General features: G+C 39.9%; 3 protein-coding genes and 3 long non-coding RNA genes across 12 annotated transcripts; 2 read left to right on the plus strand and 4 right to left on the minus strand.

The window, feature by feature from the left end:
• The first annotated feature begins 28,678 nt into the window (after window positions 1-28,678).
• LOC109028534 (uncharacterized) lies at window positions 28,679-33,800 on the plus strand. The gene is made up of 2 exons (XR_002007545.4): window positions 28,679-28,750; window positions 33,673-33,800. It is a non-coding gene; the product is annotated as an uncharacterized lncRNA (long non-coding RNA).
• A 27,086-nt stretch (window positions 33,801-60,886) lies between these two features.
• Window positions 60,887-63,481, minus strand: LOC134759186 (uncharacterized). Its single transcript, XR_010135125.1, has 3 exons — window positions 63,385-63,481; window positions 61,637-61,715; window positions 60,887-60,960 (listed from the first exon to the last, which is right to left on the minus strand). It is a non-coding gene; the product is annotated as an uncharacterized lncRNA (long non-coding RNA).
• Window positions 63,482-124,465: 60,984 nt separating this feature from the next.
• Window positions 124,466-168,590, minus strand: LOC129524861 (uncharacterized). The gene is made up of 4 exons (XR_008668800.2): window positions 168,457-168,590; window positions 167,817-167,887; window positions 129,992-130,181; window positions 124,466-124,595 (listed from the first exon to the last, which is right to left on the minus strand). It is a non-coding gene; the product is annotated as an uncharacterized lncRNA (long non-coding RNA).
• Window positions 168,591-233,407: 64,817 nt separating this feature from the next.
• Window positions 233,408-275,169, minus strand: RAB11FIP2 (RAB11 family interacting protein 2). 4 transcript variants are annotated; one of them, XM_055351987.2, is made up of 7 exons: window positions 274,394-274,865; window positions 268,703-269,145; window positions 267,568-268,036; window positions 262,563-262,622; window positions 256,249-256,288; window positions 243,659-243,704; window positions 237,734-237,815 (listed from the first exon to the last, which is right to left on the minus strand). In XM_055351987.2, the coding sequence occupies exons 1-5, from the start codon at window positions 274,744-274,746 to the stop codon at window positions 256,252-256,254; spliced, it is 1,362 nt and encodes a 453-aa protein (XP_055207962.1). In that variant the 5' UTR covers window positions 274,747-274,865; the 3' UTR covers window positions 237,734-237,815; window positions 243,659-243,704; window positions 256,249-256,251. The 4 variants fall into 4 exon arrangements, with proteins under 4 accessions (XP_018890907.1, XP_004050214.1, XP_055207962.1 ...); XM_019035362.4 differs by lacking the exon at window positions 256,249-256,288 and having other exon boundaries at window positions 233,408-237,815; XM_055351988.2 differs by lacking the exon at window positions 262,563-262,622.
• Window positions 275,170-275,515: 346 nt separating this feature from the next.
• On the plus strand, window positions 275,516-481,742 carry LOC101134747 (protein CASC2, isoforms 1/2). 2 transcript variants are annotated; one of them, XM_055351989.2, is made up of 4 exons: window positions 275,516-275,685; window positions 278,112-278,217; window positions 479,211-479,297; window positions 481,548-481,742. In XM_055351989.2, exons 1-4 carry the CDS (start codon window positions 275,602-275,604, stop codon window positions 481,556-481,558), a joined length of 288 nt encoding a protein of 95 aa, XP_055207964.1. In that variant the 5' UTR covers window positions 275,516-275,601; the 3' UTR covers window positions 481,559-481,742. The 2 variants fall into 2 exon arrangements, with proteins under 2 accessions (XP_055207964.1, XP_004050215.1); XM_004050167.5 differs by lacking the exons at window positions 479,211-479,297; window positions 481,548-481,742 and adding exons at window positions 281,048-281,113; window positions 327,016-328,946.
• Window positions 481,743-541,331: 59,589 nt separating this feature from the next.
• On the minus strand, window positions 541,332-573,880 carry FAM204A (family with sequence similarity 204 member A). 3 transcript variants are annotated; one of them, XM_019035451.4, is made up of 10 exons: window positions 573,807-573,878; window positions 573,262-573,464; window positions 568,762-568,940; window positions 567,714-567,955; window positions 567,085-567,172; window positions 566,927-566,957; window positions 566,645-566,744; window positions 557,737-557,826; window positions 542,790-542,896; window positions 541,332-542,491 (listed from the first exon to the last, which is right to left on the minus strand). In XM_019035451.4, exons 3-10 carry the CDS (start codon window positions 568,772-568,774, stop codon window positions 542,440-542,442), a joined length of 723 nt encoding a protein of 240 aa, XP_018890996.1. In that variant the 5' UTR covers window positions 568,775-568,940; window positions 573,262-573,464; window positions 573,807-573,878; the 3' UTR covers window positions 541,332-542,439. The 3 variants fall into 3 exon arrangements, with proteins under 3 accessions (XP_018890996.1, XP_063566608.1, XP_004050219.2); XM_063710538.1 differs by lacking the exon at window positions 568,762-568,940; XM_004050171.5 differs by lacking the exons at window positions 568,762-568,940; window positions 573,262-573,464 and having other exon boundaries at window positions 573,807-573,880.
• Between the last annotated feature and the right edge of the window lie 2,836 nt (window positions 573,881-576,716).

Genomic DNA, 576,716 nt, shown 5'->3' on the forward strand with positions numbered 1-576,716 from the left:
AGAACTGCTCAACATCTGCAGAATTAAATTTACTTTCTAAAATTTACCTGTCCTAAACCAAACCTGGATTGTAAACTTCTCAAGAGCAAGCAGTACTGGTACCTGTTGTAGACACAAGTGTCTGTCCAGTGAATGAAAGGGCTAAACAGTTTATTTTATTTCAGGGATTGGGCTTCTCCAGCCCCTGAGCACACCTCCCTGTAATCCTTCATCATCTTCTAAGGTGAGAGTCCACAACTGCTTGGGGACTACAGAGCTAGTGTTTTCATTGCCTTTGTTCCAGGATGATTTGTGACTTCTCAGGTGGAACTGCTGGTGATAAAACTAACATTTCAAAATTTTGCAACTGCGAATTTAATTTCTTTTGAACATTAGGGGATGTTTAAAAAGTAGCATGAGTATTAAATTTGTACTTTATGGGAGTTGGGAGGAGGAACAGGGAAAGTAGGAGCAGAGAATTTCCCAAAACCATATGAAAGAAGGATGGAAAACACTGTTGAGTTTTTGCTAGGAAAACTACTTTTTCCCCCCAATTGAAATATTGCTTTAAAGCATTGGCAGGCTTACAGAAGTGAAATGAGAAACAAATCCCACAAAAATCCTGGAGTACCATAAAAATAATGAATAAAGTAGTGCAAAAGGCTTTGATTTCAGTAATATTTTTCAATAAAGTTGGTGCATTCCAAACAGATTGTGTTTGTCTTGAAGGAGGCCTTCTGCATTGTGGCTTAAGAGTTTATAACAACTTTTTGGTGGCCTTGGTTGTAATATGATGTTAGAAAATACTCTTGTAGTAAACAAAGGCATGGGCTTTGAAAGTGGGCTGACCTAGGTTCAAATCCCTTCTTCCTCTACATTCCCTGGGTTTCTTTAAGTAAGTGGTCATCCTCTCTGGGCAGTTTCTCTTTATCTGTAAAAATAAAAAGAGTAATGCCAACATCAATGGGCTGTGGTGAAGTTCACATGAGCAAATTTAAGTGGAAGCTGCTGGTAGAGTGTGTAAGCACCAGAGCTGAGTTTGGGTAAAAATAGTGATTCTGTATTTGTGTCCAGGGTTCTTTTTAAGATGTCTCTAAGATTACACAAGGTACAATATTCCAGCAGCATGGAAAACTATGGCTGTTTTCCCTTGTTTTCCTTTTTGTTTTCCTGGCTTTTTTCCAATTATAAAATGAATATATATTTACTGGAGAATGCTTGAAAACTGAAGATGTATATTAAGAAAGAAAGTAGAAGTCATCCACAATTTCAGGATTGGTGTGCTTTTCTATGTATATAAATATATAATTTTTCTTTAGCCAATTTATTTTTCCTTCCAAGAAAACAGTTTTATTCATTGAGATTTTCAAATGTATTAGGATGTGGTTGTGTGTAGTATTCTCTTATAATTTCTTAAAATATTATTTTTATTAGTATAAGAGAAATACATGTTCATTGTTAAACATGTAGAAAAAGTGAAGGCCCAAAAAGAAGAAATGAAAATATCATTGGTATAATTACACAAAGATAGTCACTGCTGACATTTAGTTTCATATCCTTACCATTTTTTTCTTAATATATACATAAATTAAAAAGCTTAAACTGGGATCTTGTTGAGTGATCAATAGACTACTTTCTTTTGCCAAATATTATATTGAGAATACTTTCCTATATAATTTTTCTTTTATGCCATAATTTTTAATGGTTGACATTATTTCATTGTTACATACCACAGTTTATCTTATTAATTACCTTTTAATAGGTAGATTTCAATATTTTATTGTCACAGACAATTTTTCAATGAACATTCTAATAGTGAAATCTGTGCTACATCAATGATGAATTCTTGGCTGGGTGCAGTGGTTCATCCCTGTAATACCAGCACTTGGGAGGCTGAGGCAGGTGGATCACTTGAGGTCAGGAGCTCGAGACCAGCCTGGCCAACATGGAGAAACCCTGTCTCTACGAAAAATACAAAAATTAGCCAGGCATGGTGGTATGTGCCCGTAGTCCCAGCTACTCGGGAGGCTGAGGCACGAGAATTGCTTGAACCTGGGAGGCAGAGGTTGCAGTGAGCTGAGATTGTGCCACTGCACTCCAGCCTGGGCAACAGAGCGAGATTCTGCTTCAATCAATCAATCAATCAATCAATAATGGATTCTTTAAAATAAATTCCTGGAAGTAAAATTTTGAATGAACTTACAAATATATTTTTAAGTACTTTGCCAACTTGCCCTCTAGTAAGGTATAGCAATTTATGCTTCCACTAATACAGAAAAGTACTTGTGTCCTTCTACCCTACAGTTATTATACTGATAATGTTATCAATAAAGGAAAACTTTGTTAATTTGACAAAAAATTTTATCTTATTGTAACTTCTATTTTTACTAGTAGTGTATTTCTTCTATTTTGAAGTGTCTGTCCATATAAATCAAATGCTTTCTTTTTCATACTAGCTTGTTATGGTAAAACAAACATACAGAAAGTGAATAAAGTGTACTAATTAAGACTACAGATCAGTTAGTTTTGACAATTGTATATATCTGTATAAACAACACTCAGGTTAAGATATAAAATATTTCTAACACTCCAGAATAGAGTAGAATAAAACTTCCATTGGTCTGTGTGTCTCTCCTTATGCTACTACCACATGCAAAAAACATAATATGTAATATAAATTTATATATTATATAAATACAATTATAAATTATATATTTATATATTATATAATTATATATTATATATTTACATATTATATAAATATAAATTACATATTTATATATTATATAAATATTATAAATGATATATCTATATGAAATATAAATATAATTATAAGCTATATAATATTTATATAAAATATAAATATAATTATAAGTTATATAATATTTATATAAAATATAAATATATTTGTTAGAATGAATCTAACAAAAAGTGTGTAAAATCTGTACTATGAGAACTGCAACACATATTGGAAGAAATTAAAGAAGACATAAATAAATGGAAGGATGTTCATGGATTGGAAGACCATACTGTAAACATGTCAATTCTCCCAAAATTCATTCATAGATTAAATGCCATCCCAAACAAATTCTAGCAAGCCTTTTTCTGTGGGGTCAACAAGCTGATTCTAAAACTTATATGGAAATTCACAGGCCAAGGAGAATGAAGGCAATCTTGAAGAGGAAACCTAGAAGTGAATGACTTACATTCACTTATCAGAAATCTAGACTTATAAAACTAAAGTAATTTAGACAAAGGAGCATTAAGCTTAAAAGACTTGAACAGACACTTCAAAAGGAGGATATTCAAATGGCCAATAGACATGTAAAATCATTCTAAGCTTCATTAGTCATCAGGGAAATACAAATTAAAACCACATGTGATATAACTACACAGTTTCCAGAATGACTAAAATTCAGGACAGACGTAACAAGTATTGGAGGAAAGTATTGGAGCAACTGGAACCTTCATATATTGCTGATGGGAATATAAATTGGTTTAATAACTTTAGAAAATTGCTTGGCAGTATCTATTAAATTTAAACATATGTCTACCTACCCATGATGTGGCAATTTCAATTTTAGTGATAAACCCTCCAGAAATGCATATACATGTTCACCAAAGACATATACATAATAATGGCCATCATAGTACCACTTGAAGCTAATGTGGATTAGCTGGAATGTCCACCAGTAGAATGGATAATTGTAGTTTAGTCATACAATGGAATACTGTATGGCAATGAGAACGAACAAATCACAACTACGTGCAAAAACACAATGTTCAAAAAAAGAAGTCAGACACAAGACTATACACAGTATGAGTCCACGTATACGAAGCTCAAAAATAGGCTAAACTATTCTACTGTAGGGGCATGAGAGGTGTTCCAGGCTGATGGTCATGTTCTGTTTCTTAACTTGGTGCTAATTATATGGGTGTTTTCAAAAATTCATTGAGCTGTACACTTATTATTTGTGTACTTTTTATTTTGTATATTGTTTCTCACTTTTTTCCAAGAAGAAAAAAATAACCCCAATGGTCAGTGCTATATTTCCTTTTACTTTATATTTTTGAGAATCTTGAAGCCAGACACATTGTCTTTCTTGGGTAGAATTATAGGATTTTCTCTTACCTAAAATTAAAATATAACTACCAGAATATTACTACATATTGGCTATTTTAATTAATACTGCCTGATCTTCATGAGACCCTTTGGATCTAAAGACATTTTTTAGTTTTATGAAGTTTTCTTCTATTACTTGTTAGATTGTTGTATTTTCCATCTTTTTCCTATCTCCATTGACATTCCTAATAGATAATAATTGAGTCTATTAAATCATTAAAAATTATTTTAAAATATTTATCTCCTTGCTCTGGGAAAATTTCTTGACCTTATTTTGTATTTTATTGATTTAAAATTTTACAAGTATTCAAGCTGCTATTCTTTGCTTTCAATTCAGTAATTGTACTTCTCATCATTTTATAAAATTTCCGGTTCTCAGATGTTCTTTTTAAATTATTGCCTGCTCTTGATATGGTGTTGACACAAATTAGACAATTCCTAAAAGCTTCTCCTGCTTCTTGTAGTATCAGTTTTTCAAGAAAGCATATTCTCTGATTCATCAGAGTAGTCCTCTTTTTTCACACATCAGAAATTTTTCTCCTCTAGCTTCTTTTCTCCATCTGCCCATCCTTGCTGATATGCTCAGAAATGGAAGCTAAGATGGGTTTATCTATACTGAGTGCATTCTATTTGTCATTTGTGTTTCTAGATGCTAAAGATAGTGTAGTGGACTCTCTAGAAACCATCCCTGTTGCCATGATTCTTACTCTCTAACAGGAAAGATTGGCATTGAACAAGTGATTTCAGATATGATGAATTCTGTGAAGGAAAAGAGGAGGATCTTACAGCAAAGGGTTTTCATCTAGTCTAGATGGATGGCACATGGAGTGTTCTGGAAACACTCCCCAAGGAGGTGATGCTTTAAGCTGAAATCCAAAAATGAATGGCAAGTGGCGGGGAGGGGGCGGTGCATGAAATAAAAAAAAAAAACAACTCCCATATACAAAAGAACTCAATAGCTGGTGTGATTTCCTGAGCTACAATGGGGTGTTTGACCCTTCCTACATTTTAATGTAAATGTGTGTGTCACACATATGCACCTCTAAGGCAGGCAATTCATGAGCTAGGATGCTCTCCTGACAATGAAAATATTAGCTATCTGAGAGTGTGAGTACACTTTGAAATCCTCTCCCATTATCATTTGTCAAAAACCTCTGAGGGTGGTCAATAGTACATTGTATAACAGTGGCCAGAACTCCAGCTCCTCTCCAACCAGACAGGGGACCTGGGACCCTGATATCTTGACAGGTATCTTCCTCCAGGATTGTCCAATTTTCTGTGAGGGGACAGACGCCTTCCCTGGGAACTATGCTTGTGGGAGGAGATTCCAATGTGTGCAGAATGTGCAAAATGCAGAGGGAGCAGCTGGGAGGTGGGCTTGTGATTGAGTTAGTCACATAGCTGGACCACATAATGGGTTAAGTAGGCTGCTGTGGGCTGGCCTGAGACCCTCAAAACCATGCAAAGTACATTTCTTTTAGAAAATAGATTCTATGATTCAGACAAACCTTGGGAAGACAATACACTTGGGACCTGGACACTTGCTGTGAAGCAGGGATGGTTTTCGTACTGAAAATCATGTTTTCAAATATTATGTGAAAGACCATACACAAAAATATTGTATGAGGATGCTGGGATTGTGGATGGTTTTCTTTTTTTCCAGACAGCTGGTTCTAAATTATGTTTAGACTTCAAATATAAGAAAAATTAGCTTTAGCACTGAGGCATTATTGCCTTTTCTGTTTCTTTTAGCCCCTTTTAGGCCAGAGAAGCTTTTCCAGTTTCTTGAGCTAGATCTTTCTGTTTCTGTGGGGAATTGCCAGCATTCTCAGGGGGAAGGACTCACATGTGCTCAAGCAATAGGATGAAGACACATTCTAGAGTTCCAGTAGAGGGAATAGCTGAATTGACCTTTTCTCCTTTATTGCAACCCATTGAGAGCTGATGGAATTTTAGAAGGGTGGCAATATGGGTCTTAATCTTTGCAAATGCCAGTTATGAAAAATGTTAACTCTCTGTAGTCATAGGCAGGAAATTCACTGTCCAAGTCATAGACCCAGACTTTAGTAACTACTGGGCCAGTGTCATCCTGAAGAATACATTTTGGTCCCATGGTTCAGTCAATACTGAAGGACAGCCCATCAGTGTTGTTAGGGTTAGCAGAAAAATAAATCCTTTCCACTTCTATTCCTTAGGGAAACATTGCTGAAAAAAAATCAGCAAATGGGAAAGGGGAAAATTAAAAATCACCATACGTGATGCCTACATCCTAAATCTATCTATTGGTTCATTTTGCAACTCATTTGCTTTGGAGAGCTCTCAGGAAGTTAATTGCCCAAATGTAGACAAGACATGGGGACATTACTGAGATACAGGTATGACTGAGGTGGGGCTTGGTTTCCACATGCTTTATGATACTTGGCCAAAATTAGTAGTCATGTTAGATGGTGGGCTTGTTGAACCTGTACTGCTTATCTACCTGGAACCAAAATCACACTCTAAGGATACTCTGTCCCTGTTGTCAGCTCTCCCAGGCTCACCTCTAAACAGATGTAAGAGGACTCCGCTTTCAGGAATGTGCTTTAGTCAGGGCCCCCCAGGTATCACAGGAGGATGTTGGTGGGTCTTCTTTCTGCTCATCTGATAGTTAAAGCCCCTATCTGTGGACCCAACTGGCAATCTGGAAGAGTGGGTACCTGGCAGGGAATAAAAGCTCAAGCTGATGGCTACTCATTGTCAAAAATTATGCCAAGGGACATCATACCTAGAGCAAACTATCTGATGGGTGTGCAATTTATCATTGGGACCCTAAAACAATGCTGTCAAATGGAACATTCTGGTGAAAATTTTGTACTCTCTGCACTGTTCAATATAGTAGCCACTAGCCACACATGGCTATTACACACTCAAAATGTGGCCAGTGTGATTGAGAGATGCATTTTTAGTTTAATTTCATTTAAATTAAATAACAACAGTGGTTGGTGGCTACTGCATTGGAGAGCACAGCTCTAAAACCTACTTCTAAATAAGGGCAGATCCACACATATCCTTGAGCAGCATCACTACAGAAACCACCTACATTTCATTACCAGAGTTGGTTGAGGATGGTGTTCTTTATATCACACCTAGAACTTTCTATGAGGATTCATGGGGGATATTATTTCTGGTTTTGAGATCAGGAAGAACTGAGCCTTACTTAGGGTGATTTTTACTTCAAGGACACTGCAATTCACCATATCATCATATTACTCTGTCCACATCAGTTGTTGGAAGATGAAGATCCAAATCTGCCACCCACTCTTACAGGTAACTACAGGGGGCTCCGTAGCATTCATCTTATGTTTTGCTTCATTCCTGGCTCAATCTTACTTCCTCTTTAAGTGGAGGGGCACAGAAGTTTGTCTAAAAATCACTCTGGGTATTCATCTCAGATAGTCTGGCAGAGACTGGGCGTCCCCCAAATTTCCCACCTCCAGTGGGAGGGGTTTTACCGACTTAACTGATCACAGCCTCTCCTCCATTAGAAGAGGCTACAATCCCCCACAGGCCCCCACAGCTTCCAAGTGCTGGGTGGTGGCATTTCCCAGCAATTGCTACAAACAGTTAAAGTCTGAGCTCAGCCATATACATAGTCTGTGTCTTCCCAAGCTCTGTAGGACCGTGCCCATGCTTCCATGGGAAGAAGGCAGACCAGAAGGGTCCCTCCCCTGGAACACAGACCCACTGTGTGCTCAGCAGCCTTGCCCAGGCCCTGACACTCCTCTAGATGGAATAATAAGGGCAGAGGAGACTAAGCCCCTCTATTTGTAAATCCCCCCACCCCCAGTACCTTTCTTTACTCCATATGGCATGACGTTGAGGTATTTGCTTTTCTTCCTGTTTTATAGCTCACCTAATTTTCTTATTTAATCAGATTATTTTCCATTGTAGTGTGTCCAATTTTGCAAGCTTCATTAAAACTCTTTAGGAAGGAAAGCAACAAGGTGCCATTTAGATTAATCAAAATAAGTAAAGCATGGGAGAATGGGCTCCCCTTCTCCTGCCCACTAAGGCCTCACTTCCCGGAGGATAGCCTGAGAGGAACAAGGGGGCTCTCTCTGTTCATTGAAGCTCAGGTGACAAGACTTCATGGTCTAGCAATCAGCCCAAATCCCCACCAACCTTCAGACTCTCTGTGGTTGGACAATCTTGCTTCAATCAGAAGTAAGGAACTAATAGCATAATATTCGGGATGCTGAGTTTGTTTTTGTCTGCCCATGGAAAGAGGGCAAGAGGGAAGGCCTCTCCTCTAGCCTTCTAACTACCCCCAACCATATTCCCATCAGAAGCCTGGCATGTAGGAGAGGTTCCATTAATGCTGTCTGTTATGATTAGTACTTGTTATGCTTTGTCCATTTCAATGTCTGTCATTGGAAAGGCCATTCCAGGACTTGGAAACTTTCTTTTCTACCCAAATCTCCAAGGCCAGGATGTGGCATTGACATCATGTAGGACCACACTGTGATCTTTAGAATCAGATAAAAAAAATATAAGATTTTCCATCTTTCCCCACCTTCCCTAAGAGTCCCTGCCTCTCCATCAAAGAAGAAACTGTTTAGATAGAAAAATCAGGCCAAGATTACCCCAGAGAGAAAATGTTTCTAGTCTAGTGAAGGCCTTTGCTGAGTGACATTAATTATACTCGTTTAGGTTTGACATTATTAATGAACCTTCTCAGCTGTTTATATTGTAGCCTCTTATTAAAACAATGTGATTAAAACAAATAATTAAAGAATATTACTACCACCTTAAATATGTACATCATGTTAAGCTTGCAAAAGGCTTCTATCCACAATCTCACTTGATATACACACTGATTCTATGAAGTTAATATAGCAAGACTTATTCTTTTTTCCTTTATATTTTTATTGTGATGAAGTACATGTAGCATAAAATTTACAATTTTTAGCATTTTAAGTGTGCAATTCAGTAGCATTAAGTACATTCACAGTGTCGTGAGACTACCCCTATTCATTTCCAGAACCTTTTCATCATCTCAAATAGTATTCATTAAATAATAACTCCACATCCCCCTTCCCCTCAGACCTTGATAACCTTGAATATACTTTCTGTCTCTATGAATTTAACTATTCTAGGTCCCTCATATAAATGGATCATACAATCATTGTCCTTCTGTGGTTGGCTTCTTTCACTTAGCAGAATGTCTTCAAGGTTCATCCATGTTGTAGCATGTGTCAGAATCTCATTCCTTTTCAAGGCTTAATAAAATTCCACTGTATGGATATACCACATTTTGCTTCTCCATTCATCTGTTGGTGCATATTTGTTTTCTTTCTCCTTCTTAGCTCTTATGAATAGTGCTGCTATGAACATTGCCAAGCCTTATTCTCATTTGACAAGTGTGATGAAAGGATCCACCTTGTCATATGGAGGTAGAGCAGTGGTTCTCAATCCTGACTGCTAATTAGAATGGCTTGGGGAGTTAAACAAACAAATGACAAAACATATCTTGGCACCACTCTGGACCAACAGAATGTCAGAATCTCCAGAGGTGCAGCCTGGATGGGTCAGTTTTTAAAAATCTCCCAGGGGATTCTTCTGAGTGGAGGGCCATGAAGCCCACAGCAACAGTGCTCCCCAGCTGGACCACTCAGGACCATTTGTGGGCTGTCTCCTTTGTATCTCCCTTTTCTTCACTAAACCTGCCTCCACAATCAGTGGAGCAACGTGAATCCTCCTTAGAGCATTTTAATCCATAATGTAGAGCAGAACAAATAAAGCAAATATTTTAAAATCAAAATTCAAGCTTAAAAAAGCATGTTCTCAATACCATTAAGCCAAGTGCTGGTTTGTTGGCTAAATATATGGATCCATTTGTTTCTTGAATTTTAATCATCTCGTTTTAATAACACACCACAATACAAACAATTGTGCGGGTTAATTCAGCTCCATTTAAGAAGTCTTGTTTTGTACGCCAAAGCTTGTTGTTCTGTCTAGTTAAATGCTCATGCATTAAAATGCTAATAATTAAACTGTTACAATTGACTAATGAACTCTGCCAGCAATAAATGATGGTCTTGTTAGATTCACTGCACAGCCAGCCTCCCTTTGTACTGAGAAAGTTAAAGGTTAAAGCGCTCTTGAAACCAGTGAGTGGATCTAGAAGCAATTACAATTTTTCCTTGAAACTAATAGTACTACAATAATGTTTCAATTCCAACCCAGTAAGAGTAAAAAGAATAAAAGGGGAGAGGGAGGATGACTCTGAGCTCTATTCATGGAGAAGGATGTGGAGCTTTCTTTAGCCCACAAGGCAGATGGTGTAGTTATTCAGACTAAAGCCTACTTAGTTACAAACATCCTTCCTGGAACCTAGTCTCCCGAGATTGCAGACTGAAATGGTGATTTTTCAGGACACAGCAGCAGGTGACCCAAGCTTCATGGAACTATTTGGAGAACAATGGTTAAGCAATGCAGGGAGTTTCTCCCCAACACTATGTGTGATTTTTGGGAAAGTGAAGTGGTTTAATCTCTTTGGATCTCAATTTGCTCATTTTAAAAAGCTGGATGGATAATAGTAAGAGCTCTTTATGGAAAGCATTTGCTTTGTCCTGTTGAACAGCCAGTTCCCATTCTTTCAGTAATAGCCTCCGATTTTCCGTACAGAAGCGCTGCTCCTTGGCTGTCCATCACAGGGTTTGGTGGGAGCTGATTCCTGCCCCCGGGCTCCATGTGACCTGGGCCTGGCCATTCAGAGCATCCTATCTCTCTGAACACTAATGGGCCTTATGAGAACCTGTCAGAGCCAATCCTGGGGATCAAGCCAGAGTAATCTAGAAAGAAGCACCCCCTGCACTTGATCCTAGAAGGTGTAATCCTGGAGCGGTCGGGACTACTACATGAAGAAGGCCTTCTTGTCACAGACAAAACAGAGCTGACGTGGAGAGGCAGAATCCCAAGGGGCTGGATACAGCCTTACCCCCATACCTTTCAGCGACATGAGCCCAAATTTCCCTTTTATCCCACCCATAGGGCAGTTTGAGTTGAGTTTCTGTTGCTGGCCCCCAAGAGTATCTCAGAGGGTGGCTGTGGGCATTAAGTGAGTTAGTGCATGTATTGTTCTATAGAAGGGTAATCAGTAGACACTCAACACATGGTAATAGCTATAATTAAAGAGAAATCAGGAAATTGACCACCAGGCCAGGGTTATTATACTCTCTTCTGATGTGCCCTTACACAGACCCTTTAAATGTGAGCTTGACTTTGTTCAGGTGTGGTAAAGATGCAAAACTGACCAAATTCAGCAGTGAAGATAAAACCACGTGGTTGGGTTGCTGGTGGAAAACCCTATGGGCACTCAGGGCCTTCCCTTCCTGAGAACCTCATGCCCTTTTCCAATTATCCATGTTTTTCTAGAGGAAGCAATGCAAGAGTCTGCTGAGAAAAATTAAACAAGATCATGAACTCAAAGGATGTGCGATATGTCTTAGCCATTCTAATTATGGACTTAAACTGAACAGCAGCCACATTTAATCAAACAACCAGATTCCAAGCATTTGGTTGGAGGCTGCATTAGGAAGAGTCACATGGAGGGAGAAGCTTAGGACTGCAAATCAGAATACTATCCAGGTGACCTTAAGTAGGTCACTGCCCCTCTCTGAGACTCCTCATCTCTAAGATGGGGATAAAAATCCCGGGTCCTTGTACCAGGAATGTTGGGGAAATAAGTAGAACTATGGGAAAGAATAATAATTAACCACTTACATGGAAGGCTCTCCAGTTTCCGTACAGTTTTTTTTTTTTTTTTTTTTTGACAGAGTCTCGCTCTGTTGCCCTGGCTGAAGTGCAGTGGTGCGATCTCAGCTCACTGCAAGCTCTGCCTCCCAGGTTCATGCCATTCTCCTGCCTCAGCCTCCCGAGTAGCTTGGACTATAGGCACCCGCCACCATGCCCAGCTAATTTTTTGTATTTTTAGTAGAGATGGGGTTTCACTGTGTTAGCCAGGATGGTCTCGATCTCCTGACCTCGTGATCTGTCCACCTCGGCCTCCCAAAGTGCTGGGATTACAGGCGTGAGCCACCACGCCCAGCCCCTTCCCTAGAGTTTTTACATCTACCTTTGGGTTTAGCAAAGGGTAATGTGAATCAAATATATAAACATAAAGGGGGTTTTATATTTCTTTAAATTATTTTCTGCTCATTTCATGTATTTCTTGTCTCCCTGATGAGTTCTTTTGGTAAATATTTACTGGGCGTCTACTATGTGTGTGACTGGTAGATGGTAGAGATACAACCAGGAAAAAACAGGTGTGGTCTCAGCTTTTATGGTGTTTATAGTCTAGTGGGGTGCCTACCAATAAAACCACCACATTCAATATACAGTTACAAATGTAATGAGTGCTGTGATGAAAAAAATAGAATGTGAGAGAATAAGAGAGAAGATCTGTCTTCGACAATTGTGGCGGGGAGGGAAGCTAGAGCTCTCTGAGGATATAAGATTTGTCCTGAGATGTGCAGAATGAATAAGAATTGGGGCCATGAGTGAGCAAGAAGAGAGGTCCAGGCAGAGGGAGGAGCAGGTACAAGGGTCTGTGGCAAAAAGAGGACCCAGGCTCTGGGAGCTCCCGAGGACAGAGCTGGGGTCTTCTGCTTCCCTCTACACTGTATCTTGCTCCCTCCATCCCCATGACATCAAGGGCTTCTGGTCCAGTGTAGGGCACAGAGCTGGCTTTTCAGGGAGAATAACATGGTGGCCCTGGGGGCTATTCCTCTGCAGTCCCATTTTCTTCCCTCTAAGGACAAGGTTGGGCTGCCTTTTTCTCCTAGATGAAGTTGGATGTGAACAAGTGACTTGCTTTGGCCGGTGGGATGTGGCCCAAAGTGAGGAGGGTCACTTTCTGGCAGAAGCTTGAAGATCTGGTGCTCAATTCGCCATGTTTCTCTCCCCTGCCACAAACTGGATATGTTCCACAGTGGAGGCTCTGTTGCCTTGAGTCCCCAAAGGAGAAGAATGCAGAACAGACCCCCCAACCCAGACTGACATGGAATATGAGCTCAAAATGAAGGTTCATTGTGCTCAGCCACTGAGGTTTTGTTGTGTTGTGTTTGACAGCACTGTACAAATTATAATATCCTATACAAATTATTGTATGATAATGATGATGAACGAGGGAGAGGGGAAGTGTAACAGGGAGGAAGTGCCCAGCATGAAGGTGTGTTGTTGAGTTTGCTGCTGTAGGTCTTGGGGGCTCAGCTGCCTGAAACCTGGGGAAGCCTGCAGACTGCCTTCCAGAATATTCTGGCTAAAGGACAGGACACCAGAGCATTTACCCACAGGCTCCATCCTTCATTGCTCAAAGGTTGCCCCAGCAGGGCTCATTCTCCCCCAACCTCACACTGAACTTGTAGGTGGGCTCCATGGGATTCCCTGATTTTGGAGAAGGTTCCAAAGCAGAGCCCGAGGTGGAGATACTCATCAGGCCCTTAAGATAGAATGCTGCCAGCATGCAGAACACTACCCATTGCTTTTGGTGGTATTAAAGACGAAGTCAGAGACAGCTTGAGGGATGTGACACAGGACAGAGTCAGTATCTCCCACAGTTTGGCTTGCTGTGTTATCACTCCTTCTACTATTTGTGTTTTGAGAAGAGCCTGGGGGATAAGGTCACACAGCACTGAGGACGCAGACCATGAAAGTCGGAGAAAGGTACTGCTTCAGGAATTAAAGGTAGGTTTGCTCTGATGTCACCTCATATAAGAAGCCCTCTCGGCTTCCCTCTACTGAAATATTTTTGCTTTCCTCGGAACTTCCCTCTGAACTCTCTTTTTGTCCCCAAGTAGAGCTATCTGCTCTGCCTGTGACTTCCCATGAATTTTCCTTACTAGATTGTCATATAGTTGAAGGCAGGACTCATTCCAGGCTCATATTCATGGCCCTACTATGCCTAGCACAGTACTGGAACATGGAAAATACCCAACAGTTTTATTTTTTTGAGTGAAAGGACAAATGCATTTGAACTGGCACCAGTGAAGCTATCCAGTTTTCTTTTCTTTCTTTTTTTTTTTTTTGGTGATCATTGACCGCTAGTAATAAAAACAGTAAATATGTACACAGTTCTTACTGGCTTGTGTTAGAAAGCACTTTCACAATTATCACTTCCATTCCACTGATGACAAAATGGAGGCCAAGGAGGTAAAATAACTATCCCAAGGTCACAGACTTGGGAATGACAGAATGAGGATTTGAACCAGGCAGTGCTGACCCCATTTTGAGTGTTTGTCCTTCTCTGTCAGGGATCCAGTAGAAAACAAGACACTCAATTGATTTTAAGGCCCTCACCAGCTCTGTTCAAGCCTGGAGAACTCCCATCCTGGCTGGCACCACCGGGTTAACATCATAGTCTCAAGTTTGCGTTGTGATCCCACCATGGTCCATCATATCCAGGCAATCACTGGGAGGAAGCGGGAACCACAAGCTCCTGTCTCTTTACTCTGGGAGTCGTGACTACCAGCTGGTAGCCCATGGCCTCCTGAGGAACCTGGGTTCCTGCTCATGATGCCTTCCTGGGGGAGAAACAGGAAGAGAGGATGACATGAGAGCAAGGCTTACACAACTTGAAACTATGTAGAGGGACAGTTTGTATCTGCTAACGGTTCCTTCTCACTACCCATCTTAGCTCAGTCCTCACTTCCTTGAGGCAGGCTTCCCTCCCCACACTAGATCAGGCCAAAGTCCTTTGTTAAAGTCTTCACTGAGTTTTTCTCCTTTGCGGCACTTGACACAATTGCAATTTTACATAGTTTTTCATGACTTTAATAGTCTCCTTCACAAAGCTAAAAACTCCACAAGGGCAGGAACCATGTCTGTTATCCATCCATCCATCCCTCCATCCATCTACCCATCCATCCATGCATCCATCTACTCATCCATCTGCCCTCTTATCCATCCATCCATCCATCCATCCATCCATCCCTCTATTTAATTGTTCATTCATCCCCATTCCTCCATCCATCTATCCATCCATCCAACCATCTGTCTGCTCATCCATCCATCCATCCACAGAGTTTTTTCCATCTAGTTGGAGTGATTATGTCCTCTCATATATCCATCCACCCATCCCTCCATCCATCTATCCACCCATCCATGCATCCATCTATTCATTCATCCGTCCTCTCATCCATCCATCCATCCATCGCAAATATTTTTAAGTGCCAACCATGTGAGGCACTGATAAGGCTAATAGGGAAATTGCAGTGAATAAAACAAAATCTCTACATGTATGGAGCTTACATTTTGATAGAATGTGAGAAACAATAAATAAGAAATCAAATAAATGTAGACTGTCAGGGACAATAATTCTATAAAGAAAAATAAAAATAAAAGAAAGTGGGGGAGAGTGATAGGCAATGGGGCCTCTTTGCCAGGACCTCTAAGAAGTCTAGATTGTTTCCCAGAAATTTCTTCCAAAGGACAGGAAGTCCTGGCAGTTACTGGTCACCAGCTGGCAGCTCACTCTCTCTGGAGATCCTTGGGCTCCTGCTTTTGTCCCCTTCTTGGGAAAGAAAAAAGTGAAGAGAAATAAGGAGTGGAATTCTCAGTATGCAGTCAACTGCCTGGCATGCAGTGGGAACTCAATGAACATTAGATGGAAAACTGCACAGGTGAAGGGATGGATGGATGAAAAAGTATCATTGGGAGATTTCTGGGTGGGCTGGAGGCTGAGGACAGCCCTGCCTCCATCTAGAAGAGGTGGGCATGGGGAGTATGAGTGTCTCGCCCTGACATCAGCCTGCTGTCTATAAGGGATGCTCTGGGAAAGATGAGGCAGGTTCAGGTGGCACCTAGAGGACTCCCTGAGTCTCCTGAAACCCCCTCACACTCAACCCCATTTCTTCACTGGCATGGAAGGCAACTAAGCCTGACCCCAGGGTTGACGTCCTGGACTGAAGCCTTGAAGCAAGGGGTCCAGTCCCAGGATGTGGTTCAAACCTGGGAGACTACTGAAATTCCTCTTCCTGGATCCACCCGAGTGCAGCAAAAGCCCAACTGGAATCCACAGAAGTTAATAAGAAAGCCACACTGTGTACTTAATGAAGTTTTTAAGTCAATTACAAAAGACTCATTGATCATTTGTTAAGGTCTTGAAACCTTTACAGATTAATTTTATTAAAACAAAAACTCTGTCTGTTAACTCCATAAATGTATTTTAAATTTATTTTTGAAGGCAACAATAAGCAGTGTGTGCACGTGTGCGTGCATGCAATTCAACATCACCACTCTGAAACAAGCTGCTCTGCATTTGAACAGCGCCCACCTGCCCATTCACAGAAACGCTGTCTGTTTCTGTGAATGTCAGTGTCAGTCCTCCTGTCCTGGGAGCAGCAGTGCCTGCACAGTTGCCCAGTGTATCTGATCCTCCTGGGCAGCAGAGTGGTGCCTCTGGAAATGCCACCTGGCTCAGTGGCAGCTGTTTTGGTAGGGCAGAATTTATGGCTGCTGACTGCAACAAGCAGTGACAATCGGATAGGGACCATGTGAATGCCACCATCCTAAACCCCTGGATGGATGGATGAGAGGACAGAAGGTGAAGAGACCCAGGAATCAGAGTTTTGAGGCCTTGCTAAGGAGGGACACCAAGGTAGTCCTCAAATGGCAGGCTACCTGGAGAATCTGACAGTGGTCTACGGATAGGGAAGGGCTGTTTTCTTTTATGCCAGTGACACAGGGAGAGATCCACAGGAGGGAGGCTCTGCAAGACCCATGAGGTAAACTGCTCAGCCATTTCTACACTGGCCAAGTCCGTTCTTGACTTTGGTTTTAGGCCAACTGTTTGGGGAATGATGCAGAAACCCTGAAAAGAGGCCCGAGGGAGGTGACGATCACGTGGAAGTGTTGCAAAGCAGGGTTAAAGGAGCTAAAAGTATTTTGCACTTTGTGGGGGAGGGGAAGGGAGAGAGAGGGCTGGGATGGGGAGAGAGGGAGAAAGACTTACTAATAAGTAACCATGTTTACGTCTGCAGAGGGTTTTCATAAGTATGTGGCTTGTAAGAGTCATTTCCACCGATAAGAGTGGTGGACTTTTTATTCATTCATTTTGATGAAGCAGGAGGAAATTCAGTTAGACCTGAGGAAGGCTGTCTTGAAGGAAAGATTATTTATTATGACAACAATCCTCTGATTAAGATTGCAGAATCTGTCCTATCCTGAAAATCCTCATGACTCCATCCTTTGAACAATAACTGATGCCTTCACTGAGGACTGAGACACAGTTTGAACTGACAATTAATAAAAAACAAAAACCCCCTCTCTTCTTGTCTCCTATCTTATTTTTCTGCATAATCACGTTTCTCATAAATATAGCTACAGTAAAATTTTACTTTTAAATAAACTTTGATCTGACTATATGCTTATTCAGGTGATTTGGAAAATACAAAAAAGTATAAAGCGGAAGGAAAGAATTGAGACAAAAATCACTGTTAAAGTTACCTCCTAGTTTTTTTTTTTTTTTGGACACAAATATATAAATTTTTTTCTATACATTTCTATAAAGGTTTGTACCTTGATTATTATTATTTTGAGACAGAGTGTCACTCTGTCATCCTGGCTGGAATACAGCAGTGCGATCTCAGCTTACCGTAAACTCTGTCAGCATCCCGGGTTCAAGCAATTCTTCTGCCTCAGCCTCCTGGGTAGCTGGGATGACAGGCATATGCCACCATGCCCAGCTGTACCTTGATTTTTTTCTTTTCTTTTCTTTTTTTTTTTTGAGATGGAGTTTTGCTCTTGTCGCCCAGGCTGGAGTGCAGTGGCACGATCTCAGCTCACTGCAACCTCCACCCACCGGGTTCAAGCAATTCTCCTGCCTCAGCCTCCCCAGTAGCTGGGATTACAGGCGCCTACCATCACGCCCGGCTAATTTTTGTATTTCTTTTAGTAGAGACAGGGTTTCACTAGTTGGCCAGGCTGGTCTCGAACTCCTTCCTCAGGTGATCTGCCTGCCTTGGCCTCCTAAAGTGCTGGGATTACAGGCGTGAGCCACCACGCCCTGCCAATTGTTGTTTAACTTAAGCCGCTGCAAAGTCATTTTTCCATGTCATTACAAAAATCTTCTAAACTTTTTCCACATCAAAACAAGCTTTTCTTTTTGTCTTCACAAATGAAATACTATACAAAGTAACACAAAATTGAAATATTTCAGAACTACATATTAGGAAAAGGTAAAGGTCCCATCCTTCTCATAAATCCACCCCCAGAGAGAATCTATGTGGACTGTTTTGGGCACACACCATTATCTAAAGCATTTTTGATGACTGTGTAATATCTGTTTGCGTGGCTGTACCACACTTTATTTCTGGCCCTCATCATCTTCGCTTATTCACTGTTTATTTGTTCACTTATTAAGTCACTGTTGAGCAGCTCCCTGTGCCCTGTTCTAGGTAATGATATAGCAGAGAACAAAACAGACAAACAGCCATGACTTCAGGGAGCTTTCACTTTAGCGAAAGGAAAACAGACTACAATGGACTAAAACGCACAGCACGTCAGAGGGTGGTGTGTGTCCTGGAGAAAACTTGGCAGGGAAGGGCACGGACAGTGGCGGTGGGGCTGGGTGGAGGGGCTGCCCTGTGAACGCTTGTGGCCGAGCAGAGCTCTAAGCCTTGACCTCAGCTGAGGACCCCGGCTGACCCCCTCGCAGCCCTGTGACGGCCTTGCGAGCCTTTCTTTCTGTGACAGCGGTTATGGACTTCTCGTGCCTGACCTCAACCCCTCTCCTTCCCATTTCAGTTGTCAGAGTTGAGTCTGGAGAATTTTTGCCTCATGCTTTTTCTTTCACATGCAAACTTCCTGGGTATTAAAACTAAGGTTGGCCCTTTATTTTGCCCGTTTTCTCACCTGCTCAGCTTGATCACAATCAACAACCCCAGCGGACTGGCTGAAACCAGAAACCCCCACAAGCTGAGCTGAGTCACTCACTCAGGACCCCGATTCTGCCTCCTCACAAGATGGCGCCTTGGACTGAGCCCCAGGAAATGCGCCATGTTGGCCTTGTCTAGTCACCGAAGACCCCAAAGGGCATATTGCCTTCCCCGGGCCTGCAAGAGGAGAATGCGTTTCTGCCAGTACCACATCTGGGCCTCACCTAGCCTCTGACAGGAGACACCTGCAGCCCCTCACCCAGGTTACCCGAGGCCGGTCCCAGCTGCCTGGCTCGGGCCTTCCCCACACTCAAGGACAGCCGGCGGCTCAGAAGGCCACCTGTTTGGGCAACAGAGAATTATTTGATGCTGCACTTAAAATCACCAGAGAATAAGCACAATGGAGCATTAAAAACTTTGACAATTTGATACTTTGCAGAATACCTCCCCCGCAAAAAATCAGTTTTTAGAGCATTAAGTGAGACAAGGCAAAGATGCATAAAGAAAAAGCTGACTGTCTTCATCATCTCCACCCTCCCCTTGAGCACCCAGGCCTGGGCTGGCGTGAGGCTCCCACACAGCTGTGACAGATGTGTGTGGACTTAGGAATTTTGTTTTCATGAAGATGGAATCTTGCTTTCTAAGTTTCTCTCAACCCATCTTGCTTTGTGTACCTGATGGCTCTATAAGTCAGCGAATCTGAATCTACTTCAATCATTTTCTGTGATATTTACACATACCCACATATATATCATTTGCACATTTCAGATCTTATTCCACATGATATTTTTGTGCATAGCTTTGCTTCAAACTTGCTTCCTCTCACTAGTTTCCCTACCACCCACCTCCACGAATTCAGGTTCACAACCTGTTTCATGTCCTTCTCTCCTCTATGCTGGGCTCATATAGTCATATACAGACACACAAATAAAAACACACATTCAACATATAGACATATTTTATTTTTGAGACAGGATCTCACGCTGTTGCCCAAGCTGGAGCCTAGTGGTGCAATCAGGGCTCACTGCAGCCTCCACCTCCCTCAGCTCAGGTGATCCTCCCACCTCAGCCTCCCAAGTAGCTGGGACCATAGCCATGCACTACCACACCTAGCTAAGACATATTTTATATGCATCACTGCACCTTGCTTTTCTCACCCACCAATATGTCACAGAAATCCCCCCAAATCAAATAATGGGCCAGGCGCAGTGGCTCATGCCTGTAATCCTAGCACTTTGGGAGGCCGAGGTGGGCAGATCGTTTGAAGTCAGGAGTTCGAGACCAGTCTGACCAACATGGTGAAACCCCATCTTTACTAACAATACAAAAAATTAGCCGGGTGTGGTGGCACGCACCTGTAATCTTAGCTACTCAGGAGGCTGCTTGAACCCGGGGTTGGAGGTTGTGGTGAGCTGAGATCATGCCACTGCACTCTTGTCCGGGCAACAGAGTGAGAGTTTGTCTCAAAAAAAAAAAAAAAAATCAAATAATGGAGCTCTCGTTTTCTCATAGTGGGAATTAATTCTAATTTATTTGAACATTCTCCCATTAATGGCATTCATCTTATTTTCTTTTTGGCCCTGACAACAGTGCTATACTAAACACCCTTCTGTGTGTGTGTTCCTAGATCCATACCTTTAGGTCATTGTGCTTCTATTTTTACGGACTAAATTCCCAGAAGTGAAGATTCTGAGACTTTGGGAAAATTTAAAGCTTAAAAAATTTAAAGAAAAAAAGAAGGAGAATAAATGGTGCATGTGATGTAAGCCCTAAGCTCGGAGCTTGGGAGGTTGGGACATCGTCCATGGTTTAATTTTTCCATTCTCATTCCTAAATGGTTCTAAGTGTTCCTTCTGCCTCCTATAGTTAAGAGTCAGAACAGTCTAACTGCTCTGACCTTCAACTGCTCAGATTCTCCCCGGAGCTAGTATAGGAAAAAGAAATTCCGCAGCAAGAGGCAGGGTCCCTTACTTGGAAAGTCACCCAGCTTCTCTTCACATTTTTGTCTCCCCATCTTTAAAGCAATCTAGCAAGTGGGCTGCAGAGGGTTGCTGTGGGATCTTCATGAAACTTTTAGGAGATGAGGTTTTGGAGGCTGTGAGGTGTTATATCTAGGTGAGGGCTGTACACTGCACCAGTTTGAACCTGCTCTCTTGGAGGCCTTGGTGGAAGCTCAGCTCCAACAAGGTCCTCTATTTCCTATCCATATGTACTGCTGTGGCCTCGCCAGGATATTTAGCTTCACTTAAAGTGATGCTTGAAACATAGGTTTTCTCTTTTCCTTGAAGGAAATAATTACTGCAATTGAGCAAAACAGCCACCTTTCATTTTAACATCAACAAATGATTGAGTCATGATGGGTGAGAAGAAAAAAACCACAAATTCTTAGGGCAAATCTTTGTTTAAAAAACTGCATGTTCTCACTCATAAGTGGGAGTTTAACAATGAGAACACATGGACACAGGGAGGGGAACATCACACACAGGGGCCTGTCAGGGGAGTGCGGGGCTACGGGAGGGATAGAATTAGGAGAAATACCTAATGTAGGTGATAGGTTGATGGGTGCAGCAAACCACCATGGCACGTGTATACCTATGTAATGAATCTGCAAGTTCTGCACATGTACCCCAGAACTTCAAGTATCATTAAAAAAAGAAAAAAAGTAATTAGATAGAACCATACCATTAAAAAAAAAAAAAGGCTGATAGAATCTCAACCTATTCATTTAGCAATGTTGTTCATTACCCATGTAGCTGGACCAGTCTGAGCCTAGGGGTAGGGCGGTTTGAGGTCAGGCCAGTGTTCAAATACTAGCCCTGCATAAACAATGGTCTTGGTCCACTATTTAGGTAATACAGCAAATATTTCTTTCTCATGATTCCGGAAGCCAGGAAGTCCAAGATCAAGGTGCTGGCAGATTCAGTGTCTGAAGAGGACCTACTTTCCGGTTCCTAGATGGTACCTTCTTACCATGTCCTCACATGGAGGAAAAATCGAGAGTGTTCTCTGGGGTATCTAATGTAAGGGCTCTAAGCGCATTCATGAGGATTGTGCCTTTATTAACCTAATCACCTCCCAGAGTCCTCACCTCTAAATACCATCCCCTTGGGGGTTAGGATTTCAACGTATCGGCCACCATGGTGGCTCACGCCTGTAATCCCAGCACTTTGGGAGGCCAAGGTGGGCAGATCACCTGATGTTGGGAGTTCTAGACTAGCCTGGCCAACGTGGTGAAACCCCATCTCTACTAAAAATACAAAAATTAGCTTAGGAGTGGTGGTGGGCACCTGTAATCCCAGCTACTCGGGAGGCTGAAGCAGGAGAATCGCTTGAACCTGGGAGGCAGAGGTTGCAGTGAGCAGAGATCGCACCACTGCTCTCCAGCCTGGGTGACAAGAGCAAAACCCTGTATCAAAAAAAAGGGGAGGGGAGATTTCAACATATGAACTTTAAACATTCAGACCATAACAAGAATGAAAGCTAATCCAAGCATCATGTGCTGAAATCTGGCATAACCCTTCTTCCCCTGTCCTGGTACATACACAGCGATTGGTGCCATTGGTTTTTAACCATGCTTGCCAGAACCTGGGGAGAGGGAGACACAGATGCAGGATGAGGTACATTTGCTTTAGATCCAGTTGAGAAATGCTTAGTTTCACTGAGAGGAAAAGTGGTTCCATGCAGTCAATTCCATGGAAAAGGTCCCTGTACATTTATAGAAATCTAAGAGATGTCACAGGACATCATGGAAAGAACAGGGGTAAGTGAGAGGGCTGGGCTCTGATCATAGCTCTGCCACTAAATACTTTGAAGACCTTTGTGCGGCATCTTACTTCTCTGGGCCTCAGTTTACCTGCTTGGACTAAAACCATTATACTAGATGCCTTCTAAAGCCACTCTCAACTATGGAACTCTAGGGGAATTGTTTAAATATAAAAACATTTTTAACATAACAAAAGAAATCACGCTTTTTAAATAGAGAAATCAGAAAATACAGGCAGGCCAAAAAAAGAAAATTGAAAAAAATATTAAATCTGCAATCATATTTCTAAGCAGTAAACGTTATTAACAAACTTATGTACAGCCTCTTGGGCCTTTTAAAATAGGCATACATACCTCTTAGTATCTCTTACATATAAAATATGTACTTCTAGTAAATAAGGGATCATACTATATATATGTATAAACATTACAATATACTTATTTTTAACTTAACATGTTATATGAGTTTCTTCATGTTACTTTCAATCTCATTTAAAATGCTTACTGATTTGTTTGGCATATGCATGCCCCACATTTTATTAATGCTGCACATTTAAGATGTTTTGTATTTTTCACTCATATATATAACACTGTGACAAAACAGCCTGGTAATTACCTCTTCACTTGCATCTTAAAATTGTATCCTTAATTGTAATGATTAGAAAAGTAGAAATGGGTAGTGTATGCTAAGAGCAGAGAGCGGGCAGAGGCCAGGCTGGGTCAAACATGTTTTTTGAGTGTGTGGGGAGAAGGGGGTGTCTGAGTCAAAACACTAACCGTGATTTTGTAGAAGGGCATCTCTGCTTCAGGCTGGCTGTGCCTGTGAGCAGGGAGGGGCAGGTAGCAGATGAGATGCTCACAGCATTGTCCCCTGAAGATCCCACCAAGTGGTGAAGAACTCATGAGCTATGTCCCAATTTCAAGTGCTGCAGAACCTGCAGATGCTTTCAGAGATGTGTACTGGGTAGCGGTGGTGTCGAGGGGGGAGGTGAGTAATCTTGCGTTGCCTGGAAATCAAGAGAAGGTTCTTTGATAACAATCGCTACTCAGTCATTCCCTGAAGAAAGAACTAAGGGGTTCTCCTTCATTGACTCTTGGAATGCCATTTCATTGCCCTCCTCATTAGCAAAGGAGAAGAATAAAAATCTCAGTCTCATAAACAAGTGCTTGCAAGATTACTGAGATAATACACAAAGACCATTTGAGTGCCTCCATGAATTAAAAAAATGTGGGACGAGAATGGGGCCAGTGAGCCCTGGTAGCTCAGCAGATGTTGGTAGAGCTAGTTCCTAAGTGTGGCTTATGTCTCAGAGACAGCCTGTCTGTGCCCATTTCATAGATGGGTGCCCTCGGGACATAGGGTCCAAGAGATGGGTCCATCACTATGCAAGAGAACCACAGCAGAGCTGGAAACTCATCCTTTGTCCATGGGTGACGCTTTACTGTTGAAAGGTTGGAATGAGGTAACGTCTCAGAATGTCCTTTGTAAACTATAAAATATTATATGTCTATGTGAGAGATTACTATGACTTATAAAGCTAAGTTATAGCAAATTTTAAATGAAAATCTCAAACGGCCAAGCTGCAGAATGCTAACTTTTCTTACTCATTTTTCCTAACGGGACAATAATAGGAATTGAGAAGACGGATTGAATTCTGCTGTGGGATCTAAGTCCTTCTATGATGTTAACCCATTTAGTCCTCCCCAAAAGTGTGGGGTAGGTGCTACAATTAACCCCAGATTACAGATGGGAAAACTGGGGCACAGAGAAGTTAAATAATTTGCACAAAACCACGTGATCTATATGTGCCAAGCCTGTATACATACAAAAAAAATGTGCCATGCCCCCAAAAAGAGGACCTGGGCTTGACCTGACCATTAATGTTCTTCAAGAAAACTCTAACTGACTCAGAGATTTGCCCGCTTTTTGCCAGCACAAGGCTGACCATGCCGGCTGGGGTCTTTTCCAGAACAAAAAGGGTTAAGCCGACTCATGACCTAAAGGACCCTGTGATATTTTCCTTCTGTGCCACATATGTAGATGGACTCTGAAGACGATCATCTCCCCTCATTGGAAATCATGAATTTTTATGAAGCCAGCCCAGAATTCCCAGAATTCAGTCGGGTGCACTTTGCAGACCCTAAAATGCTGTCACCATAGAAGGTTTCATTGCTTGCACCTGCTATAACATTTGAGGCATTTGAGAGGCAGTGAAACACATTTGCTTTTCATTTTATCTGACTTTGGAAACCTTTGAAGTGTTTAATAGTAGAGCCCAGGAAAGATCTCCGCCTCTTAATCATTTACTCGTAAGGCACATTCTCTGCTGGTAGCCTGTCAAGCAGAAACTGAACTGAGCCCAGTTTTATTAAGTGTCACATGCCCAGTCACTGTTCATTAAAGGTGTTTTAAGGTTTGAATTATGTAATTTATGAGAAAAATAAAAATTCCATTGTTTTATTAATATGCAGCCCAGGATCTCTTGCTCATAACAAACTGGAAGGAGAGTTGAGCTAAAGGGCACGAGGGAGGCTGGAGGTGGCCTCCTGGGCTCCTGCCTCCCATGTCCACACCGTCCAACTCCAGCAGAGCTCTGGGAAGGAGCCAACCGCCACCCCGACCTGTCCTCCAAGTCTCCCCATGTACACCCGATGTACAATGGAGCTGCATTCCTCCTCTTTCCATCTCCCCTGTCCCTTTCCCAGAGAGGCCTAAGACAAACAGTATGAAAAAGCATTCCTAGAGTGACCCCAGGTGCCCTGGGTGTCACAGTCATTGAGACACCTATGCCTGCCTCTCAGAAGAGCTGGGAGAGGGCTGGATACCGGGTGCATCCCTGGATGTCAGGCCCTCAGCCACCTGCTGTAGGTAAATGATTTCATTGAATCTTGACAACGCCTCAGGGGAAGGAATGACTGTCCCCATTTAATGGAAGAAGAAACAGGGGAGCTGCGGGTCGGGCCCAGGGGCTGCCCATGTCCTTTCTTCTCAGGAGAAGGCGTCATCCTAAACCCAGATCAGCCTTCTTGGAATCATGTTACTGAACCTGCCAGGGGGTGTGGGTGGACTGAGCAGCGTGTGCCTTATCTGGACTTGCAGCTCAGTGCAGAGACCCCCAGCAGGGTTAGCTGCCTTTGCCAGGGACATTTTCCTCCTACAGATTCTCAGTGCATTGTCCGAGCATTTACAATGCCAGTTTACCAGGGGATTTGCAGGAGGGGTTGCTCCTGCGGAGTTGCCCTCATCTGCCATGGTGGGACCCGCAGCTCCCCGTTTCCCTCCCCAACTTCTGAACAAAGGTGGAGAAACAAGCCTTACCTGCCAGAGAAGGCTTTGAAATCCTCCGGCAGCTGTTCCCTTCTTCAGTCTCCCTCTGACCATCAAATAAAGCACTCACAGGGGAAAAGTCATTTTCCAAAACGTGGACAGCCCCAGAATATTCAGACATTGGTTAGGATTTGTAAGTTAGTGCAGCTGAGGCATTTTTCACCCTCCACATGCCCCCCACTTTCCTGCCCACACAGAGAGAATCACAAACTTGATATTTGAGTATTTCTTTAATCAAGTGACTCATGTGTTACAGGTGCAAAATTGTACCAGGCTTTTCCCTTTTGGCTTAAATTCGTGAGTTTATTTCTTTAAAAGTGATCTCAGGTGCTAAGACTTTTCTAAGACATCTAACAGGAATGGTGTATTTTTAACAGAGGCCCTTTAAAATCAGGGTTGGGATTGGGGGAGGGCAGCGTATGGCTAGAGCTCAACGAACTCCCATCTGGGAAGCTCCATGCTCCCAGCTGACCCAGAATAAGAAAGGCCCTGTTTGCAGGAGGTGAGTTCGTAGGCCAGGTTTTACAAATTGACGTCAATCATTAATCCACTTAATTTTGAATTACCAATTCAACCGATATTCTGATAGTGCTGGCTGCTGGCAATCTGGGCTGTAGGAGACATTACCTTTGATCTGTCAGTTCAATTTCCATTAGCAGTAAAAACCACAGACCTCTGCTGGGCCACAGGATGGAGAGTTCTGATGTCTCCAGGAGTCTTGCGGGAGCTCTAAGCTGCTTGCTTGTCCTGATGCTGAAAAAGATCTGGGTAGTGTCTCCAGAAGGAGTCATCACGAATCTGTTAACTCATTAGCTCTGCACACATTTCCAGCATTGGGCTAGGCACTGAGACACTGGGAGGAGTAAGTTATTTCAACCAGTCAGAGAGACAGGTATGTGAACAGGCAATTGCAGCACACAGGGCTTGATACATGCCTGAAGGGAGAAGTACAGGCAGCCGTGGGCGCTTTGAGGTGGGGCAATCAAGGAAGACTTCCCAGAGGTGGTGATGCCTAAGCTGAGAGTTGAAGCTAGGGTAGGAGATAGCTGGAAGATGGGCAGAAAAGCACAGGCAAGCTAAGAAGGAACTTGTAAACCCTGGGAAGGAGCTTGGAATTTTGTCCAAAGGCAAGAGGAGCCATTGATCGGTCTTAAGAAGGGGTGAGTTACAGGAGTAGATTCATATTCTAGAGGTCAAAGCATGAAGAGGGCAGGAGAATGGGCCAGAATGGAAGCAGAGAGACCAGCTTGGAGTATGATGTTAATAGGGATACTGCCAGTGGGGGCATTTTGGGTTAAACAAAGCCTAACGTGAATGTGTGTGGTGTCAGGGGGTGCAAGGGATATCCTGCCCTTACACCCCCCATGAGGAACATGAGGAGCCCCCAGGGCCACTAAAGGCAGGCCCCATGGCATCTATCTGAGCCTGAGCCCACTGAGCCCCTCCTCAGAGGTGAAAAATCTCTGGGAAGTAAAGATAGCCAGGAGAAAAGAGCTCAGAAGACAGATGGAGGGCAGAGTGCTCCTGTCTTAAGTCTCATAAGATTTAATTAAACTGTTGGATAGCTTTGGGGACAGAAAATTGAGGAAAGAATTTCACTTGTATCCTAAGTGAACTAACTTAGAAAAAAAATTTTCCTTGGACTCCAGACATGCATCAGGTAAGAGCTGGCCCAGGGAAGCCATGGACAGTTGTGTAGGCTGTGCACACAACCAGATGGCCATGGTGGGTGACCCTGGGTAGCATATAACTTCTGTCAAGCATCAGAACGTCTTGGCCTTAGTGTTAGAGACTATATTTTCTTTCACAAAAATGATTTTAATGCAAATATCATGTATTGATCATTTAAAAAAATTAATTGAACACTTACTATGTGCCAGCTCTGTTGCATGCTTTCATGTGTTAGCTCACTTAATTTCCCCATCCCTTGACAAGTAGGCTTCATTACGTCCATTATCAATAATGGGAAAATTGAGGCTCAGAGACTGTAAATCACTGGGGCAGGGTCACACGGCTGATAAGTGTCAGGAATTGTCAAAGTGTGACAGGTAAATCCAGCCATGGCTGGGACACCCTTTAAGGGTTGCAGGGGTGGAGAAGCATAGATTTGGGAGCTGGTGAAATGTCAGGCTCTGCAGTGGCATTCGGCAACATGAGCAAGCAGGGAGGCATCTGGGAGAGGTTACAAGCTCTCTGTGTGCAGAGTCCTGCTGTCTGGCCCTGCCAGCCGGCAGCTGTCTTTATCAGGCTGTTTAATGGGAAGGCACTGCCCATCAGCTGAGGTAGCACATTCCTGATTTCTGCACATCTTCCCACCACTTTGACAACACTTTTCACTCAGATGAATCTACTTACCTACCTTTTGCAAGAAACCAAGTGAGGTGCTGCCTGCGTGGAAAGCCTAGAAGGGGAGAGGTTGTCTTACCTGTCCCACCTCTAACCACTTTCCATGGAGAGTCTGTGGCAGGTGGATTGGAGGAGCCCAGCGGTGAAGGAGCTGCTGAGAGTCAGCAGGATAGGCATGGCAAATTGCACCTCTGCCATTGTTGTCTGCTCTACAGGGATTCCCAAGGCCATGGAGATGGGAGGCTGCCCCACGACAGACAACGGTAAATGTTGGCCCCAGAGAAATGGAATGAAATGGTAAGAATGTTACTTATCATTCAGTGGGCACAAACCAAAACATTCTGGCACCATCTCCAAGAAGGTGACATCCTTTTGGGTGATACATTATGCAGACAGACTGCTTTGCCCTGGGAGTGGCCAGAAAGAGAGTGGATCCCCCCTTCTGATTTCATACTGAGTTACAGGGATGATGATGGGTGTGTAGGTGGGGGGTAGCCTGCATTCTGTGCTGAGCCCCTTGCCAGGCACCTTGGTTATTTTATGTAGCCTTCTTGGCCACCCTCTGGGCTAACTAATAGCACCCACATTTTACAGAGGACACTGTGGCTCAAAGATTGAACACATCGTCCACAATGTCAGCAGTGGAGTGGCGTGCTCACTCCTGACTCAGTCCAAAGGGTGTCCTTTCCATGTGGCTGTGGGGTCTTACACAACAGAGAAAGTCAGGGCAGGTACGGTCTATTTTAGATGTGTCGGAAAGGAAATTTTCATCATTTTCGATGGATTCTGTTATCCATAAAAGCAGTATGTACTCTCTAATTTTCAGGACATGGAATATTTCCAAAGTAGCCCAGTTGGAAATTCAACCTACCACCATTAAGATTTCGATCCAGGGTTGGCATTTACTCTGGAGGGAAAAAACAAACAGGCAAACTCTACCTGCAATGAAATGAGAACGAGGACAGGTCCCGGCTTGCCAAGCCAGGGAGGCAGATTTTGCACCATGAGAATTAGCTGCAAGTTACCACCCAAATGCTGGGGGTGGGCAGAGGGGGGCCCAAGCCAGATGTCTCTTCCCTGAGGATGAGAGGTGACAGGATGGATGAATGAGACAGGGGATGCTTAGGCCACTCCTCCAGGCTGCCCTGCCTTTTCTGAATGACCTCCAACACTGCAGTTCTCCCTAGTTCAGTGACTCCCCAAGCGCAGACCATGGACAAAATCTCAGGAAGCCACAAGTCTCATACACACTTAAAAAATATACAAACAAGTCTTCAACCAGACATCTGGACACACCTCTGCTGCAACGATAATTTACTTTGTTGTAGAATAAGACTCATTTTCTGTGTCTCAAATTGGGATCCAAGATGAATTAATTCTCTAGAATCTGTGAATTATTTTCCTTGAAATGGCATGCATGTTGGAATCTGAGCAACACAGCCCTCACATAAAATTATACACCCAACTCCCCAAGATCAGAAATAGCGAGTTAAAAAGGGAGATCCTGGCTACCCAACTCCAGGCCACAGGCTGTGGGGCGATGGGAAGGAAGGAAAATTCCCCAGCTCACATGGCTCTTTTTGCCAGCTCTCCACGAAGCCTGGCTTCAAACACAATGAAACCCAGCTGAAACAGCAGATCTGCCAAGCAGGGGGATGCAGCAGGGTCCTCAGAGACCCAGCCCCGCATTAAATGGGAGTAATTTCCGGACCAACCCCAAGTCTCTCTGGGGGTGGTTCCTGGAATATTACTGAGTCTCTGGTTTGACTGCCTTGGTCTGGAACATCACGCATGTGCTTCCACTTTCATGTGCATTGTGAAACATGTAGGATTTGGGGGGCCCAGTGTACCCCAAAGATCTGCAGCCTTCTCCAGCATTCTAGGGCTCTGGTTGGACATAACTGCTGGGTTCACCATCCACAATAATGGAAAGGCAGTGATGGTCACAACCAGTGTTTACTAAGGTCTCACTGTACCCTATGATATCATTGTTTCCTTGCTGCAGCCCAGCAAGGTGGCTGTCATCATGCTCTTTCATAGATTCACAAGGCCTGGCAAGGGCCAATCACATACCCAAAATCTCAAATACAAGAGATACACTGCACAATCACTCTCTCGATTTTAAGCTGCTGCAGGAGGGGCTTACCTATTATGTGCAAACCCCCGGTATGGGTGCAACTGAAGAGTATTTGCTTAGCAAAGTGGTTATGGTTGTACAAATTGGGCAAGGCAGTTTACCAAGGGCATAAAACACAGTACCCAGCACCTGGGGTGGTCGGGGGGCACATAAGTCCATCCATCCTTCCTCCTGTCTTCCCTCCAAGTGGGTCCAACAAACTGCTTGGAAGAAACAAACAAAACTTAGCTAACCAGTTTATGGAGAACATTAATTTCAGGAAGTCCTGGAGGAAGCCAGTGTTGGGGAAGGGATGAGGGGTGGGAGGCTGGCATGGGTCACCCTCTGGCCTGAGGAATTTGATTCTCTGGAGAGTTTCAGATGAAAACATCTGGGCCAACCTGGAGCAGACCTGCTCGGTTGGAAGAGCTGGCGGGGGTGGCGTCTTCAGGAGGTCATTTGTCTTTCGTCTTGGAAGGCGATGAACTCCGGGCCTCCTGAGCAATGGGCCCGGGGACAGGGAGGGATGTCCCTGCCCCTTCTGCTTTCTCTCACGCAGCTTCTAAGGAAATTCCATTGCATTGTATTTACAAGGCATCCACAACTGTCAGCTTCCCTGAACACAATGTATTTAATAAAAAGCCATTAAGCCTTGTAAAGCTGTCAGAAATCTAAATGACACTTGTAATAAAATCTTGTGGATGACCTGTTCCGGTTAATCAGGCCCAGTGACATCATCACCCGAGGATCTGTCTGATACCCAGGGCGTGAGGTATATTTAGACAGCTTTATGATGCACACAGATTTGAGTTATTAAAATTGTACAGTTTTGCAAGGAATTGGGGACTTAATAAAGCAACGGAGAAACTACAAAAGGAGCAATAACCTTCCCAAACAGTCAGTCCTCCTGTGTGCTGGGGGCGTATGTTCAGGCCGGTTGCTGGGGCCAGGTCTGATGCCAGGTGCTCGCATGGGCAACTTTATGTATCTATAATACATTGATCTGGCATCTGCAAAGGTAGCAAACAAATTACATCTTTCCCGATGACTTCTAGGTGGTGAATTGTACTTAAATGTAGATTTATGGATTAATTCAGATTACAAGAAGATATTACCACCAATGGCGCATTGCCCTAATAAGCCATTTTTGAGCAAATACAACTGCTGGATTGTAAATATCTTTGGTCCTGCTTACCACCTGGATAGTTTCTGGGCCTCCAGCCCTTTCAGGCATAACTCTACTTATCTTGAACCATACAAAGCCTGGCTTCATGTAACAATCAGGATGAGACAGACAGACGGACACAGGGGATATCCACTTGCCGGATCATCTATAAATTTAGACCAATGGGTCAAATATCAAAAATTGTGTTGGGCACAGGTAAATAAATCGCACCTGATCTCCTGGCATAAACTGGCACAGCGTTCCTGATATTTCAGTCAAATTATTCCATTTGTTTCTAAAGATATTTTAATCCCACATGACCTCAAACTTCCCGTGAACCAGGGCCTGGACCCAAGGCCGCCCACGGCCTTTGCAATAAATCCGTTGTCTCCCTTCTTGGCCCTCAACCCAGGCCCATAGATCACCCCTCCCTGCATCTTGCTTCAATTACTCAATTAACTGCAGTAAAGTTCTTGTAGGTTTTGCAGATGTTGCTTTATTATCAAGGCCTCAGACGAACATGAGAGTTCAGGAGCCGAGGTTATAGGAAGGTTGCTGGGGGAAGGGCCAGGATGGGGCACAGGGAATATTCCCAGCAACTATAGGGGCCGAAGCTCCGGAGAGGGGCCCTGCATCATTCCCGGTGCTTGTTACATGCCCTTCCCTTCACAGTTTGGGGAATTCGTGATGTTATCTCACTGAAAAACTGCTTGAGAGAGAAGTAGGTATTCCACCTTCCAAGGAGATAATGCCGTGATTAACAGATGCTTAATTGGGCCATTTATCAAGAGCAGGACCTGCCCCCAAGTCAGTGGGCTAAGTAAATTATTACCCACCCTGCAGGTGTTGGACTGGCAGACCTATTACTCTTCTTGAAATGGTCTTCAGAAGACTTTATATGAAAAGATGATTTATTTCCACAAGGAATTCTATTGTGCTCGTATTTATCCAGAGCATGGCAGGGTTCTGCCCGGCCCCTCTTCCCTCGGGCACCAAAGAAGATTGTTGACAGTTGGAGTCATGGAGTCCAAGAGGGTTAGAGCCTGAAGGAAACTTAGAAATCAACTCATACAATCTGGCCATTTTACAGATGACAAAACTGAGGTATCAGCAGACTAAGTCAAATGACACAGCCGGTTAAGCAAAAGGGCAAAGGTATCTCCCTCCTGTTTTTGAAAAGTGTAGTTTCTTGAGTTGATGTAATAGAATTCCTAAAAAGCAAGAATTTAATTCCAAATAAGATATTTTTTATACCTTAAAGCAGGGTTTCTCAACCTTGGCATTACTGACATTTTGAACTCTTTTTTTTTTTTTTTTTTTTTTGTAAGACAGAGTCCCACTCTGTCACCCAGGCTGGAGTTTAGTGGCATGATCTTGGCTCACTGCAACCTCTGAATCCCTGGTTCAAGGGGTTCTCCTGCCTCAGCCTCCTAAGTAGCTGAGATTACAGGTGTGCACCACCATGCTCAGCTAAACTTTTTGGTATTTTTAGTAGAGATGGAGTTTCACCATGTTGGCCAGTCTGGTCTCCAACTCCTGGCCTCAAGTGATCCACCCACCTTGGACTCCCATAGTGCTGGGATTACAGGCGTGAGCCACTGCACCTGGCCTTGGTTGTTATTTATTGTGGGGGGATTGTCCTGTGAATTGTGGGATTTTGAGAAACATCTCTGGCTTCTACCCACCAGATGCCAGCAGCACCCCCTCCCACAGTCATGACAATCACAAATGTCTCCTGGGAGGTAAACTTATCCCTGGTTGAGAACCACTGCTTTGAAGCATTACCGCAGTCATCATCATCATGACATTAATAATATGAATAATAGCAGTAAACATTTATTGAGCGCTAGAAATGACTGAATACTTAATATACATTCTCACATTCAGAATCCTCCCAATAACTCTATTATCTTGGATTACCATTACTCCATTTTACAGGTGAGGAAGTCTGTGCTTAGAGAGGTTAAGCTGTGCCTGAGTTCACATGGCAAGTACCACAGGTGTGGTGGAAACCCTGAAGCCCTTACCCATGCCACGAAATAAAGGATGAAGCTGCTGAATTTGAATTTGTTGTTAAGCGTGAAACTGTACAATTTCATTTCCTATCGTCTCCAGGAGTGAACTTATCTTTAAAAATCTGTTGGGATAAGAAGTCATCTTGTTCCCACTTTAAGAAAGGAAAAAGGGAATTGCTCCATGTGCCTTGCTGATGAGATGCACTTGTTTCTCTGTAGATTACAGAGTGGGCTCTTTCTCAAATCCAGAGGATGTGCAAGGCTAGGCCACATGGATAAATGCACTCAGGCTTGTAAGCACACAACAGAATTAGGAACATCTGAACAATATTTCTTTCACTGAGTAAATATCTCTTTTGTGGTGTCCAAAATTTCCAAAGATGCTTATCCTGACCTTCTTCAATAGGCTAAGGCATATCGCTTCCCAGACCTTGAAGCTGTTTGATACCTGGGCTAATTCCCAGGGGGAAAGTGGCTAAGGCCACGACTCCTGAAGGTAGAGTGTTTGGGTTTCATGCCGGGAAATAAATTCAGTGTAAAACAGTGATGTGAGGCGAGACATACCATGTGGATATCTGTGATCAGTGTCCATGGTGTGTCCAGGCAGCTCTGGGGGTAACATTTTGAGGGTGAAATAGGAGTCTTTGCATGTTTACAAATGAAGCCCAGTTCCCCATCCCCCCATAGGTTAATATCAGAGTTGCCCTACCTGTAGCTCTTGGTTCCATGGCCTGAATCCTTGACTAATCTTATTTTACTAGTTCTATTTCCCTTTCACTTTGATTTCTTCATGTACTTATTTTATTGTATTGTGAACTCTGTGTGTGTGTGTGTGTATACATATACATCCTTTCCGCTCTTTAGAAAGGATTTGGCATGACTTACATACCGAATATAGATATATTTATATCTATATCGAACCCCAAGCAAACTCAACATATATATATATGTGTGTGTGTGTATATATATATATATATATATATATATATATGCACACATATGTCACTAAGCCAAGCCAAATCCTTTCTAAAGAGGCAGGGTATGAAAGTAGACACTGACAATATAGCAGCTGGAACAGACAGATCTCTTGATGGAGTTTTGGGGATTGGTAACCACTACACGTCCCTTCACTTTGTCCCCTGCCCCCCACCTCCCCCCCAGCATTTCCCAAGGCAACTGGGTGCTGTTGGCACCACTGGCAGAGCAAGTCCAGCCCCGTCGCCAAAACGTGGAGCCAGAGATGCACCCCTGCACAGCCGGGGCTGCTTTCCCACTGTCAGGGTTTGAGCTCAGACCTTTTATTTACTTCCTCCTACCTGTTTTGTGTTTTCCATTTCCAACAAGACTCCGTGTGGTCAAACGACACTGTGCATAAAAATGCTTTCCCAACAATGAAGCACTTTTCAAAACTCAGACTCTGCGTGTATTCTCAGCCTAATTATTTACTGTAATTTTTCTATCCACGCTAGTAAACTAAGAAGATGGGCAAAGGGAAGTGAGTTCTCAGATGGATTATAGTGGGTTCCAGGCTCAAAGACAAGGACAGGGAACACTGGCTGAATCCTAGCGAGAAAGAGAGAAAGAGAGAGAGAGAAAGGGAAAGAGAGAGAGCCCTTTCAAGACCATGGTCTCTTCTCTCTGCCCACAGTATGTTTTTGTCATTATGTGAGGACGATGGCCATTGGAGTGCCACAGCTATGTGTGGAGTGCACCCACAACTATCCCAACGACCTCATAGGATGTCCTTAACTCCTTATGGGAACATGAGGTGAAGAGAGATTAAGGGCCTGTTGAAGGTCGTTTGGCCAGCAAGTGACCAAGTTCAGATTTGAACCCCAAGCCGTCTGACCCTGAAGTCAGCATCTCTTTGTTATGTTAAGCTGCTCCATGAAGCCGCTGTGTGCAAGGCCCTGGCCCTAGTGCCATGGATTGGAGGGAAAGACATTCAGACAGGGTTTTTATGGGTGGCACATGTTTTCTTCCCCTGGTATCTGGGGGCTTTTGTGGGGACCGTCCTCTGTGGCCCTGCCTTGTAGCTGGCCACATGGTGAGCAGGGGTTTGCTCGATCCTCTTTCATGGGTGCTATTATATGCATTTATCTCTGCAGAGCAGGCCCCTCCTGGGTCTCTGGTCCGGCAGCCCACTGACTGGCCCTTGCAGCCCCACCTAAATACCTGCTGATGGGCTGTGGATTGATCGGGCCTCGGTTGTGAGGGTGTGGAGGGACTTGCTAAGCTGCTCCTGACAACTGTGGGGCTCGTTCCCTCTCTAGGCGCAGCCTGAAGTCACCGGCTCATAACACACCTCCCCACCCACCGGGAGAAGAGAGAGAGGCAATCATGTCAGAGCCTGAGATGTGAAAACTGCTTGTTTGCCACCCCACTTCCCCCCTGCTGCCCTTTCCTCTGGCCTCGCTGGATGTGACAGTGGCTTTCATGGAAGGCAAGGCTACTCCAGTTGTCCACCTGCCTCACAGGATGATGATGATTATTCCCGAAGGTGGCAAATGTCAGAAAAGTTCCCCCTGAGGAAGGAGGAGAGGATTATATTTTAAGGAAATGTTTGTTGGCTTTGGCTGTTGTTAAAATCTGGCTTGAACATACACCCGAGTTTCCTGTGGGTAAAAGATGTGGTGGTAGCTGAGGTGCCCTTGAGTTTGGGGCTGACACGTGGGCAGACAGAAAGCAGCCCCGTCCCTTCCTAGTGGTGGATGCTGCATATATCCTGGGCTTCAGGGTAGAACTGATGACTCAACCCAAACAACGTTGTTAACCCTTGCTTATTCACTACTTACCAAATCTCTGTGGAGTACCCATGATGCCTCAGGCCCTGGGAGAGCTGCGGAGATGAAAGGACCACTCGCTGCCTTCTTGACTTGTAAAGACTCCTGGGCGTGAGTGGTGTGTACTCATCAAATACTCCCATAAATAAGCATTGGAGGAAAAACTGGGCCAAGGGCCACGAAGCAGAAGTCAAGGCTGCAGTGAGCACTGAATGGGCCCCCTATTTGAACCAGGCAGCCAGAGGCAGCTTCTCTGTGAAGGGTTTTTTGAGCTGGGCTCTGAAGGATTGAGGTGGAATTAAGTGACGAAGGGAGAGGAGGAAATGCAGCTCGTGTGGAGGGACAGGGACAGGAGCCATCACTTCATTTGAGGCAGTCAAGCAAACTAAATGTGGCCTAAGAAGGACTCCATACTTCCATATTTGAGTCCTTGCGTATGACCTGTAATCTAGCTTAATAGTCAGATAAGGCCAGGTGCTGTGGCTCACGCCTCTAATCCCAGCACTTTGGGAGGCCGAGGCGGGCAGGTCACCTGAGGTCAGGCGTTCAAGACCAGCCTGGACAACATGGTGAAACCCCGTGTCTACTAAAAATACAAAAAATTAGCGAGATGTGGTGGCGTGGGCGCCTGAAGTCCCAGCTACTTAGGAGGTTGAGGCAGGTGGATTGGCTGAACCTGGGAGGTGGAGCTTTCAGTGAGCCAAGATCACTCCACTGCACTCCAGCCTGGGTGACAGATTGAGACTCCATCTCTTAAAAAAAAAAAAAAAAAAAAAAAGACAAAATTGAAAACCTAACTTAGGAGTATGCACCTGTAACAATAACTGAGTTGGCCAATGCCAGCGGCCATATTTCAACCACTCATAGACTGCTAGGTGTTCAAACTGTTCAAATAAGGCAAATGCCGAGCTGTAACCAATCCAGCCGTTCTGTACCTCACTTCCAATTTCTGTACATCATTTCCCTTTTTGTGTCTATAAATCTTCTTCCACCACGTGGCTGCACTGGAGTCTCTGTGAATCTGCTATGACTCTGGGGGCTGCCTGATTTGCAAATTGTTCATTGCTCAATTAAACTCCTCTACACTTAATTTGGCTGAAGTTTTTCTTTTACCAGAAGATTTGGGAGAAGGGAGAAGGTGAGGGTAGAGTCCCCCAGCATGAGGCAGATAGAACATTCCAGAACTTGCCAAGATGGCAAAGGCTGGCTTTCCACAAAACTGTGAGGCGGCCTCTCCTCAGCATTCTCCACTGTGGCTGTCTCCTCCACCCTTTCTCTACCATCCCTGCTCTCAAGAAATGATTGCAGGCCCTTGGCTTAAATTTAGAAAAAAATTTCCTACTGTGTACCTGTGAGGGATAGAGATGAGTAAGATGTGGTCTCTGTCCTAGGATGCTCACAGCCTCCTTAAACTGCCCCTCAGAACTGTCTGCATGACCCCAGATGTAAGGCCCACGAGGGGAATTACGGGAATTCAAGGAAGACCCCCATGGGAGGCAAGGGGAGGTGGCTTTCTGCAGATGGTGGCCTGGGGATAGGCTAACCGAACCACCTGGGACAGGCAGTCCCCTGCCCCTTTCCAGAGAGCCTTGTCTTTCAAGCTTGATGTCTGGCAGGAGGAAAAAAGGAATTTTAGGAAGCAGGGAAGAGAAGGCTTTTGGAAGGCCTGGGTCCTTCAGGTGGAAGAAGAGCCTGTGCTCTTTGTAAACAGAGAACCCTATTCCCTCTGGTTAGGTATTTTTTTTCCCCCTCCTGGGAGACCTGCACTGTGCTTTGAGGAAACCTGTCAGTACAGGACTCAGCCTTTTGGTGGACAAAACCAGAATGGATCCCCAGGTCTGGTCTCTAAAGACCTTTTGAAGTAAGTGGGACAAAAATGTCACCAAAGTGCCCATTGCTTCCTTCTAATGTCTTTGAAATGCTTCTCAAATCTCCTTTGGCCTTTAAGGCAGACAGACCTGCCAGTCACTCAGTCTGCCTATGCCTCAGTTGCCTTCTCTTACAACAAATCCACTAATCCTCCCCCCCATTGTATGTTGTGGGAGCGAGGATCCCACACAATCATACATGTGAATGTAATCATAATCCCACCAGCGAGTGTTTATTGAGAAGCGGCTGATGCAGAGACAGGGACCCTCTCGACAGCCCTACAGTCGAGTTCTCTTATCCTCCTGCTCTTCCAGATGAGGAAACCAAAGTTAGAGATTAGTCCCTCGACAAGCCACACAGCTCATATCGGTGACTTTGCAGAGCCTGCCCCCTTAGGCTCTGTGCTATCCTAGGTTGTATTTCCCACGGTTATTCTAGTGCTGTGAGTTTTTGCTCATGCGCGGTGTGTCCAGGAAATTGATTGCTCCAGTCACTGGGGGCATTCTAAGAAGAGTTCCTAAACCCCACCCCCTCCCCCGATCCCCAAGCCTCCTAGGTTCCATTTTACAGATGGGAAGGACATCACTGAGGGCAGGGGTGCAGAGAGAAGTGGGTAAATGAATTACTCCAGCCCCAGAAGGAGTGCTGGCAGCTTGGAATAGTTGCAGCGCAGACCGGGTTTCCACTCGGCTGCCTCAGCCACACTCCTAGAGCCCAGCTGATAATTGCTCATTATGTGCTTAATCTGGGCACAGCCGGGCCTGGCAGCAGAATTGCATCACATCAAAGAGAGCTCTTCAAAGCAGCAGAAAGCTGGCCCCTGGGGTAATTAGCAGAGGGCCTATTCTTTGCTGCTTGGGACAGTTGGAAGGTTTCGGGCAAGGTCCAAATGGCATGAAGTGAAGCTCTGAGTCGTCAATTCTCTGGTGAACTCAGACAGGCAAGGCTGATGACTCAAATCATGCCGTTTATTTATTTCTTCTTTTATAAACTGCTGAGACTTTTTTTTTTTTCTGCCAGCCTGGCCCAGATGCCCTGATCAACTGATTGTCCTCTGCCTCCTGGAACACCATGTACCCTCTCTCTAGGCCGCTGTGTTCTAGGAGGAACCGAAAGAAAACATATTCACGCACATACACACATCACCACCATGACTCAAGAAGAAAACCTGGAAGAAGATGACAGAACCTTGCTTGTGCATAGAGGTGCTCTGAATCACATCACCATGACTCAGTTTCCCCAGTTACCTGAGCTGAGGGGCCCCAGGTGGCAGTCCTAGCTTGGGGAGTGTTGGTTCATCCATCAAAGTGGAACTTAAGGGGCAACAGGCCAGGTACAAGCCCTCTGAGAAAATCAAAGAACGTGACTGATTGCTTGGCATGACCTTCCTTCTCCCTCGCCCGGCTGGAGGGAGAGGCAAGATGATGTTATGTCTCTAATCCCATTTGCAGTCCTCTTTCGCACAGCCAGGTATCCCACTGGCATGGCGTGGAAGTGCAGAAAGTGCTAAGAGACATTATAATGGAGTTTGGTACCTCTTTTTGATGGCCTGTGGGGCACTCAGGCTGACAGCCTGAGTGAGTTTGACATACGAGCTGAACAGTGCTGAACTGGCCAGCGGTGTTCCAGAAAGCCACGGCGAGTCTGCGGCCAGGTGAACACTGATTCCAGGACTGCTTGGTGCAGACGGATGAGGATGGTTTTTCAGCCCGGCTTTAATAAATGGCAAAGTTTTCACTTGCTTGGAAGTTTGGATGAGAATTACTCTTACCCATCTCTTAGCCATATTTAAAAAATGGGCATCTTAAATAATGAGGTTATTGGAGTGGCAGCATTTCCCTGAGCCAGTGAGAGAGATGTTTTCAGATGTGGAACAAAACCCATCAGACTGGGGAGTTGAGTGGGGGCCATGGCAAACAGGGTCTTTATTTCATGGAAATAATACCATGTACTTTACATTGGTTGATAACGCAGACTTTAACATTGCCTTCATGCATAATTTCTGAGCATGGAATTTTTGGTATCAGTTATTTTGTCAATAGTGGGAAACAAATGATTAAGCAGACACTTCAAGATTTGGTAGAGAGAGTGGCCGTTATTATTCCCCAAAGAGGGGCCCCTGTGACCCCAGGAACAGATCCAGACACAATTGCTTCTAAGATAATTAAAATTATCCAGAGCCAATATGGATTCACTTTTAGGAAGCACTTTCCCTGGTTTCAGGTTCTCTATCCCACACTCGGCTCTGCACTCATGTGCCCCTCCTACCTGGTGGATTCAGGAGCCCCATTCTGAAAATGGAAGCCTTTAAATTTGCCTTACAAAGCACCTGCAGCCCTGGCTAATCCTCAGATGTGAATATACTATGCACCTGCTCATATTCCCCTGGTATTTGTGTTAACGCTATGGGAAATCATATAGAGTGCTTCTGGGAGTGGCATGGCATCATGGAAAGAGAGGTATGACTGGGGTTCAAGCCTGTCGCTGACCAGCTGGCAGAACTTGGGCAGCTCAGCCCGTTTCCTTATCTTTAGAATGGATATGGGGTGGGATACGTGACTGAGGCTGGTGTGAAGCCATCTGAATTGAGGCTGCCCCTTCCCTGGTGTTCCCATGGCTTCTGCCTCCTCCATTTGTGGGCACTGTCTACAAGACTTTTTCTTTCTCTTCAATTCAGGTTCCCAGAGGGCAAGATCTGAGCCTAGCTCTTTTCTGTGTCTTAGAGCAAAGTGCCTGGCACATAGCAGGTGCTCAATAAATACTTAGTAAATAAATGAGTATCTATTTGCTCTACCTTGGAGAGTGGAGACATGCATAGAAGAATGGATACAGTCAGGACCGACTAAATAACTTATTGACCAAGTGCAACAGCAGAGCATTGAGAATGTGCAGGGCGCTTCTGAGCGCTGGGCTTTGTGTAGCTTCATGGGTCGCCCCTCCATCAACCCTACCCTGAGTCCACTGAACTCTGTGACTGAAGCATTTCCTAGGGCTGCTGTCACCAAGTCCAACACACATGGAGTGGCCTGAGCAACAGAAATGGATTGTCTCGCAGTTCTGCAGGCTGCAAGTCCAAGATGAAGGCATCAACAGGATTAGTTCCTTCGGAGGGCCTTGAGGGAGAATCTGCTGCAGGCCTCTCTTCTTGGCTTGTGGATGGACGGCCCCTGTCTCCTGTGTCTTCACACCATCTTCCCTTCTCTGCATAGCTATGTCCAAATACCCTCTTCTTAAAAGGACACTGGGCATGTTTGATTAGTGCCCACCCTAGTTACTTCATTTTAATTCAATTACCTTTTAAAAGATCCTATCTCCAAATAAGGTCACAGACTAAGGCATTTTGGGTTAGGACCTCAACATATGGATTTGAAGCGGGGGTGTACAGTTCAGCTCTTAACAGGCAGCATCAAACATAGACACTCCTAGCATTGTTATTCCAAACTTGTCTTCGACCACAGAGCTATGGGAAACATATAGTTTTTTTATTATAAAAATACAATAAAGAAGTAAAGCTCACCATTCAACCCACCCCTCCACAGTTAACATTTGGATGCCTGTTGTTTGTTTAGCCTTGCTTCAACATATGTGTGCCTTGATGGTACTGCATGAGATTATGCCATTTATGATTTACTTTTTTTTCAGTTTAAGAACGTACCCCCCTCTCCTATCCCACTGTGTATTTTGAATCTCTCTTTAAAAAAAGTTCTAACAGAGGCCATATCATATTCCAAATGCATTCATGGTTCTCAAATGAAGTCACTTCCCAGTAACTTTTCTGCCTGGGTGGTCACACAGATGTGGCTACCTCTGGAGCTCACCTTGGGGCACTCCTCCAGACCATAGGGCCATAAGCCCACCCAGCCCTTGCCAGCCAAGGCATTTCTTGACATGCAGTTGGGTCAGCCATGTAAAGCAGAAGGGAGAGCTTGACGAATAGGATTCTGTCTTCGAGAAGGAGTTTCCATGTGTCCACAGTGGCTGAAAGCTGATTACTATGGATGCAACGGCTCAGCACTCATTTCTTAATATAGTTCCCTCAAGAAATAGCCATTTAATCCACCAATTATTTTATCTCTTTTAGGGATATTTTCTTAATTGCAGAAGAATCTAAAAATACAATTGGCATACTTGGTATGTCCTGTGCCTTGTTTAGAAAGACCGGGAGAAAGAATGCAATTAAACTGTCAAAATGTAATTGTTGCTCATATTTAATTGAAAGTGGCTTATTCCCATTTACTTTTCATGGTTTTAGAGTTACAAGCAAAGAAAGTTGCCAGGATAACTGGTAGTTACAAAATGAAGGTGGAGGCTCTGAGTGCATGGTAGCAGCTGAGAAGCTGCTACTCTCAAATTACTTTGCTTGAATAACGTGATATGATCCTCAATTTCCTAAATACCTGAAGCACAGAATTAGCCAGTTTGGGGCACAATGGGCCATTTTGATTTAAAAAATACACCCTGAACTGGATAGTAACTCCATATCCCCCCAGAACAAGTGTGTGCGTTTGTGCGTGTGTGTGTATGTGTATGGGTTTCTGCTGTTTGTGTGGCTCTCTGCCTCTTTATAATTTAAGGATCTATCTAAACAGAATGAACACTCTCAGGCAGTTCTTTCTAAGTGAAAAGTCACCCATCCACACTGAATGGTTATCTAAGTGCCATTTATTCTGGAAATGAGTACTAAACACTGATTTGGTACATTGGGGAAGGTTCCCTGGAGCCAGAGACAGATGCAACACAGTTTTTCTCCTCAAGCAGCTCAGACACAAGTCAGGGAGACAAGCAAACAGATTGTTTTAACTGCATGTCATAAGTCCTGAGACAGAGGTAGGAAGTAATAGCTGCGTAGCCACCAAAGAGGGAAAAACACCCTAGACAGCTGCACAGATTTGCTAGGATGAGGCAGGAACCTGTAATTCAACTCAGTGAATCTTTGACTGCCTATCATGCTCAGAGCACACAGTCCAGGCCCAGCATCAGCACAGAGCTTCTGCAGTCGAAAGGTTCAGCAAATGAAGGAGGTTAAATGAGAAAAAGATGACTACTACGCACACAAAACACATCAAAATGAGTAAAACATGGCCATGGTGCCTGCCCTAAAAGGAGGTGGGGAGTGGAGATTAGCAAGTGGGAAGGAGGGCTAGATTCATTGATCAAGCCATTTCTTTTTTCATAGTTTTTTCCTTTTTATTTAAGAAAATATTGCATCCTAGAAGGACACAATATTACCTATGTGGTATTATTGCCCCAAATGCATAATCTGTGTCTAAGCATGAGGAAACATCAAACAAACCCAAAATGAGGGACGTTCTGCAAAATAACTGGCATATAATTTTCAAAAATGTCAAGATCAAGAAATGCAAAAACTGTCAAGTTACTATTTCACATAAAAGGGAACTATGAATGTTGAATTTCTTGATTTGGATAAGTATATAATTCACATATTTAGGGGTAAAGAGGTGCAATGTCTCCAATTACTCTAAATGGGAGGAGGAAGGAGAAAATTACAGAGCACATGGGGTCTAATGTACTGAACTGATGAATCTCGGCACAGGGTTAGGGTTTATGGGTGTTTCTTGTACTATCTTAGCACCTTCTCTGCAAGTTTAAAATTACATTAAAATACAAAGTTAAAAAATACAGACTCATTTCAGTTATTTTGGAAAATTACTGCTTTAGAAAAGCACATGGCAGCTGATATGGTTTGGCTGTGTCCCCACCCAAATCTCATCTTGAATTGTAGCTCCCATAATCCCAACATGTTGTGGGAGGGGCCCAGTGAGAGGTAGTTGAATCATGGGGGTGGGTCTTTCCCTGTGCTGTTCTCGTGATGGTGAATAAGTCTCATGAGATCTGATGGTTTTATAAAAGGGAGTTTCCCTGCACACAGTCTCTTGCCTGCTGCCATATAAAACATGACTTTGCTCCTCATTTGCCTTCTGCCATTATTGTGAGGCCTCCTCAGCCATGTGGAACTGTGAGTCCATTAAACCCCTTTTTCTTTATAAATTAGCCAGTCTCAGGTATGTCTTTATTAGCACCTTGAGAACAGACTAATACAGCAGCCAAAATAAAAGAAAATCACTTGTATTCTCACCCTTCAGAAACAACCATGGTGAACAATTGGTTTCCTCCCAGTCTTCTGTCTGTGCATCTTTACATAGCTACAGTGCACTGCACAACCTGCTCACTGTGAGTCACATGATGTATTTTGAGAAATTCTGTGGTTATGGACACATCTCATCAAAGAGGTCTGACTTGCCTCCTAACATGTTTGGTTGGGCAATAGGGATTACAATCCTGATGTGTGGGCATTTGACACAGAGTTTTGGCAGTGGCTGCCAACGGCTTTTACCATAGCAGCCAGGTGCTGATCATGTCCTGACACTCACAGACTCTGGAAGCAGTCCCCACACCGTCCTCTGACTACAGACGTCTCTTTTGGTCTTTGCTTTTCTTTGAAAATCAATAGGAATGTGAAACTATTTTAAGTTCCTGATCCTCTCTCAGAGCCATTCTTAAAGCCAGGTTTCTCAGTACTATTGATGTTTTGGGCTGGATCATTCTTTTTGGGGTGCCTTGTCATTGTAGGATGTTTAGTAGCACCTCTGGCCTCTCCCCACAAGATGCGAGGAGCATCCCCACCTATTTTTCCCCCAGATATTGCCAAGTGTCCCAGTTTGAGAACCATTGCTCTAAAGGTAGGTACAAGAGAGGGGATGGGACCCCCTCCATGGCCTCCTTTCCTCATTGGAATGGGTGGGGTTGGATCAAAGGGCAAAAAGAGTCCTGAGACTAGGGCTTGACTTCCGACTCTGCTTCCTCAATGGTTCAATGGGTTTAGTATTAATATCTGTCCTGTCTACCTCTTAGGAATTTAAATGATGAATTGTCTGCAATGAATCTACACAGGGCTTGTACAGAGTTGGTAATGCAAAACATTTTAGGGATCTCCTGGCATGAGAATAAATCATACAGCAAGGTCACTTTGTAAACTTGAAAGAATACTTAAATGAACTCAAGAGTTTATTATTGTCATCTCCGAGTTGCTTGCTGGCTCTAAGTTGTCTAGATCTAGAAAACTGTGGCAGGCAGCAAAAGAAACTACCATCAGAGTGAACAGGTAACCTACAAAATGGGAGAAAATTTTCGCAACCTACTCATCTGACAAAGGGCTAATATCCAGAATCTACAATGAACTCAAACAAATTTACAAGAAAAAACAACCCCATCAAAAAGTGGGCGAAGGATATGAACAGACACTTCTCAAAAGAAGACATTCATGCAGCCAAAAGACACATGAAAAAATGCTCATCGTCACTGGCCATCAGAGAAACGCAAATCAAAACCACAATGAGATACCATCTCACACCAGTTAGAATGGCGATCATTAAAAAGTCAGGAAACAACAGGTGCTGAAGAAGATGTGGAGAAATAGGAACACTTTTACACTGTTGGTGGGACTGTAAACTAGTTCAACCATTGTGGAAGTCAGTGTGGCGATTCCTCAGGGATCTAGAACTAGAAATACCATTTGACCCAGCCATCCCATTACTGGATATATACCCAAAGGGTTATAAAACATGCTGCTATAAAGACACATGCACACATATGTTTATTGCAGCACTATTCACAATAGCAAAGACTTGGAACCAACCCAAATGTCCAACAATGATAGACTGGATTAAGAAAATGTGGCACATATACACAATGGAATACTATGCAGCCATAAAAATGATGAGTTCCTGTCCTTTGTAGGGACATGGATGAAATTGGAAATCATCATTCTCAGTAAACTATTGCAAGGACAAAAAACCAAACACTCCATGTTTTCACTCATAGATGGGAATTGAACAATGAGAACACATGGACACAGGAAGGGGAACATCACACTCTGGGGACTGTTGTGGGGTGGGGGAAGGGGGGAGGGATAGCATTAGGAGATATACCTAATGCTAAATGATGAGTTAATGGGTGCAGCACACCAGCATGGCACATGTATACATATGTAACTAACCTGCACATTGTGCACATGTACCCTAAAACTTAAAGTATAATAATAATAAAATAAAATAAAAAAAGAAAATTGTGGCAGGGACAGAGAATACCATGTGTTCACCAAGCCCATTTTATTTTTCTTCTGGATGCACAGGAAGACTTACTTCCCAGCCTCCCTTGCAGCTAGGTGGGGCCATGTGACTGAGTTCTGGCCAGGGGAATATCCATGGAAGTGAGGTTGCTACCTCCAGGCCTGGTCCCTAAAACCTCCTTTGCAGGTTCCACACCTCTTTTCATCCATTAGCCAGATGTGATCCAGTGGAATCCTCTGGGTCCTGAGACGATGAAGTCACCAGACAGCAGGAACCTTGGCCCCTCCCCACAGAGTGTGACAGAAGCAAGAAATAGAACTTAGTTGTATTAGGTAAGTTACTATTTGTGAGGCTGTTTGTTACACAGTGATTTACCTATCCTGACTAATATAGGTGTACCAGAGATCAGTATTGAGGAAAACCCCATGGAGAAGGCAGAATAAATCAGATTCTCTGAATAGTCACTTGTGGGCAGAATCCCTGGATTTCTCTGAGTAACCAGGGGATTCCTGCCTCTGTGCCTTTGGTTGTCTCATTCCTACTCCTGGAACTCCTCCCTTTACTACAGCCTTCATTCATGGCAATGTTGTTTATTCTTTCCAGTCAACTGAAAGACCACTTCTTCCAGGAAGCCTTCCCTAACTGCCTGGTGAAGAAGTTATCTTTCCCTCCCAAGAATCCCACTTCCACTCTATAATGCTCTCATTTTTATACCTATTTGTCAGGCTTTTCTTTTTTATCAGAATTGACCATTTTAAGGGCATATTCCACATGCTATTCACCTTGGCAGCTATGATCCCTTAAACGTAACAACATAATGAAATCAAAACACGAGCATACTGTTCAGTATACAGCCTTGGCCAACAACACACCAAAACCATCAGGAAGCAAATTATAATGACTCTACTCACACTCACACCATTTGTGGACCAAGCAACCAGTGCAGGGCTCTGTGACAGACCTTTGTCCTAGATCATCTCTAGACCCCTCAGTGGCCCTGTGGGGTCAGAATCTTTATTTATTTTTTATTTTTTGAGACAGAGTCATGCTCTATTGCACAGACTGGAGTTCAATAGTGCGATCTGGGTTCACTGCAACCTCCACCTACTGGGCTCAAGCAATCCTCCCACCTCAGCCTCTCAAGTAGTTGGGACTACAGGCTCATGCCAACATGCCCAGCTAATTTCTGCATCTTTTGTAGAAATGGGGTTTCTCCATGTTTCCCAGGCAGGTCTCGAATTTCTGGGCTCAAGCAATCCTTCCACCTTGGCCTCTGAAATTGCTGGGATTACAGGTATGAGTCACATCACCCAGCCTGGTATTTTTATTATCTTCATTTTTCAGTTTGCCCAAAGCCACATCATAAAGCCAATGCTCAGTGCACTACAGAAGCTCTGCTCCCAACCTGCCAAGTGCCAATTATTCCTCCTGCCCTATTGCCTATGAGGATTATCACAGGGCCCTGAGAGATGGTTGAACAGTGAGACTTGACCCTCATCTGGGAAGTGGGGAAGAGAATGGAATGAGCTAATCCAGCACAGCTGATCTTTGGCACATGCTTTAAAACACTCATGATCATCATGATTTGGGATCCAACCCTTTCATGCTTCACCCCAACCAAGAGACACAAGAAAATGCCAGACATTGATAGAGATGGAAGTTGGAGATTGTGAAAGAATGAACCACCATCAGCAGGTGCAATTAGAATTTGATTTGGAATGAAAAAGCTGTGATTTTCCAGGGCTGCCTCAGACAATATCCTGCTATCCAACACTGGGCTTCAAATAGCTCTTTATATAGCCCTCAGAGTAGGATATCTCCTGTAAACACCTCCTTTGAAGCCCTTCCAGAAAAAGTAGTATTGCATTATTAAAACATGTTTTTTTTTGCCCTTATGCTTAACAGGTATGACTACATTTGCACTAAAATATTTATTGCCAGTAGCTTTCAAGATAGACAGATGGACAGCCTGCAAACTTGTTGCTGGCTTCACTCTTTAATGACTGAAGAGCAGTCTTGGACCTGATTGCTGTCCTTATCCATTGAATGGTCCAAAGATGTCAGTGTGACACATGGACTTGACTCACTTTCAGACCCTGGGACCCCACGGGGATGAGCAGAACATTGGCCCTAACTTGCAAAATCCTAGCCAGCCCGGTTACCTCTTGTGTTCACCAGCTCTATTTCTTTTCCAACTAAGACATTATTTCAAAAGAATGTCACCTAAAGGGAGTTTAGACTCCTGGCTAAATACCTGTCACCTGGAATGTTTTTTAATAATGATACCAGCTATTTGGCTAGTCAGAAGTAGTATTGAACTCTGGCACTACCTCTTACAGCTGTGTGAGCTTGAGCACATAGCTTAAGCTCCCTGAGCCTCAATTCCAATCTCTAATATGGAAAAATAATAGTTTCAACTCCACCTAGTTATTGTGAAGATTGACATGATGCATTTAAGGCTTACTGCAGAGGGGCTAGCACATAAGAAGTGGTTAGTAATGATTATCATTGTTGCTGCTGTTACTATTATCACTGATATTTGTTGTGCGCAAAAGCTCAAGATGCTCTTGTACCCCTGAGGTTATAAGCATTGGGTCCTTTCGTTGAGAACTGCCTGGGTACATATGCACACTTATATATGTGCTCATGAATGTACCGGCACACACACACGGGCATGCACACGCACGCAACAGAGTCTTTGTACCACATGGCTCCGGAGAAGCCTGTACCACATGGCTCTGGAGAAGAAACAGACAGCCTGGGACTGAAGGGCACACGTGGTATTCACTAAACCACTGGTGCTCAGGCTCCCAGCTGACAGCATCGTGACAAGGTAACAACTTCGTATGGCTGGGTAGCAAAATGGCAGCCACTTTCTCTGTGGGTTCTGTGTCTGAATCCCTTCCTGAGCTCATCCTCACAGAAGTTATTTGTCTTGTGCTGCTTCTCTGGCTTCTCAGTTGGACCACACTGGCCAGCAAAGCTTAGATTTCTCTCACGCGCTCTCCACCCATCTGCACTGCCCTTGGCACTTCATTACCTTTGATCCATCTGGTTATTGTAGCAAAGTGCTTACCTCTCCTTCCAAACCGTCTGTCTCCTCACTGCCCACTCCGGCTCTCAGCAGCCCATAATCTTCCATCACACTTCATATGTCCACTCCTGTCTCCACACACTGTGCTTCCCCCAGCTCACTCCAACTCTCTTTCTGGAGCTCCCTCTTTTCCCCCTTCTTATTTTCTCATCCACTCCATCATTTTGATGTGGCCTCCATAAGCCTTTCCCTTCTACACCCCTGAAAGATGCAGGCATCTTCCTGCCAGCTCTCCCAACTGTGTTTTCCCTCCCTGGGCTCAGCTGGTCTGATGGGTCCCACAGTTTTGCTGGCAGAAGTTCACTGTTTGCGTCCCACCTGGTCTGTTTAAAGCCCTAAAGAGCCGGCTTGCTACTCCTAATAAAAATGGCTTACATTTATTGAGCCTTTGTTATGTGACAGCACACTGCCTACATTATCTTATATAGAGGTATGGCAGGCACTAGTGTTGTCCTAACTTTGTAGGTGACAGCAGGGAGGCTCAGAGGGGCTAAGGTGCTTGGCCAAGGCCATAGGACTAGTAAGCGGTGGAACAGGGATTCCAACGTGGTGTGCCTGACTCCAGGAACTCATTCTTAACCCCAAGCAAAATCCAATGGCCAAGATGGTGGAACAATCAGGAGTTTGGCTCTCCTTGTGATAATAGTGTGGATGCCCCACCAAATCTCATGTTGAGATGTAATCTCCAGCATTGAAGATGGGGCCAGGTGCAAGGTGTTTGGGTCATGGGGCAGATCCCTCATGGCTTGGTGCTATCCTCGGGATAGTGAGTTCTCTTGAGATCTGGTTGTTTAAGTGTAATACCCCCCCACACACACAACTACCTTGTTCCTGCTCTGCCATGTGAGATACCAGCTCCCACTTTGCCTTCTGCCATGATTCTAAGTTTCCTGAGGCCTCCCCAGAAGCCAAGCAGATGCCAATGTCATGCTTCCTGCACAGCCTGCAGAACCGTGAGCCAATTAAACCTCTTTTCTCTATAAATTACCCAGTCTCAGGTATTTCTTTATAGCAATGCAATAACAGCCAAAAACACCTCATTACCTGTGCATGAATCAGCTGTGCATGGAAGTAGGGCAAGAAAAGAACTGATGCAATTTCAGAGATGCCTTCTCCAGGTGCTCTTTCTAACGTCTTGCCTGCTCCCTACCCTGTTAGCTAAATAATTCCCACCTGTCTACATGATCGTTATTATTATTATTATTATTATTATTACTATTATTATTGAGATGGAGTTTTGCTCTTGTTGCCCAGGCTGGAGTGCAATGGCGCGATCTCGGCTCACCACAACTTCTGCCTCCCAGGTTCAAGCGATTCTCCTGCCTCAGCCTCCTGAGTAGCTGGGATTACAGGCATGCACCACCACACCCAGCTAATTTTGTATTTTTAGTAGAGACGGGGTTTCTTCATTTTGGTCAGGCTGGTCTCGAACTCCCGACCTCAGGTGATGCACCCGCCTTGGTCTCCCGAAGTGCTGGGATTACAGGTGTGAGCCACCGCACCTGGCAGATTGTACTAATTTCTTTACCTGCCTTTCTTCCCTTCTGAACTGGGGGATACTTGGCATTCAGCCTATAGTAGGTGCTTGAGAAAGGCTTGTGATATGAGTGAATGAATCTGCTGGAGATGGTGTCAAAATAACCCAGGAACAGGGTTCAGCCTCCTCCTCACCCTCAGTCTGGTTTGCTCTGCAGTTTAGCCCCGGCTCCCAACCCCCCATCACAAAAATGTCAGCCCAGAATTTACTCTTGGGAATTTCCCCAGGACGGGTGCCACAGGTGGGTATGTCACTCAGGCCACCTTCTCTTCCAAATTCCACAGCCCAGAGCTGGCAGCAGCCTCTCTCCAAGGCAGGGTGGTCAGCCTCACTGCTGGCCTGGGAGTCAAAGCCAGAACAATGCAGGGGTTCTGGGCCTGGCAAGGTGGGTGGCAGCCATTGCTGTGGGCCACAGGATTTGACGGGAGTTCTCTGTGCACTGGGTCAGGTTTCCTGGTGGTGGGGTGGCCACCCAGCCCATTAGATTTTCCTAGGGACAAGGTGGTTTTGTGGCTCCATTGGCAAATATATCAACTGCTGACCTATGAGCCAGCAGCTGTTCTTGCTTTTTATACACTGCCTTACCTTATCCTCACAACACCTATGAGACACATGTCATTAGGCCCATTTTGCAGATGAAGAAACTGAGTGGCAAAAGGTAAATGCCCTGTCTGAAGCCAATAAGCCAAGAAGGGGCAGAGTGGGGTCCAAGACTAGCTTGGTGAGATACAAAGCCTGTACCACATGGCTCTGGAGAAGAAACAGCCTGGGACTGAAGGGCACACGTGGTGTTCACTAAACCACTGGTGCTCAGGCTCCCAGCTGACAGCATCATGACAAGGTAACAACTTCACATGGCTGGGTAGCAAAATGGCAGCCACTTTCTCTGTGGGTTCTGTGCCTGAATCCCTTCCCGAGCTCATCCTCACAGAAGTTATTTTCTTTGCACCCATATGGGCCACAGGGTATGCAGGGCATATCAAAGTGAAAACCACCAGATTGTGGGCTGGAGTAGGAGATGACAGAGAAACTTGAATAAAATGTAGCAAGTCATCACCTGCTTTGGGCCCAGAGGAGAGAGGAGTTAATACCAGCAGGGGCTCTGGGAAATCTTCCAGGAACAGGTGGCGGCTGAGGTGGGTCCTAGAGGATGGCAAGGTTTGGGAGCGTTTGCTTCAAGTGTTGCACGTGGCCTGGTACCATTGGCTCCCGGACATCATGTGTTGGAGGCCCCATCCCCCAGCACTTAGGCAACAACCAACAATTTTCAGTGTCACAAGGCTTTCTTCCAACAACTCCCCCCAAGCACTGTGGGGTAGCGACATGGGGCTCCCACTATGGGTACACTGAGTAGGTCCTAAGGCTTCCTAGCTATGTGATTTTCTGTGCCTCAGTTTCTGCATCTGCAAAATGGGGCCAATATTAGTAGTTCCTACTTCTAGGGCTTAGCACATAGTGAGTGTTGATTAAATCAAAAGATTATAACCATTACCCATCATTATCATTTCTGCAGCCAGCTTCCTGGTGGAATAGGGAGGCTAACTTGCCATGGAACAAATCCCATCCTCAATTTCCTCCACTGGGCATCTTTAACCTCCACAGCACCTTTGTGTCGGAGTCTTCTCTTAGCTCCCTTCTGGAATTGTAGGGTGGATTGTGTGTGCCCCATAAAAGCCTGTGTGTACAAAAGCAGAGCTAAGAGGACAGGAGACAGATGCAAACCGTTGTGTTGGCTTCTCAGCCAGGAGGGATTTGATTTTTAAAAAATTGCATTATCTTAAATAAATCTGATCTTAGCTCTGATTCAGTAACTGGGTGATTTCAGGCACCTTATTTCTATTAGCCTCGGTTTCCTCTTAACTCCTACAGGGTTAGGGAACATACACGAAATATATATGTCAATTTCTGGCATGGTAAACCGCACATAGAAAGCACTTGGTGTACTAGCTACTGCCTTTTTCCTCCTCATCCCTGGCTCTCCTACCATTTTCTCTTCCTCTTCCTCCTCCTCCATTTTCTCTTTCTCCTTGCTGGAAGACTCCATTCCCCGTTTTTTGTCCTGGATCAGTTAAAAGTTTCAATAGGCCCCTAAGGTGTCCTTCCTTAGGCATTATGAGCAGCAAGCATGACATCAGGTGGCTTTCCATGGCTGACCATCTGACTGTGGGAAGAAGATGATAAAAGACCCCTGGGCCCATGGCTTGGCACAGAGCTCTTTAGATCTAAAAGTAGGAAGTTGAGAGTAAACAGGGGCTGCATCTTGGGTGGTGAGACTCTCTAACCCCCATCATAAAGAAATTGCAGCTGTCAGGGCCACGGAGCTCCCATCCCAGGGAGAGATGCTTACGGCCAGAGCCTGCAGTGATGCAAAAAGGTGACGTAACTCAACTTGGAATGATTTCCAGTTACACCCATGAAGAGGAGAGCAATCATTCCCAGGGAAAGTATACTTGTTCTCTGGTGCTGGTTGCTCTCCTTATCCTATAGCAATGTCTGCATGTCTGTTCTTTTTCATTCATTAAGCAAATGTTTATTGGGTGTCTGCTATGTATCCTAGGTAATAAAAATAAACCAGGGACTAAAATAGATATAGATTCTGCCCCTACTGGAAGTTTCTATCTAGTGGAGACACACACACACACACACACACACAAAACAAGTATACAAACATAACTATATAATTGCAAATAGTAATAAATGCTGCAAGGGAAACAGACAAAGTGAAACACCCTAAGAGGAGGGGCACCTATTGAAGTAGTCAGGGAAGGACTCTGGGACTCGGTGACATTGAAGCTGAGAGCTAAATCATGAGAAAGGACATATGGTAGGAAGAAAGGATGAGCTGAGGTAAGGGAACAGAACTGCCAAGCCCAGCCCTGGGTCAGGGAAGGGGTCAGTGTGCTGGGGAGACCGAGAGACAGAGGGCAGAGGCAGAAATAGGAGCTGTCATGCAGGGCCCTAGAGGCCATGGCAAAGTGCCTGCATGTCATTCTCAGTAGGGATTGGGGCAGCCGCAGCAGGATTTTAAGTAAGGGATGACATGGATGTCAATGAGCAGGTACAGCTGCTCACAGGCAATGGGAACTGAATTTCACTGCTCTCTGGAGGTGGATTTCAGAACATACTTCACATTTGTAAGGGGCACTGGGCCAGGTTGTGGTAAGAATATCATAAAAACATTTGATCTCATCCATCAGAGAGCAAGGGGCTGCAAGGAGTGGGGACAAGTGGGCTATCTAACCCAGATGAAGACTCGCAGTGCTGAAATTCCAGGCATGTCTGCTAATTGAACACTTGAGTAGCACTTACTATGGGCTAGCACGTCCCTGTGGGGCAGGTAGAGTTGCTAGAGAATGCTGTCATTTTTCTAGAGGACGTAGAAACCTTATTTATGAGCCTTACCCATTTGAAATTAAGAGTCTACTTCTCAAAGCTTCTGTGAGGCTAATAGGAAGAGATGAGTGCTACATGCCGGTATTATTCTTAAGAAATAGCCATTTTCCACCCCTGCTTTTTTTGTCTATAGAAAACAGTTTTCCAAGCAGAAAAAAAAAACGAAACCATGTAATTAGAATTATAGGCAATTTTGAACTTAGCTTAGGCACACATTTCAATCCTGTTGCAAACACCCATTCAGCACAAGTGCTGGGCTAATTATAAATCATTTCTTTTTATTCATTAAGCCAGAGTCCCTGAGGGCCCCCACAGAGGTGTGTTCTATTGGATGGTTTCAAGGCCCTCTGTGTTTGACGGACCTCCTTTGTCATCTGGTGTTGGGGGACAGGCCTAACAGGTGTTTTACAGCTCAGTCAGGCCATATCAGGTTCTTACTGAAAATGCTTAAATTTCAGAAAACACACTTGCCTCACACCATAGCCAAAACCATATGAGGCAAAGAGATGTTGTTACAGCGCTCTTCTGAACTCAAAAGGATAAAATGTATCTTTCTTTAACATCAGTTCAAATTGGAGAAGTTTGAATGTTTAATGATTTTTAAAAACTGTTATTTCTTTGTACTTGACAAGATTTCCCCTTTGGAGTGGGTTTGTTTGAGTGAAAGCTCTTAACCAAAGACTGGATTTTGAGGTCTGAGATTATATTTTCAATACCTACCAGAAGTTAGCTGGTGCAGCTGCTTTGCATGAAAAAGTATGAATATGCGGTTTTGGTTAAATTATGGAATTTTAAAACATTGTAGTACCTTTAGAAAAAGACAACTATGCCTAAAAATCTTATTTTAAAAATGTGAGCATATAATGAACTTCAATGCTTCGATACATGGTTCGGCCAGACTAATTCAAATGAATTTACATTGGTCACAATATTTACATTTAAAAGGCGTAATTTTCTGAATGCAATGAGGTCCTTGGGGGTATTTTTTCCAACACTATCTTTGTGAAGTTTTGCTCAAGTGTCTTTCTTGATAGTTATAAAAGAAATGGTATAACCCTCACAGGGTCACAGCTCTGACATCCCTGTTTCACTGGAGGGAGAACATGTGGCCTCTGCCTTTAGGGTGTTTAGAGGGCAGGAGAGGCAAGCCAGAGGAAACAGACACTCCAGGCTCCACTCTGCTCCATTATGGGACCACATTCTCAAAAACACTCGTGTGTGTGTTTGTGTGTGTGTGTTGTGTTGTTGTTGTTGTTTTTAACCTATGTTTTTTGGAATTTCGTGATGAGATTGCTCAGTTTAACCGAAACCTAGAATGATTTCCTCAATGGCCAAGAACGATAAAACGAGATTCAGTTGTGAGTTCTGGCTTTCAAATGGAAGCTGGCTTGCTTAGAGATAGATAGGTTTGCTTATCTGTCAATGGGCCAGTGAACCTGGCCCAAATGCAAATGAGGCAAAGCAAAACAAAACAAAAACAATGATAGAGAAAGGACAGAGATACAGATCAATTGGACAGAATATAGGGTGCAGAAACAGACCCGCGCATACATGGTTGATTGATTTTTTTGACAAAGGTGCAAAGGCAATTCCATGGTGAGAGGATGGTCTCTTTAATGAATGGTGCTAGAGCAATTCAATATCCATGTACTAAAAATGAAGCTTAATCCAGGCCTCACATTCCACACAAAACTGACTCAAAACAAATTACAGATCTAAATATAAAATATACAACGATAAGGCTGTTAAAAGACGTCAAAAGAACATCACTTTGCCGTAAAGCCATCAAGGTTTTATTCATTGGACAGAAAGTATTTTTTAGGTACAACATCAAAAGGATGATCCATTAAAGAAAAAAATAAATTTGATCTCATCAAAATAAAAACTTTTGTTTTTCAAAAGACAGTTAAAAAAATAAAAAATAAAACTGCCACACATCAAGAAAAAAATATTCACAAATGACACATCTAATAAAATACTTGTATGCAGAGAATACATATAAGGAACTCTCACATTGTGTTCTCAATGAGAACACAAAAGCCTATTTTTAAAAAATGGGGCTGGGTGTGGTGGCTCACGCCTGTATTCCCAGCACTTTGGGAGATCGAGGCGGGCAGATCACAAGGTCAGGAGTTTGAGACCAGCCTGGCCAACATGGTGAAACCCTGTCTCTACTAAAAATACAAAAATTAGCTGGGTGTGGTGGCGCTTGCCTGTAGTCCCAGCTACTCGGGAGACTGAGGCAGAAGAATCGCTTGAACCCAGAGGCAGAGGTTGCAGTGAGCTGAGATTGTGCCACTGTACTCCAGCCTGAGTGACAGAGTGAGACTCCATCTCAAAAAAAAAAAAAAAGGACAAAATATTTGAATAGAAACATCAACAAAGAAGATACACAATGCAAATAAAGTTATAAAAATATGTATTAGCCGTTAGGGAAATGTAAATTAAAACCGTAATTTAGACACCTCTCCACACTTCTTAAAATGGCTAAAAAGAAAAAACACAAAAATGGATATACCAAGTTTTGGTAGAGATAGGTAGAACTGGAACCCTCATACATTGCTAGTTGGCATACAAAATGGTACATCCACTTTGGAAAGCTGTTTGGTAGTTTCTTGTTATGTTAAACACACACTTATCAGATGACTCAACGATCTTACCTACTCCTAGGTATTTACCCAAGTGAGAGGAAAATTTACGTTCGCACAACAATTCTATGTGCATGTTTACAGAGGCTACATTTATAATCACAAACAGCTGAAAACAACTCAGATATTCCTCAACTGTGGAATAGATAATGGAAGATCCATACAACGGGTGATGACATTAAAGGTACGCCAGATAACATCACTCATCATGTCCCATGAATATCAGGAGGTACCCACTAATGCAACGGGGGCACCTCACCTCTGTGGCGTTCTCCCCACCAAACCCTCACTCTAACTGAGGAAAATGTCAAACAAATGCAGATTGAGAGACATTCTACAAAACACTGACCAGTACGCCTCAAAACTATCAAGGCCGTGAGAAAGAGAAACGACTGAGGGATGGTCACAGATTTTCTGGAACAAAGAAAGGACATTCATGAAAAAAAAAAAAAAGAAACTGGCAGAATTCAAATAAGGTCTGGAATTTAGGTAAGAGTAACTTATCAATATTGGTTTCATAGTTTAGACAGATGTGTCATGGTAACGTACGATGGTAACATTAATAGAACGTGAAGCCAGGTGAAGAGTCTATAGGAACTCTGCATTCTTTGCAAATTTTGTAAATCTTTAATTATTTCTTTTTTTGTTGCTTTGAGACAGGGTCTCACTCTTTTACCCACACTGGAGTGCAGTGGTATGATCACAACTCACTTCAGCCTTGACCTCCTGGCTCAAGCGATCCCCCAATCTCAGCCTTCTGAGTAGCTGGGACCACTGGTGCACACCACCATACCCAGCTAGTTTGTTTTGATATTTTGTAGAGACAAGGTCTCACTATGTTGCCCAGGCTGGTCTTGAATTAATAGGCTCAAGCACTCCTTCCACCTCAGCCTCCCAAAGTACTGGGATTACAGGAGTGAGCCACTCCACCCAGCTGCTATACTCATTTCAAACTAAAAATTATTTAAAAATAAATATGCCAGATGCATAGCAGGCACTCAATAAATGATGATTATTACTATTCTTTTGAGGAGAAAGCATTGGTAGGAAAAGCAAATTACAAAACTTCCATCTTACATTGCATAGCAATTCAAAGATGTTGAATGGCTCCTACCAACATTATTTCACATATTGAGTCATAACAGCTTAGAGCTAGAAAAGATGAAAGTATTATCTGGCCCAATCCCCTCGTTTTCTAAATAAAGAAACAGAAGGCCAAGAAAAAGGATCAAAAAGAGGAAAAATAACAGTAATGTTGCAGTAACAGAAATAATATTAAGAGTTTTTAAGAAGTTACCATAACAACAGCAAACAACAACTATATCTCAGGCACTGTCCTAGGAACTTTGTGCCGATTTATAACAACCCTACAAGATACATTTTATAATAGTCTTTATTTTACAAAGGGTGAAGCTGAGGGTCAGAGAGGTTAAGTAACATGCACAGGATCACACAGCTAGCAAGTGGTAAGGCTGGGCTTTGAACCAAGGAAAAGAAAGGGAACTAACACTCATTGGGCACCTACCACCTAGCACAGGGGTCCCCATCCCGGGTCATGGACCACCATGGCCTGTTAAGGACCTGACCACACAGTGGGAGGTAAGCGGTGGATGAGTGAGTGAAGTTTTATCTGTCTTTACAGCCACTCCCCACTGTTCCTGTTACAGCCTAAGCTCCGCCTCCTGTCAAGATCAGCGGCAGCATCAGATTCTCATAAGAATGTGAACCCTTTTGTAACCGTGCATGCGAGGGATCTAGGTTGCGTGCTCCTTATGAGAGTCTAATGCCTGATGATCTGTCTCCCATCACCCCCACATGGGACCATCTAGTTGCAGGAAAACAAGCTCAGGGCTCCTGCTGGTTGTACATTATGGTGAATTGTATAACTATTTCATTATAGATTACAATGCAATAATAATAGAAATAAAGTACACAATAAATGTAATGCTCTTGAATCATCCCCAAACCATCCCCCCACTGCCTGGTCCATGGAAAAATTGTCTTCCACAAAACCAGTCTCTGGTGCCAAAAAGTTTGGGGACCACTGACGTAGCAGTCTAGGTGCCAAATATCTCCTCAACCTTAACTCACTGAACTCCTTACAGATCAGTACCTTTATCCCAAATTCATCCATGAGGAACTCAAGGTTTATGTGATTGTCCTGCCACAAAGGTGCCAGATGGCAGAGCTGGGACTTGAACTTGGCTCCTAGTGCCCTCGACCATAATTGGCTTAAGACTGGTAGAATAGGCCAGCAAGAGCAGACTGGAGGCCTTGCCTTTTCATTCACTTTTTGTTCTACACTCAGGACAGCTTAGCTAACCCAGCTGTGCAGCTTTTACAGTTTTCTGTTTTACATGCAGAAAAGACATCTTCTGTCTATAATTCCTGAAGACTTGGGGAACTGACCTAGGGCTTTTAAGATCTCCAGGACACAGAATGACAAGCATATCCATTTTCCAAATTTCCAAATTCACCCAATACCTGTATTAACAGAGTCAGTAAGATGTTAACATACAATAATATTAGCTGAGGCTGATGTCTGATGCTCTGGCCAAGCCCTTACTGTCCGCGGCTGAGAGGATATGAAAAGTGTAACATGTATTTAGACATATTGGGGAAAAGCACAAAGCGATCATCTGTTTGTATCCCCCTCCCATATGTGGCCACAAATGGAACACATTGAAAAGGTCATGAGAGATCAGGAGATTTAGTGAACTGGGCACAATACGGCTTTGTGGTCCGGTTTATTTTCTCATGACAATGTAAAATATAGATTGAGATAAACTAAAATCCCTCATATTTGGTTTTATAGCTTAAATTCATAAATTCTCCACATTCATTAGAAAGTGATGTATTATCTGCACCCACTTGAAAAGATAGTATCCCAAGGGATGGATACAAGAATATTAAAAAAAATTCCTGATCAAAGAAATATTGCTTCTTTCTTCCTTTCATTGAGCAGATGTGCAATGTGTCCAGAGAAAGAAATAGAGAAATTCCTGAGTGATTTATTTGATGAACCTAGTCTTAACCGAGGTTATTGCATGCCTGATATCATGACGGGGATTATTAGTTTCTAGTTGAAAATGACCAGAGAGAGTCCTGTTCACTTCATCAATATGGTCCATTTATAGGTTGTCAGGGAGGCGACATCGTGCAGCCACGGCACTTTGTCTTGGAGTTATTTCTCTATTAGATGCTTGCTTGTCTTCATCACGAAGACTTCTGGCTATTTAAGAAAACCCAGACCAGGGAAGATATGTCTGTTCTATCCCAGCATTTAAGACATTAAAAGCAGATGCATCACTTAGGAAAATGAGTCTTTTATTCATAGAGGCATCACAAAAGCACTTTTTGCCACAGAAAAATAAAAACAGATCAAAAAATGAACTTTTTTCTAGGGTGAGAGTTGACTTTGCTTTAGCTAAAAGAGATACTTCATATATCCAGTGATTCCCAGATTTTGTGAAGCAATAAAATTATTTTTAAAAATTGGTGTATGGAGCTCTATGTAGGATTGACAATTCTTTATTTTGCCAAATCAAATCATTCAAATCTTTTCAGAAATTTATATATTGTCTTCAACATTCTATAAAGAAAGGACATGTTAATACGCACATGAAATTTTAAAAGCACATAAAAATTTTAAAAAGAACATAATCTCAGGGAAAAAGGCATTACTTCCTAGTAGAGAGAGCATAAAGGTCTCTCTCTATAGACTCAAGAAGCTGCAATCATTTATCAGCGCTGGACTGCAGACAATCTTTGAGAACCCCTGGAAAATCTGGTAGAATCTGTAAGGAGCGAGATTGATGTTAGAGATGAAAACTTCATGTTCTGAAATTTTTTTGTAATTCTAAAATACTTGACTAAATGGTTACAGCATGAACAGTAATAATGAGTAGGTAGTACCATTTATTAAGTACATACTAGATGTCAGCTCCTTACTATGTGGGTGACATGTGGGTGTCTTTTAATCCTTGAAGCAACTGGTAAAATCAGTATTATTATTGCCACTTTATGGATTAGACACCCAAGGCCTGGAGAAGTCACACATTTTGCCCAAGGAAATTCAATAGAAGTAATGGAGCTGGGATCCCAATTCAAGTTCCTCTGAATCAGAAACCAGCGCACCAGCCACTCAGTACCCTGCCTCCTTCTGACTGTGTTCTACTCTACTGACTTACGGGCCTATTTTCCCACATGTACTCAGTGTCTTTTTTGCCTTCAAATCCTCAACACTCAGTGCAGAGCCTGACCAATAGGAGACACTTAATAAATGCTTATTTTTAAAGAAATGAGTAAATGAAGACTTCTAGTTTTGGAAATTTGTTTTGCACATAGGATGGTGTGAGGATTAAATCAGATCATGTAACAAAGCACTTAAAACCACGCCTGACATAACACAGGAAGTCCCTGATATATGTGAGTGACTGACTTTCATTACTGGTGTTGAGAAAATCAGCTCACCTTTGAGAAAGCTCTCCTGGCTTGGTCTGCTGGAGAAGTACTAGCAGCCTCACAGAGGAATCTTCTAGCAGAGTATCTTCTATAGAAAGATGTAAGAAAAAAAATTCAGAAATGACAATTTGTAAAATGCCCATGTGTCCTTTTTTGTTCTTCTTTTGCTATACATATTATCATTATAACACATCATGATTTTTATATATATTTATTATATATATTATTCTGTAATATATACTATGCATAATTGTATTATATAATTTTATAATATATAATTATATGAAATATATAGATTCTATAGAATATATATAGATTACATATAGATGAGAATATATATTCAATATATATGATATACATAGAATATTGATAATATTGATGGGAATATGTATATTCAATATACATCACATATATTGAATATTGATTCTCTAGATAGATCATAGATCATATATAATATAAAGTCCTTTCTCTTGTGGATAAAGGATTTGCAAATTAATAATAAATAAAAGCAGTCCTGAGGGTCTTCTTGATGAAAGGATTTTTAAAACAAACCTTGCTTTGTTAGGCCTCAAAGGAAACTTATAAGAGTTTGAGCATTGTGGTTCTTCTCCGTAGAAGATTGGAAGTACAAACTCTTCCTTATTTGAAAAAGCAGAGTTGATTACTGTATTTAGAAAGAACTCCCTGACCTTCTCTGTGGATATTCTTTATAGATACAGTCTTAAACTCAAGCTGAGAAATTTGTTTTCATTTATGTGTACAGTCCCATGGAAGCTGGAATTGCGAGTCAGACTATATTACTAGCATCAGGGCATCATGTTATTTTCCCAGAACTTTGCTGGAAATTTTCCAAGATGGTAATGAGAAAACTATTACAACAAGGCCCTTTTGACTCTGATTTCTCTACTCTAAATTACAAGAGGTCCAGGGACAATCCTTCCCAAGGCACAGTCCAGGAACAGATCGAGAAGGCGATGTCCTTGCTATATTTTATTTCAGTTACTGATACTCCCCTGGTTTGTCTGCCTTCTTGGACAGATGTTTCTCTGGGCAAAGCAGCCCTGGCTGATGAAATGATTTCTAAGTCTCTTCCATCAGCAGGATCAGGGGACAGGAGACTGGTTACTCTTCAGCCCTTCAGATGAGTAAAAGTGTTGAAAGTCAGGGTTACCATGAAGCAGAACTTACAAATGCCTTCAGTCTACTAAGTTGCACTGTGGATAAAGACCTCATTGCATTTTGCCTTATAAAGTAACTAGGGTTTACCTCAAAATAAAAAGGACAAAAGAGAACATTTAGGAAAAATAAATTTCATGCCAGTTTATTTTTCCCCATCAGAAACAGGCTAATTTCTGGCACATGGTACCCTATGTTCATGCTTGGTGTGATTTCAATGTAGTAAGTTTTAGACTCTGGTGCTGACAGGTAAACAACCATTTTCCAACCTTACCTGTAGATGGAAAAATATAAGTGGCTTCAAAATAACGAATGATTAAATATTGCTTGTAATATGCTAGCAGATACATAATGCCTACATTGAGTTTTTCAAAAATAATTTTATAGGTATACATTTTAAAAAGAACTATAGGTCAATTCATAGATACATACTTTTTTTTCATACATAGACATATTAAAAAGATTACTTTTTTCATAGATAGATGTTTTCCAAATAATTATGGGTTAAATAAAAGCATCTTTTTACATCCTTGTTGGGAGAAAATTATGCAGAAAAATCCTTCAGCAGCATAAACTTTTACCTCTGCAGACCACTTCCTTTCTTTCAGGAACAATACATTTGAGTGAACCAGAGTATCTCTGCCATTTACATGCAGAATATCCCTTCCAACAGGAGCAATTGGATGTTATACCTGAAACCATGTTCAAACAGGAATGATGTTAAGGGCACAGAATGTAAAGATGACTTTGTTTTGTTGTTTTCAAGGTAGATTCTCAAAGACCTATGGCTCACAGGCCCCAGCCTTTTTGCAGCAAATTAAAAACAGAACTTAAAACTTAAAAACAAAACCCATCTTTTCTATACTAGATCAGGCCCTAACAGTTATTTTATTTAGACAAAAAGCTTGATTCAGAACCAACTTCTCTCCTCCTCCCTCTCACTGCCTCCCTCTCAGTCTGCTTTAAAGGTTTTTGTTTTTGTTGCTTTTTCAACCAATTCTCTTTGCACTTGTGAAGGATAATGAATTGGTGCTCTTAGAGGAACTTGAACTTCTCCGATAAAAGATGTTTAAAGTCGTTAACATTGACATGATTATCTTCAGAGTTTGGCCCTATTAACTTGATTATTGAACCACTGTTTATTATCATTGTCACAGTGCTTAACTGCGAAAGGTCAGATCAGAACGAAAGAACCCAAGATAGAATGACTGATCTTTAAATAAAATAGCTGCTGTCATATGCTCCCTTTTCAAGATGGAAGACACAAAATGCTTCTGACTTCAACACCGGGAAAACACCAAGTTATGTTGGGAATCTGCAAATGTGAGCGGGTATCAGTGTCCTTAAAAATGCCCATGCTTTTTGAGCCAGAAATTCTACTTTTAATTCCAACTCTGCCAAGGAAGCAGTAAAACACATAAAGAGTTGTGTTCAAAGCTGGTCATTTTAGCTTTGAATAGCAAAAAATTGACAACAATCTGAATGTCCAACTATTGGGGATTACTTAGGTTAATTATATTATCATATGTAATGCTACAACTCAAAATCATACCTTCAAATAATATATCCTAAATACAGGGGAAATTCATGCCTTATTAAGTAAACTGCATTTCAAAAAATTACAAGGACTGAACCTGATTTCATGACAACTGAAGTATTTGTGTTTGTGTAACGACAAAATCTGAGGGCTTTACCAGCGCTTACCACTCGGTGGACGGGGGTATTCTTTTTATTCATTCTAAACATTTTGCTGGAGTTCCTAAATTTTCTGCCACCATCACCTATTTCTATGATAACTAAAAAAATAAAAAACCAAAAACCAACCCAAAAGCCGGCAAATGCTATTTTTAAAAGCCAGAAAGGATGCAAGCCCTTGTGCTGATGTAGTTATCTGAAGCACAGATCCACAGTCCATACACAGGCAAGCAGAACTGCAAACCTGTCTCGTGGCTCCGCTATTCCAGGACCTGTATAGAGTTGTCAAAAGGAAGTCCCATAACACGCTTTTACAGCTCCGCATCCTTTATTAATGCCACATGTACTCCTGTAAGGTTATTAAGTGATATACAATAATTGTCTGTATTCCAAAGTGCACATTTATTTCACTCCAGTCCTGCGGCTCTATTTGGGTATCATTTCTCACAACTGCATTTTAGGAATCATCTCAGTGGGCTGTTTCTCTCGTCCCTCTCTTTTCATGCAAGCCGACCTAATGGCCCCGGTAAGAAATTAAATATAATTACCTAAGGAATCGCACAGGGCAAAATGAGATCGCACCGTCTTCCAAAGTGGAACAAGGCGTGGAGGCCCCTCATCCCCGGTCCTCCCCAGAGTTAATTTGCCTGTATTTCCTCCCTCGTTGAGTGCGCTCACAGGCAGCCTCACAATGACCTGTTTAGTTGGCAGTGGAAAATTATGTCATTTGCAAGCAAGCTTTCAGCTGTGATATTTTATAATTGTTAAGATGAAAACCCGATAATCCTCTCCCCCTTCACATAAACTGCAATCCATCTTTAAACCTGTGATAATTCCTAAAACCTGCCGCTTAATAAACTAACAAACCCCAGGCCTATGTGATTTTGCGGGGAGTCCATCTTTGATCAGCCAAGCTGAAATGGGTCTGATAAGGGGACGCCCTGCCACTCTAGAGTCGCCACTTGAGTAGGTTATTGCTGTTTCCTGCCATCCTCAAGTGCCAAATAAGCAGAAGTCTTCCGAGCTTCTTATCTCTTTCACTTTCTTCTCGAGATCTCTGTCGCTTTAATCCGGCGTGTCTGCTGCTGGTTAACAAGGAAATCCTATGTCAATTATCGCCAACAACTTCCTGCTGCGAAGCAGCGGGGAATCAAAGCGTTTGAGAGCCTTTTCACACCCGAGAGTGGTGCAGGGCCTAATTAAATGGCCCTCATATCCTGCAGCCTGGTGGAGGCCGCATGATAGATAGCTAATGAAAGATAGCCTAATTTTTCGCAGAACTGTTTGGAGGCTGGTGGGCTGTCCGCCGGGCTGCAGGTGTGTCCTGAAGTGGGGCTGCGTGGGTGTTTTTTTTTTTTCCACTTCCGCTAAATGTAGTGGGCCTGTGATCCGCATTGGACAACAGGGAGCCCGCCTTCGGTAAGGTGCATCTGATTAGAGCTGCTCTGGGAATCAGAGGCCCAGATGGAGTGGGAGAAGGACGGGACGTCCAGGGAGACACTGAAAGACATGAAGTTCAGGCCTCAAAGGAGACCACTGCTCCGTGGGATTATTCACCTACCTCCAACACAAGACGTTCCCTTTCCCATCCAGGACTTCTCAGCAAATATGATGCTGTTTTAAAAAACTGATTTTATAAGATCACTGCAAATCATTCTCTTCAACTGACTTATTCCTGCTGAAGATACACATAATCTATAGACAAACTAAATGAAAAATAGACATTTTTGTTGTTGTTGCAAGAAATGCATTTTCTCTAGTAATTTCTCTCTATCTAAAGCAGTGGCTCTCACCATGTGGTCCTGAATAAGCAACATCAGCTTTACCTGGGAGCTGGTTAGAAACACACATTTCTCGGGCCCCACCCCAGCCCCAGTGAATCAAACACTCAAGGGGTAAGACGGTCATCTAGGGTTTAACAAGCCTTCCAGGTGATTCTGAGACATGCTAACATTTGAGAATCACGTGTGTCCAAGAAACTCCTCTGTAGATGGCCAGTGTAGGTTAATCATGAATATCACCATTTGTTTCAAAAATCTAGCATGTTACATAATGGGACACCCTGTGTTATTTAACCTAACTCCATGTCTTTCTACCTTTTATCACATGCTTGTGTCCAAGGCTGGAATCATTTCCTGAGTTCTGACTCATGATGTAGTACCTTGCTGAGTGAAGCGACTTTTGTTTTAATTTGAGGAGGTGGGAGTTGGGATAGAGAAGGGAGGCGGTGGAGACTGTATCCACAGAAATATTTGAATCTATTTTCTAGAATTGTGATTCTTAGGCTTTGGATTTTTCAAAAATTCAGGGCTGGGTGCAGTGGCTGAGGTGGTAGGATTGCTGGGACTACAGGTGCACAGAACATGGTGGTGCGTGCCTATAGTCCCAGCTACTTGGGATGCTAAGGTCGGAGGATCCCTTGGGCCCAGGAGGTCAAGGTTACAGTGAGCCTGGATTGCACCACTGCACTCCAGCCTGGGCAACAGGGCAAGATTCTATCTCTGGAAAAAAAAATAGGGTATTAAATAGGGTTTGTTGCTCTTTATTTTGTAATGAATAACATTCAACACCTCCCTCCCCCCAACATTTCATAAAAGAAGGAACATTTTTAAACATGCAAAAGAAAACAGTAAGGACATAATTTCAATAGAAAAGCCAATCCTTTAAGTGGAATCAGTTTATGTTTATAAAAAACATACTGTCCTTCATTTACTCTTTTCATTGAAGATTCAGTTGCCAACTGTCGTCTAGAAACGGCTAGTGCAGCTTTTGATTGAGGAGAGAGGGTGCACGGAATGAGAAATCAGTGGTTCTTAACCTAGGCTGCACCTTAAAATCACCTGGGGAGCTTTAAAAACTACCCAAGCCTGGGCATCCTCCCTAGGGATTTTGATTTAATTGGTCTAGTTTGGGGCACAAACATCAGACTGTTTCAATGTTCATAAATCGCGTGGTACTCCAGAGCGTCTGAAAATTCCCCCGGGGACCTTACTCAAACGCCGACTCTGGTTCTATAGGTTCTGAGGTTCTGATTCTGAGGTTCTGGTTCTGAGGTTCTTCATGTCTAACCAGCTCCTTGGCGATGCTGTTGCTGTTGGTCTTTGTACCACATTTCGAGCAGCAATGCCTAAAGCCTCTTACCTGTAAAGGATTTCCAGGTACTTAGCAGAAAGCCCAGCTTCTCTCCCAGTATTAGCTGAGGGGCCTGTTCCCTGATTTTCTGGAGGGGAGAGACCATCTTTTCAAGGTCAAACTGAACGCAGAGGCAGGGCTGTGGCTGCCCCAGCTCCAAGGCCGCCTGGATCTCCATCCCAGAGGCAGCTGCCGGCTTGCTGGTGTGACCTCAGGCCCCCTCCTGGCTCCCCGTCGGTGTACTGCGGTTACCCTGGCCATTCTGTGGTAAACCAGAAAGCCTAAATTTGGCAAAGGGATGCATGTGATATTGGAAGCCAAAGAAACAAAGTAAGGAGGGACTAGAAAATTATGTGGCCAAGTCCCTGGCCAAATTCTGTTGCCTTCACAATCACTCCAAATTTGTCTTACTTTGCCGTAGAGACCAGGCCTGAGGACTTCCTGAGGAGAAACTGACATGACCAGGGTGAGATGCTCCCGCTGTTGGACGTCCTCCGTGGAGAGCTGGGCGGAGACCTCCACCAGTCTCAGGGGCATAGACTCAAGTTCCTGTTCCTTCATCATAACCCACATCATCTGTGAAATTAGGGCTGTTTCTCCCAGCCTTTGCATTTATCTCAAGCTTTGTGATACACTTCCCTTTTCTTTGTTCTTGCTATATCTGTGATCTTGGTCAATTTACTTAACTTTCTGGGATCCCCAGTGTTCTTATCTGTAAAATGGGGTAATAGTAGCCACCTCATTCAGAGGGGTTCTTAAGGGTTAAATGAAGCAATAGTTAGCAGGGAGGCTTCCACATAAGCTCTCTGGAAGTTATTTGATCATACAAAGGATCATTCCCTTGGTTGTGTGGGACATTTTGAAAAGCATATGGATTAGGGGTAGAAGAGACCTCAGAAGGTGTCTGGATCATTCCACCCTATTTTACAGATGAGGAAACTGAGGCTCACAGAGGTCACATGACTGCCGCAAGGACACTCTTGGATAGTAAAAATCCAAGCATGGCCTGCCCCAGATCTAACTGTTTTGGATTTCCACACATATGTATTGCATATATTTGTAAGTTGCCTTAAATCCTCTTTGAACCAAGATCAGTTAAAAAGAGACTGCTGATTTGACAGCCTTTCCACACCATGTCTCCTTCCTGAGATAAGGGTCCTCAGGAATGGTAAGTCCTGGCCCTCATGGGGCTGTTCCCCACTCCTGGGCTCACAGTAGACACTACTGATCAGTTACGTCTGTTTTGCCTCTGAATCCACAGCCTCAGCATCTTCAGCATGGGCTTCCAGAAGGCCTCTACCAGCTGGCCAATCATGATCCACGTGTAAACACTTCCCAGACCCCGCTTCCCCTTTTCTGGTTCCTATAGTCACAGGCCTTGGGAGCAAGCTTTCAGAATGCACCTAATTGGTTTACCTGCCACCAGGTAGAATCAGGTAGAATCTAGCCCTTCTGCCTAGACCACTTGGTGACCACTTGGTCACCTGGCCACTCCTGGCTGCCAGGAGGCTAGGAAACACAGTTTTGTTGATACGAAAAGAGAAAGAGTGAATATTTGGTGAATCCCCACAGTCTCTGCCCTGAGGAATGACATTGTTGTTTGTTCTGAAAAGAATTCCATTCATTAATTCCCATGGTGGCTGAAGAATCCTTTACCCATCAGCCTGGCTTTTTGCCTTCCAGTTCCTTCCCTGGGACACAGTGTATGTGGTATAGTGAGGGGCGTATTTCTCACTCCTCTAGGACTAGGAGTGATAATTTATAAAATGGCCATAAACCTGGTTACATGATTGAATTATCACAAGAAGATGAACACAAGGAGGTGTTCGTCTTCCCCTAAATGGAAGAGGGAATTGGGCATATGGTATCCCAGTGGCTGAAAGTGGTCCAAATACAAATGTCTGATAATACGTGAATTTGCAACAGCAGCGGGGTGTTTGGTGATCTCAAATTTTTCATTAGGCTTTTTATCAGCTCAAGTGATTTTATTTTTTTATTTTATTTTATTTTACTGAGATGAAGTCTCACTCTGTTGCCCAGGCTGGAGTGCAGTGGCGCAATCTCAGCTCACTGCAACCTCCGCCTCCCAGGTTCAATTGATTTCTGGCTAATTTTTGTATTTTTAGTAGCTGGATTGGCCAGGCTGGTCTCGAACTCCTGACCTCAAGTGATCTGCCCACTTTAGCCTCTCAAAGTGCTGGGATTATAGGTGTGAGCCACTGTGCCCAGCCAGCTGAAGTGATTTCAAATGAATAATAATAGTCATTTTATATTTCTGGTTATATCCACATAAGTAGAAAAATAGAATCCTGCTCAATAATGGTTTTTATGTAGTTTAACTCGGGATGGTCCATTAAGACCTTACAGTTTTTGCATAGAACATTTCCATAGCAAATCACATACCCACCATTTCCTTGAATATGGATGGAATACACAGCAGTTTCAAACTTGGGAGCAAATTTTAGTCCCCTGTTTTGAAACCAAAGATGACTTAAATAATACTTTTTTTCTCATCAATGCCAAGAACCCAAGTAATTTGAAGTCTCAATCAGTTGCAGTTGCTGCACTTGGAATTTGAAAATGTTTCAGAATCTTCAAGTAAGTTAGGGGCTAACTACAGTTTCAAAAAAATGACAGTGCCTGGGCTTATGCAGAAAGTGCAGGAAATCCCTGCTTTAGGAAGTTTTGCCAACAGTCAAGCCCAGAGCACCCTACAAAGGCATATCTAGGACAAAACTCCTACGTGTGGCTTAATCAACCCCTGCAGAGCAGAGTCATTTAGATAAAAAACTCCCACTCCATTCAACCATTTCAGTAAGTGTTACTGAGGACATCAAATTAATTTCTGAGCAAATAAGCATCCTTCTTATTTAACGCCCTTTACCCTTCAATATAACAGTTGGTATCAAGAGAAGTTAATTCCATCTCCAACATTGAATCCATCCAAGGCTTTCCTATAACTTGGATAGAGTCACGTCTTTCTCCTGTTTAAGATTATTCAACATGTTCTTTTCATGGAATAAAATCCAAACTCTTCATAATAGCATTTTAAGTGCTATTTTAAGTTTGGCCCTCAGCTCACTTTATTATTATAATTGTTACTACTGAGAAAATTACCCCGACTACCATTATTACCTCTATTCCTGGTACTTCTACAGAATGCACCTGTCTTTGACCAAACATTCACTATACACAATCATTCTGCAAGGACCTCTATGTGGCTAAACTTATCCATGACCAGGTACTATTGTTATCTGGACTTGACAGGTGAGGACATTGAGGCATAGCACAGTGAGATTAATTGCTCAACTCATAAGTGAGGGAACTTGGGCTGAGATTCAAAACACTTGTGTATGAAATAATTGCAAATTGGCTGCTATAGTTCCAACCATCATATCTGAATTCCAGGAGGAAGGAGAAGAGCAAAACGCCTTCTGCCTAGATACCACTTGGTCACCTGGCTACTTCTGGCTGCCAGGAGGCTGGGAAATACAGTTCTGTTGATACAAAAAGAGAAAGAGTGAATATTTGGTGAGTCCCTGAAGTCTCTGCCCTAAGGAATGACATTGTTGTTCATTCTGGAAAAGAATTCCATTAATTAATTTTCCATGGTGGCTGAAGAATCCTTTATCCATCAGTCTGGCTTTTTGCCTTCCAGTTCCTTCCCTGGCACACAGTGTATGTGGTATAATGAGGAATGTATTTCTCACTCCTCTAGGAATGGGAGTGATAATTTATAAAATGACCATAAACCTAGTTACATGATTGAATTATCACAAGAAGATGAACACAAGGATGTAAATTTCACCTTTTAGCTATGATTCCATTTGATCCATGGTAGTATAAAAATCACTGGATTTTTATCAGAATGGAAGATAAACACATTCAAGTCATCTGTGTCCCCTTCCCAAACATTTCACCCATACCACATCTGCCTTCCTGGTAAAGGTACACAGCAGTGCAGCAGATTCATGTCTTCAATGGGATTCTGCCTACTAATTCATGTGAATATGTTGAAGTCAACTTACTCACATGCTCATGACACTTACCCTTGGCCCTTACCTGGAAAAAAAAAAGTATATGGTGTTGTAGGACTAACAATTATTAAGAACCTTTAAGATTTTCTTTCCTTTTATTATTTTACTCAGCAACATTCGATTGACTTCTGCCAAGCATTCTAAGCAACAAGACTATTCCATAGATCAGGGGTCTCCAACTCCCAGGCTATGGACCAGTACCAGAATCAGCTTCTCATACGAGTGCAAATGCTCTCGTGAACTGTGCATGCAAAGGATCTAGGTTGCATGCTCCTTATGAGAATCTTTTTTTTTTTTTTTTTTTTTTTTGAGATGGATTCTTGCTCAGACGCCCAGGCTGGAGTGCAATGGCGTGATCTCAGCTCACTGCAACCTCCGTTTCCCAGGTTCACGTGATTCTCCTGCCCCAGCCTACCAAGTAGCTGAGATTACAGTCACATGCCACCACGCCCAGCTAATTTTTGTATTTTTAGTAGAGACGAGGTTTCACCATATTGACCAGGCTGGTCTCGAACTCCTGATCTCAAGTGATCTTCCCACCTCAGCCTCTCAAACTGTTGGGTCTCCTTATGAGAATCTAATACCTAATGATCTGCCACTGTCTCTCATCACCCCCAGACAGGACCATCTAGTGCAGGAAAACAAGCTCAGGGCTCCCACTAATTCTACATTATGGTGAAGTGTATAATTATTTCATTACATATTACAATGCAATAATAATAGAAATAAAGTGCACAATGCATGTAATGCACTTGAATCATCCTGAAACCATCCCCCACCACCTCCAGTCTGTGGACAAATTGTCTTCCACAAAATTGTTCCCTGGTGCCATGAAGGATGAGGACTGCTGCCTAGATAACCATACTGGAGACTGTTCCTGCGTTGAGACGTGAACCAGTTGCTATTAGAATATTTTAACAAATAAGAATTTGAAGACAACTTGGAGTATCCTTCCAAACTCTAATTTGAGTGTTTTCATTTTAAGCAATTAATTGAAAATGTTGAACACTTTTCTTTGTGTGTGAATATATAGATATACATAAATATCTGTGTTAACAACTTTTATTTAAAGGTTTGTTACAGATTCAAAGGAGAAGAGGGGTAGAGTGAGAACCATTTTCCTGTTGGAATTCTGGTGAATTCATTTAGCATTTGGGTGTACCAATGACTTGAGGACAGAGCAAACAGAAAGAAATTTTCCGCAGAGAATAGCTCATAGCTTTAGAAGCAGACAGTGTTTGAAAACAGACTTAGCTGTTTACTGACACATTTCCTAAACTTTTCTAAACCTCAGTTTTCTCATTTGTAGAATGGGATGATTAAGAGGAGGATGATAATGATAATAGACATTTATAGAGGATTTCTTCTGTGCTAGGTGCTAAATGTATTATATATATAATCTCACTAATTCTCATCATAATCCAATTATGTAATTACTATTACAGTATTTTCATGGTATTACCTGTATCAGTTATCTATAGCTGCATAACAGCCCCTGAAAACTTAGTAATTTAAAACAACAACCATTTATTTAGTTCGCTGGGTGTTTTTGTGTTTTTAGTAGAGATGGGGTACACTATGTGGGCCAGGCTGGTCTTCAACTCCCGGCCTCAAGTGATCCACCTGCCTCAGCCTCCCAAAGAGCTGGGATTACAGGTGCAAGCCATCATGCCTGGCCATGTTTAACAAACATTCGCTTCTTCTGCTGAAAGCCCATTATCCATTTAAGTGAGCAAAGAGAATCTCTAATTCCTAATTCAGTATAAGAATTGGCACTATCTGAAACCACCTAGGAAATGAACACTCAGACATGGCTGGGAGAAGTCTGGGATGTATAAGGGGCCACAGTGGGCTTCCCACTAGGGCAAGTTCTGCAGTTATAGAGCAAAAGGAGATGTGTTTCAGGATTTCTGCTTTTCTAAGATTACTTTATGGAAAATCTTTTTCAGATCTCACAGATCCCCGAGGACTCTCTGTTTGGACCTGGGAAAACTGTTGGGAAGTCTAATTAAAATAGAACAATCATGACATGGGGATTAGTCTAACTGGATAGGTCAAGCTGGACACTGTTTCTTCCTTTTCTAAGTTAGTAGGGAAAATTTCTTTAACAGAAAAAAAAATACATTAGCAGATGATAGGCTCCAAGTAGACCTAGTTAGGTGGGACTTTCACAAAGAGTGGGATAACAGCCTTTGAAAAAAATTATAAAGGAAAATAAATTGCCATGTGTTAAAGTCATGGGGCTGCAGAACAATAATAATAATAACTATAATAAGCCCTAGAAAGCAGATGCTAATGGGAATAAATGCAGTCGTGACCCACTCTGGTTTAACTGTTTCTGTCAGGACAAGTGCCTGTGTATTAATGATTAGAGGAGAAGCACTTCATGCCCAGAATGTTGAGGGAGGATGTTTTCTGGTAATAGCCAGTTGATTTTACTTGCTAGCTGAACAGAGGAGAACAGAAACAATATTAATGACAATAATAAAACTAATAATGGGTAGCATTTACCGGGTGCTTACTATGTGCCAAGAACTGTTTTGAGTGTGTTACCTTTGTCTTCTCTTTGAGTCTCCACAGTCTTTCATGGGTGAGGAAATTGAGGTCTGGAGATGTCAAGTCACTTTCCAAGGCACACAAAGCTTAATCTTGGCAAGCTGGGATCAAAACATGCATTGTCCCAGGGCAGGGACAAACTCATTTTGGAAAAGTGCTTTAGGGCACAGGACCTGTTCACTTCATCATCCCAGTCTTTGGCCCGGGAAACTTTCAAGTTCAAGCTTTTAAGTTCAAAGCTTGAAGCAATGAGGCTCTCATTACTCCCTGCCTGAGGACAGAGCCCAGCACACCTACTTCTCGTGTGGGTAGCACTGAACATTCTCCAAACTCATAGTTTTTGAGTATTTCATCTGGAATTTATTTTTGTTTATGATGTGAGTTTTGAGATATAGCTTTCCATCCAGCCCTGATAGCCAGCCAGTTATTCCTGCATCATTTCATATATGAATGGTCCTCTTCACATGGAATTAAAATGCCACTTTTGTATGTATTTTGCTCCCATATAGACTGTAATCTATTTCTGAACCTATTTTGTTCTTGATCTATTACCTTTTTCTCTGTCAGTGGTGTATTAGATTATAGTGTAGTTCAGTATTGTGTGTATATATATATATAATATATATATGTGTGTGGGTATATATGCGTATACATAAAAAGTATAGTGAGTTGCATAATTTTGTAAGAAGACCTCCCAGATATTTTTCCCTTTTAAACTTCTCTTGCTGGTCATTCTCAGATAGGTATTACTACATATAAACTTTAAAAATAGTTTCATGCACTCCCAACGTCCACGAAACAAGCATTGGATGCTAATTTGAATTGCATTTCATTTCTAAGTTAATTTGAGGACTGATGTTTTATGGTATAAAGTTTTCCAATACCAGGAACATACTATGTCTATCCAATTTTGGGGGTCTTATTTTAAGATCTTCAATAAGATTTTATGGCTTTCTTTATATAAGTTCTTTGCCTTTATTATTAAATTTATTCCTGGTTAATATAGTGAATAGGATTTTTTTAAAATTTCCATTTTATAACTGGTTTTGGCTAGTGTGGCAAGCACTGTTTTGCTGGCCCAAATTCCTACAACCTCCCTGCTTAAGTGTTCCCAGGTTTACATTCTCATTGAGGTGCCAGGGAATTAAGAGGTTCTAGGAGACTGTCAGGAGATGAGGAAAGAATCCCCCAGCTACCTCACCTTTCTCCTGGCTCGTGCTTATGGACACAGGGGAAGTTTTCCCAAGGACCAGCTGATTGAGGAGGAAAAACTCAGTTTGGGGCTCACAGAGAAGTCAGCCCAATATATCATGGCATGCTAAAATGAATGCTGTCACTCAGGGGATGGCCTGAAATTAATAAGGGCAGAAATTCAAGAAGCATACCTTGCCACAGACTTGGTGTGGAGGGAGAAGTGACCTGAAATAAGGATATACATAGACTCCAGGGAAGTGGCAAATGGTCTGCCTGGTTGGTCAAATATCTGACATGAATAAGATTAGAAAATCAGAAACAAAGAAGTCTTGGGAAGAAGCATGTGGATGGGTCAAGGGAGTAGGCACATAATGTGTAGATCTTTGTGATCCACATCAGTGCCCACCAGGGGGAATCCACCGCAGAGAAGGCGTGAAACATTAATGTGGCCAACAAACATATGAAAAAAAGCTCATTACCACTGGTCATTAGAGAAATGCAAATCAAAACCGCAATGAGATACCATCTCACACCAGTTAGAATGGCGATCATTAAAAAGTCAGGAAACAACAGGTGCTTGAGAGGATGTGGAGAAACAGGAATGCTTTTATACTGTTGGTGGGAGTGTAAATTAGTTCCATCATTGTGGAAGACAGTGTGGCGATTCCTCAAGGATCTAGAACCAGAAATACCACTTGACCCAGTGATCCCATTACTGGGTATATGCCCAAAGGATTATAAATCATTCTACTATAAAGACACGTGCACATGTATGTTTATTGTATCACTATTCACAATAGCAAAGACTTGGAACCAACCCAAATGCCCATCAATGATAGACTGGATTAAGAAAATGTGGCACATATACGCCATGGAATGCTATGCAGCCATAAAAAACGATGAGTTCATGTCCTTTGCAGAGACGTGGATGAAGCTGGAAACCATCATTCTCAGCAAACTAACACAGGAACAGAAAACCAAACACCGCATGTTCTCACTCATAAGTGGGAATTGAACAATGAGAACACATGGACACAGGGAGGGGAACATCTCACACCTGGGCCTGTCGGGGGGCAGGGGGCTAGGTGAGGGATAGCATTAGGAGAAATACCTAATGTAGATGATGGGTTGATGGGTGCAGCAAACCACCATGGCACATGTATACCTATGTAACAAACCTGCATGTTCTGCACATATATCTCACAACTTAAAGTGAAAGAAAGAAAGGAAGGAAGGAAGGAAGGAAGGAAGGAAGGAAGGAAGAAAGAAAGAAAGAAAGAAAGAAAGAAAGAAAGAAAGGGAAGGAAGGAAGGGAAGGAAGGAAGGAGAAAGAAGGGAAAGAAAGGAAGGAAGGAAGGAAGGAAGGAAGGAGAAAGAAAGAAAGAAAGAAAGAAAGAAAGAAAGAAAGAAAGAAAGAAAGAAAGAAAGAAAGATGGAAAGAAAGAAAGGGAGCAAAGGGTACAAGGCAGGCAGTGGGATGGGGAAAACCGAGGTCAGTTAATTTGGATATTATAGGAAAAAATGCAAATCATATGCCAAACAGCATCCATTGTTTGGAGTCAAGAATTCAAGCACTATTTGAAAAAACATTGAGTTACTGCTTATACTATTTAACAAAACCCCCAATAACCAGAAGGTTTACCATATGGGGCATTTTTGTTGAAGAACTTGCAACAAATCTTTGGAAAATGTATTAATCACTTCTCTTACCTTAGAAATACAGGAAAACAAACATCACAGGCTCAGTCTCTGACAGTTGGAATAATGATCATGATAAGATTTTAAATGGTCTTGGTATAGAAAACAAGATTTGGTTTTTAGAAACATATTCTGATTTACAAAGGTGTTTTCTCCATTCGACCAGACTATTAAAAGTGGATATACTAGATTATAAATTGTTTTGTTTACCGCTGTATTCCTAATGCCTCTCACAGGGTCTGATGTGGTGGGGGGAGGGGACAAATAGATATTTGTTGAATGAATAAATGAACGATTAGCAATAATCCAAGTTAATCAAGCATTTTAGTTAGTTGAGGCTATTTATGTAGCTTGATGAAATTTGTCATTTGTTAAGGAATGAGGTTAGACCATGCGAAATTCCAAGCCTGTGGCTTGATAGAATATTTTCTTATATTTCCTGGATAGAATATCATCTGAACTCCACCCAGTGTGAACTTCTTGATGATACAGCGCAGTGATTCAGGGCTCAAGACCTGCAGAAGCAAACCCGTGTTCAAATCTTGGCTCCACCTCCTACTAGCTGTGTGAACTATGGTAAATTACATAATTTTTCTGGGCTGAAATGTCCTTACCTACTAAATGAGGATAAGGTATTCCTCATAATGTTGATATGAAGATAAACTATGATGATAAAAGAAAGCACTTGGCTTAGTGCCTGCACATGGTAAATGATCAATAAATGGTTTTTATTACCATCATTATGATTAGTGAATGTATTTATTTTGGTTGCCTCTCTGTAGAATATTTAACTTTCTGTCATTTTGAAGTCAATTTGCAGTGACAGATGACACAATAATGTCTTGTTTCTGAGTGGGACTATTTATGAGGAAGATGCATAAGGGAAACTTTCAGGGGTTGAACATGTTCTATGTTACTATCTGAAATGTCATCGAGCTGAACATTTATTATAAGTGCACTTCTGTTTGTATATGATAACTCAATACAATCTTCCCTGTTTAGGGGTGGTGTAAAGATGAGGGAGAAGCTGTTGAAATACCTGGCACCATAAAGAGAAGGGATGAAGCATTGCATTTTCTCTTAGAGGAGCCCCCATATCTTCAGGCAAATGCCTCTGCCTCTACCCTACCCTCTCTTTGTGCCCCTCCCTCACCATCTAATCTTTCTGCCTTTAGAATTAGGAGCACACCCCACACAATCTAGCTGGCCAGGTAAACGTGGTCATGGAAAATGGGAAAAAGGAATGTTGACGGGTCATCTTATGAGCAGCAAGGTATAGCGTTCTACTTTATACAGATATAGTGTGGGTGGAGCAGGGATGGGGAGGTCAGCATCTGCTTTGGGCTGTGAACTTCTTGTTGCTGCCAAATGAGTTGGTCAAGATAGGATGTAAATTTAGTAGAATGCCATTGTCATTACTGCTCATGAAAAGGTCCGGGAGTCCATACTGGTGCACGGTCTACCACAGTCTCTCTTCCCTCTCTCTCTTTTCCACTGTCTCTCATACACAGACACACATTCTGATATTTAGGATATTCATTTTATTTAAATCCTCCTACTATAAACAGGGATCTCACTCACCAAGTTCTCTGTATCATCTTTGTCCCTCAGTAGAAATTCCTACATGTTCCCTATGCCGGCTGCATCTGTGGAGGTCATGTACACCTGCAGAATGAACCTGGACTTTTTCTATGGAAGCCACTGAAACAAATGCCAACCTTGGCACAAATGAATATGTTTAAAGACTCCAGTTTCCACATGCCTACCACATTTCTCAGTGGGGGGAGGAAATGGGAACACTTTCCCTTGGATATATGATTGAATTTTAAAAAATCTATCAACTGGGTCCTTATGGCCGTTGCATGGATATTACCATGGTTTAAACTTTCTGGAACCTCTTTTAGTGTCATGGAGCATAATGGAAGATGGTCTTTAATCACAACTCTGCCCCCACCGCCACCTCCTCCATGCCTATCAAAAGCAGCACCAGCAGTGTGAGGATCAATCGCCTCAAACTGTTTTTAGACCTGTCTCTTCCTCAGAAGAAAAGGCGTATTTGTTTCGATTCATGCCATACACCACTTTATGAATATGCTTTCCTATCTGCCTGTGTAAAGGAAAGAGTGGAAATAAAGGACAAAACCAATAAAGACCCAAACCAAAAGCACATGTCTTGAAGGGGAGCACACTAGGCCAGCAATGGCTGTTAAACAGATGAATCCACTGAAATGTAAAATATTCTGCAAAGTTTTGGCAGCTTTGAAATGCTACACTTTCTAGCTCTCATCTGTTAATCATCTGAGGGGACTTTCATAGCTCACCAGAAGGGACTGTCTTCTTTCTCTACATTTCCACAACTGCAAGTGCATACGATTCAGCAACTGAAGTGATAGGATGGAAATGCAGCCATCAAAGCACTAAATGAAGAAAAAAATAACTGCAGGAAGACAGAAAGAGAGAGAAAGAGAGCATTTTTACCCACCTTCACTTCTAACTGAATCTCACTGTATATATTTTTCAGCATATAAGCTCTTGAGTTAGTTTCAAGGTAAGCCAGAAACCTCTAGTCATATAGATGATATAAGGTCAGGAAACCAAAATGACATAATGCTAAGAATTAAGGTTCTACACAAAAATATTTGAAGATTCTTTTAGGAAATTTATCTCCCTTATGTAGTATTTTTTAAAAGCAAAAGAAACCATCAACAGCACTAAATTTAAAACCATAGATAAAAAGCCTCCTCACCATTATTCTAATTAGTTCCCTTAGGACAGGACCATTCCAGATGCCTAGGAATGGTCCAGAGACCACTGTTTTCTAAGAGAAAATAGTAACTCCAACCAGAGAGATCATCCACTCTAAATACAATATGACGCATTTAAGGCACATCATATAAGGTAAACTAGACCCGTGCACACCTGTGTCAGGTGTGCAGTTTTGTCATCAGCAGCCGAGTCTGCAGTGACATGAACCAAATGACCGGGAAGTCAGCCAAAGAACTCTGGACGGTTAGATTACCTCTGAGAAAGACCTTTCTATTATTGGAGGAAGAACTTCTAACTGTCCAAAGATGGACCAAGCTGGTGGACCAGTATGGATATGACCAGATCAGTAGTTCTTAAACTGTGCTGCCCATTAGACTCTCCTGGTGGAGCTTTAAAACAATTCCTATTTCCTGGCTGTACCTGCCTGGGGTGAGGCTCAGGCATCAGTATTTTTACAGATTTTCCAGTGACTACAGCCACTTGTGGGCTAGGTAAATGTTTGGGAGCCCCAGTGGACTTGCTCAGTGCATTTCAGACTTCAAGATGCACACACAGCACCAGGGCATGTGGTGAAAATGTGGATTCTAGGCTGGGCGCAGTGGCTGATGCCTGTAATCCCAACACTGGGAGGCTGAAGCAGGAGAATTGCTTGAGCCCAGGAGTTCGAGACCAGCCTCAGCCACATGGCACAACCCTATAAAAAATGCAGAAATTAGCTGAGTGTGGTAGGGTGCATCTATAGTCCCAGCTACTTGGGAGGCTGAGGTGGGAGGATTACCTGAGCCCTGGGAGATTGAGGCTGCAGTGAGCCATGATCACACCACTGCACTCCAGCTTGGGTAACAGAGTGAGACCCTGTCTCAAAAAAAAAAAAATGCAGATTCTGGTTCAGTGAGTCTGGGGTGGGACCTGAGATTCTGCATTTCTAAGCAGCTCCAGAGTGAGACCACTGCTGCTGGTCCAGGAACCACACTTTGAGTAGAGAGGCCCGGATGACTCAAAATCCTTTTCAACCCTGGGTTTCTGTGGGATTCAGCATCATTTTGAAGGAAGAGATAATGGGCTATGAGCAAACACGGAGCAGCCTGCCACCTTCGCTGGCTGCAAGCTGGAAGCAACCCCCTCCTCATTCATGTGCCTCAGTTTCTCCATTTAAACAAAAGAGGGATTTTTTAAAGTTCTGCAGGGCCTCCTCTATCCTTCCCTCTGAAGCACCATTAAAATCATCAAAGCCCCTAACGAGGGAGAGCTCACAATGCTTAGAGTCCCACAGAGAAGCTGACCAGCAGGGAAGGCTTGCAGGGAAACCTCAGTTGGCATTTTCTCTTAGCTATTTGGGCTCCAGAATTATACTTGCGTCCTTGACCTACCCTGCTCTGCATTTGTACTAATACGCATTTATCCCAGACAAGTTTGAAAAGGGAACAGGTCATGTTTGTGGGGGAGTGACGCATTCATTGACTGACACATTTGTATTGAGTGCCTAGAAAGGCAGGGCCTGGTGAAAAAGGTAAGAAGATTTCGTCCTTGCCTTGGAGGTGTTGGTAGAGGTAGAGGTCACAGAAGACTCTGAAAGCTGTGATGGAAGTCTTGGCAGGGGACAGGGGCACAGAAGCTGTGGTGGTTAGTTCTTTCAGACAGGGGCATGTCAGGAAGGCTTCAAGGAGGAGGTGACTAAGCTGAAAGGTGACTGTACAGCTCAGTGGACAGGACAGCCTGGGTAGGGTTCAGCACAAGCTGCGGTGACCTCCTGAGGCCTAGGGTGGGGAGGCACTAAAAGAGAAGTGGTTGAGCCCCATGGAGAGATGGGGACAGGGCTGATGGAGACAGACGGACAAGACAAAATTTTATTTCTTCCAAATCAATGGCCTTTAGGATCTATTCAGTGTTCATTTGGATTAGAGGTTGAATGGTGCAGGAGGCTTTCTCCAAAACCCCAGCATCCAACCTTTACAAACCGCTGCTTTATTCAGATGGGAAAACCAAAGTTCAGGCATAAAGCAGGAGGAATATGTCACCCACCTGCTAATTTTGCCCCACATGACCCCGGGGATGTGATCAAGGACATCTTATCGAGATGGGAGAGTTTTCCTGCCATCAGCCATCATTTCCATTTGTCAACACAAGTGGAAGACAGCTTTTGGAGGGTAGCTTTATTTCTCCACTTTGCCCACAGAGCTCAGCAGCATTTAAAATTCAGTCACTGTCATCGGCAAACCCCTTTGAGCAGAAACAATTCCATCATTCTCTTCCTACTAGCAAAGGTGTTTAAGATTAAGTTCTAAATATTTTAAAGGTATCTATGAGGATTGGATTCTTTTCTTAGTGATGACTTGATGAATAAATGATGCCCTAATTTCAGTTTAATTATCGTCTAATGCTCTCTAATTCATTTCAGACTGGCGTTTAACTTCTTTCTCAACTTGACAACCTTTCAGGCAAAACTGATCAAAAAAAGCCAAGACTCCTTTTACACAGGCACGGATTAGTTGTCTCTAGATATCAAATAAAGAAAAATAGCTGTTCAAATCCCTAATATTTTTGGCACTCTGTAAATTTAAACTCATCCAAAACACATCTTTAAAAAATATTTTAAAGTAAGGGAAGGATTTTGAGCTCAGAGTCTGAGATTTTGTTCTGCCAAGTTTGAGCATGGAGCAGATTTTTACGGTTGAATTATAAGCCCCTGAAAATAGGTTTATTATGGAAGTGTGAACACACAACTATAGCCTACAGTAGCATGAATGGCCCCCTTATCATAATGCTCCGATCCTCTCTTTTGTGCTGAATTGGCAAAGCAAGACACCTGCTTTGGCCTTTTTGCTAATACATGTCAATGTCAGTTAAGAGCTTGTGCCCCTCTTTAGGGAGTTGCCCCAAAGTTTTTAGTAATTCTGAATTACTAGGGACTCCTATGTCCCCATGTGAGGAATTAATCTATCATTAATGATAGAATACTTGATGACATTAGAAACATTTTCTTGTGGAAGAAGAAACGGGGGCTTTCGGAGGAGAGCCGTGATAGCTGTGGCTGCGTTTATTGCCTGGGTCTTTAATGGCCAGCTATGGAGCAAGTTTCTCACCAGACAGAAAGGACAGGTGCACGTCCCCGGGTCATGTTCCTGGGTCTGGGAAAGAGAGTATGGTGCACACAGGGGGAAACTATTGTTTGCCCAAAGTTTAAATGCTCTGCATTCTTTTGCCTCTGAAGTTTTCCCTAAAAAGCCTACATGTTTATTTTCTGGTACTAGTTTTTTTTCTACTACAAAGTAAAACATTTGGAATTCTATTGCATGGTACTCATACAATTTTCATAACAGAATTAAAATTACCCTCAGCTGCAGAGTAAACCTCCATTGTGATTGGCTCCAAAAGGCAGTCTCTGTCAAGGGAGCCCACTCTACGAGTCTCGGTCACTGGGTAAAAATCATCAACAGCAGAGCTGCCTTAAACACGTGCCGAATTAAGCCTGATAGGGGAATTTCTGACTTTCACCAACTCAATGCAGGCATACCTCAGTGATATTGTGGGTTCAGTTCCAGACCACCATAGTAAAGCAACTTGCAAGTTTTCTTTTGGTTTCTCGTGTATATAATAGTGATGTTTACACTATACTGTAGTCTATTAAGTGTGCAATAGAATTATGTCTGAAAAACAGTCTACATACCTTAATCTAAAAATACTTTACTTTGCTATAAAATGCTAAGGATCATCTGAGCCTTTAGCAAGCTGTAATCTTTTGCTGGTGAAGGGTCTTACCTCAATTTTCTCAATGATGATGGCTGCTGACTGATAAGGATGGTGGCTGGTGAAGGTTGGGGTGGCTGTGGCAATTTCTTAAGATAACAATGAAGTTTGCCCCATTTATTGACCCTTTCATGAAATAGTTTTTTAGCATGCAGTGCTGTCTGATAGCATTTTACTCACAAGTAGAACTTCTTTCAACATTGGAGTCAATCCTCTGAAACCCTTTTGCTGCTTTGTCAACTAAGTTTGTAAATATTCTAAATCCTTTGTTGTCATTTCAACAATGTTCACAGCATTTTCACCAGGAATAGATTCCATCAGAAGAAACCACTTCCTTTACTCATCCATGAGAAGCAACTCCTCATCTGATCAAATTTTCTCATGAGATTGCAGCAATTCAGTCACGTCTTCAGGCTCCATTTCTAGTTCTAGTTCTTTTGCTGTTTCCACCACATCTGCAGTGACTTCCTCCACTGAAGTCTTCAACACCTCCAAGTCATCCATGAAGGTTGGAATCAATTTTTTTTTCCAAACTCCTGTTAATGTTGATATTTTGACCTCCTCCCATGAATCACAAATGTTCTTAATGGCATATAGAATGGTGAATTCTTCCTAGAATGTTTTCAACTTACTTTGCCCAGATCCATCAGCAGAATCACGATCAATGGTAGCTAGAGCTTTATTAATGTATTTTCTGAAAAACAAGACTTGAATGTCAAAATTGCTTTTTGATCCAGGGGTTGCAGAATGGATATTGTGTTAATGAAAACATTAATCTCCCTGTACCTCTCCATCAGAGCTCTTGAGTAACAAGGTGCATTGTTAATAAGCAGTAATATTTTGAAAAGCATTTTTTTTGGATAGTAGGTCTCAACAGTGGGCTTAAAATATTCAGTAAATCATCCTGAAAACAGATGTGCTCTCATCTAGGCTTTGTTCTTCCATTTATAGAGCATAGGCAGAGCAGATTTAGCATAATTCCTAAGTGTCATAGAATTTCTGAATGGTAAATGAGCATTGGTTTCGACTGAAGTCACCAGCTGCATTAGCCCCTAACAAGGCATTAGTCAGCCTATCCTCTGGAGCTTTGAAGCCAGACATTGACTTCTCTTCCCTAGCTATGAAAGTCCTAGATGGCATCTTCTTCCAATAAAAGGCTGTTGAGTATAGCCACCTCCATCAATGATCTCAGCAAGATCTTCTGGATAACTTGCTGCTGCTTCTACCTCATAACTTGTGGCTTCACCTTGCACTTTTATATTATGGAGATGGCTTATTTCCTTAAACCTTACAATCCAATGTCTGCTAGCTTCAAACTTTTCTTGGGCAATTTCCTACCCTCTCTCATCATTCACAAAATGGAAGAGAGTTAGGGTCTTGATCTGGATTAGGCTTTGGCTTAAAGGAATGTTCTGGCTGGTTTGATCTTCTATCCAGACCACCAAAACTTTCTCCATATCAGCAAGAAGGCTGTTTTGCTTTCTTATCGTTCTTGTGTTCACTGGAGTAGCACTTTTAATTTCCTTCAAGGACTTTTATTTTGCATTCACAGTTTGGCTGACTAGAACAAGAGGCCTAGCTTTCAGCCTATCTTGGGTTTTGACATGCCTTCCTCACCAAGCTTAATCATTTCTAGTTTTTAATTAAGTAAGAGACATGTGACTTGTCCTTTCACTTAAACACTTAGAGGCCATTGTAGGGTTATTAATTGGCCTAATTTCAATATTATTATGTCTCAAAGAGTAGCGAGGCTCAAAGAGAGAGAGAGAAAGATGAGGTCATGGCTGGTTGGTGGAGCAATTAGAAGGCATTTGACATTTATGGATTAAGTTTGCTGTGTTATATGGGTATGGCTCATGGTGCCCCAAAACAATTAAAATAGCAACATCAAAAGTCACTGATCATAGATCACCATAACAGACATAATAATAATGACAAAGTTTGAAATATTATGAGAATTACCAAAATGTGACACAGAGACCTAAAGTGAGCATATACTGTTGGAAAAATGATGCCAATAGATTTGCTTACTGCAGAGTGGCTGCAAACCTTCAACTTGTAAAAGACACAAAATCTGTGAAACACAATAAAAACAGAGCACAATAAAATGGAGTATGGCTGTGCAGTCTAATATCAGTGAGCCAGAAATATACTAAGTAGACTCTAAGAGAATTAAGTTTTGGTTACACATCTTCTCTCCCACCTCTCTGCAATCCTTAGCCCAGGGAGGCACACGAGGGCATGAGAGGCTTGGCATTTATTGAGTGCTTACTATGTGCTCAGCACTATTAAAAGAGTTTTCTATGTATTAATTCATAAAATTCTCCCAACAACCCCAGAGGTAGTTACTGTTACTATCTCCATTTTACACAGGACGAAATACTCTTAGCAGAGGGGAAGAAATGTTATAGGAGCTTCAGCTTTGCTTACCAGCCTCCCTAGGTTTGCATTGCAGCTCTGCCACGTAATAGCTGTGTGCCCCTAGGCTAGTTGCTTGGGCTCTCTGGGCTTCAATTACCACTAAAATGTTATTTCTCTAAAATGGGAAAAACAATGTGAAATTATAGTTAAAGATGCTTGAGAGAAATTTCTCTTTGATTACATGGGAAAATTCTATATTTTGATTGTTGAACACATGTTAAGATGATTTTTTCAGTTTATTGCTCATAAGTTGATGCTGCCATACTTGTCTCCAAACATCATGTTATACTGATGAGGGGACTGTGGTGTGTTTACGATGGAAGTGAGGAGTGGAGGAGGGAAAGGGAGGAAGAAAGAAACCAGCAGCAAGTACTGGAATGACTATGTAAACCTGAAAATGCTCGAGAGTGAAGCCAGTGTGGAGGGATGCAGAGGCAAAAAAGAAAAAAAAGAGCAACAACCAAGCCCCCCAAGGATGTCATCCTAGCATATTGATCCAGCCCTGCTTGAAGCAGGATCTATTTTTTGGACCTTTCAGTTACATGACCCATACATTTTTATTTTTGGCTGTGGCAGTTTGAATGAATTTTATACAAAATCAAAAGAATACAATCTAAAATAATATCCTACTTCATTTCCCTTCACCTCTACTCTTCAACAATTCAAACCTAATTGGAGAGACAGCGTGCTATCTAGTCATTCATGATCATTCCTGCCTTTTATCCATTATCCATCCATCCATCCATCAACCCATCCATCCATCCATCCATCCATCTATCCATCCATGTATCCACCCAGTATCTATTGAGCACTCACTTGGAACCAGATGTGAAAAGAACAAAGATGAATGAGAGAATGCATCTTTTCCTTAAAGAGCTGCAGGCACATTCACAAAACTGCAAATCTGGTAAAACAGCTACTATTCAATAGCAATGTACAGTTAGAGGGGCGGCCTTACAAATGGGATGGTGTGACTTTGGGCGAAGTTTCTCAACATTTCCATGTATTGATTATTTAAGGCTACTTAAAATATTGTACAGGTAACAAACCTACACGTTGTGCACATGTACCCTAAAACTTAAAGTATAATAAAATAAAAAAAAATTGTACAGGTTATACGGTACATTTTAATACAATCCCCACCTTTTGCTTCAGCTCTCTGAATTGAATGATGCACATTTTTGAACGAATGAATTCTCAAACTTCAAGCCCCCTCTATGTGCATACATCTTCACTGTCTCAAAAGACTCCAGCATGAGGCCAGGGAAGAAAAGTGTCAAGTATGTTCAATATTTAAACAATTTAGAACCTCCCTATATCTTCTGCCATAGAGACATAGATTTATTTCCTGGTGAGATGGAGGGATCCTTTCTCAAGAGCTCCTAATAGAAATCCTTCAGTCACTCTCAGTGAGTGGACTTTAAACACAGGTAGAGACGTATCATCAAATGGATGTTATTTAGAAGACATGTTTAAAAGACTAAAGAAGAGACTGGCCTGTCCAGCTGATTAATTATTTTTCAGCCAATTTCTCCCTGCCAAGGGTACTTAAATCTTATCACAAAAATGATCAAACATAAGGCAAATTTATTAGGAATGCATCCTTGATTTGTTTCCACTTGAGATGATTATGGGCTTATTATTTATTTTGCAAATGAACTCTGAAAACCTTTAATGTGCAGTGTTATTTGGTAACAAGATTTGATTTAGAATTCACATTGAGTATAATAAGCTATCAAAGGAAAGGTTGCATCAGAATCTTTTGTGCTGTGTGTGTGAAATGTTCAAAGTAAGTACAAATATGACAAAATCTACATCGTACATTTAAGAGGAAAATGGTGCTAAAAATTATTGCTTGATGTTCAGATAATATGAGCAGCTTATAAGCCTTTGTGTTTTACTTATCTGCATTGTAAATAATATTAGGAGCATCCCAAAGTCATGGATTATTTATAAAACACAGATCAAAAGTCAATGAGTTTAAAAAACTTAAAGTTAAACTTTTTAGTCTTTTTCCATAAGGCAGCATGACTTTTTCATATGCTCACCATCTTTGAACAAATATGTTCACAGCAGCATCATTAAACATGTGATCACATCTCGACATAGTGGTGTCATTCACACGTTTTGGATGGGTGAGGGTGGGTCATTCTAGTGGTGCCCAAACATGTCAGGGAAGGGAGAACTGTCAGTTTTTAGAGAGTCATTTTTAGAAAGACATGGGGTAAAATTTGGGGGCTATGAAAAAAAGAAAAGCTGTACTCCTGGATTATTATCTCCCCTCACATCATTATTTTCCTCTCTCACAGTCTACAATTCATTACCTAAATCTTGCAACTACGTACCTGTCTCCAGCCTCTCAATCTCTTTGTAAACCACAGAAGAAACTTCTCCTTTGGATCTTAGATTCCAGCTGTGTGCTAAAGGGGACAGTGTTGGAGCCAAAATAGAGAAGAGATGTCACCTGATAGCACTTTCCATAGGACGTGTGTTGTTGGTGGTGTTTTGACACTGAGCCGCCTGGCGTTGGAGGCCTCTAAAGCAGTGCGTCTCAGGCTTGAATGTGTAACAGAGTCCCCCAGGGCTTGGGAAATGCAGATTCTAATTCGCATGGTCTGAGATGGGACCAATTCAAACAAGCTCCCAGGTGATACCGATGCTGCCAGTCCTCAGCCTGCACTCTGAGTAGCAATGCTCTGAAGAATAGTGAATTGACATTCAAGACAGGGAAGCGCTGGGACATTAGGAATAGTGTGTGTGTACGTGCATGTGTGTGCATGTGTGCGTGCATGTGTGCATGTGGTGGCAATGGCCTCCTAAGGTGTGGCCCATTCTGTGCCAACTCAGCTCACTTGCTCTGATGAGTAATCCAAGCAGTGTAAACATGTTTGACTCCTCAGACTGTGAGCTATTATTTGAGTCTCACACTATGAGATATTATTATTGAAAACCCTATTTTACAGATGAGGCACAGAGAAGTTAAGTGTCCTACCCAGTGTCACAGAGCTAATAATAGAGATAGGACCTTTTGGACCCACCCTGCCAGGATCTACACAACATGCCTTTAACCCCTAGGCGATCCTTCCTCTGAGAATGTGTTTCAAGCTCTTTCCATCCTTGGGACCTTTGCAAATGCTGTTCCCTCTGCTAAGAGTGTCCCCCTGCGCCCACCACAACCTTTGCCCAATGACTCCACCTTCAGATTTTAGCTCAAACATCACTTCTTAGATAGCCTTCACGGACTCTTGTCTTACTTCAAATTAAATACGCTCTGCTTTTCTCTCAAAGCACCATGCTGCCTTCCCTCATAGGTCTAATCACATTTTTCAGTGTTTTGATTCCTACTGTTAGCTTGTTTTCACACCCATCTCCCTCACAAAACTGTAAGCTCCATGAAGCCAGGGACTATCACTGTTTATTTCACTAGCCTTCAACACTGTGTCTGGAACAAAAGAAGGGCTCTAGACTACCTTGATTGACTGACTGAATGAATGAAGTGGATTTACATTCTGCAAATAACCACTAAGCCACTAGAGGGCAAATACACTCATCACATGGACATACATTTCTCCAGTGTACCACATATGGTTGACATACCTAAGAAAATGAATTCAAACAGCATTTCAGCTCTCATATGTGCCATTGACCATACAATAGGTAGAATAAAAAACTCATCTCAACTACATTAAAAAAATGAGGATATGAATTGCAAAGTCCATTCATTTCTAACTTCCTGATGCATCCCTCACCAGACACTGAAAAGAAAAAAAATAATCCAAACGAAGTCCGAGAGGATTTTCAGGTATTCAGAGCACAGTCCTACTTTTATTCTTTTTTGCTCAGGTTCTGTCCCAGACTTAATTATATTCCTTTTTCCCATGGTGTGCAGGGAACTTGGGGGGAAACTGAGCCTGAGAGCGGCATAAATACAGGTTTTTTTAGGGACTTGGTCCATGCATGGTGGCTCTGCAATGAGTCATCAGGGCATCAAGGATGATGTCAGAGAGGATGTATTAGGCTGTTCTTGCATTGCTATAAATAAATACTGAGACTGGGTAATTTATGAAGAAAATGGGTTAATTGGTTCACGGTTCTGCAGGCTGTACAAGAAGCGTGATGCTGGTATCTGCTCAGCTTCTGAGGAGGCCTCGCGAAGCTGACAATCATGGCAGAAGGCAAAGGGCAACTAGGCATATCACATGGCCAGAGCAGGAGCAAGAGAGAGAGTCGGGAGAGGTGCCACACACTTTTAAACAACCAGACCTCCCAAGAACTTCCTGACTATCTCAAAGATAGTACCAAGGGGGATGGAGATAAACCGCTCATGAGAAATCCGCACGCATTAGCCAATCACCTCCCACCAGGCCCTGCCTCCGACACTAGAGATTACATTTCAACATGAGATTTGGGCAGGGACACACATGCAAACTATATCAGAGGACAGTTGTCATAGCTTGAGTTCTCCCAGAAACAGAACTGGAGACAAGAATTCTGGGCAGGCTGTCTGTTGGGAAATAAGATGGGCATGGGAAGGCCACTGTAAAGTGCGTGTTATCCAGCCAGTGACCACTGGGTGCCTGGAATTTAATCCCATGGGGAGACCCCGAGAAGCATTAGGGCCGCCCACCATTTCACCTCTTTACCAGTTACTATTCCACCCACTGAGAAGAACAGACATTCACACACTACTCCAGTCGGGGGGATGTAATGCTCAGGCACCCTAGCCTGCTTGAAGTGGGCAAGACACTTTACTTCCAGGGCTGGAGAGAAAGCTCTCTGGCAAAGATACAGAGAGTGGCAGACTGAAGGATGAAGGCCAGAGAGAGCCAGGGAAAGAGATGGCATCTACTCCAACAGCCAGGCTGATTCAATCATCATTTCCTAGTTGGGAGGAAGAATCGGGGAGCTGACAAGCCACAGGTTTGACTCACAATGACATTTCTTACGTCCCTAGGTCCTCAAATCTTCCTCTGATCCCCCAAAGCTACCAAAACAAAGGGAACGTTATGGCCATGGAGCTATCACGATTCCAAACTCTAGCGTTATTGTGGTCACTTGCCTTCAGGAAGGAGGAGGCCTGCTCCAAAGACCAGTGCCACTATCCCATGATGTCCAGATTCTTGAGATGACTTCTCTCCTAAGTGCAGAGATGGTCCTGGCTTCCTGTCTGCCATCCTGTGTGATCTTGGACTTGGGTCTGAAATTTTCTGGCCCTTTATTGCCCTGTCTGTGGAAGAAAAGAGGACACCCTGACACCTTCACCATGCCTATTTCACAAAGATGTTATGAGAAGAGACAAGATACTATCTGAAATCTACTTTAAGCTCAAAGGAAAAGTGCTCTCATGAGCTGTATAAATATAAGCTATTACACAGTATTATTTTAACCTGGCCCAAGTTTAGATTAGTTGTATGAATCATTCATCAACCTTTACTTTGTATAATTAAAAACGTGTGGTTCTTGGAATCTTTGTTTGTGAGGCAAGTTAACGTGGCAGGACTAGGACTGGCAAGCTCTTAGCAGTCAGTGACTTCTGGTCTAAGGACAGATGCCTTGACTGATGGGCGAAATTCTATTGTCAGTTCTCATTTGGAGATATTCTTCATCAGTTTGTTGCAGATCCATGATGCATGCTTTTTCTTATTCACATTGGCCTTTTTCATTGTTTTGGCACTCCTATGATGTTTCAGAAGGTACCTCGAGGATGCCTCCAGCTTTCATTTTATTTTATATTTTCCCAAGTAAATCCACGTAATGTATGTGTTGCTGAGGTCTCCTTGCATGAAGATGTCAGTATTGATGGGTTTTTGGAGACCAACCGATTTGAGAGACAAAATGTGTCTCCCCATTTGGGCTTCTCTCCAATTGTAGAAGTGCCGAATTTAAAATGCACCCTCTATAACGTATGTTGCATTGGCCACAGCAGTGCATGAAGGACAGCACCAAGATGGTAACATGAGCCCACGGGACCCTTGAGAGCGGTGGCTATGGTTCCTTCACATTTGTGTCTCCTCCAAAATGCCCAGCACAGCACCTGACATTCAGAGGACACTCCACGATGGTTAATTGAGTGAGTGAATGCTAATAAAGAGGGAGAAAAAACGAAATAAAAACACAATGAACCACTGAACCCAAGGACATCATCAGCTATGGTCTCCCCATGTGTTAGTTATTAGCTACTAGTAGCGTGGGTGGTCTGTGAAAGATGGACTAATTCTTCTGTTGGTCACAGTGGTGTCAAACAGTATATTAACTATTGGGAATGAGGGTGTTGACTGGATTTCTGCTGTGCACTAAATTTCCCCTAGTGACTCCAATGAATTAGATACATGCCCCAGGGGCCTGAGCTGTTCCCAGCTTGTAACTTACACAGTGAAAGGATCTGGTGGAACAAAGGAATATCAGGTAAGGTCTATGGGGAGCAGCAGATTGTAAACAAATCCCGCCCAAGTGTCACTAAGGATTGGGTTATGGAGTAATGGACAGAGGGACAATTGGCAGATTATAAGGAGTTTTGAGAGAGCTGTGCACCTACCATTCTGCTATCTCCCTTCCCTTTAAAGCCTTGTCATGATCCATCTGCCACAGCATCATGGTCATATGTACTTGCAGCTAAGGAGTTATTGAGAAAACACGTTCAGACTCTATCACAAATGAACCTAAATGAACAGATGAATCGATATCTGTAATCATCCTTGTAATAATTTGTACTGCAGATGAACCAAAATCGGTAACAATTTCTAGCTTTATTTTTATTGACTGATCAAGTAAAATTTATTCACTTTTTAAATAATTGTATTTCTTTTTATTTTTAACTTTAACCATTTTTTCTTTGTTTCAGCATGAGAAACATATCACTCACTTCCTAGCTACAAATTCAAATCAATGCGCACTATTTTTTTTCTTTAACTTCAAGATTTAGGGCTTTTTGACCTTCCCCCACCCCTATCCTGGCCAACATTTTAAGTGGCTTCTTGCTTAAAAGCAACCAGCAAACTACAAAAGGTCCTTTAAGTGTCCAGGACATCAGTTCACTTTTTAAGGAGAACATTTTGAAGAGATGAAGTAAATGAAGTAGAAACATTCAGATTAAATTTCCTTTGAAATCCATGAGTTTTTAAAATTAAGGGAAAGTGATTGGCAAAACATGTTTTGGTTTTTGCCGAAACTGAAATGTTTGAAAAATAGTTCAAGATGTTCTTCCACACCCCAACCACATCCATCTGGGACCATCCATCTCTAGTTTAAATCTATTTGTATATATCCACTGTGCAGAGAACACAGCTCCTCACAGCAGCCAGACAGCCATCATATTTTCCTAAAGAAGAAGAACATGTTTAAGTCTAAAATCTATATACTTCTTCTATTTCTAGAATAAGAAAGTTCTAGATTAGATGATTTTGAAAAGATAGTGATTTCCACTTGATTCTGCATACCAGGCCATGCATAAATGGAATGTGAGATTAGTTCCTTCCTTTCTTCCCCTTCCTTTTTCCCATTCCCTCCCTCCCTCCCTCCCTCCCTCCCTTCCTTTCTTCCTTCCTTCCACCGAATACTTATCAAGTGCCTCCCATGTGCCATGGGTTGTGTGAACACACAAGAGAGCCCCTAGCCTTAGGGAGCTGAGCATCTTGTAGGGGAGATAGCCATCTCTTTAAAGTGTACTATGTGGGAGGTGCCATATTGGGGCAGGCAGGGGTATAGGAGAAGAAATGGTCAGCCTTCCCTGAGGATGACAAAGGGGACATTTTATGGAGGAACCTTTAGAAGTGAGAACAAATAAAGGTGAAAAGTGGTTCGAAGGCCGTGGAAGCCTAAGGAGAAGTAAGCTGGAGCATCTATTGACAAATTCTTGATTCCAACAGGCAGGCAAAGGGGAGGCTGGCAAAAGCCAGGTGAGAACCTTCCTGATACTCATGGGCGGAGGAGGATTTGGAGGAGCTGTTCTAGGGAGAATCATTCCCTTCCCTTTCTTTTCCAGATTTGTTCACTGGCTCTCAACCAGTCTTGGCAGCCCCAGGTTGTTGCTCTAAGTCCAGAGCCACGGCAGAGGCTGAGCGCTGCCTGGCCGTATGTGAGCACTCTCGCCTCTCTGGGTCTTGGCTAGACTAGATGACCTGTAGGGTCCATCAGAGAGTTACTACGTAGTCCTGGCTCTGAAAATGACACAAATGGTTGATTTTTTTCCCCCCAGCTTCCCAGAGTTGGCGCAATTTGATTGAGAAAGTCTGCACTTCCCTAATTTTGCAGTCTTGGAATTTTGATGCCTTTGGGTCCCTGTTAGCTTCTTGAATAAATGAAGAACCATGAGGGTTTTCCTCCTTCAGGGCACAGCCAGGGGCCCTGGAGACACATTTACCTTGCTGATTGACAAATATGCTTGGATGACACTCGGCTTTCAGTATGGTTGTTTGGTTATGGTTTTCTTTGGAATGTGATAAGAATGGCTGTTTCCTCATATTGCACTGAAATTGCCAGTTAATTTGTAGCTGTGCTTTCATCTAATCGCGGAGCTGAAAAGCTAGCTGTCCTTTGCATACATGAAAATGGTGGTATTAGTAATTGGGTTGTCACGTGCGGTGTAATATGTGGTTTGGAAGCCATTATAGGATTAGAGGCAATTTGGAGATTATCATCTCCATGACATCACCTGTGGGGGTTGAGACCACTGGCAGTTCCATGCTTTCTGTGATTCAGATGCAGTGATTTGAAATACACACGGGATAGGTTTTCTGCTTTGTTGACCAAGACATTATATATATTAGAGAGAGAGAGAATATATATATATATATATATATATATATATATATATATATAGAGAGAGAGAGAGAGAGAGAGAGAGAGAGAGAGAGAGAAAGAGATAAAGAATCTGGATGACTCTGACTCTATGCCAAACTGTTAACAGTGGTTATTTCTGGGGTGGAAGGTGTATTCTAGAGGACTTTTACTTTCTTCACATTACTGCATTGTTTGACAACTTTCTGATGAGCAGCATGATTATTTCTAAAGTCAGAAGATTAAAAGCAATAAAGAGTATATGTGGGTAGGCTGATCCAACCCAAGACCTCGCCCTTCTCTTTTTCCATTTCTAGTTCTAAATAATGTCGAGGAATTTGTCATTACCGTTTCTACAATTTTATCTGAAGTGGCATCCCACGGAACTTCAGTTCCATTTATGGGCTTTTAGGATTCTCAGCCTCTTTCTGATTTTCAAGGTGAGAAGGGAGGGGGCGTGTGAATCCTTGGGCTCAGCCCTGCGTTGTCAGTTCTTCCTTCGGCTCCCTCTTGTCACTTGCCCTTTGTTTTCTCTCCTCTTGGGACTGTTTTTTCCTCCCTCTGTCCCGCCCCTATACTCGGCTAATGGGTTGGGAAAAGCTGGAAGAGGATGACCTTTTCCAAGAGTTAGGTGGCACACAGAGAAGGGGCAAGCCAAAGCCGCCCTGGTGCCAGGCTGGCCAATTCTTTAGGTGTTCCTTAACAGGAAATAGTTCAACTCACCAGGGCACAGGTACCCAGAGCCATCCAGGCAAGCAGAGGCTCCTGCATCTCAAATACAGGGGCCCCTAGTAGCCCCAAGACTTATTCAGGTGGGGACACTAAGCTCCAAGGCTGTCATTTGTAAATGTCTTGAAATGCAAATAAGTAAACTGACATATCAGCTGTATCATAGAGTACTATACTGCAATGAGACCGAATGTTTACAAATACTTGTAAAATATGGTTGACTCTCACAAACGTAATAGAATGAAAGAAGCCAGATGCAAAAAACGAAACACATAGTCAATTATTCCATTTCTATAAGGTAGAAAGACAGCTAAACCCAATGCAGAAGACAGCTACACTGTCAAAGTCAAGAGAGCGTTTCTCCTTGCAGGATGCATACTGATTGGGACAGAGAATGAGGGGGATTTCTGGGAAGGTGGTTATGTCTGTTTCTTGTTCTAAGTGCTGGTTACAGGGGTGTGTTTGAGCTGCATGACTACTCGTACTTTTAAATGTAATATATAATTCAACAGAAAGTTAAAAAAACTAAAGAGTCATGAAGAAATACCATAGGAGCATCCAGGAATGCATAGTGAGCAGGCAACATTGTTTCTAGAGATGCCAGTGAAGTAATTGAATTTAAAAGGTTGTGACCCTATAGCATTAATGAGTCAGGAAGCCCTATGAGACTGGATGTTTTGCTTTCATTTATGGCCATTCAAACTTATCTATTAATAATGATTTTTAAATGCTAATGTTTATTGAGTGCTTACTATAGCTATTATTCTTCCATTGTACACATGGGAAATTGAGATTTAAAGAGTTTACGTAACAGGCAGGGCTTCTTTCTGTGGCAGCAGGGACTGAGGCCCACTTCCTGGCAATGTCTCTTAGAAGACAGCAAGACCCCAGAGAGAAGGGGCTGTAGGGTGTGTCTAGGCATAGAGGACCAAAGTCAACATGGCCAAACTTCCCACGTTCCAAGTGTGATATTTCAGGCGTGAGGAAACCACCCAGGGAGGGACAGTTGATATCTCAGCTACAATCTTTGTAGACTGATGACAGGTAGACCAGATGCTCCACATCTCCCCTCTCACTGCATAAGATCCTGAAATTGTAGCATAACCCAGGAATGGGGGAGGCTAGAGGTCAAATAGGGGTATGCTAAAATCAGAAATTATATATAAAATGGATATTTAAAATACATGAAACGTAAACATAGCAATTATATTTCCACATGCTTGAATTTGTGGACTGAGATTTTTACCTGCTTTTATTATGTTGGCATTTGAGATGTCTGAGGGCTGAAGCCATCCTCTGATAGGGCTCATACCTTTGCACCTTCAGAGGCCATCTCCAAGCTCTTGAATTGTGTGTGTGTCTGTGTGTGTGTGCACACGTGCGCACCTATGCACGGGTGCACGTGAGCTTACAGCAGGGTCGTCTCCAAGTGGATACAGTGGGAAAGTCCATGTGTTTTCACTTTGAGACCATGTATCCCACAGTCCCCTAAAGTCTGTTTTCAGATGCTTTTAGCATTATCAGTTCTTGAATTTTCTTAAGAACCACATTTCATGTGGTTCTGTAAATGTTAGAACTTCTTTTCCCCCAGACCCAGCAGAACATTTTCACAGGGTTTCCATTAAATGACCACATGAAATGTGCATCATACTCTACTTGAGAACTCCCACTTTATCAGTGGCATACTCTCCTGCTGTCTGTGAGGCTTTGGAATCATTTGAGTATGTCTCTAATTTGTGCTGCTCTTTGGAGAAGTATCAATAGTAAGATATGACTTTCACAAGCGATATCATATCCTGATTGAACATTGCCAGGGAGTCTTAGGCCACTTGGTGGTTGCATTTGCCTTAGATCCAATTACAGCTGTACAAGTGGTTTACATTAGAAGTTCTGATTCTAGGATTTGATCATTATAAGGAGGATAAACCACCAAAAGAATGTGAATTGCCTTCGCTAAAAGGATGTAATAGCCCAGAGAATATCTTTTATATTTCAAATTAGGAAAACTAGGCTGTGCGTTTTTCCAGGTAACTGCCCTTTAACTCACTAGTCAAAGCAGTATAATGTCCTTCATTTGGTGCGTCTGTTGGGACCCTCCAGCCAAAGGGGTTTTAGTTCTTGAATAACCAAAAAGGCCTTCCTAAGAGGGCTTCTTGCAGCCCAGACTCTGAGACCTGAGGTCCTCAGGTACTGTATCTAAAGGCAGTTTTACTATGCTTGTTCTGAGTACCCAGAGACTTGACAGTGATTCCCCTACCTACTTTCCCCTCCAATGGAACTCTTCACATGTGCTGTACTATTTCTGCCCAAAGCTTTGCAACAGACGCATCTGTGGCCTAGATGCCCCAGTAAGGGGGCCCATATGCAGCACTTGGATGTCGAGTATTGAAGACATGACTCTCTCTAAAGGCTTTGAAAAGTCATTGTTCTGGCTGGCAGCCAGGAAAGGGTCCTCGCCACTTCACAGAGCCCGCAGACAAATGTGACCTTCAGTGCACCAACCACTTCTCCCCATTTCTGAGCAATTTATCCCATAACAACACATTTCCTTGTACTTTGACCTGAAACCTACAACTAAGCAAGGATGTGAACTCCTCAGAAGGAAGGGTGGAAACCCCAGCTTTCCCTAGAAGCCTCTGGTTACCCAATCACACCAGCTACCCAAGCTCTTAGTCAACCGCTCATCCAATCCCACTCTCCTGCTGCTGCAGAGGGGATGCAAAGAAGAGCAAGCAAGAAGAAAGGGGAGCAGGACGGACACAGCTAGTCCCCTCATCCACCATCTTCTTCACCTCCTTAGTCTTGTGCGGGCAGCAGATGAGTTGTCGTGGGACTTTGCAGATGGGCCACTCAGTGTGGACCAGGGTAAACTGTAGGGATGCATCTTTGGTGCTATGTCTTTTTTTTTTTTTTTAAGCAAACAAACATTCTTTTCTAACCAGTTCATACTGGAAAGTATTTTGGGGGCATAGGATTATATATATCAATATATAGACCAGCAAAACGGTTTGAAGAAATTCACAGTAATGCCTTACCTCTTTGAAAGAGATTTTATCAGACATATTTGTGGCAAGTTTTGGCATTTTACAAAAAGAACAACAGGTCCCATTTAGTTGATTTTCCACAATACCACGAATGCTCTTTTCTTCCTCCCTCCCTCCCTTCCTTCCATCTCTTCCTCTAACTCTCCTTCCTCTCCTCTCTCCTTTTTTAAATGATGATAGAAATTATATTCTGTCACCTGTCTTCTAAATAATGACTTTTTTTAGAAATGCAGAGTTGAGCTGCAAATGAGTATTCTTAGTGGCATTCTATATACGAGAACTTTAATGACTCTCCAATGCTAATTTAACTAAAAAATTTTTATTGCCAATTACTTTTCTTAAAACTGCAGAATATCAATTGTTAGGAGATGGCCAATTTCAGTGAGAGACAGTCCTTTCCAATTTGCTAACAGAATTTTCAATTCTAAAGTTTAACCTTCTGATTCATACATGGGATAATGTCAAGATTCTGAACCCAGCCCATTTAGAGCTTCACTCCTAACCAGAGATGTAGCACCAAAGAAACGGTTGAGTGTGCACCTTCCAGTCTACATCCAGAGTGATAAGGGACTTCCCCTGGCTTGCTGAGCACAGGGAATTCTGATCCTGATAACAGCCCTGGGGGATTGACAACAATGCCCAAACTCAGAAGAAAGCCAAGGAGCCTCTCGCACTTACCAGCTGTAATGCTGAGTGCATTACACAGACAAATCAGGCCCCCCAAAGTAATATGTTTCCACCTCACAGTGAGCAGCGTTTGAGTTCAGGGAGAGGGAATGTGTATTAAGAGAGCAGGTTAAAAATCGACATTATCCCAGACTTTCATGAAATCAAAATGATGGCCATGATGCTAAATTATTATAATGTATTTATTACCAGGATTGCTTTCATATTTAACCAATTTGGCCCATCTCAAGACCTGTTTTAAAATGCACCACCTTGCCCACCTTTCCCATTTTCATATGAAAAACAGGAAAGCAAAAACTAATTTACTCAGAGAGACACGGCGCCTGTTTGCCCGTTTATCTCTTACGGACCACCCCTCAGTCCAATGTTGACAGTACATGATATTCCATTAATCTGCCTAATGAAAATTTAACCAGTGTTATAAACAAATAATTGGCTATTATCCTCTCAAAGATCCCGAATAAATTACTTCTGCTTATTTCCCCCCTCTCTCAGTGCTCAAAAGCTAGCCCTTTCTGATGGATGTCACAGAGCGCGGGGGCTGGGGGGAAGATCAGCCTCATCCCACTCTGGCTTTCTCAGCACTGCTGTCATTGTCACCAGCAGACTCTACTCTGGGAACACCCCGTAATAGGAGATGGGGGTAGCAATGGGAGACAGCCCCTACTTGTGGGTCAGCACTTGGCCCCCCCTTTAAAAACTATTCCCTACATATCTCTGTCTCCCCCCCCCTTTGTCTCTGCTGTTGTCTTTCATTCTGTCTCTCATCATCTTTCTTCTCTTTTCTGTTCTCACTCTCTGAATTCTTGGTCTTCATCTCCCATCGCCAGCCCAGCCACATGCCCAATACCCCATCCACATACTTGTCTTACCACTTTATTGTCATAATTGTAAGCTTTAAAACACAGGGACTGCTTTAAAATGAAACACCCGCTGCCGAAATGGTTGGCATATGCTATATTCAATGACTTGACTAAACCATTTGGATAAGGTACAGGCCCTATTTGTAGCATTATGTTGAATCAAACAAATTGAAGAAATCTATTTCAAGTCATTATTGCTATAAATGGGTCCTGTCCCACAGTTCCACATGAAGGCTGGAACAGTTTGGCTAGATGGCAGGCTATTTGGAGGAAAAATTTGAGACAGTGCTTGGAGTACTGCATTGCCATTTTTGACGTAGTCATCTTTCTTCTCTAGTAGATAAAAACTGTTTTAAGACAGGGATTGTGTCTTGTTCATCTATTTCATTAGCATCTGACAGAAAAAAGTACGAAGTGAATGAATGAATGAATGAATGAAGGTAAGCATTGTGGGCTCTTAGAAGCAAAGGCAATAAAATGATCACAGATTTGAAGATTTTATTTTTTCATAATTGACAGCCTTTCTCATAGCCCTTCAATTTGCTAATGGCTTCAAGTCCCACAATTTATGCTGCAAGTTGCAAAATTGAATTTAAACACCATTTACCTTCTCTCATAAATGTTTAGTGAAAATATCACTATGGGTCATTATGAAACAGTGCAGAAGAGAAGAGGGTGGTAATTTTAACACTGTGGCTCTCAACACTTAAGAAAATTAACAGAGAAATAATTAGACCTATTAAAAATGTTCAAGAATCTTCCAGTTAACAGCCGAACGCGCTAACCGATTGTGCCACAGAGACAAGCTAAATGTTCAAGAATCTTTACAGTAACTGTTACAGACTAAATTTTGTCCTCCCCAAATTCATACACTGAAGCTCTAACCTCCAAGGTGACAATATCTGAGCCTATCTTTATAGGGCTGCTGTCTGAACAAGAAGAGGAAGCAACATCAGAGATTTTTCTGTCTCCATGTGTACATAGAAAAGAGGTCATTAAAAAAAATCACCTAAGAATCTTCTTAAATGCAAGTGCCTAAGTCCATGCTTAGATTCTGACTTAGTGGACTTAAGAATCTGCTGCTGTGTCAAGCACCCCTGGAGATTCTCATACAGGCAGTTGGGGGACAACTCATTAAGAACTATTGCTGTATTGAGAGCTTAGCACCTATTTTGTAATCACCAAGAGCTTCTTCTTAGGCTGGGACTTCCATGTGGGATCAGCAAGAGATTAACATCTTCAGAGAAGACCCTTGGGCTCAGTCTTGGACTGCAGAAGGGGAAAGAGGAAGCTTTCATGTCCTGCTTCCTGGTCATGAAAACTGGGGCCACTTCAGTTAGTGCTCCCTCAACATGAAACTTCATTGCCAATGTCGTTCATTTCATCCAGGGGCCATTCCACTTTGCAGTTGAATATTTGAGTCTGGAGCTTATGAGAAAGGTTAGGGCTGGAAATCTTGAATTAGAAGAATTCAAGCAGTAGTTTCAATCATGTGTTATTTTCTTCCAGTGTGTAAGTTTCCACAAAATAGTTGTTCAGATGTAAGCCTGAGAGGCTATCTCTCCCCGTGGGAAGATAATACCAACAACCAGCATTGGTGCTGGTGCTTCTCACACTCATGATCTAACTTTTTTTTTTTTTTTTTAGTTTTAAAATGTCCACTTTATTCCATATAACACTTAACCAGATATCATTTACATCTGAGGAAGAGATGGCCCATGAGACTGATCTATAGTAAAACACTCTAAGAAATGCAGTCCAATTTTATACATTTCCAGGCATCCCTAGACAAGTGTGTCACAATGCACAATGCAGAAATATAGGTATCACTACTACATTTTACATAAAAGGGAAGTATCAATAAACTTTAGAAAGTAGTAAATTCACCTGTCCCTTAAAATATGGGTATGCAATTGTTACAAAGCCATAGTAAATGGTTTATAAAACGTAATTTTATTTTATGTTACTCTGCTGTTACATAGGGCATAACATCTTCACAAGGCTTTTTTGGGACTACAGTCAATGACTAGCAACACACAATAGTGGTCCAGCTCTCTAAATAACAATCACTAGACAAACTGGACACCCTCTCACATGTGCACAAATCTGCGTGGAAAAGTACTAAAGTTTTAGACTTGGACTTGTGTACTTTATTTCCCCTTTCTAGTGTATTAAGAGATACACTAGAAAGGGGAAATTTGATCTTTGCAATAACCCTCTGAATATGCTGGGCAGGAACTCAATGTTCCCATTCTACAGATGTGAGAGCTGAGGCCCAGGGCAGTCCAATGAGAAGCTGTGTCACAGTCTTCAGATAAGAGTACCCTGACAGAGTTTCTGATGGCAATTCTGGGGAGCGGATGATGGGGGCAACAGGACTTTAGGATATCAGGGTGACCCTGAGGAGATTAAGACATTGTGTGATTGGTTCCCTTGCCAGACACTAAGGCACAACGTGGATGGACATAAATGGGCCCATCAAGTTGAGTTAGACTTTCTCATTAATGCAAATGGTGCATTACTCAGGGATAGGACCTCAGCCTTTCCATCTGAGCATTCCATTTTTACTAACACAAATATGCAAAGCTACCTCCCAGGATGGTTGAGATAGCATATGTAAAGCATATGGCCTGACCCATAGAAAAGGCTGGATTACTGATAGCTGCTATTATGGTAATTATCGTTCTGACCCCAGAAACATGTATACTGCCCTCTGGGATAGTCCAGCCAGGCCAATGTGAGGCAAAATTGCAAAGCAAGTGTGATCATTGCAGGGCAGAGGGCCTTTTGGTGCCCTCAGACAACACAGCTGGGGTTATGGTCCCAGCAAGGCTACATGCAGCCCTCCCCTAATCAACAAGGGCACTGTGGGAACTGGGCTTCTCAAATAGGAAAAAAGCCTGAGAGAGAGATTCGAGGTTGGTTTATAAACATCTGAAGGTGCTCTATGGTCTGAAGAACAGCTAATGAACAGAAGTGGATATTTTGATTAGTCCCGGCTCAGTAGGAAAAGTCTGGAGACTATTTTTCCCAGTGACCCAAAAAGCAATAAAAAGACTGAGTAATTTGATCTCTGAGAATTGGTAAAAAAAATTGTTTTGAATAAAATCTAGCTTAATTTAGAAAATAAAATAATTTCCTTCACAGGAGTAATCATTCCCATTGGTATGGGCAAGGAGGGCAGTGTTAACTCATTGGTGAATCTTTTGTGTTTATAGGAAAACCTTCTGAGAATCAGTATCCAGCCTCAGATGCAAACTTCATCAGTAGCAGCTGGCTGAATGTGAACTGTCTGGCTGTGTTGGGACAAAGACTGAGCTTGGCTGGGCATTAAGTTCTCCTGCCTCCTCTTGTCCCATCCCTGGCCTGATTAGAACTGGGAGAGTCACCTACCTATCATCAGTGATCTTCTCCATGTAATCTGCCAGCCAGACCAGCCCACTGGGGCCTCCGATGCAATGCTGATCATTTGCGGGCCATGTCTTAGATCTAGTATACCCTGGAGGGTCACCTCAGCCACCCAATTTAGGCTGTGATTTGAATATTGGTAAAGGGCATGATCCTCAGGAATGTTTCTTCTCTCATCCCAGGGCTTCTAAGACTGGTTTGAGCATCACTGGTCAAGAGATAGAGAGAGTATGTAGGAAGCTATATGGCCTTGGAAAATGATTTTTCCAACATGTCAAGTGACAACATAACAGCAATATGAACAGAGCTAATATTTATTGCCCATTTTCCATATGCCAGGCACTGTTCTAAATTCTTTCATGAGCTTAACTCATTTCGTTCTGAAAACAACCTTTCAAGGTTGTTACTGTTACTATCCCCAGTTTACAGATGAAAAAATTGAGCCACAGATTAGATGACTTGTCCTAAACTTCACATTGATTTAATGATGGTCAGGATTTGAACTCAGGCAATCTGGCTCTAGTGTTCATGTGTTTAGTCACTACCCAGAACTGAGTTTTCAATCATCTCTAAAACATCATCTCCTTTCAAAAGTCTGTTCCATAGCTTCCCTAGGAGAACAACGCCTTCAGAAATGCATGAGCTGGAGTTTCCTCCTTCTTCTAGTAACAAAATGCCAAGCATGCAACAGGAACATGCGAGTATTGCCTAGAAACCACATGGCCTATCATATGCTATCCCTCATAATTTATTTTTATGAGTGTAGTAAGTGGTATCAGCATTTTATATGCATGTATTTATATTTGTTAATTTAATTTATGCAAATGCCTCATTTATGTAAATCATATACAGATCCACCATCAGAATATCTTTAGCAAAATAACATGATCAAGATATTTAGGAATCTGACATATATAATCAGAGAATACAAATGATTTTTACTACATGCTCATTATGCCACAAAGTTCATAAGATGTTAACAGTCTAGTTTCACTAGAGCTTGCTTTGCAGTGTTTTGGTTGGCCTGTCTTTTCCTCCTGCCCCATCTCATCCCTCCTTGGATGGCCAATGCGAGCCAGGGTGCTGCTGGGAGAGAGGAACTCTGAGCTGCAGCAACATTTGAAGGCTTGCTTTTCCATTCACTTCTGAGGGATGAGGTTACAGTGTGTAAACACAATACTGTATTTCATAGCTATCCCGGGGCTTTGGGCTTGATCCTTCCATGATAGTGGCGTCCTCATTACCAATTCATGATGCTGCCAGGCAGTCATCATGAATAATCAGCTTCCCCCTAAATCTGGACCATCCGTTCTGAGTTTCTGGCATGTTGCTTCAATGGGAAGTGAGAGATTTTTATCTCATTTCAGGGAGGAAACTCTGTGTGTGACTTTATATCCAACTCTGGGACTAAATAAATGCATTTAATACTGTGACCCTAAGAATAAAAGGTGGTGAAGAGTTCTAGAGGTTGTTTGTACTCACACTCATAAGGCCAGGAAAAGGGGCGATGGGAAGACTTAACATGATCTTCTGTCAATCATACCTCAGGACCCAGAACATTCTATACAGCTACTCCAATCACGTAGCCTGAAGGAGCAACATTGCTACTTATGATGAAAGCTAAAAATATCATCTTCCATAGTAAAGTAAAAACTTATTATAGTAGCCAGCTATCTTCTCCACCCACTGTTTACTTATGAGAACCACTGACCATCACTAAATACATCAAGAAATCCTTGTTTCTCTGTGCCCTGGAAGGTGCTCCAGAGAGAATTGCCCATATGAGAAGCTGTGAATTTCAACCTATGGAGCATGCGTCCTCATGACCTTCTGTTTTCAGCTCATATTTGAACACCCTGTTGGTTTTTTTATCCATGGCATCTTAATATGTCTGATATGGCTCTATGGGTCACCCACACACCCTGGTGTAGATGGCCATTTCTGGTGCTCTAGAAGATAACTTCCTGTGTCTTCATTTGAGGTGCCCCCAGGAACCAGAAAACTTTTTTTTTGTATACCACAATGTTTTTATTTATTATTATTATTATTTGAATGGAATTTCACTGTTGTTGCCCAGGCTGGAGTGCAATGGCGCTCTCTTGGCTCACCGCAACCTCCGCCTCCAGGATTCAAGTGATTCTCCTGCCTCAGCCTCCCAAGTAGCTGGGATTACAGGCATGCTCCACCACTCCCAGCTAATTTTGTATTTTTTTGTAGAGATGGGGTTTCTGCATGTTGGTCAGGCTGGTCTTGAACTCCCGACCTCAGGTGACCCGCCCGCTTCGGCCTCCCTAAGTGCTGGGATTACAGGCGTGACCCACCACACCCAGCCATGTTTCTATTTTGTTATCCATCAGTACATCCCTTATATACCCTCCAATTTTGGAGAAAATCTATCCAGCAACTTTTGTATAAATTGCATTATAGACAGGAATGATTTGATTAATGTAGATTGCTAGAAAGTAAACGTTTTTAAAAATCACTTGACCACCACTTGAGCTGCTCACAAAGCTCTTTCCAACATCTTGTCTTGCCACCTGGGACAAACAGTGGAGTTCACACAGACTAGATCTTGAAGCAGGTGAACTAAACCCCCTCAGGAGCTCCTGCAAAGGGGTGAAGGGTGGGCAGGTCAGGGAAATGTACCGATTCTTCACAGAGAAGCAACACAACATTCATGTTTTTCTAAATGAGGAGAAAATCCACTTTTAGCTTAGACTGAAAGAGAAATTCAGCATGGATCTGCTCATCACCATAGCGTGTACAGCACAATAAGACAGCAGACTCTGGGCCATTGGATCACGGCTACTGTAATGGGCAAGTGCTCCAGCCAGGGGACCAGAAAGCAGGCAGCCAGCATTTTCAGCACTTAGTGAGGATGAATGGAGTCTTCCAGATCATACCATCACAGCCTAAGGACAGCCTATAAATTAAGTCTTGAGCATTTAAGAAGTCAGAGGTACAGAACCTGGACTCTGGAGTCAGAAAGAAAGGGCCTTGAATCCTGTCTCTACCACTTACTAGCTGCTTGTCATGGGAAGTACCTGAGCCTCTCAAAGCCTCAGTTTCCTCATCTTTAAAATGGGTATAGTGGTGTACCTACCTTACAGAGTGGTTATGAGAACTGGAGGCACACGCCCTGTAGAAGATTAGCCAATTCCACCCCACGGGGTTTGGGTGAAGAGGACCATGAGGCCCATGGAAGAATATCACACAAACTTGTAGAGCACAAGAGGAGAAGCCAAGAGCAGGCTGGAACAGAGAGTGTTTCCTTGGCCACAGTGAGTCATGGTCAACTCTAGTTTCTCTCAATATTTCTCTGAGGTCCAGCCTCTTCCCTATGCCTCAGCCATCAGCCCAACCTGCTTGTCTTGTAGGCTCCTTACACTCAACCTGTTGAAAACTAAGCTGTTGCTTTGCCAGTGCCTTGGGTTCTGTTTTCGAGATTGGCACCATCATCCATTCAGTCACCCAAATTGCAAGCCTAGGAGTCATTGCAGATGCCTCCTCCTTCCATAACCCCATGTAGTTAATCATCGACTAAGCCCTGTGATTTTGCCATCAAGATAGTTCTCAAACACGTCCCTTCCTCTGTCAGCTCCTCCCTTCCTACGACACTGCCTCTTGAGGCCACCATCTCTTTTCAGCCACTGTCCCACTCCCCATCTATGTCCCTTGCTTCCTCTCTCCATGCTGCAGCCGGAATGATCTATTAAAAAACAAATCTCACCACATGACTACTTTTCTTAACTTTTTAAATAGCTTTCTTTTGCCTGGTTTTTGATCACTGTCTCATTCCTTTGATCAGCATTATTTATTGAGCATTTACCACGCTCTGGGCAGTGTGGAAGGCCTTGGGTGTATAATGTGAGCGTGTGCCTGACCTGTGCTGATGGAGGGGACAAATATTTACCACCGAATCATGGAAATAAAGGCACAATCATACATGTGGTAAGGGCTACCAGGCATCAGGTAGAGTAACAGGCCTGAAGACAGCAGGCTCAAGGAGTCTTTGGGGACTGGGGTTTCCCTAGTGCCCCAGAAACATCCTCCCCATCCTCTGCTTTGTAATTTATGGCTCAAAAATTATGACATGTCTGTAGTACCCTGAGTGCTCGCCACTGGTTCTTTCTTTTGTGCTTTTCTTTCCCTGCCATCCCTACCACCTGGAGGTTGCTTTCTCCCCTCCCCAACTGGATAACTCTCATTTTTCCTGACCGTCTGCCAAATGTCCCATCCTCCAGCAACATGTCACCTCCTCCAAAACATTGAATTCCCTTTCTTGCTTCCTTCTCTGTGCCACCTGTAATAGATAAGAAACATATCTCTCAGTGCACTAGAATAACCACACTATGGTGTGGTATGGTTGTTGTAAGTTGCCTGTCCAGGGAGTAGCACTTTGAAGATGTTTAATAAATAAATGTCTAATTGAATAAATAAATCAATATTTATATGTTTGTCTCTCCACACCATTTAGCTGTGGCTTCCTCACAAGCAGGGACTATGTTTAGCCAATTGTGTATCCCCAGCACTCTGCATGGGTTTGGGCAGAAAATATGTCTCCATAAATGAATGAGTTCTCTGAAGATAGTAGCCAGCGTCCTCAAATAATGTTCCTCCTTAGTTCGTTTGGACGAAGTGATTTATTTTTAGGGGAGGGAGGTGAAAAACACCAATTTTCTTCTAAGAATTTTGTTTCAAAGACTCTGCAAACCAAGCGACAGTGACACCAGAACTTTACAAAATGGTCCATTAAAACAGGTGTGTTTGGGGGGGGGATGGTGACTTTGCCAGAACTCATCCAGCACTTTAGCCACGGTTGTTCGTGTGCAAATAAATGCATGCATCATTTATTTTCAGCCTTCGATAGCCTCCTTTGGTCTCTACCTCCTTGACAAAGGTCAAGAAGTAAGAAAATAAATGATATTCTGGAAGCCAATTCTCTTCCCTCAGGTGGCAAATAACTTCTTACCTCTCTTCAGTCCCTGCCTCTTAACCTCCCAGTGATTTTATCTTATGGTCCTTTACAAATCAGTGAATCTCAGAAATCACGTCCAGGGCCAGTTATTTTATGGAAAAGTGATTAAATATGACTGAAACATTTTAATTGCCAGAAGACCTATTGTCTAACTCAAAAAGGAAAAGAAAAAAATAGCGATTCACAATGTCCACATTAGCTCTTCCCAGTGGGTTTATTTGCACATGAGCAGCCAGCATTCCCTGTCCTGGAGCCTCCAGGAAGTTCCCTCCCTGTTGATGGGCAGCTGCCTTAGTCTTTTCCTTTTCCTACTCATTTTTCTTTTCCTTTCTTTTTTTTTTTTTTTTTTTTTTGTAAATGCAGAGAGCTTGCATCCCATCTCTGCTAACCTTTTGACTGCAGGCTAAAGAGATAATTTGAATTTTTAAATATATTGCCAATACGAAGACGAAGCAATTTTGACATTAGTAAATGCTCGGTTTTTGTCTGAGTTGGAAAACACCAGGAAAGCAGGTTTTAGAAAGCCTGTGTAGCTCTCCCAGAGCAGCCAGAAGCAAGGTCTAGTCCAAGCTGAGGTTCGCTCTTGATTTAATCCCCTCTGCAAGTTGCCATTGCCCACAGCTACCTACCACACATGGACTTGACAAGAGCTTCAGAGAGTCCCTTGATGGAGAAAGTCCCAGTACCCAGTGACCTTGGGTACTGGCATCTGGCGAGGGGCTGTGGGGATTCAAACCCTGATGGCATTTCTGCTAGGAAAGAAGGAAGGAAAGAAGGAAGGAAGGAAGGAAGGAAGGGAGGGATGGATGGATTAAAATTAACCCCAACCCCTTGCAAGGACTGTAATTCAGACCCATTTTGATTTTGCAGTTTTTGTACACTATAGTTAAGATAATGTGGTTCACAAAATCCCCTGGAAACAAACTGACCAGAAAAAGGACTTGTCTCTTTCTAAAAGGAGGCTCCCTTTCTCATCCCGAGTTGAGGGTCACTTCAACCCCCCTCCACCCCCCAGGTCATGGGTCCCATCACGAGGCAGCTGTCATACAGAGCTCAACTCATCCACCTGGACAACAGACACCAGCTGACATAGAGCTCAGCCTCAGGTTATCCTTGATATTTGCAGAGGCCCATTTTGAACAAAGTGCAATCACAGCAGGGGTCCCATATAGCCAGACAGATGGTCCATTTTGATGTATTGCCTGAACACAACCTAGTTAATGTAGCATCAGGAATTGGCAATAACAGGAATCCTTTTCAGTCACCAAACAGAAACAGTTCTCTTATTAATAAGGTTAAGGGAAGTCTCTACTTTGTAACATCTATTTGTAGCTTGTTAAAAATACTCTTGGCTGGGTACAGTGGCTCACACCTGTAATCCTGACACTTTGGGAGCCCAAGGCACGTGACTAGCTTGAGCCCAGGAATTCAAGACCAGCCTGGGCAACATAGAGAGACCCTGTCTCTACAAAAAATAGAAAAATTAGCCAGAAGTGGTGGTAGTCCCAGCTACTAGGGAGGCTGAGGTGGGAGAATCACCTGAGCCTGGGGAGGTTGAGGCTGTAGGGAGCTGTCATCACACCACTACACTCCAGCCTGGGAGACAGAGCAAGACCTTGTCTCAAAAAAGAAAAGGAGTCTCATTGTCACATGTCATGTATTATACTTGGAGCCAAATTCAAATAAGCCACAGCAGGTCCAATTTTTAAATTTTCTTTACACCAGTGCTTCTCAAACTTCAATGTGCATGTGAATCCCCTGGAATCTTGTTAAGATGCAGGCTGATACAGCAGGCTTGGGGCCATGCCAACATTCCGCCTCTCTAGCTAGCTCCCAGGTGATGATGCTGATGATGTTGATCCACAGACCACACGTTGAGTATGGAGATTTCATAACAGCACATGCCCAGTGGCTTATCCAATATAACAAAAAGCATCAGTCCCTGGCATGAGTTCCTGATGAGGACAGACTAAGGACCTCATATACGACCACGTGGGAAAGTTTAAGAATTTGGAAAGAAGCATTGAAAAGTCACAATTCTACCTACTCTAGAATAACTCCTGTGGTAAGCTGAAGGCACTGGAGAGTGAGGGGTTGAGCAAGTGGAATTTCTTCAACCATTATTGAGAAATAGCCTTGTGCAAGGCTTGGCAAAGTATGGTCTGTGGGCCAAATACAGCCTACTATCTGCTTTCAAAAATAAAGTTTTGGCCCGGCACAGTGGTTCACGCCTGTAATCCCAGCACTTTGGGAGGCCGATGCGGGCGGATCACCTGAGGTCAGGAGTTTGAGACTAGCCTGGGCAACCTGGTGAAACCCCATTTCTACTAAAATACAAAGATTAACCATGTGCCTGTAATCTCAGCTACTCTGGAGGCTGAGGCAGGAGAATTGCTTGAGCCTGGCAGGTGGAAGTTGCAGTGAGCCAAGATCGCACCACTGCACTCCAGCCTGGGTGATAGAGCTAGACTCCATCCCAAAAATAAATACATACATACATACATAAAGTTTTAGGCCAGGTGCAGTGGCTCATGCCTGTTATCCCAGCAGCTTGGGAGGCCGAGACAGGAGGATTGCTTGAGGCCAGGAGTCCAAGACCAGCCTGGGCAACATAGCAAGACCTTATCTCTACAAATAATAAAATTAGTTGGGAATGGTGGCACGTGCCTGTGGTCCCAGATACTTGGGAGGCTGAGGTGGGAGAATCACTTGAACCTGGGAGATAGAGGCTGCAGTGAGCCATGATTGCACCATTGCACTCTAGCCTGGGCAACAGAGTGAGACCCCGTCTCAAAAAACAAAAAAAAACAACAAAATAAAGTTTTATTGGGGCACAGCCAGGCCTATTTGTTTACAGATTGTTTATCACTGTTTTTCTACTACAACAGCAGAAGCACGCAGTCACAACAGAGACCCCCACGGCCTACGTGTCTGACCTTTTACAGAAAAAGTTGCATAGGGGCTTGCTTGGGTTTTGTAGGCAGCAAGGTTGATTTTTTTCTCAACTTAGTGTACCAGATGTGTCATCTTGAGACGTAACCCAGTTCCCTCAACTGTAAAATGGGATCATGATAATAATATTAAAATACCCACTTTATAGTGTTTACAAAATTCAACAATGCTTATACATCCTTATCACAGGATTCCCAAAATTCGAGCTGTAACTTTAGTTATAATGATGACAGAGGGCCCCAGAGTCATCATCATGCACCTTTTTCCTTTGCATTTAAAACTGTTGTGGAGAGATGATGTTAAAAATATTTAACAACAGAATGTCGGGGCACTGTCCAACAGAGAGGCTGCCGTATTGTGGCAGGGTCTCAGAGGCCCTGCTGAGCCAGGTGTTACCACTTCTTTGGCTATATAGTTGTTAAATATTTTAAAGATTATTTTTGGCCCAATTTATATTAACCCCAGTCAGGAAAGGGGACCCTGTAAGCGGTCCAGGAAGAGGGTTCAAATTTTTTCTACTGAAATTATAATCACCATAATCCCAACACGCTGTCTTCCACAAGAACGGTTAGATCAGGGATGGGTCATTTGGCTGATATGATAAAGGGATTCTGGGTACAGGGAGTTGAAGTCACCAGGTGACGACTCTCTGTAACTCAGTGGTTTGATGTGCCCATGGGGCCAGGGACCTATTTCTGGATTCACTGACGTATTCGACTGTTACTACTGAGTACCTACGTACAAGGCACTTTGGAGGGAAAACTTATCTCAAAGGGCTTCCCACCTTCCACGGGGGTCACCAATAGTTGTCCCCAGAAGTTTCTTGTTTGACCTGTTCAGTATTTTTTTTAATTTAGAAAAATATTTTAAAATCTGGAGATTTCATTTAAAACTTCAGGTTTTTAACCTCTTTGGAGAAATAAAACCAAAAACCTCAGAAGCTTTTTTGACACTAGGCCCACATTCCTCCCACCTGGCCACATTCTGCTGGGACAGCCCCTGCCCTATTTAGACAGAGAATGAGCTCTCTGAGTCACCACCGCCATCACCCACTCTTCCCGATGTCACACAGCCAAGCTCCCTCAATTAGTCACAGACACACAGGGGTGTAGTGGCGAGGGAGGGCTCTGGGGTGGATGGGTGACCCTTCTTACTATGTTCCCTTGGGCAAGTTACTGAATCCCCCTGTGCCTGAGTTTCTTCCCCTGAAAAATGGACATAATTAAGAGTCCTTATCGTATATGTTTGTTGTAAAGATTTAAAAGGGTAATAAGAACAAAGTGCTTAGAACAGTCCTTGGCACACAGTAAATGCTGAATAAACAGGCCTCCTTCTCCTATATTCTCCTGTAAGATTCTAGGAGATGAGGGCAATTTGGAACAGCCTGTCTTGCTAGGTCATTTGCCTCAACCATGAAATGTAAACTGAGCATTTGGAAAACACCTTCGATGGTGCCAGTTCAGAGAAGGGTCCTTGGGGTTTCTCCCATAGTCTCTGCCCCACCCTGTTCATGGGCCCCAAATACAAACAGCATTTGTATACGAATAGCACTCAGAGGGGAGGAAGCAAGGCAGACAGAAGCAGGTCCTTCTCTTCTCTTGGCAGAATTGCCAAGGAGTCTCCCGGAGGCCACATGCAACTCACTACGGAGAAAGAACCCCGGGCTCATGGTAACCAGCCTACTCCCCTGGAGTCAGACACCACCAGCAAACTGACTTGGGGGAACACGTCCAGGAAAAAAATCTAGATGACCAGTGTTACACATCAACTAATCTGTGATTCATACATATTCAGAAGGAAAGTGAGTGAAAAACCGGCGTTTCAGGCAGCTTTACATTTTCAAATTAAGTTAATAAAATAAGATTTCTAATGTAATGACAAATTAATTCTTCTTTTCATAAGTATATTAAAATAAGCGTCTCCTATCTTCTAACTAGTGCTGACATATGCTTACATAGATACATCCTACCCAGTAACCTAATCTCCCAGCAATCTTGAAGCAATTAACTCCTTCTAATCTTGAGCTAACAAAGCCCACCACGCCAAAGACCCCTGAGAGCGCCCCTCAGCAGCCTCCCTCTCCTGCTCCGAGCCACCCTAGCTGGGTCCGATGAAGTGGCCCAGAGTGGTGATTCGGCTCAAACAACCAGATGAGTCATCACAGATCATAAGATCTTCATTAACTCCTTCTTTCTCTGCTAATTAACACAAAAAGAATGAGTTGAATGTCTGACAGGCAATGACTGACCCACTGCTTGGTGGTTAATGGAATGCAAATGACATCTAATGAGGGTCTCTCCTGGTAGCGTGGGCAGCTGGCCTGCTATTTTTGTTGTGGATTTTGTTGTGTTGGAGCTCCGTGAAAAGAGTTTAACCAATAATTTAAACTGCAGCTGAGTTTGTAATATAACGTCCATGCGTTTATGTATGTCTGACACATGGCAGAATTAACTTAAGCTGTTAACCACGAGGTCTAGCTGAAAATACTGCAATTCAGGGGGAGAAATATGGCTTCAGATCCTTCCAAATGAAGCACAATATTTGTTGATTGAGTTATGTAATTCATTTCGGATTTTGTTTTAATGTGACAGTGGCAAGCATGTTGTTTTTGGGTTGGGGGGGGTGGGTCCTGAGCATAGCCTTTGCAACTTATTATAGCTTAAAAATGTCTGCAAAACCGAAGTTTCATCACCTAAGATTTATCTTAGAATACAAAGAGAAAAAACAGCCCAAGTATGATTTGTGTGCTGTCAATAAAATGGTGATTCAATGAAGGGGATTTCTGCAATGAAAACAATAATACAGCTCAAAGAAGAAATCTTATTGTCTATTTCTAGCTGTTAATCAACAGATTTTATAAACAAAAGCATGATTTTTAAAAAAGGTTCTATTAAGATGCATGCTTCTTTACTCCACCTGCTGTCATTCCCCTCACCTGGGTAGGAAAGGCACTTCTAGTTAAAATTCCAACCTCTCTTCTCAACCCAGATCCTTAAAAACCTTCCTTTTTACTAATGAATTGGCAACTCACTCATTGAAGACACCTGGTGTTGCCCAGTATTGATCTATACTAAAGCCTCGCTTAAAAACAAAAAGTATAGAATGGCTATTGTGAAATTCAAAGGAATGATCACTCTATAAAATAGATTCTCTGAATTTGGACAATATCCTGGCTCATCCCACTTTTGCATATTCATTTTTTCAACAGGTAGAATTCACCAGTGCCTATGAGTAGTTTGAATCTGCTGTGCATTCTATGAACTTTTGAGATTAATGACAAACAATTTACCACTTTCTGACCAGTGGAAGGGAGGTAGTGAAAATTATTGGTTTTTGCTTGACAGTTGTAAGGAGTTGCCAGAAAGATGATTTCTCCCAAATTTCAAACTTCTAACTCCTTCTGGATTTCAGGATCAGTCAGGGATACCCTTTTTTCCTTCTTCTACACAGAATTTCTCTAGGTCCCAGTCTTGAAACAGATGAAGATATTTATCCTTCTCTCTGTTCTTTGCTATTACTTCTTCCTGGAATCCCCTTTCCCTGGATCTTACCGCTACTTATCATCCAAGCAGGTCTCAGCTGAAATGACACTTTTCACAGATTGCACAGTCACCTGAGGCAGACCCCAGTCCCCCTTGCTTCATTACCAAAGGTTAGTTCATTCCCTGTCTTTGTTGTGTCTCCTGGTGCTTGTTCACTGTCTGGCACTCCACTGGACCCTAAACTCCCTGAGGACAAAGACCTTGCTTGCTGCATTCCAGGAGACGGAGCAAGGCCCAGTACCCAGTAGGGGCTCAATCCGTGTCTGTAGAACGAAGGTGTGGATGAGGAAACATGAGATGCTCCCTCCAGAGCCTGGACTTGTGCACCTCGGTGACTTTGCTCGTCTGTGTTCTTTGCCAAATTCCCCTCTCCCCTTCTCCCTCCTGGGAAATCCTGCTCAGGCTTCAAGACTCAATTGAAGGTGTTGTCTTCAACCCAGCCTTCTCCAGTCTCACAAAGCAGAATTTATATTTCGACTCTCAATGGGTTTAAACTTCTGGCCACCAGCTTGTATGGATTCTGTGTCTCTCTGTCTCCTTGGCTAACCTGTGAGCTCATAGAGGCAAGAATTTTACTTTGAACTTCTCACACACCAAGCCCAATGCCAGGAATTTAAGTCTTCAAAAATAAATATATGGAACAATTAAACTATCATTCTATTTTTAAGGAAAAGGCCTTGTCTCTCATTAGGGAACTCTACCAGAAGTAACCATAACAGAGAACACACAACCCTTTCAGAGAGGTGGCAGGGGTACACACAGGTCACACACTTAAATACTTAACCTCTAGTCCCCATAATGCTCTTCAAAACATCCCCATTTGACAGATAAAGAAACTGAAGCTCCAAGAAGTTAAGTAACATGCCCTCTGTGCTCAGGTAGTATGGAGCAGTGGTGGGAATCGAATCCATTTTGAAATCAGGTCAAACTTCATGCTCCTCTTGTCAACCTTGAGTATAATTTGTTGAGCTTTAACATTAAATCACCATTTTGATGGTTTCTTGTGAGAAATTCCCAGTGGGTATGAATTTCTGTATTGATTCTGTCTTGGCTGTTCAACTGAATAGAGAATGTGTCTTTCTGCAGGGGGCAGGCAGAATTGGTAAAACTGAGTCATTGGTATGTGTGTTATTTTAAACTATCCTTTTCACAAACTTTAAAGCATCCCAGTTCCTCATAGTTGGGTAAGAAAAACATAGGAGAGGAAGAGAGGAAAAAAAGCAAAGAGAACAGAAAGGTGTTCTACACTGTACAGACTAGTGATAGAGTGTCAAATTCCATGTCTTGGTGTCCCCACCTACAACAGGACCTTCCTAGCACCTGCCCCAACCAGTTCTGTCGGAATCTGGAAATGGAAAATAAAAATGACATTTTAAGTAGAAATGCCTTTAAAGAAACATTTTCAGTAATTATGGGGTCCATAGTACCATTACCATCACTTGGCTAGCCCTTTCCAAACTTTCAAAAAGTCTTTGGAAATGTTTTCAACCAACTAAGCAGCAGAATGCCCTGGGCAAAACCCATTTCCACCCCATGTGACTCTGGGGATCAGAAGTCCTGGGGCAGGCAGCTTGGAGCCACCTCAGGTGATAGCATGAGTTTGACAAAAACCAGTATTAAGCATAGAGGTAGGGCCAGGGTGGTAGCTCACACCTGTAATCCCAGCAGTAAGGGAGGCTGAGGTAGGAGGATCTCTTGAGTCCAGGAATTCCAGAGCAGCCTGGGCAACAGAGTGATACCCAGTCTGTACAGAAAAATTAAAAATTAGCCAGGTGTGGTGACACACACCTGTAATCCCAGCTACTTGGGAGGCTGAGGTAGGAGGATCCCTTTAGCCCAGGAGTTCAAGGTTGCAGTGAGCTGTGATCATACTACTGCACTTCAGCCTGGGTGTGACAGAGGGTGACACTGTCTCAAAAAAAAAAAAAAGGCCTGAAAGCAATCATGATTAGTGCAAGTTGTGGAGGATTTCAAGCTCTTCACAGATGACATTTATAAACATGATGAGCTTCAGAGGGTTGGAAAAAATGCATTTCAGAGTTAGATACCTTAGTTGGGTTGGTTTTAGTGATCAAACAGGCATGGTGGGCCCACAGAGTCTTGGGTTAGTCAGCAGCTCCCTTATTTGCAAACTGGTTAAAGGTATGAAAATGGCGCCCATGGGCATCATGTTCTAGAGGAGATATTCATGGATACCCACCCACTCCACTTTGGTTGCTATATGCCCACCCCAGGAATTTCAGGCACGAGTGACATGGAATTCTCTGGGTACCAGCTCTGCTTCTTTCTGCCCCTTCCATGCATAAGGTCTGAGAGTGAGAAAAATGGAGTTAATTTGGTTACCAATGACATCTCATTAACACCCCCCAAGAAAACCTGTAATTATAGATAGATAACCAAATCGTACACACCAAGTAGGAAAATGTGAATTATATGGCAACAAGGCATACAATGCTTAGAGATGAAAGACACTGAATAAGTGAGAAAGCCTAATCCCTAGCAAATACAAATTTTGACAATTGCATTTTCAAACATGCGCTGTTGAGAGAGCTCTGGAAATGGCAGAAACTTAATATAAAGCTTTTCCTCCTTTTATTTAAATGAAAACATCCTTGTACACTCTATATACTTCGGATGTCACCAATTTTGGAGGTAATCTTTTAGGTTAAGTATGTTCCCACATTAAACTGATAATTATCCTTCCTTCTTTTCTTCTATCCCCCTGACACTCAACACGCTGGATTTTTGCTTCATGTTTTATTTATGGGACAGAATTAATATGCAGATTCACAAAAACTTAAAAACTCATAATTATTCATAAAGGGCTTTAAGGTTATTTAGTACATTTTTATGAAACTCTGGGTTTGTGGGAATGCGTACTTGAAAGTTGTTGGGAGTAGAGGAAGGTTAAGTCCTAGAATGAAGAGTGATCCGAAAATGATCTAACTCTTTGAATAAAAGTATTTGTCGGTATTCCTAATCTATACTTAAGTGAATAATGGACATCCATAACCTTGTAAATATATTCAAGACTGGCCTGGGAACAGAGAAGATTTGCATATCCAATGCAAACAACCAATGCAGGAAGAAACGTCTAGTTAGGAATCCTTGATCACTAAGCAAATGTAATAAAGGACCGAGATTTTTCTTGGTTTCTGGCCATCTCATGGTGCTGTGTGCTTTTACAAATAGGCTCAAGTCTAGAAAAGGTTAACACCCATTAGAAATGGGTATGTTCTATTTCTTCTGGGGAAAAAAAAAGACAAGGAGAATGAGATAGTCACTGTGGATGGAGACCACCACTGTAGCCTTAGAGAATCAGCTGAAGGGCGAAGAGCATCTGTGACAGTGGAATCTCTAGAAACCTTCCCTTACCTGATAATGGCTCTTCACTCTGCTGACAGTTAAGAGTATGTTGATGGGGAAGTCACCTTACTGAACAAACTTTGGGAAATATGGTCTAAAACCATTGATCAAGGATGTGTTATAGTCTTGGCATGGTCTCACTGGAAGCATCTGGAAATGTTAGACAGTCAACTGCAGGTAGTAAGAAGCTTATTGGTGCTTGGAAAATTCTTCTTTACAATGGGGTGGGGAGGTGGGGAAGGGAGATAAAAGAGCATGGGCAGGGTGCAGTGGCTCATGCCTGTAATCCCAGCACTTTGGGAGGCTGAGGCGAGTGGATCACGAGGTCAGGAGTTTGAGACCTGCCTGGCCAACATGGTGAAACCCCGTCTCTACTAAAAATACAAAAATTAGCCAGGTGTGGTGGTGCATGCCTGTAATCCCAGCTACTCAGGCGGCTGAGGCTGAGGCCGGAGAATCATTTGGACCTGGGAGGCGGAGGTTGCAGTGAGCTGAGATCATGCCACTGCACACTCCAGCCTGGGAGACAGAGCAAGACTCTGTCTCAAAAAACAAACAAACAAAAAGAGCATGGCTTATTCTGCCTAGACCCAGAACTGAATCTTTGCCCTGACACTCACCAGCTGTGTGATCTTCAGTAAGTCAGCTAACCACTTGGAGCTCATCCAAAAAAAAAAAAAAAAAAAAAAAAAAGGAGAGACGTCTACCTTAAAACAGCTGTGCTATAAAATGAGATAATGGCTATAAAATATCTTGTACATATCTGGCACAAAGTAGGCACTTAAGAGATGACAGCTCTTTTTATCTGAGTATGCTTACTGGGCTGTAGGCTTTTCGTTAATGTCTTAGCCTTAAGTGCATGGATGTACTCAGACGCAAAGGTGTGGGTCTATAGAATCACTGTAATCTTTGCATTAAATGCAGTGATGGCTAAATAGAATAGGTGCTCATTTAGTTTTATCACCTAGTGTATACTACATTACTTGAAATAATATTGTATCTACCAAAGGTTTACAAAGCAAATATATATGAAAATAGAGCTGTCTTCACAATTAGAATCATTCTGCTTGAGAGAGAAAGGAGAAAGAGCAGCTTTTAGCAGCTTTACCTCAGCTTTATCACAGAATGTCTGTCTCAGGCACCCCCCACCACCCCTACCCTGCCAACCTTCATTTTTTGTTTTGTTTTGCTTTTTTGTTTTGAGACAGGGTCTCTTTCTGCTGCCCAGGCTCGAGTGCAATGGCATGATCATGGCTTACTGCAGCCTCGGCCTCCTAGGCTCAAGTGAACCTCCTGCTTTGGCCTCCCAAGTGGCTGGGACCACAGGTGTGCTCCACTGCACCTGGCTAATTTTTTTTTTTTGGTAGAGATGGGGTTTCACCATGTTTCCCAGGCTGGTCTCAAACTCCTGGGTTCAAGCGACCCTCCTGCCTGGGCCTCCCAAAATGCTGAGATTACAGGCGTGAGCCACTGTGCCACTCCCCCCACCTTATGTTTCTCATCAGAGATAATATAATATCATATTTGACATCCTTGAGGCTTTTTCTTCAGAAACACGTACTTCTTGGTAAGGGTTAAGGTAGAGAGGGGGCAAAGGAGGAAATGGGGGAATATTCCTAGTTCATTTGGGGAGGGCAGGACTCTGTCCCCCAAGGATATCCAGCTGTACAAGTCAATTTTTCAGATGAATCAATAAAAATACTGATAAATATTTAAGTCTCTTAAATACAGACATAACCTACAGACCTGACAGTTTAAGCAATGAGCTCAATTGATTTCACGAGAGTAAAATATATGAATAAGACCTCGGATATCTCAATTGTTCACTGAGCAAGCAGAAATGTCATGTGTCTGGCTTTTACCCTCCTTCCCCTTCCTAAGTGGAAATGGCATCTAATGAAGTTTGAGTAATCCTGAAGATTAATGCTATAAAATGTGCTGTATTATTACTTCAGAGGGAAGAAAATATGGGGAATTTTTATAGCTGTATTTGATTAACCTATACAGTGTTGATTTAAAAATATATGTATATGTATGTGTGTGTATTTATACACACAAATATATTCCCACCCATCTTCAGCCAATTGTCAGCTTACTCTTGCCATAGACTGAAGCACTGCTTTAGTAGACTTTTGAGAAGGCTAATCCTATCTTAGTTTTGAAGAAATGACCCATTAAGCTTTGGGGAATTGGCATATCAACAAATTAAGTCAACATTTCTGCTACCTAGCTACTGCAGCAGGGACTTACTAGCATGAGTTTAGATCTTGGTATTTGGAGACAAAAGTCTCTGTCTTTTCTCTATGATCTCTCTGTAGAACAGAACTGCTGATAAACCTCCCCAAATCACTCATTCCAAGACTCCTGCCTGTGAGACCCATAACTCTTCCAAGGGCTTCCTAAATGCTCCTGTTTGGTTTCCTCACTGGCTTTCCTTCCTACTAAACTCCCAGAGGCTCCCCTTTCCCACATGGTTGGATTAGATGGCATTGCTCCGTCTCCATGTCTCTTAGACTCACAACCAGGGTGTCAGCTTTGAGTCTTACCCAGACAACTACCTGGACATATCTCTCACATCCATCCATTCTCCTCTCTCCTCCATCCTGCTGCTTGACACAGGCTCTCATCAAGTCCTGCCAGGACTCTCTATGTGGACTTTCTGATCCCAGCCACAGCCCACAGCTGCTTGTAGAATGATCAGTCTCATATACCACCTTCGCCAGCTACTCCTCTCTCCTTCTCCACAGGAACCACACAGCTTAAGAGAGAGGAGTTCAACTTTCTGCCTGGTTTTCAAACTGCCTTCACTACACCCAGCCAGCCTGACTTCCTGCCACTCACTCCTGTCTTTGTCATGTGATGTAATTTGTAGATGCAATATCTTTTCCATTTCCTGTAAGACCCAGGATGATGCCACAAAAAGGGTAGGTTTAGATCTAACATGTCATCTGAAGATCATAGAGAATATTTTTACATTCTTAATGTCATGACTCACAACGTGTCCGTTTTCCTTGAGAAAAACAGAAGTATGAAAATGACCAAAGTCTTCTTCAGGCATCATTCCTACTCCAGGTCCCCACCCACAAGATGATCACTTTAATATTTGTGTGTTTGTGTGGCAGAAGGAACTGTGTTTCCTTCCATGCCTTCTTCTATATATATTTGTGTGTGTGTGTGTGTGTGTGTGTGTGTGTACACACATCTCACAGGTTTTTGGTGTGGCTGACTGGGGAAAATGTCTCTCTTTCTTTGAAAGACAAACGTGATGGATTTCACAGCTTGAGCCACTTCCTGCTTGAAATTTACTAAACGGTTGATCAGTGTCTTTGTAATCCCCCCTCCAGCTTTGCTCTTAACAGAAAACACATCCTAATGCAATGTCCTAATGCAATGTTTACAACATTATAGAAAGTGACAAGGGGGCTTTTGTTGTTTGTCTGTTCAGGGGATTTGTTTTTCCATTTCAAACACTAACACTATAAAGTGTGGTACATGCCTCTGGAAAGGCTGGATTTACTGCCAGCCCTGCCCACCCCCCACTTCCCAACATGTTATAAGAAAGTTATCTGATCAGCTAGTGTTTGAGAGAAATTATTTGTGCCCTGATGAAGTGCTCAATAATGCTGTGGTTGGAACCAGAACTCTGGATCCCAGAATCAGCTGGCTCGTAGGCACCCACCTCTCTAACCGACAGCAGTGTCTTGGAATTTAATATACTTTCAAGTGAGTTTTAGTATGAGTGACATTTTTGAGCCAAAAGCTGAGTTCAGAGAAATGTCAATTCGGTGAGACAATTTTCAAGATGTGCTATTGTATCTTAATGAGATCCTGATCTCAGAGGTAATGTAGTAGCTACCTCCTGTTTAAGGATGCAAATTCCCTGATTTTCTTTGAAACCACAGTAGTTAATGAAGTTAGCTAAAGGGAGAAGCCCCCCTCAGCTCACAAAGGTCCCCCATACCATTGGTAAATATGTTAATAAATGTTACCCAGTACTTTCCCTATCAAAAGTCATCAAGTTACTTCTAGTGCCGCAGAGTTCTAACCACCCCAAGGGAAGGAGCTGACAGTGATAATATCATTCCCCTGAAAGCGTTGGGTTTCTGTTTATTTTCAACACAGGCAAGCTGGTAAGTAAAGTTATCCTTAAAAGGGGTGACCCTTTTAATGGTTCTACTTTATCTAGAAGAAAGTAACTCTCTTACACTTGCTTTACCTCAGCTCCCCAGTCCCTGTCCCAGTTGATATACCTGGGAAATAGTTTTCACTCACATTGTGAAATCTAGTTCATTGGTGCTGGCTGCTTGGAATGAGAGGGGATCTGGGGCCATACCTGGACTCAGAGGAGATGAATGTCGTGATGGATTAGTGATGTCTGGGGCCATGATTGGTGATGTCTGCTAGGGAAAGGACTAGAAAAAACTAATCCTTCACGTTAAACATCTCTGTTGGTTTTCGTGACACTCATTCGTAAATTCAGGCACTCTTTACCCCTTCTTCTTTTGGATAACAGAGGAAAATTACCCTCGCATTTCTGAGTTTCTCTGGAAGGACTTTTAAAAAGCCAGGGACCCAAGGATTTCTAAGAGTGATCATTAGAGAAATGATAGAGCTGAGGCAGAAAGAAGTTGTGTCCAGGGAAAACAGGAAAAAGATTTCGCTTGTTTATTGGAAATGCTGGTGCCTGCCCTCTCTACACTCTCAGACTTCGGCTTTTCTTAGGAAAATGTCTTTAAACTCCCCGTTGTATACTAAATGAATGTATACCTTAGCATTAGTGAAAATATTTCTCAAAGGGTGGTCAGTAAAGGAATTGCCTAGACTGTGTCTAGAAATGACAATTCTGAAATCCATGTAAGACCTTCTGAAATCCATGTAAGACCTTCTGAATCACATGCTCTGGGGTAGAGCCTGGGAATCTGCACTTACAAACTCCCCCAGGCAGGACCAACTATGTAATTTGTAGAGGCCAGCGAAATAAAAATTTGAAGCTCCTTGTAAAAAGTTATTAAGAATTTCAAGACAGCCACAGCAGGGGATTAACCCAAGCAGGGGACCCTCCTAAGAGAACCTGGCCCTGGCCCCAAGTTATTCTGATGTGTACTAAGCTTTTAGAACACTGAGCAAGTATCTCACACAGAACAGAGGTGAGATAATTCAGTTCATCCATCCACCCCAAGTGGTGCTGATAGGAAGAGGGGAGGGGAATGTCAAGTGAATGTCCCATCCCCATTCTAACATAGCACTGAAGGCCTAGAATTTCTCAGCCTCCTCAGCACCTGTAAGAGCTCCAATACTCATATTATTTAAATGGTTTCTGAAATCTCATCTCTCCCTTAAAAGTTCCCAAGTTGACAACATGGAAAACTCATGGCCATTTCCATGCTATCCTCCCTATCTCTTGACTCACTCAGTGAGTTGCCTAACTAAATACAGAACTAAATAGGCCAGGCACAGTGGTTCACACTTGTAATCCCAGCACTTTGGGAGACCAACGCAGGTGGATCACTTGAGGTGAGGAGTTCAAGACCAGCCTGGCCAACATGGCGAAACCCCGTCTTTACTAAAAATACAAATATTAGCTGGGTGTGGTAACACACGCCTGTAATCCCAGCTACTGAGGAGGCTGAGGCAGAGAATCGCTTGAACCCAGGAGGTGGAGGCTGCAGTGTGCCAAGATTGCGCCACTGCACTTCAGCCTAGGCAACAGAGTGAGTGAGACTCGGTCTCAAAACAAACAAACAAACAAACAAACTAAAGCCTGCAACTCAGCAAGACCATCAGGGAATTATTAGGAAGCCACTTACACATCAATTTCCAGCTCATCTGCTGGACTATGAAGTATAATCTACTACTACTGAAACCATTCACCATGGTCCTTTGCTCTGTGTTCCAGCAGATGGTCTGGAGTTCAAGGCTCAGCTAGCATGTTTATGAACTACCCCTGTGATGAAACATTGGTTCTTAAGTTAATGAGTATCTTCCATGATAGAAGCAGCAGATACAGACTTCTAAGACACACACTTCTCTTACTACCCAACCATGTCTTGCTGTTAATATTTTTGTCACTTGTGTATTTTTTTTCTAAGCCAAGCTCAGATTCGATTATTACCTTGTGCATAGTCCTTCAGTGGCACCTTAGTGCCTATAGAATAAAATGTCCTCCTTGGTCTGGTATTTGAGACCGCATGCAGCTTACATCCTACAGGGAGAGACAGACAAAAAAATGTAAACCACAACGTAATTTCAAATTGTGGTTAGAGCTATTTTAAAAACTCAGCCTGCTAAGAAAATAATGAGAAGGGGACAGGCAATTGCTTTAGATATTGTACTCAGAAGTGTCCCCTTTGAGGAAGCTCGTCTGTAATATTTAGTTTGCAAGTGACAAAAAGTAAATTCAAACCAGTTAAAGGAAAGAAAGAAAGGAAGGGAGGGAGAGGGAGAGAGGGTGAAATTGAGAAAGACACACAGGAAGAGAGGAGAGAGACGGAGAGAAAAAGGAAAGAAGGGAGAGAGGGAAGAAAAGGAGTGCCTCTTTCTCATTGGTTCCAGAGTGACTTCAGGGGCTGGCCCTGATTGGCCTGTCATAAGTCACATGTCAATCTTTGAACCAATCACTGTGGCAGTAGCTAAGTCATGTGGCTTCGGCTTCCGCGAAAGGGTTTGGCCTCTTCCTCTAAAATCTCAGAGTCTGAGGGTTGCAAGCTCGTCCTCTCAATGAAGATTTGTATTTTTGTTATCAAAAGAAGTGGGGAGAAATGTCCAGAAGACATACACAACATAGGTCTTGAAAAAGCCAGTCATGAAGAGTTGAGTGGGAAGGAACATTCTAGACGGAGAGAGTAGCAGGAAAACTTGACACATAAAAGAAACCAATAGAAAGTCAGTGTGTCTTAAAGGTTTGGGAGCCAGGGAGCCAGGGCACCGGTGAACAAGATGAGTTTGGAGAGAGCAGCTGGGGTTAGATGGCTAGAATATTCTAGATCAAAAGCACAGAACCCATTATGACTCCTCCTTTTCATAATGTGTGACAAATTTCTTTGGAGATCTTTTAGGTATTCTTGTCTTATGTAGATTTACTAGATTTTTGAGATAGCAGCTACTCTGTTCCAAAAGGAACATACTATCTGTACATTAAAAGTGGCACAACATCACGTCCTCACATTTGACTTAGAGATGCCCGATGCTCAGTAACCAATTATTTAAAGAGGTTTTTGTGTTTTAAGATGTAAGGTGTAATCCCAGCACTTTGGGAGGCCGAGGCGGGCAGATCACGAGGTCAGGAGATCGAGACCATCCTGGCTAACACGGTGAAACCCCGTCTCTAGGAAAAATACACACAAAAAAATTAGCCAGGTGTGGTGGTGGGCGCCTGTAGTCCCAGCTACTCTGGAGGTTGAGGCAGGAGAATGGCGTGAACTCGGGAGGCGGAGCTTGCAGTGAGCCGAGATCGTGACACTGCACTCCACCCTGGGTGACAGAGCGCGACTCTGTCTAAAAAAATAAAATAAATTAAAAAAAAAAAAGATGTAAGGAATGTATCACTTTGTTACTCTTTAGACTGGTTTATACCCTCCACAGTACAGTGTTTTAAGTTTGCACAAAATTCTAAATGCGTTGCAATGCTGCTAAGATTTCTCAGGTTCAGCCAGAACAGGGGCATTTTATTTCCTGAGGATATGAAAATTTGATTGTATTCGCTGCATTTTGAAAATTATTCAAAAACTTCCTTATAAATCAAATTGAGCCAATCTGGATTTTAAACATTTGCTAAGATTTTAGCATTTCATCTGTTTATTTCTTAGTATCTAGCCAGATTAAAGTCTTTTCATCTCAAATAGCATGGCTACGCATTAAAATGAATGAAGGGAAACTGACTTGACAACGTGTGTGTTTTTTTTTTTTTTTTTTTTGGTCACCAATCAGATCACGCTTTTCTTATTAATAGAAAAAAATGCTTATATTGAAAACAATGAAGAAAACACAAAAGAACAAAGTTGTATGTGACTGACAGTGGGTTTCCTTGGGAGCTGGCTGGGGTAACTGAGGACTCCTTGCACAAATATGCCAAGCATGAGAGACCTGAGCTAGCAGACCCTAAAAGTTGGCATCAATTATTATTATCATATTATTACTTTTTCCCCGTCATATTCCCACTGCAATGCTTTTGCCAGTTTCCCTTTGAATAAGGCAGAAGCCCCACAATAATCTATTACGAGGTTTTTCTTCACTAGAGATTTATTTTGGTTTTGTTGTTGTTATACTTAACATAACAGATGTTCTGGCATTTTTTCACATGATACCACTGTGAGTCTCATGTTATCCTTAAAACCCTACAAAATTTTAGACAGTCCCTCTGAAATAACTTCCTCCTCTTTGGAATTTTATCTTCAAGCAGGCCTTTTTCTCACTATTTGTAATGGTATATTAAAATGATAACTACACAGAAAAAAGAACGGTTTATTCATATGTTTTATAACTTTGAAATTAATTGCTGTTGAAAGATAATTACCCCAATGGTGGAGTCAGAGAGTCTACAGATCTTCTAAAAGGGAATTAAAACATTCCCTTTGATTTTTCTACTTCTGCCCCCAGTTTCTAAGCAGGACTATGTAGAGATAGTCAACTCACTTAGGACTGTTCTAAAGACAAGTTGTAGGTCTGGTTTTAATCAGGTGTGTTTGAGCCACAAGCACCCAAAACATATCCTCTGTGTTCTTCTGGGAAAGAGGCATTGAGAAGCTCTTATTTAAGGAAACTTTAACTTATTAGACTAAAGATGCTACCATCTGGGTCATTTCCCTGGTTGATGTCCCTTTGTCCTAGATGCACTTTCAAGACTAAGATTCACACACAGTCAGCCTAGTGGTTGGTTGTTAGACCTGAAAAATTTCAAAGCAGCCTAGATGGCTATTAAGAGTCTGCAGGCCATCTTCTTTGGGGGCTAATGGTGTATTCACCTGGCTCTTTGTCCTCAGTGAGCAAGGTCAGGGTTCCTTGCTGTGTTTGCTCTTCTGTCACCAAAGGGAACCAGTACAATTTAAAGTATTCTCTGATGTGCTAAAAGCCTCTAAAAAAGATGGTTAAGCAAACAAAGCATTCACTTGCCTTTCAAGCCAGCCTAGCCTGAAGAGCTGATTGACAAAATTGATGATCCTTAAGGAAACATTTCCTCCTCATCAGGTCATTTCTCAGCACAAAAGATCCAAGTGCTCCTCAAGGTCCACAGGTTAAATTCCAAACTCATTATTCAGCCATTCAATGAACTGGCATCAGCCACTCATTGAATTGGCATCAGCCTTAATCGTTTCCCACCTCTGCCCTCTGAGCTGTCCTTCAGTCACACTGTTCTACTCCTGAGCACAGCTGGCTGAGCCCAGGATGTTCTTTTTCTGCCTCTTCTGTTATTCTAGCTATAGCCCATCCTGGCTACTCTCTTGACCTCAGGCACTTCTTGCCAACATCCTTTTTATAGTGACTCTGTGTCAGTTAAGATTCTTTCAGTTGCAAATGACAAAAAGTGTGAACCAAACTGGGTTAAACAAAAAAGAAAAAAGAAAAAAGAAAAAAGAAAAAAAAAAGGAAGGGAGGAAGGAAGGAAGGAAGGAAAGGAGGGACAGAGGGAGGGAGGGAGGAAAATTGTTGGTTCTTGTAACTGAACAGAGTTCAGGATGGTTGTTGGCTTGATCCAGGCTTCAAATGCTGTGCCTGAGACCCAGTTTTCCTTTCCATTTCTCAGTTCCATATCTTTGATGTTGAAATAATTCTGTGGTCCCTCCTAGGCATAAGATGGCTGCCAGTAGCTCCCAAGATTCTATCCTTCCATCTTCCCATTCAATAGGAGACAGGGAGATTTTGGTGCCACATTCCCAGCCAAAATCTCATTGACCGTGGAGAGGACAATGTGATGAGCTGATTGGCTTGATTTGTGCCACATGTTCCAATCACAAACAGAGAGTGGAGTCAAATCCTTCAGAAGCACAGGGACTAAGGGGTGGGGTGGGGGGGAGGTGTCACTTTACAGGAGAAGAAGAGAGAGTACTGTTAGAAGAGATGTGAATGTCCCCTAGTGCCTTGTCCCCTACCCAGTTGTAGGCTAACTTGAGGACAGAAATCTCAGCTGCTATTTTAGGCTGAGCACTATACCCTACACCCAACAGGTACTTTATGAGGGCATCAAAAGATGGAGAATTATTCACATAAACTTTCTGACTAATATTGCCAAAGCCAAAAGAAAATCAAGATGTTTTAAACAGTGGCTAATCAAAACCTTGCCTTGATGATTCTTTTATTTTGACTGGCAAACACCATCCAGCCCCCAGTGGTTGTTCCTGTAGACATGGGCTCTGTGTAAGCACATGTTTCAACAGGTGCCTGAGGCTGCCGCAGCAGATGGCCAGGCAGGATGCTGATGGTTCCCCCAGATGAAGTTTCCTTACACTGTGAAGAAGCCAGACCCTGTTACTCTGCCTACTGTCCTCACCTCTAAGCCGTGTCCTTGAGAACAGCCTTTTTTTTTTTTTTTTTTTTTTTTTGGCTTCTTACTGATTTTTGGCTGCCTGGGATGCTGGCTTATTCAGCATCTCTGATCCTGGTAAAAGGATGCATTTTTCTCCCTGTGATGAAAGTCAATTAGGGCCGGGTGCAGTGGCTCATGCCTGTAATCCCAACACTTTGGGAGGCCGAGGTGGGCAGACCACCTGAGGTCAGGAGTTCAAGATCAGCCTGGTCAACATGGTGAAACCCTGTCTCTACTAAAAATACAAAAATTAGCCAGGTGCAGTGGCACGTGTTTGTAGTTCCAGCTACTTGGGAGGCTGAGACAGGAGAAGTGCTTCAACCTGAGAGACAGAGGTTGCAGTGAGCTGAGATCATGCCACTGTGCTTCAATCCGGGCAACAGAGTGAGACTCTGTCTCAAAACAACAACAACAACAAAGTCGATTAGAAGAGGAAGAAAAGTTCTGTACCTGGGATTCTAGAGGATAGAATAATAACCTTTATTTACTTACTTAATAAAATATATCTGCATTATGAACTGAGCTAAGCTCTAGGAAAATAGAAGGAAGCAAGAAGAGAAATGGTCCCTGCCCCCACTGACTTTACAGATGGGTTGCAGGAATATACACTAAGTAATTACCTGTGACCAGAGCACACTGTCTTCCCCTTTTGTGCTCTTACTATGTTTGCAGCGATAAACTAGCACAGCAATTTGATGAACTGTTTCCTCTTCTGGTTAGGGTCCACAAGTCTCTGACTCTTTGTGCCTTGGATCTATACCCTGAGCAAAGTGCTCACCACTTCTATAGTGCTTAAGGAATATTTGAAATACTGTTGACCCTTGAACAACACAGGGTTAGGGGCACTGCCCTCTCCTCCCACCAAGTGCAGTCAGAAATTTGCATGTAACTTTTGACTCTCCCAAAACTTCTCTACTAATAGCCCACTGTTGGCCAAAAGCCTTAACAATAACATAGACAGTGGATTAACACATATTTTGTATGTTACATGTTTTATATACTGTATTCTTACAATAAAGTGAGCTAGAGAAAAGAAAATGTTATTATGAAAATTACTAAGGAAGAGAAAATATATTTACTATTCATTAAGTGGAAGCAGATTATCATAAAAGTCCTCATCTTCATTGTCTTCTCATTGAGTAGGCTGAGGAGGAGGAATAAGAGGAGGGGTTGGTCTTGCTGTCTCTGGAGTGGCAGAGGTAGAAGAAAATCCACTTATGTGGACCTGTGCAGTCCAAATCTATGTTTTTCAAAGGTCAGTTGTATTTTCTGATTAAATGGAAAAAAAAATGAATGAATGAATGTCTTATTCTAGCCAAGTCATAAACCTATCTTATTCACCTCCAACATTGTACCTGAGCTAAAATACAATAGAATAATTTTTTAAATTATTTATAAGTTTTCATAATTAAAGATGATAAAACCTTACCTAATCTTCTCTAAACACTGATTCTTATACTCAAAAATGATCAGTCCTAAGCAAGTATATTTTTAGAATCTGTAGGAAAAGCCCTATCATTCTTCACCTCTAACATTTCAATCTGTTTTAGTGGGAAGCAGGCAGAACAGATTTCATTCATTCATTCCACAAATACTGATTGAGCACCTACTAAATGCCAGGCACTGCTGTAGGACTAGAGACCATGGAGTAAACAAGACTCAGGCCCTGCCCTCGTGAATTTCTGTGCATGCTGGTGTGTGAGAAGTATGTATGTACATGGAAGAGGGTATTCATTTCTTAGGGCCGCCCTAACAAATTACCAAAACTTGGTGACTTTATTCTCTTGCAGGTGTGGAGCCTGGAGGTCTGAAATCAAGGCGTCCACAGGGTTGTTCCCCCTGGAACCTCTGTGGGGGACTCTTGCACACCTCTAGTCTACTTTCTGGCTGTTGCTGGCAACCCTGGGTGCTCCTTGGCTTGTAGACACAGCACTCCAATCTCTTTTTCCGTCTCCATGCGGCCTTCCCGCCTGTGTCTCTGTCTCAGTTTTTCATCTCCTTTCTCTCAACGGCACCCATCAAGGATGCAGGGACCACCCAAATCCGGGATTGAGATCTTTCATTTAATTACATCAGCAAAAACCTATTTGCAAATAAGGTCACATTCACAGGGATAGGGGTTAGGACTGAACATGTCTTTTGGGGTGTATTAGTCCATCTTCATGCTGTGAATAAAGACATAACCTGAGACTGGGTAATTTATAAAGAAAAAGAGGTTTAATGGAGTCACAGTTCCATGTGGCTGGGGAGGCCTCACAAGCATGGTGGAAGGTGAAAGGCATGTCTTACATGGCGGCAGAGAAGAGAGAAAATGAGAACCAAGCAAAAGAGATTTCCCCTTATAAAACCATCAGCTTTTATAAGAAATATTCACTGCCATGAGAACAATATGGGGGAGACTGCCCCAATGATTCAATTATCTCCCACCAGGTCCCTCCCACAACAAGTGGGAATTATGGGAGCTACAATTCAAGATGAGATTTGGGTGGGGACACAGCCAGACCATATCATGGAGGGATGCAATTCACCCAACCACAGGAAGTCTTGCTGAATTTCACCACTCGTAATGTTGATCTTGTTTAGTGTCCGTTGGTCCATTTTCTGACATCATACCCTCCTGGACTTCGTCCTGTGACCTGCTACTCAGACCTTCCCAACCTTGCATGCCCAAGCTACCCTGGTTCTGGGTCCTGGCACCCTAGCCAGCCAGATTCAGACAGAGGGAATGCATACAGATAACAAAACCAGTGATCACTAAGTAAATGTCTCCTAAAATCTTGTGAAATGAAAGAGTGAAGTAAAATTTCCATCGACAGAAATCACCTTGAGACCTTAACAAATTTTGTTCAATGCCCCTGGCTTCAAAGGAGAGACATGACCAAAGGAATTTTGGCAGAGAATGACTATATTCTGATGGATTATTTGACATTGCACTACATTTATAAATTAAAAGACAGCAGACAACATCTAGAAAAATTATCTACAGTTGAGATGTAGGAAGAGGCTGTGATCAAATTTCTGAGGCTGACCAGGACCCGACACTGAGATGTCAGATAAATTAGGCACCCTCATCAGCTGTGGACCTCTCACCTAATTTAGAGAAGTGATATTCACAAACATTGTCAATATTTCCGAGTTTACAATCACACCTCTGACTGTTGACTTAAAGCATCTAGTTTGGTTCAGGCTACTGGTGATGTTTACACTTTGGAATCTATTATGCATAGAAAAATTAGGGATTATCTTTGACCTGGGTACCACATATTCTTATGCAAAACTAAGTAAGGTTATTTATTCATTTAATCAATTCCATATGTTTGCTATCATCATCACCATGTAGAGCAGATCTGATTTCTGCTGAGGTCAAACCAACATCGTCCTGTGCCTGGGGATTGTAGGTCTGATTGGGAACACAGATTGTCTGGTTGGCATTCAGACAGCATGAAGCCTTTCTGAATTTTGCCACACAATGGAATCTTTTTTTATTTTTATTTTTTTTTTCTGTCCTGAGAGGTCATGTGCCATTCAAAAAGAGAATCAGAAGAGTTTTTTTCTTTGTTAAAGAGGAATGCTGGGCCTAATGTGTGGGAAACATTTTACTTTGCATTTTCTTTTTAGCTCAATCTGGGGTATATGGAGGAAGAGAACACAGACATTGGTGATGAAAAACCCGTGAGTATTGCCACAGGTAAAATTGTTACCTAAGACATGGCATTCAATTCTACAAAATCACACAAAACACAGTGCCGACTGTGTTCTAGATACTGAACAAGGATCTAGTGATGAAAAAATGAATTATTTATCCATCTAGCCCTCAAGGAGTTCTGAGACAGACACACACACACAGAGAATATCCACATATGTGCTAGATATAAGGGCTAAGGGGATTCGGATGAGTTGATTCTGTGGGGTTGAAACTGGGATGGAATAAAGGAGAAGAAAGGAGAAAAAGTTCAGAGAAGGAGTGTTTAATTTCTATCTCACAGATTTAGTAAAAGTCAATAACTTGGGCGAGGCAAGTGGAACTATTCCACGTGGACAAAATGACATAAGCAATGCAAAAAAGGCATGGCGGGTTTGGGTTCTCAGGCATCGTTGAGCTTTTCATGTGGCTGGAGTGTAGGGTGCATGGTGCAAGGATTGGGGGTGGGACATCAGGGTAGTGATTTGATAAGGAACTATAGGGGTAATAAATGTGGATTTTGAAAGACCCTTTAAGAAAAACTATGGATTTAGAGCTCCTTCCTGCAGATGATAGAGAACCAGGAAAGACGTTAGAACAGAAATGTAACATGATCAGAACAGCATGTAAGAAAGGTGGCTTAAAAGAGGAAAGGATGGTGGAGTAGGAAGAGGCTGGGAGCAGATGGCCTAGTAGGAGGCTAAGACAATCATCCAGGCATTTGAGAACTAGGTACTAGGAGACTGGGGCAGAGATGGGGAGGTGATGATTTTGAATTTGTTCATGTTGAGTTTCATTTGAGGATCATTGTGGGGAGTGGGGAGCCCATGCCCAGCAAGCAGTGGCACGCAGCTCTGGAACTCAGCGGGGACAGGCTCTGCCAGCTACATCAATGTCTCTTTGAATGTCATTCGATCCATACAACAAATATTTGTCAAGCATCTAGTATGTGTCAGGCACTCTGCTAGGCACTGGGGATTCCAAGATGAGGAATGAATGGATTCCCAAGAGGCCAAATGAAACTCAAGAAAAAGAAAAGAGGAAGAATTGTTTTCTTCTCTAATGATTAAATGAAATATCTTGAGATACCATTTCCCAATTATTAAGGTAACTTTTTATATTTTTCAAATGTCCTAGCCCCATAGTCAACCAGCTCATACCTACGCTGGGTGCACCTTTTTTTCTAGCTGTATCCCGTGCCTATATAGCCTCCACTCAACATTTGCCGTATCCCTTCCTGCCTGGCACTGTGGCTGCATTCTTGCTGTGTTTGGGAAATTCTCAGCTCTGTGGGCCCTGCCTCCCTAAGCAGGAGCCAAACACTTCAGCCTCCACCCCATGCCACTCCCATCTCCACTGCAGACAGAGCTCAAGCCTGGCCCTGGCCTCCTTCAGCCCAGAAAACTGAGCAACTGAGGCAGGATGCTCTGCATGTCCATGCTGCTAGTGAAAGGGTGGCAGGGGATCCAGGCCAAGTCCTGGAGCAAAGCTGGCACTAGAAGGGCAGCAGCAGAGCCATGGTGTGGTTCCCACCAGGCCAGCCCCTGATGTCTGTAGAGCAGCTGTGTGCTCAGTGGGGTTCGGGCAGTGCCATCGCATAATGCCAAACATGTTAAGGCCAGCTAAGTGTCCAGCATCTGGGGGGATGGCTCAGGCAATCAGCATGGCCCATCAAATAGGAGGGAGTCTTATAGAGCCATTTTGATGAGAATTTTGAAAACCCCGTGGAAGTGTGGGAAAAGTCCTTCAGTGGTATGTCAAATAAGTTCAATCTGTTAGAACAATATGAATACCATCCTGGAACATGCAAAATGTGTATCTGTGAAAGGTTTTACCAAAACAAGAAATTAGCCTCTTAAGATGGTAGCACTGTGGGGGCTGTACTTTTTAATTTCAGAAAAACACTTCTTTGATGATCACCCCTCCCTTGGCCTCCACACTTGCATTGGCAGGAAGCAAAAGGGAGCTGCCACTGGAGCCCAACTCTCCCTCATGCATCTGCCTAGTGGTCCCGTACCTGCCCTGGCTGACACCATTCCCCTCCCTCCCCTCTTCAGCCCCCAACGCTGCTCTATTTCACCCCCAGAACTCACAGTCAGCCATCCTCAGCGCCCCTTCTACATCCTCCACCTTCCCACTCTCACTGGACCAAGGACCTCCAAGGAGAGGCTGGTTCCATTTCCACAAAGTTCAGGCCCATGGGCACAAAAACAGGTTGGGAGATGAGATGGGGAGGGTGGGGTCAATCTCTTGTGCTTGCTTCTATTTTCTAAACAGGTAAAAGTGAAGACAGTGGAGGATGTATTGGAGATTTGAGGAGAGTAGAATGTAATGAGAGGTGTGGATCTTTTTGTCCAAAGCTCATACAGACATGTATATGTGCACAGGTGAGTACACACACACACACACACACAAACACACACACAGAGGACTGTACAATTTCAGGGAATCCTTAGAAAGCCCTGCTATTCGGAGTCTCTGAGAACTAAGATTAAGAATCCCTGTCCTAGAGGAGAAAATATCAATGAAAACAGTACACATAGGAAAAATCAGAGCAAAAAGAAACTTCATGGAAGAGAAAACAAGTATAAACAGAATGATGGAGGTGTATTGTGCAGCTCCAATCAGCAAAAGTGAAAGTGTTTAACACCTTTGTGAAAGATAAAGCCTCTGATTGGGTTAAAAAACGAAACCGAACTCTCGCCTTTTACAAGACATACAGCACCATGCCCCCAAAAAACTACAGCATATGTAAAAAGAAAAGTAGAAACAAAAATGTAAAGAGTAAATATCAAATCAAATAAAGCAAGGATAAAATATTAGTCTCAAAGGACAATTTAAATCCAAAAAATTAAATGAGAAAATGGAGGTCATTCTATGTTGGCGAAAGTAACAATCCTTAATGCAGCTTCTGTGTTCCATTTTCTTCTCCAAATAAGCTCCCTTTGCTAGACAGACAAGAAAAATAGTTTGTAAAGGCTTTGTAGTTTGTAAAACACCTTCAAGACTTTTTAGAGCTAAAATATACAATAAAGGTACCACAGTCATGTACATTAAAAGATTAAACATTAAAATATAGAAAACAAAACCTATTAAAATACAATAAACAATTATCAACTAATTTTTGGATTGGGTGTTTTTAATATTGCCACTCTTGTTTGTTGCCTGATTAAGTACATTAAAAATCAATAAAGAAAAAGTATTTCGATAATAAACTCAATAAAGTTGAATCTATGGCTATATATCTTGTATCTTTAAGACAAAATTTGGCATTATACAATCTGAATAAAATATGTCTTTTATGGATAAAAAACTGTTGGAAACATATAAGCAAAATGTTAACAGTTATTATCTCTGGCTAATGTGATTACTTGGGGGAAGCATTTTCTTTTTATTATTTTCTGTACTTGTCAAGTGTTTTTACAATTTATAGATCACCTTTATAATTAGAAATAAGAGCTAATTTTTTAAAAAAAGAATTCTAGAGGGCATTCTTTAATATTCCTCTTCTTGTTTCAAGAGACCTCAGTGTAAACATTTTCTTTCATGCCAGGAACCATGTGAAAGTTATATGGAAATTTTTGCCAACACACCTGCAGTGGAGGGCTTAAGTTGTTTTCCAGTTAATTTTTCTCTTTGTGGCATGTCCAGTTGTATTTGGAAAATTCTTCATTTTCATCTGATGTGGAAATTATTCAAAGATGCCAATTTCATGGGACTGCTCTCTCTTTCTACATCCGGGGCAGGAGTTCTCAAAACTGTAAACAGCCATCCAAAAGAGGAACACCGTTTTTGAATCATCAGGCCGTTTGCAGGTGGATGGTGAGTTCCAAGCCTAGGGAACGTTCTCGTGGGTGAAGAACTTCTGCAGGATATCATATGGCATAGCCAATAGTGTAAGAAAATTCCAGAGACTGACAAAATGGTAAGTAGGGAACAGAGCTGAGAATTCTCCTCCTCGTACTTGGTTTCTTTGTGGCCAGTCTTTACCAGAAGAAAAGAACAGGTGCAGGGGGAGTGTCCCCTCAGGGTACGCTGGTTGTATTCAACATCTTTTCAACCAACACCAATGAAAGGAACTGGATGCAGGGTGGATTCAAAAGCAGAAAGCAAATAACACGATGGAATATCTCTCAAAAGATTTAAGAACAAAGCTCCTCCCTTCCTCCCTCCCCATAAGCAGAAACCGTAAATTACAGGTGGACATTCCAAAAGCAGCAACTTCTTAATTCAAATTAATTTTTACTGAGTTGGCCACAGAGATTTGGGTACATTAGTTATTTAGTGACAACTGATTTCATCTAAAAGGTACAAAAAGAAGTTACATATTTCTTCATAATAAAGACTGCCTCTATTGCATTGCAGTTTCAAAGGCAACTTTATATTCAGATAGATTCTGGAGGGTGTGGGAGAAATTGACAAATGAAACCTTCATGCGTAATTATATGGTAGCAGCGGTAATATGTGGTACATAGGTGGAGTGTACATTTCAACCAACTCTTTCAATATTCATGAGACTTTTCTCAGCATCATCATACATCCCAGATGCTGGATGATCAAGGATACTACCTAGGAGAGAAACATCTGGATGACTCCCTGCACTGAGTCAGGTAAATCATGAATCCAGTGGCTCCCAACCTTCTGGAACACAAGAACAATTTTTTTTCACTTCAAAACCCTCCTTCAATATAATAATAGTTGTAATTTTAATGCAAGTTCTTTGAAAAAATGCATTAAGACTAAAAGCTACTATGAATTCAATAATAATTTGAAATTCTGCACAAACACATCTATAGCTACTTCCAGAAGAATTGCATTTGCCCAACGTTTAGTAATTTGTGGGTCTGTAGACAGTATATTTAGCCAGTGTGGATTCATGGACTTCTTGTAGTATACCTGTGGCCCTGCCAAAGTCTATGGCCTCAGGGAGACTCTGAACTATATCATTGTGGTAGTTACTAGTGATTTCCCCCAAAGATCAGCTTCTCTTCCTCCCTGGTACAGGATAGGATTGCACTTCCCTGATCCTTTGAGTTATGTAGAACCATGGGACTTACCTTGGCTGATAAAACGTGAGTGAAAGTGATGTGTGCAGCTTCCTGGCAGGAGGCTTTAAGAGTCCATAAATGGTTTGGCCTTCTACTGGCAAAGTTCTAGCTGTCAGAGGTTCCACTGACCAGTCTCTGACTGAGAATGACATAAAGGAAGACCTCCAACCACCCTGGCCATACTCAAATGATGATGGAGCATTAGTAGAAATAACCCTGTGTTGTGTTGGGATGTTAGGGCTGTTTATTACTGCAGCATAACCAGGCTGATCCTGACTTGCACAGTCCTTCAGGGTGAAGTTATTTGTTCTTTTTTGGTTCTCCAATTTAGTGTCTCAATGACTTACTCCAAAGCAGTATATGTTACCCAATTAGTTTAAGATCTTCCTTGTCACCGTCTCTGGGCTCATAGAAGATTCCCAAATGTATTTCCAAGCATGGAATTGCCATCCCCTATGGCTCTGGATTTTTTTTAATCTTTAGAAATGTTTTCTACCTTAGCTAGAAAGCCTTTTGGCTGCTAACGTAGGTAATTTTTTCTAGTGGACAGAAAGGACACAGGAAAGAAATATTAACAACAATAATAAAACATGCTGGACCAAATATGCAGGTGGAGGAAATGAATGCCCAAACTACTCAAATGACATTCAGGTAGGTCTGAAAAGGGTGGCTTGATCTGGAATCAAAATTTTAACAAGAAGGGGACTGAGTAATATCAGCCCTTCAGATTAAATCAACAGCCCCTGGGTGTCCCATCTGAATTTCCCTCGCCTCTGCCTGTCACCTCTCACCCACACCTTCTATTTGGTTAAAATCTCCAGATCTATCCTGGCAAGTCTGGCCTTCTCTCTCCCTTCATGTAGTTATGACACTGGCATTTCTGAAGCCCATTTTAAAGACATTTGGCCTGCAAAAATAAAAGTAAAAAAGATTTTACTGTTATTCACGATAGACTGAGAAGGGCATGTTTCTTCCCAGGGAGAAGCACAATAGATGTTAACCCCAGGCTGCACATTAGAATCTCCTGGGAAACTTTGAAAAATACTAATGTTCAGGTACCACCCCAAATCAACCAGATCAGACTCTCTGGAGATAAGAGTCTCTGAAAAAAATCAGCAAAATCATCTCTTTGTTTTGTCATGTGTTGTCTTAGAAAATAACTGAAGATAATTATGTTCCTAGAAACTTCCTGTATTTCTAAGTAAAGTTGAAGAAAGAATTATGTTGCAGTTTCTCTGTAATAAGTAATTCCAAATTCATTACCAAATGGCTGAACCAAACCTCTAACCTTTATATTGCTTTGGTTGTCCTTTGTTTTTGATATCTATTGCTGTGTAACAAATTATAGAGACTTAGTAGCCTAAAACAACATACATTTATTGTCTCACAGTTTCTATGGGTTAGGAGGCTAGCATGGCTTAGATGGGTTCTGTGTTTAGGATCAAAAAAAAACAAAAACAAAAACGCAGTCGAGGTGCTAAGTTATTTCCCTTTGTGGAGCTCAGTCTTTCTCCAAGCTCACATGGTTGTTGGCAGAATTCAGTTATTTGCTACTGTAGGACCAGGTCCTCATTTTCTCGCTGGCTCTCACCCAGGGGTTTTGTTCAGCTCGTACAGTCTACCTGAAGTGTCTTCCCACATAGTCCTACAAACTGCTTTTACTCACCCGACATTTCTGACACCAAATATGTGGGGTTTTTCCTCACACTGACTAATTCTCTAACTCTCTGGACACTGAAGTGTCCAACAATTCTATTCAATTCTGATCTATCCACCTGGAGTTAGCATCAGGTTCCACAAGTGAGGGCTCAGGCCCACAAGACTGTCCCTTCAGATGCCAGTGACAAGTCCTGAACTTCTGACTGATAGGGTATAAATGTAGAGGGTTTCCCAACCTTGTCCTCATGTTTGATAATTTGCTAGAATGGCTCACAGAACTCAGGAAAGTACTCTACTTACATTAGCTGGTTTATTCTAGAGTGTAAGGGTGAACAGCCACATGGAGAGGTACATAAGGTGAATTCCAGAAGGATCTCAAACACAGCAACTTCAGCCCCATGGTGTTAGGGTGCTCCCACCTCCTGGCATTGACCCAGAAGTTCATCAAATCTGACTGTTCAAGAGTTTTTATGAAGCTTAGTCTTCAGCACCTCATCTCCTTCCTAGAGGTCAGTGGATGGAGCTGAACGTTCTTGGTCTTGGTGGTGACCAGCTCCGTCCTGAGTTTGTCTAGGGGCACCTACCCTAAGTCACTTCATTAGCATGAACCCAGGAATAATAAAAAGGGACTTCTTATGAATAACAAGAGACACTCGTATCACTCAGGGTATCACCAGGGTTTTAGAAGCTCTGTGCCATGGGCCTGGAATGAAGACCAAATACAGAGTTCTTCCTACATCACAGGATCACAGGTCCCTTATAGGTCCTCTCACAGCAAGGCAGCTGACTTCTTGAAGGCCAGAAGGAAAAATCTCTCTCTTAAGACTTTCACCTGATTAAGTCAGTCCCACCCAGGATAATCTCTCTTTCCATTTACTCAAAATCAGCTGATTTAGAACCTTAATTACAGCTAGAAACTGCCTTCACCTTTGCCAAAGTCTATGTGCTAGAAGGAAATTGCAGGTCGCACCCACACTCAACAGGAGGGGATTGTTCAGGGATCATTTTAGTGTGTGTCTGCCACATCTTTTTTGGAAGTCCCTATAATTTTTTCATATTTTTTCAGTATTATAATGGCTCAAACTAGACACTATCTTCATCATCACCATCAACATCTTTGTCTCGTCCAGATCACCCTCCAAATGACAGAGAAAGTACTGTAAAGATGAATTAGCCCCTCTTTCCTGCTCTTGGTTTGTTTCTTAGCCCCTGCCCATTGCATTGGGCTTATTATGGTCAACAGCTGCACATTTCTGGCTCCTATTCAGCCTGTTCCCAATTAGGACCGCCCCCCCCACCCCAAGTCTTGTGAAAATTTGTATTTAAGATCCATGTGTACGAATCAAAGATGTTTCCTCCAACTAAGAAATACTCACTTGCCTAATGAGAGACCCTAACAGATTCTCCATCCAACCCGCATGCTAGAAATCAACCTAAGTTAAATAACACAGATCCTGGAATGATATTTTCTCCTAAGATAACAAAAGGGCTGGAGGTGACTGCTAGGCACAAAAGGCATTACTAATTTGTGGGGAGAAGGCCATGGATAAAGATTAGGGAAGGTCTCACTGGACAGATTTTAGACACTAAGTTGTAAGTTGAATAGCCTTCCTGGTTTCTCTTGCAGTCCAAATTTTTCCAGTGTTTTCCCACATAATACAAAGCAAAGGGGAAAATATGGCATAGTGGTTATTTGACAATTTTGTAGCAATCACAAAATAGATTGCAGCCCCCTCTGCAATGCCCAATAAGTGAGTAGACAGTAAAAACAAAGAGGAGTGTAATAGAGGTATTAAACAGCACGCTAAGAATATTAATGCCTGGGGACATTTTTTTTTACAAGTTTCTACTTTTCTTAAATTTAACGTTGATGTTTTTCTCATTTAGCTTCCCTAAGTAATGTTTATTATTAATTCAAATTCTCAATATTGAAGGGGAGATACTTACCATATGGTTGACACGCTGCTCTGTAGGTTCATAAATTTGGAAGAGTTTTAACACTGACAGAAAACCCTTTGAAAACATATGGCTGTATATACATCATGTCATTTCTAATAAGATGACACATCCTTCTTTATTTTTTACTAATAAGATGAGGTCAGTTGTATTGAAGAAACATGATAATGCTTTGTTGATTTTTCTTTATGGGAGAGAAAAACTGAGTAAAAATAAACTATTTTATTGTTGCAGCAGACAGAAAGAAAGCATAGCAGATAGTTTGTGAGAATTAAAAAAATGATGGGTGCTATCTTGAAGCACTTTTTATAGACCTAGTTAACATGTTGTCCACTTGGGATGCTTTATGACACCTCACATTTCCTTCTTGGTGACTGATCCTGAAGACCACCTAACTGCCTCAGGACCCAACTTATTCTCACCAGGTTTCAGAACTGATCTCTTCAGACCTCACTGAGTGCAACTTTCATACCATTTTGGCGCCAAAACATTCTCATTCTTGGTAGCTTACATATTCAGATGAACAATTCTCTGTTTCTTGGACTGATTTGTTTCCATTTCTTCTGAAACCCATTGCAACAAATTCAATTTGGGAATTCTGACATGAACTTTTTGAATAATATTTTGAAACATGACAAATATGGAAAGCAAATTGGCAATTTGTATCAAGAATCTTAAAAAACAGATGTCCATACCTTTTGACCCAGTAACTCCCCTTTTAGAAATCCAGTGGCCTGGCACAATGGCTCATGCCTGTAATCCCAGAACACTGGGAGGCAGAGGTGGAAGGCTTGCTAGAGCTCAGGAGTTTGAGACCAGCCTGGGCAACATAGCAAGACACCATCTCTACTAAATGTAAAAATTAAAAAATTAGCCAGGTGTGGTGGCTCGCACCTGTGTTTCCAGCTACTTGGGAGGCTGAGGTGGGCAACATAGCAAGATCTCATATCTACTAAAATTTTTAAAAAATTAGCTAGGTGTGATGGCATGTGCCTGTAGTCCCAGTTACTTAGGAGGCTGAGGCAGGAGGATAGTTTGAGCCTGTGAGATTGAAGTTGCAACGAACTATTATTGCACCACTGCACTCAAGCCTGGGCGAAATGCTGAGATGTTTCATTAATGCCTTCTAATTTGGAGGGAAGACTGAGTACCTAGCACTGAAGAAAGAGTGAGTTAATGAAATGTTGAGATGTCTCATTAATGCCTTCTAATTTGGAGAGAAGACTGAACAGGTAACAGGGGAAGATCCTCAGGAAACTGCAAATTTAATCCCCTTCATACCACAAGGGGGTTAGCAAAGGAGGGATGCCAATGCCTTTTATTCTGCTGTGTCAATTTAAGAGACAGGCTAAAGATGGAACATGGGATACCTAACAGGACTTCAGAAGAAGGAGCAGAGCTGTGTTCCCTCCTACAAGAGCTTAGTGCATCTCCACATTCCATTCCAAATGTCAGGCTAAGAGAGATGAAAAAAAGATAGGAGTAGCTAAGAGTCATGTAGCACTCTGTCCCCAAACTAAGAGGAAAACACATGTGCGCATGTGTGCACACACACCGACACACACCCAAACTTCAGATAAGCTGGGAAAGTCATAGAGGAGGAGTCATACACACTATATTGTGGCAAATAGAAGGTCTGGACAACCATGCCAAGGTCCTTTAGAAAAGGGAGAGATGTGCTGGGCATGGTGGCTCACACCTGTAATCCCAGCACTTTGGAAGTCTGAGGTGGGCAGATCACGAGGTCAGGAGTTCAAGACCAGCCTGACCAACACAGTGAAACTCCATCTCTACTAAAAATACAAAAATTAGCCGGGCGTGGTGGTGTGCGCCTGTAATCCCAGTTACTCGGGAGGCTGAGACAGGAGAATCACTTGAACCCAGGAGGCAGAGGTTGTAATGAGCCAAGAGCATGCCATTGCACTCCAGCCTGGAAGCCTGGGCGATAGACCGAGACTCCGTCTCAAAAAAAAAAAAAAAAAAAAAAAAAGTTAGGGGCTGCAGAGGGAGAGAGACAGGGGAGGGATAGAGACAGAGGGAGATCATTGGCCAGCTGAAGGATAATAAAAGATTATTCTTTTATATAGTAAGAGTCAGATTATTCTTTTATTTATATAATAAAAGACCTATGGTATAGAACATAGATGAACAACTACATCTGAAAGAAAACAACTTAAAAAAACAGATGAAAGCATTCCAAGTGATTAAGTGCTTTAGCGATAGAACTTAAAATCATTAAGTCAATAAAAGAAAGTAGTAAAGTGAGAATAATAACACAATGAGACAAAAATGAATTTTGAAGCAATTATTGAAACATTGAGAACTAAAACAACAATATTACAACAAACCAAAATTAGCAAGAAAAGAGATGAAAATAAAAATTAAGTTGCTGGAATGGAGAAAATCTGGAGGTAATCATAGTGAATGCAGAGGAAAAAGCAGAAAGTAAAGCAATTAGAAAGAAGAAGGAGAATGAAGAAAATCTAACACAAGGATAACTGGTATCCCTGAAGTAACACTGCAAAAGAACAGAAGTTCTTTTGAGACATGATAGTGAAAAACTAAATCTTTGAAAAAAAGGAGGAACTGGATCTGAAGGTTGAAAGGGTACACTATGTTCTAGCGAAAAGTTGATATGTGAGTCCACATGGAAATGTGTTCTGGTGAAAACAGTAAACTCAGGAAAAAAGATTTTTTTCACATACAGCAGGTATATGATAAAATGCTCAACATCACTAATCAACAGGGAAATGTAAATCAAGACCACAATGAGACAACCACCCCCGCCCTCCACCCCCCCCCCCACCAGTTAAAATCATTATTATCAAAGATGAAAAAAATGGCAAATGCTGTTGAGGACATGGGGAAAGGGGAACTCTTATATACTGCTGGTGGGAATATAGATTAGTACAGCTATTCTGGAAAACAGTATGAAAATTCCTCAAATAATTAAAAATATAACTACCATATAATCCAGCAATTCCATTACTGGGTAAAAATCCAAAAGAATTTAAATATGTTGGAAAGATATCTGCACTCTCATGTTTATTGCAGCACTAGTCACAATAGCCAAGAAATGGAATCAACCTAAGTGTCCATCATCAGGTGAAAGAATAAAGAAAATATGGTACATCTACACAGTGGAATGCTATTCCACTATAAAAAGAATAAAATTCTGTCATTGCAGCAACATAGATGAACCTGGAGGAAATAATATTAAGTGAGATAAGCCAAACATAGGACAAATACCACATGATCTCACAATATGTGGAATCTAGGAAAGTTGATCTCATAGAAGTAGAGACTAGAATGGTAGTTACTAGAGGTTTGGGGAGGGGAGAGAGGAGGGAGAAATGGGGAGAGGTCGTTCAACAAGTACAAAGTTACAGTTAGATAGGAGGAATATTTTCTAGAGTCCTATTACATAGTAGGGTGACTATAGCTAATAATAATCCTATCATATATTTTAAGATAGCTAGAAAAGAGGATCTTAAAAGTTATCACCACAAAGAAATGATAAAGGTTGGAAGTGATGGACATGCTAACTCCCCTGATTTGATCATTACACAGTGTACACATATATTGAAATATCACACTGTACCCCATACACACGGACAACTATTATGCATCAATGACAACAATAATAAAGTATAGCACATACAATTATGCACAGTACATAATATTTGATGATGATAATGACTGACTATTATTGGTTTATGTAAAAAGTATACATAAAGAATTCTTCAAACTGTCAGGGAGTAAAAGCAATCCACCATCAAAGGGCAAATACGAGGTTTATCTCAGACATGCTATAATTCTTTTCTAAGTAAAAAAGAAAAGATTTGCTAAAATCTGATATGAAAATAATTTATTTTTAAATATAAGGATCACAGACAGCATTCTCAAAAATTAGTAAAATATAGCATCCTTAACCCACTTTTGAAATGAATTTCCAACAGAGTATACCAGCCAACTAAGAGACGAATCAAATATAGAATTAGGAATAGATAAGTTGTAGTTAAAGAGACTGGTGAAAAATGATGAAGCCAACTAACTATAGGCTAAGATTGAAAGTGAAAATTTGATTGCAGAATAGAATATGCACATTAGAAAGCTGGAAAAATTCTACAAAGCAATATAACCAATGAAAGAGGGGAGGGAGATATGAAAAAATAGAAAGGAACAAATCTTATCTTCATAGCAGATGAATATTGTTCAAAAATGACGTCTAATTTAAAAAAGTTAATGACTAACTTCTTAATGTTTTTCATAATATTTATTTTAAAGTGTGTTCATTTAGGAAACACTCACTCTCTTATGATGAAGAAATGTTTATCTGTGGTTTAGAAGTTCTTTATGTTTATTCAATTTCTTTTTATTCTGTTAAAGTTAAAATTAAAATTTATCTATTAGGTTGGTGCAAAAGTAATTGCGGTTTCCAACCACAATTACTTTTGCACCAACCTAATTTTTTTTAATAGTATGCTAAGTGCAATGTGGTATCTTGGATTGGATCGTGGAACATAGAAAAGGACATTAGTGAAAAAACTAGTAAAATCCAAATGAAAGCCATAGTTAATAGTAAATTAACTGTGACAAATGTACCATGGTAACATAAGATGTTCATATTAGGAAAGTCCAGGTGAGGAGTAGTTGGGATCTTTCTATACTATCTTTGCAACTTTTCAGTAAATCTAAATTAATTCCAATACAGAAAGTCTCTTACAAAATAGTATGTGTCATATTTACCTATCCTTTAATCTAAATCTTTGTGAAGAATGATGCCTAGGATCGTGTTTCTCAAAATTTTACACTGGCTGTTTCTGGGTAGTTGGCTTCAGGGTGATTTGTTGCTTTTGCTTTGTATACTTTTTGTATTGATTGAAGTTAACAACAACTGATTATCATGTTTATTACTAATATGGTCGGGCTGTGTCCCCACCCAAATCTCACCTTGAAATGTAATAATCCCCATGTGTCAAGGGCAGGACCAGGTGGAGATGATTGAATCATGGGGGCAGTTTCCCCCATACTGTTTTCATGGTAGTGAATAAGTCTCAGGAGATCTGATGGTTTTATAAATGGGAGTTTCCCCTGCACAAGCTCTCTTGCCTGCTGCCAGGTAAGATGTGACTTTGTTCCTCCTTTGCCTTCAACCATTTTTGTGAGGCCTCCACAAGCCGTGTGGAACTGTGAGTCCATTAAACCCCTTTCCTTTACAAATTATCCAGTATCAGGTATGTCTTTATTAGCAGCGTGAGAATGGAGTAATACAATTACCAATAATATTATTCTAAATTTTAACAAAACAAATACAATGGTGAATGTAGATGAATATTAACATGAGGAACACTTACAATATAACATTTAAAAGCAGAGACAAAAACTAAAGAATGTCGTATAATTTTATTTTCAAAAGTATATGATAAAAATGACTGGAAGGAACTATATTAAATTATTGCTGGTGTTTGTCTCTGGATTAATAGCTTTTATTTTCCTCTTTATGCGTTTACAATTTTTTATATTATAGTTGTTTAAGCAATGAGTATACATTTATAATAACTGAAAAATAAACACTACAGTTTTAGTGTTATCCAGTGAAGTTAGGACTGGCACTTGGCAAGTCAACTGCAAAAGTTAATTAAAGCAGTGAATCATAAAATGTGATATATACATACCTTAAAGATTTAATTTTAACTTAAAACATATGGATGTTCATTCACGTGCCACTCTTTTGATGTTGAGCCAAGGCCCTTTCTTTGTGCCGGGGTCTGATCTGAGTTCTAAGCAGTCTTTCTTTCAAAACCACCCATAATGCATCATCCAGAAGTTTCCATTTTGGTTTCTTAAAGGCAGAATGAGACCTTTAAGATACTGATAAAGCAATTTTTCTTACATTTTTACTCTCTTCTCATCTTTCATGTGTCCTTTACATATACTTTGATAGTAATTTATTGAAGCACTTTGTCATTATTAAATCTTTCATCAGTTTACATAATATTTATGTAAATAATAAGATTATAATATTTGCATAAACAGTTGCTAGGCCAGCGAACAGAAATAGGTTTGGGAAGACACATGGCTAACTCGTGGTCGTCACAACTGGTGGGAATAGAAGTGCCAGGGCTTGATAGAGAGTAGTCTTCGCCATAAGCACTTGACATGCTTTGGGCATCAGTCAGAAGGTTTTACTGAGGAAATGGAGAACCTTACATAACAAGTTGATGAAGTCAAGGAAGGTTATGGGAACTCCTGTACAAAAACATAAAAATGGCAGACTCCACTATGTCTTGCTACCTTACATGTAGCTGGAGGAGGTTACCACCAAATTTCTTCTCATCTGGTATTCTCTCCACTCGCACTTGATAACTGTGATACCTTCTTGTGGTTCCTTTAACGTAGGTAAAATGCTGATGGATGACAAACGGGACATTAGCGCCTTTTCTAGTTGGCCCCCACTATAAGGTGGTAATGGTACTTCTATTGCACAGATGAGGAAACTGAGTCACAGAAAAGTGCAACCCTGACCTATATCTGACTCGAAGTGCACTGCTCTAATCAACTACCATCGTGGCCTTTTTTGGTGGTATGGGGTTAATGATTAAACTAGAATGTGAACATATACAAAGAAGGTACTTTTAAAATTGTCTTTTACATTGTCAGTACAGAACAGTTTTTCTCCAATAATATCTCATAACATTTCCTTATTTTTCTGTGTCTTAAAATTATCAGCTATACAGAAATAGTGTGCATGTCATGCCATCTTCCTCTGTCCTATATATTTAGAATAATTCATCTCCATCTTTCTATTCAGGGCCGGTTCTACAGAATCCCTATTCTCTTTAGGACTATCCACATACCACACAGTCCTCAATTTCACAAATACTATTTGCAGTTCCAACTTATATTATCAGCTTGAAATGTGCAGTGGAAGTGCCTGTCCTCTTTGTTAAATACCGTACCAGCTACCCAAGCTTTTCCTACATTTGTGGCTCTGATCTCCTTGGCATCACAAGTTTCATCTTTTTTTCATCACTCTTATCAGCTTATGCCCATTTTCAAAGATTTCTCCCTCAACATGATTTCTTCATATTATTTCTTCTTGTTACAGCTAAGCTCCTCCAAGGAGTTGTCCAAATTTGCTCTCTGCTCCCTCATTTCATCTTCTTTCACTCCCAGCTTTCTGCTGCTTTTGAAGAATGCCAATGGCCACCATCTTCCCAAATGCAATGCCTGTCTGTTCTCATATTTCTTGACCTCTCAGGAGCAAGCTATTGACACATTTGACTACACCTTCCTTCTTGAAACCCTCTATTCTCTGTAATTCTTAAGCATTGTATTTTCCAGGCTTTCCTCCCACCTCACTGAACCTCCCTTGATTCCCTCCCTGGCTTCTCTTCTGTCCAATCTCTAAGTGCTGAAGGATTCCAAAGTTCTGCTCTACACCATAAGTTGACCTCATCCAGTCCACTGGCTTTATATACAATCTATATACTGATAATTCCTTCATCTATTTCTTCTTCTCCTTCCTTTCCCCTGAACTTTACATACATTTAAATACTACTTGGTAGCTCCACTTGCATGTATAACAGCATCTCGTACGTAACATATACAAAATAAACTTAATTACTCCCAGGCAGTCTGCTCACCACCCCATGACTTGTCCAGGAGGTAAATGACACAATTCACAAGTAGTTCAAGTAAAACCAATCTAGATGACATCTTTGATTTATATTTTTATCTCACACCCAATCACATTCAGTTCATCAGCAAATTCTATCACCTCCACCTCAGAAATGTCCAGTGAATCCCTACCTCTCCCCATCCATGCTGCTATCCTCTGGTCTAGATCCATATCATCTCCTTCCCAACCTGGTGTGTGGTAAAACCTAAATTTAAGGCCCAAATTTTGACATCTGTTGAAACTGGGAGGGTCTCACATGGCCTGATCCCAAGCTTCCCTCTTTTCCTGCAGATAAGACGCACCACCCAAATAACCTCTGTATCCAGGGACCAAGTAGCTCCTGCCTATTCCTGAGTAGCAGGTTTCAGTTTGCTGCCAACCTGCAGAATTATTCAGACAAACCAATGACATCTTTCTGCAGGTCACCCCATCCACTTGATACTACACAGCTGTTGGCTATTCACTCTGTTCCCAAGTGCAAGCTCCGGGCAGCCCTGGATGGCATGTGGTGCCCCCCCGCCCAAGGCTGTGAATATGTGTGACTAATAAAATGCCATCTCACCTGCCCAGGGCCCAGTGTCATGTACCTGCCTATCTCCATCATCCTCGGGTGGGATTCCCTCCCTTGCCAACAATGAGCTTACAACACCTGGATGCCACTGAAGTCTGATTCAAATGGTTTCTTCTCTGAGAGGTCTCCTTGGCTCCTGCTATCCCACAGTCCTCTCATTTCTACTTGGCACTTGTCACTATCTGTAATACCTTATTTATTTTTGTTTGTGCGTGTTTAGTCTCCGGCACCTCCCACTAGAATGTGAGTGCCACATCCAACATTAGCTAATCCCTGAGAGCCACTTTTAGATGTATCCTGTGGATAGCCACTGCCTCCCACCACCCAGCCCTCATCGGAGCCCAAGCTAGCAGCACCCCTCACCTGGATGATTGCACTCACCTCCTCGCTGCTCTCTCTGCTTCCACTCCTGCCCCCTTCTCTCCTCATGGTATCCAGAGGGACCTTCTAAAAGTGTGAGTTAGATCAAGCTGCTCCTCTACTCAATATCTCCTGCCACTGCCTCATGCTCCCTCACGCAGAGTCAATACCCATGTCCTTATCATCACTTACCAGTTCTCAGTCTGGTCCCACACGTTCCTGCCCTCATCTTCTGCCATCTCCCCTTTACCACCGTGCTCCAGGCACCCTGGTTTGCTTGCGGATCAGAACTTTGTACTTTGCTTTTGCTGTATCCAGAAGAATCTTTGCCCAGATATCGACAAGAGTCCCACACTTCCTTCTGTTTAAACATCATGCATTAGAGAAGCCTGTGATTCACACACCCTTCCCTCTCTATCCTGGTATCCTACTTTCCTCTTCTTAGCATTTTCATTTATTTTCTTTTTTTCTGATTTGTTTATTCTCTGTCTACCCCGCTAGATTGCAGGGAGGAATAGGGATCCTCTCCGACGCACCACTGTGTCCCCAGCTTCCAGCTCCTATGTTAGGGTCCTGAAATATATTTGTTTAATTAATAAGTTTGTGTCTTGCTTACCATTGTATCTTTAGAGCCTCAAACAGTATATGGCACACAATAATAATATTAAAAGTGATTTTAAAATAACAGGCAGGCTTAAAAACGTATCTAGCACTGAGTGTGTGCCAGGTACTGTTCTCAGCTCTTGAGATATGATATTATTTAGTTCTCCGAACAACTATGTAGGGCAGGTACTGTTCCTAGTCACAGATTAGGAAAGTGAGGGACAAAGAAGCCAAGTAACTTGCTCAAAGTCACATGCATGGTAAGTAAAGCCATCAGGATTCAAAACCAGGAGGTCTAGCTTCAGAGCGTGTGCTGTTAACCACTTTAAATAAATAAACAAGTCATGAAATTGTCGTCAAAAATTTCTCCTTGTGACATCCTCCTTCAACCCAACAGGGCATGAGGACATGACAGCTGTTTCCTACGTTAGCAGCTCTCTTTACTAGTATAGTCGGAGAACGCATTAACCAATACTACATTGTATAAAAAGCACTACCTAAAACACCAATAAATATCACACTAGGGCATGAGAAAAAAATGTTAAAGAAAGATTATTTATTTTAGTTGCTTACTTAACCTCTGAAGGGTTAAAAGCCACTGATATCCTAAAAGGAAACTTCTGTATTCTAATTTATGCCTATCTATGTCTCAACTGTCAGTAGGAATGCAGAAGGTCAACTCAGGCTGCACCAATAGGTGTTTCATAAGCTAAATGGTGATAAAGAATTAGATCAGCCAAAAAGCCAACCTAGAAATGGAAATGAATACGCACTTTCAGCAGGCCATTCCTCACAGGATATAAATTAGAACCACTCCAAGATATAGTAGGTGTTCACTCAAGTTTCTCTGTGGGTTTTCATAGCCCTTAGACTGTTGCGTTTGAAGTGAAAGCTAATAAAAGTCCAGAAACAAATTTGAAAAGGTATTGGTACCAAGAGATTAATTCAAGAGTTTTTAGAGGAAGTACCCTCCACCTTGAATGACTTTGGAATGAAAGAGGAGCGTCATTGCACATATGGTCTTCAGGAATGCCCTAATGCAGAGTGAGAGGCATGGGCTCTTGTAGCCCATCACCTTCTCCCACAGGAGGAAAAAAGCTGCACTCTGTTATTGGCTTTTGGCAGCAGGTAAAAGAGCTTAAGTGTCCCTTCCATAACCGTGAGGCTCTGTGACCTGCAGTCCATCTGGAAAATCTATTTTTCAAACGCAATCAGGCTCACAAAGGTAAGAGGCAGAAAGCAACTATTTTGACCTCAAAGTCCTTAAGAGTATCAGCAGGTTTTGTCAACAGAGACCAAATACAGTGAAGAGTGAAGACAATTGCCAAGATGATTCAAGTCCAACACCCCTCCCTGGATTCTGACCAAAACAGACCCCTGCAGATGAAAGTGTTGCTCGTAAGAAAAAAAAAAAAATTGACCAGAATAATTCACACCATCTACATCGGTTGACCTCACCAGAAACTCTAGGGAAAACAGCCTCTGGGATCATGATCTAGGGACCTAAAGGTTACAAGAATTTCATTGCTGAGTGGTTGGGCTGGAACCTAATGGAAATGGCTGAGACCCCACAGGGACCTCCACCACGAGTAAGGTCAACTTTAAAATTGAATCAGGTTGGAAGAGTCACGTTATGCCTTGGAGCCAGGCAGATAACCCTGACTAGCAAATGAAGCTTCAGTGAGAGGCAAAACTCAGCAATTTTCACTTCATTCTTTTCCAATATATAGCTAAAGTGCCAACGTAACATGACATTTAAACCTTACAATACAATATTAAGAGAACACAAATGCAGCACAGCAAGTATTTTTCAAAGGGGGCTACTAAGAGGCTGAGCTTGGAGATTTAGAGTCAAGTTGATTTACAGTTACCTAATTATAGATAGGAACCCTGATCACCATTCCTTGGGCCCCAAATTTGCTATCTTCATAGATTGAGGGAATTCACCAATGGAACTCTCAAGGTGCCTCGTGGGCAATCAGTAAAGGCCTGGGGAATTTTACCCACATTTAAGATAGAGTGAAACAAATCCAGAACATGGTTCATGAGATGGTTCTAAGTTTAACCTCAGGATGACATTCTAAGATCATTATGTAGGAGCTCAGAATTTAGATTCTATGCTAAATAACCTCTGTGAACACCAGAAAGAAGGGAGCTTGCTCAGCTGGTTTTTCCAAGGATCCAGGAAGCTCCTGTTCCCACCAAGGCTGCTACATTTGGTATGATGTGATGGGGGCAGCCACATGGAGTCTGGGACTGGCACCAACACTGAGGAAAGCCCAGCTGGGCAGATGTTTCTGAAGCACCATGCCATATCTCCTGGGCCTACCCACTTTGAGGACAACTGGAGTGGACACTCACACCCCTACTGCGGGGTGTCCTGTGTTGAGTGTGCCACCTGTACCAGGCACGAGCAGGTACAGCCCAGAAGTACAGGGACTTAATGTCCCCAGGAGCAACCCTCCACCAATGGGAGACAAAGATCTGTAGATAAATGTCCTAGCTTTCCCCATCTTCCATTCTGGAGAGTTCGGTAGAAATTTTGAATTCTATGTGGTTCCTCAGAGGTGCCCCAGCAGGGCTGAGCCCCAGTTGCTCATGTGGTCGGCTCATTACCCCGGCATGTGGTGGCTTTTCTTCCTGCCCTGTCCCTTTCCCTCTCCCTTGCTTCTGCCTCTTGGGGTCCCTTCCCAAATAAACTATTTGCTCTCAAGTTCTTGTCCCAAGCTCTGCTTTCAAGGAACTCAAACGGTGTGTCAGCCACTAGAAGGAAAGCGGGAAAACAGATACAAGCGCACGCACTCAGACACACACATGCACTCACACACATACACATACATACACATCCTCACACACACACACTCACACCCACACAGGCACTCACACACATACACTCTCACACACAGGCACTTACACACACTCACACACACACACACACACACTCTCGCACACAGGAACTTACACACACTCACACTCACACACACACTCACGATCCCCTGGGTCCAGCAGCAACTGCCTCTGAACATTTCCGTCATTTGAGCCACCCAATCCCCTTCCCTTTTACTGTTCTACTGAGGGCAGCCAGCATCAAGTTTCTTACCACTTTGCAGCTAAAGAAGCCCCAAAGAAGACAAGTGCTTGGGCATCTCAAATAAATAATAACAACGACACTTCCCCTACTTGTTCCTCAATTGGCAAGCACTTGTATAACTAGCGCTCAGTTAGCATGATGCCTGCCACATAGTAGGCACAAATAACATGCACTAAAGAAGTGATTATCTACTGCCTGCTCTTACCTCCCCCTGTTGAGAAGAGGTGAGAGGAGGGCCTGGTATTTTTATACATGGTATGGTAAGGGCTCACACTTAGCTGGTGCATACCGGTATGGCCGTGCTGTACATAGTTGCTCCTCGGAGCCCCTGCATGTCCCCTAGCACCCCCTCCCACTCTCTGGGCCACCAGAAATCCCCAGACCTCTCCAGGATCCAGTAAGTGAAGAAAGGTTAATACCCCAGCAGGGGCTCCAAGACAGCATCTGATTGGTCAACCTGGTTTTGCTGACTGTATAATATTTTGAATATTACCCTTGCATAAGGCCTAATATTTTCACTCCCAATGCTTTTAAAATTAATCCTCATAAAGCTCTAAAGTAATGCAGCACAAACTCCTTAACACAAAAGAAATGTTTTTCCTCCAGACCTACCATACTGCTAAAAATGCAGAGGAAACAGCTTTCTAGATTGTCTCTGCATGAATATTAATAATAGTACAATCCGCCTGCAGATGTAGTCTTAGGCTTTTCATCTGGCCACATGATGCGCTGAGAAATCAACTGATCTGCAAAACTTTTCCCTCCTTCGTTAATACAGCTCCTTCCACGAGCAGCAATGTGTGATTCTTTCAGATTTTCTTTACCCCCACAGCTGATGTTGTTCAATGGATTTTTTGGCACAAAGAGGAACTCCCATCTGTATCCCAAGTCCAAAATAATCAAGAGGTTTTAGAGTTTATTTTTTCATGCACTTTTCTTCCTTCATCTTCTTTAATTTTCATAGATTAGGTATTTTTCAACTTTAAAAACCAGGTCTAATTACAGGCTCTTTGGAGGAATCACAGTGTACGGTCTGATTTTTCTAAACAGTTTGGGGAAATTTCATGTATGGCTTCAGAGTCGAGTGATCCCACTCATTTATAACCTGGGTAGAATTCTACAACAGGTGTGCTGAGGGATGCAGGAAAACACGTAGAGAACATGTTCCACAGGTGTTGGTAGAAAATCTCCAGATAATTCAGAAAAAGACAGCTCATGTGAATAACCCTCCATGGCCAAGATACAGGAAAATACAGAATAAGAATGGCTGCATTTTAGACATTTCAGTTTAAGAAAGAACTAGGTCCAACCATCAAGTGTAGATAAACCTGCTAAGGAAAAAAAAAGAAAAAGAAAAAAAAAACCATTCTGCAGGAGATTTGGCAGGAAGTAGGGTATTAGGAGAGAAAGAGAACAGGAAACTGGGATGATGTTGAAATCAATCGTAGTTTCAGATGGAGGCCAGGCGAAGTGGCTCATGCCTGTAAATACTAGCACTTTGAGAGGCTGAGGCAGGCAGGTTGCTTGAGTCCAGGAGTTCAAGACCAGCCTTGGCAACATGGCGAAACCCAGTCTCCAAAACAAACAAACAACAACAAAAAAAACCCTGTCAGATTCAATTACCTATTGATGATTACATGATTGCTGACTTTGTTTCTTCTCTATCTACCATTATCCTTCCTCTTTGAAAGAATCTTTCCTTTCTACAACCCTGTATTGTTTTCCTGTAATTGTCGTAATGAATTATCACAAACTTGGTGGTTTAAAACATCAGAAATGTCTTCTCTTCTGGTTCTGGAGCCAGAAGTCCCAATCAATATCTTCAGGCCAAAACAAAGTGTCAGCAAGACCACACCCTCTTCAGTGGCTCATGGGAAGAGTTCATTCCTCACCTCTTTCAACTTATGGTTGCTGCTGGTGTTCTTTGGCTTATGATCACATTACCTGACCTTCTGCCTCTGAGGTCACAATGCCTTTTGCTCTTCTGCTTGAAATCTCCCTCTGCCTCCCTCTTATAAGGACAGTTGTGATTGCACTTATTTCTCATCTAGATAATCCAGGGTAAGATCTTCATTCAAGATCCTCAATGGAATCACATCCTCAAAGTTTTTTTGCCATGTAATATAACAGTCACAAGTTTTAGGGATTAGAACATGAACATCTCTGGCAGGGCATGATTCAGCTTATCACAGACCCTGTGATGGAAGCTGTGGGTTCCACCATAGGGAACCTCCCCCACCCCCCGGCCCCCATACATGCCAATGGTGTCTCCTGAAAGTGCTTAAGATTCTCCATGGGGTGTTGGCCCTCAGCTGCTGCCAGAATCAGGCCAGAGGACCAGGGAGTTAGTGCCTCACAGAGCAGTCTTCTGGCAAAGGCATATAGAAATTGGAGGATAAATATCCCAGTTCACATGGAACACCTCAGAGATATTCTGTACCGTCTCTTGGAGTTCTCTTTTGGGGTAGAGCTCTAGCTACCCACCATGGTAGCCTGCTTGGTGATGCACGTTATTTGCTTCCTTTCCTTCCCGGACCTTCTTGTCCCTTGGTCATGTTTCCAGGGATGTGCTCCTACATAAACTACTTGCAGTGAAAGCCTGTCTCAAGATCTCCTCCTGGAGGAAACCAACCTCAGACAGGGCTCATGTTCTTACCTTCTGATTCAACCCCATTTTCAGGCAGCATGGGCTGTACACACCCCTGCAGGGCAAGGGCCATAGCCAATTTACCTTTCCATTGCCAGGGTCTGCTGAAATGAATTAAGGAAAGGGAGAAACCAAAATATGACTCTGAGAACCATATGGTTTAGGGCCTCTGGAGTCACGTGACTCAGCCCCTGAAAGTCAGACCGAGTCTAGGGGGTAACAGATTGAAGATCAAACTCTTTGCCGGCAAGATCCTAAAACAGGAATTGTCCTATTCAGAACTCAGGGCGTTGTTCCCAAATTCCTTTCAAGTTGGAGGATTTTACTGTTCCTTCTGCATGCAGACCATGATAGTGTTAATCTTCTATAAATAGAAAACAGCCCCAAAATGTATAATAATTGCATACACCACTCCTTTTGTCAACTTTTTGATTTAGTGCGAGTTGCTGCAGAGCTGGGTTTTATTGTATTATGATACAACAGTAATCTTTTCTGAGGCTTTCACTTTATTTTGTTACATTTATCTAGCGTGCCAGATTCACACTCCCACAGTAACCATATGGGGAAAAGCCACAAAAGCTGTTAAGTACATTTAATTACTGTTTTGATGAGCTCATATTTTAATTATGTTTATTGATTCTGTGTATATTGAAATAGTTTTAGCATTTCCAGAAGAAAAAAAAACCAGAATCAATATGCAGCAATTACTGAACATTTTATGATTGTGTGTGTAATTAAAACTTTCATAAACTATTTTTGAAGCACATTTCCCCCTAATCCTATAGCAGTGATTAACTGAGTTTCTTACTGTGCTTAGGTAAGCTTTGGTTTTTCCTCTATGTAGAAGGAAAATAGGGATCAGAACAAAATATGTTTATAGTCAAATATTTCTGACTTAAAATGTCTCCCTTCCAAAACAGCAGAAAGCACATATTGTACCTTACACGATTTGCTAAAACACCGCTAACAATGATAAAACACAAATTTAAACTTCCTAACAATTCGGTGTTGCCAACTCAAAGATTAGTCCAACTGTCAGCCATACATATGTTGTTGCTAAGTGACAGATTAAAAAACAAAAAACCGCAACCCTGCAGTGTCTGCCTCCATCCTTTTCTCATACTGTTGACGTTTTTACAGTTCTTGGGGAATTTTTACTTAAAAAAAAATAAAACTACCTAAGCCCCACCTTGTTCAGAGAATTAAATCAGTGCCATTTTCATCTTCTGCATTTCATTACTCTTTGTCCAGGAGAAAACAAAGCCAAAATAGGGTGCTGTCTCTTCAGGAGGTGATGCTAGCTGGTCTGTTCCAGGAGCAAGTACTTCAAGCAAAACCAATTTACCCGGGTCTGTGTTTCTAAAAGCACCATTCCCCCAACCCCCTTCATCAGCATCACCAGCAGCTTTTGGAAACCCAGAAATTCTTGGGTCCCACCTGGGCGTCTGAGTCTCTAGAGAGAGCCACAGGAATCTGAGTTAGAAATACGATTTCCAGGTCTCATGCACACTCACGTTTACGGGTCATTGAGGGCATTCCAAAAGGCTTCTCCCACTCCTCTCAGTTTTCTCATTCTAAAGTGGATCCTTCACAGTTTGTTCCAGAAAAAAATCATGGCTTGGAGCCTGCAGGTGCTACCTGCAGACAAATTGTTCCCTAAGACAGTCTGGGTAGGCAGCTTCATTCCCCTGAATGGGGGCAACCTGTGTCTACCCATGCTCTCAAACAGCAAACAGCAGGGGGCTACCCTCAGCAAGTGCACAGGACACCTGTTCTCAAGGAACTCGCCTCAGGAAATAATTGTTTGGGATCCAAACTTACCAAAAGCCTGATTGAGAGGAATGTATTCGCTTCCTGTAACTGCTGTAACAGATTACCACCAACTGGTGGTCTAAAACCACAGAAATCTATTCTCTCACAGTTCTGGAGCTCAGAAGTCTAAAGACAAGGTGTTGGCAGGGTTAATTCCTCTGGGAAGCTCTGAGGGAGAGGCTGTTCCGTGCCTCTTTCCTAGCTAGTGGTGGTTACTGGTGATCCTTGGGGTTCTTTGACTTGTAGATGCATCAGTAGAATCTGTGGCTCCATCGTCACGTTGTTTTTCTCCCTGTGTGTCTGTGTTTCTGTGCCTGAATTTCTCTCTCCTTATAGACACCAGTGATCAGCTAGAGCTGAATGTAAACTAGCGTGACCTTGTATTAGCCAATCGGGGTTTCCCAGTGAAACAGACTAATAGGCTCTCTCTCTATATATAGAGCCTATTATAATATATGTACTTACAATATATATAGTCTAATATATATTAGTTTGTATGTAATATATACTTTATATATATCAATTTAATATATATTAGTCTATATTATTGTCTAATATAGATTAGTCTATATATAAAAAATATATAGACTATAATAGACTAATATATAGATATATATTATATATAACTATACTCATATATTAGTCTATATATAATATATAACTATATATTATATATAGTTTAAAATATATGTTAGACTACATATATAGCCTATATGTAGGCATATATATACATATATAAAAAACTATATAATAGATACAGACTAATGGACTAGCATATATATCTCCCTATATATCTGTAGCCTATTAACCTATATATAGATGTATATATTAGTCTGTTAGTCTATATATAATATGACTATTATATAATAGACTGTAGACTAATATAATATATATTATGTATAGACTTAGATATGTGTGTGTGTGTGTGTGTGTGTGTGTGTGTGTGTGTGTACAGGCTATTTATATTGGTCTCTTGCAGGGCATTATTCAGCCTACCACCTATGGTGGAAGCTGTGGGTTCCCCATCTGTAACCTCAGACTCATCATTTTAGTACATGCCAACTGTGTCCCCTACATATATAGCATATTGGTCTCTCTCTATATATGTATAAATCTATACGTCCACAGCCTGTCAGTCTTTTTATATATATATAGCATACACACATACACACACACGCATACACACACACACACACACACACACACAAAATGAGGAATAGGCTCACATGATTATGGAGACTGAGAGGTTCCAAGATCTGGAGTCAGCAAGTTGGAGACTGAGGAGAGTTGGTGGTGGAGATCCAGTCTGAATCCAAAGGCCGGAGAACCAGGTGTGCTGACGGTGTAAGTAAGTCCTACTACAAGGGCAGGAGAAGACCAATGTCTCAGCCCAAGCAGTCAGGCAAAGAGACATAATTCAACCTCCCACTGCCTTTTTGTTCCGCTTAAGCCCTCAATGAGTTGCTTGACACCCACCCAAATTGAGGAGGACCATCTGCTTTACTTAGTCCATCTATTTAAATGCTAATCTTTTCCAGAAACACTCTCACAGACACACCTAAAAATAATGTTTAACTAGCTATCTGGGCATCCTGTGGCCCAGTCAAGTTAACACATAACATTAATAAACACAAACTTCATCTTGATTACGTCTGCAAAGATCCTATTTCCAAATAACATCCCATTCACAGGTGCTGGGGGCTAGGACTTGACTATATTTTGAGGTGGACTACAATTTAACCCACAGCAATGAGTAATGTTTATGGAGGGCTATTTGAAGAAATGTCTTCCACCCATTCTCCTCAAGTCTCAGATAGTTCATGTTTTGTCTTTAGATTCAGCAAGACCATCAAAAGCTGCATCCCCAGGCCTTCTTGCTTTGGGTCCTCCCAGAAAGGCTTTCCTGAGAAAGGGATTTCGGTCAGTTTCTAATGATTCTTGCTGAGGGGTGCTGAAGTGGAGGAGTGTTACTCTGAGTGTGGCCCATAGATGGATGTCATTCCTCAAACTGCATGTTCACCAGTCCTCAAAGATGAGGATCCTTCACCAAAGTGGGTTGAGAAGTGCTACTGCAAAGGACACCAGCTACATTACTCTGGTCCCTTATGAAGTGCATTGGAAGACATTTATTTTACTGTTAGGTGCTAGTTAAGTCCTTCCCAGTTAAGAAAACTATGTTTATTGCTCTTCAACAACTGACCATGTCTCCCTTTTCTATCTGACTCTAAGAATCTTAATTATATAATAATGTAGCCCAGGCCAGTAATTAAATTAAGAGACTGAGTCTGGGCAGGGGGGATGTTGGAGGCCTGGAGACTCTATGACACTAGGAAGCGTATAACCTATCTCAAGACATTTATACCTACATTTTAAAAACATGTATTCATTCATGCCTGTAATCCCAGCACTTTGGAAGGCCGAGGTGGGCCGATGACGAGGTCAGGAGATCGAGAACATCCTGGTGAACACGGTGAAACCCCGTCTCTACTAAAAATACAAAAAAATTATCTGGGCATGGTGGCAGGCGCCTGTAGTCCCAGCTACTCAGGAGGCTGAGGCAAGAGAATGGCATGAACCTGGAAGGCGGAGCTTGCAGTGAGCCAAGATCTCACCACTGCACTCCAGCCTGGGCTACAGAGGGAGACTCTGTCTCAAAAAAAAAAAAAAAGTATTCATTATGGAAATTTTCAAACATATAAAAATAGATAGGTTTCATAAACTTGTCATTTGGATTCAGAAATTGTCAACATTTTGGTACTCTTTATTTACCTACCCCACTTTTTTATTTTATATATTTTAAAATATATTTTATTTTATATATTTAAAAATACATCTCAGATGTTTTGTGGTTTTACTGGCACATGTACCATTATCATACTTATGAGAATTAATGATAATTCCTTAATATCCTCTAATATTTAATCCATATTCAAATCTTGCAAATCCAAAACCAATGTTAGTTTTGCAGTTGGACTAAACAAGGCCTACACATTGCATTTATTAGTTACAGTTCTTCATTTGCTTTTGTCCTATAACAGTCTCTCCTTTCACTGGTTTGTAAAACAGGATAAAAAACTTTTAAAAAACACTATGTGGGCCAAACACAATGCCACTTCAGTTGAGTTTGCTCATGTGCTGCCATTTTGAAATCTCTTGTGAGGCCCAGATATTTGCATTCAATTTTTCTCCCTGAGTTTGACTTCCTATTTTAATTTCCATTTTCCCTGCATCTGATTTTCTAATTTGATTTTGAGGTTACCACTTCATTCTGTGTGTTTTTGCCATAAGCTCTCAAATCCTTGACAGGATGATTTGGGCTATAAGTAAGTTGAATTACAGTTATGCACTGCATAATTAGGTTTTGGTTGTTAGGGACTGATATACAACAGTGCACCCATAAGACTATAATGAAGTTGAAAAATTCAACATCATAGCCGTTAAAATGTCATAGCACAATCATTTAAAAATAAACAAATTTAGTGTAACCTAAGTTCACATGTTTATAAAGGCTATGGTTGTGTACAGTCATGTCCTAGGCCTTCACATTCACTCACCACTCACTCCCTGACTCACCCAAAGCAACTTACCAGTCCTACAAGCGTCATTCATGGTAAGTACCCTATACAGGTGTACCATTTCTTATCTTGTATAGGTATTTGTACTATACCTTTTCTATGTTTATAAAGATACACCCTGTCACGCTTGTGTTCCAATTGCCTATAGTATTTAGTGCAGTACCATGCTATACAGGCTTGTAGCCTAGGAGCAATAAGCTAGACCATATAACCTAGGTGTGTGGTGGGTTAATCCACCTAGGTTTGTGTAAGGACACTCTTTAATGTTTGCACAACAACAAAATCTCCTAATGATGCATTTATTAAAATGTATGCTCATCATTAAGGGACACATGACTATACATAGTAAATACGTGTTTGACAAAAGCCAAGATATAAAATCAACCTAAATATTCATCAACCGATGAATGAATAAAGAAAATGTGGTGTATATACACATGGAATTCTATTTAGTCATAAAAAAGAAGAAAATTCTGTCATTTGAGGCAACATACATAAACCTGGAGAACATTACATTAAGTGAAATACGCCAGGCACAGAAAGACCAATATTGCATGTTCCCACTCATATGTGGAAGCCAAAAAAGTTGAACTGTTAGAAGTAGAGAGTAGAATAATGGTTTCTAGAGACAGGGAAGGGTTGAGGGAGGAGGGATAGCCAAGGGTCGGTTAGCAAATACCAAGTACAGCTAGGCAGGAGGAGTAAGTTCTAGCATTCTATAGCAGGATATGGTGATTATAGTTAACAACAATTTATTGCATATTTTCAAGTAGCTAGTAGAGCATATCTTGAATGTTCCCAATACAAATAAATGATAAATGTTTGAAGTGATGGATTTGCTAATGACCCTGATTTGATCACTAATGCTGTATACATATGTATCAAAATATCACACTGTACCCCATAAACATATACAATTACTATGTCAATTAAAAATCATAATAAAAGCATAAATATAATAAATCCTTGAGATAACAAAGTTCCCAGGAAGCTGAGTCCCATTGTTTAAAAGTCACCCCTGGCTGGGCACGGTGGCTCACACCTGTGATCCCAGCATTTTAGGAGGCTGAGGCAGGAGGATCACCTGAGGTCAGGAGTTAAAGACCAGCCTGGCCAACATGGTGAAACTACATCTCTACTAAAAATACAAAAATTAGCTGGGTGTGGTGGTGCGCCTGTAGTCCCAGCTACTTGGGAAGCTGAGGTGGGAGGATCTCGCTTGAGCCTGGGAGGCAGAGGTTGCAGTGAGCTGAGATCACACCATTGTACTCCAGCTTGGGCGATAAAGCAAGACTCCATCTCAGAAAAAACAAACAAACAAACAAAAAAACTCACCTCAAGTGTTTAGCCTGCTGGTTCATCAAGTGCCAATCAGCTCTGATAGCTGACTTGCTTAAATCAGCTCACAGCATGAGGTGAGGCTCTTGGCCACTGTAAATCCCTCCAATTGAAAGGGAGGGCAGAGCCAGGGAAATGCTATTTTGCCTTTTTGTTTTGTGATCAGTAAGAAGAAGCCCATCAGAGGTAGTTATCAGATTCTAGAGTTTGTCATTTATGCATGAATTCAGCAATGTGTTTGACAGAAAATTCCAGTGAATCCAGCAGAGTTGGGGTAAGGAGTCAAGATCTCACTGGGTTTTTATGACATTTATTGAAGATCTTCATATAGTATTAAATTAAAAAAAGGCAAGAAAAAACAAAACAAGACTTTTCAGTAAAACTTCTCTGTCATTTCTTATTTTGAGGACTGGGAAATTTCCAAAGTAACTTAGAACACATTTGCTAAAAGGTCTACAATGGTGGGGGAGGAAATTTTCCCTATGAAAAGATTTATCGCATCCTTTCTCTTGGGATTCATATGTAACACATAGATGTATGACAATAGCTCAGGATTCATTCGAAAGGGAAGAACAATTAACACATGTGTTAAGTTTGCTCTGGCTGTGTGCTCAGCAGTATTCTAGGTTTTGTGGGAAATCAAAAATGTGCGAGGCAGTTTTTGCCATCCAATAATTAACAATCCAGATGGAAGTTGGAAACTCACACATGGAGAGCCTCGTATTGGCTGATGGAATGAGTGGTTCCATAAGCAGCAGTGTCTCAGGAGCTCTGTGGATATACACCAGGCGGTCTCACTGCCTCTTGTCCCCACCCAAGTCCATCCCTGATAAGTGAAACCGTGGGCTCACCCTACTGTGGGCCCCTCCTCTCCTCACAAGCCTTCGAGACTTCTCTCCTGTGCAGTCACTTCGCTCAGAATGAAATGCAAACTCTTTCCTTCGACACTGAAGGTCCTCCTCAGTTTCATCCTTCTTTGTCTTTCCAGTGGGATCTCCTCCTTCCTCCCTCTGTCCCTCACACACACAGGCATGCACAGGTGTGTATGCACACACACAGCACATTCGAAATTCCCTGAAACACCACCTCCAAGAATTCTCATATTTTTCCTTTTTGAATGGAGGATCATATGGTATAGGAAACAAAACAAGCGTGGGCCCCCAAACGTTTTGCATTTGAATTTTCGCCATCTGTGGACTGTGTGACCTTGGGTAATCCATGTAGCCTCTATCAGCCTGACTTTACTTATCTACAGAATGAAGATAGAAATCATGCCCACTCTCAGAGTTGATGAGATAGGACATTTGTAATGTGATTACTGTGTGGCTCCTTGTGGCCCTCAACTCAGTAGCTGATTTTCTAATCCTGGCCTGATTTGATTGACTCCCTATCCCTTCTGCCCCAAGGTTTAGGAACACAGCTCGAGAAAATAAAAGAGAGAGTCCTGAGCAGACAGAGATGAGCATGGCAGGAGCTCAGGGAGCAAATGGAGACTGGAAGCTGAAACACTGGGGTCAGCACTAAGAGAGCAAGATGGGGGACTTCGTGCTGCAGCTTCCTGGCTTCCTGGTTCCTTCCCCGCCCTCGTCCTGCTTCCTTCACTCACCGATTCCAGGCCCTTTTAAGGCTACCCAGAGCAACCTCACCCAGTAAACTACACTCACTCAGGCCTTGACTGAGGCTGTGTTGACAACCACTAAAGTTGCCACTTAACTCCAGCTCTTTAAAAGTCCGATTTCATAACAGGATGATGTGATCCCGGCAGCATTTGCGAGGTGCAGCTGCCCGTGTGTAATCAGGCACAGACCACGGCAGTGTGCGTGGCAAGCATTCTGTTCCAAAGTTTCCTACAGTTTCTTGAATTCTAGCAGTCTGAAAAGTGAAAGGAAACAGCACTGAAGGTCTTTAGGGTCAAGATAACGGTGGGAGATGACAGGGAACTCCAACAAGAAATCAAATATCCACTGAATTTATAATCCATATTTAATATGGATTAAACATTAGAGTATTTCATCTCTGCGCTCACAGGCGAAATATTCTAATCGCACAGGGACTAAATACCGCCCCTTCCAAAAAGAAAATCCGCTCTGGTTCCTATGCAACTATGCATCACTGTGTATCCTAAACACAGCCAACACAGTATAAAGGCTTAACACGTGGGCAGCTTTCCTCTGTGATCTGGTTTCGTGAACCTCCTTTCTGGTAATGGCTAACACGCTTATGCTGAGACATAGAGGGCCTCCTTTAGAAATGATCAAAGCTGTGAGAAAGAGAATTCAGGTGAGCACTGGCACATGACTGGTGGGATGATGTGCTTGAATCTGGCCCTGCAGCAATAGAATTAGTTTTCGAAACAGAAGAGAACTACAGATCTCTGTGTAGTTCAGTCTTCTTGCTCCTTTCTGAGGACATTTTCATTCCACAGGGAATCTGGTCACCATGCTGAAAGTTACCAGAGTGGGCTGAAATCTCCCCAACACACAAATGGCCAGCAGTCTTCATAGTAATCCATTCTGCTCATAAGGAAGGAACCCAGGCTCCAGGGACTCTGTTCCTCTCACAAGTGATATTTTCCTATAATAAACACAGCAGCTGCCATTTATTAAGCACATAGTATGTGCCAAGCCCAATACTAAGAGCCTTACGTCATGGTCTTTAGGTCGAATGGCAGGACCATTATATTATATTATATTATATATTATATTATAGGCAAAAACTGTTGTTATAAACTTTTTTTTAAGACAGAGTCTCACTCTGTCACCAGGCTGGAGTGCAGTGATGCAATCTCAGCTCACTGCAACCTCCACCTCCCGGGTTCAAGCAATTCTCCTACCTCAGCCTCCCGAGTAGCTGGGACTACAGGCACATGCCACCACGCCCAGCTAATTTTTGTATTTTTTATTTAGTAGAGATGGAGTTTCACCATGTTGGCCAGGACAGTCTTAATCTCTTCACCTCGTGATCCGCCCGCCTTGTCCTCCCAAAGTGCTGGGATTACAGGCATGAGCCACCGCACCGGGCCATCAACATTTTACAGATGAGAAAGCCAAGTTCATGGAGGTTAAGTAAAGAACACACAGAAAGAGAGGGAGCTGGGGATTCAAATCATACCATCAGTTCCTTTGAACGGTTTAGTCTGAGAACAGTCATTCTCTTGCAGCCTACATCAGGCTTGGCTTCACCAACCAGAAACTTCCAGAAGAGGTCATATATCCACTAATATGATGTATGAAGACTTCCAGCCCACCAGGCCACGGGGAAACTTGGTCGCCCCGTAAGTCCCATGAGTTCTATGTGTTCTCAAGAGCAGGTCCCTCATGTCCCCCTGCCCGGCCCCCTGGCCCAGTACCTCGCCACTCCTGCTACTGCACCCTGGGAATGGCTGCCTGTTATGGCTTGGCTGTGTCCCCACCCAAATCTCATCTTGAGTTGTAGCTTCCATAATTCCCATGTATCGTAGGAGAGACCCAGTGGGAAATAATTGAATCATAGGTGCGGTTTCCCCCATACTGTTCTCGTGGTAGTGAATAAGTCTCACGAAAGCTGATGGTTTGATAAGGGGTTTCCCCTTTTGCTTGATTCTTGTTGTCTCTCTTGCCTGCCACCATGTAAGACATCCCTTGCTTTTCTGCAATGATTGTGAGGCCTCCCCAGACATATGAAACTGTGAGTCAATTAAACCTCTTTCCTTTATAAATTACCCAGCTTTGGCAGCATGAAAACAGACTGATACACTGCCTCTGCCAGTGACTTCTCCTAACACCAGCACTGTGGACTGGGGAGGGTGGACTGCCCTCCTCTTCACTCTTCTGCCTCAAGTGTGAACCACGCTGTACTGATTTGCTAGGACTGCTAGATGGAAGATTAGGTGGTTTAAACAACTCAAGTGTGTCTTCTCACAATTCTGGGGGCCAGGAGTCTGGCCTCAAGGTGTCAGCAGGGTTGATTTCCCTCGAGGCCTCTTTCCCTGACTTGTAGGCAGCTGCCTTCCTGCTTAGTCCTCTGGTCTTCATTCTGTATGTCTGTGTCCTAATCTCCACTTTTTACAAGGACACCAGGCATGTTGGGTTAGGGTGTGCCCTAATGACCTCATTTTAACTGAATTACTTCCTTAAAGCACCTATTTCCAAATAAAGGCACATTCTAGGTGCTGGGGGTTAGGACTTCAATATATGAATTGGTGCGGGACACAAGGCAGCCCATAACACAAGCCCTTCCTTTAATTTTCACAGCAGAACAGCTACCATTGCACACTTTTTAAGAGGGCTTTACTAATCGTTTGGAGAATATGGAAGAAAGCACCACTACAACTACTTCTGCACAGAGGTGCTCTCAAAAGTTGCAAGTCTAGACCAAATCCCCTGGCCACTTGAAAGGACGTTAGCTAACGTCTTGCTTAACACCCTCCCTACAGGGCACAGCGGCTCATGCCTATAATCCCAGCACTTTGGGAGGCCGAGGTGGGCAGATTACCTGAGGTTGGGAGTTCACGATCATCCTGTCTAACATGCTGAAACCCTGTTTCTACTAAAACCAAAAAAATTAGCCAGGCATGGTGGTGGGCACCTCTAATCCCAGCTACTTGGGAGGCTGAAGCAGGAGAATTGCTTCAACCCGGGAGGCTGAGGTTGCAGTGAGCCGAGATCATGCCATTGCACTCCAGCCTGGGCAACAGAGCAAGACTCCATCTCAAAAAACAAACAAACAAACAAACAAACAAACAAAGAAAAAACACCCAACCTGTCTACACTTGGCAGTGACCAACCACTCTCTTATGCCGTTGAAATCAAAATTACTTCTGCACCTTAGAGTCCAGTCCCAACCAGGGAGGTCCAGGGAGAGAAAGAAGTTTTTCTGACTCTTGGCTGTTGGTCTTACCTCTCCAGTTCTCCGTTCCTCTTCCAGGAGTAGCTCCTTCCGGGGTGACTGAGTTTGTCAATATTCATTCCCTGATGGAAAAAACACACACACTACTCACAAAAGAGTGATCTCTGCAGCTCATAGCTGGACAGTTAAATCAGACATAATCATTCAATATCAGTACATTTCCCAGGGTCTAGATGTTCGACTCTTAAAAATACTTAGTGTCTGGCGTGGTGATTCATGCCTGTAATCCCAGCATGTTGGGAAGCCAAGGAAAGAGGGTCGCTTGAGCTCAGGAGTTCGAAGCCAGCCTGGGCAACATCCTACTAGATGCCATCATTTGAGCCCAGGAGATGGAGGCTGTGGTGAGCCAGGATTACACCATTGCTCTCCAGCCCAGGTGACAGAGTGAGACCCTGTCTCAAAAACAAACAAAAACAAAAACAAACCCCACCTTCTCATCTTGGGGGCCTTCTCTCTCCACCAGCCTGATGGGTGGCTTAGTTTTCTGTGGCTGCTAAAAGTAATTCCAAGTGTGCTGAACACTGTGGCAGAGACTGCCAGCTACCCCAAAGGTTTCTGTGTCTCCTTTAGTGCAGAGACAGCCCCTACCTCCCCTGTATCTAGGTAAGACAACATGATGATTGAGTCTCACCAGTGGAATGTGAGTGAAAGTAAATAACTTTGGGACAGAAGAGAAGCAGGTGGGTCTTCTTCACCATCTTTCCTCATCCACTGGCCAGGCATAAAGTTCATCAAGGCCCTAGGAAAGGGCAGAGACACAAGAGGGAAGGAGCCTGGGTCCCTGAGCCGTTATGTAGAATGTCAACTGCCAAACCGACAGTTTGCTAATTGACAGGATTGTTATAGAAGTGAGAAATTCACTTATGTTGAGTGAAGCCACTGAAATTCAGGCTTGCATTACTTATTTACTTTGATAAACACAAAAGCCAACAGGACAACCTAGCTGGGAACTCCCTGGGTCAGGTCCAGGTTCTCTTCTCGCGCCTCCTCCACCGCAATGAGCAGCCACACAGCCTTCACATAGTCTTGCACGCTTCCAGCCATGATAGCTGTGAACTTGTCCGGGATATACACGCCTCCCCATGACAAGCAATAAGTTCAAGGTACACCCATTCGTGAAAAGAAATATCTCAGAGAGTTTACTATACCAGTCATAATCAACATTTAATGTCTACCCCTGAGGAAAATTAACCTGCTTATAGATTTACATAAATGTTCTATTTTGTTTTGCTTTTCGTTCTTGCCCATTGATGTTTTTAAGAATCTTGCTATGCACTGAAGGTCTGTGCCCCTTTAAAATGTGCATGTTGAATCCCTAACATGAGACGTGATGGTGTTTGGAGATGGGGCCTTTGGGAAGTGACTAGGTTTACATGAGGTCATGACAGTAAGGCCCCCATGGCAGGGTTAGTGCTCTTAGAAGAGAAAAAGGCCAGAGTGAGCTCTCTCTCTCCCTCTCTCTCTCTGTCTCTCTCTCTCTTGCTCTGTCTCTGTCTCTCTCTGCCATGTGGGGGCACAGCAAGAAGGCAGCCACCTGCAAATAAGGAAGCGGACCCTCACCAGGAACTGAACTGCCCTCACCTTGATTGTGGACCTCTCAGACTCCAGAACTGTTAGAAATAAACGTCTGTGGTTTAAGCCATCCAGTATGTGGTATGTTGTTATATCATGTTGTATTTCGTTATAGCAGCCCGAGCTGACTAAGGCAAATCTTGAGGTAAAATCTTGGCAGCACTCTGCCTCTTTCTGCTTTTAGGGGAGATCTTCTCATCTTGGGGGTCTTCTCTCTCCACCAGCTTGATGAGTGGCTTAATTTTCTGTGGCTGCTAAAAGTAATTCCACAAACTTAGTGTTTTAAACAATACAAACTCATCATCTTACTGTTCTGGAGCTCAGAGTCTGACAAGAATCTCACTAATCTCAAACCAAGGTGTCAGCAAGACTGTGTTCCTTCTGGAGGGTCTACGGGAGAATCCATTTCCTTGCCTTCTCCAGCTTCTAGAGGATATCTGCATTCCTTGGCTCATGGCCCTTCCTGCACCTTCAAGGCCAGCAGCATTGGGCCAGGTCTCCTCTCAGTCTGCTGTCTTTCTGATTTTCTGCAGCCAGGACCCTTGTGATGGCATTGGCCCCAAATGGGTAATCCAGGATCATCTCCTATCCCAAAGTCCTTAACCTTAATCACATTTTCAAAGTCTCTTTTGTCATGTAAGGTAACATATTCACAGGCTAGGAGGATTAGGATGTGGCTCTCTTTGGGATGTGTCTATTATTTTGCCCAACACAGTGAGTTCTGCATCCTCACATAGCTTCCCAAGCCAGTTTGTAAAACACTAAAAGAAAAGAAACCCCAAACCTCCTGCATCTGTCTGAAAAGCTGTTGCTTTGTTCTTGAATCACTATTTGTGCCTCAGTGTTCCATAGAACCACTAGTCTTAGTTCAATGTTTGGGCAAATGGAAACAGAATCCATGTTCATCTTATTCCCTGCACAGTCTCTGGCATAGGCATAGAGAGAATCAGGCTGGGGCCTCATGAAGAGCAGCCTGGTGAAATAAAAGCAAATCCTGGTAAGTGGGCTTTGGGTTGACTTTCAGGATCGAAACTGGGTTTTCTCCTTTGTATAAGACGGGGAGGCAAAAAGGATTTTCTGGGTGCCTCCAAAGCCTACTTCAGTTTTCCCCTCCTCCAGAGTCTGTGACGTGTGTGTTTGCACTCCATTCTCATCTCAGCACTCTGTTCAGTCCACTTTCTCCCCCACTAGTTGACAGCTGCCATGGAAATGCATTCTCAGGGTCCTGCCTCTATCTTTCTTTTCTCATCTGTCATTTCTCAATTCTTTCTTAAACTCGCCAACTGCTGTAGATTTCACGACCATCCTCTGGATTCATTCCTTGCATTTTTGTTTTCAGAATTCCCCCTGGGACTTAGACATTCACTCAATTCAGGTGCCTGGATCATTTGAGACATGATTCTTCTATAATTGTAATATGCCTGGGCTTGCGCTTGCTGTATGATTAATCAAGTTATGACCTCGGCAACACAGGCTTGTTCCAAACTTTTATAAGATGGCTGGGAGTTCCAACCCTATTTGGGGGAAGATATAAATAGGAATTGTTCATTTAAAAGTCCTCCCAGGTGTTGAAAAGTAATCACCCAGTAACACCAAGGTACAGTATTAATATTTTTTCCAGAGAGACTCTATTTCTACTTGCAGATTTGCAGATCTCATATTTTGCAAAGCTGGATGGAAGTCTTCATGCTCACATCAATCAATGCTTATCTTTCAAACAGCCTTCTGGTCCTGGATCAGTGGAAAATTAATTTCATAATAGAACCATGGCTTTCTTCTTGGGAATTTGAGATGTTTGTTCATTGCCAAGAGCACGGGGTTGTAAAAGATAGTCCTTCATGTAACAGATCCTACTTTATAAACATGAGATCAGGGTAATCCTTTAGAATTTGGGGAGACATTTCCAAAGTGCTGGGGCTAAGGGCCACCATGGTATCTCTTTCTTTGGGTGACTGCTTCAAGAAAGGCACAGCAATTTGGCAATGACTCACTCAGCCTTAGCGTCCGTATTTGACCCTTCCCCATCATCACCAGCTTCCCTTGTGAGATTCTTTCCTTCAATATTTACTGAGAGCCTACCATGTGCTCAAGACAATCAATGTCTTAGGCGTTTAGTCAACACATCCTCAGGCTTTTACCCTAAAATGTCTTGATTTCTTTACTCCGACTTCCTGCCTGGACTCCTTGACTTGCAGCTTCAATTGCTCTGGTAAGTTAAACCTCCTAGCTGCTACCTGCCACCAGAGTGATCTCTCCCAACCACTCATGTGAGGCTGAGCACGGTGGTTCATACCTGTAATCCCAGCACTTTGGGAGGCTGAGGTGGGAGGATCACTTGAGGCCAGGAGTTTAAGACCAACCTGGACAACATGGTGAGGCCTTGTCTCTACAAAAAAAAAAAAAAAAAAAAAAAAATTGTTTAGCCAGGCAAGGTGGTGTGCACCTGTGGTCACAGCTACTCATGAGGGTGAGGCAGAAGGACTGCTTGAGCCCAGGAGGTAGAGGCTGCAGTGAGCTGTGATCGTGCCACCGCACTCCAGCCTGAGCAACAGAGCAAGACTCTGTCTGAAAAACAAGCAAACAGACAAAAAGAAAATCAAAACACACACTCATGTGATAAAATCAGTTTAAAAATCTGGTGTTTCCCCATAGCTGGCACCATCATCTCTGCCCCCTGCTAGATCCCTAGGCTAAGGCAGTAAGACCCACCATTCCTTCCTGTACCACGCTCTTTTACACTGGCCTGGCCTTTGCCCATACTCTTTGCTCTACTTGAGATGCCTTTGCCCTCTTCTCTACCTTCTATATTCTGGTCATCCTTCAAGACTGAGTTCAAATGTCACTTCCTCTGCCCATGTGGAAAAAGCAATGGACCATGAACCAGAAGCCCTAGCCTGAAGTCCAGCTCTGCCATTCACTAGATATGTGACACAAAACAAGTCACTCTTCCCATGTAGGCTAATTTCAAAGTTTATAGATTTGAAAATCTGGATGGGTTGATCTCATTCCTTCTTGGGATAGTGTCTATGTCTTTGGCTGTTTTCCAAGGCCCCTTGAGCCACCTCCCCAAACTCTCCATAAAGTTAAAAATACACACACTGACCCACAATCTCATTCCTGAAAGACTATACCTAAAATGAGAGCTCTGTGGGTATAAGATTGTACGCACACATATACACGTGGAAACAAGGCGAGTGAGTGTTGATCAATGGCAGAATGGATGAACTCATGGTAGAAGCACAAAATACTACACAATCACTAAAAAGTGTGAGTTAGAACTATTACAAGCTGATTTGGAGGGATTGCTTGCTGGTGCATGGTATTAATAAGGGAAAAGAAACCTATACACTCACAGACAGAGAAATGTGAAAAGTGTGACCATATTTTACCAAAAGAGTGAGCTTTGCAAGCCGTGCCTCACAGGTTTGCATAAACCACAGAAACATCCAGAAAGATGTGGAAGGATGCACACAGGATTCTTAGCACTGATGACCTGGGTGCAGGGGTGGATGAGGGTTGGGGACAGAGAGAGAAATAACCCAAAAATAAAAGATTTTTTTAATGACTGATTACAAAAAGAAAAGCATATAATATCCATTAACATAAAATTATATTTCTGGGCATGTTTATCTTCACTAAGACATGAATGAAAGATTGGCATCAAGTAGGAATAGTGTTATCTCAGGGGAGAGGGAGTGAAGGCAATTTTCAGTTTCTACCCTCATCCTTTACTGAACCGTTTGCCTTGATTTCAATGAGTGTGCATGGTCTGATCAGAGGAGCAATCATGGCTGAAGCATAGGAGGCACTACTTCTGTGGCCTAGGCACTTTCTGTATAGTGACTCATTTGGGCCTTGCAACTAATATTTTATGACATCAGTAGTATTTTGGTGGGATTATATTTTTTACTGATGTATAATATATGTACATATTTTGGGGGTTCTGTGATATTTTGATACATTCAAATAATGTGTAAAGATCAAATTAGGATAATTGGGATAGCCATCATCTTAAAAATTTGTCTTTTCTTTATACTAGGAACATATGAATTATTCTCTTCTAGCTGTTTTGTAATGTACAATAGATTATTGTTAACTGTGGTCACTCTACTGATCTGTCAAACACTAGGTCTTATTTCTTCTAACTGACTATACCTTTGTACCCAAAATCAGCACTATTATTATGCCTGGTTTTAAAATGAGGAACTGGGACACAGAATGGGCCATAACTTGCCCAAGTCATACAGTTTGTGTGTGGTAATGCCAGTCTTTTTTTTTTTTTAACTTCTTCCCTCCCTCCCTCCCTTTCTTTCTTTCTTTCTTTCTTTCTTTCTTTCTTTCTTTCTTTCTTTCTTTCTCTTTCTTTCTTTCTCTTTCTTTCTTTCTTTTTTCTTTCTTTCTTTCTCTCTTTCTTTCTTTCCTCTCTCTTTCTCTCTTCCTTTCTTTTTTTGACTGTGTCTCACTCTCTTACCCAGGCTACAGTGCAGTGGTGCAGTCTTGGCTCACTCTAACCTCCACCTTCCAGGCTCAAGCAATCCTCCTATCTCAGACTCCCAAGTAGCTGGAACAACAGGCATGCACTGCCACGCCCAGCTAATTTTTGCTTTTTTTTTTTTGCAGAGAGGGGGTTCATGATGTTGCCCAGGCTGGTCTTGAACTCCTGGGCTCAAGTGATCCACCCTCCTTGGCTTCCCAAAGTCTTGGGATTAAAGGTGTGAGCTGCCACACCCAGCAGGTAATAGTCTGGGTTCAGAGTTCAGTGTGGACTTAACCACAAAGAAAAACTGCCTCAGTAATTAGAAGAGGACACAAATGCCGTCTTCACACTGGGAAAGTGAATGCCCTCCCTTGTCAGGGCTTCCCCTGGCCTTGTGTCTTTCACGACCTGCCACTGCAGCCCACCTGCAGGATCCCTCCTTTGAATTGCTGAAGGGCAGCTTCCCAACTTCATCTTCCCATCCCACCCCTGGGCACGAGCTGGCTCCCAATGAAAGTGTACTGAAGTAGGATTGCTAATCTTTACCCTCTCTTTCCAACAAAACCATGAAACTGAGGAAAGAATTTGAAACACAGTACTTCTTGGTTTATGAGCTCATGTGCATACAAAGTAAAAAAAAGATTTCTAATATAAACATCATTAAAGTTATTACTGGGTTTTAAATTGCATTGTAGGGACTGAATCTAATGACTAGAGAAAGCTATTAAGCCTTTATATAGAATGGAAGTTGCTATTTTTTAAAGGCACCTTCTATTTAATATACATCCCAAATTAGACCTGCCAGAGAAACTGACTGTTTTACAGTTATCATTTGTGCTGACTTCAAAGGAAAGCCAACTTAACTGCAGTTCCTGCTGGTGCAGGGGCCACGTTTCGTACTGCAAACTTTTAGTTGTTCTCTTGAAAGTCATAATTAACATTAAAACCGGCCTAAAATTATCACAATTTATATGGTGGTGAATTCACAGGAAAACCCATGAGTAGCTTTACCACAAACAGGAGGTAGAACCGTATTTTGTATTAGTCATTGAATAATATGCCCATTGGAAAGACGCGTGGGACAAACTGGAATTTATTGTGTGCTCATTATTTCATCAGTCGCAGCAAACCCAACAGTCAGGTCAACCTGCAGGTCGAACTGCTTGGGAAGTTCTTTTAATATTGTGTCAGGACCTTCAGCAGTGGCTGCTTCCTACTGCTCATTCTAATTAAAGGCATTAGCCAAAGCCTTTTTCCCCTTGTTCAGCAATGGTTAAGAAACCGCAATTGTGGTTTCTGGTTCACTTTTGTGTGTTTTCTCTGAAGTCTGAAGCACTCCTTGCATCTCCTGCTATTTTTATATTTTGATTTAAGTAGGCGTTAGTTCCAGATCATGTCTTTTCTATACCTTTCCATTCTTTCAATCCCAGGGCCTAAAATCCTTGTTATTTCCACGTCTCTTCCTACTCTATTGCTCCATATCATCCTTTCTTCATCACTTTCTCCTCCGTTCTGTTCTCATGGCCACATCCAAAGCCAGGCTCCTCTTCCCTCATTCCCAGATTACTGAGGCATCCTTGCAGTTCCTCTCACTGCTGTCCCTACTGCTCGGTTCATTTTCTGGAGACAAGCTCATCTCTCCTCCTGTTCAAGATTCTGCAGTGACTCTGTTGATCGCTTCACCAAGTCACACTTCCCTGTCCCCTTTAAGTCCTTGCATTCCCTGGCCTCCAACTGCCCAGCCAACCTTGCCAGCCTCTTCCTCCCTTTCTCTAGTCATCTCTGCTCCTCCTATTCCACGACCCCACTATTTCCATTCTGACCCCAAGGCCTTGAATTATTTAGTCTCCATTTACTTAGAACACTCTCCTGCTTGCCCTTTGCTTTTCCAACTCCCAGCCAACATGTTCTAGTAGAAGGAATCCTAAAGGAACTAGAAAACTCCCACCCAAGTTCCAGAACCTGTACTTTACCAGTCATCTATTCCTATATGACAAATTGCTCCAAAACCTAGTGGCTTAAAACAAGTCATTTTATTAAGTGTCATTATTTTGTGGATCAAGATTTGGGGTAAGGCTCAGCTAGGCAATTCTTCCACTTACCTGGGATTGACTAAGGTTAGCTGGTATATTAAGTGGGAGGCTGGTCTGGTGTGTGTGTCCAAAACAACTTCAACTCACATACCCGGTGCCGTGGAGGAAATGGCTGCAAGGGTGGACTCAGCTAGAATTGTCAATGAACGGTCTACACGTAGCCTCTTCAGCCTGGTGAAATCCCATCACATTCACAAGTCCTGCCCACACGCAAGTGGAGGGAATTATGCAGGGCATGCACATCAAGGGGCAGGAATCTTGGGGCATCTTAGAATTCTGCCTACCACGGTCATCCAGTAAGATGTGGCATTGCTATGATGGGAAGCCTGATACTCTTACCACCAAGGTCTGAGTCCATAAACAACCTGGAATACCTACAAGATGAAGGAATAATTATGAAAGCACACTGCAGGCTTCTAAGAGGCTAAGAGAATGGGGGTTGGTATTACTATTTCTCATTCTTCAGGGTTCAGCTTGAATCCTCTGCCGCTGTCATCTGTGCCATAAAGACCCTACTGACCTCTGGAGTTTAGCTCACCCAATCTCCTCCTTCTTTGAGTTTCACTTCCCTTGGTTAATTACCTTCACACCATGTAGTTTGCTTTTTCTTCTGTTTGCTTTGTCTCCCCATATGCCTGCACAGCTGGCTGAATAATGGTCCCCAAAGATATCATGTCCTAATTTCCAGGACCTGGAAATGTTACCTTATTAGAAAAAGTAGTCTCTGCAAATATGATCAAGTTAAGAGTCTTGAGATGGGGAAAGTATCCTGGATTATCGAAGTGGGCCCTAATTGTAATCATAGTGCCCTTATAAGAGAAGTAGAGGAAGATTCAACACACAAAAAAGAGGAAAGTGATGTGAAGATGGAACAGGGAGAGATTTGAAGATGCTGCCTTGAGGATTGGCATAATACAACTAGGAGCCAAGGATTGCTGCCAGCCAGCAGAAGCTGGGAGAGGTAAGGAACTGATTTTTCCCTAGAGGCTCTGTGGGGAAGCACAGCGCTGCTGACACCTTGATTTCAGCCCAGTGATAGTGACTCCGGGCTTCTGACTTCCAGAATTCTGAGAGAGTAAATTTCTGTTGTTTCAAGCCACCAAGTCTGTGGTGATTTGTTACAGCAGCTACAGGAAATGGAGATAGGCTGTAAGAGCCTTGAGAGAAGTCCTGGAAAATTGTATGGTCATTGAAAATATTCAACAAGACTTTGTAACGCAAGGAAAAAAAAGTGATCATGCTACAATGTTCTCTAAAAAGCAGGGTTAAAAATAAAAGTTGTTGGTATTATGATCACAGCTACATAAAAATACAGAGAAAATAAACTAGAAAGAAGGGAGGTATTACTAGAGCAGATTGTGTTTTCTCTTTCTATATCTCTCTTTCAAAAATTCATTGAACCATATTACTTTTACAGTGAGAAGTTTTCAATTTTTTTCAAGAGAAAGTACAGTTGTTCCTCAGTATCCATGGGTGACTGGCTCCAGGACCTCTGCAGATACCAAAATCTAAGGATGTTCAAGTCCCTTATATAAAATGGCATTGTATTGGCATAGAATCCACGTGCTCCTCTCCTATACTTTAAATCATCTCTAGATTACTTAGAATACATAATAAAATGTAAATACTATGTAAACAGCTACTAAACTGCATTGTTGAGAAAATAATGACAAGAAAAACAGTCTGTACATGTTGAGTACAGATGCAATTTTTTTCAAAAATTTTTGATATGCAGTTGGTTGAATCACAGATGTGGAACCCATGGATATGAGAGCTAACTGTACCTTTGGTAGTTTTGTTAAGTGCTTCCCACTTCCTAGTGACTGTGTTGGGTAAAATCAAAGATCCTGGAGGCCTGGACTTTTAACTATGCATGGCTAGTTAGACTGTGTCTGCCTTGTTCACTGCTGTTCCCTCTGTGCCTGGGACAGTGTATTCTAGGGCCTCAGTCCATGCATACTGGTGGATTGACAATGGGAAGTTGGACAAGTGGTCAGGGCTCAGAGTGCAGTTCCATCTTGCTGTGAACAACCAAGCTGAGTAGAAGAATGCCATGTACAGAACTGGCTTGTATACAGAAGGCATACAATGTTGGCTGGATTAAATTAAATGGCAGGTGCTATGGACTACTTTTGTCCCCCCCCCCAAAATTTATATGTTGAAACCAAAACCACCACTGTGATAGTATTAGGAGATGCAGGCTTTGAGAGGTGATTAGGTCATGAGGGTAGAACCCCATGAATGGGATTAATTCTCTTATAAAAGGGACCCCAGAGAGCTTTCTTACCCTCTTTCGGCCATGTTGCACTCTGCAGCCAGGATGAGGGCTTTCACCAGAACCTGACCATGCAGGCACCCCAGTCTCAGACTCCCTGCCTCCAGGGCTGTGCAAAATAAGTTTCTGTCATTTGTAAGCCATCCAGTCTGTGGCACTTTGTTATAGAAGCCTGAACAGACTAAAACAGCAGGAAATTATCCTGGGCAGGTAGCAGGAATGGGTGTGAACTTGCTGCTGAGAGACAGTTGAGACACTGGCATAGAACTAATGCATATTGTCACCTATACTTTAAATCATCTCCAAATTACTTATCACCTAGATTAGAAAAGGCAAGGAAAATAATTCTGCAGGGGTTGGGTTGTGGGGGACAAAGGGGATCCTTTCCCGACACCTAAAATACACCCCAGCACTGGAGGAAAGTGCGCATGTGAAAATATAAACGTACTTCCTTCTCCTTCCTTCAGCTGTCTTTGAAAATCAAAGATTAGGTGCCCAAGGAGTGACTGGGGAGTAACTAAAGGACTGGATTAATGAAAGAATAAATGGCCAGCACTCTGAGAGGAGCTTCATAAAACACACGAGGGTGATAGGCATGTCTCCCATTACATCCTCAACATTTACCACAATGCCTGGTACTTGGAAGACACTCTGCAAATATTTATTGAATAAATGAACCAAAGCCCAGGAAGTCCTTTGAGCGGTGATAGGGAGGAATTTAGTCCTCAGTCCACTTCCCTGTGAGCCAGGAGAGCAGATGGCAGCTCATCTTGGGGGACCCAGAGGTACAAAGAAAGGCAGGGTGGGGAGGTACTGAAGGTAGCAGTGGAAGGCTGGCTCCCAAGCTCCTCCCCAGCCTTCATTTCCTCAGGGCTGGGAGAGGAAAATGCTCACCTGAGAGCTTCTGAACCCAGGGCTCCCAGCACCCAGTGATTTGAGGAAACCATTGAACCTTTCAGCTTCTTGGTTTCCTCACTTGAGGAATGAAATGGGGGAATTAATAGTGACCTCCATTCCCAGCTATTATGGGGCTCAACTAAACAAGACTTGCAAAGTGCTTCAAACACTCAATTTCCAGTTCTGAGAAGGTGGGCTGATGTAGAGGGACAGGATTACTGTGTGTGGTTGGTGGGGTCCACAGGGGTCCTTGCCAACGAGGAAAGCTCCCAACAGTACCTCAATTGCATGGCAGAGATGAGCAAGGGCCAGGCAGAGGACATCACAGACTGAAGCAAGGGAAGGACGGTGCAGTTGGGATGTACAGAGGGAGGCAAGGACCTTGTTTGGAGTGGTCCCCAAACAATCCTGACAATGGAGGAGAGGGAGGCAGGATGGCCAGTCCAAGTTCTGGCTTTGTCTCTAACTCAGTCAGTAACCTTGACCCTCAGCTTTCTATATGGGGGAAACAGAGGGGTTGAATTAGATAAGATCTGGGGCCCTTTCAGAGGTGCCCATTTACGCCATTGATGTCTTCCAAAAGTAAAGGGGGACAGTTCGAACCACAGCACATCCTAAACTGATAATCTCATCTTTGATTGACTTCTCTGAGTTTTCCAGAACTTGGATTTGGAAATATGAATAATTTCAGAAGCAAATAGTTGTTTCAAACAAAGACTTGAAACTAACTACATAATTCGCTTCAAACTCGTTATGCTTTTTTAAAAACAGAACTAAAACCCAAGAGAATGGGAACAAATAACTTTAACTCCCACTTTTTGAATCATGAGCTTGAAAGGCACCTGGATGATGAAACTGTGGACGCTTTCACAGTCCCCTTTGGATAATGATGTGCAGCGGGCAGGACATAGCTTTGAAGCTGTATGCATGGCTGGAGGAGCTCACCCTGAACAGGCCAGCAAACTTCCTGCCCTGCCTTTCTTCACCTCTGAAAACTTGGACTACCAAGTGGATTAGGGCTAATATAGGTAAAGTGACTAGCCCTGTAGTCATGGTAAATACTCAATCCAATAATATATTATTTTAGTATTGTTATTAATATTAAAACAGTAGAAGCATGTGATTGTCACAATATTACAAATATAAGTAGTAGAAATTTCTTTTTTTTGAAACGGAGTCTCGCTCTGTCGCCCAGGCTAGAGTGCAGTGGCACGCTCTCGGCTCACTGCAACCTCTGCCTCCTGGGTTCAAACAATTCTCCCGCCTCAGCCTCCCACATGGCTGGGACTACAGGCACACGCTGCACGCCTGGCTAATTTTTTGTATTTTAGTAGAGAAGGTGGTTTCACCATGTTGCCCAGGCTGGTCGCGAACTCCTGAGCTCAGGCAATCTGCCTGCCTCGGCCTCCCAAAGTGCTGGGATTACAGGCATGAGCCACTGCATCCAGCCAGAAATTTCTATTGTAGATAGTTCTAAAAAAAAACCAAACAACAAAAACAAACAAACAAACAAACAAAAAACAAAAACAAGGTCTCATTCTTTCACCCAAGCTGGAGTGCAGTGGTGCAATCACAGCTCAATGCAGCCTCCAACTCCAGGATTTAAGCAATCCTCCTGCGTCAGCCTCACAGGTAGCTGGGACTACAGGTGTGTGTCACCATGCCCAGCTAAAATTCTTTTAGAGACACGGTCTTACTATATTGCCCAGGCTGATTTCGAACTCTTGACCTCAAGCGATCCTCTTACCTAGGCTTCCCAAAGTGGTGGGATTTCAGGTGTGAGCCACCACGCCAGGATTTTTGTAGATAACTTCTAATTCCCAACTCTTTTAGCTACCAAAAAGACAAAGGCATTAAATCAAAACAAAATCAAAACAAAAAATTTAAAAACCAGATTCAGTCCTGGATATCCATTCAAGGTTCTGAGCACCCAAAGAGTACACATTCAAAAAATCATTTTCCCCCCAGTTTCAGCAGAATTTGGTTCAACATATTGTAGCATCTTCAGAAAACTCACAGCAGCATGGAAAAGGGTATGGGCTGGCCAGTGCCTGTCACTTCCAGAATGCCAAAATCTGTAATACCATATCAGGATGTGCAAAGGAGGCTACATGCTTTTAGTTGTTATGAATGCATGCACACGTGTGTGGGGGTATGCATGTGTGTTTCTTTCAACCTCAGCTAACACACTATCAACAGAGCTGAATATCTGTTCATGTTACCTGGAGGTCACTTCTTCCTGCCAAGAAACTCAGAGTGGGTCATGAGGGGAAGGGCAATAAGAGTGCTCCTGATGGCAGGGAGAAACCGGAGCAGATACACAGCCCCACTCAGCTTCAGATTAGTCTAAATTAAGTAGTGTGGCCTATGGAGGGGTCTCAGCTTGGAGGGCAACCTGATAGTGAAGCTAGAATCTCAGTCTATCGATGTACTAAATTGATGGCAATGAAAAGAATCCTCCCCAGACACAAAAGTACACTTGTTTCCAGATTAATGTATCCTCAATGTAAGCTTTTCAGCCCCTGCTCTGAAGGAGTTAATGCGTGCTTGCTTCAGGGCAGAGGCACAGCCACGGTTGTATTATTTTTTGAAGTATTTGCTTGCAGAGGTGACCTGACCACTTGCTCATGAATACACTGAAGCACTATTCTTTCCTAACATCTCATGATGCCAATTCACAAGGACACTAAAGAGTTTGTTTAAAGTGGTGGCGACAGAGGGACAACCCAGAATGCCTGCTGGAGGGACATTACAAGTTTCCCTCTGGCAGAATCAAAAGTCATCTTTAGACACCTGCCCCCACTGCTTTCCCCGCCATTTCCTCCTTCCACTTGCTATGGAGCATCTCAATTACTTGCTGTTAAGCATCTTGGCCTTATCTTAGTGTAACCAATGCCTGTTTTTCTACTCAAAAATGACTAACAGGAATTCAGGGTATTGTGTTGAATTTTAATGGGTTGTTTTGTTTCTCATATGCTGATTTTCTAAAGGCCTCACAGTGGCTTCCTCTCTCCTCCTTCCTTAAAAATAAGATTGAGAATCCTCATCTCTGATGATGTTGAGAGTCAGCATCTTTCTAACAGCTAGAAAGGGTCAGTGGTATAAGACTGTGGAGGAAAAAAATCATAGGGGAACCATTTATTTTATGTTCCTTGAAATTAAGATATGGAGTTTGCTTGAAGTTACAAAGCAAGCAAAGTTAGAGTGTGCGGGTGCCTAGCCTCTGATGTGTACCTCTCATCACATGGTAGGCACTGTTAGATTGGCTTCTCAAGTACCAAGGTTATATATTATGTACTTTTTACTAAAGCCATCTCTAAGCTTTTGAACCTGGTAGAGTACAGATGTAGCTTATGGAAACACATGAGCAAAGGGCTAGGACTTCCTCTTCTCTTCTCTTCTCTTCTCTTCCCTTCTCTTCTCTTCTCTTCTCTCCTCTCCTCTCCTCTCCTCTCGTCTCGTCTCGTCTCGTCTCCTCTCCTCTCCTCTCCTCCCCTCCCCTCTCCTCCTCTCCTCTCCCCTCTCCTCCCCTCCTCTCCTCTCCCCTCTCCCCTCCCCTCCTGTCGTCTCCTCTTCTTCTCTCCTCTCCTCTTCTCCTCTCCTCTCCTTTTCTCCTCTCCTCTCCTCTTCTCCTCTCCTCTCTTCTCCTCTGTTCTTTCCTTTCTGATTCTTTCTTTCTTTCTCCTCTCTTTCTCCCTTCCTTCTTTCCTGCCTTCCTTTTTCTCTTTCTTCCACCTTTCCTCCTTTCCTTCCTTCCTTCTATTCTTTCTTTTCTCTTTTTCTCTTGAGAAAGTAAATTCAGAATTTTGTCTTTAGATTTCAGTCCTTTCCTAGATTTTATGTCATGAGAAAGATTCTGTATTCCATGGCCTTGGCTTAGGCTGAATTCATTGCAAATCATGTAGAAGTTCCCATGGACAACCACCCCCTTTGCCAAGGGCACCAGAAGGGGTTGTGCTCTGTACACCATACAGGTAGCACACCTTTCCTCTACACAGAATATAGACTCATTCCAAGTATAGACTGCTTTAATTCTTAAAGAAGCCCTGTTGTCCTGGTTTTGACAGTAAGGGGCAGTAGAATTAACTCACCCATATGCTTTGAAGTTTTATATAGTTGGGATATGCTGTACAATAATGGTTTTAGGTGGTGAGCCAATCACTTTTTGTATTCATTGCAAGCCATACAGTTGTTTCTTGTTTTTGGTTTGGGTTTTGTGCTACGTAAGCCATATTGTCATTTAATGTGTGCACACCTTTTTTGTTGCTCAAAATCTTGCTTGGATAATGGATATTTCAGACAAATATAAGTCTGTTTTGAAAAATACAGCTTTTATTTATTCAACAAATAATTATTAGGAATATTCAATTCCCAGGCCCTATTTATATTTCTTCCTCTATCCCATGAAGTTGTATTGAGTTAGTTCCCATCACAGAAGTAACAACAGGGTTGCTTAGTCTGGGCTACAGTAGTTGCCAGCATCCTTTCTCTGCCCCGATCCAAAAACCATTTCACATACCAGGCCAGCTACATGTTCCCAAGTCATGAGTCAGATCAAATACATGTTCTGGTCAAAAACATTCAACAGATTCCATCTATTCTTAGGATTCCTGGATTTCACAGTCTTTGTAATATGGTCCCAAGCCATCTTTCTATCATCTCCCACCTCTTCCACCCTGAAATGGAACCCTTTGTCTTGCTTCAAACACACCTTGTACTTTCTATCTGCAGGTTTCTGCTTACCTTGTCCTTTCCACCAGAAGTCTCCTCTCCACTCCTAGCTTCTGCCTGCTGAAATCCTCCCCCTCATTCTTCAAATCCCACTGGTCCCTGGAGAATTTCTAATTCTCCTCCTTCCCTACTTTGCTGATACAATTCTTCCTTGATCCTCCCCTTACGATAGCCATTTATCCATTAAAGATGCCACCCTTACTAAATTATACAAAATTGTGCAAAAGGCAAAGTCAATGTCATCTTTGCAGCCCAACAATACTTTGCATTTGGTAGGCACTCTCTATTTGCTGGCATTGAACTAAAGGAACTGTTAGTGCCGTCTTTGATCCCAGATGCTAGACTCATAGATATTAACATAGAAAAGAACCCTAACCTAGTTTAATGGTAGATGTTCAAATTGAATCACAATCACCCGGGATTTTTTTTTTTCAAAAGGCACCATCCCAAGTCTTCACTCTAGCCATCTAAAGCAGAACTTTATTTTTAAAATGAAGGTAGGTGGAGAATAAAGAGAAAAAGGTCATAGAGCTAACCAGTGATGGTGCCCAGATCATCATCTGTGTGATATAACAGAAAGAATGTGGGCTTTGATATCAGATAGACCTAGATTCAAATCCAAAGTTATTCAACCTCTCTAAACCTTGGCTCCTTGACTTATAAATTGCAGATGCCACCTAGCTTAAGAGTTGTTATATGAAATAAGTGAGAGGATGCACAGAAATCACCTAGCATGTTACATGGCACATAGTAGGAACTCTAATACATGCCAGTTCTTTCTCCCTCCCTCATGAGTCCATACCCAGGATCTGACCACAATACCAGGCTGTAATACTTAACTGAATAAAGTCAATGTTCATTCATTCACCAAAATGAATTGGGAGCTTCTACAGCCCAAGCACTGTACTAAACCTCAGTACATCCCACTTACCCTCAAACATTCCCCCAGTGCACCTAAAGTTATTATATTTAAAAAAGCTATATCACTCTTTGGAAACTAATATCAGACTCAATATCTATTATACCATAAACTCCTTCACAAAGGGTCAAAATATCATCAGTTATTTCTATTGGTTGTCCTTCCTCTTGTTAATGTATTTTAACTCCTCACGACATGAACAAGTAGCCTTTAACATAGAAATAAGAACGTGACGTAATTTCTAATATCCTAGGGAATAGGAATTTGTTTTTATTGATTCCCACTTAGCTTTTCACAAGCATCCCTCTTCTTTTCTTAGTCTGTATTTAATAAAAGGTTTATAGGTTTCTGTTTTTCTTAGTTGGGAGACCAGAATAAAACTAAAATTGCCATTTCCAGTAACCCAATATGGCGTGTGTGAATAGGCTGCACACATATGTCATTGTAATGTGTTTTATAATCAATGTCTATTTTCTTTCATTGCTCTACCCTCCTATTCAAAATTTAATCTATTTCCTTAGAATCTTGTTTTCATGAATATATTAATTTCAAGAATGTGTGTTTTTGCACTATGGTTGTAAGTAACTTGTAAAATCAATAAAATTGTTTTTGTTGACTGAACTAGCTATTGAGAACTGAGAACGGCTTCATATATAAGTCCAGGCCTGGGGACTGGACTTATATATGCACAATATATAAGTTGTCAGATGCTGTCAGATGCTGTCACAATATAACTCTAAGTTAGACAAGTAAAAATTTCTTGCAAAGAAAAATTGGGGAAAAAATGTGGTTTAGGTTGAGCTATCACTGCACACACTGAGAAATAAAAGTGCACACGATTTGCTCTAATCCTTTGCTGCCTCTTTTCTTTAAAACACCAACTAGGCCAGGTGTCGTGGCTCATGGCTGTAATCGCAGCACTTCGAGAGGCCTAGGCAGGGGGACTGCTTGAGGTCAGGAGTTTGAGACCGTCTGGACAACACAGTGAGACCCCATCTCTATAAAAAAATTAAAAATTACTAGGGTAAGGTAACACATTCCTTTAGTCTCAGTTATTCAGGAGGCTGACGTGGGAGGATCGTTGGAGCCTAGGAGGTTGATACTGCAGTGAGCTGTGATCACACCACTGCACTTCAGCCTGGGTGACAGAGTGAGATCCTGTTTCAGAAAAAACAACAAACAAAGAAAAAAAACACCCAACTAACACAGACAGCAATAATAATAATGTATATGTACAGCTCTGTATTTTTCAAATGCTTTTACGTTATTATTAACTCAATTGATTATTCCATTGTTCAAATATCTGAGCAGTTAACTGTGTTTCAGCCAATGTGCTACATGCTGAAGATTCAGTGGTGAAAAAAATGAAAAAAAAAATGGTCCTTGCCCCCACGGAGTCTAATAGGAGAGGAAACAACTAATAAAAATATCACATAAGCCCCATATAAGAATGACCAACTGATGTTTGACAAAGTTCAAAAGGAATTCAATGGAAGTGAATTCAACAAATGTTGCTGGAATAATTGAATGTTTACAGGCAAAAAATAACAAAAATAAAAAAATGAACCTCAGCCCAAACATTGTACTTGATACTAAAATTAACTCAAAATGGATTATAGATCTAAAGCTATAAAAGTTTAAAAAAAAATAGGAAAAAATCTTTGCGATCTAGGATTAGGTGAAATGTTCTTAGTCATGATATCAAAGGCATTATTCACAAAAAAATAGATAAATTGTAACTAACACAAATTAAGAACTTTTGCTCTGAAAACCACTCTCTTATAAAGATAAAAAGACAAACTTCAGACTAGAATGAAATATTTGCACATCACATATCTGACAAAGGGCTTATCCAAAATATATAAAGAACACTTTAAATTCAACAGTAAGAAAACAAACAACCCAATTAGAAAATGGGCAAGACTTGAACAGATACTTCACCAAAGAGGATATATAGGCACAAAAGAACATGAAAAGATGTTCAACATCATTAGGCATTAAGAATATGCAAATTATAATGAGATACCACCACACACCTATTAGAATTATTAAAATAAAAACACATGCTGGGCGCAGTGGCTCACACCTATAATCCAAGCACTTTGGGAGGCCAAGCCAGGAGGATTGCTTGAGCCCAGGCATTTGAGACCAGCCTGGGCAACATGATGAGACCTTATCTCTACAAGAAATTTAAAAACTAGCCAGACGTGGTAGTGCATGCTTGTAGTCCCAGTTACTTGGAAGGCTAAGGTGGGAGGACTGTTGAGTCTGAGGGGTTGAGGTTGCAGTGAGCCAAGATCATGCCACTGCACTCCAGCCTGGACAATAGAATGAGACATAGTCTCAAAAATAAATAAATAATAAATAAATAAAAATTTTAAAAATAAAATTAAAAGCATGGATAAAACCAAGTGTTGATGAGGCTGTGGAGCAACGAGATTTCTTATCTATCACTGATGGGAATGAAAAATGGTATAGCCACACTGGAGAACAGTTTGGCAGTTTCTTATAAACATACACTTACTATATAACCTAGCAAATGCACTCCTCAGTATGTATTCAAGAGAAATGAAAATGGCGTGTTCCCACAAAAACCTGTACATAAATGTTTATAGAAGTTCTATTTACTTATATAAGCCCCAAACCCCTACTGACTTCTATAGCCCCAAATGAGAAACAACCCAAATGCCCTTCAACAAGTAAACAGATAAGCAAACGGTGATACAAACATCCCAAGGGGTGCAACTCAGCAATAGGAGAGAACAAATGACTGCTGCATGCAAACAACTTGGTTGGCTCTCAAGGGAACTACAATGCATGTAGAAAGCCATTGCCAAAGGGTTAAACATTTTATGATTCCATTTATATAACATTCCTCAATTTACAAAATTAAAGTAATGAAGAACAGATCAGTAGTTGCCAGGGGTTAGGGCTGGGGAAAGGATGAAATTATTAAAAGGTAACATGAAGTCACTTCTCAATTGTGAAAGAAGAGTTTCGTATCCTGATTGTGGTGATAGTTACCAGAACCTAAAATTTGATGAAACTATACATACACAACATTCATGTAAAAAATGTGGAAATCCGGGTAAGGTTTTTACCTGAATCAATAGCACTGTGCCAAGGTCAATTCCTAGTTTTGACCATGTACCATGGTTATGGACGATGTTACCATTGGAGGAAACTGGGAGTAGGGTATACGGGAATTCTCAGTACTCATGTTGCAACGTCGTGTGGTCTTAACTATTTCAAAATAAAAACCTATATTAGAAACAGCACATAAGTGCATATAAAATTACGGTTCTGTTAAGTGCTACAGGGAGAGCTACATGATGCTATGGAAGCCTCTGATGCAGGGATTGACCTGGTGATGCAGGTCAGGGAAGGCTTGAAAATGAACTGAGATCTAAGGAAAGGATAGAGGTTAATGAGGTGAAAAGGGCAGGGAGGTTGAATCCAATTCTCTTGACTTAGGAAGAGTTCAATAAGGTAGAAAAATAGTTCTTTCCATGAACCTCCAAAGCTGAAACACACAACAGTGCAGATGAGCAGTGAAGGCTTCATCTATGGTGGGTAAAAAAGAAGGGTTCAGGGACCTAGGAAACCCGTCAGCTACCGGGCAAATTAGAAGGGTAGGCAGAAGGGAAGCAAGATAGCTAAGAGAGAAGGTGGGGTGAACCCCAACAAGTCAAGTCAGGAGCCCTCTAAAATCACTGCAGGGCTTATTGGTGTATGCTAACCTCTAAATCCCCAACCACGGTGAAGGAATTCCCCATCCACAGGTGTTTCGGTCTAAATTCACTTTACCTGACAGGTACAGGGGAGCTGTGGGGAGCAGCCCGTGAGCTGCTTCTGACTCAGTAGAGTGTTAGGGAAGAAAGAAGAGCAGAAGTCAGACACCTTCCCTCCTTCATATATATCCCTTCCCTTCTCACAGCCATTTCCCTGAGTCTAGTCTTCCACCAGGGAGCTTCAGGAGCTGAATGAGACACACGCTTTGGTTCTCCCATCCAGCAAGTTACACCACCTCTTTGGGCAACAGTCTACCCCTCCATAAAGCAAATCTAGACCAAATGACCTCACAGCTGACTCAATCCTTGGGTTTGTTGATTCTGGCTTCTGGCTTTTTGATCTGCATTCAAATTGCTCTTTCATTTTTGTCTGCAGTCATCTGTATGAGTACCTAGAGAAAGACTGGGGGAAACAGTCATGACTACGTTACAAGCTTCTTTTTAAAGTCATCCATTTGTTGTGAGAGAGTTCAACGGTTATCTAGAAGCTAGGTACAAAGTACAGTCTGCATTTATGAATCCCTGGAAATAATCTTGTTAGGTCAAGTACAAAGAATTATTTTACTCGCTAAGTTCCAATGAAAAGGAGAAATTAGATATACCATTATATAGACTTCTAAACTAAGAGAGAATTTAAATTTTCTCTTAATAGTGATTTGACTGAGCTAATATTTATACATTTAACAAAAGTTTCAACATTTTAGTTAAAATGCTATTTTTACAGTAGTCTTCTGCTCAGAGAGATTTAAATTACATTCATTAGTGGTGTCATGTTCAATGACTGAAGCCATAACATCAGAGTGAACCCAACTGACGGGCAGAAATATATTTGCTTAACAAAAAAAAGAGCAAAAGAGACATGAATAGGAAGGGGTTTTTTTTTTTTTTTTTTTGGAAGGCTGACAGTTCTTCCCTCCAAGCAAATTATTACTTACCTATCCACCCAGCCTGATAAAAATAATCACAAATATTTTGAATGCCTGCATTGAAAGATGGATTTAGAACATTCAGTGCTCACAGTGGCAGAATGGTTATGTATGGTTTCATTTGGACTCACAGCCGACCAAAATATGGGTGTTTAAGCCTGTGGAGCAGGAGCAACTAATTGATCCCACTTAGGAGACAGACTGTGAATAATGGGCCATTATATTTTGATGGAACACACAATTGCCTTGAACTTGTCAGAAGTTCAGGTGTGGGGATCCAGCTACCTGGGGCAGTTGCTGGAATGTGATGGTTTGCGGGCTTCTGATCATGCATCTGCCTGCTGCACCCCTTGTAGGGCCCGGCTCCATTTCACGGGAATAACTCACCTATTCATGAACAATGAGGTTCAAATTGTACTTTTCCTTAACACAACATTAACTCTCAAAGAGCTGGAAATTCAGCACTCGGTTTCGTGAGCTTAGATTGCAAATCAGTCACTGAGAACATTATATGAGCAGTAATCCCATTAAATATATCATCTTGCAAATATCTAAATCCAGTTAATTAACTTGTATTGCAAAAGAGCTTGGAGATATAGTTTTCAGAGAGCAACCATACATTTTAGGGCCCTAATTATACTTAAAGTAAATTTCAGGCTCTACTTTTTATAAAAAATAGGTGGAAAACTGCCTTCTAAGGAAAAAATGGATTGATGGAGGGCTACGTTTATGAGATTTAAACAGAAAAGATATTTAAACATTTCAAAAATTAACTGCTTTCTTGCATAAACTTTTTACTTGCATTGTAGGGCGGTTTTTTAATAAAAGGATTAAACAAAGTCTGCTATTTTAATTAAAATTCATAGCAATACAATGTCATCTTTGCAATGGTCGTAGAAATTAACTAGCTCATGAATTTAGCCATTTCAGAGTTCATAATAATTTGACTTTAGCATAATATCCAAACCCACATGATATGTAGATTTTAAAATAATCACAGCAAGGATTTAAAAATAAAAATAATAATTTCACCTAGTGAAAATCCCATTACTGAGTTAGACATATATGACAACATTGGCTTAATAATTTCTCAGTGATCAATAAGTGTCTGGGATGCATACATAGCTCTATGTAGCCATATGTGTGTATGTTGCATGAAATTTGCATAAATTGAGTGCCTTGCATAAAATTTGCAGAAAACTCTGTAGGTGTACGTTTATGTGTGTCTTTCTGTCTTCTGATACCACTCACTCACTTCATGCTTGTTTTCAACTAGCCTCATACCACCCACCAAAAAAGTGGATCATCAGTGGTATTTGTCAGTAAAATAAACCCTCCCAATATATGCTTTGCATTATGTTTCATGAAAAATCCACACCCTTTAAGTGCAAAATTCAAGACTGACTTATTTTAAAATAGTTTAAATTGTGGTTTCTCTAGACTATTGTTCAATGCCGACATAAAAAAACTAGCAATAAAGTATATGAATACCTTCAATATAAATAGTGCTTTTCTTCTAGATCAAATTTTCATCCTATGTGTAAATCCATTCATATGTATGAAGAACACAAACAATAAAATCTTTTAAAATCTCAATGCCAGTTGAAGACTGTGGCAGATAAAGTTTTTAAAAGATGTCAACAGGACTGGATTTATTCATGCTAAAATCCATGACCCCATTTGGGGCGTCATTTGGGGCATCATGGTTCACTGTTCTGAAGAATAAAGTTTCAAAAATATTCACAGATTCTTTCTAACAATATCATTCTCTCTATCCAAATGTCACCAACACTGCATATACCATTTTTATTAGGAAACTGTCTTATTGGATACTTATACCACAACTGTTTTGAGGAACTTATTGTAATCATTCACACATTAGAAAAATAAAGAATTTAGTTGATCACACAGCCTTTTTTAGGGACTCTGCAACTGTTATCTACAGAAACTGACAAGCATCTAACTCCAGAAAAGGGGAATAAATAAATGCAGTTTCTCGTTATATAGCACAGGCAGGTACTTCTGGTATGTTGGTAACTTCAGGAAAATGTGGACTTGCCTCAAGAAAACTTTTGGAGACGACCTCTTCACACCCATCTTCTAAGTGTTTGCTATTAACTGTCCAAGTGCTATTTAGCATTGTATGTGAATCATCTCATGTTTTCCTTCTAACAGCCCTGTGAGGCAAGATCTATTATTTACTCCATTTTACAGATGAAGAATTCTAGGCTTAAAAACCTGTAATCTACTCAAAGCCTAAGACCTAGCAAGTTATGAAGTGGAAATTCAAATGGAAGCCCATCAAACTCCAAAACTCATACTTTGAACTGATAAGCTACACCCTCCATGAACAGAATGTCCTTTACCCTTAATTTTGTGGTACCCAATTTTGATTTTGTAAACTCACATTAGAATTAGGAATACAAGGGTGTGGTTGTTTGGTCATTTGTTACCCAATGGTGTGGAGGTGGTTAGAATGATACATCCCATAGGAAACAGCGTGTCCATTGGCTGAGCTTGAGCAGAACTTTGAACATGCAAGCTTGGAAATGCCACTATAGCGAATGGTGGGTGCACCAGGAGCTCCTTACTGATAAGTTTCCCCATGGAGGCCCATATATTGCTTGTTTTGACATCTTTTATGTGCAATGTGGGAGGCACAGTGCAAAGCAAATTTAAAACTCTTAGGTTCATTTTCAGGGCTGAAGTTGTGTCTAGTGAAAGGGTTAAATGCCTCCCAGGCCTCCCTGCTTCCACTCTCTCCTAGATCATGTTGTCTAAAAGCAGGGCTCCCCGCACCACAGCAAACCGAAGAGGTACCCTAATGACAGTATAATTAGAAGTATCATTGTGGTAATGATTCTTTTCATCTGGAGCACAGGCTGCACAGAAAAGGGCTCTTCATTCAGCTAATTCCACCTGCCTATCTTTTTTGCCTCTCCCCAGCCTTTTCCCCTAGGTCAGTAGCGCAGGGTTAATACCAGGTGTTTGACAAGTCCTCGGACTTGGGGCTCATCAAACTAATTAAAGAGAAACACATCCAAATTCTAGTGAATTATTTTACTTTAAAAAATGCTTCCCATTCATCTGGCTTGGTGAGTTTGATTAATGAAGACGACAAAGGAGCTCTTGTTCCTGCAACCCACAACCACTTGGTTCGGGTTCAGTGGGCCCAGGGAGAGGCATCCGTACCTTAATCTGGTCTTTCTTTCCTACTTAAAAATCCAAAGGGTAGAGAGGTTTCTGATTTTATCAGACCCACCAAGGCAGGAAAGGAAAGACAAAAAACATCTTGATGCACTAACTTAGCATAGCCAGAATTTATTTGTTTAACTTAAACAACCCTTAGAGGACTTCCCTTGTTTATTTGCCACACATAGGGTAATCTAAGACATCAGGAAAGCACTAGATTTGTCAGTATATTTTAATATCCCTAAAACTAATAAACTTCTGAAGCGTCCCCTTCAGTGGTTTATTCACAGCACCTTATCACTCAGTGCTCGCTCAGACTTTCCTATGGTGTTACCAACTCTCTGAGCATAGACTCATTGGTGATATACACAATGACCAAGAACATCCAGGGTCTAAATTTGGGAAAGAAAAATGAAGTTTTTGATTCTTTTTTTTTTTTTTTTGAGATAGAGTTTTGCTCTTGTTGCCCAGGTTGGAGTGCAATGGCGTGATCTCGGCTCACCACAACCTCTGCCTCCCGGGTTCAAGCAATTCTCCTGCCTCAGCCTCCTGAGTAGCTGGGATTAGAGGCATGCACCACCACGCCAGGCTAATTTTGTATTTTTAGTAGAGACAGGGTTACTCCATGTTGGTCAGGCTGGTCTCTAACTCCCGACCTCAGGTGATCCGCCCACCTCAGCCAGTTTTTGATTCTTAATGGGAGTAATTTTTCTTAATCAAAGGATTTTTAATTCCTATAGATAATTAGGAATCAAAAATACATCTTGAATGGAGTTGTTTGCTGCATTAGCAAGATATGTCTGCATATTAACTAAGTAAAGCATTTGAAGGTAGATATGAGCATTTAGATTAATTTTAGATTAAAATGCATATGCTTCTGCCAGGTTAAAAACAAAATCCAACAGAAAACCATAGTAATAAATCTAATATATTAAATAAAGCATAGATATTTAATATGTTGCTTTTAATAACATTAACCAAATTCATCTTGAGATGAGGGCTTTAAAACCCATAAGCCATACATATCCTCCCCAAGTCCCCAAACCCTAAAATGCCAAATTATCCAATCCAATATATACCCCTTTGGTACTGAGACATTAAATGACATTTTAGTATCATTTTTAAGATAACTATTCAGGCACTTGAACATCATTTTTAATTCCATCATACATTTGAACCTACAATTTAAAAGACAGACGTTTTCTTTCAACAAGTTTCTCTTAAAATTTTGAGTTTATTTTCGTGAACTTAAATTTATGGTGATTAAAACTGTTTAATGAAAAACATCCTTTTTTGAAGTACACATCCAGTCTTGTCAATACTGTCTCACCAATTTTGACTAACAATAAAAATTATTTTATGTCTGAGAAATGAATTCATACTTGGGAAGTTCAATAATTTCCAAGTTTAAAGTTTACAGTTTCCAAGTTTTAAGTTTAAGCACTAAGTCCATAGGCAGATGAATCTCTTTTTTATCCAAAAAGAAGAAAAACTCAATAAATAGATGGTAGTAAAATGGGTTAGCTTTGGGCAACGTTTCTTATGAGGCTTTGGGAAATGTTAATTCTGCAGGGTATTAATAAGTATTATTAAAAAATAAAAAAAATTATACAAATTGTTTTGCTTTAACCCATTATTAGAAATATTTTCAAATATACAGAAGAGTTAAAAGGGTAAATAGCTTTAAAAAAAACAATAAAACCTGGTAAACAAAGTTAAGCTGGTTTCTTCACAGCAGGACTTGTCAGGGCCTTTAATACACCAATGGACACGGGCAGTTTCTAAGAGGAGAACAGGAAATACATCGTGTTCTAAATTAATTCGTGGCATCCTGAACATTTAGTGTCCCCTCTAACCTCTAATGTACTTGAGAAATGCTGATTCACAGCAAACCCAGAGGTTCTGTCATTTTCATTTAAAACTGTATCCCAAAAAGCAAAGAGCTGGGTGCCAAACAAATTTATAAGAAGAAAGATGCTTTAAAAAATCGTGGTTTGAAAATTCATCAGCAATTTGAAAGATTCACAGTGTAAAGTTTACAAAAGAATTTGGAGGCAGGTTATCTTGCAGTTGATTCAAATATGCTACCTTGTTCTAAATTGCTAACCTCTCCTTTCTCAAATGGACTCATGCTCTAAAAACCAGGCAAGGATTTGAAACTGGCAAGAAAATAATCCAAACGAATAAAGGTCTTGTTTCTCTTTAATCCTACCATTACCTTATAAAGACTTTTTCAAAAAAATTGAAATGTGGCAGTGAGTTTTTTTTTTTCAATTTAATGTGAACACTGAAGGTAGAATTGTTGATGGTTAAGTTAGCTAGAAGTTTTAGCAAAAATTATTTTGAAATTCTCATTTAATTCTTGCTCAACAGTAAGAATCCAATCAATGCAAAATGTCAAGTCCAGTGTTGTTGAATTTCCCTGCTTCTTTTTTAATGTTAAGAATTGGATTTTGGAATGCATGGGTTTTCACATGTTAATGTTGAAATTGAATTCAGTTGTGAGCACGTTGTAAGACACAATAAGAAAACTATTATCAAAAGGCAGTCGTTAACCTTTTTGAAAATTTTTAGTATTGTTTTGTTTCACTTCTTGCTATAATCCTAACAAGCACAAACGCATCTCTGTTAACCTGCCTCTTAAAGAAATTGCTAATATCTAAAAAAAAACAAAGCTGATCCTTCACTCTTATTTTCATACCAAAATAGTTCATTATATTTTTTTCCAGAATCTTCTTTTACCACCCTAGGGAACAACATCCCAACTATGGATTCAAAATGACAGATTTTGTGGGTTTTACTTTTCAGAGATGATGTCATTTGTGGGGAATTGTTGGGTAAACCATACACTCTTTTCAGAAACCTGCAATTACCTCTCTGAATAAAGAGATCAATGTCATGTTTCTAGAAATAATGGCTAATGATATGTCTCTCAAAAGGAAGTGGCGTTATTAATTACCTCACTGTGAACACACAGTTTATAGACAGCTCAGAGGGCCACTCGCCCAATTAAGTATAATGACTAAAGCTACAGTTAGTCCATCTGTACAGCCTTCTAGATTAACAAGCCTGCAGCTTTACAAGAGTTGTAAGGCTGATATGCACAGAGAGGAGAGCCCAGAGGCAATACCTGGACTGCCTTGGAGAGTTGGTATTATTGCACAGCGGCGGGGAGCCCACATCCCTTATTTTTAATCACTCAGCTTTGTTTGGATGTGAGCTACATTGGTATTGATCGCCCCGCCCCAATTTCCATGCCAAAGTGCATTAATTTATATTATATATTTGAGTATATATTTGTATGTTAAATATGTTTAAATGTGTATGAATATATAAAATTTTAACATTATGTTTATATACTTATATATAAACTATGTAAGTATAAATATATAAAATGTTAAATATATTTATATACTTATAAACTATGTAAGTATAAATACATAATTTATATGTAATTATATCATACATTTATAAATATATTATATAGATAATTATATAACTATACATTTATGTACTTATATAAAATATTACACAAAAATATATTAATACTCATTAACATATGAAGGTGACAAGAACAGCACATCATAACCCAAGGGGGTCAAGGTTAAAAGAACTGACCTCTGTCAAGAATAAAGACCTGGAAACTTTTAAATGATATATCCTTATATATGTGTGTGTATATGTATATACATATACACACACATATATGCATCTTTATTATTATTCAATGACCTCATTCTTTCAGGTAGTAATATAGGCTGATTAAGAAGCCCCTGCACAAAAATCCACATTTTAAAATGAACTTAATTCTTCTAAAGGATATACTGTTCCTTTCTACCCCACCAACAGTATAATTTATCATAATGGTCCTCATCTGTTTGCTTCTACGTTTTTTCCTAATTGGCTCCAGGGGCTGCGTATTGAGCTCTGGGGAATGACAAGGGATCCTTAGGGATAGGTTGGTATGTACCAAAATGGAGAGGACACCTGGGACCCAGGACCTGGGCCTGACCCTCAGGCTTCCAATGACCTAGGCGAGCACCAGGATTACCTCTGACAGGGGCTGTGGCTGGACCCTGGGGACACGTCTTGGGCTGTCAGAGAGCTAGAGTTCCTCAGCTGCCCTTGGCCACCCGGCTCAGTGATTTATGACTTCCACAGGAACCAACCCTCCCCACCCCAACCTGGAGATAATCCCACCTCCTCCCCATGGTTTGGGTGGATTTTTTAAGTGTCTGAAATCCTGCCATGATAAGCAGTGGCCAGCCTGACACCAGAGCACACACAGAATGGCCCGCGCTGTGTCCTCACCAACAGAGAGCGACACCTGCCCCGCCAGCTGTTGCTTCACTTCGGGTCATTCAGAAGGCCGGAAAACACACTGATTCACCCAGACGGGTGACTGTGCAGAGCTCTAGACACTCTTGGCAATTTCCAACCTGTTCTTCAGTTTTGGGGTCCAAAGGATAATTGCAGCCTTCAGCTAATTACAGCTGGACCCCTGAGCCTGTCAGAGTTGTTTTTGGTTTTGTTTTGGTTTGGTTTTGTTTTAAGCACAGTCACCCATTCCCATGTGTTTCTTCTTCCATTTGTCCACAAATACTTATGAAGCAACAACCAGGTCCCAGGCATTATTACCTATGAGAAGAAATGATAAGGCCAGATTGGAATCTCACCTTCACCACCTACTGACAGTGACCTTGAACAAACAACTCAATCTCTATGAGCCTCAATTTGCCCAGTGGGCAAAATGGGGTCAATATTCTCTAATGTCAAAGGGTAGCTGTGATGACTACATGAGATAAAATACTACATGTAAAGTGCCTGACAATTTGCCTAATACAGTTGAGGCCCTCAATAAATGTGTGTTCCCTTCCTTCTGCTCCCAGAAATTGGTCAAAGTATTGTGCCTGTTTGTCACTAAGTAAAGAGATATCACATCCCGCAACTCAGGGAATGTGCCTGTTTGTCACCAAGGATGAAGATGTCATACTGCACAACTCAGGAAATGCCGGACCTTCCACAGCTCCCACCTGGGCCAAAAGTAACTCTTCCTTTAAAGGTAGGATGGCAGCAAGGTTGCAGAGGAGGAACTAGGGATATTGTGTGTCTGTGTGTCAACTGTGTTGTTCCCCTCAACTTCTTGTCATGAAACTGTCCCTTACTGCTTTATAAATGCCCAAGCTTCCATTACAGAATACGGATTTAAATTATCTGTTACATTTGAACATGCATAGAATGAACATAACCCAAATTCCTCTCCTAGAGAAACATTTGCATGTGTGGACCAGGAGACATGGGCAAAATGTTCACATGCAGCATTGCTTCTGGAGCCAAAATGAGAAACAGCTGAAATCCTAAGGGCAGTATAATTGATAAGTTGTGGTATAGTTCTTCAAAGGAGTACTATACAGCAATGAAAAGTAATGACATGTATCCATATATGCAAATCTTAGAAACATAAAATTGAGTAAATAAAAGCTTGTCACAGAGTAATACAGAGGGTATGGCTTCATTTATATACAGGTCAAAACATGCAAAATAATGCACATTCCCACTGCTTCAATTGACTAGCCTAAGAAATGCATATACGTATATTTTAGGGAATGTATACATTAGTGGTTAAATTGTAAGAAAAGTGAAGGGATACCAGTCACAACATTCAGGGTAGTGATTGTCTCTGAAGGAAGAAGAGGGGCACAGGAGGTGAGAGGGAGGGAGAGTTTTATATGAATTGGTAACATACATTCTTGAGCTGGGTGGTGAGTTCACAGGTGTTAATTTCGTAATTATTGTTTAATCTGTATACGTGTTATATATACCCATGTGTATGCTATGTTTTATGATAAAATATTTTAATGTTCCCCATTATATGTGATTCTTGGGAACCCAGAGTTTGTTAGGAGAACAAATACGTACATAAAGACATACAATAATGTTTATTACAGCATAATTTGCTGAATTAAAAAAAGGAAGCAACCAAAATATTCCAGTTTAAAAATGGTTAAAAATTTATGGTGCAATAATTTCTTATAAAGAGTCCTTGGCTACCAGTTTTAAGAATAGGAGGCTAGAAAACTAATGAATCTCTCAGCTTTCAAAACTCAGGGGACAAACTGGACTAGAAATTAAGAAAGAGGATTCCTCTTGCTGTTTGGGCTATTTATTGGTCAGAAATATTAATTTAAATGTGAGTTCTCTTTCCATCTCTAGCCACATGAGCACAAAGCAAGTAACACTATGCAAATGTTTTCTACAAATGAGTTATTGCTGGCAGAGACTTTGACAAGGCTTTCTTTCTTCAATAACTTACATAAGCAAAAGAACTAGACTTTGAATCAAAAGTCTTAAGCAAGAAATATGGTGGCTGCCTCTCCCACCAGGATGGAGGTTGATGGGAGTGCCGGAAGCCCTAAGCAAGAAATCAGATCAGGGAAAAGCACGGTGCTAGGGCTCTCCTTCCTGGTCTTCCACCCACAGCACCTTCCCTGGGCACTAGAAAGTCAAATAGAACACCACATCAGCCTCGGTACGCTCACAGCTACCTGGCCTTCAAGTGATCATCAAGGTTAAGATGGGAACCCAGGCTGTGCAGGCATTCTGCACTTGGACTCCCTTTGGGTCAGGTATCTTTACATCACTGAGCAATGACAGCCAAGTCTTTCTTCCAACTGCCCAGCTCACCTTTGCATTTCCCCCTCCCCCTGCAGATTGGCAGAGGACCCTAGGATAACCTGGTCTGGCAGCCACCTGCTGGCCAACAGGTCTAAGATGAACAATCCTCCACAGTCTCCATCACTCTCTTTCTGAGATCTAAGGATGGAGCAGGCTCTTCTGGGTGGTTAGAACCATCTCTGGCTCAGATAACATCAAGTCCAGCCTCCGGCCACAGCAACTGTGAGCAGCCAGCCAATGCTTTGTATGGGAGTGCAGCAAGGCAAGGCTCCCCGAGAGCATCCTACTGTAGAAAACACAATACTGAGTCATCCCAGATCCAAGCATCCAAGTATTCACTTACTCATTCACTCAGCAAATACTCAGTGAGACCCTACTGTGTGCCAAGCACTGCTCTGGTATACGCTGGTTGCTGATATACAAGGTGAATGAGACCAGTACAGTCCCTGGGAAGATGAGCAAGCCAGTAGATAAAAATTACACCGTCTGTGTCCAAGAGCTTGGAAGGAAACAAACAGGAAGTTGAAATAGAGAACAATCAAATTGGGGAACAACATAGTTTAAGTAGGGGGCTGGAGAGACCCCTCCACAGTGCCCTGTAAGTTAGGAAGGATAAAAACAAGCAAGCATGGAGAAGAAAAAGAGGAGAAGGTCTTCCCGGAATTAGAAAGAGAAGATCAAATACCCGGAGATGGAAATGTATGTGCATAAAGTATCTGGATAAACTGAGCCAAGCCCATTGAGGTGGAGGGGAGTGGGCAAGGCTATTCAGTTCCCCTTCCACAAAGCACAGATCTGCTAGCCCAGCATGTGAGTCTAAAGACTATGTCAAGGCCAGGCACAGTGGTTCACACTTATAATCTCCACACTTTGGGAGGCGGAGGTGGCAGGATCACTTGAGCCCAGGAATTCAAGACCAGCCTGGGCAATAAAGTGAGACCCCATTTCTGCCAAAAAAAATTTTTTTTTAATTGGCTGGGCGTGGTGGCATGTGCCTGTGGCCCCAGCTATTTGGGAGGCTGAGGCAGGAGGATTTCCTGAGCCCAGGAGGTCGAGGCTGCAGTGAGCCATGATCATGCCACTCACTCCAGCCTGGGTGACAGAGTGAGACCCTGTCTCTAAAAAAGTAAAAGTAAAATAAAATAAAGACCATGACAGCCAGTCTTCTCCTCCTGTTCTTGCCAAATGACATGGGCTCACATCAAAGGCCCAGTTCTCTGTTCAGCCTCACAACAGACACACTGGCCAGTCCAGTCCAGGCTCTGCTGCAGGGACTGCAGGCCCTGGGACTTGCTGATTCCCATTTTGATGAAATTAGCCTCCTTCAGGGCCCTGGTAGCATATTCTCAGTCCAAGAACACCCTGTTTCTGTCCAGAAATGCTATTTGGAGAGTAGGCGTTCAGGGAAAGCAGTTAGATTGGCCAGTCCCAAAGGTCAGGAGTCCCCCAAGTCCCTACTTACTCATAATAAATTCCTGCTATGGAAACTGAGAAGTCAGAAAGCATGCAGTCATCTCAGGCCATCCAGAAGGCCTTGCTTTGCGGAAAACTCGGTGCGGAAAACTCGGTGCTCCATCCATCTGGCCAGCTGGAGATTAGATAATTCCAAGAATATCGAGCTGTGAACAGAGGGAAATGAAGGGATCTGTCTGGCTCACAGTGCAGATGGAGAAAGTAATGCTTTTCCAATCAGACTCAGACCCTTCTGCTCTCTGGTTCTGTGGCTAAAATCCATCGGTCAACTATGGATGAAGGGCATGTCAGCCTGGAAGTTCTTGATGAGGAGAAGCTAATAAATGTTAACAGCAGCTTTGATTTCTATTATATTTCATACACACACACACACACACACATATATATGTTTTAAATCATACCATAAAATAAAACATAGCAGAAACTTTTAAACCACCTGTAATTTCACAACCCCGGCATATTTTCTTCTGTATAGTTACTTCTAGCCTTTGCCCTGAAACTTCTCTACATAGTTGTAGTCATGTCTGCACATACTTGTGTTTTTAAATTTTATATTATGTCATAAACACTTTTCCATATTCTTCTCAGCCTTTATATTTAACGTTTTAATAACGGCATTATTATACTACCGAGTAACTGTACTATAATTTATCTACGCAATACTTTTCTTTTGAACATTTATATGACTTTAGTACTTTACTATGGTGGACAATGAGGCAATTGATATTTTTATGTATATAACTTTTTTCTTTCACATATTGTTGGAAATTTAATATTATTAAATTTTTAATACATTTGTTACCGTCTCTCTCCTTTTCAACTGTTACTTCTTTTCTTTTCTTTTTTTTTTTTTCTTATGGCTCCAGCTCAAAGGACCATTACTTTTCTTAGAGTCACTTCTAAATGCAAGTGATTTAGTGTGAAGCTGCTTCCTGGTGAAACACCATCTCCCATGATGACCTGTGGTGCTAAATAGACAGATGGTGCTTCAGCAAATTTCCCATGCAGGCTCATCTGAGATGTGCTTTTGCCAGGTGCAATAGAATTTGGAGTGAAGGACTTCTGAGGTCTCAGTTCTTGCAACAACCTTTCTCTCTTATATCTAGCTTCTCTCCTTAGGCAGCTTCATAGAATGAAAATGTAACCCTCCCTTGGGAGAGAGAGAATAGGAAGGGGCTTGTCCTTAGACAACAACAGTCTGTCACCTGGAAAGGAGCTCTGACCTAGAGAAGCGTGGTGTGACATGCAAGTTGAAGTCCCTCCAGGAAGCATGTTGTGGCCTATGGTTCTGCACACCCTGGTGTGTTAGTCTGACCCACCTGCTATGGCAAGATACCATAGATTGGTGGCTTATAAACAACAGAAATTCATTTCTTACAGTCCAAGATCAAGTCCAAGTCCAAGATCAAGATGCCGACAGATTCATGTCTGGTGAGGGCCTAATTTCTGGCTCACAGACAGCAACTTCTTGCTATGTCCTCACATGGTGGAAGGGGCAAGTGAGCTTTTGGGGGGTCCCTTTTATGAGGGCACTCATCCCATCATGAGCTAATCACTTCCCAAAGGCACCACCTCCTAACTCCCCCATCTTGGGGATTAGGATTTCAACATATGAATTGGAGGTCGGGAGGGGACGCAAACATTCAGACCACAGCACCTGGGACAGGCTGCACTCCCTTTTTCTTAATCTGCTCAGTTGGAGGCCGTCACCCCTATGCAGGCTCAGATAATGATACCCAAACTTTATGACTTTTAAATCCACATTTAAGGAACCCTTAACATTTGCAAACAAAGACACTGAGACCAGAAGCGTTCTCTTAATGGGGTTGCTTAGAGAATTTTTCTTGCAGATTTTTATTTTCTTTCGTAGGAAAGTTTTAAAATAGAGATAGGGAGGAGGTTTGGGAGGCAGAAAGCACCATTCTCAAAAGTTTCACCTTTGACAAGTCTGTTAAGATTATCTAATACTATTTCTAGCTCTCCTAAGCAGAGCGGGTACGAAGTTACAGCTGTGGCAATTCTGATAAATCTAAAGAATGACATCTCTGAGAATGACTTTTCTCAATCTAGCCATAACCATCAATGAAGAATTCATGTTACTATAAAATAAAAAATGCCAAGGAATTCACTTCTTTATTGTCAAATTGAGATTTGATGGGAGAAACAGCCAGGCAATTAATTATATTTAGAAACCATGCATCTTGACTTTGAAGTTAAATGTATTTCCCTGTGGCTTTATATTGGGAACAGCTTTTATTAAATTCAATTACTTTTCCCTCTGGTCTGCTCCATAAAGCTGCACTCATAGAGGAGGATGGCTCTTAGCAAAAATATTTCCACTGGAAAAGATGGTGATCAAGTGGGTTCAGTCACTAAAAAGAGTTAGTCCTTTATAAGCAAAATGCCAGATGAGAGGGTGTGTTTCTGGTGGTCTTCAAGTTTCACCACTTTCTCATCAGCCAGTAAAACAAGGAAGAAGTAAAAATAGAAGGAGAAGGGTCTCTTTATTTTCCATTTTGCCTTCTTCTTGCCTGTATCCCTACTTAAGACCCTTACTCTTTCCCAGAGGGGTCATCTCAACTCATCTACAGCCCCTTGGATCATGTGATTATTCTCAAGATGCTCCCAGAGTTATCACTTGTTGGCATTAGAGAAAGCCCTCCACAAATGGCCTGGAAAGATAATTGGAATGAAAGCATTAATTCTAGATCCATCTCTGTCTCTAGCCATATGAGACTCGATCATTTCTGCTTCATGAACCTCATTTTCTTCATCTGACCAGCAGGCAGACATAACAACTCTTGACCTCCCTATTCCATATAGCTGTTATGAGGATCAAACAAGATGGTGAGATAATAAACAAGTGATAATTGCAAATCATTGGTAGGATTTTTAATAATAATTTATGAACTATCAAATGTCTGTCATTTAAAATAAACTGTCACTTTGTTTAATAATTTTCTTGTCCAAGTGTTCTAAGTTGTATCTTATTATAAGTAGAGAATGATTATTCTCTCCCTAAGCTAAACAAGCACAGTAAAAATCTAACATATTATTTGGTTAGAAAGTGACTGCAAAAGTTGACTACATCATCGGCCAATCAGGTGGCAGCTCTCAATGAAGGCATTTTCTAACCAAAAGTATAATGTATTTCTGTAATAAAATTACCAATTTTACAAGTCCCAGGCATTGCTTTAAAATTGGTTGTATTAGGATCAAAAGCTTCGGTCCCACCTGGGACCAATAAGTGGTCTGTTTCTTTCAGAAATATCACTTACTTCAGCCCCAATCCTATAGTTCTGGCTTAGTGAAATTAAGAAGCCTGAAAAACACAAGGCAAGCTCAAAGGACTCATAGAAGAATTACATAGATAAAATTCAATATTACAGACAGGTAATTTTCCTCCAAGCTTGCCACAGAAAAGAGCCAAGATTATAACTGCAATCTTCCTGCCTTCCACCAGTCAGGCACTTTTAAAGCTGGATTCCAAAGCTCAGCACCAAAATCAACAAAAAGTGGCATGCCTCTGCAGCTTGCTTAAATACCACTGAATTTATTTGTTCAGATTCAACATCGTCTTCTCTCAGTTTTCATCATCGATACTGGGGATGTGAGTTCCAGGTAGCCTTCGTTTCATCAGATGTATCACTACCACCACTTAGAACATGCCTAATGACAGAAGATCAGAAAACTGCCACATTAGGACTTCAAGTGAATGGAACACATCCTCTGGCACTTTCTTTGGGTATACTGGGCTCGGCAATTCAGTGAGCTTTAAAGGAAACGAAAAACATAGACAACCAGATGTGTCAGTATCATAGCACAATGATTAAATCACTGAAGAGTTCTGCATACTGAGACAAGAAATCAAAGTGAGGCATAGGAGGTGGTTCTGAGCTTACACTGTTCAGAGTATAGTATGACCCACATGGAAGATGTAACACAGTGTGGTACATCTTCATTATCAGATAATTATATTGATTGTCTATTATGAGTCTATCTCAGATCCTGGAAAAGGACATAGTAAATCTGCTGGTTTGTAAGCTGCACTAGGAAAATGGCCGTATTTGTCTTGTTAACTTATTTGTAGAAAGAAGCATAAAGTCAATATGTACTAAATGCATAGTAGACGCTCTATAAATAAAACAATGAACAAACTATTGGTGTTTAAGGTAACAAAGTACAAGTGTTTATTAGTAACATTCTCCAAACTCTAATGATGAAAAAGTACTAAAAAAAAAAAAAAAAAAGGCAAACTCGCATCGCTCCTAGAAACTAAGAAGGGCACCATCACACTTCACCCCTAATCACCTAAAGATGTACAAAATTACTGGAATTCAATATTTGTTTACAATTTTCTTTAAGATAAAATGTATAGACAGTGACATCTTTAATGTACCATTCAGTGACAAGTATATGCACCTATATAACCGAAACCCCTAACAAGATAGAAAACATTACCAACTAGAACAATTCCGTCATGACTCCTAGCCTTCTAAATCAATCTCCCTCTGACATTCCCAGAGATAACTACTATTCTAATTGTTTCTATCACAAATGAATTTTCTCTATTCCAGAATTTCATATAAATGAAATTATACAATATGTACTATTTTGTACAAGGCTTCTTTTACTCCACATATCATTTCTGAGATTCAATTATCTAACTGCTTCTTTTAGTAGTGTGTTTCTTTTCTTTTCTTAGTAGTAGTTTATTTGTATAAAGATTGCAGAATATAAGGTTAATATACAAAAGCCATTTGCTTTTCTATATATCACCAAAAACACGGTATCATTTACATGAGCAAATTAGTACCCCCCAAAATTAAATACTTAGGGATAAATCTTACAAAGTACAAGATTTATTTGAGAAAAACTACAAAACTGTGATGAAAAAAATCAGAAAAATTAAATAAATGGAGAGATAGTCCATATTCATGAATAAGAAGACACATTATTGTCAAGATGACCAATCTTCCAAACTTTATCTACAGATTAAGTGCAACTCCAGTCAAAATCCCAGCAAGTTATTTTCTGGATGTAAACAAACTGATTCTAAAGTTTATATGGAGAGGCAAAAGATCCAGTATAGTCAACACAATACTGAAGGAGAACAACAAAGTTGGAGCACTACCTCACTCCAGGACTTACTATAAAGCTACAATAATCATGACCGTGTGACTGGTGAAAGAATACACAAATAGATCAATGGAACAGAATAGAGAGTGCAGAAACAGACCGACATGAATACTGACAACTGATCTTTGACAAAGAAGAAAAGGCAATACAATAGAGCAGTAATAACCTCTTCAAGAAATGGAGCTGGAACAATGAGACATACAAATGCAAAAAACAAAAAATAATTTAGACACAGACCTTTTACCTTTCACAAAAATTAACTCAAAATGGATCATAGGCCAAAATGTAAAGCATAAAACTATTACATTCCTGGAAGGTAACACAGGAGAAAATCTAGATGACCTTGGGTATGGTGGTGCCTTTTTAGATACAATGTCAAAAGCACAATCTATAAAAGAAATCATTGATAAGCTGAACTTCATTAAAATTAAAAATGTATGCTCCACGAGAGACACTGTCAAGAGAATGAGAAGAAAAGTCACAGTCTAGGAAAAATATCTGCAAAAGATTTATCTGATAAGGGATTGTTATACAAAATATACAAAGAACTCTTAAAACTCAACAATAAGAAAATGAGCAAGTTGATTAAAAATGGGCAAAAGATCTGAACATCTCACCAAAGAAGATGTACGATGGCAAATATACATATGAAAAGATGTTCAACATAGTATGTTATTGGAGAATTGTAAACCAAAACAATGCCATACTACATTACACACCTATTAGAATGTCCAAAATCCAGAACACTGACACCAAATGCTGATGAGGATGTGGAACAACAGAAAGTTTCATTCACTGCTGGTGAGAGTCCAAAATGGGAGTCTCTGGAACACAGCTTGGCAGTTTCTTACAAAACAAAATACACCCTTACCCTATGATCCAGCAATTGTCCTCCTAGGTACTTACCCAAATGAGTTGAAAACTTCTGTTAACAAAAAAACCTGTGCTTAAATATTTATAGCAGCTTTGTTCATAATTGCCAAAACTTGGAACCAACCAAGCTGTCTATCCATGGGCGAGTGTGAATAAACTGTGGTATATCCATACAACAGAATACTATTCAGTGCTTAAAAAAAAAAAAAGTCTATCAAGCCATGAACAGATATGAAGGAACCTTAAATGCATACTACTAAATGAAAGAAGCCAATCTGAAAAGGTGAGAAGGCCATATACCATATGATTTCAACTATATGATATTCTGGAAAAGGAAAAATAATGGAGACAATAAAAAGATTAGTGGTTGCTAGCAGCTGGGGGAGGGAAGAATGAGTAGGCAGGGCACTGAGGAGTTTTAGGGCAGTGAAATTATTCTGTATGATACTGTAATAGTGGATACATGTCATTATATATACATTTGTCAAAATCCACAGAACATACAACACCAAGAGTTAACCCTACTGTAAATAAACTGTGGATTTTCAGTAATAATATGTGTCTATGTAGGTTCACTAATTGTTACATATGACTGCTCTGGTGCAGAATGTTGATAGTGGGGTAGGCAATGCATGCATAGAGGTGGAGGGGTATACGGGAAATTTCTGTATCTTCTCAATTTTGCTGTGAACATACAACTGCTCCAAAAATAGTTTATTTTAATAAAGTCTACTTTATTTTTCATTTTTTATTTTTTTGAGACGGAGTCTCACTCTGTCACCCAGGCTGGAGTGCAGTGACACAATCTCGGCTCACTGCAAGCTCCACCTCCCTGGTTCATGCCATGCTCCTGCCTCAGCCTCCCGAGTAGCTGGGACTACAGGTGCCCACCACCACGCCTGGCTAATTTTTCGTATTTTTAGTAGAGACGGGGTTTCACCCTGTTAGCCAGGACGGTCTAGACCTCCTGACCTCGTGATCCGCCTGCCTCAGCCTCCCAAAGTTCTGGGATTACAGGCGTGAGCCACCGCGCCCGGCCAGTAAAGTCTACTTTAAAAATAAATCTGGCCACAGTCCTGAAGGGAACGCTGGCTAGGTATTTATAGCAGGCTTCTTTCCTTTAGTAGGACTTTGCCTCCTAAGCATCATGAGTCTTTGAGAGATGTTATTTTGCTTTTAGAAGCTCCCAGCCTACCCTGTCACCTTCTCACACCACATCAGAATTTAGTTAACAGTGGAAAAACCGGCTGTGTGCTTGAATTCTCCATGCAAATGCCTGGTTTATCTTTCCCCAGGATATTCCCTCTACCTGGGCTGAGACCAGGCCTTAGCCCATGCTCAGCCTTAGCAAATGCACCTAGGGAAGAAAATGATGGAAAATAATTACCTCACGCTGAGCCATTCTCCTGGGTAGGTAATGGTGTCTCTGCCTTTCTTGAAGTGGTATCGCTTGCCTTCTGTGTTGTTATACAATACTGTTCGATTATTTAAAATCCTTCTGAATTATATTACAAAAGTCACATAGTATTATAACATCAGTAACCACTTATTACGATCAATCAGCTGATAATTCTATTTAAAGTGCATAATTTTTCACAATTCTTTTAGTTGGAATGTGAGCAAAGTTATTTGAAGACCACTGGTCAAGCTAACATAATCACACTTCAGAGAAATACACTTTTTCAATGATTTAGAGAAAAGGTGGTTGAGGTGGTAGAAAATTTGACAACATAGTCTTAGACAAGCAAAGGACTGAATGACCTAACCAACAGTATTCTCATCCATAGAGAATTTACAGGATTACATTATTGTATGTGTAATGATGAATCAGAACAGAGATATGCAATGTCATCTAACAAAGACAAAACGCCTCCTATGCCTTCATTATTTGACTGTAACCTAACTAAATCTATTACCGTACATGAATTATGAGTCAATCAAAAAAAGAAGTTGTGCAGTCATAAAAACCAGGACAAAAGGAGGTCTACAGAAGTCAAGGTACTCTGTTTGCCAAATACTTTCTGGCTCTCTCCTTTCAAACACATAGTAAAACTGCATTTTCTGGACTTCCTGTGGTTGAAGTAGAGCTATTTAGTTAAATAGCCAATTTAATATGGCCAATAAGTTGTGAATGGAAATAACGTGTTGCTTCTAGGCTGGAAGATTTAACTAGATTTTCTAGAGACCTCTTTTCTTCTGCCACAGCAACCAATAACATTCGAAAGGGTGACATCTCCATCAGCCAGGATCCTTGAGTAAGAACATCTCAGAGAAGAGCCTCAAACCAACCTATGGTGGACAGACAGCATAAGGATGAAATAAGCTTTGGCTGTTTTAAGCTCCTGAGATTTGGAGGGTAGTTTGTCACTGCAGCATAACCTTGCTGATACTGATTAATGTGGCATCCATACTCTCTAGGACAGAGCTCCCTAAGGACTTCATCAGTTCTTAGGACTCCAACTGGTTTCAGGAATGAAAACTGGATATCTCAGAATATCTTAATGTCATAAAACATTCAACTCATATAAATAACTCCCCTTTCTCTGATTCCATGTACATCAAGCAATCTTCTCATTACAATTGGGCATTGCATGTGCAATGACTCAAGAGAAAAATACTGGTTTTTGTGAGACTGTCTATGGTAAGATATATCTTTGCTCAGGGCTGAAAAATCAGATTTCTGAGTCTGGAAGAAGCCAGGTTGCAAGGAGGAAAAAAAGCTCACTCAAAGTGGCTTAAACAATAAAGGAACTTATTGCTGACATAACTAAAATATTTTACAGGCATGTAACCTGCAGACGTGGTCTGATCCAAAGGTTTGTGGTGTTCTCTGAGGTCCAGCTATGTTTCTCTGCAATTCTCTCAACTCTGCTTTCCCGTATGTTATGGCTTTGCCTCAGGCTGACTTCTCTCAGAATGGCAAACTGGTGGCTGCTGCAAATTCCAGGCTGTGATGGTTAATACTGAGTGTCAACTTGATTGCATTGAAGGATGCAAAGTATTGTTCCTGGGTGTGTCTGTGAGGGTGTTGCCAAAGGAGATTAACATTTGAGTCAGTGGACTGGGAAAGGCAGACCCACTCTTAAATTTGGGTGGGAACCATCTACTCAGCTACCAGCACAGCTAGAATTTAAAGCAGGCAGAAAAACGTGAAAAGGCTAGACTGGCTTAGACTCCCAGTCTACATCTTTCTCCTGTGCTGGATGCTTTCTGCCCTTAACATCAGACTCCAAGTTCTTCAGCTTTGAGACTCAGACTGGCTTCCTTGCTCCTCAGCTTGCAGATGGCCTGTTGTGGGACCTTGTGATCATTTGAGTTAATACTCCTTAATAAACTCCATATATATATATATATATGGGGATATATGTGGAGATATATATATGTGTATATATATGGAGATATATATGTGTATATATATATGGAGATATATATGTGTATATATATGGAGATATATATGTGTATATATATGGAGATATATATGTGTATATATATGGAGATATATATGTGTATATATATGGAGATATATGTGTATATATATGGAGATATATATGTGTATATATATGGAGATATATATGTGTATATATGGAGATATATATGTGTATATGTATGAGATATATATGTATATATGGAGATATATATGTATATATATGTGTATATATATGGAGATATATATAGACACACACATATACATATACATATATGTATATATGTGTATATATATGGAGATATATATAGACACACACATATACATATACATATATGTATATATGTGTATATATATGGAGATATATATATACACACACATATACATATACACATATGTATATATGTGTATATATATGGAGATATATATAGACACATACATATACATATACATATATGTATATATACACACACATACACATGTACATATACATATATGGAAAATCCATATATATACACACACATATACATATACATATACATATACATATACATATACATATACATATATGGAAAATCAGAGTTTCTCTATCGTGAAGCCTTTTGTTACCCATAAATAACCCCAGGAGTTCATGACATGGTGGGAGGTCAGAGGGTGGGTTGTCGCTGGGTACTTAACATTTCCCAAAACTGACACAACAAATAGCTGGTTCCATTGAAGTCCAGTGTGCAGACAGCATTATCAGACAGAGCACTGGCTCAATTCTGATCTATGTATTAGAAGACCCTGATAAACTGGCTTTATAGAAGAAAGGAAACTTCCACCAGTTAAGAAGCCACAGACATCATACACCACTCAGGGCCCAAATCACTGGGGCCCAAGCGAGATGCCAAGCAAGGATCGTTTGGGGTTCAGGTATAATAATACCAGCTTAGGGCTTCAGGAATTAAATAACACCCAACTTAAGGAAGTGCCGTGTCAAATGAGATAACACAGGTGTGAGCCATGAATGAACCACACAGATCTGTGCATGTTTCAGTGTTGGTGGCCACTGGATGTCTCATGGTTGGCAGAACCTTAACCCTTGTGATTCTGAGCTCCTGATCACCTCACCCCAGCCCATCCCCCTCATAGTTCCTCCTGTCTCACTCATCTCAGGCCTGGCTCCTCAGCCCATGTAGGTGCTCCATTTTAAACAAGAGTCATTCTGGATGTTTCCCCCTTCTCCCTCACTGCTTTCCATATCTAGTACCTGAGCAACTACAGTCAGTTCTGCCTACAAAATTACCTCCAATCTACCCATGTCATCTCCACCTTCACCCCAACAACTGTTATCCCTCCCTGGACAACAGCAATACCCATCTCGCTTTTCTCCTCACTTCCCCTCTCACCCCTCCAATATTTTCTCCATGCTGCAGCTAGAATAATCATTTTCATATCAAAATTTGATCTACCACCCCATTTCCATGCTTAAGATGCTTCAAAGGCTTTGCAGTATATTTCAAATAAAATTCACCCTCTTCACCGTGGCCTAGAGAGCCCTGCATGATCTGGCCTCTGCCCACGGCTCCACGCCAATCAGCAGCCCTTGTCCCAGCCCTCGCCCCTAATGTGTCCAGTTCTCACTCTTGGGGTCTTCAAAGCTCTTTTGTCAGCCCACTAGTCATCCTTCAGTTACCAGTTCAAATGTCACCTCTCCAGAGAGGCCTTTCCTGACCAGCCAGGTTACCAGATAAAATACAGGATACCCGGTTAAATCTAAATTTCAGATAAGAAACGAATACATTTTTATTCTGCCTAAGTCCCAAAAATTTCATGGGGCATGCCCATCCAAAAATGTGTTCACAGTTTATCTGAAATTCAAACTTAACTGGGCATCCTGTATTTTTATTTGACAGATCTGGCAGCTCTACTGACCACCCAATGTGTTCTGGTGTTATTCTCAACCACGTCACTCTATTTTTGTCCTTCATTCACTCACCATGATTTTAAAGCATATATGGATGCATTTGCTTGTTTATTGTCCTAACCCCACCTAGACTTTAAGCTCCTTAAGGGCAGAGCCTATGTTTATTTTATTCTTCAGTATATTCTCAATAATTTGCACATCATAAAAGTTCAACAGATGTCTAGCACATAATAGGAGCTCTATAAATATTCAACAAATGAAAAAATGAGTACTATGTTAGCTGAAGAGTTAGCATCTTTTTTTTTAAACTTCTTTCTAGGTAATGTGGCAAGTTTTCACCTTACTGAAAATACACTTCACAGACCAAAGCAGTAGAGTATGTAGTCATAATCCATTTAGCTCCATAATTAGACTTTAATGTGACTAAATTCAGCTGACGGTGCATGGAAGAGACTAGGTGTTCAGTAATGTTAACGCTATTTTGACACCTTTCCAGATGATAAAACCACTGGAGAAAAATAAAATAGGAGGAAAGTAAAGATAGGGAGATGCATAAAGGTGAAGTCACAAGAGCGGAAAGTTCAGATTCATAGTTAGGGAGGAAAGGAAAGTAAACACTGATGCCATAAAATAGAAAACAGAGTAATCCAGGGCAAGAGGCTATCAGGAGAAAAGCTTAAAACCCTGGGGCCAAAGTAAAGATTACCTAGAAACTTTGCAAAAGCAAAGATTAATAAGAAAGGCTGAAGCCCAAGCATGAATAAAACCTGCGTTATAGTCCTCATAAACATAAATTAATTGTCACATATAAAGGGGAGGTCAGTAAAGGAGAAGGCTAAGAGAGAGAGAAAGATAACTCAGGTGAAGAGCTTTGTTTTCAGAATCTGATTTGCTTACTTGTTTAGGAAACAAAGGTGAGCCCAGATGTTCAACGGCATCAATTTCCTAAGAATGGCTGGGGTCCATTTGTGTACCCACAAATTAAAAAAAGAATTTTTACTAACTTCCTGGCCCATTTTACTATAGTTTTAAAGACAGGGCAAAAAGATCTCTCTCCTTGAGGTAGTGATGGCATAGGATATATGTATAGAATACTTGGAGATATGTTTTTGAAACGTTATTTTTATTGTTCTCTCATGGATGTAGGGTTGCTTCTGGGGTCTAGAGATGGATTTGCTGAAACCCACACAGGTCTAGCTAAGGTGGGTTTATAATCACTGATCTTTAGGAAAGAATACACTGGAAGTCATTTGGAAGGAAAAGTTCATTGAAAAATGTAGTGCAATCTTCCCCCGACCCCACCCCACACCTTGATACTATCAAAACTCATATCTTCATTGTCTTTGATAAGACTTTGGGTTACTTTGTGATATGGTTTGGCTCTGTGTTCCCACCCAAATCTCATCTTGAATTGTACTCCCATAATTCCCACATGTTGTGGGAGAGACCAGTGGGAGATAATTTGAATCATGGGGGCGGTTTCATACCCCACACTACTGTTCTTGTACTAGTGAATAAGTCTCATGAGATCTGACGGTTTTATCAGGGATTTCTGCTTTTGCATCTTCCTCATTTTCTCTTGCCGCCACCATGTAAAAAGTGCCTTTCACCTCCCATCATGATTCTGAGGCCTTCCCAGCCATGTGGAACTGTAAGTCCAATTAAACTTCTTTTTCATCTCAGTCTCGGTTATGTCTTTATCAGCAGCATGAAAACAAACTAATACACTTTGCTTCATTGAAAAGCAACTAATAACATTACGGTGTCATCCAGAAAGAGACTGTCATTTAAGGAGTGAATTTTCAAAGTAGGATATTGTCTAGGAAGGTGTGGGGCAAAGTCAGCTCAAACTACACTTTTCCTCTCCTACTAGGATTTCCCAGGTGAGATCCAGCTACAATGAAGTTCGAGAATGACTTTGAATAACAAATGCAGTCACCAAGGGCAACCTAGGGGAAAAAGGTAGTGGTGTGGAATGGGAAGAGGGATCCTGTCTCATTTATTTTGCAGGCATATGTGTGAGCAACTACCTTATCTGTGAAACAGAAACTTGGGGTTGTGATCTCCTCTTCTCTAAATGGCTGTCTTTACGATTATTTCTTCTCTTAATTTTCTTAAAACATATATGACTATTTAAACTGCAAATTATAATATTGTGAGGTTTATAACATATGTAAATGAAAAACATGACAATTGTAGCAAAAAGGATGGCAGTAAGGTAGTAAATGAATCAAAATAGTTGCAAGATTTCCATAATTTTTATGAAATTGTACAATATTAACTGTAAGTAGACTGTGGAAAGTAAAAAATGGATTTTGTAATCCCTAGAGCAATCACTAAAAATAAAAAATAAAAGTAAATAAACTGTGTATAGTGATCTCTAAAAATTCAAAACACAAATTATTACAATAATTCCAAAGAAGGCAGAAGCAGGGAAACAGAAGTAAAAAAGAGAGGTGACAATTAGAAAACAAACAAAATGGTAGGCCTAATTCTAACCATACTGATAATTACATTAACCTTTAATGCATTAAACTTCCACTTAAAGGCAGGTATTATCAAAGCAGATTAAAAAAGAGAAGACCCAACTATGTTCTATGTGCTTCACTTATGTTAACTCATTTAATTCTCATCACAATCCTGTAAGGCCATCCCATTATCAATCTCACTATATAGATGAAAAAATGGGGGCTCTGAAACGGGAAGTAACTTGCCCAAGCTTACCCAGCTAGCAAGGGGCAGAGATGGTTTTGAACCCAAGGAATGGGGCTCCAGAAACTACTAGTCTGCCTCACAAGAAAATTAAGAAAGAAAAACAAGTAAATCCAGAAAAAAGAGAGAAAGGAAAATAGAAAGAAGGAAGGAAGGGTTAAGTCTGGGAAAAACAAAACGTTAGTACAAAAAGGTCATTGTAATCCTAGTATTCTACTTGGCTCAGTAGATGATAAGCTACATTTGTAGAATAATAGTACAAAAAGGTAACTGTAATCCTGGTATTCTACTTGGCTCAGTAGATGATGACCTACATTTGTAGAATAATACTAATTAAAACATTAACAGTGAATTTAATCTAAGATTGTGGTATCCCTATATTTTGAGAATGGGAGAGAGGGAGGAGAATGGAAGTATAAGATAAAATTGACTTCATCCTGCACAATAGGGAATTAATGGCAAATGTCTAAAAGTGATGATCCAACAGTGTGCACTATAATTGTGAGAAATGGAGATAAATATCAGAAGAAATGAATGAAGCTTCTGGAGAGCTAAAACAGGGTTGGGCAGTGGGCAAGGAGGGCAGGGGACTATTATTTTTAATTTTTTGCCTTACAGTGATTTGAAACATTTAAAATTATATGCATGCATTCCTTTGATAAAAATGCTTTTGAGAAAAAGAAAAAAAAAGACTCGCATCAGCAATCAAAGGTATGTTGAATAGCCCAGTTCAATTTGCTGAGAATAAAACAAAGGTGGTAATTTTGCTATTAAATGCTGTCTTAGGCAGGGTTCTACAGAGAAACAGAACTAATCAGATATACATATAGAGAAAAAGAGATTTATTATAGGCTCACATGATTACAAAGGCCAAGAAGTCTCAGGATCTGAGGTTGGCAAGCTGGATCTCAGGAGACCTATCAGTGTAGTTCCAGACTGAGTTTGAAGGCTTGAGAACCAGGAGAGCAGACAGTGTAAGTTCCAGTCTGAAGGCAGGAGATGATCAATGCTCCAGCTCAAGGACCAGGCAGGCAAAGTTCCTCTTACTCAGCTTTTTGTTCTGTTCAGGTCTATAATCAATTGGCTAAGGCCCACTCACATAAGGAAGGACAACCTGCTTTCCACAGAATACTGATTCAAATGTTATCTTGGCCCCAGAAACACCCTCACAGATACAGTCAGAGTAATGTTTGACCAAATATGCAGACACCCACTGACTCAGTCAAGTTGACACATAAAATTAACCATGACACATACTATTAAGAGTTCACATATATTTTATGTGCAAATTCCCCTATTCAAAGTACTGTACAGATTTCCAATATTCCTAATTTCATCTTCATTTTCACTAAAATTGCTCATTGTCATAGTTATTTTTTGAAATGTTTTTAAATAATATAAAATTATTTTAAAATTAAAAATTACTTTAAAATCATTTTAAAATTAAATAATAAAATAAAACAATATAAATAAAAGAGAACACTATAGATGGTTACGGCCCTGTTGCTACCCTCCCCAGCCCTGCTCTCCTGTCTTTCTCAAGAGGCTATGCATCCATCCAGACTTTATACATTCATGAAAAAATACCTTGTATTGTTTCGTATATTCTTTTCAATAGTCAAAAATACTACCATATTACACGTCATTCTGCAGCATGCTTTTGCAATCAGTGACACATTTTTGAGATCTCTCTAATTGATTATTGCTCTCGAGAAAAAAGCCTGCTGTCTGGGAATTCTCCCAAATTTTCATATCTTGTTCACATTCCCCCTCTCAACCCCTCCTGTTTTCATTATTCCTCCTTCTTTTCTCTATTTCCATACTTTGAGTGATCTCATCTGGTCCCACATCTTTACCATTCATGTCAATGTTGCCCAACTGTTTATCCTCTAACCTTGACCTCTCCCTAGAACTCCACACTCACATAAGTGCTGTCTGTTTAATTTCACCACCTGGATATGTAATGGGCATCTGAAACATGTCATGGTGGAAAGGGGGCTCTGAATTTGCCCCACCCTGCTCCTGTCTTGCCTCTCCCATTTCAGCAAAAGGCCCAATCCTTGCCTCAGCCACTTGATCCAGTAGAACCAAATTTCTGAGAGGATGAGAGATAGCGAGGGCAGGTGACCACTGTATCAACCAGTATCTGATTAGGGGCCAGGCAGAAAATGGAACAGGAGAATCATCTGGTTCAGCTCACCGTGCAAAGGAAAGTGTGAGCCTATCTTCCTCCTTTTTCAGGGCAGAAAGGATAAGGACTATGGTGACCAGCAGACTGCAGGCTCTTTAGGGATGGGACAAGCCGCCAAGCACAAATGGGGATTGCTGTCTTCAGCCCAAGCTTGTTGGATCTTCTTAGAGTAGCTGAAGACCTGCATTTTAAGTGTTGGCAACTAATTCAAGCCACTTTTATGTACTGCATAGACCAAACAAAACATATCTGAGGGCCTGATTTGGCCCATGTGTCACTATCTTGCAACACCTTCTGTGTGTGTGAGTGTGTGTGTGTGTGTGTGTGTATTATACATTTGGGGGAGGGACAGCACTTGAAATGTAGAGATTTGAATCCATCCTACCACATTCATAGTACACTATTAGCATCGTTCTCTGCATGGCTCCCTTTCTTGTACTTTTTAATTACATTTTATTTATTTCCTTCTATCATCATTTCTACTCCCATCATGTGCCTGCCCTGCCATATGCAACCATTCCAGTTGACTGGGATCTTTTGTTTGTATGTGTCCTTGTAAAATGCATACTGTCATTTCGTATGCAAATATTGTTAATTTACATAAACTGTGCTATTCTAGAAATCTCATTCAACTTTTTCCCTTTTTTTTGTGGCTAGGACTTTTTTCAAGTCATTTTATCTGGAGGTGTGTGTGTGTGTGTGTGTGTATGTGTACAGGGTATGCCTGGACTGTGTTTTACCTGCCCACTCTCCCCAGTTGCTTCCAGGTCCCACTATGAAAAACTTGTACCAGTCCTTTAGGAACCTGTCTAAGCATCTGTCTGGGGTATACCTCGAAATACAGGATTGCTGGACCATAAGGTGCGTACTGTGCACAGCGCTGCTTTCCCATCTCACCAGCAGTGTAGGAAGGCGCCTATATTCCTATATCCACAGCAACACTTGGCATCATCCAGCTTTCTTCTTCTTTCCTGCCCAATGGAAAGTGATATTTCATTGCTCTAAGAATCCAAGGTGTACTTCCAGAATTAACATACTTTTTCTTGAGAACCTCAGAAGACTTCAAAAACTCTTTGTGTTCATCTTCAGACCTGAAAGGTAGGTGATTCTCTCCATTTTATTGGTGACTCATACACACCAAAAGGCAAGGCCCAAATCTTTCTTCCCAGTGGGTACTTTGAGACCTTACCTTTAAATTCTATGACTTCCAACTCCTGGCACGGAGGAAGGGTTGAGGACCGCCTTTCTTCTCTGTATTCCTTCATGAATTCACCTCAGTTTTCTAATCATTGGAATATACTTCTTGAATGGAAATAAAAGACATGCTTGGTAGTATGGTGTTTTGCCAAGTCCCCAAATGAAAGTCACATAAACAGAAATCCCAAGCATAGTCTGTAGAGTGAATCTTATCAAATGACTTTTTTAAAGAAAGAAAAAGTCACAGTCCTAATGTGAGCTGAAATACATTCTGGGCACAGAGAAGTGACTCTGTTTTCCTAAGAGAATAATAGGATTAGTCCGGAGTCTTGATTGACATTGCCTTGTCCTTAGAGGCGGTTATTTTCTTCCTTTTGAGTATGGCATAATGTAATCCTCCAACACTTAGGTACTCAAAACATTTTCCCCTAAAGCAGCAGGAGTGATGATCATGAATGATAAGTAAATTTATCAGCATTAGTGTACCAGAGGAACTTCCATCCCTCTGCAGGGAGACTTGCCTGAAGGCTGGAAGGCCATTGCCGAGGAATCAGCTGCAGCCTCTGCAGAGTGGCTGTCGGGGGTGTGGTGTGCTTTGTTTTCTCTTGTGACATGGCAGGAATATTATGTGTAACTTAATATTTGCTAAAATATTATTTTGAGATGAAATACACTCTGTGCCGAGTGTATTTCATCTCAAAATATTGAAAATCCTTTTAATTGAATAAATTTACTGAAAAGCTTCATAGATTTAAATGGTCTTACAAGTCATTTATTAGAAAAGATTGATTTCTTTAAGAGGACCCAGTTGTAACTTGCCTTGATGATTGTACAAATTCTTTAGGGGAACTGGTGACTTTTTTTTAGTGTGTTGTGCATGCGTGCATGTGTGTGTGTGTGTGGTTTTTTTGGGGCAGTCAGTTATTTTTCTAGTTGAAAATGATACTATTTATTCTATTTATCAGTGGGGAAAACTTGTTTAAACACATTCAGAATGCCGCTCCTGTTTTTCTTGAATCTAATCCTTCTGTTTCCCTTGTTAAGAAGGTTTAAATATAAACACAATCAAATTTGTTATATGTGAGCTGTTAAAGCCCTACAGTAATAAAAGTGACCAAAATAGCTCTTCCATAACTCATATTAGAAATGCAATGCTAGTTATTTATAAGACTGATAACACCTAAAGAGATCAAAAGAAGACTGAGGCAGAACACTGTTCACAATTAAAACGAATAAAATTGAATTTCATAATCCTAAACTGCAAGTTCCTCCAGACGGGGAGCGAGTCTCACTTTATAGACTCGGTTCCTGGGAATGAGTCTGGCACCCTGTAGGTAAATGTTGATTGACTTATTATTACGGAATCACAGTGGCCACAATAAATAACACCTGTTTCTTCCCAACCTGAGACACATAGGAATCAGACAACTGGAGACAAAAATGGTCAGTTTTATTGAAGATAAAACTAAATTAGAAGACATGGCTGCAGCATGCCTCTTAATCCTTCATCCTGAATTAGATGGGATTGACCCCTCAGTCATGGGCAGCTCTGACAACTAGCAGTCCCCCCTGCAGCTGTCCAAGCTCACTGAATGACCATGACCCAGACATCCCAGGATGCAAGCATCCTGTGCACAAGCTGCCTCCTTTCCCAAACCCACCAATCAGGTAAGCCACGCCCTTCCTGATGAGGAAGGGGCAGAGGGGCAGAGGGGAGGAGGAAGTGTTCCCAATGCTTTTACTTATGGGAGCAGAATGGAAATTGTTGCCTGTCTCTGAAAACATATAACCATGGAGTAAAATGTGGGGAATGTTGTTTCAAAATTATATGTTGTATTATTCTATAAAGGGGTCCACTAGGGCTAACATTCTCAACTCTATTCTTGTAGTAATCAGAGTAAAACTTGACAAATATCCCTCCAGCTAACTTTAATATTCATTCCATTGCTTAGATCAATGTTTTAAATCTGCCTTCTGTTTAGATTAAACTATGTTGTTGTCAAAGGAATTACTTGAATACTTTTACTTACACGCTTGCATTCTCTTTCTCTTCTCCACCATGATTTTGTATGCCCTTTTGTAACCTGTTGCTGGGGCAACTTGGTAATTCTAAGCTTAGGCAAGTATTTAAATTGGGAAACTGTTCTTTAATGACCTTAATTGGCTGGAAAGAGAAATCCTTGTTATAGTGTGCCTTCTATTCTGTTTGGGGTTTTAGAATTTCCGGATGTGTGACAAATATTAAACAAACGATCACTTTGATTTGGGGATTCGGGCTCAGATCAAAGGTACCAGCATCAAACACTTAGCGACAGGTGATGACACCAGACATGGCTCTGTAGTGTAGACGCAGGCAAGGCGTCCAGGGTGTTTGTGGAGTGGCTCCTCCGAGATTGCGATCAATGAGGAAGACCCTCAGTGTTGATACTCTGCAGGTGTCTTCCATGTGCCAGTCTTTGATTTCCACACAGTTCTTTTCATATTATCCTGGCTTTGGGTTCAGATCAGGTTTGACTGTGCTCAAAACCAAATACTAGAATTGCAAAAAATACAGAGACCTCTTCTCAGTGTTTAAAAGGGCATTTTCTAAAAAACATCGAAGAATGTAAAACCCCAGACCACTGTATTTTTATCATTATGAAGTTTTAGGGCCGGGGGACACTGTAGAGATCAAATCTGACACCTCCACCCAACCTACTTCCTCATTTTACAAACAGAGAAAATAGAAGCAAACACATTTACTAACTCGAACAAAATTACAAAGCTCATCAGTAAGTAGGTCAGAGGTACAACTGGTTTTCTGGTTCTCCATCTATCTTTCTTAATCTCTGCTTCTCAAATGTTGGAAACTTTCGGGATGAATACCCAAGACTTAAAAGAAGGTAGTGCAATTCTAATATCTGTATTCTGTGTATCATGCTAATTTGTTGGAGTATTAACGAAGGTCTGCAATCTGTTGTAGATGCCATGTTCTAGCCCAAAGCAAGACTGTCCCTTGGTTCACACAATTTGCCAGTGCTTGACAGCTTTCATTTCTCTTCTCAGTATATTTTATACTATGGTCACGGTATTAACAGTCCAAATCTATTAGACAGATCACAGCTCAAATCTGGGAAATCCAGGTAAAAACTGATCCCTGAGTTTTTGCTTCCTTCCTTGAACAGATCGGGAGCATAAATCACTAAATTGGCCTCAATATTTTAGGATTTGATTTGGCAGTTGTTTGGAGGGTTCTGGGGATTCTGGTGGAAAGACAGGAAACATTTTGGCATCAACTTTCAAAGTGTGACAGAGTCAAAGGCAAGGGTGAGGGGAAGGAGTGGGGAGGGACCCTGCTGAGGACAGGACCACAGCACCCCTTCCAGGCACACAGGCTGCAGGGAATTGGGGAATGCAAGCCCAGATCGTGCCCCAGCTAGAGAGCGCAGGGGCAGAGGACTGAAGAACACCTCCCAGGGCACCTATCTTTGGAATTTTTGTCTAGAAAGGCATGGGGCAGTCTTAACGGGGCCTTCCTTGTTTCTGAAAGAGCCATCAGCAATTCACATGACATCTAAGAACTGGACACCTGGGGAAACCACAGACCCAGTTCAGGGAAATAGAGGGCAGGAAAGGCCAAAGATGCTGACAAGAAACTCCTGACAACCCCAGAGGGGAAAAAGGAGAAAAAAAAAACCACCCAGGAAGGAAGACTTTGCCAGGTGGCACCACTTCAGTTTAATTAGACAAAGGCTTGGGGGTGGGGTGTGGCCTGAAAGCAGAGACACCTGGGGAGTGAAAGCGAAGCGGGGGTCAGGGGCAAAGGTGGCGTCAACAAGCCACCTGGGACCCCTGATGGAACACTCCCCCCAGGATATGGAGTAAAGGGGCGGGTCAAGGAGGCTTCCAGAAACCAGAGCACAGAGATGGTGGCGCCAGAGGGGGCAGCCTGCTGTAGTCCAGAGACGTCACAAGAACTAGGAAAAACCCATGACACTGACAGCTAACCAAGAGCATGTCCTCACCTGGGTAAAACAAGGGATAAAGTCAAATCAGGAAGGGCAACAGAAAGGAGAGGAGCCTAACCTAAAAGGTCTTTTAAAACAAAAAAAATTTTTTTGCTATCATTTACTAATGATATGATTTTTTGAAAGCCAAATGGGATTTTTCTTGTCTCCCCATTTCTTCATTTTGAAATTTTCAAACTTACAGAATTGAAAGAAAAATACTCTTTACCCATCTACCCTTCACTTAGATTCCCTGATTGTTAACTTTTTGCTACAGTTGCTTTCACTATCTAGCTAAAGCCTTTTGTTTCCCCTGAACCATTTGAATGTAGGCTGCAAACATCAAAACATTTCACTCCTCAACAGTTTTTGTTTTTTTAAATAAATGTCAGGTTTCTGTTTTTTATTATTTATTTATTTATTCATTTATTTAGAGATAGGGTTTCTCCATGTTGCCTAGGCTGGTCTTGAACTCCTGGGCTCAAGCGATCCACCCACCCTGGCCTCCCAAAGTGTTGGGATTACAGGCGTGAGCCACCACGCCCAGCCAATCCTCAATACTTTCACATGCAATTCCTAATAAGGCCATCCTACTACATAACCATCAATATACCTAGGAAAATTAACATTATTTTATAATTCATATTCCATTTTCTCAGTTGTTTTCAAATATTTCTGGCCTTTATTTTAATGTAGAATCCAATAATATTTGTGCAATGCATTTAGTGTGTCTCTTTAGCCTATTTTAATTTGGAACAATCCCTTGTTCATTGTTTTTCATTACACTGAAGTTTTTGAACCCAATCGGCTACAATGTGGCACATTCTGGATTTGTCTGATTGTTTTCTCATGATTAGATTAAAATTAAATATCTTGGTCAAGAATACAACATAGGAGATACTGCCTTTCCTAGAAGGAAGTCATACCTAAAAGGGATATGTCTCCCCTATATAACAAAAAGTCCTCATTAGAGTAGCATTAAGCTTGTTCATTTCTTTACAAGTTATGTTGATGTTGTGGTTTCTCCCCCAAAAAGATTTACGATATATTTTAATCACAGCCAGATCGTTAAAATAATTATTAAACACCCAGTTATATATTGACCACTGAATTTGATGCTAAGATTCCAGACAAAGAAAATATCTGGTAAAAAAACACAAATTCTAGAACTGTTCAACTCACACAGAAAAATGTAAAAAGAAATTCCTGGACTAAATTCCACAGGGAATTTATCACTTTAAAAAACATGATGGGCAGCACCTTGCACTGTGGTTCCCCAGCAGAGGCAGCATCAGTCTTCATGGAAAGCCTGGCTCGCAGGGATTCTGTGCTGGGCTGGACGGGTACCCCCCGGGGTTCTGGATGCCAGATGTTCCAGTGAGAAAGCTGACAGTTGTGAAAATGGAGGAACCTGACTCCTGTTCTTGACCAGATGGTGAACCACTCACCTTTGCAGGGCAGTGGTTTACTTGACGCTCTATACGTATTATTTTCCAAATACAGAACTAAATTATATACAGAAAGAATGGCTAAAGCCTAAAACCAGATAATAACTAGCCAAACAGTCCTGAAATTGATCAAAAGATGTATCTTTAATTCTAAAAATGGCACATGCATACGAAAAACTAAAACAGACCATAGAGGTTTATGAAAAGTTAATCTGTCTCCTATGCAAAAACCTAGTCTTATTCTTCAGAAATAATCACTATTGGTCTTATGTATTCTTCCAGGAATGTTCCAGCAAACATCAATACATCCACATATTTTAATATGTAAATTGCTGAAATGCTCTCCACATAGTTTTCTTTGACTTTTCTTTCCCCCTTAACAATGTATCCTGGGTATTTTGGCACATCAGCAATACAGATCTCATGCTTTTTACTTGCTGCATAGTATTCAATTGGATACCAAAAACCGTTGGACTAGTTGCTTATTTCCAATTTTTTATTATCAACAATGCTGCAAGTGTATGTTTGTATACATGTCCCAAATATTTGTAGGACAAATTCCTAGAATAAAATTGCTGGGTCAAAAGTATGCAATTAAAATATTAGTAACATTGTAAAATTGCCCTCCAAAGAGCTTGTCTCAATTTACATTCCAAACGATGTATTAAAAATGCCCACGTCCCTATCTCCAGGCAAAGCTGTGTATTAACATGATTGATGGGTGAAATGTGGCATCTTCTTTGTTTTTTCTAATTTGCAAATATTTGCAAGGTTATTTGGCTTTCTTCTTTTGCCTTTTTGTCTTTTGAATATTTTCCTAAGGGTTTGTCTCTTTATTAGTACATGAAGGCTTTTGATATAATGGAAAAATTAGACCTTGTCTGTCATATGTGTTGTAATCTTTTCCCCATTTTGTCATTTGCCTTTGTCTTTGTTTATAGTTTTTTTGTTATTCAAACATTTAAAAAACTTTATATTGTCAACTATATCAATATTTTTCTCTACAAAATTTAGGTTTTACGATGTGAATGGACAAGTCTTCTCTATTCTGAGATTATTAAGAAACAAAACAACAAAAAATCCAATATTTTATTTGGTACTTGTCATTTTTATGTTTAAATTTTTAATCCACATTGAATCTCTTTTGCTGGAATGACTGAGATATGGATATGAATTTATATTTTTTCCAGATAGCATTTAGTTGCCTCAAGATTTTTTATTGATACATCTTTCCCCATGATTCAATGTTTGTTTTTGATGGTAAGTGTATTTTATCTTATGAAGGTAATTGTTCTCAATTAAAAAAGGGCTAAATCAGCCATCATTAGGTTTTGGGTATGAAAAATTTTCGGCTAGTATTATTCAATTTAGAAGCTACTGAAAACGTCCTCTTACATACAATTCTCAATCCATTCAGCAATCTGGTACTTATTTTTCTCCAAAGAATTCATGTGTTATAAACGTTGATGCAGATTTCTTAAATAAAATTTACTTTATGTTTCATTTCTAAATTATATGACTGCAATTCCAAGTGAAGAATGGTAGTGAGTTTTCTGCAATACAGAAAAGGATCACAACAGTCCATTTACATTATTACTTAAATTATTAAAGAATTGTCCCTGTAGTGAAGATAATTCAGCATTCTTTCAATCTTGCTTAGAAACATCTCCCATATTTCACCTACATTTTTTTTTTCAAAATTAAACCCATGGGTTAACTAAGAGAGTCATGAAAAAAATTCATGTGAGCTCATCATTAGTTCTTCATGCTACAGGGTGCATCTAGATTACCTCATTGTCTAAGATCAGCATTGGTGAGATGATATGAAGTTTCATCCTCACAGAACATAACACTCAAGTTCTGTGAGTTGCTGCTGCTATGATTAACTCGAGTACTTAATTGGTCACTTTAACTTGAACAGGCCTTAAAAGATTGAAAATTGCTCCTCAAAAAAAATGGGCTGGGGGGAAGCATGAACTTCATGAGCACTTGGTAGACATCATTAATCATGGCACGTTTTTGCACATCTTATTCAACTCTGTACCAGCAGTGTTTTAAAATAGTGTTTTGCACATAGCAGATTTTCAATATATATTTGTTGAGTAGAAGGAAGGAAGGATGTATGTATGGATGGTGGATTGGATTGATGGATGAATGAGAGCCCAAATGAAATCTCATCAATTTCCAGAACACAGCAGCAACTGTTGATCAATCCATTAACACTCAAGATGAAATTTACTTTGCATGCTGCACTGAGGTTTTATTCTGGGCTCATTCTTGCAGACTGTTCAATGAAAGACATGTATATTAAATAAAGGACTTCGGGTGGAAAAGCCTATCTTGCTTAGTGTTCTCATCAAAATAATATATTTATTTTTGGATCATGATATAATTAAGAAAACTATTTTTATGTCTAGAGTTTCTATAAGACTCCTAAACAAAAGTGGATCAATGTACACCCTGTTTCAATTAGGGACCACTCAAGGTTTCTTTCTTTCTCATTAATTACAAATGTAAGTCAAACTAGAATGGAAACTCCTCCCTTTATCAAGGACAATGGAAAGTGTTTTATAATAACCATGGTTGCAATATTTTAAAGTACAGATAATTAAAATCTCAGCATGCTGCCATCCAAATCACATACAACAAAAAAGTAAAACCTTCTTACACTGTGTTTCAAAGAATCAGCCTCTAAGCTCTTCCCTCCATTCCTTTCTCTAAGACGCATTACTGAGGACCTAGAATGTGACATGTGACCTATAAGCAGTAGGGAAGCATTAGTAAGCAGATATTTTGTTCTGCTCAGAATGTGTACAAATGAACAAGTAAACAAATATCTGCAGGAGGATATGACAAGTCCTCACTAAAATGAAGAATGAATGAAGAAGTTGATGAAGGATACTCATCAAATTTTGGTAGACTGCCTATGATTTGAGATGAACATTTATTTTTGCTTTTTCCCAGTTCACTCTGCAACGTTTTCTGTAGCAATCATTTGTCCTCTAGTGCCAACTCCCACTGCCTGTTAAAAACCCCTATTTTTAATCACTTCAAAGGGGGTTACTTTGTAGGATAACATCGTTTACAATATATTTTTCATATAGATCTTGATAAAAATAATTTGATCACTTATACAACAAATACTTATCGAGTACCAACAATATTACAGGCACTATGCTAAGTGTCCATCTTGGGGTCACAATGACTAGAGGCTCAAGGACTTCTTAGTCTATTTTTAAAAAATAACTATTAGACCCAGAAGCAAGGAAAAAAAAAAAAAAGCACAAGGGAGTTTGCTGGAGGTCAACAAAGATCAGATGCAAGTTTGATAGAATGGAATAAGCAGGATTGGAAGCGATGCCAGATTTAAAACATTTATCCATAAGATGCCCCATCCCACAAAAGATTTGAGGAATTTACAAAAATGCATACAAATTAAAATGACGAAATAAATGAGTCAGGACAAAGGGAAATATGAGTGTGAAGATAATAAAGGTAGGAGTATATTCACCATTTAGAGATGCACACTGAAATTCATTTAGTTACTAGGGAATGCCAAACACAAAACTGAAGAGTAACAAGTGAGGCCCATTTAATGCATCAATTTGCCAATAAGTAAGAACTAAGTGTAAAGACAACTGAAAGGCATTTATAAAATGATTGGCCGGTCTGTGGGAATCAAGAAAGAGGAATAATTAGTGGATAATAACAAATATTATGGAGTCCGTAACACAGCTGAAAGAGTAAAGACAAGATGAAAGGTTGAAATACTATGCTAGTATTCTAATACAGTGATATATACAGAACAGCTCATCAGAAATTAAGGCCTGGTTCGCTGCTGTGGTCTTTTTATGGCTTTTAACAAAGGGATGTGCTCTGGGAGCTTGAGGGACACCCACGAGTGGCATCGCTGCATTGTGAGACCAGTAACGAAGACTAAAAAAGTAGACTGTTTTTAATTCCAAGGGGGTCTGGTTTGGGCATCAAAACACCAGAGTTGAAAGCAGTTAGGGAAGCCACTGCTAAAGAGTGAATACTAGGATTGCGAACTGTAATTGGCCAGACATCCCCCCCCTAGTCTGGCGGGAACCACATTTTGTCCCATGTATACACCATCCTGGTCCATTCTCACAGGAGGCATCGTGACAGGCTATAGCATATCAAGTGGTGTAACCCCGGACAACACGTCTGCCAGGGGTGAGTGAGGCTCCTTAGAATCAGTTAGGGCTGAGAGATGGATAGGTCTAAGAATCCAGGTGTCTATATGCAGCTGACTAAGGAAACCTCAATTTTTGATCTTCCAGAAGGTCCCTTGCTTTGGGAGACCTGCGCATGATGTTAACCTCCTCTTGACCCTCCACCAAGTCAGAGGAGAGAAATACATAGCCTCAGCCTCCAATGGGATTAAAGGACCTTTCAATACCTAGGATTCTGTAGCCCAATCACTGCACTGAGCTTAGTTATTTCCAAGACTACAAATGAAACCTGGTGCTCCCCTCAAATACTTGCCTCCAAGATGACCCCAGGACACCCAAGTCATCCCCTAATCACAGCCTTCCTCTTTGGCTTGCTTCACAAAACAGAATGCTTGTTATGATTCCCACATGACTGCTGCAGTTACTGTGATACCTTGTCCCATGTAATGAAGAGCTCTTAGAAGCACAATTCTAATTGGCATTAATTCCAATATTTTAATGTAAAATCTGCTCACTTAAAGTTAGCAGTTAATGCCCTCTCAATATAGCAACTTGCCCAGAATAAGAAGAGAGCTTCATTTTTGGAAAGACTTACTGCTAGATTACAGACATTTTAAAAAATTAAAATACATGGATTGTCTTCATCGCAAACTCCTCCTGAATATTTCATGTGTTTTGTGCTTTATTTGCTGTGCATATCTTCACAGTGTGCGTTATTATTCAAATACTCCTAACAGATGGTCTCAAGTGCTACATATTATATAGCATTAAATGAATAGCTTGGTAAACAAATGAGTCAAGGATTAAAATATTTTACAGCTTATAATTCATGAAAGATGTTCAATAACAGTACATTAGTGAAAAAATCTTCAATGTAAACATAAAAACATTAAATGCAACTACTGGATCAGTCAACTGGTCATGACAAATGAATTATTTCTTTAAAAGAGGTGTTTGTCCTGTATGGTCTCTTATAACCTAAATTAATCTGAGGTTGACAACCAGTTTCCCAGTGAACCAGGCCTACTGTTTCCCTTCTCCACCCAACTCCCAGTTTTCTCTGCCATTTTCCCCCTTGCCTGCAAAACTAGGAAAGGAGATGAAACTCATAAACCAATGTGTTACTGTTTAGATTATCGGTAGCAAAATTTTGATGAAAGAGGTTGAAACTATAGGTTCAAATTGAGGATTCCGAATTAGCTATGGTTTTAATTATTTGTGCTCTCTAGTTTCCTAATACTAAGTTTGTACCATAGGCTAACCTAATGTTTAGCATTGAAGTTTTCATTGAGGGTTTGTATGATTAAAACAAGCAACAAATAAACACAAAAACAAATCAAACGCAACAATTTCTGCCTTGTTTAGATACCTTTGAACTCATTTCATAGTGTCAGTGTTCCAGACATTAGTCCACTGAGGAATAAAAACCAATAAAATACTCTCCCTATTGGATGTTTTCTTTCACCCCACCCTTATTTTAAATTACGTTATTTAATTGAATGCATAATGATCTTTTTATAATCATTTAGGGTTTCTAATATTTGATGCAAGACCTAACAAGACTTTCCAATTTCATTCTAGATCTCCCTAGAAACAAAACTTCAACCCAGTTTTGACTGTGAAAAGAACATAAGCTTTTTAATAAACAAGTTATTTGATGGGAGGCTGAAGCAGGTGGATCACTTGAGTTCAAGACCAGCCTGGCCAACATGGTTACACCCTGCCTCTACTAAAAATACAAAAATTAGCCATGCATGGTGGCACAGGCCTGTAATCCCACCTATTCAGGAGGCTGAGGGAAGAGAATTGTTTGAACCCAGGAGGTGGAGGTTGCAGCAAGCTGAGATCGTGCCATCGCACTCCAGCCTTGGTGACAGAGTGAAACTTCATCTCAAAAAAAAAAAAAAAAAAAAATAGAAAGTATGCATTAAATAAAACCTCTCACCTAAAGTCACAAGTGGGCTTCATTTGTTATCTTAAGGCCCATTACACAATTTCAGGCATACATTGAAAACTATTCTCTCACACTCCCTATGTGGCTGCATTCTTGATTTCCTTTTCTACACTAGTATCTTTTACGTCAGTTACGGCCTCTGTGAGGTTGAGAAAGATGCCCTCCTTAACCAAACTTTGAATAGTCAAGTCAGACCAATTGGAAGACTATTTTGGCACTTTTACATTAAGGCCCATTGTGTATTTTTTTCTTCTCAATCACAGTACCAAATCTTATTGCACAAACAAAACATATATCAATAATCAACAATATTTATCATGTATCTACTCTGCATAGGGCATTGTACTTATCTTATGAACATTCTACGTATATGAAGTTTCATCATACATGAGGTTTTTCTTTAAAATATATTCATCAAAAAACTTTTTAAAAATCACTTTATAAACAAATTGGCAAGGAAAGTTACATTAAGCCAAAAAACAAAAAAAAAAACCTAAACAGTATTCTCTCCAAACTACATTAAACTATGGGGGGGGAAAGAGTGGACAGGGTCCCTATCTCAATGGTTCTCAAATCTGAATATGCATTCGATCCACCTGGGAGAGCTTGTGAAAATGACTTTTTGGGTCCTACCCTCAGCGTTTCTGATTCAGTAGGTCTGGGTAGGGCCTGAGAATTTGTATTCTAACAAGTTTCCGGGTGACGTCGACATTGCTGCCCTGGGGATGACACTGTGAGCACCAGTGTCAGGGCTGGGATCAAAAAGCATGAGTGAATTTTAAATAGCCGATGTAAAGATTAAACTACGAAATCAGTGGCCATTATATTTTAATTGAAATATGTATTTAATGCCCTAAAAGTCACATGGAAATTTATTCACTTTCTATTACTGAAAACTGTCATACAATATCTGTGATTTGACCTTAGCACAACAGACGTGCAGTGATCTTTGGGACACCAGTAATTTTTATACAATTTTTACCAAAAAGACAAGATCATCATAAGTAAGATATTGAAAAGTCAAAACTACCACAAAAGAGTATGTGACAGATCCCAGGATAACACTTGAAAACGCTTTAAACATTAGAATCAGTGACCCTCAGACTGGACCTCTGGTTACCTGCACTGTTCTCTGAAAAGTCACTGTAGTCAGGCTCAGAGACAGGTATACTGGAGAAAGTCTTTTTTAAATTACATTTTAAAAAATTGTGGTAATAACATTTAGCATGAGATCTACCCTCTTGACAAATTTTTAAGCGTCTAATACGGTATTGTTAACTATAGGCATAATGCTGTTCCGCAGATCTCTAGAATTTACTCATGGTGCTAAGTGAAATTTTATAACCATTGAATAGTTACTCTCTATTTCCTCCCTCAACACCACCCCCCATCATCCCTGAAGTCCTGGGCGGGTTGTTCTCAGTCTAACATATTACACCCACCCCACATGCTCCTCAGCCAACCCAGTTTTTGATTAAACACAAAATCACTTGGGGAGGAAGCAAACGACAACCCTCCTCCAAACTGTTCTTACCATGATGACAATGGTAACTGATGTTACATTAGAAATATTGACTCACTAAGAAGAGACTGCAGGCTGTGTGTGGTGACTCACGTAATCCCAGCACTTTGGGAGGCTGAGGCGGATGGATCACTTGAGTAAGGAGTTCAAGACCAGCCTGGCCAACATGGTGAAATCCTGTCTCTACCAAAAATACAAAAATTAGCCAGGTGTGGTGGTGGGCGCCTGTAATACCAGCTACTCAGGAGGCTGAGGCAGAAGAATCGCTTGAACCTGGGAGGTGGAAGTTGTAGTGAGCCGAGATGGAGCCATGGCACTCCAGCCTGGGCGACAAGAGCAAAACTCTGTCTCAAAAAAAAAAAAAAGAGATTGCAAACAGGTGGCCCTTAAATTTTTTTGGTTAAAAAGAAAATGAGTTAACTGCCAACATTTGGAAACCATATTTCACAAAATCTGTATTACTTTCAGTTTCTCTAGAAAGATCAGGTTTAGCAATCTTGGACTTACATTCATTTCCGAATGGCCACAATGAGCTGGAGCTGAACAGCTGTTGCTCCTTTTTAGCGGAAAAAAAATGAGCTCTCCAGATTGCCACTGTCCTCAGTAATCCCTATTCTTTTCCACTCCACCTGCCCTATCATCCACTGTACCTTCCTGGCTCTGTAAATGTTTTGAGTTTGCAATTCCTGCACTAAGGGTTGCAGCACAAATGAGAAAGTTTGCTGGGAACTGCACATAACCCCCAGTCTCACTCTCAACACACTTTTCCATCATTTGCCAGAGCATAACAGAATGTAACACTATCATAGCAATAATCTTTACGTCGTTCTAATTTTAAAAAATTACGCACAAACTTTGGTACTAATGTTAGTGACCAACCATACCATACCTTACATCTGAACACAACACACCATAATTGAAATCCTCTGACAGAGAAATTTGATTTTGTGCTTTCTAGCATAAATTTGGCTTTTCAGTATGCCAAATGATGAAACCACTGAACATTTAAGAATCAAGTTTTAGGGTGCGAGGACTGTAAGATCAAAATTAAGCACTCTTAGTTCATGTAATTATAGGTACATAAATACAAAATTAAATATTGCTCACAAGTATTAACTGTATAATCATAAAAATATAAAAGTATGAAGTTGTGGTATCACGTAAAATTATCTGAGGAAAAATGTCAAATGTTGGGCATTTAGGTCACAAGCCCTACATGAAAAATGGCCACCTTAACAGACTCATAACAGCTCTCTACTTCCAAATTACTCCAAATATTTTTGCCTCAGGAGAGTAAGGAAAAAGAAACGTGCATGCTGTGGGCAGGTGGAAAGAAGATCTAAAGGAGATGTGCTGGGAGAAGTAGAGCGACAGGTTCAACGGGCCTCCAGAAGAGACTACAATTCCAGAACAGAAAGGTGTTCTGGTCTGCTGAGAAATCCCTTGTGCCAAATATGTATGATTTATGTCTAAGACTACATATGGTTCATGTCCCATAATCTAGAATACAACTGCCTAATACACTGCCATAAAAATGTACCCATACCTCGGATGGAGGGGCATGCACTTAGACTGTCGTGTTGAGGGGACTGGAAGTGGTGACTGATTAATGACTTCTGGTAGATGCTGGAGGATGAAGTGGTGAAAAATGCTACCGGCTGTACCAACCCTATTCTACTTTCTTCAGTACCACAAAGGGTTTTCTTACATTTCCTCTGAAAGCTTGTGCATTCCCTACCTTACGGGGTTGTTGTGAGAAATAAAATAAAGCATAAATAGGAAGTACTCAGCAGAGACCTCAGCCTATATATAAATACTCAAATATCATTTCTACTAAATCGTAAGCTCCATCCCTATGAGGGGATGTCTTATATGTAGAGGGCATCCACACATTTGTTGAAGAATGTTCACTTGTACTTAAAAACTACTCTTTTGAATGACTTTTCAGAACTATTTTCATAGTAAAATAAGTTTGTAGGTCTTACAGAATATGTGCTACAATACACCAAATAAGAGGCATCCTAGGTATTTATTAAAAAACAAGGAGGACTCATATATAAATCCATTATGGTAACACCACTGTATCTGTAATAAATGTTGACAACTGAATTAAGTTTAAACACTTTAATCAACTGTAAGTCAATAATCATATACTATATAAAAATTCTGATTCATGCATCAGATTACATAAATTATACAATTGTCACATTATACAATGCTTACATACTTTTGAATTTGTACCTGCAAAAATGCATACAAGTTATGAGAGCATTTACTTAAGAAGATAAGTGTTATACTCTTCAGTTATAAATAATGCTTCTATCTTTCAAATACCCGCTAAATATATGCATTTCTAGATCTGCAGCATTTTTTTGTACCTCAAAACACAAACCATCTGGAAGCTTCGAAGATTAACAGGCCCACATGTATCATGTATTAGACTTCAACTCCACTGTGAGAGTGCACTTTTTGATGGATAAAATAAATGGAATGAAACATCAACTCTATTTTAATGCTTGAAGAGCTTCTATACCTCTTATTAAATATATCAGAAAATGCTTCATATGCAGATTAATTAGCTAAGGTGCTACCAATTGCATATTAAATACTTCCAATGATTGCATCTGGATTATTAAAGTTCTACATCTGTGCAAATGGGGGCTTTCCACGTGTGCTGACAGACCCTTCTACATACCATCATGGCCCAGCAGCACTGTGATCCTTTCCCTTACTTCAAAGGGACCAAGTGAATGAGCATGCATCATACTTCACTTACACATACACACAAGTGACACCTATCACCTACAAGACATATGAGTACATGAACATCAAAAAAGTTTCAGCTTGATTTACAAATCCAAGGTAAATTGCTTCTTCTGAAAAGCTACAGAGGAAAATAAAAGCTCTAGTGTAACATTTACTGTAGATATATTAGACAACAGTTTTTTTGTTTTTTTTTTTAGATTCTCTTTGTTAAAGAATAAGCACCCTTCCGGGGATGGTAGGCAGGGAGGCGTGGTGGTGAGGGAGTTGCTGGAGGAATAACATGAAGAAAACAAGTCTGTCACTAATGAGCTTAGTTTTACTTAGGTTTCCATTCATGAAACCCTTTTAAATACAAGGCAACATTTTCACAGCTGGAAAATTACAACTAAATCTTGATTTACCGCCAAAAGCAATAGATGTAGTTATGTATAATCTATGGATAATACTACATTCAGGGGACAATGGCAAAACTAGGCTCAATGCAGAACATAGCAGCAAAAAGCAATACTTAAACGTTTTTCATGAATGGGTTACATGTTGTTTTATATACAATTCTAAGATATGACCCTGGTATTCAATAAATGAAACTTGAAGCGTAAGTGGTAGGAAGGTATGTTCAATATTTTTAAAGCTGAATTTTAGAATTGGTTATAAAACAATACTGCTTTAAAAATAATAGCAGAAATAGTTTAATTATGTAACAGAAGTACATTAGCTTAAGATAGTCTTGAGATAAATATCAATTCTGTGATTTTAAAAAATCCTCTTGGTAGTAGTGTTTTGGGAATGCATTCTTTAAAGCATAAAAGCAAAAATAAACTCTATAATCTAGTGTATTGTGCATTATTTAATAAGCACATATATTTTATTTCCATTTCTAAGCAACTAACAAAATACATTAGAATACCTAAAGTTATGTTTTGGAAAAATAAACTAAGGTGACCTTCTTGGCCTCTTTTTCTACAACGTGAGAAATTAAAACTACTTTGCACTTCTGCCCAAACACAGGAAACACTGATACATTTACTTGGGAACTAATTTTTACTTTTTGTTTTTAGTTTTATTATTTTGACTGATTATGAAAATATGCAGTAAGTTTACTCTAGGTAATGAGTGAAAATTCACAAACATTAGAACAGCAAATTTTCAGGCAGCGATGAATGTATTAATAGATCTAGTTTTAAATATAATACTTGTCTCAGATTTAAAGAGAAAAATTTTGATTGAGTTATAACCAAATCACTCATGTATGAATAAAGCTAAGACTCAATAGCTTTTATATAGGAAAAGAATCGCTCCTTAAAAATCAATTTCCCCATAAAAAGAAGAGCAGTACTTGAACCATACTTTTAAATGAGTTCTATTTATGTAAAACATATCCCCAATACAAAACTGACATCTTGGTTCACTCTATAAACAGCAAATTTGGCCAAAGCATATTATTATAGTATCTGCAGATACTGTCATAATACTGAAAACATAGATTTTCACATTTTAAGAAGTGTATGAAAAGACTCAATACTACTACCAGACAAAAACAAATGCTGAGAATTTTGTAACATTTAGTTAATTAAAAGTGGCACCATGTTTAAAAAAAAAAAAAAAAACGACCAAGACCTCAAATGGGAAAATACCATTCTATACCAGACTTTGAGGTTTATTACAGAATCTTCAGGAGAAAAAAATTGATAAAAGCTATTTTTCCTTCTCCATTTCTTAAAGCATTTAATTTTTATGAAAAAAAGTTCATAATTTCAAAATGTATGTTCTTACAGTAAAACTGAAATGCAGAAGATACAAATAACAAGGGGTTTTAGTTTACAAATACGAGCTTGGCCAAGTATTCTCTGATTCAAAATACTAAAATAAGCAAAAAAAACCCCCAAACTATTATATCGGCTTTTTATTTAACTTTCAATGGAGTCTTAACAGAGATAAGTATTAGAAAAAAATGCAATTCATGGAAAGATTGGGGAATATGTAAGTCTCCATATGGAGATGAATTTTCATTTTAAATTCAGAAAGACATAGATACTCTCAGTGTTTTATAGTATTTCAGACTTTTAAGGCTGAAAAATAAGCAGAAGATTAGCAATATTTTTATAACAATGCTTGTCAATTTAAATTTCAGAAAAAAATTGTACAAATCATATAAAAATAATCCATGGAAGAAATCAATATTTTGGGGGAGTGGACTTTAAAATAGAACATAATTTTGTAATAAATCAATTCTTAAAGGGTGGATGTGGAGTAATGCATAATGTCACGCTAGTAAAGGTCTCTTCTAAAAACTCACTCTTCCTTTAGTAAGTCTTATTCTGGTTCAAGACCCAAAGGCAACCATCTGCTCTATTATTTATGTAACCTGAAACCAAGCCTAATTCTTCATTCCTGGAATCTGCCCGCTGCTTTGGGTTATCAGACACACCAGGCAATCACATACTTCCCGCAATTATTTTCAGATATAACTTTATAATATTTGCTTTGCTAGTGATTTAAAGGCATGCAGAATTTCAACAAAACAAGCTATATTAGCTTATCTTCTGCTTATACCTTAAACAAACTCAAATGTTAAGATAATTAATTCAAATAAATTCATGCTGTTATGAAGTTAATGAAGTCTCCTAAAATTTGTCATTCTTTAAAAAAGGACTTGAGATGATCACTTTTGGGGAAAGAGAAAAACTTTGATGCTAGAATAATATATAGCAGCTCACTTTGAAACCAAGGTCCATGTAGTCAAGAGTGATTTGAAGCAGCTTCTCTATAACAAACCATGACAGTAGGAATGATGACTTGTCTTGCATCAATAGAGCACACACATTTTCAAATCAAGAAATTGGTAGCCTAACTTTAGAGGCAATCAATTGTTTCTAAATGTTCTAAAAACACATGTATATATGAGGTATATGCCTATATTTTATATACAAGATACATGAATATATATATATTCATGTACATATGTGTATATAAAATATAAACTGTTTTTTTAGTAGTGTTTATAACGAGCAGTATTCCTGAAGCTAAATATTTCTACAAACTGATTTCTGAGAAACCAGCCACAGCATCAATTCTGCTTTATGAAAAATCTATTCCTGAGGAACAACTCACGTACTTCTGAAGATATTTCTGGGCCTATGGCAGATTAGTGGGTCAGTACCAGCACCTGAGTGAGTCCTAAGGAACCACTTATTCATTGAGAATCTGGCCCATTTTCAATTTAAACATTTAAATGATTTAGCTTGCTTCAAAGGTCACTCTTGATAGTCCCTGCTAATATTTACAGGTAAAACTACTCTTCACAATAAAGGAGAATATGTAATGAAACCTGATAGTGTAGTCTCTTTCAGTAACAAGTTTTTCCTTCCTTCCTTCTTTCTTTCTCTCTCTTTGTCCAATTAACAATACAATACAATTGGCTTTATTAACTGTTAGAGAATTTGCCAGCTTTCCTGGATGGTTCATATGGCACTCTGAGAATACTGGGTGTTTCTTCCATTACCCTTACAAGGAGGTTGTCGATGTAGTCCTCGAGTTCCCGGATGTGGGTGTCTTTCCTCCTAAGGAGTTCTTTGTGCTTCACCAGCTCCTGCAGAACCTCTTCATAGGTCAGGCTACGATACCCTGCAGTGGCATCAAAGGGGTTGCTGTCCTAGAACAGGATAAAGACTGTCACTTTCGCAGATATAACATCTGGGACAAACATTAAGAATTACCTGGAACTTCGACTTTTTGTTTTTCAAACCCTGATGAAGTTTTTCGCTAGCCTTGCTTAGAGTGAATGTGACAGTTCACAAATTGGCTAGCCAGTCCTGAGGCAAGAACTAGGGCAGATGCACCAAAGTTTTGACTATAACTCTAAATCCTAAAACCCTTTCTAACATTGTGGGCAATTTCCTAATATCTGAGACTGGTTATATCATGTAAGATTACATTAAGAGATGAAATATTCTATAATAAATACAACTAAAATAGATGAAAACTAAAGATTTCTAAAAGTTAACTCAGAGGAACTGTAAGAAGTAACTGAAAACTATACACTTGGACTTGTGTCCTTATGAAACTGCTTCCACTGAACTGTGATTTAATGTTACATGTTTGGCTTCTTAGTGAAGATGGTTACAGCAAAAATCTTTTCTAATTTGCTATGAAAATGGAAGCACTCCGAATTAAATCAAAGATTATCCTTACAGGAAGCCCCATGGGAGTAACTTCTGTTTTAATTTAGAAACAGGCAGAACTTTTCCTCCCCTGAGTAACTGGTCTATTTCTTTCTCCTATAATAATATCTAATTTATCTTCTTTCCCTTTTTGACCCTGGTTATCAGGAAACTCAAGAGTTCAACCATATTAATACTACGGTTAGTATATTTGCATTCTCTCCCATTTCATCTATTTACTTAACTTTATTCTATTGACAAAAATTCTTTTTAGGCAAAAGCATAAATATAACCAAAAATCTTTTTTAAAAGACACTTACTAATTCACTGTTATTACAAAGCATTCTAATATTAATGTTATATCAAAAGTGAAAGAAAAATATTTCTCAGGAATTTAATCAAGGCCCTGTAACATCATCTTTTATTTATAGTGTATAGCATTAAGAGTTTTCATTCTGTAAAACATAATGCCCAATTACAACTAAGCAATTTTTTATTCTTTTTAAATCATAGTTCTCTCATTAAGCCCAACAATTTAAAATAATTTTCATCACTATCTTTTAAAACATTTCCATTTGGCTTTAAGGAAACTTAACTAAAATATTGAGGAAATTGGTTTTCTTGCTCTTAAGGAATACTATCTAATCTATTCAGTGGAGGATGGGGAATGGGGACTGGTGAATGCAGAATGACCCCCACCCCCAATAAGAATTAAACTGTCCTTCCCTGTTTTCAGGATCTACTTTAATAGTGCTATGTATTTGGGGGTGTTCATGAGAAAAGCCAAAGTTTAACTTTTCACTGGCCCTCCCCACTTCCCCAGCCTCTCAGCCCAAGGAACCAGGACTTTACCAGACCAGAGAAAGAGAAGCTAGAGTACAGATACCAATTTGATGCTTGGGTCATTGAAGCACACCCACTTCTCCAGGATAAGTGAAAACATTCAGGACTGAAAAACTTTTCCAATTTCATAGAATCTCTCAGGCTTTGTGGAGAAGATACAGCTTGCGCTAGGCCTTCAAGAGTTTGCAGGCAGAAATGCGTAATGGGGCATTTCAAGCAGTGAACTCTGCTTGTTCAAAGAAGGAAACAAGGCTCAAGGCATAGTGGCCAACAGGTAATCCAATAACAGGTACTCTGTAGAGCATGGCTGGAAAATACTGTACAGGACAGTGAGCAGACGGGCTGAAATGGAAGGTTTGAAATAGACCACCAAGAATGCTGAATGGTAGTATAAAGAATTTTTAGACTTTTGCTATGGAAAATAGGAAGCCACTGAAGGTTTCTAAACAGCGAAAGGATATGATTAAAGCTATGTTCCAGGAAAAGTAAAATGGCAACAGTGGAATCATTTGGAGGGGCTAAGATTAGGTATAGGGCTATTGAAATATGAAAGACCAGAGTTAGCAAGAATGAATAGAGAGGATATTAAAGGGAAGTGAGTTTAAATTCTATAAAATATGTCTAAAACAACTTAGTTTATTTTAGCATTAGAAACTGGAAACAGATGTAAGTTTCAGTCATATTTCCTTCATCCTTAAAAACATTTCAAATATTGTTCTAAAACCATTAAAGGACAATTCTAGAGACAAGTGTTGTTTTACTTCTCTCTCCTCTCTCAGATCAATTAATCTTTTATAAGTCTACACACACGCGTGCACACACACACACTCTCATGCACGTAGTTACTAGTTTAATTGGTCATAATATATAGTTTAGAGATACATAAGTATTAATTACATTCTTATAAAAGATTATGTTAAGCCGTTTTCTACAGTAAAGAGAAGACATAGTGTAGAGTTTGGTATACTTTTGAAATTTCTTAAAAATAAGCTAAAGTGTCTTACTTCAACTCGAGTAATTCTGCATAAATTTGAGAGAGAAAGCAACTTGGGTCTCACTTTTCTTATCTGATAGATGAGATGTTCTCCATGGTCCCTTTCAACTCTAAAATTGTCTGGTATACCAAGTGATTTTTCTAAACCACACTTTAAAAACTAATAAACTCTAACTAATGTGATTTCACTTTTCTAATAAAACATTTACTGAGAAATTCATGTTCTTGTGAGAACTGCAGGGATTAATGAAAGGAAGCTAAATGGGATTCATTACTGATTAGTTGACTGCTTTATGCTTTTTCTTTATTTAACATAATAAAAGCATCTATTCAAGTCTCTCTAATCTTAATAAAATTACACATATATAAACTGATTTCTCCAAACTAATTAAGCTATGAAATAGTTAAAAAAAAAAGTGCACTGTTATATTTAACACTATTACCAGCTAATGTAGTTAAAAATTTTTTGTAACATTTCTCTAAAGACACTGAAGATGAAAGACGTTTCAAAAATTTGTGTTTTGATATAAATTAAAGCCATGATATAAATTAATAGTTTAATCTTTCAAAATAATCAATTATTATTTCAGACTACTGGTCATACTTTATAGCCATACTCTAGAATACACAGATATGTTATTTGGATTATTTTTTTTTTCCTTACAACAATCTAACACTAATGTGTAGACAGATTTCCTGGAAATACATTTCTGGCCTTTTCAATAAATTTTCCGTTTGTCCTTTTATGTGAAAATTTCACCTCAAATTTTAGCATCAAGTTTCTAGGCAGGAAAACATCTTAGAAACATATGTACTATGAACTATATTCTGGAAAAGAATATAAAATAATTAAAAACAGTTTCATGCTGAGTTCCAGATTTTATCTAATATTTGAAAACAATGTAAACCTTCTAATTTTAGGCATGAGATTCTTAAATTGACTGATGTACTCCACATATATATATATATATATATTTCTGTTTGTTGATATAACTCCAAATAAAATAATGATTAAGTAATATAAACAATAGAAAATTAAAACATATGCTCATTACAAAAATTATTTTTTTAAAGAGGAAAACTCTCAGGTAAATATAAAAATTATTTTTTCGAAAGATTGTTCTTGCAAAAACTTGCAAAATTCATAACTCTCTAAACTGGCAAAGACCAAATGCAACTTACAATGGTTACTCCAAAGTGCTCATTATTTTTTCTTACAGTACTCCATACAGACAGCACTTATGTTTTTAAGATGTTTTCTTATTTTGAAATTTAATGTAAATTTTTCTTCTCTCTTCCCCTTTTACAACCAACCCTTTCTCATTTCTACCCCACCTCTGTTAAAAATGTCCATATGCAGACATAGAAGATGTGGACTGGTAAGAAAATATTAGAATTACTACATGAAGTTTTCTAACCCAGAATTTTAAATAGTACAGTTTTGCATAAGATTTTGAGAACTGCTAGTGATCTATTTTTGCTTTACACAGTCTAGCCTTTTAAACTAGGAAATGTACATTTTTTACAATATTTAAATTTAAACAAAAGCAAATTATCAGGACTCAAAATAACTGAAGATTTAAAGAAAGGTTGTCCTGGTAACCAAATATTGGTGGGGTACTAACTGACATCCAAGGCAACTAGAGGAGAGAGAGAAAAAAAAAATGAAGGCTTGGCATTCTCTGATCATCTCATTATTGTTCTAATGAGGAACTTTGCTCTGGGAATATCATCTCAGCTACTTTCACATCTTTTGTCCTACTCCCTTCATCTCCCTTTCAGTTCTTAATTAGGCCTTAAAGAGCTCACACTGCCCTTTCAACTGGCTACTGCTCCTGTTTAAACACTGTGCTTTCACAGACAGGTGTTGGCACTAGCATATAAGACATACAAACTTAATTACAAAATACTATGTCCAGAGGGAGAAAAAATAACTTGGTGGATGGCTATTATTGGAGAACTTAATGTAAATTACTTCAAACATCTTATAATCTTCAACATAAAAATTGTTCGAATGCTTTTCTTCAACCATGATCAGTACGAAGATGCGCTTCCTCCTCTTAATTGTATCTTGCAGTAAATTAACAACACCTAGTAATCCTTTAACTGTCATTTAGAATAGTTAGTATTCCAGAGAAAAATAATCACACATCAAGGATTCTTTTATCACCTTTAAATCCTTTAACTAAAACAATTTTCACATTTTATTTCTTTAAAGAATTCTAAGGATGCTTTTACAGCAATAAATTACAAGATTTGGAAAAGTACATTTACAAGCAATCGAAATTGTAATTAAGGTTACTTAATAAACAATAGCTACACATTAAATCGATTTTTTTGATGTTGCATTTTGTTTGAGATTAAGTAACCGCCTGATAGAATTCATTTTACTATCTGATCAAAGGCTGACTTCATATTTTCTCACATTTCTCGCCGGACTGCCATATTATAAAGACTTGAGAATTTATAAAACATCAAAACTTACGAATCGTTTAAATAAAACAGCAAAAACACAGTACAAAGTCCTGTGCTTCTGCAACAGTTTCCACAATTTTAAAGATAAACAACTGCATTTAGAATGGTTTAGAAAATAAACCCTAAACCCACCTTAGCTTCTTCTAGCCATGTCACATCCTAAAAAATAGTGATATGTGATATGGGATTGCCTAAAAAAATTCTTACTATACATCTGGATCACACACATCAAGGACAGATGGTTGAAACAGCAACCACCAGTGTCTTGGAATAAAGCCTCTATTTCTGTTATTCAGTGAGAATTTAGTTTTCTACCAAGAACATTTGCCCATATTTTGGCAAAGTAATTTATTCTCTACGTTTAATATAGTTAGAATTGATTGCAGATGCAATGGAACTCTGAACAGAGATTAAATACTGGACTTCAAATACTACAATAAAGTTCAGATTATCTGAATAATCCTTGCAAAATACGTGAGTTGATTTAGGTGGTTGCTACCAATCCTGTTAACATATTTGGTTTTGTTCTGACGAGAAAGATAAGTGTCCTAAAGTATTTGTTCTTTCAAATACTTTCCTGGTTATCTGGCTCTCCTGCCAGGATGCTTTTCTATTGTTGAATGTTAACAAGCAGCTTTATTCTTTCTTCAATCCTTGTCCCAACAACAACAAAAAATAGTCTTTTCTACGTGCTCTTATTTCATAACCACAAATTTGACCCTGACATACAGCTTGCATATTAATTTCAAAAGTCTGTAAACAAAATATGTATATTCTAAATTGGCTTCAATTATAACCAATTTTGCTTGAAGTTTCATAGATCATACGAGTCACACCCTATTGTATATCAAAGGCAAAGACTGTATTTTACTTTCTTTCTTTCTCCTAAAATTACTATGCTAAGCTACAATTCTTAGGTAAGTGAGGCAGAAGGCAAGAAGACAAAGGCATTTTTAGAAATGTGTGCCAGAGAAAAAGACCGGCTTACTCTTTGACAACCCTCTAACCCCTTCAGCAACTTACCGGGATTTTCCTGAGGTCTTCATTGCTTGTTGGACTCATATGAAAACTAATAAAACACAAACAAATGTTAAAAGTGTCACAACTCATGTGGGAGGAAACATAAAAATAGAAAAATTTTAACCAACATTGTAATACAAATTTCTAAAGCCCTACGTTATTCAGATGAGTGAAATTTAATCCAAGAAGTAGAAAAAATCCAGTATTTCCCCAACATTCTTAAAGCATCATTACAATTTCAAACTTTGAAGGAAAACTTTTTAGTTATCAGAACTGAAGAATGAAATAGGAAGTTTCTAAACAACTTTAAACATAGCACTTTTATCCAGCAAGATATTTTGCAAAACTAATTTGTGTGAGAGATTTCCCATTATATTTACACACAGTCACTCACCTTAGGCCCTCTGACATAAAACTAGGGAGAATTAAGTACATTTAGGTTGGAAAGATTATAGAATAAAAGAGTTAAAGCAATCTGTTTAAAAATGCCATAAGTGTTAGAAAACTCAGCTTTCAAACATTACCCTATCAATAAGAATAAATTCAGAATTGTGAGAAACATTTCTCTCGTTAATGTGATTTCTAAGTAGCTAGTCTTGAAAATTTAAATACTGAAACGAATCAAAACAACACAGATTTCTTCCATGCAGAGAAGAAAACATCACAGCTGAATGCTATAACTATTTTCTTCTTTGAAACATGCCCATTAGATGGGACTGCAACCAAAAGACGCTAAACTTCAAAGCCATCTGATGAGTAAATATTTCATCGGTGCTATTCAAGTTTAATTTTTTACCCAGCACTTAAAGGTATTAGCCTTTAAAACCTTCAAAAAGCATCAGTGTCCTAAGAACCTTTTTATTCCATGCACAAAACAACAACTGTAAAATATGTATGTTTTCATTATCTGTCCCTTGCCAGTAAAATAACTGGCATCCTTTGAAGATTAAGAAATTTACTTTTAAAACTTTTGATTGTGTGACAAAAAGTCTGGACACTGGATATAATGTTGGTAAAGTATCTGTAATTACGTGTACAAATCCTACGCTCTAAGATGTACAGGGCACACATGTACAACCACCTCCAGAGAGTTTCCCATGTAACCAAGATTTCACTGGCTATGACTAAGATTTGAAGTACTACCTTCCAGAAGTGATTGCTCGCCTTTTCTAACTAGAACTCCTAAGGATAAATTTAGTATTTCAGCAGAGCTGGGTTGCATGTAGAGAGAGTGAAACATGTTTTAAAAACCTACAAAGCACCAGTTAAAGGCCTGTGTGGCTGGCACATTTTCTTAACATCTTTATGGTATTCTGCATGGTCCTGGACTCAAGTCACTATACCAGCAAAGCATCAAGAGCCCACAAAGGAGTGGCTTAAAAGACAAAAACTAAATCCAAAAAGCATTCTCACATAGTCCACCTTAGCCTAGAGTGCCGTGGTAGCAGCTGCTAACACATGTGGTTTCCATCCTCTCTGATTTTCGATCCAAGGTAGCCAACAGGGGGTCCAGTGGGATTAATCTCTCCTACCCCATTATCTCACAGCATGTTTTCTAATAGGTCAAGAAACACATTCTGCTACATCTCCCATCTGACTGGGATATTCTAAAAAACAAAATGATTTACACTCAGGCCCGACAGCATACAAGGTGCTTGCAAGCAGAGAAGTGGCTGGAGCCAGGTGGTGTGAATTCAAATCCTGTTTCTGCCCTGTGACCTTGAGCAAGTTACCTAACTTTGATTGTGTCTTGGTTCCCTCATCTGTAAAATGGAGATGGCAACAGTATCTACCACATAAGACTCCTGTGAAGATTCAATGAGTTAACTACATGGAAGACACTTAGCACTGTGACTACCAGATAGAACATTATTTTATTTCATAAATAAAATAATGAAATAATTATTTCATAAACTTTTACATAGCACTTAATGTGTGCCAGACGCTGTTCTAAGCACTTTACCAAAATTAACTCATTTAATCTTCATGATCCTTACGGTAGTCTTACGGTCCAGTATCTTCCACATCTTCATTTTAAAGGTAAGGAAACAAGTCACAGAGAGGTTAGGTAACTTGCGTGTGGTCATTCTGTTAGTAGCTGGTGGAGCTGTCTGGCTCTAGACTGTGTCCTCCTATGATACACAGCCCTAGCCCCATTCCGTGTATACAGATTTACTTAGTGAGCACTGGCTGCACTGCAGAAGCCCTGAACATATAGGCCACATAGATGAATCAGAGAATAACAATGCTGCATTTCGAGAAGGCACACGGTAGAGATATACTTGTGGGAGGTGGGGGAGAGCACTCTGAATAATTAAATTTTTAGACCTCATAGAGAAATGAAATGTTCTATCACAGCAATTAGTCAAGGAATGCCTAATTCATGGAAAAAGCAGGATTTAAAATGACATGAAGGATATGTTTGGCAGGCTAGACAAGGAGGGCTCTGCAAACATATGGCGTGGCCTGGGGCTGTCAGACAGTATACTGTGTTGCTGCAGGACACGGAGGAGACCGGCAGCGAGGCAGCAGGGTCGGCAGGAGCCCATAAAGGTTCTGACGACGCATTCCTCAGGCCCAATCCGTAGAGCAGGAGGTAAGCTTTGGACAATGTTAATCTTTTCTTGTAAATATTTAAACATTTTATATTTGGTGGCATAATCCATCTCATTGTATCCTTGAGGTTGAACAGTATTATGACTATATAAATTTCGGTATATGTCTCAGGAAGAAATCACTGAACTAAGAAACAGAAATATCGGTATTATATTTATTGCAATAAGGGTTTTCAAGGAACAACATTTAGGACAAAGATTTTATCAAAATCACAAAACTAACCATATGTAGTAGCCAACCACAGCTTATAAAACTAAAATGCAACTCAATGGCTGCTGAAAAATGCCTGAGAATTCCTAAGAATGCTGAAAATGTCACAACTCTAAGGGGAAGGGTTTGCAGTGCGGCAAGCCCGGCTACTTCCCATTCTACCTGAGTGATCTGAGCCACTCTCTCCAGCTCCCCACAGTGCAGATCTGAGTGAGAGGCTCTTGTACTGGGTATTGTCTGAAGTCTAAAGGCAGAACCCCTCCCTTGTGGTCTGCTTTATATTCACACACTGACGTGTCAAACACTTGACGAACTCAGTCATTCATGGCTGCCTTTTTTGATCTGTCCCTAATGGGGAAAAAAGAGTTAACTGAACTGGATTGAATTAGCTTGGTGAAAAATAAAATGTCTCTATTTATTGAAGTGTGGCACCAATTTGTGATATCTTTCTCTTTGGACTGCCGTCCTCATGTCAGACAAGATATCGAATAATCCGGTCTGACTGCTCAGCCGAGCTGCTGACAGGTTAAGGAAAACGGTGTTTTTAATCAGGTGCAAAATAAACCTAGATACACTCACATTTAAAAAGGAGTCTATGTAAAATGAAACTACAGAATTTAAACATTTTAAATTAGTATTTTAAAAGTTATTTTAAATAAAATGACTTAACATTCTGAAGTTTTTACGCAAAAGCATCAATAGTTTTACTTTGAGATATTTCCAAATGTTAAAGAATTTTCCCCAGTAAACTCTAATTCTAAAATTTGAAATGTTTTCAAATATTTCTAGGAATCACTAGTATCTCTTCTACAATATCACCTGTTAATTTACCTCAAAGTTAAAATAAATAATAAGTAAAGAGATAAGAAGTAAATCAGTGAGGTCTTGAAACTGTCCTTTAATTTGTGCTATGGACTAACCTTCCATATATTGGCCAGAAAATAACTCAATCATTAGAGCAAAAAAACTGATCACCACAGTAATCACTACGGCATTTGGCAGTGATCAAAGTGGGTTTTTTTTTTTTTTTTTTGTTTCTCTTTCTTAAACATATATATTCTTTTGGAACAAGAATACCTAAGGAGGAGAAACTATTCAGAGTAAAAAGTGTACAGTGCTTGCAAAGATTAAAAAAAAAAACCCTACATAAGAACAAAGATCTATTAAAACTGGTTAACAGTGCTTTTATAAGACAATGCAAACCATAAATTCCTGGTTCTAGGATTTTAAATCTTTCAATGAGAAGTCACATAACAACAAGCTCTTTGGAGGGCATTTAAAAATAAGTATTTTTAAGTATTTAGAGTATTATTACACCTTCCATAATATCTCTTTCCAAACCCCATTACTGCTGGAATTACAAAGCAAAGTCCATTTTGGCCTACACCTTGACTCATTTTGTATTTAAGAAGTGAATTCAAATTAAATGTGAAATCCAGGAGGTGTGCCACCTGGCTGGGAGGAGGGAAGAGGAGGAAGAAGGAAGGGGCAGGACAGGAGTAACTTTCTCAAACGCCAGTCAACTCCTTATTGTGTATGGGAAATAAGTATAACTTCAAACTATCACAGAAGAACTGACATTCACTATTTTCAAAGGAGTGTGTCCTATTGATCTTAACCAAGTGGGCTCTAGAGACTTGGGGATTCACGGCTGGGCACGGTGGCTCATGCCTGTAATCCCAGCACTTTGGGAGGCCGAGACAGGCAGATCACGAGGTCAGGAGATCGAGACCATCCTGGCTAACATGGTGAAACCCCGTCTCTACCAAAAATACAAAAAAAAATTAGCCGGGCGTGGTGGCAGGCGCCTGTAGTCCCAGCTACTCGGGAGGCTGAGGCAAGAGAATGGCGTGAACCCGGGAGGCAGAGCTTGCAGTGAGCTGAGATCGTGCCACTGCACTCCAACCTGGGGGAAGGAGCGAGACTCTGCCTCAAAGAAAAAAAAAAAAAGAGAGACTTGGGGCTTCACTTTCATGACAAAGGTATATACTGAGAACTGTGACATAATATAACAAAAATTTTCAGTGAGTCTAAAAGGAGGAAAAGAGAAACACCCCGTGTATTTCATTGATAATGAAGCATAGAAAAACATCCTAAAAGCAATTGTATTTATTGGACTTTAACCATGGTAACTTTCTGAGCACTTTACATGTTAACTCACTTAACCCCTGTAACAATCCTATGACCTGAGTGCTCTATTTATCCTCATTTACAGATGAGGAAATGGGCACAGAGATGGTAAGGCGCTTATCCAAGGTAACACAGTTAGTAAGTGGCCCAGTTAGGATGAAAGAAAGGCAGCCCCACTCCACAGTCCAAACTCTTTAGTCATAAACTCTGCTTCTTCCACAGAGCTGCTCTAAACTGTCAGTTCTACTGTGAGCTCACTGTTGGCGGGTTTCAATGAGTCCAGGGCAATTTCATGAGGCTTCTTCCAATCAGAAATGATTCAGAAAAGTCTTAGATTTAGTCTAAAAGAGACAGAATAATGGCTGAAATGCAACAGGTTTGGAAATAACTGTGCTCTTGATTTTCTGTTTGCCCCTCCTGCTCCACTCTGACCCTCCCTGCACCCCAGGATACTGACCTCTGGAGAGTGTATCACCTGGGCTTGCCCACTGGCTTATTATGTTCTGCCACTGGGAGGCACCTCCAAGAGGTTGGAGCACTGAAAGCATAGGAGGCAGGGTATTTACTCCCCTTCCCCCAGCCCCATCCCAGCACCGCTCCCCTCCCTCCCTGCTGGGCTGCAGTAGCATCTCTACCTACAGCCACAGCTGCAGCTAAGCATGCAATGCTGGTCCCTGGTGCTGTACTATTCCTTCTTGATGTCCTTAACCCTGCAGACACCTCTCCACTAAACTTCCCTCAATTATTCGTTTTGAGTGTGTCATTTGTTTCCTATTAGGTTCTTAACTGATACATGAATATAAAATAAATGCCATAAACCATTCACTTAATAATGTAAAATAATTAAGGACAAAGGTTTGTTCTATTTCTCTATTAGAAAGAAAGAAAGAAAGAACCAAAGAAAAATAATTACTCATATGAATTACCTATACTTCCCTTTGCCCTTCAATTTCTGGCTTATGCTCCATAACTACTTATTTTAACCTTTTTTTTTTTTCAAAATACGCATAGCCTCTTCTTACTTTGTAAATGATAATTCACTGCTAGCCTCCCCCGACCCACCCTGCCTACACATACACACACACACAAACTCCTGGCCTTAATTTAACAATATGCTTTTCCAATTCACAGAGCTGGAGCACTTGTGTTCAAAATTATTTTCCATTTAGGATTGCATTTTTAAAGATTCATTGCTCCTGCAGTATGTAAAATGGTGTAATTACTTCAAGTGACTTGGATTTGAATAATACCACCTCATATTTACATTTTGCCTTACAATTTATAAGACATTTTCACAAACTGAATTTCTCTGAACATGTTTCCAAAGGAACAGTAATCAATAAAATCTTATACCATAAAATCTCATACAATCAGAATCCCATCTGATCAATCTCACCTCTGACACTCCCTCTCTCCTAGAGACCTGCTGGTGCACTCCCACTATCATCCCAGTTGTCTCCTAATCCACCTGTATTTACTCACCGGGACTCGTCGACAGTCCATTATCTCTTGGACATTCTACCATTTTTATTTTGCCAGTCTCTAAACCCTACCAAGTAGCCCTTGCTGACTTTGTTACCTTGACTCATTCATATTCTTTAATCTGAAACACAACTCCCACCACCAATACTCATTGCTTCTTTGACGAAGGCCACCAAAAAACTATTTTCACTAAAATCACCTCACTCTTTAACCTCTCAGCTCCATGTGATACCAAATGGCTGCTCCTTCTTTTTGAAACTCACTCTTCTTGCTATCTGGTAGCCTAACTTTTGTCCTATATTTCCAATCACTCCTTTTCCTTGTTATCTTCCTCTTCACCCTTAGGTGGGAAACACTGGATATTTCTCAAGGTTGTTTTCAGGCCTCTTCCGCTCTACCTTGGAGATTTCATATTCTCTCACCACCAACTACCATCCCTATATGGATGGAGGAGTAGTAAATCTTTTCAACCACCAATCTCTTTACCCTTTATAATGTCATGCTTACAAATGTCTGATCAAAATCTTAGATCGAATATCCTACCTGTCCCTGAAAGACCAATCATGTCTTTTAGAACAGTTCTGTCTGGTTTTCTTCCTACTCATACCACCAATCTCCTGCGCACCGAAGGTGAAGCCTCAGAGACACCCTTCACTCCAGTCTTCAGCTTACATGCCTCACAAATAAACTGCCATGTTCTCACCATTCAGCCTCTGCCACAGAACTCTGATCGTTTCCTCCCTGCTCATTTTTACTGCTGCCTTTCTGACCATAAGACCAAACTGTCTTCTGCTGACACTACTGCAACAGCCTCTTCACAGTCTCTGCCCATCCCTCCTTGTCCAATCCAGCCTATCCATACTGAATATGGACGGCGTTCTCAAGCTCAAGTCTAACCTCATTATTCGTCTGTCAAAAAGCTTTTGACCTCCAACCTCCTCCTGAATAATGACAAAATTTCTTAGACTGGCTTTCAAAGTCCACTAGATTTTATCCAATTTACCTTTCCACACTTATTGCCCATCCCCTAATGCCAAGGAACAATCTACTTCACTGCTCTAAATTTCAAATTTAAGAAACAGAAATGCTACCATCTATTTCATAGAATTAAAAGAGGGTTAAAAGAAATGAGTATGAAAATGGTTTGTTTGACAAAAGTGCTTTTCAAATATATGGTATAAAAGTTTGCTTTTGTGTATCTATCTTACCCCTGGATCCCCTCCCTTTCTACTGCAAGCCACTTAAAGGAAGGAACCATATCTCATTCCTCTTTTCATTCCTAGCATCTGACACAGTGCCAGCATGAAAAATTCCTAACAAAAGTATGCTGAATACATTAATAACCAGTACTTAATAAAAATGTGTAAAAACCGGGTTGAGTTGACTGAGTACATCTATGTTAGGGCAATATAAGTTCCACCACCAAGATACCAAGTCCCCAAAGAGTGGAAGAAATAATTTTCCTGAATAAGAAAGATTTTATATCTACACCTGATGATACACTAGTGGAATGTTTTTCAGTTCTTTTTAAGATACGAAGAATTATTCTCATATTTAAGTCAATAGGAATTAAAACACATTTTCAAACTGGTGGACTGCCAACAGAATCAATTCAATTAGCCAGTTTATCGAGTATACCAACTAGGTCTACCAGGATAGGCATTTGACACAATACAGATTAATTAGAGATTTTTCTGGTAAATTCTGAAAACATTTATTCCACAGAGGTTACGTGTTGAAGTTTTTGTTTTTTTAATGTTCTTTAATAATGCTCTTTCCAAAGCTCTAAAAAAGTGAAGTGCCCAAAGAGATTCCACTAGAGAGATTTCATTGGAATCTTTAGCACATTCCAATTACGTTCATTATACATGCTAATAAGCCTTAAGAGGCAAGACGAAACTCAATATTTTTTCTTTCTTTTTAGAAAAAAGCAAAAAACTCAGTACCAAATCAAATTAATGATATTATAGATGAAAAGACTACATTCTGTCTCCTGGGACTGGGCATGTACACCAAAACCTGGATGACAAAACAGAACCTAATACATAAATGTCTATGGGGATTAACAGTAATTTACTTATTAATATTCTCATGGGGTATCTTTTATGAGCTCTCAGAGGCAAGACAATTAAAAATTGTGGTCAGTGACACCAAAGATCACGGACAGCAAATTCAGACCTAGCTGCTTTTCCATAATGAATAATAATGAATACGTTGTTGGTGAAAGTCCTAGAACTTGAGGATTTAAAGACATCAATGAAATTAAGGCTTGGTTTGACTATTATAATAGTCAATCAAGTCTAACTTACACATTTCTCCTGGTAAAGAACAGAAATAGGGGCTCACGCCTGTAATTTCAGCACTCTGGGAGGAGGCAGGCGGATCACTTGAGGTCAGGAGTTCAAGACCAGCCTGGCCAACATGGTGAAACCCCATCTCTACTAAAAAATACAAAACTTAGCCGGATGTGGTGACATGTGCCTATAATCCCAGCTACTCAGGAGGCTGAGGCAGGAGGATTGCCTGAACCTGGGAGACGGAGGCTGCAGTGAGCTGAGATCATGCCACTGCACTCCAGCCTGGGCAACAGAGTGAGACTCTGTCTTAAAAAAAAAAAAAAAAAGAATAGAATAGAAATAATTATTTCAAAGACAGTCAAACAACCCACAAATTTCAACATAAAGCCTATGGATTCCAAAAGTTCTCCATTCCTTTAAAACTAAGCTTCTCACCCTTTTTTTCTCTTTAATATCCTAATACATAAGAATAAATCCAACAACAAGCATACAATTTGACATCTCAGATGAATTTTTGCATTTTACTAATATAATCATGTGTCTCTTGATATAAAATGAATATTTTCTCCCTATATCTTTAGGAAATTTGTCACTTCGGGAAGCTGTGTTGTGTTTGGTCTGTTACCCTGAGTAGACGCCTGCCTGCCACCTGCTACGTATCCATTAGTCATCATCATCGTGTGTGTGTGTGTGTGCGTGTGCAATCAAGTCCTGTTCATTTTAGCAGCAAAACAGTGGGCAGCAGTGATGACAGCAAGGCACCTGCAGGGCCAAACCCAGCACAGGCTCTGCCTGTCTACGTGATCAAGACAGACCCAGTGGTCTTGATCAAACTTTTCCTGCAAGGAGGGAGTGTAAGGATAATGTGGAGAGATGTGACTCTTCCATGAGGGTGCAAGCAAGGCATCCCTGGTCCCTGTGAAGCAGGTGAAAAAAGACAGAAGGCCCACAACACCCTGGCCAAAAGCATCCCAAGCTGGCTCTGTGTGGGCCTATGACAAAGCTATGTTTTGGAGAAGTCACGGTGTCCTCTGGTTACCAGGAAGGCCTCAGGTGTTTAAGAACAGCCTGCAATGAAGCCCCTGGCCAGCAAGCACCCACTTTCCTAGCCCCAGCCATCTCTGCAGAGCCTTCAAGGAGGGACATCAAGGCAGCCAGACTTCCAGGGGCCCCCCAGTCGGGCGATGCAAGCCACAGGCTCCTACACTTGCTTCTTAGAAGCAACTGCTGGCATGACTGGGGGATTTTCACCACTCTGCAACCCAAGCTGAGAAGCCCAGCCTTAAAACATTCTTGGCAGTCAAGAGTTTGTTTCAGTGGGGCTATTAAATTATAAAATTTTTGCCAGAAAAGAATATATTTTTTTGTGTAAAATAAAATTTCCAGGGCCATCCCCCAACAGATGAATACAATGATCTTATTAGAAATTGTATATTATCCTATCCAACTTTCAGTCAGCTTTTAAAAATGTTTCTGCGTGAAGAAAAAAATAAACTATTCAAAGAACAGCTAAAACAGGTGCCCACTGATTTAAAGAGTGTACCTCTAATATACATTAATATCTGCAAATTTCTTATGCCACAATAATTTCACTATTGTCCTGCTTCTATAAGTTACATCATTAAAATGTTTCACTACAAGAAGTTTTTGTTCGGAATCTAAAATCACACTTAGAAATGCAGTTTTTCTGAGTTCATGTGCACCTCTTCCGATTCCGGCATTATTACGTATATAACAGCAATGGCACTGTTCTCTGAGTTTTCCTAAAATAGTATTTTCATCACATCAGTCATATATGGAAAACTCTTCATACATTCTATAGAATTAGATGCAAATTCTTCATTCTGGTATGCTAAATTCATACTAATAAGGTCACATCTTCACTACTACTTCTAACCCTTAACAGTTTTAGGCAGGTTAGGTCCCTGAGAACCACTTCACACATTCATTTTTACCTCTCTACCTTTTCTCATTTATCTTTACCTCTCTGTCTTCACAGATCCATCCTTCGAGACTTTTAGTTCTACCTTTTCTGTAATGCCTAGACTGCCTAACCTTATCCATCTAATCTATAATTTTTATCTCTATCAGCACTTACCAACTGTACCACCCAGGACAGTTATTTACAACTAGGACAATTAATTACACATTCTATATCTACCTGCTTATACTTTTAAAGACAGAGACTTTGCTTTATGCATCCTTTGTATCAGAGTATCAACATAACCCTCACAGAGAAAGAACAGCAATAATACATATAACCAAGGAAAAGCAAAAATTTCCATCCCTTATCAAATTCAAAAATAAACATCTGAATCTTAGAATGTCACCCTAATATACACTGTCCGGTAGTCTAAAGATGGGAGGCACAAAGAATTGCCATTATAAGATCTTATCCATCTCTGTAAGTACAAGAGATACTATTCCATAAAATGACGTGACGACAGTCTAACAATACTTAACATTCAAATTTTGGTTATGTATTTTTTTCTGTTAAGTGAAGAATATTCATTTTTTAAAACCAGGATGACAAAACATTAAAAATACAATGAATATTATTTCTGATATATTAAAGAACCTTGAATTCAGAGACTACTAGAGTAGAATCTTATACTCTTGATGAAAAACAAAGAGGGCACCTGCTCTGACACAGAAATAAAAGAGCCAACCTCCGAATCTTGGTTGGAACAGAGACACCAGTGCCTGTGTGAATTTCCTAAGGCAAGTGCCCTTTTCCCAAAGGGGACTGAAATGTTCTGAGGAGTTTTCAATAAGCAGCCTTTATCTTTCTTACTATCACAGTCTGAACTGCCTTCTTTAACAATCTAATTTGAGCTCAGCCATCTGAGTTTATGAAATTGTCACCATGCCTTAATGGAAAGCCACAGCTTAGATATCTATCCTGGAATATCCTTATTAGTACTATGAAAGAATTTCTGAACATAAGACTTTACATCAATATTTACCATAATAGCTTTGCCTTATAAATTTTCTACTTAATACAGAGAATACTTTTACTTAATTTCAATGTGGTTTTAGTTTTATCTCATCAAAGATTATTGCTGAATATATGTCTTGAAAGATACTACAAAAACTATCAAGTTTATTACTTCCTGCCAAATGTATGTCCTTTATCAGTTGGTGAAAACCAGAGGCTTCTAAATTCTACTTTTATTTAAGTTTTTTTTTAAGTTGAGAAGATATTACTTGGAAAAAAATTCCACCTAATTTATTTAAAGCAATTGTTAAGTATCCTCTAGATGCTGTATATTAAGATCCTAGCAAGGGCTATCGTTTCTGGATGCACCGTGTGTAAAACACTACCCTCAGCACTTTTTGTACAAGACATTATTTAATCTGTCCTACACCAAGGTTATTATCTCCATTTTACAGTTGGAAAAACGAGGTGTAGACAGGTTAAGTAAGGCCACGCGGCTAACAGAGACTCAAACGCAGACCTGACTCCTAAATCTGAACTCTTAATACTTATCCTATACTCCCTTCAGAGTATCCTATTATTAGTATTTCAATGTTTTCATGTTATACTGTAAAACCTTTCACTGAAAGAAGTGAATCGAATGTACTTTCTGAATCAAATATTAAATTATGTTCAGTATGATTTTCATTTTTAATTATTTGCAGCATTTAATTTCTTTGAAGATAAAAAGTCTCTATGAAACAAATGCATTGTATACTTCTAGTAAACAAAATATGTGATTAACTGGAACACCCCCATTCCCATACCAGGCTCTGTAACAAAGAGTTCATTATACTTCATGCAGAGCTGCTGCTGCAGCGCACCCACTAATTGGCTCCTTGGTAGCCTAAAGCAGCAAACATATTTCCTCAGGAACCTACCAGTCAGGGAATGACATAGAATATAGCTCCATGACTCCAACTAGAAAAGAAATGGTAAAATTACTAAGCTGTTAATAAACAGCTAATGATATAATAGTATTTAGTCACTTTTTATAAATTATCCCTTCAAAACTTATCTAATAATTTTCAAAAAGAGCTTTATTGCCATTTACTAAAACAGAGTTGTCTATCTAGTCATGCCCCAACTTACAAAATGATGTTCCATGGTCAAGATCAAGCTCAAAGTTCTCCACACTGAAGAAGCACTTCCCAATTTCCAGTAGACTGAACTGCTCTTTTCATCCACCTTTCCACAGTAAACTCCATGTACTTCTGTTTAACACAGTTTATTCTGCTTTGATTATAGGTTATTTCTTACATATCCTTCTCCATAGCTGGTGTGGCTAGGACTGTCATCCCCCATACCTCTCCAGGCCTAGCAGAGCTTTACACACAACATTTGTGAAACAGTTTTTTCTTAATAGCAATTTGAATTAAGGTATACTCTAAGAAGGCCAAGCTGATTCAACTAATTGCTTTTTAAGTGGTATCAGTACTTTTATCCAAGATTTCTAAGCTTAAATATATAAAATACATAAAGACATTTTATTTGGTGTATAATATATTAAATATGTAAGATTTTAATATTTATAAGTATTTATTACATAGCAATATATTATATTTAATATATCATGTCAAAGCAAGAATTAATCCTTAAAATATAAGTTCAAAGAGATGAATGTCAAATGTCTGGATCCTAATAGTCTTAGATACCAGTTACATGCAGGTAAGAAAAATCACTTCATAGTTAATTTGTATCACCAGCAGCTATTTAAAACACCTCCGCTACAAGGTAACTGTACCACCATAAATTAAATATACAGGAATGCTACCTGTATTTCAAAAGTTAAAGCATTATTGTCATGGGAAAAAAGTAATCACAGATGACGTGATCATAGTGGCCCAACGGGAAATGTTCTAAGCATAGAAGCCTGGAAAAGTAGTGTCCACAGAAGTGAGGGCTAATTATGTAAGAAATAGAAGTTATCCTCTTAGTGAGAAACTAACAAAAAGTGTCCAACAGAGACAAGCTTTGGTCAAGCCAAAACCACGTGAGAGAAATATATTTAGTAACGTCAATGCAAGGGTGAAAGAAACACTTTAAATGCATACATCCACAACCAGTTACTGAAATTTCCACTCCTGTGTTCACAGAAGCCAAAGTGTTTCAGTGCTGAAAAACAAACTTTCAAAAGCTGCTATTGTTTTCATGCTAACTTGCTAGTCTCAAACAATTCAAAACACCTAATTCCTAGTCTCTAAAAAAAAAACTAAAATAAACAATATAGCACCTCATTAAAAAAACAAAAAGAAAAAATTCAAACCTTTCTATCAAGACTACAATCCCAAGTTTGATTCAAAGACTATAGACCTGACATTGTTGTACTAAATTAAATGGGTTTTAAAAACGCTACATTTCATTAAACTTAAGACACCAGCTGAAAACATACCATTGGAATAGTTTTTATTGTCTCTTCTCCCTTACCAGTCCCTCCAATGCCCCCCTACCCAAAAGCAGAATGGGTGAGTCCCATAATGGGTAAATATTTCTCAAAGATGTTCCCTTCTTCTCCCTCCTCACTGCCAAATGACCTCCATCAACTCTCACTAAAACAATTATATTAACTTCCTAACTAGTTTCCCTGTCTCAAGTCCTTCTTCCCTTTCCCATCCTCTGTCCTCAACAGCTACTTCATGATAGAAGACATTAATTCAATCATACCACAAACCAACTTAAACATTTTCATGGTTCCCCAGTGTCTATACAATGTCCAACCCTTAATATGAAATTCAGACCTAATATTTACACACCTTTTTCTACGAGCACAAAGAGCAGGATTTATATCTCAACAATATGATTTCCTTATATACAGCAAATATTCCAAAAATAATAATGAAAATATCATTTGATTTTCAGAGCTGAAATTCAGAAAAAAATCATCCTGATGGGCTAGAGTAGCACCACTGAGACAGCAGGTAACAGAATGAATCAGGAGCCTCGCAAGGGCCTTCTTTATATTCTTAACCTTTAGAGCATAACATGTTCTTAATAAATGTTTGCTGAATGTGGGAATTTTCTGAGCCAAAACTCAAGATTCATACTTCAGCAATTTCAAATTTACACAAGAAATAACTGGACCAAATATTTGAAGTTGGGAATATAAAATCTCAGACTTGAAGGTAGCATAGGGGCATGACTGGAGGAACCTGGGCATAACATGTAAAAACCAAACTGGTGCCAGGGCCGCGTCTCCTCGCTGGCCTAGATCCTGACTGCTTTAAAGTAGACAAGGAAAGCAAGGTTAATTTGCAATAGGCAATTTTAGCCGACAAGTCACAGGTAAAAAATAAACTGAAAATAAATGTTTAAGACAATTTAGAATCATACAACTGATGTGTTTCCAATGCATTTTTCTCAAAATACACATGTTCATTAATGGCAATTAGCAAAGATTATTAATCTACATGTAACAACAATTAAAAATAATTCTCTCAAATGCGACCTTAAAAGTTAAACCAAAAACCTTACATACTGATTTACAAAAGTCAGTGCACTGGGGTCACTGGAATACAATCTTAATACTTTCCTATCAGAAACCTCAAGAGGGCTTACATGCTGTATCTTATATTTGATCATATCATAACAACTTGTTCTCTAACTATTGGACTTGCTACGTGTTATCCGGTGTCCAGTGCCTAAGAGCTCGTTAATTACCTAAACTATATCTCCATAGGTCTTGTTAATTACCCGTCTCCTGTCTCAGAGGACCTTGTTAATAACTTGTACAGTCTCTCTAAAGAGGTCCTAACAACACATTAAAATTAAAGATGCTTTTCTTTTAGCACCTGTCAAGTGCTGTAAATTGAGAAATTTTCACATCAGTTTATTAGCCTACAGTAGTTTTTGTGAATTTTTTTGGCCAGTTTTCTTCTCTCTCAGAATCTTGCTATATCACAGTCTCTCTCTCAAGAAAAAAAAAACCAGCAAAGTTTGTCTTTTTTGTTACAGAGCTTTGTTTTCAATTTTGAAGACTCTAAATATCAATTTGCATTAGTGAGTTAGCACAAGGATGGCATGGCTGGTATCTGCAAATTAACCCACTGGGAGATGCACCAATTAATGAGAGCTATTATAATGAGTATTAGGATGACAAAGGGTAAAAAAGTTTCAAGTAGTATCTGGGGAGTTAAACATAAAAGTTCTAGTTAGTGTTAAGGGAACTAATCACGTTGCATACTTCGTGTTTATAGTCATTGTTTCATTGGATACATTCTGTAAATCTCTGAGCACTAATGGATTAATGGGTCTAAAAATCATCTCAAAAGTTTTTGTCTTCTGTCTCATAAATGAAGGCACAAATTTTCAAGTGTGTAAAAGATTTGTAGCCTACCATGAATAACAGGCAAATTATCTTTAACACTAGACAAATATGAGCAAAAAGTAAATATTGCTATTAAAACAAATCCTTTGCATATTAAGGTTTATGATGCCAACGACTGAACTTTAAACTCATTCAGGAAAAAAAAGTCCATTGGGACATTATAAAAATGAAGGTTTAAAAACTATTAATAGGATCTTTTTCTTTAGGATCATTTATTTACTATACTTTTTAAAAATCAAAATGTAAATTCTACAGTAAACAGTCTTTGACTTTTAATGAACATGTTACACAATTTCATAAAAATGGCTACATGCTTACAAGCTTATGGTGATTTGAAAATTAGAAAGACATTTAAATATACATTCTAGGTAACCAATTTTTTTGTACCTCCTAAGGAAGGTATGACACAAGCACAGACAGGAATTGACTCATTAAGGAAGGAAAGAAGGAAGAGGGGGAGAATCAGGTAGACCTGACCTCACAAGTGGAAGGCACACTGCCATGAAAAATCACTAAAACATTACAAGTCTGGATCTTAGATGCTATTTCTGTACCATCCTAAAATATAACTATTTGGCGTGAGATCATCTGCTAAAAAGGAGGCAGGCTCTTCCACCAAACATTAACAATGGAAATACATGCTTTGGAAAATCAATTAATACTAGAAATAACATTATAGAACATAACATTTAGTTATTCAGGAGTAGTTAAGAATTTGCTACATGGCATTCACAACTACCATAGTAGAGCAGAAAATAATGGGATGAAAGCATGTTCTTTCTATGAGTCACAAACAGAAGGTTGGTCCCCAAAGAAAATTCTCTGGTAAAAATATCTCCCATTAAATTATTACTCTCAGAACAGCTGCCCCCCTAATATGAAACAACAGAAACTCATCACACAGAGTAGTAGGCTTATATTGATTTTTTTAAAAAAATTCAGAATAAGACATACATAAGCAATTTTCTCTAACAGAGAGAAAATCTTACTCTCTCAATCTTATTCTCTCAAGCAGAATTCCCTTCAGTAGGTGGAGTTCTGTGGTCCTGAAATTTTTCAAGGAACTTACACCTCCTTCAAAGAATACACATCATGGAATTTCTCCTCAATTTACCATGGGTAGCATACAAATAGGAGCATATTTTTAAGTGTCATTCATCACTATTGACTCTCAGGTTTTATCTCAATCCTGAGAAACAATTCATCCATAGATGCCATAAATATTTAATAGACTTTTCTGCCTGGTCTTCAATGCTCACTATAATTTAGGGTGTGTGTGTGTGCATTATGTGCGTGCATGTGTGTGTGTGTGTTTAACCTATTCAGCCATATCTTTTACTCCTTTCCACCATATCTCTGTTTTAGCCAAGCTAACTTCCTTACTGTACCCTCTACCTTAGTTAAGGACCTGCAAGCAGAGCTAATATGACTAAGTTGTCTAATTTAAGTACGCATTTGCCAGCACAATTCCTGATCTCCATTCACAATGAATACTTACTGAAAGCTTAGGAAATAAAGTAGTCCCATCCCCTTATCTGTGGTTTTGCTTTCCACAGTTTCAGTTAACCACCATAGTCCAAAAATATTAAATGGAAAATTCCAGAAATAATTCCTAAGTTTTAATTTGCGTGTCCTTCTGAGTAGCCTCATGAAATGGTAGGCCATCCGATTCTGTACTGCCTGGGATGTGAATCATCCCTTTGTTCAGTCCCTTTGTGCAGTGTACCCACACTGTCTACACTGCCTGCCCATTAGTTACTTAGTAGCCATCTCGGCTATCAGGTCACCTATTGCAGTATTACAGTGCTTGTGTTTGAGTAGCCCTTATTTTACTTAATAACGGCCCCAATGTGCAAGAGGAGTGATTCTGGCATATTGCTGTAATTGTTCTATTTCATTATTATTGTTACTCTCTTACTGTGCCTAATTTATGAATTAAACTTTATCATAGGTATATATGTATAGAAAAAAAAACACAGGATATATAGGGTTCGGAACTGTGCCTGGTTTCAGGAATCCACTGGGGGTCTTGGAACGTATCCCCATAGAGTAGGGGGACCACTGTAGGTGATATAATATAGATCAGCAATTTTTAAACCTGATAGTCAATGGGAAGTTATTAAAATGTTGATTTTCATTTCAGGGCCCACTCACTAAAGATTCTAATTCAGTCAGAGGGGAGGCCCAACAAATTGTAGCTAAAAAAAAAATAACCTCCAGGAGCCCTTGATGATCAGCACTGAGGTCATGCACAAATCTAGGTGCTGTGGTGCACCCAAGAAAGAGGATTCTGCACAACTGTTATGAAGCTTACACAGCTTAATATAAGACCTAGTACAATAAACATTGTATAGTAATTACTTCTTCTATATCAGCAGAAATCCAAAGGGAAACACGAGGTTATTACTCAAAAAAGAACACACAGAGATGAGTTGAGAGTGCACCCCACAATTGAGCCTGGGAATGAAGACGGCATGGCTTACAAGGACCTCAGTGTAGAGACATGGCAGTAAGGAAATTAACTTACCTAGAACAGGTTGGTGAGGAACAGTAAAAGAAAACTTGGAAGGTTAAGAAAAGCCTAAAATACAACAAGCCTTAGAACGTTAGAAAGAGGAGTTTGGATTTGGTGTTGCAAACCAGTAGTTCTTAAACTTTTTTGACTAGGGCTTTCTTAAACACAACAAAAGGTACTATAGCCCATGTGCCCTCCTCAGTAGGATAAATAATGCTAAGTGCTCTAATAAATATATATATAAATCTCAGTAACTTATATCCTGTGAATTTATCATTTGGACAAGGGCCACTTGGCTATTCCTCGTCAGGTGGGCCTTCCACTTGCATGCAGAGACCCAGGCTGCTCCTACTTACAGCTCTGCCCATCTCAAAGATCCTCTCCATTCAGCTACTGCAGGGGTCAGCAAAGTATTTCTGTAAAGCCCAAACAATAAATAGTTTTAGCTTTGTGGGCCATATGGTCTCTGTCACAACTACTCAATGCTACCACTGTACACAATTATGACCATAATGTGGCTGTGTTCGAACAAAACTTTACAAAAACTGGCAGCAAGCCAGATTTGGCCTCCAAGCTTAGTTTGCCAATCCCTGGTCCAGGATATGGAGGAAGAGGCAAAATGGAGGATTGTGTTAAGAGTGTTAAGAGTGTTAAGAGGACATTCCATGGGCCAGACCTGAAAGTGGTATACATCTCTTCCATGAACTCTTAAATAAGCCAGAACTTGCTATGTCCTAGTTAAAAAAAAAAAAGAAATGAAATGAACAAATTTGTCTTGGTGAAGACACACACCCATCATTTCCAGTTTTAAGTGAAAAATAGCCTGGTGGTAACATTATTTACAATTTATTATTTGTGATTTTATAATATATTAAAAGATAATTCGTTGTGAACAAATTAAAAATGGTATAACAAACATTCAGGCATATTTGTTTTTGGCAAATGATATACTGCTGATAAAAAGAAGGATTACTTTGCAAATTGTGGGATAAACCACATGATAAATTAGTTGACAATTTATTTGATAAAGCATGAAAAAAATTAGTTGATACTGATGATGCTAAACAACCTGCGACTTACAATTAAAAAACAAGACTAGTGGCAATTTTAAAATACAAACAACTTAGTACCAGTAATAAACTGAGAAAACATTCTCCTGAAGATTACAAGAACTCCAACTCTACTTACTGTATATGTGTCATAGGAGTTTTGCAGCATGCCAGCGTTGGACAGCATCCCGACTTCTTAGTAGCAAGCTGATTTGGCATCAGTGGCACACACAATATTGTAAGCTCACTAAACCCAATTCAGCTTCCTTCTGGGTATACAGCTAAGTCACAGTTCTTCACAGGTTGCAGTGAGGCTGGGGCACGGGTGAGCTCTGGCCAATGGGACATATGTGGAAGTAATGCATACTGCACTAGGCCTGGCACACAGAAATGACCCTCCTTTGATCCTCTCTCTCCTCCCGCGCTGCACTTATCTTGGAGGCCATGTGTTAAATGGTGGCATCACAAGAAGGAAGAAGCCTGCTTCCTGAGAGACTGTGCAGAGCTGGATGAATGCATAGAGCAAAGCACTCACTTTTCCTATCACCATCCCAGTGAACTCCTTTGTGACAAGAGTGAGCAATAAACTTTTGCTGTGATAAGCCACTGATACCTGTGGTTATTACAGCTGACAACCTACCCTAATACACAGTTCTTAATAGGCTCCAGAAATGTGCTATTTAGATTGAATATTAAATTTTAGTAATCCTTTAAAACTTAGATTTTTAACAATGTTTAGTTGTACACAAGAATGCATACATATGGCTTTATGGATATGTTTTCAGGATATTAGAAAGATCTTCACAGCCCACGCAAGCAGGGCTGGAAGTAGGAGGCTAAGGGAATGAGAGTAGCATTTCAGGAAACTGCTATACTGTGTGCATTAGGAAACTGGTTTGCTACACTGTGTGCATTAAGAAACTGGTCTGCTATACTGTGTGCATTTATTCAAAATATCTAATACCTGCTACCTACCAAGCATCATGCTGGAGACTAAGGGCAAAAAGAGGAATGAAATGCAGACCCTGCTATCAAACTCTTCATGGTAGTGAGCAAGAAAAGTGAGACTAAGCTATTAGTGAACAATGCCATGCCCACAGAAGACAAGACTTACGTAAGAAAATGCTGCAGCACAGGGAACAACTACCCCTCCCTACAAGAACAGGAAACGCTTCAAAGAAATAGGGGCATGTAAGAGACTGCAAATTAGTAACTTTGGGGAAAAGTGTTTCAAAGAGCCCTGCTCTTTGCTGAAGTAACCCAAGATAATGCCTAATTTCCTCTATCAGTTTTATGTAAAACTATGGGACCTATTCCAAGGACAGGATCAAAATGTGGTATTTTTTGTGGTTTCCAAAGTGCTTTCTTCAGGTGGACTTTACTTAACACTAAGGAATAAAAAGTCTAACTTCTAAAAAAAAAGTGTGCCTTAGTACATTTTAAAATTTTGGGCATAAAGAAAATTCTCCAGTTTTAATAATATACATTATTCAACCAGAGGGTAACAATATGGTTCCTAGGTACCAGCAATCACAAGTGAGCCAGTTCACTCATCAAGAAGAAAATGCAGTTCCATGGCTATGTATTTTACCCTTAACCTTGTTCAGCATTCTCACAAACACTGGCCACAAGAGTCCAGGAAACTGTAAATAGGTCTATTTAGCACTCCTGAAAAAAATTCACAGCACGTGTCTTAATAATGTGAGCCCATAGCTCCAAAAGTGCATTCGGTTAGGATGTTAATGTGAGAAATTTAAAATGTCCCAGATAGCTGAGGGTTGATACTGGGAGGAAAAATAGAACTATACTGTTACGTAAAGACAACACTACCTTGGCAATATCCTCCCAAATTCCACTCAAGATAAAGCTGCTTGCCAAAAGTGTGAACTGCACACTCTTCTTGCGTCTATTTATATTCAATTCTTCTTTTTTATAAGATTAACTAGAACTACCCCTTTACTGCAAATGTTTTACATTTACCACATGGATGGTTTGTGATGCAAAAAGAATAACTTCCTAGGAATCCACAAATGTTCTGTCCTCATATCTGGCATCTCATAAATATGAAGAAGAGAAAGTCATAAAATGAAAAACAACTATTTTTTTTACATACTTGCAATCATTTCATACATCATAAAACAGCTCTAATTTTGCTAGAAACAGCCAATAATAATAAAGTAACTGAAAACAAAGCCTGGATGTGTCAAAATGCCACAGGCACTTTTAAAACCCGTAACAGCCCACATAAACAACTCAAATACAGGGCAATTAAAGATTTGCAAATACTCAATAAGCTTTTTTTTCCATATGCACCCATAATGTAAAAACATTATTTTCCTACCATTTTCCATTTTCTTGCTTTTCTTTTGACTCTAAAATTAGCTAAATTGCCCCATCTCCAAGTTATCTCAGACAGTTGTTTCCAACAACCTTCTGTAAAAAAGAGTTTAGTAAAGAGGGAAAGAAGCAAATATATTTCTATTTACCCATATAAGATTTAATGTAACATGTGAAGTACAGTATGTAAAATACCAAAATATTTTTGAATGGCATATCAAAACTATAAACTCTTCAATAAAATATTGATACCATATGATAAAAATGTTATTTTTCTGGAGTATGGTTTATAAACAGAACAGAATACTCTTTTAAACCATGGCAAATATCCATTTATAGGTAAAAGAAAACAAAAAAAGTACACTTCACTTTGAAAATTTAAATGCAAATTTTTAAAATATCATGGAAGATACATAAGAGAGGTGAGAGGGCACAGACTAAAAGCGATTGATTGTTAATACTCTATTTGCTGTTTCTAGTGGGACAAAACAAAGCACTGTTTTTTAGTAAAATATAACATGACAATACATCAAACATAACTGTAGTCACCATTTATGGATTCCCTATTTGGGGCCTGGCTTTGTATTATGTACGTTCATTTATCCTCACCGAATCCTATCAAGTGGGATTATTTTCCTTGTTTCAAAGATGGAGATACTGAGGTTTATGGAGGTCATAGCACTTCTAAGCCAGTATTCCCATTCAGGTCTGTACACTCTATATTATTGTCTTGAAGAAAATCTTCTATTACATGGTAAACACTCTAGCATGCTCTTCCAAGATAATTACAGTCATCTCTCAGTATCTGAGAGAGATTGGTTCCAGGACTCCAAGGATACCAAAATCCAGGGATATTCAAGTCCCCTATACAAAACGGTACAGTATTTGCACATATACGCAACCTCCCATATATTTTAAATTATCTCTAGATTACTTATAATACCTAATACAATGTAAACCTATGAAAACAGTTGTTACACTGTACTGTTTTTTAAATCTGCATTATTTTTTCATTACTATATTGTTATTTCTTATTTATTTTTTTAAATATTTTTACTCCATGGTTGACTGAATCCAAAAATGCAGAACCTGCAAATATGGGGGGCCAACTATACTTAAGATGGGAATAAATTTATCTTTTCTTTGCTTGAGGTTTCCTTAATCAGCTATTTCATCGTTTACTTTTGTAAAATCCATAACCATATTTAAATTTATTCCTTAGCATATCTACACTTATATCTATATATGTAGATATAAATTTATATAGATATAGATTTAAATTTAGATATATAGATATAATTTAGATATACTAAGGAATAAGAAAAGCACCATTATATATATAACTGAAAACTCAAAGTTAGAAAATCCAATCTTTCTCATGAGTGATTATTTCTGACTATAAATCATCATATAGATCCCTTGGGTATACCTACAGAACCCTTGAGGGTTACTGAATTCCAATAACAAGCATTCTCAAATAAAAACCACTTCTAAATAGCCATTTAATAAGGATAATTAACATCTATTAGGAAAGCCATTAATACTGAAGCTGGCATTTTTTAAAGAATAGCACATGGGCTACTGTTGGTCCTTTCCAGGTAGCCCATGAACGAATCCCTAGAAACATTATCACCTAAATTTCTGGCTTGAACTAACACCCACTGGCAATTCACTCTCGCCATGTCTCATCACAAGCCATGTTGTTTTCTCTCTAAGTTTTGGTGAATTTCTGGCTCACATAAGTGGAAGTAGACCAGGATAGAGAATAAGAGTCTTTTATCTTCTTAAGAAAAAAAAGTTCAGTTCCAAAAATATATGCAACGTTGCCTGGCTCTATAATTTAATTATAGAAATAAAAATGTTTTTCAAATAAAATAAAATGACTTGAAAATATTCTAGCATTTAAAAGAAATATTTGATACTTTCAAGTACAAGATTTTCCCAAATAGTAGAACTTCCCCCATATTAAGCTTACCTTGAAGATGGCATTATATTTGAAGCCCTGAATTTTGCTGTAAATGGATTGGTTGACTCATAATCAAAATAGTCCTGGCGATTTTCACTAAATGCATTAGGTGATTTCAAGTCACAAGGGCTATCAGATCCCCCATTGTTAAGTTTATCAGATCTTCTGCTATCTTTTTTTCCAGTCACTCTTTCAAACAGGCTAACTTTCTCCCTTTTCTCTCTTTTATTTTCTTTTCTTATTTCAATTGGTTTTGAAAATAAATTCATGCTGCTGTCCCATGTTTCGCTGCTTTCTTCAAATGGATTTTTCTTCCTTGGCAGTGTTGCAAATTTTTGGGGTAATGAAGCAGTCACATTTGTAAATGGGTCATTTTGTCTTCCGAAACACAATTCACCTTCATCCACAATGCTGTCAGGTTGGTTCATTTTAGAAGTATCAAAGCTTAATGTTCTTCTGTGTGGAGATTTGAGACTTCCTACAAACAATTTTGTAGTTAGTACATAATCAGTGACACATTACATCACACTATTTGACACAGTCTGTGTGCATTCTGCCGCTTTTAGAATGAGAGCAATTAGCCACTTAAATGTATTAACCTTCAAAAAATCAAGGAAACAATCTTAAAATGCTAAGGTGTAGCAGTCTGAAGCATCGAGGCTGATAACAACTAGCATATTGCTAGACCATTAGTAATGTATTCAGCTCACAATCATATAAACTATGATGTCAAAACTAGAGGTTCTGTTTGGCATGATAATGTTAAAAATTCTCAGGGACTTTTTCATTAGCATTAAATTTACTTTCTTACTTCTGAACATAAAAGTTTTCTTCTAAGGACTTTATGATGAAATGGAACATTCATTTATGCTCAGGGTTTTGAGATAGCAGAAACAGCAGTAAAACAGGCAGCCAGGCCATAAAAGGAAACTGGCACTCATTTTATAAATACAAATGCAGACAAGCTCTGCCTTCAAGGAACTTACCAATTTGAGGTATAGTAGGTACTCAATATTTGATGAATGACAAAATTTGGAAAATACTACAAAGCAACTGCTATTTTGATTTACTAAATTTAGAAATTAAACTTTAAAAACTAAAAGGGTAGTTCAGACCAATGAGGACACAAGAATGTGGCACTTACCACTTTCTGGAACTGTTCCAAAGGAATCTAACTGGTGTCCGAGAAGATGTGTTTGACCTATGGTGCCAGCCTTCAGTTTCTCAGAAGACATATGGGACCCAGATAAATCGGACATTGAATGCGCTGACGAGAGTCGCTGAGGACCCAAAAGAAAAGGCTTTTTTGGTTTGGATTTCATCTGTATTTCACCACTTGAAAATTCACTATTGGCGTCGGGCATGTGAGTACTTGGAATGATTGCAGAAGACGTATCAGAAAATGTTCCATCATTTTTTCTACCCTTCATCTTATCTTTTAACTTTGCAAAAGGAGATCTGGTTTTGTCCTTCATTGATAAGTCAAACATACTTGCGGTCATATTGTTCCTCATAAACTGAATATTGACCTTTATCTCACCCCTGTTTTTGATTCGTTTTCCTTGTTTGGATTCTAATCTAAACCACCTTAAAGAGAAGAAAAAAAAATTGGCTGTAACACATAATAGAGAGAGGATACTGAGTTCTGTTACATACAAATAGCCTTTTAGGTAAAGTAACTATATGTCAAGGCAACCTAAGCTCTGAATAAGAATCTGTCAGCCACAGTATTTCGGGCTTTACTTATTGTTTAGTTTAAAAAACTGATCATTGTCTCTGTGATGTAACATATACTGAAGGAATGAATAGGTCTTTGGCAAGTTTGAAAATGTTTTTAGATAATCTTTTCTTCTGTGATTTGAAAATCACTCATCATCAAAAATTCTTATCAATGCTAGAAGTTTTCCATATGGGATTAAGTGTTGCTCATGGCCTAAGGACATTTTTTTTTAACATTAAAAGACATTGAGGCAGAGATTTTGAAAGAATTCACCAATACAAATTATTTTTGAGCATTATAAAATGAATACTGATGACATTTTAATCCAATAATAAATACCTGGCCCCATCCCAAAATATTACTTACGTAAAAGTAGCAAAATAATTTTGTTAACATTGGAGATCATTGCATATAGCTTGCTAATCATTAAAACAATACGATGTCATTTAGATTGATATAAAATGAATCAAAGCCTATTCCTGAATAAAATATGCAAAAAATAAGTAAAATGCAAGAAGTGACAAAAAATAAATCTTGTCAAGTTTTCAAAAGGAAAAAAAAAACCTAAAATGCTTCTTGTTTGAATCTATTTGCTTCATTTTACTATTGCTACTGTGACAATACCAAATAAAAATTATTTTGTAAATGAAGCCAAATCTTATGTTTTAGTCCCTTCAATGTATGGCACTATCTGTATTTAAATGATATACAAGAAGCAATATTTTGGTTTTATAGTATTTTTATCCATGAGAAATTCTCCAGTTGGCCATGTCACAAGGGGTCATTCTATGGGAAAACAGCCAAAAAAAACTACAAAATCAAGCCTGAAAGAGTTTCTACAATGTTTTCACGTAACTTAGCAATGAGGCATAATATCCATTCCTGCACACAGGTTATTATTTAAATATAGCTCTAATCGAGTGTAACAAATTTTCTTAGCTGCAAAGGAACTCTGATCTAATTTTACATTAGTTCTTTCTCTCATTGCTACCAACTGGATATGCCAGGAGAAGATTACATTTACTGTATATCCAGTTGAAATACTGGCACATGATATAAATATCAGCTACATCTTTGCACGTAACATGGAAGAAAAATATTTTCTTGATTAACTAAATTGGAGCTATTCAATCAATTCAGATATAGTTGCATCAAAACTAGCCATTTCTTAGAATATCAATATTTTAAAATACCATTAGCCTGAGACCTTAAACTGAGAAAATCCCTTATATAAGGCAAATGGTAAAATCTGAAGAAACAGGGGCTAGAAATAAGAAATGACAGCGATTTCTGTGAAATAGACAACCTTAAATAACATACAATTGAGCACTCAAAAAGCCTGGAAATGAAGCAGATTATATACCCAGTTAACTCAAAGTTTTGGAAAACAGAGCTATTTTCAATAGGGAGAGAAACACATCTGACGAACAGTATCTCAGAAATACTCTGTAGTACCTCAGGCTTTATAGAATGTAGGTGAATACACTCTGCGAAAAATGTACCAAAAATTTGCAAACAAAAACGAGCACGTATGTAACAAATCAAAGCAAATATGAGTAAAAAAAAATTAATTACCCCCAAAATGGAAGGGGGTGGGGGTAGTGGAAATTCACAGACTTTTAGAGATAAGACCAATAAATCATCTACTTTAACATCTTTATTTCATAGATGAGGAAATTGAGGCACAAGGAATGATATGTAACTTCCCAATGTCAGATTAAAGTCAATAAAGAAATCTAAAGTTGATGAATAACATCTGCAGGAAAATAGAAGCTCTTTCTTATTTGATGAACCACATATGTTAATAAGGTTAACCACATGGCTGGCACATACTGCAGGACACTGTATTTAATAAGGAGACATGAGAGCTGAAGAGAAAGACAATGCAAATTTTCTACTGCTAGAGTATAAGCTCCTGGAAGGCAGTCTGCCTTGCATTAAATGTTTATTCAATTTTTATTTCTAGAACTATATTCTTACAAGTAAGCTACAACTGTGTGTGTGTGTGTGTATGTGTTTACATTGTCTTGTTTTTTTAGTAGGAAACTGTAAAGACCTATGTAAACCTGAATAAAGCAAATCAGTATTTGACTACAAACTGTAAATACACTATAATGTCCATTCCCCACCCCCCCAAAAAAACTGCAAAGAACTTTTACAAATATACTCATTGAAAATGTAGCAATGACAAATAACTTTAGTTGCTTTGTTTTGAAAATGACATAATAGGGAAGTCTTAATGAGATCTTCAAGAATCATTTCAGAGATAGCATTTGTTCTTCCAGTCTTCAGAAAGATAAAATGAAGACACAGCATTTGGAGCTTACTGGATTAGCTGACTTTTTTTCACCTCTGGAGTACTGGATTTAAACTGTACATGGCCTCTGTTCAATTTTTAGTGGGCACAGGTCCATGTTCAAAAACCAGCACACATATGGGAACTATTCCCAAGCAATTGGTGCTGTGTGGTCAGAAATGGGACAAAATTGGCAGTAAGGGTGCCAGAGGCCAGGACACAGGTGCACCGCTGAGACACACATACGTCCTAAAATCTGCATATGTTTGAGTCACATCTAACTCTACAGACTCTGGTTGTTATTACTTTTCATGAGCATTAAAAAAAAAAGTCAACATCACCTACTTCTATTGTAAAAAATCAATGGATATTACACAACAGCATCAATGATTTTAACATTCTATTACTAAACATTGTATTATTTCTTTAAATCTCATGCCAGAACCAACCCAGACATCCTCTAAAGGAGGAGATACAGAAGTTCTCTTCCCAGGCCCACTCAAAGGGTTCTGGCTCAGACCCTTTTTCCCCATTCCTTAAGAGAGAAAAAAGACATATATTTTCAAGGTAAGAAAATAAGTAAAGTAATAATTTTAGTTGTCATACTTCTTTATCTATCATGACACAACTGGAAGACAAGCTGTAAATATATGTCTTCAGTGTCAAAATGTAAAAAGTGTCACACCCAGCAGTTTCATAGGACTTCTAAGTCAGCTGGTAGTCCTCATCACTCGAAACAGTTTTCTAAAAAGCACTTGGGAATATGCTGAAAAAGTTTAGCAATGTGCAGAATATTAAATATCTTTCTTGCAATATACCAGCGGCTCAAGTCTGTCTCTTACTGGGCCACAGGTACAGCTGTGCTAGAAAAGGAAGCTATTAAATATATTACAAAACTAGAAATATTACCAATAAAGATATCTCATCAAATACATGGTCCCCATTTATCCACAAATAAAATGTTAAGGGTTTAGCAACATATGAAAATCACTTTGAATGCAATAACATCACAAACCCTGTTGATAACATTTAAAAGCATTTTACCCCTAAAGTTCTAATCAATTTTATATAATAGCCAGTAGAGAATTTCTATAAGGAGAGACCATAATATTAGAGTATTGCTCACACCAAATGTATTGTTAACTGTGATGTTGCCCAGGACTAGGAGTAAAACAAGAAGAAATTGTAAAAGGTTATTTCATCCTCAGACTCCTTGGGTTCACATTTGGTCCTACTTTCACTAGGAAAATTTATGTTTCAGAGAAGGCCTGAAATACATGATCCATGAATATTAAAGTACTATAAATGAAGTGAGGAATTTGAAGGTGCAATATACTTAATAGTTTACATTCAAAACACTTAGTTAAATATTTACTAAGTGTCACCCAAAATTGGCAATTTGAAACAGATTATTTGGTAATTATCCATTTTTCACTTTCAATTTGATAAAGAATCCCTCGGAGGAAACTGAATGCCACTCTTTAGGTATCAAATAATTTTATTATTCAAATCATTGATATATATTAAACTTTACACTTAACTTTTTCTCTCCTTCTAAAATATTTTCATCTCAATTAAATGGTACCATTTTTCCTCCTGCATTCCTAGTATTTCTGATTTCTCTACACTTTTACTCCACATATATTAAATCTTAGGTTAAGACCTGATTTAAAATGAAACAAAAAAACTCCAACCAAGAGAAGCCTGAGAGTAGAAATGTACAGAAAAGAACAAGAGAGAGTCGTTTTAAAATGTAAAGAATTAACATAAACTTCAAGAAAAATATCATTGTAAGAAAGTTTTTTAAAGAGTAAATAAATTCAGTTATAACTGAACAAAACACCAACACTATCTTGGAAATGGAAAGTCCTCTTAGAAGTTCAACCAGTATTTTTCTCCCACTAATTTCATTAATATAATGTCCTTTTAAGTTTATGGAAGGGGTGAGTATACCTATCTCTAAAAACATATTTTTTTTCAATTTAAGACACAATATCCTAGTGTTAATTTATATTATGATTTTTTAAATTAAAATATATCTAACTCAAGCTCAAAAAGTCATACTAAAAAGACCACTGAAGATGTTATCAAATCATTTCATCACAAAAATTTATCATTCTCTCCATCCTACAGCATTTAATATGGTCTAAACACAATAGCTTTGGAAAACCAATCCTGAATACAATAACTCTGATGTAATTGCGAATTCAAAGGAAAATGTAAGTGCATTCGAAGTTGAGGATGTCTGTACATACTTTTAAAACTTTTTTTTTTTCTAACAGGTATAGACTCCCATCAAGGCGCACTGACCCTGAAAAATGGCTGAGCTAAAATAAAAGCTGTGTTTATAACGTTGAAACGAAATACTGAGTTCTAAATCTGGTGATTTATCTTTTGACAGCTACAAAGTGCGACACATCAACATTACATTGCCAGATTTAATTTCTCATCTTCCATTTCATTGATAATTGTAAGGTTTAAAATCCATAACAATTTATATGAAGTCCTAGTTGGTCAATACTGTGATCCAGTCCTCTTATACTGAAACAATGTTAACTTACTTAAAATCCACCACAAAATATTCAATTATTTGACAGATGTTTAACAGAAAGAATAAGGGATCATTAATGATTCCATTTAAAAAATATTTCATCACGAGTGCTACTTTTACTTCAGATTCATGCAAATATGGTGCTTAAAACTGGATCATATTTCAATCCAAAAACCAACGCCCGAAGTATACGGATAATTTCCAAGAACAGAAAAACCATAAATAAGATATAAACTCCCCCAAATTCAAAATAAATTACATAACTTACTCTGTTTTCCTTCTTTGTTTGTCCTCAAAGATGTCATTGAGATTGATTGCCACCTGCCCTAAAAATTTATCCAGACCCACCAGGGACCTGTGCATAACTATAAGGAAAAGAATGTATTTCTCTGGACTTCCCTGCATTAGCAATCCAGGTAGCTCGAAAGAGGCCTCCTCCTTCCAAACTGGCTCAAGGGTTTTCTCAGCTACAGAGGTGGAGTACTTTTCCTTGCCCAGCTGAATTATAGTGTATGTGTCATTGGTACCACTTTTGCCTTTTGGCTTCAGATCTTTGGCTTGGAGCACTGTGACCTGCACGTGTGTTGGAAACCACTTTTGGGCTTGCTCGGACAGCATCATCCTGTCCTGTTTCTCTGCCCCCGAGTTCACTAGCACAGGCAGTGCCCCTCCCGGAGGGAGAGCATAATTCCTTAATCACTGCATCCTACAGACACTTAACGGAAACAGGCAGGCTCAGGGCTCCCCGACTTCCCTATGGCTGATGTCAAAACGCCTCGCGGGGGCAGCCCAGGGGCACGGCCGCTCCGGGGGTCCCCTTTCGTCTGGAGAAACACAGAGGCCCACCATCACCTGGCCGCGCCGTGCAGGCCTCTGCGCGGACCCCCGCCCCTGTCTCCACCTTCCCCAGGCCTGCGGGCACGTGAGGCCTGGCCACCCGGACCCGGGCGGAGGGCTGCGGGGGTGAAGGGAGCCCCCCGCCCCAATTCTGCACCCCTGGCCTCCCGCCTGCCTCCTTGCGGCCGAGCAGCCTCCGCTGCCTCCGCGCCTCCCGCCCGCCCGGCGTTCGTCCGCGGGCCCGGCCCGGCTCCTCCTCCCGACCCCGGTAATACGAACCGCCGGCGGCTAACGCGGCCTCGCTCCCTCTCGCAAACCTCTCCCTCCTCCTCCTCCCCCTCGCCTCAGCTCCTCCTCTCGGGCGGGAGCGGGTAGCCAGGGGTGGAGTGGAGGAGGGCGGGGAACGCGGCCGCCCCGGCGCCGGCGGGACGTGGGCGGGCCGCGGGCTGCAGGGCTGCGGGCGCTTGGTTAGGCCTGGCCCGGCCGGCGGCTCCTAACACCGGGCGGGCGGCTGCGGCGGCACTTCCGGGTTGGCCTTCTCCATGTTGGTCTCGGGAGCGTGAAGGGGCGGGGCCTCGAGGTCAGGGGTCAGCACCTCCCTGGTTGCCGTGGCGACTGGAGGCGCGCGACGCGGGCGCAATGGCGGGGACCCGGGGCTTGATGCTGCTTGGGCCTGGCCCAGTGGCGGGTCCTAGGGACGTGGGTACCTGCAGAGGCCGGCAGGTGAGCCCTGGGGAGGGCTGGGGACCGCTCGTGAGAGGAGGTCATCAAAGACCCGGAGACGCCCCTAACTAGGGCGTCTTTGAGGGCAGGGATCTGTTTTCGCTGTGTCCTGGATGCCCAGTGCCTGGCACGAGCAGGTCCATAAATGGTGTTGGAACGAATCAGGCCTCTTCACTGACCGAAAGGAAACTTTTCTCCAATCTCCTATCCACCCTTCTCTTTTTGAAAAGTCTGTAAATTGACTGAAAATGACATCCCCCACCCAGACGAAGGGCGATAGGGAAGCAAATAGTTTCCAAAACTAACACAGGGAGTAGAGATGTAGGGAGGCACTGGGCTGGCATCAGAAGACCTGGTTCCGGCCGCGCCTCTGCCGCTATCAGTGTGTGTGACCTTGGCTGAGTCATTTCACCTCCATGAGCCTCAGTGTTTTCACGAGTAAAAAAGCCAGTTCTACCTCATGTCTAAGACTCCATCACGACTCTATGGGTTCGACGTCAAAAGGGCCCCCGTGGAGACTCACACTGTGGTAGACTGTGCAGATCATGTGGAGACCATGCCCCAAACACGGGTTTCGAGTTTCAGGAGATAATACATGTGCCTTTCCTAGCACAATGCGGCACATAAATCTCCTTTTGCCCCTCTATTTCTCAATTGGAAGAGACGCTTATGTACTAGCCCTATTGCTGTTAATTCTGTTCGTGTCTTACCTTCCCAAGGAAATTCCAAGTTTTGGGACTGCCTTGTCTATCATGCAGTCCCTTCATAGTGGCTAGCATGCAGCAGACAATTTACTGAATTACTTAATGCCTTTTTTCCGTTTACAAGACTAATTTTGAGAGTAAAACAATATGATACATGTAAATGCACGTTTTTTTAACTTAAATGGCCATAAACATGTAAAGTATCGTGCTTATTATTTTCAAGCAAGGTTTAAAACTTCTCATTCAAGGCAGAATTTTTCATCCCTGGGAGACAGTGTATGAAAAGGCCATGTGTGGAAAACAGAACAAAATCATCGTACTGCGAATATGGCATCTGGATCCCAGAGTGCACAGTTGTCAACTTTAAAGAAAAATATTCTTAGGGATTTTTAAACAGTACGTTGGAATAGTCAATGGTGGAATTTCACCAGGATCTCTAAGGAGAAATAATTTGACACCTGAAACTTACAAAAACCAAATAAACATCATGAAATCAAATTTAATTAAGTTTAGAGTTCTTATACATTTTTAAAAGTCTTCATGTCTCTATTAAAGGTTGTAATTAAACAATAGAAAATTAATTATAATAGTGGATGTGTATTTCTGAAGAGCTTAAATTGTTTGGTAAGCTTTATTAATGATTATAAACTTGTTTACAAATATAATTTCACTCATCTCTGAAATATAGCCATCTCTAGGGTAGAAGTTGGCAGCAGTAGTTCACAGCAACTCAATAACATACTCCAACACAACTCAGAGAATACTCTAAAGGCAAGAGCTGAACAATTGGAATTACTAACCTCTCTTTCTGTAGCACCTAAATTTCTTTTGAGTTTTCCCAACACCTGGCTAGAGCCAAAATTGTTTAGTTTTACTGGTGAAATCAGAAATTATGACTTAAAATTTTTTAAGCCAGAATAAGAAAATAACATATTTTTGCCCCCGGGGAAAGCAAATAAACAAACAAACCAAATGAGCTAAATAGAATCTGGGATTGCATTATAATAAGGAAATGACTTCCTATAGAATGTTTTCCTTTTTTGATTATATTAAGAGAATAAAAATATGACAGTGGAGTCAAAGATATGGTTGGCTTATAGTGAAAAATAATGGCAATTACATAAGATCTGGGATCAAAGTGCTTCTCCCAAAATGTTTATTGTTTTACAGTTTTAAAAATTCTTTTGACTAATTCTAAGATATACATGGACAACAATTTAAAAAGGAAAGGATTGCGTGTGTAAGGACAACATACCAGAATTGAAGAGAGTCACTTTTTAAAAAATTATCCTATGACTAATGATACATCTGGAAATGTTTGGTACAATTCCAAAATCGAAGTCTTGGGAAAATAATATATTTTAGAAGGAAAATGCTGAACATTCTAATTTTAAACTGTTAACAATGCCTACAGCAATGAATAAGAATGCTTTGACCAGAAAGTTAAAATAGTCAATATTTATTCCCCATGAGTAGAGGATTTCACAGATGAAAATATTTACTACATGTTGCCCCTTTCAGTCCCATAAAGAATAAGTCCCATAAGGAGACCTATTCCAGACATTGGGGGAGATTTTCCCTTTGGACAAAGGCATCTCTAAAATCACATCTTGCAAATCTGTTGCAGAACAATTATAATGCTCTCATGTTTAAATAGCCCACTGGGTCAAGCGTGTTAATGCTCCCATGTACATTATGTAATGGATATTAATTATTTTCCAGATGGAGATTCAGAAACATAAGGACAACAAGAAACTTCCCCAAGGTATCATTATAGTCTTTAGACTTCAGACACACACCACACCTCAAATATATACACAACTGAAAGGTATGTAAAATTCATATATATGTACATATGACAAAGCCCCAGAGTTATATTGGAGATACATAGATAGATGATAGATAGATAGATAGATAGATAGATAGATAGATAGATAGATAGATAGATAGATCAATCTCCGTGTAATCGTTTGAAAAGTGAAAGAGTATTTGGCAAATTGACTTGAAATTATTATGGCAATGAACTGGCATTTGGGGATTTTTGGTGATTGTTTTGTTTTGTTTTCATCGCTGGACTGATCAATTTCTCTTCTGGGATTGGGCAGTGTGTGGCTACATTTTGTGATGCCCAAGAAGTAACATGGTATGTAGTGTAAAGAGCTCTAGTCGGCGCGGTGGCTCACGCCTGTAATCCCAGCACTTTGGGAGGCCGAGGCGGGCGGATCACGAGGTCAGGAGATCGAGACCATCCTGGCTAACACGGTGAAACCCCGTCTCTACTAAAAATACAAAAAATTAGCCGGGCGTGGTAGTGGGCGCCTGTAGTCCCAGCTACTAGGGAGGCTGAGGCAGGAGAATGGCGTGAACCCGGGAGGTGGAGCTTGCAGTGAGCCGAGATCGCGCCACTGCACTCCAGCCTGGGCGACAAAGCAAGACTCCGTCTCAAAAAAAAAAAAAAAAAAAAAAAAGAGCTCTAGTCAGCAGCCTGGGTCTTAATCCCAGGGCTGCCTATTACTAGCTACATCTCTTTAGGGAAGTCATTTTTCTTCTTTGGGCTGTCTTGTAAAATGAGACTTTTATAGCAGCCACCAAAGGATCCTCTAACATTTAAAGATTCTACATAGTATATCCACAACGCAAAGAAGCAAATTGCATTATAATTATCTAACTGAATTTGGTCAATATACTAAAGCAGATTTCCTTTTCATGTAACATATTAATAAAGAATTCTCTAATTCAGGAGAAAAAAATTATTTTTTAAGATGTCCTGACAGCTCTGTCTCCCAAATGAAGGTAATTAATGATCACAGAAAGCAAGTGAATATAAGTTTTATTAATAGGCTCTGCATGAGGCAATTGACACCAACAGCTCAAGATTTGGAAGAAATTGCATGTGTGTGCAAGTGGTTTTGAGCAGCCTTGAACTTTTTAGTTGTAGTAATAAACATAACTTCTATCTGTATTATTTGTAGCTTTTTTGAACTGTGAAAATATGCTGAGATTGGTAAGAATTTACGGAGCAAAATACACATTTGCATATAAGAAGGTTTTGTATGGGAACATCTTTCAATTTCCTTTTCATAGTATCATAGTATTCCATTGTATAATTTTTATTCCTACAACAAAATGCATATTATGCATAGAACACGAATTGATTTACTTTAACTGGTATATGGCATTGGGTGAGATGAATAAGCCCCATTTGATCTTTTCTCCTTCCAAAGGACATTTAAGTTATTTCCACTTTTTCAATTATCATAAACAATGCTGCATAAACATCTATATATCTCCTATGCACATATGCAGGGATTTGTTTTGGTAATTGATGATGAAATTATTGGGAGTTTGTGAATGAGAGTATGGAACACCCATGGGCCTGAGTATTAGACTTGAATTCTAATCCTGGTTCTACGAACTAAGGAGTTATAGACCTGGCAAGCCATATTCTGTCTGTGCCTCAGGGACCCCTTCCAAATCCAGAATTCTCAAACTCCTTTTGTTGTATTTACTGAGAAGCAGAGATTATTGCTATTGGAAGAAGATTTTGTGACTACTTTGGTATTTGTCTTCAAATTTCAATTGTCTCATCATCATGAGTCTTTCTGAAATCTTCCAGAACATTGCTGCTTCTACAGATTTAGGTGCGGGTTAATAAGGGCTGGAGAGTTTTGATTATTCCTGAAGGCAATGATTAGCAGAGTTATATAAACTTATCATATTTGTACTTTGTAAACATCTGCTAAATTTTTTATGTTCAGTTAAAATCCAAGACAGGGATATTTTTTAAACAAAGAATGGGGGATTCAAATTATAATATTTCTAGGACGGCCTGGAATCCATAAAATTTCTGGGATAATATTTCTGGAAATACATTCATTTAGAGAGCATTAAACTGGTGGGCGGATGGCAAAAACATTTTGTGGTGGTGGTTTTTTCCCCCATGTGAGATCTACTGTTCTCTGCCTTTCTACTTATTTGATCTATGTTAAAAAAAGTAAAGGGCTTTTGTTGTGTTTTGTTTTATTTGTTATATTTTGTGTGTTTGATATAAAGCCTGGGGGAAAATGACATTTTGAAGGATAGATCCAACTCTTCTTGTTCCAGGGCCAGATTTTAAACATTTCTCCTAAAGCAACTTTCAACTGACCTGAACAATGTTTTAGTCCATCTGGATATCTGATCATAAAAGCACTTTGGGCTTAGAACTGTGTGCTTATCTTTTACACATTCTGGGTTAGGTCACCTTCAGTGCACCTATAGGTTGTTGCCAGTATGTATTATAATCATTTTCTGGTTATTGGAATGATCATGGCTGATCTGTACAGCCAAAACTGAGCATAAGATGTTGCTTAGCAATATATACCTAAAGGAAATACCTCCTTTCAGGAATTATGTAGTATAGTGGACAGAAATCTTCTGGCTTAAAAAACTAATGTTGTATATGACCTTGAGCAACTTAAAGTCCTCTTCCAGAAAACAGTGAATTTTACATTTCTTCTCTCTCCAAACTTGGATCTTGGGTTATCCAGAGTGGCTTCCCAATAGATTCAAATCAATGAGAAAATGCATTTTACTGTTTTTTTTTATCAAGTTTATGCAAGATGAGAAGGTATATGGATTGTGCAATTTGTGCCCATAACTGTGTTCTTTTAACACAGGAAAATTAAGGAAGTTTTTCAAAGAACCCTATTCCGAGTAAGAAGTGTGTTGCATGAATTTCTAAGGTAGGTTTTGCCCAGATCACCTTTATAATTTTGATGGTCTTCATTTTCTTTTCTGTCTACACTTGGACATTGGAAAAAAAAATGGAGCAAGCTAGCTTTGTAAAAGTGAAGTCTTCTGAATTAGGCACCTCAGGAATCAAGGGCTTGTAACGCTTTCTGAAACAAGATTTGCTGCAAAGTTCCTTGGATGGAGACACTGAACACTGTTGAGTATTCACCCTGTGGTAGATTTTTGTCCCCGGGCGCTAATAACAGTGTGACCTTGGGCAAATTGTGTAAACCTTCCAAATTTAGGTTTCCTCATCTGCAAAGTGGGTTGTTGGGAAGATTAAATAGGGGAATCAGGTAAAAGTGCAGAGAGGGCCTGACACATAGGAAGTGCTCAAAAGATGCTTGTTGCTGTTGGCTTGATGATGTGTCCCTTCTTTTCCAAGTACTTACTTTCCTCCTATCTGAAGGCAAAGGCTACACAGCAATTGGTCTGGACTGTTCCTCACCAAATAATTAAGGATCCTGAGCTGTGGCAGGTGCCCCTGTAACCCAGCAATGGAGACCCTGAGTTATTTTTGTTTCAAGCCAAACTCAATGTTATTGGATACTCTTTTTCTAAACAAAAGTAACATAGAATAAGCCCTTAATAGTATTTCAAACCTTCTTTTAAAATTCAATAATGACTTTCTAGGTATCATTTTAACAACTTTATAAAAATGAATCAGATCCTTGAGTTGAAGAAAAATAACACCTTACATTATATACCTATACGTAGCAAAATTAGAAATTTATGTAGTAGATCATATACCAGGTAGTATTTTAATATTCTAGATTTTCACTTCAGAGAGAATTATGATACATTTAAAAACAAAAATATAACATCCTGTGAATCTTACAACAAACATTCTGCTAACCGGTGTATCCATACTCTCCTTCCCTTTCCTCTCCCTCTCCTCCTTTCCCCTCCCCTTTTCCCCTTTCCCCTCCCTTCCCTTCCCCTTCCCCTTCCCCTTCTTCTCCTTCTCCTTCTCCTCCTTTTCCTTCCTTCCTTCCAACAGAAATGTATTTCTCACAAGTCTGGAGATGGGAAATCAAAGACCAAAGTACCAGCAGAATGGTTGTCTAGTGAGGGCCCTCTTCCTCCTAGATGACAGTCTTTGCACTGTGTCCTCAAGGGTAGAAGGAATGAGCCAGCTCTCTGGGGTCTCTTTTATAAAAGTGCTAATCCCAGTCAAGAGGGCTCTGCCAGGGGCCCTGCCTCCCAATATTATCACCTTGGTGCTAACCAATATTTTCTAACTTCCATTTGCTACTCTAATGTTAACTCTGTTATCTCAATTTTAATAATAATAATAGCTGACATTTGCTGATGACTTGCCTTACACTGCATTCATTAACATCTCAATCTCATTTAATTTGAAAGAGATAAAGCAACAGCCAATACACACATTACCACTTTTTTTCCTATCCTGTTACAAAGAAGATGAGGTTGTGGGAGAACTCTGTTTAGGCATTGTTCACATCAGGACACTTGAAAAACAGATCCTTCATATCCTTTGGACAACTCTTGTATTTCAGTTGGCTTTAAGCATTATCAGAGCATCCTTGACATGATGCCAGGTCCTAACACCGCTTCAGTGAAAGCACAGAGACAAGCAAAAGATAATTGATCTATTTTGTGCCGCATGACATACTCGATGAGCAGCAACATATACTGCGGTGTTTGGCCTCCATGAACTGCAGAGAAATTGAAATATATTAATAAACTTTATGCATGGACAAAGAGTGACCTAGAATATCACTGAACTCTTCTGCCTTCATAACCAAATGTCAAAATGCTAATAGTCTGTTCCTTGTGGAAAAATGTTGAGTTTTCATTCAGGAGATCAGGACTTACACACTAACTCAACCTACAGTAGACACTTGCTAGAGAATAAAGCACAATAATGCATGTAAAATCGTTCTGTAAACTGTAAAGAATTTTACAAATATGAAATTTTATTATGGTTTTAGTCTTGTGTCTATTAAATGTATACCTATTAGCATGCACACTTTTTTCTTCTAGCATCAAAGGTTGCTTAAAATAACAGTGGAACATTTAAAAGCAAGAGAATTCTAATTTACCATCATTCAAATTATGTTAAATCCAACTCAACTTTATAAGCTAAGGAACATGTGAAGGATAAATAAAAATTTGATAGTTAAGAAGATAAATATATGCAGTTAAATTATGTGATGAGTCAAATTGATTATTACAGGACAATATACTGTATTAATAAAACAGACTAAATTTAAATGTATTGTGCAATGGCAAACCTAGTGCCTTCTTGGAAAAACATGCCTTAACAAGCTCATGTGGTTGCAAGGTTGATAATATCTTGATAATAACTTATGTTTTTCTTATTCCTAGTAATTGCTGGCCTCCTTATGACCTTCCGCCTAGTTTCAGGCAGTAGCTAGGAGAGCTAGACTAACTGCTCCAGAGAAGTGAGGCCAAGGCATGCAACAGAGTCACTTCTCAGCTTTTCCATTTCAAAGTAGACAATAGGGGAAGATATAACAAAAGCCAAAATTTATGCAGTAAAGAAAAAATTGGGGAAGAATGCAATTAATGAAAGACCTACACTACACAAGGATTTCACTGTGAAGTGAAGAATAGGGAGCTTGTAAAGAAGATCAAGATAGTTGGACAGGTGGAATGTCTCCAAGACCATTCCACTCGCCTCCCCACTTGTTGAGCATGGGAGCTGGGCAAATGGATGATAGACCATCCAGATAAATTTTGGCATCTAAAAGTAAATGTCACTTGCATCTTGTTTCTCAAGAAGGACCTTGAAAGTAAGCAAAGTCCTAGAGCTCCCTAATCCCATGCACCACATTGGCTTGGAGCAGCAACAGTAGCAGTAGAATAGCAGAGCAGGGGGACTCAAGGCCAAGACGGTCTTGTTACAGGCAACTCCCTGAGCCTCCTTCCATCAGAGAGGTACCTGAGAACCTCTAAAAATTTCATTTCCCCCTGAAAGGTGAGAAAGTGACTGAGAGAGGGCTGATAAACTAGGGTCCTCCAGGTCGGGATTGGGAAAATTCAGAATATACATGGATAAAGAACCAGGGACTGGCCATGATAGGACCTACACCTGTTACTTCATATGACTTGCTAATAGGAGTCAATGCTGACAGCCATAGACCCTCCTGGGCTTCTCCCTGGGGCCTCAATTTCAGTCCAGCGTTAAGAACTTAGTTTTGGTCTCAGGGAGAAGGATAGGGAGATGGAAATTTTACCTGAGTTTAAAAACCTGAATTTATGCAGATATGACATTTTCTGGATACATTTTGACAAGAGTAGAACTAGGGGAATCAAAATAGAGATTATGTTGAGTAACAGGGAAATAGAGTTACAGTTCTTGCCTATCATCTGAGTATATGGACTGAAATACTGTACCTGCTACATACATTGTAAGCAAAGTGAGGTCATGGCCAGAGCCCAAGGGTTTGAGGAGCCTTCTATGATGTGATAAGATGGTCTTGGGTCCCCTATATGATTAGCTTGTGGTGGTACATTAGGACTAAATGTTCCAAATGCATTAACATAAAGCTGAAGTGATGTCCTTAGTGAACTTGGTCTTAAAAATTAAGAGCATTTTGGTTGGGTGACCTACCAACAACATACAGGGAAAAGATACAGGATCTTGGTTGATTCTCACTGCAGTAGACATTGATTTTGTGGTGTAGCAGCTTGTAAAATTAATGCAAATTTGAGATGAACTAATAAAAATATAGTTCATGAAGGTGCCCCACTACTTGTCCTACCTCTCCTCTCCTGTTACAGTAGATCACCCATCTTTGTTCCCATCTGAGGACTCAGGTAATGGACTTCATCTCTTCTTGTCTTCTCAAGGATTTTGCATCTGCCATTATCCTTTCTCCCTCCTGTATCCTCAGTCGTTTTCTTCTCTACTGGATCAATGTCATCAACATACAAATATTATCTAGTATTTCTCATATTAAAAAAAAAACTTAACTTGCACATACACCCCTGTACCTCCTCCAGCTACCTTTCTGTTTCTTTTTAGAGCAAAACTTATTGAATGAAAGACTTGTTCATATTTACTTTCTCTTTCTGCTCTTTTTCTCTCGAACATACATCAATCAGATTTTTGTCGTCACCCCTCTACGGCTACACATTGTCACAGTCCATATCTTATTTGGCCAATTAGCAGCACCTCACACAGTTTGTTGCTTATTTTTTTATGGATTAGGTAAAATTAGTGTTTACATTTATAAAGCAGGACATCTTAGGAGAACTCCAAGGTTTGGATTGATGGCCTGTTCTATTGTAATATTTTGTATATTATAGTTTAGTGTCATTATGATACATGGTGATAAGTAGTAAAGACTTAACCCCAAAGCTGGCTTACTATGCTTATTTAATGTATTTTTTTCAATTATATTTAAAATATATTTTCTATTCATTCAGTGTATCCACTATAAAATTTATTGGATAACTTGAATGAGCTGCTTCTCCAAAAAGCATGATCGCTAAAGAGCACTCTTAGTTTACTAGCTGTAACAAGGGATTTGAAGCTGGGACTTCAGGCATAAATATTTGAGTCTTGGAACTTTTCTCTGGTTTTGTGGTATATATAGTAACCTACAATTTTATGCACATAATATGTAATATTAACATACTATATGTAATTTCTATGTTTAGTATTGTAAACTTCTTAGAAACATAAATACATTGTGGTATGCATTGTGTACTATTATAAATATAATTCATAAATATATAACATAATCACAAACAATATATACTAATTATTATGTTATAGGCATATATAGTTAATATGTTGAATTTTATACATATGTATATAATTTATATATTCTTTGGCTGCAGGAACCTGAGACTCATACCAGTTAATTTGTTTAGAATGGTTTTGTTATATTGATATATGTGGAGCAAATTAGAGGTATGGAATTTCATGGATATTTAAGCCTAGGAGTCAGTCCTGGGCTAGGTGTCCTGGAGTTTAGTGGGAGTTTGAGGGGTCTTGGCAGCAGGAATTCATGGCTTATACAGGTAATCCACTCCTGACGTGCCTCGCTCCTTCTCCCTATGTCTCCATCTCCTCACTTGTCACCTAGTGCTCTATATTTTGGCTCTCCCTCCCAGCCCCTGCCTACTCCTGTTCTGCTTCCTCCTCGTAATGCTCCTTCTTCTTGCCAGGATTTCTTGTGGCACTGACTTACAGCTTTTAGCCTTAACTTCCATGATTGAGAGGAAGCATCAGCTTTTCTTGAGGCAGGACATATCATAGCAGCTCTGGCTCCGCGACCTGTGGTTGGGTGGAGGGAGAGAGCTAGGGCTCTGAGATCTGCATAGGATTTCCCTTTACTTAGGGATGTGGGCGGGACCAGTTCACGTGAATGGAGCTGTGGTAGGCAGATGTGATGACTGACATATAAAACATATTAAAACACAGTCATTGAAAGCTTCTGATGTGGTTCAAATTTCAGGGTCAATCTTCATTTAAGAACAAAAATACATTCTACTCAGTTTAAATGAAATATAGTGTTCAAAATCACTAAGTATAAGCTCTTATAACACAGCTGTTGTATGATAGAAGCACATATCACTCAATTTTTTCTGTATTAATGTTTGTAGATTTTTTTCTTTAAATTGTTGGACTAATAATGACTTTGCAAATTATAATTGCTAATATTCTCTAGAGTGGAAGGCTTTTCAAATCACCTTCCACATTAATGCCTATTTAAATTAAAAAAACTGAGTTGCATTTGGAATTTCTGGGTTTTTCTGTTTGTCATGCAAACATTCAGCTCTGTTCTTTTTATGATAATATGAAATAAAGTAGTTTCTCACAGTAACATTGTAAATCATTTGCTTTCTATTACGTGCAGCTGGTTTTGTTACTGTAATGATTTTCTATGAGTGCATATTGCAGAACACATAAGATGCAATCTGATATTCCTTTACTCAGAATTTGTATGCAATTATTGTTTGCCCAAAAATAATGAGAAAATTTGGAAATATAGTAATTTATTGTAATACATTTCTTTTTAATATGTATCTACACTGAGGGAAAAAATCTAACTTAAAAAAATGACATGCCATCTTTTTTTGTTACATAGACTAGAGTTTTCATCTCATGGAAAATTCAGAATCAAAATCAAAAACAGCTGAGGTAGTTACTTGGGTGCCTTCCTTCAGCTTATTCAAAAGAATATAGGATGAACGGTAAGAATTAAGTAAACCACAAATTATTTTGGAGTGTCTGGTTTATGTTATAAATAAATTTTTCACTGCTGGTTGTTTTTTCAAAAATATTGCCTGTATTTTTGATATTCATTCCTGTGATCTAATGTAAACTCTGTCCTACCAGTTTGGTGTATTGGTAGTTCATGACTAAACTTTTTTTATTACACTCATATGCTATAAATATTTCTCACTCTGCTCTTTTGAGTCTCCCTAAATGGCAATAGTCTTTAAGACATGTCACAGAAAATGTTAAGAGAAATGTCCCACTTTTGTGTGGGTACATATTAATTTCACACCTTGAATGGAGCCTAGTTTCATCAATAATGAAGCATCTACTTTTCAGATGCTGAATTAAAAATTATTTTATTATTAAGAAGAAACAACAACAGCAACAACAAAAAGTAGAAGCAACAACAAAAACAGTCAAAATGAATTGTCACTGTGGCATCAATGTTTTGTTCCTTATTGGTCTTGACTAGAATTTTAAAAGACTTGATGGTAAATCCACATTTGTTTGTAGTTTAATGAAATCACAGTACGTTAGATTTTGGTTTTGAAGTATAAATGTTTGTGAACCTTTTCTTATATACTTAAAAAAAAACTCATCTTTTCATTCCTAACTACAAAGGTACCATCACTAACATAGTGCATTGCATGTAATAGGGAAGACAGAAGATTACTAGTTATTGCCTGTGTGCCACATATATTAGTAGTGTGTTTAATTCTCACTACAGTGTTCCGTTATTAGTCTCATTTCCTCAGTAGTTCCTGTGGCTCCATAGAAAGGAGCACAGAGTTTATAAGAGGGGGCAGAGTGGGGCAACATTGCACCAAGAAAAGGTTTCAGAGGCAAGAACTGATGGAGAGGGTGATCCCGTAGGAGTGAGACATCGGGTTGGGCGTGGTGGCCATCTGTAATCCCAGCACTTTGGGAGGCCCAGGCAGGCGGATCACTTGAGGTCAGGAGTTTGAGATCAGCCTGGCCAACATGGTGAAACCCATCTCTACTGAAAAAAAAAAAAAATACAAAAATTAGCTGGGCATGGTGGCGGGTGCCTGTAATCCCAGCTACTTAGGAGACTGAAGCAGAAGAATCACTTGATCCTGGGAGGGGGAGGTTGCAGTTAGCCAAGATCATGCCACTGCACTTCAGCCTGGGCGACAGGGCAACGCTTCATCTCAAAAAAAAAAAGGAGTGAGCCATCAGTGATGGAGAGGCCAGCATGATGCTCACTATGACCTAAGAACATATGGAACCAGCCAGAGCAGCCAAATGAAAAAGCAGCCCTCCCCACTGCTGACAATTAAGTAACCAGTTACCCAAGAAGATCCCTTTTCCCTGGAAGTGTTAGGTCTCCAAAGGAAGTAGGTTCATCTCAAACCAAATATCCCCTCCACCTCCTGTCCCACTCCCATTTAAAGAGAAGACCACGCTACCTCCCCATTCCAAGTTCCTTGAGCCACACATCGAGGGTGAAGTAAGATTGGGCGAGTGCTTTCGAGAGGATATAAATTGAACTTTGTAAGCCTGAACAGATATGTATGTGTTTTAATTCCAGTGTGCTCAGAATATTATGAAACCTGTTGAAGATATTGTTAAGGGATGTGTCTACCATAAACCCTCTTAAAGAAAAAACAGAAAAATCTGTAGATCAAGTGAAAGTTTATTAGATCTGCGGAGTCTTAGTGGTACCTCAAAGTGAGGGAATGAGGAAAAGGTGCTGGGACCTTGGTTGGTTGTTTTAAGGTAGATATTGCAAGGCAGGGGCGGGAGTAACTGGATGAGCTTGGGCAGTGTGACATAATAGCTTTGATCAGTTTAAAGCAAGGTTAGGGGCTTGAAGTGAATCCTCTGAGGAAGTTGCTAGTCTTAATCTGTAAACTGTTTAGTTGACAGCTCACCTTCTAGAACTGGTTTATAGTACTCTCTTTTGGAACAGTCCTCTTCTAGATCAAGCAGCCACGTTATTTTGCTTGGTCTCAGTATTGTTGAACACAGGGAGAGAGAATTATTCCTGATCTCAGTACTGTTTTAACACAGGGACAAGAAATTATAAGAATTTTAGCTCTCAAATGAGAACAGCAGATTTGCCCAAATCAGTGCTAAAAGTGGTGATTGGACAAAAATAAAGCTCTTTTACATTTATACCCCCACTTCACTGAGGCTTTGAGATAAATAAATTACATTATTACCTTTATTTGGAATTGGAAGCTCAAAGAAGTTAAAAAATTGTCCAAGATCACAAAATGAATGAGTGGAGGAGTCGGAATTCAAACTCAGCTCTGTGTAAGGATAATCTGGATGAGATATTTGCTGCCCCGTTGATTACCTGTGTTGGTACGATCTAACTTTAAAGTCTTCCCTTCTCATCTCCCCCCACACCCACTACTCCAAGGAAAACTTAACCTTTTTTCTTAGCAGAGCTTTGATACAATTTATTTTTTCGTTAAGGGCTTAAAACAAAAACATGCCCTTGGCATGAAGCATGTTGGTACTTAATTACATACTCTCTTCCATAGTTCTTTGTCTCTTCTTTTCAAAAATATTGAGAAAAGCTGGAAGTGCTTCTTACACTTCTTTTGTATCTCCCAGCACTTAGAAATGCTAAGCACAGAGTAGAAGCCCAAATACTCCATTTAACTGGACTGAATATTTGCCAGTCCTCCAGTAACAATGTCTCCACTGCAGAATTTTAGCTACTATTTAAGGCACAGTTGCTCTGCCAAATATTTGTTGTGAAGAATAAGCAAATATTTCCCAAAATGTTCAGGCAAGCATATTACCACTGCAAACACATTTTTCACTGTGAAGTTTTTCTCTTATTTTCATATTTATATGTGTGTGTGTGTGTGTGTGTGTGTGTGTATGTATATAGCGGTGTCTCACCTGCATCAGAAATAAAGATAAGACTACAGAAACAGAACAATTGGCATTTCAGTTCTATGTGTTAAAGATGGTTGTTTCAATCCCCTGACCGTAAAAACAAAGACAGCAACTCAGGAAATAGTGGAGAGTGTCCTCATTTATGTTTTTATTTAAAAAAAAATTCATCTCTTATATCACAGGGTATGGAATAGAAGTGGAGAAAGGTGGAGGGCATTTGTTTTCCTGAGAACGTTCTCTATAACCTTCCTCACCTCCACAGGCCACCTTCAGACTGCCCTTCTCTTATTCTTTAGCGCTACCACAAAGGGTCATGTAACTTGATTTTTCAGTTGGATAAAAATATTAGCAAGTGGGGACCTTACACAATGTTATTTCCTTAGGTTCCCACATTCATCTAAGGAGAGCCAGAGCTACCACCATTTTGATTAAAATGATTCGCTTTCAATAAGATTCTAAATTGTTTTAAGATGGCGGAACTGAGCACAGGTGGCCAGTGGTCACTGAGTGCTTTCAGTGGTTTAGACGATTCAGGAAACAGTGACAGACTACTGTCACCAGTTGGGTGGGGATCATGGTCTGTGTTTTCTTTGGGAAGGCAGAGAAGCAGGTAGAGGTGGCTTTAACCACTAGTAGTCGGTGTGTCGTCCCTGGTAAATACGTCGATACAAAAGGGGTATACACATTTCAGACTCGAAAAGCCATCTGTTCTATGCTTCCAGTGAAGATCAACTAGCAGAGTGAAATGGAAAACGAGGCAATTACTCTAGGCACAAATGCCTTGATTTGAAATTACCTAGATCATGTACGCTTGGTATTTTTGTGGTTGTCACTGAAACTAAAGCAATTCTCTGAATTGTTTAGCAAACAACTTTATCCATTCAACTAAGTTAATAGACTCAATGTCAAACATCCAGGACATTCATAAAATATCCAGCTTTGCACGAGGACAATTTTCAAACCTTTGAGCCTGCAATGGGAATAGATTCTTCTACCTTGTGAGTGAAGTGTGCAGCCCTGCTGCTCAGAGGGGACCCCTCACCCCTCCTCCCCACTACCTCTTAAGTCTTCTCTTTTCTTTAGTCTTTCTTTTCTCCACCCACCCTCTCCTTCCTACACAAACTTATTTTGCTTTTCCTAGTTCAGAATGCTCTGAGTTATGTAGACAAAACATTTTATTGTTTGATTAAAAAAATTCTTTTATTCAAGGTCACATTCAAGTTACTGCCTACAAAGTTGTTGTAGTTTTTCCTTACATATTTATACCACCTTTGAAGCTTCTATGTCTAAACTATATCCTTTAAGGAAATAAATTAAAATGAATTTCCCCGAATGGGCTTTGAGTGAGCAAGAACTTGTTATTGCAGAACCTCTAGGCCACTTGACTGTCACAACCTCCTCAGGTGGGATGGCTAAGAATGTTTAAATACAGAAGCTCTGCAGAGAAATTTCCTCTAACCATTTGATGCCTAAGAAAGAACGAACACCTAGTGTCTAAAGAATGTTACCTGTCCTTCAGCTCTCTGTTTGGTTTTCAGGGAGTTGGCTTCCAGCCTGATAACAGATCTCGCCCTTACCTCGTGACCTAGCCTTCTGGTACCAGGTCCCTGTTTTGTGCCTTCTCAGTGCCCACTTTCTCCTTTTGTCTTCTTGTTTTGACCTTGGTTCGTTAACCTCATTAACTCAGGCTACACAAACCTCTAGCAGAGGCCAGGCACACCCCTCAAGCATGAGGCTGCCCCTCCTGGTCTGGCTGCTGGAGCCCTGCTAACTGGGAACAGACACCCTCCCTTGGTTCCATCTTCCTCAGTAAACCAGAGTTGAGTTCAAGTAGGTTAAAGCATTACATTTGTAAATTTGTAAAGGATCAAGTTGTGAAAAGAACGGCAATCTTGTTCTTGGAGACTTTATTAGCCAGTAAATGGAATATGATACATTTATAGGAGTGAAGACCCAAGCTTTCTGAACTTCATTGAGCCAGAAAGATGTGTTTTATTTCATGGAGTTTATAGAATGACTACAGCATAGGTGAGCTTTTACACAGCACCACACTGACTTGAGGTAATCATAAAATAAAAATGGGCAAGGAGACCCTTCAGGTCGAAGTATAATTTATATATACATTTACCCAATCCAATGCAAAGACCCCATACCATATGCTTTTAATTTTTGGTTTACTTTTTAACCTCTTTTGTTTGCTTTTTTGATGTAAAAGAAGTATGATTAACCTTTTTTTTTAAAAAAAAGATACTTGCTGCTTTCCATAAAACTTGTATTATAATAAAATGCACTGACTACTGTAACACTCATATCAGCAAAAAGTGACACAAGATAGCATTAAAAAGTCCTTCACCGTGACAAAATAAATCAGAATTGTGTGGTAAACCCTTTACAGCTTGTTATCACTTTGCTAAGAAAATAGAGCTACTGGCAACTTTTATATGGCGAAGCTGAACATAGGCTAGAAAGGTTTTCCAGATGATGCTAAAATCCTCAGCTATATTGACGCAGGTCTTCTATTGTTATGTCATGAATTTTGGAAAATAAACCTTCTGAGAGGGAAAAGGTAAACATTTTAGGACCAGAATGAACTAGCATAAACTATCAAGAACAAATAGGGTGTATAAATAGCAGGGTTAGAGAATTGTTAGATTGATGATTGATTGATAGATAGAGAAAGAGAGAAGTTTCTTGTTAATTTTGAATGTTTTTTTACATTTATCATAAGCCAGAAAATTAGCTCAGTTAGTTAGTTGAAAGGAAGGGCACAAAGTAATTTAGGTGGTTGATTTTTTAAAAATACTTGTTAATTTTTTTATTTTTCAAGTGCTTTTTCCATTTAGAATGGCAAAGACAAAGATGATACAACTTCATTTATGTCTATTCTCATTGTGCATTCTCAGCGCACATGAGCCAAACAAATCAAGTCACACACACACAGCATGACAGTCTCTCTGACTCCCTCCTATGTCTTGCCAAAGAAATGATGGTCAAGAGTTGGATGTGCATTCTTTCAGTCTTTTCTATGGATTTCACACATATGTTTACAAACCTGTACATATATTGTTTACATAAATAAGATCATAATTTATCTGTTGTGCTTCAGCCTGTTTTTCACTCAATATGCCATGAGCTCTTTTTAAACACGTCACCTTTTTTGTTTTTTTTTAAACTGGCTACATAGAATTTCATAGCGTGGTTATATCATATTTCAGTTTCCTATTTTACTACATTTATTTTCAGGGTTTCACTGTTATAAAAGTGCTACAATGAATATTCTTGTATATTACTTTTAAAAAAGTGACAGTGTTTCTCTGGGATAGCTTCCCAGAAATGGAATTGCTGAGTCAAATAGTAAGCCTTTTTAAAGTGTTATAGGTTTTACTAAATTGCCTTCCAAAAAGCTTATTTATCTTTTCATTAAATATATAAGCATACCTATTTTCTCACATCCTTGAAAGCTCCTGACATTATAAACATTTTTGTTTTATCTTTCCAGCTGTGGAAGTGGAGATTTATATTTCATTATTGTTCTAATATTTATTTACTTAATTATATGGTCAATTGTGTGTTTATTTCTTTATTTACTAATTATGTTTTTTCCTGAATTGCCTATTCCATTTTTTGTACATTTTTCTTTGGGGTTGTTTGTTTTTTCTTTAGTGACTTGTTGATACTTTTTACGTATTTTGGATATTAAGTCTCTGTTAAATATGTGGCAGATATTTTCTTCCAGTCTGTTGCTTTTTTTTGAGCTTTATTTCTGAATCCTGTTTTAGCATGTAACAATATTGCTAGCACTTAAAATTTCAATAAAGCAGCTAGCTAACTATTCGTTCAGTTCACAAATTATTTAATTAGTTTTCATTTTACTTATTCAGTTCCACATTATTTAAATAATTTTAAAACATAAGCTTGAATTTTGTTTATTTTATTCTGAGTTGACAAAAAGTACTTATAACTTTTTTCTCTTTATTTTAAATGTTTCCCTCCCTTTAGAATGCTATTTCGCATTATCACCTTCATCTCTTAAATTATATCTTTCTTTTTTTTTTTAGAGATAGGGTCTCACTCTGTCACCTAGGCTGGAGTGCAGTGGTGCCATCACAACTCACTTTCAGCTTGAACTCCTGGGCTCAAGCCATCCTCCCACCTCAGCCTCCAGAGTAGCTGGCACTACAAACACACACCACCATGCTGGCTCATTTTTGTATTTTTAGTAGAGACGAGGTCTCACTATGTTGCCCAGGCTGCTCTCAAACTCCTGGCCTCAAGTGATCCTCACACCTCAGCTTCCCAAAGTGCTCAAATTATAGGCATAAGCCACTGTGCTTGGCCAAAATTATGTCTAAGTTTTATCTTCATATATTTAGAGGAAATTATGTCTATTTTTGGCATGTGAAAAGGTACCCCAAATATGAAAAGTTTACTTTAGCACCTGTGGCACACAGACCCTAAAGTGACCCCCAATGAACTCTGCTTTTTGGTGTCCACTCCCTTGTATAACGCTCTCCCTTTGAGTGTGGGCAGGTCCTATGACTTGTTTCTAACCATTAGGGCACAACAATGGTGATGGGCTGTCATTCCCATGATTACATCACATTATATAAGGCTCCAACTCACTAGCTCTCACTCTCATGCTGCTCATGAAGAAATAAGCTGGAATGGTATGAGCTGCCCATGGAGAGGTCCATGTGGTAGGGAACAGTGGGTGGCCTCTACAACCTGAGGGCCTCAGTCCTGCAACCACAAGGGGATGAATTTTGCCAACAATCTGAAGGAGCTTGGAAGCAGATTTTTCCTCAGTCGGATCTCCAGATAAGAATGCAGCTTAGCCAATACCTTGATTGTAGCCTTGTGAAACTCTTAACAGAGGATCCAGATAAGCTATGCACAGACCCCTGAACCACAGATGCTTTAAGGTAGTAAATGTGTGTTGTTTTAGCTGCTAAGTCTTCAGTAGTTTGTTACACAGCAATAGATAACTAATATAGCACCCACATTTGAAATATACATAGGCATCATTAGGAACAAAAATAGTATGGACTAGAGATTGAAATATTAGTTCTTTGGCACTATAATCATGTTAGAAAAATGTGCTATGGAGTAATACATATAATACTATATGATACAGAAAATGCTCATGTTTTTCTAGCTCTTAAAATGTAGTCTCAATATTTTGCTATTATATTATTACTGTAATAGAGAAAATCATTAGAAACTGGGGAAAACTATTAGATCAAGCTTTAAAACTCCTGGAACTATATTGCATAAAACACCTAGCATAATTAATTATGAGTCTGGTTATTGGTATTTTACCTGTGCAGACACTGAAACAAATACAGCATCTACTCTAGAGCTTTTAAATGCACAGTTACTTATATGTTTCATAAATGAAGATCTAAGTGACTTTAAAAAGTGAGAAAACAAAGATCAGATAGTTGTAGATGTGTGGTGTTATTTCTGAGGGCTCTGTTCTGTTCCATTGGTATGTATCTCTGTTTTGGTACCAGTACCATGCTGTTTTGGTTACTGTAGCCTTGTAGTATAGTTTGAAGTCAGGTAGCGTGATGCCTCCAGCTTTGTTCTTTTGGCTTAGGATTGACTTGGCAATGCGGGCTCTTTTTTGGTTCCATATGAACTTTAAAGTAGTTTTTCCAATTCTGTGAAGAAAGGCAAAAACAAGAAATGGGGAAAGGATTCCCTATTTAACAAATGGTGCTGGGAAAACTGGCTAGCCATATGTAGAAAGCTGAAACTGGATCCCTTCCTTACACCTTATGCAAAAATTAATTCAAGATGGATTAAAGACTTAAATGTTAGACCTAAAACCATAAAAACCCTAGAAGAAAACCTAGGCAATACCATTCAGGACATAGGCATGAGCAAGGACTTCATGTCTAAAACACCAAAAGCAGTGGCAGCAAAAGCCAAAATTGACAAATGGGATCTAATTAAACTAAAGAGCTTCTGCACAGCAAAAGAAACTACCATCAGAGTGAACAGGCAACCTACAGAATGGGAGAAAATTTTTGCAATCTACTCATCTGACAAAGAGCTAATATCGAGAATCTACAAAGAACTCAAACAAATTTACAAGAAAAAAACAAACAACCCCATCAACAAGTGGGTGAAGGATATGAACAGACACTTCTCAAAAGAAGACATCTATGCAGCCAACAGACACATGAAAAAATGCTCATCATCACTGGCCATCAGAGAAATGCAAATCAAAACCACAATGAGATACCATCTCACACCAGTTAGAATGGCAATCATTAAAAAGTCAGGAAACAACAGGTGCTGGAGAGGATGTGGAGAAATAGGAACACTTTTACACTGTTGATGGGACTGTAAACTAGTTCAACCATTGTGGAAGACAGTGTGGCGATTCCTCAGGGATCTAGAACTAGAAATACCATTTGACCCAGCCATCCCATTACTGGGTATATACCCAAAGGAATATAAATCATGCTGCTATAAAGACACATGCACACATATGTTTACTGTGGCACTACTCACAATAGCAAAGACTTGGAACCAACTCAAATGTCCAACAATGACAGACTGGATTAAGAAAATGTGGCACATATATACCATGGAATACTATGCAGCAATAAAAAATGATGAGTTCATGTCCTTTGTAGGGACATGGATGAACCTGGAAACCATCATTCTCAGCAAACTATCGCAAGAACAAAAAACAAACACCACATGTTCTCACTCATAGGTGGGAATTGAACAATGAGAACACTTGGACACAGGAAGGGGAACATCACACACCGGGGCCTGTTGTGGGGTGGGGGGAGGGGGAGGGATAGCATTAGGAGCTATACCTAATGTAAATGATGAGTTAATGGGTGCAGCTCACCAACATGGCACATGTATACATATGTAACAAACCTGCACATTGTGCACATGTACCATAGAACTTAAAGTATAATAAATATATATGTATTTATATATATATGTGTGTGTGTGTGTGTGTGTGTGTGTGTATATATATATATATATATATATATATATATATAAAGTGAGAAAACAAAACCTTCTGTTCAGGAGGAATTTCTGAGTCTTCCATCACCATCCTTTCTCTGCCTTCCCCCTATTTGCTGTGGTCACTTCTGTGATTGTCTTTTATTTCACATTGTCCTTCTTTCCCTTTCTTCACTTTTTCCTTTTGCTCATCATTTATGTAATCCATACAATGAGGTACTACTTTTTTTTAGGGTATTGACTAAGGATTCAGCTTTAAAAAATATATTATCAAATAATTATTTGGTCAGACTCAGTAGTTTTTCAGATTCAGCATGGTAAAAAGTTTGATTGCTAAACTGCTCAAAGATAAATGACTTTATTTCCTTTGTGCTCTGCAGACTCCCCTGAGACATGTATTCTGGTTCCTGGCTGTGTCCCTTTGCAGTTGCTTGAGTATAGTGCATGTTTATTTCAAGCTTAATAATCATTGCCTTTTCCCAGCCTCCGTTCTTGTCAGTTTTGATATGAGGCTTCTTTTCTATAGAAAGGTCTAGCCAGTGACTCCCATGCCACTTGACATCTTGGTCCTCACCATTTCCAGCTTTACCCATGTTTGCAGGTATCTGAATAAATTTCCAGCTCATTTTCCAAACTTCACACAGCACTTTTCACTTTCTACTTTGCTTCATACTCTGTACCTGTCTTATCTTGTTATTAGAAGGCAGAATCCCATACTGCTGAGGACTGTGCTTTGCAAATAATAGGCCCTGGATAGATGACTAAGTGAATGAAAAATTATTTGAATTTTTAAAGCATAGTTAATATGCTTTAATATGGATTTTGGATTTCAGAAATTGGTGGAATTATAAGAAACAATGGGGAGGGGTCTTAGAATTGCCAGTTTTAAATGTTGCTAAGTAAATTTAGACAATCATTTACTATCATCATTATTTCATAAAATGCAGTGCAAAACAAAAATAGGGTTTATAAATGAAGTTCAACATGCACAAACAAAATTCAGAGGACATAATGTCAGGATAAAAGATTGATCTTTTCTTAAAATTGATAGATCAACTTTAAAATGACTAGTTTACTCTGTTGTCCTCTTTTCTCATTTTGCAGCAGACATCTGAAATCTTCGTATTGTACTAGCAGAGTCTATATGTTTTAAAAATCACTGAGCTAGTCTAATCTTTCACTCGATACAATTACCCTCTTTAAACCATCGTAGGTAAGATCTGCTTGTAGCATATCCAACTGTTGGAAAGCTTCCTGTCTCTTGCATGTGACTAGTAGTGGGTGGGAGAGAACCAGGTGGACAGATTCATGTAGCCATCATCATTATTTGATACAGAGCTGTTCCATCACCACAGAGAAACTCGCTGAGGTACCTCTTTACATTGTATGTTTTAAATCATTTATTTTATTCAAATAGAGTCATCGTAAACATATTCATTTCAACTCAGAAGGTGGTGGATGGGATTTTCTGAGAGGTGGAAGGCAGGCTTTGAGCCACAGAGAGCCACTCTAACATTTGAAGATTCTGGTGATGATGCTGACTGCCTGGCCACCTAAAAGGAAGAAAGGTTTACCAACCCATCTCTCAGGCTCACAGTCCATCTCCCATCACCTTTCCCCCTTTTAGTACCCTTTCCCCAGCTTTTTTATCCAATAAACCTTTACTGGGCACTATTATGTCTCTATAAACTTAGAAGCTAGGAATGAAAAGATGGAAAATGAAATCCCTGCCATCCACGATTTTCAATTGAGTGACAAGACAGAGACCTACACAATGAACCACATGTAAGGAAAGGGATGCAGTGCTACAGAAGCATTGAGAAAGCAACTGATTGCGACAGGACAATTTTTACACATGAAGTGACATCTGAGCTGTTCCTTGGAAGAAAAGGGAGAATCAGGAGAAAGGGCGTTTAAGCAGCAGAAACAAAGGCTATAAACACCGGGAGTCAGGAGCATGCCCTGCAAGCATGGCCAGTGGTCTCCTGCATCAGAACAGAGGGTTATGGGAGGGAATGTGGCTGGAGAGATAGGTGGGAGCTGGATCACAAAGGGCAACAAACGCCTTGCCAAGGAGTTGGGGCTAAGCAGCTGGAGACCATCAAAAGATTTTAAGTAGGGATGTGATATAATCACATTTTTCCCCTAAAAATAAAGACAATAAAGACCATTCTGGAGTTAGTGTGGAGAATGGATTAGAAGGGTGAAAGACTGGAAACTGGAAGATCACTTCAGAGGCTGACTTTCACAATAGCCTCTTCCCTCTAGGAAATAAACTCATCTACCTCCTGGTGAGGTTCAAATTAGGAATAAACGGATGAGTTCTTTTTTTTTTCTTATGAAAAACTAAAGATGAAAGTGGAGATGCCTCACTACAACTAGTGCTTTAATTGCAGTTTCTTACAGAAAGGACAGTTCTAAAACCTGCAAGTAACTTAAATTTGATTTTTTTGTCACATAACTTTTGCTGGGACCTCTTGTATTCAAGCATCTTCATGGGCACTTGGGAGAAAATACTCAAATGCCAAGTGAGAATCTAATAAAATTATTCTTTTTTGCAGTAAAAATAGCACTTCACTAAAGTGCTGAATGATTATTTTTAAGCAGCAGAAAAAAAAAATGGAGAAGGAATCCTTTAGTTTCAGCTGGAAAACCTGACTGTTGTTGCTTTTCTACTACTCAATAGCATTGAGTTTTCTTGCATTTATTTGCATCTACCTCTCCAGCTGAGCCACAATAAAAAGCACCCACCTCAAATACCTAGCACTAATGGCTTAATTTGACAATTTGTATATGGTATTCTTTTATTACCCTTTAGGACCTTAATAATTAGTTTTTCTTTAGTGCAGTATTAAAGCATTAAAGGTCATAAATTCCACAGTCACCTGTATCCATTTATTGCTAATTTATTATAGAACATAACATAAAACTTTCCTTGACATATAGGCCTCTTCATAATTATAAATCTTTTTTCAACTGTTTAGATAACTTATGCTTAAGTTCAAGAAGAGACCTTTAGGAGCAAATATTTAAAACATCTATTTATTACACATTAATGGAGCAGGGTGGATAACCATGTGAAGTAGTCATTTACATTCAGTATATTTATCACTTCAAACTCTTATAAAGATAAATTTGTTTTCAAGAGGGAAAAATGTTAAATGTCAAGTAGCCGTTTTCCTAAGTGCTTTAAAATGTCCAGCTGAATAAAGCCATCTTTCTAGTTAGGATAGAACACCAAAAAGATTTCCAATGAGATTAAATCTGTCACTAGTAACCTCAGTTAAGCGTAAAAACTTTGCAAACTTGATAGTTGTCTCTTCAGATGGCAAATGTATCATCTTAGTTGATAGAGAGGTTATTTCCTCTGTTTCAACTATGGAAATAACACGTTGTAAAAAACTCAGTTCCTGAATGAATTTACCTTATTGCTAAAACTTCTGTATGGATGCATATTTGTGGCACACATATATTCAAAAAGGGAGAGGAGAAAATCAACTTGCTGGAAAATCCATTTGTTGAATGAGTAATTTGCTGAAAATCACATTGCTTCCTTTAATGTTGTCTAATATAATTAGTAACGACGATGCATGAGATAGTTGCAACACTCATAGGAACTCTTTTCTTGAAGCTTTCATTGAGCTTCAGTTTTCTGCAGCCCAGTGGTTAGCCAAGCTAGACTATCACAGGTTTTATCATACTCTGACTTTGGGAAATCAAAAATTTTAAAGTAAATATTTTCAACTACAAATGTATTGAATGTCTTATGATATGTAAACAATGGAATGGGTTTTTTTCCAACATATTTTTAGTCCAGCCTTCTGCACTTTTCTTAATTTACCAATTAATCAACCCAATTCAATATGAACATTTGTACACATTTTAAACATTTGAGAAGTGCCCAATGTCTCAAATATTAAATGCACATGAACTTAACATTTTACTGAACTGACAAGTCCACTACAAATGACTAGAGTGAAAAGAATACAGCAGAACTAAAGCTGAACTAAAACCAACACTTTGATAACTATTGAACAGTTCAGCCACACAATTTGCTGAAATCTTGCTTTCTAACAGGGGCTATGTCTTCTTGATAGCATGTTCTACATGCAGCAGTGAAATGAAGATTCTGAGAAGGGATTACCATACCTACTGTAAATAGAACTTCAAATTTGAAATACATTAGCCATAAAGAATTATGCAAGAAAGAGTAAAATTGTTGCAAATCCCTGAGGAATGCAATAAGATGAATAAAGACACAAATGTAAAATAACTAGAAAGATACAGGAGCTACCATATTGCAAATTAAATTCTGGCCTCTAAATTATTAAAAACAATAAGTTGAAGTTGCTATACCACTTGGGAAATTGGTGAAATAATCTTAAAAAATGCTTCTTTAGCATTTTCAACAGACTCTTTGTCTGTTGAAACAGAAAATGGCATAAAAATCATTTTGAAAAATTGGTAGTGTATTAGTCTACTTAGGATGCCATAAGAGAATACTACAGACTGGGTGGCTCAAACAACAATTTATTTTCTTGTAGTTCCTGGAGGCTGGAAGTCCAAGTTCAAGGTGCCAGCAGGGTTGGTTCCTGGTGACACCTCCCATGCCGCCTCGTGAATGGTCTGCTTTCTCTGTCTCCTTACATGGTCTTTCCTCTCTGTGTGAGCATTTCTGATGTGTCTTCAACATCTTGTAAGGATTCCAGTTCTAGTAAATTAGAGCCCCCCATCCTTTTGAGCTCATCTAACCTTAATTACCTTCTTAAAGGCCCTGTCTTCAGATACAGTCACCTTGGGGATTGGAGCGTCAACATACAAATTTGGAGGAGACACAGTTCAGTTCATAACAGTATGAACTACAAATTTCCTATGTAAATTAAAAGTCATAAATCCTGCAGTTACCTGTATCTGTGTACTGATTTATTATGAATTGCTGAAAATTTTGGTTCCTTTCCTGAATATTAAATATTATTCATAAGACTGAATAGTTTTATGATCTCTAGCTTTTGACAAATTTAACTCTCCTGTTAAGCTATAAAAAACATCTCGGATAAATCACCATCCCCGTGATTAATTTACATAAACTTTATGCTAGGCAAAATCATCAAATTTCAAGTAATTTTAGTAAATTTTATAAATTTGGCAAATTGGTGATTCAGAGACTTTTTATTACTTATAAATTATTCAGCCATAGACAAACATGCTAGGAATAGTCATACTCTCACCAGTATCACAATTGGCAGTAGAAAGGTCTTGCATATGGTGATGACAAGCTAGAAGAGGTCTCCAGAATTCTTTGGATATCATTTTAAATATCCCTAAGGGCTGGATGGTCCTAAGACTATAAAAGAATGCAAGATTTCATCAGGTCAGATAGAAAATACATTTGCAAATCTAAGGCCTTCATCAGAGCCAAAGGTCTTTAGAATTCGACACATCCTAAAAGTCAAAGAAACGCAAAATTCAAGCAAGGGTTCAAACTGGGTAAGAGTTACAGGTCTCTGTGGGTAGACAAAGAACTAGGCAATGTGAACTCTGAGACCAACTACTTTCACATTAAAAAACTTAATAGCCTTTTTGATATATAGTTCTCTTACCATATAATTCCATTTGAAATATACAATTTAGTGGTTGTTAGTATATTCACAGATATATGCCATCATCACTACAGTCAGTTTTAGAACATTTTCACCTCATAAAGAAATCCTATACCCTATAGCTACCAGTCCCCTATCACTGCATCTTTCTCCCCCCAGCCGTAAGTCACCACTAATCTACTTTCTGTCTCTATAAACTTTCCTGCTCTGGACCTTCAAATGAATGAAGTCATATAATATGTGGTCTTGTGTAACTAACTTATTTCACTAAGTGCGTTTTCAAGGTTCATCTATGTTGTAGCACATATCAATACTTCATTTTTCTTCTGGCTTCTTTTAAGATTTATTTATCTTTGGTTTTCTGCAGTTTCAATATGATATGCCTAGGTGTATTCTTTTTGGCATGTATTCTGCCTGGTGTACTTGGAACTCCCTGGATCTGTAGTTTGGTGTCCGACATTAATTTAAGGAAATTCACAGTCATTATTGCCTCAAATATTTCTTCCGTTCCTTCCTTTCTTCTCCTTCTGCTATTCCCGTCATGCACATCATGCACATGTTACATTGATAGTTGTCCTACCATCCTTTGATATTCTATTCCATTTTTTTCAGTCTTCTTTGCCTTTGCTCTTCAATTTTGAAAGTTTCTGTTGACACATCCTCAAGCTCAGAGACTCTGCTTAGCCATGTCCGGTCTACTAATGAGCCCATCAAAAGCCTTCTTCACTTCTGTCACAGTATTTTGCTCTGTATCATTTCTTTTTTATTCTTTCCTAGAACTTCCGTCTCTCTGATTAGGTTATTCACATATTCTTGTGTGTTGTCTACTTTTTCCATTAGAGCCCTTAGTATATTAATCATAATTGTCTTAAATTTCCAGGCTGATAATTCTGACATTCTTGCCATATTTGAGTCTGGTTTTGATGTTTGCTCTTTCTCTTCAAACTATGTTTTTGTTTTGTTTTGTTTTGTTTTTTGTCTTTTAGTATGCCTTGCAATTTTTGAAAGCTAGAGATAATGTACTGGGTACAAGGAACTGCAGTAAATAGGCCTTTAGTAATGTGATAGTATGGTGTGGAGGGGAGAGAAAGCATTCTATAGTACCATGTATGATTCAGCATCGGTCTTTTAGTGAGCCTGGGTCCCTGGGCTGTGAACTTCACAAATGCTTCCCAGTAACCCTGCCAAACTTCCCCCGCCGTAGTGCCATAGAGGGGGCTGGAGTTGGGCATTTCTCTACACCTAGGTTGGTTAGGCTCTGGTAAAATAGTTTCTTTTCAGGGCAGGTCTTATTAAGAAGAACAGAGGGCTCTGCATACTCCAAAACAGTACCTTTTCTCCTCCCCCTGCCAGAAGCATGAGGGGGTTTTTTCTCTATCTCCACTGTTAGAACTTGGAAACCAGTTTCTGGTTAGAACCTGGGAATCAGGTTCAGGTTAGAACCAGAAACCAGAAGTTTGTTCATGAGTTTTTAGAGCCAAATAATATTCCATTGTATGCCACATTTTGTTTATCCATTTGCATATTGACAAGCATTTGGGTTGTTTCCACCTTTTGAATATTCTGAATAATACTGTTATAAACATTCATGTGTAAGTTTCTACGTGAACATATGTGTTCATTTCTCTTGGGTATATACCTAGTAGTGGAATTGCTAGGTCATATGATGACTCTACATCTAATCATTTAAGGAATGACTGAACTATTTTTCAAAGTGGCTGCACCATTTTACCTTCCCACCAGCAATGTATGAGACAGTTCTAATTTCTACATATCCTCATCAATACTTGTTGTTACCAAACTTTTTGATTTTTTAAATTATTGTAATTGTGATAAACTACATGCCACATAAGTTTTGCCATATTAAGCATTTTTTTTTTTTTTTTTGGAGATGGAGTCTGGCTTTATCACCCAGACTGGAGTGCATTGGCGCCATCTTGGTTCTCCACAACCTCCACCTCCTGGGCTCAAGCACTTCTCCTGCTTCACCTGCCCGAGTACCTGGGACTACAGGTGCACGCCACCACACCTGGCTAATTTTTGTATTTTTAGTAGAGACGTGTTTCACCATGTTGACCAGGCTGGTCTTGAACTCCTGACCTCAGGTGATCTCCCTGCCTCGGCCTCCCAAAGTGCTGGAATTACAGGCATGAGCCATTGCGCCCAGCCCATATTAACCATTTTTAAGTGTAGTGTTCAGTAGTGTTAAGTACACTCACACTGTTGTACAACCATTCTCCAGAACTCTTCATCTTACAACTCTAAAACTCGGTACCCATTAAAAAAAAACTCCACATTCCCCTGCATCCCCAGCCCCTGGCAACCACCATTTTGCTTTCTGTCTCTATGAATTTGACTCCTCTAGGTACTTCACATTAGTGGAATCATGCAGTATTTGTCTTTTTGTGAATGACGTTTCACTTACCATAACGTCTCAAAGTTCACTTATGTTGTAGTATGTATCAGAATTTCCTTCCTTTTTAAGGCCATTGAATGTATATCCTACATTTTGCTTATCCATTCATCCATCAGTGGACACATAAATTGCTTCTACCTTTTGGCTATTGTGAACAATATTGCTATGAACATGGCTGTACAAATGTCTGTTGGAGATTCGGCTTTCCTCTTCTTTTTCTTTTTTTTTCAGAGACAGGGTCTCTCTCTGTTTCCCAGCCTGGAGTGCAGGGGTGCAATCCTAGCACTTCACAGCCTGAAACTCTTGGGCTCAAGTGATCCTCCTCCCTCAGCCTCCTGAGTAGCTAGGACTTCAGGCATATGACACCACACCCAGCTAATTCCATTCTTTTGGGTATATTCCCAGAAGTGGAATTGCTGGATCATATGGTAATTATATTTTCTGAGGGACTGCTGTACTATTTTCCATAGCAGCTGCACTATTTTGCATTCCCACCAACAGTGCATAGGGTTCCAATTTCTCTACATTCTTGCCAACATTTTCTGTTTTTTTTAATAGTAGCCCTTTTAATCGGTATGAAGTGATATATCATTGTGGTTTTGACTCGCGTTTCCCTAATGATTAGTGATGTTGAGCTCACCTTCATATTTTGAAGTCCATGACATTTCAACCATGAAACAAAGTTCATTGAAACTCATCAGGGTCTTTAACAAGTCTAGTGCTTATGTGGGCCAAAATCTCTATGCACATGTGACCTAAATTACATGGCATGGTAACAGGTTTCCTTTAGTGGGAAAGAATCTTTTAGCTCTGAGGAGATTTAAAATTAAGTGTAGGAAGGATTGCAATAATTAAAATGGAAGTAATAATATTTGGGGGTTAAGAAGAAAGCTGTTCATATTTCTTATTTTACAAATTTGTCTTCTTGGAATGACAGTCTTACGACTTCAGTTGAAAATTTGTAATTGTGTGATTTTGACTTAGGGCGACCAGTTTCTCCTGATTTGCTCAGAATTGTCTTCATTTTAAAATAGAAAGCTCTGTATACCAGACATCTCCTCAGTTAGGGATGGTTTATCACTTTATTTAGACTTGAGATTTTAAATTGAAATGTTACTAAGCTCAAATACAATATTCGACCATTTAAAAGAACTTCAATGTCTTCAAGTTTAATGTACAAGATATAAAACAGCTTCTTAAATATCTGCTGTAATTTCTATAATTTAGATAATTGAAGTACTTAAAAATATAGACTATATTAAATTTATAAACAAAGTTTAAATATTTGAAAGTGTTTAATTAATGAGACCAAACATTATTCAAAGTGCACTTAAAAATAATTATTAACATTTGCTATACTTATATACAGACTAAAGAGATTTGTGAGCTGAACTTAATGACTATTTATCTGGAAGACAAAAATCCCATTTCATTCTGTGTTGCCACAGCTGAATCTTAAGTTTAAGGTTTTCCTTAGTTAAATTAAACACCAATTGTTTAAACCAAAAACAAATTGAGAAACAGTCTTTTGGGAATACTAAGCTACTCTGTAGGACCAAAAATTGGCATCAACTACAGCTCATGATATTCAAAAATACTTCCATTTAAGGAGTTTCAAAAGGACTCAGATTATCCTGGTAACATGGGGTATATTAATAGTTGTCAAGCAAATCAATAGAACACATTAATTATTGTAACCATATATATATTTGAAATGAAAACATCATTTTTGAGAGTCTGAAGATCAATTTTAAACTGCATTTTGTTGTTTTGAGGACACAGCTCAATTTCATTGACTGACATTTTCAGCTAAAAAATGGTCTCAGTACTTTCCTTCTCTTAATAGAGCACTGCCTCCGTAATGTCGCTAAAGATTAAAGAGGATTAATGCCCATTCTAACAATTTGTAAATATCACTACATTTAAATATTCTAAATTGCTTATACTTAACCAGGATTAAAAGGAATGACCTCTTAAGATTCACAATTTTTTTTTTTTTTTTTTTGCTTTATTTCTCTGACAAAAACTATTTTTGGAAATAAGGTTTATCCTGCAAGCTTTACCAAAGTGGTAATTTCAATAGAAAGTCAAAGAAAACATGACGTCCAAAGAACCACCAAGCTGTAGGCAACAATATTTATAGGCACTCAGATTCATGCACATTCTTTTCAGGCTGCAAAAGGCCTGTTATCCCACTTGGGGTAAGCTAGTCTTGAATACTGATTTGAAGTATCACAACGAGTGACAGTTGCTTCCTAGCTACTCCACTTTGTTATATGCTTATCTCTGGAGTATGTTCTATCTCAAGCATGGCTCATGGCTACTGGTCTATTCAGATTGAAAACAAGAGAAAGGCAGCATGCGTCTTCCACTGTAATCTGTGACACCACAGCAGTTTCCCTGGTAGGGATGTACAGAGTAACCCTGCAGAACTCACAGGTTATAACAAACTGCTGCTCTGTTACCCCAGAGGAGATTAAGTGATGATCTGGGAGACAAAAATCCCATCTTATTTTGTTACCAAAACCCAATCTTAAGAATTAAATACTTCTGAGGCCGGGCGCGGTGGCTCACGCCTGTAATCCCAGCACTTCGGGAGGCCGAGGCGGGCGGATCACGAGGTCAGGAGATCAAGACCATCTTGGCTAACACGGTGAAACCCCGTCTCTACTAAAAATACAAAAAATTAGCCAGGTGCGGTGGCGGGCGCCTGTAGTCCCATCTACTCCGGAGGCTGAGGCAGGAGAATGGCGTGAACCCGGGAGGCGGAGCTTGCAGTGAGCCGAGATCGCGCCGCTGCACTCCAGCCTGGGCTACAGAGCGAGATTCCGTCTAAAAAAAAAAAAAAAAAAAAAAATTAAATACTTCTGGGGAAAAACCATAACATTCCAAAAGACAATTTATTATAATTGATATGCTATTACATTAAAGACAATTGCAGCCTTCTAATTCATTCTTAGTTTAAATGTATCATGGTTGAGGGAAAAAGGCTAGGTTAATAATATGAACACATTTTTATCAACATGAATCTGAAATGTTTTTGAAAAGCCTGTTATATAGATTATTAGAAAGGTTAGATTTTCCAAAAGGTTAATATTTATTTTTAACAAGAATGATTTCTTAAATTATAGTTTTAAAACGTTAATAATTGCCAGTGGTTTCAAATAGACTTCCTTTTATCAGGGAGCTGGGATCTTTTGGTTCACTAGACCTCCTTGATCTTAGGCTGTATAAATTGTTTAGTTTTATTTGGTGCCATAGGGACTCCTTCAAACTTGTTAGAAGCCTCAGTTTAATACAGAAAAAGAGAGGCTCAGACATGTCAATATAATACTGTTAATGTTTTCCACGTTTGTGATTTCAGGGTCAAAGTCAAACCTCTTATTGTATTAATAATAGCAAAGCAAAAATAGGCTTTGTAGTTGTGAATTCATGGTTTTAAAGAATAATTTCCCTATGTTTTTATTAATTCAAGCCGTCCATTGAACCACTCAAGGATTCCATTATGTATTTGAATGATATATCTCATACTGTACCTTTAACTTTGGAAGACTATGAGAATGGATATGCGTGTGATTCTTTACAGTCATCAACATAGGATATTTCCTTTGTTCAAAAGTTATGTTAATTAATAACATTAAAAGTTATATTTAGTAAAATAAACTTTAGAGCTTAGCAATAAAATAATTAAAAGCCAGTTTTCCTATACTCATTATTTAAAAGAGCATGGTTTGCAAGTTAGTTCATATGCTATGCATTATAAAGCATGGCCATATATTCTGGATTCTTTTACTATCTGATTTGTAGACCCAGCAATAATCAGAATTTTAATAAAAAAGTTCCAGAGAAAACCCAGAAAGCCTCAGCTTACCAAGCCCTTTCCTTTTGAGAGTGTATTGAATCCACATTCCATTCAGCACTGATTAGTGGTAAAACTAAACCAAAGCTGTCGGCGTATTGCAAAAGGCCTTTGCTTGACCAAAGCTTTTGTTTAAGACAAAGCTGCCATTGATGTCCACCCCAGGTGACAAGGGGTGAGAATGGAGTGACTTGGCAGCTTCTTTTTCTACCTGTGGGTCTTGCCCTTCTGTCATTCCCACCTGACATCCTTCCCCACCTTAAACTTGATATTGGTGGATGGGAGCAGGAATTCACAGTGCAGCTAAAATAAAGATGCTCAAAGCTCCCTCTTCTGTATGGCAGACCTGGATTGTGTGCCTTTGAGAGGGGCAAGCTTGTCTTTCCTATTCCCTAAGAAATATATCCTTACCTAGCCAAACCTATTTCCCCTTCCTGAGGGCCTATGCAGGCATGCACAACACAGCAGTGTTCTACGTTAGATTTTGCACCAGGGTTCACTCAGGGTCTGCTGGTGGCTGTGAGAAGAACCTCTCAGCTGGAATGGTTCATGAGTGAATGGTAAAGCCTAGGTTTCAATTACTTTGGAGAATGGAACGTTTCTTAGCTTTCTTTCCTCATGAACTTCGTGGTATCATTTGTCATGCCATTTTGCCAGCTACGCACTTTTTTACATAGTTTTGTTTGGTTTGCAACTCACGAATATCAATCAAAGAAGTTGTTTCATTTTTAAGAAATGGCAAAGAATATCTTGCCTCCTTCTGTTGTTTCATAGGTAAGTTATATGGCATGTGGAAGCTGAGAATTCAAACTCAATTCATGCTAACTCTTTCCTAAAATTAGGAGAACATTTCTGATTATAACTCATTTCCCTATTTACAAGGTCAAACATTTTGACTTCTAAGGTACCAAACAAATATCATGCTTCTGTGTTTGCCAGATTATGTTCTAGAGATATTGACTGGTACATTGTGGTCAAATAATTTTGGGAACAGTGGGTTAAAGAGAGCTAGAGATGTTTCTTTACTGAGTCTTAGAGGCACTATACCAAAGTGGTTAGGAGCGTGGACTCCAGAGACCCCACTGTGATCTAACTTTTAATTCCACCACTGACTAAATGTGTGATCTTGGGCAAGTCAATATCTCTGCACCTCAATTTCCTCATCTGCAAAATGGAGTCAGAAATAGGGCATATCTCTCAGGGTAGTTGTGAGAATTACTTCCATTGATATATATCGTATATATAAAGCCCTTAGAACAGAGCCTGACACAAGATAAGCACCATGTATGCCCTGTATTAGCTATTTTTGCTATAATTATTAAGTTTCTAAAGGGGAGATAAAGCAGTCAGTCTTTCCCAGTCTTACCTATTTGTCCGTCCATCCATCCATCCATCCAATTCTCTTCTGACCAATATAAACAGCCTGAAGTGAGAGAGAGAGAGTTTGAGAAGTAACTAAAAATTGCATCCTCGTTTGTATTATCTATTACTGCTGCCTGCTTTTATTGGGTATTTGCTTATTCACTTTTTCTTGTTTTAAAGAATGGATCAGAACACAATTTGAGGGCTATCCCATAGAAAGATTGAAATATTACATTATTTATCAATTAATTCCTGCAGGCTTCCCCAAAGTCCTCTCTCTCACTCGAGAATGGACATTTTGCAAACAGAAATCACAGATATACTAATGTCCTTTATTTATTAACCAAATTTTGTTTGAGTGCCTGCTATGTGCCAGGGACTGTTCTGGGCACTGGGGACACAGCAATGAGTGAAATAGACAAACATCCCATGTTTCATGGAGCTTAGATTCTGTCAGTAACCAGTAAGCAGCTCTAGAAACCAATAATGAAGCCACAATCAAGTCATCAAGTCCGCTACATTTCTCAAGGCTTCTGAATACATTAAAAAAATGAACAAATTGCAAAATCAGATTTCCTAAATGTTAGTGTATTTCAAGTGATATTTTATAAATTATTGCGTGTAGCACAAAATAAATAGAATAACAGAATATTTAATCTCTTTTAGAAATAATCTCAAAAGTAAAGAAGTTTGAGACCTCAGCTGGGCAATAAGGGGCTCTTGTAGGCGCCCCCCCAACACCCGTACCTACCGACCTTATCCAACCCCAAACTTATGCTGGGTTTAAGTCTTGGTTAAAACTCAATGAACTAATCTGCCATTTTTCAGCTAAAATAATGAAGGTTTTTTTCCCTCTCAGCCTTTGTTCAGGGTAAATTTCTTAGACATATAGTTTGTTTTTTATCTACACTAGTTTTTTTAGTTTAAGGAGCCTATAAAATAGCATATCAACATTAAAGCCTTACACCAAATCAGAAAAAGACAGATGTGCAATTTTTAAAAAATTTTAAAGAGATACGGAGCCATATATGTCTCTGTCTCAGACTAGAATCGAGCACTGAAATATGACATATACGATGACTGCAATTCAACTCACTAATGTTTTGTTCCTGACATGCAATTTTGGTACATGATAACATTGAGTAGTTGTTTTATTTTTAATTACAAATATAAAAAATGACACTTAACCAGGCTGGATGTTGGACTTTTAGATAATTTTAAGATAGGGAAATTGTGAATACACAAATATTTAGTGTGTTTGGTTAATAAACTCAGAAGTATATAATTTTTCTAATATTTTAACTTGCGTTTTCTTCTTCTTTTTTTTTTTTTTTTTTTTTTTGACAGAGTTTCACTCTTGTTGCCCAGGCGGGAGTGCAATGGCGCTGTCTTGGCTCACTGCAACCTCTGCTCCTGGGTTCAAGCAATTCTGCTGCCTCAGCCTCCCAAGTAGCCGGGATTACAGGCATGTGCCACCACGTCTGGCTAATTTTGTTTTTTTAGTAGAGACAGGGTTTCTCCATGTTGGTCAGCCTGGTCTTGAACTCCCGACCTCAAGTGATCCGCCTGCCTCGTCCTCTCAAAGTGCTGGGATTACAGGCGTGAGCCACCACGTCTGGCCTGAGCCACCGCACTAGGCCATGTTTGCTTCTTTAGTTATCTGATCGACACCAAGATAAAGCATTTTATATATTTGGGAAATGCAGACCTGAGAATTATAAATTTTTAGAGTTAGAAGGGGGGCTTGAAGACCCTCTCATTGTACCCACTCCTTTTACAAATGGGGAAACATAAGACCAGAGTGGGTAGGATCAGTTGTCTTTTGATTGAATCACGATTTTTGTCATGAGCAGAATATTTTATTTAGGTCTTACATAAAATAAGATCCTTGTATCCTACTAAAACCTTCTGTGTTATGAATCATATCATCAAAGTGTCAGTGAAACTGCCAAGCAGAAAGTAATGTTAACTTTAAAAGTATTAAGTACTTTAAAACTGTTTGCTTTTGACATATCTTTTGGGTCAAATATTCATTTTAAAAATACAATCAAAACAAAAAGTTTCTGTTTTCTATCATATAACCATTTCTAACTGAATTAAGAAAAAACACAGGGAATAAATGATACTCCTTTCTTTTTCTTTTTCTGCATTTGTACCTGGATTCCTAAATCCAGCCATCATTTTCTATGCTCAAATTAAATGAAATGGGAGGCTGAGCAGTTGCCCAGTGTATTAGACCATTCTTGCAGTGCTATAAAGAAATACCTGAGGCTAGGCAATTTATAAAGAAAGAGGTTTAATTGACTTATGGTTCTGCAATGTGTACAAGCTTGGCTCCCAGCATCTGCTTGACTTCCAGGAAGGCCTCAGGGAGCTTGAACTCATGGTGGAAGGCAAAGTGGGAACAAGCACATCACATGGCAAAAGCAGGAGCAAGAGAGAGAGTTGAGAGGGAGGTACCATACTTTTAAACAACCAGATCTCATGAGAACTTACTCACTATCATGAGGACACTACCAAGCCATTGAGGGGTCTGCCCACATGACCTAAACACCTCCCGCCAGGCCCCACCTTCAATACGGGGGATTACAGTTCAACATGAGATTTGATGGGGACATTCAAACTATATTTTTCTGCCCCTGGCCCTGCTAACCTCATGTCCTTCTCACATTGCAAAATATAGTCATGCCTTTCCAACAGTCCCTCAAAGTCTTAACTCATTCTAGAATCAACTCAATCAAAAATCTCAAGTCACCAATCCAAAGTCTCATCTGGAAATGAGTTCCTTCCATGTATGAGCCTGTAAAATTAGAACAAGTTATTTACTTCCGAGATACAATGGGGGCATAGGCATTAGGTAAACATTCTCATTCCAAAAAAGAGAAATTGGTCAAAAGAGAGGGGCTACCAGCCCCATGCAATTTTGAAACCCAGCAGGGCAGTCATTAAATCTTAAAGCTCCAAAATAATCCCCTTTGACTTCATGTGCCACATCCAGGGCACACTGGTGCAAGAGGTAGGCTCCAAGGGCTTGGGTACCTCTGTACCATGGCTTTGCAGAGTTCAGCCCCCAAAACAACTCTCATAGGTTGTTGAGTGCCTGCAGCTTTTCCAGGCACAGACTGCAAGCTGCTAGTAGATCTACCATTTTGGTGTCTGGAGGATGGTGGCCTCCTTCCCGCAGCTTAACTAGGCAGTACCCCAGTGGGGACTCTGTGTGGAGCTTCCAACCACACGTTTCCCCACTGCATTGCCCTAGTAGAGGTTCTCTATGAGGGCTTTAACCCTGCAACAAGCTTTTGCCTGGGTGCCCAGGGTTTTTCATACATCCTCTGAAATCTAGATGGAGACTGCCAAGCCTCCTTCACTGTTGCACTCTGCATGCCTACAAGCTTAACATTGCATGGAAGCTGCCAAAGCTTATGGCTTACACCCTCTGAAACAGCAGCCTAATCTGTATCAGGGGCCCTTTGAGCTGAGGATGGAGCCAGAGTGGCCAGGATGTGGGGAGCCTTGTCCCAACATTGTGCAGAACAGTGTGAAGCTGGGGGGAGGGGGAGGGGGTTGGGTAGGGGTGCAGGTGTGAGTGGGGAGGGTGTCCCTGGGCCTGGACCATGAAACTATTCAGTCTTCCTAGGTCTCTGGTCCTGTGATGAGAGGGGCTGCCTCCAAGATCTCTGAAATGCCTTTGAGGTCGTTTCCCCATCGTCTTGGCTATTAGCACATGGCTACTTTTTACTTGTGCAAATCTCCTAAAAAGTGGTTGCTCCACAGTCTCCTTGAATTCATCTCCTAAAAAAGCTCTTTCTTTCTTTGCCACATGACCAGGCTGCAAATTTTCCAAACTTTTATGCTCTTACTCCTGTTTAAATATAAGTTCCAACTTTAAGTCATTTCTTTGCTCCCACATCTGAATGTATGCTGTTAGAAGCAACCATGTCATATCTTGAATGCTTTGTTGCTTAGAAATGTCTTTGGCCAGATAGCCTAAATCATCACTCTGAAGTTCAAACTTCCACAGATCCCAAAGGCATGAATAGAATGCAACCAAGTTCTTTTCTAAGACATAACACAGGTGACCTTTGCTCCGGTTCCCAATAAGTTCCTCATTTTCATCTGAGACCTTATCAGCCTGGACTTCACTGTCCATATCACCATCAGCATTTTGGTTACAATCATTTAACCAGTCTCTAAGAAATTCCAAACTTTATTTCATCTTTTTGTCTTTTTCTGAGCCCTCCAAACTCCTCCAAACCTCTGCCTGTTACCCAGTTCCAAAGTCATATTCACATTTTCAGATATCTTTATAGCAATGCCTCATTCCTTGATACCAACTTTCTGTATTAGACCATTCTTGCATTCCTATAAAGAAATACTTGAGACTGGATAATTTGTAAAGAATAGAGGTTTAATTGGCTCACATTTCTGCAGGCTATACAAGCATGGCCCCACATCTGCTCAGCTTCTACAGAGACCTCAGGGAACTTTTACTCATGGAAAAAGGCAAAGCAGGAGCAGGCATGTCACACAGCAAAAGCAGGAGCAAGAAAGAGTGTGTGTGTGTGTGTGTGTGTGTGTGTGTGTGTGTGTGTGTGTTGGGAGCGGGGAAGGAACCATACACTTAAACAACCAGATCTTGTGAGAACTCTTTCACTATCATGAGGACAGCACCAAGCCACGAGGGATTCATCTCCATGACCCAAACACCTCCCACAAGGCCCCAACTCCAACGCTGGGGATTACAACTCACCATGAGATTTGGCAGGGACATATATTCAAATTAGATCACCCAGTCATAAAATATAGTCTTAGAATTTCTTTTATTTTTTTTTGTTAGCAGGTGTATCTCCTATCATTGTTTAATAAAAACTGTGCCTCAATTCATTATTTCAGTTACTATGTTAGAGTCTTTACTTTTAGAATAGGATCTCATGCCTCCAATATTTTGGTGACCTCATGTAATTAACATGCAGTTTCACGGAGGAATGTGAAGTTAGGTAGGATGTGGGGACACTGGGGTCCCTTTCTCACAGTGAAACCACGCTTTTGTAGAACTGACTGCTTACTCTCCCTGGGAGACATGAATGTATTATCCCTGCTTTGTTGGAAAACAAAGGTTATATATAGTCTCTGTGGAGTGTGTCAAGGTAAGGGGTTGAAGGAGAGGAAAACATGACAGTGGGAAGGGATGCTGGAATAATTTAAAGCAGAAGGGAACAGAAAAAGAGAAGAGAGTCACCAAGGAAAGAAAGGCAGCATCAGCTATATATACTCCTGATAAGTGGGTTTGTGCCATGTCAATGTCTGAGCCTCTCATCTTTGTTTGCAAAATCATTCAACTATGGGATACTTCAAACCAATGTTTCCAAAAGTGAGTGGCTTTTAGGTGGCAAATATTTTTCTAGATATAAATGTATCTCAGCCAGGAGCAGTGGCTCATGCCTGTAATCCCAGCTACTCGGGAGGCTGAAGCAAGAGAATCACTTGAACTAGGAGGCAGAGGTTGCAGTGACCTGAGGTTGTGCCACTGCACTCCGGCCTAGATGACAGGGCAAGACTCTGTCTCAAAAAATAAAAAAACAGGCCAGGCGTGGTGACTCACGCCTATAATCCCAGAACTTTGGGAGGCGAGGTGGGTGGATCACCTGAGGTCAGGAGTTCGAAACCAGCCTGGCCAACATGGTGAAACCCCATCTCTACTAAAAATACAAAAATAAGCCGGGTGTGGTGGCTGATGCATGTAATCCCAGCTACTCATGAGGCTGGGGTGGGAGAATCACTTGAACCTGGGAGGCAGAGGTTGCAGTGAGCTGAGATCATGCCACTGGGCTCCAGCCTGGGCAATGGAGCAAGACTCCATCTCAAAAATAAAATAAAAATAAAAAATAAAAATAAATATATCTGTATACACTTAATACATACTGTTTCAGAAAAATATGTATTATATATAAATATAATCATACATATAATATACATACATTATATATTCACATTTCATAATATATAATATATACATAATATATAAATGTACTTTTAAGATAAATATATAAATATATATGTAACCAGCACATCTATGTATGATAGTGAAAGAAACTTCCCCTTAACAAAATAAATAAATTTAGATTTTTTTAAGAGTCAAATTTGCGACCGGGCGCGGTGGCTCATGCCTGTAATCCCAGCACTTTGGGAGGCCGAGGCGGGCGGATCACGAGGTCAGGAGATCGAGACCATCCTGGCTAACATGGTGAAACCCCGTCTCTACTAAAAATACAAAAAATTAGCCGGGCGTGGTGGCGGGCGCCTGTAGTCCCAGCTACTCAGGAGGCTGAGGCAGGAGAATGGCGTGAACCCGGGAGGCGGAGCTTGCAGTGAGCTGAGATTGCGCCACTGCACTCCAGCCTGGGCGACAGAGCCAGACTCCGTCTCAAAAAAAAAAAAAAAAAAAAAAAGAGTCAAATTTGCTAACAAGGATTAAATAACTCATAGGTGGTGATCCTTGAATATGTCTAAAATCATGAAGATCGTATGTGAATGACAAGTTTAGGAAATATATCTCTAAAAAGACCTTCTGTTTGTAGGTTTATCTTTCAGCTTTTTAAAAGTTTACCGGTGTAAGGGAGTGATCCTGAAAAGGATAAGGGTGAATTCTTGCCAGAACTGACTTTTTCAAAGTGCGCATGTTCCCTGCTCACCTCCCCACTGACACATTCTGACAGGTCTCTATTCCCTTCCCAGCTCCCTCTGACTGTGCATGGTGTGGAGGCAGAGGAAACGGCTGAGAACAACTAACTCCAATAAGGCATTCCCAGTTCATTCAGGTCCAAAGAAGGAAGGGGGAAACAGCCACAACAAAGCAGCCCCCAATACACACGCACCACACACACACACACAGAAACACACATACACACTCACACTCACACACAGTTTCTTTATCCACTATATTGCAGGCCATTCAATATAGCAGAAAAAAAATCTTGAGACAAAACTGTCTACTTGGAGACATTTTTGTTCAGTTGATTAATTCTGTGATTTTACATTTTTTGAACATGGAAGCACAGGGTATGGTTCATAATATTTTCAGTCTAGGAACAGCTGAATGAAGTAACAGTCTTTTAAGAAGGGTCCTCAAAGCGAAGCAGGTTCATTTTCTAGAAGAACAAAATCCTTCTGGTCATTTTTGTGTGTTCCATTCAAGTCTGAGATGAATCCAAGAGAGGCTTGACAGGTGTGATTGTCATAGTGTACTGGGACCAAATTACTCTGGGTGCCAAGAACTAATGTTAAAATAAAATTGGAAAGTTATTTCTTTCCATGCTGCCCCCTTCTCTGAATCTCCAAAGCATTTGTTTTGTAAAATCCTAAGTGGAAACACATTTTGGTGCCATAATTTCAAACAAACCATCTCTTTTTGAACTCTGCAGCCCAGAACACAATAGCATATCAAGTTCACAAAATTTCAGATAAACCACGTTCAAGCTATAAAAATGACCCCCCACCAAGAGTCTTAATTTTTCCCACATCTCCTTTCTTTTTCCCACACTACTTTAAGGAAGCTCAGCTTTGCTGTCTCTTTGACAAGGGTTGCTGCTGTGGAGACACACACTGTTGCCCAGTGGCTGAATCTATTCATAATTTAGTTTAAGTTATCTTTTCCTGGTGGAGTCATTTTGACCACATTTACCATTATGTAAGGCACAAAGTAGGCATTAGTGAGTGACTGAACACTCAAAGAAATAAATGATTGGATTAAAATTGGGGTGCATTAACTATCATTCACACAAGAACCGTCTTATCAACCTGTTTTTACAACTTGCTCTGAGATAGAAAAAAAAGAAAAGTATTATTGTTCTGAGCTCTGCATTTTGCTTAATTAAACTAGTGTGCTTAAAGCAGTTAAATACTACCATATTGCTTTTTAAAGTCATTTAAAAATACTCTAAGTTCAATAATCCATTGAACATTCAAATGTCACTATTATTATCTATTTATTTGGATACATATGGCTGTCTTTGTTTAACTTGTTGAAAGTAGTACCACATTAAAATAACCTGAGTAAATGACCAGAATAAATAAAATGACTTGAAAGTTGCTCAGAATAATTGCAAAGAGAAGCGAGAGAAGCCAGAGTAATTCCTCTTCAATCAGGTACCCAAATGTTTTATTATTGTACAAATGACTTATACATATATTATAGTAGCCTAAAAGTTTTAAAAATATGGACATCCTTTAGGGCAAAAAGGTGTAAATCTCTAAGAGGTAGAGTAGAAAACATGATTTATTCTGTTTTCCTAGCATTGCTAGTTTCCAGGTGTTCACCGTTTGATCCAGCTACAGGCAATGATTTTCTGAAGTGGTTTCTGATGGTGTCTGACATCATTTATAGTACTCTTGAACAATCTTGTAATGTGCTAAACTACACCAAATTAAGTGAGTTAGTGGCCAAAAAAGAGTCCAATAGACCCATGGGTATCATGAGTGTTTTGCTACTTGCTGCCTCTTGTATTCACTGCTCAGAGGGAAGAAGTGAAGTTTTTCTGATCCTCTGATATATCAAGTGGTGGATTTGGTGGAGAGCTATAGAGAATCTGCGACAAGTAGGAATGGATTGAACAGTCTTAAGCAAGTGGAAGTTTACAAGTTGCCAGACTGTGTCCTTTGTGATCATTCATGTATTTATTCATTCAGTCAGTCAATCACCAAATATCCATTGAAGTGCTGCTCTCTGTAACATGTGGCAAAATATGTCGTGTGGGAAATAAAGATGAGAGAGATCATGACCTTGAGCTAAAGGAGTTTATAGTGAGAAAGAGAGATGGCATAGAGAAATGAGTTGACGTGAAGGCACAATCATGTGTCAACATATAAAGCAATAGCGTGTATACGTTCAGAGGTAGGAGAGATTCCTTTCAGCTGGAGTGATCAAGAAAATACTCACTCATTCATATGCCCATTGGTTTATCACATATACATAGTCAGGTACTATGGTAAGCACTGAATACACAACAGTGAAGGAGAGGGTAAGCAGGCAGTTAAAATGCATTCATCTGATCACTCAAACAATATATATTGAGGGTCTACTGCGTGACAAGCTTTGTTCCAGACTCTGGGGGTTGTTTGATGAATAGGCAAAGCACTTTCTCTCACAGAGCTTACATTCTAGTAGGGAAGATAATCAACAAGCAAGTAAATGCATAATAATGCAATTTTAGATCATTAATGCTGCAAAGAAAGTAAATTGGTTTAGCAGGGTAGATGATGAAAAGACATGGAAGGCTATTTTAGATTGGATGGCTAGGGAAAGGCTCTGGAAGAGAAAGATCTAACTGATGAGAGAAGTTGGCCACAGAAGACCCAGATGTCATGGGAAGTGCCAGTGAGAGGGAGGAGCGTGGGGATGTTGAGGAACAGATAGGCAGCCCAAGAGGTCACCATAAAGGAAGTAGTGGAGGGGAAGCTGGACAGTGGCTGGGGCTAGATCTTTTGGGTCCTTGAGTCCATAGTCCAAGAACTTGGGAAGCTACTGGAAGATTTTAATCAGAATTGTGATGGGATCTGAGTTTAAGAGTTGGCTGGAATTGTTAAGAATGGAAGAAGCAGGAAAACTACTTAGCATGTTGAAGCAACAGTCTACAAGAAAGATGAGGAATAGCTTGAACTTGTGTAGTAATGGTGGATTCAGTGAGGAGTAATCAGGATTTGGGTAACTTTTTTAAATAGAGAGGATAAAGCTGATGCCTGGGATGTGAAGTGGGAGAAAAAGAGAGGAACCAAGAATAAATCCTATGGTTTTAGGCCTGAAGAACTTGTGGATTTTTGCACACTTGACTGGTATGAGGAAGACCAGGAAGAAAATGGCTTGGGAGAGGAAATTAAGAACTCCGTTTGAGCATTATATTGGTTTCCTAGGGCTAATGTAATAAATTACTATGACCTTAGTAGATTAAAACAATAGAAATTTATTCTCTCACAGTTCTAGGAGCCAGAAGTCCAGGTGTCATCAGGGCCACGCTCCCTCTGGAGGCTCTAGGGGAGAATCTGTCCTTGCCTCTTTCAGCTTCTAGTGGCTCCAGACATTCCTTAGTTTGTAGCAACATGGCTCTAATCTCTGCCTCCATCTTTACATGGCCTTCTCTTTTGTGTCTATATCTTCTCCTGTTTCTTTTAAGGACATTTGTCATTAGATTTAGGGCCCACCTGGATAAACTAGGATGATTAATCTAGAGATCCCTAACTTAATTACACCTGCTAAGACAGTTTTTCCAAGTAAGTTAATGGTCATATTAACTTTATGCATGGCGTTAGGGTTAGGGCATGAACATATCATTTGGGGGCCACCAACTCAATCCCCTACTGGAATAGTAAGTCCAGAGGTCTTGTAAAAGGTCTTCCTGCCTAAAAAGGAGGCAGGAAGAAAATTAAGACAGCATTGTGGTCCTGGAAGCCACAGCATTTCAAGGCAGAAGTTGTGACTAACAGTGTCAGATGTTGCTGAGAAGTCCAGGAACATGAGAATAGTAGACTCATCACTGGATGTGATAATATGGTGGCCTTTACATGTGTGGTGTCATTGGAATGGTGGGGCTGAAAGGCTTAGCAGTATGGATTACAGATAGAATATGCAGTAAAGTAAGAGAGAGTGCCAGAAAGGACGTCTCAATCAAGGAGTACAGCATGCTATGAGAGAAAACAGGAGCAGCCAAGATTTGGGTGGGGAGGGAGCAAGAAAACATTTCAGGAGAACTGACATCTGAATTGAGACCTGAAGGCTGAGTCCCATTTAGCCAGCAGCCAGTCCAAAAAAAAAAAAAAAAATAGGAAGAGAGTTTTTTAGATATCTAGAATATAAGGAGCCACCAATAGGTTTTATGTAGGACAAAGATATAAACAAATTCTCATTTCAGAAACATGACTCTGGCCAATGAGTAGTGAATGGATTAGTGACTAAATGTAAGTAGCATAGGGTGTGTTGCTCCATTCCAAGCAATACCTGGTGGCAGCCTTTACTGAGAAAGAGGTGGTAAACAGGGGTGATATTAATAATACTGAGTAATCAGTGCTCTAGGGTCACTGGCCAATCAAAATGGATGCTAGCTCCAACAACTACTGTAAATGTACTGGCACAGGACCACAGAATATAATCTGCTTGTATACTTAGGAAGGACTGAATAGGTCCTAGAGCAATTGAGAGGTTATAGTTGACAAGATTAGTTTAGGCATTGCCTTATTACTTAGGAGCTCAGCAGGACAAGTAGGTCTGCCGAGAGGAGGTGGGCAAAGTTTCAAGTTCAATTTGGGTCAAGCTGAATTCAAGGAGTGGTCCAGGCTAGGTATGGTGGCTCTTGCCTGTAATCCCAGCACTTTGGGAGGCCAAAGCAGACAGATCACTTGAGCCTAGCGTTGGCAACATGGCAAAATCCCATCTTTACAAAAAATTTAAAAATTAGCTGGGTGTCATGGCACACGATTGTAGTCCTAGTTACTTGGGAAGCTGAGGTGAGAGGATCACCAGAGCTTGGGAGGTCCAGGCTGCAGTGAGCCATGATTGCACCACTGCACTCCAGAAGCCTGGGCAACAGAGTGAGACCCTGTCTCAAAAAAGGGAGTGTTCCAGACCTGTAAGTGCAAATATCCACTAGGCCTTGGAGAGGGCTGGGCTGGCAATATGGTTTTGGGCATCATCAGCATGTGGACAGGTAATGAAAGCCAGGAGAGGGAATGAGTGCACCAGAGGAAAGCCACAGAGTCAGGAGTAAAGAAGGCCAGGGATAGAAACACCAGCCCTTGATGCATGAGCAGAGGAAGAAGAGGCTTCAAAGAAGTGAGAAAAGGAGGGCAGAGAAGAAGGACAGAAGCCAGGAGAACTCAGTGTCAAAGAAGCAAATGGAAAAAGTGTGTCAGGAAGAAGGAAATGGTCAAAGGAGTCTTGTGCCACAAAGAGATCTAGAAAGAGAAGGAAGGAAAGATTCTTTGGGTGGAGCAGCAACAACATCATTGATGAGTTTGGCAAGAGCAGTTTCAGTGTGATGGTGGAGGTAGAGGACAGACAGCAAGGAGGTGACAGGAAGAGGTAAGAATATAGAAACAGTGAAGTTGGAAGCTCTTTCAAGGTAAGAAGGGGATGGGAAATAAAGTGTTAGCTGGAAGGGAACGTGGAGCTGGGGAAGACGTGAGCATGTTGAAATGCTTCCTGTGCTCGTGGATTCCACATCTTTGTTTCATAAATTGGGAAGGCAGTCTGTGTCAGGCTCTCTGGTGGCTTTGGGATGGGAAAAACTCGACAGAGAAGGACATATTGAATACCTAGGTGGAAAAGTGAATACTGAAGAGGCTGAAGATTCTGAGAAGCTGGGAGAAAGCAGGATAGCCCTTAGATCCGTATGAAGGAAACTACCACCTCCCTTGAAACTAAAAGGAAAAACAAAGGATGATTGCCAAGATAGATTTGAAGGTTATGTGGCAGAAGCTGATGGGGTTACTATCTTGTGTTTTATATTTTCATAGTCATTTGGAGGAGTGAGACTAGGTGGATGAATCAGCCTTTGGCTCCCATCACTACAGAACTATTCTTGTCGAGGTCACCATGACCTCCAATGTTGCTGATGGTCCTCGTCTTATTAGCAGCATTGGATGCAATTGATTGTTCCTGTTCCTTAAAACACTGTCTTCTGTAGCTTTATCAGATATATTTCGTACATTACTTCAAATAATCTGGGCCCCACTTCTTACTCCAGCCACTGCTCTGGGGGAACTGTTACATATAGGGTTCAGCTAGCTTTGTCCATGCACAAGCTAACCATGTCTTCCTTCTCTTGCTTCCTGTCCTGGGGTTTCCAGGCCACCCGCTTCCTTAGCTACCTAATGCCGGTGCAATGGGTCAATGAAAATGGGAGGTCAGGAGAGGAAGGGGAGAGGACATGATGGCAGAGATGGATCTTCAACAGGGGAAGAATAACACAGACTTCCTCTCACCTAGGCTTATCTAGCTACTGCCATTTAAAGTTGATATTATTCATCTCTTTCCAATAGAATAGAAGCTCCATGAGGGTAGGGATTTTTATGTCTTGTTCATTGCCCACCATCTAGAACTGTACCTTGCACACAGTATACTTTCAATAAATATTTGTTGAATGAATAAACCTGGAGAAATTATATCTGGCACATACCAAGACTATTGTCCAATGACCAAAAACAAAGATGGAAAGGCTTCTAAAACAACTCTTTCCACTTTCTGACTGAAAAGATAATATAGAATGAATAAATCGGACAAAGTAGCCTACTACTTAGAGAAGTGTATCTTTTACCTATAGCACCCAGATTAACTAATATTTCCCTTAAACAACCAAACTTTTCCTCTCTTCATATTGCCTGTGCTAACAGTTTCTTAGGATACTAATTATTGGACTTTAATAAGGATAATATAAATTTTTTTTAAAGGCAGTTGTTTTTAAAATAAAAGAGAAAATCCAAGCTTCTCTAACTTCTAAGCTATTTTCCAGAAGCCCCTAGTTGTGTTTATTTTTGCTCAGGGACTATCTCAGCTTCGGTGTGGTTCAGACCTACAAAGTCAGCTTACGTGCCCCGCAGAGCTACATTTATGTAATAAATGGAACACATTGCCTCCAGCTCCCTCACTGGATACAAGCAAGACTCTATGCACTGCTAGGCTGGGTGGCGCTCCTTGAGTTTGAGAACTTATTGGTCGTCTTGGAGGAGGACATGACTGCCTACTTGCATGGCGATGCCTCTGATGAAGGCAGTGCTTCCAAACTGCCCTCCCTCTTCCCTCATCCCTCCCTTTACATGATGCTTCCCTATCTAACTAGTAATAGATCAATTAATTCTTGAAGGTGCCTGGGGATATTGACCACGCCTCTCAAGGAGGGAAGTACATATGGGTGTTGACTAGAGTTCATTAATCCTAGGGCTAATCTGGTACCTTCCAATGGACACATTGGAGTGGAAGCTCCTGAGGCCTTCAGCAGCCTAGTTGAGTTAGAGGTTATAGAAAAAAGAAAATAACAAGGATGATGGATAAACTTTTAGCATTTCTGCAATAGTAAGAAGGATATTGCATCATTTTTAGGGCATTTAACAAAAATTATTATAGCAGTAGCATATCTGTGTCCCCCACACAAGTTCTTACGTACATTTAGTTCAAAAGGAACATTTATTGCACTTTAAAGTGCTTCTTGGCTGGCATGGTTCTCTTTACTTTCTCTAAGGCCCTAAAGAACACAAGGATCTTCTTTTTGCAATAAGGAATTGAGTGTATGGATCACTCAGTTTGAATGCCAATCTCAGTGAGTCAAACATCCAGCATTTCTGTTCCCCTGACCCCATATCTGGAAAATTGCCTCCATTATTCATTTAGTTTCTTTCTGTAGCTAGAGCATTTCTGTATATTTTCACTTGGTTATATAAATGACTTTGGAAGTATACAAGTAATTTTTCAAGGTAAACTGTCCATTTTTGTTGCAGAGGACCTTCCGGGCAAAGCACACAGCTCCCACTTCTTCCTGCCAGAGCTTTTTTAACAGGCAGCTCCAAGATCTTTATCATTTATGTCAACCTAATTTTGTTGATAGCTTTGGTTTGACTGAGAGATGGATACCTCACTTTTTCTGCTGTTCCATTCCTATACCCTACAAACTGAAGGCTTCTCTGAAACAATGAGATCTGCATAGTGTTTTGTTTATAATTCAAATGGACAAGTTGAAAATGTCATTGGTTACTCAGCTACTTATTGTTAGTTTTATTGTTAGGCATGGAGAAAAGGCATTTATATGGAATTTTTGTATAGAAAGAAATGAGGATGTCTTAGTTTTATGCACACACACACACACGCACAGAAACACTCATGCTTATTTTAAAGTACTAATACCAGAGGTGATTTTAGGGGTTCTTTAGTACAATCCATTTATTTTGCAAAGGGGAAACTGAATCCAACAGAACTTAATTAGTTGCCCAATACTATAGAACTAATTGGTCATAAAGTCAGAATTAGGACCTAGACCTCCTGAAAGTTTTTTTCCTTGCTATATAGTCTGAAATCTATGAACAGTGTAAATAGAAATCATGACCTCAGATGACATGAGGTTTACTAATTCATTGATTAGCCTTCTTATGAATGTATTGGATCAATAGACACAGATATTCATTCCAATAATTGCTCCTCTCTGTCCATCTCTGGTTTTAGATGTATCTATGTAAATGTCCTCTGCATCAATCAGATTGTGGCTCTCATTGTTTCTTGGGTAATAGTGCTACCAATATGCCTTGTTTAGAATGTAATATATATGATATCTGGAAAGACTTCTCTTATGGATTTTTTTGTAAGAAGAATAATGACTTTTTTATACAATAACAGTTAACCTGGCTCTGTTTTCAAACAAAATGACATATTAGTATCATTTCTACTTAACCATATCATCCAAGTATTCAATTTTCTTTGCAGAATAGAGCACATTTACATCTATTTTGATCATATAAACAAACACATAAGTAATTCTGAATGTAACCATGCTCAGATTTCCTCAGTCAGACAGAGAACTGATAAGTGTTTAATGGCTGGGGAATAATAGGGAAGGAAAGGGAGGGAGACCGTCCTTAAAACTCGGATATAAACTAGAGGGAGAGAGAACAGGTGCCAGAAATATAAAGAAGAGTGCCTGGGTGCACAGAAACTATCATCCTTGTGGAAACATGAGGTTGGATTTATTTATTGAAAGTAGAAGTGCACATGTACCCTAAAACTTAAAGTATAATAATAATAATAATAAAGGGAAAAAAAGACAAAAAAAAAGAAAGTAGAAGAGAAGGGCCATTTTAATTCAGGGAATATCCTACTCTTCAGAAGATTCACCTCACGTCGTAGAATACATGGGGATTATGAATTTAAAGATCATGGTAGCTCTTCTCTGATGATGTTAGTTTTGTTCATACTAGGCCATCTTTGTGATTGCTGGAAACTTTCCAGAAAATGTAGTATTTAGGAATTTCAGTAGGTCTTATCTGTATTCTCATGAAAGAGCAGATTATGGTTATTTCTTTAAGCATGTATGTTACATACTTTTAAAAATAAACCAGGGGATTTCCTGTTATGTAAAACATACATATTAAAAAAGGAGGGAACGTCGTGTCTCCAGTTAATGTTTTTCCACTCATACTTCTTGTAATTTTTTCCTAGTCATTTATTCCTTTATTTATATGTGGATTAATTCCAAACAAACTGCCTACCATAAAACTATGCCCTTCTTTAGAAACAAATTAAGTCTATATTATACGAAAAACAAAACATATAATCAAAAACATAATAAAATGTAATAAACAAAGAAGACATATGGAGTGAAATTTTGGAACTAGATTTGGAGATAGTTATATCAAAAAATCTGACACATATTTCACCACGACTCCTTTTCTAACTTTGTAAATGAAGAGGTGTAGTCCACATATCATTAATTTTTCTGAAAGACATTTCTCATCCTAATGTTTTTATGTACCTTTTTGCTTTTCCCCCACAGGTCAAAGATGTTGATTCATTCATAGTGTGAGGCCCAGAAATCTGCATTTTTAAACAACTACCCTGGACATTTCTAAAGCTGGCTAAAGTTTGAGAGACACTATCCAAGGGAAATTTCTCCGTAACTCTTTTTCTCAGAAGAAAAGTAAACTAAAAGTAAAAATAAGCAGTACCACTAAGTTTCAAGTGATCCTCTCCTAAAAGAAGAAAAGGCCTATATTCAGGCACAAGAAAAGTATATTCTCTTTTATCCATGCAGAAAACAGCTAGTGATTGAAAATCAACACTTCAGACCTCTTGTCTACATAAAGCCAACTGCCCCTTTGTTTTACTGATGTCTTCAATGATTTTACTTAGATTTTTCTACGGCATTTACTGAATTAGCTAAGCAGACACAGATCCAGTCCTTTATGAATATGGTTTGGAGACTGTCTACTGAATCAGCACTCTTAGCTTCACCGACATAGTCTCTTGGTAGACCAGAAGGTGTATCTTATCTGGAAAGACTGCTATATCTACACCCACAAAAGGCATTATTTATCTGAACACTAAATTCTGACTTCCTTGCCATTTTAGGGAGCCACTTTAAAACATTTTCAATATTTGCTATTTTGTAGCAGCAAATCCTTCAGAAGGAGGTCAAGTGATGGCCTTTATCTGTTCCCAGCGTCTTGCCCTTAGGTCCTCAGGGCACCCCCTGGACAGCAGCCTTAGGAACCAGGTACAAAGCACAAGCACTGCTGGTCCGCATGGTAAGGAATCACTTCCAGACTGGGCCTTCCTATGGGCTTCCCTGAGCTTCCTGGACTCAAATCATAGCCCTTCTTTTCCTCTCCCCTTTGGACTTGATAAACGCAGTCCCATTCATTTAATCTCCAACTTAGAAATCCGGAGAATGTGAGCCCTGGGATTTACTTTCAGACACCCTCGTCGATAACCTTGGCCACTTAGGTTGCTGCAGCCTGTCCCCAGGGAGACAGTTAGAATGGAACAATGACACAACACCAACAGTAACAACAGCAGCAGAAGCAACAATAGTAGAATGAGAAATAATTTATAACATGCTTACTACATGCCAGGCACTAAGTGCTTACCCATATTAACTCAGTTAATTCTTATAACAACCAGATGAGGTAGATTTTCTTATTATCCCCATTTTACAAATGAGTAAACAGAGGCACAAGCAGGTTAAGAAACCTCCCCAAGGTTAAACAGTGAGAAACAGCAAAGATTTGAACAGTGAGAAACAGCAAAGATTTGAAACAGCAAAGATTTGAACCTATTGCTCGGGAGTCCATGCTGTTACTCATTTCTTTATGCTGCCATAATCTAATATAAAATTGAATAACAATAAATGCACCTTATATTTGTATAGCTATACACACTAATTTACATGATCTTCATAAGAACTATGAAATGGCTGTGATTATCCCCATTTTTAAAATGATACTATAAAGGCATAAAATGCTGTATTTATGGTATGCAACCCTTTGGTGAACAACCCTATAAATATTTAATTACTTATATTGATGTTCTTCCTACGTCTAAGAAAAATGATATTTCCATTCCTAAGATGTTAGTAGAGACGAAGATTTTTCAATTTGTCTCCTTGATTTTGTTGGATTATAGCATTAAAGTTATTTTTACAAAGCCATCTACGGTAACCCAGTAGAAAGGGTAAGCCTATTGGCTTAGGAAAACTGAATGGCATTCAGTTTCTTCAAAGAAATTTGGGACAGATGTGGGTTTTTTTTCTTCTTCTTCTTCAACAAATCCAGACGACGAAAAATGTATTTTATTTCTTGTGAAATGCATTTTTCTGTTCATCTCAGTATGTGGGACTGTTGAAGTTTATAAGTTTGGCAGTGTTCTAACATGGCCATCCTGTTCTCCTTTAGCAACTTATTAAATGTATTTTTTTTAATGAAAACAGAACATAGTGGAAAACTTTTTTCATCTTTTGACATTTACTTGTTGGTTAGTGTTTTCTACCAACAAGATCTCAAACCAGTATGACAAAACATCCACAACTCATTTCCAAAGGCATTGCAAATGATGGTGCCCGGCTCTTCTGTACAATGTTTTATTATTTATTTATTTATTTTATTATACTTTAAGTTCTGGGATACATGTGCAGAATGTGCAGGTTTGTTACATAGGTATACATGTGCCATGGTGGTTTGCTGCACCCATCATCTACATTAGGTTTTTCTCCTAATGCTATCCCTCACCTACTCCCCACCCCCGACAAACCCTAGTGTGTGATGTTCCCCTCCCTGTGTCCATGTGTTTTCATTGTTCAACTCCCATCTGAGAATCAGTGATGATTTTAGAGCTGTTAACTAATTCTTTTTAGGTCAATGTTGGTTTATTGGAAGGGAAAATTTTTCTCAAGGTTTCTTATACAACAATGCTACTAAATTGTAATGTGGATACTCCACGGGATTTTTAAAAAGTTTTAGTGTGGTCTTGCTTGGAGGCAGGTGGGCAGACAGAATGGCATTTTCCATTTCTTCCTGGATTTAGGACCCTAAGAGATTTTGCCAAGTCATTTTCTGGAACTCATGAAGCTCCCTTGGCCTGCTGACTCCACCATCAATGAAACCATGAGACTCTTCCCTGGTGTTCCAATCTCCTTTGATTTTTCAGGCCTATTTAAGCTCTCATTTTCATATCCCAGCTTTGCCTTTACACTCAATATTTTAAAGAGCTTCAGAGTTGACCATAATTGTGTCCTAGTGCATGGAGAAGTTATTCCATTCCCTCCAAATTGTTATCCTGGATGATTGGATTTAACAACCTCTAGGAGGATTTGTGGAGGTTTTAGTTTGATTTCCCTGTGATCATTGATGGTATTTTTATTTTCATTTGCTAAGAAGCTTTCTGCAGTACAGGGAATAGCTAATCATGCCATTCCTATCTTTGGCTCATCTTAACTTCCTTCTTATTAAACATCCACCTTTAAATACTATGATCTAAGAATCATAATTATTCCTATACAATGTGTTAACCAAATCACAGCACAAGTGATAGATGTGATTTAATAGGTAGTGCATGCCATCACATGAAATTCAGTGTTAGATATAACCATATCTAATGCTGTCTTGTTCCTGTCTTGTAGTTCACCTATTAAACCTACTAGGCTGACAGAGCACAATCTTGGGGGAAGCATGGAAAGAGAAGAGAAAGAATTCTCCGTAGACATGCATGAACATTCATAGGATAGGGAAAAAAAAGGAGTTCTATAAGCACTTTTCTATATTCCCTAAACTGTAATAGGCTGAATTTTTTGTGCCTCTTTATTTTCTGTTGAGTGCAGGAAAAAATAACTATCCTACAGATAGCTCACAGAAGAGTGGCCAACAACTACGGTTACATAGCCTGCTTTTACACATTTTTTTCCAGAACCCATAACTTGAATGAAAAGCTCTTTTTTTTTCTTTGCTCCACTTGTGATGAGAATAGTTTGTTTGACTCATACCAAACCAAATCAAGCATTTCTGTGGGCACAAAGAGGAATGTGGAGCAAAGAAAGATTTTCTTCCTAAAAAAGAATGTGTGCATGGAAAACAAAATTGCTTCAGATCTCACAACATCCTTTACCATTAAACACTGAAGGCGGTTTCGGGTCAGTCCAATTTCCTTTGCAGATATTTGACTTTAAAAATCACATATTCAACTTTTAAAAATGGATTTGTGTGAAATGATATATAAAAAAAATCTCATGGTATATAAGTCATGATGAGTTTCAGCTTATGTTTAACCTCTGCCTCTTCATCTTTAAGAGATGCAAATTGCCTCCAGGCAATAGTGGAAATGTCTTGTATATCTTGTCCTGCTTCCTCCAAATCAGCCCCCAAAGACGTTTACATTAGGAACTCAGAGTGATGATGAAATAAATGAGTTTCTTCAAAAGGCTGACTGCCCCCTATCTAGGAAATTAAAAATCATTGGAGAGATTTTTTTAAAAAAGGGCAATAACAGATAAGTACATAGTTCTTGCTTTCTCAGCCAGCCCTATTAATACTTTTTAGAATCTCAAATGACTGATCCTGTTAACTATGTGGCTAATTTTAAGACGGAGAGTAAAACTTTTTCTAAATGACTCAAGTATCATACTCTCTCAGTTGTTCCAAGATCTCAGATTTGTGACTGTACTTATTCAAAGAATGTCATGCATTTGCTTTTCTCTTCAAGAATGTAACATTACAAATGTCTTTTAAATATGATTTGATGTGAAGCTACAATAATTCTTTGCATGCATTCGAGAACTACAGATTCTGGCAGTTGACTCAGAAGAGCTTCTCTGCTTCCTTAAAGCAATGAAAACAATCTCACTTACCTTCTCCCAAGGCTGCTGTGAACACTTAAATTGCGAAAAATCAGATAACTGAGGTATAGAGTGAGTTCTGGATGGTTCTCCGGGGCCCATGGCCATGCTGAACCTGGCAACAACCTCCAGGAAGTGAGAACAACAGGTATCACCATGATTATTACAATTTTATAGACAAGGAAAGCAACACATCATGGAGAAATGACTTGTCTAACATCACTGGGCAGAGTTAGTACCTGAAAGAACCAAGATGCAAGTGCAATGCCTTTGATTCTAACCTCCATGCCCTTTTAATAAGATTCCATGAGATTCCTTTATAAACTGTAAAGTGCCCTATAAATAAGAGGTATTACATGATCAGACCCCTTTGACCTTACTCCTATCTGAGGCCAAACTAGGAAAAGTCAGAGAAATATTGGAATGTTCCCATTCCTGACTCGTCACTGGATTTTTCATAGGACAGTTCAGAGAGAACCAAAGCAGAAATGGCAGTGAAATGCCAGATATTTGGAGCAGAAAACTCAGCCCTGGGACAAAGGCTGGTCATCCGCTGAGAAAAGAGGCGATAATATGGGAGCTGGAAGAGCAAGGTCATAAGAAGGAAAGATAGCTAAAGGAATGAGAGACACTGGGAGGAAAGGAAGGGTGGCCAAGCTGGTACATGGGCTGGTGCAGAAGAGTCTGACAGATGGCTTTCATCACTGAGTTCTTTTACATGATGGTTAGAATCCTTAAAGCGATGGCCTCCCAGGTGCTCTATCTGACCCCAGGTGTGCTGGGGGAGCGTGCACAGATCCCTTCTCTCTCACCACTGGCCTTCATGCTCTTTGTCACCAACCCTGGCACCTCTCTACCTGAGGGTCTTCTCTGGTGGGCAGAATCCACTCTGTCTAAGCATGGGTGGGTAGAAAGTGCCTGAGAATTAAAAACCCTCCCTTTCACTGGATGATGATGTGAGTTGGTGCATAAATACCCCAGCTCCCTCACCCATCAGGGCCGTAATGCTGAGCACATGCTCTCCATTGGCTTCCAGAGTTCCCTTTGGCATTAAGGTCCAGGTATTCACCATGGTCATGGTAGCCTGCTTGATAATGCTCCATGTTTTGGTTAAATTACCTCCCTGTCTGTTTTTTCTACTTCCCTTTTCCTGTTTCCTTCACCTCCCAAATAAACTACTTGCATTAGAGTCCTTGTTTCAAAGTCAATGTCTGGAGGAAGCTGAACAAGATGCACCTTGCAGAGAGAATCATGGTCATCTTGGGGAATAGCAACATCCTGCAGGGGCAGGACCAGGGACCAAGGGAACTAAAGAAAGGACCAGGAAGATGAAAAGTGTTCAGACCCATGAAGTCTCACCATAGCCAAGAAATTCATTGCAAGTTGAAGGTCAGAGCTGCTGATTGACAGCAGATTGGGCCCAGAAGACATTGATGACAGAGGCAGTTGAAGATCCATTGTCCGGTGAAGAGTCAGGAGCCACAGGCCAGGCAAGATATGCGAGGATGAGAGGCACAGAACCTACAAGCAAATGCCACTGGTCCCTGGGGCTGAGGCCAGGAGTATTGAGGTGGGAGAAATTCACTGCTTATTAGAGCCAAACATGATCTTGGTCAGGATTTAATCCATCCTGTCCTGCAGATGAGGAACCATGGTTAACAGGGCAGATGTCCTACCAGAAGCCAATCGTACAACCATTTAGTTAAAGAACCAGGACTAGAATCTACCACTGGTACTTATCCACCACTCCATGCTATACTGAAAATGATCAAATCAGAATTTTGATCCTCAGATTTAACACTTACTTGGAAAAAAGTACCTAGTCCTCTAAAAATGGAAAAATTCAAATTAAGTCTTCATTTCCTCCTGCGTTTGACATCCACATAGAAGGGCAGACTACATGGTCTAAAGCCTACCTGTTTTAGAGAGTATGTATAATAACTCTTCATCACTGAATGGGAATGCTGCTGTGAGTTTTAATTACTATTCATTAAGGGCACAGATGTGGTCTGTTAAATAAAATGCTCTAAGTGAATTTCATGATAGTTTTACCAGATTATAAAGAATTTTCAAACACTCAAGAGCCCAACTATTTTGGTCCATACTAATGCTATATTGTTATTATTTATATTAAATATAATAGGCAATATTATAATAATAATGAATGCTATATTATACATCTGGTTTATCTTTAAATTCAAGTCAAAAAAATATTACTGTTGAAGAAAAAGAAGTATCTTCCTGATAAGATCTAAAGCTTGTTTCAAAGATGAAGGCTACAAAGAATTGCCTCCTTGGAGAACTCCAAGGTAAAGATGTAGTAGTCTCATCAGTTTTGTCTCCTTGTAAACAGCTACAAATGTTTAGGGAAACATTGTACCTCTGAGGCACTTTGCTCTGATAAGCTCGGAATTCCCCTCGTATACTCTTTAAGTATTTTACTAAGGCTAGCTCTAGAGAAACAAGGATGGTCTTAGTAGAGCTAGTTTAGAGTGAATAACTGTGGCTGAATATGTACACTGTATACACACACACAGCCTGATAGAATTATTTGGAGTATTTAACATACTCTTTAATAATATTATACTTTGTATCTTTAATATCTGTATATTATGTTTTAAATAATATTGTGTTTCTCTGTCTAGCTGAATACCTAGACATAAATAAATAGGCTAAGCAACCCAAAACTAGATCCCCGGAAACGAAAGACTGATTAATTTCAAAACATTAAATGTTGAAGATGGAAGGGACTTGTGAAGATCACTTAGTTCAACTCTTATGACTAAGGAGACTCAGAGCAGAAGGAAAGGACTTGCAAAGGCCACCCAGTTCATCACTGTGAAGCCAAGTCTCCTGAATCTTAGTCCAGGTCACTTTCCCCAAGATCTGAAGGATGGCTCACTTGTCCTCAGGAACAACAGTGGGTTACTGGCTCCTTCATGGCCATAGCACCTTTCCTAGACTAAACACATCAAAACGTCACTTACATCGAAATCCTCTTGTCTTTTGAAAAGAGGTACAAGTTCCTCCATCCTTGTTGATACTACTCTGTGGAGATATTCTGGATCAAAATGAAACTTCGTCACATGGAAAGCTGAAACATTTGTAAAATTGTAGTAATGAAATGCAAGTGAAAGCGTTTTGCAAATTTTCCTTTACCCTTGTCAAGAGTTCCATTGAGTGGGATCTGAATGCTGTCACATCTTTTCAACCAATGGAGAGATAGTCTGATTCCATGCCCAGAAAGCAGTTCACCCATTTAATCTCATTCTCAAAGGGTTTTCTAAGTGCAGGACAGGCAGATCAAATAGCACTGTGGCCTGTTGGGGTTGTTCTGTAAAATAAAGTAGTAGATAAACATCTTTCTCTGTTCACAAGGAGTGTACTACAGTCAGGGTAACCTTCAACACATGGAGGAGGCAGCCCCCTGAATAGCATAAATTCAGAACTCTGGGAAGACCCCATTCTATCTCTCTATATCCACAAACCTCTTGGCTGCCATCTAAGAGGCCACCATTTATATTTCATTTGTCCTAGTTTTATATCCCTATTAATGCACAAATATCTTTGGTGAGAATGACCCAAGATACTAACATTTTCTCCCTTAAGCTAAATAAAGCTTTGGAGCATGAGTTTTGATGGGAAAGGAAAAAGAAAGCAAACACAGGAGGACTCTGAGTGGTACTAGCAGATAAGGAGAAGGGAATATCACTCAGGGAGGGGAAATGGTCAGGGAGAGGCAGCGCTGGTGTGGACTCATGAAAGCTGTACTTTTGGTGATTTTATAGCATGTCAGGAGCATGTTCTAAGTGTTCTCCAAGCTTAATTCATGTAATCCTCCATCTTAAGAAGTAGATGCTATTATAATTATCCCTATTAGAGATTAGGACATAGAGGTAGAGATATTAAGTAACCTGCCCAAGTTTACATAGCTGATAAACAGCAGATTTCAAATATGTGCCTTCTGGCTCCAAATTCTGAGCCCTGAAGCACTGTAGTGACCATTCATCTACATTACAGTTTTGTCATTGTAAAGGCCTGGCTGATTTGTCTTGTTTTCCTCATTACTGAAACAGCTCTAATAAGACTCTCCCCTGCCCCCTAGCTGTCTGATAAAATGAGCTTGCATTTAAAGCCCGAAAGCTGCTTGGTCTTGACGACCCTTCCAGTACACTGTTTGCCCTGGGGTGCTCCTTTGGGACCCTTCCTAAGAGAAGCTCTGAGGTTTTGGTAGTCCCTTGGCAAATGGACTTCTCAACAAAGAGCCTAGGAGGGGTAAGACAGGCACGGTGTTGGGTAGAAATGGAGGGCTACCTATTTATAATAGATGCTGAGAAAGGCTGGGCCATCTCTGCTATATGTACTCAGTCTCAGAATCATAACAAGTTTCTTGTCTCTGTGGATGAAAAAGCACCACCCTGGTAGTGAAGGAATGAGGTACTGGCCTTTAGGTTAGAAACACATTAATAATCCAGACTCCAGAATGGGCAGTGCCACTGCTCCGGCATCCTTCTCCACAGACAAATATAAGACTCAGGTTTCTGGGCCATCCAAGGTAGCACTTTTCACAAATATCAAACATAAATAATTGAAGAGGCAATGTTTAGAAATGGAAAATGCAAAATCCCAGGTGAATTTGCTGCTTCTCTCTCTTTCTTTGTGCCTGTGCCTCTCCTGAATCTCCATGGGCACATGGCAAGCAGCGTGAGTCATTCTGACACCTCATGTACATCCTTCTAGACATTTGTGGTTTTTGTCACTGTTTTGAAGATGATCAAATAATAGAATAATGAGTTTCAAAAGTCTTTCTTAAACTGCCTACTTTAATGAAAAGATGAAAACCAAAATCTCCATGGATTTAGGAAGAAAAGTCATCACTCTATTTTGTACAGAATTTACTTATACCCCAGTTGAACCCCAACAAAAGTAGAGAAAAATGTAGCACAATATATGAGATAATTGTCACACGAACAATTTATTTTGATAGTGGTGTCATTCATTAAACTTCCTGAATACAGCCCCACACACAAAACTCTTTTCACATTTGTGTGTCATACATAGAATTGAGAAACATTTCAATTTTGCTGATAACCTCAAGTTGGAAATTAGTGATAACCTTCCTTAGCCCCAGTCATAGCTGAGACATACAGTTGGTTAATCAAATTAGGAGGGTGAGCTCTGCCTTCACATTTGCCAGTTCATTAAGTTAGATCTGCCTGGTAACCATGATAGCCAGGCTGTGTCATGATTACCTGATGTACCACTGAAACCCAACACATTATACATGTGTTCATACAATTAATTGGTTATTCAATGTTTAAAATAAAAATTCTGAAGAGGTATAAATTATGCCATACCTACTAACATACCCTGGGTAACAGAGGCTCTTCTGCATTAAATATGCCCAAGAAAATCATATTTCATCAATGCAAATGGGGCAGAAAATGCATCATTTTAGTGAGGCCAAACCACTGTGTCAGATGAAATTTACCAAAATGAACAGTTTTTGGTCATCTTACAGCCAATGGGATTGAGAAATAGGATCCACGCAACGCCTTAAATCCTGAAATGATAGGAGAAATATGGTTGCGTCATGAAATTTATCAGATACATCCCTTTGCCAAGTAAATAAAAAATAAAAAAAGAACTGCAACATTCAACATCATGGGAAGAGAGGGAAGACAAGATGGCAGGGATTTTTTTTTTTTTTTTCCAAACTCCACAACGTCAAGGGAAAACAAACTGGACTGTCAAAGCAAATTCTGACAATGCGGAGTGCTGTCCCTGGCAGAGGCGGCAGCTCCATCGCTCTGTTTGTCTGGGCCCAGCCGTGGCTTTTATTAGACTTTGAAGAGCACCCTAACGGTGGGTCATGGGGCGGTCACTACTCATCTCTGCTGTTGTTCCACGTGGCCTCTCTCGGCTGCTACGGGAAGAAGGGAATGGTTTCTTTAAGGAACGAGGCTATTTATAAAATAACTATAAAATCTAATATCCATTATGCACAAATGATAGTGTCAGACAGCTCCAGCGGCTGTATATTTGCTGGACATCAGCCTTCTGTGAGTATAAATTGCCCCGTACTGAGGAGAAATACAATACAGTTCACCAGAGACTTGGCTGCAAGATGTAGCCGCTTGTCTGTGGGCAAGTAATGACTTGCGTTTTCAGCTGCTTCTTGGTAAGAGCCTTAGTAATTGGAATCAGTTATTCAAAACATCGCTAAATGTGATTTAAATGGCAAGGATTTAATAACAGAGAAAGAAGCCATTAAAGGGGTTCAAGCAGGGGAGAAGGGAATTCCGTTTTTTAGAGCAGAGGGAGAAAAATAAAGCAATTACTTGATGTAAAGGCCAGAAACAGGACTCCTGCTGTCAGGGAGAAATCAAATCTGTCAGCAATTAGTGGGATCTTAGGAGGTAAAGAACTCTCCAGCGTTGAGCAGTGAATAAGGGGTTAGCAATTATATGAACTGATAAAAGTGTTCTGGTTTCCAAACAGCAGGTTAACAAGCCTTACTTTTTTCATAACTTGATGCAGATGTGATGGTCACACTTGAGGATATTTTTCAGTGGTTCGCCAGGAAAGTTCCTTAATAAGTACGTTGGGCAGCCTGTTTCCATCTCAAACTGTGTTCGTGCTACCTAGCGCAAAAGGATGTGTGGGAGAGCATTTTGATAGCAAGGCTCTTCTTTAATTAAAAAATGGAATAATAATTTCTCTGAACATGCAATTAAAAAAATCAAATGAGAAATTCACGTCCCCATGTCCATTCTTCCCATGGGATTGGCAGTTCCTGTATTTTCAGCATGGAAGGAACGTCACCTGGTATAAAAGAGGCAAACTTTGTATCAAATAAATACATTAACTTTATTATGACATGCTCCTTGTTATTGTGTAGTCTTAGGAATAAAAAAACCTGTGACATATATTTATATACATATGTGGCCTACAGATGACTCCTATAGGGGGTCTCTAAAAATTATTTGGTATTGACGGATATGGGGTGTGAAACTCAGTCTGATATGTGAAGTTATATCAGAAGGAAAAAATCAATAGTTCCGTCACAAAAACAGTTGCAGGCTTTCAATTCAAGGAGCTACTCTGTCTGCTGAGAGAACACTAAGATGTCAATAAAAGCTGAGTATTTGAAATAAGGTCATTTAAAAAGACTCCCCTAGAGTCAATCTTCTTTGACTTGCTATGAGTGACCTGTTTATGATTTCGCTGATGCGTATTCTGTTTTAAAGACAGAGGCAATTCTACCTCAGCAACAATACTGCAAAGAAATTGATCATCCAGCATATGCTACTGCTTTGTCAGTTAGCAGGAGACAATTAGGAATTTTTTTCTTCCTTTTTTTCCATTAAGAAATTCAGTCAATATATTGGAGCATTGAGGACTACCTGCTTTCACTTTAAGCACTTGTATAAGCTAATTATTAAAAAATATTAAAATTTCCTATCAGTGTATCTCAGGGGATTTTCCATTTTGAACAAAACTCCTCTGACCAGAAAAATCTTACCCCTCCTACCCAGGGGATCTGCTGTGGGTCGGCAGGGCTCCCATTGCTGAAACAACTAAGCGCCCTTAAAGGCCAACGATCATGAAACATCTGTGAACCCCAAAGTGATTCGGAAATGTAGGATCATCAGATTGTGGTTCTAAGGGTGGCTTTTAACCCAGCTCTAAAGTCAACATAAGTTCCATTGCTTTTCTCTTTTGCAACATGACTTTCTGTTTTATATTATTATTACATAGTATATGTATAATATTTACATTAAAATGTTATTGCTCAGTTTTCTTAAATATTATATTCATTTCATGAAAATTTACAAACAGCATCTAGCAGATCTTGTTAGCTAGGGATGAGCAAAAGACATGGTATGAAATTATTAGGTTGGTGCAAAAGTAATGGCAAAAACCGTAATTACTTTTGTACCAACCTAATAGAAGCGAAGGAACATCAGCATGAGCAACTACAGTTCTGTTCAGAGAAAGATGTGCTCTTTCGTTGCTGTTACCAAATACCCCAAATGCACACACCATGTAGACTTGCAAAGATCCTATACTTTAAAATGAGATTCATTAAAACTACTTCCTGAGCACTAATATGTGCAAGACACTGTGCTGAGTGCTGTGTATTCATTTGTGTTATGTTTCAATTACTAAGAAGCTACACAGATTTTTTTAAATACTGAGTTGGTTTTTAATTAATATGTATATGTGTGTATAGATTTTGAGGACTGCAGTTTCTGGATTTATTTAGTTAATTCCTGATTTTCTTACCATCTACCATTGTCCAACTACCAAAGTCACTTATCTCAAAAAGAAATTGAAAGCAACTGAGTTAAGGAAGTGATAAAGATGAGAAATGCCAGATCAAAGCATCTAGTATAGGGAGATGTTCCAGCAGAAGAGTTTGCTATTTCTGTAGAAGTGTATGGCTATGGTTTTTCTATGAAATAATTGCCCTAAAATTCTTACCCACCAACCAAATTCTCACTTTTGGGTCAGGTTGATGGGATGCTGGGCTCTGGTCTCATCACAATGAGGACAGACTCACATTATACTGGGTTTTAATAATAAACTGATGGATTTTCACATGATCTCACCCCAGCTCTGCTAATGGCAGGCTGTGCTTCCTTTAACAAAAAGGTCCTCAGTTTCCTCATCTGGATGTAGTAATAATAACAATTTTTAGCCGGGCGTGGTGGCTCACGCCTGTAATCCCAGCACTTTGAGAGGCAAAGGCGGGTGGATCACAAGGTCAGGAGATCGAGACCATCCTGGCTAACACGGTGAAACCCCCTCTACTAAAAATACAAAAAATAAAAATTAGCCTGGTGTGGTGGCGGGCACCTGTAGTCCCAGCTATTCGGGAGGTTGAGGCAGGAGAATGGCGTGAACCCAGGAGGCAGAGCTTGCAGTGAGCCGAGATCGTGCCACTGCACTCCAACCTGGGCAATAGAGCAGGACTCCATCTCAAATAATAATAATAATAATAATAATAATAATAACAATTTTTGGAATGTCCTTGGAGTTCTCTACATTCCCTCGAAATTATAAAGGATAATACAACCCTGCTAAAGAAAAAAAAATTGGAGAAAATAACGTCTTAAAGGTAGAGAAAACAAATATGTTTTTCTGGACGTAGAATTATCAAGTAATTCCTCATAGGCTTTCTTTATCTAGTTTCTCATTCAAAATAGGTACGAAGTCATCAGAGCAAAGACACCTGTGGTGCATCTCAGTAGAATATAGTTGTGAGCAAAACATATTTTTAAAAAGTGCTTCCTGTAACATCACTGGGAAATTTTGAGGTCTTTGAGTCTATGAGGGACGTAATATTGTTCAGGGGAGCATATAAGAAAACTCAAGTGAATATTCTGCATGATTCATCAAGTCAAGTTCAGAATTGTTGTGATCATGTCTGTTCCAATAGAGTCATGAAAGAATCTTCACTAGCCAGACATAAATATATGGCAAAAAAGGTTCAGGATCCAACTCCCATCCTTTGAAAGCTGCTTGGGAACAAAGCAGTTGCCTAAATTGCTTCACCGAGCCCTGGCCAAAGGACGCAGCTTCCAGAGGGTGTGAGCAGAGAGGCCTCTGCCAAACAGTGATCCTCACGTGGATTTCAAAGACACACTGCAGCTGAAGGCCCTCAGATGGGATGGAGACCAGTTGGTACACTGTCTTTATGATTATTCAATTTGGCTGTCCTCAAACTGAGGACCGCCCCTGTGGGAGAGACTGTGTGAAGGTGTGCTTCTTCACTTTCACTGAACCGGGCAGCCTTTGCAGAGCAGTCCTGTTTTCAGGCATCAGCTGTCAGTGTCAGGAAAGAGTAGAGATCATTGCCAAATTAGAAATCTGAAGTGTCCCTGCTAGGAGGTTCTGTGTGCATTTTGACATGTCTGGCTGGCAATTCTTAAAAAAAGTAAATCCTAGCAGTTTGCTGACATGACAGCCTTACTCGGCAGCACCAGCCAGGGAAGACTTGGTAAACTATTATTGTTTGGAGATTTGGAGTAGAGAACCTTCTGGGCTTTGGCATAAAATGACTAAGTCACTTCCTCCGGGTTTGTGGAGGAGGGGTCATCTTGCCTTTTACACTCGCTTTATATCCTGTGTTGGGCACCATAGCCATTAGGACATTCCTTCTATTACATGATATGATTGAACTCTGTCTTTTAATTTTGTGATTTTGATCTCCTTGAATTACTGATTAATCAGCCTTCCAAACAGGCGCTCACCCACTTGACTGGGGGCAAATCGTAAAGAATGATGGTGCTGCCAGTCTGCATGCGGCTGTGCCTGCTCCTCTGGTTGAGACTGCTGGCCAGGATTGCAAAGTGGAATAACCTGGGCCACTTCTTTGCCAAATGAACTGTTTCATAACTTCCCAGTAGCCATACTGTGTAGAGAACTTGGCTTCCTTGATGCAATCTCAGCCTTCGTTGGCGTGGGTGGACTGACAACCTGGTCAGGTGTGTGCGTTGAGGTTGCTGCATTTTCCATGCAGGGTGTTCATCTTTGTAATGTCAAACTCTCAACAACAACCCAGAGATGAATATTCAAAAACCATCTACATTGGCCAGGCACGGTGGCTCACACCTGTAATCCCAGCACTTTGGGAAGCCGAGGCCAGTGGATCACCTGAGGTCAGGAGTTCGAGACCAGCCTGATCAACATGGTGAAACCCTGTCTCTACTAAAAATACAAAAATTTGCTGGGTGTGGTGGTGGGCACCTGTAATCTCAGCTACTCTGGAGGCTGAGACAGGAGAATTGCTTGAATCGAGGAGGCGGAGGTTGCAGTGAGCTGAGATCGCACCATTGCACTCCAGCCTGGGCGACAGAGACTCTGTCTCAAAAAAAAAAAAAAAAAATCTACATCATGAACTTTCCCCTGCTTTAAGAAAGACAGAATATCTTCAGCATAAGCATTTTTTGATAGTATTTTTCACTGATTTTATTTTAAAAATCCTTCCGTGGAACAAATCTTAACTATAGTATTGAATGGTCATGTGCAATCTTGCTTATTTTCACCTAAAACAAATGTTGATAGGTATACGTGAGAATGGCAAAATCGGTGAGATTAAACCAATAATTAAATGTCATTAGTTTCAGCCATTCTTTTAACATGGAATCCAGATTTTTAATAGCTTGTTTTCTTTCGTATAGGTTGAATTCTTCTTAGTGTAGTACCTATATTATGTTTTTAATTGTCGTATGTTCATGTCCAGCCTAGTGATTCCCCCAATATCCACCGAAATGACCCAAAAACAAATCATAGGAAGTACTTTTTGTTCTGAATTCAATGGTGGAAACTCTGAAAAGTAAACGAGAAAACTTTTATGCAAAACATTATTCATTTTATATGGTCACAAAACCTTATTGACACAATATCACATAGCAGTTAAGTAACTTAGTACTAAAAACTATAGAGGCTAATCTGCTCACTGTCTGTAGCTAATTTTATACTCCAGGAAGAGATAGAACATTTTAAAAATTAGTTGTCAAAGTTTCATACATTATGTTGTTATTTTGAACCGTCATTGTGGTTTTCTTCTAGAATAAAGCTGTTCTGTAATTCCATATAATCCTCGTATCCAAAGTGTATTACCATTTCATCCCTCTCCACTTTTTCTTTCTCCTGCTAATAGAATCCGGCATCACACAGAACTGAGTAGGTGAAATGCATATTGCTCAGAATCATCTTCAGGTCAAAGGAGCCCACAAAACACAACCCAACAAAACAAAACCCACATGATGGAAGTTGGGTGTGGCTTGTTAATTGATAGCCCTTAAAAATGTGTTTAGAAACATCGTTTTTTGTCAGAGGAGGTAAACATGGAAATGCTTCTGCCCATCATTAACTAGTTTCTGGAACGTTTCTTTTTACTAAGCAAGTTTTTTAAAGGGTATTTTCAAAAACAGGAAAATGCAAATTAGAGGCATTGGTCATTACACAGAAAATAAAAGAACTGTCAAAGAAAAATGGAACAGGATGTCAATGGCACTGTGAACTAGAAATAGATGGAGTCTCACTATAATGTTAACTGTAAAATTAGGTCATGGGTTCCTGTCATTGTTGAAACTCTTAGAAGGAGAAAGTTCTAAACTACCTTACATGAGAACAAAGACAATTCTGCCTTATGTGAATTCCATTCTTTGGGTAGTGACAGTGCAAAGAACCAGAGTAACTGTAAGTTGGTGGATGTGTGAAGCACAAAATCTGGGTGGTAGCAGGTGGTGACTGTATTCTTGATGTGGTATTCTGTCCTCTTATGTGGGTAGAAAGGTTCAAATATAGTTATACGTTTGCTACCTTATGGTGATGTGATATCTTCCATTATCAAAATTCATCATTGACCTATAAATAATCTAAAATTATCTTGATTTTTTAATCTTTCCCCCATTTTTGATAAGGAATCTTTGCTAGCCTATCTTTCTTCTTGGCCTATCTCAAATACTTTTACTCCTGAGTATATATTTGTGAAGTAACTCAATGGAGTTAGGATGTGGTCTGTGGCCATGAAATGGAGCAAGATTAGTTTTTCCTTTTTACAGTTCAGCCTACAGTTCCTATTATCTTTGCCTTATTAGCATTGTGTTCCAACCAGTTGGCCCAGTGACACCATAACTATATTTAGAGACTGTCAGAGTCATTTAGAGACTTTGTGTTCCACGTTAAATTTGCTATGACATATTGATAAGTAAAATGGTCCAGCATGGGTTCTGCTACTACCCTATTCACACAGAGCACTTAATTCTCTACACTTCAGTTTTCCTGTTGCAGAATAAGGATAGTAATACCTGCAAGATCTACTTTACAAGTGTGTCATGATGAACAGTAATTGAGATGATAGGCATTATTATCATAAATAAATTATTAGATGATATTTTTCATATAGCTAAGAATTGAGTCAACAAAGTGATAACTCTATGTCCAATAAGACAAATTTCACTTAATAAAACCCTGTAATATGCTCTTCTCATTATGCGATATTAATGTGAAAGCTCTAGTGTTCTCACATCCTGAGAGCTTCCCCAAAGGGACATAGACTTATTCAATTGCCATCCATCCCTAATTTTTTTTTCAACATCTAGTTCTATCAAAAATTTGAAGTTGTCACACACAAAGTGCTTTGGGGGTCTGTTGCCCTGCACACTTGGCCCATCTCCATCCATGAACGCCATTCTGAAGTGGTGGTCTTTGTGCCGTTCTCATTGTTATTCCTGGGTGCCATAGTCACTTGAATACTTGAGCAGGGGAAGCAGCGGTCTCCGGCGTCAAGTCAGTTTCAGCTCTTGAGATCTGAAAGGCAGCCACTTGGAGTTCATTACACATTTCTACTCAACACTCCTGCCTTAACATTGTATCACACAAGAATTCTAAATTCATTTTGGCTGCGTTACAAGGCCTGTTTTCTGCCTGGATGCCCAGGTCTTCTTTCTTTCCATTGTCTCTGGTTGGTGTCCAGGAATAAAGGATACTTAACATTTAAAAAGGCAGAATTGTTTGCAATGAAAATACTTCCCGCTAACTGGCACTCTCTGAGAACGTTAAAGACCCAAATGACGACAGTCACTTCCTTTGGAAGCATATTTATTTTCATGCATCTTTCCTGGAAAAAAGTTATTTTTTTGCGTGTTTTGCTCTTTATAGTTTATGTTTGCAATCCATGAGAACCTTAAGAGAAAGAGAGAATTTCCTAATGCAAAATACCTTTTACTGAATAGGAATTTGAATGCTGATATACCAGGTGGACCCTCTTTTATGTATGAAAACAGAAATCATTTTCTCAAGCTCCTCATGACCTCTTAAGGCTCCCCACCAGAACACGAGTTAAACTATGCTAAAATATTAATGCTTTAAAAATATATCTTGACACTTTTTGTTGATAAAGGGCACCACCCAGGAAGTAATTCACTGTCATAGCAGTGAGTGATAGTGTTGTAAGGTTTAATAAACCTTGGATCCCTCCACTTTTCTGCTTTAGCATGGCATGTCTAGAGTGTTCTTTGCAGCAGTGCGCTATTTAGAGACATTTGTCTGTCAGCCTCCCAAAAAGAAAAGCCATTTAACTGCTTTTTTAAGAGGCTGAGCAGCAGTGATCGGTTTTTGGGAGGCAGGAGGGAACCAGGTCTGCATTACTGAGAGTGCGTGTGTGCGCACGCACACGTGTGTGTGTGTCTGTGTGTGTGCGCGTGAGCGTGCATGTTGTTTTCCACTGAGAGAAACTAATCTCTTGGCTTAGATCCACCTTGGTATTAGCCTCAGCGCTTTCTCTCCCTCCTTTACTCTAAATCATTATTAAGTTTATTACTTCTTTTTTCTTTTGCTGGGGAAGATTAATGGCTTTCCCTGGGCAGAGGGACCGCTGCCGAGCACGGTGGCTCTATAAATAGCACCTGCTGCTAATTCTCCAGTGCCCGGTATCTCCCCCAACACATCTTGGTCTTTAAACAATTTGTTCAGAAGAAGAAAGCTATGGGTCACTGTGCACTTTGGTGTTACTCAAAATGTGTTTTATGGATAGTGAGTTTTTCTGCAGGAAGTTTGGCCTGGTGGGGCCTTTAGAGAAACTGGCTGTCCCAGTACCTCCCCGAGGCGGCATGCCTCACTAACCAGGCTTGTAAGGATATCACAGAACCTGTTGGACCTGTGGGGGTGGTGCCATGTGAATAGCTTTTGCCATTAACTTCCCCCCTCCTCCTTCTCTAATTTCTTCTCTCTCAGTAGATTTCAGGCTCAGCTGAGCTCTGTGTTCCAATAGCCTGGGGGAGATGTGACTTCATAGTTATAAAACACAGAAAGGGAAAATGCTGGGAAAGTTGCAATGCTAAGGTTCAGTGACTTGTGGTTTCAGAAAATGGAATGCTTCTGGACAACACAGATGGCAGGAAGGACCAGTGATCAGCATTTTTAAACCATCTTCATCTTTAAGGGGTGATAATAGGAATAAGAGAGCACAACCTATATGGCTCATAGCAACTGTTCAATACATCTTTGCTGAATGAATGAAAGAATTAATGAAAGGGATGATATTTCTCATTATTAGAAACATGCTTATCTGATATGCTGAAGTCAATGCAGTTGCAAGCAGAGTTGTATTACTTAATGAAGCCATGCAGCCTGTCAAGGTAAAGGAGAAGGGGAACTAGGCTCTTACATGTAACCTTGAGAGAAATGAATTCTTTCTTCATTTGGATGTTTAATGAGAACAATGAAAGATCCAAGGATGTTTGTCAGACCCTGAACTTGGTAGACTGGGAAGTCTTAACTTTTTATATGCCAACTTACTACATGGATTCAAATTGGAAGTTCCCATTCTCTTTGGAAAGGACTCCCATCACCACTCCAACTAACCTTCAGGTCAAGGATTTTATTTACCCTTGTGTGTGTAACACTTCCTCAGTCTGCTTGTTTCATACAATTACACAATAGTGGACCCTGTGTAGTAATTACATAATAATTACATAAATAACAGAATCTTACAGCTAAGAGCGACCTCAGAAATGATCTAGAATAATCATTACCTTTTGCAGATGAAGAAATTGAGGCCTGGAGAGATAAAACTCCTTGCCCAAGGTCACTCAACTCATCAGCAGCAGAGTTAAACTAGCACTCAGCATTCCCACCGGCCTGTGTCATATCCTTCCCACTATAATGTATTGTCCTTAAAACTCAAATCAATGTCATTCTTGATTTCCAACGTGGCAATGTGAATTCCTTAAACCAATACTTGAAAATTTTTTTAAAAAGATCTCTCAATGTGCTTCATTATAGGCAAACAGGTAGGAAGCAGAGCTGCTTTGTTGAAGTGAGGTGGCAGAGGTGAGGATAGGAGACCTGGCATTCCGCCTACTGGCATCCATTTCATCTTCTGCCCCTATCCTGGGCAGTGCTGAGACCAATCCAAGGAACCCAGGAGATCAGGAAATTCGTTTTAATATCGCTGTTTTTGTTCAAGGAAAACCACTTTGTATCTATCAACATAAAGTTTCCAATCAAATGTGTTTAGAGAGCTTGGCTTCCTCCACCTCTAAAATTACAAGTCAGGGACTCACAGAACAATATTATGACCAGATAGCACTAAGCGTGGCACATTTTGGCTGTTTAATAAGTTTTGTTGTATTAATAAATTAATTAATGGTAGCAATGCAATTCCTAAAAACACTCAACTTCTCATTGTCAACTTCTCTCTCCCTGGTGTGTGTTACTAAAATATGTCAGATATACCATTACTAACACATTTTCCTCTTTGTAATTGCCTCCATTCTTACCTGCTTCTCCTTGGAGACTGTGAGTTTCTCAAGAGCAGGACTCTGAACTCACAGTACCTGGGCCACATCAGACACACAGTAAGCTTTAGTAAATGTTGCTTGTTAAGTGAAGAATGTCTGAAAGCACCTCAAGCATTTAGTGCTAAGGCAGGGTTCTGAACCTCAGCAATATTGACATAAAGGGGGGGATAATTCTTTGTTGTGGGGGCTGTTGTGTGCATAGTAGAATGTTTAGCATCTTCCCTGGCCTCTACCCACTAGATGCCAGTAGCAACCCCTCAAGCATGACAACCAAAATTGTCTCCAGATATTACCAAATGTCCCCTGGTGGATAAAGTTACCCCTGGTTGAAAACTACAGTGCTAAAGGAAGTCTTGTTTTCTTTCTTCTGAGTTTTTGAGTGCAAAACAACAATTGCCTACTTTTGTTAGGTAAAAATTAGGCAATTGTATTGTTTGAATCTAGGAATTTAATAGTTAATACTGTCAGCCATTAATTCATCTCACCCTGCATATGTTTTACTTTGAGGGAATTTTAGTGGAGAACACAGTGTTTGCTAGTTTGAGAATATCATGTTCATTGAATCAAGGGACATAATGCCATGATTCTGTTGAGCCAGTGGCCTGGGGTTAGCCAAGTACCATAGTTCTAGGATACAGAACAAACATGGCAGCTTCATATATTCTGTCATTATGAAGAAGTTGGGTTGACAAATCAGCTGTTTTTTCCATGTTCTCCCCTTTTAGATGGTTTCATGGAATGCCATTACGACTTTAAACAGATGCCCAACCAAATTCTCGTGACTCCAAGGCTATGAGATTTAATGACTCCTGTTTACTTTATCTTAGATGTCACATGATACCTTTTTTTTGTGATGACAACTTTTGTTTGAGAGGAATAAAATGTATTTTATTTTCATCAAGTATTTGTCCTTACTAATGGAAGCAGGACTCTCTCTTTTAAATGTAATTAAGAGTTTTTAAAAAAAAATCTAAGAAAAATTGTTCTCATCTTCCTTCCCAAAACAAGTACGCAAAATGCAGAAATACAAAGCACAGTTTGCTAGAACAGGCATCACAACTTCTCATCCTTCTCATCTTCAACCTTAAATCATCCTCAACTTCCTATTGACGATTTCCCAACATCTAGATCTTAGCCATTTTTAGCCTGGATGTTCCCAAGTACTACAAGCTTCTAAGAGCATTCTTTTTATTAATATCCAAATAAATGACTCAATACTTTCCCATCCTACAGGCTCTTGGAAGTCAAGCATTCCTGTCGCAAAGTTTCCAGGAGTTGATTCATTCATGCATGCATTCATTCATTCAATGAACATTTCTTGAGCATCCTATAGAACCACAATGCACTAGGTTTTCCCTCCAGATTCCTGCTTCCATTGAATTCTCACCTTGCTTCTTCTGGTTGCTATCTTCTTTCTACCCACCTAACCTCAAGTTTGGCCCCTGTCTCTTCTTTATTCTCTGAAGCACCACAAACTTAAGGGTGATGCATGAAATAGATGTTTATAGAGGTTGAAAATATTAGAGGGGATTGCAATCCTATGCACAAGAAACAGCTTAAAATTAAACTGCAGTCATCATTGTTTCTTAAAAGCCCCTATGCCATCCTGTTCCTAGGAATGTCTCCCTGGTCATGTTCCTTCTTGGGGTCTGCTTGGAAAATCACCACGTTGCCTGGGTGTTCCCTCTCCTCTCCTCCCAGATAAGAGAAATTACCTCTCCAGAGCTTCTTTGCTTTCCAGCTTCTGAGAAGCATCTCCATGCTGCATTGTTTAAGCTTTATTGTGTAATGTAATCTGGGCCTTTTGTATCAACTGTCTCCTTCTAAACTTTTAACCACCAAAGAAAGCCCAGAAAAGTGTTTTCCTATACAAAAGATCCCATACCTTTAGCAAGGCAAAACATTAACAGAAGTTTTATAATTTTCTTGTCCATCTCATTTGCTCTAGTTTGTGTTCTTAGGCAATTTTTGACCAGTATACCAACCTCCACAGGTAGAAGGAAGGCAGTCTGCAATTTATTCCTCTCTTATTCAAAGCAAAGGCCCTGGGGTAACTTTTTTAACTTTCCCATTACATTATTACTCTAACACACTCATTTCTCCCTTTATCTCTGCCCCCAAATACAAATAAGCTACTAATTCTTATTATTAAATAGGTACCAGTTATAAAAACAAAATGGATAGAGCTGTTTCTCAAGTTAACTGGGTTTTTCCTTTTGAGTAAGCTTAATATAAGTGTTTGTGCAAGTGGTAGTTATAATGAATGGGTCAAAATGAAGTTTGTTGATTTATTCATTCTATTTCTGTCCAAGGACCATGGGGAAGTAAAGATTAACTCACACTTGGGGATGTAGTTGTATCAAAAAAAAAAAATAGCTAAAGCTATTGCATTGAACATTGAGGCTGTCCTCCACAAAACCCAAACTATGAAAAGAAAAAAAACACCATGTTTTCTTCTAAGACAATTCTGAACTCTTTGTCAGGGTTTATTTACAGTAAACAACAATGTAGGCTGACTTCTTTTTGGGTGTAAAATGGAAGGATGTCAGAGGAGAGCTCTATCAGGGTATTTTCGACCTAACATTTGGATGAGTTTGGTTTCTCGTGCAAAGAGCTAATAGGAAATTCCACTGTGGCATGCGCAAAGGTGAGCATGTGAGTCTCTCTTTCTGGATATATACTTCCGTGTGTGTAGGAAATAAATACAGAAATGAAACAAACACTGAAACAGATCCTTGTAACTGTCAACAATGTGCACTAACACAAATAAAATAGAAACATAAAATAAACCTCAACATAAATAGTAAAGATAGATGCTTTTCTTTCTTTAGACGCAAATATTGGTGTGATGCTTCCTTTAATGAAGCAACTTTGCTACCAATTCTTATTTGTATAAATTGACAACATTCATTGAGCACTTACTCTGTACCAGATACTCAGTAAGCCTAATCCTCAGCACGACTTTAATCTTCCTAACAATCCTATGGAGCAGCCATTTTTGTCTCCATTTACTGATGAGGAGAAGGAGGCCCAGGAAGAAGTAACTTTTCTTTAGTCTTACCAGGGAGCAACAGGCAGTACTCAAACCCATCTATGCCTGACTTCAAAGCCGTGCTCTTTGCTGTTTCAGATTGCCTCCTTTGAAATGAATTCAACTATTGATTTCCAATTTTGTGCTGTTTTGATTTTCTTACCTTGTTTTAAAAACCATGCTGTATTTGTTTTTCACTATGTTAAGTTATGTAGTAGCCTTTAACCTGAGATTCTCATCTGATCCTGCAGCATTTTTATTAAATATATAGTGATCTTGCCCTTATTCTGTGGCAGGCAAAAGCAGGAACAATGACTTCCACAAAAGTCATGTGCTTGACAATTTTGTTAGTTATTCTATCCTTAAATGGAACATCTAGGCACACTTACAACTCTCGCTTATTTGGTTGAATAGCTCTCTGCCCTCGACATAATTTTAAAATTGGCACTTATAAGTCCCAGAGTATAATTCTTTGCACATGCTAAGCATTCAATGAAGTTTTGTTGAAATAAGCATGTTACATTTTTTTTGAAGAACAAATATGGCCCAAGAGTCCTTAAGACCTAGGAAGTTTTAAAATAATTTCAGTTCTAAAAATAGCCAGCCAAATTTTTATGATTTGGTAATACGAAAATAGTCTGTTAAGATGAGTTTCCAAATATTTTGCCAAATCTGGCCTTAGGTTTCTTGTTTTCTCCAGATAAGCACACCTAACTTATTTACAAAGGATTTACTTTCCCCCTTCCATGTACCAACATAGGGTTGATGATGCCATTGCTGGTCAAAGGCCTGCTACACGCCAGTCATCGTTCTTGGTGCTTTATGCATTTTTTATATTTGAGTCTTGGAGAAATGCACCGTGATGAATATTTTCCATTTGCAGAAGGTGTTCATCACTTTACTGGACATCCACCATTGGAGTGGAGGAACCATAATTCAAGCCTATGCTGGTTTATTTCTAGAGCCCTTCATGCCCTTTTCTATGAAAACAAAAAGCTCTGCTTCTCTGGACACATTTATTCTGTGGAATTGTTCACATCACTCTTAAGTACCATAGAGTGGGATATCTGACCATTTTTCTTTTATTTGTCACCAATGATGAAGGGATGATAACAAGTGAAACAGCTTCAGACTTGTTTTGTTTCCAGTGGCTTTTCTCTCATAAGGTCACACTGTCACCCACGCAAACACGTTGCAAGGATTAATTTTTCTGAACTACATGCACACATGTATACCATTGCTTCTGGGATTATTGCATATGACCCTCAAGTTCCCTGGACTGGATGCCTGGAGTGCTTGCTCTGGTTCCAGCTGTACTATTGTATAACCTTTGGCAAGTCCCTGAACCTTCCTGGGCTCAAGCTTCTTCACCTGTTTTCTCAGTGGCTCATCAACGCTAACATACATTGGCCTTTACAATAACATTAACATGTTCCAAAATGAATAGGGTAAAATAAGTGTTACCTGATGTAGTAGGCTGAATGGTGCTCCCCGCCCCAAAAAAAAGATATGTCCATATCCTAAACCCTGGAACCTACGAATGTTACCTTAAATGGCAGAAGCATGAGTATTACCACGTATGGCCAAAAAAAATGTAATTAAGTTAAAGATCTTGAGAGACAGAATGTATCCTGAATTATCTGGGTAGACCTTAAATGCAATCAAATGTATCCTCATAGGAGAGAGGCAGAGGGAGTTTTGAGATGGAGGGAGGAGGAGGTGATGCAACCATGGAGACAGAGATTGGAGTGATGCAGCCACAAGCCAAGGAATGCTTGGAACCAGAAGTCAGAAGAGGCACAGAACAGGTTTTCCCCTAGAGCCTTCAGAGGGAACATGGCCCAGCCAACATCTGGATTTCAGATTTTAAGCCGCCAGAACTGTAAGAGAATACATTTCTGTTGTTTTAAGCCACCTAGTTTGTGATAATTTGTTATAGCAACCACAGAAAACTAATACACCTGGTTATGTCAAAAATGCTTCTTCTGCTGAAATTTCCTATAATACTTGTAGGAGAACATTTGTAAAGGAACATACTGACTTGACTTAGAGGCTTGACTATTAATTAAACATTTTCAACATGCATTTTAATGTAGCTCTCAGAGACTGTGACCTGAAACATATTTAAACTCTTTTCTTAGAAGAGAGCTGGGGCTCTTACCTGGGTTCTGTATGCTGAGACCAGGCTTAGGTGTGTGGGGGGGAAATCAGTCCTTGACTGAAAAGTACAGAGCAAAGAGGAGTGAAACAGTGTCCCTGGCACCCACCTGCAGGAGAAAAAAGGACTGCCCTTATTGTCAAATCCAAATTGGTAATAAAAACTGATTATGAAGTGAAAGCTTTACAAGTGAGGCAGCAAGTGGGAAGATTCAGGCTCAGGTTCCAGAAGATCAGAGAAGGTTTCTGTGGCATTGGCTCATGATCACAAGGGATGAGGGCTTCAACGTAAGAGTGGAGGCTGCTCATGGCTAAGAAGGGTGCTGGCTTCTATAAAAGAGATCTTGAAAGTCTTATCATTCCGACCCCTTAGCTGTTACTTGAATTTCTTCACATCACAGCTGTGTGGGAATCACTCAGTCTTTAAACTAACATCACTCATTCATTCATTCATTCACTCATACAGTCAATATTTGACTATATGAGTGATATTGACTCATATATTGTCAAATATTTGAGTCAATATTTGACAATATTCTATATGCCAGGGCACAATGTGGATACAAATAGGTATTCACAGTCTTTTAACATTTTTTTAAATTATTATATATTTAGGGGGTACAAGTGTGGATATCTTCCAGGCATATATTGCATAGTGGTGAAGTCTGGGTGTTTAGTGCATCCATCACCTGAATAGTGAACACTGTACCTGATACAGTTTGGATTTGTGTCCCTGCCCAAATCTCATGTTGAATTGGAGGAAGTGCCTGGTGGGAGGTGAGTAGATCATGGGGCAGATTTCCCCCTTGTTGTTCTTGTGACAGTGAGTGAGTTCTCACGAGATCTGGTGGTTTAAAAGTGTGTGGCACTTTCCCCTTTGCTCTCTCTCTCCTGCTGTCATGTGAAGAAGGTGCTGGCTTCCTCTTCCCCTGAGTGTAAGTTTCCTGAGGCCTCCCAGTCATGCTTCCTGTTAAGCCTGTAGAACTGTGAGTCAATTAAACCTCTTTTCTTCATAAGTTACCCAGTCTCAGGTAGTTCTTTATAGCAGTGTTAGAACAGACTAATACCGTACCCAATAGGTTATTTTTCCACCCCTCAGCTGCTCTCCCATCCTCCCGTCTTTTGTAGTTTCCAACGTGTATTACTCCACTCTGTATGTCCGTTTGTACCTACTCTTTAGCTCCCACTTCTTGTAAGTGAGAACATGCAGTACTTGATTTTCTGTTTTGAGTTGTTTCACTTAGGATAAGGGCCTCCAGTTCCATCCATGTCACTACAAAAGACATGATTTCATTCTGTTTTATGGCTGCATAGTATTCATATATATATGTATATATATATATATATATATATATATATATATATATATATATATATGCCACATTTTCTTCATTCAGTCCTGCACTCATGGGCACTTAGGTTGACCTTAGGTTGATTCCATGTTCCTATTGTGAATAGTGCTGTGATAAACATACAAATGCAGATAACTTTTTGATATAGTGTTTTCTTTCCCTTCAGGTATATACCAGTTATGAGATTGCTGGATCAAAGAGTAGTTCTATTTTTTTTGTTCTTTGTGGATTCTCCACACTGTTTTCCATAGAGGTTGGACTCTATCCATTCCCACTAATAGGGTACAAGCATTTTCTTTTCCCCACATCCTTGCCAACTCTGTTGCTTTTTGACTTTTTAATAATAGCCATTCTGACTGGTGTAAGATGGTATCTTACTGTTGCTTTAATTTGTATTCTGTGATAATTAGTGCTGTTGAGCATTTTTTCCATATGTTTTTTGGCCAATGTATATCTTCTGTCTGCTTATATCCTTTGCCCACTTTGTATTGGGGTTATTTGGTTTTTCTTTCCTTGTTGAGTTGTTTGAGTTTCTTGTAGTTTCTGAATATTATTAGCCCTTTGTCAGATGTGTAGTTTGCAAATATTTTTTCCCATCCTTAGGTTGTCTGTTTACCTTGCTGATTCTTTTGCTGTGCAAAAGCTTTTTAGTTTAATTACGTCTCAATTTGTCTATTTTTGTTGTGTTTGCTTTTGAGAACTTGATCATAAATTCTTTGTCTAGGCCAATGTCCAGAACAAGTGTTCCTGGGTTTTCTTCTAGGATTTTTATAGTTTCAGGTCTTACCTTTAAGTCTTTAATCCACTTTGAGTCAGTTTTTGTACATGGTGACAAGTATGGGTCCAGTTTCATCCTTCTGCATATGGCTATCCAATTGTCCCAGCACCATGTATTGCATAGGATGTCCTTTCCCCAGTGTACGTTTTTGTTGACTTTGTCTAAGATCAGTTGGCTGTAGATATGTGGCTTTATTTCTGGGTTCTCTCATCTGTTCCATTGATCTATGTATTTTTATACCAGTACTGTGCTGTTTGGGTTACTATGGCCTTGTAGTGTACTTGAAGTCAGGTAATGTGATGCCTCTGGCTTTGCTCTTTTTGCTTAGGATTGTTTTAGCTATTAGGGTTTTTTTTTTTTTTGGTTTTATATGAATTATAGAATAGTTTTTTCTAATTCTGTGAAAAATGACATTGGTAATTTGATAGGAATTGTGTTGAATCTGTAAATTATTTGGGCAGTATGATCATTTTAATTGTATTGATTCTTCCAATTCTTGGCACGGGATGTTATTCCATTTGTTTGTGTCATCTATAATTTCTCATCAGTGTTTTGTAGTTCTCCTTAGACAGATCTTTCACCTCCTTGGTTAAATATATTTTTTTTGGTAGCTAATGTAATTGGAATTGCCTTCTCAATTTGGTCCTCTGCTAGATTGTTATTGAGGTATTGAAATGCTACTTATTTCTGTATGTAAATTCCCAAAACTTTACTGTATTCACATTCTTTTGTAATAAGATATAATAAGAGGAAGTGAGCATGATGGTGGAGGAATAAACAATGTGCAGGGGCAAGGAGAATGGAATGTTGAACTCTGCCTGGCGGACTCTGGGCTGGCATCTTAGGAGGTGATATTTGAGCTTAGTCCTTAGGAGTGAACAGCGCTTGCCCCTGAGGCAGCTCATTTCCTTTTTGAAAAGTCCTTCCTTACATTGAACAAAAATGTGTGCTTCATTAATTTTTACTTAAACTCTGAATGATCATTATAACCCAAACCAATGACTCTTGAGGACTTTGATCTCAATGGGTGGAAAGACACCAGGAATGTATAAAGCTTGCTTTCAGTAAGTCTCTGCCTTATGGAGGGTCCTTTGAAAGGAATGTACAGAATATTCTCATTTCCTGGATGATAAATTCCTAAATAAGAATTTTTAGGGATCACCAGAGGAAGCTACTAGCTAGTTAATATTTCAGCAAGTATGAATTCTTAGGCAAATGGCCCATCTTCCTGCTGCACGCTTCTGGGTAGCTCTCTCCTGCATGCAGGAGGAAGATGGGAAGATACACAAGCAATGAGATGACATGCAAAGTGTGAAGAGCCAGTTCCTTGATCTAGAAATCTAGGAGATATCAGGGACCCCTCTCCTGCATAATCTATCACCACTTCCTGTTAACCCTAACCTTGCCTGGGCTCCAGCCACTTTTTCTGTCCCCTATACCCCCAGTGTCTCTTCCACAAATGATTGCAACAGCCTCCTGCCTGCTCTCCATTGTTTCCATTCATTCACATCTTTCTCTAGCCATTCTCCTTTCAAATAGTCAGGGATGCTAAAAACTGCAAATTTGATCATGTCACCCCAGCCAGAAGGCCTTCAATGCCTTCCCATGACCTGAAAATCAAGCCCAACCCATTTTACATGGTTTATAAGCCCTGTAGATGCTGGCCTCACCAACCTGTTCACTTTCAAACCACTCACACCTTTGCTCTCTCACACCTACTGCCCCCATCACTAGACTTTTCTTAGTCCTTTGAACACACTGGGGCTCTACCTCATGCTCGGGCCTTTGTACAGACTTTTCTCCTTGCCTGAAACACACAAAACCTCCCTTCCCCTTCCTCCATCTGTCACTTCTGCCTCCAAACATTCAAACAGCTTCCTCTTGCATTCACCATGCTCTCTCTCTCTCTCACACACACACAGGCACACACACACACACACACATACACACACACCTCCTTAGTTTACTCATGTCTCAATTTTCCTCCATGGTTTAATTTAAATGGCACTTCCAGCAGGAAGCCAGTTCCTTCCTAACTTCCTTGGTCCCCCTCCCATCATAAGCTACCCCAGTGCCCCTGCATTTCTGCTTCCAAACAATCATCACTCTAGATTGTAATTCTTTGGTTAATGCTTGTATTCCCAGCTAGACCAAGAACTCAACAAGAGCAAGCACTGGGCCTCTCTTGCTTAATTTTGTGTCTCTAAACTGACACATAGTAAGCCCTCAGTAAATATTTATTGAATGAAATAATAAGTGACCCAAATGATTAACATGAACTTGTAAACTATTTGGGAAAAAAAACAACTATTCAGGTAAACTCAGAGGGTGATTAGATTATTCCATGAGAGAAACAGAAAGGTAGGAGAATTTCTCCCTTTTTCAAGAAATTGAATCTAGGGGAAAAAACAGACTGTTAGAAGCCAGAGATGGAGCCTGTTCAGGGCACTGCAGTGAAACGCTTTGGAAACTGGGAAGAGACACCCCACCCAAAGGAGCTGTTGTTATTATTTACCTAGAGTAGATTTTTTTTTTATCTGCTCCCTTTGTATGGGGGCAAAGAGTGATCTATAGAGAGGACAATTGAATGACAAAGCCAGGGCCTGAAAGGTGGCCTTTTGTCCAAACTCAGCTCCAGCATCTCTGAAGACTCCTTGTTTTTTAATCCCTCGACCTGGCTTTCAGAGCCCTCCAGAATCCGTTCTTATCTGACTTTTCCTTTCCCTCTGTATTGCTCTGCATCAAATATCCTTCACTTTGGTGAGTCAGTAAATCAGCAGATGGAAATACACCAGGCACCTTTTTGTATAAGACCCTATATTAACAGCTTTAGGAAATTCAAAGAAGAACCACTCAGCCAGTGAGACTACCAGCCCTGAAATCTGATGGCTTGGATTCGGCTTCCTGCTTTGTGTTTTTGTAGGTATGTGATCAGAGCAGGTTACTGAACCTCTTAGAGCTTATTTGGTATATGTTTCCTCGTAGAGTTGTTGTGAAGACCAGATGAGATAATATATGTAAAGTGTTTGGCTGGCTCCACAGGTCGTAGTAAGAGCTCAGTAAGTGTTAGCGTTGTCATCATCATCATCATCGTTCTGTACAATTCCTCCCTTCAGTTGGAGATTCAAGTCATAGGCATATAGAAAATAGCTAACAGCACAAGAGAGTATGTATTAAGCTCCAAATGGCACATTATTTTTTCTCTCCACTTTCTCACTTCCCTCTCCTCCCATTCTTTCCTTCTCTCTTGTTTCAAAGCCAAGAAACACAGCCTGATCCATTTGTTTCTTTTCGACAAAGCTCTCTCAGCCTTTACATTGATAGCAGTCTCGCTCTCTCTCCTCTGAATTCATGGTCTGAGTCATCCATTTAATTTTTAATTATATATTACCTTTTATATCTCCTTCAGATCTTGTTTCTCCCAAATATGAGCTTATTGAGGGCATGGCAGGGTCTTGGTTTTGTTTGTATCCTCCGCTAATCAGAAGCAAGCATTTCTGGAGCACCTGTGTGAGAGCTGACAATGTGTGTTGTGGGCACACCAAGTGCCGGGGCAGAGCTTAACTGGGTAGATATTCAGTATTTGGCAATAGATTGATCTAATATTGTTTTACAAGAGGGTATAAAGCTCATACCTGCCTTTGCAAGGAATTAAATTATTTAAGCACCAAGGCTATGTAGCTTAAAGCAAGTAGTCAATTAGGTTACTTAAATTAATTTTTGGCAGCAGCTAATCGGAGCCTGGAGTCTTTTGTCTTTAAATAGCTAATCCAACACAACAAAATAAAATGATTAAGTATTTCTTAAACAATATTATTCTAAGACTTAAAATATGGGATTTAATTAAATTTAAGTTGTTAATCTTTTTATAGAAATTAATTTCAAGTAGTTCATTTTGAAAAAAAGGGGACCTTGCATTCCTCAGGATTCTGACTGTGAACATTCCTCACTCAGGCCACCAATTCCTATAATATCTGGGGGCCAGAATAGGGGATATCCTGGATACTTCTAAATTGCAAGATTTGGAATTCAGTCTTCTAAACTAGCCATGGTTTCGTATTCCAGGTATGTCAACTTTTCAGACACAAATAAAACCCAGCCTCTTTCCCAGGGTCACTGAGTGGATCTAAAATTTGTAAATGATCAATGCATTAAAGGAATAATGTTGATCCCATCATTTATTTCTAAGATAAGATGGAATTCATAATTCTGAATTGTACATGAGCATAAACCAAATATAACCAAGCACATAAAAACCACAGGTTTGCCCACTCACCTCCACACCTCCGCTTACATACACATGTGCATGTGCCCACACAGAGTTCCCTCTAAAGTCTCCCTTCACCTTCCAAGATGAGTCAATCTCTGTATTGGAAACACCTCAGGCTTTGGAGTCAGATGGAGCTGGAATCGAAGATTTTTCTACAATTAACCATTTGTGCTGAAATTACTTAATGCCCCTAAATAAACCTTGGTTTCCTCAGCTGTAAAAAGGATGTAACAATACTTGTCTCGTAGGCATATTTGAAGATTAAATGTAATAATAAAATTAAAATGCTAATATAGTGTCTGGTATATTATAAGTACTCAATAAATGTCACGTTTCTCCGAGATTCCCCTAGACAGAATGAACCTCTCCTTCCGGTACAATCCCACTGCTCTTAGAATAAATTAAAATTCTTAAATTCTCTGATAGAGTTTAACATGTGGTATTTTAATTTTTTAATGCATTTATCTTTTTCCTTAGCTAAGTTTTGGGTTTTACCTTATTATTCGCAATGTTTAGCACAGTGCATGTCCACCAGTTGAATGAATGGGTGAAAGATAAGATGAATGGGCAAAACTTCTCTTATAGCAAGCAGATTCAAATTGCATAATCTTTTTTTTTTCACTTTTATTTGGAACTAGGAATGTCTGAAAGATGGCGAGTAAATAGAAATTGAAATGAAGAAAATGTCTAGAAAACCTCATCAACAGAATAATGAGCTATGCTAGAATATTCATATTGTAGTTTAAGTTTGTAGCAAACATGTCAGCTAATAGAAGACATAAAGGGAAGCAACAGTGGGGGAACCTGCATTCATTCTGATAGAGACACGTGCAGTTGAAATGCTACAAGCTTCAAGGAACTTATGCTAGGCATAAAGTGAGGGACTAGAGAGAAGCAAGCTGCAAGTCACAACTCCCTCTCAGAGGTGCTGCAGGCCAGAGGAAATCTTGGCAGATTGCCCTAATTTGTAGGAGGCAGAGCAGAATGTGAAGGTGGTTGGGGAAAAGCAAGAGATTCTGCAACCTATAGTACTGTTCAGAGCCTAGAACATTCAGAGGTTTAATAAAAGTAAAGGTCTTTGAAGATCATGGAGAATCCGTATTTGTCTGGATGAATTACTTAATTTCAAAGATAAAGAAAGGGGAACTTCTCCACAGGGTGGGAGTGGCACAGAGGGAAATCCAACCAGTCTCAGACTTGGCCACAGCAGGATTCACTGCCAGAGGAAGATGGAAAGGTGTACAGCATGATCCAAGAGCAAGAAAGACCCATGAATACTACACCTATCGAAACTGTCTGGAAACAGGCAGATATTGGAACCCCAGAGTCCCTCTTAAAAAAATACTTATGATGAGCCGGGCGCGGTGGCTCACACCTGTAATCCCAGCACTTTGGGAGGCCGAGGCGGGCGGATCACGAGGTCAGGAGATCGAGACCATCCTGGCTAATGCAGAAGAACTCCGTCTCTACTAAAAATACAAAAAATTAGCCGGGCATGGTGGTGGGCGCCTGTAGTCCCAGCTACTCAGGAGGTTGAGGCAGGAAAATGGCATGAACCCGATAGGCGGAGCTTGCAGTGAGCCGAGATTGCGCCACTGCACTCCAGCCTGGGCGACAGAGCGAGACTCCATCTCAAAAAAAAAAAAAATTTGTGATGAAATCTAGCTCACCAAGATGACTCAAAATAAAGACTTCAAGCACAGAGAATTGATGGTAAAAGGATGGGCCAAGTCCCTTTAGAAACAGAAGTAAAACCAAACGCCAGGGTACAGATGGCCTCTTGTGCAGATGTCCCTAATGTATCTATGAAACCTTCCTGAAAAACCAAAAGCAAACCCAGAAGAATCCTCCCGGAACAAACAAACCGAGAACCTTAAAGATGTTCTACAGCTAAGAAAGGAACTTATAAATCACATAAATAAGAAAGTATTGGTATGAATTAACTGCATTAAAAGTAAATAACTTTGTGAATATAATTACAAATAAATGCAAATGTGATAATTTGTGAAAGGAAGTGTATATACTGTAAACAATGATTGGAGCAGAAAAAAGAAGTTAATTATATGCTGCTTTCCTAATTCTGCATAAAGATGGAAAATGAGGACACCCATGGATAGTGTTTAATTATTAAAATCCAGAAACAGGAGGTCAGTCAAGTTTTTTTTTATTTTAAAACAACTGCTAATAATGTTTAAAATAAGCTCTATATATGTATTCCAAATTATTCGAAAAAAAAAGAAAGAAATCATGGTTCATACAGACAAAAAGACAACACAAATAAAACTTCCCTGGGTTTTGGAATTGTCCCTCTCTGCTGGGGCCATTTTGGTCCCTCAGTCGACCTTGCTCTAAGACCCAAGTCCAGCTCCTTTCTGCATGTCCACATCTGGCTCTCAGGAACACACTGCCCATGTCTGTTCACTGCCCAAGTCTGGAGGTTTAGGATGTCCCCCTGACAGTTTTGACCATAGGCTGTCCCCCCAGGTAAAGGCACCCTCAGCCACAGTCTCTTGACTTCGTGTTTCCTGGGCAGGAAGCACACAGGGGTCCCAGTCAACCCTCTGAGTGAAGGAGCAGCACTTCTCCGTGGGGTGAGGGTGAACTGCACCCCCACCAACTCTCTCCAAAGAAGTCCTAACCCCTGATTCGTCACCTCGAGGATTTCTTAGCCCTTTCCTAAATAAGAACAGTCCTTAAAGTGTGGTCGTGGGACCAGCATCGGCATCACCTGGGGACTTGTTAAAATGGCAGTTTCTCAGGCCTCCCTGCAGATCTACTGAATCAAAAACTCTGGGGGTGGTCCCCCAATCTGTGTTGTAAGAAGCCCTCCAGGGCCTTCTGATGCATGTGGAAGTTTGAGAACCACCGTTCCATCACAAGCGTGGAAGCGGGAGAGAGGCATGTGTGGGAATTTTGTGTCCATTGTTCCTCACCTCTTTGCAAGTCCCATGCAAGAGGCTGAGCAACTTAATTTAGAATGTACGGATGCCAAAGCTCCAAAGTACCTAGAAGAGTCATGTAAAATAAAATTCAGTACAGACAAAACATTAAATAGGAGGGTACTTTTTTTGAAAAAAGAACTTAAAGTATATATATAAAAAGATATAACACAAAGCTTGTTAAATATAGGGAATATTGAACATAAATATATTAGTAGAGAAACTGTTTTACATATTTTTTCTCAGTATTTTATATAAATCATAATTTAGGGATCTGAACAATGTAATTATATGATTGACTTAATAGCTATATGTATAACTTTAACCTAAAAGAATGCCGTTTTTTGTGTGTGTACACCCATAAAACATTGACAGATATTGACTCTGTATTTGTCCTAAATGAAAACATCAATAAATTTCTAAAAGTAGAAGTAGCATAGGCTACCTCCTCTGGCTACAATGCAATTAAATCAAAATATTAATAGCAAATGCTTCAATCAAAATTTTTATAAGCTCCTGAAATTAAAAGTTCTATACTAATAACTTATGAGGTGTAAAGAAAATCAAAACCTTAATTTCAGCAATATGTTAAAAAATGATCAAGTATAATTTATTCCAGGAATATATAATAGGTTTAATACTGAGAAATACATGACTATAATAGAGTGCATCAGTTGATCAAAGGATTAACATCATGTGGCCATCTCAACAGATACCAAAAAAAATCTGGCAAAAATCAATAGTTATACTTAATAACTCTTCCGAAACACTAGCCATCATCATATTAATGGTGCTATATATAGTAGAGGCATTTCCATTAAAATAGGGGAGAAAACAAAGATAGCCACTGGATGTTTTAGCTAGTGCATTAAAACAAAATTTTAAAAATGAGTTCATTAGAAACAATTTTCATCATTTATAAATGGCACATTTATAAATTCTGAAAGAATAGTCTGAAAAATCTATTACAATTAAGTTCAGTAAGAGACCTGATTGCAAAACAAATATAAATATGGCTTTGCTTTATTTAGCAATATTTATTATGAAAGGATAATAAAAGAAGCTCATATTTTGTGTGTGTGTATATATATATATATATATAAACAAATATTTACTCATGCAGGATCTATTTGATGAAAAACCACCAAACTTGAAGGGAGGCCTAAAACAGACCTCAACAGATGGAGAGCAATGCCTTGTTCCTGGGTGGGATGGTGCAAGATTGTACAGATAAGGACACTTCTCAAGTTAATCAATAAATAAAATGCAATTCCAATTAAATCCCAACAGCATTTGGGGTGGGAGGACTTAACATATTGATTTAAAATTCATTAGAAGAATAAATGCGTAAGAACAAACAAAAACAACTGATAGAAAAAGAAGAGGAAGTTGACCTTCCGGCTATTAAAATATACTGTGAAGCTGCAACAATTAGGAATGTGGTACCAAAATAGGCAAGACAGATAAATAAAACAGAATAGCTAACTCAGAAAGAGACTGTATGTGGAACATAGTACATGTGAAACATTAGCACTATTTTAAAAATTGGTATGAATGGTGCTGAATGAACTGCTAACTGTTGTTTGAAAAAATAAACTTAGATTTATTTTTTCTACCTTATGACATGTATCAAACTAAATTCTATCCATATTAAAGATTCTATCCAATAATAAATATCAATATAGTGCTTATCATGTTTCAGATACTTAAATGTTAAAGTCATAAAAACATGAGATGAGAATTTAGATGACTGTTTAGAAAGATCTTGTGAAAACAATAAAAGTTTGATAGATGTGATTACATAAAAATTGTAAGTTTCTGAAAGTCAATAAATAACCTAAATAAAAGTAAGAGCAAACAATAAACTGAAAAGATATTTTCAATCTGCATGACGGTCAAAGGGTTACCATATCTAAAATAGAAAAAATATTATTTACAATCGAGTTAAAATAAAAAACCTGAAACAACTCCAATAAAAGAGAGACCAAGGATATTAACAAACAATTCCATTGGAAAAAGTAGAAATGGCTGATAGCATATTTAAAACTTTTCAGCTTTCTAATAAGCAAAGAAGTGCAATCAAAACAACATTCTATTTTGCTTATTTTTAATGTAAAATAAAAAATAGAAATGTAAAAAGCATAATGTGAAAAATGTCTATGTATTTATCACCCAGAAATAACATTTTGTCATTTTTACTCTGTATGTGTGTGTATGAAAAAGAACATTACAAATGAAACCAAAAACCTCTCAGGTCTATCATCTTTGTCCCTTGCTCCTGAGATACAGCCATTAAAAAGAACTTGGTGCATATACTTTGAGTCTGTGTTTTAATATTATTACTATACAGCTGCTATATATAAAAAATGATATGTAGAATATCAGCTTGATGTTTTCCAAACTTCATAAATAAGTGCTATCATACTATATCTGACAATATATGATCTTGCCTCTTTTTACTTATTGTTTTGTTTTTGAGATAAATTCATAATGGAGCATGTATTAGTCCATTTTCATACTGCTGATAAAGACATACCAAAGACTGGGCAATTTACAAAAGAAAGAGGTTTATTGGACTCACAGTTCCACATGGCTGGGGAGGCCTCATAATCATGGCAGAAGGTGAAAGGCACATCTCACATGGCAGCAGACAAGAGAAAAGAGCTTGTGTAGGGAAACTCCCCTTTTTAAAATTATTGGATCTCATGAGACTCATTCACTATCATGAGAACAGCACAAGAAAGACCTGCCCCCATAATTCAATCACCTCCCACTGGGTTCCTCCCAGGACACCTGGGAATTGTGGGAATTTTAATTCAAAATGAGATTTGGGTGGGGACACAGCTAAACCATATCAGGGCATCTAGATACAGTTCATTTACTTTAGTTCTGATTTTATTTCAATGTATGAATATACCACAATTTATTTATTAATTGCTTGTGAATATTTTGTCATTTCTAAGCTTTTACTGATAAACATACTGCAATGAACATTCTTTGTATGCATATACAAGAGTGTCTCTCGAAATAGGGTTGCAAGATCTTAGGGGATGGACCTCTTGAGTTTTGCCTGATGCTAACAAACTGCTCTCTACAGTGATTTTTTAAATTTACCTCAGCAGTATTTCTCAAAATCCTCACCAGTGCTTAGATTTGTCAAACTTTGACATTTTTGCTAATCTGAAATGGTGTCTAATTATTATTTTAATTTGCATTTCTGTAATTACTAGTGAGTTAATGGAAAATTTTAAGTGTTTCTTGGCCATTTAAATTTCGTCTTTCATGAATTGCCTGTTCATATTATTAAGCCATTTTTTCTATTGGAGGGTTTTTTTTTCTTGTTGATTGGTAGGTTATTCTGAGCACTAAGGATTTTCTTGTCATATGTATAGAAAAGACTTCCCAGTCAAAAGCTGGCCTTATAACTTTGTTTATGATGTATTTAATCTTGTAGATGTTTTATTTTTTGATTTGGCCAAATTTATTATCCTATTCTTAATATATTGTGCTTTTTGTACTCATCATTAAGAAATGCTTTCCTACTCTAAAGGCATTTGACTATATTTTATATTTGTGGTTTGTATAGTTTTGTAATTTTATGTTCATTCTTTATCTGGAATTTAGCTTTTGTGTATGGCATGAGGTAAAGATCATTTTTAATAACACAGACATGCAGCTATCTCTAACATTATTAACTGTACAGTCCATCATTTTCCTGCTGTTTGCAATGTCACATTGGTCACATTCCAAGTTCTCATTTATGCTCTGCTCTGTTTTGTGCTTTCCAATCTATCAATCTGTTTACAGGTCGCCTACCACCTCCAAACTGTTTTACTTACTATAACTTGCAGTAGACTTAATATTCAGTATAACAAATCCTTTCTTCTTGTTATTCCCACTCTCCCGCCCTCTTACACTTCTAGGAGTTTCTTCATTATTCTTGGATCTTTACTTTTTGAATGAACTTGGAGTGATTGCCCTAGTGGACTGAGATATCCCATTGGAGTTTTGATGAAGATCAGAAATTGTTATCTTTATAATAATTGAGTCTATGAATCTGTTAACATGGATTTCACTTGATCACAGCTTTTCTATAATCTTCAGTGGTGCCTCCCCTTTTCTCCGTGACCTTATTATACATCTTTGTTTCATTTATTCCCAGGTTCCTTATAGATTTTACTGTCATTGTAAAATGCCATGATTTTGTTCTTTTTCATATTCCAATTGGTTAGTTGTTGTATATTGAAAAGTGACTTTTTTGTATATTTTGATCTTGTAGTCAACAGCCCCACTAAGCTCTCTTATTTCTTTTAATCATTTGTCTATAGAGTACCTTGGATTTTGCTTGTAGAGTATGATATGTTCAAATACTTTGCATTCTTAAAGAAAATTACTTATTTTATCTAATTCTTTCTAATTTGTTGGCATATAATTTTTGTAGTATCTTCATATAATTTTAAATATCTCCATCTGTAGGTGCATACTTTTTTGATTCTTAATATTATTTGTGCTTTCTTTTTGCTTTGAACAATCTTTATACATATTTGCCTATTTTATTAATATTTATTAAAGCAGCTAATGTTTTTTGTTGATAATCTTGATTCTTTTTCCTTGGTGTTCTATTTCATTAATTCTGCTTTTTATTTTTTTGGCTTTTTAAATCAAATAGCTCCTGCTTATCCCCATCCTTTATTATTTTTCAATAAATATGCTTAAGACTACACATTTCACCTTAAGCATTTCTTTAAGTTGTGTCCCACCTGTTTTTATATGGAGAATTTTGCTATTATTTATATCTGAATATTTCATAATTTCCATTATGACTTTTTTTGTATAATATATGGATGATTTATGATTGACCTTTTTTTCATTTCCAATGTTTGAAACTATCTTTTTATACTGGATTTATGACTCAACTGCTTTATAATCAGATAACTGGTTTTTACACTATCAATTTTCTGGATATGAGTTTTGGTATAGCTGTGGCTAATATAATATTTATCCTGTAAATTGAATGGGTTTGTTTTTGAAATTTCCACTTTGGTTATTTTCACTTTTATTTATTTATTATTTTTTTTTAATTTATTTATTATTTTTTGAGACAGAGTCTCGCTCTTTCACCCAGGCTGGAGTGCAGTGGCATGATTTCGGCTCACTACAACCTCTACCTCCTGCGTTCAAGCAATTCTCTGCCTCAGTCTCCCGAGTAGCTGTGATTACAGAAGCCCGCCACCACTCCTGGCTAATTTTTTGTATTTTTAGTAGAGACGGGGTTTCACCGTCTTGGCCAGGCTGGTCTTGAATTCCTGACCTCATGATCCACCCGCCTCAGCCTCCCAAAGTGCTGGGATTACAGGTGTGAGCTCCCATGCCCGGCCCATTTTTGGTTATTTTCAAACCTGCCTTCTCTCTGTCTCTCTGTCTCTGTCTCTGACTCTCTCTCTCTCTCTCTCTCTCTCTCTCTCTCTCTGGCTCTCTCTGTCTCTCTCAATAGTGCTCTGCTTATATCTTATGGCTTCTTTGACTTCCTTAACTCCTTGGATAGTCTTAAGATTATTTCAAATTATTATTTTATATCCAGTATTTGGAGTGCATAATTCCCATGGTTATGTGGTCTCATCTTCCTCCATCATGGTTTATTTCCCCATGTGACTTGTAATTTTCTGTTGTGAAATCATCTTTAGTAGTGTTTGTTTGTTTGTTTGTTTGTTTTTGAGATGGAGTCTCGCTCTGTCACCCAGGCTGGAGTGCAGTGGCATGATCTTGGCTTATTGCAACCTCCACCTCCTGGGTTCAAGCGATTCTCCCACCTCAGTCACCTGAGTATCTGGGATTACAGGTACCTACCACCATGCCCAGCTAATTTTTGTATTTTTGTAGAGATGGGGTTGGCAAGGCTGGTCTTGAACTCCTGACCTCAGGTGATCCACCCACCTCGGCCTTCCAAAGTGTTGGGATTACAGGCGTCAGCCACTGTACCCAGCCAGTAGTGGTTGTTTTCCTGGAAGTCTCATTACTATTTTGTAAAACTATCCTCACACAGTGGTTTAGCTTTTATTTCTGTAGCTACCCATAGACTTTGTTGCTCTAGAGTCACTTTTTAAATTAAATTATCAGTTTTGAATTATTGTACCAAATGAGTATATGGAGTCTGACACCACATTGGTATGTGGTATAGTCCTGTTCTAGTTCCTGGAGATGACTCATTTTCCCACTTACAGTCCCACATAGTTGACAAGGAACTGGCTACTCTTTCTTTCTCCTGGCTTTATGCACACAGCATCATTCAATATCTGGGCGTGCTGGGGAACTATACCCTACCCTTGCCTTCTGGTGGGGACTCTGGAGCCCCTCCCCACCCAGGCCCATCTCCCATTCCCATGAGCTCCCCTGCTTCTGCTTTTACTCAGTGCTGCTATTTGGAGAAGTTGGCTTCCAGGTGCTTTCCTTGACTAATTTCTGGCTTGGTTGTGCATATTCGTTTTATGATGATATATTTTACGTGCTTTTAAACAACGGGCTTGGAGGGGCTGAGGTTTTCTCTGTCAGCTGAGACATCTTAAAACTATTATTCTGTTATTCAATTGGTATAGATTAAACAAAGAAAAGATAATGCTAGTTGATGCTAGTTGTTTAGGGATGTGAATATTCACATACACCATTTGGTAGGAATATAGATTACAGTAGAATTAGATAGTTCATATAAAAAGCCTTAGAAAAATGTGCATATCCCTAGAATAGACAATCCTATCCTGGTAATCTGTCCTTAATTATTTAAGTAAATAATATTTAATATCTAAGAAATAATTATTTAATTAAATAAATTATCTATTTAAATAATTAAGAATGTGGGCAAAGACATAGCTACTATCATTGCAATATTATCAGAAGGTAGTAAATTGTGCTAATGGTAAATACTTTTAGTGAGCCTTGTATAGGGTTTTGGACAACTAAGTATTTAGGATACATTGTCTTCTCAATCAAAACATACTTTTGTGTCTCCAGGTTGTTAAAATCCTCTTTTGGGACAATTTTTAATATATTGATTTGCCTACTACTGCAAGGAAAGCACTGGTATTTCCATATTACTGGTTTCAGGCCCTATCAATGTATAATTACCAAGAAGTTAAAAACATTTATAATAAAATATATATAGTATAGAGTGAGTATATGTCAAGTATTTATTCAAATCATTAATGAGGGAACCAGTAGAATGACAAATCAGGTTCTAAGAGGGTATGAAAAAAGAATGCTGGCCTAAGAGTGCTAAATCAGATGTAAAATTGTTTAATGTCCCACAGGTCGATGTAATCATTACCTTTAGGTTTCTATTTTCTACTGGACAGAAATCCTCTGTGTCTGTACCATACAAAATTCATTTGCAACTTATAAAAGTCTATAAATTAACATAACCTTACTGATTCTGAGTCCTAGTCAACAGTAATAGTAAGGCAAACAAAGTTACATTTCCTTAGAGTCCAATATTGTGACACAATACTCCAATAGTATATTAAAAAGGCATGCAGTAATTTTTGAAGCTTATTTCCAAGATATAGAAGCTTTTCCTTAGTAGCCTCAGTTATTCCAATTATTAAAGTTGATGATGGTTAAACCACCATTCTGGTTCCTGAAGTATAAAAGCTGGGGTTCATCTATGATCTCTCGTTCTCTAGCATCTAATGGGTCTCTAAGTTATCCATCCATCTTCTTCAAGGTTCTGAAACAGCTATTCCTTTTCTCCCGTGTTCTCTACTGCTGTCTTAATTCAGGTCATTTTTAAAGTTTTACTTGGACCATTGCAATATCCTCTTAACTGGTCTCTGATGTGTTCTTCCTCTAACGCATTTCCCTGACTGTTGGCCAGAGCTATTGTCCTCAAGTGCAGATCTGATCATGTAATTTTCATGCTTAAAAACCTTCAATGCCCATCTTCTGCCATCATCTAAAAAAACCTTCAAACCTTCTAATATGCTATTTCTGTCTCTTCGGAGTCTGACTCAAAGTTTCTTTCCAATTTTATCTTTCACTGCAACCTTCCTAAACCTACCTCCACAAGCCAACAACACAGTCTTCTTGCCATTCCTTGTACCTGCTGTAAATTTTCTTGTCTCTCTCAGCTTAGTTCTTTCTTCTCATTATATAGCCTTTCATTTTGGAGTGCACATCTCCTACCAGTCACCCTTCAAACCCTGGCCTGGATGACTTCCCCCTCCTTCACTCCTCCTTCCATACTTAGAATTCATGTTTTCTTGAACTGCAATCCCATTTTTCTTTGTCACCTTATCAAGGCACTCACTACATATTGCCGTAATCAGATGAATTAGTTACATCTCTGTCTCCCTTAGTAAATCATAAACTCCTCGATGATTTAACTGTGTCTTATTTATAATCCGCCACGTTAGCTAGAATAGCACTTTGTACCCAGTGGAGGCTTGCACATGTTAGTTAAATGTTATCGCCCTCAGTAGAAGTGCTTGAATCTGGAAAGGTAGAGCAAATGCTCGAAGAGCCACAAAGGAAGGAAACGTAACTTTGTGAACTGGTCTCCTTTTCTCCTTCTGTTGTCAAGGACAAGAACAATTTTACGAACATGAGGAATGACCTCTTTTGAGAACTTAACCCTGCAGCTTGGGGAATAATGTGGTGTGATAAGACAGAGTTGTCAATTTGTATTTTTTAAAAAATGATTTATGTATTCAATGTATTGGGACTTTTAAAATTTCTCAAACTGAAAGGATGGTCAAACAAAAATGATGCTGAGTAAAAAAAATAAAGAATCTAAATATTGTACAGAAGGTATTTAAACTAGTCAAATGAAAAGCAGATGTCTTAAATTAAAACACATAAATTATTTGAGCTTAAAAATTTCATATATCTTTGTGATGAAAATCTATCATTCAGGACCTAATAAGAGATTTTGAAAGTTTACATATTTGTATGTTTACTTAGTGACATTCAATCAAATGTCTCTTTAAAGAGTTGTTTAAAATTATAGACAACAATGATTATGTTCTTATTGCATTATCTCCATTTCAATGTTTTTCTTAATACTTGTTTAACTTTGGGAGATTTAGAAAACATAGAACAGTGCATGGAAGAAGAAAATGACAATTATCTATATTTTCTGAGAGCATGAATGTATTTGAAGCATTTGCAGCAATCTGGATGGGCCCTTTCTTTTTCTGGGGTCTACTGTCCCTCCTGGAATGGCCCAGCAAGTGGGTCTTTCTCAGTAAGATAACCCTTCTCACACACTTCTCTTCTTCCAGATAGAAAGATTCCTAAGAAGGTATCTGAAGACTTTCTACTCTTGGACCAAAATCTTGGGTAACCAAGGCATTTTCTCTTAAGTTCACCTAAGAAAAGAAAACACAACAATGGTATGAAAACGTTCCCACTTCCTCTTCCATGTGTGGGGAAGTGGATGAGATCAACTCTTTCTGGCATCCCAAGCTCTGACTCTGGGTCCTACGCTTTGGTTGTATTGTACTTTTGTCTTTATTAACAATGTGCTTTATACTCTGACACAAAATGTTTTCGCCTCCAAACACACATCCAGCTTGATGAAGGAGGGTCAAGGGGGGCTATTTGGAGGGAAAATGCATCAGAGCTGGGCATGGTGGCTCACACCTGTAATCGTAGCACTTTGGGAGGCTGAGGTGGACAGATCACTTGAAGTCAGGAGTTTGAGACCAGCCTGGTCAACATGGTGAAACCCCATCTCTACTAAAAATACAAAAATTAGCCAGGCATGGTGGTGCACACCTGTAATCCCAGCTACTCAGGGGGCTGAGGCAGGAAAATCTCTTGAACCCAGGAGGCAGAGATTGCAGTGAGCCGAGATTGTGCCACTGTACGCCAGGCTGGGCGACAGAGTGAGACCCTGTCTCAAAAAAAAAAAAAAAAAAAAGAGAAAAGAAAAGAAAGAGAAAGAAAGAAAAAAGAAAGAAAAGAAAATGAATCAGGCTGAAATTATGCATGGAGCATACAGGTATCTGTCTGGGTGGACCTAGGAGAGGGGTTCCATTTGATGACTTAATTCCTACATGGCATGAGAGATAAGTGTTGCACAAATTCATAGTGAGCATAGAAAACCACACTTCTGTATAAGAAATACCAGGGGAACATTGATTTTTTTCTGCCTTAAAAACTCCTTGTATGTTGCAGAATAACTCTCATCTTTACAGTTCTCAAAACTAGTAGATCTTCTAGACTCATCATGCTTCCTAGCCAGGAACCCTGGTAAGGCCACTGGTGAAAACCAAACGAGAAGTAACAGTCTTCGAATTTTCTAATACCCCCACATATTTGTGAGGAGCTTACATTATTTTCTCCACCGAATAGATGGAGGTCAGTGGCTTGTCCCAGGTCACACGGCTAGGAAGGGGCAAGAGTAATACTTCACCCCTTTCTCCTCTTCAACATTCTTCCTCTGACACCATCAGGCCTGGCCAATTTCAAGAATACATTATTATTCATGTGACAGAAAGAGACATGGCATTATAAGGTGACATTATAAGAATCAATTTCATGAGAAACCCATCTGAAGAAACTTTTGGAAGAGTGAATTTTATCAATATTATTGTGGGATTCTAGTTTTAACAACTCAGTGATCTGAGCCAATGTGAAACTCTCCATCTGTTACAATTCCCTTGAAATTCAGGGCAAAATGCAAACAAATTAAAACAATCTAACAAACTGAAAAATGTATAGCTGAGCTTGAAAGAAAGAAAGGAAAATCTCTGCATGCCAGAAATTGATAGCAAACTTGCAAAGCAAGTGCAGAAGTTTGCCAGCTGTGGAGAGGCTGCTGTAGGGTCATGGACCCAGACAGAGGCCCTAACAGCTGGGGCCTTGGGTTTTAAGGCCTGAGCAGGGTCAGGAGCTAGAAATTAAGACCTTTGGAAGGAATTTTAGAAGGGAAAGATCTTGTTCTTAGAAGAAAAGAAACAAGGACATGTCTTTTTATCTGGGGCACTGGATGGGGGTTGGAGGGAGTCCCCCATGAGAAGTCAAAATGAAGTCACATGTGGATTTATATGGCCCTCATGGTGTATACTTTTTACACCAGAAAATGAATATAAAAACGGGTCCCCAAACTGTGAAGCCCAGTGAATGCAAAATCAAGATATCTCCGTAGCAGTATTTTCAAAATCTAAAGCACATGGGAAAAAGTCAGTCTTGTTGCTGAACACATTTTTCTTCTTTAATATGGCATTAAGACTGGTGACTGCTGCAAAAATTTTATTAAATAAATGATTTCCTTGGAACTTCAATCCCAAATCAAGTCATTGACCATTTTGGGGGATGTCTTTCCTTCTACTTGAAGAGTTGCAGAGTGATCAATTTAATTCCTGTCTTTATTATTCATACTCTTGACTACTAGTTTATAATATTGAATTTAAAACAGAAAGAATAAAACCAAATGAAAGAAACCTTATTAAATGCATGAAAATCTTTTATTAATATAATTTTTAAAAATTAGTCGAGGAAAACAGAAAAAGTTATTGTGTAAGAATTCTGTAGACTAGAGTGTTGACTTACTTTGCAGAACCAATATAAGGACGTATTTTTTTCTTTAACCCCTTTTGTAATTACTTTAGAACAGTTTTCTTTTGATTTGGGTAGCTTTTTAATTGTCATTGTTCTCACACAAAACTTTCAATATTGACTGATGAGAGATTTGTCAGCTTTGAGTTTCCAAATGCTTAAAAATAGTTCAGTGATCTTGCAAATACACACAAGCGCACCTCTTTTCTCCTTGTTCGGGAGAAGCTTGAAGTCAGAAGAGCGGCTTGTTTACTTTCACCGTAGCCCCCCCATTTGCAATCCCACTGAACCTGCCATGACCTCCTTTGACCAAGCCTCTTCATCCAAAAGGCAGCCAGAGAGCATCTTGTGGCCAGATGTGCGCCCCCACAGCCAGCGTTCCTGGGCTCAAATGCATAAATCCCCTGCTACCTGCGCTGACTGCTTCTTCACTGTTAACAAATGCCTCTTTGGACGGCTGCTCCCTGACCCAATTCCAAGGCAGGGAGGCGATTGGCCATTTTGTGAAATGACACAAGATCGATGAGGTGTCATCATCCCCAAACCCAAGAAGATGACAGTTAGGCCTCATGCCCAAATCCTCCTTCTCCTTTCTTAGCAAGCACCAAGTTGATGAAGTTATCCTATATCACCACTGGGTCCAAGAAGTTTCTGGGTCCCTGCAATACAAGATGAATTTCCATATTCCATCCACATAGGCCAAAACACCATCGTGAATGTCCAGTTCCCTTATTCTTTGTCCAGGATCTAAATGTTTCTGTCTGGCTTCTCTTACCTATTGATGCATTAAAAAATACTCAGTGGTGAAAAATATTGAATATAGTGCATTAGCTCCAGGGAAGCCAGCATTAGCCATTAATATTTCAGATTCATCTTTGCTGGAGAAAAACCATTTATCTTCTTCAGTACATATTTTCTCCATCTTCATTCTTTTCCTTTCACTTCTGGAGCCGTAAACCAGTTGATGACGCTGATGTAGCACTTTACTAAGGATTTCCGTCTTGATTCTCTCATTTAATCCTCTCTACAACCCTATGAGATAGGTTTTACTGGTATATTTTACAGATGGGACTTTCCACTGCCAAATTCTGCAAAATTTCTGCTACATCATTGCCAAGATTTTCGAGGGTACATGGTTCAGTTCTTTTCTTGCTTTGATGAGTGAACTGAGCCCCTTGACTTCCTGAAACCTGGCTGCCAACAGACAATGGTAGAACCAGGAGCCACCAGGTCCAGTTTGCTCTTAGTCCGCACCTCCTTCTACTCCCCTCTGCTCCTCTCCACTGCCCTCTCTTCCACTTTCCACTCCACTGTTCCATGTGCCTCTACAGCATGCATGGTTGCTTGTGTCTCCATGGGTCTTAGAGAAAGCTGCTGCACTAAGCCCAGTATCCCAGGTACCCAAAACTGTTGACTCTGCATCATCAAATGAACGCCCCAACCCCACTGCCACCTCTCACATCCTCTGAAGTTACTGGCCCCTCTCTTCCTGACTCCCAGATGCTTTCACAGGATAAATTAACAAGTTCAGAGCAAGGAATTCTTGCATGTAATGGATGTGGACCCTAGTCAATGGATAAACAAGATACTATGCAGGATAATAAATTTACTTTTTAAAATTTTACTTTTTCTCATGAGCTATGATCTCTACTTGCCTCCTATACAGTCTTGGAAAACTGGAAGCAGAACTGCAAACTAATTATTATCTCTGAAGTAATATTTGCCCATAGTTCATTCCTCAGTTCACGTTGGCAACAAAAAGACCCCTAAGAGTCATGATGCGGGAAGATCCCTGTTTCCATTCCTAACATTTCTTCATCATCATTCATGGGATACCTGGTGTCCAACACAGTTAAAGGACAGTGGTAGCCCCTTTCATTTCCATAGTTCTTTACAGTGTATAAAATCCTTATAGGTCATTTTCTTACAGTCCTCACTTATAAATATAAAGCTAAATCTCAGAAACCTTAAGGAACTTGCCCAAAATAAAACAGCAAGTGGCAGAGTGTGCAAAATCTCCCAGTTTCCACTGCTGTGTATGACACAAACTATTATTCATGAGCCACAAACAAGAGTGCCACAAAGACAAACCCCACACATCATCAGGAGAAATCGCACAGACCTTGATGAAGATCACAAGTGGTTTACTGATCACAGGTTCTGTAAAGGGCATTGATGGCCATCTGAAGAAGTTATTATACACAGTCTTTTTAGGAAACTTAAATTTTGTCAAAGAGGATGCTTGCTTTAAGCTACTCAGGGTCTTAGCCTTGAATGACTCCAAGAAGCACCATCCAACTGATATTTTTGGGCAAATGAGAGTTTTTCAATAATATAACGTGAGCCAAATGTTCACTGTGATTTTTCACTCAAATGAATAGAATCAGATTTACAACTGAAAATAAACCTCTCTTGGTCTTCTGTGATGCTGGAGCTGGAACTTGCTTTAAAGGTCATCAACTCCTCCACCCCTATTTGCCCACCAGTATCTCTAGCTAGTGGTTTTTCACCCCTTTCTGGAACAGAGTCTGTGAGGGAGAATCTCACCCTCTCAGAAAGCAGCTTGTCGAATTCTGCCCGAAGTTTATGTTATTAGAAACTCCTTACACCAACAGAATAGTTCCACTTCTACCTGGCAGCCTTTGTTTTCAGTCAGATAAGGAAACAAGGGTCAGATAGGTGAAGTGTCCCACTCTTGCCTGGTCACAGGGCTGATGGATCCGACAACAGTGTCCCCCAAGGGTCTTACTCCAGCACCCCAGAGAAGAGCAAGGGTTCAGATACTGTCACGTGCTATCACCTGCCTTGTTCTCCTTTCTATCTGGGTTGGATCTGGGCAGGACAAGACCACATGAGTGGTGCCTGGGTATTCCAGAGTGACCACTGTTGTGCACCACACTTTCTGAGCATTTATTTCACTTTAAGGCAATTACTTGTTTATTTGTCTTTGAGTTCCTCAAGGACAGGGATCATGTCTGGCGGGCTTAGCAGTGTATCTCCAGGGCCTGGCATGGTCCCTGGCATGTAAAAACTTTTATTCTGAATAAATAAAACAGAAACTACAATTCCCATCACCCTTGGGTCCTTCATCTCATAACTCCACACCATGGAATTTCCCATCCGTGCTCATGCAAACCTGCCCCAAAGTGATTGGCTTCTAGTTTTGGAAATCACAGGTTTCTGTGACCAATTTGGCCAGCCAAGCACAAGAAGCAAAGGAGTAATATCCATGCTTGAACTTTCCTCTTTGTGTTTTGAGGAGATCATTGTCAATTTTTTTAACTTGCAAAAGTCAGGAGGGGATTTTAAATGCAAATGGACTTTGGCAAGTTGAGTGATTGTCAGGCAGCTACGAGAACAAACTTCTGTGTCCACTCTGGAGGGGAAAAGGAGGCAAGGTTTCAGCTTTAAGCAGGAGATTTATTTTTTTAGATCAGGTGTTTTTTGAAGTTTGCAGATGGCAATTTCATTTGCATTTAATGTCCTTCAGATTATTTCCTTTCTGTTGTGCTAAACACCTCTCTCAGTTGGGTCTAATTTGATGAGGTCATGCTGTGACCCTTGACCCTTTGGATCTTAAATGAAACCATCTGACCAGAAAGGAGAGAGAGAGTTCTTAGTCTTGTTCACAGACATTTGATATTTGCAGATGTGCAGCCAACTTTGCTAACTACCCACTTGCCAGTTTAGCTCTTGATTAGAAGTAGAACTAGCAAATTCCCTGAGAGTCAAACATTTGAAGAATAAATGGGTCCAATTAATCCTTTGTCACATTCTTGTCAAAATAAAAGGACTATGCCAAAGGAAGAAAAACAACCGCCTGTACCTACAGAGGGTAATTTGGGATATTAGCAAACAATTAATCTTGGAAAACACCTAAATACTGCAGTGTACAAAATGTTTGCAAAGTGCTCTGCCAGTGAATTGAGATTTACTATGAAAAATAGACAAAGACATTCTCCTGTTACAGAAAAAGCTGCCTACCCATTAGGTCCTCGTTGTTACACACTGGGGGAAAGGAATCCATTCTAACTCCTTAATTAGAACTCAAAACAAAAATTGGGAAAGCAGGTGCCTAAGTAGAAGGTGAGATTTTCCCAGGAGAATAACTTTTTTATGCTGGGTTAGGCATTTAATTATAGTCTTGTGAACAGTTTTGCAAGAATGTTCACTTTTTTCCCGTAGAATTTTACCAAGCATCTGTCTTTCTAGATATACAGAACTCAACCTTATTCTAACTTTACTTATATGTTACATAATATAACCTGTAAGGTGTCATTCTGCGAAAAGATATTAGTACCCCAAATTTACTACTCAGAGAGAAAAATATCTGTTTCTGTCATACTGACAGCCTACTCTCTTGGCTCATTAACCTTACTTGACGGGCCATGTAACTTCTGAGTTTGTGGCCCCTGATGAGGTGGAATAAATGTAACTTCAGAGTCTGATGGGCTGCTTTACATCTAGGCTCTGTCCTGCATTATGTGTTGTCTCAGACAATATTCATTTCACCTTTTCTAATTCTAAATTAATACACATTAAATGAATGAAGATAAAGAAAAGTATGAAGCAGAAAGAAAGGAATCATTCAGTTTAATAACTATAATATGTAAGTATATTATCATTCAATTTTCCCTGATTTTTAAAATATGATTGAGGTAACAGTGCATTTATAATTTTGTACTTTGCTTTCCACTTAATGTCATTATATCAGCATTTTCCAGGCCTTCATAAGCATCATATTAAACAGTTACATTAATATAATTGTACATTGTGTGCAATATATTTAACCTTAGTCTGACATTGGTCATTTACATGGTTGCTTTTTTTGCTATTATAAATAACACTGTGATGAACATCTTTTTGCATCAATCTTTATTTACATTTTGGATGATTTCCTTAAAATAGATTTTAATATGTTCAAATAGTGTGCCAAACAGCATGAACATGAATTTCAAGCTCATGAATCACCTTGCCAAATTGCTCTCCAGAAAAGTTGTACAAGATTACTTTCTTACCAGCACTTCACTCCAGCCATACAAGCTTGAGTAATCTTACTCAAAAATGATAAGGAAAAAAATAGGTGTATGAAAAGTATTATCTCATTGGTAATTTATATACAGCTCATTGATTATTAGTAGGTTTAATTACATGTTCATTAACTATTTTTATGTCTTCTGTTATAAATTTTCATTGAATAGTTAATTTTTCTTAGGCTCGTTTTCCTCATCTGTAAAATGAGAATAATAATACTGTGCCTGCCTAGCCTAGTACTGTACCTTTCCTAGTTTTAGGAATTAACTGAGATTGCCCATGTAAAGTTATGTACACATTAAGAGGCATTTAATAAGTGTTACTGCTCTTCATTTCTTTGAGATTAAACATAAGGACAATCTACACTTTTTTTGCTTTTTCTCTAGTTGGTAAGACATTGGTGGGTTGGATTCCCTTGGAAACTTTCTGATCACAACAGACATTCGTTGGCTCTCATTATCTGTTAGGCACTATGCATTATCTCATTTTTCATATTCACAGTAAGCATGAGATGGCCATTCTTGTTCTCAGTCCTCATGTGAAGAGAAGGAGGAGTAGCGAGGCTTAGCCACCTGCTTGGAGAAGAAAAGCCAAGACTCAAGGCTGGGCAATCTCAGCGTGGAGCCTACCCTCCCAACCACTAGGCCGCTGTCCAGTGATGGGCCCTGCTTGGTGCTCAGGGTCAGGAGTGGGGCTGCCCAGATTCCCATTTGCTCAGCTTTAATGCTATGATCTGATGTAGATCACATTCTAGTTCTGGGCCACAATGTCCTCCTTGGTAAAAGGAAAGGATTTGGTAGATGATTCTCAAGTCCCATTCACAAGTGTATGGATAACTTTAGACAGGTGTGTGTGCACATTCATACACATAGAGATTCACACAACAATAGACACACTGAGAAGTCAACCATGCACACACTCTACATCTATCAATACCTATATCTATATATCTATAGCTACTCTATCTATTACAATTAGATAGATACACAAGTTGAGTGTCCCCTATCCAAAATGTTTGGGCCCTGAAGTATTTCAGATTTTGGATTGGTTTAGATTTGGGAATATTTGCATTACACTTACTGGCTGAGCATCCCTAATCTGAAATCCAAAATGCTCCAGTGAGCATTTCCTTTGAGCATTATGTTGGTGCTCAAAAGGTTTTGGGTTTGGAGCATTTCAAATTTTGAATTTTCAGAATAGGGATACTATGTGTGTGTGGGGGTGTGTGTGTGTGTGTACACGTAGTATAACACAACACTGTGAGGTAGCTTGTATTTTCCCCATTTCCCAGAAGAGGAAGCTGAGAGACAGAGATGTTGGTGTTAGCTGTTAAGTGCATGCTCGCAATCACTCCCCTCTGCCATCTTTCTTGGATAGAAATGTTGCATTAAACAAGATCAAATGAATTAAAAATAATTACCAAGGCTTGGGAGCATACATTTTTTCTCTCATACTAATAATATTGTGAAAGTTGCCAGTACCAAAATGAAGTCGCTTATGTCAAAACCCTAACAAAATGGAGTTAAGTGGGCATCAAAGGAGCCTGCCCAGTGAGGGGCCCTGCTTGATGCTTAGAGCCAGAAGTGGGGCTGCCTAGATTTCCATCTGCTCTCCTTTAACATTGATGTGGCTCATACCCCAATTCATATCCCCAGTTCACACACCTCACACGCATGCCTGAGACTTTCCTTATCACAACAAATCCCTGCACATTCCACAAACCCCACATGTCCTGCATGCCCTACATGTACCATGTGACATAACTTACCACCATAAATTCCTCAAGATTATAGCATTCCAGATAAGCCACCCTACTATCTACCAGTGAGCTAATACCAACTCCAGCAATGAGCTTCTGTGACCAATGAACTTTGTTTCAAAGCAGCTTATGTGGATTTCTTCTCTTTACCTTTAGAAGTTTCCTCTTGCTCCAACCTCTCCATATATGCCAATGATCCACCATAACATGCATGTCTCAAAATTGCAAAATTACTATCCCCTGCATATTCCCAAATATACTTTCTTTGAGAGCCTCCCTTTCTGTCATTATTTTAGTTTGACATTAACAGAAACCTAATTTTAAAAAAGGATAAAGTCAGCAGCACTTGTACCACCCTCTGTGATATGGCGTAAAATGTTTCCTTTAAATCTCCATCCATATGAAATTGTGATTTTAATACATGTAATCGAGAATGGATTTTGCTTTACTTAATTTAGTTTTGCTTCATTTAATATTATTTCTATGCTGCTACATAGTCATTATAATCATATTTTTAAATTGTAGACTAACATTTTATCAAGTGACTAGTCCATAACTTACTTATCCCTTACTATTGTACATTTACATTATTTCCAGTTTTCTTCCCAATCTCAAGTAACATTGCAATAAACACATTTATTAGGATTATTTTAAAAATTAATTTAAACTAAGATAATTACCTTGAAGACTTCTGCAGTTGATTATTTTTTGTTTCAAAAGTTCATTTTATAATTTATTGTGCTTTCTTGGTAATTTAATTATGGCCAATGATTGCATTGGAAGATGATAGGGAAACAAAATGATGAATGTGCATAGAATTTGGCACCTAAAATTTGTGAAAATAACACAAACATATTATCGAAAAGAGATTTGATAATAGTTAATTTTCCTTTTTTTGTTTTCTTTCTTTCTTTTCTTTTTCTTTTTCTTTTTTTTTTTTTTTTTTTTGAGACAGAATTTCGCTGTTTTTGCCCAGGCTTTAGTGCAGTGGCACAATCTCGGCTCACTGCAACCTCCGCCTCCCAGGTTCAAGTGATTCTCCTGTCTCAGCCTCCCAAGTAGCTGGGATTACAGGCGCCCTCCACCACACCCAGTTAATTTTGTATTTTTAGTAGAAAGGGGGTTTCACCATGTTGACCAGGCTGGTCTTGAACTCCTGACCTCAGGTGATCTGCCCGCCTCTGCCTCCCAAAGTGCTGTGATTATAGGCGTGAGCCACTGCTCCCAGCAGGTAATAGTTAATTTTCAAAGAAGAATCTCTTAAAATCAATTTTTTAAAAAGGAAGCTCTGCAAAGACCAGTTTATTTTGTGATCATAATTCCTTTCTGACCTCGTAACCTAAGGGTTCAATGACATTCTAGGTTGTGTTAATAGATGCAGTATTGCAGGACAACAGATCTAGGTGTTTCCCTAGAAATTTAAGGAACAGTGAATGCAATGAAGAAAAACATTTATACTTAGCCTGTGGAAGAAAATACCTGGAAGGGTGACATTATCCTAACTATCTCAGTTTGCCCAGGACTGAGGGGTTCTCTAGGACTTGGGATCTTGAGTACTAAAGTCAAGAAGGTCCTGAGCAAGTCAGATGAGTTAGTCACCTCAGCAGGGATTTGGCATTTTCCGTAAGGCCTCTAAGGACAGAAACTACACCAGGAGTGTACACATTACATAGAGGCAGTTTTTCAAATTTGGCATCAAGTGGCACTTTACAATCACAATGGGATAGGTGGCTTTGACAGTCTCTGAATATATTTTTTAAAAGTCAGGGCAACCACTTGTTGAATATGCTAAAGAAGCAAAGGCTTTCAAATTTTGTTGCATATTAGAATCCCCTGGGAAGCATTTGAAACTCCCCTTGCTCTCATCTCTGACCACAGTGCAATAAAAATGGAAATAAATACCAAGAGTATCAAAACCACACAAATACATGGAAACTAAACAGCCTATTCCTGAATGAGTTTTGGGTAAACAATGAAATTAAGACAGAAATCAAAAATATTTTGAACAAATGAAAATAGAGATACAACATACCAAAACCTCTGGGATGTAGCAAAAGCAGTGTTAAAAGTTTATAGTGCTAAATGTTCACATCAAGAAGATAGAACAATCTCAAATTAGCCACCTAATCTCATACCTAAAGGAACTATGAAAACAAGAACAAATTACACCCAAAGCTAGCAAAAGAAAAGAAATAACTAAAATCAGAGCAGAACTAAGTGAAAATGAGTCTCAGAACAATCATACAAAAGATGAACAAAATGAAAATTTGGTTTTTTGAAAGAAAAAATTGAGAGACTACTAGCTACATTAACAAAGAAAAAAGGAAGACATGCAAATAATCACAGTCAGAAATGACAAAGGTGACATTACAACCAGTCCCACAGGAATATAAAAGACCCTCAGACACTACTATGAACATCTCTATGCAAACAAACTAGAAAATCTAGAGGAACTGGATGAATTCTTGGAAATACACCATCTCCCAGGATTGGACTAGGAAGAAACATAAATCCTGAACAGGCCAATAACGTGTAATGAAATTGAATCAGTATTTTTTTAAAAAACATACCAACCAAAAAAAAAAAAAAAGCCTTGAATAGGATGGATTTACAACCAAATTCTACCAGACATACAAAGAAGAGCTGGTACTACTGCTACTGAAATTATTTCAAAAATTGAGGAGAAGACACTCCTTCCTACAATATTCTACAAAACCAGTATCATCCTGATACCAAAATCTGGCAAAGACACAACAAAAAAAGGAAACTACAGGCCAATATCACTGATGAACATAGTTGCAAAAATTCCCAGCAAAATGCTAGCAAACTGAATCCAGCAGCACATCAAAAAGTTAATTCACCATGATCAAGTGGACTTTATTCCTGGGATGCAAATATGGTTCCACATATGCAAATTAATAAATGTGTTTTACCACATAAACAGAATTAAAAACAAAAATCTTATGATCATCTCAATAGAAGCAGAAAGAACATTTGATAAAATCCAACGTTTCTTAATGATAAAAAAGAACTCAGCAAACTAGGCATCAAAGAAACATACCTCAAAATAATAAGAGCCATTTATGACAAACCCACAGCCAGAATCATACTGAATAGGCAGAAGCTGGAAGCATTCCTCTCTAAAAGCTGGAATAAGACAAGATGTCCACTCTCATCATTCCTATTCAACATAGTACTAGAAGTCCTAGTCAGAGCAATCAGGGAAGAGAAAGAAAGAAAAGGCATCCAAATAGGAAATGAGAAAGTCAAATTATTTCTCTTCACTGATGATATGATCCTATACCTAGAAAACCATAAAGATTTTCTCAGAAGACTCCTCAACCTGATAAATGACTTCAACAAAGTCTCAGGATATACAATGAATGTATAAAAGTCAGTAGTATTTCTATACACGAATAGCATTCAAGCTGAGAACCAAATCAAGAACTCAATCCCATTAACAATAGCCATACAAAAAAAGTACCTAGAAATACATCTAACCAAGGAGATGAAACACGACTATGAGGAGAACTACAAGAGACTATTGAAAGAAATCATAGACAACACAAATGGAAAAGCATTCCCTGCTCTAGGGTTGGAAGAATAAATATTATTAAAATGTTCATACTGCCCAAAGCAATCTACAGATTCAATGCTTTTCCTGTCAAATTACCAATGTCATTTTTCAGAGAATTAGAAAAAAATTATTCTAAAATTCATATGGAACCAAAAAAGAGCCTGAATAGATGAAGGCAATTCTAAGCAAAAGAACAAAGCTGGAGGCATCACATTGCCTGACTTCAAATTATACCACAAGGCTACAGTAACCAAAACAGCATGGTACTGGTACAAAAATAGACATATAGACCAATGGAACAAAGTAGAGAACCCAGAAATAAAGCCGCACACCTACAGCCAACTTATCTTCAACAAAATTAACAAAAATAAACAATGGGAAAAGGATAATACCCTTTTTAATAAATTGTGCTGGGAAAACTGGCTAACCATACACAGAAGAATGAAATTGGACCCTTACCTCTCACCATATACAAGAATTAACTCAAGATGGATTAAAGACTTAAATGTAAGACCTCAAGCCATAATAATCCTAGAAGTATACCTATGAAATACTTATCTAGACATTGGCCTAGGCAAAGAATTTATGATAACCTCAAAAGCAAATGCAACAAAATTAAAAATAGACAAATGGGACTTAATTAAAATAAAGAGCTTATGCACAGCAAAAGAAATAATCAACATAGTGAACTGACAACGTACAGAATAGGAGAAAATATTTGCAACTATGCATCCAACAAAGGTCTCATATCCAGACTCTTTAAGGAACTTAAATCAAGAAAAAAAAAACCTCATTAAAAGTAGGTAAATGACATGAATAGACACTTCTCGAAAGAAGACATATGAGCAGCCAACACATATATGAAGAAATGCTCAAAACACTAATTATTAGATAAATGAAAATCAAATCCACAATAAGATACCATCTCACATTAGCAAGAATGGCTGTTACTAAAAAGTCAGAAAATAACAGATGTTGGTGAGGTTGTGGAGATAAGGGAATGATTATACACTGTTTGTGGGAATGCAAATTAGCTCAGCCCCTGTGAAAAGCAGTTTGGAGATTTCACAAAGAACTAAGAATTACCATTTGATTCAGCAATCCCGTTACTGGGTATGTACCCAAAGGAAAATAAATTGTTTTAAAAAGACCTGCACTCGTATGTTTATTGCAGCACCATTCACAATAGCAAAGACATGGAATCAGTCCAGAGGCCCATCAGTGGTGGTAAAGAAAATGTGCTCTATCTACAGCATGGAATACTATGCAGCCGTAAAAAAGAATGAAAGTATGTTATTTGCAGTAATATGCATGCAGCCAGAGCCCATTATCCTAAGCAAATTAATTCAGAAACAGAAAACCAAATACCTCATGTTCTCATTGACAAATGGGAGCTAAGCATTGGGTACACATGGACACACAGATGGGAACAATAGAAACTGGAGACTCCAAAAGGAGAGAGGGTGGGAGGAGGGCAGGGGTTGAAAAACTACCTATTGGGTACTGGGTTTGCTACTTGGGCAACAGGATCATCAGGAGCCCAAACCTTGGCATCACACAATATACCCATGTAATAAACCTGCACACATACCCCTGAATCTGAAATAATAAATAAAACAATTAAATAAATAAGTAAAACTCCCCTTGCTCAGATGCATCCTATAGTGATTAACCCATAATCACTGAAGGTGGGCTCATACTTCAGTAGTTTCTGAAAGCTTCTCTGGTGATTCAAATGTGTGATTAAGGCTGAGAAGCAGTGCACTGCTTTAGCTCTCATGTATGTATGAATTACCTAGGGACCTGATTGAATGCCGATTCTCAATCAGTAGATCTGAGGTGGGGCTTAAGATTTCTAAAACACTCTTAAATGGAGACAATAATGCTTGTTCCTTGACTGGCTTGAAGACTGAGGGAGTGCATAGGAGAAACTCAGGCATCATAAGGTGGGGGCGATATGTGGGTGGGGAGGAACATTGAAGTTGGTAAGCATTAGGGACCTTCCCAACTCTAAAAATTCTTGGATTTTTAAAACCACAATAAGTCTTCTTCAAAGACATTTTGAAATGTAACTTTTTCTTTGAAGATGAAAAATAACATCTAAAACCCTTTTCCAGATCATCTCACTTGTATCATAATATGTATGCTATGTTTTGGATCACTTCCTAAGAACTGTTACATGAACAAATTTAATAATTCAAAACCTAATCTCCTTAGTTAATATAAACGATCCTGCCTTCATAGGTTTTTTTCTGATAGCTTACACATAGCACAAAACTCTCCTTTCCACTTTGTGCCCAGAACTTTTTGGTTGGCAGGGCACAGATACTGGTCTTCAAGTCAGAATTCAGGCGATGGGTGAGGCCCTCTGGCAGATGAGTGTCCTTGGAATCTTTCTACACTTGAGAGGTCTGCCCTAGGCAAGAGGAAGACCCAGGTTTCCTGGTTGTAGTACTCTTTTCTTGAGCACTGGGTTCCATCATGGAGGAACAAACAGATAGGATGGGATTTTCCAATAGGTACCATCCAGCAAAAGGAAGCTTCTTTCTAGGGAATCCCAAGCTCACTCTAGAGCCTCAAAGGCAGCATGGCATAGTGGCTAAACTCAGGGAGCCAAACACTGGGATTTGATGCCTGATTCCATCACCAGTAAGCTGTGTAACTGTGAATAAATTACTCTTACTCTTTAAGGCGGTAGTGGTCTTTCTTGCAGGCGTGGTGAAGCCATGATCAGTTCTGTTTCTTTTCACATGGATTTTTTGTTTGTTTGTTTGTTTGTTTGTTTCCTTTTTTTTATTATTATACTTTAAGTTTTAGGGTACATGTGCACATTGTACAGGTTAGTTACATATGTATACATGTGCCATGCTGGTGTGCTGCACCCACTAACTCATCATCTAGCATTAGGTATATCTCCCAATGCTATCCCTCCCCCCTCCCCCCACCCCACCACAGTCCCCAGAGTGTGATATTCCCCTTCCGGTGTCCATGTGATCTCACTGTTCAGTTCCCACCTATGAGTGAGAATATGCGGTGTTTGGTTTTTTTGTTCTTGCGATAGTTTGCTGAGAATGATGATTTCCAATTTCATCCATGTCCCTACAAAGGACATGAACTCATCATTTTTTATGGCTGCATAGTATTCCATGGTGTATATGTGCCACCTTTTCTTAATCCAGTCTATCATTGTTGGACATTTGGGTTGGTTCCAAGTCTTTGCTATTGTGAATAATGCCGCAATAAACATACGTGTGCATGTGTCTTTATAGCAGCATGATTTATAGTCCATTGGGTATATACCCAGTAATGGGATGGCTGGGTCAAATGGTATTTCTAGTTCTAGATCCCTGAGGAATCGCCACACTGACTTCCACAATGGTTGAACTAGTTTACACTCCCACCAACAGTGTAAAAGTGTTCCTATTTCTCCACATCCTCTCTAGCACCTGTTGTTTCCTGACTTTTTAATGATTGCCATTCTAACTGGTGTGAGATGGTATCTCATTGTGGTTTTGATTTGCATTTCTCTGATGGCCAGTGATGATGAGCATTTTTTCATGTGTTTTTTGGCTGCATAAATGTCTTCTTCTGAGAAGTGTCTGTTCATGTCCTTCGCCCACTTGTTGATGGGGTTGTTTGTTTTTTTCTTGTAAATTTGTTTGAGTTCATTGTAGATTCTGGATATTAGCCCTTTGTCAGATGAGTAGGTTGCGAAAATTTTCTCCCATTTTGTAGGTTGCCTGTTCACTCTGATGGTAGTTTCTTTTGCTGTGCAGAAGCTCTTTAGTTTAATTAGATCCCATTTGTCAATTTTGTCTTTTGTTGCCATTGCTTTTGGTGTTTTGGACAGGAAGTCCTTGCCCATGCCTATGTCCTGAATGGTAATGCCTAGGTTTTCTTCTAGGGTTTTTATGGTTTTAGGTCTAACGTTTAACTCTTTAATCCATCTTGAATTGATTTTTGTATAAGGTGTAAGGAAGGGATCCAGTTTCAGCTTTCTACATATGGCTAGCCAGTTTTCCCAGCACCATTTATTAAATAGGGAATCCTTTCCCCATTGCTTGTTTTTCTCAGGTTTGTCAAAGATCAGATAGTTGTAGATATGCGGCGTTATTTCTGAGGGCTCTGTTCTGTTCCATTGATCTATATCTCTGTTTTGGTAACAGTACCATGCTGTTTTGGTTACTGTAGCCTTGTAGTATAGTTTGAAGTCAGGTAGTGTGATGCCTCCAGCTTTGTTCTTTTGGCTTAGGATTGACTTGGTGATGCGGGCTCTTTTTTGGTTCCATATGAACTTTAAAGTAGTTTTTTCCAATTCTGTGAAGAAAGTCATTGGTAGCTTGATGGGGATGGCATTGAATCTGTGAATTACCTTCAGGAGTATGGCCATTTTCACGATATTGATTCTTCCTACCCATGAGCATGGAATGTTCTTCCATTTGTTTGTATCATCTTTTATTTCCTTGAGCAGTGGTTTGTAGTTCTCCTTGAAGAGGTCCTTCACATCCCTTGTAAGTTGGATTCCTAGGTATTTTATTCTCTTTGAAGCAATTGTGAATGGGAGTTCACTCATGATTTGGCTCTCTGTTTGTCTGTTATTGGTGTATAAGAATGCTTGTGATTTTTGTACATTGATTTTGTATCCTGAGAGTTTGCTGAAGTTGCTTATCAGCTTAAGGAGATTTTGGGCTGAGACAATGGGGTTTTCTAGCTATACAATCATGTCATCTGCAAACAGGGACAATTTGACTTCCTCTTTTCCTAATTGAATACCCTTTATTTCCTTCTCCTGCCTGATTGCCCTGGCCAGAACTTCCAACACTATGTTGAATAGGAGTGGTGAGAGAGGGCATCCCTGTCTTGTGCCAGTTTTCAAAGGGAATGCTTCCAGTTTTTGCCCATTCAGTATGATATTGGCTGTGGATCTGTCATAGATAGCTCTTATTATTTTGAAATACGTCCCATCAATACCTAATTTATTGAGAGTTTTTAGCATGAAGGGTTGTTGAATTTTGTCAAAGGCTTTTTCTGCATCTATTGAGATAATCATGTGGTTTTTGTCTTTGGCTCTGTTTATATGCTGGATTACATTTATTGATTTGCATATATTGAACCAGCCTTGCATCCCAGGGATGAAGCCCACTTGATCATGGTGGATAAGCTTTTTGATGTGCTGCTGGATTCGGTTTGCCAGTATTTTATTGAGGATTTTTGCATCAATGTTCATCAAGGATATTGGTCTAAAATTCTCTTTTTTGGTTGTGTCTCTGCCCGGCTTCGGTATCAGAATGATGCTGGCCTCATAAAATGAGTTAGGGAGGATTCCCTCTTTTTCTATTGATTGGAATAGTTTCAGAAGGAATGGTACCAGTTCCTCCTTGTACCTCTGATAGAATTCGGCTGTGAATCCATCTGGTCCTGGACTCTTTTTGGTTGGTAAACTATTGATTATTGCCAGAATTTCAGATCCTGTTATTGATCTATTCAGAGATTCAACTTCTTCCTGGTTTAGTCTTGGGAGAGTGTATGTGTCGAGGAATTTATCCATTTCTTCTAGATTTTCTAGTTTATTTGCGTAGAGGTGTTTGTAGTATTCTCTGATGGTAGTTTGTATTTCTGTGGGATCGGTGGTGATATCCCCTTTATCATTTTTTATTGTGTCTATTTGATTCTTCTCTCTTTTTTTCTTTATTAGTCTTGCTAGCAGTCTATCAATTTTGTTGATCCTTTCAAAAAACCAGCTCCTGGATTCATTAATTTTTTGAAGGGTTTTTTGTGTCTCTATTTCCTTCAGTTCTGCTCTGATTTTAGTTATTTCTTGCCTTCTGCTAGCTTTTGAATGTGTTTGCTCTTGCTTCTCTAGTTCTTTTAATTATGATGTTAGGGTGTCAATTTTGGATCTTTCCTGCTTTCTCTTGTGGGCATTTAGTGCTATAAATTTCCCTCTACACACTGCTTTGAATGCGTCCCAGAGATTCTGGTATGTTGTGTCTTTGTTCTCATTGGTTTCAAAGAACATCTTTATTTCTGCCTTCATTTCGTTATGTACCCAGTAGTCATTCAGGAGCAGGTTGTTCAGTTTCCATGTAGTTGAGCGGTTTTGAGTGAGATTCTTAATCCTGAGTTCTAGTTTGATTGCACTGTGGTCTGAGAGATAGTTTGTTATAATCTCTGTTCTTTTACATTTGCTGAGGAGAGCTTTACTTCCAAGTATGTGGTCAATTTTGGAATAGGTGTGGTGTGGTGCTGAAAAAAATGTATATTCTGTTGATTTGGGGTGGAGAGTTCTGTAGATGTCAATTAGGTCTGCTTGATGCAGAGCTGAGTTCAATTCCTGGGTATCCTTGTTGACTTTCTGTCTCGTTGATCTGTCTAATGTTGACAGTGGGGTGTTAAAGCCTCCCATTATTAATGTGTGGGAGTCTAAGTCTCTTTGTAGGTCACTCAGGACTTGCTTTATGAATCTGGGTGCTCCTGTATTGGGTGCATATATATTTAGGATAGTTAGCTCTTCTTGTTGAATTGATCCCTTTACCATTATGTAATGGCCTTCTTTGTCTCTTTTGATCTTTGTTGGTTTAAAGTCTGTTTTATCAGAGACTAGGATTGCAACCCCTGCCTTTTTTTGTTTTCCATTTGCTTGGTAGATCTTCCTCCATCCTTTTATTTTGAGCCTATGTGTGTCTCTGCACGTGAGATGGGTTTCCTGAATACAGCACACTGATGGGTCTTGACTCTTTATCCAATTTGCCAATCTGTGTCTTTTAATTGGAGCATTTAGTCCATTTACATTTAAAGTTAATATTGTTATGTGTGAATTTGATCCTGTCATTATGATGTTAGCTGGTGATTTTGCTCGTTAGTTGATGCAGTTTCTTCCTAGTCTCGATGGTCTTTACATTTTGGCATGATTTTGCAGCGGCTGGTACCGGTTGTTGCTTTCCATGTTTAGCGCTTCCTTCAGGAGCTCTTTTAGGGCAGGCCTGGTGGTGACAAAATCTCTCAGCATTTGCTTGTCTGTGAAGTATTTTATTTCTCCTTCACTTATGAAGCTTAGTTTGGCTGGATATGAAATTCTGGGTTGAAAATTCTTTTCTTTAAGAATGTTGAATATTGGCCCCCACTCTCTTCTGGCTTGTAGGGTTTCTGCCGAGAGATCCGCTGTTAGTCTGATGGGCTTCCCTTTGAGGGTAACCCGACCTTTCTCTCTGGCTGCCCTTAACATTTTTTCCTTCATTTCAACTTTGGTGAATCTGACAATTATGTGTCTTGGAGTTGCTCTTCTCGAGGAGTATCTTTGTGGCGTTCTCTGTATTTCCTGAATCTGAATGTTGGCCTGCCTTGCTAGATTGGGGAAGTTCTCCTGGATAATATCCTGCAGAGTGTTTTCCAACTTGGTTCCATTCTCCCCATCACTTTCAGGTACACCAATGAGACGTAGATTTGGTCTTTTCACGTAGTCCCATACTTCTTGGAGGCTTTGCTCATTTCTTTTTATTCTTTTTTCTCTAAACTTCCCTTCTCGCTCCATTTCATTCATTTCATCTTCCATTGCTGATACCCTTTCTTCCAGTTGATCGCATCGGCTCCTGAGGCTTCTGCATTCTTCACGTAGCTCTCGAGCCTTGGTTTTCAGCTCCATCAGCTCCTTTAAGCACTTCTCTGTATTGATTATTCTAGTTATACATTCTTCTAAATTTTTTTCAAAGTTTTCAACTTCTTTGCTTTTGGTTTGAATGTCCTCCCATAGCTCAGAGTAATTTGATCGTCTGAAGCCTTCTTCTCTCAGCTCGTCAAAGTCATTCTCCATCCAGCTTTGTTCCGTTGCTGGTGAGGAACTGCGTTCCTTTGGAGGAGGAGAGGTGCTCTGCGTTTTAGAGTTTCCAGTTTTTCTGTTCTGTTTTTTCCCCATCTTTGTGGTTTTATCTACTTTTGGTCTTTGATGATGGTGATGTACAGATGGGTTTTTGGTGTGGACGTCCTTTCTGTTTGTTAGTTTTCCTTCTAACAGACAGGACCCTCAGCTGCAGGTCTGTTGGAATACCCTGCCATGTGAGGTGTCAGTGTGCCCCTGCTGGGGGGTGCCTCCCAGTTAGGCTGCTCGGGGGACAGGGGTCAGGGACCCACTTGAGGAGGCAGTCTGCCTGTTCTCAGATCTCCAGCTGCGTGCTGGGAGAACCACTCAGATGGAAATGCAGAAATCACCCGTCTTCTGCGTCGCTCACACTGGGAGCTGTAGACCGGAGCTGTTCCTATTCAGCCATCTTGGCTCCTCCCCCCTCACATGGATTTTTAGGAGCTCAGTTTGACAGGTAGAGAGACCTCCTCTATACCACATGGATACAGGAACCATTCACTTTAAGTCTCCTTTAGCCATTTTATTATTTCTCTTTTCTGATGAAAGTACTTTTCAAAAGTATTGAATATGTCATGATTTGAGCTGGCAAAACCATAGATAATTTTTCTTCTTTCTTATAAAACCCTGGCTGGTTCTTGAACCTGTTGACCGTCTGGGTCAAGGGAAAGAGGTTGGGGGCTGGTCAGGAGGAAGGTACAAGAACGGATGGGAGGGACCTCTCTAGAGGAGAGAATTTGAGGATCCTCTGCTCTGAAGTGGGGTGGGGAGAGTGCTTCTCCCATTGGCCCTTCTAGTTTGTGTTTCAAATCTGCCCAGGTTGTTTCTTTGTTAACATTCAGCCAGGAACCCCAGGGACACTAGCTTTCTAAGGACCTTCAGTAGCCAACATCTCAGTGATGCCATAAGACAAATCACACTTCTTCCTCTGTCAATTGGCATGCCACTCTGTTTCTTAGGCCTCATTGAAAGTGGAGAATTGAATCCCAACGTCAAATTCCCAAGTACTGAAATCAGAGACAGAGAACAATACAGTAAAATCTTTCTAAAGCTGGAGTAAATTTAACTTAGAAATCTTGTCTGTCTGGCTGTCAGAAATTTTGGATACAGAGAGAAAACATATTGTGTGTTGAGCTCCAGCTCTTTGCCAAACACTTACTCAAACCATCTCATGTAATCTTTCCAGCAATATTCAGAAGTAAGAATCACCCCTAATCTATCCACAAAGAAGGCAAGGTTTAGAGAGGTCGACCAGTTATCCAGGATACACAGCTAACAGTGGAAGTTGAATCCAAACTTTCATTTTAAGCTGATTTTCTTCTATTGACTCCACATTTTTATACTTTGATAAACATGAGTATACTGACATTTTTATCTTTCTAAAAACGTAAATAAAGAAAGGAACATGCTGCTATGTTCCACAGAAACACCCTACGGTGGGATTTTGCTATGTTTTCAAAGTATTCCTAGCAAGCCTATATTCCTTTAAGCACGCATCAAACATAAATAGATGCTGTCTGTATTAGGGGCGCTTGTTTCCTCTGAGAAAGTGGTGTGATCAACAGATTCTCTCCATAGAGAAATGCACATATACACACTCACACAAACATTTGTGTAGGGTTCCTTGTGGTTCACAGGTACTCTGAAGCCAGTGCTTAAAAATTTTAACAGATTAGAGGCATTCCCACTGCCCCAATGCCCCTTCTTTGTAACTTGCCTAGAGCCCAGCTTCCAAGGACACAAACTTTTATGAATCAGTGGAATATTTATTAACCCTGTGTCAGGGACTGGGGTGGGCTTTGAGAATACAGCAGTGAAGGGACAGGGTTGTTGCCCTCAGGGAGCTTATGGGCTAATGAGTGCATAGGTAGGTAAGCAGATATTACAAAGCATCAAGGTAGTGAGGGAATGAATGGTGGCTAACAGCGATGGATTGTTGAAGAACAAAGTCAGCCCTGCAGAGAACCCCAGATTTAATGAAATGGTGACTGCAGTGAACATTTGTCATTATTGTTATCTACTCAGCATTTGAGCCTCTTCCTATCCCTGGAAAATACCATCTCCTTAAGCAGGCACGCCCCATATGACACACAGCCTTCCTTTTGTAGAGGTCAAAAATGCTAGAGACTGGTTTGCCAGCTTCCCTTGCACTTAGGGCACAACACTTGGCTTAATCTCTACCATTAGGACTAGAGGGAGCCCTCAGTATCCAATCAAAAGCTGGTGCGGGCCTGATGTGGTGGCTTATACCTGTAATCCCTGTAGTTTGGGAGCCCAAGGTGGGAGAATTCCTTGAGCCCAGGAGCTCAAGACCAGCCTGGGACACATAGTGAGAACATGTCTCTGTGAATAATAATAATGATAACAATAATAATAAATAGCCAGGCATGGTGGCATATACCTATGGTCCCAGCTACTTGGGAAGCTGAAGCAGGAGGATTGCTTGAGCCTGGGTGGTCGAGGCTGTGGTCAGCCATGATCGTGCCACACTGCACTCCAGCCTGGGCTTCAGAGCAAGACCCCGTCTCAAAACAAACAAACAAAAGCTCATGCAGCACAGAAGCAGGTTCTACCCAGGGGCTACAATTTGGAAACAGCAACGACAGCTGCATCTAACCTCCAGAGGTGGCCATGGCAGTGGTTCTGGGGATGGCATCTAACATCCAGTACTGGCAGTGGTGGCATTGTGGTGCAAATCATGGCGTCTGTGCCCTGTGACAGCCACATCAGTGTCTACCAGACAAGTTCTGCAGCATCATCTGAAGCTTGTTCTTGGCTGCCTGACCTCCAAACACATTTTCTGGGTCTCCCAGAGATACTCTGATTTGCCCAATACCCTTTGCAGGGTAATCATTAAATTATCTAGTGCCAGTTTCTGTGCCTTGCACCTGAGGGTCAGAATGATGCCATGCTTGTCTGTGGCCAGCACGGGGCAGAGTAGTGATGGTGATGTGTGCATCCGAACTCCTATGGGGTCACCAGTTCTTCTGTAGAAATGATGATGTTCTTGTAGCTGACACTCAAGTGTACCAACAGGAAGAGACCCAGAGCTTACTGAGTATGAGGCTTTTTTTTTTTTAACAAAGTGATTTTCTTCAACACTCACTTTCCTAAACAGTTTTTATATTTGTATGTTATCTGACTATGATCTTTCCACTCTCATTTTAAACTTGGCTAGAGAGCTCAGTTGACACACATTTAGTGAGTGCTTAATACAGTCTTTGTAACTGGTGAAGTGGGGATGCAAGGCAGTATATAGCCTCTGCTCTGAGGGCTCTTAAGGTTTGGTTGAGAAGATTAGACATGTACATTTGTCAACATAAAAATGCAGCTCCCCAAATAAATACCTGTTCTGTGAGCAACATGACAAAAACAACTATTAAATAATTATATTATATAACCAGAGGGATGGAATTTGTAGGTTCTAAACACTCTAAAATATTCTCATTTTATAGTCTCACCCAAGACTTAACAGCTAACTTAAGATGAACATGTTTTGACAGTTTGCTTTGACAATTAAACAATGCCTTGGTCAACCCATTATCTTTAAAAAAATAAACAATCCATGGTAAGATTTTTGCACACCTTTTGCCCATAGTTGCAGCTCAATAAAATGCTCAGCGCGGATATGCAGACGCAGTAAGGCAGACAGGCCAGAGTGAGAATGATTCGGGTTTTTATTTTGACATAAAGTGACTCAGAGGTCCTGTTTTAGTACAACCGTTAGTATAGTTATTATCTGGCCAGACAGCCTAGTTCCCTCAAAGTCTCACCTTCGCTGGTTCCCAGGAAAACTTAAGAACAGGAAGAGGATGAGAATCGCAGACTAAATTAGAGGTGCATGAATTGAGCTCTTAAAGAGAAGCTGCTGCAAGTTTGTCCCTGGATAGTGCCATTAACACACTTTTTTTTGTTGTTCTTAGCACCAAATTTAAAATAAAAGTTTACAAAAAACTCTAGTGGAAATAGATTATGTGAGTCTTGCATTTAGAAGTGCCATCTGTTCAACTTTGCACCCTCGCAGTCAGAGTGTTAATATCTCCCGTGCAGAGATACCATTTGTCAGCATTTTCCACTGTGTGGAGTTACCAAACAGTTCACTTTTTAATCCTTTGGCCTAAGTCAGCTAAAATTCTCTGAGTGCAGATGTCTTGAGCTTTGTGTGTCTTTACTATCACCTTCTTGTTTAAGAAAATTTCCTTTCAAAACTCTATTAGGAGAAGGGACAGAATTTGGAGCTAACTCTGCCTATGGCAGCCCAAGGCATTTGGGGGAAAGGGGGAGAACTCAGAGGAGTAGATTCCCCTGGAGAATGGCTAGTATCTATCTTTCTGATTAACTTCTGCAAGACTTAAATGAGTTTTAAAGGCCCTCGTAAAAGAACAAGGGAAAGTCATTGGGGAAAGGAAGAATACAATATTTCTGTTTCAACTGCCAGTGATCTTTATAAACCCTAATTAAGCCCTGATGGGGTATAAAATATCCCAACTTTTATAAATGACTGTCAACTAGACAATATGCAATGCTTAAATTCCCACAAGATTCACGTTCATTTTCAATTGCATTTTGGTGAAGGGAAGAATATAAATACTCAGTTTGAATAGTATTTCACTGAAAGGAGAAATTAACCTATGACTTATTTCCGCACTAAACCAAATGGTTTCTTGGAGTTTGGCTTTTCCTCTTAGATTTGCAAAGACAAATCACACAGTATTACTGTGGATGTCATCGCTGTTGTTATTATTTTAAAACCAGCTGCTCTTTCTTCTGCGTTTTCCCACCATCAAGTAGGTGTGAGGCTTTAGAATTAATAAAATTATTTTTTCCCTTGGCCAGTGCACTCATTGTTTAGAAGCTTTTGATATAGGTTTTTACAAATACCATTGATTGGTGGTTTTAAAATAATAACACTCTGCCCATTTCCAAGTGTAAAAAGAAAGAATATGAAGCAACGTATTATACAGTAAAAAACAAGAAATACATAGGCACCTGATTGGACAGAAAGCAAAGATAAGGTGACACAAACACTGGTTGGAGGGAGGTTTATTTATTGACATTAAATGGATAAAATCAAAATGATTTTTAATGTCACCTCCCAGCCGAGAAAGGTGGCTCGTGCCTGTAATCCCAGCACTTTGCGAGGCCAAGGCAGGTGGATCATCTGAGGTCAGGAGTTCGAAACAAGCCTGGCCAACATGACAAAACTCCATCTCTACTGAAAATACAAAAATTAACCAGGCGTGGTGGTGCATGCCTGTAGTCCAAGCTACTTAGGAGGCTGAGGCAGGAGAATCTCTTGAACCTGGGGGACAGAGGTTGCAGTGAGTGGAGGTCGCACCACTACACTCCAGCTCAGGTGAAAGAGTAAGACTCCATCTCAAAAAATAAAAATAAAATAATAAAATAATAATCTCTCTTTAAAATATGGCATGGGGCTACTCTGGGGACCTCCACCTCCCATCAGATCAGCCATGGCATTTGATTCTCATAGGAGCCGGAACCCTATTGTGAAACGCGCATCCCAGGGATCTAGGTTGTGCGCTCCTTACAAGAAGAATCTAATGCCTGATCCGAGGTGGAACGGTTTCATCCTGAAACTGCTCCATGCTCTGCCTATGGAGTAGCCGTTCTTTATTCCTTTACTTTCTCAATAAACTTGCTTTCACGAAAAAAAAAAAAGAAAGAAAGAAAAGAAAGCATGATACTTGAGGATATGTGACAACACTCTTGTCTTTGAACGTGATCGGGGAAAAGTTATGGAGCCAACATTTCTGAACCTCTTTCCGAGACAAGAGAAAATCTGTGCTGTGAAAGGACATCGGATCCTGGAGGGGTGAGTGACTCAGTCCGCTGGGACTGTGCTGGCGGTGACTGTGCTTACCTTGCAGCCAAGGAAAGCTGCAGAGGCAACAGGGGCAGATGGAACCCATGTGCTGTGCTCCATGGGCCTCGTCCACTGGCCTGAAGCTCCCCATTCCTCCCTAGGAGGAAATAAATAACATGTCTAGATTGTGCATAGAACTGCTTTTTGATGAAACGCATTACACTGTTAAGTGCTATGTGAGGAAGATGTGTACTATACACTCTGTTTAAGATTGAATACCAGCAAGTCTACCCCTCCTGAAGAACTGATAAATTACTTTTTACCAGACAATGAGAGGTATGTGTCTTGCCGGATTTTCCTTTTCACCTTGGCTAACAGGAAGCTCAGAACTAGATTTAGCATGCAACTAAAAATATGTATCTCATTACTGGCTGGATGTGGTGGCTTACGCCTGTAATCCCAGCACTCTGGGAGGCCGAAGCAGGTGGATCATTTGAGGTCAGGAGTTCAAGACCAGCCTGGCCAATATGGTGAAACCCCATCTGTACTAAAAATACAAAAAAATTAGCCAAGAGGTAGTGGCACATGCCTGTAATGCCAGCTATTGAGGAGGCTGAGGCAGGAGAATCACTTGAGCCTGGGAGACAGAGGCTGCAGTGAGCCGAGATCACACCACTGCACTCCAGTCTAGGCAACAGAGTGAGACCCTGTCTCAAAAAATAATAATAATAAATAAATAAATAAAATATATATCTCATTACTGTCTCTGGGATAATTATTTCATCTTTTATATACTTCTGATGTTGCTCAGCTTTCTTTTGGCTCTCTTGTTGATAGACTGTTATAACTCAAAAACACTGAGATAAAGAAGTGTCATGGACACACTTCCCCTAGGAATTTTACTTGTTCCTAGGAGGCTCTGTTCTTCCACTGGCCTGAAGCGCCCCATTCCTCCTTAGGAATGGGGAGGTTTCTCAAGCTCGGAGAGCTGAGGACACTTTGTGAAGATATTTTACCTCCCTTGGTTTTGCATCCATCCTGGCTCATGGATTACCCTGTTGATCGCAACTTGGGACTTGGTTTCACACAGGGATTTTTTCCTAGAGCTGCTATCATCACCTCCATGTGCACTCATCAGCACAACTGCCATGTTAGGCCCCTCCTCTGTTTTCGGCCCTGTGTTGAATGACTTGTATCCATCGTGTCCACACAAACCTGAGAAGTGGGCAATCTAATTATCTTCCTTTTACACATGAGGAGGCAGGCACAAACAGTGAAGTCACTTATCCAAAGTCACACATTGAGTAAGTAACAGAACTGGGTTTTGATCTCAGAACCAAGTCCAAACCCTATGCTTTCAACCACTATTCTGTACCGATTGTCTTAGCTGCTTGCCTGTAGGCATATTTCTCAAAGTGGGTGACACTTATTATGATTTTTTTAGCACTCATTGCTGGTCTCTTCTAAATTTGGTTAACCTGGGACAATCCCCAAAAGACTGAGAAACTCTATTGTCCTAGGAAACATACCTTTGGCTGCTTGCAGGTATATTTCATAAAATACAAATTCAATAAATGTTAGCTATTACTATCAAGATGATTAGCAGTATTAGCATTATTGGTCATTTATGAGTTCGGTTAGCTTGAGATAGTCTTCAAGAAGCCAGTTGTCTCTGGTTTATTATTCTAAAAAGCATCCATTTTCTGGAGCAAGCAGGTTGAAGTCTCTGCCTGACCATATCTGTGACACTTCTTTATCTCAATGTTTTTGAGTTATAACAATCTGTAAACAAGACAGCTAAAATAAAGTTGAACAAGATCAGAAATTATATAGAAGATGAAATAATTATACTAGAGATAGTAACTAGATACATATATTATTCGGATGCTAAATCTAGTTCTGAGCTTCCTGATAGCCAAGATGAGAAGGAAAATCTAGCAAGACACGTATCTCTCACTGTCTGGTAAAAAAACTTGCTGGTACTCAATCTTAAACAGAGTGTATAGTACACATCTGCATCAAATAACACTTAATAGGGTAATGAGTTTCATCTAAAAGCAGTTTTATGCACAATCCAGACATGTTATTTATATTGATGCTTCTAATTTCAATGATTTAAAAGGTAGACAAGTTGTTGATTGGGAGGACTGTTTAGTGAAAGCTCATCTACATTATAGCCCAGGGCTCTGACTTGCCATCAAGATAGAGCAGGGGTCCCAACCCCTTGGCCTCGGACCCATACTAGTTCTTGGCCTGTTAGGAACCAGGCCACACAGCAAGAGGTAAGCAGCAGGCCAGGGAGCATTACTACCTGAGCTCTGCCTCCCGTCAGATCTGCCACGGCATTCCATTCTCATAGGAGCTGGAACCCTATTGTGAATGCACATCTGAGGGATCTAGGTTGTGGTTGTACGCTCCTTACAAGAATCTAATGCCTGATCTGAGATGTAACAGTTTCAACCCAAAACCATCTCCCATCCCGCCCCTGTCCGTGGAAAAACTGTCCTCCACGAACCTGGTGCCTGGTGCCAAAAAGGTTGGGGACCACTGGAATCGAGCATAAAGGACATAGCGGAATATCCCTTAACAGTTTCATAAACATCTGTTATCCCAGTCCTGCATTTGATGGGCATCGCAGAGCAGTGCATTCAAAATGGAGCTGTTAGCGGAGAATTGATTGAAAAGAGCGCTATGCTGATTGAAAAGAGCGCTATGTCTTATGGTTGCTAATTTGGGGTTAGATAGCAAGACTGATTTTTGTTATATTTATTAAGAAACCCCAACATGCATTTTTATCCCAGCAGAGGACCACGTTAATTATACAGCTGACCCTCCATATCTGTGGGTTCTGTGTCAGTGGATTCAACCAACCACAGATCAAAAATTTTTTTTTAAAAAGATGACGGTGTCATGTACAGACTTTGTTCTTTCATGATTCCCTAAACAACACAGTATAACAACTGTTTACATGGCATTGACATTGTATTAGGTATTATAAGTTATCTAGAGATGATTTAAAGTATACAGGAGCATACTTTAAGTATACTTAAAGTATGTGCATAGGTGATATGCAAACACTACACCATTTCATATCAGGAACTTGGGCACATGTGGATTTTGGTATCTGCAGGGGAGTCCTGGAACCAATTCCCCATAGACACTGAGGGACGACTATTGGTAATGAATACCTATGGGGGAAAGACACAGTAAGAAACTATCTCAATATCTCATGGGGCTAGCAACACATCATCATAAATTAAACTAAACCTATTACAATAACTCCTGGCATTGATGGACATCATTTCAATGTGAAAAATACAGGAGACCCTTGAACAACATGGCTTTGAACTGGGCAGATCCACTTCCAGGTCAAAAACAATTGGTGGGTCCAGTTTTTTTCAGTGAATATGGTCAGACCTCCGTCTCAGTGGGCTCTGCATCTGCAATCAGAATATATTGCCTTCAACTTTTAAAATGTGGATATAGGATCAGGGATCCTTCTGAATCCCAGTTGGGACACCAGCCATTTATGTCCTCTTAAATATCTCTGCTTCCTGGTGTTAGAGGAACCAGCCACAAAAAGGGCAGGAGAAGACAGGCAAAGCGGCAGCAATTATGTGAACTAAAATTAAATACTAACTTTCCTTTGGTCTCATAGTCAGCAATAATTCACTTAGCAGAATTAGTCCTTTCTTACTAAGAGCAATGCCCCTGACTCACGGATGTTTCTGTGAGCCAGATTTTCATGGTCTGAGTCAGAAATCTCTCTAAATCCTTGTAAGTTGTGTTTTGTTCTGTTCGATGCATTTTTGAATGCTCGTGGGGCTTATCCATAAAACTCCCTCAGATGGCTGATCTTTCTCTCTTCCAACCCCCAAGTTTGGAGAACACAGATCTCTTTAAATACTGGGTGAAATCCAAACCTTGGATCCAGAGCATAGAGCTCAGACTAACATCAGCTATCTCGGCAGGGGCACACCATGACCCCGGCCCCATCTTCCTCCTGTTTGGCTTTGTAATCACCCCATGACACTCTTCATGTCCTGCCTGACTTAAGTCTTTACCACTTTGGCCCTTGGCAGGAACCGGGCCCTGCTTCCGTGAATGGTCCTCTTTCTTGGCTGTCTGAGCTCAGCTAGAGGAAATTCTCTCTCCTCTGAAGTCATGCAGGACCAGCCCAGTTTTTCCTCCTTCCCTGACTTTCTGTCACTGCCTTTTACTCCCTTGCTAGAGGAAAGGATTTCTACTGCTTGTCTCTGCTACTTGGTTCCCCTGGCCCCTCTTTCCAAACACCTGCAGAAACTCTAACTGTCCTTGGCTAGACTCAAATGTCCCTTGACAGAGCTGATGAAAACGGAGACTTCTGAACAGTGATGCTCTGGACCGGTTAGCCCCTTCAGCAAGACAATGCCTCCCGTGCTTTAGAATTCTCAGTGCTGCCACCTTAATGCCCTCTGTCCTCATGCCACTTGTGTTTCATGTCTTACATTCTAGCAAGCTCCTAAAAGAAATCACAAGCCAGGCAACCAGCCAGCTCAAAATTAATTTAAAATCTTCTTTTCCCTCACACCATACACAAAAATAAACTCCAAATGGGTGAGAAATTTAAATGTAAAACATAAAACCATACATGTACTGGAATAAAACACAGGTGAATTTCATTATATAAGTTGGATATGGGGAGAAGTTTTCCAACTATGACTCAAAATCCAGATGTAGCAAAGAAAACATTGAATTTTTTAAAAATTGTCAAAAAAGAATATAAGTAAAAACACAATTGTTAAACTGGAATAAAAGAGTTGCAACATATATCACAGAGAAAGAGTTAATATCCCTTATATATTTTCAAAAACTCAAAAACTATAAGAGGAAAAAAAAACCTGACAGGAAAATGGGCAAAAGAGATAGAGAATTCACACACACAAAATACAAGTGTATATACATATACGCAATGTATGTAAGTATGTATACAGTTGACCCTTATATATTAAAAGACATTTAATTTCACTTACTATAAGAAAAATCTCAGTTAAAATTGCACAGAGCTATAAATTCTTATGAATCTGATAGGCAAAATGTTAAAAATTTGACAACATACTCTTGATGAAGCTTTGAGGAAATTGACACTCTTATACATTACTAGTCATCAATGTCTAACTACATATGCATTTACCTATTGGCCCAGAAATCCAACTTATAGGAATTTACTCTGAAGATATACTTCTAGGAATATAAAAAATTATGCAGAAAGTTATTCCAAGTTGTGATTTATAATAGCAAATTATTGGAAATAGTCTTACTGCCAATGCATAGGGGAATGGTTCAATAAACAATGATACAGCCACCCAGGGGAGCAGTATGCAGATGTTAAAAAAATTAAAGAAGAAAGAAGGTTTCTATGAACTGATAGATAATTTCAGGATATATTTTTAAGTTAAAAAAACAGCAAGATGAAACAGGAAAAAAAACTATAGTGACATATATATATAGTTATTTGTGTGTAAGACAGAAAGAGAAATAAGATCTTTTTCCCAAAAGAAATGCAGGAAGCCTAAGCAAGAGGTGAATCCAATTGGCTAGTTTCAAGAGGTGGGTGGGAACATAGTGGAAGGGAAAGAGAGGAAGTAAGATTTCTATCAGTATATAGTTTTGACTTTTAAATCATGTTTATGTTTTTCAAACTTAAAATTAAATCAGAAAGGATGAGGAGGAGCTCAATGTTAATACAAATGGAAACAAATTCATTTGTGTATGAAATTGTTAACATAACCACACAGAAGGAAAAAAAAGGAATGAATCTAAGTGAGTTTTGAGCATATTCCTCTGACTGTCCGCCCTTAATGGGATATAGGTTAAGGACATGAAAGAAGTGCAAGGAATTCAACTTGACTCAATAGGCTTGTTGTTTGAAAGGAGTATTGATATTATTCTAAAATATTGTAATGTAGGACTGAGAATATAAGTAAATAATCCAATGTGTTTGGGGACCAACGTCCTCACTATGGATAAAAAGAGATAACAAAGGTAGAATGGAGAGAAATAATCTTATAATTTTGGATTAGACTTGGAGGTATCAGGGGTGTGTGTGTGTGTCCTGTTCACATACTCTTGAATGACACCTCGGGGCAGAGAGGCAGTGTTAGTCTTATTAGTCTTAGCCAGCCTTCTAGGGAATGGGATCCAATCCAGGTATTGAAGAAAATAGGATGAGAGGCCGGGGGTGGTGGCTCACACCTGTAATCCCAGCACTTTGGGAGGATGAGGCGGGTGGATCACAAGATCAAGAGATCAAGACCATCTTGGCCAACATGATGAAACCCCATCTCTACTAAAAATTGGCTGGACATAGTGGCATGCGCCTGTAGTCCTAGCTACTCAGGAGGCTGAGGCAGAAAAATTGCTTGGACCCGGGAGGCGGAGGTTGCAGTCAGGTGAGATCGTGCCACTGCACTCCAGCCTGGTGACACAGTGAGATTCTATCTCAAAAAAAAGAAAAGAAAAAAGAAAGAAAATAGGATGAGAGAGCAGGTTGTGCCATCTCCTGAGTAAAGGGCAGGTTGTAGTTTGTGAAATTTAAACATGGAGAGACATCAAGTCACAGGAAATGCAACCCTATTTTCAGCACATTGTGGAAAGTAGCTTGGTCAAGTGGAAAGAACATAGGCTCTAGAGATCTGTGAAATGAGTTCAAATTCCAGCATGCCTTGTTCCTTACTTTCTGACTCTGGGTAACTGAACCTCAGAGCTTCAGGTCCCTTGTTTGTATGGAAAAATGTTAGCAACCTTGCAGGGTGTTGCTGGGAGGACTATATGAGGGATGTCGATAAACTGCAGGGCATAGTGCAGAGGCCTGGAAAATGGAAATTAGCATGACTGTTAGTATTCATAAAACACAGTCATACAAGCCCACTGCTGGAGGGAAGTACTGGTACATGGTTTTTCTGGAAAATCTATACCAAAAGTTCTGAAACTGTTTCTGTCTCTTGAGCCAGCCATTCCACTTCTCAGCATTTATCTGGAGGAAATAGTAGAAATATACACAGAGAGTTATGGATAGCAATATTCGTTTCAACATAATATGCTAAAGGTTGGCAACAATTGAACAAATTTAACAATTAAAAATTTTAGGCTGGGCACAGTGGCTCACACTTGTAATCCCAGCACTTTGGGAAGCCAAGGAGGGTGGATCACGAGGTCAGGAGATCACCTTGGCCAACATGGTGAAACCCCGTCTCTACTAAAATACAAAAAATTAGCCAGACCTGTTGGCACGTGCCTGTAATCCCAGCTACTTGGGAGGCTGAAGCAGGGAAATCGCTTGAATGCGGGAGGCAGAGGTTGCAATGAGCCGAGATCGCGCCACTGCACTCCAGCCTGGAGACAGAGCAAGACTCCGTCTCAAAAATAAATAAACAAATAAAATTTAAACCTAGGCAGTGAAATCTAGGCAAACATATGAAGGAGATACAAAAAATAAGTTGTATAATAATAATTTTAAATTTTATTTCAGCTGGGGAATCTAAGCATTCTTATATGAAATCCAAATGTACACAGCTACATAGATAGGTGGTTGAGAGAGAGAGACTTGTAAATATATACATATAGCCAACTGAGGAATTCTCTAAATTGAAATCATGCAGGCAAACTGCAGGTACTATCGTATCACTCTATTATTCCTTCTACATTATTAGTTGGCATTCTTTGGTAAAGAAAATCTTTCCCTTCCCCGGCTCCTTCTAGCACCCCAAGGTTTTTGGTTTTCATTTTGTTCTCAGCATCACTATAGACTCATGGATTCTTTGTGCTGTGATTCGTAACTGTCATTATTCTTTCTGCTGCTCAGTTTGTCCCAAATTTTGCAACAGAAACATTTTTAGCCGGCTCCTGTATTTTTTTTACATGTTCCCATTATTTTTTGAGCACTTTTAGGTTCATCCTCTTCCTTCTCTACTCCAATATATTTCTCTAAAGAATCCTCGTTTCTTTCAGTGGAGATCTTGCTACTTAGGGACTTGGTACTTAGAGAACAAGACCTGGGTGCGAGGAGGGCTTATTGGTCCTGAAGTGTCACTGTTTCTAGATTCTTTCATTAGAGAGATATTCAGATATGTTATCTGACTTCTCATTTAAAAATGAGAATTTTTTACTTTTGCATTAGGATAAAAAAATACAAAAATGTAAAAATCTATAGTTTTACCCTTTTTTATTCCTTTGAAATAAGGAATGGAAAGGTGAATTGAAAAATAGAGACCAGATTGATTTATGTAAGGGCATAGCTTCTCTGTGGAACATGGGACTAGGGCATGTGAGAGAAGCAAGCTGGAGTTTCAGGGAGTCCAAAGAGATATTAAGGGAGCAGTTACAAAGATAAGTGGAGCTTCTTTCAGCAGGGAGATGCCTACAAAGGGCTTTTTAAAGTTTTGCTATTTACTTTGTGAAGAAATTATAATTTCCTCCATTTTTCAAGAGACTTCAGTGAAGATATTAGTTTTCTAGCCCTTTAGAGTTAGATTTGTGTTTCTCTTAATGGTGACACCAAGCAAAAATGGTTCTAAAGGCAAGAGCAAGAAGATTCACGATTATTTACATTATAAGTACTAAGAGAACATTTCATGTAAGGTGCTACATGTCATCAATTCCTATTTTCAGAATGGTGGAATGAAAATAAATATGCTCTGGAGTTGGAAATAGTTTTGAAGTCCATTCCACCACCTCTGGAATCTTGGCCAAGGTACTTAACTTTTCTGAATCTCATTCTGCCTGGAAAAACTGCAGAAGACTGGAAATGGGCAGAATTTATTTGTGTCCTTTCAATGGAATACTGAGCATTATCTAAACCAGTGTCCAAACTCTGGATGATTTTCCTTCTAGGGGACATTTGGCAATTTCTGTAGACATTTTTGGTTGTCACATTTTGGATTGCTCCTGGAATCCGTGCATAGAAGGTGGGGATGGTGTGAAACACCTTATAATGCACAGGACAGCCTTCCACTGCCAAAAAAAAAAAAAATTATCTGGACTAAAATGAGATTGAGAAATCTGGTCTGAACAGATCCTCTAGCTAGGTTATCTGATTCTTTAGGGTTCTATACCTTTTGTGGTGTTTGAGCTATTTTACAGCTCTGTAAATTGCAGGAAACTAATAATGATGCCGGTGATTCTTGTCCATACAGATACAAATGATCTTTACCCTGGTAGAGATGCAACTGATTATTACCATGTGGATATTGACCAGTTTTATGTCCATTAGCAAATTTATTTCAGCACTCTTGATTGCTTTTTTATGTTCCTGTTCAAAGGATCGTTCCTGTATCTGTTACATCTGACTCGTTCTCTCATTAACTAATGAGTTAAATAAAACCTTTAACAAGTGTATCTTTGCACAAGTGCCATGATTTTATCCACTTAAAAATTATGCTTTCATATCAACAAAATAAGACGATAGCCTCTGAAGATTACAATTGTATTAAACAGGACCAGCTGTAGAATAGCACTATCCCTGCATTTAGTTGTGCTCAGATAAAGTCACATTCTTTACCTTCCTTTACTTTCCTAAGTCATCTCAGGAAATCTGTGAAATAGGCTGATTGTTTTTGATACCCCAAGCCTCTCCTTTCTTGATATTTTACCCCATTCTCTACAAATTTTCTCCTTCTCCTTCTAAGGGCTCTTAGAAGTGCCAGATCTCTGCCATCTGCTCCAGTAAAAAGCTTTTCTCAGAAAGAGATCTAAAAATGTTTACAACTTAGAGTAACTTTGATTCAATATGTCACCTCTTCCAGGGACCCTCAATAAAAGAAGTATGCTATTAACACATACTTTTTTTGGAGAAATGTCCTGCCCTATCTTTGAGCTAACATAGGGTCTTAGTTTTCTTTGGTAACCATTGGGATCAGCAGGGGATGACAAGTAATGTATCTGAATATAAAGGATGCATGAAACCTAAATTAAAAGGGTTTAGCAGAGCAAAGTATGCACATTATATTTTTTAAAGATCACATGCAATGACAGGGTAGTTAAAGATGAATGGAATGGGAAGAGATTTAGCTTTTAGGAATTCTGTGGCCTTTTGAAAACATTTGAAAATGTAATAGTTTCTAAAGGATTTCTTAATCATTCCGGTCTTGTCCACCATGAAAAAAAAAATGTGATGTTTGCATTTTTCTGGATTTCTGAATCTCTGCCATTTGGACTTATTTAGCAAACTCTCTCCTGAGATGTAATACAATGTGAATAAAACACAGCCTGATCCATAGCAAATACAAATCGTATTCATTTATCCTTTGGAGTACAAACTTCAACCATAACTAAATACAATATGCTGGCTCTTTTTGTGCTTTTTATGAACTTTTGAAGCAGTTTGTGATGAATAGATTTTATAGGATTATACAGTTATAGTTTGCTTTTAAATATTTCAGAAAGAAATCATAAACATGACCTCATATGTTAATAAATCAATTATGGAATGCTGTCTTATACATATGTTCAAAATATGACCCTGTCCAAAACTCCTTAAACGAGTACCAAGAAATAACTTTAAACTCTTATTTAGGAGGCTCTGGATTTCAAAACGCTGTGTGTGGAATTCTGCTGTTCCATCTAAAGAAAATAAAACACTTTCTTTAACTTCAGTTTATATTGTTTTCAATATAGTAAATATTAAAGCCATGTTGAGGGTGTGACATTTGCTCTTCATGAGGCCTCTTCTCTCCTTACTTTCTCATTCCAAGTTGAAGCTAAGAAGATAAGGGCAAGAGAGACAAGAAACCTGCCAAATAGATTGAACCTCAGACACAGACCTCTGGGGAGTTGCTGTTCTCAGTTCTGCGCTATTTTTCTTTTCATTTGCATTACTCTTGGATGCAAAAGATCAGAAACCATGGTCAGAAGTTCAATAATTGTGATTTACTAAATCAGGATGGATTTTTAGAAGTCCATTTTCTGCCTTCAAAATAGTTGAACTTTTAGAACTCTGATTTATCAATTTCTTAATGTGATGGTCAAAATGGCTCCAGACTTCTCCATATGTAGAAAACAAAGATTATTTTATTATCTGGAAATGTATTTTTAAGTATCTTGTTTTATTTATTTGGAATTTTTAAAGAAATCTATTTTAAGAATATGTAAATTAATGTTTACTCACTATTGATGTATGGGCCTCATCATTCAATACTTAATGGCATAATCAACCGAAATAATGGCTTAGCAAACTCATCTCTGAAGGTGAAAATGTTACCACTTCCAACTGAGGCCAGAAAACATTACCTACTGCTAAATACTACTTTTGAATCATTGTTATGAGCATGAATCCATGTTAGCAAGTATCAAAAAAAGACTAAAAATCCAAGGTGTGGTAATAACTTTCAGCTTAAAATCCTATGTTTAGAATTTTATAATTTTAAGACTGAAGTTGGGATTTAGTATATAAAATTGAGAGCACTGACTGCTTAAGCCAGAGGCTTCAAATGTGTCTGCCCCAGAGCCAACCAGGTAATAGAAATGACTACAGCAGACCTTGTAGCCAAAATATTTTAGACAGTAGACAGCAGGTGTATGGCAAATAGGAGAATGTACCCCTTCCCCAGGCACCTGAGACATACAGGTGTCATTTTGTTTTCGAGTGCCACCTTGCCAGATGAATAAAATATGTCTGTTGCCAAACGGAGACCATCATCTTCCAGTTTGCTGCCACTGTTCTGAGCTATTCAAGAGAACTGCTAAACAGTCTACAGAGTTGGAGAGCACGCAGCCTCCTTCAACCCCCTTTCCAGTGTTTTGTTGGTTGTTTCTGTTGGTTCTCCATTTGCTTTTGCATTAAGAGAGTTGGAATTCTCCCTACCCTGAACTGAGTCTTTTACTTTGATGTCAGTTAGCTTCTTTTTGTTTGTTCACCAGAGTCAAAGAGAATTGAACTCTTAGCCCATCAGAATTAGCAGAACCTGAATAGTTCATCCATTCAACTGTAACTATTGCGTGAATTTCTTCTTCATTGTTTCCAGCAAGTGCTCATTCTTGGATAAACTCCTTAGCATATTTTTAGAACACTCTCTGTATTTTTTATCAGCTTATACGTTAGCCTTCTCCTCTTTAGGACAAAGCATCAAGATCCTTTACTTTTACCTCATAAGACCAGTTTTCTATCTCTTGGTTCAGTTTTTTGAGAATGAGCATCCCAGACATTGCTTCTCATTTGCTCCTTTGAATTTAGATGAGTCAGTGTTGTCGGCACAAGATGAGCGTGGAACCGAACTTTCTAAGGAACGTCCTCATATATTTTTTCTCATTCTCATTTCTTTTTGAGTCAATCATTTTGCAACTTTATCACAATCTCAGTCTAGAATACTATTACTAGTGTAGTCCATAACATTTAGGTGACCCATACAAAGAAAACTATCAACCATTTTTGAGGAGGTATGTCAATAGTTATGAATATTTTATCAGAATGAGGAGATTGAATGTCATGGAAGATGTGAATTCTTTCCAAATTAAATTTAGCTTGAATACAATGCTAAAAAATCTTAAATAAAAATATCCTAAGGTTTATGGTATGATACATGTGAATAGTAAACAATAATGTAAGAAAACATTTATGAAGAAGAACTAACCCCAATGGTGTGCTGGTAAACTGACTTGTAAGAAAAACACAAACAAAAAACAACAAAAAGCCCCAATATGCAGTGTTTACCAATTTGTGTGGTGTAAATACTCCCAGCATGGATCAATTTCAAGCTACCAATGAGACATTACTGAACATAGAGTTGAGAAGAGACAGAATTAGCTTTTATGGACTAGTAAAAGCCAGCTCCACTATACCCTCCTTGAAGCACACAAAAACAATACTGTAAAACTATAACAATTAAGAGCACAAATTAACAAACGCAAATTAACGAAAAAAACTGTAATAATTAACAGCATAAATACTTATATTAAAATAAAGAAAGGTCTTAAATTAATGGCTTCACATTCCACCCAAGAAACTAGAAAAGGAAGAGCAAATTAAACCCATAATAATGAGAAGAAAGGAAATAAGGAAGCTCAGAGCAGAAATGAATGAAAAAAAAACAGAAAAAAATATTGAGACGATTAATAAAACAAATATTTGTCATTTGAGAGGATCAATAAGACTGAAAAATCTCTAGCCAGACTGATCAGCAAAAAAAGAGAGAAACCACAAACTGCCAATGTCAGGAATGAGAGAGGTGACATCACTACAGAATCTACAGATAGTAAAAGGATAGTAAGGTAATAATATGAAGAATTTTATGCCAATAAATGTCACAGCTTAAATGAAGTGAATACATTCCTTGAAGAATATTAACTATCAAAGTTCACTTAAGAAGAATTAGATAATCTGTTTAGCCCTATACTTACTAAAGAAATTGAATTTGTAGCTAAAAACCTTCCCTCAAGGAAAACTTGAGGCTTGAATGCCTTCAACGGTGGATTCTGTATTAAATAACAAATAATACCAATGCTATAAAAATTCTTCAAGAATATTATAAAGGATGTAATGCTTCCCAACTATGAGACCAGCATTACTCTCATACCAACCGAAACAAAGACACTATAAGAAAGGAACACTACAGACCAATCTCTTTCATAAACTTGGATGCAAAAATTCTAAACAAAATTTTAGCAAATTGAATCCAACAATATATTAAAAATATATCACATCATGATCGCCATGTGAGACTGGTTTGACATTGGAAATCAATCACTATAATTCACCATATGACAAATTTGAAAAGAAAACAATCTGGTTATTTTAATACATGCAGTAAAAGCATTTGACTAAATCCAACATTTATTCCTTTTCAGGAAGTCTAAGCTAACTAGAAACAGGGGGCATTTTCTCTGATTAAAAGGCATCTGAGAAAACCTACAACTAATATTATACTTAATGATGAAAGACTGAATCAGTTAGGGTTCTCCAGAAAAACAGAACCAGTCAGAGATATCTATATCTATTTTATCTATATCTACAGCCAGGTATCTAGACATAGGTATCTATATATCAGATGGATATATAGTAGATATATATCTACAGGGATTTATTTCAAGGAATTAGCTTTTGTGATTGTGGGTACTGGCAAGTTTGAATAGGGCAGGCCAGCAGACTGGAAACTCTTAAGCAGAAGCTGATGCTACTACATTCTTGAGGCAGAATTTCTTCTTTGTTCGGGAAACTTCAGTCTTTCTCTTTAAGACCTTTCAACTTGGATTGCATTAGTCTCACTCATATTATCAAAGATAATCTCCTTTACTTAAAGTCAACTGCTTGCAGATGTTAACTACATCTATAAAATACCTCCACAGCAACACCTACATTAGTCTTTGATTGACTAACTGGATACCATAGCCCAGCCAAGTTGACACATAAAACTAGCCATCACACCCTATGATTAGGAATAAAACAAAGATGTCTTACTGCTCATCACTTTGTCTCTCATCACTTTTAATCAACATTTTACTGGCACTTCTAGACAATGAAATCAGACAAGAAAAAGAAATAAACGGTATCCAGATTGTAAAGAAAGGGGTAAAATGCTCTTTATTCACAGATGTCACTATAGTCTATGTAGAAAATCCAATAGAATGTTGTAAAAAGCTACTAAACTAGTAAGCGATTTTAGTAAATCCTTGGGACATAAGATCAACATAGAGAAATTAATAGTATTTCTATAATTACTTGAAGAATTATATAATTCAAACAATAGCAATTATAATTAAAACAACTTGACACAAATAACTGGAAATTAAAATAATACTTATAATCGCATCAATATTATGAAATACGTAAGAATAAATCTGACAGAAGATGTGAAAGACCTGACATTGAAAATTACAAAATATTGCTGAGAGAAATTATGGAAGACCTACATAAATGGAAAGATACAGAGTGCTTACGGGTTGAAACACTCAACAATTTTAAGAATGCAATTCTCTGCAAGTTAATCTATAGATTTAATGCAATTCTAATTTAAATCCAAGTAGTCTTTTTGGGGTAGAAATTGACAAACTTATTCTAAAATTTATAGGGAAATATGAAGAACCTGGAATAGCTAAAACAGCTTGGAAAAAAAGGTTTTAAGACTTACTATATAGCTACAGCAATTAAGAGAATGTGTATTGGCATAAAGATAGATCAATAGAACAGAAGAGAGTCCAGAAATGGACTCACACATATGTGAAAAACTGCGTGTTCATAAAGGTGCAAAGGCAATTTAGTGGAAAGAATCTATTTCACCAAAAGTGGTGGGACAGTTGGATATACATGGGCAAAGAAATGAACTTCGATGCATACCTTTGTACCATCTAAAAAATTAACTCAAAATGGATCATTGGTGCAAACTTAAAATCTGACCTATAAAACTCCTTAAAAATAGAAAACCCTGTGGCTCTGGGTTAGGCAGAGTTCTCAGATATGCATCAAAAGCATGATCCATAGAAAAACAAATGAATAAATTGGACTTCATCAAAATTAAAAACTCTTGCTGTTAGAAAAACACCATTAAGAGAATAAAAACACAAACCATGGACTCAGAGAATATCTTTGCAAAATCCATGTCTGATAAAGGGCATGTGTATATATAAAAAGTGTTCAAAACTGTATAATAAGAAAATAAACAACCCAATTGAAAAGGGCAAAAAAATGTGGACAGACATTTTACAAAAGAAGATACATATACCCAAATAAACACATAAAAAGATGTTCAACATTATGTTTATGTACTGTTGGTGGGAATGTAAGCTAGTTCAGTTACTGTGGAAAGCAGTTTGGAGATTGCTCAAAGAACTTAAAACAGAACTACAATTCGACCCAGCAATCCCATTACTGGACATACAGCTAAAAGAAAACAAATCATTCTATCAAAAAGACACATGCACTCACATGTTCATTGCAGCACTAGTTACAGTAGCAAACACCTGAAATGAACTTAGGTGCCCATTAGTGATGGATCGGCTAAAGAAAATGTGGTACATATATACCATGGAATACTACACAGCCATAAAAAGAATGAAATAATATCCTTTGCAGCAATATGGATGCAGCTGGAGGCCATTATCCTAAGCAAATTAATGCAGGAACGGAAAGCCAAATGCTGCATGTTCTCACTTATAAGTAGGAGCTAAACACTGGGCACTTGTGGACATAAAAATGGCAAAAATAGAAATGGGGGACTACTGGAGGGGAGAGGGATGGATAGAGGCAAGGGCTGAAAAACTATTTGGTACTACGATCAGTACCTGGATGATGGCATCATTTGTACCCTAGACCTCAGCATCATGCAATATATCCAGGTAACAAACTTGCAAATGTACCCCCTGAATCTAAAATAAAAGTTGAAAAAAAATATGTTTGGTGTTAATAGTCATTAGTGAGATACAAATTAAAATCACAGTGAGATGCCACTGTACACCTATTACAATGGCTAAAGTAAAGACTGATTGTACACTACTGGTGGGAATGTAAAATGGTACTATCAATGTGGAAAACAGTTTGCAAGTTTCTGAAAACATTAAACATTTACCATATGATTTAGCTATTCCTATTTACCTAAGAGAAATGAAAGCATATGTCCATAGAAAGGTGTATACATAAATGTTTATAGAAGCTTTATTTGTAATAACCAAAACTGGAAACAACCCAAGTGTGTCTATCAACATGTGAGTGGGTAAACAAACTGGTATATTCATATAAAGGAATACTACTCAGCAATGAAAAGGAGTGAACTAGTGATACACTCAATGACATGGATAAATCTTGAAATATTAATGCTGACTGAAAAAACCAGACAAATAAAGAAGACACACTGTATTTTTTAGTCAGTTGGAGGTGCTATGATAGAATATCATGGATTCAGTGGCTTAAACAACAGAAATTTATTTCTCACAGTTCTGGAGGCTGGAAAGTCCAAGATCAACGTGCCTGAAGATTTAGTGTGTGATGAGGACCTGCTTCGTGATTCATAGCCAGCCATATTCTAGCTATGTCCCCACATGGCTAAAAGAGGGTGAGAGAGCTCTCTTGGATACCTTTTGTAACAGTAAAAATCCCATTCACAAGGACTCCACCCTCATGATTTTTTTTTATTATTACACTGTAAGTTCTGGGGTACATGTCCACAAGTACCCAATGCTTAGCTCCCACTTATAAGTTACATAGGTATACATGTGCCATGTTGGTTTGCTGCACCCATCAACTCGTCATTTACATCAGGTATTCCTCCTAATGCTCTCCCTCCTCCAGCACCCCACCCCACAACAGGCCCCGGTGTGTGATGTTCCCCGCCCTGTGTCCAAGTGTTCTCATTGTTCAATTCCCACCTATGAGTGAGAACATGTGACCACCCTCAAGATTACTCACCTTCCAAAAGCCCCACGTCCTAATAGCATCATGTTAGGGGTTAAGATCTCAACAAATGCATCTGGAAGGGACACAGACATTCACTCTGTCCATTGCACTGTATGATTTAATTTATATAAAGTTCTAGAAAATGCAGCTGATCTGCTAGAAGATCAAAGGTGTGAAGAAACTTTTACAGGTCTGTCTTTATCTTAATTGTAGTGATCATTTCACAGGTGTACATATATATGTCAAACTGTCCCATTGTACACTTTAAGTAAATGTGGTGTATTATATGCCAATTATATCTCAATAAAGCTGATTTTAAATGTCACTTAAAAAAAGGGATTTAGGGCAGTTCTTCAAATCTTTGGAATGTACTATTACAACCCAGTTTAATGTATGTACCAAGATATGTGATGACATGTGCCTCTGTAATCTATGTGCCTCATTTCAAGCCACAGAACTGCTTCATTTAGGAGACTTGATGACATCACTTATACCATCAACCTAACCCCTAGCCCTGATTGCTGTCATTAACATCATTGTCATTACTACAGTGGGTACGTGCATCATGCCTCCACCTTCTTCTCTCTCAGAAAGAATCCTTGGTTGTCCCTAGTTGTCTGAACCACGAGTTGAAAAGTCTAGGATGATTGAATCTGACCACTGGGGTCTAGGTCAATATGCCACTTGATAGTTTCAAGGGAGGCTGGGAAAATGAGTGTCTGACCTTTTCCCTTCTGATGTAGGAGTCAGACTGTCTTGCACCAAGACTCATATGTTGTTATCTGTACCATATGCTGTATTTGTGCCCTATAGATGAATGTCTTTCCTACCCTATGGATAGCAGAAAATATGTCTTAATCATAGTGCAACCTCCACTCTGCCAGGAATCAACTAGGTACTCAGTCACTCCTTGTGGAATGGAATGGAATGGGATGGAATGGGATGGAATGGAATGGAATGGAACAGAACAGAACGGAACGGAATGGAGAGATAACTATCTCACCCATATAACTCCCTTTAGAAGTGCTGAGGGCCTTCTAAATCTCTTTTCAGGCTGGAAGACCTGGCTACTTCCTGAATCCATGTATGAGTTGGGTAAAAATAAAGCCTTATTTATATGGGATAGAATATGAAAGGAGATTGAAGAATATTCAAAACCTTCCTGCTTACAAACTTATGAAGTTTGCAAAGTTGCAAGAGCCTAAGAAACTCAACATACAATGCTTCTAGCTCTTCTTGGACAGATAGACCGAGATGATAAGCTGGATTCATCAGGACTGAGTACATATGGAAAACAGGGATTGTGGAGACAGCTGGGCCATGTGTCAAATGCTACTCTGCCTTTATTGCCTACATGACCCTGAGCCTGCCCTCACCCTCCACTCATGTGCTGCCAGCATCTTGGTACCTGGCTCAGTATGAAGCATGTGGCCTGGGCCTAACCTCTCACCACATCACATTACCCTGAACATGTGTAATAAAGCTGCTGACTCCATGATTGGCATTTGGCCACTGACAACCTCCCCAGGTTCACTCTCTGCGTGTGCCCCTTCCCCAATCATCTGTGTGACCCAATAAGAGAAATGCCTGGACACTCTGTGGATTTCAAATAGCACAGCCTCTAGACAGTGCTGAGGAAACTCCACCCTAGTGACACCCTCAAATCGCCCATGTGGCTTCACTCTTGCTTCATTCCATACTGGACCTGAGCCTTTCTCCTCGGGGAATCCTTTTACTGTTAACTGTGTAATACATTTACTTCATATTCATCAGTGCCCATGTGTCATTTATCCTGATACTTACATAAATAACTGGTTGGGGGGATGTTTTATATCCCCAAATTCTAGCACAGAGGTTGGCTCAAGGCTGGTCTCAAATGACAGATGGATGGATGTATGGATGGATGAGTGGATGGGTGGATGGATGGGTGGGTGGATGGATAAGTGGATGGATGGATGGATGGTTGGAGGGATGGACGGATGGATGGATGGATGGATGGATGGATGGATGGATGGATGGATGAATTGATTCAATGAATGATTCTTCATCGTGATTAGTACCTTCACATTTGGAAAATGTCACTCATCATCACAGAAAAGTGACAGCCCAGGCCTGAACACTTCAGTTGAGACATCTGCTGAGATGAGAGACACGACATGTTAAACCAGCTCCTTTCAGGAGCTAACCATGCTTTAAGATTCCAATTTAAATCTGCTCTTTTCCTTTTCCTAAGTCACCACGAGAATGTTAATTCCCCCCAATTTAGTTCTAACTCCTTCTAGTTGAGAAGAGAATGTGATGCTAAATTAAAGAGTTCAACCCCTTAGCTGAGAATAATCCTTACAAAATGTATTTTTACCTCATTACTTGTTGACCAAAACCACAGCCTTGTATATATGATCTGAAAGAGCCCATAAAAAAGGCTGTGTCTAAAAACCACTATTTGCTTTTGGCTGCACACAGCAAAATTTGATTTGCGATGATAGGAATGTCAGTCTGACAATGCAACTGCAATTTCTCCAGCTATTTACCTTTAAATCTCAGTATTACACTTGCTACAGATGATATATGAAAGTAAAATATTTGCACAGTTATGTGATTCAGTCGAGAGTAGATACAGTACTGCACCTGAGGAAGAAGAAGGTGCTTTGGCTGACCTTACCAGGACCAACATTTTTGTAGTAAAGAAGCAAACTTTAGTATTGTTCTGTGGATGTGCCCTGGGTAAGGTCACTGCCCCACTGATAGCTATTGACAAACTCTGCTGAGATATGATATAATCAAAATCTCAGCTTCTGTGTGTTAGGGGGTGGGAGGTGTGCATGTTTCATGTTGTTATAGATGCCAACTTAAGCAAGTCATTTTCCTAAACCTTGGAATTCTTAGTTTCTTTTTTATAAATCCCAAATCTGCTTTCCTTTGCAAACATGGCTAATGCCCCTTGGAGAACTCTAGCCTTCCTCTCCTTGCCTCACTCCCTAGGGTGAGGGCACGGGGATTGCAATGAGGCATGTGAAACACCACGTGTGTCTAAGAAAGGCCCTACCTCTCAGATTGTGATTATTTAAAACAGCTTGTTAAAAAAAAAACACCCACATTAATTTACCCCTAAGTAAAGCTCATTTTGTTGCTAATTTAATTTTAGTGAAAGGCCTTATGTAGCATGCGCCCCAGGAATTTCTATAAGATCTATTTATCCAACCCAGGAGGATTATCTGACTCTTACAAGCTAATCCTCTTGAAAAGTATGTCTCAGTGCCATAAGGAAGCATGTGATATTCTTTACATTATGAGTGTTTGAGTTGGATCTGGAATAAATGAGGTAGGTTGCACTCTCAGCCACCTATGCCTCCGTCATTGGAGACACGTGAGCTGTTCCAGGGAGGTCTGTAGTAACTGCTATTTCTTTTTATTGTCAAAAAATCCAACAATAAACTTAATGTGATTGCCAAGTTGGCACATAGAAATTGTTTGCACCAAATTCAATCAATAAATATTTATGGAGTTGCTACCATGTATCAGGCACTGTTGTAGATTCTGAGGTGAGGATACTGAGGTAAGATGCTGAGGTTGAGCCCAGCTCAGATGCTGAGGTTGTCCTCAGGAGCTCATATGCAAAATGTGTGGGGAAGACAGACATGGGGCAATTGAACAAAGCGACATGGAATAGGATCAGGTAGTGATTAATGTTGTGAAGAAATATCAAGCAGTGTAGAGGAATAGAGAGTTTGGAAGGAGGTTATATTTTAAGTTTTGTGACCAAGGATGGGCTCTCTGTGGAAGTGACTTTTGACCAAAGACTAGAATGAAGCGACAGAAAGTCATGCAAGAGGAGGAGAGCTTTCCAGGCAAGTGCAAAGGCCCTGAAGCAGCAACAACCAGGAGGCCAGCGTGGCAGGGAGGGAGTGGTGGGGAAGAAGACTGGAGAGGTAGCCTCGGACCAGCTTACACAGGGCTTCTTCGGTACTGGTAAGAACTTAGGGATTGATTCTAACTGAAGGGCCAGTCAATGGCTTAGGATAGGGAAAAATTGGCTCCAGTTTATATTTTAGGCGGTGCTTTTTTCTTTGGTCTTGTCATCTTTCTTCCATACTGATTCATATGACTGTTCCTTGAGTCAGATGAACTCTCACTGTTTCTATGTCTGCAAGCTTCAGTCAATGGTTATTCATGTACCTGGGCTGTAAGACAAAAGCAAACAAATTCTATTCTCTTCAAACTCAGTAAAACCCTGGTACCAAAGACACAGTCTGCTCAATCCTCAGACACGTGTGGAGGTTTGGTTGTTTTATTTTTTCCTTCTTTTTCTTTTCTGGTTCTTCGGAAATAATCTCTTTGGGGGAAGAATTTTTTGAAGAGACGTGCCTAGAAAAAAATTTATTATTAAATACATCTTATTTGAACCATGATATGGGCAAGCCTCTTTTTAAAATACATTTTATGTTTTAATTAATATGCTTTATTTTTAGAGAAGTTTTAGGATTCCAGCAAAATTGAGCAGGTAGTACAGAAAGGGCCCTTATACTCTCTGCCTCCACATATATCTCCCCAACTATTGCTGTCTCACACCACACTGGTACCCTCTGTTACAAGTGATGAACCTATATTGATATATCATTATCACCCAAAGTCCATAGTTTACATTAGGGAGCACTCTTAGTATTGCACATTCTATAGGTTTTGACCAATTGTAAAATAATGTGTACCCACCATTATGGTATCATACAGAATGGTGTCACTGCCCTACAAATCATCTGTGCTCTGCCTATTCATTTCTGTCTTTCCCCAGCCTCTGGCAAGCACTGATCTTTTTAGTGTTTCCATAGTGTTGCCTTTTCCAGGATGTCATATAGTTGTAATCAGAGTATGTGGCCTTTTGTGTTGGCTAATTTCACTAGTAAATGCATTTACGTTTCTTCCCTGTCTCTTCATGGCTTCATAGCTCATTTCTTTTTAGTGCTGAATAATATTCCATTGTCTGGACATACCACCGTTTATTTATCCATCCAACTACTGAAGGACATGTGGTTGCTTCCAAGTTTTGGCAGTTATGAGAAAGCTGCTATAAACATCTATATGCAGGTTTCTGTATGGACATAAGTTTTCATTTGAGTAAATGCCAAAGAGCATGCTAGATGGATCATATAGTAAGGGTATGTTTAGTTTTGTAAGAAATTGCCAAACTGCATAAGTGGCTATCCATTTTGCATTCCCATCAGCAACGAATGAGCATTCCTGCTGCTCCATATCCTCATCAGCATTTGATGTTGTCAGTGTTTGGGACTTTGTTCAAAGGTGTGTAGTTTAATTTGCAACAATGAGATACTTCATTGTTATTTTAATTTGCAACTTCCTAATGACATATAATGTTGGACTCCTTCTAATATGCTTACTCACCATTTTAATATCTTCTTTGGTCAGCGAGCCTCTTTTTAGACAAGGTATGTGATATGGTTTGGCTGTGTCCCCACCCAAATTTCATCTTGAATAGTAGCTCCCATAATTCCCACATGTTGTGGGAGGGACCCAGTGGGAGATAATTGAATCATAGGAGCGGTTTCCCCCATACTGTTCTCGTGGTAGTGAATAAGTCTCACGAGATCTGATGGTTTTATAAGGGGTTTCCCCTTTCACTTGATTCTTATTCTCTCTTGCCTGCCACCATGTAAGACATGCCTTTCATCTTCTGCCATGATTGGGAGGCCTACCCAGCCACTTGGAACTGTGAGTCCATTAAACCTCTTTTTCTTTAAAAATTACCCAGTCTCATGTATGTCTTTATCAGCAGCATGAAAACGAACAAATACGGTATACATTCCTGAAATTGTGGCTAAAACCAATTTTTGTAATTTGCATTTCCTTTTCATGGTGCCTTGTACTACATATTAAGATTATCGCTCCACTTTGATTGCTCACCAACTGACAATAATGTCAAAACTTTCCATAATCAAAATCATAAATGGGGCAAGGTGTGTGATAAACGCATATTGTGATAAACAGTGCTTCATAAAATATATGTATTTGCTCATAAGAATAGTTACCCATTTATTCAACAAACATGAGTGGTTTCTGTGTGCAATATACAGTTAGGCATCTTTATGTATATTTCTAAATGCTCACAATAGCCCTTCAAGTTACGTTTTATTATCTCCACTGTACAAATGAGAAAATATCAGATATTACGCATATTTTTCCACTGCAAGCCACAGAAAATGTTAACTAAAATGTGTTTAATAAAATGAGAATATGTTGACTCATGAAACTTTAGAATCAAGAACTAGAAGGCAAGGCATGGTGGCTCACATCTGTAATCCCAGCACTTTGGGAGTCCAAGGTGGGTGGATCACCTGAGGTAAGGAGTTTGAGACCAGTTTGGCCAACATGGCAAAACCTCATCTCTACTAAAAATACAAAAATTAGCTGGGTGTGGTGGTGTGTGACTATAATCCCAGCTAATTGGGAGTCTGAGGCAGGAGAATCACTTGAACCCAGGAGGCAGAGGTTGCAGTGAGCCGACATCGCACCACCGCACTCCAGCCTGGGAGACAGAGTGAGACTCTGTCTCAAAAAAAAAAAAAAAAAAAAAAAAAAAAAAAGAACTAGATAGATTAAGTCAGATAGGGCTTGATCTGGGGCCTGAATGATATAGCAATAATCCAGTTAGTTTCTCTTAATTTCTCAGACCTACTTCTCAGTGCTGGTTCCATTCTCAGTTTCTACTGATGCCAAGATCGTTGCAGCAGCTCAGCTTTTCCATACACTCAAGTTATTGTCTTCTATAGGAAAGAATAAAGGCCCCTTTCCCATTGCTCAAGCTAAAGACTTAGGATAAAGCCTGACTGGGCAAACTAGCTTGGCTTAAGTCACTGTTTTATCTGGGTGTCTACTGTCCCTGCTGGAGGCTGCAAGGCAGTTTTGATCTGTCTTCATGAAAAAGAACTCCGGGGAGCAAAGACAGGCATTAATCCATAATTATGCAAATACAATTACTTACTTACTTATTGTTATAAATAGTACAATGCAAAGAGATAGGATGCTCTAGGCATGGATTGGCAAATTATGATTCCTGGTCTCAATCTGGCCCACTGCTTGGTTTTGTAAATAAAGTTTTATTGGAACACAGTCATGCTTATTCATGTACATATTGTCTATGCCTGCTTTCTGCTATAATTGCAGAGTTGAGTAGTTGCTGCAGAGACCGTATGGCCAGCAAAGCCAAACATATTTTTTCTCTGACCCTCTATAGAAAAAGTTTACTGCCCCTCCTCTAGGTACATCTAACAGAAGGAATCTAATCTCAGTATTCAGGGTGGTATTTCTGAGGAACCGGCATTTAAGGTAAGATCAGTGATTGAAAATGGGGTATCCAGAAAAGTTTGTGGAGGGCTGGAGGCTTGAGGCAAAGTAGCGGGATCTATATAGTCCCAGGTAGAAAGGACGGCATAAACGCAGGTCCTGAATTGGCAGAGTCTTGGCACATTGAGGAACACAGCGAAAGTTTGCATGGCTAAGGCATGGGTAGAGTGAATGCATGGTATGTGATACAGAGCGAAAGAGGGGCCAGAAGATGCTGGGCCTTGGGGGCCATGCTAAAGTATCACAGAGGAATCCACTGATGGGTGAAAAGCAGGGGTAAGACACAGTAAGACTGGTGTCTTAAAATATAGCCTAGGCTGCTGTATGTAGAATGGATGAGAAAGGAAGAGGAAGAAGAGAAAAAAATGAGGACAGCAACTGGGATGCCATGGCCATAGTCTAGGGTAGAGATGATGGTGCTTGGACTATGAATGAGAGTGAGAAGGGACACATGGGTGCAAGATACAGTTCGACTGGGGGTTTTGTTAGGTGAACGTTGAGGATCACATGCTGGCAATGGGACAAAGGCAGGCCACTTACTGAGCTGAAGACACTGGAAGAAGAGCAGATTCAAGTGACGATGTGAAGCCATGAGGAAAGATGATCAGGAGGGGCCCTACTGGTCCTGAAGTGCCATCATCACAATTCAAGTTTCTAATTGGGTTGGTCAATGAGAGGCACTCTCAGTAAAGATCAGTTTAGTACCACAAACAGGCAATATCATCTTGAAAACAATGTCTTATTGAGGTTTTTGTGAAGACTCTGGGATAGTCTTTCCCGAAATGGTCTAGGACATGAAGTACAGTTCATCTAAATTTCTTTACACTGTGTCATTGCTCTTCAATATGTCATGGAAAGTTGGGCAAAAGTGTACATTGCATTTATTTTCTGCCATACCCAAGATGTTCTTGTAGCAGTACACATATGAATGAGTAAAGCCAATGCCAAGCTAAAATGTCCTTGAAAGGAAATGAAGTTTGTAATTTTTAAAAGGCCAATTTCCCAATAAAATATTTTCTGACACATAACAGAATTTTTAGGTTTCCTTCCAAATTCAATGTTCTGTGACATGCAAGGCACTAGACGAGATGAGACAAACCCAAGTGATGTGTTCAAAAGTCATGGTGATGTTCTGCCTGTCCCCAGATCACTCAGCATTCCGCTTCACTTTAACAAAGATATATTCCAAAGTCAACTAATTTCATGAGCTAGTATAAATAAAAGTATTAATAACCTTGCAGTCTTCAAATCAGATAACATGATTCAATTCATGGAGGCATGGCATGCTTTGAATTTTCCATGTCTCCTCTAATTTTCCTGTAAGAATTTAAAGAGTCTGAAAGAAAATATGCCTTTTCGGTTGCTCAATTTGCCTGAAACATGTCTTCTCAATCTGAAACAGGAAAGGCTTTGTTCTCTCTGTCTTTCTCCCCCATATTCTCTATGGACGCCGTTTTCTTTCAGCAGCTCCACTGAGCCCCAGAGCACTGAACACCAGAGCCTCAGCAGCCTGGTGCTGTTCGCCCCTGTGCTTGGCATCACAGAGACACACGCAAGGGAAGCTGTGAGACGCTGAGCCTTCACCTGCGTGGGAAGTGAACTGGAAGACCACTGCCAACTGGCATAGATTATAAGAACTCATTTACCCAGCTCTATTTACATTTCAGGGTACAATTGAGCCTGTAACATTTCTGTGCCATCAGCTTATTTTTATCCCCTAAAATCATCACTCTTTTAGCTGTTTACAAGATCAAAGCTAGCCAGTATAATACTACTGGGTAGAGTTCTCTGAAACTTGTAAACAAGGAATACCTCCGTTTCTTCAAAATAAAGGAAACAAGAAGAGATACTCACACAATCACAGAGCTAGCCAAGGAAGCAGAGAGAACACAATGTGCCCCAGCCACCCCAGCTGGTAATGATTCAATATGCATCCACCAAGGCTTTGCTGAGAACCTACCATGTGTAAGACACTGTGAAGGGCCCTTTGGGACCCACAAATGAACGAAGACCTCATCCAGAGCTCACACACGGTACTATCTGATACACAGTGCCAGAGAAGGATAAAGGGCTGTGGGAGAGAAAAAGTAAGAAGGATCATTCCTTTTGGCCTGGGATGGGAGGGCAAAGATGCTGGAAGACTTTGTGGAGGAAGCAGTATTTGCACAACATCATCTTGAGAGTTGAGTAAGATTCGGCAATAGGAAAAAGAAGGGCAAGGGTATGAAGAACACTCTTTGATAGTTAACAAGGACCATAGCCAATTCTGGGTAGCTTCAGCAGTGAGGAATTTATTGAAAGGATTTTGAAAGTTCCCACCAATAGGAAGGAACTAAGGCAGCATGGAGGCTGGAGGGCAGGCTCTGCCCCAATTGCGAGCTCAGACACAGGCAGCCATGGCCAGGATGCAATTCTAGTTGGATCCAGCTGTTTGTCCCTCTGCTCAAGGTTCAAATTCCCAAGAGTGAAGCTTCGAGGGAGCTGGTGGCCTTGTGGCTCAGAGAAGGTGGAGCTCCCAGTGACAGCCTCAGCCAGCTGTCCAATAGGGGAGAGGAAAAGGAAACCACATGCTCTTAGAAAGGGGCAAAGCATATTGGGCATGTCTTGGCTGGAAAAGGGTCTGACACTTTATTCATCAGAAACTGGGGACATCCCTTTTTTCTTTCTTTTGTAGCTGAAGGGTGTGAGTCAAGTTATATTCTCATATTATCTGGGTACTCTGAAGGCACAGCATTGCAAAGGCTCTAGGGTGGGAGGGAGCAGCATGTGGCATTTCCCAGGAACAGAAAGAGGAGCCGAGGAGGCTGGAGTGCAGGAGGTGAGAAGCTGTGGGCAGTCTCAGGCCGGGCTGTCTCAGTCACAGTGAGAGAAACAGGACCATTAAGATGGTGTAGAGCAAGCAATCGTAGGAGCGGGAGAAATAGACTCAAGATGCAGTTTCTTCTTCAGCTAAGCCTGAAGTTATAGGGCAGATGATCAGGACCTTGAAGTAGGGGAGAGCCCAAGAGGGATGAGCTAGAACCTGCCTCTGTCTCTCACTGAAACCTGCACTGACCTTTCCTATCTCCCAATTAGAAATGGCCTCTGCCAGTTGATTGTCGTACCTAAGATATGCATTAATGTTTGCCATAGGAATGTTGCCCCCCTACATGCAGCCCTTTTGCAGTTCACAACCTGCATAACCATGCATAGTGATGCTAACACACACACACACGCACACACACATGCACGCATGCACACACACTCTGTGTCTGAGAGTAATTATTGAACCACTTTTAAAAGCTGCACTGCTTTCTCAGCATAATAGATATTATGCTAAGTGTCCTGGACTTAGCATGAATTTCTCAGGGCAGTAGTTTCCTGGACATCCATCTCTAAGCATGACATGAAGGATCCTAAGCAGTGGCCCTTACACTCCTTCCATGGTTCCAAAATTCTTCCCCACTCTAATCTACTTCAGAGCCTAAAAGACCAACTTTGCTTCCCATTTTAGCTCAAAGCACTCAGAGCCCCTGTTAAATACCAAAGTGTCCGTAGAGAAGGTGTCACTTATTTACAAGCTATTGTACTTTAATTTCATCCCCTAAAAGGGCCCTGAGAGATTAGTACCCAGGATATATAGGTTTTGATGGGAGAAGGGGAAGGAGAGAGAGAAGTGTTTGTGTTCTTTGCATACCACAAGCAGCTCAGGTACAGGATGTTTGTCAGATGAGAGGTAGAGAGATGCTGAAGACAAATGTCCCACTTGACCCATTTTGCCATCAGTGGATCCTGGCCAGAATGTACCCTTTAGATGGATTTATCACTGCAGAGATTCTGACACTCCTGGCTGGAATGGAAATTTATAAAGGATAGAAAAATGATGTCCAAAGAATGTGTCAATGACAAAAGCGAGTCTGTTCATACAAAAAAGAGGTGCCCTGGTCCCAGTGTGAAGGACAAACAGGGGTAAGTGGAAAGGGTCTAGCGGGGAGACTGCAAACCAGACTCGGAGAAACACATGACATCGTTATAGTGGAGAGAAGAACATTGAGAAAGCATTGGGCCTCTTAAGGGGAGGCAGTGTGGTCAACAACATGCACATAGCCTGTGGTATTGCACAAAATCGACTGTTCCACGGGCTGAAAATGTAACCTTTGGATGGATTTGTCATTCCTGGCTAGAATGGAAAACCCCCATGCCTGAAGGATCTGCCCTGGGCAAGAGAAGTAGCCACAGAGGCCCTTTAGTGTCCCCCTGGCTGTGCCTCGTTCTCTGATGTGCTTCCTCCCATCTCCAGGACCTCTCGAAGGCCATCCCATTTAGAATTGCAGTCCCTGAGACCCATGCCTGTGGAACCTAGGACGTTAGCACTGAGAGTCTTTCAATTTTATTCTTTGCTTTTCTTGGCAAAGCTCCTTCCAACAGCCTTAGACAAAAACAGTCGAGATGAAAGCATCTCGGAAGCACTTACACAATAATCCTGTCCCTTGCGGACTTAGAAAAGGGAACAGCTTTTCCTGAGAAAGTGATAAGCCACAGTGTGACCCATTGGCTATCATCAAACCCTTCCCTGGAGCCTGGAGGGCCCTCCAATTCAAGCCAGGTCCCTTGAAAACCGACCATCAAAACCCTTGTCTAGAAGAAGCAGCTGCAGCTGCCTTGGGCATGACAATTTCTCATTTATTATGTGCTTTTCAGAAGACATTGCCAACCAGCACCCTGTAATGGATCCTACTTGTGAGTCAATGAACACAATTTCAATCAGTTTCTGCAGATGAAAATGTTAATAACTTTGCACTTTCTCCATACGTGGAAACACATATATACACACACTCACCTCCCTCAAACCTAGTGCACATTAGATAATGAAAACAAACAGAAAATTCCTAGCAATATATTCTTGATACATTCTACATCTTCGCAAAAACTGTCATTGCAAGTCAGTACTTGCCTACATACATCTAATAATTTTCTTTTTGAATTGCACAAGGAGCCATCAGCAAATGATCACTTTTTGCTTACAGAAGAAACTCAAAATAGATTCTCTTTTCTTAGGCTTACATCAGAAGCATAATGTTAATTCGGGCTAAAGGCAGCTAGCACATTTTTCCTGATGAGTGTGTGAAGCAGTCAGCTTCCTCTGGAGTCATCAACATTCACAAGTCAGGATGGAAAAGAGGCAGGAGTAGAAGTAGGGAGGGTGTGTTCTGAAGTCAAGGTGTTTGCTGGAGCAATGTAACCTTCCATGAAAGTAGAGCTTGTGACCCATTCGGCTAATATAAAACCCCCAGTCTTTGGGACCAAGTAAACTTGATTATAAACACGTTATAAGTTCCTGGCATCTAGAATGAATCCACACACACACACACATTTCACTGTCACTTTGCCTTTTTGTCTCCCTAACCTATTCCCTCATGCTGCCATCTCTTTCTCTAGGGAAGCACCTCCACACTCTTGCTTATCTCTGAGCTGCTGGTGGATGCGTTACCTGGACTCTAAGAAATGCTACAGTTTATTTTTGTCTGATCTTTAAAAAATTTTTCCTCCCAACTTATTTGTCCTTTTGGCTTAGAGGTGGACATGCCCTGCAGGGTGCGTTTACCCTGCTGATCTGTGAGCTATTTTCACCCTTCTCGGTGAGTGCGTTTTTTCTACTCTGATGCCAGTCTCATCCCCTGAGGATGGCCCATGGAAAATCACCCCTTCTCAGAAACATGCTTTCCACATGAGCTGTCTAGTGGGAATCTTGGACTGGGAGTTTCATAGGTTCTCCAGCTGCCCCTACTCCCATCTTGAAGGCCTGCCCAGAGCAGATGTTCTGGAAATATGTGATGCAGGAATGTAACAGTTCAATTCTCTCATTGAGAAGATGAAGAAACTTAGATTAAAAAACAAGCAAACAAACAAAATACCTTGTCACACAGAGAGTTGGTGACAAAGATGAGAAATGACAAAAAATGGAAAATGGGAAACAGATCAATATCGATTCTTTCCAGTATCAATTTGGGAGTAGAAACAGCCTATATTGAACAGTCTCCAAATAACTAGGAAGAAAAATGTAATTAAAGCTTTTATTCTCAAATTGTAAAATCTGTGAAGAACTGGTCAGACTTTCTGCTTCTTTTTTAAAAAGATTTATTTTCCTCTTAATACAAAAGTTCAATAGCCACATAAAAACTGGAAATATGAAAGTAACATAAAGAAGGAAAACAAATTCAGCTATACATTTAGAATCCCAAAGAAAACTATTGTCAAGTTCTTGCTGCATTCAAATGTAATCTTTATTTAACATGTTTTTTCTTGTAAAAACACTTTTTAACAAAACAGTTGTAATCATACTGTGATTTTGTGTACTTTTTGTTTTTTATTTTTAATATTATAATATTTTCCCCTAGTTCTCCAAGTTATTTTGAAATCTTTATAAATAGAATTTATATGGTTGTATAATTTTTCAGGAAATTGATATAACAATAACATAAAGATCCCTTGTGGTTCAATTTTACATTGTTTCCAAGACTACCTTATTATAAGTATTATTGCCATGAATATCTTTGTGGGAAAGACGGTGGATTTCCATTTTTGGAACTTTTTTCCTTAGGATGGATTCCCAGTTATAGAATTACTGCATCAATATCAGGTCCATTTTCAAGGCTCAGGTTGTTTGTTATGTGAAATCCACATTGCCAAATTGTTGTCCAAAAGAATAATATAAATTTATATGCTCACTAGCAATATGTGAGAGACTATTTTATCATACCTTAATGAACATTGTTTTTATCATTTAAAAATATTTCCAGCCATGAACCTGTAGTCCCAGCTACTCAGGAGACTGAAGTGGGAGAATGGCTTGAGGCCAGGAGGTCAAGACTATGGTGTGCCATGATACCACCGGTGAATAGCTACTGCACCAGTAGGTTGTCCACCCTGGGCAACACAGTGAGACCCTGTCTCTAAAAAAAAAAAATTTAATATTTCCTAATTTGTAAAGTAAAAATTGATATATTTGAGTTGCTTTAATTTCCATTTTCTCAGTTCTCCATGAGGATGAACATTTTCTCATTTAAAATACTGGTCATATTTTTATTATTTTTATTTTTATTTTTGAAGTGGAGTCTCACTTTGTCACCCAGGCTGGAGTGCAGTGGCTTGATCTCAGCTCACTGCAACCTCCACCTCCCAGGTTCAAGCGATTCTGTTGCCTCGACTGACCGAGTAACTGGGATTACCGGTGCGGGTGCCACCATGCCTGGCTAATTTTTGTATTTTCAGTAGAGACAGGGTTTCACCATATTGGCCAGGCTGGTCTCAAACGCTTGACCTCAAGTGATCTGCCCGCCTTGGTCTCTCAAAGTGCTGGGATTACATGCATGAGCCACCTCACCCAGTCTATATTTTTATTATTTTTAAAATTTGTGTGTGACCTTGCCTGTTTATCTGTTAGAATATCAGTGTTTTTGTGTCAGTTTATATTAACTTTGTATCTATTATAGATATAATTTTTATATCTGTTGCAAATATACTTTTCCAGTTTTTGTTTGGCTTTTTAAAAGCTTCATGAAAATACAATAAATTGCACACAAAGTGCAAAATTAGACAAAGTTGAACCTACACCATCAACACAATCAAGACAATGAACTTACTCATCGCCCCCAAAAGTTTTCTTTGACTTGTTCATTCCCCATCCCCAGGTGACCACTGATCTGCTTTCTGACACTAAGTTTTTCTAGAATTTATGTTAGTGAAATCATATAATGTGTACTCTCATTTTGTTGATACTCTTTCACCTAGCATTATTAATTTTGGATTCAATCACGTTGTTGTGTCTAACAATAGTTCATTCTCTTTTTCATTGCTGAGTAGTATTCCATTGTATGGTTTTGCCAATTTATTTATTCATTCCCCTGTTAATGGACATTTTGTTTCCAGATCTTTGCTATTGCAAATGAATATGCTATGAGCATATTGTATAAGTCATGTACAAGTCTTCCTGTGGACATGTGCTTTTGTTGCTCTTGGATAAATGATACCTAGTAGTGGAATGGCTGGATCATATAGTAAGTGGATATTTAATGTTTTCAGAAACTGGCAAACTGTTTTCCACATCAATTATACCATTGTATGAGAGTTCTAATTTCTTCACCTCCTCACTAACATTGGGTATAGTCAGCCTTTTAATTAATTTAATTTGATAGATTTGTAGTGGTATCTCATCACAGCTTTAATTTGCATTTTTCTATTGTATAATGATGTCAGCCTTTTTTCATGTGCTTATTCATCACTATATTTCTTCTTTAATGAAGTATCCTTCAAATCTTTTGCCCATTTTTTGTTTTTTTAATTATTGAGTTTTGAGGGTTATTTATATGTTCTGTATACAAGTACTTTATTAGATATATAATTTGCAAATGTTTTCTTCCCGTCTGTGGCTTCTTTTTTCCATATTCTTGGTAGTGTCTTTTGAACAGCAGAAGTTTTAAATTTTGATGAAGTCCAATTTATCAATTGGCTCCTTTCTGAATTAAGCTTGGCATTGTATGTAAGTATTTTTTGCCTAACCCAAGATTACAAAGTTTTCTCCTGTGTTATTTTCTCAAAGTTTTACATATCTTTGCAAATACTTATCCAATTGCTCTGACCCATTTGAAAAAGAAATTATCCTTTTGTCACAGTATTGCCTTTGCACTTTTGTTGAAAATTAGTAGTCTGGATATGTGAAGGTCTAGCTCTGCACTCTATTCTATTCTATTTGTCTCTTTTTCAGTCTTTATGTCAATACCACTGTGTCTTAACTACTGTAATTTTATATGTCCTAAGTCAGGCAGTGTTAGTACTCCAAAGTTGTTTTTCTTTTTCAGAGCTCTTTTGGCTATTCCAGATCCTTCATGTTTTTATATGAACTTCTAGAATAAGTTGGTCAATTTCTACAAAATCATCTGCTGGAATTTTGATTAGGATTGCACTGAATTTGTAGATGAACTAAGGAAACAAGTGAAAATATACTTTCACTTATTGACTAATGAGCATATGATATCCATTTATTTAAGTCTCTTTTAATATCTTTCAGTCATGTTTTCATAGTTTTCAGTATGCAGGTCTTTCACATCCACATTAGTCAGGCTTCTCTTAGGGACACATCTTCAGCCAGATCTCTCTCTAAGTATTTCATGTTATCTAATGCTATTATAAATGGTATTGTTTTTATAATTTTAATTCCTGTTTGTTGCTAGGGTATATGTATGTATATATATTTATATTGATATTTGTATATATCAATTGATATATGTATATATTTATATTTATATTGATATATAAATATATATGTATATATATTTATATTGATATATAAATATATATGTATATATATTTATATTGATATATAAATATATATGTATATATATTTATATTGATATATAAATTTATATGTATATATATTTATATTGATATATAAATTTATATGTGTATATATTTATATTGATATATAAATTTATATGTGTATATATTTATATTGATATATAAATTTATATGTATATATATTTATATTGATATATAAATTTATATGTATATATATTTATATTGATATATAAATTTATATGTATATATATTTATATTGATATATAAATTTATATGTATATATGTATATATATTTATATTGATATATAAATTTATATGTATATATGTATATATATTTATATTGATTTATATTGATTTATATTGATATATATGTATATATGTATATATGTATATCTATGTATATTTCTACATATATATTTATATAGATATATAAATATATATGCATATATTTATATAGATTTTATATAGATTTATATAGATTTTATATATGTATATATCAATATAAACATATATACATATATATTTATGTATCTATAATATATGTACATATATTATAGATACATAAATATATGTATATATGTTTATATTGATATATATACATGTATATATGTTTATATTGATATATATACATGTATATATGTTTATATTGATATATATACATGTATATGTTTATATTGATATATATACATGTATATATGTTTATATTGATATATAAATATACATGTATCTATGTTTATATTGATATATAAATATACATGTATATATGTTTATATTGATATATATGCATATATGTTTATATTGATATATAAACATACACGCGTGTATGTTTATATTGACATACATGCATGTATGTTTATATTGATATATAAACATATATGCATGTATGTTTATATTGATATATAAATATATATGCATATATGTTTATATTGATATATTAATATATATGCATGTATGTTTATATTGATATATAAATATATATGCATGTATGTTTATATTGATATATAAATATATATGTATGTATGTTTATATTGATATATAAATATATATGTGTATATATATTCAAAATTGATTTTTTGCATATTGATCTTGTATCCTGCAAGCTTACTAAACTCATTTATTAGTTGTAGTAATGTTTAGGTAGATTTCATCACATTTTCTGCTCAGATCATTATGTCTTCTGCAAATAAAGACAGTTTTACTTCTTTGCAATCTGGATGACTTTTATATCATATATTGACTTATTACACTTGTTAGAAATTCCAATAAATGTTGAATAGAAGCCGGGAGAGTACACATTCTTGTTCTCATTCCTGTTCTTGGAGGGAGAATATTCAGTCTTTCACCACTAAGTATAATGTTAGCTGTAGGTTTTCAGCAAATGCTTTTGAACAGCGTGAGGAAGTTCCCTTTTATTCCTAGTTTAAGGAGAATTGAATGTTTATGGAGAAAGAAACAGGAATGCTGTAGAATTTTGTCAAATGCTGATTCTGGATGTGTTGTGATCATCAAATGATCTTTGTTTTGGGTTTATTTGTCTGGTGAGTTATGATTGCTTTTTTAATGTTACATTAAAAACCTTACATAATAGACATGATGTATTACCCCTTTCAATATATTATTGGATTCAATTTGCTGAAATTTGTTTAGAATGTTTACATCCATGTTAACAACAGTATTAGTTTGCAGTTCTCTTTTTTCATAATGTCTTTGTTTAGTTTAGCTATCAGGGTAAGACTGGTCTCATAGAATGAGTTAGGAAGCATTCCCTCATTTTCAATTTTCTGGAAGACTTTGTTTACCATTGTTGTTATTAATTTCTTTAATGTAGAATTCTCCAGTGAAGCCACCTGGGCCTGGAGTTTTCTTTGTGGGAAGATTTTTACCTACAAATTCAATTTAGACATAGGGCTACTTAGGTTATCTATTTCTTTGTGAGGGGGTTTTGATAGTTTGTATCTTTCAAGGAATTTGTTTCTTTTGTCTAAGCTGTTGAATTTATTGACATAAAATTGTTCATAAAATCTCCTTATTACTCTTTTAACATCTGTAGATTTTGTAGTGATATCACCCAACTCTCTCATTTCTAATACTGGTAATTTGTGTTTTCTACTTTTTTCTTGATCAACATAGCTAGAGATTTTTCAATCTTATTGATGCCTTCAAATAACTAATTTTTTGGTTCATTAATTTTCTCTACTGTTTTTCTGGTTTTTATTCTATTAGTTTCTGCTCTGATCTTTATGATTTCTTACTTCTTCTTACTGTGTGTTTTATTTGCTCTTTTTTGCTACTTTTCCAAGGTGAAAAATTAGGTCATTTATTTGAGATGATTCTTCTTTTTTCACGTATGCATTTAATGATAACTGTATCTCTAGTACTATTTAACAGCATCTCACAAAGTTTGATATGTTGTGTTTAGATTTTCATTCAGTTGAAACTATTTTCTAATTTCCCTTTTTGATTTCTTTTTGACCAGGGGTTTATTTAGAAGTATGTTATTTCTAAATATTTGGTGATTTACCAAATATTTTTCTGTCATTGTTTTCTAATTTAATTTCATTTTGGTCAAATAATATACTTTGTGTCAACTTGAATTATTTTAGATTTTTTGAGCGCTTTCTGTGGCCCAAAATATAGTCCTTGGTAAATGTAATTTATGTCCTTAAAAAATAATGTGTATTATGCTGTTGTTAGGTGGTGTGTTCCATAAATGCCAATTAAATCAAGTTGGTTGATAATATTTAGGTATTCTATATTATACTCTTATTGTCTGTCTACTTCTTTGACCAATTAATAATAGAGGTGTATTCAAATCTGTGGCTATCATTTTGGATTTTTAAATGTCTCTTTCCAGTACCATCAGTTTTGCTCATATAATTTGAAGCTCTGTTATTGAGTACATAAATATTTAGAGTCATTATGTCCCTTAGTAAACTAACCCTTTTAAAATTATAAAATGGCCTTCATTATTTCTGGTAATATTCTTTGATCTGAAATCTACCTTGTCTAATATTAATATAGCCACTTTAACGTTATTTTGTTTAGTGTGGCATGGTATATATTGTCCATCCTTTTACTTTTAACCTGTTTGTGTCTTTATGTATAAAGTGTGCTTCTTATAGGCAGCATACCCCATCTTATCATTTCTGCTTTTAGTTAAGGTGTTTCCATCACTTACATTTAATGTGCTTATTGATATAGTTATGTTTAAGTCTATCATCTCACTATTTGTTTTCTATTTATCCCTTCAGTTATTTGCTCCCTTTTCCTCTCTTTTTTTCTGTCTTCTCTTGGATTAGTTGAATATTTTTTGTTATTCAATTTTTATGTCCTTTGTTGATTTCTTAGCCATAACTCTTTGTTGTCATCTTTATGATTGGGTTTATACTATACATATTTAATTTATTTAGGGTTTACAGTATATATATTTAATTTATTACACTATTCCTTCAAGTGATATTATATGACTTCACATATGTTATAAGATTTTTTTTTATTGGATGCTTCCGTTTCTCCCTTCTTAGGCCTTGGCTATTGCTACAAATTTTACTTTCACGTATGTTACAAATCCATACTACATTGTAACTATTTTTGTTTAAATAGTCAATGATTGTTTAAAAATATTTTAAAACTGGAAAAAAAAAATATTTAACTATGTAGATACCATAACCTCTTCTTTTCATTCCTTGATGAAAATCTATATTTTCTGAAAACTCTGAAGAAGACTTTATTTTACCTTTGTCTGTGAAGGTATTTTTATGGTACAGAACTCTGGGTTCACAGATTTGTTTTCCAGCTCTATAAACATGTTGCTCCACTGTCTTCTCACATTGTTTCTGACAAGAAATCTGTTAGAATCCATATCTTTATTCCTCTGTATGCAGCATAATTTTATTTTTCCTGTGACTACTTTTGAGAATTTTTTACTTTTTAGAAAAGTTTTTAAAACAATTTTACTTTTGAGCAATGTGATTATGATGTTTCTGGGTGTGGTTTTCTTCATGTTTCACGTGCTTGTGTTTTGTCTAGCTTTTTGGCTTTCTGGATTTACAGTTTCCATGAAAACTTTTCAGACATTATTTCTTCAAATTTTTTTTCTTTTCCCCATCCCTCCTGCTCTTTGAAAATTCTAGTTCTAGTTATATTAAGCCTCGAAAGTCCCACAGCTCACTAATGCTGTTTTCATTAAAATTTTTTTTTTCCTTCTGTGCTTCATCTTGAAAGTTTCTGTGGGTATATCTTCAAGTTCACTGATCTTTCCTTCTGCAAGTTCTAATCTTCTGTTAATCCCATACAATGTATTTGCCATCTCATACATTGTGGATTTTCTTTTTAGGACCTCAATTTGAGTATTTTAAAAATATCTTCCATGTATGTCTCTGCCTAATTTTTTAAACATATGGAATACATAAAATAATTGGGTATTCTTGTTTGCTACTTGTAACATCTATGTCAGTCCAGGTTGCTTTTGATTGATTTTTTTTCATTGCAGGTCATATTTTCCCATTTTTCTGCATGCCTAGTTATTTCTACTTGAATGCCAGACAGTATAAGTTTCCTTATTGGGTGCTTGATATTTTTGTATTCCTGTAAATATTTTTGAGCTGTTTTGTGACATAGTTGAGTTATTTGAAAACAGTTTGGACTGTTGGGTCTTACTTTTAAGATTTGTTATGTGGTAGCAGAGCTGTACTCAGCCTAAAGACATTAATTTCCCGCCACTCTCAATGCGCTATGAACTAATGCCGTATGAACCAGGAAGTTGTCCAGTGTGGCTGGTGGGAACACACCACTTTCCAGATCCTGTGTTATGCTGGACGCTGTTGCCTCTAATCCTTTCAGTTGTTTTTTACCTGAGTTTGGATAGTTTCTTCACACACCTGCAATGAGCAATCATCAGCTAAATACTTGAAGGGGGTCCTCGGCAGATTTCTGGAATTCTCCTTGTGTGCCTTCTCTCCTCCCTGGCACCCTGTCTTGTGAACTCCAGCTCCTTTGGTCTCCCCAGATTCTCAGTTCCACCTCTTCAATCAGAGAGTCTGCCAGGTTGTCTGGTCCTGCACCATCACCTGGAAACTCACTCCAGGCAGTAAGCTGGGGCAATCCTAGGGTCACCTCGTTAATAAACCTGTCCCTCAGGGATCAGTGTTCTCCATTGTTTGATAATCAGTATCCCAAAAACTGTTTTGAAGATATTCTGTTGGCTTTTTCAGGAGAATAAAATAAATCTCTCTTATTCCAGTTTGATTGAAAGTAAAAGGCCCTGCCCAATATCTTTTTATATAAGTACCTTCTGTGCATATATCTTCTAGAGTCAAGCTCTACTGCTTGTAAGTAAGAACCTGTGTGTTACATCCTGTTTGAATCCATCAGTCCCTCCAAAGGGCAGAATCAGACTGCACATATTTTCCTGTTTCAAAGGGTTCCCTTCTCTCCTGAGCTGCCCATTAAGATCCTGTCACCTGAGGCAGGTGCCTCCATCTGTCAGGTGATTTGCAGAGCATGGATACATGACTTTTGCTCTCTGCCCTCCCTCCAAGACTCCCTTAAGCTCACTAACTATGCCTCATCCTTTAGGGGTCTGCTTAAATGCCAGCTCTTCAGGAAGCATCTTTCCCTGACCCTTAGATTGGATTGGGACTCCCCTGCTAAGTATTCTCACCGCTTTCTGTACCTACTTACATTTTTATTCCTTTCACTCTATTGTAATTACTTAGGCTTTAAAATCAGCATCCTCCATTCAATCATGAGCTTCAGAAGGACAGGGACTCCTCTGTCCTGTTCTTTGCTTTATCCTCTTTGTAGTGACAGGCCCATAGCGAGTACTTAGTAAATATTTGTTGAATAAGTGAATAAACAAATAAATAAGCCAATGAATCAATGAGTGTACTTTACTTATAAGATGATAAACCGGGACCTTCTGGATGAATTGATTGATCAGGTGGCTCTTGCTTGATGATCTTTTATCTTAGTAATTTTAAAATGCAAAAGCACTATCAACTTAAGTTGAGAGGAAGTTGTGGTTCCCACTGCTGGGAGAAGAGGGCAGTTTACTCGCTGAGAGTGATTTCCTCAGACCACCACCCACAGGGAATAACCCTTGTTTCTCCAGAGGGGAAAGAACATAATGTTCAAACAAGTAAGACCTGGAAGGAAGCTTTAGAAAGCAGTGAGTTCAACTCTTTCTTCCACAAAGACGGAACAAGGAGGAGACCTGCTGAGGTTATGGAGCTCTTTGGTGGCAGAACCTGGACTGGAAACTTAATCTCCTGATTATTCCATGGTCTTTCCACCCCCTAACTTCCATATAGCCCCACACCAATTTGAAATAGAGCCTGGGGAAGTGGAGCCCCATAGATAATTTCTGGCTATAATAATGTCACTGATTTGTTGGACTTGCTTTTCTGCAAAAGAGAAATGCAATAGCAAGCCATATCTTCCATACAGAAGAGCATTTTGTAATAAACCCATGCAACTGGAAATCTGAAAACAATCACTTCTAGATCTTTTGGGTAAGGTCAAGTGTGGAACTCTGAAATATCCCAAATGTTATATGTTGTTAATACTAATGGTCACGAACAAGTATACATATAAGTATCTGTATATCTGTATGTAAGTATACATGTAAGTATATATAAGTATGAACAAGTATACATGTAAGTATCTGCAGGTACAAGCTGAAGCCAACCTATTTTAAAAATAGCAGTGAGCTTTATAATATTATATCCTGAACTCATTTCAGCTGCGTGTGTAAATCACCAGCTGTATCTGCAAAGAAAGTGTTTTAACCCAGCACGCTGCCCCCAACCAACATTATTTCCAGCTTTGAACTTATCCTGGGATTGCTTTTGCTAGCCAGCTACTCTGCAGCTAAAGTGCTGTTGTTCCCTTTAATAATAGCCTAAGCAACTGTTCCTTTTTAATGCAAAGTCCTGGAACTTAACAGTTGATTACAAGATAGTGACTCACTTTTTGTCTCTTTCTGTGCCTCCACCCCACCTAGATCTTTCTGCTCCTGCAAATTTTAGTGAGTGGGTTACCTAGAACACCAGTCCAATAAAGGTTGGAGTAGAATACCAGACAAGAAAAGGATGAGCTCATTTCTCCTCTATGCTGTCAGTCTTTGAACACAGTGAGACCTATTGTGAGTCTTCCTGCTGGGGAGGGTCTTGTGGTGCCTCCCACACACTGGCTGTGAACTTGTTCCCAACAAATGAGTCTGTGGGTTGGGAATGTCATCTATCTGAGCAGATATCTGCCCATATACTATCTCATTACCAGTAAAACTCTGAGCCTAAATGTGACACATGACCAAGAGCTGCTCTGCTGTTAACCATGCACAATCGATGGCAGCAAAGGTTGAAGTGAGCATAATCTGCAACCTTTCCATGGAAGTCTTAAACCTTTCTCACAGTGGTTCTGCCCATTGTCAGACAGTTACATTAGAGAAAGGTTTTCATTTTCATAGCATGTTCAGATTTTGGAGGGAAATGCAAAGAGCAGTGAAGGAGGAAAGGCAAACCCTTCCTCCCAGGCTTCAACAGAGTCAACCCGGGAATCAATGAGATGACAGATGTTGGAGACAGATGCCTGAATATCCACTCAATAGTCAGGCTTAATGAACTAACACAGGAAGAGCAATCAGAGAATTCATTAATTATACTCTAAGTTCAGTTTCATTGTTAATTCTAATCCTTTATTTGGGCTAATGACTTCAGCTTTTCTTATAATAATTTGTGCCCGTCAGTGAATGATAACATCTTCAAATTTCCATAATTGTGTAAAATTCAAACTATATGTGTAGGTCTAAATTGGACCTAAAGTAGCTTCTAAGGGTACATAAGACACTTCAAGATAACATAAATGAGGAGAAAAACAAAAGTAAGAACATAACATGGAGTAAAGAATAAGGCTAATATAAAAATACAAACTACAAAGTCTTATACACTTGCTTCAGGTTCTATCTTATAAGCAGGAATAGCTCAGATAGCTCAGCCAATATGTTCACCCATTAACAATGCACAGGCATTTGTTTAGTCCTGCAATTATATATGCACCACAGTAGATCCACTCTAACTCAACAGTTTGCTAATTGTTTGTCTTTGTTATTCTTGCATAACATGCTGTCCTGTATTCTTTAATCATCTATTACAAAAAAACAAACAAACAAACAAAACCAGAAATTCTTTCAGTGAATAAAGCATAATGAAAAACGCATTTTTATTCCCTTTATGAACTCTGGCCAGCTTCTAAGAAAGGGTAATGAGATTTTGCACTGCTCAACTCTAAGTCTTACTCCTGAACCAATAAATATGCACTCATTTGCATACTCTCTTTCCGTCCTTCTTGAGCAAGCCACACTGACACAAGAGCCTCCTTGCTAGGCACGGAAACTGTTTCAAGATGTTTCAAGCTGAGAAAGGGCCACCTGCATGCATTATGGTTAAGACTTTAAGTTATCTTACCACTCAAGTCTTCGTGAAAAAGTTCAAAAGGTGTCCATCTGAATCATTCATGCTTTTGTTATCCGTGACCTAAAGCAATATGGTAGCTTTTTTGTGTGGGGGCTGGTGGAGGGGCAGAGGTTGAACTTTTATTTTAAAAACATTTGTATGCTCCAATATTTCAATAATATATGGATTTTTATTATATTCTAAAGTTGTACTTGATATTACATATGGGCTAAGTTCTAACATGAAGTATTATAAGAATGATACAATTTATTTAAAAAATCTACCATTTTGATCAAAACAAAGCCCATATATGAAAATATAATTTCACAGAAGTGTAAGATTTTTATCTTGTGCATTTTTGTTTGATTACATAAAGCAGGAAAAGATACAGCTTAATTTACTTCTAAGCTGATATAAAATACCTAACTAAACTAGAAAACAGTTACAGTAGCATAATTTTATTTGCATCTATGAGTATTATTTTTGTGATTTCAGAGCCAGAAAATGCATGACACAGGAGAAGATGCACCCTCCTCTGTTCAGTGAGAGATGTGCAAATCAACATCAACACAGAACTGCTGAAGAAAAAAAAATGTGTATTATATATATATGTATAAGTGTATATATATATATATTTACATATATAGTATGGGCTATTTCACCTTTGCAAGCTGGGAGCCATTAAGTAATGGCTCCCACCACTCCCCCACCCCCTTCAGTAAAACACATCCTGAACATTGGGCCCATGTTTTCAAGAAGAATGTGCCCCACTGCCCCTTGGAAACTCCATTTCATTTACTTGGTTCAGTTAGTTAATGACGGTCCATTTTGACTCAAATATCCAGTTCCCTTTCATCAATCATGTCTTTCTGGACTGTCAGTTTTAGGGCAAGGATTACAAAGCCCTTCCATGCAGATATCCACAGAGAAAGACCCAGACCCACATCCCCATTTAGGATTGCTTAGGGACTCGTTTCTTCCGCTTCCTTCCAAATGAAAAGAATGAGCTATGTGAAAGGGGAAAACCCCACTGGAAAATGAATGTTGGTGACTCAAGTGTTAATCTAGAAAGTCTTATAATTTGGTGCTGGAAAAGGGTGTTGTAATAAGATGGTTCTTTATACCATGCAAACCAGGGGAATACAAAACACTCTCAACCATGAAAATAAGATTTAATTTGGAATCACAACACATAGGGTTTTTTCCACTTTAAATTCTTTTTATTCAATCATATTTGTTATAAATATTCAATAGAAATGCAGTTTTTCAAGACTGAAATGGTCTTTAATGAAGCAAGCCATGTGTGGCTTTTCAGGCGAGCATTTTCATGCTTGGTTAACTGTAAGGATGTTCATATTCCTTTCCCAAAAAATATGATTTGTGATTCTGCTTAGGTCTCTGAAAAGCAACTTATTTGCTGGAGATGTGGGGAGCCATCCACACATCACAATTTTATAGACAACAAATGCATGAAGCATTTCAGATCTGCTTTAAGACTGAGGCAGACTTTCCATCTGGACACAGCCGACCATCCATGTGTCATTACAATGAATCCAGCACTTCCCTGGAAGCCGGAAGGGTCAAATTCAACTTCAGCTCTGCTGCTTGCTGCTTAACTTGCTGTTTAACCTTGGGCAAGCTGCCATCCCACACGAGGCCGAAGATGTCGGTTTTTAAAATGCAGAAATTGGGTTCCATGAGGGATTATCAATATACTGCTGGTGGGCCAAATTCCATGTGCTACTTGCCTTTGTAAATAAAGTTTTATTGAAACACAAACATGCCCATTAGTTTACTCTTGTCTATGACTACAAGGGCAAAGTTGAATAGTTGTTACAGAGACCATCAGGCTCACAAAGCCTAGGTTATTTACTATCTGCCCAGTTACAAAGTAAGTTTGCCAGCCCGGGAGTGGATAATTTTTTGAGTTCTTTCTAATTCTAGAATTCTTTATATATTTTATGAAACCCCTAATGTTTATGTATTAATTATTTCAATACCCGTGTCTTTACTGAGTCCCTCCTATGAAGCATACATCAAGATATATGTGTGATACATTAACTAAACTTTTAACAGTATCTTAAACAGGATTTCAGTGACTAACAGCTCTTGGAAATATCCAAGGTAACATTTGGGGTCAAATGTCTTATGATTTGATTATCATTGGTAAATAGAGCATATCTTTTCTTCCACTAACAATGTTTAAGAAGTTAAAAAAAAATCAAGAAAACCCCGTATGGCACTAGAGACTTATTGCATTAAGACATCATCTTAACAGATTGTTTAGTTTTGGTAATATAATTTGACATCTAAACATAAGCTGAGAGGGATCTCCCTCAAAACCTTTGATAATATGATTCATTGTCAAATGTTTGTTTTGCCTATCTGGCACTCATTAATTAATTCTTTTTAATATAGCTTGGATTTACTGATTTTGAAAAAGAGAATTATTCTTATTGATGTTGCTAAAATATCCAGGTGGCTTGAATTTCACCAACTAGATAGTTTAATCTAGCACATTTGTGTAGCCCTAATCAAATCTTTACTAACAGATGTGAGAAGCCCAGTACTGGAGCTAATGTTTGTGTCTCAATGATAATTAAATTAGCTTAATAAGGAAAATAAATGAACAATAATCACCAAAATTTTTCCCTAAACCTGTCTTATAGTCTTAAAAACATTTTTTCCCCTATGGGGGCTTTTGGTAATAAAACACAAATTGAGGGATTTTAATTAAAAGAAATTTTTTTTTCAAGAACTGGTCATGTACTAAATTGCTTATAATCAAATAATCAAGTAGCATTTCTTTTATTATAAGAGCAAAACCTATAATTAAGCCAAAATTCAAATTTGTTTTCAAAGGTTGAATAATCTTTTGTTTTGGCCAATAGTATGTGGATTTTTTTTTTTTAAGTATTATCTCTTCGTAGTATTTTCTAATGGATAGGAAATGCCTTTCTCAGGTTGAATGATTATTTCCACATAGAATTAGTTCCTGCTTACAACAGTGCTCCACTAATGTAATGGTTCAGTGAATTGGCTTTATAATTCATTAATCATAGCTCACATTGAGCTTTTGGCTCCAGGTGACAGTGCCCACCACAGGCCAAATAACTTCTCATTTAAAGGCAATTTGTACAAATAGGGAAGGTGAGCATTCTCACAGTCCCAGGGGGATTGAAGAGTTTTAAAAAACCAAGATAAGGGATTTTATGGAAGACAGGTTGATGGAAGAAAAGTGGCCATTGGAGGATGAGGCAGATGGCTTTCGAGGGAGGCCCTGGAGCTGCCACCATGGGGAAGGCCATGTTGCAGCTGCTGATCAGAGCACATTGGACGGTGTTTCCGTGTGAACATGAAGACAATGCTGCCTCTGTTTCTGTGACGCTGTGCTCTGATCTTGCTGAAGGCGAAGTGGTGTCAGCTGTGCTTACAGGACAGTCAGTGGTGGTGGAAAAGAGGCCAGTGTGACCTGTGAAGGACTGGGCCCCTCTCACTCAACCTGAGTGCCTGCAGGTGTGGCCACCTTTATTTGTGTATTCTACTGTATTTATTTATTTGCCTGGCTAATTAGCTCTGTGCCACATTCCTAAGCTAGATGTGTCCCTTTGTGAAAGAAAGTGAGAGGGAGAGAAAAAGAAAGACTGAGGTGGGGGGTAGGAGAGAGAGAGGAAAGCAAGCAAGAAGAAAGAGAAAGAGAAAGGAAGAGGAAAGAGAAAGAGAAGGAAGGAAGGAGAAAGAAAGAGAAGGAAAGAAGGAGCCTTCTAATTTTATTTCATTTCTCCGATAAATGTTCCTATATTAAGACTTTAGACAAAGATTAGAAATATGATTTGACAGAAAGTGTATGGATGTGTTGTTCTATTGCATTGTAAGTAAAGTATCCATGGCAATATACAAATAATACAGCTCCTACCCCTATTCTCTGTTGTTACTTTCATGTGTTGTCTTAACTTTTTAAATTTCAAGATAATATTGCGCTTATTTATTTTTCCATGAGGAGGCCTAGGATTTAGCTTGATTAGAAAAGCTGTGGAAAATGAATGTGCTAATTACTTTAAATCAAATTGAAAATAAATTTTATCCTGTTTCATGCAAAACATAGTGTATTTGACTGTTAGTTCATTCAACTAATAAAACCAATTATGTCTATAAGTGACTGGGCACTTAATAAGCCAGCCCCTGTCCTAATGCTTTCTTTATCTCATGTAATTCACATCATGAAGCGATGGGAAGATCTCAAGTGACCCATTAGCCAGAAGAGGAAATCAAGCCTGCTATCAAGACTAACGCTGGGAGAATTTCTCCAGGGCACTTAGGTGAGGGTCTATGGTTAACTTTCCATGGCTATGGACCCCATCTCCACAAAGCACAAGCACTCAGGCAAGTTCGCAGTTTTAGCATGAAACACACTCTGGGGGCATGATCACGTGACTCATATTGAGTCACTAGAAGTTGTGTTAACATGTCTGGTATACAAATTTAAACATGAATATTCCTTCAATCTGAGCAATTTATATAACTAATTAATTTAAAATATTTGAACTATTTGTATGGGAACAAGAGCTTCTGGCTTACAGAATTCCCAATGTATAGGGCAGAGCAATGCATTTAGAAGATGACATGAAGTATCAAAAGTATTGCAAACCAAATCAGTGGGACAATTGGGAAAAACTGAATAAGGTCTGTAGATTAGGTAACAGTGCTATATTGATTCTAAGTTCCTGATTTTGATTTTTGTACTGCAGCTATGAAAGACAATGTCCTTATATGGGGGAACTACAACACTAAAATATTCAGGGGTAAAAGGATATAATGCATACAATTTATTCTCAGATGGTTCAAGAAAAAAATAATGTACCCATTGATCTATTAGTCTTTTAAGAGAAGGAGAGTACGCTGAAGCTACTGTGGTAAAATGTGGACATTTTGGAAATTTGGATGAAGGGTATATGAAAGCTCTTTGTCTTATTTTTGCAGCTTTTTCATATGCCTGAAATTATTTCAAAATTAAAATGTAATGATTAAAAAAAAGAAACTTTAAAATAAGTGAGGCTCTGGGCTGGCCTGATTTTGGAAGGTATAGTGCCAGAGGTATCAGTAAAATGCCAGGGTGTTTTGAGACTGCCATGGCAGAGAATGTTTCTCTCAGCATGTTTGGAGTTTGGTTTCTGGAGGCCAACGTGATCATTGAATCTTGATGGCTAAAATATTATTCATTTGCCAGCAATTTATTTGACTGGCTGCTGGAAAATGTTTCACTAAACAAGGAGTACCAACAACAACAAAAAAAGGCACACTACCTTTGCATTAAATACTCCAAGTGTAATAATATGTGTCAACATGTATATTGTTTTCCTTATAGACAAGTGTTTTCGTATGCTGAATTTTCAGTTATCAATACCAAATATTAAAATATTCCTATGCATGGTGGCTCACGCCTGTAATCCCAGCACTTTGGGAGGCCGAGGTGGGCAGATCACCTGAGGTCAGGAGTTCCAGACCAGCCTGCCCAACATGGCGAAACCTCGTCTCTACTAAAAATACAAAAAATTAGCCAGGCATAGTGGCGGGCACCTGTAATCCCAGCTACTCGGGAGGCTGACGCAGGAGAATCATTTGAAACTGGGAGGTGGAGCTTGCAGTGAGCTGAGATCACACCACTGCACTCCAGCCTGGGCGACAAGAGTGAAACTCCATCTCAAAAAGAAAAAAATATATATATTCCTATAAATGTAGATGGTTCACAAACACCCTGGATAATATTAAGAAGCACCTTCATGAGAGTATATTTTATACTCAAGGGGAGATAACAGAAACAGGGAAAGTAACTTCAGAACTAAACTAAGAATATAGAAGAACCATAAAATTTAAGAACAAATAAGAATATGAGACTGGAAGAAGGTAATATATTTCAATTCTTAATGTACTGAGTGCTTAATGCTTTTTAAGGTTGCCCTCTGTGCTTGACACAGGATTTTCACTAGCACCAGTAAATTAAAAAAGTAAATAAATAAACAGAGGGAATTTAAATGTCAAATGTTTCTCCTGACTTTGCTTGGACATTAAGTACTTGACATTTAGGAAGTAGGAGAGGCCCTGGACTTAGTCTATGGACCCAAAGCCAGTTCTAGTTCCAGATCTGCAACATATGAGGAGTCACCAAATGGCTGCCCTTCTCCAGTTATGTTTCCCTATCTATAAAATGAGGAGGTTAGTGTACATTTATGATAACTTATGGCTAATACACTCTGACCAAAAACACTATATGAGCTTCCCTTGTTAGACAGAGGACATAAATTCCAAGGGGGAACATTTGGATTATTCTGGAAAAGCAATTAAATGCAATTTTATTGCATGTAATATTGCTTGAAAATATTGAGCTTACAAGCTAGAACTCAGTTTTGGATTATGTGGACAGTGTTGTTTTCATGAGTTTTTTTTTAATAAGAGAAGTTGGCATGCAAGCAAATCATATATATTTTTTTCTTTCTAGGTTGAATGTTTAACTAAAAGGTAACCCATTTATCTACATTTTAAAATAATTTTTTTTGTACTAGAGACATCCTTAGTGAGTTTGGTGCTTCCATCTCTTTTCCCTTCCTCCCGGGAAGAATTTATATCTGGAGAAGTCACCCAAATGTCAATCTTTTGCATGCTACTTTCAATATTTTTCCACCTGTACTATTATTTATTTAACTTTTTTTTCACACTGACTCATTTTTTTAAACTTTCAGTGCCTACCCCAACCTCATGCATACCAGTGGTATATGCATTTCACCCTTCGGGAAAATACGCCATAAGGGTTGGCAGTGATAATGAAATATTTCTAATTTGCCAAATGCTTCCACATATATTAGTTTATCTAATCCTTACAACCTCCAATTTTACAGATGAGAAAATGGAGACTGAAAGAGATTAAATGATTTGTTCTAATTACACAGCTAATTAGTGATTAACTAGAATTCATGTTCAAATCTTCTAATTCCACATCCCATTATCTCCTTGCCACATCAACAACATTATGGATTGTAAGGTTCATGTTTCTTTTCCCTTCTTGAAAGTATTTTCCATTTTGACTGTGTTCCCTATCCCTAGTTTTGGAGAAATGGGGAATGTGTGGATTTCAAATAAAATATCCAGGGTTATATACTATATGTTTATCATATATTATTCTATAACTATGCTATATACTCTATAAGTAGTATGTATTATATAATATATATTATTTGATTTAAAGACAGAAAGTTCTGATATCTTGGTTTGATTTTTGCTACCCAAACACTCACAAGCAGAAGAGTTGTTCTTTAGCTGTTACAAATTGAGCTTATTTCCTTGTGAATTCAAGCAAACATGAAATCCCCTGCTTTAGTGAAAGAAATCAGATAAGTTGCTGATTGGAATGAGCTACTCCAGTTTTCATTTATTTATTTTTAGCGTTCATTGTCTCAGTTGGTGAGTGCATCTTGGTTGAAAGGAGTTAAAAATACAGTCAAAGAGATTTTCTTTCCTCCTTTCTTCCTGTGGATCATGACCTTTGCTTTTTTCAACTTCCTCAATTTAGATTCAGTAAATTGTCATAGAGTGCCACAACACCTGCTTCGGTACTTGAGAAATTGACTTTTCCTGCAAATTACCCTGACCAGTGACCTTGTCTTGGCTACCAAAGAGTTTGGAGAAGGAGGGAGGCTAGGCTGTATGTGTGGCCATGCCCCAGCCCATGATTGGTATTTAGCTCTTTGAAGTTCAGTTATCTATTTAATGTACAGGCATTCTGAAACAAATGCCACATTATAATCATCAACCGGAAAACCCAACTATCGCCTCTTAGAGAAATAACATTTGATCTTATGAGGGATGGACTGTGGTATAATTTAAGAGCTTCCAATGATAATTTTCTTAAAGAAGGGGACATTTGGTAGATTTGTCTTTTTGCTGTGAGGGACTATCTCGGTTAGGTGTCAGTGTAATTATGTGAGAGTGATAGGATGGAGGATAGAGACAGTCAGCAGTCAGCGTTTGGTGTTTGGTGTCTTTCAAAGGTGCTTCTTTTGCAGGAAAATTTAAGATCCATGCCTCCTGCCACACAAGCATTGGAAGAGATCAAAGGCCACCCCTGGAAGCTCAAGAGGTAAAATTATATTTTTATCCTCTAGCTTTGATTTTTGGCAGCTTACCGCATTTTTAAAAAAATTAATTGCTCTGTCCAGCCAGCAGGTGTTAGCCCTCAAGTGTGGGCCCAAGGGCCGGCTGCTGGGCAGGCAACTTAAAGGCCCCATAACTCACCACAACCTTGAGCTCCCTCAGATTGGTCCAGGAGAAAGTTCTAAAAGTACTTCAAGGCCAGATGACATGGGAACCTGTGTCCCTGTCAAATATCAAAGAAAAACAGTTAGACTGTAAAAATGTAAACTTATAAAGCATGCACTTAATTTTGACAAGCTTTTAGTATCGAGTTGCAGATTTTAGGCAATAAGACAGCTTAGGCTAAAATTGGCCGTAGGAAGCAGAACCTGAAAGCTCGTTTGGAATTATATGGGGAGACCCTGACTTATTTTTTTCCACATCTGTTCACTTTAATTTAGACAAGGCGAAAAGTTTGATGTGCAACTTAAGGAGTCAAATCTCCTTTTTCACCTGTGATTCTCAAAACTCCCAAGATTTTTCTTGCTTTTCATAATGTCGCATGAAGGTTAACTTTCATTTTGTAATTGATTAGAACACTGTTAAAATAGTGTTTCAAAATTGTCATGCTGTAAATGAAAACACAAAGGTTGGGTTTTTTTCTTTTTTTCCTCTTTAAACATCTGAAAGAGCGGGGCTTAATAAAATACTTGACCTCATACTGAGTCAGCTTAGAATGTCTCTAGAAAGCCTTGTTTCATCAGGGCCATCTGTGCCCTGTACATGGATGTGGAGTTATGAAAGCTATGGCACAGAGAACGTCCAACAGTCATTTTCGTGATGAAGAGACTGGTATTGAAGGATCTTGTATAGCTTTAGTGTGTCTCTGGGTGTATAGATGCCTTGTCGATGTGTCAGCTTGTTAGGTTACAACAAAGTACTAATGAGTTTGCAATAGTTGGTATGCCAGGCAGTTACTTTTAATTTATCTCACCAATGACTGCTCTCTCATTTCAATCCATCAGGGAAGGACCAGGAGAGTCCATGGGGGGCACGGGCAAATATCAAAACCTAAGTTTTCTACTAAGTAAATACCTCCGATTCACATCTCACTGGTTCTGGGGAAGCAGAGTGACCACTCTGTATAAAACAGCAAACTGAGAAAGAGATCGATAGGTCATCAAAGCCACCTGCTCGCTTGGTGGCCCCTCAAGTTGTCTTCTGCTCAGAAGTTCTGAGAGTTGATGAAAGTTATCATCGAAAGTACCCAGTCCAGCTCAGGCCAGTCCATATTGCTGCCAAGTAAACTATTTTTAAAGTTCTTGGGGTTTTGAAAAATATTCTGACTGGTGGCTGGGCATGGTGGCTCACACCTGCAATCCCAGCACTTTGGGAGGCCAAGGCAGGCAGATCACCTGAGGTCACGAGTTTGAGATCAGCCTGGCCTACACAGTGAAACCCCATCTCTACTAAAAATACAAAAATTAGGCAGGTGTGGTGGCACACACCTGTAATCCCAGCTACTTGGGAGGCTGAGGCAGGAGAACCACTTGAACCCAGGAGGCGGAGGATGCAGTGAGCCAAGATCACGCCACTGCACTCCAGCCTGGGTGACAGAGCGAAACTCCATCTCAAAGAAAAAAAAGAAAAGAAAAAAGAAAAATATTTGACGGGAGGGTTAGCTGTATTCCTTACTTTCTCTTTATTCCCACCCCACCACTCCAAAAAACATTGGCTCAGTGACCAGGCCGCTGATAGCACAATGTGCTTTCTCACATGGAGATGAGGCGAAGCTTCAGCATGTGAATTGTATTCTCCACAACATATGGTGGAGAAAACAGACAGTGGGAAGGGGAGTGATTTGTGACTGTTCATCCCAAAGCGCGTTCTATTGTGTTGCCAAAAATGATAGACTTAAATAAATTGCTCTTTTTGGAATTTATACTCGTGCCCTATTCTCATTTTTTTTAAATGAAGAAGAAAATCCTCATGTCCATGTAGAAATTCCCATTTATTTATGTGGTTCCCTGGCCTGCCCCCTCCTCCCCCTGATTTCCTTACCCCAGCAGAGCCGAAGGCATTTTGAATATAGAAACTGCGTGTCCCCTTGCAGTCAAGATGAACAAGAAAAGGAGGTGACGTAAAAGGGGAGAGAAAGCAATTAGTGTGGAATCCTAAACTCCAGATTCTTCTCAGAAATTTTTATGGCTTTTCTTAGGCAGCCGAGGAGAGGCTGATTTACTTAGAGAAACTATTAAGCCTGGTGAAAATTAATTTTTGTTGGTCTACATCTTCTTTTTTAATTTTGTCAATTGCAGCACCTATTGTTGTGAAAAAATTAGTACCTTAAAGCTGTCTAAACATAAATCTCATCTTCAATTTGTTAGCATTCAGCTGTGGTAAGAATAATTAGATGAAGTGTTTTTTAAGTATTATTTACAAATATGCTTGCAAAAGAATGATTGAAACAGGCATTTTCTTTAATGGGTTTAAAGACAGACAAATGAAATTAATCAGGAGAGTCTTGCCATTCTTAATTTTATGGTTTGTGACTGGGGGAGAGCAGCTTGCCACATCTCTGATACAGAGCAGTACTATGTGAGCGCATTGCAGTGCCCTGCAGAGAAGGAAGAGGCAAATTAGGTCAGGATAAGATTTAGAATGCCTGTGGATCCCAGAGACAGCATGGAAATGATCCAGGGGTCACGGGGGACCAGACACAGAGTCACATATATAACCCTGGATATAGATAAAGAAGTGAGGGGGTGGAGAGACATGCAGTACAAGATTGTAAAACTCCAAGTTTGGAATAAAACATCTGAGTTAAGTGTAAAACCCTAACAGTGGGCAGTTCTGTTTCTACCAATGAGGAGTGGTGTGAGATACATCAAAACAGAACCACAAAATTTACAGCAGGTTGAAAACCACCAGACAGGAGGAGGAACAGCAGTGGAGCAGTGCAGAGATGCAGGGCATAGGCTGGTTTAGGCTTCTCCAGAGACCAGGGAATGTCCCTCTTCCTGGGAGAGCCATTGCCAATGCAGATGTCAGAACTTGGGCAGAGGACACGATCACTTGTGCCAATTGGGTTAGCCTCTTCACCCTGATGTCTGCAGGTGGGCTTTGCCCATCTTTCCAATTAGTCCCACACACTTCCTCTCTGTTTTCTATGCTCCAGCCAAACTAGACTGGTCCCTATTCCCCCAAAACCAGACCGGCTGGAAAAAGCATCTTCCCACCCATCTCCAAGTGTACAAATTGTTCTAATGGCCACTCCTCACACGAAGCCTTTTCTAAACTCCCTAGCCAGATTTTATCATTCATTTGAAATTCCCTCCCACACCATAAATTTGAAGCTTCCTTTACTTTTTGCCTTCTAGACCTTGCATACCGAACATTTCCATGGCAAGAACTGACTTGTGGCAAGTGCTTTGCATGCATTATTTAATTTTATTCCCCCAGCCATTATTCCTATCTTACAGATGAAGAAATTGAGGCACAGGGAAGTTAAGTAATTCTCTCCAAATAACACTGGTGAAATCAGCCAGGATTCAAACCATAAGCAACTCAGCAAATGGCCGAGCTCTTAATCATAGCAACTTTACTATGTAAGAAATTGCCGTGACAAATTTGCAGCGTACCTTCTAATCGTGTGTGGAATACCCTGTGGCAGGCATCTTGAGTATCAACCTTCTCCTTTGTCATAGTCCATTCAGCATGCTACAATAAATACCTTAGACTGGGTAATTTATGAACAATAAAAATGTATTGCTCACAGTTCTTGAGTCTGGAAAGTTCCAAATCAAGGCTCTAGCAGATTCAGTGTCTGGTGAGAGGCCGTCCCTCATAGACAGTGTTTTCTATGTGTCCTCGAATGATGGAAGGGACAAGGTTCTCTGGGGCTTCTTTTATAAGAGCATTAGTCCCATTCACAGGGTACAGCCTTTATGACCTTATTACCTCCAAAGGTCCCACGTTTTAATACTATCACTTTGGTGATTAGGTTTCAACATATAAATTTCGGGAAGACACATTTAGACCATAGCACCTTTGTGGTCTTTTTTTAAATTTATTTTTATTTTTATTTATTTATTAGTTTATTTATTTATTTAGACAGAGTCTCACTCTGTCACTCAGGTTGGAGTGCAGTGGTGTGGTCTCAGCTCACTGCAACTTCTGCCTCCCAGGTTCAAGCAATTCTCCTGCCTCAGTCTCCCAAGTACCTGGGACTACAGGCACCCAGCACCATGTCTGGCTAATTTTTGTATTTTTGGTACAGACAGGGTTTCACCATGTTGGCCAGACTGGTCTCAAACTCCTGATTTCCAGTGATCCGCCCGCCTCAGCCTCCCAAAGTGCTGGGATTACGGGCGTGAGCCATTGTGCCCGGGCGCACCCTTGGTTTTATTTGGCAGGCTCTTTTCCTTGTCCTGTTCCTGATGTTCTTGTTTACTGTAGTGAACTGAATACCATCCCCCTCAAAATGTTTGTTCGCATGGAACATCAGAATGTGATGGGAATGGGTCTTTGAAGATAGAATTAGATACGATGAGGTCATACAAGTTGGGGTGGGACCTATGACTAGGAGAGGCCACACAGAGAGACACAGGGAGAAGGCCTTGTGACAACGGAGGCAGAGATTGGAATGGGGCAGCCACATGCCTAGGGATGCCAAGGATTGCCAGGAACCCTCAAAAACTAAGAAGGGGCAAGCAAGGATTCTTCCCTAGAGCCTTCAGAGGCAGCTCGGCTGTGCTGATGTCTTGGTCTCTAACTTTCACCTCCAGAACCAGAAAACAATAAATTTCCATTGTCTTATGCCACCCAGTTTGTGGTATTTTGTTATGGCAGCCCTAGGAAAGGTATACACCTGCTTTTTAACTTTGGTGATCCCGTTGAATCATTGTTAGTTGCCTTAATCTTCCTTCTCAAAGAAATAGGACAAACATTTATTGAAATAAAATTAAATTTCTACAAAAGCATCACAAGAAAATGGCTAGAGAGATTTTTCACTTAATTTAGATTTCATTTTTCACCTAATTTAGATTTTTCACTTAATTTTGACTTGAACTATGGAGCATGTGACCTGTGTGAGACTCACTGTAGTGAAGCCTGGGATGGGACTCGACCAGTGTCTTTACTCTTCAGAGTAACCCAAACTGGGTACCACGAGAGGCCAGTGTGACTGCCAGTGGGGAGTGATGTGGCCTGCATTTCAAGAACAAACAAACAGTGGTTTCAAAAACCTTGAACCCAAAAGTTATAGGCGTAAAGTGCCCCAGATTCATGCTGGTTTGTAATCAGTTGCTTCTCGCCGGGGCAACTCTACCTGGTGCTATGGGCATGCATCAGCCTGGGTTAGCATTTCGCCCGTGTTTGACTCTCTGCCTAGGATGGTAAGAGCTTTGTACTTGTCTCCTCCCCTTTCCACTGTCTTCAGGGCAGCTGGGCCCTTCTCACTTACCTCTTCAGCACTTAGCATGATTCTTCCCACACAGTAGCCTCTCAAAAAACTTTGTTAAATCAGATTTCCAGGAGGAAGGAAAAAAGATATTCCTCTTCTGTCCTGGAAAATATGTAATGCATTTGAGATGGAAGATATTTAGAATAAACATGCATCCTAGGGAACATCAAAAGGGAAGTTGTGGGCTGTGTCCAGCACAGTCCTGCCTGGCCACTCATCAGACAGGTGACAGGCCCTGAAACCCCTCTGGTCCTCAACATCCTCTCCTATAAAGTGAAAGTTTGTAAAATGTGGTCTCAAAGGGCATTCCTAGTTCTGAATGCTAAGACAAAACTAACCAACCTTTTTCTAATAGAATCTTATGTAAACTTTTCAGTTGGATGTGGGTTTTTTTGTTTTGTTTTGTTTTGTTTTGTTTTTACCATTTGAATTATTTAACTTTTCCCATCAAGCATAGGCAGCTGATGCCCCAAAGGATCTGAATCATGTTTACACAAACATGAAGCAAATTTTTATAATTTTGGGTAAATGTAGCATTTCAAAATTGGGAAATATTTTCCTTTTGGTGAGTAAAAAGATTTTTATTCTCAGTCCTGCATCATAAATTAGATGATGAGTATAATCCAGTGCAGAGATTCAGAAGATGCTCAGAGGATGTTGAATAATAGCTTTTCAATTACATTAGGGAAATCCCCAGGGTTGAGAAAACTTGAACTTGGCTGAGTTTGGATTTTAGACATTTATTTGACCATACTTATTGTAAACAAATCAAGATAATGCAAATTAATTATTCCCCTATGAAGTTTTGTTGTTTAAACAAAAAGGAAACATTTCTTTCTAAATAAATGACCTGTCACCACTTTGTACAAGTCTCTTCTTTGCAACCCATGCTATACTCCGTTGCAGCATTCATCTTTCTAAAATACTTCCTTCTGTGAGTTACTTCTTCCCCCACTGACCATTAGGAGCTCTCCCTCCTTGCCAACTAAAGTCCCGGTCTCACCTGTCCTTTCTCTTGGGCCTTCTTTTTCACCATGTCCTTCTAAAGCCCTCTTATTAGTGGTGATCCTAGAGGCATTTCCATTCATTGTCCCTCAAAATAAAGTGGAGACCCACCTGCTTTTCCTCCTTTCTCCTCCTTGGCTGAAATCTCTTTCCCCTTCTACATCTCTGGCCTACTTCATAGGGCCAACTGAGTCCAAAAATAACTGAAGCTGTAGCATGTCTTTACGACCCACTTAGTACCTCCTGTCTTCTCGTCTCTAGGTCTGGCCTCCTCAACCGGATTGGAAGCTTCTTGAAGGCAGAGGCTGAGTCTTCTTGACCCCAGCAGTTGCATTAGTCAGAGGTGATGGGCAACAGATAATTCCTGAATACAAACAGGAAAGCCAGACCTTGACTTTGGTGGGGAAATGGTTTCTCCATGCCATAATGTCTTGGATCTGTTGGGCATTTCCCCATACCATTTCCCCAACTAGGCCAAGGTCTGGCTTTCCTATTCATTCTCAGGAATTACCTGTTGCCCATCACCTCTGAATAAGGCAACTTTTGGGGTCAAGAAGACTCATCCTCTGCCTTCAAGAAGCTTCCAATCCAGTTGAGGAGGCCAGACCTAGTGAGGAGAAGATGAGGAGGTGCTAAGTGGGTGCTAAAGACACGTTACTGCTTCAGTTATTTCGGGAACCATTACTGAGCACTTCAATTAACTCAGGATCATACTCTGCCAGGCTTCAATTCCTTACTCTCAAACATTTCCTTTCTTACCACGATTTTATAAAAGATATCTCCTATTTTAATGCATATTTGCTTCACTCTCCTCTTTGGTAGATTCTGTATTTGAATCTCTTAAATCTGCACAACAACCTAACTAAACTGCCGCATCTCCAAGAGAAAGCCCTATGACTAGTTAGTTCCTCTATGCTCTCTGCCACTTGTGGAACTATTCAGGCAGATGGTTGAGATTCAGGTCCAAGGAATTTTTCCATCATGTGAGACTTTTTTGTGCCTGAGAAAAATTCAGCTACGAAGTACTTTGTCTGTAATTTAGGGTCAGAAGAGGTATCATCTCATTTCATTATGACATGTTCCTCAAAATGGTTCCCATGTTTCAGCATGCTACACATGTGAAGGCAGGTAGGGAAAACACTGCAGGGCTTGGCCTCCATTGCACAGAAGGAATCTGAAATTCAAAGAAGATGCCATTTCTCCAGCTTGGGTCCAGATGAGGATTCAGAATATAACTCAAGGCTTTCAAAAGATGATTCATGAGTTGGAGGAATTACAGTGTGGTATTTTTGAAGCGGGTGGAGAAGCAGTAAATTCCCATCATCTCATTGATTCCAAACTAGTATTCTCATGGTTGGAACCTGGAAACATGATAGCAGGTAAATTATTCTCTTTTTAGATGATAGGGAAGAAAGCCTTCTGAAAATATTAGTTTTCAATATTTTTAATAAAAGACAATTATTTATTTCACAGTAGGAAAACAAATATAGCAATTGCTCAGTATAAATTTTTAGTACAGACTATGTTATACTCTGATTTTTATAGTATCATTTCCCTTTCTATAAAACTGGAATAAGGTTATTTGCCTTACCTCCTTTACAAGATTCCTAGTAGGATCAAATAGGATAACAGATGAGGAATTACTTAAGAAACTATAAAGAACTCTAAATATAAGGGAGCATTGTTTTTATTTAGTAAGGGTTTTAAACAGTCTTAACGATTGAAGACCTCTTTAAAGGAATTTGCTGAGTATTTATCTCCATCCCTCACATCTAAGTTCGCTTTATTTTGGCTGTATTTGTTTTCCTTCTGTGCAACCTGCATCTTTGAAATTATTATTGAAAGTAAAATATTTATTTTCTTTAAAAATAAAGATAAGTGGGAACTTCAGCTTCTAGAAAAATGAAGCAGATGTACTTTTCCCTATTTTTTCTTCTAAATACAACTAAAAATCCTGAGCATTATATACAAAACAAATATCAGAAAGCTCTGAAAGGTGGATGGGGAGGGAGGAAGATGGGCCAGGAGCCAGGAGACTTGACGAACAACACAATGATGAGCTATATGGATTTTCTTTTTGATTCATGTATCCCAGACTGAATGCTGGAAAAGCCAGCAACCTAGAAATGCAAATAGGTACAGACAAAAAAGCCTTAGCAAAAACCTGCTCTCTCTAGCAAACAGACAAGGTAAGGGGTGGCCTACCAAGAAAGAACACTTTTGGTGAACAATCACTCCGCTACAGCATCACAGAAAACATGGAAGTCTAGGTTTACCACTTGGCCTTTGCTGTCAAGGATGGGGATGGGGCACATTCCCACCAGGCTGCAAGGAAACACCCAAAATCCACCCCCATCCCCACTGGAGTGGTGTTAGAGATGGCTATGTAGCTGGGACTTTCATCCCTGCCAGGTGATAAGGAGCTCCCCCACCCCCAACCCCATCATGTCCATGTGAAATCAGTAAAGGCCATATGGGAAGCCTGAACTTTAGCCCCCACTTAAGAGTAATGAAATGCCCCTATTCCCTGACTCCATTGGAATGGTATCAGAGGGGACCTGAATAATCAGGAATTGAAGACCACCCCACCCTAGGGTGTCAATAGTGGCCTAATGAGGAATGAGAACTCTCACACACACTAGCACTAACAAGGAACCTCTCCCCTCCAAGTTGGGTATCAACAGAGGCCAAGAGGGAACTGGATTTCCACCCCTACCTGGCCAATAGGAGGTGAGGCCCTCTCTTCAAAATGGTTCATCGTTCCAAGAATCAGGATGATCTCAAACTGAGTGAAAAAAGTCAATTAAATGTCTACACTGAGATGATAAAGATATTCAAATTATCTGACTAAGATTTTAAAGCAGCCATGATGAGAATGTTTTGCTGGGCAATTATGAACAACATGAAATGAATAAAAAAATAGAGTCTTGGCCAAGCAATACAAAATAAATATAAAGAAAAACCAGATGGGAATTTCATAGCTAAAAATATAATAACAAATTTAAAACTCTATAGGTAAGCACAAAAGCAAAATGAAGGGAAGAGAGGAAAGAATCAATGGATTTGAAGATAGAGCAATAGGATTACCTGACCTGAACAAAGGAGAAAAATTAGACAGAAAATAAATGAGCATAGCTTCAGAGTCATATGGAACACTGGTAAAAGATCTAATATTTGTGCCACTAGAATTCCAGAAAGACAGGAAAAAGAGAGTGAAGTTAAAAAAAAAAGTACTGGAAGAGTGACTGACTGAAAACATCCCAAATTTGGCTAAACACATAAATTTTATGATCAAGAAACAGAGTGAACTCAAAACAGAAGGGCCCCAAAGAAATCTACATCAAGACACATCATAGTCACATTTCTTAAAACTAAAGATAGATTTTAAAATCCTGAAAGCAATGAGAGAGAAACAACACCTTACATATAGGAGGAAAACAATGCTAGTGGTAATGAAATTCTTAACAGAGACCACGGAGACCAGAAGGAAGTGGCATAACCTTGTTCAACTGCTGAAAGAAAATAACTGTCAACACAGAATCCTATATCCAGAAAAAATATTCCTCAGGAATGAAGGGAAAATCAAAACATTTTCAGATGGAGAAAAACTAAGAGAATTTGTTGCCAGCAGACCTACCCTAAAAGAATAGCTAACGGAAGTTTTCTAAACAGACAGAAAATGATAAAGGACTCTTAGACTATCAGCAAGAAGGAAAGATTATGAAAAGCAAAAGTATGGGAGACTTCATTTCTCTTTCTGAGTCTTTTAAATTATGTTTGATGATTGGAGCAAAAATTGTAATACTGTCTAATGTGGTCCCAAATATACTAAAGAAAATATTTAACACAATTTTATTACACGGGGAAGGATAAATGGACATAAAGGGAAACAACGTTTCTACACGTCACTTAAACTAGTAAAAAGATCACACAGGTAGACTGATAAGTTATGTGTATATAATATAATATCTGGAGCGACCACTTAAACAGCCATAAAAAGAGATATATTAAAAACACTTCAGATAAATCAAAATGGAATTCCAAAAAATGTTCAAGTGAAACACAGGAGGTCAGGAAACAGAAAACAAAAATGAAAAACAGTGGGAGAATCAGAAATAAAATAAAGTGGCAAATGTAATGCCTAATAAGCCAATAATAATTTTAAATGTAAATGGTGTACATACACCAATTAAAAGACCCAAACATTGGCAAAGTAGATTTAAAAATATCACCCAAGTATATTTTGTCCATAAGAAATTTACTTCAAATATAACAAAGTATGTAAGTTGAAAGTAAAGGATGGAAAAAGATATCTTATGCAAATATTAATCAAAGAAAATCAGAGTGAAGAAAATTACCAGTGACAGAGAGCAACATTGTATAACAATGAAAAAGTCAATCTACTAAAAAGACAAAGTAATCCTAAATGCATAGGCAGCAAGCAATAGAGCTGCAATATGTAAAGTAAAAGTTTATAGAACTGAAAGGAGAACTAGGCAAATCCACAATTTTCATTGGACATTAACACCTCTCTCAATAATTTATAAAACAACTAGGCAGAAAATTAGCAAGGATATAGAAGAATTCAACAACACCATCATCTGTCACGATCTAATAAATATTTAAAAAACATTTCACCAAACATTAGCAGAATTCCCATTCTTTTCAAATGCCCATTGGAACATACGCCAAAATAGACTACATTCTGGACCATAAAACAAATAAATTTAAAAGATTGAAGTCAAACAGAGGGTGTTCTCTGACCAGTAGAGATCAATAACAGAGAAATGAGAAGAAAAATCTCTAAATACATGGAAACAAAATACACATTTCCAAATCATCCATGGGTCAAAATGGATATCTTATGGGAAGTCAACAAATACATAGGACTAAATAACAGAAAAATACAGTGTATCAAAATTTGTGGGACACAGATTAAGTAGAACTTAGAGGGAAATTTCTAGTACTAAATGCCTACTTTAGAAGAGTCTCAAATCACACTTTGGGAGGCTGAGGCAAACGGATCACCCGAGGTCAGGAGTTCGAGACCAGCCTGACCAATATGGTGAAACACCATCTCTATTAAAAATACAAAAATTAGCTGGGCATAGTGGCGTGAGACTGTAGTCCCAGTTAGTCAGGAGGCCGAGACAGGAGAATTGCTTGAACCCAGGAGGTGGAGGTTGCAGTGAGCCAAGATAGTATCAACCACTGCACTCCATCCTGGGCAACAGAGTGAGACTCCATCTCAAAAAAAAAGAAGAGTCTCAAATCAATAATCTAAGCTTCCATCTCAAGGACCTAGAAGAAGAGCAAAATAAACCCAAAGCAAGCAAAGACAAGAATAAAAATCAATGAAATTGAAAACAGAAAAACAACAGAGAAAAATCAATGAGACAAGGAGCTGACTCTCTAAGAGATAAATAAAACTGACAAACTTATAGCAAGGTTGACAAAGAGAAAGAGAAGACACAAATTACCCGTATCAGGAATGAAACATGGAATATAGCTCTACAGATCCTGAAAACATCTAAAGGGTAGTAAGGGAATACAGCAACAATATTGCATACATAAATGTCACAATTCAGATGAAACAGACCAATTACTTGAAAAAACAAACATACTTGAAAAAACAATATGAAATAGATAATTTAAACAGCCCTGTAACTATTAAGGAAATTGAACTCATAATTTTAAAATTCCCAAAAGAGAAATCTCCAACCCAGATGGTTTCACTGGAAAATTCTGCCAAATATTTTAAGTATTAACATCAATTCTACACAATATCTTTTAAATAATAGAAAAGAATGAAATGCTTCCCAATTTATTTTACAAAGCTAATATTAATCTTATAGCAAAACCAAAGACAGTACAAAAAAATGAAAACTATAGACTAATATTCTTCATGAGTAGAGGTGCAAAAATCCTTAATAAAATATTGACAAATAGAATTCAGCAACATGTAAAAAGAATTATACACCATGATCAAATGGAAATAATTTCAAGGACACAAGGCAGGTTCACTATTTGAATGTCAATCAATGTAATTTATTATGACAGAAAAATCAATTGATTATATTAGTTGAGGCAGAAAAAGCATTTCACAAAATTCAACACCCATTAATGATAAAAACAAAATCGCAGAAAAATAGAAATCAAGGAGACATCTTCAACTTGATAAATAGCATCAGTAAAAAAAACTTACAGCTATTATATTTAATGGTGAAAGACTGAATGCAAGTCAAGGATGTCCACTTTCACTGCTCTTGTTCAACATAGTGTTGGAATTGCTAGCCAGTGGAATAAGGCAAGAAAAGAAAAACAAAAGGCACACAAATTGGGAAAAATAAAATAAAACGGTCCCTATTTGCAGGTGACATAATTGTCTACATAGAAAATTTCAAGGAATCTACAAAAAAAAAAACTCCTAGAACTAATAAAGGAGTTCAGCAAGTTTACAGGATACCAGATAAATATGGAAAAATCCATTATAGTTCTATATAGCAGCAATGAACAGCAGCAAAATTAAAAATACAATGCCATTTACTTCCATTTCAAAAAATAAAATACTGAATTGTTAATGTAAAAAAACATGTACAGGACTTGTATACTTAAAACTACACAATGCTGATGAAAAAAATCAAAGGTCTAAATAAATGGTATAACATATTCCATGCATGAATTGAAAGACTCACCATAACAAAGATGCCAGTTCTACCCAAATTGATATACAGGTTTATCATAATTCATATTAAAATCTCAGCAGGACTTTTATAGATATAGAAAAGATTATTCTAAAATCTATATGGAAAGGCATAGGGGCTACAACAGCTAACAAATTTGAAAGAGAAAAAATAATTTGGAAGAATCAATGTACTAGATATCAAGACTGTTTATCTAGCTACCATAATCAAGACTGTCATATATGCAGAGGGATAGATGCATAAATCAATGGAACAGTATGGAGAATCAAGAAATAGGTCCACACAAATATACTCAATTGATTTTTGACAAAGGTGAAAAAGCCAGTTCAATGGATGAAAGACAGCCTTTTCAATGAAGGGTACTACAGCAACTGGATAACCATATGGGGAAAGTAATCTTGAGCTAACCCTCACACCTTATCCAAAAGTTAACTCAAAATGGATCACTAACTTAAGTATAAAAGATAAAACCAGGTCAGACATGGCAGCTCCTGCCTATAATCTTGACACTTTGGGATGCCAAGGCAGGAGAATTTCTTGAGCCCAGAAGTTTGAGACCAGCCTGGACAACATAGGGAAACACCACCTTTACCCGCCCAAAAAATCTAAAAAAAAAAATAGCTGTATGTGGTGCTGCACACCTATGGTCCCAGCTACTCAGGAGGCTGAGGTGGGAGAATTGCTTGAGCCCAGAAGGTTGAGGCTGCAGTGGGCTGTGATCATGCCACTGCACTCCAGCCTAGGCAACAGAGCAAGACCCTGCCTCAAAAATTAAAAACGTAAAACTAAAAATCAAAATGGATTTTGAGGGGTTTTTTCCTAGGGAAAAAATTGATAAAATCTTCAGAATTTAGGGTAGGTAAAGTTATTAGATTTGTCACCAAAATCACATTCCATAAAAGAAAAATTTGATAAATTATACTTCATCAAATTAAAAACGTTTGCTCTGCAAAAGATCATGTTCAAAGAATAAAAGACAAGCTACAGAGTGGGAGAAAATATATGCAAACCACATATCTGACAAAGGACTAAAATCTAGAATATATAAAGTACTCTCAAAACTCAACAGTGGGAAAGCTAGCAATCAAAATAGAAAATGGGCAAAAGGCATGAATAGACTTCACTGAAGAGGACATACAGATGGAAAATGCTAAAATTAAAATATAACAACACCAAATGCTGGACATGATGTGGAGAAATTGGGTCACTCATACGTTGCTGATGGGAATGCTAAATGGTACGACCATTCAACCATTCTGAAAAACCATTTGGCAGTTTCTTAAAAAAGGAAACATGCACCACCGTCTTCAGCAATTACACTCCTGAGAATTTACACCAGAGAAATAAAAACTTAGATTCACACTAAAAGCTGTCAGTGAATGTTTATAGTAGTTTTATTTGTAATAGCCAAAAACTGAAAACGACCCAGATATTCTTCAACAGGTAACTGTGGTTCATCCATTTCATGGACTATTACTTGGCAATAAAAAGTAATGAACTCATAAAACACAACAATCCAGATGAATTGCCAGAGAATTGTGTTTAGTGAAAAAATCCAGTCCCAGGAGATTACATATTCTATGATTTCCCTTGGGTAACACTCTTGATGGCAAAATTATAAAAATAGAGACCAGTTGAGTAGTTCCCAAGGGTTAAGGAGTGGTGGAATGGGAGGGAGATGGGTGTGGCTATAGAAGGGCAATGTGAGGGACCCTTGCGGTGATAAAAGTGTTCTGTATCTTGACTTTATCAATGTCAATATCCTTTTTGTGAAATGGTACTATAGTTTTGCAAACTGTTCTCATTGAGGGGAATTGGGCGAAGGGTACAAGATATCTATATGACTTTTTACAATTTCATTTGAATCTAGAATTATCTCAAAATTAAAAGTTTAATTTTTAAAAATACAGGAAAGGGCTGATAAAGCTGTAAGATGAAAGAATGATATTTGAGTAATAAACCAATTAAAACCCAACAACTTTAAAAAATGAAAAGAAGCATCAGAGAAGAAATCATGAAAACAGAAGAGATCGAAACACTAATAATAATATTCCATTTCAGATGTTCTTTGAGTGTCCACGACTTGCTGGGAGTCATTATATTTTAGCTATTAGGACACATTAATCACAAAATATTGCTACCCCTTCTGTTCTTTTTACTTTACCTCCCATCTCAATGGCCTGCTGTGATTGCTGTAAACACTTCTGAGTTATTAAATCTTTAGATGTTATTGTAAGAACATGAAGACTTCTACGGTATAATGATCAATTATATTTATAGGCAGTATTTACCCTAAATAGAAATAAAATCTGAGGAAAAACATACTTCAAAGTGGCTGGGCGTGGTGGCTCACGCCTGTAATCCCAGCACTTTGGAAGACCGAGGCAGGCAGCTCACAAGGTCAGGAGATCGAGACCATCCTGGCTAACAGGGTGAAACCCCGTCTCTACTAAAAATACAAAAAAAATTAGCCAGGCATGGTGGTGCGCGCCTGTAGTCCCAGCTCCTCAGGAGGCTGAGGCAGGAGAATCACTTGAACCTGGGAGGCAGAGGTTGCAGTGAGCCGAGATCACGCCACTGTACTCCAGCCTGGGCGACAGAGCGAGACTTTGTCTCAATAAATAAATAAATAAATACATACATACATACATACATACATACATACATACATACATACATACATAAAAATAAAAATACTTCAAAGCATTGAAAGATAATAATTCTGATGTAGCTGATTATGATACATTGAAGTGAAGCTTTTATCGCCCTCCTCATATCCAGAAGTAGAATTACTGTTCCCTTCTGTTAAATCCATATGGCTTCTATGACTGCTTCAACCAACAAAGGGATGTTATGCCATCATTTATCTGCATTGGCATTCCTTCCAACTGATGAAGTTCTGGGAGCTGTCTGATGAACTAAAGCTGCATTTGCCTGAGGAAGACAACAAAGCTACTAACTGGTTGGAAAATAATTATGTGTTTGGTAGGATAAGAAGTGACTTTCCCAATGGTGTTGCTGTCCCATCACCTGTATTGTTTCTGCCAGATCTGTGGCCTGTATACAAGAACATGGGGAATGGATTTCCACATGCATAGATACATACATACAAAACAACATAGAAGCATAGAACAAAAAATGGGAAAATGTAATAGGGAAGTTTCATGTCAGTGTATATCGAATCACAGAAGAATTTCAAAAAGAGCAATGCTACATAGAAAATGGATGGGAATATATTTTCTGAGGACCCATGCCCTAAAAAGGAAAAAGCAGCTATTCATCAAGATATAAGCCTTCAAAATATTGTCAATGATCATGAACATCAGCCAGTTTTTATGGACTACCTCTGAAATTAATTGCCCATAACCTATCCCTGTAATGCACTTTTGCATATGTCAAATTTTCTTTTTAGTTTTTGGGGAAAGGGGTTGTGTTATTTTCTTGTCCCTCCCCACCCACCACTATTTTAAATTGTTGGTATTATTTTTTACAACTCATTATGCTATGTATTTCATCCTGGCATTATTTCCAATACTGGAGGTATAAACTCTATAAAGACTTTTAGAGTTCTACTTTGCTTTACGCAATTTTTGCAAATTTGACTCCATGAAAGTGCATCATCATGATACTGACCTTGTGTGTAAGCATTATGTATGTGCGCAAAAACACTGAAACTTCCTCAACAAATGAAGAGTTGTCTTTTTTGTACATCTGCATTTGTGAAAGATGAAATTTCTCCATGTGTCAGCTCTTTAGATGACTGCATATGCGGCAGTGATTCCTTGCGGTTTTTGATCTTGTCAAAGACTTAGGTTGTTTGTCAAGGTATTTCAGATGACTGCAGTTACAAAGCTGGGTGTAATTGGGTTTTTACATTTTCCTTTTGACCTGTTCCTTTATGAATATGGTTCATCTGCTCGCAACTGTTATATCCATGTGATTGTCTTTAGCACTCGAATATTTATGCTTGCAAAAATATATATGTTATTATTGACTATTTTACTGTTTAAAGTGGTGTATAAAGTATTGTCATGTTTTATATTTTTGTCAAATAAATCCCCCTTTAAAAATGTAAATGAACATCTTTTAAGGAAATTTTTATTTTTCTGAATTGTATTTCCGGAATTTTGATCTTTCAGGATTCCAATATTTGGGATTATGGAGTTTGGAGTGATATCTTCCAGGATTATGGCCCAAACTTGGTGTAAAGGGATTAACAGAGTAACATCCCGAGAGCAGTGGTCCCCAGTTCAAACTCATTAATTCACTCATTCAACAAATGCTCACCTATCTTAAGAAAGAGACAGGCCCTGAGAGTTGAAGCAGAGAGCAAGGCAGGTACACGCCCTGATTGCTTGGAACATACAACTGTGGGGAGACCAACATCAACCCATCAACCCCAGGTGTAAATGTAAAATCCTACCTGTGGGAAGTGTCTCTGACTAGAGATAGCCTGTGCCACACAAGCCACAGTGTCTGAGGCAGCCAGAGAGGCAGAAACACTGAAGACTTCCCTCAAAATAACCATTGCATGTGACCCATGGGTGCATGAGCAGACTGCTAAGACCAGGAACTGGATTGCAGTAGACCGAGGACTAAGTGGAAAGGGGAAAAATGGAGACAATGAGTTGGGATATCTCTTTTTTTTTCTTTTTTGGAGACAGAGTTTTTTGCTCTTGTTGCCCAGACTGGAGTGCAGTGGCGTGATCTCAGCTCACTGCAACCTCCGCCTCCCAGGTTCAAGCGATTCTCCTGCCTCAGCCTCCTGAGTTGCTGAGATTACAGGCACCCGCCACCATGCCCAGCTAATTTTTTTGTATTTTTAATAGAGATAGGTTTTCATTATATTGGCCAGGCTGGTCTCGAACTCCTGACCTCCTGGCAGTGATCCACCCGCCTCAGCCTCCCAAGGGACATCTCTTAAAAGAGGTTTGGTTGTTGAGAGGGGATGGTAGCTGGTTGGGGGGTGGGAATTCAGGATGGATTATTTTTATTCCATGAGATTTGCACATATTTAAAATCCAATAGACAGGATCCATTTGAGAAAATGTCGAATATACGAGAGGAAATGGATATTAGTCAATAGTGTGCATTTGCTCAGAAGACAGGAGGAAGAGGAACTCAAAAGCACACAGTTAGGACAGCCTTTTAAACAGGAGGAGAGACGGCTTTAATTATTGTAAAACAGAAAAGGATGTGAGAGAAGAGAACAGATGTGGGTACATTTATATGTGTGGATTGTGAGAAATGGGTAATTCTCAGCTGAAGGCGTCTACTTTTTCTGTGAAGTAAAAGAAGTAGCATGGTGAGGGTTCAGGGGTATTTGCAGTTGGAAATTTGCAATCTTACCTGAGTGACAGAAGTCACTCCAGCTATTTAAACAGAGATAATTTAATATAAAGAATTGTTAATAAGACCAAAGCTTATTAACTAGATAACTGAGAGATATAAAAAGATCATTCTAAGGCATCACACAGCCATGAACTATTCCTTTGAAGGGATAGACCATAATTTATCCAACCATTATTTAATGGTTGAACATTTTGGTGATTTCTGATTTCTCACTGTTCTACATGATGCTTCTGTACACATCTTTGTGTATACTAGCTCTTCTGTACTCAGAATATTTCCCTAGAAAAAAATGACTCAGACAGAATTATTGGGTCAACAGGCATAACTTAAGAAAAAGTGTGATGGTCTCTGGAGTTGGAAAATGACTGCAAGAAGCACAACTGAATGCATATCTGGTTGTCTGGTGGATGGGGTCACTGAGAGTGCAAAACAGGAGGGAATTTTGTTCTTGATCCTTGGTAGGGGAAGACAATGGGCAGGGCTTCATCTGTCCCAAGTTTTAGCACCTTGGCTAAGCCCCATGACTGGTGTCTGAGTCTCACAGATGGGTGCTGAGGGTCAGGGGTCTTCCCCTTGTGTATTAGTCCGTTTTCACACTGCTGATAAAGACACACCCAAGACTGGGTAAATGACAAACAGAAGTTTAATGGACTTACAGTTCCACATGGCTGGGGAGGACTCACAATCATGGCAGAAGGCAAGGAGGAACAAGTCACATCTTACACGGATGGCGGCAGGCAAAAAGAGAGCCTCTGCAGGGAAACTCCCATTTTTAAAACCATCAGATCTCGTGAGACTCATTTACTATCAGAACAGTGCAGGAAAGACCCGCCCCCATAATTCAATCACCTCCCACCAGGTGCCTCCCACAACACGTGGGAATTGTGGGAGTTACAATTCAAGATGAGATTTGGGTGGAGACACAGCCAAACCATATCACCAATGTGTCAGCAGGACTTGAACCTGTTTTGTCAGCATTTGGAGGAGCCCGAGAATCACAGCTCTGCTGCGGCCTCTGGGTTGGCCACTTAGGAACCATCTAGAATAAGCGCTCTAGCCTGGAAATCCATGTTGTCACTATGAGTCCTGCCCGTGGAGGACAGTGATGAATTTCCCCTTCAGAGTGACCCCTGGGGAGGGGAGCCAGAGTGGACTGCCTGTGTCTGTTTGTGGGAGCTCGTTCAAAAACCCTCTGAGGTCCCCCAGATGGAGCTGCACACTGAGGGGCCCCAGGTATTATGTAGGTGGGGCAGGAGCAAGGTCGTGTGTGGTTTATTCATTAGCCTGGGGCCATTTGCTCCCTCAAGCTGGTAAAGCCTGAGAAAATTAAGGCTCGTGTTTTTATTTTTTTTAATTATTATTAAAAAGTATGTATTGCCTAAGGACATAAAACAATGAAACTGTTTTCTAAAACCCCTTTTTAAATGACCTTCCTGAGACCAGAAGATGAAGGGAGAAGTAGAAGTGGAAAATGGGTTGGGAGTCTTTTCTGACTGTGTTTTGAGGACAGGATATCCGCATGCCAAGCCCGTGGGTGAGAAAAGAGGCAAAAGGCAGAGTAATTTCACATCCATGTGACTGAAAACAGGATGGAGGTAGGCTCTGCTCTACAATCCTTGGGGGGTGGGAGGACTCCAGCCACCAGCTTTAGAGACAAATAGATGGAAATTTCTAGCAAGAGAAAACACGGAGGGTATTTGCTACTTCCATTTCTCCTGGGAGAAATTCTGCAGAATTCTTCAGCAGACCTTAGGACCTTTCCTGAGTCTGCGCAATGCGATTGGGAATTAGATTTGGCCAGAAAGGACTGAGGCCTCAGAGTCCTTAGCAAGTGCTTAGCAGGTTGCTGTACGGACTCACCATTGGAGATTTTGCTGAACGGAATGACTTGAAAATGATCCAGTCAATGACAAAGCACTGTTGGCAACAGAGCCTTTGCAAGTCAGTGGAAAACGGACTCTTCATCCTATGAGACAAACCCTTGGCCACCTGGGTCAATAATTATGGAGTTGTTTGGGCTGGAAGGAACTTCGCCTGGGTCATTTAGTTCATTCCCAGGCATTGTGGTGGGATAGAGTTCATTACTCTGAACAACCTGTAATAAAGAGGTCCCTCCTCCCACTCAAAATAGCTCCAGGGATGGAAATTCCACTTTCTTTGGCAGTTCGTTCCCTTAATTTGCTAGTTCTTTTTTTCTGCACAATCCCTGATTTTTGTTGTTGTTGGTTTTTGTTTTGTTTTGTTTTAACTTCTTCAAGCTCTGAGCCCATGTTTTCCCTCCTGTAACTTAAGCCATTGAAAGCGATTCCTTCGATAACATCTTCTCACCTATTGTGAAACTGCTAGGGGGCCCTGCCTGTCTTCCCTTGTCTTCCTGAGACAGAACATGGTTCAGGCTCTTAACTGTTCAGTCTTCCAAATCCTGAGTGGCTCGCTTTTGTTTGTTTGAAGTTTTCAACATCCTTTAGCCAAACTCTCTAAAATCACTGCATCGCATGAAAAAAATAAACTCACAAAAGCATCTGCTGGGTGTGACGTGGATGCCCCAAGTTCTTCACCTTCTGGCTCCCAGGGAGTTTTAATGGTGGTCCTTAAAGGATGCGTGCAGGAAAGGATTTCAGACGGAATTACCATGAAACAATTTCTCTGCATGGATATTCAAGGGATGATGAGGGTGAGTTTACTATTCAGTGCTGATTAAAACACAAAAGTGAAAGACAATCCCAAGTATAGCCACCTCATCTCGTAAATAAAACCCAAATGCAAGGCTGTTAATTTCCTCCCGGAATCTCAGTCTCTCTCTCTCTCTCTCTCTCTCTCTCTCTCTCTCTCTCTCTCTCTCTCTCTCTCTCCTCCAGTATTTTCCTCAGCTCCCCTTGGCGCCCCACCCACCCACACATCCACAGCTGCCCTTGGGTAAACCCCATGCTTCCTTTGAAGTTCAGCTGTTTCCATCCAGGCAGCTGGACACAGAGCCGAGTAAGGCGCCCCTCAGCCTCCTCCTGGCTCGTCAGGGCCCTGAGCTGCACTCCGGGGGCCTCAGAGCTAATCTGAGGCTTGTTTCATCTTCCCAAGCATGGGTTCCCGAGGTAGGATGCGTGACTTGGTTTTGTCTGTGCTTCCCCTTCTAAGCACTCAGTCCTGAAGAAGTACAGGGCCCCCAGTGGGGTAAATGGTCCTAGTTGTGATAAAGGTCAGGGACCACTCAACACCTCCCCCTCCTCTAGGCAGCCCCTGCCGACAGCACCCTGGTCCACTCGGATCTCTGTCTCCTCTAGGTCTTTGTTCTTCAGCAGAAGGTCTGTGGGCCCCCAGCATCGGGATCGCCTGGGAAACTTGGTAAAAATGCAAATTCCCTGGCCTACTCCAGACACACCAAAGCGACATATCTGGGGATAGGGCTCAGATGTCTGCATCTTTATCCACCTCCCTCAGGTGCTCCTTGGGCCAGGGAAGGTGGAGAAACGCTGCTGGCAGCTGAGTGTGGAAGGCAGATGTCCCGGGGAGAGGCTCTGTGCTTCTCGTCCTCATACCTTGTGCCACTCTGCAAATCCTCTCCTCATCATCAAAGATAGCTTCTCAAGGGCAAGGGGTAGTCCATCCACACTTCCAAGACCCCCATCAGCTGACTTGGCAAACCTTTACATGCCCAACGTAGCATGCCAGGTATAGCCTCGCCTACAAACCCAGCATCCCCGTGTTTTCCACAAGGACATGGAATAGGTGCTCAATGGACTAGTGTGGATTCATCACTCCTTAGCACCTAGAAGGCCACAGAGCTTTTTATTTTCCCTTTCAAGGGACTGTTCCCATGCAAGTGCTGCGCACAGAATGCCGCCGTGACTGCCCTTCCTGGAGCTCTTATTATGCGCCAGCTGCTGCTCCACCCAGAGCTTGGGGTGAACACGGTGCTTACTTCACAGGGCGATGGGGAGGTGTAAATGGCATAATGCGAGTGGCTTGCTCCCGTAGCTTCTACCACCATGACGAAGACCGTGATGATGATGGCAACTACTCAATGAGTTTTTAGAGGACATAAATTTGAGGTCTTCGTGGACGTGTGCCTGACTGCAGCAGAACCAGAAACTCAAATCAGGAGAGTTTTGGCTCCTTCCAATCCAGTTGCAGAGCCACAGGCATCCCTTTGTTCCTGTAGGATCCTGGAGAGACCAGGAAAGTGTGTGGGTCACATGGGTACAGAGAGTGGCTCACATGTGCCTTTGACTCCTCCCCATCTCCAACTCTCCCCACCCCAGGCCCCACCTTGGTCAGTTCTGTCTTATCTCCTCATAAAGCCCTGATCAGCTTTGCTTTTGATTGGCTGCTAAGTAATTTCCTGTCCCTTCCAGCCTCTGGTCCCCCAGCTTCCACTCTGGTCAGTAGCTCATAAAGAAAGGTTTCAGGTGATAATCTCCCCAAGCACGTTCTTTTCTCATAAAGCGATGAGAATACCTTCAAGTCTCCAAAGAGTGCATCCCTAAAGGTGGAATTTCAGTAGATGCTACTTATACTTTTTTATATACAAGTGTTAAATGTATATATTTATGGCCCATTTTCTTTCCAAAGACTGAAAGAGGCTTCCATTAGGACATATTCAACGAACCTTAAAGGTTAAAGAGAAAAGCTTAAGATCATATTGTGATTGGGTGGGGAAGGTGGGAGGGAGCAACACTATTCCCTAATCTGCCAGTGTGATTGGTGCAGCTAAGCATTCCATTGAACCCCGACCTGCCTGGTAAATGGGGCAAATCATCTGGGAAGGAGACCCATCCTTCAGTTCCTGAACGCATAGCCATTGCTACCTGGAAGAGATGGCTCTGAGAATTTTAATTAGGCATGAGGTAGAGCGAGATCAGTAGCTTGTACCTTCTCTTGGAGGATGATGCTGGGGAAACAAGGCTCTGCAATAACTGGTCAGTTTCCAGAGAAGTGCTCAGTGCCATGAGGTCAGATGTGGAAGTGCTGATGTGATATAGTTCAGTGGACACACGGAGGAGCTTAGATGAATGGGGAGAGGGGTCTTACCTGAAAGAGAATGAGAGCAGACAATTCCTTCATGGGAAGAATGTGTGTGTGTGTGTGTGTGTGTATGTGTGTGTGTGTCTGTGTGTTGTGTGTGTTGTGTATATATGTGTGTGTCTGTGTGTTGTGTGTGTATGTGTGTGTGTCTGTGTGTGTTGTGTGTGTATGTGTGTGTCTGTGTGTGTGTTGTGTGTATGTGTGTGTATGCGTGTTGTGTGTGTGTATGTATGTGTGCACACACCGACTCATGTCCAGGGTGTTCTTTCTGCTATTAAAGCAAGAAACGATTTCCATTCTAAAGGTGACCCTCGCCCTCACTTGGAGCCTGGCCCTGGCTCTGGGTGCAAGCCACAGTCACCGCAGTGATGCTGTCCTCTCCCTTGCAGACATCTAGGACAAAGAAGACACACAGCTGAGGAAGGCGAGATGCCTTTTAAAAATTAGACAACATCTTAGAGGGTTTATTTCCTTTATCTCTAGACCTACATCCATTAACCCACACTCAGAGACAATCGCTGCCACTGTTCAGGAAGCCAGCTCAAATGGGTCGAAACTGCCATTGTATATCCAGGAAAGATAGACACACGACAGAGATTTTTTTTTAAATGCCAATTTCCAGGGAACCAGCTTCTGCTGAATGCAGCCTGATAGAAATTCAAGATAAAACTCTCATGGATTCTGCCCATCCATAAAGTGCCACTTAGCAGACAATTTGCACCGTCTGTGAACCACTCCCATCCACTAAGCTTCTTTTTTAGCTGTTGTAAACGCTGCCTCATCAAACTCTTATCTTTTACCTATACACAGCCGTACTTTAATTGATAAATTTCAGGGAAAACGGAGGAGGGACAGCGTTTCAGGAATAACTGGGACCAGTGAGATCAGTGTCTTAGGAAGATGAAGATCTGAATCCTGAACCGTGACTCACGGGAGCCTGGCTGATCTCCTTCGCTTTCACAGGACTTCTCGCTGCTATGACACATTTGCATGGTGACTCCTGGTTCTTTTCCAGGCGTCAATGTGAATGTCCATTTTCTTTTGGAATGGCTGTCTCTTTAAACTGTTACAATACACACAGGTTTTCTTTTCTGGCTTTTCTTGTAAGGTGCTGACTATCAAAAAAGAGGGAGGAGAGAGAGAGAGAGATTGTCTTCCAAAGGTTGTTTTCTTACCCTCTGTTGCTTAAACAATCATCTTCTGTGTTACTGAGGAAAACCCAAAGCTGTCAGCTTCCCTGGACTTCAGGTCTCCAGCAAACTCACCTCCCCCCTCCCTTGGTTTCACCCCCATCTGCTTATAATTTAATGTTCTGTATGTTTTAATCATTTCATTAGGCATGTCCTTATTTTGAAATGCAACTAATTCTTCAGTTCAAACAAACAGCCAGTAATTCTAAAAATGAGACCATTCTTTTCTTTCAGTTAGAGATTGGCTTAGAAGAAATATCACACCTATTTTGAGAAGGGTGAAATAACTCAAATGCCACTAGTTTTTTTAAAACCGCTGACTTTTAAAAGTGGAAATGATCTTAGAGATTGCTTCATTTTCTCCACAGATATGGAACTAACTTTTGGGGATGTTTTCTCATGTCTTTCTGAACACTTTGTGATAAAGTCATTCTTATTAAGGTTTGTCTTAATACGGATTTGTAAAAATTATGTAATAAAATACCTCATTTCTATACTCGGTGACAATGGACACAAAAGAAAAAGTGATTCCACTATAGGACTTGTATGTTTTATTAATTTATTTTCTTTATAGGAATTTGCATTCTTTAAGGCAAGGAGAATCATATTTTGCTATAAGGGGAAAGATAATTTGCAAGGTGTTTCATGTGATTTTTTCCCCCTGATATTCAGATTTATTCTATATCAAGAAAAGAAGCTTCTGGGCCCGGTGCAGTGGCTCACGCCTGTAATCCCAGCACTTTGGGAGGCCAAGGTGGGCGGATCACCTGAGGTTAGGAGTTCAAGACCAGCCTGACCAACATGGAGAAACCCCGTCTCTATTAAAAATACAAAAATAGCCGGGCTTTGTGGCACATGCCTGTAATCACAGCTACTCAGGAGGCTGAGGCAGGAGAATCTCTTGAACCTGGGAGGCAGAGGTTGCAGTGAGCCAAGATCGCGCCATTGCACTCCAGCCTGGGCAAAAAGAGCGAAACTCTGTCTCAAAAAAAAAAAAAAAAAAAAGAAGCTTCTGAAATTCCAGGAGCGTACAACTGCCCCCCTTATCTATGGGGGATACATTCTTCCAAGACCCCAGTGGATGCCTGAAACTGCAATAGTACCAAACCCTACATATACTATGCATGAATTTCTTTTTTTCCTTACCATTCATGGGTAAGCTGGTCCAAGTGCAGTGGTGTTTACAACTAATTGATCACAATTCATGGGTAGAAGTTTCATTCTTACTGTAGATCTTAAAGATGTCAGCATACAATTTTTTTCTTTCCTTATTAAGCTGATAACTTTCACCTTTTCACTTCAAGGATGCATTTATGGCTTCTTTTTTGGCATATGCAAATTGCCAGCATCATTACTCTCATGCTTTGAGGCCATTATATAACAAAATTAGGGTTACTTGAACACAAACACTGGGAAATGGTGACAGTCGATGTGATAACTGAGATGGCTACCATGTGACTGATGGGAAGGTAGCTTAGACAGTGTGGATATGCTGGACAAAGAGAAGATTCCCCTCCCAGGTGGGACAGAGGATGAGAGATTTCAGCATGCAACTGAGAATGGCATGCAATTTAAAACTTATGAATTATTTCTGAAATTTTCCATTTAATTTTTTGGGGCCACAACTGACCACAGGTAAATGAAACTGCAGAAAACAAAATCTCAGCTAAGAAGGAGCTAATGTATTTAATTTTAACGTTATATCAATGACCCAACTGTGCAACGTAAAATGTCTTTATTTTCTGATACTTGTATTACTTTCTGGTAATAAAACGTCCTTTCAGTATTTTAGAAGAACGAGTCACATTTCGCGCATAGTAGTAGACACTTAATAGATGTTTGTTGAAACATTCGTAGATAAGTGGGTAGATACACACTGACATTTAACGATGTGCCTTAATTCAGCTTTAAGTGCTAATGTTTATTAACAGTGATGCGTAAATACAACAGCACACATTCTGATTTAGGCTCGTCCACTGAAAATTTCCCCCTACTTCCAAAACGTAAACCGGTACCATTTAAGGATCGAAATGAAAACAACGTAATAGTGAAGTTGTCTTGGAGGAATTGTTGGAGGACGCCTTTGATACCTTTATGGAGAATGAATGGGAAGCCTTTGCGTGTGGCTGACACAAGTGGTTGTCACACGCCATCTAGTGGCCATCCGTGAAACTGTGCATATGCCGTGGGAAACGCTTTTGGAACAAGTTTGATTGCTCCGAATGTCAGTGCCTATCAGGCAGCCAGTGAACATTTGTCCATCTTTAAGGCATTAAACTGAGAAGAACCACTGAGGAAAGCATGCCACAGTCTTTCCCAGGAACAACCAAGAAGTTAACTGGTCAGGGAAAAGATTTCTTTTGGAATGCAGGTAAGCAAAACCAAAACGCCATCGGAGACACCCTTGCCTGCAACAGTTGTGGTATAAAGCAAGGTAAGTACGTGATATTCACTGCTTTTTGTCCCACAGAAGCCATCGCTGTGTGCAGAAATCCCTGACCTGGCCATGACTTCTACAACCCGGAGGACTTGCCTGGCATTACCGAAAAGCACAGGGGAAAGATTCTGTGGCAGGTGCCGCATTTTATCCAGCTCACTCCGTGCTAGTTCCTGAGACATCTTAATTCTTACACATATGCATAATCGTGATAGTTTGCCATGAATAACAATATATTTCACAATTATCAACCATTTTAATTTTTAGCTTTCTAACCTGGGACTACTATAATAAAAAGAAATAATAAATCCAAAAGTAGTAGTGGAAAAAATAAGTATCTCCAGGTTTGTTCCTGTAAAGTTAATTAGTTCAAAACAGAGTGAGGACTCTAAGAGTTTGGGTTTTTTTGTTTTTTTTTTTTTTTTTTTTTTTTTTTTTGCGTTAAGTATCAGCATTAAGTATCTTCAAGACAATTCAAAGTAAGATGATAAGTCACTAGGTTGTAAATTTCACAAAAAAATCATTAAATACACTGTGTCGGACTACAGCGGAACAGTGGGAAGAACATTTTCAGTATTTGAGAGTAAACAACTCAAATTAAGATAAGTTGTTTAGGAATCTCACAGACAGGAAAATTTTTCCTCTCTGGTTTTCCATGGTAGCATGTTTACAGTACTTGAAAAATGTTGCTTTCAAGTCATGTTAACTGCTTCTTAAGACCATCAAATAAGAAATGATATAGCTTATTGGTTCCAAAATAGAAAATCCTATAACATCATTTCCTCTTCATGTTAAGGTTAACTTCCATTATAAATATATGCTTTCAGTATAAAATGCTCAACCTCAAAAGATACCAGCTTTTGCCTTTTGAACTATAATCGTGATCCATAAATGGTGATAGAGCTTCAGCTACATCTCAAACATTTATGTTCCACTCTCTTTATCAAAGAGCGATTTATTTTCAGAGAAACATTTATCAATTTAAGGTGTCTGAAATATTCATTTTTTAAAAAGGGCTATAAACAAGTAGCAAGATGAAGAATCTGGTTTTCTGTGGGTTAAGTTACATATCAAAAAATCCTAAAATTTTTCATCATTTTGATGCACTATTCTTAATTTTTAAAAACTCATTGTCTGAAAGCAAGACAGATATTTTAATGCTAATATGTAAAAATAAACCGGATTTATGGTCTTGGGTCTCTGTCGTTGCCTATGTATCTAGATGTCTACAAAAAAATTCCAGATTTTCTGCTTTTCTTAATCTCAAATGTTCAAAATGACTACATTTTCTAAAATATTTACCTATTAGCTGATGTTATGGTTAAAAAGAAAATCAGACTAACTTTGGCAGTATTGTGCCTTACTACAAATCCTGTTTGTACTGTGAGAGTGGAGAAAAATAAAATTTGCAGAATTCCAGTCTCTAGCCATTGGCATTTTCCGGGCTTTCTTGTTGTCTATATATTGAGTCCCCTGTGCATATGGGAAGCTCAGCTGAGGACTAATGCAAACTATTTTCCCACAAGCCAACATGTCGTCACTACAAATATACCTAAAAATAAAAATAAATAACATGTAAAAGTGCTCTGTCCTCAACAAAGCAGAAGGGTGAGATTTTGATCAAGCCATCTGTGGTTGCCGTGACATTCTGGCGAGTCCAGTAGAAATCGCATGATTCTTTAGAATATCTAACTCTCTCCTCTGTCCACTTTGTAGCGATATTGCTGGGATAGCCTGAGACAATTTCAGAGAGGCTTGGGGCTCAGGAAGACATAAATGCAATGCATTGTTTTGCAAGATCTGGCTGGAAGGGTGTAGTGTGAAGTAAAATTAAGACCTCCTCCTTTATTGTGAGGCACAGTTGGGCTGTTTGATCTCTAAGTCCTCGGATAATTGGAGTCTACACAGCCTGTGGAATTGGGTCCTGAGCAGCTCACCCTCATGCCCAAAGCCCACCGCCGACCTGCCTGGGGCACCATTTATCCCCACCCCGCCCCCACCAAACACACACACACCAGATTCAGCTTGTATTCAGGGTTCTGCCTTGAACACAGGCATTGTTTCCAAGCTGAGAAAATGATGATGTGGAAATTCTAATGGAAGACAATACTGTTTGTTATCAGGTACACAAAAGTAAACAGAAATGATCCTGGGGTATAAGAAGCCCCCCTGCATTTGGGTGATTCCCTCATCACATTCCATAACCCTCCTTTCAATAATGGTGGTTTTCTGATCCAACTTCACTATCACAAGCTTATTTTTTCATGTTAAATTTCCAGGAAATCTACCTGTCCACCTTAGATCACTGTGTACTCGTCCTCCTCTGAGCCCGTGAGGTACCAATGGTTGGTTTACACTCCATTCATTCAACAAATATTTACTGGGCACCTACCACGTGCCAAGCACTCAGCTAGCCGGGAGCCCTGTGGTGAATAGTAGTGACATGCTTCTCAACAAGGATCGTGATAAACTGACCCAGCTTGCCCAGAACAGAAGAGATTTTCAAGACATGGTGCTTTCAGCTTTTAAACTAGTATAGTCCTGGACAAACAGGGACAAGTTGGTCACCCTATAATGAATCTAGCACATACTGTCTTCTATGGCTTCTCATCTTCTTAGAAGTTTGTGCCCCTATTCACAAAGCAGAGACCTTCACACGTGTTTTCAGATCTACTATCTAGAAGCTCTGCGTGTTTGAGCTGGGCAGAGCTGTAGCAGTTAGCCCAGCCACGTGCTTCCTTGCCTTAATCACCATGGGGTAGATCCAGGTTTGAGGAGCCTGAAGCTTATACAATCCGAGGGGTCGTGGGGAGCAATGCTGTCCTTAAGAAAAAGAAGACAAAATTATCGATACAGAATACAGAGCCTTGAGGGAGCGAACTTCCAAGACAGGGCCCTGAAGCTTAAGCTTCCTTAGCTTCTCAGACAATCCTCCTTTGTTTAAAATAATGATAATTAGCAGTTAACATTAACTCGTTTAATCCTCACAGGTGGGGTCATTATTTCCATTTTACAGATGAGAAATTTGAGGTCGCAGGAGTTTGGGTAACTTGTCTTCAGTCATCCAGCAAAGTTGGAATTTTTTTTTTTCTTCTTTTGAGACAGAGTCTCGCTCTGTCGCCCAGTCTGGAGTGCAGTGGCGTGATCTCGGCTCACTGCAAGCTTCACCTCCCAGGTTCATGTCATTCTCCTGCCTCAGCCTCCCGAGTAGCTGGGACTACAGGTGTCTGCCACCACACCTGGCTAATTTTTTTTTTTTTTTTGGTAGAGACGGGGTTTCACCGTGTTAGCCAAGATGGTCTCGATCTCCTGACCTCGTGATCCAACCCTCTCAGCCTCCCAAAGTGCTGGGATTACAGGCGTGAGACACCGCGCCCGGCCTGGAAATGATGACTGGATGGGGGAAGTAAAGACCCAGGCTGCTGGGGGAAGTGGAACTTGCAAAACACAATCACCTGCTAGCAATTCAACCAACTCTATTGGTTTAAAACGCAAATCCTTCAGGAACCAGCCAGTCAAAGTGTGTGGGCCCTGAGAGGTTTTGGGTGGAAGGAACCTTAGAAGAAGCCTGTGTGTGTGTGGCTCTCAGCAAATGGATTTACCCTGTCCACGTCATGCATTTCTCTAGAGAATGATGGGAGTTGTGATCTGTACCTCCGTGTGCATAATGGTTGTACCTGCTCCAGGAAGGCGCTGGATCCTCCCAACTCCATGGGTAAGCCTGTGAGAGATCGTCTTCTGGCCTTGTTTTTGTTTTTCTGTTTTGTTTTGTTTTGTTTTAGCACAACCCTTTTTCTTCTTCTTCACTTCCCTTCTTGGTGCTCAGCCTGTTCCAGCCACAGTGTCAACATGCCTTGGTCCATAGCTCTGGAAGGCACACACCAAGCAGGAGCGGTGAACAGAAGATGACACCAAACTGCCTGGGTTGGAAACCCGGCTCTGTGACCTAGGACCAGTCACTTAACTTCTGTGCCTCGGTTTCCCCATCTGTCGACTGGGGATGATGAGAGTATCTATCTCACTGGGTTGTTGTGAGGAATGGATGAGGAAGTACAAATGCCGTGCCTAAAGCAAGGCCTGGTGCACACTGATGTAAGTTTTATTATTATCATCATCCAATTATCATGATTTCTGGCAAATGGGCACTTCCGTTCAGAAATCTCAGTGAGGAGACAGGGCCATCTGCTGTAAAAGAATTCAGGCTCAGCGTTTGGCCATTTCCATTGAGAATCGACGGTGACTTATTTGCAAGTCCCTATCCCCTCAATTGTCTCCCATCGAAATGGGCTCACAGCTTGGTCTGTGTGTCCGCGGGCCCCAGGCTTAGCCTAGAAATGATGCACGAAATAGCACCTCTTAGGCTCACATCAATTGCTAATTAAAATGGCATTACCCCTTAATGGGTTGCAAAGTAGCACTCTCATTTCCCCATTGTGCATTTCCGCAGGCTGGACCCGGGCATCGACCCACCTGGGGTGACTGAGGCTCTCGGGAGAGGGAAGCTGGGCGTAGGACAATAAGTTAGGCAACTTCAGAATCTTCATTGTTTCTGACAAATAACAATGTAATAAAGCCAGAAACGTGCTTGTACCCATCAGTCACAGGTGCTGATAATAGTTCACCTAATTACTTCATTATTTTTTGCCACTCTATGCAGCAGTTTGTATTTACAATCCTGTATATGGTTCTATTACTACCACTTATTGTGACGATTCCAGCAATTCCGAGGAGTCTCGGAGGGCCTGGACAAGTAGAATCTTGTTTTTCTTGATTTCCCCCGGGGGGTGGGAGGTGGGAGGAGGTAGAGAGAGGAGGGGTTCAGAGGAAAAGCATCCAGCCAGCATCAACCCACAATTGCTCATCTCGGATGAGTGATAAATGATGGGTGATTTTTGAAACGCTAGAATTTTCAAACAAAACAAACATATCCTATCCTATTAGTTACCAGGCCAGCCTATTACACGGTGAGAAAGGGAGAAAGACAGGGTTGGGCTGCCCTGGGCCGGCACCCATGCTGGAGAAATGATCAGGACCCTGGCTTGGCGGCATCATTACATTGGAAGCCGGGCTGGAAACCATCCCCAGGGAATTGTCCTAATGAACACGGGCCACAAATTAACAAAGTTGGGTGGGAAAAACATTGTGAATTTTAGTCACTGAAGCATCAGTAAATCTGCTAGAAGTCAGGGCTGATTGCTTTTAGCTTGTTAAGATGTTGATTGTTTACAAATTACATTTCCCTTTAAAAAGCAGGCACCTCTCAGCAGCTCCTTGCCACCGGTCCCTTGCTGGGTGCTTCCCACCAGGGACAAAGGCTGCCTGCTGTTCGCTGATCTAATTGCACTCTGCAGCCCCCTTGCTGCACTCTGCCCCTTCTCTCCCTTCTCCTACATTTTGAAATCTTTCTTAAACTGAGTCCTCCAGTGAGCGGTGTTGTCAGACGGGCACTGGACTGTGCACACGCTGTGTTCTCATGATTTGCAGCTACCTGGAGGAGTGAAAGCTGAGTGCAAAATTGCCTTGTGAGAGCTGCTTTCCAGTTTAAATCACTTCCCAGTTTAAATTCATTCATTCATTCACTTATTCAATTCATTCAATGAATTCATTCAATTCATTCCTTCCTTCATTCATTCATTCAACTTGTAACTTGAATGAATGAATAAACCAGCACCCGTCTGGTTGTCCATGCCAGGCAGCTGCTGGAGCTGCAGAGACAGATTTCAGAGAGTCAGGGGCTCACAAGCGCAGGCTTGGCTTGCAGGCACATCACTCCAATCTCTGCCTTCATCGTCACATGGTGCTATGGGCTGAACTGTGTCCTAGTCCTCAATTGATATGTTGAAGTCCTAAACCCTAATACCTCAGAATGTGGCTGCATTTGGAGACAGGGTCTTTAAAGAGATAATTAATTTATAACGGGGTTGTTAGGATGAACCCTAATCCAATATGATTGGTATCCTTGTAGGAAGAAATTAGGACACAAACAACAGACAGAAGGTGACCACAGGAGGACACAGTGAGAAGCTGGCCATCTGCAAGCCAAGGAGAGAGACCTCAGGAGAAACCAAACCTGCCAGCACCTTGATCTTAGACTTCTAGCCCTCAGAATGGTGAGGAAATAAATCTCTGTTGTTCATGCCACCCAGTCTGTGGTGTTTTGTTATGGCCACTCTAGCAGACTAATACACATGGCACTGTCCCTGTGTGTCTGTGTATCTCTTCTTATAAGACCCACCCTTGGCTGGGCATGGTGGCTCATGCCTATAATCCCAACACTTTGGGAGGCTAAGGAGGGCAGATCTCTTGAGATGAGGAGTTTGAGACCAGCCTGGCCAACATGGTGAAACCTCATCTATACTAAAAATACAAAAATTAGCCAGGCGTGGTAGCATGTGCCTGTAATCCCAGCTACTTGGGAGGCTGAAGCAGGAGAATTGCTTGAACCTGGGAGGCGGAGGTTGCAGTGAGCTGAGATCGTGCTATTATGCTCAGCCTGGGCAACAAAGCAAGACTCCATCTCAAAAAAGAAAGAAAAAGAACGAACGAAAGAAAGAAAGAGAGAAAGAGAGAGAGAGAGAGAAAGAAAGAAAGAAAGAAAGAAAGAAAGAAAGAAAGAAAGAAAGAAAGAAAGAAAGAAAGAAAAGAAAGAAAGAAAGAAAGAAAGAGGGAGGGCGGGAGGGAGGGAAGGAAGGAAGGAAGGACCCACCCTCCTCCAGTGTGACTTCACCTTAACCAATTGCCTCTGCAATAACCCTATTTCCAAGTAAGATCACATTCTGAGATTCTGGGAAAGACGTGAATTTGGGGGAGGACACTCTTCAACCTAGGGCAGTTTTCTAAAAGAGCTCCCCTTAATCTACTTTTCACACTGACTACTTTTTATGGGTCTCAGTTTTCTCCCCCATCCCTATTCCCTTGGAGAGAGGTCAAGGGCCTATGTACACTATGATAGCTGCTTTGCAGAGAGCACGTGGTTGGTAGGCACTGCTTGTGTCTCAGTGCAGGCTGGGAGCACCAGTCAAAGAAGCAAGAAGCTCTAGGTGCTCCGCAATGACCCATGCCTTACACACCAGCTTGGGAGGGCCCCACGCAGCTTTCTCCAGGTCTGTCCACCAGCAAGCCAAGGGGGCAGCTGCAGGACTTTGTGATGTTTGCTGTCTCCACTTCTTATCCATCACTGATTTAAATTTGTCCTGAGCTGTTTTCCAGGAAATGGAGTGAGAGATTGCACAAGTCCTTTGATCCCTCCCCATCTTCTCAAGGATGACAGGGAAATGTCCCTGGTTCCTGTTTACTGGGGAGAACGAGAGCTTGGTTGGTCCTCGATCCTGGCAACATGTTGGGATCACCCTGAGGGATCTTGACTGAATTGGTCCAGATGCACCCTAGGCACTGGGATATTTAAAAGGTCCCTACGTAATTCTAATGTGCAGTTGTGGCTGTGAAGCAGCTGCTGAAGGTGTCTTCAGTGCTGAGTTGTCAAGTACTAAATGCAATTGTGATAAATTTCGATCATCCACTCCAACTCCCTCAAGAAAGAGACAAGGAAATTGGTGCCCAGAACACCCAAGATCACCTGAGATCACCAAGCAGAGAACCCTGGGCTGGCACTTCCATTGGCTACAGGCTTCTCCCAGAGTTTTCATTTCCTTTCTGCAAATTAAAGCATTTCACGGTGTTGGTCCATCCCACTGATCTGCCTTTTCATGATGTCTGCAGGCTTTTATTGACCTAGTATTTCCTGACCCAGGTACCTATTTCATCTACACTTGAAAATGTGCTGCAACCTCCTTATCATTTTGATGTCTAATCTAATTGGCCTCACATGGAGAAAAATTCTGTCCCACAACCACACAAACCAAGCCCCAGCCAGCCTTCAGCCTGTGCCGTCTGTCATCACCAGGAGGCCCAGGAGAGAACATGCACAAGTTCTCAGGCAGTTCTCCCACTCCACAAACCTGACTGTGAAAAGCCTACATCCTCCCCAGGACATCCAGGGGCAATCTTCACAAGTTAAGGACTCCACTTGCTAACATTTACAGCCATAAGCTGTCTCATTTGCCCACCAGCCTTCCCACTTGTCTACTTTACCTTTGCAGACCGAACAGTTCGGTTTGCAACCATAAAGATTACAACCTGTTGCTTTATGTCCTTTATGATGGTTTCATCTTGGAAAGTGAGGAAATGGGAAGAATAATTAAATGGGTTGATGTTCAGTTCACTGAAGATGAGAGAGTTAAGGGCCAGTGTTTTTTTGTTGTTGTTGTTTGTTTTGTTTTGTTTTGTTTTTTTAATTCAGAAATAAAAGATGCCTTTGTGTCCCTGCAAAATATCAGCTCAAGAAATATCTTTATAATAAGACAATTCCACAAAGTGTATTTTTTCTTATATCTATTATGGCTTCTTTATTTTGGGGGCCTTTTAGATTGTCCTCTTGTTGTTGTTGTTGCTTTTAAATCAGATTCTCTCTCCTTTCTCTTCACCCCCGACTCTGCCCAACCCTCTCTCTCCCCTGTGTCCAGAAAGCGCATGTATTCCCTGAAGGATAATGACTCTTAAAAGTTATGTTTTCCTATGAGTGAATTTCATGCAATTTATTACCATGTCTTTAAGGGTGATTTTAAAAAGCTATGCTTTTGCTTTAGTGGCCAAAGGAGTTTCATGGAGATCTTTGGTTGCAGATCACTCACGTAAAGTAATAAAAGCACCATCTAAGTGTTTACCCGCTGGGGGTGCAACAGTCCTCCATTTTAGAAGGCCTGGGGCACCCAGGGTGCTGGGACCTGCCTGTTGGGATAGGAGGAGTTAATTAAATTACTTTATATTTAGTGTTAATTTGGTCCTAGGCTTGTCAGGTAATAGACAACAAGCCCGGACTTGACTGGGAGCAGCAGCTTGGGCATGAGCAGCTTCTCCTGAGTATTTCTATTGTCAGATTAATTGAGTTGACATCTTGGTTGCAATTAGTTACAAATGTGGTTCCAATATTATTTCCACAGGTGTCAATTTGGGGGCTGTGGTCAGAATCACATGACCTGTTAAATGAAGATGGTAGGGCTCGGTTCAGGTCAGCCATTCAGGTGCTGATAGGCCCGTGTCTTGTCAAGCTTTAGGAAGGGAAAGGAGGTTTGGGGATGTTTCTAAAGAACGATCACTTGCAAGAGAATTCAAGACTTAACTATGTTAAGATGCTAATTTGGCATGTACTTTCACGGGGTCCAGCTTGGTGTAGAAAGTATTTTGTTGATATAAGAGTATTGGGAAATTCTTCCTGTATTGGTAGTGACCACTTTTGATTATGGATTAAAATTTGCAACACTAATGCAAATCTGAATTTTTCAGAAAGTAGGTTGTGAGGAGTCCTAAACAGTGTGAAATTATATTTCCCAGAAATATTATAGCCCCAGTCCATACAGACATTTAGGACTGTAATTCCCCAGGTAAGGAAGGTGTTCAGATGGCCCAGGTACAATGACTACATGGACTTCGACTCAATATTATTTCCCACCTTCACCCCCAAGCCCTGAAAAGCATTTTCACATCATTACTCAGATGAGAAAGACATTCAAGGCTTTTCCCTCCTTGTTTTAGAGAGCTCAACAAAAGGCACAGTCTAATGAAAGTACTTTATCAAGCCACTTCCTTGTGGACCTGGTACTCTGTCTACACTCTTTTGCCCACTAAAAGAGATCTTTAGTGGATCTTTAGCAGTTGCCAAGCCTCAGCCACTCCGGAGGGTCACCCAGTGCTCTGGAAGAACGTCTGCCATTTAAAGATATCACTGAACCAAACAATACAACCTCCTGATCAGTGAGAAAAGGAACAGGTAGTCCTCCGCCCTTTGGGAATTCAACGTGAACTTACTATTTTCACACACTGTTTGGTATGGTTTCCACATGTTAATTGTCCAACTAGAAAGTGCCTGAACAAAGATCCTTTTTCCTCCTGATCATCCAAAACTGGTGCCAGTTCTCTGAATATGTACAAACAAAAGCATGTTGCCTATTACTTGATAAGACTAGGACAGAATTAACATAAAATACAATGAGGTTAACGCTTCCTATATCACAGGTCAAGCAAATCTATGATGCCAGTGGTTGAATACCTTAGTAGAGAAAAATCTTGAATAATCAACCAGAGGTTCAGGAGACAGCTGGGTATTTGAGAGCCTATGAGTCACATAAGCAACCTTGGAGCCAAGTTGTATTCTGTGTTTGGCCTCAGAGCCAGTCTCGAGCACATGCAGCCAGACTGCCGGCAGAAAAGATGTGGAGCTGGCATTCTGGCTTAGGCCTGAGCAAGGTCGTGGAAGCCCCAGGTCCCTGACCATGGCCTGCACAGAGCCACGCTCCAGCCCTGGGTCTCAGCAGGCAGCCAGGTGAGGCCGTGGTGAGTAAATTACTGTCCGGCCCCCGCTCCCCACGGATGTGTCAGCCATCAAATCCACCAACGAGCCAACAATTATGGTCGAACACCTGGCTTTGCCATAACATTACATACCTGCCACGGGCACTTCGGACACATAAAATCACATGTTGCATGGAGGATGGAAAACCAGCTGATATATCTATTCACCATAGCAAGATAGGGCGGAGTCAGGACACAGTCCCTAACATTTGGAAGAGCTAAACTCAGGCCCAGGTTTTCAAAAACAAAATGCCATTAAACACAAAAGACTGAAGGGTGATGGGGCCCCATTAGGAAATGATTCACAAAACTTCATTTCTGATAATTACTTGGAGACTGAAATATAATGATCCCGTTTATTCCATCAGCAAGAGTTGTCACGGTCTTGCTACAAGAAGAATGAGCCTCCGCCCTTTGGAAATTCAACGTGAACTTACCATTTTCACATTCTGCCTGGTATAGTTTCCACATATTAATTGTCCAATAAATAACTTCCTGAACAAAGATTCTTTCCCTCCCAAGCACTGAAGCTAGTGTCAGGTCTCTGACTATGTGCAAATCAAACAAGACAAATGCTTGTTGTCTATTACCTGATAAGCCTCAGATAAAATTAATATAAAAAATAATGAGGCTGTTCTACTCTTCCTGTCTCATAGATCAAATAACTCTATGATGGAAGTAGGATCAGCGCAGAGTGCATTGGTAGAGAAAAATCTTGAAGTAATAATGTATGTCTTCCTACATGATATTAATGGCTAATGCCTTTGGAATTAACTTCATCTCATATGTAACATGCATATTATTTATATATAATTAACACATTTATATTATAAACATATCCCTGTATATGCTGCATACGGAGATAATGAAATATTAACATTGTATTCTTAAATATTCTGAAGTCAGATCTTTATAACTAAATTTTTCTGGCTTTTTATTATTTACAAAATTTATTGTTTGGGTAAGATTTTAATTCTTTTTAATATTCCATTGTACACCATTGACTCCCTAGCCCATTTGGAATTAATAAGAAAACAAATGAGTGAGTGGGTGAGTGAATGAATGAACAATAGGCACTTCCCACCGTTGGTTTCTCTCCTTAGAGTGGCAAGTCTCAATCTTGAGGAGCCTTTTATAGCTGAGCCCACACCCCACGTAGGCTTCCTTCCACCTCCGCTTTCTAAGTGGATCTGTAGACATTTTCCAAGAGCAGAATATGGCTTAAAGAAAGCACTGTTTGAAAGTATTTAATGATATTCCCTGAAGTTACTTGGCCAAATACGACTGAATCTTTATAACACAGAGAGAAAACAAAATTATTTACTCATTCAGTATTTATTAGTTTGGAAACGGGGACACAGCACCTAGCACACAAAGAGCTGCTGTTTGCTTTACCCCAGTACCTGCCTCGTGAGCCTTCAGAAGACTTGAGAAAGAAACTTACAGTTCCCGAGCTAATGTTGACTCTTTGTAGCACAATTCTTTACATTTTAAGGAGCAATTAATTCTGATAATTGATGTTAGTACAACATGGACCTTAAATTATTTATGAAAGAGTTTTCTGCCTCAAGACAGGCGTCTCTGAAAGTAACCTCGCCCGTTGCTGCCATGCCCTGGGGAATTCGAGGAATGAAGGAGACCAGAAGGCGGGTGAAGACAGGGACAGCACATGCTAGCCCACTGCCACCCAGGCCTTGTGCATCATCCAGAACTGGAAGTGCAGATGCTAGGCAGGCTGGAGATGGAGTTTCAGGCACCAGGCTGAGAGTGAGACCCTGGAGCCTGAAAGGGAGCTTCTGGCTGAGAGAGTCTACGGTCATGTGGTTCTGTGGCTGCCCATGCCAAGGGGATGTCCGCATGTGCCAAATACCGACTCCACTGGCCATCACTGCACTGCTCCTTGGGATTTTCAGTGCTTTAGGATTTGCCTTCCAAAAGGCAAAGACCACTAGTACAGGTAAGCTTTGAGCTGTTACACTTCGTTTATGAAGTAAAACCTTAGTCCCAGTTAATTGGACACGACTGAGGATTAAGAATGGCACACTGGGGAGGGGAGGGGAGGCAGGCAGTGAAAGGGAAACTGATAGGGAAGGACAAGGGGCCTAGAATGGATTGAGCACCTACTATTTATTAGGCATTAGGCATCGTGCTAGTCCCTTTATATATTTGTTGTTTCTAAGTCCCCATAAGAACATTGAAAGATGGATGTAATTATCCCCATCTATAGGTGAAGAAACTGAGGCTAAAGAGGTTGAGTAACTTGTTGGTCACATTTCTAGGAAATGGCAGTGCTGGCATTTCCACACAGCATTGCCTGGCTCCATGTGCATGCCTGGCACCATGTGCACGCCTTCCATGGTGCCACGAGGACACTCCAAAGACAGAGGCGCCTCATGTTTCTGCCTGTGGTCTAGCCTCTCGCTTGGGGGAGCCAGGACTGGGATTGTGGGGACTGTTGACTGGCTCCGAGGGAGTGTCCAGAGACGGGCTGGGTGTTTCATTTCCTCCCTCAAGTCCCCATTCACCACTCCAAAGCAACCCCATGTAGGTTCAACATCAGGAAAAATAGCGTAAGTTTGCCGGGCAAGCACAAACTCCAAGCTCTAAACACGCCTTCTAACTAGACTGCCAACTCTCAGCCCCTCCTTAATGGGAAACTGGGAGCCTCCTTCAATTTACGAAGTTTTATGTTAATGTCTCTCAGACCAAATGCTCCCTGAGTGTAGGAATTGTGTCTGCTCAACTTTGGGCTGCATCTGGTTGACTACACATGCTATGTGACCTGTAAAAACTTCTCAATAAATATCAGTGAAATGAATGAATGAAGACAAATCTGTGCCTTCTTCAGTTTCCAACAGAAAAAGCCTGAATTATTACTTGGGGGCCTTCCGGGATCCTCCCCTCAAGACCTCCTTTCTCCAAAGACAGAAATGTCCTTGCATCTCTCGATAGCTTCTAGGGCATCTGTACATGCCTCAGCCAAGCAAGGCTTCTGACATCCTCAGGACACAGCGAACTGCCATCGCATGCCAAATGTAGTGCTCCCCCAGCAAAGAAAGAAAGAGAGAGAGAGAGAAGTATAGGCCCAAAGAGAGATAATGGCAAATGTATTTGTAAAAAAAAAAAAAAAAAACTGATTTGGTATGTTCTTGAAGCGTGGTGAGAGAGTGTCTTTCATTTTCAAGAAAGGTCTGGGTAAAAGAACTCAGAGGATCCCCAAAGGCCTGGGACTGAAGGGGGGCTGTCCATAATTTATCCCTTATCTGACTAAGAGCTGTCTTGGACAGATTGAAGTCATTAGCCGGGCAGGCTTAGGCGGGAGGAACCTCTAAGGTGCCTGGCACAGCGAGCCCGGAAGGAGCAAGCACCAGCATGGTCAGATCCTAAATCTCTGAAATAAAATTACCAGGGCAGAAAAATTCAGCACATCCAGTCCCGTCCTTCCCACCCACCTCCTTGGAGCAACATGTGCCCTTTTTTAAAAATGGCACTGATAAAAATCACATCCATTTACTGCAATGTCTCTTCCACAGTCGCAAAAGAAAGGCCTTTATCATCCCCTGAATTAGATCTGTGATTTTTTTGAATGACGTGTATAATAATTACACTGTAAAGATGTGCAGTTAATCCATTTAAAGGTGTAAAGAAGTCCATTTAATGAACATTATAGTCACATTAGACTTGGAAACATCCAACTCTTTTGTTGAATAAAAAGAAGTTCAATGAGATTAACTTCTCTTAGTTGGTTTTAAAGAATAATCAAACATGTCTTCTTCTGATAGTGTTCTGCGCCTTCTCGCATGGATTCTGCATACCAATGTCTTCCAGCCCAGAAGGGTAAGAATAAGGCCGCTGGACCTCACATTGCAGTTAAATAATTACAAATTAAAGAGGATCACTCCTACTTTCCATGCTCACTATAAACTGATAAGAGGCTGAACTCCTTGAACTTGTAATTATATAACAGAAATGTTAATCTTCTGGTTGGGTATTCTCTCCTGCTGCATTAAATGTATTCTTACGATTATCAAGTTTACCACTTGACACATAGATATCCCTACTGGGATTCCTATTACTTGATTCTATCAGATTTTGACCACAAATGGGGTAATGGAGTCTGTTTTGAAATCTCACGCTCTTCCGTGTCTCTGTGTGAGGCTTCCGTGTCTCTGTGTGAGGCTTCCGTGAAGGCTGCTGAACTAAAACAAGTGCCCAGTATAGATGGTATCTGCTCTGACTTAGAATGGGTTAGAACCCAGATGTCCTGGCTTGCTCCTGGTGCTACTTAAAACAACCAGAGTTTAAGGCAGATGTGGACAAATTGGGAATAATCCCGCATGACTTAAAACAACCAGAGTTTAAGGCAGACATGGACATATTTGGAGTCATCCCACATATGATGGAAAAGAAAATGCTAAATACAAGTTGCTAGACCGGCTGCACCTTGCCGCTGAGAATTCCCATTGTGTTCATGGAGTTTCCCAAGTCAGCCCTGAGAGATAGGAACGGTCAGATTCAATCCATTAGTCTCCATCTTCTCCCTCAGATCTCTGACTTTACTACCCTCATTTTAGCTGAGGAATATATATTTTAATTTTCCTTATGCATTTACTCCCCTCCTGTCTATAGTTACAAAGAATTTAAGACCAAGCAAGCAAACAACTTACGGGAATAGATTTCCTTTTCCAAAAATAAGCAAGGGAAAGAAAGCTTCCATAGTAAGGAAGGGCGAGCCTAGGAAGAGCTGGCATAAATGTGGAATTAGAGTGTTAGCCTGGGAAGAGAGTGTCAGCTCTGCATCCTGTCTCTTAGCTTTGTGCCTAATGCCTCCTGCTAACTGGTGACAGTGATGGATGACGATAGAGATTGTCTAAGCCAAACTGCTAAGCAGTACTGTGTTAGATCTTTTTGTAGTTTAGGAAACAAAGCTGATAAGATCAAGAGGCAACATAATCCTGGCTAATGTAGTGTGATCTGTCTTGTATAGCATAATTGGGCATTAAGCAGACATCAAACCTTAAACCAGCCATGATATTTGTAGGAGCGGAAAGGAAAACTTACTTCAGCTAAAAAGAAGTTTGATTTTTAAAATAATAATAATGTGATGTGCCTTCCAGAGGGAGGAGGCTGGCCATGGCAGTGTCTAATCCTGGTCAGCTTAGCCTAGAGACGCGTTTCATGTTTTCACTTCTGTCTTGCTCTGGCTCATTAAAATCCTCAGAGATGAATGTCCAAGAAGGATGAAACTGGGAGAACTTGTTCCAAAATTTAACAATTAGATCACTGCCTTTTGAAACTCCCAAACATGAGCCCTCAAAAAGGACCAAGAGGACTAATGCCTTGGGCCTTCAAATGCCCTCGGAAAGGAGGTGGAGGAACATTATGTTTTGTTATTTGTAGTTATCACTTTTCTTTTTCCTGAGGTTATTTTAGTTATGCGTTTATAGCACATAGACCTTTACTAGGTAAGACCAGCAAGCAATGTGTTCATGGTATGCAAGTGAGCTAAAAGGGCAAAAGTGGAGGAAACTTCCCTGCGATTCTGGAACCGATGTCTGAGTGCAAAAGACAACGTGTTCTTTCTGATATCTGTCTGGGTTTCTTTGTGTAGAAACTGATTTAGAGGTCAGGACAGTTCTGGGATATTCATCCTGGGTAAAGTTTGCTAATATCACCAAGTTCACAGCTATTCAGTAACTGCTTTTAATCAACTTGAAATTTAAAATTACAGGGTCAGTAAGGAATATCTATAAGATCCTTTTAAAAATGCATACACAGTAGAATCTATTCATATGCAGAAAATGTGTCAAATGGTTTTATCTCAGACAGCTACTAAGCAACAAGTCTTTTCCCCTCGTCACTGAAAGGATCATTTAAATGTGAATACATTTTTGGGTTACGTTATTAAATTTTGTTCAGATTGCACAAATAATTACAATACATGGTTCAGATTGGAAATTGCTCTAGATATTCCTGTATGGGATAAAAAAAACTTATGAAAATTAAACAAATGCAGAGGAAAGTAAAAATAGTTTGTCAATATGCTGTCCCTAACTTGCCCAGAGATAATTATCATTGCCTATAAATACATGTTTGAGGTTTGCTTGAATACGTTTTTGTAAAAAAGAGAAAAGTTATTATCTTGAAAGGAACTAAGTAGCGCCTAGAAATCACTATCATGGTCTGGAGTGAACTAATCACTTTATCCTCATCCCTGAACACATTTATCCACCTCCTAATTCTTCACCTAATTAGAGGGAAATGCAGAGCTGTCCTGGTCAGGGAGGTAGGGATTAAGGTTAAGAAAACACTTGTATTTGGAACCCCCCACCTCCCCTGGTCAGTGTGAAAGATTCTCAAAGAATCTCCCAGCCTAGCTAATCCATGACCCTCAGCGGGGAGGAAGTGTTAACAATTTAGTTTAAAACTCACACTCTCAGACAAATGCATCAAAAACGGCTTTTCTCCTTTGATTTGTAGGTATTAGTTGTTTTTCCAGGCCCCATTAAGGACTCTTCATCCTGTACTGCAAGGGGCATTAAGCCCTAGCAAGTTAAAGTTGTTCCCAGCTCTGTGTTATTCAAAGGCAATTTACACTAATTATTTGAGTCCACAGCGTTACCCATATTAGCGGAATGAACCATCTCAGCAGGTAAAAGTACTTTTGAAATGTTAATTTATTACTAAGGTATAAAAACGTCCTTAAATTAAAATACAGTTTACAAATTAACAGAAATCTTAAAGGATGGGACTAAGACATTCTGTACTCCTTTTTTATTTGTACCAGTGCTTTCATAATTACAGTCAAATAGCCCTGTATTCTCCATTCTCTGACACTGTGGTTAATAAAAAGATCTCGCCTAGTTTGGTGCACTTTTCTGTCCAGTTTGCCAGTGGAACGTCCAGCTGCGTTCAGGAGCTGTGTGGTTTTATGCCCCTCAAAACCCGCTCATAGCTGCTGGTTGCAGTTTCTCAGCCGCTGACATTTTCAAAAGCCTCTTTATGTACTGTTGCTTGTTCCAGAATAGCTCTCTGGTCTAGAAGAAGCAAGGTAGCATCAACAATTTCCCCAGCAGCATTTGTGAGTCCATCCAGCAACATGTTCATCCTGGGGGCTCTTGGGGAACCCCCTGGCACACAAAGTTTTATTATGAAGTCAGAGGCTGTGTCCTGTCTTCTAGGCTCAGCCTCTGTCCCCTTTTCAAGAAAGTGGGTGGAGGAAGGGTGAGGGAAGGAGGTAATAAGTTAGACTCTGCTATATTGGGAGAGAACCTACTGCTCAGAAAAGAGCCACCAGCCAGGGGCTGGCCATTACAGGAAGTGCCAACAGCGACCCCTCCTGGTGACCCAAACAAGTCTCAGGGTGTAAACCCTACAGCTAGTCATCAATGAAGGCTAGGTTTGTTAACTTCATTCTTTCGTTCATTCTACAGACATTTATACACAAATGTAAAAGAACAAGCTTTATCCTTCAGCTGCTCCAAAAATAAAAGGGTGACAAACTTGTAAAGCAATAACAGAGTTATGAGGAGAGAGTAATAGGGCTGACAGAGAGATCCATGTTGTCCAGCAAGTACAGTAAACTGTTTACAAAAGTAAAAAAAGGTTTACTAAGCAGAGGGAAAGAGATCCAAAGTTGAAAATGGCAGGTGAAAAGACCCCAGGGCACACAACAGCAGAGCACATTCAGAGAGCTGGCGGCTGTTTGGAATATCCAGACTGTCCAGGAATACAGGAAAATGAGTGGGAAGGAGCTGGAGCAGCTCTGGGAGGGTGGGCAAGGGCTCTACTCAGCTGCCCTGGAAAACACTGTGCATCTTCCCATAGACTAGAGGTTGTCAAACTGTTTTGATCATGTATCCCCATCCCTAAATGATTTGATCATCCCTGGTATATGAATAGTCATGATTAAATTGTATACATGTATTGATTTCAAGCTATATATATTAAGTACTAGTCACGCTTCTTTTAATTTCTTACCTTTTCTGACCGTTTTGACCAAAATATATTCAGAAAAGTTCTAGTATCTTCTTCTCATCCCAGTGGATTGTTGACAGTGCAAACACCCCAAAGTTGACGGGCCCATGGAAGCCCAAGTTCTGCCCCAGAGATTCTTCCTGTCCATCTCAGTAAGGCATCTATCTGTGTTTGCACTCCCGCATGCAAGCAAAAGCTTGACCACGTTCTAAGAGTTCAGACCTAATTAGGTCAGAAACAAGTGAAATGCAATTTCAGCAAGAGCCAAAGCAGTCCCAACTAGTGGCTCAGCAGACATGCCCTCCACGGCCTCTGTCCACAGGGGAAACTGGTCCTGCATCTTCTAACATCTTCTCCCTCCTCTCTTGAAGTGAATGCATTCATGACCCGAAAGTCAACACCTGTGAGAGTACATACAATAGCTTCTAGATCCTAGAACACAGCCATAAATAAAATACCAATACCTATATGTCACATTAATATGTATATAGGTCAATTAATACAAAATGAAAAGAACAATAAGAACATACATGTCGCAATGGAGCGAGAAGCTAATTTGTACTTGCCAATTGTCTACTAAATTCACTTTTCCATAAGTTCTTTGTGAATTTTCCCAACACACACACACACTCTTAACTTTACTACCCAAGGTCTACTGACAATTCTAGAGTGATCAGGAACCCATATTGGATTTCCACAAGATACAGGATAGATCCACTCCTGCTAGAAGCCATGAATTAGAGTAACACTTCTCTTTGCAAATTTTGCCCTAGGACTAGAATCTATACTTAGGTCATTGGCAACAGTGCATTCTTTGAGATTTTAGAAATGGCTAAGAGAATCAGGATGCCTCACACTGCCACAACCCACCCACCCGCCCATCCATCCATCCACCCATCTATCCACTCATCCATCCATCCAACAAATAGTTACTGTTACCGAATGAATGCCTCCTGTGTGTCAGGGTTCATACACAGAATTTATAGTCACAATTGGATGGGACACATTTTCATTTGGTATTAAAATGTTTCTTGCATGACAGTAGCAGGAGATGGAATCTAAAATGATTGCAAAAATTAAGTGTACTTCAGATAGAAACCTAATCCTTGATCAGTGCTCTTTCTACAGCAGGTGTTCAAATGTCTTTTTGAATCAAATTGTCATATTATGTTCATTTCTACTTGGATAATATGGTAAAAATCTTACTTATTTGGAAATGATTCTAACCCAGATGCTATTTGAGCTAGCTCCCTCTTTTTTTAAAGAAGTGCTTTTTATTTTATAGAACATGTAAATGAATCGTGTATAAATTAGGAGATGTTGAAAATACTCAGAGAACAAATTGCTCCCAATAGTTTCAATTTGCCTACAAATAATGGATATGAAATCACAAACCAATTGATTTAATCATGTATCCTAAAGACCTTTGGAGTCACAGCTCAGCTTTAATTATAGAACATCCATGTAAGTAACAATAGTACATTCCCATAAAAAATTTCTATGGTTCAAAGTATTCGCTAGTTAATCTGGCTGCCCCTTCACCACTACCACCATTTAGTTTGAATTAATGAGGATAGATTCACTAATGAAAGCCAAGAATTTTCTTCATTCTGATGAGACAATACAGTCATGGGGAGTAGCTCTATAAAATAATTTCCATGGCATATGCTGAGAAGCTGGAAGTGCTAAAAGTGGTGGTGCCTGGCTCAAGGCTTGTGATCAGAAGGGGGTGAAATTAAGTTAGAACTGAGAATTTTTTACTTTATACAGCACAAAGAAGCAGCCCTCTTTTTTCATATTGAAAGAAGTATTGAAAAATGTACCATGAAATTAAAGCCCTGGAAATCTCTAAGGAATCTGTCATTATCTTTGAACCAATGCAGAACTAAAAACTTTGCATATGCAGGAATCAAAACACATGTACACAAAATATAATGTTTGGTGATAAATATTGTATAGATAGTATGCATCTTGTATGTGCAATGCATATGTGTACACCTTTAAAATGATGGCTTTAACTGGTAACTACATAAATTTCCTAAGAAATTGTATAAAATCAGTTTACTGGCTGCTGTAAATGTCTTCAAACTTCACTCAGAGAGAGAAGCAGCACAGCTCAGTCAAAAGAGCACTAGTCTTGGAGTCCAGAGGCCCAGACCCAGACATGGCTACTCAGGCAAATGCCCAGACCCAGACCACTAACCACTTAGGCAAATGCGGGCAATTTGTTTAACCCAGTCAGGCTTCAGTGAGGAAAATAAAGGTTCAATTGGCTTGACTCTCAAGGGTTGTGACAGCTCTGAAATTGTCAATCTCTGTGTAGGAAGCATTTGATGTAGCCATCAGGGGAAAGCTATGTGTGAAAGCAAGTGTTTCCAAAAATAGACATATGAAGGATTGTTTTAAAAATTTGAAGTGAAGAGTGGAAAACATAGTTTTCCTTAAAGAGTGCACGGCTGTATGCACACACACACACACACTGCATGCAAGCCTATGCGGACTACATTTTATAAGACCGAGCAGTTGTGTCTTTTCCCCAGTTGAAAAAAATGTGGCTTTGCAGGCACGCAGATTACATTGCATTTGTGCATTCTGCATAAGACTGCTGGCTCCAGACAGCCTTAATTCTAATTAATACAAGTTCAGCTACATCAGTGGGTGGAGGAAGAAAGACTAGAAATGAAGGAAGAAAATGAGATGTTAGCACAAATGCCTATCACATTGTGAATATCTATTCATCTGCATAATATTGATGATACCAAATATGCAAACAGATGTTCCTCTCATTAAATTGTATATGCAAATACTACTGGTAGGAGTGGTAATGTTGTCTGGGGGTTGAGAGATCACTGAGGGTAATTAAAGGTTAATCCAGTTTTCAGTTCACAGGCTATGTGACAAGAGTGGTTGTAAAGAAAAATTGTCATTTAACCTTAATTCATTATCAATGGCACATGGATAGTCTACTAAAATAACAAAAACATATATGTGCTAATCAATCCCCCAGCCCCTACAGTAGTTGATCACTAGCAACCATCAACAAAGACTTATTGTAAGTTGAGCGAAGTTGAGTGTTGCTATGCAAAGCATTGATGAGAAAAATTACATTTCCTCAAAAAGTGTGTAGAACCCATCTAGAGTCATAATCTCTAAATTCAAATAGAAAAAAATCTGAAGTACCTACATCGCTACTCCCCATATGTAATTAAAAGCATTGTTTTAGATGATGAATGTGAGATATTGGAAGCTGCAATGACTTGACCTAGATTGCCCTGTTTTTCTTATTGGGTGAATTGAAAATAGTAAATTGTTTGGAATATTTTTTGATGACAAAGTTTAACTCACCAGCTGGGGTATTTCCACTTGCCATTTTCCTGGGGTGGGGCGGGGGGTGGAACTAAGCAATTGAGGTCATAAATGTTCAGAATTAGCAGGTCTGTAAGAAGAAATGCAAAGTCAGTATAAACTATGTATTTGTAGAAAGAGTTGGGAAATAGCAGAAGGAGAAAAGGTTTTCCTGCATCTGTGGAATAATAAAAGGGGATTTATTTCCTGATCAATAGTTATAAAGAGCTTACCTTTGGTTTAGTGGGAATTGGGGTTCTGAAAGGGTAATCTCCTCTCCCCTTTACTTCTTTAGTCCTTGATTCTACAACAAATGCACAGTTATTCACTCAGCATAAAGACCCACGCAAAGCTAGTTAGCAGAATACCTGAAGTCTCCATGCTCCTGTAAATGTAAAGCATGCCTTCTGCTCCGACCATTCAGAGATGCTGAGCAGAGTGAAATCGAAAGTCTCATGGGCAAACTGGTCCCTAACATTTAATCCTCATTACACTTGAGTTATTTTTTTTTTTACTTTTAGCTAAACCCAAATTTAATTTTAGTTCTCATGCCACCAGAAAAACCGAAGCTCCTTTCAAAGTTGCAATTCTACATTACATTTAATCAAATCTTGGAAATAAACCTAAAGCTCTATTTTCGCTCCTACTGTCTCATAGGAAACAATGCTGGTTTAAGATGCTAAAAAAAATTGCCTTGGGAAAGAATGTATTTTTCAAGAAAATGGACTACGTTTAACTCACCCAAAACACCTTTTCATAGACTTTTTACAATATTGACTTATGAGAAACCCCCAAATAGAAGATAGTCACTATAGTTCCAAAGGGAATAGGGAGATGGCTTACAACCCAGGGTGGTGGGTTTTGTCTGCACAATACCAACCCATTTAACTTGGTTTTTTTTTCCCCCACTACTTAATTTACTGATTTTTTTTCTTCTCATTTTTTTACATCTCTACCAAACTGCTATTTGATTTCCAGCCAGGAAGTGGGTCTACTAAGTTTGAGAGGAAGACAGCCCATCCACCCCCACTGCTAGTAACCGAAGGGGCCTGATGAATCCTCTCACTTACTATCTGACTATTTCTTAGCAGGAAGAGAAGGAGCAGGGTGTTTCCCAGGTCTACGCTTAAAGTGAGAGGGTGAGGAATAGTTAAGGCGCTGCCTGAGTTATTAGTACATAATATGTGCATTTTCCCCTGGGTAGATATTAAAAGATCTGATCACCTGCCCTCTCCTAGCTAATTCCGGGTAACATTTGGAGATCTCCAGCCCTACTCTCAGGAGGCTCTTTTGAAACAACATGGTCCTGTGCTTCTCTATTTGTTAAGTAATTGAGAGGTAATAGTGATTATTCCACATTAAGAAGAAGTCAAATTCCCCTAGCAGCAAGCAGCCCCCATTAGCGGTGTGCTGCTCACACTAGCAGACAGGTGGTGTTGAGGCTGAATTTGGGGAGCTAGACTTTAGTTAGAAAACTTCAGACAGGATCCACTCATTTTACGAAAGGCAACAGAAACACACGTCCCACAGAGTAGAAGCCCTTGATTTTGAGTGATTCCTGGCTCCTTTCCCCACTGTCCTAAAATACAAGGGCTGTTTGTGGTTGATTTAGGCCATGTCAGTGACCTGAACCTCCTTATGACTCATTCTTGCTGGCGATCTCGGGTAAGCTTTGGTCCTGGCTTGCTAAGGTCTGATGAATCTGATACATCTGGGGCTCACCTGACTGCACAAGATCATGAAGATAAGCAATAAAGCTCGAACGACCCAAAGGAGAGGTCCAGCCGAGACATCTCAGGCAAAGTGCCCCGGGAGACCGTGTGAGGAGTGGCCACTCTGACTTCAGGAAAACCGCTCGACCGCACTGAGCTTCAACATCTTCAGCTGCAAGGCAGGAAAATAATAGTACTGTCCTCATATGACAGTTGAGATGATTCGATGTTTTAAATACATATTTAAAGTATTTTAAGAAAATGTTTTAATTGAACTGCTAAGCATCCAATATTAAGGAAGCTAAAATGATAGTGATAATTAAGATTAGTAACATCAGCTTGAAACAGGTATGCTAGGGCCCTGTGAACAGTTTCACTTAGAGGTGTCTCTGGATGTTCCCAATGTGGCAGCTGCATTATCCCTGCACAATGGGGTTGGGTTTCCATCCATTGAAAGACAGCAGCTGGGCACCTCATCAGATTTTAGGGGCAGCCCCAACACATCTCTTTTAACAACATACTATGGTCCTTATAATGGTCTCCTCGGAGTCCCTGAGTTGCATGAAGAGATTGTCTTTAGCAGCTAAGTTTGATCTCTAAGAGGCAACATGGTAGCTCACTTTCAAGCCAGTATTGAGGTGGGCCCCAGGCAGTTTATGTTAGAAATTCAAAAAGTGTGCGTATGCCCAAACCAAACCAAGTGCCATCTGCAAAACTGGTGTTCTCTAGGGTAATGTGGGGACTCTGGTGTTTCAAAGCTTACGTGCAAATGTCCCTTACTAGCTCTGAGTTGGCACACCACTTCACATCTCTAAGCTTCTAAGTGTCCTCATCTGTAAAATGGCAAAGGATTGACATATGGACCACACAGCAATGCAGGGTAAACACTTTGCCAAGTGTCCAGTAGCATTAGAAATAGAGGGATTTGTAGTGTTGCATTCACCATGGCATCCTGGTGTCCGGCATCAATAATTGGAACACTGTGTCCACAGTGACACCACTATTCTTAAGCCTAATGGTTTGCTAATTTAACTCATTAGGGGCTTTAAGCACTTGAAAGGGTGTTTAAAAACACAAACCAACAATTAGTCTTTGGGGACCAAAGAATAAATGCAAGCATAATGTATCACTTTTCCTGACTCAACAAGCACCATTTTGATGTGCTAATGGACCCTAGTGAAGGCAGTAATTTTCATTTAACAAAGCAAGCCACCAATCCAAATGCAAACTCCTCTACCCAGCTACAATCTCTGCTTCCCGTGAGTCAGCCAGGAATCAATGTAACATAGAAACAGGGTAATATATGTAATATAAAATGCACTGTAAAGAAATCTGTGTCATGTAAAATGAAGTTAAAAGCACTGATCCAGGCCAGGCGCAATGGTTCACACCTATAATCCCAGCACTCTGGGACACTGAGGTTGGTGGATTGCTTGAGTCCAGGAGTTCGAGACCAGCCTGGCCAACATGGTGAAACGCCATCTGCACTGAAAATATAATAATTAGCCAAGCGTAGCAGCACGCACTCGTAATCCCAGCTACTGGGGAGACTGAGGCATGAGAATCGCTTGAGCCCAGGAGGCAGAGGTTGCAGTGAGCTAAGATAGTGCCACTGCACTCCAACCTGGCTGGGTGACAGGGTGAGACTCTGTCTCAAAAAAAAAAAAAAAAAGTATTTCTAACAACCACGACTGATCTTACCTTCTCTGCTCCTGAAGGTTCTCATCTACAAAACAGGCACAATGTCACTTGCTACTCACCTCACAGGATGGTGAGGAATATGGTTTAATGTGAGCATAAAGGATAAAGCACTATTCAAAATTCAAAATCCTTGTATTCTGATACATTAACCTTTCGAGTAAGTGATACAGAAATTTATCCTGCCTCTATGAATTCAAGGAAAATAATGTGATCTCGAAGAGAAGAGGGAATCAGAGAAATATATGTATGAAGTGGGTCTGCTTTGCACAATTTTTGAAAGTTGTGACAAAATATACATAACATACAATTTACCATTTTAACCATTTTAAAGTATTCTATTCAACAGCATTTAATACATTCACAGTGTTGTGCAACCGTCACTTCTATCTCATTTCAGAAATGTTCCTCACCCCCCAGAAGGAAACCCTGTACGCATCAAGCAGTCATTCCTCATTCTCCTCTCCCCCAGCCCCTGGAGACCTTTAATCTGCTTTCTGTCTCTATAGATTTGCCTGTACTGGACATTTCATACTACTGGAAGCATATAATATGTGGTCTTTTGTGTTTGACTTGTTTTACTTAGTCTAATGTTTTCAAGGTTCGCCATGTTGTAGCATGTACACTTTACACAATTTTAAGCCTAATATTCTTTAAGCCATATATTCAAAATAAACAGCTTACAAAAATGATAATCTAGCATTTATTCAGCACTTACTATGTGCCAGGCACTGAGTACTTTATGTATGTGATCTCACATAATCCTTGCCAGATAAGTAGTCTTATTATCTCCATTTTACAGATGAGAATGCTAAAATTCAGAAATGTTAAGTGACTTGTCCAAGATCACAAGGCAATTAAGTGGCTAAGTGTCAAACCTGGTTTTCCAGAATCCAGAGCTCTTGCTGTTAATCATCACATTTGGTATTCACACAGCCCAAGAGGACCAGGCCACAAAACACTGGAGTGTGGCCAGATAGCAATTCTGGAGACCCCAGGGGGCTCTGAGAAGGTTTACAGGGGAGGGCATCACACAGAAACCTGGATCACCTCAAATCTTGCAAGTTGTATTCTGGCTGTCAGAGGCAACCAACTGGGGCCTGACTGGGGCAGAAATGCCCCAGGCATGGATGCCAGGATTGCCAGGCGGTGCCCCACATTCCCACACATCACTGTCCTTTCACTGAACACGACAAGATAGAGTGCAACCACTGGACAACGTAAATGCTCTGGTCCCATTTCCGGTCGTCCTCTGATGTCCAGGCTTGGCTGAGCCTGGAACAACTTGGGCCTGGAAAAGTGTCATGTCTTTGACTAAGTACCCCATCAGCTTCCTTTTGCATGTTGCTCAAACACAGACACTAAAAAAATGGAAGACTAGGGCATTACACCCCACGATGTGACATAAAGAAGTGTATAAAGCCCTAAGAGAATTTTAGCGGCTGCAAGTGGGGACTCAGCCAGTGTTCAACAGGACTGTTGGGTACAAAAGAAGGAACTGATGTTTTGATCCGTGAGAAATCGATACTAAATCTTCAGTGTTAAGTGAAGATCTACAAACATCTTCCTTTTCCTCTGCCGGTGCTGGATTCATAGGATAGATACCCCTCATTTTCAGCCATAGTCTTGTTATTCTTTAATCCACCTGACTGTAATGAATTTAAATGATATTGACAGAAACATGGTACAGATTGAGTATCCCTTCACTGAAATGCCTGGGACCAGAAGTGTTTCAGATTTTAGACTGTTTTTGAATTTTAGAACATTTGCATATACCTAGTGAGATATGTTGAGAATGGGACCCAAGTCTAAACACGAAATTCATTTATGTTTCATATATATCTTATACACATAGCCCAAAGGTAATCTTATAAAATATATTAAATAATTTTGTATATGAAACAAAGTTTTGACCATGACCTGTCATGTGAGGTCAGATGTGGAATTTTCCCCTTGTGTCAGGGCTCAGAAACTTTTGAAGTTTGGAGCATTTCGGATTTTGGACTTTTGAATCTGAGATGCTCAATCTGTATTACATGTAAAGAGCATGGAATGAAAGAAAAGGGACCACTGCGTGAATTCTGCCTTCTCTACTAAGGAAATGTAGAGAGACCTTGGGTATATCACTTGCCTTTTTGCAGATTTCCCACCCGAGAAACAGGCTTGACGAAGGGATTAGCGACTACTGCTCACAGTGCCTGTCTTCCAAGATTGTAGCAGCCAAGCTTCTCTCGAGAACATTTTGTTCAAGCACCTCATTGCATGCACTTGCTGATTTGCTGGTAGGGTGGCTGTGTGGAAGCCTGGAAGGGTATGACAGTCCTGCATTCATTCACTCTGTGCCCTCAGCACATTAATTTCTTAACTTCCTGGAGACTGGATTTGTGCATCCGTGAAATAGGAATCACGATTCCTCCCACCCAGCATTGTTGGGAAGATTGAGCACCTTAACTCAGTACACAGTGCCTGACGTGCAGAAGGCCCAAGCGATGTCAGTTCCTCTCCCTTCCCCCTGAGGGTTCCGAGACAAAAAGCACATCTTGATGTGATTTGATGCAGTCTGGCCAAAGTATCGTGATTTAAAGAACTGGCGCAAAAACAAAGCAAATTATATGCCATGGGCACCAGTTTCTGAACCTGTAGCAGGAAGGTTGGGGAGGGGGCGGTTGGCACAACGTGAAGTGGGAAGAAAGGCACAAAGATGTTCCAGTTTCAATGACATTGCCCTAAGTAAGCTGCCTTCTTTAAGTGGGGAAAAAAGACCTCAGTGGCTAGCATGTTTAGCTCACCTGATTATGGCTTACTCCCAGGGTTTATTTCTAAAAGCATAATTGATTGAAGGGCATTGATTTATGAGAAACTAATGTCCTAATTCTGTGAGCATTAAGCAAAAACGAGGTATTTAACTTTAAAGCATTACCTGTAATTATCTTCCATTCCGTATATTGATCTTTAAGTTGCAAGGTCCAACTTTCATTCTCATTTCCATGAAATCTGCAGGAAGTCAGGAGAACCGGTGGAAAGAGGTTGGGATTTGGATTGAAACCATCTGTGTTTGAATTCGGGCTCCAGCATTTACTCTCTGTGTGACTTGAGTAAACCACTTAAGTGCCATCGTGGTTTACTCTGAGCCATACTTTATTCATCCGTGAAATGGGGGCAATAATAATACCTCTCAGGGTTATTTTAGGTCTCAAATGAGGGAAAAGATGCCCGCATTCTGTCTTTAAAGCAGCATTCGCCCTGAGGAGTCCCTGAGCCCATTTCTCACTTTGGGGCCCAGCAGCCAGGGCAGCTAGGGGTGGGGGGTAGGAGAGGGTAGTGGGGGGCATGGCAAAAAGCAGAACTTGGTGCAGTCATTTTTCAATTGTCCAAAAATATATTCTTTCCAGAACTGTTCCCTGGCACTGTGTGTGTGTGTGTGTGTGTGTGTGTGTGTGTGTGTGTGTGTCTGTGTGTCTGTGTGTCTGTGTGTGTGTTCTGAAGTGGATGAAATTTGTCAACAAAATCTTTACTAAAAATGGAACTTCTGCACATCGAATTGCAGAATTTTGCTAAATAAAACCGAAGATATCTTGCCTGTCTCCAGGCATATCCGAGGGGATTAATTTGTCACTCTTCAAAAACAATTCTTTGGAGGAATACCCTCTTTGATTCTCTATTCTCACATTAATTAGTAGTAGAAGGAACACCGCACACACTTGGTGGAGGAGGAACTAAGAGAAACACATTTGCCACCCCTCTCAAAGGGGAGAAACAACAAGGAGAGAGCATTGGGGTACGAAGTTCAGCACCATCTGGAGGGGAGGGGAGTACAGCAATGGCCGAAGTCACCGGTACTCGTCACTGGCTGCACAACGCCAGCCAGCCATCGTTATTTGCTAGAGAAGCTTTGTAGGCTGTGTTTATTAAAAAATATTTGTTTAAGCCTAAGTTCCAAGGGCAAATGCTTTTGAGAATAAAATGAAGACATAGTTGATTTATTTATTTTTAGTGACTATGGGGGAAGTTGATATTGGAACCAAACTCCAAATCAGAATTTGAGATTATTGTTGAGGTCAAACATTGAATACTACTTGTACTTTTGATAATTGTCTGATTGATTTTTTCTGATCCAAGTATTTATCCAAAGATATTTTTGATTCAGATTTGTGTTTACTATGATGAGTTTGTAATAGAAAATTTTTTGGAAAATTAGAGGAGTTACCCCTGTCATTTTGTGTTGGTCAAATACAAATTATTTTCTTTTAAACATTTGCTTTTTTTCCTTCTCTTTTTTTTTTTTTTTTTTTTTTTTGAGACAGGGCTTTGCTCTGCCACCTAGCCTGAAGTGGCAAAATCATAGCTCACTGCAGCCTCGAACTCCTGAGCTGGGACTACAGGCATGGGCCACCATGCCAGCTAATTTTTAAATTTTTGTAGAGATGGGGGTCTTGCTATGTTGCCCAGGCTGGTCTGGAACTCCTGGCCTCAAGTGATCCTCCCTTCTCAGCCTCCCAAAGTGCTGGGATCGTATTTCATCTTTAAAAATAACCCAAGTAACACCCAATTAATAGGATGTGTTTTGCTGGTTGGAGAAAGTGTTTCTGTCACTAAATTGGGCATAGGCCACCTTTGCAAGGCAGTCCCTCATTTACTGTCCAAGTGAGCAGAGATACAGAAGGCTGGGTGTAGACCCAACAGCCTGGTGTCCCCCACCTCCTCTGGGGCCCCCTCCACGCAGTTCCAGAAGCCGTCTCCATGGCCTGCTTGTTTAAGGTAATTACAACATGTACTTCCTCCCTGCTGCTTCTGCTGAGGCAGAAAATACTTCATCATTTACTTCAGTCATGAGAATAAAGCCAAAAAATCTGGAACATAAACACCATTTTTTCTTTGCATTCAAAGGCCAAGCTCAGGGTGAGTTTGTGAATAATAAACCCAAGTTGGCAATCAAGCTAATAAGTATGAAGTTGCTGGGGAGAGAGGTCCTCCACGAGCTGGGAGCTGAGGGTGTACCCAGGGCTTTTTGTTCCCCTGTTGGTAAATAACAGCCCTTTATTTACACACAGCTGTTTCGGCTTCAAAAGATATTCAAAGCCCAGCTAGTTTCTGCAGTTGCTTTACATGGAAAGGAATATATATGTGAATTTTTAAAGGGATTGAGCTCCAATTAAATCTATGCTGCCCGGAGAGAGTTGCAGGCGAGTCAGCCTGAGATCCAAGGGGGAAAAGAGGCGCATGTGATTAGCAGGCAAGCCAGGGTTGTAAACATAGGCGCTTTCTTTCTGAAATGGGAATTGCCCGCAAGAAAGTATTCATCTGCTGCCTCGAGCTTAGAGAAATTCCAGGGCCAGGCGCCTTTTGGTTTAAGAACAGAACTTTGAACTCTCCATTTCAAAAACTGAATTTCTCCTCCCCCTGGTTAGGAAAAGCATCCGATGCCGAGCGTCTCCATTCAAGCTCTCCAAACTTTCAGCATTTTTTCATTTTAAGCTTGTAGCCATACAAACCTCTGGTAATGAGTTCCCTGCCCGAGACAAGTTCTGCATCCAATTTGTGCGCCGGCCCAGTGAAACAGTTTACAAGTCTGAGTGTCCGAGAGGGCGGAATCCAAAGGAAATCTCCAGAAAGGAATGAAGAGCTATCATGGAAATCTTTATTTATGTGAAGAGAAAGAGCTAAAACATTACCTCAGAATGCAAGATTACAACATCAGTCGGATAGAAAGTAGATCTATTCTAGTGGCGAGACATCAGAAACCCATAATCCTTTCTCAAAGCCCTTTTGTTATTTTAATGTCCGACAAATTATGCTTTTTTTTTTTTTAAAGAAGAAAAACACTTAGATTTGAGAGGTTTCCTTTGCTCCCGTAAAAGTAATTTCACTACCTAAAAGTTTTAATTTTCTGTAACCCGGTCTTTACTGTGCTGGCCGAGCATACGTACAAGACCATGGTAATTTTCAGCTTCAATAGAATTGGGCACAAAGTGACCACCAGGATCGGCCTCAAGTTGCTATGGCAACAGTATTTCTAAAAGGTGCTGAAGTCATGTGGGGCATTTTTGTTTGCTAATTTTAAATTTTGCCTTTATAGTTTTTTTAAACAGATACATATGGATGAGTACATTGCAATACTAACTCTTTTCTTCCTCTTTATGTCACTCATGTCATAGGGATCCTGACTATCTTGTAAATGACTTTGTAAAGAATTCACTAAGAAATAGAAAAAGAGTCAAAGAAAATTGGACAAATGACAAAAAAATAAAAACCAAATTCAACCTGTTTTTTCTAGAAGCTTTTCAGTGGGAAATTCTCTCAAGAGATCCTTGAGAAGGGGCCAGGCCTGGAAGAGATGGGGCTTCCGTGTGCCAGACCCTGGCTTGGTGCAGAGGTGTAAAGATGAGAGAGTTCACGTCATGCTCAGGCCACGGGCTCTGTCAGGCAAAAAAAAAAAAAACAACAAACAAAAAAAAATCCTCGCCCTCATGGAGCAAAAATGTGAGGGAGTCACACAAAAGCCACAGTAAATGATTAGATAGATAGATATAGATAGATAGATAGATAGATAGATAGATAGATAGATAGATAGATGATAGATAGATAGATGACAGATAGATAGATGACAGGTAGACAGATGATAGATGATAGATGATAGATAGATGATAGATAGATGATAGATAGATGATAGATAGATGATAGATAGATAGATGATAGATAGATAGATAGATGATAGATAGATGATAGATGATAGATGATAGATGATAGATAGATAGATGATAGATAGATGATAGATAGATGATAGATAGATGATAGATAGATAGATGATAGATAGATATATAGATAGATGATAGATAGATAGATGATAGATAGATAGATAGATAGATAGATAGATAGATAGATAGATAGATACATGGGTGGATGAATGGACAGATGGATGGATAAATGGATGGATGGATGGGTAGATAGATAGATAGAAACATGGATGGATGAAAGCATAGATAGATAGATGGATAAATAGGCAGACAGATGGATGGATGGATAGATAGACAGATAGATGATAGATAGATATAGATAGATCCATAGATACATAGATAGACACATAGGTGGATGGATGGATAGATAAATTAATAGATGATAGGTGGATAGAGAGATGGATGATAGGCAGACAGATGGTAGGAGAGATAGAGCTGGATAGATGGATGATGGATAGATAGATAGATAGATAGATAGATAGATAGATAGATAGATAGATAACAATAGTGTGTCAGAAGATAACAAGTGCTGCGAAAAAAACAAAACAAAACAAAAACAGAGGAGGTGCTCCTAGAGCCACAGTGGGGTGTAATATAGAACAAGGTGGTCAGAGTGGGCCTCACTGAGATTGGGGTCATTTGAGTACAGGCCTGAAGCAGGGGAGGAGTCAGGCTGACAGAGGGAAAATCAAGTGCAAAGCCCTCGATTCAGGAGATCGTTATGAATATGGGTTATTTGTTACTATAATCTGAAAAGCTGCAAACCTCGGAGCCTATGAAGTTTGCAAGTTTTTGTGGGAGTTTTGTGCCCCTCCACTAAATGACCCCAGACTTCAATGCACAAAGTCCAGACTCTTTGTTTACTTATCTCTTTCCTCCAAGTCAGCCATCTTTTCTAGCAGGGCAGTTTTGCCTTGCCCCAGAAACAGCCTCTTCCTCCTCCTCATGCGTTAGCTGTGAAGTCATGTGATTTAGAAAAACAGATGACCAAACCTGTTAGATTTGGGTCTGGCTAGGGTCTACCATGAAGAAGCACGTCACTTTTAGACGCTGCATTTGTGTTTTACACGTTGTGAATCTTTCCAAGCGGGAGGCCACAGGGGATCCTAGTTGTATTCCTTATACCCAGCCAGCACCTGGCACACAATGTGGCAGGATAAGATGCCCCAGGAATGCATGGATCAACTTGGATATATCTACTTTGTCTATCCAAATGCCTTTTTCCTTCCTTCATGGGTCTCATCACTTGTGGATGCCAGATAACTGAGTGTCAGAGTGAATAAGAACTTGCATTCTTAGGGCATGTTTATTACCCAGGCATTTTCAAATCGATGACCTCACCTGGATTCTAACACCAACCCTCAGCAGTACGCAGAAAAAGCGCAATCAGCCTCAATTTATAGATGGGTTGGCAGATTGGAAGAAGCTAATTGCCTCAGGCCACAGTGAGAGGCAGCCTCTGCGGTGTCGAGAGGTCCTGATTTCAAGGTCAGTGCCCCATTCCCATCACACGTGGCCGGGGACTATCTGCAGAATGGGTGGTGACAGCCGGGACAGCAGGGGCTTATAATTACTCTGGAAATGTGGGATCCCAAGGGCAAGCTGAGGTGGCCAAGCCAGGGTCAAGATGTAGGAGACCAGTTAACCCTACAAGGAGTAACCTTGTAGGTGAGGCCTGTGTGAAAATGTCTACAAATGGGTGTGGGGGACAATAAGGCTTGGGAGTCAGGGCCCTGAGTGCTGGTCTTGGCTTGGCCACTAGCATGCTCTTGGGCATAGCAGTTCCCCTCTCTGAGCCTGTTTTCTTGGTGATGAGAAGAGAGCACTGGCCTCACCCAGCTTCCTCACAACGTCAGAGGCAAGCAAGGCAGTTGCAAAGTCCCAGAGAGAGCGCAGGACACCATGGAATCAAGTCTGCAAGTGCGATGCCCCTTTCTGTTCTCTTTCATCCCTCCTTCTAGGATCCCAGGGCTTTGGGACATGGGTGAGCAGCAGGATCTAGAAAACATTTAATAGCCTTATTCTCACTGAATTTGTTTTGACTTTTCCTTTCTATTTATGGCAAATGCTGATTTTTCATTTCTAGCAGGAATATCAAGACTCCTTTTAAAATAAATGAATTCAAGTAAACATAGTGAATTATTAAAAGAAAAAATTTAAGTAAATAACATTAGAGGTAGAACTACAGATATTGCAGAGATTTTGAAGGTGGTTTAGAAGAGAGTGGCCTTGGAGAAATGCTGAGTGAGATGACCACAAGGGTCCTGCTCTGCAGAGTGTTGGAGAGTGGTGGTTATGAGCATGGACTCTAGATCCACATGTTGGGTTCTTTCACTTACATAGCTGGATACATGTGGGCAGGTTTCTTAATCTCTCTGTGCCTCAGTTTCCTTACCTGTAAAATGGGAATAGTAGCACACCTTCCTCAAAAGATTGCTGTGTGTTGCCCTAAGAAGAGCGCCTGGCTCAGAGAAAATGCTGTGGGAGTGTTATCTGTTATGATGACCTTCAAAGAGTCCTTAATCAGACCCAAGCCAAGGGCTTTTGGAAGAGAGTGGCGACTGGGGGGCAGTAACCATGTCTACACTCATTGGCTTACCAGAACCCGCGTGCTTGTGCACACTGTTTTCTGCCCCTGAACACATAATCCCAGTGTTTCCTGCTTCTTCCTGTTGGAAAGTAAGTGAAGCCTTCCATAAATAATGGGGGAGGAGGAGAGAGGCCATCTGGCCCCAACCTCTATCCACACAGAATGATAAAAAGTTGCCCAGGTGTTACCTGTCTTCTCATCATTTATCTGAGATCCTGCAAGAGTCAGCTGTGAGCCACATGTGCAATCATCTCCTGAGCCAAAAGGAGAGAAAGCAAAGCAGGGTTCTGAAGCCAGAGCAGCCCAAATGGCAGCTCTCCCACTCACTGTCCTCTCCAGGCCCTTCCCTCCACACTTGCTCCCTGCTCTTGAGTCACACTTTGTATTTCTTTGTGACAAGCCAATTTGGTTTTCTCCTCAAAGGTTGGTAATGCAGCATCTTCTGAGACATCAAAACCTGAACAAGGTCCCAGGAAGAGGTGGCCTGACCTTGTAGGTGACCTCGTGCAGGACTTCAAGTGTGTGTGTGTGTGTGTGTGTGTGTGTGTGTGTGTGTGTGTGTGTGTGTGTGTGTGTGTGTGTGTGAATCTACAACTGGTCTACCCCAGCCCAGCTCTCCATCTGCCTGCACTCCCTGGAGCAGACAGCAGATAACCATTTAATAGATTGGCTTGAAAAGTTTATTTAAAGGGAAAATGTAATTGCATTCTATTCCAGGGAGGTGTGAAGATGTTCCAGCGGCCTGGTCATGGCATATGCACACTGTCAGAAGTCATCCTGAGGATGTTACTGCACATTGATGGGAGCCAGGGAGCCAGCTGTCATTAGAGGGATGTACAACAAGAGTCATTATGTAGATCATAATCTTACTGGACTCTTACATGTGCTATTCACAGTTGCAAACAAGACCTTGGCTCTCTTCTATCCTTGATATTTCCTTTCCCGCCCCCACAAAACAATTGCAAACCAAGCCAAGGCGGCAGAGTTTAATATGGCCAAAAGGCAGGATATACAGGGCTTACAAGTGTGGCTTCCAAAGTCAGTCTACCTAAGTTTCAGTCCTGGGTTTTCTATATACTAAGTAAATAATGTTAGGAAACTTACTTAAACTCTTGGTATCTCAGTTTCCTCACATATAAAATGAGGATAGTAGTACCTACCTCATAGGGTTGTTGGAAAGATTGAATAAATTAACACATGTAAGCACTTTCAACAGGCACATAGCAAATACAGGATATGTGTTAGCAACTATTGTTTACTCAAAAAATTCTTACGCTAGGCAAGTATCTCATACCCTAAGTTTACTAGGCCATTCTTGCATTGCTATAAAGAAAAACCTGAGACTGAGTAATTTATAAAGAAAAGAGGTTTATTGGGGCTCACATTCTGCAGTCTGTACGGGAAGCGTGGTGCTAACATCTGCTTGGCTTCTGGGGAGGCCTCATGAAACTTACAATCATAGTGAAAGGTGAAGGGGGAGCAGGCACATCACATGATGGAAGTAGAGCAAGAGAAAGAGAGAGGAGGTGCCACACACTTTTAAATGACTAGATCTCATAAGAACTCACTATCACAAAGACAGCACCAAGCTATGAGGGATTCACCCCCATGATCCAGATACCTCCCACCAGGCCCTGTGTCCAGCACTGGGGATTACAATTCAACAAGAGTTTTAACCAGGGACAAATATCCAAACTGTATCACTTAGTAGCCAGCCTCCAATATGGTCCCCAGTGTTTCTTATCTCCTGTCATTCATGCGCTTGCATAGTTCCTTCCACACTGAATAGGGCTACTATGCAACCAATAGCACATTGAGGAAATGATGGGGTGTGACTTCTGAGGGTAGGTTGCAAAGTCACTGCAGCTTCCACCTTGTGCTCTCTGGGATCACTTACTTTGGTTCACTTGCCAGCTGCCATGCTGTGAGGAGACTCAAGCAGCACTGTGGAGTGGCCCATGTAGGGAGGAACCGAAACTGCCTGCAAATAACCAGAGTTAATTTACTATCCATGTGGCTAAGCCACCTTGAAAGTGGATCCTCCAGCCCCAGTCAAGCCTTCAGATGGCTGCAGCCCCAGCCAACATTTTGATTGCAACCTGGTGACAGACCCTGAGCCAGAACCATCAAGCTAATAGCAATAGATACATTGGGCTTTGCACATTTAGAGGTGGAGGAACAGGGCCAGAATCAGCAGGGGTGGCTTTATAAACCAGACTCTCATGTGTTCACTGCCACCCACAGGTATGCAGAGAGATGCCCAAGTGTGCATCCCAGTGGGGTTCTGAGGTGCCCCAGTGGGCTGTGGGAGACAGAAAGAAATTCAAGGAAAATCCACGCCAGAGGCTTCCTGTAGTTTTGCACCTCACCCTTCCCATACCTTTTCTCCTCATCTCCCCAGGCATCCACTGTGAACAGACCTTAGGAGGGTCAAGCAGGGAAGATGTATATAAGCACCAAAGGCCAGCACTCTGTCCTAGCGGGCATGGCCTCTTCCAGACTTAGATGAGTTCTTAGGGGGACCAAAAAAGAGAGATCTGCTGAGGTTGCAAAGGCATCTGCTGGGCAATAGCATAATCAGGGATGAGGATGGAGGGATGGGATTGATCATGAGAAAGACCTGATCACATTCTCCAAAAGTGGCACTTTTTCAACAATTGTTCAAAGGCTGTATGTTTACTTACTAGTGGTTAGAACCATGCAGGAGGATATGAAAAAAGTGACTCATTAATGTGAAATTGAAACATCAGCAGCCAGACCAGGAGACACATTAAGAAGGTAAGCAAATGCTGGCTGCTTTTCTTGTGCCTCTCTCCTTGCCCCTGCTCCTGATTTTGGAACATGGCTCTTTCTGCAGCTGAGAGCCCCTGGCACATTCTCCTGCTGAATCCTACTGCCGTTTTGCAGGCACTCTGAAAGCTTCATCTAAACACCCATGTGAGAAACCAGCCATGATGAGGACTCCCCAAGGCCACCCAGGGAAACTTCATTCAGAGAAAACAGGAGACATTCCAAGTGTTGGACTGGAACAATAAACCTCTCAATGTCAAAGAAGCCCTGCTTCCCTTTGTACTCTCCATAGGCTTAGGAAAGCCCTCTCTCCCTCCCCAGGGAGGGTTAGTGCGACAGATTGTTAGATAGGTGATGACTGATAGCACCAAGAGAGGAATCATTGCCTTGTACCTGTGGCCAAGTGCTTTTGTCTCTGGCTCACCAGCTCTCAACAACATCACTCAGGATAGAGCAAAGACCAAAGCTGTGCTGCATCCCCATCTCCACTCTACGTTTTCTCTCTGCTAGTGATAGGAGCATCCTGTTTCTGGGTGCCATTTTAGTACTAAAAGGGGGCTTTCAGTGTGTTTCTGCTGGGTGCCCAGTCTCTCTTGTCATGGCAGACCAGAGGAAGAATTTCACTAGGTACAGGCCTTCCTTCAAAAAGGTCACAACATCCCAGGAACTCACCCACCATAGTAGAACACAGCAGATACTACTTGATCGACTTGAGCAGGGGGAACAAGGTGCTTTAGGGGTAGAGGGACAGGAGGGATCGATTCTGCTTGGAGATAAGAGAGAAAGGGAAGTGTTTTCAAAACATAACCTGGATCATACTGTGAACACTGTTGTTTTATCTTACATTTAATTTCTTAATTTTGTAAGCCCATATTCTCTTAAATTTTATTGAAAGTATCAAGCAGAAGCTATCCAAAAACTTTTGTTTCCTTAGATAAACGTTTTTCAAAATATTGATTTTTTTTTTCTGCATCTTCAGTTATGTTCTTCTCTTAAGCTACAGGCCCATCTTTTCTTCTTTTTACTCAATCAATTGCCCATATTCTCTCTCTCTGCTTCACTTCCTTCCCCTCTTCTTCTCTTTTTTTCTCCCTTCCACCTCCTTATTCTCCTTTATCCATGAATAAAGAAGCACTCTATCCATGTCTAGTGTTTGCCTAGACCATTGGTAAATCCATGCCAATCCATGCATTGGTAAACCATTGGTAGACTTTCCCTGGCCCCTTCATGTAATAGTTATCTTGCTTTGTGATAAACCATTTTTTCCAGAGCTTGTGGGAGGTTGATATCGGTTAGCTTTGCTGTGTAACAAATCACCCAGATCTCAGTGGCTTAAGATATCAATGACTTATTGTTGCTCATATCTTTGGTCTACTGGGATTTGGCTGATGTAGGCTGGGCTCAGCTGAGGGCTCTGCATCAGGTATCTTGGCAGCTGTTTCCCACTGCAGCTCTGATGGTTGGTCAAGGCAACCCTACATCATACAGGTTTCAGCCTTCATTGACCAGTGCACTGACCTTGTCATGTTTATCATATCATAGTGATTATAGAGGTACTAAATAACAAGTGAAAACATGCGTCTAGGCTCAGAGTAGCTTACTGTCACTTCCACCCATTTATCATTATCCAAAACAAGTCACATGGCCAAGCCCAAATTCAAGAAGCATGAAACTCCATTCTGCCATTCTGCCCATGGAGATACTGGGAGAGCTATAGAACCACTAGGAGAGGATGCATACAGGATAGGATAAGAAATTAAGGACAATAATGCAATCACCCACAGTGGTTCCAAGATAAATAAGAGATCTAGTGACTTGGAGTCTGCCTTCAATGGGTCAAGAGAATAGATTGAGAAGGGATTCTCCGAGAGAAGGAAGGGTACAAGACCAGAGTGAAATGCAGTTCAGCCTAGCATTGCTTGTTTTTCTCCTTGCTCCAGGCTTCACCGATCTTCCCAGGAACTGCTCAGAGCCTGCTCCTCTCAGACTTTCCTGGGGCAAGCCCAGTTCCAATCTACTGATTCTTGCTTTCTGCTGGAGTCTTGAAAAGAAAACCCCATACAGAATGGATGACTTCCGAGCTGGCCTAATAAGCCAAGTAGACCCCTCAGTTTGCACGTGGATCAGCTCTTATGCGACTGAGTGCATTTGTCAACTGTGACTCTCTGGAAGTGTCCATTTTAATTGCAAGTACCTGCTCACCAACCGGTACTCATAAACAATTCCCTAATGGGTCCATCAAGTCAATGAGCAGAAATTTTTGTACAGAATAAAAAATAGTCTCCTCAAGGGACAGAGCCCAGCCTCCATTCTGTATTCCAAGGACTTGGTCTCCAGTCCCCATTGTCTCAGAAAATGCCACTCACTGTTTGCTTGGGACCCAAAGACTTTCTTTAAAGAAAACCACATTGAATGCAAACAGTGTATTCTACCTGCTTAGGAAGTCATGGAGGTATTGTGATGAAAGGAAAAGTAGAGATTATCTAGTCAAAAGGTTGGCAAACCTTTCTATAAAGGGCAAAAGAGTAAAAATTGTAGGCTTTGCGGGCCATACAATCTCTGTTGCAGTGACTCAACTCCTGCCGTTATAGCGTAAAAACAGCTCTAGACAATATGTAAACCAATGAGCATGGCTGTGCTCAATACAACTTTGTTTACAAAAATAACTGGCAGGTCAAATTTGATCCACTGGCAGGGCTATAATTTACTAAACTCTGCTCTGATCTAACCTCCCGTTTTACAGATTCGGCAACTGAGAACACTGAGGCATCTTGTCCTGCCATTACTGAACCTGGCACACACATGCACTGTGGCAATGGTCTTTTGGTACTGACTGTGCTTCTTTGCAGGGCTCTACCAGGCTGCGAGGCCCCAGGATGAGTGTGCTGAGGGGTCTGTGCCTGGGCCTTGATGGTTGTGAAACAAAATATCACCCTTACTTGTTTATATTCAAGGCTTCCTACAAGACAGATCTTCTTGACCTTGGAGACCTTGAATCATCCATCTTGTAACCCCAGTGACTTCCCAGCTCTGCCTCTGGTGCATAGCAAGGACCAGTCAAAATGAATAAATGAGGCCCAGAGAGCAGGAGTGACTTGACCAAGGTGCCACCGTCTGATTAGCAGCAGCACAGGGACCAGAATCCAGGACATGACGTTGCAGGGTAATCTGTGCTCATGCAGGGTAATCTGCTATTGGTTAGATATAAGATTGGATAAGGGGTTGAATAATTGCAAAAATATCAGTTAATTCATCAACAAATAACCTACCAAAAGCACCTGCAAGTTGGGAGGCCCTAAGCCAAATGCTGCAGGCAGGGAAGGGCTAACCTGCAAGGAGGCTGCAGTACCAGAGGAGACACATGCAAATAGCTCTAAGCCTAGTGCTCGTTTCTAGCTATAGAATAGACTCTGGAAGACTATGATTAACTTTTATTTTCTACTTCTCTCTGCCTCGTGCTCCACCATATGTACACAGTAAGTCCTCGCTTCACATTGTCAATAGGTTGTTGGAAACTGCAACTTTAAGGAAAACTATATACAGTAGATCTTCAAATAACATTGTTTCTTGTTTTTACTGTAATGTTGGTGAGGAAAAAATTGGTTTTGTTATATGTTGTTTCACTTGAAGTTTTCATTTTCAAGAATCTATTGATGATGTTAAATGAGTATTTACTGTAATTACACACACACACTGCACCCACCACACACACTGCACCCACCACACACACTGCACCCACCACACACACTGCACCCACCACACACACACACTGCACCCACCACACACACTGCACCCACCACACACACTGCACCCACCACACACACACACTGCACACACACACCACACACCACACACACCACACACACACCACACACACCACACACCAAACACACACCACACATACACTGCACACACACCACACACACTACACACACCATGCACACACACACTGTACACCATACACACAACCACCCGCCCACACACACACCACATATCCCACACACCACACACCACACACACTGTACACCACACACCACACCACACACACACCACACCTACCACACACACTGTACACCACACATACACACACACCACATACACCACACACACACCATACACCACACACACCACACACATACACCACACACACTGTACACCATACACACACGCACACACCATACACCACACACACCGCGCACAAACACACCACACACACTGTACACCACACATACACACACACACCACACACACACCATACACCACACACTCCACACACACACCACACACAACCATACACCACACACTCCACACACACACACCACATACACTGTACACCACACATACACACACACCACACCACACACACACACCACACCACACACACACACCACACCACACACACAGCAGACACACTGTACACCACACACACCCCAAACACGCCACACACACACACCACACACTGTGCACACCACACCACACACACACACGCACACACACACGGAGCAAGATTGTCATTGAAGAGTCTAGCGTCCAGTTCAGGGTTCTTGACCTAGAGTTTTGGGAATAACTCCCCAAAACTCCAAGGCTTTCCAGTCTTCCTTAAATTGTATATAAGTTTTTGTGCATTTTATTTTTAAAGAGGGACTATACATTTTTTTTTCAGATTCTTAAAGGAATTCCTAGTTTACCTATTCTGTGCTTGGATGTCTGATATGGTTTGGCTTTGTGTCCCCACCCAAATCTCATCTTGAATTACAGTTCTCGGGCCTAAGTGGAGGGAAGTACATGCCCTCGCTGTAACAACACGCACTGAGCAGAGTCAGCTCTGACCAGGTTCTAGAAACCTTTGCAATCTTGAGATCCTATTCCCACTCTTTAACAGGAAGCATCCTTGTAAAGAGCTTTTGTCTTGGGGGGAAAGAGGAACAGCCCTCCACACGCCTCCCGACATTCCAAGCTTGGAGAATTAGCCTCCCACAGCTGCTGTCGCAGGAAGCGGGTCGGCCATATCCATGTGTAAACAAAGGCAGTGAGACCCCTTTCCTTAGGGCAAAGCCGGCTTCAAGAGACACAGAATTGAAGTGAGGGCAGGTGGAAAATACTGGCCCAGCATGGGAAGGGAAAGGAAATGCTTTGCTGAGCCATTTCTAGCAAATATGCTACAATCCTAATAAATATGTATTTTAAAAATCACTCTGTAATCAAAATAGGAGAACTCTTAATGTAATTTATTTTTTAACAAGAGGAGAAGGAGCTCTGCTATTAGACCACACTTCGGGACTTCACTTTTTAAAAGTTAGCCATGAGTGCATGTTGCTAGTAAATCGGGATCCCCCACCAGGGGCACTAAGTCATTTCACATTAGCACCTATTCAGGAAATCTCCAGCTCCTGAGGCCAGTCTTTGACCAGGGATCACAGCTTTGATTTTGCGCTCCCTTTTGCCTTGGCCCCCTGCTCGAGGCTGTGCACAGCCTGACATGACGTCCTTGTCCATAATAATGACTTCTGAACTGCTTGGCTGGGGCGCTTTTCCAAAATGGAATCAGGGAATCTCTGACCCCACAGCCTGCTGAGCGCTGCTGTCCTCTGCTCAAGAGTTCACCAGATCCTCCCTTCAAAATTGGGCCACCACTTTCCATGTCTATCTAATGAGACGCTGTGCCACAGAGAAGAAATTGCAAGTGTATTGCAAAAGGCACCGGGGAAAGAAAAATGTTTTGGAGCTGTCTCTCTCAGTGAGCCACCTATCTTAATTCAAAACTTTTCAAACAAGTATTTGTTTTTCTAGAATATCCAAGTTTATCAGTTAGAAAATCCAGGCAACACTGTCTCCGACAGTTGAGGATTGGTTTGCCTCCTGCAGCAAGAGCTTGCAAAAGGAATTACTGGTGTAGCTGTTTGAGGAGTGCACCAGGGACCCAGATCCTCTGTCTTCCTGCTCCTTGGGTCCTGAGTATGACAAAACAGCCATCACTGTCACGAGACAGCTACAACAATTTCCGCATCTGGTCCAGACATGCAGGAGGAGAAAGATGGAAGATAAAGAACCAAAATCCTTTTCCACAGGAGCCTTGTTTCCCAACATTTTATTTGCAAATGTTGTATAGATACAGCAAAGTTGAAAGTATTTTACAGGAAACATTTTTTTTTTACCCAATGCCAAGGTTCTACTATTAGCATTTTACCGTTCTTGCTTTATCGCATATCTATCCATATCTAAGAGTTTGATCAGTCCATGCAGTTGCACAAAACCTATTCTCTCTACCATACAGGCCGTTACATTGGTAATTATGAATAACATAAGGCAGGAACCAGGCACTGTGCAGTAAGAAATGTTAGCCTAAGGGAGAAAGGGAATATTAGTATGTAGGGGGGTCATTAGTGAAGGGGTAAAAGCTCTACACACACAACTGCCCATGGACATCCCTATACTATGGCATATACCTATAAATGGCGATTACAGTGATCACTGTGACCTCTTAAAAGGTCTAAATTGGCTGGACGCAGTGGCTCACGCCTGTAATCTCAGCACTTTAGGAGGCCGAGGTGGGTGGATCACGAGGTTAGAAGATCGAGACCATCCTGGCCAACATGGTGAAACGCCGTCTCTACTAATATACAAAAAATTAGCCAGGCATGGCTACATGCACCTACACTCTCAGATAGTCAGTAGGCTGAGGCAGGGGAATTACTTGAACCTGGGAGGCAGAGGTTGCAGTGAGCTAAGATCGCGCCACTGCACTCCAGCCTGGCAACAGGGCAAGACTCTGTCTCAAAAAAAAAAAAAGTTCTAAATTATGTTCAGTTAAATCTGGTTAAGAGGGCAGAGGCATTTTTAACTCATTTTAGAAACATTTTCATAAAATAGTTTAATAGTTTAAGTGCTATTACATTTAAGTTCCCCGGATAACTCACTTACATGTTTTATTTCATGTCCCAATGATGCAGGGTAAGCCACATTGTGTTGAATGCATCCTATACACAGGATTATAAATGCACTCACTTGTTTACTCATTAAGTAGCGAGCAGAGAGCTTCCTCTATCCAAAGTGCTGTGAGTTCATGAGAGGCACAGAAAAGGTGATGGAGAATTACAGGAGGGATAGACACCCAACTTGAATATCAAGACAGAAATGGCCCTTCTTCCACACCTGCAAAGGCTGCAGCACATCTGATGTGCAGTGATGGGAGGAGGCTCTCCTGGAAGAAACGGGGAGTAGGGGTAGGAAAGTGTAGAAGGTACAGCTAGAGGACAGTGGGGTTTGCTATGGACAGAGGAAAGGTGCTAAGGGGTGGGTTATGACTGATGTAGAAAGATAAGTGGATGTTCTTGGCAATAAAGCATTTTGACTTTTACTTGTAGACTATGATACATGATTGAAGGTGTGATAGGATCAGAGCCGTGCCTTTAGAAGTATGTTCTGCAAACAATATGTAGGCTGCATTGGCATAGGGAGAGGTTGGAGACAGTAAGACCCAGGAAGAGGTCAACTGAAATAGTTCAGTTAAGAATTAATGAAAGGTCCCAAGCAAAGACTTGTACATGAACATTCATAACTGCTTTAGTCGCAATGGCCCCAAACTGCAAACAACCAAATGTCCTACAACAGGATAATGGATAAACAAATTGTGTTACATTCACACAGTGGAATACTACTCAGTAATATACAGGAATTAACTACTGGTACATGTAACAACATGTGTGAATCACAAAATCTTTATGCTGAGTGAAAGAATCCAGACTCCCCCCAAAAGAGCATATATTGTATGATTTCATTTACATAAAATTATAGAAAATGCAAACTAACCTACAGTGATAAAAAGCAAATCAGGGGTTGCCTGGGGCATTGGAGGGAGGGATGGACTGCAAACAAGGCAAAAAGAATCTTTTGGGGATGATGGAAATATTTTGTATCTCAATTGTGGTGGAGGTTTTATAGGTGTAGACTTCCATCACAACTAATCAAATTGCACATTTTAAATGGATGCAGCTTAATGTACATGCATCACACCCCAGTAACGTTTATTTTAAAAACTAAGAGAGACTTCTGGATGAAGATGATAGATGGAATTTATCTACCTCCATTCCTTCTATCAGATAATAGTAAAAACATTGTTTTTTAAACGCATGTGTCTCCAAGGGCAGTAAAATGTAAAAGGAGTCATTCGCAGCAACATTAACAGATGAAGAAAAGAATAGAGCAGATTTGAGATGGCCTAATCCTGACAGAACAGGGAGAAAGTCAAGGCCAACCCACCACTCAGGGCGGATGGAATCAGTGCAGGTGAGGGGAGGGCAGCTAAAATAAGGAAGACTGAAAGTCTCCTCCTAAGCACTTAGCATTCTAAGCACTGACATCCTTCCCTACCCCTCTCTGGAGAAGACAAAAGGGAATGTCTATGGACTGAGGGACAATAGTCATAGTTGAGGGAGGGGAAAATATGCCAAAACCAGAGGTGTCAAGAGATTGTCTACCTGTAAGAAGTTTAGATCCTACCTGTTTATTTATTTAGGTTCCAGAAAGCTAGTAACCAGGCCTCCATCTTCCAAGGGGAGACCAGTAGAGTCTTTGGATAGTTTGATCAGTCTGAAAGGGACAACTTATAATACTGTCATTAATGTTTTCCCAACTCACAGCCTAGTTAGGTCATCTTATGAAAGAGAAAGCCAAGGGCTTCATTTCCCCTCCTGTTCCCAGAGCTTTATGTTAGCATTTCATCCCTCCACTCTTAAATATGATGAGACAACCAAGCGTTATAATATAAAACAGAAAACAAAACAAATGAATACTAAAAAGCAATCTAGTGGAAACATATAATATGTTAATTAGAAATAAACCTCTAAGAGATAAGATATTACAATCTTGAAACAAGAACAGATTACTATAAAAAAGGAATATTTTGATTAATAAAAGAGCTCAAAGAATTTAAAATATAGCAGAAATGCAACCCTCAGTTGAAAACTTGGAACATGAATTGAGAATATTCCCTAAGAAATAGAGCAAAAAAATTCAAGTTGTTCTAGAAAGAGAGGATAATTTTTTTAAAGAAGGGGGATATAGCAATAAAATATTTGAAGAAAGCTTCCCATAATTGAAAGGCATTAGATGGTAAATTAAAAGGGCCCACTAAGTACCCAGGAAAATGAATGAAAAAGATCTTGTAAAAGTGCATCAACACAAGCTTTCAGAACACAGGAGACAAAGAGAGGAAATTACAAGCTTCCAGAGGAAAAAGAGAAAAAAACCAAGAACACATCATACACAGAGAATTAGGAGTCACAACATCTTCAGATTTTTCAATAGCAATATGGAACCTAGAAAGCAGCAGAGTAAGACTCCAAATTTAGAAGAAAAATTAATTCCAACCTAGAATTCTAAACTCAAGCTGTCAAACAATTACAGGGTGGATTAAGGCATTTTCAGACGAGATCGGGCACATTCAGTGTGGTATGGCCATAGATGGATAAGGCATTTTCAATCATGTAAGTGCCAAAAAAACCCCTTCTCCTCTGTATTCTTTCTTGGGAAGCTCTGGAGGAAGTGACTCACCAAAACAAGAGATTGAGTAGGTGGAAGGTGTGGGATACAGGTGATAAGAGCTCAACATGAGAGGGAGGGAAAGGAAATTCCTAGAAGATGACATAGGGAGACCCCAGAATGATACTTTTGCTCTGCAATTAAGAGTTGTTTTTCCTATTAGGACTTGTAGACACATGGCATCTCTTGTTCATTGAAAGATTTTTTTTTTTACATATAAAAAATAACCTTAACCACTAAGATAGTTTTTAAACATTATTTTGTACAAAAGAATTACCCATAGGCTTACTAAAAATACAAATTCTATTGCTTCCCATTCCAAGAGATTCTGTTTCAGGAGGTCTGGGTGAGATCCCAGGAAAATGCATTTTGATCAGTTATCTCGGGTGATCCAGTGCAGGTGGGTCATAGACCATGTCTGCAAAACATTAGTCTAAACAACAGTACCAATAGCTGAGTAATGTAAGCTCAGCTGTCATTTTTATAATCTGCCAATATTTACTTTTCAAAATTGAGATATAATTCACATACCATAAAATTCATCATCTTAAAAGTGTGCAGTTCAGTGATTCTCAGTATATTCACAGAGTTGTCTAACCATCACCACTGTTCAGAAGATTTCCATCCCCACTAAAAAAAATTCCAGAAGATTTCCATCCCCCTAAAAAAAAAAGAAAAAGAAAAAGAAAAAAAGCCCTGTACTCATTAGTAATTAAGTCCCCATGCCTGATTCCTCTTCCTCTGGACATTACTTTCTGTCTCTACGCAATTGCCTACTCTGGACTGTGTAAATGGAATCATTACAATATGTGGCCTTTTGTATCAAGCTTATTTAACTTAGCATAATGTTTTCAAGGTTCATCAATGTTGTCACATACATAAGCACTTAGTTTGTTTTTATATCTGAATAGTATTCCATTGTATGAATATACTGCACTTTGTGGATCCATTTATCAGTTGACAGACGTTTAAGTTGTTTCCATCTTTTGTCTGTTGAAAATAATGCTACAATGCATGTTCATGCACAAGCTTTTGGGTGAGCACCTGTTTTCAGTTCTTTTGGTATCTACCCAGGAGTGGAATTACTGCGTCATATGGTAACTCTTTAACTTTTTGAGGAACTACCAAACTGTTTTCCACAGAGGCTGCACCATTTTATGGTCCCACTAGCAATATATGAGGGTTCTAGTATCTTCACATCTTCACCAACACCTGTTATTGTCCATTATTATTATTATTAATATTATTATTAATCATAGTCATTAAAGTGAGTGTGACCTGGTGTCTCATGGTGTTTTTGATTTATGTTTCCCTAATGACTTGCCAGGATTTATTCCTGCATACTCCTCATTCCCCCCGACTCCTACTTTTTGTCTGTGCTATATATATATGGTCAGATCATAGAGCTAGTACATATTACAAATGTCCTTTGCTCTTTATTCTCAATTCCACACGTCTCCATGTATAGAGTGCTCACTATCAGTCATGACCATGTCTGACATGGTCTCCATGGGAACAGAGAGATCACATCAATGTCTCTTCAGTCTGAAGTTCATTCTTTACTAGATTCCTTAGGAAGAGTTCATGGAATAATTTTCCCTATATACTTGCATGATAATAATAGTTCATGTATGAATTATTTTTGTATCTGAAGATCAGTTTTGATAAGTTAAAATCCTTGGCTCACATTTTCTTGAGTATCTTAAATTTGCCACTCTGTTACTCTATTTTTCTTATGACCCAAAGCATTGCCTTGAAATGTCTAACGATAACTAATTTTCTTTCCCCTTTAAGTTACACGCTCTTTTGCTAGAGATTCCTTTTTTTTTTTACCAGCAATTTTACTAGTTTACTGCAGTTTGTCTTGGTGTTGGACAAGACCCAGTAATTACATTACAGTATGGTTTTGTGTTCATTATTCTGGGTAACATTCTCAGGTACATAGCATGCTTTTTCAACATGTGTTTTCAGATCATTTTCTTTCTGATTTTTGAAAACATTGCTTGAAGCAGAGTTTTTAGCAGTTGTTCTGTTTCCTTGCATTAGATTTCCTCTTTGGTACTTCTGTTATGTATATTTTGTCTTCTTTTTTTTTTTTTGAAATTTTTCTCCTTTTCCTTCCCTATTTCTCTTAAAATATTACTTGCCATTTATCTCCTCTCTGTTCCTTCTGGATTACTCTTCTTCTAAAATTATTTTTCTCTGTAGCTTTTTTCTTGCATTCTGTCACCTCATTCCTGAGTTTTTCTAATTCTGATTTATGCTGTTCTTTCACAGCCCATGTCATTTTCTAATGTCTTTTAGCCTGTTTTGAAGGGGTGCATTATAATTTCTGTGAGCTTTATATTTTTTTCACTGCCTGTAGGAATGTCATTCGGCTTCTTATTCTCTTTTAACTTTATATGGCATATTTTTGCTGTTATCTACATGTGACTTTAGTTTTCCTAAACTTGTAGAGGGAAGATTGGCTCAACGAGCTTTTCTAACTTCACAGGGTTCTGAATATTCTCTCTCTCTCTTTCTCTTTCTCTCTGTGCGCGTGTGAGTGAATAAATATGTTGGCTTGCTTTCTGTGATTTTCTGGCTGTTTCCCTCTGTAACTGTACCCTGCACCTTCCCTTTCCTTCTTCATCTCTATTCTCCCTAGTCTACTCACTTCATTCTCAGTTTTTAGGAGCTCTGTAGACTCCATTTTGAGAGTTCACAGGGGCGCGGCTGCTCCAGCCCCTGAAGGTTTTATTGCGGGTGCCTTGCACCCACCCTTTCAGCTTTACCTGTTCCCAAATTGTGTTGCTCTGCTTCCCCGTGCATATCTGGTGTCTATTCTGAAGTTATCCTGCTCTCCAGCACATACCTGGTGGCTATTTGGAAGTTTTCTCTGATCTCTCAGATGCCGTGTTGCTTACCTCTGCTTTCTCCTGCAGAGATGCCAATTATAGGCAGGTCTCGAAGTTGTCAAAGAGTTTTCCCCAACCGCTTGAATGTTGGGGTTCATGGTTTGGGTGTCTAGTTGCTGTGACTTTTTTTTTTTCTTTAATGTGGAGATTTGGAGAAATCTAAGAACTATGTTGCCATCATCATCACAATCTTGTGGAGTTCACTAGTTTAATGGGTAAGCAAATAGCCTAGGGGGAGAAAAGGATAGAATAGGACAGGCACAATTAACAGATTTGTGGATTGTTTATATATACCAGCAAATTTAAAACAACAGTCCTCTTGCAAAATTTTTAAAGTGAAGAATTAGTAAGGTTTTATTCAAATCTGTATATTTGGTTTCTCCTTAAAACAGAAGACCTGGTAATACTGGGCCTCTGTGCCTGGCCTACAGATCCCTACTCCACACATGTTCTCATTTATGTTATTTATGTTATCTGTCTGTTCCCTGAAGGCTTTGGGGTTAGAACCTCCAGTCTAGAGTAAAAGCCACCATGCCCATGTGATTCAAAGCTCAAGAACTATGAATGAAACACAAATTCTAAACAGACATGTTAGCTCATCATAATTTTAAATTCCTCAATTAATTTTACCAAATATATACATATATAAACTTATTTTCCAATAAAGTGTGATTAGAAAGTAAGGTTGGCTTGTCTATTTAAAAAATTAATGAGTGCTACTGTCACACACAACATGAGTATATCTCACAAGCATAAGATGAACAAAAGAAGCTTGACACAAAAGGATCTCAGACTTCAAGCAAGATTTCATTGATATGAAGCATAAGAACAGGCAAAACCCTCTAGGATCAGAATGGTGGTTACCTCTGGGTGGAGGTAGTGATTGACTGGGAAGAGATATTAGAAATATCTTGATCCAGGAAGAGGTGGTTTCATGGGAATTACCTATAAATTCATCAAGCTATGCACTTAAGATTGATTACTTTTGCTGTATATATATACTAAAACTCAATAAAAATTTTTGACTGTCATTTTAAAACCATGCTACAAATATGTACTATGTACATCAATTGGAGGTGGCACAAGAAGGCATCAGTAAGGAGCCTCCACATGGCCACCACCACCACCAACTTGAAAATACGTTAGTCTCAGAGGATTAAATTCCAATTCTGTGCCTAAAAGATGGGAGCACAGACAAGCAAAGTCACTTTAGAGAGGCCCAGAAGACATGAATCTGATGGAATGTATTGACACGGAAAAAGGAGGAAGGCACCCATCAGAATGGTGGTGCTGGTGCCGGGTGGGTCGAGGGGCCAGGGGTCTGCTGAAGTTTAGAAAAGGAAGTCATCATGGCTAAAGATAGCTGACTGCGATTTTGGGCCTCTTATGTCATTTTCTTAATAAGAGGAGACTGCTAATCCATAGATGCAAGAGCCCAGTTCCCTGCGAAGTTTTGTGTCTTCTTGTAAATTAATCAATTAGCATTGTGTTTACATAAATTGGGCTCTTGTAAGTAAAGTCAGCACAAGTCAGCTTCACTGCATGGGAATACCTCTGAAACGCTGGCAAGGCCAGGTGGCTGGGTCTGCACAACTGGGGGCCAGACTCAGACTCTGGCAAGTTCCCCAAAGTCTAGCCTTGCAAGAAAACCTCTTTGTGGCCCAATAATGGGGAGTCTTCGGGGTGGCCTCAGCCTGCACCATTGTGGCCCCTGGGCCCTGCCCGGGCAGTGGCAGCACTACTGCCCTGCAATGGGGACATGGAACATGTGTGAGCATGCAGTGTGGGTGGCTGGGACTCTCATGGCAAACAGCACATAAGCTGGAGGCTCTTTGTAAAGAAGCACCGACAGCTCTGGTCACTTCCCATCTGGCAGGAACCCCTAAATATTTATTTGAAAACCTCAAATATAATTCTCCTAAAATTCTCCAGATCAAAAACACTTTGTCCTTTCCTAACAAAATAGAATCATTTGAATGGGATTATTACAACAATGCACCAATTTCAAAGTTCTTATAAGCCACAAAATGAGGGGAATTTGTGTTTAGATGTCTTTCAAAGCAATGAATATTTAATTAAAAATTGAAAGTGGAGGAAAAGCTCAGCTCTAATGGAAGGGCTCTATATCCATGCTCTGGGTAGTTTACTACAGTGACAAAGTTGATACAGTTTTTATATTTGCTAACTAGTATCACGTTATTCAAAAATTATTTTGCCGATGGATCTTCAACTGAATCATGCTTATAGTTACTCAGGAATTTTCTGGCATATGTCCTTTTAACTAGTTGATGATAAAAAATGATGATAATAATAGGAGTGATTTTTCACTAAGCTATATCCACGTCCTCCTAAAGTATCGCATGTCTGCATGGCACCAAAGGCCAATGAACCCTCACCCTTCTACAGAATCCAGCAGGGAGAGTTTGAGGCCAGGGGAGTCTGGTCATTCTGGGAATAAATGAGAAGCACCCTTGTATGGTCAGTGGTCAAGCTGCTGCATTCCTAGGGATGGTTTTCCCACCTGGTGAAGCCTCTTTTAGAACCATGGTTCCCTTTAGAGCAGTGGGGGATCATAGCAGACGTAAAAGCTCTAAGTAGAAGCTCTTCAACAATAGAGGAAAACAGAGGCTGTGACTCAATGATGCTGCTCAGAGTGGGAGACAGGTGTGTAGAAAGGCTGAGGGCCACAAGCGATGCTCCCAATGGAGCAGGTTGCTGTGGGGATCTGGGGTGGGGTGGGCCCACATGCCCGCCCTGCTCCCATTAATTAGCAGCCCTGGGATCCAGGAGCCTGGACACTGTGTGGACTTGACAAATTCTACTGATTGTGCAAGTGCTTTGTTCAAGCTCTAAGTGTACCCTGCCTCCTTCTCCTCAGAGGACCTTTGCAGAGGCTGTTCCCTCTGCACAGAGCCCTCTTACACACTCTCTTGTTCTAGTTCACTGTCTCCCTTTCTAGAGCTGAGCTCCATTCTCCTTTCCTCAAGGGTCTCCCCAATCAAGTCACATTCCCCATCTTACTCTCCCTCCTAAAACCACAAACTCCATTACAGCATTTATCCCAGATAGACTTTTTATTTATCTGGGTGATTCTTTGATGACGTCTTTCTTTAGCACTAGACTGTAAGCTACAAGAGGGAAGTGACTGCACAAGAAAAGGCTAATTCTTCTTCTTCTTCTTTTTTTTTTTTTTGGCTCACCATTCTATCCCCATGACCTAGTACAGTGCCTGGCATGTACTGGCATACAATACTAAGTGTGTCTTAAATGAATAAATAACTGAATACATTTCTTCTCATTTTGCTGAGTCTAGACAACCAAATTCCTCTGGTTCAAACTTTCCTCCTCCTAATTCATTCATCTACCTATTCTCTACCCCGGGCAACCACAGCGCTCAAATGCACATCTCATGTCTCCCATCCCTGTTGGCTGCACCAGAAGGGCCCCTTGGTTGTGCGGGAGTTCGTGTCCTAAATATGCTGCCGCTGTCAGCTGGCATTCTTTGCGCCGGGTGAGGCCTCCATAATCCTACACCTCACTGGCCTCTCAGAAGATGGGGACTTGAACTTCCGTGCAGATGTGTGGTTTGCCCAGGCCTTCTTTCCTCTCATTACCAGATGGCCCACTCGACACGCCAGGGGCCATTGTGTTACTAATGGACTAGCAGAGGTTCGGGCCTTGGGTTTACCATGGGTTTGGTCTTAGGAAAGTTGTGCAACTTCTTTGCATGTAAGCTTCCTCGTGTGCAAGATAAGGATAATAGCATATACTTCACAGAGTTGTAAAATTAAATAAGATAATGTTTAAGAAGTACTTAGCATGGTGTTGGGCACATAGGAAAAAATGGCGGTTCTATCTCAGTACATGTGAGGATCTGCACAGACTGTGAAACTGACACCTGTCACACCGGGCCTCACACCCTGGCAGGTATCACGATAACGAAGTTGGTCCACCCTTGCCTGTAGGGTGTCAGTTACTCCACAAGCCAGGTATCTGGCTGGGTACAGCTGAGCCTGGAGTCCCTTCCTGTTAGAGCGCCCTGAGCAACATATATCATACTCTTCTTATCCAGATGAAATTGCACTTAGAGCACCAAAGGCAGCCTGAAAGAACACAAATCTGAAAGGGGCAACCAAAAGCGGTGTTTCTCTAGCTGTACAGGAACAGTATTAGAGGCGTGGGTGGTGATAACAGCAACAATAAAGTAATAATTATACTTAGCTGCAATTGACCATGTTTTATTGCTGAGTTGTCACAACAGCCCTGACCAAGTAGTTATTATTGCCCTCCCTTACAGAACAATGACCCAAAAAATTACCCAAGATCAGACTAGTGAGTAGAACCAGTATAGAAACCTAGTTATCTGCGTATTCCATCCTCCGGGCAGCACACTACTGCCATCTCCTTTATCTTAAATGTGTGTGGGAGTGAGAGAGCTAACGTTACGTGTGGCTTTAAATTTTTGAGCCCCAGTCCCTGGAACTAACCCATCTACTTTCCTTGAATCTCTTCCTAGACAGGCCCCCTGAGCCAGACAGGAAATCCACTGGTATTTAAAAAGATAGGTTGTGTGCATGGTACATGACAGGCTAGCAGTAACTCCCTTCATCCTGATTTTCCACCCTCTTTCTGGGTACCTCAGTGTCCTCTTGTTGTAAAAGTCATTAGGTATATTTAAAATCCGAATGCAATGTGTATCTAAATAAAGAAGCTTATTCGCTCCTACCAGTTACTTTTCATTTTTATGTGTCAGAAAGTGTTCCTTGCATAAACAGGTGTTATTTCCATGTACTTTTGCTCAGGTTCTTTGGATACCATGATCTTAGCTATCTGCAAAGCTGACCAGGGCTAGAACTCCATTTTACCACCTCTGACATCCACTCTTTGCCGATAGAGAAACTTGCTTCAGGACAAGATCTAGCTTGGAGCAGGTCGTAGCAGAGGACAGACATTTTACAATGTTCAGAGATTATTGTTACGTCCACATTATTATTTTTGGCACTAGGAAACATGAGGACCAGTGATGAAATGTCTGGGGAAGAGGTTTCAGTCAACTGTCACTATCTTCGGCATCCACCCAAGAGTGATCTAACCTTTGCAAAGCCTTCACTGATTTGGGAACCTCAAATGCATTTTCATTGTTAGGTTGCACCGTTAATTCTCTGTTGCATTACCTATCCTGTTTAAAAAAATAAATTAAAACAATCTAAGAAGGCAGATAATGTTTAATGGAAAAGGGCAGCGACAGACTAATGGTTGCCTAGCAACCACTAGACATTGTTTTGCTGCTTCACTCTAGAGAAGCCAAAATGGCGGCTGTAATCCTTCTCTGGCCCCCTGGACAGTGTGCGTGTGAGTGACGGTTCCCTCTGGGCCCACATCATTTTCTTGTCTTGGGCAGCAGATCATTCCTTTTTCAGCTTCCAAATGGGGAAAACTGTCTGCCTGATTCTTGAGTATGCTAATGCCTACACTTTCATCTTCTCAGAAAATCTATGGCTGAACTTTTCAGGTTCTTCCTTTGGGCAGTACTGCTTAAGTGTTTTCATACCACTCTCCATTTCCTGCTTTGAGCTGCCCTTCCTGTCAATCAATTACCAACCCTGCTTCTGTATTTTTTTTGAGGTCAAGCTAGGTACTTGACATGATTTGGTTTTGGAAAACCTCCTCCTTTCTGCTTCCAGAAGGTTCTTTTTTTTTTTTTTTTTTTTTTGAGACAGGGTCAGGCTGGACTGCAGTGGTGCGATCACGGCTCACTGCAGCCTCGACCTCTCGGGTTTAAGTAATCCTCCCACCTTAGCCTCCCGAGTAGCTGGGGGACTACAGGGGTGTACCACCACATATGGCTAATTTTTTATTTTTTGTAGTGATGAAGTCCTGCTGTTGCTCAGGCTAGTCTTGAACTCCTAGGCTCAAGCAGCTCTCCCTCCTCGGCCTCCCGAAGTGCTAGGATTACAGGAGTCGGCGACCACACTTGGCCCAGAAAGGTCTTGAGTGCTCATTCCCTAAGGCCGAGGAAAGCTTGACAATTATTGGACAACTGGGTTTTCTCACAACTGGAGAATGAATGGAAGAGAAGAGAAATATGGTTACAAAAAGTACATGTGGAATCTTCAGAATTACAAGCATGATCAATAAGACTTAATGAACCTATTTTTACTAACAATTTTTCCATTAGCACGTCTTGAAAACCACAATTCTGCTATAAATAGGAATCTAAAATACTTGAATTGCTTTAATCCTTTGCTATCCCTAAATCACAAGTAGATTGGAAGTGGGTCTTGTGTGGCCTTGATTATAGAGGAACAAAGTAGCAACTGTATTGAGGACCGTCCATGACAGCTTGCTGATTTGGGGGAGATGAGTGGGATGTGATTTCTTGGCCATCTTAATGGGCTGGACACCCTAGAATGGAAGTGTTTAAGCAGGGTCCTCTAGAAGGAAAAGTTCAGGTGGTCTCTGAACCACGGAAATTGTGTGCAAAATGCAGTGCTTATGTTCACATGTCCATCTTTCTAGAGAGAGGGTCTGTAGCCCCCAGCAACTGAAAAACCAGTGGCACAGAGGGAGGTGAGGAAATGAGGAGCTTTGGGAAAACTTGGCTTTCAAAAAAATATACTGAGGATGATTTAATGCAGAAATATCTTGAAAGAAAAGATGAAAGGACGTATTACTTCTTTCGTTCACTCAAGCCAATTAAATCAACAAATATTTACTGAACACCTACCATGTATGAGTCATTGAGAAATATCCTAGGAATACAGTCATGAAAATTGAATGGCCCATTAAATCATGGTGGTGTAGCCTAGGGCACTGATTAACATTGGCTGAACACATATTATATGCTAGGACTATTATGCACATTAATAAAATCATCAAAAACAACCACATAAACTTCAAAGCATTATATATCATATTAAATCTCTAAGTATATATCCACTGAGAGCTGTCTGACTCTGAAGCCAGTCCTTTAGCCACCCACCTATAGGAGCTTAGCCCTGGGGAATTCTTTGGGCAGAATCCAGGGACATACTGAGTTGGGGTTTGGTGGTTCCAAGGAAAGCAGCTTCCACCTGAAAGGAAGTACAGTAGTGGAGCCTTACTTCCCTAAAGACCCAGGGAGGGAAGAGAAAGTGCTCTGCTTGTATCCTAAGCACAAAAAGCAATACAGCAACACCAGTAATGGTAACTGAGTGCTTACTGCATGCCAGACCCGTGCTAAGCTCTCTCCATACACTATCTTAATGTTCACAACCTCACAAAGTAAGCATTATTAACAACAGCACTTTACAAATAGAAATTTGTTGAGGCTCAGAGTTGCCATAGCTGGTGAGCATCCACAGCCTACATTCAAACCCAAGTTTCATTCCAAAGCTTTGCTTTCCTGCTGCTGTATGTCTTTTGTGTCATCTTCGCATATTTAACCTCCTTGGCTCAACTGGGAACTCTTTGAAGGCTAGGGCCATCAATTACATTTTTGTTTCTTCCAGAAAATTGGCACGTAATGTGGAGTAATAACAACATTAGTACTAACAAACACTTACACACTTTCACAGAATTGTCAAGGACTACGAAGGGTCTGAGATTTCACCCTACTTGCAAGTTAGCAAGTCAGTGGCCAGTTTTACAAATGCTGATAGAAGACACTAGACTTTCAGTTCAGACATTTACTCACAACAGAAATAGCCATCAGCATTTTTGCATTGATTCCTACAGTATGACAGTAAGAGGGCCAAAAGACCCTGTATACTGCATGACTTTCATTCAAGAACAGGAACTCTGAGTTAGGAAACCGAATCTTTTGTAATGGGAGTAAGCACGTCTGTTCTTTGCTCTAGAGTGAGACACTATCTCAATCTTCCAAGGATGTTATATACAAACATCCTTGCAAAGATAGTTTGGAACAAAAGGGTACTTAGTGCCTTGCTTCCAAGACGTGTAGAAATGCAAGAATTGTCCAGAGAATTGTCTCCCAACAAGTATATTGTTTGCTATGTGTGAGAATCTATTCTCAGCACTTCATATTCATTAGGTCCTTTAATCCTCACATCTCTATAAGATAGCTACTATTATTATCTCCATTTCTCAGGAGAACCCTAGGTACAGAGAGATTAAGTAGCCTGCCGGAGGTTACACAGCCTGTAAGTAGCAGAGCTGGGATTCAAATCTGGCTTGCTTCGTAGTCCAGGGTGTAGCAGTTTCACTATTCTAACATTTGATGGCATCAGCAACACACCTGCCTCCGCCCTTTTTCTCCATAGTTTATCACCATATGAGAGTCCAGTGGTTCTCATACTTCAATGTCCCATCAGAAGATACAAGGTCTTGCTACCACAGTTGAATTCACGTCTGGCCTGGCGCCTGAGCACTTGCATCTCTATATTTCCTAGGTGATGTTGTGTGACACTGCAGAGTCTGCTTATTATGTCTTTCCCTCTAGGATATGAGCTCCATGAAGATCCAGCTGCTTTGTTCAGCGTGGCATCCTCAGTGCCTGTAGTGCCAGACACATCACAAGCCTTCAATGCACATTTATTGAAAGAATGAGAAAAGGAAATGCAGGAAGAGGGATCCATTTCTTCCAGATTCTGTTATCTGACCTTAACCTTGGAAAATCCTCTAGTGCCATCCTGGCAGTTAAGGCCCTTGAGCAGCCCTCACTGCCACAGGCTACGGAGGTAAAGGAAGCAGCAAAACAAATCTTGAAAAAGGCAGCTTGCTCCTGATGGAGCTGCATGAGTTGCAAGGTTTTTAACTGCAAGAATTGTTGGAGCCACTTCTGGTAATATATGAATTTCATAAAAATGTTTTCCAAGGTGCACAGAAACATCTGAGGACTTTAATTAAGCCCTCCACCATCGGGAATGGAACTTTTATGTACGTGGACTTTGGATTTTCTTTTTCTCTTTTTGAGCACTGCTGGCAAGGAAGCAAGTACCAAGCGAGGATTCCAATTGAGTTCTTTGACACGGAACCTTTCTTTTCCTTTTTTGGAAAATGGAAGTAATGTACTAGTACAGGCAGTCTGTTTGGGAATATGAGCGTTTATATTAATGGCATTAAACTCAGTATTTATACCACAAGGCACCTCCTTCCCTATGGTTTGTGATAAGACATGTGCAAGTTGCACTGACTTGCTTTCCTCTTTCCCATCCCAGACTCCCCGTGTAAGAAGCGGGTGCTGCTCCAAGACAATGAGTCTTCTTTGCATGCACTAATTACAGAGGAGCTTTTTAAAATGTGGAATCCCAGGCCCTGCCCCCAGAGAGGGACCCTGGAGTTTACATTTTTAACAAGTGATTCTGCTTGCAGGTAGGCATGGATCCCACTTCAAGAACCACTGGAATGGGGTAGGGAAGAGGCAAAGGCCTGGCCTGCGTTCTAACGTCAGTCCTTTTATGCTAGATGAATGGCTGTAGAGTTCTCTTAAACTTCCCAGCACCTTGATTTCCTCATCTAAAAAACAAGTATAATGTGTCTTTGGCTTTCTTAGAGGAATAGTGCAAGAGCACTGTGTGGAAAGAGTAATGAAAGAAGAATTTCAGATTTTCAATCTGCTAGACATTTATACGTATGTAGAACCAAGATGTCTCTCCAAGGCAAGGAGCATATATAACAATGAATCCTCAAAGTGTTTTTAAAAAATTTACAGAACAATAACAGTACTCTAAGGCTTATATTCTCAGTCATGATTATTTATTAAATAGTTTAACTGGAAGGACCAGGTATGTATCCTCCACCCCTTCCATCCATCCCTCCTTTCATCCCATGTAAAATGCTGGCCTGCAGTGACTGACTGACTGACAGACTGATACTGGGTTTAAAAGCCAGCTCCAGCCGGGCGCGGTGGCTCATGCCTGTAATCCCAGCACTTTGGGAGGCTGAGGTGGGCAGATCACAAGGTCAAGAGATTGAGACCACCTTGGCCAACATAGTGAAACCCTGTCTCCACTAAAAATACAAAAATTAGCTGGGCGTGGTGGTGCATGCCTGTAGTCCCACCTACTCGGGAGGCTGAGGCAGGAGAATTGCTTGAACCTGGGAAGCAGAGGTTGCAGTGAGCTGAGATCACACCACTGCACTCTAGCCTGGCGACAGAGCAAGACTCCGTCTCAAAAAGAAAAAAAAAAGAAAAAAAGAAAAAAAACAGCTCCTTTGCCACAAGCAGAGTTCACAGAGCCCTCTCCCCCCGAGCACAAGGCCAAGGCTTTACCCCTTTCAGGCATTCCCCTTCCTCATGGGCTTTGCTCCCTCCCTTACAAATGTTTCCTGAAGTGCATACTTTTACAAATCACCTCCACAAGAGATCTGAGGCACTGTTTCTAGGAAATCCAACCTAAGATTGCAATTGCACCATCTATTGCAATTCTGGTCTGGATGTCTGATTTGGCCAAGATCACCGGTGCCATCTGATGCTAACTCCAACAGCCACCTCTCCACCATTATCTTGCCTGACAGCTCAGCGGCATTTGTTCCTGTTGACATGCCACCTTTCAAGACCTCTTTCCTCGACCTATTTCTGCAACCTCCCTCCCTTCTGACCTCCAGGTTGCTACATACAAGTGTCCATTTGACATTTCCATGGCATTCCACAGGTACCATGACACAACAAGTATAAATATGACCTACTTTACTAAATACTAAATGTCTAACTCTATATTACTAAACTACTAATATAACATTACTCTTTAAAAGCCTGCTCTCTGACTACCTTCTTCATCCCACATCACCATCCATAGACACCCAACTCTTCCCCGCACAAGTCCAATCTCCCCAGCATCTCTCAAAGTTGTGTGTGAGTTGGTTCTGGCCAGCTCTTTTCAACGCCATCTCTTTCTGCTGCTCTACTTCCCTGTTCTCATTCTCTCCCCTGGCCCCTGCTAAAGTCCTTGCTGTACCTCAAATGTGTCACGCCGTTCCTTCTACCTAGGAGGCACTTGCTTCTACTCACCTACCTGGTAAAGTCCCAACAGCCCTTTATGGCATAATAAGCACCGCCTTTGCCTCACTGACTGAGCATGCAATGCTCTTTCAGCAGGTATCACACTGTGACACCACACCCACTACACGGTAATATGAACAGCTACTTTGACTCAGCTCTGTCAACACACCCAAGTAAAAATGACTCCATCAAATCACAAATAGTAGTTTGTGCTACTCAACATCAGCAAAATGTAAAGTTACTACATCGTATGTGATTGAGGCAATGTGGCAGATACTGCAAGCTATTTACTAAAATTTCTTTCCTCCCAGTCTATATTTTCCAGCTTCCCTTGTGGTTAGTGTGATGAAGTAAGGAAGTCTGAGCCAGTGCAAAGTGAGAACTAATGTGTTCCACTTCCAGGCCAGGCCCGTAACTTCCCGCCAGTGCTCTTCCATGCTCTTTTCCCTTCCAGATGACTGGCATGGAGGGGACATCCAGGATTACTAGGGAAAGAAGGCGGTGAGTCGCTGTCAGCCTGGGTCTCTGAATGACAGCCCGGAACAGAGCCCTCGTTGATAGCAAGCAACATTCTCCTTTGTCTCATGAACAAGAAATAAGCTTGTATTGTGCTTGAGTCATTATATTTTGGGGGGCATATTTGTAGTAGTAGGAAGCATTACCCTAACATGGGAAGGTACTGTGGCCCACCCAAGCTAAAATAAAGGACACGTTAATGCAGTCTAAGAAAACTTTAAGCTTAAAATCACTGAGTAATGTGCAGAACAAACATTTGCATTCATTCCTGAGTCAAACCCCACCAATGCTCCTCATCTCCAGGGGAGACAGTCAGGGCATCAGTCCCACCCACTCTGATGTGAACAAGTATGGATCAGTCACTAAGCTGATAAGCCACTGTAGCTGACTGCCTAGCTAGGAAATTCAGCAACCTGTACAGTAAGTATATACTCAGGTAACTAAAATTTTTAAGTCTACATTACTTCTTATATGTAGATTATGTCTTTGTATTCAGCAAAGAAAAACTCACTGATTTTCTAATAGCCCGCCTGAAAATCGAGTTGTTCAAAACATGGTTTACATATATTTCCTATTAGATTGTGCTTATTCATCCTTGCATCTGCAAGAGTTAGTTTATCTGACATACAGTAGGCATTCAGGAAATGTTCCTTAGGCATTATGTAGGGAGAAATTCAAAGAAACGCAAAGCTTCATTGTTTCACTATTCCTTGTGACATTCATAATTACTTCTAGTATCACCCATCTTACAAATGAAAACACTTTTTATTGTGGGCAGTCATAATTGTATGCTATCCATCAAACAATAAAACCTTTATAGCTGAGACACATTCAGCCTGAAGATGAAGTGATATATTGACTTCTTGATCAAATGCCAGAACTTACAGATGAATATGAAACAGACATCAATAATTACAGCTTGCACTGTAGCTGTTGGTTCCTAAGGCTTTAAGTTCAATGAACAAGTAAAAACTGGACAGACACACCCTTCAGAAATTAGAGGTGGAAAAAGATTACCTCATTCCATACCTGTCACATAGCAGGCCCCCTGCAGCTATTCAGCAAGAGGCAGCCCAGGGTCCAGGAGGGGGTGTGGGCTGGAGCTGCCAGGATGGTGCCAGTGGGCAGGCACGGGGGAAACCTGGCAGGGGAGCACTTAGGAGCCGAGGTTTCTCTTGGGCACTACCCTCCCTTCCCCTTTCATTCCCTTGTATTCTGCTTCCTTGAGAAACCTGGTCCGGATATAAAAGCACATACTTAAATTCAATTTCTTAAAAATGTCATCTCACCTGGAAAACAAACTTTACTTGAATCTAAAAATGAGTTACTACTACTACTAATAAAAAGATATTCCTCAGCTAATTCTTGATTTTACATGCACATCTAAAAACATAGCATTCTGCATGGCATTTAATAAACTGTCTCCCAGAAGCCTATAGCTGTGTTCCAGGGATTAAGATCATGAAAGCCAATGTGGCAGGAAGCTACTCTGAAGCATCGCTGTATTTGAAGAAATTCCAGAAAGGGAACAGACACCTCCAGAATACTCACTATTGAGTATGAGATAATAAAGAGACAACACACCTCATTTTAACAGTAGCACAAAATGGTTCAATGCCTTTCCAGGTTTCCTCGTGGCAATCTCCATTGGCCACATGCTGTCATGTCCTTTACTGAAGGCAAGAATCCCTTCCCAGGAAGTCTATGCTGATTACAGCAGTAACACTAGAAAATGTGTGTAGGTATTTTTTTCTTTTAAAGCAAGCAGTGTGGAGGGAGGATGAAATAATAAAGATTAAAGAATGCAGTTCTACACATTTTATCAAAATCTGCAGAGCTCCCCAACCTCAAAAATGAAAAATGGACCTTATTGTCTCAGTATCCTACAAAGGCCAAGAATATATATTGATAAACTTATTCTAACACATATTCTACTTTCTAGCATAAAGTCACCCACTAATTTAAATTTGAAAACCTAGATACTCTGATTACCTCATAATAAAAATCACTTGAGATGCACTGCCGTGGGTTTACACAGCCTTCAACTTTTCAAAGTATTTTTCGACCCGTCACCATGCTAGAAGGCACTGATGTCACAAATACCAATCTACATTTGGTTCTGGAAAAAGATTTTCATGTACATATTTTGTCCAAATATTACTATTTGTTTCATGAAAGTCAGAGCTAAGACTTTAGTAGAGTGTAAATTTTAAGCCAATGAATAAACAGTTGGCAGGAAAAAATATTAAATTGACATGCAAAGCATTTGTTGCTCTGCCAGATACTAAAAATAAAAGCAACTTCTGCCAAAATGGAAAACTTGGATTCAGTTGGTTCTGGATTAGACTAGGTTTCACTAACTTCAAAATGAGATCTGACATAACATCGGCTTGCCTCCTCAAACTTTATCATCTCTTAAAAAATAATGTACAACTCTCATTTTGTTTAAACAACAACCTCATACAATATGTTTTATATTTAGCAAGACACACATTTCTTAAAAAGTAATGTCTTAACAAAAATTTGGACATTTTATAAATTATATCTTCATTTTTTGAGAATTAAATTCAAACTTGTCTTATTAAAGTTATTAATAAGCTAAAAGATAATATTTTAGACAAAAGGTATAAAGAAAATCAGAAGATTTTAATGTGAGTTCTAAGTTGTGACTTAAAAGTTCAGATAACATTTTATTCCTATCCTTAGCCTGCTGCTCCCTTATCTGTCAGCCTAAAAAAATAAGTGTTTAAAATATGGAGTTTGAGATTTATGATCAGTTGCAGAAACCTGTTTATGTACTGATTTACAGTCTTGGCTGAGGTATTTAACTCTGTCATCAGAACTAATTATAGCAAACCTAAGATTATATATTCAATCTCTCCTTTCGGTGAAAGACATAGAATGTTCTGCTGAAAATCAGAAACATCCTGAGGGCTCCCAAACAAGAATGCACTGCCAACTTCCCCTTCTCAGAACCAGTGCTGTAAAGCTCAAAATTACTGTTCTTTAGTAAGATGTTTTAGCCTAAAGTACTTAAATAGTAAATCATAGTTACATTAATGCCATACCAACGGCCTGAAACATATTAATCTCAGTTAACAATAACTGACGTTTACATTACTGAGCTAACTCAGGCATTCTGGTGGTAGTAAATGCACATATTAAAGTTTTAGGAACCAAAGTTATTACTGATCCAAAAAGAATCCTTATTTTGCTGTGACTAGAATGGAGTGGACAAATGACTACATCCTTTGAGCAGCATGCGTACTCAAGGAATAATGTTTCTAGGAGTAAAATACCTAATTCCTATTAGAAAGGATAAAATAAAACTGCTCTCAAATGACATGTCATCAGGGCCAATCCAAGACAACCTGTCCCCACAAATCTTCCCTCCAACCCCTTCTTCTGCTATACATAACGTTTTAGAGCTTTCCACAACCCATGCCCAGAAAGGAGTGACAACTTGGGAGAAGTGGCTTCCTTTATTAGATGAGCCCCCGCTACACTTAATTCTGCTGAAATGCCTGCCTTCCGCGTAGTTAAAATGTTCCCATCTACATGAGAACCCCGAGGGGATGCTGAGGGGGCAACTGCGGGCACTGGAGCAGGCTGAAGAAGGGCTTCCTTGGCTGGACAGGATCCCAAGTCAGACCCTACAGGAGGCCACTCTGGCAAGGCCTCCGTATGGGAAGTGCAACATGCCTGCAGGGGTCACTAAATGCTCTAAGGAGTAGAAACAGAAAAAAAAAAAAATGAGACTGAAGTCAAACGGAAATGCCCATATCGGGGCCCCAAATGTGAGAATATCTATACCACTCGCCTGCTCAAAAATAACATTTTTAGGATTTCAGACAAAACCACTGGATTGTATAGTGAATATTTCCCCCATAATGGATTTTTAGAGGAAAGGTTTCTATACTAAAAGTCTGTATTTACCTAATTTAGCAGTTTGAAATGAATATTGCAGGTAAGTTTTACATGATCATATCTGTAAAATGGAACAAGGGATATTAAATCATAAAATAAGACTTTCCAACATTTGGTCTGGATACTGAATTAGTATGACACATAATATTCTAAAACTTTGCTTTCTCTATGCTGGCTTTTCTCAACTAAATGAAAGCAAGATATGATTTTTGGATGCTTTAATAGTAGCTAGGTATTCTCTTATTCCAGAACATAGAAAAAAAAGCCATTAAATGTGCCACCATAAATAAAATTTTGTTACTATTTTAAGTCTAAAAATAACAGTAATATAATCATGATTCATTTTACATGTTTCTGAATTTATATTATCAACCCAGAGAAAGTTTATATCAGACAGGTAGGAAACCTCTGACAACGACAGAAGAGGTGAACTGACGAAAACCATGCTGAGTGGTTCTTTACCTCTGCTGGGCACTGAGCAGGGAGGTGCTGACACACCTGGTCTTGTTCACCTGCTTGTTTTATGATTTTCCGGAGCCCCTTTCCTGTCAGAACCAGGAAATGTACATCTAATGAAAACGATTTCCCACGTTACCAATCCTCTCTTTCTGCTCATTAATTCATTCAATCTTTTAAGGAGGAAAGGGGAACGGGAGGAAAACCAAACAAATCAGTTCTTAGAAGGTTCAAAGTTATATTATCTTGAGTTATAATTGTCTGTTTAATACAATTACACCATTTTCTCTTCTAAGAACCATCTCATAATTTAAAGAATGACATGGCTGAGAAAAATACTTAGGAAGACATTTTTAGGCGTTGCTGAATTTAAATCATCTTCCAAATACTACATTCTGCTCCTTTCTTTATTGTAATAGTTTATCTGAAAGTACACAAAAATTAACAAATTGCTTTTACTATGCAATTCTGAAATATCAAGTCTGCCTCCAATTAAAAAAACAGTAACTACTTTTATAACATTAAGGTCAAGTCATTTGTAAAGATAATATCAACTGAGACTTTTTGGCACTTACGACTAATCCATTATAAACAACTGTCAGTCTTAAAAACGCAGTTCCAGTAAACGTGTAGTTACACTGGGTACAGATAAGAAAATACAACGGCAGCATGGTAGCTCATGCCTGTACTCCCAGAACTTTGGGAGGCAGAGGCAGGTGAATCATATGAGGCCAGGAGTTCAAGACCAGCCTGACCAACACAGCAAAACTCTGTCTCTACTAAAAATACAAAAAAAAAAAAAAAAAATTAGCCAGGTGTGGTGGCATTTGCCCATAATCCCAGCTACTCAGGAGGCTGAGGCATGAGAATCACTTGAACCCAGGAAGCAGTGGTTGCAGTGAGCCAAGATCGTGCTACTGCACTCTAGCCTGGGTGACAGAGCAAGCGAGGCTCTGTCTCAAAAAAAAAAAAAAAAAAAAAAGAAAGTACGAGAAGCTCACTGGCTGTGCTAAACCAAATGAATGGAAAGCGCCAAAAGTGATTTTATACCGAGGGTCCATCCATACAAATAAACAAAATCCTATCCTCTTCTTTCTATATTTTTTTCTTACATTTCTTATACAAATAACAGAATGCTTCATTTTATTCACTTCAATAGGACAAAGTCCTTAAAGAAAGACTGAAAAGAGCTGATAATCAAAATCCCAAATTTTATGCTTATTTTTGTCTTAGTGCTATCAATTTTCTGACATATTAACATAGGCAGGAAAACATTCAGTAAATTGAGCATTTGAGTCTACAAATGTCTTGAAGCACTCTGGCAAGTTACATGTATCCCATGTTGCTTTTGGTTTCCCATCTCTTCTTTGCTTCAAACCTAAAATGAAGAACATACAAATCTCAATTTATTTCTTAAAAAAAAAAAATACTTTGCTGAACATGTTTACTTAGAGACCAAAGCAAAACAAACAAAAATTTTTCACATACTCCAATGATTACAAAATAAACATTAAACAGGATGAAGAAATGCCTCTATATTTATAATCTGATAAACATTCAACGAAGAAAAAAATGTAAAATGAGTAACAGTTATACACGAACTAGATCACAAAATATATTAGCAGAATTTCTATGAAGTCAGGAGATTTACTACTAAAAATCTTAAGTAAACTCACCCCCATGCAAGTTTCTTCTTTTTTCGGGCAGCCTGTGAATTTTCAACCTCCTTTTTGGCTTTCACAAAGTTGTGGCAGGCAACTGCTTTGGCAATTTTTACACCAAGCTAAGAATTACAAAGGAGAAAAAAAAAGTGAAAATAAATATTCCAGCTAATACAGTAATTACACTTATACAAATAATTGAGAACTTGTGGGTAAGAAAGCCATGTCTAGAAATTAGAAATTCTATGTTCATTCCCTCTCAAAGTATAATGAATACAAAGATAGGACCCGTATCTCCTGTGACTCCCAATAGACCCTTTACCCTAGATGGAAATCCTTCTCAAACTGAGGCCCCTCGAGGGTCCACAAAGGTAGTAATGAGGATCTTCAAGCTATTTCAGCATTGCAGTAGGCTGAACAGGAATTTACCCCTGATAAGGCTGCAGACACTGACAGAGACATCAAGTTTCTTTGCTCTGGGCTAGAATTACAGCAACTCAGTATGGTCACACCAGTTATCTCATGCTGATCAGAAGCTCTGATTGGCAGTCACAGATGTGATTAATAAAACATGGGAAAGCTAATTACTACTTCATAAATGCACTTTGTATGATGGGTAACAGCTTTTAATCCACTGAGAGAAAAAAGAATATCAGGGGTGCTAAGGTGAAAAGGCTGAGCACCAGGACCACAGTACTTAAGTGTCCCCCGTGCAGGGCCCTCTATGTGTGCCCCCCTTACACCCACCTGCCAGTCCTACAAGATCCATTCACCGTGAAATCCCCCCATCCCAGAAGTCTTCTTTAACTCAACCTAAAACAGTCCTTGTTTCTCCAGCTCTCCAGCTTTCAGTTTTACACTCTGCCCTGCACAGCGCTCTGGCTGCAGAGCTGTTCCCCAGCAAGCATCTCCAGGATAAGCATTGTGATGATAGCTTCTACTTTTAGTGTGCTCTTAGTTTTAAAATGCCCACCAATGCGGACAGCTCAAGAGTACCCATTAAGAACCCAGATTAAACAATAAAAACGAAGTACCTCTTTGGTGTTTCTTGCCTTTTCTATCCCTTGTACTCACTTGATACATATTAGTAGACAGGCAGACTTGCAAAAAAGAAGAAATGACCTAGAAGCCACTCTAAAGTCAACAGGTTAAAGCCTAAGTTCTAGGGATCTGCTTGCCAATAGTAAGGCATGGCAGGAGGTTAAGAGCACACGTGTAAGGGAAGAAGCAAACTTAGGAGAGCAAGGTTTGGCACGCTTGACATGTCTTTCAGCTTAATCTTGGAGAACAGTTTCCTTTAGGATGAAATCGACAAGTAGTAATCAAGCACTGTCTGTAGTTTATAAATGAGGGCAAAAATAGATTTGATTTTTCAGTACAGTTAAGAACATATATATAAAGAACGTAGACAAATGGAAGGAAGCTGACAATTGAACTACGGTGCCGAATTGGTCAACATCAACAGGAAAGGCGCCGAAGAAAGGATGATCCATTGTAAAGCAGACCAACCTCGGTGTCTTCCCAAAACTCAAACCCATATTTAGCAGTGCTACTGTCGTCCTCCTCTTTTTCAAAGGAATAACATTCATTCAACAAATTTTACAAAGGCATAAATGCATAATTTTGCCAGGCACTGTTCTAGGTGCTGGAGGTAGAGCACTGAGTGAAACGGGTTGTTTTCAAACTGTGGGGCTGGGGAGAAGGAGTTGGCAGTTACATTTGACTGCTTTAGTATTGGCTTTGTTCTTTTGGTTCTCTTTTCAAAATTTCCAGTTCTTTATTGTAGAAAAGTTCACGTAAGTCAACCAAATAAAAAAAGGTTAAGAATCAAAAGCCTGTATCATCATCATCCCAGGAGAAAATGAAACTCTGGAAGGAGGCTGTGGCATAATTTATCATTAAGATGAAGTTCCTATCCGCTGAAAAACTATCCATTTGTCATACATGTAAAAAAAAAAAATCAAGTTAACACCTATCAACTAGTTAGGCTAGTCAACCTTGCAGTATCCAACAAATATCCAAATCTCACTAGCTAACTTCTATTTCTTGTCTCATTTTAAGTTCCTGTGGATGGGCAGGACTCTCCTCTAACCTGTGATGCCAGCGTCTCAACATGTGGCTTTCAGGACTATTATGGCAGAACAAGAGCTGGAGGGCCTCACGATGGCTCTTCGATGCTTTAGTTCGGCAGTGACACAAATCATTTCTGCTCAGAGCCCACTGGTCAGAACTACTCAGGTGGCTCCGAAACAAGGGGGCTGGGAAATGTGGAGGTACAGCAGGCTATGAAGGGAGCAGTAAATATACCTAATAAACTCTCTTCTGCTGTAAATCATAGCTGGCTACTTGTGTTTAAGATGCATATAGGTCTCTCCACATTCAAGTGGATAATTCAGTCTCTTTCCTCTTCCCCGTCGCCAAAACGTAAAACAGAAAAATCTATATTTTTTCCATTAACTCCATTCCTATCAAATGCAAATTCAGTTTTGCCAAAACCACCCACCAAAAATGACCCACTCAGCTAGCTTCTCTTATATTTCAACTGAGACTATACTGTAAGAAACAAAAATGATCTGAACCATATTTGCCATGTACCATTAACAATGTGAGAAAATTATTTTTTAAAACTGTTGTCAATTAAGACATAGCTTATATTTTTCTCATTGGAATTTCCCAACATGGCTGTCCTGGTTAGGACAGCCAAACCAAGCCAAAGAGCAGCTCCCTATGTCTGGGCATGCAGTCATCTGACTTCAATAGACTCTTCACCTCGACATGTCATGTACTCTAAGAATGTAAAAGCTTTTAGTGCTCCAGCAATGCTAAGGCCAAATCCAGCACAACTAGCATCACAGTAAATACTTAACAGCATATGTTCCTTAATACAGTATATGCTCGTTAAAAATAATTCATTAGAACGTATTAATAAGCAGCCATTCACATGAGAGGGCTCCATCATTGTGTGAGCTTAATAAATATAATAAACAACTAGGTACATAGGAAACACTTTCAAACAGACCTGATCCTATAAAAGGTATATTTTCTAACTATATTTTACCTTGGCTTAGGTTAAATAAAATGTTCTTCAGCTGATAAAACACTAAACAAACCTGGTCTATGTATTTTCTACAGAAAGAAATCTTTTAGCTTGTAATGATGAAAACTCATAGCCTTTTTGTGTCCTTCATATAATTAAAATGAATGTGTCTCACTTATTTCTGTGGAGAAAGAAAAAATATCTGAAAATATAAAAGGATAATAAGACCTTCTATGAAAGAGGCAGTTGAGAAGAAACGCAGTTTCCCAGTCAAGATGACTAACCTGGGTTCCAGAATATAAAAGAATATCGTGCTGTGCTGCAGTATTACAAACAAATAAAATAGGCCGAAAAGAATCCCCCTTCCACTTCCATAAAAAGAAAAATGCATCTTCATGCTCAATGTAAACATCACAAAAGCTTGGTCAATGGTTTAATATTTAAAAAATGGTTTTGGGTCATCAGATAACTATAGCAACACAACGTGGAAAGAAATTTTTTTAAATGAATAAAATATATACAAAATTTCTTGTATGTGTAGCCAAAGCATCAGCATTTTCCATATAGAACGTCCAATATTTTGCTGCATTTTAATTAAGGTGTCTAAACATTATCACAAAGAACTGCAAATTGGTCAGAGCATGCAGTAAGGAAAATTAAGCTCTAAAGGCTTTTTATCACCATATTTCAGGAACCAAGGGTGTAAAATGTTCTAATTTGGGATATATTAAAAGCCATAAAAGGTCTTTCAAAAAGATTAATGGTACTTTGCTTGGATTTAAGATAAGGGCTTTAGCTGGTTGGAAAAGCAGGGCCCTGGCTGGACCCTTGAGGCATTCATCTTTACAGCCACTTGGAAGATTTGTAAAAGCGTCTGCATAACCTCAAGCAAATGCACGGCGACATTTTTTTAATTCCTTTCAATTTTACAGGTTTAGCGTGTGTAAATCATATTGGGTTGTCAAATAGATATAATGGCACATCCTTGTAACACAGTACAGATTTTTAAAAGACAAACTTCAAAATAAAGTTAGTTTTTCTTGCAAAATCTTGTCATTATAAAGTTTGCTGATAATCATTTGAAGTATCTGATTCAAACCGCTTAATCTAGCATAACTGTAAATTTCTTATCTGTTTCAGAGTATATTTTACTCATCTCAAAATTACTAGCTTGTAACAGATTTATAAAGTTTTCCTCCCTTTTGAACACTTTCAAGGCACTTATTTAAAAATACCAATTATCATACTTTAACTTTTTATGGAATAATAGGTCTCTATGAAAAATATTTATGCCATTCTCTTTTGTTCTTTAATTAAATGAAAACAGATGTTTTCTGAAGTAAAGCGGAACCATTACTGGAGTACTTAAAGTGTTAAGGTCTTTAATTTTTATATCAGTTTGGTCGACAATTCTTGATTGTCTTTACTCAAGCTCAACATTAATGTCAAGCAAGTTACCTAGGAGACGAAAGAGATCAAAGAGACAAAAACCCCTCCAATGTCTGATTAATCAAGCCTGCAAACAGCTTATTTCTTTTAGCCTGCATGCAAGTATGAAAATGAGATTCTGGGAGCCGAACATTGTGCAGATTTGTTCATTCTTATCAGAACAAAGCCAGCGGCAGCTTATTTCATGGATCATTGGCACTGTCATCAGTGCTACACAGAACGGGTGACAGCTCCTCATTTTGAGGCTTGAACAAAATTAGCAAAAAGTCGGCACAAATTAGCCTCTCATCTTTTTAGTAATATGACATTATTCATTTACTTTTTATCCAATTTTTAATTTTTTCCTTGTCAGCTATCCCTTTCTAGTGTCTCTTGCATGGCATCATGAAATGCCTTCCAAAAAACAAGCAAAGAAATAGCCAAAGTTGAAATAACATATAAAGTTCAAGAAGCAAATAAGAAAAAGCACTTCCAATGACTGGTAACACTGTGTTTTTAAAAAATAACTTTCGAAACTCTGCATTAATATTGATTTTTAAAAAACAGCTCAGAATGCCTTGCAGTGAAGGAGTTTTAAGAAACTGGTGGTATATTTCAACAAAGAATATAATGTGACCAATGGGTTTCACTCAAACCACAATTTAATATGGTATGTGCTCTAGTAAATTCAAGACATCTACATTTGAACTGGTACCTTTCCCTCCATGGTCACACCTGAGATGCCAAAGCCCTGGTGAAGCAAATAAGCTAGGCCATATCCAGTCACTTAACTCCTTCTTTAAATCAAATCATTTTCTGTCCTAAGAAATAACCTAACTTCACTGTCATCTTAAAATGTGCATGCACAGGTTTGCATATGTTTGCACGTTTGTATACTACATATATCTATATGTATGTACGATCGTATACACAGCTATCATTTATTTTTATACCTACAACTCCTATCACTTTATTTCAAAGCATAACCCAACAAATCCTGTTTTTAAAACACATCAAATAGATATATATACAAATATCTTTTATATGTGTATATCCACATATCATTCATATATGTGTGTATATGTGCATATATGATTCATATACTCTGATTTCATAGTGAAATCATTTACATAACACCTGTTTTAATGATGACTATTAAGGCTTCAAATTATATGTGGATTACAGTATTCCAAAGGAGGGAGAAGATGATGTTCTACTGTTGAAATTACTCCTGGATACAGACGTTTATATTCAAGCAACTTATGCCATTCATAAGGGGAAAAAAGCATTAAAAAATTAACCATAAGCTGTTAGATGCTTTACACAGCCCCCATAAGAAAGACAGTTTTTTAAAGAACTGTAGTACTGTTTTCAGCAATTTCTTTATCTCTGTTCTTCTAAGTAAGAAAGCCTATTAACAAGCTTTGAACTTAAAATCACATTTACAATAATGTGCCATCAACAGTTTTATAAGCTAATTAGAAAAAGATTAATTAATGACTGGCTGCTAATAAAATGGCAATCATGAAGAAAGAAACCAAGGGTGCTAAGCTTCAACTACCACCAATTAAGAGCTAATTACAAACAAATTATATATGTGTTTTGCTGTGGGCTTTAATTTACTAAAATGGTTTTAATTAAAAGAGAAAACATGCTGATTAATTGAACTGCAGAAAAAATCTACAGTATAAACTGTGCTTTGTCTGTCTCTTTAATTAGACTTGTAACATCTGAAATCTTTTTTTAAGGTTAGTTAAAAGCACAGATAAACATAATTAAAAGAGAGCATAAGGAACACCATTTGAGGTGATCACCCAATCATACCCCAAAGGTTAAAAGAAAACATCCTCAATGTAATGAGATTTGAATAAGCACACCTAAAAACCTGAGAGAAAAAAAACCATCACTGAACACCAGCCTTATTTTTCTGATGTTAAAATGCTGCAATGTCACGGCTGTGCACAATTTTGTATGGGAACAAACATATCTTTAAACTAGATGTAAAGAAATTCATTCAGGCCCTCTCTTACTTGGGAAGTCACAGCTTATTTTCCATACATTGTGCCAATTGTTGATCTACATGTAATAACTGAATTACCTGTAAAAACTAAGGAGAACAAGGCTTCAAAGAATTAAAATAGCCCTTTAAAAGCCCCCTAGATAATGTGCGGAATACAAAATGATACACAGAGTAACTTTTAAATTAAAAAGCACTGAAAGATGACCAAAGTTAATGAATGAGAGCGAGTTCTAGATGATCCTCAATAGACACACATACCCTTCCCAAAGGCAGACTTCCCACATTCCTTAGGTGGTGAATTAGCTCCTGATCAACACAAGCCTATTTGGTGAGAGGTTTTTTCCCTCCCCAGTGTCCTATATTCTTTCTCATTGCTGATTAGTGAAATACACCAAAAAGAAAATGGTCTCCTATATTCTTTCTCATTGCTGATCAGTGAAATATATCAAAAAGAAAATGGTCTCCTAAACTCTACTGCTTTACTGGAAAGAGTAATAATAAACAAGCAAACAAAAGAAAAAGTAAGGGACAGAAGGCACAGTAATAAAATTTGAAAGAGAGACATAAAATATATTTTGCCAGAGTGCAGACATTAGATGACTCTGTATGAAATAATCATTTAAACAAAAAACAACCATTTGCTTTTACAGCAAAACCTACATTATATTCGTCATACACATCCCTGATACTAGCAATGAAATAACTTCCTTTCCATAAAAATAAAATATTCAAATGGAGATATTAAATTTAAACCCTTAAAATACATATAAATACTTAATGCATTTTTTACTATGTTTACCCAATCTTCAGTGGCTAGAAATCACAATTAAGACAACAGAAAAGATCTGCAACCTTTCCACAGGGTCACAGGTTCCAGTGGTAAATTGTTAGAACAGCTAATTGGAATACACCGTTCAGCTTCGTATCTGAGCAAACCGTTTTACCTCAGAAACGTGGCTGTCAAGACATTTCTACACAAAGTATTCACAAAAACAGAATACGATTTTGTCTTCTGGATTACAGAATAAAGATCTGCTTCACTATAATATTGTCTTGCAATTCAGTTTTTTTCAGTTATTTTCTTGATGCAAACATAATGGCCCTGACTAGAAGTAACTTTAAACTTAGGTTTGAGAACATCTCTAGTTCAAAATTTAAGCAAATGTTTTGAACTCCAGACACAATAACACTCCAGGTACTCTGATCAAAATTGTATTATTTGGGAAGGGCTTTTTTTTTTTTTTTCCCAGGGGGAGGGGACTTCAAGCTCCTTTTCCATCAAGATAACAGCACTTACATCTACATAAAACTAATAACTGAAATGAAAAGGAAGAATTGTAGTCAAACCCTTTCTCAAGGGAACCAAAAGCTAACAATAAACTGACTGGAAAAGTCCTGAATACTAGAGCAAGTGCTACAGCATCCACAGCACTTTTGAGAAAGGACTACTTCTCAGATGTTAATATAAAATGAAAAATCTGTCTCCTCAAATGTACATATAAAGTCCTCTTCTAGGAGAATGCCTTTAGATGTTCTCCACAATTGCTTTACAGAGCTTAGGCTACAAATTCACAGTCTGCCCAAATTTAGAAAGCATTTAATTCACTTAGTTATAAATTACAACTCAATCAATTCAAACTTTATTTTTTTAATGGCCATTCCTACCTTCTTGAAATATTGACAAACTATTACTACTTCAACATTACTAACTTCACCTGTATTTTGAAATCCAAAAATCTAAGCAGTCTACTTCATTTATAATAAAATTAAAATTCAATTTCTGGCACAATTCATTCTGGCAGTACAACACTTACATCTATAAAGAAGGTACCATTAAAATGAGATATGTTTATCATTTCTACTTTTGATACACCGTGGTTATATTCTCAATAATATTAAGCTCAACAGCACTAAGGGCTGAAGTCATTGCCTTAGTTCCTTTTTTATAAGTTCAAAAAACGAGCTTTCAAATATGAAAAATTTTATCGTATCATGACTCTAAATCAAAGGGTTTTAGATTCAGCAGAGATGGCAGCGCATTATAACCACAGGATCTGAGATGTAAATATTATATTAAATGCCTTGCAAATCATCAAAAATCAATATGATTACTCTTTGTAGCTTGTGCAAAACTGTTATAATGTTACAACATGAAGTTCTGGTGTTTTCAAGGAGTCAGGTTTACTCTGCCTTCAAAGACCATCCTGTTTCAGCTACTTACAGAAAAAGCATAATCTTTAAGGGCATAAAAAAGCTCAAATGAAATTCATAGGCAACCTCTCTTTCCCCATTCATTTCTGCCATCACACTATATAGGTATAACTGAAATCAACCTAAGCAATAGGTATGATGCTTTGGATGGCAGAAACTCACTGTTCTGCTGCCAAACCAAGTTGGTTTTTATCTATAGCAGGCTAACATGAAGATGCCTAGAGAGAAATCCCCTTTTATGTGAGGTTCAATCTAAGTAATCGGTAGTAAGCAGTTACTACTTTAACATTATTAACTAACATTATTAACTTACCTGTATTTTAAAATCCAAAAATTTAAGCACTCTATTTACAATAAAAAATTAATTTACTAAATAAAATAAAAACTTTATTAAATAAAATAAAAACTTTATTAAATAAAATAAAAAATTTATTTTTATTAAAATTTTTAGTTAAATCTGCTTCCTTCGTTAAATCTAGACCTTAGCACTTAATCTTAAAATATTTGTTTCTATCGTTTTCTATAAATTGGTATGATTTAAACAAACATAATGTATAAGAAAAAAAGTACCAAAGCGTGGCATTTTCAATGATCATTATCAATGAATGGAATGTACATCAAACCAAGTCTGAGTTTAACAAGCCACAAATACACTCAAATACTTGAATGTGTATTTTATACACATACACACACACACATATTTCAAATTAGAACAGTTTCATCAGTATGACACAAACCCAAGTATATGTTTCTACTTCATCTCTCCCCCAAGACTTTTAACAAAGTATTTAATCAACAGGAGGGACAGTCTCAATCACATTACATGACAAAACCAAAGACGACGGCATAATCTAGGCTTCAAACATGTGAACGTGACTGAGACATCCCCCCAAACCAGATTCTACACATCTTAATGCCATCATTAATTTAAGGGAATATGATTCTGGAAAACTATGTTCTTGCTGTATCACAACAGGAGCACACTAACAGTCTTATTTTGGAATACCGTTTTTTGTGTGTGTGTGTGTGTGTGGTTTTTTTTTTTTAAGAACTGTTTTCAAGGCCTATTCTCAGACATGGTTCTACTTTTGGCTTCATTTTTCTCAATACTGATGCTGCCCCATTGGTTTCATAGGTTTATAAATGTCAAACATCAAAAATTAGTTTCACTTATTATGGTTGGAAAAGGCTTTAAGAACTCTGGGATCTGTGCCTCTGAGCAAAGGCTTTATCAGCAGGTCCCAGTCACTGCTGCTTGAAAAAAGAAAATGGTACTGATGAAAAACCAATATACCTGATTTCCAAAAGGACACCTATCATGCACATATACATTTAATTCATAAAGGGCTTCTGCCCCCAAACTCACACTTAGTTCTCAAAATCCCATCTCTCATATCCACGGTTATTGGAACCAAGGAGATAAATATGTAAAATTAAATCTCAAACCAAACTATTCATTCAAAAATTCCATCTTGATTATTCTTCACGGGTACTTAATGAAAGTAACATCAGTATCTTTCCAATTTGGCCTGTGTCTGAACGGCAAACATTTTCCAGATGTTTTTCCACTTACACAGGGCAAAGAACAGGGCCTAAATTATTTTTCTTTTAATCAGAATGCTATAATCCCACATTAAACACATTTATTTTACCAGAACAAAACATTGTATTTGTATGAATATAAAAAGTACAATGAGAAAAACATTTACTATTCTTACAAGGGCTGAAAATCTCATGTATTTCTGAAGCAATCTCATTTGTCAAAAAGTGTGACAGGAAATAGCCCTTAAAAAATGGAAAACATCTAGTCAGTATCATACAATTCCCATTTCTAAAACTGCAGTATGACAAAGCAAAAAAAAAAAGAATCCTAATATCCTCAAAGGAAACTCACATTTCTGAAACCTCTAAGGCGCTAGTTCTGTATGTTTTGACAAACAGCTTCAAACTGCACATAGAAAGGAAAGCTTGCAGTGAATAGTAGCGAGGTAGACAAGGACAGAGTTCATATGCAACCGCTGGTGGGCAGAATGTCACATGGTGACCCTACAAGAGGCCAGTGCATCATTTAGGAAAACTTTATCCAAGTCCCAATTGTCCAGATTTACTGAGAAATTTAGCAAAGGCACACAAAAGATTCTATAATCCAATAGCTCACTTAAGCCAAGTTTTAGATTTAGTTTGCTGGGTGACGATTAAAAGTACAATGAGATCATATTTTAAAGATCAAAAGTCATTTGGCAGTCACCATAATAAAAACTGTCACAAGCAAGAAAATCAGCAGTGGACACTAAAACAAACGGGGAAAACATGAGAAAGAGAACATTTACACAGTCTCAGATTATCTCCTAACTCCCCACAAGTCACTTATTTATTCCAAAGGAAGAAACAATAACGTCACAGTGGAGAAATCTGGAGACACTACCTGAAGTAGTTAATCGAAGTAACACCATCAGGAAAGGGACAAAGAGACAGCACGAGTCTCTGGATCACTGACACTGAGAAACACACAACATTACTCCCATGATTTTCCTGCCAAAAATGCATAACCTAAAATTAATCATGAGGAAACAGCAGACAAATCAAAATTATAAGGGACATGCTACAAAGTAACTGGCCTCTTCAGAAATATTAAGGTCCTGAGAAACAAAGAAAAACTGAGGAACCATTCCAGATTAAAAAAACTAAAGAAACATGACGACAAAATGCAAAGTCATTGACTAGGAAAAAGAAGTTTCTTTTGCTATAAAGGGAATTAGTGGGACAACTGGTAAATTTAAATAAAGTATGTCAAATTAGAAAACATGAAGGCAAATGTTGTAAAATGTTAGCATTTCTGGTATCTGAGGGAAAGGTAAATAGGAAATCTTTTTCCAAATTTCTCAACTTTTTGAAAGTCTGAAATAATTGCAAAATATAAAGGGTGTTGTTGTTTTTTTAAGTAAAATGTGTTCAACTCAAAACTTCAGCATTACTAACTCTACTAAAAGGAACATAGAACCTGCAGTAAAATAAATGCTTCTCTGTGAATTCCCCTTGTTTCAGATGGGGGTACTAATAAGCAGAAAAAGATAAAAAGATGGACAGTTGTGCATGGATCACATGGAGTCCACATTTTAACCCTGAAGACTAGGCTTTCCCTTACCTTTTCCTCTTTTAGCAAAGCAAAATCTGAGGAAACTGACTGACTTGGGGGATTCTGTTGGTCAGTCACTTGCTACTTGGAAGAGATCACACAATACGCGACTCTGGGATCTTCCAAAAGGAAGACTGGACAAGCAACAGCAATAGGACACCAGCTTGTTGAGTCCTGTGATCCTAAAGAGACCAGCGAAGAGAAAAAATCCATACCATTTCTAAGAACAATAGGGCAGCCATACTCTATGTCCCTGCTGGTTTTTCTTATGCGCCTGTCTTACGCTTTACTCGGAACTATCTCACAGACTCCAGAGCAGCTAGCATCTAACAGCAACTGGTAACACATTTCCAGAATTGTTAAAGGGATTCAAGAGACACTTGTTCAGCATACAGCAGGACATGGAATGCTTTATCATCACTAGTAATGCACTTAAGTATCAGTTATCTAGAAGGTTCTGTTTCTGATCCAAATGAGGTAGATATTCAGACCAGACTGCCACCACCTTCTGCATCCCTAAGGACTAGTTACTGCTGCCTTGTGTGCTTTTCAGTCCCTGAAAACTCCCTTAAATCTTGAGCCACTCCTCACTATACTCCCCCATCCTTAGAGCCATGAAAGGTTATCTACACATTGGAGTCTCTTCCAACCTCACAGGTACTGCCCCTCCCTACCATTTCCTGACATTTTCATGGTCAAGTCTCCAAAATTTGGAGATTAGATATTCTACTGGTATAATTTTGCTATACTTTCAAGTACAATTACTTGAAAGTATATACTATACTTGAAAGTAACTATACTTCCAAGCTGGATAAGAAATGAAGCTACTATTTCTAAAAGACTTTCTATGGAAATAAAAGTTCCAGGTGCCAAAAGAGTCTACTTACTAACAAACAAAAGATATTACGTTTGTTGAATAGAATTTTAAAGATGATTTTTGGCACAGAGCTCTTCATAGGGAGAAGGACTCCTAGTTTATTCATATTGAAGAAGCCACTGTAATAACAACTAACACTGAAATCCTACTGAGTTTATGGCACCATTCAACACACTTTCAAATTCACTTTATTAAAATGAGATACCTGTACCTTTCTATTCCAAAATAGATTAATAAAATGCTGTTATACACAATGAAAGCTATACTCAGTGAATCAAAATAAGGCTACCTTAGAGATGAAACAGAGTAATAGTCAAACTGCAAGCACAAGAACTTATAAGATGGGAAGGGGAGAACTGTATCTTACAAGAAAAAAAACAAACAGTAGAAATACTTTGTGATCTATCTAGCACTTTCACTTCCGGGTACATACACAAAAGAACTGAAAGCAGGCATTCAAACAGATATTTGTACGCCAATATTCATAGCAGCATTATTCGTAATGGTCAGAAGGTAGAAGTAACCCAAGTGTCCACCGAAAGATGACTACATAAGCAAAATGCAATACAAACCCAGAATGTAACAAGTACATACAATGGAGTATTATTCAGCCTTAAAAAGGAAAGGAATTCTGACACGTGCTGCAGCAACATGGAGTAAATCTGAGGACACTATGTTAAGTGAAATATGCCAGATGCAAATGGACAAATATTAAATAATTCCCCTTATATGAGATACCCATAGCAGTCAAATTCATGGAGACAGAAGAGTGGCTGTCCAAGGCTGGGTGGAGGGGAGAATGGGTACAGAGGTTAATGGGTACAGAGTTTCAGTTCTGCAAGACAAAAAGTTTTGGAGGAGGGTAGTGATGGTTGGACAGCAATGTAAATGCACTTAATTCTACCAAACTGCACAGCTAAAAATGATTAAGACAGTAAATTTTATGTTATGTACATTTTACAATTTAAAAAACCTTATATAAAATGTCAGCTTATTTTCTGAAAGGCCATATAACTGCCATTTATGTTATTTCTTGGCTATTTCCCTAAATGAAGTCCATGGCTTTATAATTTCCTTTATATTAGTCATTAATATATATTCTCTCTCTCACACACACACAAACACATACACACACATTAAACACAGAAGTATTTAATGTGACAAATGATTTTAAAAGGTTTAAAGAAAAAAAGATAATTTCTGAATCCCCTTTCTGAACTTGTTTTTACCCTACGCCAAAATAAAAAATTCACAAGATACTTAAAGCCTGCAGCCAAAAAGAAAAAGACAAAACGAAAAATGCAAAAATCACAACAAACATCCATCCACAGTAGATATTTTTACATCAGATATAATGATGGAACAGTATTTCCATAGAAGAATTTGCTGAAATCACAGTTATCTCTGGTCTCAGTTTAGGATAAAAAGTCCACCTGCAAGTCAGAATAGTGAGTGTGGCCAGTAATTTACCCAGATAACCCATGATGCTCTCTATGTAACAAAACACTATGGAGTAGTTAAAGTCTGAGGTGAAGGAGGGAAGGATCAAGGCACTAAAAAAAAAGACTATGGTGGAGATTTTTTCCTAGAAAGGAAATTAGGAATTACAAAGCAACAACAATAATAACAAAACACATGCCAATATGAGCTCTTTAATCTATATTGACATTAATTCTCAACTGGGGGAATTTGCCCACACCCCACCTCCAGGAGTATAAGTCAGAATCTTCTTGTGGCCTTCTGTACTTGGCAAAAGAATACCCAATATATCTATTAGTTTTATACTATAGAAAAAAAGAAAAAAGACCCAAAATTCTTTAGGGCTGAGGGGGATGTGCTGAGCAAACAGTAAGAAAGCATTTTACCAAGGGTTAAGAAAAGGTTCAGGGATGTGGCCTTAGAATACACAGTTGCCCTCAGAGTTCAAATGAGTTAAAGATGCAAATGGAAAAGAAAGCTTGCATTTTAATCATACCTGAAACAAACCTCTCTGATCCAGGTAAAATCTAAGGTTCAGTATCAATCATGGATTATTTCTAGCAAGTTTTAGACCAGAATGATTTAAAAACATTAAAGACAAAATAAAACCTAGCATTTCAAAATAAATGACAGAATAAGAGAGAAGAAAATGGACAAAAAGGAAAACCTCAGATGAAATATTTTAATACTGAACTTATTAATGATCATAAAAAGAATACAAATTTATTTTAGAAAATTTGAAAATACAGAAAATGTGTAACCCTTTTGACTCACCTCTCGAGTAGCTAGCTGGTTGCTGAGTTCCTCAGCCTTCTCAATATTCCACTCCTCCACAGCCTGGTCTATCCTCTTTTCAAGGCCTGACTAGAAAAAAAAGAAACCTAAAATTAAGGGCTGGAAGGAAAGCAAACATTTGCTAGCCAAGACCATGTCACAGAATTATACTGAATGTGTTACACATGTAGACCATTAATTCTCACAAGAACACCAGAAGGTAGCTGCTACCATTCCCATTAGTACCAGAAGGCTGAGACAGTAAATGGCTTACCTGAGGTCATGTAACTTCTTGAACTAATAAAAATAAGACGCAAATCCAGATTTTTGTGAATCAAAGCCTATGCTTTCCCTTAATAACAACAATAATGTTAATGATAACGATAGCTAAAAATTATGGAGTGTTTATTACGTGGCAGATTCTGGGCTTAATACTGTAAAAAAGCTCATTTAATTCTTATAACAACTCCATGAATAATAATGCTATCCTGTTTTAAAGATGAGGAAACAGAGCCCAAGACTCCTGAACCTGGCCAAAGCCAGCGTCTGTAGGTAGTAAAGCCATCACATGAATTCAGGTTTGCTCAGAGCCTGCATTCTCAACCACAAGTTTCTTCTGTCCCTTTTCTTACTGCCCATTCCTATAGCTCAAGACTTTCAGTCAATAGCCTCCACAGCCTTTGACTATGACCATTAGGCTGAATATTAAACAGCAGAGGAAAATTATACATAAGAATGATTTTATTTTCTTATGTATATGTTTTTATTTACTAAAGATACTTCAGGAAATCATAATTAATATTTTCATGGGATTACCAAACAGACTAGGGTAGAATGCATTACACATTTATAAAAAAGATGCTTAGACTTAAATAACTGGAGTTCTAGCTTGTGAAAATAGTTGTTACAGATAATAAAAAATTTAAAAGATGGTCTAATATATGCTTCTTACAAGCAAATTTTATCCCAACAATGGCTTATCTAGTCCTTTAACTTCCACATTCACAGTTAATACTCTACCTCTTACAGACTTCTCCTCCTTATTTAATAACAGAAGTCCTAAGAATGTCTCTTCCATCAGTCTATTGTTTGAACATGCCAATCAACTGAGAGAATTTTGTTCCTGTGTAGCCTTTGTTGAGATGAGATGTAAAAAATAACAACATAATTTGCCTAAAAAGATTACAGAAACAAAGACCAGTGACGTTGTCACTGATGTCTGTTGCTGAGAGAAGACGATTCCTTCTCACAGACCCCACCTAAGTACTTAATACCTGCAAGGCCAACAGACTTTTCTGCTTGCTTTCCTGTGTAGCTGGAGACCATTCAACAGCGCTTCATAGTCTTTGACCTGAGGCCATACAGATCTAATGCTCACCACTCATTCTTGTCCTGTGATCATCTACCAGTCTCCAGAAACATCCCTTTCTTCCATTTCTGCAGAACTCTTCTCCTGATGGTCCAAACAACACCCTGGGACCTCTAACTTGATGCACTTCAGAAATCTATACTCTAGGCCAGTGCTGCTTCAGTCGTGGCCTCTGTACCAGATCTGGTCTGTACACAGTGCCAATCCATGAACTGTTTATTTTGGTCCACGTAAAGATAAGGAGCTTGTGCCAGAATACAAATCAGCTTCATGACTAAACACAGTTTTGTACTGGCCGGCATGTTGACACACACCTTTAGTCCCAGAGCTACTAGCGATGCTGAGACAAGAGGATTGTTTGAGCCCAGGAGTTTGAGGCTGAAGTGGGCTATAATCACACCACTGAGGTTTAACCTGGGTGACAGAGCAAGACCCTGTCTCTTAAAAACAACAACAAAACAGTTTTGTCTAGATGGCTTTTGCTGGGGGTAGTCAGGGACAAGAATTTCTCCATAAGGAAAGTAGTACACTGAGTTACATTCAGGCACACACTCCTTATCTCTTTGTATATCAATGCACTTGGAGTAAGATTGCTGTATGTCATGTTATAGACATTGCCTGAAAGTTCCACCTCCACAACTTCATAATCTAGAATTCTACTCCCTGATACAATTCTTCCACTCACCCCAAGTCTTTCTACCTAATGCATCTGCTTTGCCTTTACTGGAACCTCATTCCCTGGCATGGTCCTTCAGTCCCTTCTTAGATACTCCTTCTCCCTCTCTAACTTGCAACCCACAATTACCATTATCAACTAAACTCTAAGCCAGTGGTTCTCAAAGTTTAAGTGCTGGACTAGCAGTATCAACATTACCTGGAAACTTGCTGGAAATGCAAATTCTGTGGAAAAACTCTGGGCTGGCGGCCCAGCAATCCATATGATTTTGATGCACGCTGAAATATATGTCAACTGTGTTTTTTTTTTTTTTTTTTTTTGGTGACACAGTCTTACTCTGTCGCCAGGCTGGAGTGCAGTGGCGCAATCTCAGCTCACTGCAACCTCCACCTCCTGGGTTCAAGCGATTCCCCTGCCTCAGCCTCCCAAGTAGCCGGGACTACAGGCATGTGCCACCATGCCCAGCTAATTTTTTGTATTTTAGTATAGACATGGTTTCACCATGCTGGCCAGGATGGTCTCAATCTCCTGACCTCGTGATCTGCCTGCCTCGGCCTCCCAAAGTGCTGGGATTACAGGCATGAGCCACCACACCCGGCCGTGTCCTCATTCTTAAAACTACCCACTATCTCTTCTGGTTGTCCCTTAATCACAGTGTTCCTCAAGTTTCTGACTAGCATATTTTTCGTCTTACTTTTTACCCTCCCCAGTAATCTACTCTGTCCTGGAGCTTCAATTACTTTCTATGAGCTGGTTTAGCTCTCTAAATAATTAAAAACACCTGACTTCTCCCCTGTACCAATACCTACATCTCCAGCTACTTGCTAATCATCTTCACACTGAAGGCCTACAAAGGCAAGGTCTTCAATTTCATGATGTCTGTAACAAGCCCAACACTCGCTGCCCTGCTTCTCCTCCTCCTTAGTCACCCTTGATAGAATCCTCAGTTATCTTCAATGCTTCCAACCCCTTGCTCCTATCTGAACTCTATTTTGGCAAAAGTCTCTCATTTCTTCCTTCTGTGCTTCTTCAGGGACATGCGATCCCTTATTTGGAATATTGTAACCATCTCCAAACTAGTCTTCTCTTTCTGAAACAGGCATCATGTCATTACCCAGCTTAAAGCATTACTTCATATTCCCTCTGAATAACATCCCACTCCCTTCACAGTGGGGTCCCCAGATGCTTTCTCAACCCCATCTTCAGCAATTAAAAAGCTATGCTTTTTAATCTCTGGTCACATTTACCATTTTCCTAATGTTCCCTGTGCCTCTGATGTGCTTCTCTTTGAAAAATATTAATCATCCCTTTAGGCTCACATCGAATGTTACCTTCTCTATCTATGCAGAGCTCCTCAGCCCTACATTCCTATGACCCCATCACCCTCCCCAAACCCCACACCAGGCTCTCCACTCTGTGCTGTTGCTGTACCTTGTGTCCCTTCAGCACCTAACTTGTCTGACACACTACAGTGAGTTGTGTATTCTCCCCTCTTGGGTCCTATACTCAGTGAGAGCAGGCTGTGTGTCACTGGCTTGGTGTGTCCCAGAATCCACCCCAGTTCCTTCTACATAGAAGACATTCGTTCAGTCTGTGCTACTGAGCTGATATTCACACTGCCGTCATCCATGTTTGCATTCACAGTGAAAGGACCCCACTCAAACTGGGAACATTTATTACATACCAACTACTCTGAGAAGCTTCCAAGAGAATTCACAACTGTAATATTGAAGTAATAACGCCCCTATGGTTAAAAAAAGGTACACGTATTGTACTCATTTATATATACATCTATCCTGGTACTAGAATATATACATTCCTCAAGGGCATGGAGAGTATCTTCTCCATCTTGGGCTCCCAGAGCTTAAAATAGTACCTGCACCTAGAACTTTATTTAATTTTTACTGAAAATAGTTATTTTCTTTAAAAAATGTAAATACAACAGCCTCACTTTCCTGTGCAGAATATTAACCATCGCCTCGAATGTCACTGACACATATTTGTATGTGTCAAAATCTATTTGTACAAAACATTAATATCAAACTACAAGTTTCCTTGCACTACAAATTCTTGCATAGCCTGATACCTCAACTCAGAACTTCTCCAATCTCACGCAGGGAAGCAATCAAACTAGACCTGCTCCAACCATTCATCTCAACAACCTGCTCACTAACAGCTTCCATTCTTTTGCCTGTCCATTCCCCCAGCCATTAAGATCATAATCTAAAGGTAATAGCATATTACAGTGGAAAGAGCACAGGACTAGAAGACAGGAGATGTGGTCAAAGCTCTGGGTAAATGACATACTTGACTCATAAGCCTCTGTTTCCTCAAAGATAATAAGAAGACTGGCTTGAATGAGTAACCCTCCTAGAAATAAAAATTCTAAGTTTCTATCACATTTTCAGCTTTGTTTTTAGCCCTTTTCTCTTTCTGACAATTTATTTAAATAACGTGTACTACCTTCTTTTAGCTCTGAAAAACTCCTGGTTCCATGTACACCCAAACTTTGTTTCCATAAGAACTTATTAACATTCCAAATACACTCAAAACACTTAGTAAAACATTCCCATCTCCTTAAAGACTGTAAGTTCACAGCAGCTCACAAAGAGCACAGCTGGCAAGGTCAGACCTAGGTTCAGACTAGCTCCTCCACTTACGAACTAAGCAACCCTGAGTGAGTTTCTAAACCTCTGTGGGTTGCAGTTATCTCACATGCAATAAAATGAGAATAAAACCACATTCTCCGCAAGATTATGATGAGTCAAAGAACATATATATAGAACACCTAGCCACGTTTTTAGAATATAGTAGTCATTCAATAAATAATAAGGTGCTCCTATTATTAAACCTAAATATCAGGATACCATTATTGCAAAAGAGAAGGCTTATCTCTATAAGGCTACAGACTGCATTATACTTCTTCAAGCTCAGACCCAAGTACAAGACCCAAGCATTCCACTTTGTCAGTAAGCAATCTCATGAAATAGAGTCTGAGTATTAAGGCTTTTTGAAAAGTTTTAAGGTGGACTCAAGAGTAGCCTTTATTTGACTTATCTAGAATGTCTTCCATACTATAGGAGTGGCAGGAGGCACAGAGGAGCTACTGATAGCCTGCAGCACCCTGGTGTGCTTCTAAGTTGCCTTTTGGCTAGAATCAAAACATAATTTATGATATATCTCAACACAGACAAACCTAGGAATGGCAATTTGGCCACGGGTGAAAAATTTATCTAAACGAAGTATCTAACCCACGAGGCAACAACTGCCAATTAATTAAGTTTTACTATAGATGTCAAGAAGACAGGACTGCAAATATCTAAGAAATGTATGGGTACTTGGTTTAACATTGTGGGCTAACATCTATTATGTGCATATGTAGAATATCTTTTATATGTGGTTAAAGCTTTTAAAGTCAAACTATACCACAATATATTTATACGAAAATTCTGCTATTAAATATTTATTCAGTTAATATATTCAATTTTTAAAGCTTAACACAAATGAATTATCCATTGAAGTTTGCATTACTGAACCTAAATATCTAGGAAAAAATGAGGCAATCTCTTCATAAAGAAAGGCAGTGGAGGGGCGGAAGAGGTACTTTCATACATAAATGTAAATCATATATTTATTCATAATTTTGTTAACTTTATATATATATATATATATAATCATACCCACTTAAAATCAATTGAGTCGGCTGGGTGTGATGGCTCATGCCTATAATTCCAGCACTTTGGGAGGCCAAGGCAGGCGGATCACAAGGTCAGGAGTTCGAGACCAGCCTGGCCAATATGGTGAATCCCCATCTCTACTAAAAATACAAAAATTAGCTGGGCGTGATGGCGCACACCTCTAGTCCCAGCTACAGGAAGCTGAGGTAGAAGAATCGTTTGAACCTGGGAAGTGGAGGATGCAGTGAGCTGAGATTGCACCACTGCATTCCAGCCTGGGCAACAGAGCAAGACTCTGTTTCAGAAAAAAAAAAAAAAATCATATGAGTCAGGTAAATAAAAACCAGGTTCAGAAAAAATCTAGATTTGGGACCAAATGACTTGGGTTTAAAGTCTCATTTCACTTCTCACCTGGTTTGTTTTCTTAGGCATATTATGCTGAGCTTCAGTTTCTTTATCTGTATTATGAGAATAACACTGGACCTATCAACCTACCCCACAGAAAGCACATAGGAACTGTGAGGCAATGGTTTGCAACTGATACCAGGGGATCTTCATGGTACCACTACAACACTCCCCATACCTCTCTCACCACACCCCTAAACCTCCCTCTCCTATACCTCGGCCCTCCACATCCCTATGCCCCTCCCTCCACCCAGCCTTTTAACTGATCTATGTATTGGAGAACCATGTAAGAGTCTGTTTGGAAAAAGCACTCTGCTAAAAAAAAAAACAAACAAACAAACAAAAAAAACCAAGTTCGAAAAAGCTACACTATACAATAGCAGTTTCCTCTCATAAAAAACTTGAAAAATTCATCAAAGACATTGTACAATTACTCTAACATTTAATAAAGTACCTCTGGTTTTTCATGCCAAAAAGTATCCATTAGGTATACATAAAACTACTTCAATAATGACTGCTGACTAATCAAACTGATTCAACTAAAGAATACTTGAGACATTTATAGTGAAATTAATGAGTGAAATTTATTCTAAAGAAATTCCCACAGATTCAAAATAATTATGTTATGATTACAGAATTACTAGTAAGTCCCAGAACTGCTGCCAGAAACACAATTATAGCTGTATTTAATACAAAGAACACTTTAAAACAGCTTTGGATATTAGGAAGATTATGTTTAAAAAATACAAGCCTCTGCATTGTCTGAGAGGCAGGTGACAGCAGTGCTGTAAACAGACATTCTTGGTTGAGCAAGTTTCAGCTTGGCAGTGTTCCAAAAAAGAAAAAAGGGGGGAAAAAAAAGACTGCATGATAGACACATATTAAGAAGTTTGTTTTGTTTTACCATCCTAGAGGGTTGAGTGAATACAAAATAAAAAGGTTCTCTCAGATATGGTAACAGATTAGCCTCTGCTCCAGAGAAACAAAATAGTGGATGGAAATTCATGCTAGTTTTGTTCTAACTGCATCACAGATTTTCATAATCATCTCTAGATTTCATGAGCAGTCGCTACTATGTGCTGGACTTACATTTATTTAGTTTTTATCTCAGCATCTCCAATGTGGACACTCTTTAGTTTATTTACTCTGTTGGATTTGCAGTAGAAACTTTAGGAGGACAGCCAAAGGAGTACCATTTAAACCAACGATCCCAAACCAAAGAATGAGTAGGAACCTGCTGGCATGCAATTATACTGAACTACCAAGAGAATAGGAAACATGCAAGAATCGGGCTTCACTAAGTCCTTCCTTTCCTCTTATGCTTGTGTTTATTTGTGGAATATTAAATGCAGGAAAAATCCTAGACAGATAGAAGCCTAGCCAGCTCAGGCTCCTTGTTTAGAAAACTGCCATAACTTCCTTAGCCAGATGTAATTTATATGGATGAATATAAATTACACGCAAAATTCTGTTTTGACAGTTCCTTAATGTGTGCACCCTCAATAACACAGTACCATGTAATGATGGATTTAAAATCAGAGATACTTTAAAAGAAATACAGATGGATCAGAAAATGACAAAGGTCTCTAGGTACACACATAGTCTACAGCAATGATCCATGAAAGAGGCATCTGTCTATTACACACAGGATACAATATACTTGGGCTTCAACTAGCCCCCTGAGCCTCCAGCTCTACCACTCGGCACTTGATTTTCACGCTCCAACATTTCCCTGTGTGAACAAGTGAGTTACTCATTCACACAAGCATCTACTAAGTATTAGTATGTCTAGAGACTGACAACTACAAATGTGCATCTCAAGGTCATTATACTAACCAACAACTCTGCTCCTGCTTTCCAATAACACTCAAGTCCCAAACTGAACTTTGGCTAGGTCCCACTCTCAATCCTTTCCCTTCCCCAAATTTCTCTTCGTAACATCACTATCCACACCACTGCTTAAGCCAAAGCTTTGAATGATTCTCTCTCCTTCCATACGCCCCAAACCCTCCCTATCACCTAGCAAGCAATCCAGAGGCAAACATCATCAATTTTACTTCTACAATACGCCTCAAATCCATCCACTTTTTTCCTTCTTCAGCAGAACCATTCTGGTTCAATTCATCATCATCTTATGCCTAGAAGTCTCTTAACTGTTCTGTTCTCATCTATTTTTGCTGCCTCACAATCAGTTCACCAGGTAACAGTCATACGAATCTTTTTAACATAGGTCATGTCATTCCCTTGACTTAAAAGCCTTTATGACTCTCAACTGCATTGTGAATAAAACCCATTTCTTTACTAAGCCTTTTGAGGTCCTACACAATTTGGTCACTGACTGCCTGCCTCTATAATCATATAGTGGGCTACCCTCCTCCTCGCTGACCCCATTCCAGCCAGGCTGGCCTTCCTACAGTTACTGGAATGTCCCAGGATGACTCTTCCCTAGGATCTTTACCCATGCCTCTGCGCTAGCATTCTTTATATAGACAGTTTTTTCCATCCTTCAGCTCTCAGTGACATGGCACCTTCTATGAAAGGCTTTCCCTGACCATCCATGCTAAAGTGAAGCCCCCATTTTAATATTTTCACAACAACCTGTTCTTTCTCTTAACAGTTTTTTAATAATTTGTAACTATATATTTACTTATCTAGCACCCTTTTTGGTATGCAGTAGGCATCTTTTTAACTGAATGAATTAATGAGGACAAGTACTTTAGGCGAGGCTAATCACAAACGTATCCTACTAGCTGGTATAAGATGCAATAACAAAGATATTACCTTCTCAACTTTTTTCCTTTTAACAGGCGGGTCAAATCTATCATTGACTCCAAAATACTGAGTAAGCTCTTTCCACTGGGTTTCATTTGAGGATGGTTCACTAAAAGAAGATAGTAAGTTTTGTTTTATACAATATATACTGTCTTTGCTTTTACTGTTTTTAATCGGTTACTACAATTATACTACAATTACTAGTTCATATGTTTGATTACTATCAGAAACAATTAGTTCAACAATTTCTACAATGGCCTAAAATAGAAAACTATTTTAAATTCTACCTACCTATGAAATTCTTTTTCCTTCTTCAATTTATCTGAAAAGAATTCACAAAGTGTCAATACCTAACTTCAGTAATTTCAAAACCATATTTTAAAAAAATGGTTAAATTCAGTCACAACTTAGCATTAGCACGACTAACAACCTGAGTTAAAACAAAACACCTTTTCTGGAGCGTTTTCTTCTTTTCCCTCTGAATCTTGAGGTTGTGCTTTTCTGTTCAGAATGTTTTTTATGCAATTCTTGAAATTTCTATGTAAAAGAAAAAAAAATTGAGAAGCAAATATACTTTCCAGAAAAACATGCATTTAAAAAATAATGAAGTAATAAAACAATTATATTTCAGCGTGTATAAAGATACCAATTTAATGATGGTAGTCAGTTCTTGAGATGCTCTATTCTCTGAGACTCACAACCTGAGTTTTGATATTCACTTGTTTTGAAATAAGTCATTTCATAATTTGAGAGTGAAGCTCATGTAGGTAACAAAAAAGATAAATAAAAGATAAAATAAAGACAGAAACTACTCATGTACCACGCTAGGCAAACAGCTAATACTACATAGTGGTTTGGGTTTTTTTTTTTCTCCCCCTTCGTCTTTCTATGAAACACAAAACAAAATAAACGCAAGTATCTAAGTGGCCGATGCCTCAGAGAACAGTAAAAGCATTCTGAGTCCATCTCCCTCCCTGTTAAGTCCCAAGAATACATGCACATTCTGACCAGGGCAGAGACACACAGAGGCATGTGCACACGCACGGGCTGTAGCAAGAGCATTTCAGAGAAAACCTACATTCCACATATCTATGGGAATTCCAGAAGGACACTCTTCATAGGCATTTACATTTGACTCTGTTTCAGTTTTTGGTTCATCTGTTGAGAAATCTACGATTTCTGTTTCTCTGATGCTCTCATCCTCTTTATCTTCCTGTAAATTAACTCCAGAGTTCTCCAACGTAGCTTCATCTTCCGAGTTTGACTCAGCATCACTTTCATTTAGGCCAGGAGGTAGCAGCCCACTCCACATCTTTTCTTCTATGAGGAAAAAGATTAATTTACACATGTAGAATAACCATAGAAATAATTTGAAGACCATTAGAAGACATTCCAGGTGCCTAATAATTATAACAATGGTTTGGGAACAGTCCATCTAAACTTTTTTTTTTTAATCTAAAATGGCATAGAATGAACCTGTTATAAAATTATTAAAATCTTCCCTTGTGTAAGTAAAAAAAAAGTTTAGAAGTTTAAAAGCTGTTTAAACAAGTTTGTTACAACATACACCTATAGGTAAAGAAAATAGAGCCTTGATTCTCTAATATATGAGTAGTTCTGTCTAAAAAAAACATGAAATTCAGTAAAGCATTGCTCAAGAATGTTAAAAACCTAACAACATACTTTGCAAGCAATTTAGGATTAAAATACCATATTTGAAGCTATACCAATTAGAGAATAAAACTGCATGTTTCACCTATATTTAATGGACAAAGCTTTCAGAGGGCGTCTTGTCTAAGGAGCAGAAAAATAACTAAAGGAAAAATTTTAAGCTACATAAGTAGTTGGAGGAAGGTATCATAGTAAAAAGGATATTCTACTTTTTAGTTTAATACTGTTTGCTAAAATAATATTAAATGAAATATAATCCTAACAATTAAACAAAAATGTACAGCTTTTTAAAGTAACAATACTATATTTGGGAAACTACTGGTCAAGTTCAAGATAATATTTAGCATTAGCTATACAGTCCATTAGTAGAGAGAACCATTAAGTTTAATAAAATGACTTAAAATAGCAGAATTGTTATCATTTGCTAAAAGTATAATACTCAAGTACATACTCACTATTGATCTCCATGGCACAGTCTATTTTAGCACATATATTGAGCCAAAACCAGTTCCTTCAAAAGATGCTTAAAATAGAGAAGCCGGTTGTACTGCTCATGATTTACTATCAATATGAAGGAATAAAATGGAAGGACGGAAATTTGTTTTGCAGTTTTCTGTCCCATATTGTGATTAACCTAGTTAAAAAACAAAGAAACAAACAAAAGAAACCACCATTCTCTCTGAGACAAATACATCAGGGATTTTGTGATAACAGATTTCTCTTATCTTTTAAAGACCTCCTTCCAGGTCCAAAGAATCAGATCTTACTTTTTGTGGCTTTGGTTCAGCCTCATCAGTTGCTGGCTCTCTGAAATATCCTCACCAAATATTCTGTTGGCTTTTTATGAGGAAGGACTCTGGCATCTAACTGCTCCAACTAGAATCTTAACTCTGCCACTACTAGTAGTATGAGGAAATCATTTGACATCTCTGACCCTCAATTTCTTTATCTGTAATGCAGGGATAATTATACTGCTTATAGGGCTATTCTGAGGATTAAATGAGATAAGCCCCTCAACACAGTGTTTAGGAGGTCCTAGGGGCTCAATAAATGTTAAGTTCTCTTTGCTATTATTATTTCTGTGGCCATGTATTACATTTTTATCATTTCTATTATGAGTGACAGGGTTCATAAGATAGTTTTGAAGTTTCTAATAATTGTGGTGCACTCACTTAGCAACTGATGCAATCATTTGCTTCCTTGATAGTCACAATCTGATGTGAAGTGTCTATAACAAATGTTAGTGTTTGGTTTTCTGAATGGAGGAATAAAATAAGGGCAAATTACTAGGAAGATAATGGTAACCTTAAGCCCCAAGATTCCTCATCTGCACAGGTCCTTCCAAAGCACTGTACCTAGTTTTCTATTCAGAATTTGCATTTCTTTGTTTAAAGGAAGAAACCCAAAGTTATATAAGCTCCAGGCCCCATAAAACCCAGATCTATCCCTAAATCTGTCTGTGGATTTTTAAAGTTGGGACAGCAGTACTCTTGAAATACTCCAATAGCACAAAAGACATCATGTAAAATATGCCAATATTGAAAAACACATGTCATGCTATTAATAAAAAAGATTTCTCCTGTTCTGAGAGCAAGGGGAAGGAAGCAGTAATAAGTTCCAGTATGACTTGGCCACTGCCATATACCTTTAGGCTCATTATCATTTAAGGACTTAAAACAGTAACAAATTTCAGGTTTGGATTTCTTAGCATCACTGGAGTCTATGTTAGAAATAACTCTTTCCCTTCCTGTCCATAAAATATTTTACATGCCCACTTATGTGCCAGACACTCTTCAAGACCCTGGGGACAGAAGTATATAAAACAGGCAAAAATCCCTAGCCTCACGAAATGACAGCTATACACATAGCAAGTTTCTGTTCAGTTTTTGAGCCAAGTATTCCTTGACCTGGACTTTAGATGTGACTGCTCATGAAACGTGTATGCCTCTCCAATGGGCAGTGGCACAGGTCTCCTACTAAACCACTGTTTTAGCATCTCTGCAGGGTGATAGTCTATGCTCTGGGCACCCAAACATGCTTCCCTCTGGGAAGCAGTCTCAGTTGCCCCAAAGAAGGCATGCTTTTTGCTGTTGTTGTTGCTAATCAGCCTTCAAGTAGTTAGGCATTTTTTATGGCTTTTTAAATTTTCTCAAAATTATATATTTTTAGCTCCTGCTCATGTGGCATTAAAAACTGTCCTCAGTGTGGCATCTGCCTGGTATGATAATTTCTTGAGTGTACCCAAAGGAAAAAAAATTAAAATAGTTTGAAAAAGGTGGAATCCACCTCTAAATCCAGGCAAAATTCAAATCAGGTAGGTTTTGAACTCCACTCCTTAAAACCTTTAGTCATGTGCCATTTTCCTGTGACTCTCAAAAAAACAAATACAAGGGAGACTGAGCAGTCACTGATAAACACGGATAACTGCTGCCACTCACTGTGCAGCCTGCAAAATGGAGTTGCCCGTGTAAGCAGCAGCCCAATTACAGATCAGCCAATATGGAGTGGCTGCTTAGTGACTTTTGCTTTGGACTCATGTTTCAAAACAGTCTTTCTATTCATAGCATATACTTGTCATTCACAAAGTTTCCAACTGGCACCATGTTAGGCCTCCTGTTATTCTTGTTTTGGCTGCTGTGGAGAATGATTCTCTATAAGTGTCTCTTACTTATGCCTTTCAGAGCGTATTTCTTTATTTTAAGGCAGATAATCCCAAGTTACCCTTTAACTGTGAAAATTCACTCAGCCTGTCTCAAGAAACGTGGAATATCAGAGAAACAGAAACTTAAATTTGTTTAGTATAGATTATAGCCAAGTCCATATAACAGCCAATGTATTAATTCATAAGCTTTCATTTTTTACCCTGCAACCCAAATAATTTTCAATTTAACCATTCATTTTAGCCCCAAGGAAAATGTAAACGACTCAGAATCCTTTTTCTCTCCATGGTTTTGAATATCACCTTCTTCATTTTACACACCCTCCACCTCTAGAGTTAAGATTTATTCCATCCCACAATTATCCTCAAAGACATTCTGTGTGTACTATGCAGAACACATCTTTAGTCCTGGGCTAACACAATTTGCCATGAACTGAAAATATTTATATACTGTCCTAGTCTGAATAACTAGGGTTTCTTGTTTGTTTGTTTGTTTGTTTGCCTTTGAAAACCACCCATTGTTATTATTTAGCATACTTGGTCAGATAACAATGAATCAAAAACAGGGTACAGTTCAGTGGTTCCTAATCTAAGTACGAATATAGTAACAGGAGTCTCTAAGCTAATTTCAAAAAGCCCAAACTATTTTATTTTTCCCCTCAGTAAGACTGTACCATTCACCATTACAGGAAAAGACCAATTTAGTGAAGCACTATTTTTCACATGTTAATCAGAGGTTCACTGGTAGTTATAGGTCTGATTTTTATCAGAAAAAAAATTCATAAATAAGGTTTAGTAGACACAATCTTTCAAAATAAAGCAGCCAGGGAGAAATCAAATCATAATAAAAACCGTTCTAGATTGTGCACTGGTTACAGGGGGAAAAAGTCTTCAAAGTTGGAAAATGGTTTCTAGTCCTAAGCAACATAATTAGGAGAAAGCCACTGCATTTGTCTGGGCCTCCATTCTTAAGCTATAAAATAAAGGTTTGATCAAATGATCTCTGAGATGTCTTACAGCTCTAAAATGCCTCTTTATGATTTTGATATTATAAGTGCCCTAAATGCCCAGAGTCACCTCACTCCTGGATGTATCACTCCATTCTCTCTAGCACTGCAATCCTGATTAGAGCCCAGTATCCCAGTAGATAAGGTTTCTCTCCTCTACCTAGCAACTCAGCCAAGAGGATGTTTTCAGAGAAACTCTGTACACTTCAGGACACTGAGAAGGGGAAGGAACCCTAGTTACAACAGTAAACACTAGAACCAGAAAGGGGAAACAAAGCAAGTCACTGCTGCACATGGCATACAGACAGTGTGGCAGGCCTTGGTTTTCCATTAATCTTCACAACAACTCTTCCACTAGGAATTACTATCTATATCGGCCCCTCCCCTACCGCCCCGCCCCCAATTTACAGATGGGATAACTGACTTGCCTAATGCATTCTGATCCATTTGTTTTACAAAAATAGCCCCATGGCTTTAGATTATGAATTTTACAGAGCAGAGTTGTAAGCGGGGACAAGGATTTGCGACTGGGGCTGAGAATGATCTTAGCCTATAATTACAGACTTGTTAAATTTGGTTAAGAATTTTTTTCTGTACTTTTTGAGTACAGAAAGCTATGCAAGATGCTATACTAAGTTGCATACATCAAAGTCAAAGTCACAGTCAGAGGTTTGAGTAATAATGTCATATTTTCTGGACAACCAGGCAGCTGCTTATAATCAAAACCCAAAAGATATATTTGAGCAGCTTGATGGGTAAATGTTTTCCATCTCTATTCCAGAATTTAAATTCCATTTTCATCGTATAAGGCTGTCTTATTTCCTATATTTTGTATTTGATTAGAAATAATTCCAGAAGCCTGAACTTCGTCTGATCTAAAATTAATTTCACTTGTATACTAATTATAAGCCACCACAATTATTTAACAATCTGAAGATTGTAATTTACATCATAATCAGAGTCTGTGACTTAAAAATAGTTACAATTTTCAAGCATGTTAACATCAACATTAACGTAAATATCCTATTTACTTTTATGAAATGAATGTGTTCCTTTTCTCAAAAAAGGTACAGAAAGGACAACTGAATTACAGGCCTGAGAGGAATCCAGAAAAACTACTTATTTAGCAAGATTTTGCATGTATTCAACCGTTTTAATTAAAGAGAGTGTTCGTTTACTTGAGGCCTGGAAAACATTTTCCCAGACCCAAGATCCTGCATGGAAAGACAATAAACCAAGTTAACAGTTCAAGGCTCATTTTAAGTCGATTCCGCTGTGAGAATACTTACAGGGTCCAAGATTGCAAGAGGATGGGTCTAGAAAGGTACACCGTTCCTGCTTGGCTGCACAACCCGGAATTCTGCAGGCTTTCTGGCGGCAATGCCACACTCCAATCCCAAAACAGAGAGAAGCCCCTCCCGGGCACAGAACTAAGCGCTGCAGATTCCGGCGAAGGATGTCTCTAGCCTGCTGGCAGTCCCATTAACTGGAGCTGTTTTCCGGAATACAGCAACTGTAAACGTGAGCCTGTTTTCCCTATCGACAGCCTCCTCAATCCCCTCTCACTTTGACCGGGGTGGGACGGAGAACCCCCTCCACATAACAGGCTGGGGAGGCCGCTGCGACGCCCCTTTCGAGGAAGGCTGAGGGCGGCCCCGCCGTCGCTTCCGCGGCCCCGGGCCGGGGGCTTTTCTAGCCTGCTCCGGGAGGCTCGGCCGAGGAGCTATGAGGCCGCCCATGCCGCCTCCCTCGGCTGCCCACAAGAGGCCCTCCCAGACTCATCATGCCGGAGCCCGAACCGGCGGGTAACCAACCCTCCATAAGCCGTACTCACCTGTCAGGAAGCAGTTGCCCAGCAGCCATCTTAGGACCCCGTCAACATCGCGCCTTCTCATTGGCTCCTGCGTCTCAACCAATGGGCTGGGGCCGTTCTAGCCCTAGGGTCGCCTTAGCAACCGGCCTCCTGGGGCTTCTCTTTTTAGTCTGCCCGAAGGAGGTGGTTCCTTTCTTTCTTTTTTTTTTTTTTTGTCTTTTATCTTGCCGTTTTCTCTTTCTTCCGAACATTTTTAAAGACTTTGTTCTTTCTTCATTCCCTGCTGTAGGCCAATGCGTCTGGGCAAGGAAAGGGCTGACATAGACCTTGAACTGAGAGTTGATGCCACCAGGAGGGAGAATCTTGCAGAGTGCTTTCTTTCTAGGCCCTTCTGCAAACGTCTTCATTCATTCATCCTTTCCCCTCACTCTCTTCCTTTTTTTTTAATTTTTTTTCTTTCTTCACCTATTTATTGGGCGCCTACTTTGTACCAGGCATCATGCTAATCTCTGGTTAGCAGAAAACAGGCAGACTCTTGCTCTCTTGGCGCCTACCATCTGGTGATGGGGTCCAAGGTGCTTCACTGACTGGACCAAAAGTTTACCGAACTTCTTTTTTTCTTATTTGTGGCAGGCACTGTGTTATGCCCAGAAGGGGGTGCTTGGGGAACACAGAAAATAAGGGGGAAAAAAAGAGAGAAAAGCACTGCGAAGAGGATAAAATATCCTATGTGATAGGGATGGGAATAGGGCTATTTTAGAAATATTTGCATTTTCCGAAATACTGTTTTATAATAAGAATAACATTAAGTGTACCTATTTGCTAATTTTGTGATGATTATATAAGAAAAGCCTGGGCAACAGAACCAGACCCTATTTCAAAAAAAGAAAAGAAAAGAAAATACAGTAGGCTTCCCTCATCTGTGGCTTCTCTTAGCCTGATTTCAGTTACCTGGGGTCAACCAAGGTCCAAACACATTAAGTAAAAAATTCCAGAAATAAGCAATTCAAATGTTTCATTGCAAGCCCATTCTGGGTATCCTGATGAAATCTGCAGTGTGAATCATCGCTTTGTCCATGCATGCTGTTAGGCTACCAGGTTCTTAGTCACTTAGTAGCCATCTTGGTTATCAGATTGAAAAACTATATGTGGGGTTCGCCATTATTCCAGGATTCAGGCATCTACCGCGGATTCTTGGAAGGTGTTCCCTGCGGATAAGGGAGGCTACTGTACACATAAAGACTTTAACATGTTACCTGGCCCACACTAATTTTCAATCTCAGCTGTTTTTTGCTGTTAACATTACCAATAATGTCTTTCTTCAAAGCAAGCTAAATGTGTATAAAATTTTGCATTACACTCAGTAATGTATCTCAATTTCACATCAACAGATGGTTAAGCCTATTAACTATCCACTAAACCACCTCACCTCCAACATCTTCCAGAAGATGCGCCAAGTTTAGAGAGCAGTTTTCTATAACCCCAGAATCATAGTAAAACCTGAATCAACAAGTTTGGATCGCCGAGGTCCCTCTTCCTGTTCACATTCTCTGATTCTAGAGTAGAAGCAAGGCTGAATAAGTTAAGGATCTGTGTAAAACTATTTTGGCCAAATCTGTCCAGCTTCTCAATAGGATTTTCCTTGAATCCAAATCTTTAAAAAGTTAAACAGTTAACAAGAAGGTGTGCCTGAGAGTGCTGTTGTAACTGCATTAGGCCTCTTAATTGCTCTTCATCTGCTCAGGCTGTCATAGCAAAATACTACAGACAAGGTAGCTTAGGCAACAGGAATCTATTTCTCACAGTTCTAGATGCTGGGAAGTCCAAGATCAAGATGCTAGCAAAGTAGTTTTTGTTTTGTTTTGTTTTGTTTTTGAGGCCTCTTCTCTTGCCTGGTAGGCAGCCACCCTCGCCCTGTTGTGCTCCCATCACCTTTTCTTTATATGCACAGTTTGGGGAGCTCTTCAGTGTCTCTTCTCTGTACTTAAAAGGACACTAATCCTGTTGGATCAGGGTTCTACCCTTCTGACCTTATTTAACCTTAATTACTGCCTTAGAGGCCACATCTCCAAACACAGCCACACTGGGTTATGGCTTTAAGATAGGAATTTTAGGGGTGCACAAACATTCAGCTCGTAACAATTGCTGATGGTGGAAATGTGACCAGAATGGGGAAAGAGATAGCAGAGGGGGAAGAACTGAGGCATGGGGTAGGAAGGAATTAATGTTTGTATGTTTAAGAATGATCTGGGGCTGGGCATGGTGGATCACGCCTGTAATCCCAGCACTTTGGGAGGCCGAGGCAGGTGGATCACTTGAGGTCAAGAGTTCGAGACCAGCCTGACCAACATGCTGAAACCCCCCTCCTCTACTAAAAATACAAAAATTAGCCGGGCATGGTGGCATGTGCCTGTAATCCCAGCTACTCGGGAGGCTGAGGCACGAGAATCACTTGAACCCAGGAGGCAGAGGTTGCAGTGAGCTGAGATTGCACCACTGCACTCCAGCCTGGGTGACAGGAGCGAAATTCCATCTCAGAAAAAAAAAAAAAAATCTCGATTGTTTCTATATGGATCCCATCAAAGAATGCTCATTATTTAGGGCATATATTAATAAATGCAAGGGATAGAGGTGGCATATAATTATAACTACTACAAAGATTTACAAACACCAGATTTCATAGCAAAGGTTTTTGGAAAATCTTGCTTCAAAAATATCTAACATTTTAAAATTAAGTTTCTCAATACTGATTTGAGAATTCTTAATTACCTAATTGTTTATCCCATTACTGGATGCCTATAATAAATGTAAATAATAGCCCAGACTTTTCTTCTCGCTCTGGTTGTAAGAACTTCAGTTTCTGAACATTATTGTTTTGTCAATTTTCTAGGGAAAACGTCAGTCCTTTGATTTATGTTAATCAATAAATTT

Source organism: Gorilla gorilla, chromosome 8 (genome assembly GCF_029281585.2).
Source record: "Gorilla gorilla gorilla isolate KB3781 chromosome 8, NHGRI_mGorGor1-v2.1_pri, whole genome shotgun sequence".
Taxonomy (NCBI): Eukaryota; Metazoa; Chordata; class Mammalia; order Primates; family Hominidae; genus Gorilla; species Gorilla gorilla.

Excerpts from the sequence above, each read along its gene's own strand:
- RAB11FIP2 (XM_019035362.4), bottom strand. The coding sequence starts at position 274,746 with ATGATGCTGTCCGAGCAAGCCCAAAAGTGGTTTCCAACACACGTGCAG. Across the intron at positions 268,037-268,702 it reads TGGAACAGTTCCAGAAAGTG|GAAGTCTCAAATCTCCACAC; the intron begins GTAAGTGCCACA and ends AATTGTTTGTAG. Across the intron at positions 243,705-262,562 it reads TCTTTGAGATGGGCAGAGCT|TTTTCATATGAGTCCAACAA; the intron begins GTAAGTAGGAGC and ends GTGTTTTATTAG.
- LOC101134747 (XM_055351989.2), top strand. The coding sequence starts at position 275,602 with ATGGCGGGGACCCGGGGCTTGATGCTGCTTGGGCCTGGCCCAGTGGCG. Across the intron at positions 275,686-278,111 it reads GTACCTGCAGAGGCCGGCAG|ATGGAGATTCAGAAACATAA; the intron begins GTGAGCCCTGGG and ends ATTATTTTCCAG. Across the intron at positions 278,218-479,210 it reads AATATATACACAACTGAAAG|AGAATGATGGGAGTTGTGAT; the intron begins GTATGTAAAATT and ends GCATTTCTCTAG.
- FAM204A (XM_004050171.5), bottom strand. The coding sequence starts at position 573,867 with ATGAGAAGGCGCGATGTTGACGGGGTCCTAAGATGGCTGCTGGGCAAC. Across the intron at positions 566,958-567,084 it reads AAGAAAACGCTCCAGAAAAG|ATAAATTGAAGAAGGAAAAA; the intron begins GTGTTTTGTTTT and ends AATTCTTTTCAG. Across the intron at positions 557,827-566,644 it reads AAAGGAAAAAAGTTGAGAAG|TCAGGCCTTGAAAAGAGGAT; the intron begins GTAATATCTTTG and ends TTTTTTTTCTAG.